At 42.0% G+C, this 492515-nt stretch overlaps 3 protein-coding genes and 1 long non-coding RNA gene across 5 annotated transcripts; 2 read left to right on the top strand and 2 right to left on the bottom strand.

The window, feature by feature from the left end:
- The first annotated feature begins 5159 nt into the window (after positions 1–5159).
- On the top strand, positions 5160–18829 carry tspan14 (tetraspanin 14). 2 transcript variants are annotated; one of them, XM_066693065.1, is made up of 9 exons: positions 5160–5265; positions 7375–7471; positions 8389–8439; positions 9564–9710; positions 13407–13577; positions 14259–14384; positions 14874–14921; positions 15213–15326; positions 15589–18829. In XM_066693065.1, exons 2-9 carry the CDS (start codon positions 7391–7393, stop codon positions 15658–15660), a joined length of 810 nt encoding a protein of 269 aa, XP_066549162.1. In that variant the 5' UTR covers positions 5160–5265; positions 7375–7390; the 3' UTR covers positions 15661–18829. The 2 variants fall into 2 exon arrangements, with proteins under 2 accessions (XP_066549162.1, XP_066549163.1); XM_066693066.1 differs by lacking the exon at positions 5160–5265 and adding an exon at positions 5288–5306.
- A 3248-nt stretch (positions 18830–22077) lies between these two features.
- Positions 22078–33891, bottom strand: LOC136715705 (SH2 domain-containing protein 4B). The gene is made up of 8 exons (XM_066693067.1): positions 33123–33891; positions 31976–32135; positions 31158–31305; positions 24954–25092; positions 24491–24818; positions 23996–24123; positions 22832–23052; positions 22078–22705 (listed from the first exon to the last, which is right to left on the bottom strand). The coding sequence occupies exons 1-8, from the start codon at positions 33292–33294 to the stop codon at positions 22613–22615; spliced, it is 1389 nt and encodes a 462-aa protein (XP_066549164.1). The 5' UTR covers positions 33295–33891; the 3' UTR covers positions 22078–22612.
- Positions 33892–46951: 13060 nt separating this feature from the next.
- LOC136715881 (uncharacterized) lies at positions 46952–167754 on the top strand. The gene is made up of 4 exons (XR_010805098.1): positions 46952–47071; positions 89172–89228; positions 160523–160565; positions 167672–167754. It is a non-coding gene; the product is annotated as an uncharacterized LOC136715881 (long non-coding RNA).
- Positions 164460–456466, bottom strand: LOC136715880 (pro-neuregulin-3, membrane-bound isoform). Its single transcript, XM_066693280.1, has 9 exons — positions 454361–456466; positions 288169–288298; positions 229156–229229; positions 201406–201432; positions 189781–189883; positions 188789–188915; positions 180459–180580; positions 177613–177798; positions 164460–169043 (listed from the first exon to the last, which is right to left on the bottom strand). Exons 1-9 carry the CDS (start codon positions 455109–455111, stop codon positions 168443–168445), a joined length of 2121 nt encoding a protein of 706 aa, XP_066549377.1. The 5' UTR covers positions 455112–456466; the 3' UTR covers positions 164460–168442.
- Positions 456467–492515: the final 36049 nt, after the last annotated feature.

The following is a 492515-nucleotide window of genomic DNA, read 5'->3' as shown; positions in this document are numbered from 1 at the left end:
ACCTTTATTAAGGACACAGCACAGTGATAACTAACCAGCCGCAGCTCCACCGTCAGAACATCATGAACATGCAGTTTTCGTACACTGTAAAAGTTCAGGGTTTATCCGTGCAGAGGTGTAGAGATGAGATCTTTTCATATGACGAGACCACGCAAAAACGGCTCCAGCACTGTGAAGAGAACTGACGCAACTCTCTCACTGATAACACTGTGGGCTGGCAGGCCATGATAAGTCACAGCTGATAAGCAGCTGTTCCTAGGCAAGCCGCAGGAAAGCCTGGCTAACTTCAAGCTCCGCCCAGTCCCTGTACTTTTGGCCAATTGCGTGCCTCCCCTCAAAGGAAGTGGGATCAAAGTCAATAACAGCCCAGATACAACTGAACAAACTGTTTTTCTAGATTAGCTATTTGGAAGCCCATGAATTGTATAGATATCTACACACCAGATAATTTATAAGGCCCTTTTTTTTCCTCATATTAAGTTCTGCTTCAAAGGTGATGGGTGTAATTTATCGTTTTAATTACACTGATTTTAATCGGCATCCAAATCATATCGTATTACACTCTTCATAGTCTTTGAAGGGGTTAAAAATAGACTTGGATATCTGTGTAATTATTCAGGCTTTTCAGAGCGCAAATGTTTCTTGGCATGTTTCTTTTCTTACTCCGGAATGCAGGGATCATTTAAGGATGAACGTCAGCCAATTAAAAATGGCTCCAGTACCATATGTTCTATAGAGTGTTCGGTTCTGAATCCGTCGCCCGAGGGGGCTGCGCTGAATCTGTAAATCATATCCAGGAGGCGATTAAAAGCGGCCCTTAAATCCGCGCACGTTAACGACGACATCGGCCAGCGCGTAGGCCGTTCTGAGCTATGTTTGGTTAATTTAGATGTGTGTGCGCTTGTGTGTGTTATTCAGGAGAGCCTAATGAATCTGAGCCTGGTTAGCATCTGTCTGCAGGAGTGCTCTTGTTGAGAGGGTAATTAACTATGGAGGTCTGCTAATCAAGCTGGTTATGGAAGTGTGGTGTTGACACCTGCTGTCTACCAGGACTTGAAAACGAGAAGCCAATTAAGGAAGGATAGGGTGGCAGCTACAGTGTTTTTCATTACGTGGTGAAGGCCATCAAATAGGCAGCAAGAAAAGCTGTTCACGTGTGAGTTTTATGGATAAGATGACTCCTAACTTGACTGAACCGCCTCCCTAGGTGATCATACAGGATGTTACGCCCTTCCTTCCCAGAGTGCTTTTCTTTCCATGCCCTCACTGACCTCACTGTTCGTTGCTCCCCGAATCGCCTGAGGTGAAGGAGTTGTCCCATCCCTTGAGTCACTTTCAGGGGTGAAACAAGAACTTGTACTCATGTTCAATATGTTCAAAAAGTTGCTTGTTTAAAGAAGATCTGGCCCAGGTCTTGGGGTCGATGTACAGAGAGGGCAGATTGGCCCCTTCTATGAAGAAGAGTATCCTCTCCCTTCTTCACAAGAAGGGAGACCAAAAAGATCTGAGGAACTGGCGGCCAGTCAGCCTCCTGTGCACCGACTACAAGATACTGGCCAAAGCACTGACGCTCCGGCTGCAGCGGCCACTCCCTCAAGTCGTGGGTCCCGACCAGGTCTGTGGTGCCCGGGGGAGATCGGCGGCCGACAACGCCATGCTGCTCAGGGATGTCGTGGCCTACTCGAACGAGAGAGGGCTTCCCCTGGTCCTAATCAGCTTGGACCAGGAGAAAGCCTTCGACAGAGTGGGCCACGAATACCTGCAGCTCGTCATGGAGAGGATGGGTCTCGCTCTTGGCCTGAGGAAGTGGGTTAAGATCATCTACAGCGGCCTAAGCAGCAGGGTCCTTGTGAACCGCCACCTGACCGAACCATTTCCGGTCAGGTCGGGGGTCCGGCGACCGTGTTCCCTGTGAAGCCGTCTATCAAGGTTCTGGGGATCACGATCGACGGGACCAACACGGGCACCCGGAGCTGGGAGGAGGCCATAGCGAAGGTCCAAAGGAAGATCCACGGCTGGAGCACAAGGACCTTGACGATGGCTGGTAAGGTGTTGGTCGTAAAGGCCATCCTCTTCCCGATACTCCTCTACGTAGGAATGATCTTCCCCCCAGACAAGGTCATCGCAAAATTAGTGACCTGAATTGTATTTCGGTTTGTCTGGGGGAGCAAAATGGAGAGGCTGAAAAGAGTGCAGATGGTGAAGGGTACCCTGGATGGAGGCAGGGGGGTCCCGGACGTTGTGCGGCTGATAAAGGCGCAGGGGCTGGCCTATGTGGTCAAGAACATCCAGGCTGCTGGCAAGAAAGTGAGTTTCATGAACCGCTTTTATTTTGCCAGCAGCCTGAGACCATTCGGCCTCTGCGCCATGGATAACACCAGGCCGCACTCGTGGGATCCCCCGCCGTTCTACAGGGCGCTCCGAGCCTTTGCGCTCGAAGTAGGCCTCCATAAAGTCGTGCTGGCCTCCTGGGATTATAAGACCATCTGTAGCCAGATGAGATCTACCCAGGAGACCAGCCGGATAGTAGATTTCCCTCCCGAAACCTGCCGGTTTATCTGGGCTAACGCTACGCACGTTTGCCTCACGAATACGCAGAAAGATGTCTCCTGGATGGCTGTGAGTCGGTGTCTCCCCACCCGAGTGTTCATGCACAGAAGGGGCATAGCTCCTTATGACACCTGCCCCTATAAGGGTTGCCTGGGGAAGGAGACGGAGGCTCACATCTTTAGTGAGTGCCCCTCCGCCCACAGGGTCTGGCTCCTGTTTTCTCCGTTCCTCCACAGGTTTGCCGTTCCTGCGCGGGCGACCGCCCAGCAGATCCTGTACGGTCCGGCCAGGGGAATATCATCATCCACCCTGAGGTGCTGGTGGCGTGTCGTCTGCGCAGTGAAGCAGGCACTGTGGGAGGGACGGAACATCTGTCTATTCAACAAGCAGGAGCTGGACCCGATTGTCATCGCGCGGAGGGGCATGGTGTTCGTAAGGGACTACGTCAATCTGGAGGTCCATCAGAGGGGCAAGGAGGAAGCCTATAAGAACTGGCACATACAAGATCTGGGGGAGCTCAGGATCCCGTGATGGGACCCACCTCCGGGGACGGTCAGTTCCCCCTGCTGGAGCCCGAGTCCAAGATCTTTTAAAGATTTTATGGATGATTGTTTTTTAAAAAGATTTTAAAAATGAATCTTAAATGTTTTTAAAGATTTAGTTGCTTTTAAACCACTAATTGTTTTAGGGGTTTTTTGGTTTAGTTTTGTTATATTCTTTTGTCAAATACATTGTCCGTCTTGGATTTAATTTTAAATGCATTGGACCTTTTTTGTTTGTTTTTTATTTTTACCTTTTTAATTGTTTCTTTATTTTGTCCAATGCATTTTCAGTTATTTTCAATGTATTTGACTTTTATGTTGGTGAGCAGTTTTGCATTAACCACATTTGTTTTGTTGTTTTGGGCACGTTTATTTTGAAGTTAATTGTTTTGTTTTTGTTAAAATCACAAAGATTTTAAAAATTTTAAGTGATTTTAAGAATTGATTTTTAAAGATTTTAATCATAAGTATTAAAAAATTGAATTGTTTTTTTTTATGTTAATGCAAAATACTAAATACAATAAAATAGTATTTTCAAACTCAAAGTTAACAATCAATGCTTTCAATAGACCGATAAAGACTTATACATCCTGTGCAGTAGATGGGGTTTAAGCTAAACAGGAAAGATGTATTATAGAATCGGTGAAAGCATTTCATATATTTTTTTGAATTGCACCCAAGCCAGAATAAACATCCAGTGTTGTTTTTGGTTTTATCCCCCACCAAACAGGGGAAGGAAAAAAAATGTTTGGACCTTTTCCCATGTGGAAATCTGTGACCTGCCCACTGAGGAAAAACAAGGCAGCTTGTGACAATGCCTGGATGTTTTCAATTGCACTGAATTTTGACTGTGGCTTTGGCCTACTACACTCCTCACTTATAATATACAATATAAATAATAACCGTGTGGGTCAAATTCAAGTTGGGCGACTGGGGAATGTGCTAAGAGACGGGGAGAGAATAATTTCCGCCTGTCTTCAGACGTTCTGTACACGTGGACTTACTATCTCCAGTGCCATGGACATAAATTCATAGACTTTCCATTGCCTGGTTCGGATAACATTCAGTTATCTCTCTAGCCTGCGTGAAGGAGATGGACAAATCAGACGGCTGATAAGATTTGACGTTATCTGTAGAAGTTAACTACAAGTCACAGAGTTTGGAGAGTGGAATTATACCACATGGGCAATAGAAGAAGAAGAATATATAATGATTGTCTGTTAGCTCCTATGATATGACCTACATATTAATTAAAAGGAAATTAATATTGATTACTTTCAAATTAGATTTTCGTCCATCTCCCCAGATAGGCGACAGTAGAATACATGCAATCAATCACTATTCACCTTGAGTCCCAGGACTAAACGAAATAAGCTGAATTGGTCGGTTCACTTTTTAAAGGCGAGGCATTTCTAATGATTCTAGCAGGTTCCCCATTTCTATGACTAGAGCCTCCATTACGAATTATATTTTGATCACTTTTTAAAATCATGTAATGATGCCCACAGGGACGCAACTGAATCTCTCCGTCCCAACCAGTCCCGTCCATTTCAACGGACAGTCTCTCCACACACAAAGCAGCAAGGGTCGCCTTCGTGTGCCGCAGATTCCCGACGTTCTGCGCAGATCTGCACTGCTCCGCCAATGGGATCGGAGGAATTCTGCAGATCTGCGCCGCAAGACCGCGACCAAATAAGCACTTTTCTTTCCAACTTATTACGCAAAATTGGTTTTAAACAACAGCAGGGAGTGCTTCGAGTATACAAGAATAGACCCAACGCACACTGTCCATGAGAACCGTGGTGTAGTTTATTAAAATGCATTGTTTTTTTTTTTTTTTTTTAATGAAAAAGTCGCGTTTGTGCGCTATTATACCTCGCTGAAGTGCAATGTCCAAAGGGAGTGATCCCATTTCCCATTGTAATCGGAGTGAAGGCGAGTTAACGCGAGTGTTTGGATTTAGTTTTGGTTGCGTTCTTGTAGCGCACATCCCCGCAGTTCTGCGCAGATCTGCACAATCCCTCCGATCCCATTGGTGGAGGCAGGCATCTGCGCAGCACGAACCCATTGACGTGCGTCCAACAGGGCGTGGTTTCGAAAGGAAGCGTGTCCGAGGAGATTTGCCAGAAGACTTTTGTAAACTCGCGTTGTCTAAGCTGAAAACAAAAAAGCGGTGAGTAACAACGTTGTTCGGTTGTTAGACTTGAAATACATGTATGTGAATAATACAATATTCGTTTACTTTCCCGTTTTGTTCTTTATCTGTATGTATTTATATTTGCCGCGTTTCTAAAGTGGTGTTGCTCGGTGTGGGTGAAAGGAAAGCGCTAGCGGAGCTCCGTATGTACAAAACACAACCCCAACACCCACACACCACTGGGGTTCACATCCAGCTCATCTCGGTGGCAGGGTCTGCAGCTTGGCATACTGTTAAAAGTGAAAAATCAGCATTTTCTACCGTTCGGGTGACGTTTTGTGTTAAAAGATAGAAGTTGCACGTTTCCGGGGTTCTCTCTCGATGTGTTGCAATTGCAAATGTGCTTTATCTCAAGATAGTTGCGCTTGCATCGAGTAGTGGATCGCCGAGGGGAGAGGCATTAAAGATGCACTGAACTTCAGGAAGAAACAAAGAAACAAACTTCACCGCTTCGCCCTATAGTTAACCAGTAACAAACGGCGCTCCTGCGTTGGGACAGGGGTGGAGGGGGCTGGTTTATTTGTTTGAAATACAGCAACGCACTCCCGACTTCTGTATTCGAATCATTTGCATATGTAATTGCTTAATTGTCTCCAGTCTGAAGTGATTATCGGGGTTCTAATGATTAGAATTGGAATGATTAGCAATGGATGCAAGGCAGCCACGAGTTTGCTACAGAAATGTAATAAGTTACATATTAATAGATAGAGTAAATGTTGATACAGTCCCTTGTCTTGGGGAAATGTCAGTTTAGCTTGCGCAAAGCTAGCTGTACAAATTCGGCATACAAAAGCCTGCTGATCCGAGAAAATATTGTGAAAACGGCAACTACCAGCTGTGCTACTACTGCTGCCGATACTGCTAATGACAGACCAAAAATAGTAGTGACGGTTTGCTTCCATGGCTTGTCTGTTGTTGGTGGGGTTGTTAATTTATTTATTCTCAAATGTCTTTATGTATTTGTAACCGCATTAGAGAACAAATAAGGAATTAAAATCCAAGTTGCAGCAGCATTGTGTACATATATTTGACTTTTCTGTTCTGTATATTCTGAATTTTCTATTTTAGCCTTTAATTTAAGTTGTCCTTGATGATGGCCAAAGCTGCGCTGTGGTTGCATGGTGCTGGCCTAAACCAACACAGAAGCTCAGAGTCTACATGACACAGTGTTTGCAGTGGGTATCCATTAACCCTGCCTTGTTTCCGCAAGTTGAGGGTGTCATCTGTTGGCCACTTTCATAGAGTAGAGATCCCCAGGCTGAGATAAAGACCTAAACAGTGGTTTTAGCGAGGGCGTTGCCATGAAATATGGTGGCATTAGCATATGAACTTTCTTTCAACAACCGTACTGAAAGCAAATAAGTCTTAAATATTGTATTCTTCTTCCCCAAAATTGTTACCTCAAGTGTAGAATCCTAGGTGTGAACATGGGCATCTAACATTGATCTTCCAACCTGGATCTGAAGAAGTGAGGCGTGACTGTTGAGCTCTCTGACTAATGATACCTCACCTCCATGGGTCATGGGTTAGATTTTTAGTAACCCCTAATTGGTGCTTGGTGGTTTGTCATGATACACCATTCCCTTTAGTCATCAGAGTTGCCTGCAAGGATGATGCACTTTATTCTGTGATATTCTAGCCTACATTTCCTTTCTGAATGTCTGAATCAATCTGGTACACATTTTTTCCCCTTTAGGTAAAAAATGCTGTTCAAAGACAGGAGTGAAACCGACTCTCACACAATCTGTGTATATTTAGTATTGTGAGGGATGCACGAGTAAAGCACAGTTTACTCCTCTGAAGGCCTTCAACAGATGCATTATTGATGGCTGTGTAAAGTGTTAAAAATGTCCATCTAAAGCGAATTATTCAGTGATGTGAGATTTTACCCATTGGGGAGTGTTGATGTAAATTGTGATTAAATAATTTTCCATTTACAATACCACCCACACACCCCTTTGTGAAAAGTGTTAAAAATGTTTAATATTGAAGCGTAAAAGTTGAGGGTGAAATCTGGATGTACCCTCTTATTCCAACACATTGTTTTAGGGATGTAATACCTACTCCCTTTCTCTCTTTCTGCAGAGTAAATAGGAGCACAATGCAATATTATCGCTATGAGAATACGGAGGTTAGCTGCTGCTATAAGTACCTGATGTTCAGCTACAATATAATCTTCTGGGTAAGTGTTGAGATTGACCGTTTTCCATCTTCCCGAGAGAACAAAGTCCTTGTCACTGTAAAAATAACTTCCTAGAAAATATAATTTGGGTTTGTTTGGTTTCACACCAAGAGAATTTAATCAAGCCTGAGTTTCTTGGAACATGAATTTGACTTTGTTTGTGTCACTTACAGCTTCATGCGAATCCAGTATATTTTTGGTTTTGCAATTGACTTCTCAAATTTTCCACTTCTCTTGTGGAAGTTGTCAAAAAAAAAAAAATTGAAAATATTTGACATGCTCTGGTCTTGCACCACTTTTCCTTTATTTGGCGATTTATTGCATAATCACAGATGAAAGGGAACGTACTGTGAGTTAATCCACACCTGAATATCTTGGCAAATTGTACTTGACAAATGCACACTGCTTCCTGACTCTGACTGCCTTGTGCTTTCACTTGTATCCTACACTCCATTTGACCCTTCAATGTGTTTATTTGCATAGTCTGGATAACACTGACTCCAAATGCTTTATTGATTGTTAGTAAAGTAAATACAAAAAAAAACACAATCCAGTTTGTATTTTACCAACTGGTTTTCAGATTATTCTCCATAGTGGTGCTAACTGTGTTCTTCCTGTAGGGTGCAACAGAATATGTGGTAGATATCGTTTCCCTTTTGGCTCCTCTGCCTGTCAACAGGAAATGTAGAAAGTGTGTCAAATGAGGATTTGGGCTGTGCTTAACCCCCAACACCACCCTGTGGTGACCAGCTCTGTGTAGAAGTTCATACACTTGTTGTTTGTTACTTTAGTTTGTCTGGACCTGCTTTAAAGATAATGAACACAGTGGAGCTAAAAAGTAACCTCCTCCCCCTAACGGTAGTGCAGCTCCCTCACCACTGGGACAGCAAACTGACTTTTCTGTGCTTTCTCTGCAGCTTGCAGGCGCAGCGTTTATTGCCATCGGCTTCTGGGCATGGAGCGAGAAGGTAAATGAAGAAAACCAATTACGTTTTTTTGTTAATTCAGCCACTTAACAAAATTGGTTTTGACTGAACAATCATGGAAAAGGTGACAAATAAGCCCTTGTTTCACCTAACTGACCTGACCTGAGTGTTATAATTCTCGGGACAAATTTCAGTCGATCAGCTTCATTTTCTAATTAATTCACAACCAGTTATAAAGTTTGTTTTATATGGGGAGTCAGTGTGGAGAAATTCCACTACACTGATATCAAATTGTTTTATATCTTAAACTATAAACTCTTATCTGCACCCAGGATGTAAGAGCTGCTTGGTGCCCAAGGTCTTGTTTCAGTTAAACTTGGCAATTACAAATGCTCACATGATAAGGAGCATTACTTCTAGTACATGCATATAATTCAACTCTCACGCACGATAAAAGCAATTAATATATACATTACATGTTAATAAAAGCAATGGTTGTACATATTGACCCTTTTGGAGAGTTGCCTTCCTTGGTTTTGGTCATCAATAATTTATTTTTATGTATTATTATTATTATTATTATTTTTTTTTTTTTTTTTACTATTTTATGTTTTATACCTGACTTTGACACAAAACAATGTATGGCAACTTGCTGCCATATAAGAGACAGTCCAATTCTGTACTGGACTTGAGGACCCTTCACTCTTATTACAATGTGGATTTCTGTGCCCTGGGAGGCCGCCACTGCTGCTGGAATTGATTACTGTGTGGAGTGTATTATCTTTCCTTTGTATTATATTTTGTACAACATTAATTGGATTTTTCCCCCTGTACAAGGCCTTGAGAGGGTTTTCCCTTGAATTGCACATTAGGAAACAAAAGGATTGCAACAGCTTCAAGCCATTTTATTCATGTACCAGAAATTGGAAGTAAACAAAAAACACATTATACTGATCAATGTATGTTTTGTTCCTGTGGTTTAGCTCAAATTGACAAATGAGCTCGGAATGGAGAGCCCAGAGATGCGTATATTCATGCGTTTAGATATTACCATTATTGACATGTACTCTAGAGGTATCCGTCAATTCAATTTTCAATTTTGTCAATTCAATTTCAATTTCAATTTCAATTCAATTCAAAACTGGACATTACATCTGTCTCTCTAGGGGGTGCTGCTGGACCTGACCCAGGTGACCAGGATGCATGGCTTTGACCCAGTGTGGGTGGTCCTGGTCGTGGGCACAGTCACCTTCATCCTGGGCTTCGCCGGCTGTGTGGGAGCCCTGCGGGAGAACATCTGCCTGCTCAAGTTTGTAAGTACTCCTTTACTCCAACCCCAGTGGCCTTTGCAATTTTGTAATACCAATATCTGACATCCTCCAAAACTGATGATTGAGTTTTATTTTTTACACTTGCAGTAACGTTTCAGTTTCCTTCCTTGCACCTTGTCATATAACTGTCAGCCTTATTCTGATATTGGGACCCATAAGGAAGATATTGTCCCAGAGGAATGCGCTTTGTATCATTGTTTGAGATTGTTTTTAAGCTTAGTGATTCTGCTGTAGCAATTATTATTTTTAATCGTTAGCGCTGAGAGCCCTAATTGTTGGTGGGAAGTGCAAAAATGTGGGTTGGCATCGGTGGAGTTGGCAATGCTGGACTGTTCAGGTGTCGGGTGTTTCCAGTGCAACACCGTACCAACCGGACCATCGGCAACCCAAAAAAAGAAACGGTTGCAAGAGCTGTTATGAGGAACACAAATATACTGCATAAAGCACTAGCGTGATTTTTTTTTTTTTTTTTTTTTTCCCCCACCGAAAGCTCTTCCGAATCTCGGTGTACGTGTAGTTTTCTATTGTGAGGTGCAGGAAAAGCAATTAGCTCACTTCATCAGAAGCGCTCCCTGAGGGAAATTTGATAGGAATAGAACTCGGCGTGAAAAAAAACGAATCAAATAACCCATAGCAATGAAATCCCCCGGTAATAGAGACGGGATGTTATTGTCCTAAGCCGGACTGCTGCTGATTCTGCCGAACTGAACCAGAAAGAAATCCCTGCCGAACTGACATCAGTGCAATACCACCCCCTCCTTTGTGTGTTGGCTATTCTATTCTATTAGGAAAGCATGACCCATCTTCATTTTATATTGTCCGTAATTAGTTGTTTTAAAGGCTCTTATCCAGATGACTTCTAGGTGCCGGGAGCTATTGTCTGAGACAGCGGAGAGGGACTTACTGTAGGCTGCATCCCAAGTAAGGAGCTTAATGCTCGCGGTAATTCACTGCGAGGAAGTGGTAAAAGCAGGGCTTAAGCAGAGAGCCTCATGATCCCATGACCTTTACATTAACAACTGGACAATTTAGTCTGCTTAACCTCTTATCTTGAAATGTATACAGTCAGTTTATTCTGAAGTAGATACCAATGTTTACACAGTTATGGAAAACGCAGAGCTTTGCATGGCGGAGCCAGTTTAAAAAAACTAATTCACGCAAAGCACAGGGCCCTATTTATACACCCTATTGAACTTCTATTTTCTCTAGCTTTTGATGATAGATTTGTGAAACTCATGAAAAATGGGGATTCATGATGTTCCACTTTGGTGGTGTTGAAACTTAAGTTTGCAGCTTCATTTTGAAGAACTTTCTTAGCCAAGATTTCAAGACCTCAGAATTGAGCTCAGTTGTGTGGTAAATTGCACAATCAATGTTGCTCTGAACAAACAGGGAAGAGGTGGAGTCACTTTATTACATGTCAATGAGCCAAACTTACTTTCCATTATATGGTCTGATTAAACAAACAATACATTAATAGAAAGATCATACATTGCGATCCTCCATTTCTTTAAATGAAATGCATTGTCATTCCAATAGTAATCCTGTTGAATAGGAAGATTTTATTTTCAGGTATGAGAATGGCCTAAGGGAATACTCTTTGCTAGATCTGTTTTGACTGACTTTTTGTACCCTGATATTTCCTACCTAACTCTTTTAAAGCACAGTATGTCCTGCTCATATGCTGGGATAATCCTGTGCTTTCACGCTAAGCGAAGGCCACGGGCCACGGTCGTACAGGGTGACCCGACTGCGTTAGGGTCTTGCGTCTTCGTAAACCTCCACTGGGAGGTGTGGAGCAAGCATTCACCATCATTGTATTTCCTAATAAGGAAGCAATGCATCATGTTTTAATGCAGGGGTCCCTAAGTGCGGCCCTTGAGGATGTTTGATGCGGCCCTCCAAAGTCAACCATCAACCCAGGCTGTTCTGAACCTTTACTATATTTTTACACTTTCTGAACATTTTCTGTTACAAATGGCAAATGTAATTTGGGGGTAAATAATAAAACAACAATTAAAGTTGATAAAAGTTCTCTAACTGAAATGTATAGGAAATAAAAAAATAAATAAAAGTATGATCCGTGGTTAATTTTCTTCTGCGGCCCCCCCATCCCATGCAACCTGCAGACATTGGCCTTCCATCCCCAGACATTGGGAACCCTTTTTTTAATGTATCAAATAAATCCTTCTGTGGAGGTTTTCCATGTTTTATAAATAAGTATTAAAAATTGAAATGTTTTTATTTGAAAATGTAAAATACTTTAAACAATAAAACAGTATTTTCCATGTTTTATGCCATTAGCAAAGCAAGTACTTCATAGATATGCCTCGTCCTCCTGTGTACTGTCACTTTGGGATGTTTTCTCACTTCAGGTGTCGCCACCTGTTGCAGCAGTGAAGTTGATTTTAGATATGGTTACAAGCATACAGGCCATTAACTATGCTGGCATGACATGTCCTAGGAGTTCAATTGCAAAAATAATCTTTTACCCATTCTTGTACAAAGGAAAAGCTGCTGTAGCAAATGGCTCTAACCCTGAGAGTGAAATTATCATATAACCTTTGATGGTAAACCAGCATTTTTAAATAGTGTTTTAAATTATGTGGAAAATGATTGCCTTGTGTAAATTTAAAATCTGCAATTGGGCCACCATGGTAATTTGAGGGAACATGTTTAGTATTAAGTAGTAAAATGTTTTTTTCTTACCTCCAGGCAGTACAGTACTTGAAAGTATTGTTAATGGTAAAATAAATGAACAGATATTTCTTTTGTCTCTCTTACAGATGCTTTACCAGTCTTACATATATTTTTTTCTGTTCTTAATGGTCTGTGCACCAAGTAAATTTAAGGAACCATTAAGTAATTTCAAAATGAAAATATTTTCAAAATAAATAAATAAATACAATATGGTACAACAGATGTTTGGAAACACGATTGTTAGTTAATATTCGCAATGGGACAAGCAAACATTTCATTTTGTGAGAAGGTATTTGGCTGTATTTTATTATACTATTCTATTAATTCTATTTTAGTAGCTATACATTCTTAATCTAATCAGAATGGCAACAATCACACTTCGGCGTATTCTGAGTGTTTCCATGCATTGTGATCATACAGACGCAGTAAATAGCCTCAAAATGTAAACCATTTTAAAGCACTTATCCAACAAGAATCAATTGGAGCGCACGTGTAATCTTCATTTCTTTTTGGGTTTACAAAAAGCATAAGCACTGGTTCTTACTAGTGAATATATTCCTTGTAGCTCTTCATTGTAGGGGCAGGAGGGGCAATGAAACTGCAAGGTTGTTTTAATTGTTTTAAACGGTGTTGACAGGGAAGAGACTCGTAATGCGTTTCTTTATAGCTTGGAGTCTTAATAACTTTTCCATCTGTGGAAAGAGCTTGGAATGTACTTGATTCCTATCACTTCAATCACTAAGGATTGCATGTAAACGAAATTACGTAGTCAGCTTTGTTTTTGTGCTTACGCTCCACAATCTATGTATATCCCCCCCTTTTACATTGTTCAGCTAAGCATTAATAAGGACAAAAACTGCCATCTCAACAGTGAGATTGCAGTTTGTACAGAAGATCCTGTCTCTGCTGTAAGAATCCTATTGCCTCCACGCTTTCTTTGTGCATTAAGAGAGTGTCGTCTTCTCTCCCCCCCTCCAGTTCTCCGGTCTGATCGGCTTCATCTTCTTCCTGGAGCTGACGGCGGCGGTGCTGGCCTTTGTGTTCCAGGACCCGCTGAGAGACTGGATCAGCGACTTCTTCCTCACCAACCTGCGGGGCTACAGGGAGGACATCGACCTGCAGAACCTCATCGACTCCCTGCAGAAGCTGGTGAGGGAGGCGCCGCCCACTGGCCAGACCACAAACCAGTACCAGTGTGGGCTTTGCGGGGATCGTGGTTGATGCTCATGGTGTTTATCTGGGTCACTGTAGAATTTGGCCACTGTGGTAACAGGCCTGTGTCATTCTCTGAAATCCTAACGCAGCGAGTCACTGTTCTCTTCTGGCTCTGAGATCCAGGGCTGGCGGACCGTGCCCTTTCGCCTGCTGCCGTTTTCCACAGAGGTCGTGCTGTGTATGTGTCAACCCGTTCTTGTGCTGAGTCACGGAAGGGAGGGGATTTACAGCACACCGCACAGGACAGCCTGACTTAGTTTTCTTGTTAGGACAAAGACATTTCCAGTAGCAGCACCTCTTCAATGACTATTGGGTGTCTACTGTAGAAAACGATGGACACTCTTTGGTAACAAGCTAACGGCAACAAAAAAAATCTAAAAGGATTCATTTGATTATTATGTTGCCCGGATTCAAATGTTTAGCATATACAAAGCTGATATAAATCCATTTGAATGAAGTCCCCCTGGAGACACTAAGCTGAACCATCTCAGTAGACAGCCCTGCCACTCTGCAGATGCCAGTGACCCAACGATGGATAACCAGATCTGCCACCCTCACACGCAGTGTCTGTGCAGAAAGTGACTCCTCCGTCTCTGTCCCTCTCTGTCCCCACAGAACAGCTGCTGCGGGGCCCAGACCCCGGACGACTGGGACCTCAATGTGTATTTCAACTGCACCGATCTGAACCCCAGCCGGGAGAGGTGCGGCGTGCCCTTCTCCTGCTGCCTCATCGATCCTGCTGTGAGTAGCGCCCGCTGGCCGATGCTCTCTGCCCCTGTGTGCTGCTATATTTTTTTAATTTAGAATCAATTTTTGTCCAGCATATTTTACACACAATGAATTACATACTTTTAAAAAATGAAAAAAAAAGTTATGGATATTTTAAAGTGTGTGGCAGGTTTCGACACAGTGAATCTTACACTATTTAGTCAGGACCTCAATTCCACTGTTGCCACACTAAGTGGAATATGATCTTATCTGATCTTGTATATAGACGCTTGTATATTTCTCTTCCTCCCTCTAGTATCCAGTCATGTTCCAAGGCTATGTGCATGTTTCCTATTTCCATCTGTTCCCCTGTAGGTTGTGTGAATCATTATTATATATGAGGTGGCAATTTAGATATCAAACTTTGAGGTTCGGAATGCTCTGTTCTTAGTCGCTTTCATTCGTTATTGTGCTTCAGCCATCAGCCTATATGACCCTCTCTGGAACCGTTTGTTTCCACAGGATGTGGTCGTGAACACGCAGTGTGGCTATGACGTCAGGAGCAAGAAGGTAAGCCCTAGTGGATTGCTCAGTCAGTTCTCCGTTTGCAGTGACGGTACTGGGCAAAAGCGTCATTTAGAAATGTTCAGTGATGCTTTTAGTGGTTCAAGTAGATGTGAGTATGTGGAATGGGGTTACTCTGTGTGATGGTACTGAGGGCCTGTGCTGCTCTTTGGTATTCCACACAGAACTTGGGCAGAGACTCGGGTGATGTTTTCAGAGTCGATGCTGAGAATTGCAGGGTAGCAAGGTGCGTAGGCCTCCTTTCCTGGTGTTGAAGGCTGTTCCATCCTTTCTCAGAGCACTTGGAATAATTTCATCTACGTCAAGGGCTGCATCCCGGCGCTGGAGGAGTGGTTACCCCGGAATATCTACATCGTGGCGGGGGTCTTCATCGTCATCTCCCTGCTACAGGTGCGGGCGACCGCGGCCCCCTCAGGCTCCGCTGTGCTTCAGTAGAGCTTCTGTCCCCCACTCTGCTCTCACGCAGGCTCTTATACACAAGGGCTTATAAACACTATCCCTTTTCATTTTGTTCTGATAGAAGGATGCCCCCCACCTCTCTGATCTCACTCCTGTGTTGCCCTCCTGTCCATAGCAGGCTGCTGTCCAGCTACACACACTCAGCCTCTTGTCTGATTGTGACAATGAAGTCCTGTTCCTTCTCTCCTCCTAGATGCTGGGGATTTTCCTGGCTCGGACACTGATCAGTGACATCGAGGCGGTGAGATCCAGCTATTCTTACTGAAGGTCCGGCGGTCTCCGGGAGCCGCCGCCCACAGCTGGTTTACGGACAGCAATGAGAGACTACACCGCTGCTGCCATTCGGAACCCAGTTGAGGGGGCCTGGCAGGACTCGAGCTTTGTGACCGAGATGTGCCACTTTGCAACCGTCTCTGGAAGATACCAAAGTTATTGCTCCTTTTGTGTGACGAGCCGAGGGAGTGCAGAGGGCCCTGACAGCCGCTCTCACACCCCAGACCTGCCGCGGCTCCGCTTTCTGAGCAGCCGCCTTCACAAAGCAAATGAGATTCGCTCTCCACTGGGGAGCAGCTGATTTCCATGTTTAATATATAGATTTGTCAGTAATGTTGAAAGCTTTCACAGCGTGTTCGATCTAATGGGTGTCTTTCTTCCCTCGTTTCTTACACTTGACTTCTCCCAGCCCAAGAAAAAAAAGCACCACAATTTGAAATCATTCTTCCCAGATCCAGCCTGAGTTCTTGTTCAAGGGGGGGGGTCAAACTTAAAGCATAATCTGCCTTATTCATGTTTCTGCTCTGGTTTTTAAGCCTATACTCCATGACTTTTTTTCCAGTGCAGTGGAGAACACATAGAAAATGCCACATGTGTGTGTTGGGTTATATGAATTAAAGTTAGGAGGGCAAATGGTGACCTTCCCGTTACTGTCCTATCACTGAACCCAAGCGGTGTTTGTCCGATCTTTCACCACCTCTCCAATCCCTGGTCCTGAAAGCCCAACCGACACTTGGGACCAGGTTGGGTTTATCCCTCCTCCAATGAGCCCCAAAGGTCGTATTCGGGGGAAGTTTGTCTTTTTTTCCGCCACACTAATGATCCAGATCAGCCTTTGCAGTAATTGTTTGCTGTCTGGGATATTCCACCTGGGGTTGAGTGTAAAACATTTAATGAGGATGTTCCTGCTGCCTCCCTGAGCTGCCAAACCCGTTACTTGTACACAATGAGTTCGCTGCAGAGTGGGGCTGTTCCGCATGTCATTTCTTTCAATTCATAGCGGCACTTTAGCAGCTGCACAAGTGTCTTAAACTTGCACAAACTTAAGAAGCTTCAGGTTGAGGATATGAGATTCATACACCTCTGTCTAAAGTGCCTCTTCATATCACAGCAGTGTTATCTTTCCCACATGTGCCCATCTCCAGGGCTGCACTGTATTCAATAAGGAGTCTTGACCAAGTCTGAGCCCTGCATCGCAAGCTCAGTGTCCGAGAGGAAGAAAAGTATTAGTCTTTATAGACGTGCGCCTGTTCTTTACCAAGTCTCTTAAACCATTCCAGTCTGTGGTTGCTGTAGCATTTCATTTTGAATTTGTCATACAGATTTTATATATATATATATATACACTCACCTAAAGGATTATTAGGAACACCATACTAATACTGTGTTTGACCCCCTTTCGCCTTCAGAACTGCCTTAATTCTACGTGGCATTGATTCAACAAGGTGCTGAAAGCATTCTTTAGAAATGTTGGCCCATATTGATAGGATAGCATCTTGCAGTTGATGGAGATTTGTGGGATGCACATCCAGGGCACGAAGCTCCCGTTCCACCACATCCCAAAGATGCTCTATTGGGTTGAGATCTGGTGACTGTGGGGGCCAGTTTAGTACAGTGAACTCATTTTCATGTTCAAGAAACCAATTTGAAATGATTCGACCTTTGTGACATGGTGCATTATCCTGCTGGAAGTAGCCATCTGAGGATGGGTACATGGTGGTCATAAAGGGATGGACATGGTCAGAAACAATGCTCAGGTAGGCCGTGGCACTTAAACGATGCCCAATTGGCACTAAGGGGCCTAAAGTGTGCCAAGAAAACATCCCCCACACCATTACACCACCACCACCAGCCTGCACAGTGGTAACAAGGCATGATGGATCCATGTTCTCATTCTGTTTACGCCAAATTCTGACTCTACCATCTGAATGTCTCAACAGAAATCGAGACTCATCAGACCAGGCAACATTTTTCCAGTCTTCAACTGTCCAATTTTGGTGAGCTTGTGCAAATTGTAGCCTCTTTTTCCTATTTGTAGTGGAGATGAGTGGTACCCGGTGGGGTCTTCTGCTGTTGTAGCCCATCCGCCTCAAGGTTGTACGTGTTGTGGCTTCACAAATGCTTTGCTGCATACCTCGGTTGTAACGAATGGTTATTTCGGTCAAAATTGCTCTTCTATCAGCTTGAATCAGTCGGCCCATTCTCCTCTGACCTCTAGCATCAACAAGGCATTTTCGCCCACAGGACTGCCGCATACTGGATGTTTTTCCCTTTTCACACCATTCTTTGTAAACCCTACAAATGGTTGTGCGTGAAAATCCCAGTAACTGAGCAGATTGTGAAATACTCAGACCGGCCCGTCTGGCACCAACAACCATGCCACGCTCAAAATTGCTTAAATCACCTTTCTTTCCCATTCAGACATTCAGTTTGGAGTTCAGGAGATTGTCTTGACCAGGACCACACCCCTAAATGCATTGAAGCAACTGCCATGTGATTGGTTGGTTAGATAATTGCATTAATGAGAAATTGAGCAGGTGTTCCTAATAATCCTTTAGGTGAGTGTATATATATAACTGTGGCAAATATCTCATGGAGGTCTTTATCCAGAAATTGATTAATAAAGGCTGATGCATGTATGTCTTTTTAATTGCTAATTAAAGCGCACACCCAGCTGCCAGTCTGTTCAAAGCAGTGCATTTTAAACTAGGCTCCTCAGTATGGCAGTCATGTGTATAAACCTACATTGCGTTAGTGTCAGTTCAGTAGAATAGGTTATTGTAACTTTGTTCCAGCAGGTTTGCCTGACTTTTAAAACCGTAAACTGCTTGAACGTGTTAAAACAGTCCAACGAATCGGGAAGGTGTGCATCACAAAAGCTGGGCAGACATCCGCACAAAGTCCAGTACGGGGAGGCTGGGTGAGCTTTCACCGAGCTGGACCCCAGTCTGAGCACATTTATTTCACTTCCTTCCCCTAGCTTCCATACAGACGCTCTTCCTCCACGACCTATCGTGGCTGCGGAGGAATATCATTTTTTTATAATGTTAGAAGATTTATAAATGTATTTTTCTATTGTAATGCTTTACTTTGTTTTGTAAATAATGTGTTAAAACTAGCAATAGATTTGTATACAATAAAACAACACCTGTTTATACAAATGTCTTGTAATATAAGTACTTTGCATGGGGCTCACATTAATTACTTCAGTGATTCACTGCAATATACACTCTCCTAAAGGATTATTAGGAACACCATACTAATACTGTGTTTGACCCCCTTTCGCCTTCAGAACTGCCTTAATTCTACGTGGCATTGATTCAACAAGGTGCTGAAAGCATTCTTTAGAAATGTTGGTCCATATTGATAGGATAGCATCTTGCAGTTGATGGAGATTTGTGGGATGCACATCCAGGGTACGAAGCTCCCGTTCCACCACATCCCAAAGATGCTCTATTGGGTTGAGATCTGGTGACTGTGGGGGCCAGTTTAGTACAGTGAACTCATTGTCATGTTCAAGAAACCAATTTGAAATGATTGGACCTTTGTGACATGGTGCATTATCCTGCTGGAAGTAGCCATCAGAGGATGGGTACATGGTGGTCATAAAGGGATGGACATGGTCAGAAACAATGCTCAGGTAGGCCGTGGCATTTAAACGATGCCCAATTGGCACTAAGGGGCCTAAAGTGTGCCAAGAAAACATCCCCCACACCATTACACCACCACCACCAGCCTGCACAGTGGTAACAAGGCATGATGGATCCATGTTCTCATTCTGTTTACGCCAAATTCTGACTCTACCATCTGAATGTCTCAACAGAAATCGAGACTCATCAGACCAGGCAACATTTTTCCAGTCTTCAACTGTCCAATTTTGGTGAGCTTGTGCAAATTGTAGCCTCTTTTTCCTATTTGTAGTGGAGATGAGTGGTACCCGGTGGGGTCTTCTGCTGTTGTAGCCCATCCGCCTCAAGGTTGTACGTGTTGTGGCTTCACAAATGCTTTGCTGCATACCTCGGTTGTAACGAGTGGTTATTTCAGTCAAAGTTGCTCTTCTATCAGCTTGAATCAGTCGGCCCATTCTCCTCTGACCTCTAGCATCAACAAGGCATTTTCGCCCACAGGACTGGCGCATACTGGATGTTTTTCCCTTTTCACACCATTCTTTGTAAACCTAGAAATGGTTGTGCGTGAAAATCCCAGTAACTGAGCAGATTGTGAAATACTCAGACCGGCCCGTCTGGCACCAACAACCATGCCACGCCCAAAATTGCTTAAATCACCTTTCTTTCCCATTCAGACATTCAGTTTGGAGTTCAGGAGATTGTCTTGACCAGGACCACACCCCTCAATGCATTGAAGCAACTGCCATGTGATTGGTTGGTTAGATAATTGCATTAATGAGAAATTGAACAGGTGTTCCTAATAATCCTTTAGGTGAGTGTATTCCCCATAGACTCTGTATACTATACTCTGCAGTGAGACTCCCAGGTTTCCACAGGCGGCTGCACTGGGGCTCCCTCTAGTGTGGACAGGGATACGCCGCTTCACTTTCTTCCTAAGCAGCCCTTGGGAGATTGTTTATTTGCTACATTTAAGTATGTTCTAAAACACATTAGGGTGCAGAGAAATTGTAGAGTTGTAGCATTTTCTTTTAGATTGTTGCAGTCAAAAAAAATGTTTTTGCATGATTGTTCAGCCAGTCTGCTCTTGAAGTCTTAAGATGTATAGAAAGGAGCGATAAAGACAATTTAGGGACCTGGTCAGCATGAATAAGTGTATTTTAGGCCGTTTTATGGTGTCACTACTATGCATTTTGAGTTCTAAATTAAAAACCAATTAACTTTAGGGTGCAAATATTTAGGTGTTCCTCAGAATTTTTCTTTAACTTCTGTCAAATGTGTAAAACTTAAAGACGGGTTCAAACTTTAGAAAGGAGAAGTATACCGTTTTGGGTACATTAGCTTTGAAAATATATATTCTTTATATATATATATATATAAAAACTAATTACAGTGGAAGGAGGTGCCTTGAAAGGGTTTAATTGGATTGGCTTACCAGGTTCCTCAGTGAGTTTTAGTCAATGGAGACATTTCTCCTCCAGAAGCCGGTCCTGTAAAAGAAAGCCATTGTAGCGCAAGGCCTTTTCATGCTAATGTCTCGGGCCCCATATACAGCTTGTGTTGTATTTGTATTGTATTGTCACCCTGACTCTTGTGAAGCGGGCGATATAATGTACAATGCTGGTTTATTAATGTGCCTTTTAGAAATCCAAGCTAGTGTGCTGGTAGCCATTGTTGCAGGCCTTCTTGGAAACGCTGAAGAGTTCAGTAATGAAGATGAAGGCGCACACGGCGGGGCCTTTGTGTGGACGGGCAGGTTTGTTGCGGGGCGCTGCACGGTACAATAGTTCACTGAGAAACGGGCAGGGCTCGGGTTACGCTCTTGGGGATGGTAAGGCAATCCCCTGCATGGAAAAAAAAACAAAAAAACAACCACACCGTGACAAAGGGCTGGAAAGGAACTGGGGAGAGACCAGCTTATCAAGTCGAATTGAAGATGCTTTTCTGGGGGACAGGGATACTGCGTCTGCCTGCTCCGATCTATCAAAGCTGGAATTCGTGTTGGTCAGCCACCCACTTAACTCTGGGCTGAAGTGGGCCATCGAACAGAATTCTGCCACTTTAAGAATGTGATCCATTTTGCCTCCTTTCTTTTGTCTCCCGATATTAGAAAGGTCTGTTGTCTCCCACATGTGGGTGGAGGAGATTACAGCCCCATCTCCTGCATCTCCTAATCCCATCCCTCAGGTCCCGTTTCAAGATGTTAACCTGCTTCTGGAGCTCTGGGGGCCGGAGACAATTGTGTATATTGTTTTAAAATGTTTTCATACCTCTAACAGGCATTGCATTTTGTGTAGCTATTGCCCGATTCTTTTGGGGCCACACCATGGAAATCCCCGACTGTGTTATCCCTGGCAAAACCTAAAAACGTTTTAACCGTGGGCTGAATTCACTGGAAAGCAACTGCAGGGGAAAATTAAGTGAGCATCTGAGATCAATATGTATTAAGCCCCGAAGTGTTTCCCATTCATGGCCCAGTGAACAGCCCATCCATGTGGATGTGTCGCTATCACAACATTGGTTTCTGTTTCACTAGTATTCCCTTGCGTCACAAGGACACAATGTGCGTTTTGTAGCAGCTACGTGTGTCTCGTTGCAAGTGGGTAGTTCAGTTGTGTCAGTGCTTTGTGGGGGGTGTCACTGTGGGAGTGGAATGTGTGTCTGTGCTGTGGGAGTGTGGGGGCAAGCAGCGAGTCTAGAAAATCAAGAGCTCCATTTCCACAAAATGGTGGCACAGCTGATTAAGCATCATCTGTATTTTCTTTATTTCCTTTGTTATCATCCTGACACAGTTTTGAAGTTGTCTGCTCTCACACTCTTGATTTCTTTACTAAGGTCTCAAGGGGTGGCCGCCTGGTGTTCCCCACTCCCCCCTGCAGAGAAAAGAGTGAATAGGAACGACCACGTTTTCTTTTTTCAGCGATATCAAAGCACTTTTTTTTTTTTTTTAATATAATTATTTTGGGAGGGGTCAAAGGGCACACAATCAATACCAAAAGCATTTAAACCTTTTACTATAAAATGATACATGAATAAATCATAAAGATGTTAAATATGACAGGAAGAACTGGAAGTATGTAATTGAAACCGCTGTAGCGAACAGTAGGGGGGTTAAATATTTTTTTTTTTAGATCACTACAGTTTAATCCCGGGTCGGTTTTGCGTGGTGAGATTGAGTTATTGTTATTTTTAAGAATAGGAGGGGAGGTGGAGCCATGATAGGATGGAAGGTGATCTCAGTCTGATATGAGTTCCTGCGGCGGCACACCTGAGCTCCTCTCCAGTGCAGTTAGTCCACAGCGGAGGGAGGTTGAGGGATTATTGGAAGAGCCCCCCATAGTCTGTGTTTGACCCCTTCTGTCCACAGGGCTCTTGCAGGAGCTCCCCCCCTGATGTAGTGATCACTTCCTCCTGCACGGAGAGAGGGAAAGAGAGAGTGTGAGGACCAGGCAGACAGAAATCTCTGACGGTAAGTAACTTGGCTCCTGATGGGTTGGTTGGCCTGTGGGGGAGGTGCATGGGCTCAGTGGGTGGTACCTTGTGGAAGTCGATGAGATCGGCCAATGTGGCGTGGCGGTTCTGGTCGACGCCCAGGAAGCTGTAGTAGTCGCCCGAGGCGTCGATGAGGAAGTGCTTGAAGCCGCCGGCCGTGCGGTAGGACAGGGTGTAGCCCCAGATCCGCTCACTCACACGCACCAGGAACGAACCCTCGGGGGCATTCATCAGGAGGGCCTCTGACTCCTGACGAGAGATGATGCCTACATGGGCAGAGTGAGAGAGATTGATATTACGCCTATGGACAGATACAGAGAGAGGGAGAGAAACACTTTACACCTACAGATAGAGTGATACATCAAACCTACAGAAATATCAGATTACACTTGCATAACCAGAGATTACACTGTTGAGATTATACCTGCACATTGTTCACACCTATTGACGGAGCACGTGTGTGTGCGTGTGTGTTTGTTTGTTTGTCTGTGTGTGTCTGTGGGTATACGAGTGACATCCACACTTGCCCTGTCGGCCACTTCTCTGTGACAATGCCCGGCCCCTTTGCTGCATCCGAGAGCACATAATATTGGCCAATGTCACTTAACCAGGAGCCACACACTGTGACCCATTGTGATGGCATAAAAGGCAGCAGGGCCCCGGGGGAGTAATTAGCCCAACCCGTGTGAATTATTGAGCATGCCTCCTCTCCGCGTCTCCCTCTCCCCGCGCTCTCTGGCCCCGCCGCACAGCTGCCCTCTCCCCGCACCCTCATCTTGTCTTGCTCGAGGCTGTGCCAGGGCTGCTCTGGTTACAGGCTGCAGATATTCCACACCCTCTCTCTCTAATCCATCCTCGGACAGGGGGCGTAAATACAGTGGTTTTGGGTTGCCCAGGAGTGTGGAAGCATAAACAGCAATAAACAGCTGAAGTTCATTTCCCTTGTAGCATTCCTTGTGTTAATGGGTGTTGCACCAAGCTAACTTTACACATTAATACCCTAGCTACAAGAAAAAGCATTAAAATAATCAGTATTTTATTAAACTGGCCTTTTGTAGGTGAACTACCCTATATCTAATTTATTTATTGTATTATTTGACCTTAACAAAATGTACAAAATTAGTTCTGAAAGTGATGGCTGACCCTGGTGGTGTTGCTATCAGAGCAGTAAAGTAAAGCCTGCTCCTACACAGCCCTGTCTTTACTCACCGTGGAACCAGGGGGCGATGTTGGCGCTGTTGCGCTCGTGGCCGGCTCTCCTGGGCCTCTGCTCCTCTCTGAACCAGCGCAGCACCGCTTCCCGGGAGTTGGGCCGGGGTGGTTTTACCCATGGTGCACTGGGGAGGGAGGCCAGAGGGAACACACAAGTCAATGCAACGATGGACTAAAGTATACAAACTTAGGAGCTAGAGCTGGGACAGTTAAATTTACATGGGGCAAAACACACTAGGAGAGAAATACACAAGTAGAGGGGAAAATATACACTATTGGTAATATATTGGGGTATATATGAAGACATACACATGTTGTTTGTTTGTCTACGTTACTCTATGATTTGTCTGTGTTTCTGTCAGTGTGTGTGAGCATTGTTGTGTGTCTGCGCAGGTCTATAGGGCTTGGTTACCTGTACCTGTACATCTGTGCGTGTGTCTTAGTGTTGCCCCATTACCGGTGTGTCGGTGTTACTGTGCGTTGTTCAGTTACCTCTCGGCAAGCGTCTGCACGGCGCTGGTGCTGTGTCTGCGATTCTGTCTTCCACGGCGCGTACTGGGAGGTGGGGCGGAGCGTGTTGGCGTAACGGTGACGTGGGTGTGGCCGGGGGCGGGGTTGGGGCCGGTGCAGCTCTCGGGTTCGATGGTGGCACTGTGACGCCGTCCGGGCCCTCCCCCGTTTAGGTGGGTCTTCTGGAACAGGCCGCTCAGTCCCGCCACCCGGCCCTTCTCGATGGCCCTGAGGGACTGCCGTTTGTACTCGTCCCGTGCCCGCCGGGCCTTGTGCTTCATCTCCTCGTCCGCAGCTTTGGAGCGTTGAACTGGAGGGGAAGACAGAGGGAGAGGAACGAACATAGAGCAAGGTTACTTCTTGGGGTCCTTTTCCTTGTCCCCCTCACTTGTCCTTCTCCTCAGTATCACTGTATAGTCTCCCCTATCCCTATCCCCCCACTTACGTTGTTCTTGCCACTCCTTGTCATCCCTCTCGCTCCCTCTCTCCTCCTGCTTGAGGGAGATGTACAACTCTTTCGCTCTCCTCTGCTCTGTGCGGCGGATTTCCTCCTCTCCACGCTGGCGCTCCTCTTCCTCACGCCTCTGCGGCAGAGAAAACAAGGCCGGGTCACAGCCAGCTCTCTCCCTGCCACTGATCACCGCACCGCACAAACGGACATTGTGTCACAGTGGCGGCACTAAGTGGCCAGCAAAGGAAAAGGGGTAAGAACAGATTCCTGGTTGATTTTGTGGTATGCCTCTTCCTACAGGTTTGGCCAAGTCAATGTGAAGGTATTCCTGCTCTTCCTGCCCATTTCTACTTAAATTAAGTGGAGGCACTGCAGTCCAAGTTGTCAATCTCCGAAAAGTTGTTTGAAAACTACCTAGATCCCTCATTTGCAGAAGTGAATTTAACTATAAGAAAAAAAAACACCACCACCCATTGTGTTGCATCACCTCAGCCTATTTGTTCTGTGCACAGAGGAGTTTTACAGCTTCCCCCCGGCTGGATGTGACAGCTGACAGAGCTACAGACTCCTGCCACTGACAGAGTGACACACATCAACCCCACAGCACAGCTGCACAGCGATCTAGGGCACTGGGAGCCTGTCAAAGTGGCCCAGCACTTACACACACTGCAATGTAGTGCAAATACAAAAATGGAAATAGACTCCCATATTTACACATCATTGGCCTACTGGAGTTCGGTATCCTGGGGATTGCTGTAGCAGTAGAAAGTGAATCTCGCAATACCCTCCTGTAATATTACAGCGTTTTGATCCACTTGACAGTTGCTTCTCGTGTTACGGGATTCAAATATTTGTTTCTGTTGTGTATATTTCCAGTTACTTGTGATTACCTAAAATACAGCCGCCAATGACAATAAATCGGGGTGATTGGTGAGTCGCTCGAACTCAGTCGTTTCCAGAGCTGAAAGACTGTGCATTTTGAAAGCAGTTAAGTGGCAAAGCTATTTCGGTTGAAAGGAAAAGAAAGAAAAAATGCCAACAAACTCCTAACAGAACAAAATAAACAAGTAAGCAATGTTTCTCCTGCCAGCGTGGGGTGTTAAAACGAGCATTAAACAAGATCTATGAATCACCATTCCAGACTTAACATTTCATCTACTCATGTGTTACACGGAAATGGCCTGTAATCTTTCCAGGAAGCATCTGACCTTTCAGAATGTGTTTGGGTGCGATTGCTGTTGAATGGGATTACTTAGAATGACACAGACTTGAGAAAGTGCGCAGGACTGGCTGCAAGCAAGCTCAAATCAGCACTGGGAGCTGAGCGACCAATCAGAGTCTCAGACACTGCTTGGTTTAGTGGGAAGACCACGGCAGGACTTATGACTGATGAACCAACAATGCAGGGATCACTAAGGAATGCAGAGTGAAGAAGCGGTCAATGCACAGGACCAGTTATGCGAACAAACTAAATAAAACAATACGTCCAAAGCACTGGAAAGGAGTATTTAATTCCACCCGACTCCAGGGAGGGGGATGGAGGTCTCCTGGGGTCCACCCCAGAAAGTGTGAGAATATGCAACCTTCTCGTCAGGAGCAGTTTGGGATTTTATCCTCTGTTGCCTTTTTCTTCTTTTAAAGATTTAGTTGCTTTTAAATCACATTGTTTAGGGTTTTTTGGTTTAAGTTTTGTTATATTCTTTTGTCAAATACATTGACCGTTTTGGATTTAATTTTAAATGCATTGGACTTTTTTTGTTTGTTTTTTATTTTTACTTTTTTAATTGTTTCTTTATTTTGTTCAATGCATTTTCAGTTATTTTCAATGTATTTGACCTTTATGTTGGTGAGCAGTTTTTGCTTTTATCACGTTTGTTTTGTTGTTTTGGGCACGTTTATTTTGAAGTTAATTGTTTTTGATCTTTGTTAAAATCACAGATTTTAAAATTTTTAAGTGATTTTAAGGACTGATATTTTAATGATTTTAATCACAAGTATTAAAAATTGAATTGTTTTTATTTATGTATAATGAAAATACTAAATTCAATAAAATAGTATTTTTCTTCTTTTAAGAAACAGTTCAAGGGGAATTTTTGAAAGGACAGTTAAACTTTAATGATGTTCCTGCCGGCCAGCTGGATGGTGAGGGGCAAGGATAAATGAGCTGGTTAATATTTGACGAGTTTCTTAAGAAGGTCTCATTAAGGGGTCCTAAATCATGCAGGACTCTCAAGCCTCCGTGGGGTTTTTTGCAGCACACTCCTATCACAGCCACAGCCCTCTTCACACACATCCTCCCTTTCTTTCGTGAACATGGCTGAAAGCTCCACAAACACTCACACACAGACACTCACAAACAGTTTCACACACTCTCATAAAGGCTCCCCACATAATCCCATTCACATCCAGTGGCATCACCTTCCAATTTATAAACATACACCCCCCAAATTGCCATACGATATCCCACAACCCTTACATAAACATCAATATCAGTGTCGGTGTCGCACCCCCCTGCTGGATCGACGTAGGCCAATCATCCTGATACTGTGTTGTTGGGGCTGCCTCCCTTTTTGGGTCTGGCGTTGTGGTCCGTACACACTCCCTCAATGTCAAGGTGGCTCATTTGATGGTGGCAGGGCCCAGCGCACACCCCTTCCTTTGTTTGCCTGGATCTTTGATTGGCTGCATTGCTATGTAACAGAATTTTCTTTTCCTAATTTGTCGCCCATACATTTCAGGATTCAGAAGCAGAAACCATAATGTCAGTGACTCAATTCATAGCCATCGGCTGAATGGGATATTTAAATCTGCCTATTAATTTACAAAGGAATGACTGTTAATATTGTCAGGAAGGCTTTGGGCATTCCCACAATTTTTGCACCTTTTTTGCGTGTGCATGTGTGTTTTTTATATTACTTTTTTCTTTTTACATATTACAGCAGGTCAATGGTATCTTGATTGTTGACATCTAATGATACTCGAGCACAGTGCCTCCTCTGGTTCACGACGCTGGGTAAAGCGATTTAAAATATGAGAAAGTGATTGACGCAGTACATTGCACAGCCAGGAGTGCGTACATATAGTGCACATATAGCCAGCAACTGTTCATATATTGAAAACGTATCTTGTTTTTGTCTGATTCTAACACAGTTTCTCCGCCTGGGTGCTGAGGAACCCCTGTGTCTGCTAGCTTTCACCCCCTGCCGAGGTCTTAAATGAATGACTTATTGAGTACCTGATTTAACTTAATTTTCTTAATTAGATTTGGAGAATGCTTTTGCTGCATTGCGAAACACTCGGTTTTTTGTTGCCTTGCTGCCAAGAAGCCAATCCAACACACATCCTGATCAGTGTGCTGTTTAATACATTGTCGCCCCTCTACGGCTGCTCAGACGGCTCTGATTGGGTTATTTGTTAATGACACACAAGAAAAAAAGAATAAAATAAATCACAACATGGAGGAAATCAAACTCAGATTGAAGATGTATTAGAAGTATTGTAGCTGAAACATTTGTATATTTGAGGTCATCGATAGTGGAGTTTTTGAAGGTGGAATTAAAATTACACAAGAGCACCCACTCTTAAATCTTCTAAGAGAACTGATACATTAGTACTGATATTCTGAGTTTCATGTTGGGGAAAAAGTCTACAAGAACTTTAAAAGCAACAAATATAAACTGTGCCAAAAAGTGCTTCTTCTTTCCAACCCAGAATATTTAGAATTCTTGAAAATAGTTTCTGTAATTGACTAATTTCTGTAATGTCTAAGTGTCAGGGAGTGCTTTAGCTGTATTCTGTAGTGGCTGACTGTGGAAACTGGAATTGGAGTACAGAGAAAGAAAAGAGGTTTGTGTGTTTTTCTTCCTGCAAATATCCTTCTCGCTCTTCTTCGCTCTTCAGATCACGGTGTGTACTGTATCCAGACTGTGTCACTCTTCTGCTAACTGTTTTCTCATCATGCACATACACATTCACACATACTAGACATGACTCCTGAATCTCAGCTTTCTTCAGACAAGGCAGGTTGCTTATTGTGATAATAAATCCAGAACAAAACTGCTTATATTCAGCCTGGGAAGTGAATGCAAGACATGTCATGATGCAAGTTGTTTGTTGTTGTTTTTTTTTTTGCAGAAAATAAGACCATTATTTTCTGGGGGAAGTCTGATGGAGTTTCAGTACTTTTAGATGTAGTTTTCGTGACATTAAATAAATAAATAAATAAATAAATACAAATCATACTCTCAATTATGTATCCAGCTAAGGCATACAGTCGAGTCGTCAGCTGAAGATAAGGTCTGGGCTTTTATCATGTATCCAATCAACCACTGCAACTCCTAATTGAGATGACAGATCTGAACCAGGGGACCATTTCCCAAAAGCAACGTGAGCCAAACGAGCATCGTTAGGTCATCGTAAGTGCAAAGTTTCAAATGTGATGTGTTTTCCCCAAACAGTCGCTTTGTGGAGTAATTTGGGAATAGATTTGTGAGTTCAGGAGAGGTCTGGGAATGAGATCATGAGAATGCATTGTGCAAAAATCTGCCTCTCCCTATGTGTGGTAGTACAGTGAGATTCACAGAATTACGGAATGTAGTTTGTAGATGCCATCATACATATGCGATCTACTGCAAGATCATTCTTCAAAGAGAAATGGAAATGGTTCTTTGGGGGCTTTTAAATCGGCAAAACAAACTCTAATCCTGAGGTCTCAACTCAGAAACTGCAGGACTACAGCACCTTCTGTGTTTTACACCAGCTGGAGCTCTCGATCCCTGAGCTAACCTAGTTGTTTGAATAATTAGACATCTTTAACATGGTGTAAAGTTTTTAAATTTATATTCTAAGATTCTTTTGACTCAAGCTGCCCTTCATATAACATCATTTGCAGCCCGGCCCTGGAGAGAAATGTTTAATTAATCGAGTTAATCAGTTGAATCCGACCAATTACATTTTTGGGAACTTGGTTGAAGAAAGACTGCAGCTCATCAGGAACAGAGTTTGAGACCCCTGCTCTGATCTTTAGTTTAATGTCTTGTATTACTTTTTATTAGCAATTCCATTAACTCCTAAACTGAAATCCTCTGACATATAAAGTTAAAGGGAATAAATGCGCTGTACAGAATTAATATAAACGGGAAGCTACGAAGCTCATGTAGGTGAGAAGATGCTGGTGGTGGATTTTATAAACAAATTACTTGCACTCTTACTGTTGACATTTTATTTGCATGCTTAATGGGTTAATTATATATATTAATGACACTCCAAGCAAAGTATTACTAAAGAATAGCTCTTACAAGATCCAAAACAACTGTGCACACCCCAAACAGGGATTTGTAGATTAGCGCTCTGAAAGTGTGACGCTTTCACAGTTTCTCAATCCCGGTCTGCAGGCTCCTGTGCTTTCTGCTTTGCGTTCCAGCTGTTCTCTAAATTGCTTAGGCTAACTGAACCTTTTAATTAAACCATTTCTTTGATTAGGCCCGTTTTCAGCTCTTTGACAAAGCGGGAGTCAAAATTCACATTAACTCCAAGTGCCAAGTGCTCCGGTTCAGATTTCATCTTGGCATATCGTTCCACGGTGCAGCTATGTGTAATTTAAGCATCTGTGCCACCTCCGATCTAGGGATGCTTATTGTAGGACTGTTTGATACAGTGTGATGCCCACCTGTGTCTGTGCATCGTTGTAAACCTATTGAGACCGCTTCAGGGGAGCAATAATGTTTTTCTTTGGAAAATCTAATCTAAAGTAGCATTTGTGAAATCAAACGGTGAATGCATGGCACTGTTAAAAAAATTGCTACTTAAGAAAATAGCTAAATTAAGTGATCAATAAGTCTGACTAATTAAAGGCTCAGTTCGAATAAAACTAACACTGGGAGCCTCAAAGTTGAACATCTTTGTTTTGTAGCCGCAAGAGAAAATCAAGCAAGAAAATAGGAGACAACGCGATGCAGACAAAGTAGAGGCCTCGGATACACAATGCAGTCTGTGTGGTTTTCTGGTGGGAGATGGCATTCTTCAAATCTGGCATCCAGTGCCGAAACAATTCTGGTTGGCCTTCCACCTGAGCTCTTCATTAGTTAATTGAACATACTTGAAACCCTCTGATCTTTTCCTTAGATCTAATGCAGCTGAATAGCTGGACTGGATCTAAAGAACTCTGGTTCAGGTCTCACACACACATAACATGCCCACCTTCAGCTCCTCCTGGATCCGGTCCTCTTCCAGTTTGGCCGCCCTCCTGTCTTCCGTCTCCTCCCTCCATTTCTCGGCCACGAAGCGCGCCTTCTCCTTGGCCATGGCGTCTCGGAACTTCTGCTCGATCTCTTTCTCTTTGGCTCGCCTGGAGAGAGAGAGAGAGAGAGAGAGAGAGAGAGAGAGAGAGAGAGAGAGAGAGAGAGAGAGAGAGAGAGAGAGAGAGAGAGAGAGAGAGAGAGAGAGAGAGAGGAAAGGAGAGATCATCAGTCACAGGGATGGAATCCAGGAATATCAGACCCCACTTCATACCTCCTCCTGCTTTGTCAAACCCCTCCATCAGAAGCAAAAACGGGGTGACCAGATGGGCACGTCTTTGTGTATTGAGGTACATCTATAATCAGTGTCTAAGCAGCCTTCTTGTATAACTCCCACTTTTTTTTTTCTATTCACACTAATGTTTGAGGGTGATCTTCAAACCCAGTCTTTTATCCAACAAGTCACTTTAAAACATTAAAATTGTGGATGGTGGCATTGGATTGGAGACCTTTTTCCATTGTCATCAGGGTTTAGCCAATGAAAATGAAATATAGGCTTCACTGGCAGCACCAGGTTTGTTGTTTTGCCAAAGCAGTTAAGGATACATTTAATGACTTTTGTGTTTTTTTGTGGGGTGGGAGGAAGGGAGTGGAGGTAAGGAATGGTGATGGTTTTCTTTGTGCAGAACAGCTACATATATTCTGTTTGTTACTTCTTATCAGTTTAATAGAGGTGGTTAAAAGTAAAAAATGTCTCTCTCTCTCTCTCCCCCTGCTCACCAGAGCTCCTGCGCCTCTTGCTGTGCCTGCCTCCTGGCTCGCTCCTCCATCAATTCCTCCACAATCTCCTCGTAGGGCTTGTCTCCGGGGGCGTCCCCCATCACCCATACCCACACGTCCCCGTCCTGTCCCAGCAGCCACTGCACCGCCTTACTGCTGCCTGCAACACAAGGGCCATTGAGAGGGTGCGTGATGTTATCACGTTTACGAAATGCCATTCATTCTCAAAGCCAGTGACCTTGACTCCATTCTTCCGGGCCCACACTCGTTGACAGATGGTGCACACATTGGTCAGAGGTAGGTTTGGCCTGGCTCATTGTCATTCCTATTTTCCTGTGCCATCTCTTTTCTCCCTTTTTTTGCTGCATGCAGATGTTGGCACTGGGGCAGATTGCCTCCAGCTCATCGTAATAAGTCAGAAGGCCCACAATGCAATGGGAGAAAAAGTCTCAGACCAAAAAAAGTACTGATTGTTCTTATACAGCAGAGGGCTGTGTATACCTTATATTCCACAGATTGTAATGGGTTTTTAAGATTATTTTGAATACGACCAGGAGGAATCAGTCAAATGAAGATGACAACAGATCAGTACCGTGTCAGAAGAAGAAACAACTTCTCTATGCTCCAATGTTAGGAACTTCGCTCATGCAAAGCAACAGTACTATGACACGGGATTCTACCTGCAGTCATACTTTGCCATAGGCCAGAAAAGTGATGTGAACACGCCTTTCAGCCCAGAAAAAAAAAAAACTCCCACACCCTGTACATTAAGATTCCATCATATTTCTATTGAAACACCAATAATGGCCACACTCAACTTCATCCACGGTCTTAATTAATCTAAAAGCTCCAATACCGTTCCACACACAAGACCTCTCCAATCTCTCTGTCTGCTACCCCCCATCCCCTTTACTGTCTCTCTCCCTCCCTCTCTCTCTTTCCCTCTCTTTTACCAACCAATCCTATAGCCTTTCCACACCTATTTCACCCATCTCTCCTTTTTTCCCTCTCTCACTGACCCCTGTTGTTTTTCCACCTGTCCCATTCACTTCATCCCTCCCCTCCTGTCATCTGGTCGCAATCTCTCCGCACCCCTCCCCACTTCTTTCACCCCCCAGCCCTCCCCAATCCCGGTGGTCTAACTCACTCTTCTTGCTCCTGGCCCGTTGTTCCTGTCCCGTCTCCCGGCTCTCCCTCTCGACCCAGCGCCGCACTTGCTCCTCCCTCATCTTGTAGAACAGGATCTGCTTCTGCTCCTCGTTGAGCTCGGCCAACAGGTCCGGCTCAATGTACAAATCCTGAAGGATCTGCTGCATCATATTGGCAGCCGAAAGCAACTCCAAACAGAGAGAACAAAGAGACACTGCGCTACAACATATCCTGCCTGCTCTGCTTCCTACCCAGCCATCCCCCAGCTACCAGGACCTCCTGAGCTTCCTCTCCTAGTCCACAATGTATGGCTTGCCACCCAGTGTCAGATCACCCAGGCCTTTGCCCACTTTGTGAATCCTTTCTCTCTCCAGCCCCTTCCTCTCACCCCTCACTTCATGCCACAGGTGCCCCTGTCTCTCTCTCTTCGGTCAGAGTTCGGCACTAGAAAGCTACTGTGATGCTGGAAGCTGGGTTGGCATCATAATGGGAATGTACCACCCTGTCAAAGAGCCACATCACTACAGTCCCACAGCCCACAATGATCTCCCAAACTCCTACTGTCTTCGCTTTGAGTCTTCCCCCCTTTCTCTTTCTCACTCTCCTTTAAATCGCTTGACGGTTTGTCCTTATTGTTCTTCTCTCCGTTCTTTCCCTGGCGTCCTCCCTTTTCTTTTCCGTATTCTTTTTCTCCCTGCTACCCTTCACTCTCTCTCTCTCACTCTAGTCGAGATCCTGCTGCTCTGGGCGTTCTCTGATGTTGTCTCTCTCGCTCTCTCTTACTTTTAACTCGCCCTCCTTCCCCCTGGCCCCCCTCGCTCGCTCCGTCTCTGTCTCTCTCTGTCTTTTGCAGTTGCACTTCAAGCGCAGGTGGCTCTGACAGCAAACAAACAAGGTCGGTGCGTCGATCTGTCCACGCCGTTTCTGTCCGTCCCAACCCTCCCTCGGCTGTGTCTGTAAAGCGTAGTGAGTGTTATGTGTTCAGAGGCTTGACTACACCTGCTCTCACCTATTTGTATCGGTTACCTAATCCCCCACCCCCCCACCCAGAGGGAGGCCACCTGACTCTGACCCATCTTTCCAAGACAACGACGGCTGTCGGTTAAACTGATACTCTCTCTCTCTCACTGTTTCCATACCTCCCTCTCTTTCATCCCAAAGAGATCCCTTTTTCTCAACATGAAAGAAAGCCAATTTTCCATTTCTGGTGCTCCAAGGACCCACAGGATGATTTACATTTTTTTTGCTTCACAGATTGCTCCCGTTTGATTGGTCAACCTCAATTTAAAAGTTAAACAATTGAAACCTAGCACTAGACAACACAGGTGTGGATACAATTATTCTGTATACACCATATACATACATAAATATGGTTATACCCATTGTAGTGCATGTATTCTCCAACGCCGACTACTCTAATTTGTAATTTATTATGTGTATCCTGTGAAAAGACCATGTGACCCAAGATCTCTCTCTCTCTCTCTCTCTCTCTCTCTCCCCCTGTCCATCTCCCTCCCATGTTGACCAGTCACCTTCCCTGTGTTTCCCCTCCTCTCCTCTCTTGCTAACATTAGACCTTGGCTTCAGTGCAGCAGAGACTGTTGAGATGTCATTCCTGGAGTTATTCTCATGTAGAAGTTTGACTGGTGTAGCTAATGCACTCAATCGGTAGGGAGCCATGAGTAGCTAAATAGCAGTTTTGGTTACTGGATCATAGGGTTTGTGATTCTGCCCTCAATCCTTTACAGTTGAGTAATTACTCTGGGCTTGACACCTCCTCTGAGACAGCTGAGAGCAGCGCACTTTCGCCCACTGCATTTTATTGCTTCTGGTGTTATAAATAAAAGGAGAGAGGAGCAGACTTGAGTTTTTTTGTTTTTGATCAAAGAGATAGATTTCTGCTGGATTATCCACTATTACCACCTCCTTGTATATAAATATTAACCGTTTGCTTGCCAGCTATGGGTGTGTTGGTGCCTCCCACCTTTTGTGCTTGGTGTTTTTTGTTGCAGTTGCGTTCTCTTTGCTGCATCTCTTCATCTTTAGGCAGCAGAACTTTTAAACAGTTTTTAGATCTTTAAAAGGTCGAATAAGGAAAATCACACCATTATCAGAGTAATCACATACCACTACTGAAGCAATTAGCGAATCCAATTAAACACAGCAGTTCCTAATTGAACTTTCCGGAGTGCAGAAAGGTATTAATATTCTCTTCATCTCATTGCATTAATTGATCATCATGTACTATATTGTGGTGCAGTGCCAGGAGGGGTGAAAACTGGATGCCCCAAGAAAGGGCACTACCTACCTCAGAGACCAGTAGTGCAGCTGATACCCAGAGCCTCCATAAAGGAAGGAGGCCAGGAAAAGGAGAACTGGGTAATTGGACTTTATTGATGGATTTGGACTTTGATTAACGGATTACTATTTGTATTGTTTGCCAAGTGTGTTGGATGTCTTTTATTAGTATTTGCATTGAGTGGGACCCATTAATATATAGGTAGATTTTGATGTTTATTTTGTTGTCACGGAGCACTTTATATATAAAAAAAACAAACCCCACAATCCTTTGCACCATATCTCAACCTGTGTGTATGGCCATTTCATGGCCACACTTATAAATTGAGCCCAGCACTGTGGAAATCCCACCAGAATGCCACAATATATAGTCCAGGCACTCTGTTCTACCCCTGAAACACATCACAATGCATTGTGGGAAATTCAAGCCAATCTCCTGTGTTTGATAGGGGCTTACTTTTTCATAGCAGGGCTCAGAAGTAGCCCAGGCAGGGGGGATACAGCTATAATGCGTTTTTGGTTTTCATTCCTTCCAACCTCTTATCTGCTTCTTTCAATTATTAGCTTAAGTGGAAAAGCTGAGCATTTCAGCTCAGTGGTTAAAATGTCAGACTTCCACAACATGCTGAAACTATAGAACTCTAGGATCAAACTTAATCGCATTCTGGGACCACAGTGGCAGGGCAGTATGAGGAAGGACAGACATTACAGTTGGGTACCACACATTACAGAGCGTACCAATCCTGTACAAAAATAGGACTGCAACTTAATTGGGGCACAGAATGGAATTAAGTCCTACTGATTGACTGAATGACGGAGCAATAAAGAGAGAAATATGGTGAAAATGTGACTGAATTCTCATGTCAGGCAATCAGCCAATCAGACTCCCCCCCTGAAGAGACAGCTCTAGCAACACTTAACTTCCAAAGGGCTTGATATAGAAAGCAGGTAAAAATGTAAATAAAAAAATATGGTTTCACAGCCCCAGATTAGCACCAGTCTTGGACTCCCCAATGTAAATTTCCGTGTCTGTGAAAAGAGCTGCATATGAAATAAAATGTATAGAACTGATTGATGGTGCATACTTGGCCATTCTGACTAACAGAAGTAGCTGATGGTCTGACTGTAATCAGGGAGAGAAGGACAATATCCTCCCATGGCAGCTTTACCAGTGTACCATGCAGCACTTTGGCCAGGATCTGGGGAGAGATCATTTCCATCCAGGGAAAAGCCTGCTGAGTATCTGATAACTGACAACATCTCCCGCAGTACTTATCAACAAACCCCGACCATGCAATTCTATTATTCCTTGGAATCTATATCATGCATCTCTCTATTTTGATGCGTGCACATGGGCGTGTAAGCGCGAGTGTGTAATGCATTGTGACTCCGGCATCCCCCTCGGCCACAAAATAAGTCATTTGCAAGTCTGATTTATTGTTTGCAGCGTCCCTTTGCAGTGGGGTGCTTTTCCAAGGTGGCAGGAGATAGCGGAGACAGTAAGGGGATGACAGACCTCACTCATCCAGCCCATTGCAGTCCAAGTGCACACACGGCAGCTGCTATCCATCACAGCGTAGCTCGGGGGGGGCTGGGGAGATTTATAGCGGGATGATAGTCAACGTAGAAGCAAGTGAATTTTTGTGTCTTCACTTAGCCCTCATGTTGCAGACACTACTACATGCTAATTATAGCTAGATAAGTGAAGCTGGGCATATAAATCAGGGTTTGCTAAATCATGTGAATGAATGTGGCAATTGTAAGGTTTTAAACGTGTCAGGTGCAGCAATCTTGGGGTGCCAGGGAGGGGCAGTGTTGAGCTGATCTGCATCGCCAAGCCAAAATCAACTTGAACAGGAGACTGAACATTGTCCGTCACTGCACTGGGAGGAAAGAACTCTTAATCTCTGTCACAGACTCTTTACATGGCAATGGACAGGGACATTTTGACCAAAGCCCAAAGTGTGGGCATGAGCTTAGCGGCCCACTTCTAAGCTCTCTGCAAAAAAAGCAGAATGACAAGAGAGTCAAGGTAAAGAGCTATAAAGCCTTTAGACGGAGAAATCGTTTCAAGATTCCACAACAGGCACAGTTTGAAGATTGTACCGATAACCACTAGGTGACTTCTCGGCAAAAGAAGATTATATACCAGTCTTTGTCAGGTCTGAATCAGATTTCAAATCCTGACGGGACTTTGCTAGATCTCGCCTGTACACCGATACAGTCAAGAACGTGTCCTGCTGTAGAACTGCCAGATCCATGAGATATTGTGTTACACCAAGGTAATCAACTCCACCTTTACTTGTGTCACACTGCACAGAAGGTCTTCTGGGATACACAGAGAGCTTAGGGGCAAAATTCTCCATTGAGTGGCAATGAGATTGTGTCAACTTTGGCTGCGTTTGCCTTTTTTTTTTATATACACAGTTAAAAATGGATCAGACCTTCAAAGTAAATTTCATGTTTCCCTGAGGCCTCTTGAGGAAAATTGCCACTTTTGCAAATAATGAGGGTGCATGATTATCATGAATCATACTATAAAGCAGCACAGTCCCTTGACTTGATGGGCAGCCTGTTCTAAGTCTCTGTGCCAGTGAGTATGTTGTTATAACGGAGAGGCATTGCAAGGAATATGAAGTGACTGGGCATGGTAAATGGTCTATAATGCTGATGCTCCCCCCAGTTCATTAGCCACTTAATAATTAGAGAATCAATGAAAAGCATAGATAACCTCATAGCGGGAGCGACAGAAAACGAATCACAATGATTCATGGCACCGATTAATATTGCAACATTCAGAATAAAACACAATTGTGAGGATTATATAATCGTTCTGGCAAATCGCTAGCCACGTTGAGCTGATTATATCCAAATGATCATGGTCACTTAATGGGAAAACTGCAGCATAAATACGAATCATCCATTAAGGAAATGTGTTTAAGTGCTGCTGGCGATCGAAAGAGACATGGATGCAAAGCCTAATGCACTTCAGAAGTCGTTGCGGTTGGTCCCTACAGCGAAAACACTATACAGCCACTGTAGGATCTTTGGAATTGCGCTCCATAAATCCCCCAAACTAGCAAAATCACCCTGAGCTCCAACTCATATCAGACACTAGAATGGGGCTGTAGGTATGCCAACAAATAACAGATTTCTGCATCTTCCCGAGTCCTCATCTTATTATTGCTGGCTCCTTTGTCCCTGTTCTTTGAAACTCTTTTATGAAGAGAAATCAGATAGAGAGAGAGAGAGGGAAGAGAGAGGCAGAGGGGAGAGATAGAAACAGTACGAACAAATCAATCTCTGTAGCCTGGGACCATACGGGAGGTGAGAGCCGTCGTTAAAGTGGTACAATCCCGCAGATGCACGCCACTGTCAGGCCGGATTAATCTGCCCAGCGAGCTGACAGGTCTTCAGATTGCTGTGAATTTCTCTCCCCCCCTGCAAGAGCTGTATTATCGCCTTATTATAACAGCTTAAGGTGGCAGGGTACCAGCTGCAATGCTAAGAGGGGAGTGTGTGTGTGTGCAGAGGGGGGATCTAGTTCTTATCAAGCTCACACACAGCTTCCCATCCCTAGGAAGGGCCAGATTTGTGTCTCCCTCACAAAGATGCATTGCTTTCTGAGACACGGCACTAAACAGCTCATGCTCTGGGAATCGAAGCGGTGCATGCAGAGCTGCGCGGGTCTATATATACGTGCGCCAAGGGCCAGCCCACCCCCCCAATAAAAACAACCTGCTTGAGCTGCACAGGCCAGGTACATTTCACTGGGATGGACTCTTTATGAGACATCAATCAAGCTAATCTGTAGGTATCAAAGCTGCCTTTAGATCTAATCTACCGGGGACCATCTGCAATGCGGTGGCAGGCGGCAGGGGATTTGTGTTCATATTTTATGGTGCAACATGGGAATCTGCAGGCATAAATCCGCATTGACCAGCCATCCTTATTAAAAATTGAAAAAATATAAAGGACTGGGTTGTATATCGTTGCATAAGTGGCATCGCTTGGGATGGGCTCTCAGGAGTATGCCAGTCAACTTTGGTAGCAGGGTTAAGACGCCTTCAACCTTCAGTTTTTGTGCATTACCTCCACAACCCTCTCAAAACAGTGGCACAGTCCAACAGCCTTCTGTAAGAGCTCCTGTGTCAGGCCCTATGACCTTCAGAGCCAAGCAAGATAGTTGTTTGTTCTTGGTGATGTGTCATATGGATTTAGGTCCTAATTGTCCTGTTGGTAAAGGATGTATCAATGGGCAATGGAAATACACATATTAGAATACCTCTAACCTACTTACAGCTCATCTACATACACAGAAATGCTTCCAAACACCCCCATAAACCATTTTATTTTGAAACACTGCAAAATGTAGTAAACTGAATTAAAACCGCTAAAGACTTCCTCCTGAGTAAATCTTTTACCGAGTTTGCAAAATCAGTTCTTTGATAAAAAAAATTCCAAGGCTGGTTGTTTTTATTTTGTATTACTTGGCTGAGAGACTGTATATTCACGTTTGAGATAGTAAGCTTAATTTGCTGACAGTACATCATTTAATTCAAAACACATCCAACAAACGCACTTTGATTCGATTACAGTGCAGGGATTGTGTGCTGGCAGGTATTACCCCAAAAGCCTGCTTGTGGAAACATCAAGGTTATTGATATGTATGTATTATTTTATTATCTGTGAAGGAAATAATGAATAGGAATGTATTCTCAGGAGTGAGTGCAGTGTGTGTTGGTATAGAGGCAGGAATGTGTGAAGAAAAAGCAAATGTCAGCATCTCAGAGCTCATAGAAATGCCTCAGAACAAGGTGCACCACATTTATCGGCCAACAGAGATTTGTTCCTAGCTAGAGAGGAAATTGAGATTGTCTATCCCCATGACTGACGCTGATTATTGTTATCTTGAGAAACCTTTGCATAAAAAGGCTATAGCCGGAAATTCGGTTAAAGAAAACAGAGCTGTCCAGGCATATATAGCCCCAAGCTCTATCAAATGATGCTTCAGCTTTTGAAGTAACGCACCTCCTGTTGGTCCGTTTTTCTTTTCACATCCCTGCGGAGTTTCCTTAACTCGCTGCACAGAGTCTGAGATAATTCAAGGATGCAAAAAGATAATACATTATATATTTGAATGATTTAACAATGGAAGCAACATGTGGTGATGTATAAGGCTATATTTGTCATTGTCCAGGAACTCCGCACTGTGTGTTGAGATTAATGAGCTGAAGGAGAGTAATGAGTAAGTGATTAATGAATGAATTAGAGCTTTGGCCTTTGACTCTTTTGCAGAGGGAATCTTAACCTGGCCATAGGGATGAGTTTGTTTGCAAACCCTCCAGAAGGAGGATGCTGTGAAGTGGAGGAGAGTGGCAGAGCAATGCATGCTGGGTACAGTGTGTATTTAAATGTGAGTGCCAGAACTCTGTGTTTCATGGGGTTGCCCTTCTCCAAAACCTCTTTAAAACTCTAATAAACACCCCCAATCTTGCCTACATGAGTCAGGCTACCTCACAGGGTTTGTGTTTGTGTCCCCTCTCTGTTGTGCTTGGTGTTATGCCGCACACAAAACTAGATGCTCTCTGCTTCGGCGGCTGCTTTCTGCAGTGTGGCAGAACGCTGATGATTTGGCTGCTAAAACCTGAAAATGATATCAAGCAAACCAGCTGTGCCCGTGGCTGTGCCGTAATTGCAGTTTTGTGCCCGAGTGATCCCTCTAATTCCAGACTGCACATTATTGAAAAAAAAAAAAAAAAGTTAAATAAACAAGGCTGGGCCTGAGGAACAGACTACACACTATGGTTGGTTGCACTCTCCTGCATTCAGTACCCCTGAGTGCACTGTTGGGTGGAGGCTGATTTATTGTGCAGATGAAGCAATAAACTGCAATCAGTCTTGAGACGAGTGCACTGTAGGGAGGAAACACAGCAAAAGGTATCCGTAGAAAAGATCAACAAAAACATGAGCTGTGAATTCAATTTGGTTGAATAAGAATTTGAAATGGATGTATTTATATATTAATTAATATTAAGATAATTACTATTATGATGCTGATTATTATTATGCTTTAAATATCACAGATCAGATCAATTTAATCACACATTCTAATACATTCTGACTACAGAACACAGGACTGACTAGCGCCCTGACTGTCTCATTCACTTCCTTGGTTGTTCGGATCCGTGTGATCTGATAAGCCTGGACAAAGCAGATTCTAATGTGGATTGTCTGAGACACTTTGTAACAAAGCTGTCACAGAACTGGGAATATTGTAAATGAAAATGTCCTCATGTTCCTCTCCTTTTAAGGTGATGCCATTTTGTTTCAATTGTATCAAAGTAGGTGCATTCCCTGATAGAATAGCCTGAACAACCACCTAAAGGCAATTATTTGTGTGAATCTGCAGAAGTCACACCTTAGCTCTGCATTGTTGCCATTGCATCCGTCCTATACAATGCAATAGATCAGGCTTTTTAGCAGTTAAAACTGATACCACGATCTGAAGAAATGGGAAGTACTTATGCAGCTCCAACCTGCCGAGTAATTATAACCCTGCAGGTAACGGATGTAGCGCCTAGACCACAAGCTATACAGTGTATAGGACTGAATCTGGATGTGTTGCATACGATCCCTCAGTATGCATATATATATATATATATATATATATATATATATATATATATATATATATATATATATATATATATATATATGTGCGGTAGGATTCTGCAAATCTGCGCTACAAGAAACTATTGCAAAAAAATATTTCCCTGCACTGCACTGCTACGAAATGCTTTAAGGAGAAAATAAAAACAGTGTCTGACCTGTTTTTTCATGAGTTTTCTTCCTCCACTTCCCTTCCCGCCGATATTTCCATTTTAAATACAGCATAGGGGATTTTAGGTAGGTTAACTGTCGAAATTAATTTCTTATTGTGTTAGAAACTGTCACTCAAACTGAATGTCTATCAGATTATGGGAATGTTGTTTTAGGCGCGAACACAGAGCATTATGGGAAATGTATTTTCGTAAGGAACACTGACAAACTATTGGTCTACGCGCGTATGTCCGAAATGCCAGTGAAGCAAGAGAAGGGCATTGTGGGAAAGATAAACAACAGTGTTGCCCACACGTGTTTCGTGAACCCGGAAACGCGAAAATGGCTAATTGACCTGCTGGGGACTGACGGGGCATAACGGGCGTATATTGTAATATTCAGTGATTTTATATTGAATGAAAGAAAAGAGAAGAAGAATGACTGACAGACAGACAGGAGGAAGAAGAAAGGAACGGGGGCATAAAAAACAGGTGAAAACAGGTGCCCTGCAAGTGGGTAGGAAGGAAGGAGAGGGTCACAGATGAAAAGGGAATATAACGGTTAAAAAGCAAAGGCTGACAGTATTGTTAGGACAATGAGATGATAATGTATTAATAAGAAGAGGAGGAGAGATGGGAGAGAAAAGCAAAGAGGAAGACGAGGTCAAAACAGCAGAGTCCTTGACCTCACATCGGCGCTTACTCAAGACGCATCTTTTCCGACAGCATATTAGTCCTTTTATCCCCGTTATATAGCACTTCACAGTTTTTATTATGCTTCTTGTGTTCTTGATTGTTTTCCTCCTTGCTCCCTTCCCATAACCCCTGACTGTGACCCTACATCTTGACAGCACTTAGCTTTCACCATCCAGGATGTAGGACCTCACTTACTGTACTTGTGTAAATTGTAAATTGGAATTTGTAAAATGTATTATATTGAATTGCTATGTTTTATTTAAATTGAATTTGTAGTGATTGATGCCTTGTACTTACTGTATTTTTGCACTTATGTTGTAAGTCGCCCTTGATAAGGGCAGGGGACGCTGGAGGAATGAAACAGAAAGAAGAGGAGGTGTTGGGGGGTGGGGGTGTAATGGCGAGGGAGATTGTGGAGATTGTGTGCTATTACTAGCATTGCAGAAGTCCAAGCACAAGTATAAGCAAACCTAAACTGGAAGGCGTTAAGTCTGCTTCATAGTGATGGCAGTACATGACAGAATGGGCAGCTTTCAACATAGTTGGAGGGCATATACATAAGAACCCGTACTACTCTTTCAGAGGTTAGGACCTACCCCATGATTACTGATGTACTATAAAGTATTGTAGCAAAGCATGCTAACCTGCTGTCAGTGTAGGCCAGCTCCTCTGGGAAAGTGCCTTTAGGCTGGGTCAGTCTGGTGTCAAGCTGGAGTCAGCCCACTTGGGTATATTTCTGTGCACAAGCGGGGGGGACGGGGGGGGACTCAAGAAGAAAGTTGTCAGCTGAACTGGAGGTTGGGCTGATGGGGCCGGGTGACTCCATTGTACAGTCTGTTTCAGCTTCCCCTGTTGTGACTGTGCAGCAGGAGTCCTTGTCTTTGCTTTAGACCCCAGGTTACTATTGTCTAGTGTAGTGCTGTAGGTATTTTCTCCATGACAGTGAGCTTGAACTGGTAGGCAGTGTTTGAGGATTTGAGGAGTCCCAAATAGTCCACAAGCAGTGTACAGATCAGGAAGACTGGCCTGTACACTGCTAGAGAGAGAGACACTTTTAAGCCAGTATTAATGCATTTTATAGAATAGAGAAAGCCCTGCTATGTAGAAGAATGTTTATTTGAGATACTTAGCACACAGCCAAGCATGTGTTTCATTATTATATCATTTTTGTCCTTCCCCTTTTGTAGAATCGGCAGCTGCTGAGTTGGCATCGCCATGGGGTTTCTGTGCTTCTTTGGGAGGGATGAGCCAAAGCAGACATTCTCCGAAATGCACTGTCAAAGCCCTCCACTATTTTATGCACTGCAAGCTCAGATTCCCCCTAGCCCCGCTATTACCCTGACTGGAGGAGTTGATGCAGCTGGTACCCCTAACTGACTTCTACCCACCCGGCCTGATGCTTGGACAACTCTGCATGACTCCCCTGCCAACCCCTGGCATAGGAGTCCCAGTGGATTCGGCCTACAGGACCCTTTAACAGATGTGCCACTCAAGAGCCCAAGTATGTTTGATATAGTTATTATATTTATTATAGTTATGTTATACATGGTTTATATATTTACAAATCAATGTGAAACGTATGTTCGTTTTCTGGTGTCAACTCTGGAGTTCCCCTTTAAGCTACTTAGGTGTAATGGACCCTAAATTGAACAGCAGTTTCCATAGCAACTCTAGATGAACTGAAAACACCCCGGGCCAACCCTATTGCACCCTTGCTACCAGCAGATCAAAGGTGGAAGGTCTGTTTTTCTTCTGCCTCCTTGTATTGATTTTGTCAGTCAGGCTAATTGGTTTTAAAAGACTCTTCCCGTCCTTAATGATATTATTTATCATGCTCTGTTTAATTCCTGGTTCCTACTCTTAACGAGATCACCTTGGCATCTCAATAAAGATTTAGTTTTTGGCCTGAATGTGGAGGTTCATGGAGGCTAATGACCCTCGTTAGTGCTCTATTCAGTGGCCCTGTGTTACACACGCTTTCCCTGCACTCCCCAAATAGCTTCAGAGAGATAACTGTTAATGGATGGCTATGTTTTTTTAGGAGGGATTGTAAATACATTCCTGAAGTGGTTAACTGTAGATGCCAGCTGACACTTTACAATTTGGCAGGATGGTTAGACTGACAACTTAACTTGAAACCTGCATGCCAGTTTCAGAAGGACAAGATGCATTTTGGTCTTCCTATAACAGTTAAGGCCTCTGAAGGATCAGCCAATCAGGATCCGGTGCCAGTGACATTTTAAAAATCATTTGGGATGTTCGTCAACATATAGAATTCACACACTTAATAAAGCTCCAAAAATGATTTATTGTAATCTATATTCTCATTGTTAACATTTGGCCAGTTGGCCTTCATCAGAACAATACAAACCAATACATTGACTCCTTTAAACAGTGCAGTCGTGGAATCCCATAGGTTAGTACTCGACACAGCCAACACTTATTGCTATACAATAATGATCACAAAGCAAATAATCAGTGTATGATGACAAAGAAAAATGAAAAAAAGAGAAACAATTCAACTAATAAATAACAAAATAACAGTTAAAAAAACATTCACAATAACAATTAAAGAAAAGGTCTGATGTCAAAATCAATGTTGAGACCATATGTATGCTTGTAAAAAATGAATCCAGAATGTTTCCCTATGTATTGGAAACTTGTCTGAGGTAATACAACCCTTTCAATCCCTGTATAACTCAGACTATAAATGCTATGTTTCATGTATTTGTATCGCTACACTGTTCACTAATTCTTGTTTTAATGGCCCTCCTAGTCTTACCCACATAGGCAAGACCACATGGACATTTCAATACATTAATGACGCTCTTAGTGCTTCAACTAATTAAGCCCTTGATATTAACTTTTTAGACTTTGATCTGGGATGTTGAAAATGTGAGCATTTACGGGTAAAGTTGCACTGTGTAGAGGCACCACATCTGTAATTGCCATCTGGAATGTGATCCAAAAAGTTGTCTATTGTCCTAGGAGAGGAGTAGTCTATCCCTTAAGGTACGCTGTCACATGAAAACCAGTCAAGGAGACTGTTTGACAATGTGTTTCAAAAGGGGATCTGTATCAACGAGGTACCAGTGCTTGTTAATGATTTGTTTCAATTTGTTACCTAAAGGAGAAAACAGGTTGTACCTTATGTGCTTTGGAAGAAACCTGGGTAGAAGACATTTCTGCTACTTTTTGACTAGCCTGCTGAATCCAATTATCACTGTATTCCTTTTCCCTGAATCTCTGTATTAAAATTTCTGACTTGCTTCAAATATCATTGTTCGTTTTGCGCAAATCCATTGGCTTCTACAAAACTGACAGGTAAGCTCTTTTTAAGAGGGTTAGGATGGAAACTGTTGGCTCTCAATAGAGTTTCTATCTGTTGGTTTTCGGTACAAATCAGTAACCAATACTCCACGCTCTTTAATAATTAACATTTCTAAAAAACAAAAATTGAAACATGCTATAATCCAGAGTGAATTTCAGATGTGTATTGCAATGATTCAGATACTGATAAAATTCTTTGAGCTCACATTCACTACCTGTCTAGATAATGAAAATATGTGTTCACAATGTGGGAGGCCAAGTGTGAACTCAGCTGAGGAATAACAACACAAGACATGTTCTGTGTGAGACGGTGGCTTTCGGCCGATCAGACTCATTTGGTTCAGTGCCAGTCGCTAACTGATCCAAAGATTCCATTCCAGCAGTTTCCTGTTGGATCCTAAGGTGTCTGCTTTAACAATAAGGCTGTGCAATACGTTTCCATAACCCTTTGTATAAAGAAGTGCTTCCTGTTGTCTTAAAACCATGTCTTCTTCCTTTCCAGTAGCTTAAGCCCAAGGATTGAAACAGTGTCTTTTCTTTGAACTGGTTCCAGAATGACCACAATTGTACACAGTGTTCTAAATGAGGTCTGACTAGTGCAGTGTGCAATTGGAGCATAACTTCCTTTGATCTCATGTTTGAGGGATTTTTGTAAGGTCTGCCAAAGGATAGAGATCTGTTCCCTCTTTTTGAACTCCCTGTATGCCCCCCTCCAGCGATGAATGCTTTCACTTTCCTCAAACTGATACTACCTTCACTCCCTTCAGATCACAACAGAAGGATCCCTGGGCTCTCAACCCAGGTAAGCACACATTATTCCTTGTCAAACCTGCCTGCCTCCACAGAGCTTAATGTTTTTTGTAGTGTTAATTACATTCATCACAAAACCATTAACTGTGACATTGACTTCAACGAGCCCTGTCTCTTCTCCTGCGAATGACACAGAAGAAGAGAGCAGCACACTGAGACAAAAAGCAAAAACTAACACAAAATCAACTAATGAGATCATTGCTGTGTATCTCCCAGAACACATTTTAAACAGCACCCTTCTTACACTCCAGCCTAATTAACCCGCCCAATTATTTCTTAATTAATAATGCAGTTCATCTGATCAATTTTTCAAAGGTACACTTTTCCTGGCGGCGTGTTGTCTTTGTTTTATGTGGTGAGCGCCGTAGTGTAGCGGCTGCGTCTTGCACCGGAGCCCTAGCGAAACGATCGGCGGTGTTTTTGAAGGAATGCTCCACAGATCCTAGCTGAGCAGGTTTCTTCATTTCATGTCAGCCGTGCTTTCGTGAAGATATGGGTACCTTTTTGGGATGTGATTTATAGCTTTAAATGGAGGCCGTACAGTCTGATTTAAAATGCACCCAACCTGTAGATAAGCTTATGAATGTACCCTGGCATATGAAAACATGCTTTCATTAAGAAATAGGGACATTAAAGAGATGTGACTTACAATTGTACATGCAAGCAGTGCAGACAGGGGAAGAGCCAGACAGCCATCCATGTTTACTGTTGACTTTGTCTGCGCAAGAACTCCCAAATACATTAGAAGAGTTCCCAAAGCCAGGGAATAAGAACCAGTCTTCTGTTACCCAAGCTACAAGGTACTGCTGTGTTTGAGCTTGCTCTGTTTTGTGCTTGGTATTGTGCTGCACATGTACTCCTCCATGACTCTTGTTGGTAATATATGCTTAGGAGAAAGACAATAGAAATGTTGTTGTGTTTTCTGTTTCCCTCTGTCTGCAGGAAGGTGTGGGGATGAGGGAGCGGAGGAATGGTAGGTGAGACGGATGGCTGAGCAAATTTGGATTCTCTCCCTCTCCGTTTAATCGTAATTGATTGTTGTTAAGGCAACACTAGTTTTTAATTAGACCGAGAGAAGCCTGTTAATTGTGAAATGAGCTGAAGTGCTCCGCTCGCCTATTGTATTAATCAGCTTTTACAGTCGGCGGTCTCTAATTCAGGCGCAGGGCGTTTCAGCAGCTTAGTACGCGGTGCACCACAGCGCTCGGGTTTGTGTCTTTAATTCTGTCTTGTCATGGACCACCCTCCTCTTTTGTTTCCCGCTCCCCAGAACGTGTTTGTGTCTCATTAGCGGCATCGTTTACCATCATTAAAGGGATAAAATGAGCAGTCTTGATTGTTTTTTTGCTTATTATACCTGGCCCAGGAGGTTCCTGAGGAGCAAGCCGCAATCAGCGTAGACAAACAGCCTCTGCTTAAGCACTCCTGCAAATCTGCAGAGAGAGCCAGCTAGCTGCATGACCTGGTCAGGACTGATGCACTCATTTCATCCTACAACTCAGGAGTTAAATTGCTATTGTGTGCACAGGCCCTGGACAAGAAATGAACCTCTCACCTCCCTCCGCTGTGTGGGCTGGTAGCGGTGGCTAGTCTCAGTTATTGTAAATGGCGAATACCAGATATCTGCATTATTTGTATTTATTTGTAATGTCAATTTAAGATCTTAATCACCAGTTATTTAATTTTCCTTTCTCCATTTTTCCATTCATCAATAAATCATTTCCATTCATCATCTTTGTCGTTCATTCACAGGGGTGTCAAAATTGCACCCAGGTCAATAAATCAGTTTAATTCCTCTTAATTGCAGATGTCTTGGTCCTGAAACGTGTATGAGAGAGCAGTCAACGACACCCTTGAAAGCAGGGGCTGCCGTTCTCCTGGTTTTGTCTGGATGGCTTTTAGTGACAGCTTCTGTGTTTTTCAGGTGGCACTTACACGCGTTTTATAGCAATAACCCCTGATTAAACCTGCCTCTCGTTTAATGAGAAAATGGCATAAAGTGTTTAATGGATAATATCATGGGAAAAATGTGCTGCCACTAATTGAAATAAGAACAACAGCAGTTAATCCAATAGCCGCACTTGCTTTGCTGTTTAAATAAAATTGGAGCCCTGCTGTTTAAACTGAACTATCCTGAATTATTATTATGAGAAGCAATGCTGGTCACAAAATGAAACCGTAATTGATAACTTGCTTGATCAAATAATTTATCTGCTTGATAAAGGTGGCCAGTCAAATTAAGCTCTTCGTGTTTCTCATAAGTGCTCCTTTAGTTTCAGGGTGTTGCCCAAAACTAAGTTCAGTTAAAGTTAAAAGCTGCTAAATATTTACCATTTCAGTTATTCAGTTTTAAAGCTGTTTTATTGCAATTATTTGTATTAATATCATGGCTGCAAAAGTATACTTCAATATAATGACATCATACAGTTGGTGCTGCTGTAATCAGGCAGTGACCAATGTCAGGCGGTGACTAGGCCAAACACACTTGGCTTGATAGAGCTCTGTCTGCAAACTGGCTGGGCTGCTCTGCACTCTTTCAACGATCAACCCTTGTGTTGTTTGTCCTCCTCTTTTCCCCGTCTGCTGCTATATTTGTCTGTCGTCTGGCTGCATATGGCAGTGTTCGTGATTCTGCTAGTTTGTGCCCCTGGCTGAAACCTCCCCTGACTATTGTGGTGACTCTTCCCCAGCATGATGGAGGCTGTCTAGGGTGAGTGTCCTTGACAAGTGCATGCTGAGGAGATGGGTCTCTGGGGCCTCACAAAACAAGCAGATAACATTCCTCCAGTCCTAATGGCAGACTCTGGACTTCTGCAGTCAATTCCCCAACAGCACTGCAACTTTGGGTGTACACTATTTTGTTCAGAGAGTGATTACGTCATGGTAATGAACTCACCCCATTACACTTCAGTGTCTGTGCCGAGCCCTGCAGGAGCTCATGTGGTCTGGTACTGCTGTCCACTATTGCCATGCTACAATGTGTGCCTGGTGTTTTGTGAGTGTAGCGTTTCAGGTCCAGGGAGGGAATGTTTCAAACCCTGGATGGTCAGTGGACCTGAAGCCTGGATTCTGGTAAACATGGTGTTATGAAGAATGAGTTATAAGTATGAGGTTCATACTTTAGTTTGTGTGATTGTGATGTTTGCCTCAGGAAGCACATTCTGTCTTTCTAAGAACATAAGAAAGTTTTCAAATGAGAGGAGGCCATTCGCCCCATCGTGCTCGTTTGGTGTCCATTAATAACTAAGTGATCCAAGGATCCTATCCAGTCTGTTTTTGAATGTTCCCAAATTGTCTCTTCAGCCACATCGCTGGGGAGTTTGTTCAGATTGTGACGCCGCTCTGTGTGAAGAAGTGTTTCCTGTTTTCTGTCTTGAATGCCTTGAACCAAATTTCCATTTGTGTCCCCGGGTGCGTGTGTCCCTGCTGATCTGGAAAAGCTCCTCTGGTTTGATGTGGTCGATGCCCTTCATGATTTTGAAGACTTGGATCAAGTCCCCACGTAGTCTCCTCTGTTCCAGGGTGAAAAGGTTCAGTTCCTCAGTCTCTCAGTAGGACATTCCCTTCAGACCTGGAATAAGTCTGGTTGCTCTCCTCTGAACTGCCTCTAGAGCAGCGATATCTTTCTTGAAGTGTGGAGCCCAGAGCTGTCCACAGTATCCAGATGAGCTCTAACTAGTGCATTGTACAGTCTGAAAATTACTGCCCTTGTTCTCAATTCTACACTTTTGACAATTTATGGTCATACTCTGAGTATTTGATCATAATAATGGAGTGTCAGAAACATTAAGGAAGTATATATCCATATGGGTTTTAAGGCAGCAAAACTGTCTTTAGATAGGAGGAGGTTAAGGGTCGAGGGTGTGGGGGAGTTGATGAAGAACAGCTTGTCTAAAGAGAGTCCCCTAACATCATTGCGATCTCCTCTCCTCTATGGGGATGCTGTGGTAACTGATGCGGCTGCTCAGCCAAACTGCACCCTCTTATGGTTGCAGCATAGTAGAACAGCCTTGTGATCTCAGTGCTGATACCCATCCTGACATTGGGTGACACCATTCAATACAGTCTGCTTCAGGCAAGTATCCAATAACAAGGCCCTCTCTGGAATACTTTGACCTGGTGTGCTTTTTCTCTCCGGCCTTTCTCTCTCTCTCATTCTCTCCTCACTGCTTCCACACCCTCCGTCCCTCCCCCCCCGCTCGCACTTCTGAGAAGTTCACAGAGTTTAGAAGCCAAATGTAACCGAAAGCTTTACAGCTGAATAATTGTGTAATGCTATGCAGGGAATCTGCTCATTCCTAATGGATTATTCAGCACAGTAAATCACACAGATGTACACAATGCCACACACTACTACACAGCATGGTTTTCCAAAGGGGTGACGGAGGTAACCAGGCTATATAGAGTGATTTTTAAAAGCCTGCGTTATTTAAACATCTCACTTCATTCATAGCTTTTAAGGTCATGATGAGGTCATTTGGTTACATGATGTTTTGAATTAAGCCTTTTGAAATCATGTTTAATAAACTGCGTGGGCTGAAAATGACCTGCACCCATATGCACCCAACCTCAGACTCAAGTGGCTGTTAACAAAAAGTGTTTAAATATTACAAGCACACAATCTGTCCACCTCTGAGAATAGTGAATCGCAGTTACAGACAACTAGCCCTCGCTCAATTTTAATACTTGATTTTAATACACCTTTAAATTGCAGTTAGTCAATAATACATTAAATTAACATTCAGTTAGAACTCCGAGCATTTATTTTGATTGGTCATTTTTGTAGCTTCGGAAAGTGTAATCAGTCCTCCAATTGATAGGCAGCTAATGTGCACTTGGGATGTCTGGTTTTAATACACTCCCTATAATAAGCTTAAGAAATTATTATTGTTATTAACTACAACAATAATATAAAAATATATTTTTGGGGATGATGGTATAGGCTTGTGTGGGGGAAATCTCTGCTGCCCCAGAGAATGTGGCCATGGTGTTAAAGGCCTATGTATATTGTGTGCTAACTTTAAAGTAATTATTGAGCTAGTATAAGGCTTGAAATTAATTTTCCCATGAATAGTTGTTAATTTTAAAAATAATATTAAAAAAATGAAAAGGTTGTGTGTTCTGGTATGTTTTCTTTATGATGGTGAAAGCATGTTTTAAATCCAGTGTTCTGCAAATTGCATTGCAACAAACAAAGGAACAATTATTCCCTTCTGTAATTGTGATTGTAACATTCTCTAAGCATGTTTCATCTGAGTTATTTATGTTAATTGTCATCACAATAACAAATAATATTGCTAAATTGGGTTTTGTCTGGTCTATTTTGCTGTAGTAACTTAAAAAAACACAAACATTGTCTACACAAATTACTATCAAAGGTTAGAGCGTTTGTTCAGACATGTCCTTTTATCTGCCCTTAATAACAGCTCTAAACTCAGCAAGCCTTCTCCAAGAATCAGTAGAAACAATGGCATTGTGAGTACCAGTTAACAGGCAGAGCAAACGCACATTATCATTCTGTGTCATTTATGTTTCACATGCTTTTGAATTACTGGACCACTGTTTTGCCAAATTGTCTATATAACCTCTCAAAATACAAACATACAAAGTGTTTCCTTAGAGCTCTAAGGTTAAATAAGGTAGTATTTAAAAACACTACCCTATCAACAACATAATAAGGACACCATAATGGTCATCTGACAGTTCGTAATATGTATTTTTGTTTATTCGAAATAAGCTCCCCAAAATCCATTTTGTCGCATAGAGTATTCTACATTTTTGTAATATTTAGAAATTATTTTCCTCCTCGGCCTCCAAATATAGGCAACTCTTATTTTCTTTTGAGTAGTGCTAGCATGCTGGGCTGCAAAGTGCATCAAGACCATTACTGTGGAACAAACAGTAAGATGGGATCAAATGGACGAAATTGATTCTGTTTTTCCATGTCCAACTGGATTAGCACTTCAGCTGTAGAGGTTGCTCCACTAAATCAATTAATTTAATTTGCATCCTGGCTGCCCATCTCCACTTTCACTGCTGCCCATTAGACTGCACTCTCTCCTCCCCTCAGTTTCTAATGCATTCAAGAGGTCCAGCACTCCACACATTGTGACATTTAATCCAAGGAAAATCTTTTCCATTGTTACAGTTACTTGTTTCACTTAACAAACCGCTAACAAACACAAACACAGTCAATATTTACAGAATAAACAAAATGCATCCTGACATTTCAAACTAAATAATTTTTTTCTTCTTCTGAAGGGTTGCTGATGTCTTTGTATTGTCTTCCCCCCTGAGACAAAGGGGATGCCCTGCTGGCACTCGATGGGGGGGCAGAAAAATCTCAAGTGACAGTGCAGTGACTTCTTCATCGGCTGAGATAAGTCACGGCCGTGCAGTTGATTCACTGATTTCACTTTCTATGAGTAGGTTATGTTCAATCATTTCTTGATGCTTCCGGCCCAGGTAAAACTGGGTGTATTTTGTTTATGAAGCGACGTGGTGGCTAAACACTCATTTACATGGGTTACAGACACGCTGGAGGCAGGCTGGAGGGAGATTTCAATTAAGATTATTCTTGGCACTGCTCTGAAGTCATCTGAGCAGGTGCACTGTGATTTATCATGTTCCCAGAGCTGGCTCCTCACTCATACATGCAGTCTATTTCCATTGATATATATTTAATCCTGTGTCCCAACAAGTGTGCTGGGGATGGGTGAGTTTGTGTGTGGGGTTGGGGAGGATAAGGGTGAAACAAGCACCCATTTTGCATGTGTGTTTGTGTTTGTGTCTCTCATATTAGACTGTCGCCGGCAGCGTCTAATCCTCTTGTTGGTGGTTGTGGTTTTCCATTTGTTCATGCGTCTCGGAGGAGTCAACCGTGTTCCTGGTAATCCTCTTACCTCTGCATGTTTCTGTGTCAATAGGTTGTACCCCCTATTGGGCTCTGATCCTTGTTCTCTCCTCTTTTCTCCAGTGCAGTAACATACCCCTGCCATAAACCCAGGGAAATCAGCCAGCAGGGCTTTGAGCAAAGTCACCAGTGCTTGGTTCTCACATGACGCCGGTCCAGGGCTCAACACAAATGGTTTTATATCCTAGCATAGACCGTGTATGTTTTTAATGATCTCTTAGCAAATTTTTGCTCATGGTAGTTCCTTCACTGAGTGTTGAGTTGAGTACATCCAACAAAGATGCAGTGCTCAGTGATGTTGTGTTGGTAAAGGTCTGCACAGTAACTGAGAGGCCGCAGGAGTGACAGGCTTCCGTGATGCTGATTTCATCTTCTCTGATAGAGGTTGGCTAGCTCCTCGTCTCTGGCCTTCCTCCCATCTTCCTTTCTTATTGTCTTTTTTTTTCCTCTCCTTTGAATTCTTTCCATGGCACACTTGCACGTTCTCGCGCCCAGATCTGCTCACTGCTCTGCTGAATAGTCTGTATTCAGGGGGGATGAATGCACTTAGCCTAGATACATACATCAGACAGCGGCGCTGGGCTGAATTAAGGTGGTATTGCACAGATCTGGCTGTATGGTACACAGCCCGGCCCTCCCAGGGAGGATATTGCTGTTGGAAGTCGGAATGCACCGTTAAAAGGGCCGACTGATTTATCCTAACCCGTAAAGTAGGAGGAATATATACGGCGGCTCGCAATCCCATGTGTGTCGGCTGTCAGTCCTCCTTTGGAATTAGCCTGAGGTAATGTCTTGTGCTGCACAGTGCTTAAATAACCAATAGAAATCCCATTAACCATCGTTCAGGTTGGTTTCAGACTGATCTCTCCTTCAATGGTGAGCAAGATGTTTTTTAAATGAGCCCTTTTGCAGGCGCGGGTTGCCGACACGTCCTGCTCTGACTTTGATCACAGTCGTACCCTGACGAGAAGGCACCGTCAAATAACTCTCCCTCCATAGGGGTCCCCCGGCTCCGGTCGCAGCGCTGGGGAAGAGGTGCATTGGAGGTAATCTAATGCTTTCCTCTAAAGATAACGTGCGCCGTCTGACAGGCCGGAGCTCCAGAGGTGTTAGAAGTTGGGCTCGGTATTCACAGCGGCAGCACCATCACAGAGCCCGAAGCTCATTGGAGTTGCAAGATAAGACACGCAACGATTAGCTTTACACCGAATTTCATTAAGGAAAGTGTGGCCTAGGCACTCTGAAACTCATCAAACCTGAAAGTAGTACCAAAGATCACGCAGAGAAATTGTGCCATTTAGAGACAAAACATGTATGCATTCTGCTTAGCGTTTTATTGTGTACAGCTTGATGACCTCAACACACGTGTGAGATCTGAGTGAGGTTTACCTGCTGCCTGTGACTCTGAGTACAGTTCTGAGCAATGACGATGGGGATGGTGGGAGAGAGGCAGCCTTGGTTTGGGCCGTGTGGTATTCAAGCTGCTGGCCACTTTATGCTCTCAGGACAGCACTTTTTACTGGATGAGTCACTGGGGAGCCCTTATGCCATTGCCTTTTGACAGTTCTGAACTCTTCCCTTCTGCCAGATCATGACGACAGACTATATCTGTCAAATCTGAAGAACACCACTTCTGTCAGCTCAGTGCTCCGCTTTTTAAAAAAAAAATCTTTCATTCCTTTTAAGAAGAACAGTTTCTCGTGGCTCTATGAATAATGGATGTGTGCTGAAGTTTGCACATGCACTATTATTCAGCCACAAGCTCATGCATGTAAGATGCGACCTTGTGGAGCACACTGCTGTACCGATCCGCCGACCTTGACTCACTTGTGTGGGAGGGAGGGAGCTCTTCTTCTTTATTGAATTGCGCCGGGAAGAAAGCGGTGACACAAGCCGGCGGCCGCTGCTCTGGGCAAGTGCAGGCTGAACAATGCGTCCTGGTATGAGGGTCAAAGGTCACTTCTTTAATCAAACTGTGATTGTGCCCTTCCCAAAAATAATAATAATAATAAATGGACAAGAAACATGACAATCTGAAAACCTAGAAAGCAATTTGGAGGCCTCTTGTATTGTGATTTTGTATTTCCTGCCTCTGTGAGTCAAGAATAATGTTTCCAATCTCAATTGTAGTTAAACACAATTTTTCTTAAACACACACACCCACGCACGCACGCACACACACACAGGCTTCTGCTTCCCTCAGGAATCGCATGTCTAGTTCCAAATTCCAGGTATCTTCAGGGATGATATAGTTCTTGTTTTGTTTTTGCATCCACATTTGTACACCTTTTATTTTTTAAGGGCTCCTAAGGCATGAAGGCAGTTTCCTCTTTATTGTACTGTACTTGATATTCCACAAACAGTCCAGCCTATTTTGGTTCATCTGTATATTTTGGAAATCTGGTTCTCAGTTTATGATATATTATTTAATATGTATGTAATTTCTGAGCAGCTTTGTAAATGTAATAATGAACAGTAAAGTGTCTCGCTGAAATCACAGATAACTTTTCGAAACAAGAGTCAAATGTAAGTGCACTGTGGTTCAAAAAGGCTGAACATAATTGCTTTACTTCAAGTTTCTTCTGTAGCACCTCTTCACAAAGCTGAAGAATCCCCTGTTGTCTGTGTAAACAGATAGGTGCTACAGAAGAAACCTGTGACCCATCTCCTCTCTCCCATCACCAAAGCACCCACTGAGGCCAGTTCTCATTGGCTATGGCTATGGAGCACCATAAGGCAGTGTTCAGTCCTAAACATTCTGTGTACGAAAATGGTGATTTCAGAACCAGGGCTTGGTTGTCTAAGAACCTGTCTGCTTTCTGTGCATCTGTCATAAGGTGCTTTTAAATTAAAGACCAGAAAGAAAATAAAAAAAGTGGTTCAAAATATACAGAAAGGAATGCAGCTTTTCAAAACAAACATAAAATACATAAGAATAGATCTTTGATGGATTGAACCTTTAAGCTGGATTTAGGCTAAATACATGTATTTTGGGAACATATCTGTAAGTGTGTGAGTACTCTATTCCGTTATGAGGAATGTAACCGCCAGTTAAAATGTAATATTTATCTGCCTGGATCAATTGATCCAGAAGATAGTCATCTCAGATCTCATTAACTTCCAGAAATCAGGTGTACCTTCATTGAGCTATTTGATGCGCTCTCCTCTGTAACTCACTGTTTAATAAGGGCCATCTTCCCTTACAAGGTGTCACAGCAGAGATCCCCAATCATAGAACGCACCCTTGGAGAGTGCACCCATTTTTGTACCTCAGCCTTGGAGGTGGCTAACTTATTTTTGGGGGGTTGTGTGTTTTAAGGAATCCAAGAACCTTTTTGTCCCTTTTTGGTACAGGAATCTTCTGCATCTTGGTGTAGGGGTTTGCTATATGCACCAACAACTCTGTGTGTAGAACCTAGCTTTCTTTCTTTGTCTGTCTTGTTTTTTCCTTCGTTTTGGTCCTCAGATATTGGTTGTGTGGGCTGAGTGGGAAGCACATCTCTGGGTTGACTTTGTCTGTCATTTCGAATTCAGATCTAACAGGAGTCGTCATCCTTCCACTGAACTGCTCATTATAAGCACTAAAGGCAGCTGAGGCAGAGAGTGACTCTTACCTGTGTCTCCTAACGTTCAGCACTCAAATAAACATCTGACACGTTTGAACAGCGGGTGGTCATGCAACCCCGTTCTGCTGGAGGAAGCCTTTGTTTTTGACTTTGCTTTTGCTTCCGAGTGATCGCTGTTTGGCTTGGGGACTGTGGCAGGCTTTCTGACTGCCTGTGTTTGGGGAAATGAAAGTGTTTCTTAGGGGGAAAAGACTGCTCTGGGATGTGGGGTGACACAGTGCTCTTCCCAAAGCTTGCATCCATAGACCGAGGAATTGTTGCTGTTAGACTACATGATGTAATGGGTGATGGTATTCAATTGTTTGCAATAATAGGGACATACTGGCAAAAGTGGGTAGATGGGTTTTTAACACACAGCTCTTTTCACATGAAGTACAGTATAATATACTACAGTGTGGAAGCTAGAACCAACTAACAAATCATAGGCAATTGGCAACCACAGTTCGAGTACCATAGAGTGAGACCTGTATGGACTTGCACGAGGTTTGTGAATGGAGTTGAAATCCAATCGGAGCTCTCTAGTACATTTAAGCTCACTGTAATGAATACAATTGCGTCTCAATGGCAATTACTATGCCGCTGTGAAGTACGGTGCTTCTAAGAATGGAGCAGTCTTTTACATTTGGTGTCTGATGCGCTAAGGTTTTAATTTACAATATACAGTACAGAGTACTGCAGACATCCATCTCCTCATCTCTAGTAGCATTTATTCATTGATTGGTTTATGGTTGCTTTGATCAGTTGGTAGTTTGCAGTTATTGGTAAACAGACAGAATTACAGTACAGAACACACCAGTGGGAAAGCGTTTGAATAGAACATGTCAGGTGTTTTTACCACCCTGAAAAGGAGGTGGTTGAATTTATTGGTGTCTTAAACAGATGCATCCTTCCACCGTGTCATCCTGGTTCTTTCACCCCTTACAAATTACACATCCTCACTTCACGTTGTTTGTTCTTTGGCGGCACCTTCACACTAGTCTGAATTCAAATGGATTTAAATTTTGCTTTACGAACGACGTTGAGCATCACTAAAAAACATAGACCCCCCCACCCAATCTCATTCAAAGGCAACATGCTGCTCGTGTGGAAACAGAGTCCCAATAAAGGGTTAATCAAGATCTAAAGCAGTACTGTTCTTTGCTGTCAAAGTCCTATTATTTTACATCTAATGCAGAGATCCACCTCTTCACTGGAGCGCCGAACAATGGCCGTCAATATCATCCATCAGGAGATACCACTGTATGCAATTTTAATTAATTTTCATCAGTGGATATGAAAGGAGACCTTGGAACTCCTTTCTTCTCGTTCGGGGGATTGAGAGAGGACGTCATAGGGACGGGTGCTGCCGATCAGATAAACTCACACCCAGGCTAAATCACTTGGTCCATTTAACAGTTTTTGTCAGAGTCTCAAAGTTGAATAATAATGATACAGGACATGTCATCGGTAAACTATTCCAGTGATGTCTAACACTTAGCTGAACTTACTTTTGACAGCAGTTCTTTGTGAGATCAATTCAGTTAACACTTTGTCTGAGAGTGAAATATCAGCTAGGGGCAATATCATTTGACTAAATTAGTGGAATACAAATGCATATTTTTTTAGTCTTTTCAACACTAAGTCACATGTACTTATCATTACGTTTTCCCCTCCTCCCCATTATAACACTTAATACAAAACGTACTTTCCGTGAAAAAGTAAGATAATGAGTTGTGTAAGTCTGTGGGATTTATGTATTTTATGTAATTTATCTAGGTGTTTATATGGAATTTAAATTATTTTTGTTGTTGTTGAGGACTACAATTTCCGTTGCAGTCACAGGTGAGTCAAGCAAATTTGTAACCCTGTATGAAGTGAAGATTTGTGTGTTTAAGGCTAGCAGGTAACCTGTTCCTGCAATACAATAAGGCACACCTACCTAACTATCTATCATTCTGATTTAGGTAGTTATTATTTGTATGGTGTACACTTTATGTAGCAATTCACGTTGCAACTCTGAGCTGAGGGCATCTAGAGTTCAGTGCGAATCAATATTGTTCCACATTAGCTTCATTTCTTGCATGTAAGAAGCCAGGAATTCAGTTCAATTCAACAAGGAATTAATGCAAGCTCAGAAGCTCAGGACAGGCCACTGTTTGCAGAGATGCTTGTGCTCCTTCGAAATTACACTGGGTGCTGGGGTAGCAAATGGGGATGTGGTTTGGGTTTGTGTTGACATTAGGGTAATTAGATCAGTCAGTGAGGTATCATTATAGAGAAGGTATCAGTCAATGTTAGGCAGGTTATGAGATAGGTGTAGGGTAGTGGCCGTGGATTCAGTGGTCTAAGTGCTGTAAATATATATTTGAAGCTGAACACGTCACATTTGTATTCATTTTCTTGGTGCTGGTTAAAAAACAATTCTGTAGCGTGTCAGGGGGACATTCTGACTAGTGCTACGTGTGGAGTTATAGGGTGAATTGTACATGATTAGTCTTGTGGGGGACTAATTCCTCTTGCATATTGGAATATTAGTGTTGTAATTGTGGGAGGGTCCCTGCTAAATTATGTCCCTATCAAGCGTCTTTGTAGCTGTTATGTAACCCCCCTGTCAATCAGCAAACAACTACAAACACAAGAGGTTTGCTATATCAGCTGCTGGTCACTAGAGGCTGCTGTTTCAGAGCACACAGGCCTCGGAGAGGATATTTAGCTGGGCCCAGCCCCTGCCTGGTTCCATTAAGATTGTATTTTTCTACAGCTGTTTCCTGGCAGTTTTTTCTTTTTATCTTCTCCATGCCTGCCGCTCGCTACCCCTCCTGGGGTCCATCAGACCAAACAGGGACATTTTCTCACCTCGGTGCCCTAGGAACACCGGCGGCGCGATTGGAATTCCACCTGGAGAGCAACTGCCATTTAATCAGGAATTAACTGGAAATGACCAAATAAAAGCCTCCTTTATCGAACATGCGCCAGGCCTCTAATTCACTTGCATTGCAGCCTGACGTGCCAGGTAATTGCAATGGGTGGGGGGGGATTAATACCAGAATGGGCAGGCAAAATAAAACGGAACAACTTACATGATACCCAAACCTGTGAGCAGGAAGAATGGCCACACGGGGGAGAGCAATGCTGCCTGGGGATGGCTACCACAGTGGCTCCCCGGGCCCTTTGAAATGTCAGGGCACAGGACTCAGTTTTGTTTTCCTAGAGGCTGTATTCACTCTGGGTAAGCTCCTCTCTGAAGAGTCTGGTATGAGAACTCTCTACCATGGTTGTACTTAGTGCTTTAAGTGGATAATAAAAAGAAGTGCCAGTACTCCACTGTAGTGATGGAAGGTAGATGACATACATACTCACGTGTAGATAAGTCTTTTCAATGGTGACGTGCCCAGGACGCAAGTGTTTGAAAGCGAGAGGGGCTGGTGTTGCCTACCAGAGAATCCAGGACAAGAGAGGGTGACGTGAGTTCTCAATAAATAGACTGAGTAAAAATATGACCCCAACCCCTGCCTCCCCCAAATCAAACTACACTTCACACGCTGACTGTCTGTAATGGTGGCATTACCGCCACACCACCCTGTGGGTTTCCCCTCAAGCAAACAGGAAACTGTTACTTTCTTCAAACTCCAGTAGAGAGTTTTTGTTTTTGTTATTTTACCATTTTCCTGCCTTGCATTTGCCAAAACATCACTAGTGCAGTAACCCGAAATACACAACACTGCCCACTGCGGCCGTGTCCGAGAGTCGGTGTTGTCATGTGCTTTGTTCTCATTAGCAGTATTTCAAGGCTGCTCATTTTAATGAGGCAGGAATTGGTCTAATGAATAGCTCTTCTAATTGAGCCAGGCATTTCAGTCTAGTTAGGTCTAGTGAGAGCTTTGTAGGTGCGATCTGAAATCTATACAATAATTATTGATTGATTTAATTGCGAAGAAGAATGACGTATAATTTAAATGTGTGTGTGTGTGTCTCGAATATATATATTTAAAGTAACTGAAACACACTTTTCTCACATTAACGGGCAAATGATTACAGAGGCATTGTGCGGTGTTGTAGTCCCTCCCCCACTTTGATTACCAAGGCCTCTTAACGAACAATTCTACCTGATTATGCTTTTAAAGTATTAAAGGGCTCTACTTATGCTATTCTCCTGTACAAAAAAAAATAAAAACTAGAAGGGCTGTGCAAAAGCATTAGTGCCGAGAGAAGAGCAGGCAGATGTGTTGTCCTGATCAAAATTCCATTAAGTTCTAACAAGCCTCTCTAGGTCTGGCATTGCCCCAGCCTGACTTCTGTTACTCTCTCCAGATAAAGTGGCAATGAGAAGAAACCTCAATTTAAGCATGCGTGTCCTTCATGGGAAAAGGTTTTTTTCCTTAATTGAGCTGCAGTTTGACTGATACACACATGAAATCACTCCTTAAAGTGTTCTGCAGCAAAACAGAAAGCCTCCTCAGCCTGGCTTCTGATGGATTGTGCTCCTATGCGTCGACACCCTTCTAAGTGTATACTGTGCCCCCCCCCCCTAGGTTTAGCTGCAGTAAATGGTGGGAAAGCAAAGTAAGAGGTTGGTAAACTGTGCAGGGGTAGAGTAAACCACGAAACCAGCCATGCGAAATCACTGCAGAGTACATGCAGAGGAAACGTTCATAAGGGCCGGCAGGTTTCCTGAATGGTAAATTGCACTGGTTTGGTGGGAGTTGCCGAGTTCTGAGTGATTGATGCGTCTTTCTCACGTCTGTGAAATTCAGAGCAGGATTTTGAACTGTTCTTGGATAAGAAAGAAAGCAGTTTCCTCTCTTTGAATGCATCAGTGGTAGTGATGTTTACGCCACCCTTTTATTCCCTTAGGCAGTGAGTGTGTTTGTGTATGTGTGTGTGTGTTTGTGTTCTGGAGGGCTGTATTAATTATCTAAGAATGCATTTGTAAACTTTGTGCTCCTTTTCTTACTCTGCTGGGAATGGGAACTGATGCCTGCACTTGCCGGGGAGGGGAGGAGAACTGGCTTGTGTATAAAGCATCAAAGCATAATTTGTGCTCTAGATTAAAAGATCACAGTGGCTTTCTCCCAGTTTTGGTATGCATCTATGTGTGTGTTTATTTATTTAATCCCCTCCTCTGCATTTCATTATATTTATCTTTATCTTTATACTATTGTAAAAGCACTGGGGGACAAGAGAGAAGGTCGGGGGGGGGAGGGGTCTTCAAGATGCAGAATAATTCCTTAAGCTCTTATAATTGTATTTTTATACTCCAGCCAATAACAAAGTAGCAGAAATCCAATTAAAATAATTTAGAATGGTCACCACGGTTCGCATGTGATATGGATATTAAACAGGAAGTCTTTGTGAACCATATACCTTTTTTTTTTTGTTTCCTTTTCTTAATTTTTCATCTTTCCTTTATTTTCAGATGACTTTTTTGCTCCTCTCTCTCCCACTCCAAGCTACATTGACCGAAATAGATTCAAATGAAAGGAATACTCATTTTCATTTGTTGCTGGTACAATTACTCTTGGAAGACAGGGAGCAATTTTTTGCTCTGATGCAGAAAACCTTTCAAAAGCCTCTTGTTTGTTTCTCATGCGCACCACAGTCCCCATTGTGCTTTCAGATTGTGTTAGGGAGCAACTGCGTTTTTTCAGCACTGAACATCTTAAAGAAAAGAGGCAGATAAGAGGCTCACCTGAATGCATGGGCTGGGAATTAAAAGCCCCCCGTCCCATCCTTTTTGAAACTACTGCAATATGGTCGGCCTGTCACTCTCCATTGTAAGCAATCAGGGAGTATGGATAGACACTGCTCTTGTGGGGTCGGGTGACTGATGAAATTTGTTTTGCATGAAAATCCAAGAGGATTACCTTTTCATTGGTAGTTAGTCGGCGGATCCGCGCGGCAGTCACTCTGCATTTATTCACCTGGACAACAATGCGGACTGATAATAAACATGCCAACTTAGTCGGGTGACAGCCAGGCGTATGTGCAATTACACTGCTTTTGGGCATGACACGCTATTACGCAGCTCCTGTCTGCAATTACAAAGTGGAAGACCCACCGGCACAAGAGTATCCGACGATATTTCCCGCAGGTTGGGTTCGTGCAATCAGAGAGAGCTGAGTAGGGCCCGCAAAGAGGTTTGAATGCTTATGATGATTTCATTTTTGTCTAATCTTCTTTCAACTGCTAGAACCAGGAATTCCTTTGGTAAAGCACTCTTCTCTTACCCACTTGTCACAGCTTAGGCCTCGTACTCTGCTGCACGCCTCCCTCCTTCAGCCTGGAGGAGTTGTCTGTTCCTGGAATAGTCTGCCGTCACAGGAAATAGTGATCAGAGTGTAATTAAAGTGAGAATCCTTAGGAATAGGTATCATAGGGGAAACAAAAGGAAAGCAGAGGAAGGTGATGCAGACAAGGCTGCCTTTGAAACTGTGCAAATCTTTCAGCCACGAGAGCAATGCATCAAACACGAGCGCCTGTAACATTCCTCACTCACTGGCACAAAGCGCTCAGAAACAGTGCTATGGTTTGTGTGAGCTGGGGTTTTGTTGTGTACTGAGGCTTTTTCAGGAGCTATTAGTATCTTGGCCCTCATCGATCCAGAAACTAATGCTCCTAATGATATGTTTGGAGTACATGTAAATTTCCTCCAAGGTTGCTTCAAAACGGCTTGCGTTTCACTGTTCAGAGCAGCTATTGATCGGGAAAGCTCAATAAAGGAGCCGGCACCGAAACTCTCTCTCCTTCCTGGCTTGCCTTAAAGAGAGGCCCTTTAAGATTTCTCCTCTCTCTCCTGCTGGGAACGTGCAAACAAACTGAGCTGCTTTCATTCAACCCCACCCCAGCACTGGGCTGCCCAGGAGAACTGCATTCACGTGCTGGGGCTCCCGAATTAGCCACGGATTAGTCAGCAGGGCCACTTGTTAGGGGAGCAATTACTTCCTTGATTGGGCCTTAGTGGCTGAGATCTGAGTGAATCTGCAGCTGGCCGTGTTTGCTGATGCCCCAGTCACTTCCTGCTTGATACTGCCTGCATATCACCCTGCGTCAGGAAGGAATTTAATCAGACAATACCAGCATCAGAGAGCGCCTTCTTGCTCGTTTAACTGCTGCTAGCTTAATTGATCCCAGGCCCTCGTCAAGCTGCTTTTTCTGTAACCCACTAAATCACATCCCATGACACGACCAGCCAGCTCTGAAACGCCCACAACTCTTTGTGTCAAGAAGGGCCTCTTGTTTGCTTGCCTTTTCAATCTTCCCCTGCCTTTACAGTGGGCGCCCTTGCATTGAGTAGTATCGATCTGTTTTCCAGGGCCTAATTTTCGGGGCAAGTTCAGTCATCGCCGACGTCCTCCTCCTCTTCTCTAGCTCTGTGCGCACCACAACCTCTTTTGTGTGTGTTCCCTAAAGTATCCCTTTTCCCTTCGGAGGATGTGCTTTGCCCTGCTGCTCATGCGTGTCCGGCGTGACGCTCGCTCTACAACAGAACGCGTCGCAGCTGAGCGGCAGGAAGTGCGCGAGGGAAGCTAATGACCGCAACACCACCCTCTGATTCCCATTGCTGTTTTAAGCTTTGAGCACTGAGGCCTGCCTGTGCCGCCACAAACCATTTCATCAGATGAGGCTTTGAGGGATGTTTTTAATAGAAACTTTTCGGGGCTAAATAACACCTGCGTTAGAGTAGTGCATGCATTATCATTACTTCAACGTTTTTTTCTGGTTTCTTTATATATCCCATTTTGCTTGTGCACTTTGTAATGACCTGCTATTCGGAATGATCTCTCCAGACTTACCTAGGAAAGTGCCCTTCCAATTGTACACTGTGTGTGTGTTTCAAGTCTATCAGCGTAATTGGGGCAGCTGTGATGTTGAACAGGGGACGGGAATGTATATATATTGGTTATTATATCTGTTCTATCTGTTCTGCTAATCCTATAATAATGTTACAGTCTGGGTGTCTGATGTTCCTGGAGATTTTACCAGAAGTTGTGTAGGATCGGCCTCACCACAAGGGCAAGTCTTGTGACCTGAATGTGTTGCCAAGTCCCTAGCAACCGATCTGCGGCCAATCAGAAATTGGGCTATTTGTTTATTTTCTTAGTTTTTTTTCGCGTGTTGTTTTAAGTAGGTGTAAGAGAAAAGGGAAAGAGAGACAGATGGAGTGAGAGAAGAGGTAGTGTAGAGTAGAGCTTATTTAACATATTATGTCCAATGTCTGTTAATGTCTAATGAAAATACATTTATCACGCAATCTTGGCACTGCTGTACCAGTGAGTAAATTTAGAAGGAGGGTTTTTTGGATTCATTTTGTATTTCTTTAAATAAAGGGAAACATTTATCCTGGCCTTTTTCAGTGTTGTTGTTTTTTTTATAGTGTAGGTATTACATTTGAATGTTTTTTTGGTTTGTAACAGTCTTTGACAACTCTATGTACCTAATTTGTGTCCTTTGTTAAATGTGAGAATTGAAAACAATCTGGTACGCTATTTATTATGAAGTACATAGCACTGCTATGTAATTTATAGAATTTGTAAGTGTTTCGGAACTCTGGCACTTCCTACTATAGGTACATACATTATATATATTATATATATATATAATGTATGTATTAGTATTTGTGTCTTAGTAGGTTTTCATATAATTTCCATGTGCTTATTTTATCACCTCTGATTTCTCCAGATTTCACTCAGTGAAATCTAATGAGTGCTAATGAGTGATTTTAGTTTTAGTTCTTTAAATTGGCTGTTTTATGATATCTGGTGTAAGAAATTATACTTTATTACCTCCAGCTAGCAACAATATTTTGCTACAAGGTAGTGTTCAACAAGTATGAAATCAAGTGGGAAGATGTAAAAAACAACCTGTACTGCCTCATGTCTTACCGAATCACAACTGGAATTACTTTTTTTTTTTTTTTAAGTAGTGTCTCCCTAGTTTAAGAGAACCACCTACTCCCAGTCTGCTGTGTATACCTGCATTAAACAGTCTGGTTGCAGTGCCTTGGCGTATCAAGAAGATGCCTCCCCAATCTGCCAGTATGTCCTCTTACATTGGAAATAGTGATTTTCTGAGCTCTGTGCTGCGTTCCCTGTATAAGAGCTAATGATTCCTTTGCCAGAAGGAATAATGATCTGTTTACAGTCAATCTTGCGCCGTGTCCCAGCCTAGGGATTAATGTTCTCAATTACTCCGGCATGTCCCCTGCTCCAGGAATAATTGTCTCCTGCAGCTCCTCTGTGGTTGTCCCTCCTTTGTCAGGAGTAACTTGTTGCTTAAGTTTCTGTGAGTTTTCCTTCTGATTCAGGAGACGGACACATACACACACAGAAAATCGTGATCTTGAGAGCAGGAGAGACGTGTGTCTCCTCACTAAGCACAACCAGATAGCGTAAATCCAGGGCACAGGCGAGATTTCCCTCCGGACCCGGCTGGGTGGCACAGGCAAGCGTTCCTCTGATTCATTCAAGTGACAATAGTGACAGAGAGGGATGCATTGAGTGAAGACTCTTTTAGTGCATCTCTCAGGACCCCGCTGCAATTTGGTCACTGCAATTTGTTTTCATTTACAAAGCAAAACGGTGTGCTTAGCAGGACTCTGAACGCTTATCCTCCTGAATGAGCAGCCATCTACAGGGATCAACCATATTAAGGCATTGTTTAGTTTCAAGTGCTGCCGCAGTATTTAACATGCAATCGCAATGCAAATACATCCAGGGTGGAATTTAATTATGATGTTGTCAAAGCACAGGGGGAGCTGCATATCTGGTGATGTGGATCCTGGAAATCTTATTTCATCTTAAATCTTCGTCCCAGAGAGCCCTAATCCAAGCACCAATTGTATAGATCACCCTTTAGCACCAGTTTCTTCAGACAGGGGAAAGATAATTTGATTGATTAATTAGTGCAAGTTAAGTTAATAATTCAGGAAATCTGGTGCTGGGTTGAAGGTGTTTGAACTAAATAAACGGCATGTGATTGGATAAAAATATCACATGAGGGTATTCATTGGAGGTACGTGTGTACGACATGGAACTGCACGTATCAAAACACTTGAAAAACTGACCAGAACTGAGTTTTATGATTTAAGGGTGACCCATAAAACCTTGTTGAGTTCCAGAACAGCTAGATTTTTACATTTCTTTAATTTGTTATATAATATAGCCAGCACTGTTATTTGTTTCATGTGAAACCACTGCAGACCAGATTTATTTTCACTTTGTCTGGACTAATCTTGTGGCACATTCATTCCTATGCACAGGAGTGTTTGAAGTCTGGAAGCAAGCACATCACATTTGCAGATCAGTTTCAGAATGGTATCAATAGGATTTTGATTTACATTTTTTCCCAGTCACACAGGATTGTGTTCTAATTCAGACTCCACAATTAACAATATCAAATTCTTACTCTTCCCAAATGTAGTAAAAGAAATATAAATATATTCATATGATTATATATTCATATTCATCATTTTTCTAGCTTAAATGGCTTTGCTGTACCAATTATGAATGCATTATATCTTTTGAATAGTAGTGCTTTGATTAGATGGGTGCAACGATGGAATTATGTTGCAACTCATTGTAAATTGTCTCCATTAATACAATTCATCAACACAATTTTCATTGCTTTCCATCAATTTTTGAACTCTCGTGGGTGATTATGTGGGTGAGGGTATATTAGCTATTTAGTTTCGCATACGAGCTCATCGTTCAGGCTGGTTTCTCCAATTCTTGTCTGGTATGTAAGTCATACGTCATACACACACCATTTCCAACAATGTTTTTAAATTAGTAATCTAAGTCCTGCTCCTGCATGTAATTGAGTAATTTTAATATTAACTTGGAGACATGCTCCATCTCCCAGGTGAATTTCCCTGCTCTACATTACATGTTTGCTCACAGATTGTTTCCTGTAAGATGATGATAATTGTCATGGGCACAATCAGTGCAGTTGTGTTGTGTTCAGTAATGGTAAAATCAATGTCAAATAAATCGGTTGTGTAGAAGGGTGTAGGATTTCGAAGTAAACTTTGCATAACCAATCAAATGACATTGGTCAACCACATATTTCTATATTTCTATGTTAACGTCAGGCCTGTCAGGTTTTCTCAAATTGTGGGAAGGGAACCAATTTAGTCTACACCTGGGCCCTGATTTTGGTATTTGGTAAAAGATTAATCCAGCAGTATGCCTGCTGGATACTAATTTTTGTAGTTTTTATAAATGTCGCAGTTTATTTATACTCTTTTATTGGGGCTTTTTGGATCCATGATGTGTGAGTATGGAGTAGATAAACACTAAGTATGTTAAACCAACTCTAATAAATGCACATACCACTCCTACTCATTAGTCAACCTTTCGCAAACTTGGGAAATCAGGCCCTTGATGTTGGTTTATATGCAAGTCAGCACCTGAAATGGCATGAACAGCAAAGCAATCAGTCTTTTTTCCAATCCCCGTTGTATACCTAAGGATGAACTTTGCTTATTTATGGGAAAGAAAAATGGGAACATATACAGGTAAGTGCTTTTACTTAAAAATGTGACAAATGAAGGAATGCCCATTTATCACCATGATCTGTGCTTTAAAGGATCTTGCACTTAGTAAATGAACATCATCAATATCTGTGTCAAAGGAAATAAAGAAATAAACAAACAGGAAGCAAACAAGCCTTTGTGTTTTGACTTCAACATCATTTTAACAAATCCCTCCTCAACAGCACATCAAAGTGCGTTGTCTTTAAGGAGTCATTTTCCCCCAGATTCAGAGCTGTGTGCCTGTAATGACACAAGAAGACAATTTAATTGGGAATCCATTGACTTTGCGGTGGCATTGTGAAGTGTATTAAGCACTGTCACTTAGCAGAAAGCCCAACTGCATTATTGTGACTGTCACGCGGCACAAAAAGCACAGACACCTGCGGAGGTGTAATTTTCTAAAGCTGAGATTCCCTGGAAACTCCATTTAACAACCGAATTTGATGCCAGACGCTCTCAGACTGTCGGAGAGAAACGTGGCTGGCCATAGTGCTGCAGTAAGTGGGGGGTGTGTGTTTTTCGGTCTCTGAAATGGCCCACTGTCATTGGTAATGTTTTAGATTTAACATTTATATATCGTCTATTGCCTGGACAATGTCAACCTAGTTAGTTATGGAGTTTTTTTTTTTGTGCCCTGCACCTGCTTGGTTGAACCCCTCCCACATGGTGAATGGAGATGCTGAAACGGCGGAGACTCTGGAGCTCCACTGGGAGGGCTGGGGGGGCACAGCGGACGGAAGCGTTTTATGTGGCATGTATGAATGTGCGAGTACCTGAGGGAGCACCTGAGTGCTTGTTTTAGGACGCTTTTGTAGTTGGCCACCAGGTTTGCACACATCTCAGGAGGGATTTTGTCCCACTCCTCTTTGCAGATCCTCTCCAAGTCATCAAGGTTTCAAGGCTGACGTTTGGCAACTCGAACCTTCAGCTCCCTCCACAGATTTTCTATGGGATTAAGGTCTGGAGACTGGCTAGGCCACTCCAGGACCTTAATGTGCTTCTTCTTGAGCCACTCCTTTGTTGCCTTGGCTGTGTGTTTTGGGTCATTGTCATGCTGGAATACCTATCCACGACCAATTTTCAATGCCCTGGCTGAGGGAAGGAGGTTCTCACCCAAGATTTGACGGTACATGACCCCGTCCATCGTCCCTTTGATGCGGTGCAGTTGTCCTGTCCCCTTAGCAGAAAAACACCCCCAAAGCATAATGTTTCCACCTCCATGTTTGACAGTGCGGATGGTGTTCTTGGGGTCATTCCTCCTCCTCCAAACACAGCGAGTTGAGTTGATGCCAAAGAGCTCGATTTTGGTCTCATCTGACCACAACACTTTCACCTAGTTCTCCTCTGAATCATTCAGATGTTGGCAAACTTCAGACGGGCCTGTACATGAGCTTTCTTGAGCAGGGGGGCCTTGCGGGCGCTGCAGGATTTCAGTCCTTCACGGCGTAGTGTGTTACCAATTGTTTTCTTGGTGACTATTGTCCCAGCTGCCTTGAGATCATTAACAAGATCCTCCCGTGTAGTTCTGGGCTGATTCCTCACCGTTCTCATGATCATTGAAACTCCACGAGGCGAGATCTTGCATGGAGCCCCAGACCGAGGGAGACTGACAGTTATTTTGTGTTTCTTCCATTTGCGAATAATCGCACCAACTGTTGTCACCTTCTCACCAAGCTGCTTGGCGATGGTCTTGTAGCCCATTCCAGCCTTGTGTAGGTCTACAATCTTGTCCCTGACATCCTTGGACAGCTCTTTGGTCTTGGCCATGGTGGAGAGTTTGGAATCTGATTGATTGATTGCTTCTGTGGACAGGTGTCTTTTATACAGGTAACGAGCTGAGATTAGGAGCAGTCCCTTTAAGAGAGTGCTCCTAATCTCAGCTCGTTACCTGTATAAAAGACACCTGGGAGCCAGAAATCTTGCTGATTGATAGGGGATCAAATACTTATTTCCCTCATTAACATGCAAATCAATTTATAACTTTTTTGAAATGCGTTTTTCTGGATTTTTTTGTTGTTATTCTGTCTCTCACTGTTAAAATACACCTACCATTAAAATTATAGACTGATCATTTCTTTGTCAGTGGGCAAACGTACAAAATCAGTAGGGGATCAAATACTTTTGTGCCTCACTGTATAGCCCTGTTGGTTCAATTAATGATTCAAGTAAGCAATTGAGAGCTCAGTTGGAACAAAAACCAGCAGGGTAGAGGGTACTCTAGGACAGGTTTGGTAACCACTGGTTTATTAGATATTAATTAGGAGCAATATACACTGATGTTCGATTAGAAGTCAATAAATGCAGGGAGATATTAAAATACTGGATAAATGACTCCTCTGTCGAGTCTGTTGTTGTTTAATATTAGTTTATATTACACAGACCACCAGTGTACGAGTAAGCTAAATATCTATTAAACCCTGATTTATGGCACTTTAAAGTATTTTGAATACATTCCCAGCTGTATAGTGTAGTGCAGTGTCTGCAGTGTTTGGCACCATTGCAGATCAGTCCAGTATCCACACAGTAAAGCATTACAGATCACGGCAACCTTTAGCTCCTGTTCTGTTATAGCTCTGGAACACTCTGATTTCCCTACAGGTTTTACTCCTTTTTTATATAAATCGTATTCTCGGTGCATCGGCTCTGGTCTGACTGAAATACCTTGTCGATAGGCTGGGTGAGCGGTGGTTAAGTGTATTTTTCTCAGTCTATGAGAAACATATTTGTGCCGCACTGTAAACCTTAACAGAAGTGTGTTTTAAATGTACGTCCCTCTTAGAGAATCAGGTGTGTGCTAGACCATGGGAGATGGAGGGTGGTTGTTCCTGCTTGTACGGAGACCAGTGGATATATAGCTGATCATACATAGTTGTAGGGATTGGCAGACAGTGATTTCAAATCAGAGGCTGCCATACAAGATATACACATTAGACTATTATTATTATTTCTATTTTTTCTACTACCTCTACAACATCAGCACTGCTGTTATTCCTGGGCCATCTACTGTCATTTAGTTGTTTGTTTTTAGTGATGTTAATTACATTAATTAGCACAGACAGGCATCTCAGTAATGGAGCTGAGAGCCGAAACAAATGGGAAGCAGGCTTGCCGACTGCCAGGTGCCATGATTCGATTCAAGGTTGAAGTGCTGCAGAGAGAGTGGACTGGGCTACACAGAAGGTCAGCTCGAGCAGCGTCCTGGGCTTTCAGGTGGATGGTATCGGCCGGTCACTGCAGTTCAGTGAGGAGTGTGTGTGGACTGGCCAGTAAGACTGAACCCTACCCTTGCCCTTCTGTGCCGGAGCTCTAGAGCACCCTGAAGGTCCAGCGATGGAGACTTTTACTCCTGTAACTCCAGCCACAGTTAATTGTTCACTCGGGCAGGCAGCAGTAGCCTCACGATCTTCAAAATGTGCAGTTTAGCTTTGGACAGGCTTGGCCGATGGGAAATGACCTTGTGCAATCATTCTTAAAGGCAGACCTTTGCACAGGCCTTCAGCTGTGAAATGTCTCGTCTCGCCCCTGATTATACTGTCAGACTGTCTCCCATGCTTGGAGTGCCTTAATGAGGTCACAGTGATGAATCACGCTTCACTGGATCTTATGTGCTCAGTTGGGTCACCATTGGCTGGCCTCACACAGAGAGTCCTGAACATCTGTAGAAGGGTTAGGACATTATATGTCTTCAGACCCATCACTACAGCTCTCTTTTGTCTGAAATGAAGATGTTTTTCCACCAAATGGTGTTGTGTGTTGCCGAGATGGGAATTCTCCATATAGGCCAAGCACAAATGAAGGTGTTTAAACTCCAGCAGGTGATAAACTAGACTTCACAGAATAAGGAGTGAGCTGTTAATGTTGACACTAATGTGAAGAGGCTGTCCTAGCCACTGTTGCTGCCTCTGCTCTGCTGGAGTGAATTAGCTCTGCATTCACCTCAGGGCCTCCCCCCGCCATCCCTTTGGCCTAGAAATAAGAGCTTGACTCTGATCCCTCACACGTGTCTTAAATACCTTAGTCTGTACACGGCACAGCCATTGCACAGTGGGAACTATATATCAGTACTGTGTCAGGTTTGCCCTGAAAACCTTGTGACAGTTAGTGTTCCAACTCACATATCTCTTTTAGGAGCTGCAAGTCATGTACTTTCTACTGATAAATCAGTTATCCAAGGCTCTTTAAATAGAGGTAACTGATAAGTCATTGTGCTGTGAATTTTTTGGAGTGCTCTTCAGCTCCCCACACCCAACTCTCTTAATCTCAAAACCAACGTCAACACCTGGTTGCATTGTGTTGTGTCATTCTTAAGGTCACAAAGGTTTTGGGTGTCTCTCTTTTTTTCCCCCTCATTCTTTTGGCTCCTGGAGAATCCAAAGAGTAATGTCCTGTAGTTACACTGAGATGGACAGAAACCAGCAGAGGCCTGATCGTGTATCACTTTGTCACAAGGAGCCACAGCGTAAAATTACTTGCTTTTTCTCATTTATTAGACTAATGGGCTGCTTTTGCAAAGTGGCTGAGCAATTTTCTTATGAGGAAGGGCCATACATACATTTTATTAGAGTTACTGTAACAGACTTGAAGCTTTGCTAATCCCCACCCTAGATGATCTTTATTTGATCAAATAAAATAGTTTTTCTTATTCATTAGTAGATATTTCCGGCCTTTTGCAAATCAGGCCCTTAGTCATCTCATACATAGGCTGTTGTGTAGTCTCCTAGGGACTCTTCAATGTGCTTGGTGATCAATTGTTTGTCATCTTGTTTAAATAAATGTTCCTGAATCCATTACCTTAATGCTAATCATCAGAGTTGTATAGCAGTATAGATATAAGCATCACTCTTCCTTTCATCCCCTCCAGTGTGGGGAATGATACACCTCCGCCTGTGAAACTCTGATTCTCCAGCTCCCCTTCATTACAATACGTCTTCATGAGCCTTTTCTGTTTGAACTCCTCTTGCTAATTCAGAGGCAGACGCTGGGTGGGGGAATGGGCTTTGTGCAGTAACTGTTCATGATGCGTCCGTGTGACGTCTTTACCGGAGAAGAGTTACAGGAGTCAAAATGCAACTGCCGTTAATGGAAAATTGCACTAGCTCTTGATCTTGAGGTGTCCAAGCAGTACGGTCTGTTTGAACTGTACTGTTTTATTGCACTTATGTTTTATAAGTTGCCCTGGATAAGGGTATCTGCCAAGACATTAATAATAAGGCCCTGCATATTGCAAGAGTCTCCTGTCAATGCTGAACTGGGATGGAGGCTGAAGTCATGATTGGGGTCTTCAGTATCGGCCTGTATTCCAGCACTGCATTGCTTTCAAACATTGGAAAGATGCTCTGTAAACATCCCATGAGCAATTGGTATTAATACTGTTGTTTAGATGATGCTTTATTCCATATTGGCAAAGGCCTCCCTCACCCTGATGAATTGCAGCATTGATTTTGTACAGTGTGTGTGCAGTACTTCATGGGTATGAACAGGCTAACTGTGTAGTGTAGGCCTCTGCAGTAGAAATATGTTGTGTCATAGCATGTATGACCATCTGTAAGAACTCAGTGAACACTGAAATGTGTGAGGTGGAGATATCTGGTAGACATGTTGAGGCTAAGGGCTACGAGGTCAGCGGTTGCACAGGTCAGCTGTGCAGGGAAAACCTGTATGTCTGGCCCACAGTCACAGAGTAGAGTTTCAGGTATCACAGCCCTTCACTCAATGCCAGAGAACACGCCTGGAAATGTCCCAGGAAATGTCTCCTGCTTTGATGGGAACATTTCTTGCAGATGAATGGACAGTAGACCTCTTCCAAACCAGCAGTGGAGGCCAAGTATCCATTCTAGCACTTCAGCAGGTATTGGAATCCATTGCCATATTAAAGGCATTTTAGAAAGCTGCTAATTGTGTCAATTGTCCCAATACATATGGTGATATAGTGTACCCATATGAGAATTATGTCAGTTAATAATGGGGAATATAATTGTGTAACACAACATCACGTAAGTCGGTTGGGTACATCTGCCATTTTGAAACTAGCACTTCCATACAGACCAATTGGCTTCTCTGTCATTTACCAACAGTTTTTATTCACTCACCTTCGATATAAGAGCTCTGGGTTGTTTTTAAACATTACAATATTATTCATGCCCAGGTAGCTTTGGGGATTGTGTCACCTGCCATAATCCCAGCTCATAAGTTTCACTCCCATAAACTTTGTATCAGTTTTGCTGACAGCTGCTTGACCCCAGGAAGAAAATAATAAGAAAAACATAGTAGACTACTGAGGAAAGTCTCTCACATGTGAAATAGTGTAGTAATAAGGGATGAAGAGGGGCTGATAGCTTTGAGTAAAGAGCAAACCACAGAGCTGTGACCCACTTTAGGCAGCACTGCCATGTGAGAGGGGCCTGGTGTAGAAACTTCAGCAGTCAGGTTAATGACGGACAGCTTGGTTTACAAGGAAGGCTCAGAGCAAATAAAAGATGTTTCATTAAAGCCGGAGGTTTTATTAAATAGGAAAGCTCTTTGCACATGGTAGAGCCATTACCCAGAAGGCCACTCTCTGGGAGAGTTACCAGAACAGTGGGGGGGCTGTCTCAGAACATTCTGACCTGAAATGTCAAACTTCTTCAGTAATTACTATGTCAGGCGCCACCAAGTAGTACAATAAGAGAAGCTGAATACCAGTTGCAAGAGGAGAAATGATCATTCATATTTATATGCCTTTATACAATATTTAAACAAATTTCATTAAAAAAAAAAAAGGATTAAGTTCTGGAATTATTCGGGGTGGAACGTACTTTGATACTGGGTGACAAAACGAATAAAGAATAATGAAAAGAGATCCAATATGAAATTGACTTTTGCATTATTAGCTGTCTAAGCTCTTTGTGGTTTATTAATAGTATTAAATATATTAAATATTATGCATTACATGATGTTTATTCTGTCTGGTGATGCTTGAATTAAGTTTAGTGCTTGCAAAAGATGAATCATTAAAGAATACTGAGGTTACACAACAACAACTACAATAATATGCGTGTGTTATGGCTTATTCACCTAGTTGGTTGTTAAGTAAGCTTTAAGTGTGTTGGCAGGTAGACTTTGACATTTTCACCCATTGAGATACTGTACATGAGTGAGATGTAGGCCTATATTTTCTGAAATAAGATTGAGAGCTGTGTTAATGGCTCTAGCTGCCAGAGGAATGTCACTGCAGGTCCGCAGAGGCCTATGTCTCACTGCAAAGAGATGTTTACCGCTGCAAAGTACACCAAATAAACAAACAATTCACTGGGTACTGTGGCCTTTCGGCAGCTCACACTGCTTGGAGGCGGGCATCTTTACTTATTCCCAACACAGGAACTGCCAATCGTGGCCCAGCCTTTGCCAAAGACTTCCTGAGCTGCACCTGTGTGACGTTTTCTGTCACGGTTTCTTCTTGATCATAGAAAAGAAAAGAAAGTGCTCTTAATTATATCCAATAAAAAAACACCATAATTGGATTCTTCTGTCAGTATCTGGAAAGATTGATGTGACTCTTTATCTAGATGTTTAGGGAAACAGCCAAGCAGTTAAATGTAATGTGGGGGAAATGTTTTCCTGAACTCATCTGTCTGTCACTAGGCTTTCAACCCTTGTTTTTTTTTTTTTGCTTAGCCTATTGAAAACCGCTTGGTCTGGTATCTCATGTTCTCACCACCAGTTGTCTTTGACAGCTCCATCTTCTTTATGATAATTTCTTACTCTTACTAACTGACACCCAATGCCTTTCACACTGTACGACCCATTTACACTACTCCTGCTGCCCCTCCATTTCCTAATTCACCGTGGCTGCCCAGTCCCCTTCCCACTTTCACTCAGTACTGTCTGAACTGTTCCCAGGCCTCCCCTTTCCACTCCTGTGGCATTTACTCTCCCCAGGGCCTAACTACCTGTGCCTGTAGCAGGGATGGGGATGGAGGAGGGGGAGTGGTGGAGTCGCACGCTGCTGTCATCTCTATTTGACCCGGAGCACCGGAGGTTGTTGTTTGCCCTGTCACATCTATTGCCGGAGACATGTCACAAACAGATAATCTCACTCCTTACAGAGTGACCTGCCGAAGCATGATAACAGGAGCTAGAGTCAGCAAACGGCGCACAGGGCGAATTAAAGCTGGCCCTTCCCGCTGCAACTGAATTCATTACTGTACCTGGGATCCCAGCTCCTGTCAGCCCCTTTAGCTGGTGTTGCACTCCCTTGGCCGGTGAGGATGGCTTGTCTGCTGTGTTCAGCAAACAATCGCTCCAAGGAAACCAGCCGGGCCTGGATCTGATGAGCCGCCGTGAAAGGCTTGCTATAGATATGGTATGCAACGTGGTATTGTGCAAGTTGTCACGTGATCTGAAGTTAGTTTTTTTTTCAAGTTCGCATTGTGGTTCCCTATAGACGTTGATTCCCTTTTTCCTTATTTTAAGAAACACAGTCTTTCCATAGCGTATGTATCAGTTGGATCTTCTGTTTCGGCTACAAGGCCAAGCTTATAGCTACGGCTGTATTTGACCGTTTTGGGCTTGACATGGTGTCGTGTGCTATTATCGCCACATCAAGACTGCTCATTGTAATGTGTCAGGGCTTTGTACAGCGGTGCAGCGTTCATTCAGTTCCCCTTCTGTGGATTAAATGGTGTAAATGACACTGGGATAAATGACCATGTGAATGTTTCCCAAAGTGTATAAACGACCCATTTCAAAGCAAATCGAGCATCAGATTGCTCCTTAGGGATAATCAACTGAGTCCGTCATATGATTGAGATGAATTTAAAATTCTTTTAAGACCCTTTGCAATTACAGGCCCCCATTTGCAAAACGAGATCAGCTTGTGAGGCTGCTTTATCACGGGCTGTATGCCTGTGTACGCCGGGAACAAGATTACTGGAAACAAAATCAAATAGAGAGAAAATACGGCTCCTGAGCCCACAGCACCCTGAATATTTCTTTGGAGCGAAATCAAATCTCTTCCAGCTAGAAAGTAGTAAGTGAGGCCGTAGGCACCATTTTGTGTCCTCAAATTAAACATCCAAGTTGCCTGTTACTTGGTTACCTGATTTTCTTTTCCCCTTTAAAGAATGAACTGCACATTGTTCTGTTGTCTACAGAGGATGATGAATTTGTGAGTTTGTCTCCCTACTTTTTACTGCTGGGCAAGGGGAATTGCACCATTTTCAAATCATCATTCTTGATAGAAGTCAAATGGATTGAACATAACATCAAGCACAAAACTGAGCACGCTCAAACACAAACACAGCAGTGGTAGCTGAACCTTTTTTTACCAAGAAGCCCTGTTTCCCATGTATTTAGATGAGCTGTGCTTCATTTTGTGGATTGATAATTAGTAAAACCACTGAATCTAAGAAGAGCGAGTTTATGAGTTACCTGTCATTATATTACAGAATGGAAATAAAGACCCCTTGGGGTGTTAATTTATGTTCAGACTATGTTAATGAAGGTCTTACTCTTATTATTATCGAATGCACTTGAGTAGAAACTCCGATTTATGTTGTATGTACTGTAATCTCAGTCCTTTGGGTTCTTATCAGTAAAATATATTCACCTGGCCCGCCTATTGCTACTGTTCATTAGTGGTACTGGCTTGTAGTTTCAAATGTACTTTTCTTTCCTCTTCTCTTCCTTTTATTACATATTTCTGGGAACAAAAGTCTGTCTGATTAATCCCTAAAATATGAAATTCTTTATTAAAATCACAAGGTCTCGCTTGCAGTTTTTTTTCATCCTCTCATTTTTTATGGAGGATAAAGCTCAGCTTATTTTACTGCCACAAAAAATATATATACTTAATAATAGACTGGGGGGAATTACAGGCACATTCATACCTGACAAGCTCTCCTCGGTCTCTGGCAAAGAAAGTCTGGATGAGGCGTTTGTTCACTTTTTACACAAACGGGCTGCGAAGGGGTCAGTTCAAGTCTGGCCACCACATTCCCAGTACTGAGACCCCTGCCCTAGCTGAGGTTCACAGAAGAGTACTTCCTTGTCTCAAAGGAAAGTTGCACAAGCTAATGAACGTAACCTCTTTAGTCTTGAAAGGTCGAGATGACAAGGATATGTAGTTTTCAAATCCTCAAAGGTATTAAAAAATGATAGCCCAGGGGACGACTTTGGGACGTGAGGTCACTCAAGGGCACGAGAGGCAGTGGTGAGCTGGACTGTTTAGTTTTTATTTTATTTTTAAGAACTACCCTTTCATGTTTTGAAGCTGATGCTGGGATTGACCAGTTAACAGCCACAAAATTAGGAAAACGAACAACCTCTTGTGACCGAGCCCTATCTTTTTCTATTGGCTGAGGTTCAGCTTGCATACTAGATAACAAACAGCCTGTATTTATCAAGGGAAACCTTTATTTATTCCCACCCTCTTTAAGTGTGTGTTATGAGTGAACCCTGGTCAGAAACATGGTTGTGTCATATTAATTGAAGTCCCAACATGCAATTATCAGGTTTTCTACCTTCTTCTACCACTCCAGAGCGAGGTCAACCAGAAGCCCTACTTAGTTCTGAGATTGCTGTCTCCTGGCTGGAGTTAGACAGTAATTTTGGTTGAGCTTCACAGATCCTTGTTTTGATACACAATCCTTTATCCTGACTTAGGGCTGGGCGATATGAGTTAAAAATAATATCTCGATATTTTTAGAAGTTTGGACGATACACGATATATATCTCGATATTTCTTTTTTTTTTTTAATCCAATCAAGCCACAAAATAAGACCAAAGACATTCAAACTACGAGTATTTCGTTAATCCTAAAACTAACAAATACTACATGCAGGCTGTCGTGGTAAATATTTGCAGAATGCAACACATTACAGGGCAAGTGTTGTGTGATTACTATTATCTGTGTTATGTTGTTATGGGATATATATATATATATATATATATATATATATATATATATATATATATATATATATATACATAAGTTTTAAAATAGCTGGCGGTACAATAGTTTTAATAAATCTTAAATGCGGGTGCCTTATCCCAGGGATTTTATATAGAACAATTATCCGGTCAAGGAAGGACAGCAGCTCCCGTCTAAAAACAGTCCATATTCACCAATGTCTCCAAAATTATTTATTAGAGAAAAAGTGAACATCATGATGCTTACGCGTTTCGACTCATCTTCCTCAGAGCACATCTATACACACACAGCATGATTTACTGTCACACAACACAATAACACAAGTAATAGTGATCACGCAACAGATTTAGATTTAGCACAGCCGGGTTTATAGCGGCGCATTAACATCTGCTGGACAGAGACATTTCCTCTCTGACTGTGGCGTCTCGATTCTGCTTACCGGTACAGCACGTTAATACAAAATAGTTATAATATTAATAATATTAATAATAATAATAATAATAATAATACAACTGTTGAACCACTTAAACATCTTAATAAAAATAAAATGATACTTTCTGCATGTGTTTGCATTGCTTTCTAATGTATTAAAATGCAAACAAACGTTATTATTAATTTTATACAAATGATATAATCTAAATTATCGGGGGTGGGGGTGCTTGCAGATCGAGTTCAGCCCGGCGATGAGAGCGGGGCGGACCGTGTGCGCATGCGCATTACAGTGTCTCTTGGTTGTGTGTTACTGTGTGTCGGGTCTCTCCTCCTGTCTCTGTGTTTCTGATGCTCATTTCTTGCCGCATCCGACACGTGTGGAAGAACCGGGAAGAACGCAAAGCGTCCTAATGACGAAAAATACTGCCGTAAAGATTGCAATTTGCGACACTACGATATAAACGCTATAGCATAATATGAAACGATAGACGTTTTTCTATCGCCATACGATATATGTCGTCATGTCGCACAGCCCTATCCTGACTAAAGAAGGTACTGGGAAATGGACAACAGCATAATACAAACCCCTGAGACACAAGACCAAGCACGTAACTGAGCAGACACCAACACCAGTGGTAGCTTTGGTTGATGTGTGTGGGGGGGTGTTTTGTGGAAAACTGACCAGAAGTCCTACACTTGGACTGGGGGGTGCTTATTTATTATTTCCAAATGGCACGCCTCTGCATCATAGGCCTGCTCACTATACTACCCTTGGCACATAAACAAAATATATGAAGCTTTGTTATTCAGTTCTGACGTGGCACAAAATTCATGTTTGCCAGCCTTGTAGCCGGGACAAATACTTCACATTTTTTATGAGGCAGCATATCAAACAAGATTTGTAACGATCTGGTCTTGAGAGAAGAGAGAGAAAGTGAGAAGGGCCCGTTCAGCAGTATTTCAAAATCCGGTTCCCTGATCCTGGTTAAAGATACATCAGTGAGACACACAAATTTAATCTTAAGCAAAGTAGTGTCATCATTCACCATCCCCCTGAGGTCACAGTGGACTTCATACCCTAACCTGGTGATACACATCTTTGCTTTTAAAAATCTTTGTCATCAGTGATGTATGGAATTGAAATCTCGTGTGAGTGCCTTGGCTTTGGTCTTCCTCGGTGCAATCTGTACAAAGAACCTGTAACTCTTAACATATCCTGAGCTGTTTCTGGGCAGTGCGATTATTGCTATTTTCTTATGCTGGAGGAGATTGGGCTGATGAAGATGACAGAGTTAGCCGAAGCCCCAGTGTGAATGAACAATGATCCCAATAGGGGCTGATCACAGCTTTTCTCCCTTACCAGCGGGGCCCCCCGTCAGTCTGGGGACTCGGTTTCTGTGTCACAGCGAAGTGATTCACACTGACCTTCAACATAATCCATTTTTTATTACTTCACCTTCAGCGCGCAGAGCGGGCTGTCATCTTTGCGAGCTGGAAAATAGCCGAGTGGCTGTAGAAGGCGGCCATCGCTGGAGAACAGAGAGCCGCTTTAAAATCAGAAAGTGCTGGTGATGAATGGAAGTCTACTGTGAATAGAAGGCATTTGGCATGAATAGCTGTTTACCGCAGAGGGAAATCATGTGTTCACGCAGACAACCATTTATCTGAATTAGAGGCACTTATTAAAAAGGCAGCAATGTATTTTCTCTCCCCTACCCCCACCCCTCTCTCTTTTTTTAGCTGAAAGAAAGAACGAAAGAAAGAAAGAAATGTGCTTTGGAAAGAATGACATTTTGCTGAATAAATGGAGCAAAAGTGGTGCAGAATGTATCCCAATTTAATTAATGAGCCATTCTGTGGCAGGAATAGATTACATTTAATATCCTTAACCCCCGACTCCCATGCAGAAATTTCTCAAAACAGTCCCAGCTCAGTAAATAAACGACAGACCTTTTGCAAGATTGGGTCAAATGACGATGGGCCAGGTATTTATGTGTGTTAAAGTGCCTCCTACTCATGTGCAAGCTGCCAAATCAGTCGCCCAGAACAAATGCTCGCTCAGACCTAAAGTCCAGTTGCACTTGGAGGCCTGATCCCAAGTTCACCCTGCAAGTGTCCTCCCTGGAAACGGAGCGTGGCTTTGCACGGGTTTGGTGGACAGTTCAGTAATTCGTGAGAAAATGTACCACTAACTTAGTCTCTCAGAAGGGAGAGAGATGTTGATTGCTACAATTGGGAATGTGTTTTTGATTAATTCCCAATTGAGTTCTCAATCTCATACTCTTAAATTGAACGTATGACCAGAGACCACCGATCATTTTTAAGAGTGTTGGTGTGTCTGTTTGATTGATTTATGTTTTCAAACCCGTACCTCATCCACTTTATTGGATTCATCCTTCCAAATGCGTTTTATAGCTGGGTAACTGGAACTAGCAACCTATTGTTAATTTTTTTTCGGGAATTTTACACATTACTGGGGTGCACGAGTAACTACCATCTAGATCATACACTTAGAACTTAGATGAATGGAAGTAACCGACAGACTGGGACATCTGATTTCTACAAAGACTGTAAAGTGCTTTGTTGAATGTGATTAAAGAGCACATTTTGTGGATGCATTCAGGGAACAGAATTTTTTTCAAACATTAATTAACAGCTCTTAGAAACACACTATAAAGGAGATAGCGATAGAAGGACTTGACTTATTCTTCTCTCAAGGGCTATTTATTATTTTTGTTTATGAACGCCATGATTATTTATTCATAGGGCTGATGGTTTTAACAAAGGCAGCTTGCAAAGGTTTCAACCAGGAACATTTTATAGCACAATAAATAGTCCATTAATTTACTTTGCACACTGTAGGACAATATTGTTTATATGTATATACTAAATATTTGCAGTTAACTTGCAGAACAGTGTATTTTGGAGACTGCGGATTGGGCTGTAGCATCTGTAGTAAGTGTTTTCCGAATAGTACTGAGGTGCCAAGTAGCTGATCCTACCATAGATATAATGAAAGTAGTGGGTGAAATGGACTGAAATGCACATTTGTTCAATATTTGCTTTTCAGTGTTAGAAATGGAGGCCTTGCCATTCCCAGCTTCATTGCTACCTCGAATCTTAACTACAGGGGGGGGAGAAAATAAAGGTCCATGATTGAGTAAGATGTGTTGCAGAGCTGACATGACTAATCAAAACCCCACATGTTCGTGCGCGCGCAAATGACTGCTTCTGTAATAATCAACATGTACAGCTGGGGAGTTCAAGGTAAATTGTTTGTGACAGAAAGATCTACCGAATGAGCAAGAAATGTTTCGTACTTCTCTGCCAGGTATTGACGTTGTCTTTGCAAAAGGCTGTTATGAAATATTGAGGCTTATTTCCTTTTCACTCAGAAGTTTCCTGGCATGTTAACATCTCAGGGACCAACTGAGATGTAAGCATGCCATCAACTTTTTGGTGTCCTCTGGATTGTCCTACTTCTACCTACCATCCACAACTATTCACAGACTTGAACTGGTTCCTGGATACACAATCTTAACCCTGACCAGATATATACTTGATAAAACTCAGTCGCCTCCCTCAGAATGGCACTTTGAGACGTGGGTCAGATCAGGTCAGAAATGTTCCCTAAAGCTCCCCCATCTGTGGACGTTGCACACCATTTAAACTGAGCAAGCTACATTGACCTAGACAGCCTTCTCATCTTTTTGTTCCATTAAATCTCTGAGTGATTTATTTCCTTTTGTAAAGCAGTCCATCTGTAATAGGGTATATTCTGCTGTTGTGCACCATTGCAGGGTGTGAAAATCCCCAGTTCAGGTCCATCCACCCCTGTAGGCCCCGACCTGATGCAGGTTAGGATGCGATGGGCAGGCAGCTTGAGCAGAAGAGACTGCAGCAGACGAAGGGAGCTGGTTCACAGCGGAATTGCGCCGCTCTCACACATTTCCTTTCTAATTAAATTATAAACGTTTTGCGCTCAGACGTCTTGTAATTCACAAGGCTAGATTGGTTACATATCCCCCAGGAGCAATTTATTTATTTATTTATTTGAATGGAATCAGTCTGATTGTTCTCTCTAAGAGTCACTGGGACAGGGGGTAATGAAGTCCTCAGCAGCTGAGAAATATATACGTGTGTTGCTTTGGCTGACAGGGCCGAGACTCTTCTCTCTCTCTAGATCCTTTGATCCAGCTTGGACTCACTGCCTCCAATACATGGTTTAGGATATGGAGTCCATGCAGACGCTCCTCAGGGTCCAGTGCAGGAAATCTCAAACGTTGAACATTCAGAAGGCCGTACCTTATTTTATTAACGTTTATTTTAAATTTTTGAGTCTTCAGCACAGCAACAGCTTTCCGTTTCCGCTTTGTTACTGTGTGAAGCCAAAGACACGGAGAGCGGGAGAGAGTCAGGGGGGCCACGTGCGTGACTAAATGGCTCCAAAGTGGCAGTAAAACAGGAGGGACGGCCGCGTGGCTGTCAATGTGCGGAAACATATGCATGCGTAATTAGCTGCTTATTATATTAGCAGTTTACAAGGTGCTCCGCTGTAGCAACAGGGGGCTTTCACTGGAGGGCTGCCGGGTGATTTATCACTTTAGTTATTAATGGGGATGGAGTTACAAGCTGTTCGGGGAATGGGACAGAGCGTGAGGACGGGGTGGCCGGTGGAATCACACACTCAGACGCAGACCAGCACACACACAAAACCCAGAGCGCCATCAGGGTAACTCAACCATTTCAAAGTACTCGAGTTGGGCTCAATCGTCCAGAGATTGCCGGTTCATGTCTGGGCCATGTCAGTACGGAACAGTAACTGGCGTTCCCCAAGCTCGCTCAGTTATGTGCTAACAGGATTGGGGGTCGGTTCAAAGTAGGCTTTGGTTTCTATGGGTAGCTGCACAACCGCAATCCCTGTGGCTTGTCTGAGCATGAGTAGATCAGTTTTAGTCTCCCTTTCAGTGGTTTAGCTGTGCTGTTGACACGGTGGGCTTGCAGTCAGTGGGAACACAATAGACTTGATAACACTATACAACACAATTCTTGTTCTTGGGTAGTAAGTGTTATTCCTAATTGCTTATGCCTCAAAAGTATAGAACATGGCTATTATTCCCCACAAACTTTTCTTTTGTGACCAGGACAGTGATATTTTGAAATTAACCTATTTACAATGAGAAAACGGTGAATTTGTGTCTTTTTGTTCACATAAAGTCAGAAGAAAACAACTTATGAATCCATATTAACATCACAGTAAATCACTGTAAATCACTTACACGAATCAGCCCCCAAATGTAGTCTCCCATCATGTTCTTGTTATACTGTCCTTGGTAGCGGCGTTCAAAGTCCAGTATATCCCGGTGGAAGCACTCGCCTTGCTCCCCCGAGTACGCTCCCATGTTCTTAGAGAGCGAGGAAGACATTGTAGATCCAGATGACAATTTAGAGGTGGTGCTGAGGAGAGAAACCCATCTACCCCAACCAAAAAGACTTCAACGACTTGATTAGAGATCTTGGTCTCACCAAGTCCAATGCTGAGCTTTTGATGTCTAGGCTCAAGCAGTGGAACCTGTTGGATGAAAGTGTGCAGTCGCAAATCCGAGGAAGCGTCATCAACCTTTTTCCAGCTTCTTCACCCGTCAAGATGGGCTCTGCTTCTGTCACAATGCGACCAGTCTGTTCGAGGCAATTGGAATTGCCTGTAACCAGAATGAGTGGCGCCTCTTCATTGACAGCTCATCCAGGAGCCTCAAAGCCGTGCTGCTCCATAATGGTAACAAGTACCCGTCTCTTCCCCTGGCTCACTCGGTGCACCTCAAAGAGGATTACAACAGCATCAAGACCTTGCTGGATGCCTTGAAGTATGATGAGTATGGCTGGGAGGTCATAGGAGACTTCATTCTTGATGGGTCTCCAAGGCGATTTTACCAAGTTTCCCTGCTATCTTTGCCTTTGGGACAGCAGGGACACCAAGGCGCACTACCACAGGTACTGTGTACAGGGACTGGCCACAGCAGACTGAGTTTTCTGTGGGGAGGAACAACGTCAAGTGGGAGCCACTGGTGGACCCCCAGAAGGTGCTGATGCCACCACTGCACATCAAATTGGGCCTTATGAAACAATTTGTCAGAGCTCTAGAAAAGGAGTCAGCAGCCTTCAAGTATTATTATTTTATTATTATTATTATTATTATTATTATTATTATTATTATTATTATTATTATTATTTTTATTTCTTGGCAGACGCCCTTATCCAGGGCGACTTACAACATAAGTGCAAAACAAAGTGCAAAAATACAGTTCAAATTACAAATTAAATTTACATAAAACATAGCAATTCAAAATATAATACATTTTACAACTTCTAATTTACAAATGTACGCAGGCAAGTACTGTAAATGAGGTCCTATATCCTGGACGGTAAAGCTAAGTGCTGTCAAGATGTAGGGTCACAGTTAGGGGCTACGGGAAGGGGAGCAAGGAGGAAACAAATTCAAAATGCAAGAAGCATAATAACAATCTGTGAAGTGCTATCTGATGGGGGTTAAAAGGACTAATATTATAAGTACTGTCTGAAAAGATGCGTCTTGAGTAAGCGCCGGAATGAGGTCAAGGACTGTTTTGACTTCGGTGGGAAGGTCGTTCCACCATTTGGGAATGAGAAGGAACGGCTCTGGAGGAAGGAGAGTGGAGAGGAGGCAGAGTTAGTCTTCTGGCACTGGAAGACCGCAGTGGTCTGGAGGGAATGTATGGAGAGACGAGGGTCTGAAGGTAGCTTGGTGCAGTGTGGTTGAGACAGCGGTAGGTGAGGGTCAATGTCTTGAACTGAATGCGTGCCGGTATCGGGAGCCAGTGGAGTTTGCGGAGCAGTGGAGTAGCGTGTGTGAATCGGGGCAGAGAGAATACCAGACGAGCCGCAGAGTTCTGGATGAGCTGGAGTGGGCAGGTAGTAGTTGCAGGCAGGCCGTCCAGGAGGGAGTTGCAGTAGTCCAGGTGGGAGAGGACCAGTGACTGGACGAGTAGCTGAGTCGAGTAGTTGGTGATGAAGGGACGGATTTGGTGTATGTTGCTCAGGAAGAATCTGCAGGTGCGTGTCAGCGTGGTGATGTGCTGGGTGTAGGAGAGCGCAGGATCGAGGGTGACTCCTAGATTTTTATCGGAAGAAGAAGGAGAGAGTGTGGTGGATTTCAAGGGGATCAAGATGGGGAGGTCAGCAGAAGGTGAGGAAGAGTGGGGGAAAAACAGGAGATCCGATTTGGAGAGGTTGAGCTTGAGGTGGTGTGAGTGCATCCAGGTGGAAATAGCAGACAAGCAGGAAGAGATTCGAGAGGGGATGAGAGGGTCAGAAGAGGGAAAAGACAGGAAGATCTGGGCATCATCAGCATAAAAGTGGTAGGAGAAGCCATAGCATGCGATGAGGGGAAATACCTTCAAGACTTCTTCCCTAAGCTGTCAGAGGCAAAGGTCAAAGCCGGTGTCTTTGTCAGACTACAGATAAAGAAGATCCTGGAGTGCAATGAATTCCCCAAGAAGCTCACTAGTAAGGAGAAAGCACCTTGGAACAGCTTTATTGCAGTGGTTCGGGGCTTCCTGGGCAATTACAAGGCCGAAAACTATGTGGAGCTGGTTGAGACTCTGGTGAAGAACTCCGGCACAATGGGCTGTAGGATGTCCCTTAAAGTCCATATCCTTGATGCTCATCTTGATAAATTCAAGGAGAACATGGGAGCGTACTCAGAGGAGCAAGGCCAGAGCTTCCACCAGGATATACTGTACTTTGAACGCAGCTACCAAGGACAGTATAACGAGAACATGATGGGAGACTACATTTGGGGGCTGATTCGTGAAAGTGATTTACGTTATAATCGTAAATCTCGAAAAACTACTCACTTCTAAATCTTTTGTAGTAATTTTTGTATTACTTTAGTATAAATACATGTTAATTTGGATTCATATGTTGTTTTTTTCTGACTTTGTGATCGAAAAGACACAAATTCACCCGCTTTCTCATTGGAAATAGGCGAATTTCAAAATATCACTGTCCTGGTCACAAAAGCAAAGCTTGTGGCAATAAGCAATTTGGAAATAACACTTACTACCCAGGAACCCAAAAAAAAATGGTTACACGGTGTAATAAAACACCTTCACACTATTAGACTTATCCAATGATCTGCTGATCTGCTAAAGAGACCAAAGAGACCACAACCTAACCTGACAATGAGATTCTGGTTTTGTCAAGTAGATGTTCTGTATTCCTTGATATGATCATCTCAATTTCTCCTTCCTTGAGTTATTCATCTCATCCCCCTGGCAATGTGTATTAGGAACATCTAGATTCAGGACAACCGGCTTAAGCCAGCACTAGTGGGGCTGAACATTTAACACATGGAAACCCAGTTTGATGGAAGATGTGGATTTAAACATGGCTGCCTTGCCACAAACAGAACAATAATCTACAGCGTCTGAATCTAAGTGTACACAATGGATTAAACTGCGATTCAGTGGGAGTCTTATTTTACTCATATTTCTATCGGTTTTCAATCGGTGCTGTTTATTCTGTGCCACTCAACTGTAATAACTCATTTTATTCTTATTCCATTGATTTTATTTGATTTGATTTCTGTTTTCAGTTTATTCGGTCCCAGATAACGGTTTGCATTACCATCCTATTTTTTTTCCCTTTTCTTATTTTCTCCAGGTTTATTTTCCAGCATGCTTGACTCAGATAAGTCTGGCTGAAATCCTCTTGACGGAGGTAGGCGTGTATTTATTTCTTTATTTTCCCGTCATAAAAAGCGCAGAATTGGAAAGTAATCATAGACATCATATTTGTTGTTAAATGGAAAGTGTCTCACGAAGGTCCCTCCTGCTGTGCTCTGATAGAAAGTGAGGTGAAAACAGAGTGGCAGGAAGGAGGCAGTGGAGGATAAGAAGAATAATGGTCTGTTTTTTTTGTTTTTTTTTCTTGGTTGGCTTTACAATTTTCCCCTCCTTTCTGTGCAATGTTTTCTCTCAGACAAGTGTTGTTTTGCTTTGTTTGTCATATTCCCACCCCTTGCTAAATAAACATGAAATCGCTCATGAACTTCTAGTACAATCTCATGATAATATGTAATTCGTAATGAAAGGTTTTCATGTTCCTGAATACTGGTATTCTGCACATGGTGGCATTCTACATTTCTACATCGTTCGCCAGTTACAACCTGATTTTCCTTTGTATCTCATCCAGAAACATTCTAGGCTTATATATCTTAGATCTGATGATGCCTAGCTTCAGTTTGGTCTATATATAAGATGTATATATATCTCAAATATATTCATAATCGTCATTATCATCGGCCTATATCTATCCACTGCTGAACGAAGGCCTCCCCAAGCTGTTTCCACTTGCTTTGATCTATAGCTTCTCTTTTCCATGTCACGCGTGCGAAGCTCACTATTTCATCTTCCCATCTTTAATGTGGTGGTCTTCTAGGTATTTTTTCATCTCTTGGGATCCATTTGATAGCTTCCTTTGTCTATCTTTGATCTGTTCTCGGATTGTGTCTGGCCTATTGCCATTCGCTCTTTCAATTATGTCATTTTTTCGTTTGTTTTCACATGCATTTATCTCTTTTCTTATATATCCCTTGTTGTTATTCCAAGCACGCATCTTTGTATGCTCCTTAGTGTTGTCCGTTTGTGTGTTTAGTGACTGGGTTTGAGGGCCATAAATGAGTGCTGGTACTATTCTTTTCTCTTCAGGTAAATGGCTAGATTTCCTTGCATGATCAGAGTGCTGATTCTTAAATATTTCAGGAATGCTTTGCTCTTCTTTTTAAAGTAACCCACTGAGTGATAAGTTTGGGTAATTTAACATTTTAATAATGTTTTGAGAGGCATGTGTTTAAGATTTAACTTGGCAATTGGTTTTATTAAAATAGAAATGATTCCAAAACCCGTAAGAAGGCATTAAAGATATTCCCTGATTAATTTAGATTTTTATCTTGTCAGAAGATGTCTTCTTTTTCTTTTATTACTTTTGTTTTTCTATTTTTGAGGCTGGTGACAATTATCCTTCGTGCGTAGCATATAATATGCTTTTTAGAATTTTTAAGAACCAGTCAGCAGCATCTTTGATTTGATGTCTGGGGCACTCTCTCCTTGGAATAAAAACCCTGTTTTGATTGTTCAATCTTTAAGAAGTTTAAAAGACTCATTAAGATGTGGAAGCAGCAGTGCAATTGCTTTCAGAGATGCTTTTATAATTGCGACAGTGTGCGCTGCTCTGCTCCCTGGTGTCGACTCAATATACGGCATCCTTTCACTCTACACGCAGAACTGATCCCTGGAGAACTCACTACTACATGGTTATGTAAGTGGGTTTCCCCTGCTGCTAAACCAAACATAATTCTGTCCAAGACACTATACCTAAGACATAAAGAAGATGTATTTTTAGTCTGTCCCATATGAGGCTGAGATGAAATGGGGTCAGATTATTAATATTTTCTTGTCTTGCTGGAATGAAACTAAAACCGTGTTTTGGAAGCTTTAAGACCATCTTCGCCACAGCGAATATTACATCACCAGGGATAGTTGTGTGAGTTGTGGAAGGAGAAAAAAGAGAGAAGGTGACAGAGAGAGAGAGGTTTGCACTAATGAGCTCGTTAAAGGGTTACCTTCTACTGGCTGTGGCTTCTTAAACTGTCTTGTTTGGACTTGGTTAACATCTCCCTCTCTGTGTTTCCTGTGACTCTCCCTGTCTTTGCTCTCTGTTGTAGTGTAGACCTGGACAGGGTTGAGTCATCAGCATACATGTAAAATTGCCCTCGTGCGTTTGATTTTATTCTTGCTAGGCAAGCGCTTGGAGTAAAAAGCGAAGAGCTGTAAACTCTATTGGGTGCAGTAGAAAAAGCCGAATGTCCAAACCAACTGTCCTGGCAAGAAATATTTCCATTGCCATTAGCCAAATTGGTTTTATTAGTGAAAACATATGCATTTCTGATTCTGTCTGTGATCTTACAGAACTCCTGGTGGCATTAGGCAGGTTTTAAAATGAATGTCTTGAAGTCGTGAACTAAGCACTTGAGCCTGTTGTACTTAACAATACAAGCAAGTTAGCAGCCTTAAGTGGGAATTTGAAGGTACTACAGGGAAGGAGGGGAACGCTACATGTCTAGTTTGAGCAATTTAATTTTAGTTTTTAACCGCTTGTATTGTTTATATTGTTGTAGCAGAAAGACAAATATGCAACTTGCAGATGTGTTGGTTTAAATATTCTCATAATGAGGGCAACCATAAGATATATCTAGAAACTGCTCTCTGCTTACAAACTAGAACCTCCAAACAGGGAACAACTCTGAGATTAAACTGCTATGCATTGGGAGTCTCGTGTCCCTGAGCTACGAGCAAAGCAAGCTTTGCTTTCAGCTCCCAGACGCGTCAAATGCTTAGCCAGGACAGGTTCATAGATCTGTTATCGTTCTTAAGCAGTGTAAGTTAATCGATCGAGGGAGCTTTGCAAGCCCGCTGTGAGACCAAACCCGGTTCCGTTTCAAAGGAGCTGTGGAGCTTCAGATGGCAAACAGACCGTACTGCCCACTGTTCAGAATCCAATTTGAACAGTCAAGCTTTTTTGGGATCATTACTCGTGACATTTCTTTTACACAAACCCATCGCTGTCAAAGGTTTATTAAACTCAGAGTCAGGTCCCATATCAGCCCTGAGTTTCAGCAGCTGGAAGTCTGTCAAGGTGTTTCAGATCTTGCCCACTACATGCTCTCTCACACACACATGCACACATACACAGATAGACACATAGAGGGAGGTCTTGAGGAGACTGAGATAGAGGCACGGATGGGTCTCCTAGGGTCTTTGCTAATTCCTCCCATAACGAACCTTTGACAGTGTCATCACAATCTTTAATTACAGGCAGCTTAATTAAGAGTCTGGGGCACAGCTGGGAATGTAATGAAGCTCAAAGAGAGACACAGAGAGAGAGAGAGGAGTGTGGGGGAGTGTGTGTGTGTTTCACACACAGCTGCACAACGGACACACAGCGGCCTATTGAGAAGGAAAACACCCGCTGTTACACAAGGACATTGATTCATATTGATTGGTGCAAGGACTTGCTCTAATGAACCCAATGGAACCCAAACCCAATAGAACATTTTTGACCACTGCATTTTTGTCCAGCAGGATATTTTAATCATCTGAGACCAACTTGCAGCCTAACATAATGAATACATGTTTTCCGTTGCTGAGGTTTCAGTGTTAATGCACGCACACGTGTGTCTGTGAAGTCACCGAGACACAAGCATTATTAATTGTTGTGATTTGTTATTATTTTAATTATGTTGTTGTAGGTCATTGTGCTGACCCCTGGGAGATCACTCAGACTACTATGTAAAGCACAAAGGGAAAGGATATTTTCATTCTCCTGAACATGACTTTAGATCAAGGCAGAAAGAAAATAGACATCTGACTACACCGATACAAGAAAATAATTTTATATATGCTGTCTTGCTTGAGGCAATTAAGCCCAGGTTATGTTCTTTTGCCTTTATTTTAGATAATCCTCTCAGCTGTATATTCACTTCTTTTGGTAAATGAGAAACCCAGAACTTGAGATACTGCAGTAGGCCGAGCTAATTACTGTGACAGTCTGGAGCTTGAGTGCCAGATACTGTGCTCAGGAAGTGCTAGTCGCAGGGTGGCAGCTAACGTCTTCAGTGCAGGGATCTGGCACTGAACCTCTTGTCTCTTCACGTACCTGTACCTCGCTTTGTTCACAAGGGTATAGTTTCCTAAAAAAATTCACATCCATCTTGTGCATGTCCCAGCGCTTGAGGCTCCGTTCACTTGAAGTTGCTAAGCTTGCATATGCAGCCAAGCTAACAGGCTTAAGTTAGATTACAGTGCAGAGTGGGTATGGATCTTACGTGCATGTGTAAGTATTTGTTGGTGCTCTTTTAAATACATTATTTATATTTTTAAGTATACATACTTTTTCTTTTAATGTAATAGATAAAAGAAAACCAGTTTCCCACCCAGGGGGAAATGCTGAAATATATGAAGCAAAGTGAATGGGAGCATCAGGGTATGACCAGGAACCTGACAGAGCACTGGGATAAATGTTACAGAAAGAGTTGTGGAATCACACTGCCTCACAATCAAGGCCCAGCTACTAGTCACTCTGGTGTTTGTGCCTGCTCCTCTTTGTGCATGATCTTGTGTCTCTTTTTGCCTAGTGTTTGCCTACCTATTCAATAAGGCTTATTTACTGGGGCATGTGCTGTTGGCAATCCGGAACTCAGGTTTGAATCAGAACTGTATATTTGTTGTTTTACAAAGTGAAAGTGAAGGGAAAACTTTGGAATCGTTGAACGAAACTTCATAAACGTGACACGGAGACTAGTGCGTACCTACATGAGAAGGAGGATATGTAAAAATAACTTTGGGGTCTTATCCCAATCTATAGGTCAGTGCTTTTGTGCACGCTTGGTTTTAATTGGCTTTGTTGTTTAGATTGCATGCTGAGTTTTAGGAGAGAGACAGAAGACTGTGCTTAAGAGAAGGTACCTGGGATCCTTTTTTAATCTGTTTTATTTGTATTTTTCATTTTTAGCAAAACGTCTTCAGGGTGGAAAGACGAAACAAAGCGTCAATTAATGGCCTGTGTTGAACCATCTTGGCAAATTAGTGCAAACAAGGCACATCATCCGCTGTCTGTCAGCTCATGATACAGCCCTTGTGGCCATTCTTCATCTGAGTCATTGGCTTTCATTTCCCCGTGCCTATAGCCTTTGGGGAGAGCTTTTGTTTGCTTTGGCAGATCCCTGTCTGTCATTCTCATGGCTTTTGTTCTTCCATGCAATTTAGACTCCCAATTACTGGGGCAATACAAACAAATATAAAAATAAATAAATAAGCCATATGTAAATAAGTGTATATGTATATATTTTTCAGAAATGCAGGATATCTACATGCATTGCGTGACCAAACCCTAGTGGATGAGGGCACAGTGTATCTATTTTTACTCTCTGAACTGAGCCATCCTGTTAGTGCCCCGCTGTGCCCCTCTCCAGCGCTGCCCGCACCGCAGGGTGGAATTTGTCTTGTAAATATATCTGCGCTGGGTCCCGCTGTGTATTTCTGTAGGCTGTAGAGTAGCTGCCTGTCTCTGTTTAGTAAAAGCAGCGCTAAATAAACACGTAGCTGGAACTCTCATGATGCAACGCGCTGCCACGGTTCACGCATGCGAGCCAGTCTATGGAGGACCTACATTCACCCTCTGGCCTGGCCGTCCCATGCCTGACCTTGGGCTGTCCATCACAGCTCGGCAGTTAAACCCATCAAAAGCATATTGAAGTATCAAGCCCGTCTACAATTTCATTGATTATGAAACGTCAGTGGGTGATGAGGGACTATAACCACTCCCAAAATGATCCACCGGGGGGTAAAGGCTTTAGGCAGAAATGCTTTCAAAAACTGGCAAGTATCTCTTATTAATTAATACATTAATACATACATAGTGGATGACAGAAAGCTGTTTACCTGTCCTGGTAAATTCCTGAAACCCATAAATAAATTAATAGAACATGCCTGCATTCCTGTGACACATTTTCTTTCCCTTGCTTTGGTGGTGCCCTTGCAATTTGTGATTTAATCAGTCAGCAACTTGTCAAATCAGGTAACTTTTTAGTTAACTACTGTTCAGGCTGGCTGAGCTCTAGGAGTCCCTCGTGGCATGTTACAGATCATTGATCTTTCATCAGTGCATTACGTGCCTCGTATTTAGAAATCAAATCTAGGAGACATTAGAATGGGCTTCCATACACAAACTCAGTGAGGTAAACCTGACAGATTGTGCTTAATTTTTTATTATTTATCTACCTGTTAATTTATTTATTTTAACAAGGATTTTATTGAACTCACAAATGCTCCCGACAAATCAATAATTAGGCATCTGTATTTATTTATGGATAAATAGGTCAGTTGCAAAATGGCCACAGCTGTCCTGTGAAATCTTACAGGAATAAAGACACAACTTGACTGTGACTCTTAGATGGCCCAGCCTGCTGAAAGCACTGAGATTTGGCCTTCTTGCTATAGCAAGCCAGCACTGTGTTTCCATTTCTCAAAAGGGATGCCTATCTGGCCATGCTGGGCTAGGAAAGTGAGGTTGTATTTGGAGTGCACTGGGCGTGAATTTGTAACCGGGGATCTGAGGCGCTTATCTGTTTGTTGTGTGCCATTGTAGAGATTATCCCAGTGTTAAAGAGGTGCGGGGTTGCATGGTGAAAAGCATCTCTGAAGTATGTATGTAAGTACATATTTGTACATATCCTTCTTCCATTAGTAGGAGTTAGATGACAAAATGTGTTAAGACTGATGCCACAAGCACTTCCATTCAGAGCTGTATCTCAGTAACAGCTCTTAATGGCTTCATCTTCACTTCAGTGGAGTTCATAAAACTACCCCTTGGTGCTGCAGTTTTACCTTCTCAGTCCTGGAGTTTCCATGTCAGTTTTATATAAACCTTGTCGTACAATTTAATTGAGATTTTGTTTACATGCACACCTCTGTTAAAGTGCATGCTGGGACTGAGGAAGTTTAGTCAAAAGGGAAGGTATTTCATGATATAACACAGCCTTTTTTGACCTGAGGAGATCCATTCTAAACAGCAGCCCAGCATAGACTCCACTGTTTCTCTCTCCTTATGAGTAACCCTTGCACCGTTTTACAAAGCAGTAACCCGGCCTCATTCTGGCCTCCATTCCTGCACGGCGTCTCACAGCTCCTTTAATAATGCAGTGGCCGTTCTCAAGTGGCTAGTCCTGTGCGAATTGCCTTGTTTTTCTCCAGTTAACTAACCACCACTTAAGGCAGAAGACCAGCTATAGTCTTGTGTGTTGACTGGAATAAATTGTACTTGAGTGGAAGAAGCCTGGCTTTAATTTTACCTCTTCCTCCCGGGAGAAGAAAAACAAGAAATATTTTATACAACTGTCTGTTTTTTTTTTTTTTGCCTTCCTACTGTTTCCACACCTTGCACTGGATACGTGTATTTAACTTCTCTTGTTGCGGTGGGGTTTGTGAATTCAGGATTCATATCATGTTCCACCCAAGGAGTTACTATTAGTGGTAAAAAAAACCCACTGCATTTGACCATTCTTGGCAAATTCTTAGCAGGACAAGTTGAGGTAAGACATCAGGGTCCCATTCAAAAGCTTGGCAGGAGCAGGGTTAAGGGGTAAAAACAATAAAACATGCATCAAAAACTGCTCCCCCAGACTATCAAGGCTTTACTGCCAATTTACATTCAATCATCTCAACATACATTTGGTCATGTTCAGTCATAGCGGGTCAAAGCTTTTTATACAGTACTCATAAAAAATCATATATTCGTGTGTTTCAGTTTTTGGGGGCAGTAACATATTTTATAACACCCATAACACTAGAGACCAGCCCAAGCATCACTGTTCAACAAAAACTAGCCTTTACTGAGCACACCCTAGTTTGTATAGAAAATATCTGAATTTCAGGACTGTGCCAGTGGACAGCTCCGTAAGATGACTTAAGAGGATAGGTTTGCTTAGAGTTTGATGAGTGGAGGTGAGTGGTTGGTACGTTTTGAATATATCTATGTACATTAGCTGACTTGTATTCCTGGGCAGTCATGTAGCAGTAATAGGCGCAGAAGTAATCCTTTTAAAGCCTTGTTTCTGAAAAGTAATGTTATATTTTTTCTTTGCGACCTTCTGACCAAATCCGCCACGCTCTCTCGCGGTTCAGATTCCTCCGGCGTGGCGCACACAAGCTGTCCCGGTGGCTTGTGACTTGTGCAGGGGGGATGTTACTGTGAATATTGTCTAAAACTCCTCTGCAATAGCACCTCAGTATTTGCTCTGCATTTAATTAGAAGCACATAACCTTTCCTCAGAAAACAGCGGGGGGTCATTTTCTTGAAAGCTTAAAAAAAAAATGATGAAGCGAAAATTATTCTTTCTTTTTTTCTTTACCCACAGCCGGCAGTGATTTGAATGAACTGTCTCATCAGAGTGTCGAGTGAACGGGCTTCTATTTGTCTAAAGTTAAAAGAGACCTTTGCCCTGATTAGTCAAGATGTTTCGGTTCCCACCTGCTGCTGGCTCTGAAGAAAACCAAAATGCCTAGGCGTTATTATTTTTTTTTTATTGTGCGGTAATGAAGCTGAATATCAAATACAAAGCGAACGAGCTATGCAGGCTCATGATATCCTCTCACTCACTCACTGTGTAGGTGTCTTGCCTCCTCCCCTCCCCCTTTCAGCACAGTGTGTGTTTACTTGGAAAGGTTGGAGAAACGCAGCACTGTTGAGCTTGCTTTTTTGGAGTGTGGGGTAAAGCCTGTTATTTAGATGCAAATGAGACTTTTGTTGCTTGGAACGTGTGCTTTCCATTTGTAACACCGTGATTGAGCCTGTATGCAGGTCATTAAGTAACAGCAGTGTGTGCCATTGATTGCAATCCTGTAGCCAAGTGTATGTTTTTTTTTTTTGGGTGTTTTCTTCCTCCTCCTCTTCTTTTTTATTTCTTTGAGGAGAAAGGGAATTGGCTTTTGTGCAGAAAGCTTGTCTGTGCATTACAGGAGTAAGGAATGGGAGAGAATGCCAAATAGGCTTCTTTGTTCACCTCTTCATTTGCTTCCCCCATTCACTGCCCAATCATGCCCAGGTAGTACACTGTTCCACAATTGAAAGTCCGAGATTAAGATCCAAAAACACAAGCTGGTGTGTGCGCAGTGCTTCTCCGAATTGGCGCTGCATGTTTTGTGGGTTAGTGAGTGCAAAGCGCGCGTCCGGGAATGATGTAACAGTCGAGCGGACCTCCCAAGTAGGCGCACTAGGACGGCTGGAGTTAAGAGAGATAATTGTGGTGTACACTTGCTTATATAATTAAAAGTAACGTGTTCACAATCTTTGGGATCTCTTTAACAGGCAGCCTTGTTAAAACCAGGTTGAAAGCTTTTAATCATTTGGAGCAATTCCCCTGTGCGGTATGGGAATGTGCTGTTGGATTTAAACACTGTCAGTACCAACTCATTACTAAATCAGAAAACTTTATTTTTTATTTTTTACAAATGCAATACAACTACATGATTATGGCTTACGTTTAATGAATATATTCCTCTGCTTTAATATACTAATGGTCAGTTTGAAAGACATCCTACAAAAATTGTAGTGCAGCACAATTCTATGTTTCTTTCATTACATATATATATGTATATTCCCCCCTCTAGCCCAGGCTGAGTGCATTTTCTCTGTGCATACTAATAGTGCAATGTGCTCTAATGACTAATTTGAATTGTTCAAAACATCGTGAAGAAAAATAAAGAACAGTTTTGAACAGTACTCAGGACTTAACACTCTCGCTACACAGAACAGCAATGTTTCATTAAACCTCTCAGTGTCTTATTATTTTTGTTGAAGATCTATCTGCTGCTGGCTTTTATGTAGGGCTTATTGCAGGTAATCATCTGACTTAATTGGGCCTATTTTTATTTCCTCAGTTGTTAAGCAGTTTGAAGCGCTGCATGTCTCCGTGCAACTATATACACTTACATACAGTCAGGCTGCGCACATTACGAAAAACCTTTCATAGCCATAGGGGCTCACTGACTCACCGCAGGATGTGTCAGATTCTATATTTGCTCAGAACATGCCTTCACAAATACCTCCCTCTTCAAAACTTCATAAACCAGCGCAAGAAGTGCCAGTAGTATGAAACAGGTCTTCAACATGTTACATGTATGAATGGCCGACTCTCTCTCACTCTAGTAAAAATAACAATGATCACACTGAATTGAAAAGTGTCAATGCTAAGTGCGACGAGTGGTTTGGATCCGAAACGGACCAAAGAGGATCCAAAAGATCAAAAACCCACTTGCTTAGTGAAGTGAAAACCCTCCAAAAAGTGATCCACTCCTACTCTGACCAGTCCAACCCCCACTCTGAGATCAGGTGACAGAATTAGACGAATGAATTCGAGCAGAAGGATCTTGCGCTTGGAAATGGTTGACTGGATAGACAGGCATAGACAGCGGCATTACCTGTAAGTGTTCAAAGTGTGCTGTAGGCTCCTGTGATATAGCTGATAAAAGCTTTATAGTTGACAATCAATTTTGTATGTTTTTTTTTTTTTTTTTTAGCTTTTTTCAAGTTATTTCAGTAAGACTACACAGAAGTCTAAATATATTATGAGTTTTGAAAATATACAGGCAGATTCTATGCTATTGTCAGGCATCTCATACAATCTGCTGTATGTTTCTCACTGTAGATACATCCTATCTTAATCAAAATCAAGGGTGATGGCACATAGGCAGGAATACGGAGTGATTTTCACCTTTCTTGGAGTCTACAAACTGTCAGTTGTATGAATAGTTTCCCCTATGATTCCATTTACACTTCAGCGTGACCGTCATTGAAAGGATTACAAATCATTATATATCCCCTCCAAAGTCTCACCCTGCACAGAAAGCTATAGGTTTGTAGAAAATAACCTACATTTCTTATTATACGTTTTCTTTCATTCTGCTACAATGGTGCATTTACTGTTGTCCAACATGAGGATGAATCTGAAAGTTGAATGAGCAATTGAGCAAAAGTAAGAACGGCCATATCTGTGAGCGGTAGGTATAGTCACTACCGTGCAAATATGCTGCTTTTTGTCAAGTATCGTATACGGGCAGAGTTCAGTAACCCCTTGTGCATAGAAAGTAGAAATGATGCTACTTCATGAATTGGCATAAGCACGACTTCTGTCATCTCTGAGACTGATCAAGCTTTCACTCGACTGCAACAACAAAGAAATAGGGGGGAGTGGACACGAGAGATAACACAACTGATTAATTTGCTTCTGAAATAAATAAGGATATAAATAAGCCCATAAATAATCAAGCACAAGGAGGTAATTCACTATCCCATATGGAACCTGATTGTCCCTGCAGACTGAGGGAAAAAGATCTGAGTTATAATGAGATTTTACAAAATTAATAATAAGAAATCTGAGATACTATTGCATTATTTTGTAATGCAGAATGTTGACGAATTAATGGAGAAATTCTGAGATAATACATTGTAAAAGTTGACAGAATTGGCTAATTAATTTCACTGTGTTTGAGGTGCAATGGTGACCCAAGCTTAACAGTATTCAAAATTGAAAACAGGATAGCCCAGTTTGATTATATTCATCCTCACATCTCTGTTTAATTAGAGGACTGGGCCTGGCAATGATGTGGTCTTGGTTTTTCCATTTGGCAAAATCATCAGATGAGTTTGCAGCGTCTTCAGTGGTAGGCCAGATGCCAGCCCTAATTTAGGGGGCATTAGGAATAGAGATTCAGCTGCACAGTAGCCCGTGGTAAATAAAGTCAATCTGATTTTAAGTTTCTTTTGATTTTTTTTTAATGGACCCAAGAGCCCTGTACTGGATGTTATACAAACAAGCAAATCAAGGGGGCAGTTACACCAGTGGCAGACGCAAGAAAACAGATGTAAATTTAACCCATAAATGGGAGGCAATTGGCTGTACATCAGGGGGTGATTATGGCATTGTGTTTAATAAAGAGATCTCGAGTCCCCGCATACAAAGTGGATTGAATGTAACAGCTGTGATAGCGCTACCAGCAGGGGGTGAGACCGGAGTGAAAACGATCACGCATTTCAAAACACGTGTAGAACAAGCTCAGATAAATAATAATTACACATACAGCCCTCAAGTAAAGCATCTGATGGAACTGCACTGATTGTTACTGTTATGCAACATATATTGTGGAGTATTAAAATAGTCCCAAACCTGAAGGAGGCAGCCTGGTTTTCAGTGCTGTAACACAGCTGAATGGCTATTTCGGAGCACGGGGAGTTATGCACAAAGCACAGATAAATGCATTCAGCTTGTATGTCGAGGAGTAAAGCAAACACATTAGCCCAGCATAAGGTATATTTGTCTTTCATGTGGGTGTGCTCCCGTCTTATTTTTGAAAGCACACCAGCTGAGCTCTTGCCAGCTGCTGCAGACCTGTGCTCTAATGAAGGCTGCAGTGTGAGGACGGATCGGCGGCCGCTGTCCTCCGTGTGGCCAAGATGATCTTTTTCTATTGCATACACATTTTGTCTCAATGCAACCTACAGTGACAGGAAGACTGTTATCCCAGTCACTGCCTGCAGATCCGTGGCGGTGTAACCATGTGGCAGACAGGACCGGAGCATATGCACACCAGGACCTGTGTGTGAGCTGCATTTTCAGTGTTAAACTTGTATATTGAACCAGCTTGTATCTACCGCCTCCGTGATTAACTGATTTGAGGATATACTGCCCTGTGTGTTTGCAGTAAGCTGAGGTAATTTGTCAGTCAAGGATCTCTTGTATATCCATATATCCACAATGCCTTTGTTTCTCAGTGTGTATACTTCTGAGCAGCCCTGGTCAAGCAAATAAAGGGTCAAGTCAAGATAAGCCAGAGCTCACCTGAAGCAAAAAGCTCTGTAGGATCGGGCAGCCGATCTCAACTTTAATGACTACATATATATTTTTGTTAGTTTTTTCCTGTCTCTGTAATGCACATTCTTTTCATTGCAAGATATCCACTACCTTCCCTCACTGCCCCTCGCCTGCTCCTGCTGTGTTAATCTCACGATAACTGCTCATACATGCACATCAATTATGGCTAAGGTCTCCAGGCAGAGAGAGAGAAAACCATGTCATCAATCGCCTTCCATTTCCTTGTTCCTATGTGTGAATTTATATATATATATATATATATATATATATATGTGTGTGTGTGTGTGTGTGTGTGTGTGTGTGTGTGTTTATGGGTATATATTCCATGCAAATCTTTAGAGAGATTGAAAAAATGAAATGTGTAATATGTTATTAAATATATAGACCGATCAGCCATAACATTATGACCACTGACAGGTGAAGTGAATAACACTGATAATCTCATTATCATGGCACCTGTCAGTGGGTGGGATATATTAGGCAGCAAGTGAACATTTTGTCCTCAAAGTTGATGTGTTAGAAGCAGCAAAAATGAGCAAGCGTAAGGATCTGATCTGCTGCTAACGTCTTGGTGCCAGATACCACAGCACACCTTCAGAGGTCTAGTGGAGTCCATGCCTCGACGGGTCAGGGCTGTTTTGGCGGCAAAAGGGGGACCCACACAATATTAGGCAGGTGATCATAATGTTATGGCTGATCGGTGTATGTATGTATATTTTAAGTGGCATGCTTTCCTGGCTTGTCTGCTTGTCTGAAAAGCCCACCCATGTCCAATTAGTCTTCAACACTTCTGTACCTATGCTCATGCTACCTGTAAGTCACCCTGGAGAAGGCCATCTGTCAATCAATCAATCACTCAATCGATAATTAGAATTAGCATTTCTGCCTGAGCATCTACATCCACATCAACAGGAACCCCTATCAGATACTTTTATTAGTTTGTCTGCACACTTTGTGCTCGGTGTTGTCACTTAATTCACTTTCACTTTGTGTCACATTCTCCACCAGCGGGCCAAGTGAGAGGGGCAGTGTGAATGACAGAGACCTGCTTTGAAAGGAGTGGTTAAGTATTAATGTAATTAATTGGTTGCCTTAAGCAGTGGAGAAGTAATGTTTACCATGTTGCTTGCTGTAACTCATCGCATGGGAGGCTGCTGATGGTCATGACTCGGTGTTGTTAATAATGAATGTGTGTGTGTGTGTAATTGCCGTCAATATTGGCACCTTTTTTTTTTTTTTTATGACTAGAGTTGCGGCTTATCTTGGCCCTGTTTCCAGCATTATAATTGTAAAGCTCAGAATGCTGTCTGCCACTCTCCTTGCTGTGTGAATTCAGGCTCACAGGTAAAACAGCCACAACAATGAGAACAACAACGCGAATACTTGGGGAATTTTAATCACAAAGCCCAAGCTTCCAAATCTGCCCAAGAAACTCATATGTAGCCGCACTATGATTCTCGAACATGGTTTATCCTTCGTATAACCACGAGGATTTACAAGATATCTGTGCACCAGTGTAGTGTGCAAGATTGGGACTAGAAACTGCAGGGAATAATAATAAAAAAGTGGAATTGCATCAAAATAAATACATTCCTTTTGATGAGAATCACCATCATAATAAAAACAACAGTATGGTTATACAGATATACAAAAAATACAGATTCTACTTCTTCTTAAAGTATGAAGCCTGTAGTGTTTGTTGTTTAGCTTTGTGATATTGTTTTATCCTTGAACTGGCAATGATCACAACCCTTCATGCTGTAGGGAGCAGTAAAAGCTATAACACTGTGTGTGCACCTGTGTGTGTGTGCGTGTGTACATATACTGGAAGGGATTAAAGGACACTTTGAGAGGTGCAAACTAAACATCTTAAATTGTATTCTGTAAATAAAAATGGTGATAAATGTAAGTTACAAAACAGAATGTTAACTGCTGTGAAAAACTACTCTTCAAGCAGTGTACCTATCTGCAGTTCCATGCCTGTCTTTCAAATTGAGTTCCTTAAATAAACAATGAGATGTGATAGATATTTGGACAATGATACTGGAAGCCACAGTAGTCTAATTTAAATTGGATTTTTACACTCCTCTCTGGCATTCCCTAAACGGACAACTTTGTCTTACCCTCTAAAATGAGAATAATTTAAAAGTACCATGTAAGGTATCTGCCAGCAGCCCACTTTGAATGTTTTTTTCTTTCTTTCTTTCCCGCACTAACAGCCTACTCCCGTGACTAGGAGTGAAATCATCAGCCAAACTTTTTGCAGATATTTTTGTGTTCTCAGTCCCTGCCACACATTGTGGTATAAATCCTTATTAGACAGGTGTGAAATAAGGAAGGTTAAGGAGGCCAGTGTGGATTGCCATCCCAGTCTGAACCCCTATCAAGTTTACTGTGAAACTGCAGTTAAGTGTAAGAAATTAGTACATTTAAAAATGGTAAAAAAGTGGTAGATCATAGGGAGGTATAGTAAACAATTGATACAAGCCATTGCAAAGTATAATCTGCCAAAATACATTCTGGAGATCTACACCGTAGATTAAATGAGTATATCTTCATTTATAGCCTTAGTATGAAGACTTTGACAGTAATGTATGCAACAATAATACAAATACCTTTAAATCCAATTATTATTTTGTTTTAAATTAAGGGCTATTGTGATTTCATTCTTTAACATGTTAATTTCTAGTATTCTCACATTGTATTGCACTCCTATGTTGTGATATGTTCAATTGATATAGTTTATATTTTACAACATGGTCACTATGTCATATCAGTTATGTTGCTGGTTGTACAATTACTAAAACCTTTGATTTCCATTGGTTTTCTCTTAACTGGATAAATAAACCATATTAGCATTTCTTATTTATGCAGTTGCCACATTTGTGTTTGATAATTGGACCAGATTCAAAAATGATTTTTGTTTGTTTGCTTGTTTGTTTATTGCTCATCAAAATTAGCCCACACTATTTAATTTATAATCATTGCTTTTTTTATAAGCCAATATTGTCAACTCTTTAAGAGTATTCCCCAACAATTGATCACTTTGAAGTATGTACCAATTTTCTTAAAAAATGTTCTTGATATTAATTGTCTTTGGGGTATACACTAAGTAGTACAATATATCAAACCTGGTTTCTTTTTAGGAGAGGTTGTTTAGCTGTCAGGTTTTGGCATCCACTTTGTTCTCTGCTGTCTGAAGTCATTCATTGCTATAATGTCTAAATTTAGTAAACATCTAACTCTCTTCAGTTTTACCAATTAGTTTCAGTCTTGTACAGGGAATGGGAACTCTTTGTGCTAGAGGGTATATCCATCTGTAGATGTACAAAACAGATTCAATCCAATGTGAATTTTAACCCCCTCGTCATTTTTCATTTTATTTTCTGAAATATTGTAAAACTGAGGTAAAGTCTGCATATTCCCCTGCCACAGTACAAATGTATGGCTCCCTAGTTAAACTATGGGAGAGATTGTTGTTATTTGCACAAAATGAAACTTTTTAGTTTACCAGCAAATTCAAATAACTTTTGTGTGACACTTTTGTCCCCATTGCAGTGCCCTGTACCTGGTAGTGGGGGGGTATTAGTATATGATGATTCAGTATGCCCCTGGGCATAAGATTGTATCCTGGCCCAAATTATTTTCTTAATAGGTCCCGAGGAAAGCAAAGAAGAGCAGCATTCAGTAGGTTGGGTCAGACATTTTGAATCCTTTCAGTTGGGAGCCTCAGCAGGAGAAAGGTCAGCGCGCGCCTTTCACTCCTTGCCTCCCGTAGATCTGATGGCAGACTGAATACTACAGTCGTGCTACAGATACGAACATCAGTCACGCAGACTTGGCGAGAATGTGACTCCTGTTGCCGTTGACGCTGCACCATACCATCTGGTCACTGCTTCATTATTTCTGAACAGCTTGCGCGGGAAAGTATCAATGAAAGATTGCTTTTCCATACAAGGGCTTCACAGACACCGGAGCGCCTGCCGTGAGCCGTGACATCCTCCTTCGAAGGGCGCTTCAAAAGAGACGGCCCGATTTGTGCATTCTCCTCTTTGGCGGTTGTTATTTTTTGCATTAAGCCATGTTTGCAGTGCCACAGTTTTACAACCAAGAATCTATAGGTTACCACTGCAGTGAAGTGACCTAGCTGTCTCGCATGTCTTATAAAAAAAAAAAAAAATTACAATGTCTTCATATTGCAGCCAGGATAATACTATCTGCAAAATTCGGGGCCAAATTGGTTTATATTTTTTCTCACTCTGTGGTTGTATGATATGCAGCTGTCTGGTGGATAATAAGTTCATTCATAACCCTCTCATCGTAAATGCATTCCAGGCCTTATCTGTGAGAGGCATTACTCCTCAGGGAAGCGAGCCAGGCTTGCTCTCGCCGAGCTGCCATTTGTTCTTTCGGGGGTGCAGAAGTTTTCACAAGGTTTTCACAAACACCGGAGCGCCTGCCGGGAGCTGCAACATTGTCTTTCGAAAGGGATTTTCTGGATAGTTCGTCTACGGCCATTTGCCAACTGTCTGAGGCGAGATGTCTACTTGACCAGGGAAATAGCAGGAGGGATATGAGCGAGAGAGAGAGGGAAGGAAGGCAGGCATAGTGGTGAGATGAGAGGAATGGTGTCTTCACTTCAGTCACGACACTCCCTCCCCTTGTTGTACAATCTATGTGACAAAGTGAGAAGCCATTGAATACAGTTGACCAGATAGGGAGCGATTCATACTGGTAATGAGCCGAGGGAACTGGGCCGGCAGCGGGCAATCGGTGTTAATATATTTTACATGGGGGAGGTGCTTCATACTGACAGCTCCTAACGCAGCACAAGAAGGTCACCTTTCTTTGGTCCCTTTTCCCTCGTTTCATTTAAGAAATGAAACGGTCATTTTTATGCTGGAGGTGAGGGTCCTGGTTTCATTTCTGAACAGCTGAATGCTCCATATCATAGAAACAGAGAGACAGCCCCCCGAGAGCAGACTGTAGTGTTCAGAAATGTGAAGACAGAAATAAAAGTCAAGAAGGCCTGTGAGATGTAGGCCATTGTTGTCCTGGTGATGTTTACTCAATTGTAGACTGAGTCTGTAGATGTTTTTTTATGCCCTGAACTGGACAGAATACATTTTTAGTTGCCCTGCTGTGTGGTTATTTTTGATCCACTGAAGCCAGGAATGGTGAGAAAGGGGATTTGAGTTCCAGACCTTGGTTTGGCACTGGCTGACTGTCTCAGGTAGGCCCCCGTGAATCTCCTGAATTTCCCCGAGTGCTTTTGGGAGGTGGTAGGCGGTCAAGCTTTTGTGTCGGCCACACTGGTCAGCGGAAGGGAGGAAGTGGACTGGTCCCAAGTTTCTCCCTCGCGCTGTGTTGTTTGTCTTCCAGTACATGAAAAAAAAGGGACAACAGTCTTGACAGCTTCTCTCAAAAGACCAAGTCTGTGTGTGTGCGTGCCTGTCTGTGTGTATTTGCCGTGACAGCATGAATAATAACTTTCTAGGCGATATTAGAGTTTAAAATATTCATTCCCAATTTATGAGCAACACAAATAAAATAGTAATTGTTTGGGCCCGATGACACAGAGAGATGCTGGATCAAATCAGGGCTATATCATTATCCAGCTGTGACCGGGCACTCCCAGGGGAGGGTACACAGTTGGCATGGAGCTCTGACTGAGTTTCCAGTGGAATCAGGGAAGGCGGTGTCAACTCTGTTAGGGTTTATTGTTTTGGACTATGTAACTGCAGGTGGAAAAGCAGGTGATCGAAAACAGAGGACATATGTGTATGTTGTCTTCATCTCCAATGCTGGTATGAGGGTTGTCTCCATCACACCTGGGGTCCACAACAAAAAGTGTGATTCGAAACTATACATTTGATTTTAAACAGATGCCACAGTTGTACCTTGGCACACTTCTGTGTCTTCTAATCTTGGTTATGCCTTTATGATCAGGTAGTTTCTTTGCCCTTTTTTTGAACAGTATTTCCTTATTGTGCACGACTAAAACAAGCACAGACAGGGAATCGCATTTAATTTCACAAGCTTAAACAACAGACATGAATAATGCTTACATATCAAGGCATTCTTTATGTATAGGACTAAAGCTGACAAAATGTTATTGTGAAAAATACATTGCCACAAGGAAAGCTGAACAACCATACCAGCAAACCATTATTGAGTTGAATGCATTAATGTGCATACACTTTATTAAAACAAACAGTAAAACGTTCATGAGAAAACATTCAAACAAAGCCAGTGCCTGAAGTATTCAGTGGTCGGGTAGGTTTCTCAATTGGACTAACTAGGCTTAAAACATGGATTCAATTGGGAAAACTATCATCTCTTTTTCATTGCTCAAGTCAGATCATTACTATAGTGCAAACATAAAATATATGTGTTTTAGAAAGCCTCTCCCAGGGCCTGGCTCAGTGCAGTATTGAACGCTAGCTGTTCCCCATCCTCATAAAGGGAGCTGGGGTGGCGCGCACGTGCGGATGAGAGTGTACTGATGGTTTGGTTGTCTTGCTGAGCCAGCTGTTTCCCCTTTCTGTAACTCGGTTAGAGCATCTGACAGTCTGTGTCAGTGTGGCCCCGGTTCAGTGCAGTATTGATGGGTCTGAGTTAAAGAAATTCCCCTCAGAGTCACTATTGATTTTTCATGCTTCAATATTGAGTGTAATGCTTTCTGTGTATTTTCTTGAGCTCCTTTGGATATTAAAAAAAAAAAGTGTGTGTGTGTGTGTATATATATATATATATATATATATATATATATATATATGTATATCATAAAAAGGTTAAAGTCAAGCTGTGGACAAGCTGTGCCTCTCAGAACTGTCTGTTCCTCTATTTGAGCTTTGCAGTCATGAGATTACGGTCATCTCTCTGCCCCTTACAAGGTGTGTCATGCGTTGGGATCTCTCAGAGACCGAGGAAAGGAGGTATCCTTTTCACCATGGGTTGGGACACATATCAGCTTCACTACACACCTCCCGTCTCTTTGGATGCAATGAAACGCCAGCGTTCGCTCCGTCCTTTCTTGAAATTCCTGTATTTGTTGGATTTGAGTGCTGGATAACGAGGGGGTTGGAGTGGAGGGAGAGGGCAGAGCAGGGCAGTGTTTATACTGACTGTTACTCCAAGAGTTTTAGTTTTTCTCTTGCACCTGTAACTGAGTATATAAATTGCCGAACAAGACAGATAACCGTAATTAATGAAAAATGCCTGTGGTAGGTATGCTATAGGTGGCATGGGCTTACTTCTGGAATGGGTGGGCTCACTGCCCATGCACCAATAGCGTGTGACTCTGTCCGTGAGATTAAAGCACATTCCAACACCGCCGAGAATACAGCAGCCTCGCGTTTACAACCAATAATTTACTGTATAGCCAGAGGGGGCATGCAGCCTCCTTCACATGCACTCCCTGTGCACACGATGCTGTCCGTCATCTCAGAGCCTTGGCTCTTTGGAAAACAGGCTGAGAGCCTGGCTTGTGCGGAGTCTCCCCGCCTGTTATGGATGAGGTCTGGTGCCCTGTTGGCATGCTCTGGGCTGCCTGTGTTACAAATCACGCCAAAAGAGGCCTCTTTAAGAGAACCACGAGGATTACCGATGTATCAAGGGGAGATATCGTTCAAGTTTACTGCCGAGGAGTTTATTGAATCGCTAGGGGGGACAGGTCAAGATGCTGCCTTCTGCCTGCACTGTCACTTAGAGCTCATTTCAGCTCTTCTTCTTTAAATTTCAGGGCAGCCCCTGTGCTCTCCGCATTTGACCAGGTATTTTTCCAAATGGGGTGGTGGAGTGGGGCAGAGTGGGGTAGGTGGCTTAGGTTATGTCCTGTAATTCACTTTTCCCAGTAAACACTCATGTAAGAGCACATGGAGCAATATATAACCGTTTGCAATAATTACATCTTCCTCTAAACCTGGGGAGGAATTATCGTGTATGAAAATGCACCGCAACATATAAGAGACATAAAACGGCCAGCTCCAAGCCCAATGTGTCCAGATATACAAGCCAATTTTCCAAGCTAGAAAAGAAGACACACGTGTGTTTTTAATAAGCAGTGCCGGGCTGTTGCACTGTTGCATTTGAAATCCCATAAATCTGATTCCTAATACCAGTATGGTGCTAGTCTTTGCGGCAGGAAACCTACTGCTATTCCCAGAACTGGAGATTACATCCAACTGGCTACACACGCAGGCGTCGAACGTAGGTTTACAGTACATGTACACATGGGTGTATGATTCAATCAAGTGTCATTGCATTCTTCATTGCTTGTCTAACACAAAGTCTGTTTATTAATTCTAAAAGGAGCTGAAGTTTCTTTGCTCTAAAGTTGTAAACAAGAGGCACTGCACAGAGTTTATTAATTGGAATAAAACCATGTAAAAGCGAGTGCATCTGGCAAAACTTAGGCAGCTGCACAAATGGCTTTATCGAACACTTGAATTGAATGTATTATTATTATTATCATCATCTCTAAAAGGGCTTCAAGCTACAGCACACAAATATGATTGAACTGGACTATGATGCTCTCTCTTCTGTTTTAATGAAGGTAGGCAAAAAGACAAAGCATGTAGAGACAAAAATACTTTACAGAGAGTCTGAAACTCATACTAAAACAGGGGAACAGGATCTTGGACTGGGCTTTTATCTCCTGCAGTCCTCCTGCCCCTTCATGAGGTAGAGCGAACACAACGTTTCGCAGCAAAATCAGAGTTCCACCAAGGTCTTTAAAGTGTACTTTTTAAAGGTACCTGGAGTTCTGGTGTTTGATTTGTTTGTTTGCTTTAACCATAAATTAGACTGAATTGGGGCTCCAAATCACATTAGGTGATGGATCTCTGAAGGGACCAGAAATACAGAGGAACTCCATAATTCGATTACCCACAGAATCTCATAAAGCAGCCTCAGAGAAACCATATAAAAATAGTAAAGTACAACAGCAATCTTTGGGGAGTCTGGCGCCGAGAACTCTCTGCCAGCATCGGCAAACAGCAAATGGTGCATTTATGTCTCTTTTTAATGTTTTTCTCTTTATTTTTTTAAAGGTATTACACATCCCATGAACATACTCAAGACTGTGTGTGTAATGTAAATAGTCGAAATTGCAGAGATGTGTCAGAAAAAACACAAAACAAACAAACAGATGCCATGTGGAACTGAAAACTAAAATTGGAGAGTAAACAATAGTTGGCATATGGAGATTAACAAAATCACAGTGAGCTGATAAGTCACAAACTGTAGTATAGTAAGGTTTAGTGATTTTCAGAGTGGGGAGAGGCATAATTGGGTCTGTATATGGGGAGAAATAAGAAAAGAAACTGACAACATCGAAAACAACTGCAGTGCTTTGCAGAGTGGGAGTAGGAAGAAAAGTCTGAAACACAAGGATGTCGTGTGAAGGATGTGGAAGGGAGTACTGATCCAATCTCAGCCAGGGAGTGCCAGCCAGAGGCCACCATGCTGCGGATTGTGAAAGATGACTGTATCGCTTTAGTCCTCCCAGGCATTCAACAACCCCAACAGGGAGGAGCAACCAGGGGAGGCCGGACCTTGGGAATACACAGGGGGGATCGGTGGCTTCTTTAGCTTTGAATGTGACCGATAGGGACAGGAACTGACAAAGGGAAGGAAGGGAAAGCTGCGTGCCATATGCTTAAGTTTGTTTTGGTTTGTCTGGTTTCAGGGCACATACTATATGAGTGTCTGAGACTAAAAGGGAGATGACAGGGCAGCCAGCGGTGCAGCATAGTGACTAGGCTCTCATTGGATAAGACAGCTGGGGCCAGAGTTCAGAAGCCTTTTAGCAACTGATGCAATGACTCCAGCCCATAGAGAGAAAGAGTTAGATAACGGCGTGTCTGAATCCATTGGGGAAGCAAGGCGCGCCACAAGCAAGGCTTTTTGGACAAACATAAAAAGACAGCCCTTTGGAGAAAAATGACACAGACAAAGACAACATCAAGTTCACTTTTCAGGATCGCCGTGTGTGTGCGTTTGGTGTGGGGAGGGAGGGCACAACATCACAATTGTAGTTGACAGTGACACAACAATGAGCAATCACAGACACTGCTGGGTTAGTCTTTCCACCACCAAGGTTTGACATACCAGTACTCTGGCCAGGCTAATATTTTTACACAGGCTGATTATCCTGTTTATATGAATTTGGTTTATCAGGGGGGAAAAATAATCCCCAAATTCAGGTGTCGTATTTTTCTTTAACTTATTTTCTTCACTGTGAAATGGAAATGATGACTGGGATTTCAGTTTGGCTGACTTTGCATTTCCTATCAATTCAACCTGAACATCACAGGTAAGACAGAAGAGCCGACAGAGGCCACTGGGTCCATTTTGTTTGTCCAAATGACAGTAGCTTGATGATCCCAAAGTACCATATAAAAGCAACATGACCAGAGGGGTGAATAAAAAATATGAAAGTCAAGAAGACCAACAAGAAACATCCCTCAGCATGGAGGAACATTGATTTCAGTTTTCCTCTGCCAGACATTGCCTACCAAATTATTTATGGGAGGAGAAGGAATATATACAAAGGCATGGAGCAAAAAAACAAACAAACATACAAACCAACAAAATACTAGGATTTAATAAGTGCCAATAATTCCATTTACGTGCTCTGGGTTCCCCAGTGACTCTTCGTTTCAAATGAAATTTATTTATTATTCTTAAAGTCATGGCCTTTAGGTACAAACCAACCCCACACATGTCTAGAGAGTTCTGTCTGGTACTGCGAGTGTTCGTCTCAGAATGAGAATATTAAACCTTTAATATTACTATTTATTCAATAACAGGGCATTTGTTTCAAAATGACTGTACTTTTGTTTTTCTCAGATCTGGTTCTCTTAAGTAACCCAATTTAACCTCCAGACGATGATTGAAAGCAGGGGTCCCCAGGCCTGGTCCTGGACAAGCAGTCAATTGGGTTTAATTACAGGAATAATTAGTAGAATTAGTTAATTAAGGGTGCAGGTGGAACGGAAACCAGAGACACATCAGACCTACTGAATTGTGGCTCTGGATAACAGATTTGAAGAACCCTGCTATATATAATTTAAGTAAAACATCTAATGTTGTATTTTTATTACGCCCACTTCTTCATAAACTAGAAATTGTTTTGTGAATAGTGTAGACTTATGTCCTCTAATGTCCTTGAGAGTCAGTGTCCTTCTGGTTTCTCTTAGTTGGTTAATTGAACTAATTATTAATTTCTGTGAATAAATCTAAGCCCATTCCTATGCAGGTGATGCTGTGTTTATTTTTATACCTACTAGTCCATTCTTCTCAGTAATCTATATATCAATATCTACATCTATATCCATTGAAATTTAAACATTATATTTTTGTCTTTAGGCTTCACCAGAGTTTCTTTCAGCTTCTGCTATTCTATTTCAGTTGTATATTATTGGATGAGATATTTGTATTTAGGCAGGGAATGCATAACTAAAGCGTGTACAGTGTACAGCAAACACTACACACACACAGGGCTTATAAGTTCAATTGGGAAACGCAAGTAATTTTGATGAGCTGCTGCATCACACATAATCCATTATACCCAGTGTTTGTGTGTGTGTGTGTGTGTGGGGGGGGGTGGATGCAGTTGACAGTTGTTTATAGTGAATGACAAGCTTACGTTCATAAACTCATTGCTCACCATCGTGGTGTTGGAGACACGCCAGTTGAGTTCATTTGCAATTCAATTTGTTTTTCCTTTGCAATTAATTCGTTGCAGATTTAATCAAGTTAATCAAGCTGAATTGATGTCATTGACTTGAACGTGCCTCGCTGAGATGTATTGATTTCAGCCCCCCAATGTGGGTGCCAGATAAGTGGGCTGCCTGTCAGAACAAAGACGAGACAGCCCAACCCTTCTCCTAAAACACAGGCAGCACTGGCAGGTTTGGAAGCTCAGACTGAAGATCGCCTCTTATCTTTGGTTTCAGAGACTATCTCCAGGCCTTGGGCGATGCTTGGGCACAGTCATCACTGTGTCACGACCACAGATCCGGATCATGTAATGAACGGGGTGGCAATTACAGAGCCGGTAACAAGCAGAACTGACACCAGGAAACGGTGTCTCATCAGTATGCTTTGCCGGGAGAATGTTTGTTTGAATTTATCTTGAGTTTGAATTAGGGATTTTGGTTTGATTTGAAAATCCTAGCAGGGTTTTTGAATACCTCAGCTGAATCTGCCTCGAGAGTGGTCTTGTCTCACATGCTGGAGAGATTCGGCTGTTTTAATCTGTCCTTGTACATCATTTTAGTCTCCAGATTATGGCAGCTGGTTTAGCTTTAAGACTCCTAAAGCAAACCTCGTGAAAAAAAAATTGTATCATTATTATTATTATTATTGTTCTATTACTACTAAAAATACCATTGCAGTGGAAATGGGATGTTCACACAAGGCCATCAAAAGGGCAATCCTGGCCAAAGGTGTCTGTATTAAGCAAAACTCCCCTTCATCCTGTTTTCAATGACAACGTGACCGTGAGGCATGCCCACTCCGGCCACGGAGAATGACTTGCATTATAACGCCATTAAACCTGATTAAACAAGGCATCAAGGAAAATGTTTTCACAGTACACAGCTCTGTAATGTCTGTAGAAAATGAAAGGCCTGCCTTAATGCGCACTGTCATATTGGATTTCCTAAGATGATGAGAGGGCCCGCTCGCTGCACATCTCGAGGACTTGGGCTGGTGTTCGTTTGTGGTAATTATAGCTTGCAGTAATTGAGATTTCTCTGTTGTTCTGTGTCAGTGTGATAAAACGAGTGATTATGCCAGACGCTTCCATTAACTCGCCCAGTCCCTAGGAAGTCCAAGGCAAAAGAAGGAGCTTAATCACGAGAAGTGGCCATTGGGAAAAGCAGGACTGGAGAAATTGCACGGAGGGTGATTCCCTCAACAGGGGCCCACGAAAGACATGCGGAAAAATAATAATAGGAGAGCAAAGATTTGTTTGTTGAAGGTTATTCACCAGACGCCACTCCTTCAAATTGCATTTTTCACTTCATGGCAGATAAATTAATATGTAATCAAGCAACCTGGGAAAGGTCAGAAGTGATTTTTTTATCCCGTAACAAGCCCAAATACAGCTTTCGCAAGTCAGTGTGGATCTTTCTAATCGTACGCCTCACCTTCTCCTTAACTCTTGGTGGGAATTGGTGATCTAAACATTGCCACAGCTTTACAAACCCCCCGGGATCATGTCTTTCCACAGGATCACTGGAAATAGGATCAGGACTCAAGATGCAGGTGATATTGCACACAACTGACATACTTCCTTGTACAGTAATCCGGGCAGTGTTGTACCACCACAAAAATAAACAAACTTGAGCTGTCAAAATGATGCAATGATTTGTGTCCTGATTGTGACATCACCATTTATTCTCAGACCCTCCAACCCCACCCATAGAGACACACACATGCACTGGTCCATCCTGGCAAAGACAGGTCTTCCAGTACACTGTGTGAGAGAGGAAAACAAACAATGGGGTTCCAGCTCTTAGGTTTACATTCCTACTTTTGATCTTTGGGTGGATTGGCTCTATAATTTAAGCAGTGTAGCTGTTTGTGTGTATACCTGTCCTGTATTGCACTTATTGACCCTGTGCAGAATGACAGACTCTGTTGAAGGTAGCCTGGCAGGGGAAGGCTTCTCATTTCAATGATTGCATGGCGCCAGAGCAGAGGGAAGGCAGTAAATCTGGGATGGGCGTATTTATTGTTTTCAATTATTTGGCACTCATAAAGCGCTGACCTACAGTGGGCTGATATATGACCCCTGGACCGAGAGAGCGCTTCGGCTCCTTATGGGCAGGAGCGGTTCGTTAGTGAGGCCTGTCGCATGTCTTTCTCTGTGATGGATCCCCACGTAAGAGAGTGTGTGTGTGAGAGTGACTTTGTCGAATTCCCGCACAGTGTTGACGCTGATTCTAGGTGACAAGTGTGGCGCTCAGTTAGGGTTGAAGGGCGAGAGTGCGCTTTTATAATGAACGCCAGCTGATGACATTATTTATTATTAGATGAGACACAGCCTTCCCTGAAATATTTTTTTTTAATGATAATAATGAAATTATTTTATTATTTGCGTGTTTATGTTTGTGTGTGTTTTAATTAGGTACCCCCCTTGGAAAACACAGAACTCTTTTTGTGTTGCCGACCAGCATGTTTTGCTTGCTTCTTTGTTTCATAGAAGCACAGGAACTCAAACACCTGGACTTTGAGGAAGTCTATTGTTATCTTTTGTCTTTTGTGTGTGTGTATGTTTCGAAATGGGTCGTTTTATCTGTTCTAATCTTTCTATATGCGTCAACGTCCAGGAATTAAAAAGAGAGGAATAAATAAAAAACTGGGTGTTGTATGCCTTTGATTTCATATTTTCTCAAAGTGCTAGCATGTTTTACCCCTACAATGTTCTCATTAGTATTGTAACTGATCAATAAAGCACATGAGTTCAAAGGATACTTCAAAGCTCTCCAGCTGTCTTATGGTACCTAAGCCAACATCTCCCTTTATCAGCAGTTTCAAACAATCAATCGCAATGTCTCTAGTCACATAAAGGGACTTGTTTCTACCATCTGTGTTTCCTTTGTTATAACATCCCCCCTCCTTGTTTTAATATTGTTATAACTTTCTTTCCCCTGTCTTGTGACAAGGGGACAGAAATCGCACGTCACCTTTAATGATACGGACAAGACGTGTTGAACATTAGCCACTGCTTTAATTCTGGTCCTCCTTTTCTAAATGATTTGGTCCTCAGGTAATTTATTAATAGTTTTTAAAACACCGCTTAGCTTCTCCTTTTCATTCTAAGGCATGAACCCTGGGTAGCATATGGCGTTGCTACTTTATTTTCTGACACCACATAACAAAACAAAAAAAGCATGCAGTTCTCTTTATTTACAGCGATTTCATGCATTAACCATAATACACATTTAGTGTCATCTGCTTATCCCCTTCAGACACATGGGCATTCATGCCTGATAGAAGTTGTGTACACAATGGTGCACATGACCAAGGGGGATATAATTCATGCTTTAGTCATACTTTACAATGTCAAATCATTGCTATAATTTAAATCATATTTGTGTGCAAGGCCACCAACAGTCATCACAACAGAGGAGACTGTTTTTTGTTAGGTAGCTTGAAAACGAAATAAACCATAGTATCCCTGATCCCTAAATCCCAACTAGAGTTCTTTCAAGTACACACATGCCAGGCTCTGTCCACTGTCATACATAACCACGTCCACAATACTTGACCTACAGTAGCAACAGTGCCCAAGACTCCCACACAACTCAAACATGTACACATTAGCATAGAGACAAAGGTCAGCACCGAGGAGCGGGTCTGAGCTGCCATTTTTATCAAAGTACCGTGACAATCAGCCCCCGGTACACATATATAAATACCACACATTGGAACCTGAGCTCGAGATAATGGAGGTTGTGTCTTTTAGGTTTAAGTTTGCTTTCTACATGGTTCTGAGTTTGCATGCCATCTTCTGTATTAAGTTTGCATGGAGGTTCTGTGTCTCTGTGTCTGGCTCATGCTGCTGCATTTCTGTAGTGTGAGCGGCAGGGGGCTATTTCTGTGTGTGTTTTGCACTTCGCGGGCCCTGCAGGGGATGCCTATCCAGCCGAGCTCAGATTTACCTATCCTGCGCAACGTGCCGTCACCGAGGAGAGGTTTAGCAAGAAGCTGCTTTTCTCGGTAAGAGCTGCTTAGCATGGGAAATGACAGGCTAAGCAGACAAATTGCAGTTGCTGAATGACATAAAGAGTATAGAGACTTTAACCACCCAAGGATAAAAGCACAAGTTGATTCTGTGCTGAAGATGTAGCCTAACTTTTAGTAGATGTTTTTTTGTTTTTGTTTTTTCCTTATGCATTTAATAAGTCTTTCTGTAATGTCATTATAACATTATGATATTATTATTACATTTTAATAAGTCTTTATGTAATGTAATACACAGACTCAGAGAAAAAAGGATGTGAATAGCAAAATGAGTGAAGTCAGTTATTAGATGAAAACTGAAACGCCTTTTTATCTGAAAATCAAAAAACAGAAGCTCAAATTCTCATCGATTGACATTGTATTTCAAATGCGAACATTCAATATGCGACATACAGACAACATGGCCAGGGCAATAACTATATAAGAATGCCCCACACATTGCAGTGCATAACATGAGGATCTGCGAGGTGATCGAAACGTGTCTACAGGTGGAATTGAAACGTGTGCATCTTAAGCAGACACCAGAAGGCGCTGAGACACTGCAGTGCCGATGCCCTCGGGCAGCTCTGCGCACCACTAAGGAGCAAGGGAGGAGAAAGAGCAATTGTGGGCGTTGTGGCACTTGAAGGCAGGGATGACTAATTGGACCTATTCACCTATTGACCTGTGCAGTTCTTTTCTTGTTTTCACCAAATGCACACTTCATAAGAACAGGGGAGGTTACTCAAGTGTTGTGGTCCAGTCCTCTACAGGTGAACTTTAAATCCTGAAAGTCAGTTCCTCAACTCGTTTCCCTTTTTAAACTGTTCCATGGTCTGGTAGTTCTCCCTGCTATGGTAGGTGTTTCAACCAGGAGGATATTGTAGAACTCTGTAGGAAGTTTCTTGTCAGGTCAAGAACTATGCAAATGTTTCTTTATTCTAGAATTCAGTGTTTGTGGTAATGAGATCACATGCAAGAGGCATTTGTATATAGTTTGTTTTAAAGCTGTTATAATTAGTCTTTTTAAACTATGACAGTACTCAGCCTTTGAAGTATTAGAGAGAGACATTTTAAACAGGAACAATTATATGTTGATAGTTTCTTTACTGTCAAAAAGTAGATCCTAAGAGACTCTTTCTCTGAGCTGGGTATGAGTCATTGTAGAGGTCGAAATCACAAATAACTGTTTAACACGAAGTTCCCAGATGAAAAGGGACAACTTTAACAAGCTGTGTTAAAAAAAAAAAAAAACATGCTAAATATCTACTATAAAGCTATACTAGTATTTCTATGGTTCACAGGAAGGTGACTGACTAAGTCATCATTATAACCGTGAAGCTAAATTGAATAAGAGTAGGCTTTGCCACACCTGGTTTTCATAGCAGGCCTTCTAGATTTTGAGGAGTTGAGCTACTAATTTAATTCATTTTGTAACTGTAATCCTGAGTAATAATTGCCAGTGGAGAGATCCTTCGTGACCAGCAATAAGGCTGAACTGGAGGGCTGTGAAATCCCAGAGTTCATAGTGGCTCTACGTGGGCTGAGGTGGTATACTCATTCTTTAAGGTCGACTTATGTTTTTTTTTTAAGTTTCTGCAAGTTTCCTTTTTTTTGGCATTCAGCATTCTCCACTCTCCATCTGGCCCTGCCTGCTGAGAGGAAATACAGCCTCAAATTTGCGACAAATTAATCTGACAAGTTTGCAGCTCGCAGTTTTCTCTCGGATTACTCTGTTCCTGTAACTGAAGAAGGCAGTTGTTGCCATGGATACCGTAACCACTTTTACTTGCTGACGGAACCGTAGAAGAATATTCTCTGAAATTGCCATTCATGTACTGCTGTGAGCGTATGTACTTAGCCTTGTCTAATGCAGTTATATATACCTGTGTTGTGTGTGTGAATTAAAGTAATTGACCTGAAGCCTAAACAAACTGTCTGTTTATATGTATGTCTTCTGGATCAAAATACGGACGAAACACATTGCTATAAGTTAGTTTATTAGTTATTTATCATTGCTCACAGGACAGCTGTTGATTGTGAGCCCTAGTTCCCAGTCCTTTGAGCTCTCCTCTACAGCTTTCATTAGCCGGCCCCAGAATCCACACATACCCTCTCTCCGCAGACAAACACTTTGCGGAGCGAGACCCTGATGATGAATCACTGCCTTAACCAGCAGAGTCTTGCTTTAATGTAATATTTCAATGAAGTGCAGCTCGGCAACACATAGCTGCGGTGCCGAGAAAAGGGGAAAAAAAGGAAAGAAAAGGCAAACCCTTTCCAAAAGCTTGTCGGGGCTAATTCGAGTTAATTTGAGTATTTGTGACGCTTAATTGTCACTGCTGGAAAGTGATTAAGTGGCGCACTAAAGGATCGATGGATGAATTAAAGGAGCTCAGAGCTTGCACTTGGCATGGTGGCCACTGTCCAGGGGAAGGCAGTGGCTATGAGGCTAACTGGGGTGGTCCTTCACCGTTTGAAATGTGTGGCTGCTGGTTCAGAGTTCATCCAGTTCGATTCACCTTCCTGCAGTCGAGGAGGCTAAATATGTGACTGCAGACAAGGGCTCCGATTGCTTTATCTCGAGTGAGTGTGGAATATTTGAAGCAGTAATTGCATTGGAAATGTAAATCTCTCTATTGCTATGTAAAGGCATAAATGACATTGTCATCAAAAGAACATAAGAACAGAACAGTGTTAATAATTGAGAGAAGGCCTTTCTGCCTAATCTTGCTATTTTTGTTGCTAGTACCTTAATGGGTCAAGTATTCCAGCAAGCTAAAACGAAAGCATCCATGGAGAAAGTCCGCTATCCATGGAGAAAGTCCACTTCAGCTGTTTGTCTAGGAAATTGGGTCCAGAACCACCCAGACACAGTTTTGACTCCTGTTTCTGTTTTGAATGCTCCTAAACCAGGTATCAGCTTCACCCTCCTGGCCCTAGTTTTGCTGTTCCTATGTCTCATACGTGGTCCTCATGCAACAAAGGGAATAGTGAATTTAGAAGACCAGTAGGTTTGATTTCAGAGCACGTGTGGTTTGTGTAGATAAGGTCATTGCCAGCAATAGTAACATGAGTACACAAGGTAATTTTCCGTGTTTTGTTTTACTGATTCTGTTGTCCTTTTTCATTCTCTGCCTGTTTAAGCTGCACCATGCCATTGCTGGTAATTTCTCCAGAAGCCTTTGAAATCAATTTACTTTGTGGTTCTGTCACTGTCGAGATCAAAATTAAATTTCTGAATCAACCATTTCCCTTAAGCGTGCAGCTGACTATTCATTATTTAATCCTTGACTTCAAGCACTCAATCATGCTGTCAGCGGAAGAGCACGCAGAAAGCAGTCAAAGGGCTCAGGCAGATAAAGCGCCTGCCTGGCTGAGTCCTCCAGCCCTGAGAGGGACAGAGCGTGGCTGGATGCTGGGAGGGGTTGGCCTGGGATTGGGTGAGGGCAGGCGGGTGTGGGATCCTCTGTCTGTCACTCCACACTGACCCCTGGTGGCGAATGAGGGCTGGCGAGAGTGAGTGTTACCCGTGGCTGCTTTCTCTTGCCTCCAGAGGGCACTTAACCCCCACACGCTCAACTCATTTCAATTCCACATCTTATCTCTCCATATCAAAGGGAGCAGCATGAATGCCATCTCCGAGAAGCTGTGTTTGATCGTCAGAGTTGCAGCTCTAAAACTTTTCCCCAGACAGGAAGGGAACAGCTTAGATGATGCTCCAAACCATACAGTGGGGTCAGAAGAGCAAGGGAGATGTGTGTTGTGGAAAGAGGAAGCAATGTTTGAACCTTTTTCAGCTCTGGAATGAAACAATGTGTGAGCAGAAAAGCAGAGAGTGCTGGGTAGTAGGGCTGGCGAGTTTTTGTGATACAGTCGATATATTATTTTCTGCGAAATGCAAAATACTTTTTATCGTGAGTATCGGAAATGGATAAGCGAGTAGTTTTGTAGTTAACCCTGCTTTGGTACCATGGGGTCTCTGTGACCCCACCCCAGTGGAACTGTCAATGTAACTTTTTCATGGTACCAGAGCAGGGTTAATCAGGAGATGCAAGTGCTTACTTGTGTTGCAAAATGCTTTACTTGTTGTTTTTATGTGACAGTAAATACTTTAATTTTGTGTCTATATTTTAAATTTTTTTACATTTTCTGCAGGCTTCATGAAGTCTATTCTGTATGCTTGGGTGTATTCTGTGCTTTTTTGTCAAAAAGTATTTTGACAGCAATTTAGTATTTGTTATTTTGCGCCTTGCTTTTACAAGAATACTAGAGGTATTTTTTATTGTTATTTGTTTTTTATTTAAAGTACTCATTGAAATTCAGGTAAAACTAAAAATCTTATTTACCATGACAGCCTGGCAAGTGGTATTGTATGTTAGCTTTGGATATTTAATGATTAACGAAAGATTTGTCTTGGTCTTATTTTGTAGCTTGTTTGGAGAAAAACAAGAAATATATATATATAACAACCCCAAACTTCTAAAAATATTGAGGTATTATTTTTAGGTCATATCGGACAGCCCTGTTGTGCCTCAAACGGGGGGCGGTCACGTACAGGTCTGGGCTTGTTCTATCAGTGTACAAACGACTGTATAATTTCATATATCAGTGTCATGGTTTCCTATACACTTAGCAAGGTGATCTAGGGCTCAAGGGCTTGTAGTTCAACATGATAATGACCCTAAACACACAGCTAGCCTCAATCTAAATGACTTAATTATCCATTTATACTCCCAATGCAAAGACTCATTGAAAAAAAAAGAAAAGGCAATCCTGATGATATGCCTTGACTTGAAATGAAATGTAATAATGTACTTAAGAATACACCTCGGGATCAGCTCAGTAAATCACACAAAGCTTCATCGGTCAAACTAGACATGCCTGTCGATTTACCAGGTTCCTACACCGAGAAATAATTTTTTTACGTGCATAGACGTAGAAGTCTATATAACACATGTATGTGTAGAACAGGCTGAGAAAGAATAACAGCTTTAGAAATTGATGCATTCACCTCCACAATCCCTTGACCTTAATCCCCTTGAAATGGTATGGAATAAGCTTGACAATCGAGGGAATACAAATTTGACAGGTTTAATTGTTGGGGAAGATTCAGTTTGAATGGTGGAAAGAAAAGCCGTCGACCAGGTTGATTGAGTTGTATGGTATCGCTAGAGTATGTGTAGCTGTGATTACAAACAAAGGAGGATTTTGAAATAAGGAAAGAATGGCAGCGAATGAAATTTGTTCAGTTATGTTGTTTGGAGATCGATACACCACACACATGAACAGCACATTCTGACACTGTCTTTCTCAGTTGATTTCCGAAGGTTTTCCAGGTGGCCGGTAGTGTATCTATATTCAATTTTCTGCTTCATTTGTACAGTTATGCCTGATCCTACAGCTGTTGAAAACTGGATGGATCAAGCTGTTTTCTAATGGATGTCATTTCTATTCCTAGTAGATATATTTCTTAAGTATGCATGTTAATGTAATTATATTAAAATGAACCCAAGCAGCAAATATTGTTTCAGTGTCTTTAGTATTCACTTAGAAGTCGTCGGCTTAGAAACTACATTACCTCCTGGATGCCTTCATTACTTTTTACTTTTTTTTTTTTACTAGAATCCTCTAATTTAATACATTTAAGTCCTCAGCAGTTCTTATTTTTTTAGGTCACCTTCAACAGACCTTATTATTGTTATGATTGTGCTGCTACAGGAACTGTCACTTCGTCCTTAGATCCAGTATTCAGCCCTACTTGTTTGTAGAGCTAAAACGGCAATGTCTTTGAAATGTAATCGAGTTCCCACCCCCACTTTGTACTTCTGTTTAAACACTGTGAAACAGACATCACTTAAAATGGAAAGCCTTAAAAATCAAATGGCTTTCCTGGAAACGGGGAAAAAAACGAATATACTCAAGGCTGCACAAAGGAGGCTTTTTGTTTTACTTTGTGTGTGTGTGTGTGTGTGTGTGTGTGTGTGTGTGTGTGTGTGTGTTTAATTCAAAGATTTAAAGCATGCAATTATAGATGAAGGAATGCTGGATTGGCCACTCCGACGTTAACAAGCTGGTGAAAAGCGATCTGAGAGGACACGTTGATGCACCCAGGATGTTTTAAGGGATGTTCGTTAATTGTTTGCTAGGAGCAATTTTCTCCTGCAAAGTGGGCACAGATTTGAATCACACTGAAGTTGATAAATAGTTTAATGGAGTTACTGTCAGACTGAAAAATGCGAGGCGGATGTGCGTGGAAAGCGACACGCCGCCCTCTGTGCTCGAGGGAGCGGCACTGCGGTTGGTTCAGGCATTTGGCAGGGGGTACCTCTGAATTCTCCGTGCCAGATCTAATGAACTGATGTACTTGGCTGCTTCTCAGCTAGGGCTGCAGCAACAGTACAGAGATTTCACATCCACTCCAGTGCCAGACTTCCAGGACTGTGCAATAGACTCTGGTAGCCCTCTTTGGCCTGGTTTGAAATTCTTCGGCGGACGGCAGGGGTGGTTGTCCATCAGATATTATAAACTCCAGTCTGGTTCTCTATAGTATGCTTTTTAATATTCCCTTCTCCCCCCCCATCTTTAATTTCAATCCATTAAATCAGATGGCTGTGGCCTAGTTTTGGCGAACACGTCATTTCCATTTTTGTTTCCTTTCAGATTTGCAGGCAAGATACTCTGGGGTTTAGGTTGTTTGGATTGAATACATTGATGAAAAGATTTGGGGTTGTTTCCCTCAAATGATATAATCAGCTTTGGGGAGAGAGGATTAGATGATTCAATTTATCCAGTGTGATAAAGGCACAGGAGGGAGGGAGAGAGACAGAGGAAATCAAGTCAGAGGTTGATACTGTACTAACAATCATACAGATAAATGTTATCCTTATTTATATATACTATATTACCTATATGTGTGAGACAAGGCTTCCTCTGCCAGCAATATATTATGCCAGAGGTTTTGTAGCAGTTTGTTTTTGTGAAGAGCACCTTCACCGTCAGCATATATTGTATAATTTAGATTTTGAACCAAAGTGGAAGTGCCAACATTAATATGGTGGTTTGGGTGAGGGCTGGGATGTTAGTAATGCATCTTGTCACAGAGTTGGGCACAGTGGTTCTGGAAGAATTGGACTTTAACCATTTCTTAGCCTGCCAGGCGCCCTGACCTCAATCCCATAGAACACCTCTGGGATTATCTGGAGGAGAGAGCAACTTTCCCTCTGTCACGAAAGCCAAGGCTTGGCCTCCACTTTATTAAAGACAATTTTTAACTGCTGTCAAGCTTTGCAATGCATTGTGATTATGTACAGAGCACAGCCTTTCCAGTGTGTGCAATTTAACACAACACCGAACGGAACTGACAAAAGACACACCGGTATCTTGTACCTCAGCGTTGTGTGTCAAGCAAGGCCTAATGTGGACATGACACATGTGGATGAGCACACTGTATGATTCCACTGTTTTGGAGGATGTCTGTATGTGCATGCTTTCGAAACTGCAGGTACCCAACCCAGTCATGCAGAGTAGGCTGTACTTCGAAGTGTTAAGCAAATGAGTGCATCAGCACTGTGCCTCGGGAGAAGCCTGCGGTTGTCTGTTGTTCATCCAGTGATTAGATTGAAACTGTCAGGGTGTCTCCAGAAAGACACCTCCGCTTGATCTACATGGTACTTCTCACCTGTCAGTCTGCTTTTTGTGGCCCTCTGTTTGTCATGTCTCACAGCAGGGGGGTGGTAAACACCTGTGCCTGAAAAAGAGCAGCTGGGTCTCCCTGTCAGGATGTGACCAGGCAGGGATATTGACTGCCAACTTGGAGTTCAAAGAGAATGGAGGAAGAAACCAAATGCAGAGTCTGCTTTCTTAGGTTATTGCCTTAGTGTACATGCTAGCTTTGTGGACACAGCTAGGATCCATCCTGTCTTGCCCACCCCTTATTAAAATTGTGTGTCATATTTGCTTAGACAAAAGTAGAATTTAGAATTTAGAAATAGAACCTTTAGAATACTAGTGCACACGTTTCCAAAGGGCAAATTAAGTTAATGGTCATTTAAATGCCGCATTTCTCAGTAACAACAGGAAAGAAATGAATCCAATGTAGCTTGAGGTGGTAACTTTTGTCCGAAAGTGTATGGTGCATCGTTTTGAAAAATGCCACCCATGCCAACGTCTGGTCAGTGATGCTTCAGTTTAGATCCTTTGACTTCTTTAAGAGTGACAGACATACGTGAGACCTGTGACAAGTGGGAGAGGAGTGTGGAGCGTCTGAAGCACGAGCGCTGATTGATGGTTTACATGCTAAAAAAAAAAGAATCCCTGTTAGCTGTAGCGTGGAACTTACAGAAAGGTTTCATTCTGTTTCTTTGGCTGTGTTACTTGCAAGTCTTCTGTGCCTGCCAACATCCATTTTAGTCAGAGTCACTGACTTGACATCTTCGCTTCACACGTGCTAGAATTCAGTCCACGCTGCTCAGTTAATGGTATTCCAAGGCGGGTGGGTGGGGGGATCAGGAAGGAGTCTAGTGGGTTTTTGAATACACTCGCAGACGTAGTGTTTACTGTGGGTAAGAAAACTGATTTCTGAAGTCCTGCCAATTTGGGAGCTGATTCAGTGAAGTTTAGCACCAGGGAAGGTAATCTGTGTGGGCAACACCTTTCACCGGATTCTCCTTCCCTCTGCTTGCACTTGGTTTAACAGTATTAGGAGTTTTTTCGGAGGAACGCCTCACAATGCAATGCACTGAATGGTGTAGGATAGGACTGTGTTTGAATGTTTTGAAACAGACATTGTTTAGATGGGAAACTGGTGTCTGGGCTTTAAAGCAAGGTAGTCAGAGCTCTGGCCTAGGGGGAGCTGTGAGTTTGTGATTGGGTGCTATCGCCAAGAAAGAAAGACTCTCATCCTGCATTTCTCGCGCCTTGTAGCTTTCTAATGTTAAGTGAGTTGGGACTTATTTATTATGAGCCTTAGCTTCCAAATGTTATCTCTCGTGAATATACAGTTTTGTTTTTGTTTTTCTTTCTTTTTCCATTAATTTTTTTGGTCAATTAACAGGGTTGATTACATTTCGCTTAATAATGAATTGTGTAGAGCGAATTAAGGCAAATGAACACAGGAACCAGTTGCTCAACTGCAGGTCTGGCCTCGGCTTCCCCTAATGAGCTCCAGGAGATGCAAATGTGAACTGATTGCAGCGTCTGTTTCTTGTGATTCACTCTTCATTAAAATCAGCTGTAGGAAAATAAAAAAATATGCAATATGCTCAAGATGGTAATTGCTTTTTTTTTTATTTCTGACTTTCTTTGTTTCCATTCCTCTTTTTCTTTTTCTTTATTATTATTATTATTATTATTATTATTATTATTATTATTATTATTATTATTATTATTATTATTTTTGTTTTATCATCCAGTGAATGCCTCTACCACCCCTGAACAGAATTTCACACATCTCTGAAGCAGTTAGTTGGATTTGCATCTGCACTTCTAGACAGTCGCACCCCATCACATCAAGCATTAACTGTATGGTTTCAGCACATATATGAGGAGGTATGCATGTATGGTGTATACTTACATGCACACATTAATATCTCCCCCTGCCAGCATTTGCCACCACACACACTATAAGCCTTCCTTAGCACAACATAAGCAGTGATTATCATCCATTAAGTTTAACATTTCAGCTGGGTTAAGGTCGAGGGATAGGGGTGGCTAGTGCATCCACTCCCAATCTGCTATTCTTCTTGTTATGCGTAATAGAGGTTGAGTCTGACTTTAAGGTCATTATCATGTTGAAATACAAAGCTTTTACGCCCACAAGTCCTTCCTGGGGGTGTTTTTCATGACAGAATGAAATTGTTCCCTAACAAATGTACCCATGATTGTTTATGATACCAAACAAGTCCTGACCTTCACCTTTTTGGCACCCTGTCTTTTTCTATCGGCACTGCAAAACATTTTGACAGCCTTCCACCGCCTATCCCCACCCCCCCCCACCCCTCATGTAACGGTTTAATCTTTGAGCTCAGAAAAATAAAAAATAAAACCCACAAATCATTTCATCCGTCAATACCACTGTTCTCTTTTGCTCTTTCGTCCAAGCCTTTTGGTTTAATGCCCCTTGCGAACGTTTCTGACATTTTGCTTGTCTGAGTGAAAGATTTTGGAGCTGGAACTCTGCTATCATAGCAGCTTCTCAAAGAGATCTCTCTATTGATTCCTTTGATGCCGAGGGATTTTGCTATACAGAACTGAAATCAGAGGCATGTTCAGTGCTGATTACACCCTAGCTTTGGACTTTCAGACAATGAGTCTGTCTTCTCTGTTAAGTTGGCTGCCTCTGTCGGCCTTGGTCTCTGCTGTCTGTCTTTGTTTTTTTGGGTGTGTATGTTAAATGTGGTCTGTTTACAGTCTGGATATGTTTCTTCATTTGAATTCTTTCTCGGAACCATCAGAAGGATTTCACAATAACAAGGAACTTAACCTTGAATACTGCAGTAAAATGAATTAATTGTGGGAAGAAGCAGAAGCAAAGAAACGTACATGCTTTTTTAAATGGAAAGTGGGCTAGGTTGCAAAATGCATTGCCATTTTCTTTGTTTTCTTTTGTCTCCTGTTCAGCTGCTTCTAAATTCTGCTCTGATGCCATTTTGTTGATTATAGTCTTATTTTGCACTTGTGCTTTCTTCTCCTAGCCTTCAGTTAACATTTGTTTTCCCTTTTTTTCCTAATACTTTCCCCTGATTTCTCAAACCACTCACCGATTTGAATGCAGTTTGTGCTCAAAAGCTCTGCGCTGCCGTGGCAATGGCTGCTTCAATGCAAGAGAAGCTTCCGGGGGCTACAAAGTGATGCCTGCACTTGTTACAGCGCAGGTACAGAGTCATCACACAAGGAAGAAACCAAAACCAGTTATTACATCAAGCTCCCAAACCCAGCCTAAAGTTAAAGTAATCTTACTGCATGGTTCCATCACTGGCAGGAAAAACATATGATGGCATATGGCTTCTTCTGAAAGAGGATCTGCAGAAAAGGGAGAGCAAGAAAAAACACAAAAAAATTTAAAAATAAAGAAAATTGAGAGAAGATGGGCTCCAAGACAGTGTCACAGAGGGGAAATGACAAAGCCTTTATTAGGAGATCATGCATTTGCATGGAAGCAGCGAGCATGTGAGCTACAGGTGATTGCAGGGTGTAGGATTCACCACCCACTCCCGGTGCCTCCCTCCTGGGAAATGTCAAGCAATTTCTCTGAAACTCTACAGAGAATCCCCCCTCCCCCCAAAAAAAACAAAAAAAAGAAAAGAAAATGCTTGTAGTAAACAAAGGAGGAGGAGAACGGTTTGCAGAGAAAGAGGAGGCTGAATATACGCAGTGGCTCTAACTTGCAATGCCTGATTAGTCCTGAGAAAAAGAGCAACGGAGGGAGAGAGGATAGTGGAAACTTGCATCAGACGGCAGCCATGACCAAAGTTTGACCTGGGCTAATGTTTCCATTTCCATTGTCAGATCACTGAAGGGACTTAGGATGAGACGAGGCCACGTGGCACACTTACATAAACTAGATGTTATTGTCCTAAGCCGTTTTTTTGGCCTATGACCGTTTTCTAGTGTACAAAAGTGTATCTTAATTTATTTCTGCACCAAAGCATCCCCAGTGGTCTTCGTGTGCGGTAGCAATGGGTTTACGAGGTTCGGCAGGAGCGAGGGGCTTCCAACACTTGAACACTTGCCAGCAGGATGGCATTCATTCAATTAACCTCTCTAGGAATCCGAGCCATGACAGCAGAGAGATTGTGTGTGTGAACCTATAGTCTGATTTGATCTGATTTATTGCCGGTAACTTTTCAGGAAGTTTTCTTGCCTTAAAAGAAAGAAGAAAATAAGTATTGTTTACGGTTAAAGGTATTTTCAATGACAGATCCCGGCACATATTGCAGGGAGAAGAGCGGTGAGGCAAAATGTTTCAATTTCTCTCTGCGGTCCGGAGTCAAGGCTCCTGTCAGTCAGACATCAACGCACGGGGGCTGTAGCCAGCAGGCACCTGTCACTGTGGCTTAGTGACAAGCTCAGAGAAGCCTCTCCCGTCCCAGGCTGCTTTTCAAGACCCCCTGGTCCTGTCACACTGTGGGGCAGTGATGGGTGAATGAGGCCGGTCAAGGACGTAGGATTTCACCTGTCAGAGCTAGTCATCCATATGAGGACTTGCAGTCAACCTCAAAACTGCATTTTGTGATGTCTGAGCTGGGGGAGAGGAGATTGGAGGACAGGGGGGCACCTTTCTCCAAGAGTGAGGGGGTTAATCCTTGGTATAGAGGCACCGGCCTATTAGAATAGGCAGCGAGGACAGGCTTTGCTGGTATTGCTCCCTCCTCCCTCTTCCTATAGCTTAATCTAAGGGAATCTTCTTCAGAGAGACAGCAGGCCAGGTATAATTATCTTCCAGGCTGAGAATAGGCAAAGGGATGGAAAGAGATCTCTAAAAGACAGGGTACCTTGATCCCCAGCAAAGCGTCTTGGTACAGACGGTTTTGGATGTCTGATTGGCTGTCCTGCTGATGCACTGCAGATAACCGAACACAGGCAACAGAGAGACCCTTTTCTGATTTAGTTTGGTTTCCTGTTTCACCGCCTGCCAAAATAATACACAAATAAGTCAATAAATAGATAAATATAATGCTGATGTATAGTACAGACACATACTTGCATTAAGGTGGTTTTAATATGATTTTATCAGTTTTATAGAAGCGCAGTAGTGCTTTTTATTCCGTCAACTTCGGGGTGTCACAGTTCGCGACGTTCAGATAAGCTGAAAGGAATGAAATTTGCAGCTCTGTAACTGTTTTCCTGGAGGGCAGAGCTGCATTTGCCAAAAGAATTTAATGTGTTTTGTGAAGCCCTGCTCGCTCCCACCCCTCTGACATTTGAAGTTTGAGCAATATATAACACTTCAGAGTCCAGCAGCCGCTAATTGTGCCGATCCCTTTCAAGTGCTTGGCCTAGGTGCGAACACGAGCTTGTCTGGACTTTGGAAGAAACATTGAAATCACCTTTTGATGATTTTAAACATGACATGGCATTTTAAACAGGCTTTCGTCATGAAATCAGAGACTACGGTGTCGGCATTTACAGCTGTCACAAAAATTGGTAAGCCCTTTTATGAACTGGACTGGGTTTCCTTTATCCTTTTTTTTTGTCAGTTTGACTTCATGAATAATACATGAGGTGTGATGTCACAATAGACTGTTTTGATTTTAGTTTTAGTGTTGCTTACATTATCTTTTCTCCACAAGGAACTACTGCGTTCATTGGGATTATGGCTGGGCTTTTTTCTAAGCACTCCCAGGGTATTCAATAGGACTTTGTGGCCATTATTGTAAACTTTGATATTTTTTATGTACATTCATCTTGCCCTACACTAACAGTCACCCTACAAAGTGGCTTAGCACCCCGTTCTTTCTTTGCTGCATCCTCAAATGAAGTCACGACTCGGGGGGTTAGGGCTGAGAAACATAAATCATCTCAGATGTATCCATTGGAACTAAATCCGACCCACTGAGCTGCAGAACCAACGGAGACTGTCGGAAGCGGTGTAGCATCTGCCTCCCTGACCTGAAGCTTGGCACGTGTTTTAAATGCCAAAAGCCCTGACAAAAATGCCACGTCTGAAAGTTATACCTGCTGAAACGTTTCCAATCACTCCTTTGAAGCTTTGATGTGCACCTCAGAGAGAGAAAAACTTTTATTTTCTCTATTATGCTTTTATTTGTGTTTTACATTTTGTATCCCCCTTTCTTTTGTTATTACTTTTGGCTGTTACGTTTGATTCCCACACCTACCCTCTCGGTCCGTCTTATGCATCATTTTGCAGGTTTAGTCTTGGTTTTTTTGTGTGGTTTTGATTAGTATTGGAGTATACAATTGGAAATACACATCTTTCCTTTCCTTTTTTTTCCTCTTCTTTCTCCTCCTGTCAGTACACTCTCATTGACAAACCCAGCCAAAGCTTTGGGAGCTATGGTCTCTGCGATTACCAAGGAAACTGCTTAGTTCAAACACAAATGGAGATGACAAATAGAGACAGCCGAAGAGAGCATTTCATTGGAGTCTGGCATTATTACATGAACACTGTGGCTCCAGGAGCAGTCTGTGGTAAGGCACTGAGGTATACATGTGCGGACGGTCACATCAATCATGGCAACGAATCACCGAAAGTTCATAGCTCTCGTCTTCGTCTCAGCGAACACTTGTTCTTTTATTGCCTTAACTGCTTTCAGCATGTGTCACACACTCCAGTTCATAAGGGTATAGGAGCCAATTTGATTAGCATCACAGATTGTAGCTTATGTTGTGCAGGTAGTGGGAGATGAGGAATAGTTGGTAGTTGGAGAAATCGAGTAGGATCGTGTGCAATCACATCCTTCCTGCCTCCAGTGCTGAGTCTTGAGATTACTTTGTAATATCCTTTGCAGGTCCACCTTGATTGTTCTCAATACATATAGAAATGGATTGTTCATACTTTAGAATAATGGCTTCACATTCGGAATGATTTAACGTATGGAATAACACCTGTGTATCTCATGTACTAGAGTTAAAGGTTGGGCCTAGTGCCAGAGTTATAGACTGGGGTTGGGAGATATTTTGCTGCAATGCTTGCAGTATTCATATCAAAATTTACCAGTACGTTAACAATGGATGTAAAGGTAATGACATTTTTCTTGAATATGGAGCACTGGGAAAAGTCAAGCTTATTTTTTTGTAATCTTACACATCACAACCTATCGCTTCAGTAATGCGTCAGTAAATGTCATTGTGCGCGTCCTGAGGAGTTTTGAAAGATGCTGGGCCAACGCTCAGCCTTTTGAGATGTCAGCTCGCGTTCCTGCAGGCGCCTTGCATGTCCTCGACGCTGCCTCCTGCCTTATCCCCCTCGTAGTTGCCGGGAAGATGCTTTTCTTGTGTCCTCGATGTGAACGGGGAAGTCTGTGGTTGGATTCTCTCTGGAAGCCGCCGGTGAGGTCAGCTAGATGGCAGCCTTGAGGAAGCCTCACATATGTCTCACCAGGAAGTGACCAAGGAAAATGCAGATTACAGACACATTATTCAAACAGTTGCAGCAGCACATGCTGACATGCGACGCTGTATTTTCCCCCCAACTCTGCTCTTCGGTCTGTATTTCTTCCTCGATCTGGCCTTATCCTGTATGATTTCAGATTTGTGATTGTTGGGTTAGAAAGTGTGTAGACAGCAAAATAGTTGTGGCCCAGTCAATTCGCACAACAGGCCAAAACTGGTCTGCATCTTCTCACCCAAATATGTCTACCGGACATATGGGACAGTGCTGGTCCAGTTTTGGAAGACTCATCAATGTTTTACGAACCAGTACTGGCCCAAATCTAACACATTTTTATATATGGCCCTTTTATATACGCCTAATCTGATCCAAGTCCATTTCAATATAATTTCATTAGTATAGATCTGTTGCATAATGCATTATTAATATTATGTTATCCAAGAAGACAACTTACTTGGTTTAAGAAGCACTAACTAACAATTATGTAAAAACATGAGGTATAAAAGAAGATGGGAAAGCCATGCATAATGTAAACAGTGCTTTAAGGAAGTGCTTTTAAATCTCTGTCACTGTCCAGTGTGCTGTGTTCATGCCCATTAGCCTGGGATTTGGGGGCCTTGGGCTTATGACCACCCCCTCTGACAGAAGCAGGTTAAACCAGTGAATTGCAGGCTTAGACATAGGCTTTTACTTTCTAACCCTGTAAAACAAAGTCCATCTTGCAGCACTGAACTTTAATCAGTACTAATGAATCCATTTAATAGACATTCCATGATTTAGGTGATTTTCCCAATAGAGTTGCCTCATCCCACACATAATGAGGCAACCCTCATAATGATTTATTTAATTTATTCAGTATTTGATATTTGACTGATTAGTGAAATAAAGTAACACACATGGAAATATATATTGAAAAGGGTCCCCTGTAAATGCCATTAGATCATCAGATGAATTTAACTAAACTGAAAAAGTGAATAAAGATCAAATAAAATCTGCACCGCCTCTTATAGACTTTTAAAGGCAGGGGTGTCAGACTCCAGTCCTAGGGGGTTGCTGGTTTTTGTTCCAACAGGAGCACTCAATTACTTAATGTCATTATTTACTTATGTAAGTTTTAGATCAGCCTACTACTGATTTTTATAGCCAATACCTTACAATTTGTGGATTACTCAAAACATTGAACCCACAGAAAATTTCAGAGTCTGGAGAGAAGTGTTAAATCACCAGAGAGTCTCTCACAAAGTACTTTTGTGGCAGATGTTCCCAAGTATTTTTGGTCAAGATTGTGATGCCGTACAATGCCTTGGCTAGCACTTTGAACATAAGCATGTTCGGCTTTTAGGTGAAAACTAAGCTCAAACTTGAGGTGCTCTTAGGATATTGAAATTCACAGTCACAGCGATTACTTTGTTTTTGTCCATTAAACCATCCAGAAATATATAGATCTGTGGTTCTCAATCCTGCCCTGGGGGACCCCCTACACTGCTGTTTTTTGCTCCAACTGAGCTCTCAATTACTTAATCGAATCCTTAATTGTAATTTACTTACCTTTTAAATTGTGTAACTGATCAAAAGTTGGTTCCTCTATAACAGGGGTTTTCAAACCGGTCCTGGAGTACCCCTGGCCCTGCTGGTTTTTGTTCCAACCTAGATCTTAATTACTTAATTGAATTGTATATGGCTTTGTTAGGGCAATTAATGATTCAATTAAGCATTTAAGACCTCAGTTGGAACAAAAACCAGCAGGGCAGGGGGTACTCCAGGACCGGTTTGAAAACCACTGCTCTATAAGATTGTTTCCATTAAGTAATTGAAAGCACAGTTGGAACAAAAACCAGTAGGGTAGGGGGTCCTCCAGGATCAGGGTTGAGAACCACTGATGCATCTAATAGATGCATAATAAACACCAAATTGTGTGTTCCAGAATATTATTCATTAGAGTGAAATACTACACATAATGGCTGTACAGTAGGCAAACCACAAATGTGGTTTAAAATGTATATACATTTCAGACATTCTCACAATAGATTTAATTTACTTGCAAGACCAAGAGTCTGCAATGAAGTCACTTGAATGTATTGTATCAGGAGGAAATGTAGAGGGGAAGCAAAAGAGGCATCTTAAAACCATAAAATCTAAAATGTAAACAGGAAAATTAAAACGTTCCAGTCCAGTCTAATGACAGTGGCGATTGAACAGCAGTCCACCTCGGGCTTCTCAGTCTCACCGGGGGCAGGGAACGATGCATCACGTGGAAAGACATAAAAACAGCAGCATTAATGTGCAGCGCTGTGGTCTCTCTCAAATCAGCACCACAATTCAAATGCTCCCAAGTCTTATATATTGAGCAAGCAGGGGAAGAGAAACTTAACTTTAGGGAGGGAGCATTACAATGTAGCCTTGTTTGCAGTGCCAGGCCATTGCAATCTCTTGTCCATCCACCATCTCTGGCCCCACAGTCTCTGCTGTCCATATATAGCTGCTCTGGACAGGCTGTAACCTCCAAAGCCAGTAACTTCTATAGTACTGTCAACAGCAATCATAACTTTGTTACTGCAGTCACAGCTGCTGCACTCTGCCTCTACACACCTCCTTTGTCAAGGGTGAGCCTTTATTTATACAGCAGTCAATCTCAAGCACACTTTCAGTTCAGGTGTGTGTAATTAGGGAAATTAGTTAATTAAAGGGTTTGTTTAGTCCATGCTGTACCTTCCAGTATGACAAGTTAATAAGTCACAATCAATGAAAGAACATGCAATACATTTAACTTAATAATAGAAAAAAACAAATTGTGTAAATCCAGTAATGAAAATTAGTGTTAAATATACTACTTGTCACACCTGTGACATAAGGTTGATATACCAGTTCTTAGAGTATGTAAGTGAGCAAGTCTGCTGTGGCTCACTGCATGTTATGTTGGTCTAGAAGCTAAAATGACCTGGGTTCAAATCTTGATGGAGGACCTGTCTTAGGAAAATCTGTTGTGTTTGTGGTGTGGTTTTGTGCCAGAGGGGGCAGTGTAAGGTTGATAGACTTGAACTTTGATTTAGATAAAGGTGAGTCCAATGTGGCTCACTGCATGGAGTGTTTGTCTAGAAGTGAGAAGGACCTTGGTTCAAGTCCTTATGGAGAACCTGTCTTTGGAAAATCTATTGTTTGTGTTGTGATTTTGTGCCAGAGGAGGCAGTGTAAGGCCTGAACTTTGACTATCTAGAAGGTGAGTCCTTTGTGGCTCACTGTATGGAGTGCTGGTGTAGAAGCTTGGAGATCTGGGTTCAAATCCTGGTGCTGGACCTTTCTTCTCAAACTGTGTTGTTTGTGGTGTGTTTTAGTGCCAGAGGGGGGTGTTGCAAGGTTGATATAGCAGAACTGTGACTACCTGAAAGGTGAGTCCCTTGTGGCTCACTGCAGGGAGTGTGGTCCTACAAGCTTGGAGATCTGGGTTCAAATCCTGGTGCTGGACCTTTCTTCTCAAACTGTGTTGTTTGTGGTGTGTTTTAGTGCCAGAGGGGGGTGTTGCAAGGTTGATATAGCAGAACTGTGACTACCTGAAAGGTGAGTCCCTTGTGGCTCACTGCAGGGAGTGTGGTCCTACAAGCTTGCAGGACCTGGGTTCAAATCCACCCTGAGGTGCATGCTTGTGAGGTAAGTATATTAAGGGATATAATAGCAGCTAATGTTAGGATAAGTGTGAGTAAGGCAATGTCAAGATGGTGGGGTTTGATAGGTGAGGTGGGATAGTCATAGAAGATAGCTAGGAATAGTGAGAGATTGTTGCTTGGCTAGAAAGAGTGATATGAATAAGGTGGGCTGAGATAGGGGGATTAAAGTATTTTTAAAGTTTTTGCTTTCTATACATCATTATCCATATCCTATCTCCAGGTACTATGTACTCACCCCCATCTCCTCTTCTACCCAGCACAGCCCATGATTAGTTACTATTATATCCCTTTATGTACTTACCTCACCAACATGCTCCTCAGTGTGGATTTGAACCCAGGTCCTGCTAGCTTATAGGCCAGCTTATAGGCCAGCACTCCCTACAGTGAGCCACAAGGGACTCACCTTTCAGGTAGTCACAGTTCTGCTATATCAACCTTACACTGCCCCCTCTGGCACTAAAACACACCACAAACAACACAGTTTGAGAAGACAGATCCTGCACTAGGATTTGAACCCAGATCTCCAAGCTTCTACACCAGCACTCCATACAGTGAGCCACAAAGGACTCAACACCTAGACGGTCAAAGTTCAGGTCTATCAACCTTACACTGCCCCTCCTGGCACAAAATCACAACACAAACAATACACTTTCCAAAGACAGGTCCTTCATCAGGATTTGATGTGTGGTCTTGGAAGGTTCTAGATCAACACTACATGTAGTGAGCCACATTGGACTCAGCTTTACCTATATCAAAGTTCAGGTATATCAACCTTAAACTGCCCCCTCTGGCACTAAAACATATCACAGATTTTTTTTTTTTCCTTTACCAAGATTTGAACTCAGGTCCTTCTAGCATCTAGTCCAGCACTCCATGCAGTTAGCCACAAAGGACTCACCTGTTAAAGTATCAAAGTTCAGGTATATCAACCTTACACTGCCCCCACTGTCCGGAGTTTACTTTGGTAATTTTGTTCAGTCCAGCACGGAACTGATCAACTTCCATTGGTTATTATACGATTTTGCTACTTTTCTGTTGTTGCGATCCCTCAAGACGAAGCCAGGGACAGAGTTGGCCACCCCTGATAGATTGGTGAATCAAATAAAGCTTGAATCGCAACAAGGCCTTCTCTCCTTGACATTCAATGTGTCACATACAAAATAATAATGAAAAGAACAGCATTCATCCTAATCACATGCACAGACACAAACTTTCTCTCCGGCTACACTGGTTGGCATTTAGCACTGTCCAGGCCAAGTGCTTGTCTTATGCCAGCCACCTCCTTTGAGACTTTCTCTTCTCCTCGGCTACTCTGTTTATTAAGTATATTTTCAGTCTGAAAAGATTACTTGCACACAGTCACTGCAGTTTTCTGATTTTAGCCTTTTATCCGCCACAGAGACTGCACCCCTTGCAGCTTCCTTTGACTAACAGTCACTATCCATTTCGGAAAGGGTGATTTATTTTCTATTGAGTTGACTTCAGCCGGTTCATTCCTGTGGAAAGTGCTGAGCTGTGACTCCCATACTTGGACTCCATTCCCCCTATCGCCGCTGCTCCTATCAGTCTCTCTCAACAGCCCGGCTCTCATTTGCTTACTCAAAGCTCTGAAGGCAGCCCTGCTTTAATCGCACCTTCACTATGCGTTCCAAAAATGCGGCATAATTCCTGTCTCTCTCGTCTCGGAGATGTGAACGTCGGCAGCTTGTGCCATTTTCTGCTTTGCGGTCCACATGAGACTCTTTCTTCACATTTAAATAAAATGCAAATATTACTCTCCCCCACTTTCCTGCTGTGTGCCTAGACTCTGAATTAGACGACTTGTTGCAAAACCATGAACGGTAGTGGGAAAGCACACACTGTACTGAAAATAGTTACGTCTTCACATACTGGGTGTTAGAGTGTAAGATACAGTAACTAAGTAAGGTACAGCATTTTTTTTGTCTGATTTTAGGAGATTGGCTATTGTTCGTATTTCAAAGGGGAAGAAAAAACAGGAGGAAAAGCCAGCTGAGCATCGAAGTGGCGTGGCAGAGAACATTTTGACCCAGATATGACAAACCAGTGCCGGAGAATAAAGACAGAGTATGTGTCACTGATTAGACATGAAATCCTGGTTCTGACTAAGTGTTGTCATTAAAAATCCAGTGACACTGACACTGAGTGCTAACCCCTATGCCACTGCCTAAAGGGCAATTCATGCTTTCACAGGCTGGCCTCACAAAATGGCCTCCTTGGACTTAATTACCTAAGCAGTTTCTGTTGTCTCGTATTTTTTGGGCTATCCAGTTACTTAACGGGGAACCAGCCTGATTCTTAAACTTATGTGTTTGGCAAGTTGTGTTACACACGCACACACGTGCGCGTACACACGTGCACACATTATAATCCGGTGCTTTTGTAGTTTTTCTACTGTGTTTCTGCTATCCAGGAAGTTGCGCTAGTTCCCTTTTAAAAGCACTACAGCAATGCAAGGTGTTATCATAATGTGTATGTATCCAGGTGTGAATGCAAACGTATGTAACAGAACATACATCATTTGAAATCCCTCAATTCCTACAACCGCAGCAGAGCGTGTTCCCGCCGCCGGTCTGTGTTATTTGCCATGTCTGTGGTTATGAGGCTCACGCTTCACATGAAGGTTCCACTGAAATGCTTAGCGCCCCATCAGGACTCGATGGATCCATTTGCTGCTCATTGCTTTTTAATTTAATTATTCCACCGGGCAAAGCTGATGAATGGGTTTCTTTTCCAGATCATCATCGAGCTATTGAGAGCTCACTAAGCAGGCAATTCACAGCTCGACAGAGAGGAAAGTGGATCGCAGCACACGAATCATGTAGCGTGTTCCTATGGAAATACAGAGGAGGTATAGATCGCTCTGCCACGGAGTGCAGTTCACCAGCTGATCAAAGATGATTGCTCCCATCTTGGAGTGAAGGGAGAAAAGTGACCGTAACAGTGTCAAGTGGGGAGAGGAAATTAAGCAGTACGTTATTTTTGTGGGAAAAAATTACTTCTGAAAGGGTTTCTGTGTTTTGAAAGGACATGCATTTTGACATCCCCTATGAGAACAGCTTGAGACAGCTCTGTTCAAAGGCCTTTACTTAACTGGGGTCAGGAGCCTGCGAAAGGAGCTTTACAGACACTTAAGGGATCTCAAACTGATCCTTCCCTGTTTTCCCTTCCTAACCTTTCAGGATGATTTAATAAAGCAGCCGTACTGCTTTCCCATTTATTAAAGATTATCATGTCAAGCCTTGACAAATCAAGTGAAAGAAACAGGAGAGAAGCCTTGGAAACCACCAAAACTCGAGCGCTGTTTAAAGTGTGAAGGTTAACAGAGGCTTTTCTGAGGGCTTCTTCTTCACCCTGGGGTATAAAAGGAGGCTGTAGGCACAAAAAGTGCAAGATTTGTCTGAAGATCTAGGGGCAAAGGTCATCGACTTCCACATGTATGTGGTGACGGCTATGAAACTATTCCTCAAATGAACGTGCCAATTTTAATATCAGCATTCACCAGAAGTAAGTTCAAACCTAAGGAGAGGACAGAGGAATCAAGAAGTTCTCACCCAAATATGCAGTCTCAAGTTTGCTGGGCATGTTGTGAGCACCAGTTTGAAGCCATGAATGAAACAGGAGTGAAGGGAGCTAGCAACCTCACATATAGTGGAAGTCCAGCTTTCCCTCAGCAAATCACAACCTGAGCTGTACGTCCACCAGCCTCTGTAACTGACTCATTGCACCACAGGTAGTTCTCTCTCTTAACAAGGGGTAATTCTCTAATTGCTGTTTCCCACTAATTACCAGTCTTAGCAATCAAGCTGAAGAGTAATTGATTAGCTCCACTTAGTGAGCTGTTGTTGCCATGGAAATGGAGACAGAGAGAAGGAGAGAGAAAGTGTATGAGAGAGAGAGAAAGAGAGAGAAGGATCTCAGAGGAGGTTGATGGGAGCCGACTCCCAGTCAGATCCAGAACCACACCAGTAGTATTTGAGGGGAGTATGGAGGCTTCAAAGTCAGAAAAGCTTATTCATTCTAGTTCAGTCACTTTCAGATTCGGTTGACTCAGGGATGTCTTCATATGTGTAAAGCCACCCACGTTTAAGAGATAAACCTGCATTTATGTTTACATTAGTATAGGTGTTGAATATTGGCTATGAGATTATTCGCATTTTCGCATACAATATATCGCTCCCTTCATTATTTGTCTCTGTCTGTCCTCAGAATAAGGGGTAAATAAACTTAAGTGATATAAAATGATCGGGCAAACTATCAAACACAACAAATATTCATTAAACCACCAGAGCCGCCAACATTTTCACTGGCATCGTTGTGCGACTTTTGGTTCTTTGCTGCCCCATCAACATTTGCATTTCTAAAGGAGCTGAAACACTCGGGCATAATAAACTGACTCCATGGCAATGAAGCAGCTCAAAATGGGATTTTAAAATGACACAGCGTGCGTGGATTCCCAGGATTCATCAGTCACACCTGAGAACGGCATTGTCACAAGCGCAGTGGGACCCACAATGCCTTAAACAGATCTGATTGGGTACTCCTTCATCGGGAACTTGTATGTGAGATTGTAAAAAAGTGAAACTGCTTGCTGATGTTGGCAGGAGCTTGAGGCAAAACGGTTTGGATCAGGTTAGATGTGCAGAGGAACCAAAATAAGTCTTCTATTGTGTGGCCGATTTGTTTTATTTTATTAATTGCAGGTCTACCATGCTGTAGCCTCTTGTAATATAGATATAGATAATATAGGGAATAGCCACAGATCAACCCATACCAAGAGATGGGATTAACCTCATGGGTTTTGTTTTAAAGGAGGGGGAGTGAAGATTACAAACCACATTAAGTGTCTTGATGCTGACAAACGTTGAATGGGTGTCAAAACTAATAGACTGCTATTCTTGCTGGTAAACTGCGGAGTCAGGGCAGAATCTGGAGTTCACATGCACCGGAATTACTGTGGGGGAAATTTGTGTAAGTCTGAAAACATTTCTCGCTAATTGAGATGATTCTCATTAACCCCACCAGCTATTTAGTGAAGTAAAAAAGGGAGAGAGCACCGGTTATGTTCCTTCCTAAAGCAGTGTGATACTGACTCTCCCACCAGCAGGAAAATATACATCAGTGCCACCTTTCAGCCCCAGAGGAGATCCTATTACATTGACTGTAAAGGGGGAGGTTGGAAGTAGTTATTGTTTCATTTCTTCTTTTCGCAGACGCTTTTATGCAAGGTGACTTACAGTTCACTAGAGCACAATTGTAATAGAGGGGAAGAAAGCACAAAACTATATTTACAGTGTCATGCAATACGACACAGGCGCTTATATAAGGAGACAGAAAGTAGTTGTGGAGTGCAATACAATGCAAAGGATAAAGTGCAAATTGTCCATTTCAGTAGGTATGCAGGGAAAACATGTAGGCCTAGGAGGCAATGCATGTACAGACAACCATGGGCAGAGGAGAGAGTTAGCAGGGTGGGGAGCCTAGTCTGAGCAGAGGAGATCTGAGGATACAGAATAAAGCCAAGTTGTAATATGCCACATTTACCTTTCATGCTTTGTATTTTGTATATACACACAGTGCTCAGTGCACACCAGTGCTTGATGTTGTAATGTTCTTTTGTGTTATCAACTTAAGCTGAAAGTACAGTATAGACTGGAAACCAAGCAGTATTAGCTGTTTGATCATACCCTCAATGGACTATACATTACTGCAGTTTTGACGGTGTTTGGTGTATCAGTCTGTTGGCTTTTTAAATAGCCATTTACATTAGATGGCAGCTTTGCTTTGGACTGTATCTAATCCCTGTGACAAAGCATATTAGTGAAGCAGGGAACAGGAAACAAATGAAGCACACAATGAGTTTGGCATGTGAAATTAATTACAACTAGCTGCAGAAAAAAAAATACAAGTTTTGAAGGACAGGTTTAATTTTACTTTTGATCAACCTCCTAGGTCCAATAACAAGTGATTTTAAATTAAACTCAGAAATATTGCATATACTCACAGTGAGGGACTAGTCTCTGTGTCTGTGAGGTAAACTGTGACATTTCATTATTAGGAACTGAAACCTAATTTGTCCAAAGCAAGCGTTGTGGCCAATTTGTAAATTGTGTAGGTGTAGCAGGCATAAAGAACACTGTTTGCAGCTCATAACTTATGTGCCGGCACTGCGAGTGTGCCGAAGTCCTCGAAGTCTCAGATTCCCCATCAAGGAATCAGCGCCAGGGAAGGTTCCTGTTCAGCAGAAAGCGATTTATCCATTTCCATCAACTTGGTGTGGTGGCAACATGCAACAGCATTGTCAGTGAATCATTCCTCCCATATTGTAATCCTATAGTAGCTTTTGTTTGCCATAGAATGGCAACAAAACTAGGAGGGTGCAGGATTTGGCCGAGCTGTTGTGTCTGCCGTTGTGTGTTGTGCAAAGTCTCTAAAGAGACAGGCTCTGTGTGGGCTTATGTTTGGCTGATTTCAATAGTCTGCATTACTTTCTTGTTGTGCTTAATGATTTATGTTGCTTAATATTTCAAATTGGTGCAGTTTTAAAATGTGAACTGTTTTGACAAGCTTTGTTTTAATTATACTCAAGACATTACATGAATGGGAGCAGAGTGACTCTGATGGTTTACTGTGTCATATAATGGATTACAGACCAGAGGATATATGCATTGAGATATTGTATGTTGCTGTCAGAAGAGTTCAAGAGTCCTTGGTTCTGCTGTAATTTTCATGTATTTTTTTTTTTATGAAATATGGGGGTGGATTGGGGGAACATTAGTGTTATTCTAGTACAAGTTATCTGCATAAATCATGTCTATTAAATGTAACAGAAATGCCAAACTTAAAACATCAAGCAAGGTTAGACCTCCTAGGTCTATAGTCGAGTCGATAATTTATATACGTGTCCCAAATGCAATAATAAAGGATCTCTGCCATGATGATCCTGCCTTAGCAAGGCACTTGATGGGTCGTTTTCCTCAGCAGCCACCAAACATGGATCGGTTTGTAAATCTTCCCCCGAAGCCCCTAAAAAAGTGTGTTTTCCAAATGAGCGAACCTGCAGGTGTCTGCCTCTGGTTTTACGTATTGCCACGATCATGGTAATTGTCATAAATGGAGTCCGTGTTCTCCCGTGTCCCATGTGCTCAAGCAATTCAAAAAAGGCATCCTTATATCTACCTCTGGGCAGAAATACGATGAAGGTGCTCACTTTGAGGTTGTGTTTATTTAGGCACAATTGCAGGAGAGAGGAAAAAAATATAAAAGGTGTTGTTTTTTTCCTTACTGTAAGTATGTGCGACACATTGCTCTAACAGCTAGTGAGGCAGAAACAGATGCTTATTTTTGGACGTGCAGAGTTGAACCGTCTTTGTTTTCTCCAAATTCCTAGCAGAGTTTCTGAGAGCCCCCTGTTCGATCCTCCAGTCAAGTTTCCATCTGTTGACAAAAGGGTGGGGCTGGTGATTGCGTAGGTAGTCCCTGCCACTGCGGTTTCTTGTAGCCCGATTTTATGCATGTGCCGCCTCCTCGTTCACTCCGATCGAGCAGGCGTTAATGTTGAGAGATGGATGAGGAAGGCCTCCTTTGAGCCACTCTCCCCAGGAAACAAGCCGGTGGTTTGGCACTGTATGGAGTGCATATGGCTCTGCGCCACCACTTAGGGGGCGCAAAGGCTCACATTGACGGGATGGGTAATAACTGTGTGTAGTGGCAGTGTGGATCACTTTCAGCAGATGGCAAACATCACTTGCATTAGCCATTTATTTTTTATGTTTCTTCTCCTGGACTGACTGAGTGCATGCTTACACAGTGCTTGAAAGAAGAACCGTATTGTAAATTTGAGTATTTTGTGCATGAAGAACAGGAGTTGGTTGGTTGGTTTTAGAGAGATGCATTATATATTGTTTGTTACAAATGTTTTACACACACACGCACACGAACACACACGCACACACCCACACACACCTACACACACACAGTCATAGAGGACATTATCTTCTTCCATCATTGGAAACCAGTGATTGTAGTTAAATACATATTGTTTCATAAACTGTCCTTGTCTTTGTGACTGTATTATTGCAGTCATCTGTGAAAGCTGAAATGACAAACATTACAGAAGATAATCTGCTACAAGTAACATCACTGCAAGGAAATAAATGGCATTGAAACACATCATACTGTTGACTACACAAAGACACGTATGTATTTGTGTCTAAATGGGACCCCCTCCCGATCTTTTATATTTGTAATATTGACTGTCCTCATTATTCAGAGCTCATGGTGCCTTAATGTAGATTGCAAGTGTTTTGCTACAAAACTAATGATATCTCTGGTCATTTTTCCATCTGGAACCAGGTTAGGCAGCGAGCGTCAGATGTGAGCTTTTCCAGTTTCCTGCACTGTGCTGTCGAAAATGCTCCAGTTTTGTCCTAGGTGCGTAGAATCTAGCTTTGATCGATATACCTGCTTTAACAGAGTAATTATCAAAGAATAATGATATAGTTGAACAGAGGAATTACCAGCCCGTCAGATGATTAATGAAACTCTTTTTGTTGTCTCCTGTCTCATTACCTTTAACGTGGTCGGTGCCGAAGTTGTATAATTGTATGATTTTCTCGCTGAAATGTCTTCTTGCACACCTCAGTTAAGAGTCAATGAGAAGGACCTGATGCAAACAACAACAGAAAGAGAATCGCACACTTGTTTGGAAGGTCAAAGCAAGCCCGGGTTCGCCATTCACAGTTAAAAGTGTGCCGTCTCTGTTGTGTTGTTTATCATTCTTTGTCTTGAGCATCACACACCTTTCTGTGCTGCTTAGTGTGCTGTTCACCTGTAGCATTTGCCAAGCCAGTGCTTTCATGAAAACGCATTGAAACTGATTGAAGCATTGCAATGATATTTGACACAGTCCGTTGGGTGAGTGTAAAAGATGTTGAAAGAATGCTGATGCCCCCAAACAGCCACAATCTTATATCTTTAATTATCGCTGCAGTTATTGTTGTTATTGCTTAGGACTCTAAAACTGAGAATGCGGCTTGTTGCCTTGTTATTAATACCTGAGGAAATAATAATTACAGAATAGTAAGTCCTGCTATCTCTAGTGATACCCATACATAACCCACAGCAGTAATTTATCTGAAAACACAACCGGGTTTATAGGTAGGTTCCCACAATACGCTACTTAAATGAGCTCGGATAAGCGGTGAGGTTGATCTGCATGAATTCACCTTGAGGCCGCTTCATTTTATACAAGATATAGGTTTATTAAAAAGATAAACGGAGAACATGCCATTGAAAAGATCAAATAGAGCAGCAAAGGATGGACGAGATTAGAAGAGAGTTTTGAACTTCAGATGCAAAGTAGGTAAATGAAATAAAAGGCCCCAGTCACGTGTTCTTAAACAGTCCTTTCTTTCCCAGAAGTGAAGTCTGCTGGGGTGACCTCTGCAGCAGAGATGGGGTGGCAGAGAGGAAAAAGAAGGTGGCTGGGGCTGTGGACAGCGGAGACCCGAAGTGTGTTTAAATGTGTGTGTTTGTGTGTGTGTTTGTGAGTGAATGGCTCAAACAGAATACCGTTGTGTGGCGATTGGAATTGCGTAAGAGGAATTGTTCGCACATTTGATTTTGAGCCAGTCTGGGTAACAGTTTAACTGAAACTTGCCTCCATGAGATTCTTTTCCGAGGGAAGAAGCATCCAATTATATGTAATAATCATTTATTTAATGTGAAACTATCTCATTTGATTATATTCATGAAATATGCTATATAAAGCTTCTGCTGAGTTCGGCAAAAGAAACACATTATACCCCAGTTCTCGGTCCCGGTCGGTCCCGGTCGAGAGCAGGCAGCTTGGGGCTTCTTCTCCGTCTTTTCTTCTCCTTCTTTGTCTCTCCGTTCTTTCCTTTCTTTGGTTCAGCTGTCGACTTTAAAAGGGTTTTAATTCAAACAACCCTGCCCATCTATATCATGAGTTCCATATGTGATGAGATCATGTGTGACCAAGGGTGAACACAGTAATGCACTGGACCCTATCTGCTTGGATGAGTTCAGACCCTATATGGATGTGAAACTGTTAAACTGCAAGCTGTTAAGAGAAAGAATCCTCCATGGTAGAGAAACGTGCTGTCCCCTAGAATATCTTTCAGTAGTGCTCTAGTGAGTGTATGTGCTAAGCAAAGCTGTCAAGTGGGTCCACAATGCCGAGTAGTGTATGTTATTGAGGTAGGGGTGGACAGGTGGGAGTGTGAAACGGCAGTGTATGGAGGAAGTGTTGAAAATAGTGTAAAGTGGGGGGATGAGGAGTGTCGTGTCATGTAGAGGAGGCCCTGCTGTTGAAATGGACGCATGTGAGTATGGTACAGGCGTTTAGCAAGTTAAACCCCCAGTGTTCCCTGACAGTGAGTCGACGGGGATAGAAAGCCCTCGATATATTTAATTGTACTGTAGTGCATTTGTTGGACATGTTGTGACGAAAGGCAGTGAATCAAATGTGGATGGTGCAACATCATTAGGGCAGCTGTGAGTGAGTGACCAGTGTTTGACCGTGACGTATCTAAGCTGGTTTGGAGCATGCTAGGTGGGTCAGTGTGTTTGGCGAGTGGGACTGGGAAGGTTTGTGATTGAGGTGGGCGTGGAGAGTGAAGCAAGTGGAGGCTATGGATGTAAGGGTCATTCAGTGTGAAATGTGTGGAGGCAGGCGCTAGGTGTAATGGCTGTGTGTGTATTTAATTGCCTGCCTGGCTGTCAATATCTGATTGACAGAGGGAGGAATGGTAGTGCTGTAAATGTGATGTCCCCAGAGGTTTTTGGGGGGCTTTTCATGCCATCTTATTGTCATTTGTGTAGGAGAAAGAAAGACTGTGCCAGGGAATGTCAGCTAGGGTCTGGTGGCTCTGCTTTGCAGGCTTGGACTGGAGCCTGCCCGATTGGTGCCAATGCTTGGGCCAAGCCACCCATTTAAGGGGCAGATCATAAAAGAAAAGTGCTCCTTTGGCCTTGGGTACAATCAGCTGTGCAGCTGGGGAGTCGACACTAATGGAGTGTGACAGGGGTATGGCTTGTACTATGGGGAAACCAGATGTTTACTTCTAGATGTACACTTGTGCTTGGTTACAACCCATGCCAAGTGGCAGGGTTGATGGTTGTCTTTTACAGTCCTCCCCACCCCCCTTGTTTATTTGTGTTCTATGCAGGGGTGTGTGGTGTAGTCCCCCCCCGCCCATTGCAAGTGTTCAAGCCTGAAGGTATAGGTGTTGGGGTTGCGGGGCCAGGGGCCAAGCACTAATAAGGCCCGCTCTAAACTTCCCTTCCACCACCACTTCAAAAGATGCCCAACTTCCCCACTGCCCTGTGCTCCAAGTGCCAAGCAACACTCTCACCCTAAAGCTACTCACCAAGTACTGGGACACGGCTTCCACACCTGCAAAGAACATTCTTCCACACTATCCACAGCATCACACCAACCTCACCAGCCTGCAAAACGGAACTGGGAAGTGCGAAAGAAAAAATATATCAATCCCAATCAATACCTGCATCGTCCACCACCATATACTACCCATACTGTGTTCCCACTGGCATGAATGGATGAGCACCCTGGCACTGCGCCTGTCTCCATGAAGCCACCACCCCGAACACATAGTCAGCATGATCTCAAGCTGGCTAGTTACCAGCACCCATTCAAAGCACGGGCCATAAACCCAAAATGCATAAGCTGCGGGTTGTTACATACAAATTGTACGTAGTGGATTAATGGAAAACTCATATCACTACTATTCTGATATACTCGTCATAAAAGATGCTTCAATATAAAAAAGGAATTATCACTATCTATAAAACATAGACATACAAGAGGCTGGTAAAACCTCTTCCTCGCCAAGTTGGGCCCCCGCCAACTGGCTACTAGGCGGCACTTGCTGGCATCTTCACTCCCACCCCGGCCGACAGGCGCTGTGACACACCCAATCGCACTTTCCACTCTGCTACCCGTGACTCGGCTTTCTCTGGCCCGCCGCCGCTATGGAATACACCTGCCCTCTCAAACACCCACAGCTGAAATGCGAAACTAATGAGGCCCAATCATTCAAAGGCTTCACATGTCGACACCGTGCCCCCTGGGAAGTCCTGCAAACCCCTCACAAGGCCCGCTTTCCTGCAGAAGGTGGAGAAAGCAGCCTGGCATCCCGTGATCAGAACATCTGGTGTGAGAAGGGCTGCAGCTGCTACAGGAAATGTCTTTATAGATTCAGAAAAGCACCTTCAAATCCACCCTTCCACAGACAAGGTTGACTGGTTCATTTTCTTCTTTTCTGATCGTTGATATCCAACTACATTATTCGCTGTTGTTTCCGAGCCCTCTACAAAGCAATGGTGCAATCAGATGTATTGCAATGCGTATACCAAGTGCATGTACCTCTGTGTACACTTATGACAAATGGTGCCATTTCTCTAACAGATATTGACGTAAGGGAAATTCTGTTAGCAAGAATGGCCCTTACTATGATGGGTTCTGCATGAAATGATTTCAAACTGTTTAAATCCACTTCCCCCTCAGATGGTGGCATATTATACCTGTCAACCTTCCCGACATACACTTACAGACATACTTTTCTCCAGTGCCAACATTCAGACACAGCCACACTTGACTACCAATCGTGAACATAATGCAGTCGGCGCAATCAATCATTTCCCACGTCTCCATTCATTCATTCATTGCTGTAGCTATTGTCAGCACACTGACATGGGTTATTTCAATTCCACTTCTACTGGCCTTACCTGACCTTTTTGGAGACTTTTAAGGCCGTCGAGTTGAGGACCTTGGAGCAGAAACTTGGCCTCAAGCTCACCCCCTGGCACTGCTTCCTTGTACATCTAACCTTGATTAGGTTTAGGCAGCAGGAAGACGTTGTGATACATTTAACACAACCAAAGCCATTTACACAAATCAGCATATAGCACTATATACAATGCAAGAAACACATACAGACAGTTAAATAGATCAACATCCACAAAAAAAGGAAAAAACAAGACATCATTATACATCTGACATCCTCTACCAGAACAAAAAAGTATCTGAAGAAACGTCACAGTGCGCTCAGACTCTGCTTGTCTGGGTAACTTATTTGGTAGAATACGTGTAGAATATATATATATATATATATATATATATATATATATATATATATATATATATACATACACACACACACACACACACACATACATATTTCCACATCAGTGAGGCATATGTTCTCATCTCTCACCATCTCATTAAAATGACATTTCAATGGTTACAATGGAATAGTGTAATCAGAAATATGAGGCCCTCATTAGCCTGATGCTACAGACAGATGCTGACTGCCTGTCAAATGTCTACAGCAATTTTAATACAGAAGAAAAGACAAAAAATACTTTGTGCACTTCAGTCACAATAAAAGATAAGTCTATGAACTTGTGTTTGCCTGAGAAGACGAATACTCAATCAATCAATTGATTAATCCATCCGTTTTTATTAGTGTTTCATAGAACAATTAATATAAGGTGTGCAAATACATACATAACCTGTTAGGCACAGTTGAGAGAAAACCAAAAACTGCTATAGGATGACAGACCGTTTTAGGAATAAATAAATATCAGGGGGGGTCCATAGCAGGCTAGGCCTAATGCTTGCCGCCCCTCCAGGCATATATAACTTATCAAACTAGCAGCATGCAGCATCGTCAAGTTGTTCGATGGTGCTGCTATCTGTGGTCATCCCTCAGGTGGCTGGCCCTCGGGGAGGAAGTGACTCATCAGCCCTCAGGGGTTGGGGTGGGGGGTGTCTCCTCAATTGCCAGAAGGCAAAAAGAGGGATTGTCATCAGCCGCTGAAAGCACTGTTGTGTTCCATTGCACAAACCCTAAAGTTTAAAAGCGCTACAATACTAGTGGAGGTGAATGTCGATTTTCAAAAGCCATTTCAAGGCTTGGAAACACACAATAAACACACCATGAAATAAAACTCAGTTAAACAATGCCAAGGCATTGTTGGTTTAGGTTTCACTTAAGAATTATTGCAAATGGGGATATGAAAGTGTAATCCTCTGAGTTTAATCCCACAAGATGAATTTCTTCAGGCTGTTTCCACTACAACCTCTCCTACTGTAATAGTATAAAGGAATTAGAAGCTCTTCAAGGTGACTTGGAAGCGGCCACAAAAAACACAATGACTTGTTCTCTGACATGCTTGGACACCGTTTCCATGGTTGGAGGACACGCCTCCACACGAGGAAGACTTCAAAAAGGAAAACCACAACAATGTACATCACACCAGTGAGCCAAGTGAATGGAGAGAGACTCAGTGGAAATAAACAACAAAATAAACACCAGGGACACAAAACCAACTATTCTTTGTGAGCAATTTGTCCTTAAATAAAACACTGCACCTACAGCCTATCAACATCAAATACTGCCCATTTATTCCTGTCCAGATTTCAGTGTTTCAAGCCTGGTTTACAAATGCCTTCATAACTGTGTCCTAGCTGCTGGCCCCTATTTGGGTAGGCCCCCTTTTTAGTATTTACGCTCCTATTTTACCTTTTTCACATTTTGTACGTCAAAACTAAAACACACCTTTTTATAGGCGCTTAAAATAAGTTACGGATGACCCGTCTTATTTTGGCAACATTGCATTGAAAGCATTTCAGTTGCTTATTCTGGACAGTGCTAAAGGTGTCACATTCCCTAGAGTAGACCGGAAACCCTAGGGAGAGGAGACAGGGGGAGTGCAGGTTAGATTCACCACAAACACAGGCAATAGGCGGACATATATTGTAAAAAGGAAGAACATCATCTTGGACATAATACAAGACTCTCTGAAGCCGGATTTGCCAAGCTACTGAGAAACAATCCGAGATATTTTCATGCATGGTACTGATATGAGTGTGGGCATTTATGTTACATGATCAAGACATACCATGCATTTCTGCTTTAAACACAGTGCACCACAAACATGGGAGTTTCAAATATGAAGTTGAGGACAATTAGGACATCAAAGGAAAAACACACACACAGACACACACATATATTCTTAGAACACCCAAAACCAAAAGCTATGTTAACCACGTACTGCCTTCTGCTTTAGAAGCAAAGTGTTGGGGTTTGTTGGGTCCTAACTAGGCTTCTGGGAGGATGAGAAGCTTGCGGAACAGTCCGCTCACCATTACAGAGGTCTTCTGCTCTGTGTCTGATGGCATTCCTCCAGGTTGTGAGTGGGATGTGTTGATTGTCTCTCCCTTCTGTTTCTTTACTCTTCTGGCTGGAGTACAAATGTTCACTTCCAGCTAACCGTAAACTGCCGTCCTTCTCAATCAGGTCCCTGTGGGGGCATTTCAGTAGTGATTAATCCCTACTAAAGTGACCATTTAGGAGAGCTTGAGGTGCTATATACTTGTAGTCTCAATTAGCTGTGACTAAAGATGCCCCTCTTCATTACCAGTGTAGTCATACCATTCATCCGGAGGCCAGGAGTTGAAGGTCTTTCCACAGGGCACTCAGTTCCATTCAACACCATGCAGGAGAGTATCTGCTTGTTTTTTAGTGACCTTAAAATCAATCAATCAATCAGTCAATCAATAAACCATTTTAAAGAATTCACACCAAGGCACTGGACAGCTATAATTGGATGCTACAGTTTGGCTGTACAAATTGGTGTGATTAACGGGTGCAACCATTAAACTGCTTGTGCTTGTCCTCAAAAAGCCAATTCATGTCTTGATTTTTTCTTTTACGTCTGTCCATATCCCCGCTACGAGAATCAACTGCAGCGTGGTTTTTGAAATATTAATCTGTTCTAAACACAATACTGGGAATGGACTGTCCACACACACACTTCCCAGAATGTGTCACACTGTGGAGCAGGGCTGCAGGGAGATTGAGTGGCACTTCACTTTTCGTCCGCTTTGGCAAGTCGGGCCGATCTCTTCAGCAAAACGTGGGTGCAAATTGTGGCCTCTGGGCCCGCTCTTAGCACGTCTAAATCAGCCTGCTTCACAATACACGTCATATGTTCAAAAACAAACAAAGACACGGGCTAAAACAATAAAGCCTGAAACCATTAAGACCATTTTGTTCGCCTTCCCTTCAGTTACGGTTATGAATAATAGGATTATGTAGCAACAGGGAGTTCAGCTAAGGATATTGTTATAGCGTTCTGGATGGAGCATCTTTAATATGATTCAGTAGAGCTACCTGATTACACCGCAGGTAAAGGTTATGCTTGCAGCTGTTATCACGAGCAGACATTTCAACTGTTTCGCCTTCCTGCAGCTTCGCTGGAAATGTCTTATTTGCATTACAAACTGTTGCATTACAGCTTGAACTGATACACGTAGCATACAGTCCTGCGGTACTGGCATTCGAATGAGAAACCGCTTTGAAAAAGGGGCTGAGCTAGGGCTGAGGAGACAGCTTGCTCCTCTTTCCCTTCTGCAAGAGGGCACTTCATTTCAGATTTCTTCTTCTCCTGCCTCTCTCCCAACAACTCGCAAATGCTGCCAGGAGTGACTCTCAAAAGCTTGCCACTTTTAATGAATGACGATCTTGATTTTATCTGGCCTTCGTAGGCCTGAGTGAATCAGGAAGCCGTCTTTGTGAAGCAAGAGCACAAGAAGTTATAAATACACAAGGTGTGGGAGGGAGAAAGCTTCTTCTCCGTCAAGCAGGCCTCCGTTTTGATCTTCAACAGCTTTCTTCCATCAACATCTGCGTTTACTCACTTCTGGTTTCAACACCCCCACCGACCCCCAGCAACTTCCCTGGGATTGCAGCAGTGTGTTCGGACATGAGGCTGGTGTTCGAACCCGTGATGCCAGCTTTATTATCGAGGCCAACACAATTGCCAAGCAGATATTCCTGGACAATGTTGGGCAGTTCCAAAGTGGCAAACGAGCGAGGAGACCTGTAGCACTGGCTTGTTTGCATCGTGCATCACAGCTCTGTTAACAATCAGGCCCTATTGAGAGACACAGGCTTTTATGGAGTGCATGCTGTTCTGAGGCAGGCACATCAGGAAACGGACACAAAAATACATTTCCCTACATAACGGTTTAGAAATAAAATGCTTCAGAGCACCACGGGCTCACCAACCCGACAGGAGTCAATATAACAAACAGGAAAGCCAAGTACTAATTTCGCACTGGCAAAGTGAATTGGCTTATATACAACAGCTCACTGTGACTGCCAGCTGAAAAGATTGCACCTTCAAAAGTAATATTTTACACTAGGTAGCAAAATCCAATCCTACATAAACATCAGTGAAATGATTGCTTAACATAGTCTTTGTACAATTTCCCTTCCGCCCTGCTTTCGAACACGTCCCTGTGGGAAGGGAAAAAGCTGGCACCAGCAACACAACTGTGAAAACATCCCCCTCGCGTTTTCATGAGGAACATGCAGTGCTGCTTCACTGTTGCACTGTGGTGTCTGCGTGTTCCCTACAGTCCAGCGTAATTTTTCATCACGTCTAGCGCGTGGTTTGAGGCAGTCATACTCGTCACTGGAGTTAGCGGTCTGATCGCACAGAATGTAGTGTGAGAATTGCAGGAGGCTGGGAGGGCTGGGTATCTACTTGTTTACAGTGAACAGGATGCTCCGTGTATTTAAAGAACAGGCTGGTGCAGGAAGAAGTGTTGCACGTACAAGATCGTTGCTACACCACACAGAAATTGATACAATCCATTCTTCTGGGCTGGATCAATTGACGTGACGAGGAGGAGCGTCGATTGGGGCATTGATTCCCATTGTGATCGTGGGGACGCTGCAGGTGGGAATGGGGAGACCTGCACTGGCTTGGCAAATGCCCAATCAGGAAGCATCCCGTTTAAAGTGTTTAAAGAGTCTGTTAAACGTTAAGACGGACAAGAGGACAATATCTATTCTTCAAGGCCGAGGAAGGCTGGATCGGTGGACCCGCAGAGATGTGGGAACCCATTGCGTAGGCACAGCGCATTGCCTACCTGGGGAGGATGGCATGTGGAAATCAGTAGTTTGCTTCTGTTTTAGTTTGGGTTTTCGACAACCTTCTAACCCTGTCATTCCTGCATTGTTGGTTCTCAAAACGGTGCTGTGATGAATACGCTCTTTGCGAAAAAGTCTTGTAATGACGCTCGGCAGTACAGAGAGATCCATCTTCATTCTTCTCAATTATTTTGTCAAATCTTACTAATAAACAAGTTTGATGGGCAGTAATGAGAGTTTCGTTCCAGCGGGATAGTTCTTCTTTATCTTTATTACTATAGAGAGACAGGATACAGGAGGGGCAGGGTACCAGTTAAATAACTGAGAAACTAATGATATACTCCTAATGATTTAGTACAGAGGTGCCTGCAAACACTGGTGACTGCTGATAGACTGCAGCACATTGAGCTTAGCAAACTGTGAATGCCTGCTCCACATCCTGGGGTGAATTTAACACTTCTAAATAGTGGCTGACTCCTTAAGCTAGGGCATGTGTGTGCTGGAGCAGATTTAATCCAAACTGTCACCCTGATCCTGGCATTGCACTGAAGGGTGTCCCAATGTCCCAGACCTTGTGCCGTAGTATTTGAAGAATTGAGCTTAATGTGGACATGCTAAAGACTGAGCTTCAGTGATGATGATATTTGGATGATGATTAAAGGGTGATATTATAAGCAGGTGGTTGCCAAACAACCACTTAAACCTCAGTTGAGTCTCATCATGAACTCTCAAAGCATCAAAATCACATCTATCCTGTATCATTTTTCTGTATCTTCAAAGCTACATATATCAGTGTCTTCTACTGCCCCTTCACACACTTAGTGATGGTCGTGAGTAAGTCAACCGAAATGGCAACAAGTAAAAGCGTTTTCAGTCATCGCATTAGTGTCTGGAGCGCTGGGCTGTAGGTTAGCCAGAGTCCTTTTATTTAGCCCTCCAGAAAGCCCTCAAAGGGTAACCTCACTCTTCCCCTGCTGCGAGAGAGAGGCCACTTGCTACAGCCCGTACAATAACATTGAAATCAATGTTTTATCAGCCAGATTTATGGATTGCATCCAAGGGAGAAAGTGCCCTTCAAGCATCCTAACCTGAAGTGTAATTTCTACCTCTTTGCTGAAATGTCACAGTCATAATGAAATTTAGCCTGCAAGAGAAAGACACTGACATTGGCTGTGGAGAAGGGGGTGATAGATGTGAGATTTTTAGAGAAGGAGAAAATGTCCAGAGGGCAGGACCTTATCTGACCTGGCACTATTCCCTGGCATGGGATGGAACAGTGAGTGCAGCTGTGTGGTTATTCAATTACGTTCTTGGTAAGAGTTAGGCTTTGTCTTAAACCAGTTAGTTAGGAATACAGTCGAGAGATCTTGGGCTGCTTTGATATTGGAAAAAAAAAAAGAAATACACATCCAAACTTTAGTTATTAATGATGCCCTCCTATTTGAGTGTTTTTGAATGTCAGAGCCATTCCCAGGGGTCCCCTTAAAAACAAGCTTTTCTGTACAATGTTAAAGGGATGCTTTGTATTGTTAGTTTTTTCCCCCCCACTCCTTCCACTTCTAACTCTCAAAATCCCCAACTCCCCACCCTCCATACCACTCAAAATGAGCTTCAGTGTTTACTGGGCCAGTCCCCCTGAGAGACCCCAGTTCCACTGGACTGGAAATTGCCAGAGCGCCAGGGGACGGGGAACCGCTTTCGGAGAGAAAATGTGCGAGTGTGTGTGTGTGTGTTGATGGAATGACTGCCCTGCAAACAGACACTTACCAGACAGTCAAGCTATAGCAGTCCCATGAAGTCTGTCGAATCCTCCCCGTGGTTTTGCATCGACTCCCCTTTGGATCTCCAGACGTGCACATCTGGGCTCTTGCTTTGTGTCTGCAGACGCTAAAGGGAAGCTAATACAAAAACCTCCCTCTCTTTCTCTCTCTGCATTATATATGATCCCTCTGTTAGATGCAGGAAGTGCAGAGAGCTGTGCTAAACCTGTGTTTGTGCCATGTCTGTCTGTATCATTTTCTTTTGCCTGCCCAGTCATGTCATGTCAGGGGCAGTGAGAATTGTTGTGTGATGGAGGGATATATCCAGAGTGATGTCATTTTCATTAATTTTATACAGTCCCCTTCCAAAATTGATGAGGTGGTATTTGTGCTTCTCATTTTGACAGTCTTTTCTATCTCAGAGTATTCATGACTATTATTTTTCCTTGCCATTGAATCTGAAATCAGATCTATAACAACATGGGGATTGATGTGGACAGAGTACCACCAGCACACAGTCAGGGAGAGCATCCTGGTTCTTTGTGGCTTTCTCAAGAGGTCAACAAGGTTAACAACGTGGGTTATGGGGCCTCCTGACTTGAGCTGAGAGAGAGGGCGTCACAGGATGTGTTAGATTCCAGCGGAAAACAGCGTGAAGAGAATACAGAGACGGTGGACCACTTCCCACTGATGGTTATTTTTAACTGAAGTGACAATGTGCAAGCAGCGTGAGGGAAGGAGAAAAACAAGAAAGAAGGGGGAAAAAAGGCTCTGAACAGGCTGTTCGCAGCTGACATTAACGACCCCGGAGAAGGACATGACATTATTCTTGTGTAACCTTGAAGAGCAAAATCTCACCTCCAGTGCTAATTTGTGCGTGGAAACACCAACTTCACATGGCAACACTCACCAACTGCTATATCGTTAGCCTCAGAAGCACTGTCATGATCTCAGTGGGTCAGGCGAGATAGTCCTTGTTCCCTCTGACCACTGGCTGTGCGTTGCCATTGGATGTCCGGGTATAGGAATATGTTGATGGTCAATCAAACAACAAAAAGGGGCAACAGACGAATTATCTTTAAATTGTTTATCCTTGTAGGTATGGTTTTCATTATTTTCAATTGCTTAGGACTTTGAACTGGAGTTGGTGGAATAGTTTGCCTGATTATCTGTGGGAATAATAGTTTCTGATTAAAGTCTATCTTGCGACACCCATACATATAACCAATAGCGGTCATGTCCTCTGAAAACAAGAGCGGGTTCCCACAATACCCTATTGATACGAGCTCAGATCAGTGGTGAGGTTGATCTGCAAGAATTCACTTTGAGTCTGTTTCATTTAATTGAAGATAGATGTTTCTTAAGATGGTAAATGGAGAATATGCAATTGGAAAGGATGGATAGATTACAAGGTAGAGAGATCTGTCTAATGCTTGAGTTTTGGCTCAAGGCACAAAGCATGTATATAAAAGTATAACGCTACCTGTTCCTATGGCTCAGAGCCCAAACACAGCTAGGCTGGCATAAATGCAATTTGTCTAGTTCTCTGAAAAGTACGCTGAATTTACTACCTGCGTGGTTCTTATGTTGATGTTCAATAGCAGCGAGGTTTGGCAGGCTTCATCGACTTGAGGACTTTATTTCTAATTTAGGAATTTCTATACATTTATGTTTATGTTTGCCAAAATAAGGTCATGTGACTTACACATCATCCACTATCCAGACAGCCTCAAAAGCTGATGTAGAAGGTTCCTGGCACAGATATCAGTTATCTCCCCATGATGTCTGAAAAGCAATATGGACAGTAGTAAAAAAACATTATGAATCAACCAGATGCCAGGCTCCGAGACCTTACAGATTTGTTGAGTTAGTGAAAAACTTCTCTTTAAAGAGTTTACATCAAATACAATCTCATCTGATATCCATGGTGTGCGCTTTGTGGCGAGATTCTTTCTTGTCAAGGTTTTCAGTACATGAAAACCACGCTCGCAGGGTTTGCTGGGAGGAAACAGGCTCTATGTGTTGTAAATATGTAGGAGTGGGAGTGCAGGCCTCTTTTTCAAGCTTGGTCATCTGCTCTGTGTTAGAAGTGACATGTTAGAGTCACTTTAGAGTCAGCCGTGTTATAAAAAAAGCACTGTTCTGTTGTTGGTGTTTTTTTTTTTTTTCCTTACACCTGTCTGAGTAGTGTTCTTTAAGAGTGTCATTGGCATTGGACCAAGATTGAGATTGACCATTTCACACCTTTGTGAGCTCACCAGTGGTGTGCTGTTTTGTAGCAACCAAACAAATATTTCCTCACAAGTATTGTAGCTTGCAACTCCTCACATTGCCATTATTTTGTGAGGTGGACTTATGTCTTCTCTCTCAACACTGTTTATTTTGTTTGATTGTGTTTTGGGGCTCATCGAGCACCCTGCTGGTCTCCAATGTGGGTGTGCTTGGAGGGAGAGTCGTACGTTGGACTCTTCGTTAATCAGAAGCACACGAGAAACCTGTAGAGTCGGTTCGATGAGTTCTCTCTCCGCAGTCTCCTTGAGACATTCTAGTGATGACGATGTCCAGGCCAAAGGGGATCTGATTAAAGCAGTCCTACGGTAATTTGAGTTGTTTTTTTCCACCAACCCACAAAGCCACACACACAATGGCCTCCCTTCTCCCAGAACCTCAGATTCAAACAGACATGTCAGTCCATAATCAGGTTTGCATGTGAAATAGCCAGAAAAAGTTTAATTTATACGTTTAACCAAACCAGTGTTAGACGAGCATAAAATGGACCACTCTCAAGCCACAGATCCGTCGGTCCCGTTCCCTATTTGTAGACATCAGATAAGGGATGTGTGCAGTGATGGTTGACTCCCGCGCTATGGCCGGGCTCCCCAGTGACCAGAGACCATCACAACAGGGGCTACTTTCCTCTTGCAATAGCGTGGCTTTGTCAGCAGGGCCCACACCTGACAGCCTCCTGAAAAAAAGTGAATTACTGGCCCCAGCCAGGGCCTGTGGAGGGGGCAGGCCCGGCCGAGACACAGAAGGAGCCTGGCAGTGGGTAAGGTCAGGCTGCTTCAGGAATTCATGGGATCTCCCTGACAGCCCACCTTCCCATCATGGTAATAACATCCTGATTGCGGACAGCTTTCAGTCGTCCTCATGGTTACCGTCGAATCTGAGTGATTGGCTTCCCCTGCCCGGCTACCGAGCGGTCACACTCAATTACCTGGAACGCCAGTATGCACAACAACCCCATGTACCTTTCTGTCCATTTTTTATCCAGCGCTCCTAATCGCCCAAACTACTGAAGCACCCTAAGCGGAACAGTGTTTGCATGGCACTGCTTGCAGATCTGCAGATGCTAAAGCGAACAGAAAGAAAAGCTGGGGTCATTTTATTAGCCTAGGAAACATCAGCGGACTGACGCAGATGGCGTTTCAGGCAAACAGGCGAACAAACGCTTGCAGGTGACGGGCTTTGCTTCCATTAAAGCCAGCACAACAATATTATTATTGATTGTATCTTGAGTTATGGTCTGCTGATTGCGTGGAAGCCATTGTTTGGTGGTAGAGACATCATCTACAAGGAAGTCTTTGCGTTTGCGACAAAGTGGATGGATTGTGATCCCATTGCTGGCTGTGTTGCTGTTGGTGCTTTTAGAGCGTCTGGTACTTAACATTGTTTGTTATGAATGCTACGCTGTACAATAATGCTCAGCAAAGTACATGAGGATTTGTTGTTTACCCACGCCTATACCGAATAGTACTGGTGGTGAAGGGGTGGAGAAAAATCTGCTTGCCTTTTTCACCAAACACGTGTTGGCTTTGACATGCAGAATACTCCATTGAGTGTATATTATTTTGCACATAGCATTTTCCCTCAGAGAATATCCTGTCTTGTGAAGGTTAACTACGGATGCCTGGTCATTATGTTTGATCTCCCTCTTTCTTCATCGCAGCTCACCCTATTATCCAATTAGAGCAGAGCCAGTGATTTCTGAGCAGCTGAACGTTTCTAGTAAGGTGTCAAAGGTGACCTCTTAACATTACTCACCAGTGTGTGAGTGTGGAGAGCAATAATTTACGAATCATAAGGACTACAATTGAAGGAGGAAACGCAGCGAACAAAATGCCTATTTGTAAATATTGCATGATAATGACCGATTTACAGATAATAAAGAGTTTGATTGGGGTATAGGCACTTTAATTCTACGCAGAATAACCAAAATGCAGAGCCTTCTCTCACGCAGCCCTGTGTTGATAACTCACATGCTTTCTGTTCAAATTGGCACAGGTTCAGAGGGAACACATGGATGCCTGATTGAATCATCAGAAAGGTATGTACAAACTGACTAAAGCTATGCAATACAATGCCAACCAATAAAAGGCTTGGGCATCAGCTAACCTTTCGCCAGGTCAAATGTTAATTTCACCTACGAAGGGTAATAAGCCTTTTATTAATATATTTCAGGGCGACTTACACGTGTTACAATATATCACATTATTTTTACATACAATCTAGGTACAGTAGCTTGCTCAAAGGTTCAACAGCAATGTCCCCCACCTGGAATCGAACCCACAATCCTCCACTCCAGATTCGAGTCCTAGCCACTACTCCATACTACTAGACAAAACCTGGAAGCGTGTGGTTAACGTTTTTGTTGATGTGCAGAAGCGTGTCGGACTTGCATAATATGGAGTCTGAAAATAGCCACCTGATTACATAATTGCAAGCAACGATTACTACTGTACTGTTACTGCTGTACCTGCTTATCTGAACACTACAATGATCCTTTATTACACAGTAATTATTGTGGGGTTATCTATTTGGCAGATCTTAATGAAACAGGAAGCAACTTATTTTTTGGGAGTGTGCAGATTCGGCATTCCTGAGTGCTTTTTCTTGTTGTTATTTATTTATTTCTTCAAAATAAAATACACCCTTCTGTCAGATCCTGCTTTCCTGTGTTACTGCAGTGTTTAATGGAAGCTACAGTTCAACTAATGGTGCTATATAACTCTGAAGGCCATGTTTAACCTGCGTGTGAAAGTGCTCTGTGGTATTAAACCTTTCTGCTCACTGTTTGTCTTGTTGTGGTTGTTGTGTGTCAAGTGCAGCTCAGAATGCACTTTCACAGTGCTTCCCCACTTACTGCCCCGTCCAATTATTCCTGCACACATCCGTTTATTTTTCCCTTTGTCCCCAAACTAGTACCTAATGCATAGATTAAACAATTCAGCATTGATTGCTAAACAGGTAAAAGACAACCTGGTGAATAGTAGACTTTTACGAAAACAAAACATGTTGGATTATTACTGATATTAATTTTAAATTTTTTGCACTTGACCCTGTATTACAATATGCTATATAATACATATAAAGTGAGCAAAAAGGTTTAATACCACAGAGGAATTTCCAAAAATATCTATCTGTGCCTGAACAGAGAACTGACGCTTCTCATAAATAGTCACTGCTGAAAAAGCTGTCTCAGAAGTGTAACGTCAGGGAAGTAGATCATCTCTTCACTTGGAAAGCAGTAAATCTGCTTGGGAGTCTTTTCTAGTCACTCCTATTGGCATGCTTGTGTCTGTTGGCTCTGGACATACACGCTTCTAATTATCTGAGATGTTTTAATTTCTTAAGTGTGTTTTTGATCAAAGTCTAAGCTGTGCTCCATTATTATTATTTTATAGTAAAAACAAGTCAGTGTAATTGTGTTGGTGCTCTACTTTGGCACATTCTAACATTAACTATATTCTGTTCAGAGATACCAAGATATTTAAAACGCAAATCCATCTGTCAGGAATGACTTACATCCATCCCCAGTTGTACAGCCATCACAGTTAAAAGACTGAATATCAATTACACTTCTGAGACAACAACTGAGACATAATTAGAGAAAGAAACATTAAAAACTCACCCCAAACACTCGGTCCTTCTGTGCTTATGCAGAGATGAAGTCCTCGATGATGTCAGAGATGTCCAGCCCAAGTCAATACCAAGTTCCCTTCGTCTCGCCACACCATTCACGAATGCAAATAGCACTTTGATATACGAGGAGACTCCCTCTCCCGACAAACACACTTGCACCGTCAACTAAATCTCATTTCATTTCCCTCTTGTGACACAAGAAAGAAGTGAATCTATTACATGCCCCCACAAGCGCTCAACTTTTCCTGTGAAATGCGTAATTTTCATGCACAACTGGGAAATGAGCGTTTCATTACTGCTGTAATTTGTGTCCTTGTTGCTTTAGTAAGGTACGCGCCAGAGTTCCAATTTTGTTCTAATTTGAACCAAAGGAAGTATTTTATCTACAAAACAAACTCAGTACACAATCACCTAAACCAGGCGAGTGCTTGTTTTGTTGATTTGAAGTTGCAGAACTGTAACTCAGCTTAGATTTGCGCCAGAGGACTATGACCCACTGCATATTAGCCGATAAATGACCTACTGTATATGTCTATAGATCAAATGTGATGGCAGCATAGAAATCTGGTCATAATGCATTCCATTCAAGACCTTGCTATCAATTAAACTAGGTTTCACATAATGTCCAAGTCCAACAGGAAACTCTTTATCCTGAAACATTCCTCTCCATACATACAAAAGGGCCTCTATACCAAGGTCACCTCACCCGCATATGCAATTACTCAGTTTGCAGCCTGTACACACAGAAGAGCAGCCCACGCTGATTGTGTGCGCAACCATTTCGATCGCATTGATTCCTGGTTTTAAGCACCTGTGGATTTCCTCATTTTCACAGCTAGTTTCAATATTACCTTAAAATGCACCACGATCCAGGCCTTTTAACCCCTGAAATGGAGAAGCAGGTGCAGCACTGCATACTGAGTGAAATGATGTCCCTATTTCAGTCCCATTGGGAAATGTGCGCCGTTTCACTCCAGGAGACAAACAGTTAAAACGCATCAGACTTGGACGTGAGGTTGTTAAGTCTGTGCTGGACCAGAATGGAGTAGTTGGCAGGATAAAGCCGTAGTGGGGATGTTGGGTTGGTATCCAGATCTGCTGATGGGACGCAGGCAGAATCTCCCAGGATTAAGACCTGTTAACAGCCTGTTCCTGGTGAGCCCATGTGAAATTCACTCCCTTCTCCAGATGGCAGCTCCATTCACAAACACTCGCACACAGACAAGTTCACACCATGCCACTCCATAATTGCAGAGATAACTGTCTGCTTTGGGCAGCACTAACACCGCCAGAAGGCTACAGTAGTTCCCGAGACTGGGCGATTACGCCTAAAGGCGCTGCTGCACAGTGAAGGTCACTGCTGACGCCCAGGGGCTTCAGTGAAATCCTAATTATTCAGCACATAATGAAAGATTTTCAGCTTGCCATATTACTCCCGTTTGTGACTGTGCTCTTTTTTTCTGTTCTGAGATGTAGTAAGAAAGAAGAAAAAACTAAAATCAGTTTGATGCATGAGGCAAGCATGTGAAATGGGAGCAAAATGTGCAGTCAATCTTTGCCCCAGCTGAGATCTGCGAGATGAAATGTTGCATCCTCACTACACCAGGCAAATAGTGTTTTTGTACCTCTGTGTTTCAGGTCTGCCAGATGCTATGCTTTATGTTTGTTAGTGAAAAGATTGCTTGACTGTTCACTGGACTGCCATGTATATAGCCTCCTCACCAGGGGAGTTTTAGATGCCTCACTCCTACTCCCCTCAGAGACTTGGTGACCCTCTTCCTGCTCTCTGGTGTGGTCCTGTCACTCACAATCTCATCTCTCCCTCATCAGTTATTCCCAGAATAACTCTCTGACTGACACACTCTGCTTATCAAACAACCCAGAGCTCAGCCTGTAAGCAACCCGAAACCGTCTTTGCCAGACGGCTGCATTGGCCCTCCTTGCAGGTATGCACTTCTTTTTATCCATTCTGATTCAGTTCCACACAGACTTTTTTTGTGTGTAATAAACAACCTTGGCCCCCTGCCTGGACTCCATACGGATGTGTGTATGGTCTTGGCAACACTTACCAGGTTTCTGAAAGACTGTTTCCATATCTTAATATAAAGGTAGTAGTTTTGGGGGAGAGAAAAGTTTATTTTTCTGCGCCCAGTATTAGTTTGAACTGTAAGCATGTTTTAGCAGTGTCCCTCCCCCAGAACACTTCATAAAATAGGTCAAATGTGAGTGTATGTGCATAGACACACACACACACACGCACATCCACTCATATACACATATACACATCGGTATCCTGTGCAACACTGAAAACTCGTCTTTATTGAAAAAATAAAAAAATTAAATAAACTGAAAAAAGGAACTGATCCATTAGGGTATTACAGAAACAAGGTTTCACCACCATGTCACCCAGAATGCCGTGCTGTTTCAAGACCCATGTTCTGATAACACCCTGCGTTTAATGCACTGTTGAACACCTGCTGCCGGGGATTCCCAAAGAGGCTGCGGACAATGGGGGGGCAGGAGCCGTGCTGTAGCACCCAGCACACTGAGCCCAGGGGAGAAACAGAGCAATACAGCGAGCTCCTGCAGCTATCCTGACAGGGATACAAACCAGCATCTCCTCACTGCCGTTCATCTCCGCAGAGCGAGTCTCGGCTCCCGCGTTCGTACAGCACGTCCTTTGATTGGCGGTTTGGCAGAACCCAGCGCTGACTGACAGTGCATTGAAGGCGGGAATGGTGACGTAGCAGCTGGTCCCCTCAATAGCGTAAGGGCACAGAGGCGTGATTTCATCAAACGTCGTTTAAGATCGCCGTGGTTGTTCATTGGAGAGGAGGGCGGCATCCTATCTGAGAGGGCGCTGTACACCAACAACTGAGAAAAATTTAAATAACAAGTATTTCGCATGCGACCAGTTTCCTGTTCCCAAAAAGACCCTAAATGCCGAAGCCCTGAAATATCCTGTAATGCCCCGTGACATTCTGCCGCCAGGCATGATCTGCCAAATAGGAGGCTGAGTGGAAATGACACATGCGCAAAATATGTTGTGTTTTGTGTGAATTCACACGCCCCTCCCACAGAATAATACATAATAATAATAAAACAAGACTGTGGTGAATGGCTAATGGAGCGAAGCAATAGGCAGCGTACTGGAGCCCTGTTCTAATCCGCAGAACCTGTCTCTGCCTATGGTGGCTTGTCACAGAGGATAATTGCATCAGAAAACAACGGGGTTTACTACTGTACCCTGCCACACAGCTCACACATCCCCCGGGGGGTTACGGCACACTATAGTACAGCACTGCAGCTCAGCAGCTAAGCGGTGAGATCACAACGAGGAGTGATGATGATCTATTCTTCCTGGCTGCACAGAGAGCAGTCACCTTAGACTGTGTGCCCAGCAGACCCTCGTACGGGTAAGAGGAAAAGCCCCTACTAGCACGGTTTAACGACATAGATAATGATAGAGCATGCATCGGCCTTACAAGAGCACGCATACTGTAGCCTTACAGTGGATGGCAGCTGGAATCCATCACCGGAGTACATTTTGCCAGTGTCTTCCAGGTACAAGTCATTTTATGCAGACATGCCACAAGGCTAAGCTCCGATGATCCCCGCCTGGCCTTGCAGCGCACCGTAGGACTGGCCTGGCCACCGTGCCGCGCCCACACACACACAGAAAAAGGGCCCGTCTCGTTTGCTGCCAAGCGATAGCTTCATAAACACATGGATACCCCCACCCCCTCCTCTGTCAAGGCTACATGTGCAAATCGGTCTATTAGAGGTTTGGTCGGGAACAGGAACCTGAGAAACTGGGCGTTTGTGTCACAGAGATCTTTGAGAAACTGGGGAAACGTTATTTGCATTTTTCAAGGGGTGGTTCTTTTGCTTACCAAGGAAGGGGGGAACAAACAAACAAACAAATCAACACTGAGAACCGAAACGCACATTGTTGCTCTCCTGCTAACTTGCATTTCAACCAAAACTATGTTGTGGACAGCTGTGTTAATTACAGAGGCTGCACAACTGGGGGATGTTGTTTCTCATTTTTTGTTTCTTTTTCAATTCGTACAGCAGCTGGTCTTTGAAGAAACACAACAACAACAAAAAAACACAGCGCTCACAACTTTACTGCAGCTATTCCCATCGTAACAGCGGTGCATGGGGTACACAATCACTCAATTAGGGGCTCCCATAATGCAGTAGGGTTTTACAGCGGAGCAAAAGAATGGATAACTTGATTTTTATGAACTATCATTAAAAATCCCCGACTGGTTCAGACTAGCTGCAAGCCAGGCAGAGTGCTCTTGAGTTTCTAATCAGCACCAGGAAAGCAATAAGCATGTGTTCCGGTTCCCAAATCCAATCGGTCACCAGCACAAAGCCACTGCCTGCGATTCATTAAAAGCAGTTCACTGTAGAGAACATGCTTAGGGAAATCCTATAAAATCTCTGTAACACACTCGGAGACCGTAGACTCTTTTTTAATTTTCGGGTGCATCTCAGTACACTGTACTTATTGTAACAAGAAATTACAGAAGGAAGAATCTCATTAATATCACATGTGTAGACGATTGGAAGCGATGGAACACTTCCAATATAGTTTCTCTGAAGCGTTATGTAAAAACGCAGCGGAGATGTGAGGTTTTCTTCGCTGGGGAGAGAGAGGGGGAGAGGGAGAGAGAAAAAGCTCCACTTTTCCTTCTGTGACATCTTTGAAACAGCAGAAATCTACAGAACCCTACTGAGGTTTCAGGACGAATTTCAGAGATGATGCTATGAATATTTCCCATCTAGTTATGGAGAACATTCCCTCTTTTCCAAACTGCATGAATCAGTAACTTAAATAAATGATCAAATGATAACTAAATAAGTGAATAATAACGCCCAAAAAGCTGATACAGTTGAATGGGTTTCTTTCACTGACAGACAGCCCTGCTAGGCTCAGCGCAATGCAGTGCATTGAGGATCCCTTCTCCAAACCCCAGTAGGAGACAGCAGTCTGGAGTCGTGGCTCAGAAATGACTGATTCATACAGGAATGTTACGCCATAAAACAAACAGATGGTCAAAAGGCCATATCCTAGGCAAATGAAAGCACTCACACTCACACTCACACACAGAGCTAGATCGTTATTTTAGAGTGTTACTGACTGAGAATTAGTTGTCGAAGAGTATTTCAATTTTGGAAAATTCCCAATCTGTATGTGCAGTACAGTCACATTTTTTTGCTCGCTGCCGCCTCCTTCCCCTTCTTAAAGATAGCAGCCAAGTGACACCTTCAGTTTGAACCAAATACAATAAAAAAGAAATCATCATAAAAAAAATAATAAAAAAATAAAGAAACAAACTCCTCCACGTTTCCCAAAACCCTCCTTTTCAGGAATCCCAGCTCTACCTGGTCCTCACAGCACCTCGCATCTCCCCCAGATCTCCCTCATTGCCAGGCACTTCCCTGTCTGCCTGGCCAGGGAGGACTGGCACTGAATACCCATTTTTTCATCCCCAACAGGACTCAGCACAGCCGGAGAATCTCATTTTTAATGATGTACAAAAACAACGCACTGACAGACTCGAGGGGCAGCGACACCGAGGGATGCGGATGTGATCTTACTGTGCGTCTGCGCTGGCACCTCAAAGCACATCCTGACACTTTCTCTATTTTGATTATTTTCCGAAGCTGTGATTGCAATTTAAGATGCTGCCACAGAAGCACAACTTCCAGGGGAGAAGCCATCATTTTGTTTTTTTAAGGTTTAAATTACTTTTTTGTTTAGCGAGAGTCTGCCACTCTGATACAGTATTGGAAACTAGTATTGAAGCCAATCTTGGAGTGGGTACATGGAATGTGAAAAGATTCATCAAAGGACTTTACGGATGGAAAACCTTTCTAAGGGAATCTGAAAATCTGTGGAGGAGGAGTTGTTTTTTCCACAAATGAAAAGTTATATCATTCCCATATTCCTCCTTTACTTTTGTCACCTTATATTTAATTAATTTTTTTACAATTAAAAACACCATGAAGATGACAGACTATTTGGTTTTCTTTCTAAGTAGAAGCTTCTCATTTTAAATAAATGCATATAAATAATTTCTCTTTTTAAATAAGTTGTTAACCCTACCCCCCTTTTGACTGTTCATTCTTCGCTTCTTTATGCACGTGTGTGTGTTTCATAGTTTTTGTCTTTTTTGAACAGTTTTCTCCTGCCTGCTTTTTGTCACCTTCCTGCAGTTGTGTTTTGTTCCCGATTGGTCCGAACAAAGTGAGTTGTCCAATCCCGCTTCACTGGCAGAGCTGGGTGGAGTCTCTGTGGGGTTCTCTTGGATTGACCAGTTGGGTCTCTGGGGGGCAGTTTTGGGTCACTCCCCCTGCTCCGGTAGGCGACAGGAAGTAGGCTCTCTCGCACGTGGCTGGGGGGGAAGGGCTGCTGTCCTCCTGCTTCCTGTGGGCGTGTGCCAGGACCCTTAGCTGCTCCTGAGCCGCCTCCAGGAGTAACGCTACCGCCTCCTGCTGGCCGCCCGCCGCTACAGCTGCCCCTGGTGATGGGGGGGTGTGCACCCCTCGTGTGCCGTGCACCGCGGCCCTCCCGGAGCGGGGGAGGGGGACGGAACAGCAGCTTCCCCTGCCACCCAGGCTGGCCTTTTGCATACAGGAAGTATCGTCGTGTCCCAGGACGGAAGGGATGATGGGAATGGAGCAGGCGCGGAGGGGGGGAGGGGTGGCGGCCACGGCTTGGCTCGAGGGGCCGCACCTGAAGCTCCCGGGAACGGCCCTGTCCAGGCGGCTGCACGGCACTTCAGTCTTGCCGCCCCCCACCACAACTGCTTGCATATTTAAGAAAGTATCCTGCGACGGATCACTTCCTGTCCTTGCTGTGCGGTGCCTGGGAGGACAGGAGACAGACAAGAGACAGATTTGTCAAGAACAACTCATTTTGTCAAGTCAATAAACAAATATATGCTATTAGTTAACAAAACAGTCCAACAGGCTTTATCAAACTAATGATCAATTTAATTCTCAATTCAACATGTCACTTGGAGGGAGAGCTGCTCCTTAAGGGCTGACAGATATTCAGGAGTTCTCTGCAAATTACCAATGTTAATGATGAATGCGATATTACCAAAGTCTCGGGTAACTAACATGTATTCCCAGTCCTAAGTAAGTGGTGTTTTAGGGTGACCTTCAAAACTAACTGTATTGGGGCTCCCCAGTAGCTACAATCAGTAATTCTGGATGACTGCTAAAGTGCATGCACTATCCCTTGGAGCATGTCTTTTCACTACAAAGAAAAATAAACTTTAAAATGCTTGTGAAACTATTATATCTATTATGATAAGTAAGATTTAATTACAAAGCTGTATCATTAATGTGATACTCTGAGTTGTAATGTTATCAAAAGTGTCTGAGGCAGGCGTGACTCTGGGATTTATCATATTTGCATGCGTAGTATTTGTTCAGCGCTCTGCAGGAATCTTCCAATGGTTTTAAGGTTTTCTACTTTGCCGACACGGTTTGTAAGATCTTTCACAGGCAAAGGTTGTTGTCACACTTCCCCCCCGTAAAGATGTGTTTGGAGCCAGTTTTTCAAGTGATATTTGACTTCTTCACAACAATGGCACTTCAATCCAGGCTGCATCTTTGAAGAACTAATCTGTGTGTAATTATTTATCATCCCTTACTAGAACCTGCTTCAGAGGCTGCATAAATATTTAACACCGACTGGTATCTATTCTAATGGCCTTATCAGAAATTTTAAACCATTATCAAGGGGTTTTTAAAAGATCGCCAAGCACTGGCTGTAAGAGAGCGCACTTTAAAACCATCTCCCATCGCAACGTTTGATCTGAAAGGAATGTCAGCTAACATCTTCGCAGAGATCGCCGGCTGACACGTGCGAATACCTGAGTGATGATGCCTCGGATCGGGAGACGTGAGCGAGAGCGCAGATGGAGTTAACGGGGAAATAAAGGACATTTGAGAGAATAATCAGATCACTACAGTTTTCCGCTGTGCACGTTGCAAAAGGAGAATGCATCTGGAAACAACGCATATCAATGAGATGTCAATTGTTTTTGGACACTTTTGAAATCAAAAGCTACAGAAAAGGTGGTGACAACAAATGCATCAGAGTGAATGGCTGCCGTGGTGTGCTTCAGATGAAACCGAGAGCACAGCTAACAATAAAGGGCTTTGGGATCCCTCTGTATTATATATGTTAATCACTTTTTTTAATATTTTTTAAATAGGAAAAAAACATCTTAATCAGTTTCAAGCAAATGTCAAAGCCCCAAAATAGCTGGCAGGTCTAATCCTGCTAAAAACCCTGAAACGCCAATTATGAATTATTTCAGCAAAATATTTTGCTGAGTTTCGACACTACACACCAGCTATATATAGGTGGAAAACAACAGGATTTCCACATAACAAGGCTGCTCAAAACTTGCTTCCTTACCAGAGAATGGGTTCTACAAAACTCAGCAATTTAAAGTAACATACTCAAAACTTTACGCAGTATCTTACTGTAAAGAATTCAGTTAATATCCAGGCAAATTTACTGACAGCGTAGCCTGGACAGATGTACCCAGAGGCCATGCCTGTTCTGTTCCAAGGGCAGTACAAACTGGGTGCTGACCATGGCATACGTGATCCCTCTTACAAAGCAAAAAGCAGTCAGTACACACCTGGCATCTTGTCCTTTTTACCCTTTCTAAACAGAAGCCACTAAACTGAGTTGGCGTTAAAAAGCATGAATATTTCCTATGCGGCTTCATTCATAAGGACATCAAAGCTCCTCAGACCTTTTCACACCGTTTCGACATATTTTACACATGTCAGTACATTTGGCACGCTTCATGAAGAATTCACCCCTGGACAGCAACACCATGAACATGGGTTTTACCATATCTCAGCACATGTGCCCATGTCCTGTGGAAATCAATATTAACAACACAGTGAAGGTGTACTTACAGTAATCCAAATTCACCGTGCTCTGCCCTACCTTAAAGTACTAAAGCTTTTGTGTGGCAGGTCTCTTCCAGCACTGCTGCGTACCACACAATCGCAACTACATAGACATTATTATGATTATTATTATTATCCCTAGCATTTACCTATAGTCCACCTTATAAAATGCACCATAGATCTTAAAGATGATTCGAGTCCAAAGCATTAATAATACTGGCAGTAGATTAAAGATTAGCGTCGTCAGCGCACAAACAGGCCTGTGTGGGATTGTTTATTTCTATCTGAAGTGGCTCACAGGGAGCACATAAGGCAGAAAACAGGAGCTGCAATTTATCTGCGTTTTCAAAATCAAGGAAAAGGAAAAGTATTGGTATTGCACTTGCTGTAGACGTTAGGCCTAGACAGCCCAATTTAATACCAATATAAGTATAATTATACACTAGCATTGTTATTATTACCACCAGTATTATACACGATACAGAGCTGGCACAAAGTCTGTTTTGGTATAAAGGACAGGCCTTACTGGTAAATGTGCATGGAACGAAATGCCGACCTCAGTGACAAGGAAACATTGATTTTGAAATATATTTCTTGATCCTGTTTCTCAGTAGTCTTGCAGAAGCACCTGCAGTGGATTACATTCATAAGAGTGCTGTTTTGTCTAGCAAAGCTGTAGCTGTAGCTTTGATTTTTCACAATTTATCTTCACTGAATAACCCTTTTGCTTGTGAAGGAGCTCTCAGTGGTCCTTAAAAGAAAACGCCATTCATGTATTAAAATGTAATGCTTTCTCAGCCGATATATATTGTGTACTGGCTGTATCTCAAGACCAGTCATGTATAAGGTTGGGGGATGGACCATTGAAGGCACTGTCCGGGCTGTAAGGACTTGAAAGGACTGTCTGCTCGTATCTCACTGCTGTAATGCACAGTAGGATCCATCTACACAGAAAACATCTGGATGGCTTGAAGTTAATAAAGGAGATTCCCAGCTGTCTCCATTGATGTGTTTTAGTTGGCAGGCTATGATTTGCATATTGCTAAGGCTCAGGACTAACATGTTTTATCGCTGTGCAGACGCTTATTTTCATTAGCTCCTGCCATTTTTCTTTTTTGTTTTATTAAAATCTGAAACGAGAAAGAAGGCTATATAAATGCTTTTTGATTTGAAATAAGACAGACCATTAATCTGATATATATGTATACATATCTCATTATCAGCCTTGAAGGCATCCCTGAGATATTTCCAGATATTTCCATTTACTTAGACCTCCTACCTAGGTCTTCTTTTGTTCATTTGCTCGAGATCTGAATTGCTTTGAGAATTGATTGAACTAATAAACCGATCTGTTTATTTCAGAGGCGTTCTTGTCCTATTTCTGAGTGTTTGAACAATTGGTCTCCTGGATGTCAATATACAAACTGTGGTCAGCTGAACTAAATGAAATGAACACAAGTCCAGTTAGACCTGTTTTGTTTCAATATACTTTTACCCTATATGGTCACAAGTGTGTATATATATTGTGTCATCATCAGTCTAGATCAATCTACTGCTGGATGAGAGCTTTGCTTCGATTTATAGCTTCCCTTTTGTACCACACATCTGTAACATTTATTTTCTATATATTTCTAGTATGCTAGTTATTTAGAGCTTTTGTTTGTTCAGAAGTATGCATTGATCTGTGTGTTTGCGACAGCATTTGCGTGAGCATTCACACATTCATTTGATGAGGCTTTTAGTTCATCAGTTGAGCACATTGCTACAGCAACACATGAACTTTCGCTGCCCCTACCTGAGCCGGCTTCGGTCTATGAAGGCAGGCATTGCCAGGCTGTAATTAAAGCCGTAACACCAGGGACTTGCAGACATGGTCAATTTAAAACTCCTAAGAAGGTCTGAATGCAAATCAGCTACGAGGTAAGAGAACAATGCAAATGGTTCATGAGTCAGAATCGCTGTGTGTTCGAGGTATACGGTGAGCGCCAAGTTAGGGAGACGTATATAACAGGAATGTTGCTCTCCTGGATCTTGTCTTGAGAAACAAGCGCACAACCTTGCTGATGTTTTTCCTGGACACTGAAATCCGACTCCTCAGGGGTCACCTTACAGCCTGATATGACCATCCTGTTCGTTGTGATGTTGAGCTAATTATAATGCCTACTTCGACTGGGGGAGCAATGATTGATATTGAAAACATTGTGAAGCTGTGTGGTTATTTGGTGACGGCTCTGCAGTGATTGAGGGGAAATTCAGTGTGATGCCACTCCCCCAGGAATGCTATATCCAGGTGTAAGTTTTCCTGATCGTTTCGCTAGGGTAAATCACGGGCTCTTTTTCTTCATTTTCTGTCAGGTGCGGCTCACAGGTAGCTCTCATCCCCTGCTACAGTTCAGTTTTCTCTCTCTCTCTCTCTCTCTCTCAGCTGCTCTCCTCTTTCCAGCACACCGTCTCCATGGCAACTCCGGCTGGCATTGGGGAGCAGGGATTTTCTGTGCAGCCGCGAAGCCCGGAAATAGGTCAGCGCTGCCATCCAGTCGAAAGCGCCCGGTGTCAGCGGTACCAGGCTGCGCTCCTGCTGCAGTTTAAGGAAGTGGTTCCCCAGTATTGCTCCCCCCCGCCCAGCTCCTCTTCCCACACCCAGGCTAATGAGGCATTAAAGCAATTAACAGTGCAACTGCAAGGACACATGTACACAAACACAGAGCTGTACCACTGACAGAATTACCAGCTTTGATATGGAGATAATACATGTGTGGGGAAAACACCATGCACAAAAAGGAGCAGGCACACACACAACACAGATTCTATTAGCTAAGCATCAGGTTTGCAGCATCAGTTACTGAGATATATGTGATTTTTAACCCCATGGGAAAAAAACCTGGCCATTTCCACTTGTGTTCCCTGTTCACGAAAAAAATGCTGCGCTCCGTTAGTTAGTAAATTTGTATAAGAGGCAGAATCGAACCTTTGTTCTCGGTAATAAAATTCTAACAATGAAAAAATTGTCTGCTCAGCAAGTTCCGATACAAAAAAAAAAAAAATGAAGATAACGTTGCTTCAGAAAGCGCAGCACTAAATACGACAAATTCAGCTGAATGGCGTGGGTTTGAACTATGAGGTTATTTCAGCTGGATAGATACTGAGATTCAGAGGCAGCACATTTCATTTAACTAATATGCTATACAGCTGCCCTATCCAGTGAGCCCAGGTTCAAAAATACTTTTAAGAGTGACCATTTTATTATACATTTTGAATACTATGTTTCCTTTGGGAGCCCTTTTGGCTTGGATCATTTTGTCTCAGGATTAATCTATATTAATCCAATTGTTTTAACAGCCCTGGATTTCCTTTCGAGGCATTTCTAAGGATCAGGGTTTCCCGCACTACAATGTGAAATTGTATTTTGGTTTTTGAAACTGGGTTGAAGTGTTGGGTTTGCACACAGTGTTTCCAACAGGAATGTCTGGCACTGATCCCACTGCCCAGCACGAGGGACTCTGTCTGACAGCCAGCCCAAGAAGGATCCAGGGAGCACGGCCGATCTCCGAGCCCGTGGGAGGCCTGCTGGGATTCTCCCGTTGGCCTGCAGGTTTTCCGGCTCTCCAATTAAGCCTCACACTGAAACTGTCTCCTCTGCCGTGGCATGTGGAGTGAGGATCTATCTCCTGCACGGCGAGGAGTATAAATTATGGAAATAGGTCACACTTTCGAGCTTCGGGAACTTTTGCCAAACGCAGGAAGGAAAAAAGCCTGTGCTACCTACATGACACGGCGCCGCATAAATCTGACATTAGTTGAGTGAAGTTGGGGAAGCTGACATGCCACCTCAGTCAGAACATTATGCTTACACGGGCTCAGAATGAAAGAGAGCATGTTCCTGAGAAAAGGCAGATCAATCTTTGACAAACTGTTGGCAAGCACTGCGCCCACAGAATATATCTTTGTCTCTCTGAAAATATGTATTTTTATATAAACCTACATACACATAAACACATACACATATACAGTATTATATATATATATATATATATATATATATATATATATATATATATGTACACACACACACACTCACACATACATACACTTTGGTGTATTGATATATAAACAAACCAGTTGTATATTCATATCAAGTTGAAATAATGCACACTTGGGACTGTCAGGAATATCAGGTGCACCTGATGACTAATTAAGCCTTTAAAGCCTTTGAAAATGTGCAATAATATACACATACTTCATGACATTCCATTGCATCCATAGGTAAATGGTACGTTCATGCCAAGACAGGCTGTTGTTATTTCTTTGTTTGAAAACTAAGGAAGATCAAAAACGCAATTCACTTTTTACTGTTTGCACATAGCTTGGAATGTCAGCTAAACTGTTTAACTAACCATCCTCTGTCTGTCTCATCAGCCCATGATGAGCAGCGCTCTGCGGAGAGAGTTACGGGTTTAGCAGTGCAGACACGCCTGTTTAGTATGTTTGTGTCGGACTGAGACTATCTCACAGTATGGAGGGGACTTGTCCATTTATTCTCATTTGGTACTATTTAATATGCTCTGTGTGAACAGCTGTGAATGGGACTGTTAGTACAGGTTCAGAAAACAACTGCGCTCTCATTCGTTTCAATGCCTGTACACACAAACAAAAACAATCAAGCCTCAACATAGGGCAGGGCTTTCACTGTAAGCTCCAGTTCCTTTTCTGGCAACTTCACAGTGTATTTTAATTCTCAACTGTTTTTATTTCCCCCTTCCATTTAAACCTTGGTAAACATATGGTATACATGCTTTTAAACTTTTGTTTGTGGTAGTGAGTCTAAGTCAAGTTAAAGTAAATATGGGGTATTGACTTCACAAACCTTTTAGGTCTCCCGGTAAAATTAGAATTGGACAGTTTATGGCTGTTTGTAATTGGAGTTGAGATTCTTAAACAGACTCCAGAACAAAATAGTTATCCAGCTTGACACAAATGGTATCATACTGCCTTGCATTTATTGGTGTAATCTTGACTTACTAGTATTAACTCCATTATAAAGCAATATTTTCATGACCTGTGCTGTGGGGCTGGCTTTTACAAGGATGGAGGAGGATGGGGATGTGATGAAAACTATTTAATTGCAAGAACATTTGTGAATTTTATCTTTCACGCTGGAGTAAAACGCTGGGAGAATAGAAAATGTGCTGTGGAATGGGTGATAGATTTTAATTTTAGATGACAACATACTGAAATCACCTAAGTTCTGGGGCACAGTTTTGAAAGAACAATAGTTTTTAGGTGGGTGTGAGCTACAAAACAGATCCTTCTTTGAGGCAGAGAAGGACACATACTGGAAGAAGAGACATTAACCTCCAAGTCTATGCCTTACCAACTGTACAGATTAAGACAAAATATATACAACAATAGGCTGGCTAATTTCCGAAAATAAAGTATGGGACAATAGAGAGTTTTTTTTTAATTAAGTGAGAAATGTGGATACTGTGATATCCTCTTTTTAAGAAATGGGAAACAAGAATGTTTTGCATTGACTGTTCCTGTGTTTTGACAATGGGAATCACCTGGTAAATAAGATGACCTTGTTTTTTTGTTTTGTTTTTCTCCTAGCAACAACAAATGTGGTCATTTCAGGTTAATTAAATTTTTTTACCACTGCATTGAAATCTCCATCTTACCTCGTAAAGTGTATATGCTCGCCAAAGTGATGGTCTGGTTTCTGCAATTAGATGCATTTCCTGTCCTTAGCAACTTTTGATTCCCCCAGTAGTCATAAGGAGCTGTAAACCGTTTACAGATTACAGCAGGGAAAAAAACAAAAAACTTTACACTGTGCATTGTACCTTCTTCACACATCTCTGTAGAAGGAAATGTGTCCTCAGAGAGCTGATGTTTTCAGTATGTTTTGATAGCTCAAGGAGAAAAAGAAGCAGCGTTTGAAATGTTCTTGACTATATTGCAGCTCATTGTACCCACTGTTCCTCTGTGTGCGATGCTTGAGTGGATGAGGCAGATTTGAGTGGAGAGACCTCTGCATTCGGACCGGCCGTGACAGGACATCAAGTTTGACCCAAAATCCCATCCTGCATAAACACTCAACGCAGATCTGCTCCCTGCTTTACGTGGCTTAGTTGGAATACAGTAAATATGATAGCTGGATGTTTTTGAATAATAAAGTCTGGTAAACATTTACCCTTGGGCTATGTATTTACTTAACTAGATTGAGAGTCGTACGTTATTACATATTGCATTGTTATGAAGGTGTTTTATTATTTAAGAAAAACAAAACACGGATTGTGCTGTATACTGTCTTATATGGCTTTTGAACATAACAGAACACTCAAAGTTTATTTTTAAACCCTCAGGATCTGCTTGCTGCTAAAGCTGGGTGCTGATGTTAGTTTTGTCTTGGACATCTCCTCTACAGCCCCTGTACTAAGGTCTTGTGTTGCCCTCATCTCTACACATGGCTATGCCCCCTGTCCGTCACTCACCCTCTCAGGGTCTCGGCCTCTCTCTCAGAAGACTCCACCTCCTGCAGGTGCTGGTAGGCGGGGCCGGAATCCCTGGCTCCTCCAATAGGATTCAGTCTCCCTCTAGGAAGGGGCGGGGTTCTGCGAGGGGTCGTCCGATAGGCCGGTCTACTTCTCTGGTCGGGACTGTGTGACAGCGAATTGCTCCTGCAACGGCAAAGTTCAGACACTGACAGCGGCCACCGAAAAAATAGCTAATTTGATCTGAATAGATGAGATAAGGTTAGCCAGTAGAGCTATACAGAAGTGATTAGCATATAAATAACGGGCATCAATAAAGGTACATTTTTCTGGTGAGATGTGTAGTATTTCTCATGGATGCCAATGCTGATTTCAAAGTGCTCAAACCAGGCTTTGCACTCCTTGAGGGATAATTAATTGATCAAGTTCGAATAACCTTACCATGAAACGGCTTGCTCATCCAGAAGTGATCGTGACAACATATCTGGCAGGCCGCCCTCCTACAGGAAGCCCAAGCAGAGCCTCGAACCTCCGTATGAAGGCTAGGATGCCCCTCGTGTCTTCATGTGACTGCCATTCCACTGTGCTGCACCAATTACCTCCCCACTCATGCAAACTGGGTTACACCACGTCACACATTTCACATGCTGGACACACTTTGCGATGTTCCTCCATCCCTGGCGCTGTTGTTCAATGGCTACTTCTGTTCATATAAGCCCGTTTATCTACTTGTTTAATGTGCTTATTTAGCTCACAGTTCAGTGAATGACAGGAGAAAATCAGTCATAACAGCGTGTCCTTCTAGGTTTAGGGCCCAGAGTTATGGCAATACATATCGCAAAACAACCTTGTCCATGTAGGAAAACAACAATTCCCTTTGCACTGCTGCTTGGTCCGTTTCTGGTTAGCCTATACTAGCAGTGTTTGTCTATGTAAAAAACTGTAAAGATTAGAAAGAAAATAAAATATACACAGCCCACAGTATACCACCAGGACTAGAGCAGGTATTGAAATAGGCGGTAATCGTGGAAGGCACTGAACTGGTGGGATATAGAGTGGAGGTGTCAGAACACAGACCAGCACACGGATATGTACAGATGTTAATCGAAAGTATTTGCCCCCTCCCTTTGAGACCATGCTTTTCTAGTAGCTGAATGACTAAGTCAGTTATATCTTTTCAGAGCTTGCTTTCACACCAGTTCAGCCTGGAGAAAACTGGGGAGATTTCAGCTGACTGAACTGAGCCCAGACTGGGGGGCTGGTAAAGATATACAGTTACAAAAACAACATTTGTGAGAATGCAGAAATCACAGAATAGCCGTTTCAAAGGAAGAGTAAGAATACTTTTGACTGTACTCACACACACATATAAATATATACACACACACACACATTCTCCTGTCTATGTAAATGTACTCAACGTGAAGCAAGAAGCCTGACATGTCTTTACTGCTGTTGGCTTATATAAAAAAGCCTTTCAGACTGGAAGTGCTATGCAGTAGGAGTCTGATTTCCACCCCTGCAGTTATTGATTAATAAGAGGTTCTGGGAACACATGCAGCTGGAGAGCTGACAGTCACTGCAGTGCTGACAGTTCCTTCTCAAACCTCCAATATTCGGTAACTGCCAACCGAGCGGTCAAACAATCTGTTTATGACACCTATAATAAGACCCTGTTGTGCATAGTCCAAGCACAAGCAAAAAGTGCTGGTTTGGATTTCTGCCGGGAAGCCCTTTCCAATGGGGGGGAAAAAACAAAAAAACACAGATTCCCAACAACTAAAAAATGCCTTCCATAAGAACCAGTGATTAATGCTCACACGCTTGCTAAAGCATGAACTGAAACAACAACAAAGGCAAGGAAATCTAATTCATAGTCTGAATCTTAGCACATTAAAAAAAAAAAGCAGAATCCTCGAAAACAACATTCCAACTCAAATTGATTTGTTTATCTATAATCCATGTGTACACGGTGAAGTAAAGATGCCTATCACTTCGGTAATGCCTATATAATCACGCGCTCTACAGAGCTCTCACTGGGGAAATCACGGGTGTATTTCAATTGAAAGCCGTTTTGCTATTTATATGGGATAATGCATAGAATAGCGAGTAAACAGTGGTCCAGTCCAGCACTTCAGACTAAGCTGTGCACAATTATAAGACACACTGTTGTCCCCGAGCACTAAAGAAACCCAGCACTTATGGCAGTGGCAACATTGTAGGATTACAGAACATCTTGTAGGGGCTGTACTAATTTCAGGACATTTACATGATCCAGGAAGAGAGGGCCAAATACACTGTGCACCGTGGCCAAAGCTGTCAGGATTTTGTTCCCCCTCTCATTTACATGGCTTGTGCCTCACAGGGCAGTTAGCAGAATGGTTATCACTCTCCATACACAATGAGACAAGGTGGGAGACGTGCGATTATGAAATGAATGTGTGACCGAAGAATCACAACCTGGCCGAAATTAATATCGACCCTGTGCAGCAAACAGGTAACACTGATCGGCTCTGTGGCATTCCTGCTGCCTGATCAAATGAGTGAACATCTGATCAATGCCACCGATCCGGCCGGGAGATAATTTGCACATTAGCTTCTCTGTGCGATTCATTATTAACAAGCAGAAACAACACAACATAAACAACACAGTGCTGAACACTCAGCAATACAAATATATATGAAGGGTAAGCCTGTATTTATATTGTATCACTGTGCAAGGTAATTGAGCATTAATACTCAATTAAGCAGCAATGTAATCCTTGATATAAATGTAAACGTCTTTCCGTTTAAAGGCAATTTTCAAGTAAACCACAGCCAAAGCAATTCATTGGATGACATCATACCTGTGATGTTTCCCTGTGGGCGGGGCTCTGGAGTGGGAGGGAGGAGCGGTGCGGCTTTGAGAGAAGCTGGACTCACGGACTCTGCCCCCTAGAGCCGGCGATGATCCGTGGCCTTTGCAGTACTGTAGAAAAACAAGAGAGGGACGGCCAGTCACACAGGGGAACATCCCTATCTGACATCCTCACAGTATGAAACAGTGGGGTTATTTGGCTATTACAGGCCAAAGCTTAGGTTACAGATAGGGGGTCCTGAACATACACACACTGTATATTCACCGATCAGCCATAACATTATGACCACCTGCCTAATATTGTGTAGGTCCCCCTTTTGCCGCCAAAACAGCCCTGACCCGTCGAGGCATGGACTCCACTAGACCTCTGAAGGTGTGCTGTGGTATCTGGCACCAAGACGTTAGCAGCAGATCCTTTAAGTCCTGTAAGTTGCTCGATTGGATTGAGATCTGGGGAATTTGGAGGCCAAGTGATTAATCAGACCAGGCCACCTTCTTCCATTGCTCCGTGGTCCAGTTCTGATGCTCACCTGCCCATTGTAGGCGCTTTCGGCAGTGGACAGGGGTCAGCGTAGGCACCCTGACTGGTCTGCGGCTACGCAGCCCCATACGCAAAAACTGCGATGCACTGTGTGTTCTGACACCTTTCTATCAGAACCAGCATTAACTTTTTCTGCAATTTGAGCTACAGTAGCTCGTCTGTTGGATCAGACCACACAGGCCAGCCTTCGCTCCCCACGTGCATCAATGAGCCTTGGCCGCCCATGACCCTTGTCTGTCGCCGGATCACCGCTTTTCCTTCCTTGGACACTTTTGATAGGTACTGACCACTGCAGACCGGGAACACCCCACAAGAGCTGCAGTTTTGGAGATGCTCTGACCCAGTCGTCTAGCCATCACAATTTGTCCCTTGTCAAAGTCGCTCAGATCCTTACGCTTGCCCATTTTTCCTGCTTCTGACACATCAACTTTGAGGACAAAATGTTCACTTGCTGCTTAATACATCCCACCCACTGACAGGTGCCATGATAACGAGATTATCAGTGTTATTCACTTCACCTGTCAGTGGTCATAATGTTATGGCTGATTGGTGTATACATGAAGTTATATACTGAACCCAAAATGAAAAGGTGCAACATGACTCATCTGTTTTCCAAGAGTGGAGCATGTTTTATTCATGTGCAGAGGAAATACAGCTTCTTAAGAAAAGAAGACGTGGTCACCTGGCTCTGTCGTTCAGGCTGGATGGAGACATCAGTGCTAATGCCTGGAAATGTGGCCGATAAGGGAACAAGTGTGCTTTCAACTGGCAGGACTCAGAGGGGCTGATGTGAGCTCTAACAGTAGCAAACGAAACCTGCTATGTGCAGAGTTTGTAAAAGTGTTGAAATTCCCCACTCTTCTGGCAACTTCTAACTTACTTTATCAGGATAAATACTAATAATTATAATAAATAAATAACAGACACTATAGATACGATAGGTAGCAGCTGAGTTAGAATAAAGCTCTGGTCTACATTTAGGTTTTCATCTTTTTATAATGAAGCATAAAGCTTAAAACACAAACTTGTACCAAATATTTTGACATTTAAGAAATGCATACAAATATTAACAAAAAATAACCGTAAGGAACAGGAATAGTTTGGGCCATGGAACAATACTTAATTCATAGCAGCAGGCCTCTCCTGTCACTCAATCTGAGCTGCTGGAGGGACAGTACCTTGAGTCGGGCATAAACACTACACTGTTGAAAGCAGCAGCCTTGTTGTCAGCCTTGTTGTTTTGCTTAAATGTTCCTCTTCAGAGTAATCTACCTAGTTATGCCAGTCTATATGAGAGTGAATGTCTGGCCCATCTTATTCACTGTGCGCCAGGGATGACACTCCAGAATTAAACCTCTTTAATTGGCCTTTACACGGAGAGCCCTGGTTTGCATTCTCGTCTCTTGTTTCTGATTGATGAAGCTGCTACTCACTCACTAAAATATAAAAAATGAACTCGGAAAAGGTTACGCCGATATGAACAGACACATTATCCTGGGATCCCTTGTTTGGCCTGTGCAAATCAGAAAAATCATATTCTCTGCAGTGCAAAGTATGTGGAAGACATTTCCTTTTGAAAGTCTGACTGCGAAACATAATTAAGTAAAAGCAATTGCAGAGCAATGAAGTGCTGAAATTCATTCCCCTGCCACCCCCCCACAACCTCAATCCATTCTGTCTCATAAAAAGAAAAAAATATGCAAAAAATCCTTTTAGGTTCTATCAAGAACAGTAGGATAGTGTAGATATTTGATATATGACCCCCCTAGCAAAGCTAGGTCATTTTAATTGGATATTACATTGAAAATGTGGATTAACCTAGACAAGTTCCAATTACAATTCCTGCTGTGTTCTATGGCTGTGCTATAGGAGTTAGGCATTAATCCCAGATAAGATTATATTAATGGAATCTTAAAGAATTTCTTTAATTCCTCCCCCTCCTCCAGACTAAGATTCTTTGGCACTTAAGACAGCAAAATTAACTCCTAATGCAAATAATTCTTAGTTTGTCATAACCAAGATAATACAATTATAAGAATTAAATGAAATTCACAACTGCTTTTATGCTGAACAATATGGAAATTATTTAAAAAGAAAATATGTACGGAATTCGAAGCAAGCACTCAGCGTGTTCAGCCGATATTCCACTTAAATGTCTTTGTAATGGACTGGGAATCATCAACGCGTCTAGTCTGAAAGCGTACTCTTGCAAATATGTACAGGCTGAAAGCGAAGTATTCCTCTGGTAATGTAAAAAAATGCAATTTGTTAAAATGTGTTAAAACTTTCCTTAACTGACCCTCTTGGTCTAAAAGAACTACTTCAATGTAAGCTGTATTGTGTGTACTCAGGAAGTAGCAATATTTTATAACCTAAATGTGTGGTCAAGGTATCTTTGGTATTATAAAATGCAAGCATTTATAACCAATACATTACTACAGACGTCTGTGATAAAGACATTTGAATGCAAGCACATCTGTTGACCTAAAATTCTGCTTCCTGTCCATACATATAATCTGTGTAAAGTCAGACTCAGTTTGGCTTTCGTTCCACCATAGCTCTCAGTCAGTTCAATGAGTGTTAATTATTTGATTTATTTAGATCTCCAGTTGATTAATTGGGACCAAGGCAACATTTCTCTGCAGGCCACCAAATGCTTTATTGGAACTTTAATTAAGTGTGTCTTTTTAATCATCAATCGAGAACAACCTTGATTTTTTTTTTTTTTTTGTATCCGTCCAGTTCAGGTCACAATTAGATTAATTAAGTTAACCAGAGATTTATCTGGAATAAAAACCAGAAGACATTCAGAAACTGGACTTTGAAATCTTCTGACCAGATACCAAAATTTTAATATAAATCAATAAAAGAACACACAGTTAAATGTTAGTGAAATCTATAGCATTTTCAGCTGTGCTTTGAGCAAATAAACAAATCCCCAAAACATTGATTTTGTTAAAGGTAGATGGATATTGGTAACAAGTGTGCAAACAGGCAAGCCCATCAACAGCACCATTGGGGAGGACAAAAGTCAAACATAATCAATGGTGTGTGGAAAATAAAAGAGAGCTGTGAATCTTTTATCCCTCTAATTTACTTTGTCACAAAAGTGTGGTAGCTCTTCCAAATGAATAGCCAGTTTACTTTTCTTTCCTTTTCTTCTCATTAATAAGTTAGAGCTTGTGAGGTACCAGCAAACCTAAACAACAGACAGGGGTCTCCAGCACCCAATCAGGCAGGTTCAAAAGGTCACTTTCAGATCACTAAATTATAAAGACTTGGTTCTAATCATCCAGTACTTTGCTAAACTCAACCATTTAGAAAAACTAAATTGAAAACAAAAAATAAGCACCTGTATATCCTTAAGTCCTCAAAGGATCAGAGACCCATTAACTAAACTTCTGACTTGCTTCATTGACCAATCACTCACTTGTTTCTCGTCTATAGGAAGTGGAGATTTAGAAAGATCTGTATAAGTAAAATCTGGGGATCTTTGGAAGTTGGAAGCCACTTTGATCTTTAACTCAGATACACAAAAAAGAAAACGAATACCCTGCAGGGGAAAATAAATAAATACCTCCCCACCCCACCTGTACATGGTGATTGTATGAGCTGCAATAGTCATACAAAACTCTACCTCCACTCACTCACTTAGTACTACCAGTGGACCCATGGCAGTTCATAATAAGTATCATTAACTTCAGTGTTATCACCTAATAACTAGCATAAATAGTAAACCTGTGCATTTCTATTAAATCAGAGATTTAACAGCCCTTGGCTTAACGACACGACACCACTGTAAGTCATTATCAGTAATGTGTCAAACGAACATGCGAGAGGCAAGTGCCTCCCCATTCACAATATAAAGCGCAATCCTCTCTCACCAAGGAAAAATCTGCATCTGAATTAATGACATCCAGCACACTGCTCCGTCTGGATAAACCGTCAGCCTGAGAGGAAATCTTTGTGCTAAAACAGCCATCCCTTTTCACGTCCCATTGCCAAACGCCACTCCCAAACCCCGATACACTGCGGTTCTGTCAAGGGGGAAATCAATACCACCTGGCTTAGTGAAAGATAAATGGGGTCATTAAATAAATAGGTACCGGCCCAGTATTCAGGTCAGCGGTGGTGAGGTCCCTGACATGAAGTCACCTAGAAGAAGAAAATTACTTTTCTGAATGCGTGGGAGCCCAGGTCCTGGCTGGTCTAGGATGCGTCTAAGATCATGTCTCCACTGTAGTCGACCTTTGAGTGATCTAATCGAACTCGTCATGCTGACAGATATTTCCACCGGAGACAAAAGTACTTTGCAAGATGAACGGAAAAAGGAATCGTTTGGAGGTGTGGTTTGTGAGGTCAGGCCTAACGAAGCGTCTGACCTGTGTAGCCCAAAAAGTGACGCCAACCCTACGCAAAACAAATTCAGTGAAGCTAGACACAACCACAAACAGACTCTACCCAGCCACCTTAAATACTACCACTTAGGATCTGGTTCATCAAAATCTGCTCTCTTGCACTTTATATTTTCAGAGTTAAGGCGATAAGACTGCATGTGATTTTACAGCTGCGCTGATGTTGAGCAATGGCTAATTAATATTGAACACTCCAGCAAGCATTAATTTATGATTTAAAGAAATGACAACGATACCAGCGAGTCTGGAACATGCCGCAAGCCTGATTCGCATTTCACAAACAGCTAAACAGCCGATGCGCTAGTTTGCAAGTCATTGGATTTCTGACACGGTTTTACAACGTGTGACCCGACGGTACTCAGTATCAATGGTGTGTCACCGCATTGCCAATAAGCAAGGATATTGTTCTAGCAGCTGACGAGAGGGTCAATATTCAGAAATACGGGGCTCACTTGATTAATTCAAGAACAACTGGCCTACATCTAATTGAATAAAAGCAACGGTAGAGTTATACTGTATATAAACAAATCAGCACATGGTTTCATTTAACTGTAATGCAAATATTATATAGGACATCTCCACGAAGCACCTTATTAAACTGTTCAACTGGGGAAGGCTACACAATGTCTAAATATTCCACCTTTTATAGTTTTAAACAGTTGGGCATTGCTGGAACAGGAATTAATGGGTTAAAACGTGCTAATTGGAAATGTAGACTGCCTGCCTCTTCTTTGTAAATCTGCTCGTCATTTTCAGTTGCAGTCATTGACGATGGGGAGAAACACAGACTGTAATACACACTTTCTCCTAATGAAGACTGTCATTTACATACTGCTCAGGCTGATATGGTTCAAGCTACGTGCTTAAAATGGGGGGGGGGGGGGCAGTATTTTTAAGCGCATTTAAACGCCACAGCTTGTTTACTTAGCCATTTCAAACTTGAGTGCATTGGTAAGAATTTAATCTCCATTATTAACATAATCGCATAGTTTACTCGATGTCAGCACAAACCATCAGATAAAGGAACCCATTAGAACCTTCATATGGGCTTGCCTGCAAAACATGCCAAGTTCTGCATTTCAGATCGCCAGAATTTGCTACTTCTTCATTAGTGATCAGAATAGTCCTGTAAACAACACCCAGACACAGAAAAGCACTTGCCGTGGTTACAAACTGCTCCCTGTTGCTCCTGATATGCCAGGAAGTCTTTAAAAGGGCAAACAGGTTTGCTGGTAGCAAGGCACAGGGTTTGAGGGCCCCATGGCACACTGCATTAACACATTTTGTTCTTTGTTCTGAATACATTTTACTGTTGACTGTAACTGTTGATAAAGAATGGTGCAAAGAATGGTCACTACAGGAAAGGAGTGAAATTACTCTGTAAGGAACTCCAAACCAATTTGGGGAATCGTGTAGGTATATTTTCCATTTCTGCAGTTCTTGTAATGAAGCTGTGACAAGTCCCAGGCCAGAACGGATCACCACAGAGAACTCATTGCACGTGTAAAGAGGAAATAATTGCACATCTCTATTCAAAGTAAGTGACAAGCAGGATGGATTTGTTGAGAAGTGCCTCCTCAACCCTCACCCTGCATTGTTTATTGCATTACAACTTTCTGCAGGTAGTGGGATATGTTAATCTAAGGCATGTTTTTAATCTCAGGAGAACAGCAGGGACCTCCCAAAGCACAGTTTTTTGTGATTTGTGGGAGCCTTCCACTAAAGCACAGTAGGGTGCTTAGCTGTCACCATCTGCCTCGCAGCTGACAAATTGTAAGTGGGTGTGAAACAGGTAGAAACCAGCCCTGTGTGAGGAGCCAGTGCGGTAACTGTTTTTGAAGAAGTGCAAAGATACTTTTACATTGTCAAGCAGTGTTGGTGTTGATCTCAGGGATTTGTATCCTTATTTTAAGGCACTCGGTAACGGATTCAGAAGAAAATTAAAACGTTATTGTCATAACGCCAATAAATAAATACATGATGAAGCACCATTGCTACAAGAATAGAAATATCCAGTGAAACATTAGAGTCTGAGTTTAAGTTGGCAAACTTTGTTTTTGTATTTAAAGCTGCTTGAGAGTTTTGAGTTTTGATGACTACCTGCTGTTGTTTATGTACAAAAACATGCATTTTAAGCATCTCTCTCCCATAAATACTGTGTTTCTCCAATTCTTCCTCAGTACATCTGTGCCAGCGGTAAAACATATCAGCCCTTCCACATCTGGGCAAAGGCACTAGCAACTGATGATGCTTGTGTTTGCTGCATTTTTTGCTTGCCCGTTTTGTCAGGTATCATCTCTGCCTCAAGACTGAACACCAGCAAGAATAAATATGAATAATTAGTAAGCCACCTTTTATAGGGAAGGCTATATTGATTCAGGCTGCTTAGTGTAACTCGATAAAAGTGGTGCTCTATTCACAAGCATGTCAGAGACTTTGAAAACCTTATAAAAGTGGCAGCCAAATGTTGCTGGAGGGACACAAATCTGTAGCCTTGCAGACCTTTCTCTGAATACATGATGATTTTGACTAATATAACTAATATTGACAAAAAAAAGCACTTTCCAAGAATGTATTGAAAATTTGTGAATACTGTTACATGCATGTGAATAGTGAGACATCTTTTGTTACATACAAAGGAGATGCAATGTTTGTTTAGTAGGTAGATTGTTCTTCAGTGAGGGTTGCATCTGTGCCAATGTAAAACCAGCTAGGTGATTAATACTGTACCGTACTAGCTAAATAGTTATTCAGTTATTGGCAAACTTCTGCCTTGAAGCAGAACATATGAGCAAATATTACTCTTGTTCCTTGTCAATGAAACCATGCATCTATGTGTTTACAATGCAAATGTGGTTGTATTCCCGACGCAGTCCTTGGTTTATTAAGGAGCACAGCATTCTCATTTCAAATAGTTGTGAATTGGTACCACTATATTCCTGTGAAACTGAATATAGGTGTCAGAGTTTCTAATGCATATAGCTTGGATCATTAACTATGTGTTATTGGTGTGATGGCAAAATGCAATAGTAGAGCAGACTACCGCTTTATAAAACAAATAGCACCTGTGAAAATTAGTGAAATCCCCTGAAGTATTTCAACAACTTGAGTATAAAGATCAGTCTTCTGTGTGAACGTCAAGCTAACAGAAACAATTCAATTTTTGTTTAGGGTTTTGTCACAATTGTAAGATTATTTGTGTCGAGGCTCAGTTTAATATTCAAGGGGGGATTAAAAGACATTTATTTTTACAATTGTCATTTATGGAGTCAGAGAACAAGAACGAGAGGAACTGAGCCTGTGGGGTGAAGGGTCATTTGAAGCATCTGTTCACTGTTTGAATACACAAAGCAGGGTACTCACATTCTGGAGTTGCAGGCCACACTGAGGCCTCAGGCTCGATTTGGACATGAGGCCCGCAGCGTTGACGCTATAGCTCTTGAGACTGCGGCTCTCCTTCAGGTGGGCTTGTAGCTTCTCTGTCCGTCTCCTGCAAAAGCACGACACAACAAACTAGTTATCTACTCTGAAACAGAAAGGTCCGACTTTCTCAGCCTATTCTATCCTTTCCTCTGTGACTTTCTGAAACAGGCTAAACACAGTGTGCCACTCTGGAAGGATCACTAAACCTGCTCTGTATTGATAGGGCTGTGGGACTAATTTGGCAAACCTGCTTACGGTTCTATACAGAAACTTTGCACAACCCTCCCTTAGCATGCAGTAAGACATTACAAAATTGCCTCAGAATCCCCACAGACATGTTGCTTTACATTAAGCTTGTTTAAAGGATTCGAGGCAAAGCCATGTTTCTGAAATAAATAAGAGAAAACACTCATCTCATCTGTGGTGTAAAGCTTAAACAAACTCAACTCAAGAGCCAGACTGGCTTTCTTTTCATTTGAAGTTACACAACACCACAGAGTTTTGTGGACTGCTGTGTGAAACATTATTAATATTTATTTCACAACAGGCTTTCTGTGGTGGAGGTTTAACTGTATTACTCAGCCAATGCAGAAGAAGGGATAATCACCAGTGAAATAATCACCAGTGCCCAGGGTGTATGCCACTGAATAAACTGTGAGGCAATGGAAGCAAAGACAAGGTTCAGCCTGGGGACTGGAGCTATGTGGTGCCTCTTTTCAAGTTCAATGATTAGTGTATTTATTGGGATGGAAGGGATGTTGCTCACACTGTTCCTAACACAGAGCCTGTATCAGTTATCCACAATGATCTTTCACCAGCATCGGAGCATGCTTGCTGCGCCCAGAACAAACGGATCTGCTTTTATTGATCAAAAACAGGACACAGGCCATGTGCTCTCCCTCTACCACCCTGCAGGGGGACCCCCGACTCACTTGTTGCGGCAGTAGAAGGCCACACAGAGCGTGCCCAGCAGGCTGATTCCAATCGCAATGCAGGAGATTGACAGCACTTGTCTCTTGTAGATTTCTTCACTCTCTGTTCAGCCAGAAAGGACAGATGGTGAGGGAGAGAGAGAGAGAGAGAGAGAGGGAGAACAATGGTTAAAATAATTTTCAACTGAGAATCACTGGGAAATCTGAAAGATGACAGACAGGGTGACAACTCCTGAAAAGAGCACCTGAAAATATAAGTACATCTGTAGGAATATCAGCACTAAAGGACTGTCCTGCATCGATTGATTATCACAATCTCGTTTCATCTGGCAGCAAGAGCCATTATGTTTTTAGATGACTGGTTCTTTTTCCTCCTGCTAGTTATTGTTGTCACAGTAAAGACGTTCATTGAGCAGAAACTGCTGCACAAACCACACAGTTAAAGTTGAATAATCATGTTGGCTACAGAACACCCTTGTCATATGGTCTGCACTGCTGTGTGAAGACCACCGGCACCCGTCCCTGCCCACCTCCCCAGCCTTGTACTGAGGTGGGGAAAAGCCAAGACGGGTCTAAGGGGGTGGAGGATGTTGGCTTTATGATGGGGCACCCTTAGAATTTCCACTCTTTAAATCAGAACTGTACAGGAAGTAAAACGGTGCCAAGTACTGCTGTCAATCTCCAACAAAGACAGTACAAGGCTAAGAAGGAGGTTACAATGCAGTTCAGTCTGCTCAAGAAAAGCACGAAATATCAAGTCCCTTAAGTTGTCTTGCATCCAACAGCCTGCAGCTTGTGAAAGGATGGATGGCTTAAGATGGTACGCAATGAGAGACTAGTTTCAAACGCCTTGTCCCTGTTCTTACAAGGCACTCCATATTCCCATCAAAGCTGTAAACCAGTTAAGTGGCTTCTGATCCGTCGTCTGTACCTAGACATCAGTGTGTGGGCTGGAACTGAATGACTTTGCAAAAACCAGGATCTACCAGGCCTGTCCTTCTCTCTGCACCCTCTGTGTGTGTGTTTATGGTTTGTTTATTTATTTACTTACTTATCTAATTGAAATCAATATTAAATTCAGAGTACTTTCGAATTAATTACTTCCATTCATTTCCTGGGGCTGTTTTTGGAGCTGTTCTAATCAGTGAAGCAATCCAATGTGCCTGTTTGCTATAATTAGACAATTCTGGGGCTGCAGGGAAGGAGCTGGGACAAGGTCAGGGGTGGGGAGTGTTAACCCCCTCATGCCCCTAAATCCTTATCACCTTCTCCCAATCTCCCTGAAATTAGGACTAAGCCTCTATTCGTATCTCTCTGTGATGTTGCCACAGATGAGAGTTTTTTTTCTTTCCAGTCTCTCCACATCTTAGGAACAATGATCAATTTCCAATAATTAAAGCTTGTCTCCTTTCATCAAGGGCTTATGTGACCCCCTTTAAAAAAACAGTTTTAAAAACACAAAGATTATATTTGATTTTGCAGGCTTAGTTCTGGACTGACAACCATTAAAAAGGATTAAGACCTAATGGGGAAGATTTCTCATGGGGGTTTCAGCACTGTGTAATACCAACCATTGTCTGGTGCCAATCAAACAAACAAACAAACAAGCAAGACAAAGAAAATGCAAAAGAATCAATCACATCTTTTAATGACACATGATTTTACAATTTCCTATATTAAGGTAATTAAGTTAAATTAAGTGGCAGGAAAGGTCTGAAGCCACAGGGCTTAACTTGTAAAATATATCATTAATTGTTTGATTGTTTCATATATAGAACAGTGCATAAGCCTATACATTCCTCTGACTGTCAGCCTTTATGGCTCTCACCACGCTGTGTTCAGTACATTTTGAATAACCTCTCTGGTCCTAGCAGTGTGTTTGGGTTTTCAGGGATTACAGGATTTTTTGACAATATATATATTTTTTTAACTGTCCAGCCTGCCTGTCTGTCTACTACTTGTTGTGCCGTTACCCTCTCCACCTCCTTTTTATTATGTCTTGATGTGTGATGTCAAGGGAAAATAAAGTTGCTGTGATCAACTGTGCTTGTCTCCCTTGGCACCTATACCCTTCTTCACAGCAATCCTATCTATCAGGACTGGTTCATGCAGATGGAAGTAATTCTTTCAAGATTTGTGAAAGGGGAAAACTGCATGTATGAACAGGCTCCCATCGATTCAAGGAGTACGTTATTCTACTCTGTGGTATCTTAAGCAGTATGCATAGACCCACATGCCCTACAGTTTCTACAACCTTTAGATATGAACACAAAACGTATTTCCCGATATGTCCAACGTCCAATGAAAAAAGCAAACCTGTCATCAAATGGACATGTGGCAGCTTTTGTAGGTTCTGTCTTTTGGATTAAATGTTAAACCGCAGATGGTTCTATCTAGACCGGCGTAGGCTGTACCATGGCTGATGTTGTTTAGTTTTTTTTTTGCAAGATCAGGAGGCATTAACCCTTGATTTATGACCAAGTGTTAAGTCCTTCTACTGGAATATGGGCTTAAGTCCATTATCTACCAGCCCCTGACCACCAGGACTCCCTACATAAAAACGAGCATCAACAGGGCTTCCTGGGAAAATAAAACACAACATATAGTGAAGGATTGTGCACTCTGCAGTTCATGTCTTTTTTTTTTTTTTGTCTGGATCTTTATTGCCATTAGGGGACTCAGAGCCTCCATTTGGCCCCTGCTCTGTGCGGTCTCCAACTGCAAGAGACGCTGATCTTGTGGCAGTCAGCTGTGACAGAAGAGCCGTCTGGCCGGCAAAGTTGCATCTCAGAGATGTGCGTCTCAGGCAGGGGATGCAGTTTGTGGCCTCGGAAACAATTGAAATGTGTTAATGATCCAGAAAGTTGCAGGCAGACCGCACATCAGAGCCATGACAGAAATTCTGCCGTTGCTGCTTTTTAATTTTCCTGCAGGCACCCAGGAAGCCATTGGGTCACTAGGATACAGTGAAGTGAGAAATTCCCAGCCGGCGTTCTCCCACCCTTCTTCAGCATCACTTGGCCTTTTTCATCCGATTTAGCTCCCAACGTGTCAGTTTTGTATTGTTCTTGACCATGAAAGAAACACCTGTCTTATCCTTTGGATGCAGATACATGCCAACAGCTAGAGACTAGATTTTAAGACAAGGAGTTATAAGGAATATACAGTATATCTCGAAACGTTCAAGCTCGAGTTATAGAGCAGAGTGGTCTGTCTGTAAACACCTGAGATGGGTCAATCTGCCACCCATCAGAAGTTTAATATCCATCCCTCCATCAGAATGCAGTCTGTCTACACACATTAATCAATCGAACATTTTGTGTTTTACTTGACGGACACCTGCGGTTGAAAGTAATAAAAACACACAAAAGACGACCATTTCCGTACAGTGCTCCTGCCCCTCGGCATTTTGCAGTCACTTCAAAGATGTTTTTCATCTCTCCGTCTCACTCTCAGCCCCCACCCTCTCTATTATGACTTCCTGCCAATCTTATTTGCCTTTCAAACAAAAGATGACTGACCACAAAATACAACCACATTAAGGCTGCCAAACATTTCCTTACAGGTCTTCCGTGCTCATTTCAAACAGTGGTGGTCGTGGAGAGAAGTGGCGTGCCAATTCAGAGATCACCCTGCTTGGTTCACCAGGAATTAGAAATCCTGAGGTGAACCCAAATGTCACAGTCTTCATTCAATCAGCTCTGTTGTGCAAGGAGCAGTGACTGCCAGCACACAAGCCTTCATATCCAAAGTGACTTGTTTTTCATATGGCATTATCAACTTAGATAAGTCACCCACTGCAATGACTGACATGGATAAAAAGATATGCACGCACACACACTATATATATTATATATATTTACACACATAATATTGATCAAAGATTTGGAAGCAACAAATGGTGTACATAAGGACTGGGGGTTGAGGCTGTATAGCTCATTTTGCACCCACTAATAAAGTGGACTTATGCTATATCTTCACTTCCCCAAACTGACAACCCTTTCCTCTAGAACAGTTGTTCTCAATCCTGTCCTGGGGGAAACCCTACCCTGTTGGTTTTTGTTTCAACTGAGCTCTCAGTTACTTAAATGAACCCTTAATTGAAGTAATATGATTACATTTGACTATTTAAATTGTGTAACTGATAAAAAGTTGGTTCCTTAATAAGATAATAATTTCCTTATACAATTCTATTCTTTACTTAAAAACCCTACTGTTAAAAATAATTAAAAGGCTCTGATTTAGGAAATGATTAGTTCAATTAAGTAACTGAGAGATCGGTTGGAACAAAAACCAGCAGGGTAGATGGTTCTCCATGACAGGATTGAGAACCACTGCTCTAGAACATTTCTGTAGTCACTGACCAGAAGACCATCTCTGAGGTATGAAAGCCTTCATGCACCCCCCATTTCAATACTTGTTCCAATACCAATGCATCTCACAGAAGATTTGTCTATTTGTTGTCTATGATGAGGCATTCAACTGAAACACAACAAACTTTTTCATGGGCTCCCAAAGTATTTAAAGTAAGCAAGAGACACCATGAAGCAATGGAGCAATGGACCAATGGAGAAGCCAACACTGATTGCATTTAGATCCATTCATGTTGATGGTAACAGAGCAAGAACGATCCTGCCCCCAATTGTGTCCAGTATCTGACAGCCTGCAGCCTGTCAAACCACAAACTGCTCAGGCTGCCCTGCAGAGGAGAGAAGAAGGATCTTGAAGTGTGAATCTGTGGTGTCATCGCTCTTTACTCTTTGTGGGTCTGTGGGCCTGTCAAACAGGATAGCTTTCATTTCACAGCTACCCACTCACCCCTGGCTTTGCCGTCACATTTTGGCACATTCCTCTGAGCACACCATGTCACTGTCTTATCTGAAAACCAGTCCAGTGGCTTCTGACCTTTAATCTAAAGGGAGCCCATCAATATAGCCTTAAACTGGGCTTCCTAATGGACGGCTGCAGCTTTTAAGGTGACATTCCTGTGATCTTTCTCTACATTGTAAAAATCCTTTAGAATTGTTGCTTTCGATAACACTTAAGTCCATCTCACTGTGATATCAAACTGCCTCCCCTGAAGAACCATTCTGAGTATGGAAGAGGACATGCTGTTTGACTCATTCCATCTCCCTCTGATTTATTTTTACGATTTCCCTCCCTGAACGTTACACACAGCAATAGAGATCTGTGACATCACAAGGAACCCCTAAGTTGTGGAACAACCTTCCCACCAAGGTCAGGACTGCACACACCCTGACGCCCGTCTGGAAATCACTCAAGACACATCTGTCCAGACTACACCTGCAATACAGCAGCCTAATCTCCTGTGCTGCTAAGAAATAAGTAATAATAACAAAAACTATATATAATATGACACAAACCTAGGCATGAAATTCAAAACAAATGCTTTTTACAGCATTTATTTTTCAAATAAAAGATTAACTCACATTCAAGATTCCATGATTCCTCATCAGCTAAAGTTCACGCGCTGATTTGAATGCTCTGCATAGGCATTCGGAAACCGTAGCAGTTTGAATGTTAAGAATGAATGAATGTAAAGATTTGCTTTTTAAAACTCAGCCCTGAGAGCAGTGCACACCAGCATAGAAACAAAGCTTGCATATATCCATCATTGTATTTACACAAATATAAAGTGATGATCTGGTCTCTGGAGATGATGGGCATACTTAATATTGTATATGTGACTGTATTGCAAAGCATTGTGTGTGAAACGCACAGGAAAAAAAAAGTTATAAAAAATATTTCCTTCCTATTCTGCATGAAAAGGATTAGGAGCAGAATATGCTGGGAGAAGAAGTGACACTATGTTAAATCGAGCTAATCCATAACCAAGGGAGCAAACTGCTGGGACAGACACATGATGCCGTGTGTCAATGCCTTAATGGACTCTGCTTCTCTGTCTGCCTCCGTCTCTGTCTCGCTCTCACTCTCCCGGCTCAGTGTCATATGTTGTCAGAGGTGTCAGGCAGTTTGGAGCCGTGAAAATGGCCAATTTTGCAGGATTTGCCGAGGAATATCTGAGTTAGACGGCAAGCAAAACAGGGACGCAAACAGGGAGTGGGGAACATGCCGGTAGAAGAGAAAAACATTACAAAAGGGAGGTGGGACTTTAAAATGAATAAGATAGTGAGAGAATAGAGTATCCTTAGAGTAGGGTACACAGTGTCCATTTATACATTGCTTATAACCTACAATAAATTACCACAATGTATTCACAGTCTTAATAACCGTGTAGTAACTGGCCATAGTATACTTATTATATTTAGACCAAAGGCATATATACTGTACTGTGCAAATGTTTTAGGCATGTGTGAAAAAATGCCGTAAAGTAAGAATGCTTTCAAAAATAGACATGTTAATAGATTATATTTATCAATTAACTAAATGCAAAGTGAGTGAACAGAAGAAAAATCTACATCAAATCAAAATTTGGTGTGACCAAAACAACCTTCAACACAGCATGGTTCTTCTAGGTACAATTGCACAAGGTCAGGGATTTTGTAGGCATATAGTCAGGTGTATGATTAAACAATTATAACAAACAGGTGCTAATGATCATCAATTCAATATGTAGGTTGAAACACAATTATGAACTGAAACAGAAACAGCTGTGTAGGAGGAATAAAACTGGGTGAGGAACAGCCAGACTAAAGCTAACAAGGTGAGGTTGCTGAAGACAGTTTACTGTCAAACGTCATACACCATGGCAAGACTGAGCACAGCAACAAGACACAAGGTAGTTCTACTGCATCAGCAAGGTCTCTCCCAGGCAGACATTTGAAGGCAGACAGGGGTTTCCAGATGTGCTGTCCAAGCTCTTTTGAAGAAGCAGAAAGAAACAGGCAATGTTGAGGACCCTTTCTAAGTGTTCAGTGTTACTATTTTGGTTCTAATGCATGTATAAATGGCCTTAAAATAAACACCTGGAGGTGTGGTATAGGAAGAACTCAAACGGGATCTCTAATGACATGACTTTTGGCAAGATAAATGGACAACTCTGATAGCATGCCAGCTTTCATTACTGCCAATCCCTGTCATATTAAAAGCAGGAGCGATAATAAGTCACAGCCTACTTATTCCTGGGCCTGGAAGTAATCTAAAGAAAAGGGGCCAATGTATTAAGTTGTCATCCTATCAAACAGATATCTTAAATGAGACCTCTTATTGTACAAAAACACAGGGCATTTAGGATGCACCCTGACACACGGATGTCAAAAGCACTTCAGAAAGAAAACATGAAATGTCCATATCCTGAGCAAAAGGCCTTTGATTCCCCCTCAACAAGCTCTCTGATCTGTTGGGTAGTGAGAATAACCACACAGCGTTCAGAAGAGAGACTTGCGATCTGCTAACTGACATCACAGGTAACTGTTGCCTCTCTCATCTCCTGAAGAGGTCCAGGATTATGTGTCCTAGCACAGACTGTGTTGGGATTAGGAACCTAAACAGATTGGTTTGGCCCTGACAAACTGGGATTTCACAAGATTTCACTGGGATTTCTGTCTACTAGGTCGTTCATATGGAAAAAAACTAAAACATGTTGAGGCTTTTTAAGTGAGTATTGATGCTCATGAAGATGTTTTAATAAGATTACTCCCCCCCAAAAACTTAAATCAAAACAGATGATGTGAAAACAGTAAAAGGATTAATTTTACCCCCCAATTCTATTTATACAAGTCATTGATTTTGCAGTAGACTATAACCCTGAAATGTAATTCCAAGGTACCCTGTAGCCATTGATGTTGTTCCTGTGTAGTTTATTGTCTTTAGTGTGCAGGTCCTCATGACTAAATTAACACCTGCCAGGTTTGCAGAAGGGGGTAAAAATTGATGTTTTATTTAATGTATTTCATGGACTTCGAGCTTCCTGTAATAGATCTGTGTGTAGCTACCGCTTGTGAAACGTCATTATGAATTAATCTGACAATCACTGTCAATAGGAACATGTTCTCCATTAACTTGTACCTGGTAAAATAAAGAGACTTATTGATTGATCGATTGATCACTATATTGAATGAAGTTGCTCTGATGAGCACAACAATACAATCATGGGAACGAATACAAACGTTGACAGGAAACTCTAAGATTGTTGGTACTATGCTCTTCTGGGGACAGTGAACAGGGAAAACCACACATTAACAGCAGGTTATTTATTAATGCTTTGAAGATGTGAAATATCTCAACTAGGCCACTCACGCAGAGAACAGACGGAGTAAACAGGAACGTGACAGCAAGCAAAAGTGCACATAAAAAATAAAAAGTTGACTTCTATCTTATCTTGCAAAGTCAAGCAGATCAAAAGGAAGCACATTATACCCCAGGCAAATGAAAAGCTTTAAGCACTGACATCTTACTTGTGTTTGCGTGCGAGGGCTCACCTGGAAACCAGGTTTCAGTCAGTCGTCATTTGAATGGTATGTGTCTAAACTGGCTTGTGAGATACAAATTGGAATTGAATATCCGGAAAAAGCTGGACCAAGAAAAGTACACTGTAAATACCAGGGCGAGAGGGGTCAACCCTAGCCCTGCAGAGCCCCAATCAGGAGGCTTTATAAATCACCCTGAAAAAGTGGAAACATTACATTGTTATCAATTAAACCTGTGTTTTCGGTCATTTTGACAATTTCCAGTACAACCTGAACACCCTTCAGCCTTCCATGACCATATATCAATAAACTTAAACTCCTTCTTAAGAAACTTGAGATTCAGGGTGAACTGTATCACTAAATGACTACCAGGACCAGGGCAGAAGAGCACTGCACTACGGTCAGATCACCAGGGCACTTCCACGCTTTTTTACTCCCTTCCACTGTAAGATTAAACTAATTCTGAGTTGCTGAAGTGGTTTGAGCAGCAGAGCCAAAGAAGTAAAAAGTGAAGGTGAGGTGGGATGCGAAATGATGAACACTGGGGGTGTGCATTAGAAGCCGGTATATATAGATTGCCGAGCGGAGATGGGTAGGTGGAATCGGGGGGTGTTTACTCCCGAAATTCAATTATAAATTCCACTAATGTGTGCCACCTGTCTTCATGGTTCCTTTGTTGGTTACTGAATAATTCTGAAATTCACCTAGTGGCTACATCAAAAAAAGTAAAACAGAACTGATCCAAATTGGTCCTTCACTGAGATTTTAATCATGTTGAAGCAGGAACCAGAATGACTGCCAGTCAGTATCATTCACCCAAAAAATGCTAAAGGTCAACAATGCCAATGAGTTGTCAATGTTCTTGTCAAGGAGAAAAAGACAAGAGAAGGGAACTCAGTGAGGAGATCAGGGAGACATTGCAAATTCCATCTGTCTCTGAACCCCCCGGCCCGGCTTTCCCAAACCTCGCTGGCTTTGATCTTACGATGTTCTGAAATTTTGCATTTAGGTTTTCAATTATATTATTTCAGTCTAAATTATATTTACAAAGAGCTTAAATTGAGAAAATGGGGGAATATTAAAATACACAGAAAGAAAAAAGGAATACAAAGAAAATGTATCCAATATAAGATTATATTTCTATTAAAGCTGCTTAGGGCGTTCGGAGTTAAGTCCTTTCAGGCCACTGTCAAATTTCTGTTGCTAAAAGGCTTGCCAGGGGTGAAAAGGTAATTTGGTCACCGTACCTGGAGTCTAAAAGTCTGAAATACTGCTTGACAGCACATTACTGTATACAAGTTCCATCTCTGAAAACGATCTGACCTCCATCTTCTAATGTAAGCGGTGTCCCGTTAGCTCTGTTTAAAAATCAATAGTGTTATGGCTGATAGCGTTGTGCCATGATAGCGTTGACATCCAATGCATAAATGTATACAGCAGCGTATATCTAAGTGCCTTGGTATAAGGAGCACATGGTGGTCTTCTGAATCATACAGGGTGTTTTACATTGCCCTCTGCCATAACAATGGAAGAATTTGCAATGATATAGAATGCTAGTTTTCTTTCTCCAGATCCCCACTCTTAAAATGAAATCAGAGTGCCGATTTCCAGTAAGTATATATTTCTATGTATTTGGTATTGCGTCCTTTCTCAAGGTAGCCACTGATTGCTTCACAGATTAAAATAATTTACAGAAGGCGTAGCACTCCATTAGACACGAAGGAGAGATAAACAACCCTTTGTTGCCCACTCTGTGGGAATGTCTTCAGCAAACCCATGAAACTCCATGACCACAGTGCAATATTCGTTCAAGTGAAGTAAATACACTTCCCTATTTCCTGTACAATCCCACATGTGTACAACCTGTCATCACTATTTACTGAGCAGCACACATCCTCACATGCCATCCAGAGAGATTGTCCCGAAACCCGTCTCCTCACACGGGCAAACTAATGAGCGACAGCGGGAGGGGCCGGTGTGCAGGCATGCCGCTGGTTACCGTGCCAACAGTATAAATCTCCTTCGCTGTCTCCAACTGCTCAATGTTTCCATGGAGACCACCATGCATTAATATTCGGAGGTGAGAACAACCCCTCAGAGCATTGTGAGAGAGAGAAGGGGTGAGAAAGAAAGAGAGAGAGGTGTTCTGACTCAATTTTTCTTTTACGTGTTCATTATGTCTGACCTCAGCAATGTCCAAGAACTTTTTTTCTTCTTTTCTTAAAGATCAAAAGCTCTAGTGCTGGATGTCTGCAAAAAGTCAGTGCCAGCTGATCCTGTAACAAAACCTTTTCTGTTTTGCTGTTAAAACTCTCACAACTTCAGCACCCTATGTGAAGTTTAAGACTGTTTAAGAATGGATCTGAACATCTCCCTCAACTGTCGGCTCTGATTTTTTGCCTGTGCACTCCTGGGGGTATAAGAGCCTTAGAGAGATAGAAAGTGAAAGGCAGAGTGAGGGAGAGAGAGAGACAGAGAGACAGAGACAGAGGCAAAACATAAAATATAAAAAAAACGACAACTGTGAAGTGAAGAGACGCTGAAACGTGTGTTACCAACACCAATGTTTCAGAGAATACTCTGCAGATCTTCTGACTGATGGTATGTGGGTGAAAATCTCTAGTGGCATCTGTTTCTTAACTCCGGGAATGGGAATTCAACACATTCTCCAGATCCTGCAGGGCTAATCTAGTGAAGTGATTTTTTTGGTGCTGTGTTTTGTGTGCAAAACTGTCCCGCCCCCCTAAGCATGTAGTGTTTTAACAGCACAGGAACCACACACCAGGGAAGCAACTCATACTTTCAGTCGAGGGCAGGCGAGTCAATTGAGGAACTTTCTTTGGCAGATAGTTCACTGCCTCTTCCAGACAAACCTTATTGGAGAAGGTTCCTGAGGAGACCTGAGGTAGGGGAACAGACCAGTGCTTCAGGGAGAGAGATGTATCATATAGGCAGGGGCACTAAATTACCCTGTTTGCCTGTGGTACAATGGGGATATTTAAGCGTGAGACTTGTGAGCAGGTCATTCCCTGCATTGCAGCTACTGGGTTTAATACAAGGCACTGTACCCCTGCCACGCCCCCCCCCCCCCCCATGTTTCCTGATGTTTGACTTCATACTTCATTAGCTGTGGCCAGCGTAGAACGAGGGCATGTGAATCTCAGTCCCTCGTGCTCCTCTGAACTACAACAGCTCTGAGTCATCACAGAACAAAAAGTAGAAGAGTTTTTCTTACCCATGAATTCGATACCCAAGTGGTCTGCTGCTCCGTCAGAGAGAGAGAGAGAAAAAGAGAGAGAGACACAGTTAGACAAACAATCTAACAGCATACATTTCTGCAGGCTGCCCAATGGAAGCAGAGGACAACTCCCTGGTGTAGAGCTTTGCTCCCCCCTTGGTTGCTCTGTAAATCTGTGAAGGTGTAGGTTTACATACATCAGTGTATAATAGTGTGCCTTAATTAATGTAGCTGTGTGAAAAAGATAAACAGCAAGTCAGCAACCTGAACTCTTCCGAATCATCCCGGGCTTTACGTGGGCATAAGCATATTTCCCAGTATTAAAAAAAGACAAGGTACCATGAGACCATGGCTCTGACCACTGTAATTAATTTACTATGGAGTGCAGAGCTTGCATGTAGCTACAGCGTGGAAGGCACGGAGCCGTGTGTTTAATATTGTAGGTAACATTATACACTGCGCCAGCTGCAGTTGTAATGTCAGGATCTATCACACCGAAGTGGATGAGAGCCACTGGGATTGTGTGGGGGAGAGCCCAGCGTCCTGGAGGGCCCTACCCACCGTGATTCACAGTGTTAGGTGGAACTGTGAGTCCTCTGCTCGTCACGCAGAGTCGGTTGCATGTGTTCTGGGTATCAGTATAAAAGGGGAAACAGCAACTGTCTTACAAGGCACATCTTAAACGGCAATAAAGTGGATGCGTTTGTCAGACGAGGAGATTGAATAAAGAGAAATGATGGCAGACTAAAGTATGGAACCATGGAATACATAAATATGAAAGATGGAGTAATACGTTCCTGCCACCAGGCTTCCAAAACTAGGTTTCCAGTGCCAGCATGAACCATTGGTCTGGCTCAGAAAAGGTATTTTGACAAGAGACAGTTGAGGCCGCGGAGCAGTGCAGTGCAGTCCTGTGTGCTTTGAATAATTAAAGCTGTGGACTCAACAGCATTGTAGGCACAATGTCACAGATCTGTACACACAGTGCTGGACTGTTGTCTTTTACTCTGCTTGGTACCTCAAACATGTCTCAGTAAACAAATATTACATAGCGCCCTGACATTCTTTCAGAGAAGCCCCTGCACAACCATTATCAAATCATCCAGCTCTCTCTCAACGCTTCTGCCCAATGACTAGCAAACTTCTGAAATAAGGTGCCAAGCCACAACCCGCCCGGTGTTGAGCCAAATATTGATTGTCTTACCATTTTAATTTCACTTGACAGATGCTTCTTTCATCTGAGACGACTTACAAAGGTTAACAACAAGACAAAACTATATTTACCACATTATGACATGTAACACATGGAGATTACATGGTGAGGCATTGGGCAAATACTTTTAAACTCTCTTGAGAGCTACATGCCTCTACTGATGCCGAAATGGGCATGGCGGGTAGAATGGGCCCATCTTGTTTTTTTAATTTTCATCTTCTTTATCACTAATTGATCAGGAGGGAATAAAAAAGGCAACAGCTCTAATTACCACACAACGGAAGGCATTCCCTCTTTTTCTTATCACTGACACTACCACTGAAAATCGCTCTGCACACATCGGCTTTGAAAACCAACAGGATAATAACGCTGAAGGCAGTTCCTGTTTTTTTTTTTAAAGAAAGGAAAAAAAAACAAGTTTGATTTTTTATTAATGCAGAAACAGCCAGGCAGACAAAGATGGAGTGTGTGAGAGCTGCTATGCTAATCTCCTAGCGAAAGTAGGGCAGATTGAAGAACTTCAGAATCGCACAGTGAGTCCCAGTGTAGCTGGTGTTACGGATTCAATAAGGGGACATTCAGGGATTTAATAAAACATAAAACATAAAAACAACTACAAAATAGACAGCTCTGGTCAGCATAAGCTAGCACAGATGCTTGTGTTACACATTGATTACAGGTATAATAACTCACGGAGCCGGGCAGATTAGAGGGAGGTACAGGCAATACAGCGTGTTCACTGGCCTTGTTTCACAGTGGTGATAATAAAGAAGGGAAAGACGGGCCAGCACAGATCGTCAGCCAGTCGAGATAGCAGTGCTGACAGAACGGTGTTGCCTCACTGCGTTGTGAGTTGAGTCAGCTAGCGAAGGGAACGCAGAGCAGGGGAACACAGTGGATAAATGTGACAAGTGAGATCCGTGACTAGGAGATAGGATACTGTCTGGTTACTCAGTGCTTGTAATCGTCAGAGGCAAGAGTGTTAAGGTGCAAAGCCATATCAATTTGAATGTACTTAATCGCCTCCGAAGCTGAGGCGCGTCTCGGGGTGAGGACCGAGTGGGCAGAGGACACAAAGCAAACAAATGTTCTTGCGGTGGTGGGGTGAAATGCGGCTGCAGGGAAGATTCCTCCCCCATCCTTACACACATTGCTACAGCCCCATGGCATTCAAGTATCTAATTGCACACAAGCAGGACATATTACAATGAGCACCAACCCCCTTCCCCACAAACATAACGTCATCACTATGTATCACCCCTCTATGGAAGTGTCTCCCATAGGCCCTATAGTGTCTGCTCCAGGTTGTGCTTGGCGTTACACACTCGTCTGAACGTGGTTTGTGAATGGTTAACCCAGAATATCTTCACAGTGGTTTGCTGGAGGACAAACAAAAAATAATAAAAGGCTTTACTTAAACTCTTGTACTTATTAAGGTCACGGTCTCAGATGCAATATTACCAACGCTACACAAATAAAAGCTGCATTGCTTCACTCAATCAACTGACAAGATAACCCGTATCCACTCTTACATTCTAACTTCCAAAAATGGATTTTGATTTTGATTAAAAAAAAACATCAACACCTGCACACAAATAAAAAATATACGATATCAACCTTGACTTTTGCCACATTTACGTGTTACCCAATAATAATAACCAGTCCTAGACTACAAATAGCAGTGTTTCTAAAATAGATTTGCTTGCATGTTTCCCTATATAGGGAATTCTTGTTCACCAGATTCTGTGTATAAATGATTGTCAAACGATGGTATAAACTGAGAGTTAAGAAAGAATACAAGAGGGCTGTCCTCTGTGCGTGACCCGAGTCTCCAGAGTTTTAATTTAAGAAAAGTAGTTCTAAAGTGCTCATCAAGGCTTTTTTTCCCTCTAAATGGCTGAGCTAAACAGCAGGGCCTAAGGGCATGAGGAACACGAGTCTAGCCATATTTGAGGATGGCAGACAACATCACGAGAAGCACTTTTGCAGTCTTTGTAGAAGTAAGGCAGTTGAAACAAGTGGAATTTTGGCACCAGATCTGCAGAACTCTGCAAAAAAAAAGTTTCCAAAAAACAAACAAAACAGAAAGTTACACTAATCAACTCCATAAAACTTCCTAAGACAACATTATTTTCTGATTATTACCAGTAGCTGATAAGTTAAGAGATAAAATAGAAAAACAAAGCAAGCAGGCAATGTTGATGAGAGAGAGGCTGGTTAATGGTGTGTGTCATAGAGGCTGAGGAACAACTGAAGACTCTCCTCTCTACTACAATTCTGCTGCTCAGTTTTCCTCAAAAACACAATTATGTCGTATTCTCCAATTCTTAAATCTATATATTTTTTTTTAACACCTACAGTATTTCAATATTGTCTGATGGAGGTGATAAACACTGTTAACAGGCAAACTCATATTCTTACAGCCTAAGCTGACTGTAAAAAATCACATCTTTGCACAAACTAACTCAGGAGTAATTCCAATTAAAATGATCAGCGCAGAAGACTCAGCCAGAGAGCCAGAAGACAGTTCAATCTGACCTGTTTCTCCACGTCAGGAGGTGATATGAAGACCCCCAGGTGCCACAAGAACTGCCACACTTGGATCCACAGTGAAATTAACACCCATTATCCTGTTTCACTGCCATTCAAACGTGTGAAGAACGGAAGGAAATAAATTAAACCAGTTGAAAGGGGGAAGGAAAAAAAAGACAGTATCCTGATCTGTTATTTATTAAATTGTATCTACTTGAGAGGGTTTATACCTCCCACAGGGCAATCCACATTAGAATTTCGCAATTCAAATGAACAATGAGACTGAGCACATTTGCATATTTATTTGAATTGGAATAAAGCTCCATTCATTGCACATCCCTGTAGGGGGATGTTTTTTGTTGTTGTTTTTTTTGTTGTTCTCTACTGCCTTTTCTGGTTAATGGCGGTACAAACGCACGGACCCAGTAAGTACAATATGGCAGGGGAGATAATGAGATTTCTCGTTGACATCCCGGTGTGATGTGAGAGGGATGGAGGGGTTGGGCTTTGGGGCGGGATTGCTGCTGCTGCTGCACACTGACTGGGCTTCTGACAAAAACAGCAACAGTGGCAACCCAGAGGTCTGCAGAATGAGTCGAAATAAATCTGCCCTGTTTTCTGTACCCCCCATCCCTTGCTGACTCCTGAATATGTTGTAATTTCCAACTTGCTGGTCACCCTGGCTTTCCTCATCCTTTGCTCCCAGTTGGAGTATGAGTGGGCACACTTTATCTACAACCAGCTGTTTTATATCATCAAATCTGGCACGTGTCCATTGCTATTGTCTTACATGTCTGTTGCAGGCATGTCTATGCAAAAGTGCAGACAATCTTTGGTGTTATTTTTTTACCGGTTGGGGAAATTTCAGATGGCAGATCTGGTACGGTATTTAAAAGTCTTAACAACTTCTACTTGCTCAGTCAATGCAGGCCAATTCAAAGCAGGACACATGCTAAGCTCAGCAAGCATGTCTCTGTGCTGTGAAGAAATCAAGACGCAGGTCTCTACACATTGTCCTGCTGCAGAGTCAATCAAAAGTGCACCCCAATGGCATCAGGAAACAAATGAGGAAAATAAGTCGCAAGTGAAGATATTGTTTTTGGTAACCCTTTTGTAAGACATTTCTTTCCTATACAGCATACATTATATATATATATATATATATATATATCGACACATATTGAAAAAAGCTATCCATTCACATCCATTCATGTTATTTTCCTTATTCTGTATCAACACATCACTATAAACTGTTACCACTATCCACTTATAATTCTGAAGGTTGAGGAATTTGGTAAGAGCTGAAAAAAATACCCCCCAAAACAGTTGGTACTGAACATTTCTACTGTTCTCGCACTGGAGAGACAGAAATGTGTCTGTAAATCTGGCCCTTTTATCACAGGAGCCTTCGTTAAATGAATGATTGAAGCCTGCTGTGTCGGTGAATATGAGAGATTGACCAGTTGTTCATCTGGGCCGGCAGATCATTTGAATTCATTTCTTGCCATCTGCCTCCTGCTGGATTGGGAAGCCGCTGTGATTGAGTGAGTGAGTGAGTGACTGCGAATGATTTCAGCACCAACACTCAACAGCAGGGAAGCAACAAACACACACACACACACACATGCACATGCACGCACACACATAGACACACACAGCCCTGCCAAAGAGAGATAGCAGAGACGTGGTCTCATTCTATGGCACTGCCCAGAGCTCCGAGGCAGCCTGCAGCATCTGCCAGAAACAGCTTTGTCATTTGCTCTATCACAGGTATCACATGTAGATCTGTCTGTCTGATTATATAAATCTGGGCAGGAACATGAGCGAAAAAGTAATTAAATCATGTGAATGATTTAATATCTTGTGGGAACAATTAACTTATATCGTGGGCACGAGTTAATGCTTTTATCATGGCTATATTGTGGAATTATTTTATGTGTACTATGTAACAGGACAGAAAGGAACATCAGATTTGAAGGGATTTAATTGTATCATTATTAACTGGAAAAATGTATGTTTGTACCCTTATTATATAGTGTTCTACTGCTTTGGGATTGGTATCACAGAAAATGTTTTGCTCCAGCTCTAAAAGCTAAGCACAGAACACATGCAAAAACAATAGAATGTAGCTCAACTTTGCTGGGTCTGAGGCAGCAGTATTTTAGTCCAAGCTGGCCAATCCCGATGCAGCGTCTTTCTCACTCCCTGACTGTGCACCTACTGTCTTCAGCCTTTCGAAGTGTCTGTCACCTCTTCTTTGTCTGCCTGTGAGCATCAGTCCCACATGCAGCCGCTCAATCATCTTATCCACATACGGCACAAAACACAATATCTGGCTGGGCAAACCTTCTCATGCCGAGGAAGTTGGAAGTCAAAATATTTGCTACCTGCTAGCTTTTTTTTCTCTCCCTGCTTCAATTTGTTTTCGGCCCTGTTTCCCAATCCCTAAGCTCTCTTGCGAATCCGCAGAAAAATTTAGATTTCTCCGTCTTCCCCTTTCCTGGAGAGAGCGTGGCGTTCTGGGCGCCAACTGAACCCAGTGCAGCCAGGGATGTCAGGAAATCGAGAACGCCTCCTCCCGATGCCGCACAGCAGATGCTGCCCTATAATTGCTTTATTCAGTATTGTACAGCCTTGCCACAGTAAAATGAGCACACTGCAAAAGTGAAATTGCCCCATTGTTCCCAATAGAAAATGCCATATTCTGCATAATTGTTTGTGTAATTCAATGATGCACCAGCCCCAAGCTTCAAGATGCAGATTCATTTTGTAATTGGACTTTTGGTCATAGTTTTATTATTTCTGGGTCAAGCATGCTCATGTTAATATGTCCAGTTACTTAGATAATCAGACCAATTAAGTAAATGGGAACTTGGTAGGGATAAAAGTCTGAAGACATTGCAGGGCTCCACGAAGTGAGTGCGAGACCTGGATCAGTTGATTGAATTGAGCTAAAGTGAAACTAAGAGCTAAGAGGCTGAGAGCCCGTTCTTATATGATATATTTCATAACTGGGGAAGGCAGTCTTGACAGATTGATGTCACTCCACGTCACTCCATTGCTGGACTTTCAGTCAGCAGGATATTCACTAGTATTTGATCCTGCTTGCTTCGAACCATTTAATGATTAAAGGTGAGCTGAATGGACTCCCAGTGAAATGTATGCGTTTCCTCAGTGTGGAATCCATATTTCAAACAAAGAGGAATACTGCAGTAGCAACACCTTCTGTAGCACAGTGTGACAATGCCCAGTTGCAGGGGTGTCCTTGGCTCAGTCCCTCACTGTCTCAGACTTCCCATGTTGTGTCTAGATGTGGTTGCCGTGGAAACCAGGTAGCGGAGCAAGGCCGTGGACACCACGTCTTCCGCCTTCCAAGGTAAGAGGCCCTGACTAGGTCTGACCGTCAAGTTAAGTTAAGTCAAGTTAGCAGTTTAGATTATGTAAATGTGAAACAGAAACCTATGTAGTAAAGCACTGTGCAGCAAAACAAATACTACCTTTGCAAAGATTTAATCTCAGCTGTGTAGAATTGCCTGGTATCAAGACAATACCATCTGTTTTCTATCAAATAAACCCCTATGTCTATATCTGCCCTCACCCCAAAGAGGTATTAAACGGTAAAGGAAAGGGGAGGAATCCAATACAAAGACATGTTCACAAACACATCTATTTGACTCTATTTCCTGAGGGTTGACTCCTGCTGCACACACTGATTGAGAGTATTTCCTGATCACTCCCAACTGGTGGTATACAAGCCTTTATGCATCCATCCATAATACCCGCAATAAAAGCTAATTCAAGCCAGCACCAGTTGCAAGCTGCATCTACAATGAATCCGGCCTCAAATTGGTGTATCTTCATGATTTGGAATTGACCAGCATCTGTCGCTGCTTTCCTAGAGCTTTCTGCCACCTATGATTCCACTAAGCATCGTGTTGTCATGGAGTGAATTGGCGCCCCTGAAATGTTACAGACTTGAGCCAAAACATCCAGCTCTGGGCCGACTTTGATGTAAACAGCGCTATATTCATCTTTTGTTGCACTTAATACATTTGAGCTCTTTCTGTTAGATGTGTGGCAAAGGCAATGATGAGGGCTAAATAGGAGCACATTCCTTGCTGTTTCACTTGAGAAGGGCACGGTGGGTAGCTGGATACCGATTGACTGAAAAGGTACAGAACAAAGGAACACTGGGCTGGTTTTTGAAAAGCTTCCAGGCCCAGAATTACCTCTCCCTTCACATCCAGCTCGAATTTACACTGTGATTCATTTAATTAGGTTAAAAAAGCAATACTCAAAACGCACTTCTTTGCAATTAAGGCCCATTATGGTTCCTCTTGTCTATATGTATATTCCCCCTCAAAGACATTAACTACTATTTTTGAATTGATTCTTTTTTTATGTATTCTATATTTTTTTAAATACTCTAATTTGGAATTGTTATGCAAATCGTGTCTGACAGAGGTCAAAACTAGTCCTTTTTAAGCCCTTGCCCCCTTCAGAAAGTCGTTTTAATCCTTGTCAATTAACAAGCTGGCTCGCCACCGTTTCCTTGCACTCAGGAAATGCCGAACATGAAAGTACAGATGTTTGCAATGCGATGATGAAACTGATTAAAAAGTCCCAGTGTTCAGTTTCTAAAATGAAATATCGGCCTACTGTTAAACTGTCTGCCTCAGGTCCTGCCCTGTTTTGCTTGCATCTGATCTCCGTTGTCCTTGGGAGTTGCGTGGCCTGTTTCTGACAAGGCCGCCTGCCCGTGCTCTGTGCCATGACGGCTGCCCGCGTTCCCCGGGAGGGTGGCACGTCTCCGCTTCACTGTAATATGAGCAATCTTCCATTTCACGGACCATGCACCTCTATTTACCGCTCTTCATATTCAGGTGGAGACAGGTGTATGAGTGGCCCGGGAAGCGCCTTCCACCAGATTAGCATTTATTTCATTAGCCCTCTCTATCGAACAGGAGACCCTTACATTTATTAGCTCGGGCCTCTGGTTGCCTGTAGGGCAGCATCTCCTAGATTACCTGTCCTTGCTGTTGTCAGTCTTGTCTGCACACTGCGCTCCCAAACCAAAAGATCAATGGGTTATTAAAGTTCCTAGATGGGAAACCGAGCATTCATTGACTCGAGCACTAGCTGCCTGGTTCACACTGTCTGCCTGGTGCCAGTGAAAAGCTAAGTCTGTCTTCTTACCGCTGCCATGCCAGGCTGGGGACAAAAATGAAGTGTGACACTACTAAATGTTGTTGAAGTGTCATCTCTGATGAAAGCTAGTCGAGTGAATCCCAGACCCACAGTTACCAAAGCTCAGTTCGGCTCCTTAAATGTAGTGCATATGCTGTTCAACATAAAATCAGTCTAAAATAAATATAAATAATAAAGCTATACTCATTATGAAGAAAGACTTCAGTGCCCTAACGTTGACGTTTTATCGTTTTTTTAAATCAAGACCAGGCCCTCTTGCACCACAGTGTTCGATAAAACCTTGGAAAGCCTAGCATTTCCTGCTACTGTTATACTGAGCGAGAGGCCAGCCCGAGACACTCACTGCATCCAAAAGAAAAAGAGCCCCAGGAATTCATTCAGATTTTAAAGGCCACTGGGTTTAATAAGAAGTACTGGTCCCTGAGATTAAGTTAACAATCCAATATGTAGGGTTTTTTCTCTCTCCACTCGTCTCTGTATATAGTGTGTGTGAGCACTGAAGCGCTGCAGAACACAGTGTTATAACATTCTCATTACTTACTGTCTCTGCCCCATGCACTGCAGCTATTTTGTTTCTTAAACAAGGGGTGGGGAGGGATCAGGTATGTATAGAGCTCAGAGTAAAGGTCTCAGATGTAGAAACACAGTCTGGCCCGACTATATCTGTAGCCCTGTGACCAATCCTCAAGGCCCACCTTTGGCCCCTGCTCTTAAGAGAGATCAATAAATCCTTTTCTTTTCTTTTTTGTTTATTACTTAACAGGAATTACTTGTGTTTCAGTTAACCTGCCTGGTGCAATCTTGCTGTCGACCTCTCCAAAAGACAAACATGTAGGAAGTCATGTAGCCAGATGGTGTTATAAGTTATTCCAGGCTCCACCCACGCCTCCAAAATGTCTCTTGGTAGCTGTCAGCCCCACAAACTAAAGTTGTTTTGACTGTGAACTACACTCAACCAAGACACAGAGACACCTTCAAGTGAAGATTTTTAAAAATAATTGTAGTTACAAATTGCCAAAAACGTCAGATGGATGGATATTCCCAAAACATATGAAGGTAGGTGCTTACTGCCCCTAGGTTGCACCTGTGGCAAACATCTGTGGAGGTTTTCATGTGAAATAAACGATGAGGGGTTGCATAATCCATGTATGAGTTTAAAATGAATTACATTTTTTTTTGAGGATATAGAGACGTTTTCCTAAATCCTATCCCTGTCAGGGCTGACACTCAAATTCTCAAATGATTACAGCAAGATAACACATTTTGTTAGTCAAAAGGTTAGTTATAAAGGCTAGAGACAAGGTATCTTCTAGCAGTAGTCAAACTAAATAACTGAACCAGGGGGTGGGAGGACAATGCCACATAAAATATGAAGAACCTGGGTAGGTCTCCATATGATCTTGGAAAACCTTTACTATCAAAGATGTCATTTAAGGCGTGAATGTTTCTGGAAGACCAGGGAGATAGAAGAAGGGATGCCAGACTGTCCACAAAAACAGATTGTTCCAAATAGGGGCAATAGAAATACCAAAGTTTTAATTTACTTTTTTCAAAAATATCTAGTGGATTGGCAATATCGGGGCCCATTCGGAGCAAAATGTCCTTAGATTTAAAGCCAGAGAAAGGAGATCCTGCACAAGAAAATATATACAACATTTTATAAACATTGAGCCTACTAGAGAGTTAAGTACCATGGATGCTTTGAAGGAGGTGATCAGAAGGAAGTTGCCTTCATGGGCAATTGATGGAAAAGTCAACGTTCTTCCATGGGCATAATCAACACCTATGGAGCCACTTTTAGCCTTAAAACCTAAAGCATCCAAAGAGAGAAAGGGGTAAATATATCAAACAGAAGGCGGACTTGTGGTTAATCCTTTCCCCACCAGCACTCAGTGTGCCATTAATTTCATCTCCACATAACATTTCTCTGTTTCAAAGGACACTGTAAAGGTATGCTTTCAAGGTACTGAAATGACAAGCATTGTCTCATCTCAAACACTTTTGTTCAAACTGACTAGCCATCAGAAACGCCCAGGAGGAGAACTCAGCCATCAAGATTGGTCAAAAGAGCAAAGGAGAAGTGTTTTCAGGCCACAACAAAAGGATTTAACCTTTTACCTTTCATAGAAAAGAAAGCCAGGTGGAAGATTGTCAAAACATTGTCCATCACAACAAAATAAAATGCAGGAGATACAGGAAACACTTACCTAATATAATTATGTTCTTCAGTGTCAAGCTATACCCACTGCAAGGCAAAGTAGTTAATGGGGCACTCCTGAAAATGATAATAAAGCTAAACACACAGCCAGAATCAACCTGAATTGCCCAGTTTGCCCATTCAACTTTTTGCAGGAGAATCTGTTTTGAGCAAACAAAAGGATATATTACGTACAGCTATGATTGCTCTGCACAGGCAGCATTATTTAGTGAGAGTATTTTAGTTCATTAAGATTTATTTCTATTAGAATTCAAGGTGGTTCAAAACTGTGACTGCCAGTATATATCACTCTATCTATCTATTAATCAAGAGTTTATAGCTCTCAGTCTTGCTCCCACCCCTACAATTTTAGTTTACTTTGGAAACCCTATTCCCTGACCCCAATTTTAAATGTGTCCTAGTGGGCTGATTAAAATTAATTAGTTCAATAGAAAGAATTTTCTTGGCAGTTGACCACTGAGGGCTAGTTACGGATTGGCACCAACACATGTGTTATTGTGCATCCTCTTTGCAAGACATAGTCAAGGAGTGTGATTCACCAGACGGACAGATGGTGCAACAGTCTCCGGTTTTACAGCTTGTTCCTGGACACATCCAGCACACTTTCCTTTCCTCGCCATAACGGCTTCCAAAAGAATCTAATTGAAATTCAAGGGAAGCTCTGGCATTTTGAGGTAGTGTAATCGCTTAGGGCGGCAACGTCTGTTTGTATATTTGAGTTCCCAAAGTCTGTGAGAAAATGTGGATGAAAGGGAATTCCCATCATTCTTGGACAGTTAGCCACTCGCATCCAGAGACGGTGAGGAGGATGGAGGGAAATCGGTCGGGGGTTTGTGGGCATTCTCACTGGGACACCGGCAATGGCACCTCTTTTAGTACCGCACTGCTAGGCAAAGGAGACAGCTGGAGGAGAATGCAGTAGAGAAATGTGATGTCCCAGAAGAACACACAAGCCCACCTGTTTTTTTCACAATGAGTCACTCTCTGGGCTTCCCTACTTTGTACACTTTGTATACACTCACCTAAAGGATTATTAGGAACACCTGTTCAATTTCTCATTAATGCAATTATCTAACCAACCAATCACATGGCAGTTGCTTCAATGCATTTAGGGGTGTGGTCCTGGTCAAGACAATCTCCTGAACTCCAAACTGAATGTCTGAATGGGAAAGAAAGGTGATTTAAGCAATTTTGAGCGTGGCATGGTTGTTGGTGCCAGACGGGCCGGTCTGAGTATTTCACAATCTGCTCAGTTACTGGGATTTTCACACACAACCATTTCTAGGGTTTACAAAGAATGGTGTGAAAAGGGAAAAACATCCAGTATGCGGCAGTCCTGTGGGCGAAAATGCCTTGTTGATGCTAGAGGTCAGAGGAGAATGTGCCGACTGATTCAAGCTGATAGAAGAGCAACTTTGACTGAAATAACCACTCGTTACAACCGAGGCATGCAGCAAAGCATTTGTGAAGCCACAACACGTACAACCTTGAGGCGGATGGGCTACAACAGCAGAAGACCCCACCGGGTACCACTCATCTCCACTACAAATAGGAAAAAGAGGCTACAATTTGCACAAGCTCACCAAAATTGGACAGTTGAAGACTGGAAAAATGTTGCCTGGTCTGATGAGTCTCGATTTCTGTTGAGACATTCAGATGGTAGAGTCAGAATTTGGCGTAAACAGAATGAGAACATGGATCCATCATGCCTTGTTACCACTGTGCAGGCTGGTGGTGGTGGTGTAATGGTGTGGGGGATGTTTTCTTGGCACACTTTAGGCCCCTTAGTGCCAATTGGGCATCGTTTAAATGCCACGGCCTACCTGAGCATTGTTTCTGACCATGTCCATCCCTTTATGACCACCATGTACCCATCCTCTGATGGCTACTTCCAGCAGGATAATGCACCATGTCACAAAGGTCCAATCATTTCAAATGGTTTCTTGAACATGACAATGAGTTCACTGTACTAAACTGGCCCCCACAGTCACCAGATCTCAACCCAATAGAGCATCTTTGGGATGTGGTGGAACGGGAGCTTCGTGCCCTGGATGTGCATCCCACAAATCTCCATCAACTGCAAGATGCTATCCTATCAATATGGGCCAACATTTCTAAAGAATGCTTTCAGCACCTTGTTGAATCAATGCCACGTAGAATTAAGGCAGTTCTGAAGGCGAAAGGGGGTCAAACACAGTATTAGTATGGTGTTCCTAATAATCCTTTAGGTGAGTGTATGTGCCTGGTTTTGTGAAGGAGAAATGGCTCCAGTTAGTACTCCAGATTTTCCTATGACCATAAGGTTCTAGTCAATCACAGTTAGACTGACTCCTCCATTGGAAAGTTGAATGGATTCAAATCGGTGGTTGCTCACAGCTCAGTAACATTCTGCAATGATGGCATACAAATCTCCCTGCTCAACTGCCTGGTATTCAGGATGCAAGTGTGTCTCAATGACAAACCCAACAAAATTGAAACGCAAGTGGTAAAATAACAATAGAAACTGAAAAAAAGGAAAAAAAGTATGACCTTTTCTTGAGATAACTAAACTTTTATTCCTGGGAATAATGCCCAGGACAGACTTTCTGGTAGACGGTTTGGAAGCAGATGAGAAACCACCGAAGGGAACTTCATTATAGTAGACCATTTTGTGCATGCTTCCACATTGTGATGCTCTTTATATAAATATATATTATTGTTGCTGCTGTGACTGGACTGGGTGTGTGCCCAAGAGGTTAAAATCTCACAAGAAATGTGGACAGTGTGAAATAAACAAAGACATGGCAGAGATTCCCACTAGTAATACCACAATGTATGCAGATCACTCCCCCGCTCTACACACACAGAGGCCGACGCTAACGAAGAGGACTGGGGCTTTTGCCTGGGGCATGGTCGCTTTTCAATGTTAAACCTAAAAACACCTAAATGAACCCCTGTGAGACCTCTGCCCTCTCATTAAGAACCACCTCCAGCTGCAACAGGAACAACTATGTCCACCGTTTCAGCTTAGCCAAACAATTTGCACCGCCTAATACTGAGACAGAACTGTTCTCATTAAAGTACGATTGCTACTGGTTTTGCTCCTGAAATCCAGCCTGTCGGTCCCTGCGTGACTAAAACACTGGTTTGTTGTGGCAGCCGAGGGAGGTGCGTTTGTAGTGTGTGGGAGTGTGTTTGTGTGGGAGTGTGTGCTTCGCTAAAGCATCTCCAGGCTTAGCTGTTATGCGTTTATCTGAAAAGTGTGTGGTACCTCAGGGGGCTAGACACTTAAAAACAAAAATAGAAATACAAATGCTTGGGTTTCTCTTATTTTACAGCTGCTGACAGCTTATTATTTTACACATACATGCACTATAAGTTCTAAAGACTTATTTATTTAAAAATGTACTCACTTATGAATGACCTGCTATTAGTCTGCTTAGCACTGCAGTCCTCTGTAATGTTCAATCACACTCTGCGCTCTGTGGCTACCTCATGAAAGGCACTATACTAAATTAAAATGGATTGCTTGACTGCATGACCCACAGCATATTGAAGGCAACAGAGGACTGAATTTAGTTCTTACTGACGACACTGCAAGACTCTCTGCAGTGACGCAGCAAATGCATCTACATGGCTCAAACTGAGTCAAGGAGACCATGGCTGACTGCAAACCCAGCATCCCTTCATCTCCTGAATGTTTGTACATCAGCCCCTATAGTCTCTTTGCCACAGCCAGCTAATGATACAGCCTGGACGAAGACAATGAGACTTACTATGTGCAAGGTGGAGACTGTCACGAGACAAACCCTTTTGTGTCTGTATTTGGTTCATTTATTTCTCTTCACAGAAGGTCAGGTTCTGTTCAAGCTGGAACAGTGCTCAGACAGCACAATAATCCCGGGAATCTGCGGTGTCCCGACTGTGACATTTAAGTCGGCAGCACACTCTGCGGATCGGTCTGCCCCGGAGGTCACATAAGCCTGGTATGCCAATCAGATGATTACACTATATCATTACGGCTGATGTACTGATATAGAAGTGAGGGGAAAATGGTAGAGAAAGTCCACCTCTTAAATGTGCGAGAGCTCAGTTTGGTCCCCAACTGCCGCCATTAAAACCGAGAGCTGCCTTTTGCTTCTCCGGACCTGTATTATGAAGTTGTTAAAATGTTCCCTACACTGAAAATAAAGACCTGAGAGGACCTTTTTATCAGTCCAGTTAATTTGGAGAAGTGTTTGTCACTTTGCAACAGTGGACTGATCCTGAGAACACACTGTGCTGCCAGACTACAGAGGCTTTCATTTCCCTCTGGGTCAACTTTAAGTGTCAGATAAGAAGGTATAGAAGTGCAAAGGTGCCAAAGCATACAAACAAACAGAGAAACATGTAATGCCGTTGTGGAAGACTCACATTACTTTGCAAATGTGTGCTTTTGGGTCATACAACTGTAACCTGATCCCTATAAATACTCTGCAGTGGTTAATGATTAAGCCACTTACATTTTTTATATTTATATTAATTTGAAATGTGTAACTGCACACTATTTGTTGACATGGTTAGCAGCCATGAGCTGTTTTGATGCTTAGCCATGGGGGGTGGAGAGCACTGTATTTACTTAATTTGCAGATGGAGTTCGGGTAGTGGTGTCAGTGCAGCTGCAGTCTCTAATACCAGCAACTTTACACGGATGATCAACGGCTTTCTGGGATGTAGTTACATGGTCCAAAATCCCAGAAAGGAGAATTTGGATTCCAGATAAAACAGAAGCTCTGTCATTAAAATAGCAACAAAGCAACGGACAACTACATTCACCCAGTGGGACAGCCGCAATGCTTATATGTATAGATACAGCCGGATCACTCTTGGCTCAGCAGGAGGAGGAGAAGGAGAAGAAGTAGACCCAGAAGCAGAAGATCCTTGAGCGCTCTGTGGAATGGCTGACCTTCCATGAGGCAGGTGTCTAGCACTTTCCTCCCAGGAGTAACTGTATAAACCCTCCTCGAGGCTCATCCTGAACTGGGTGTAATGTTCCTAATTTGATGTGCAGGCAGGTCGGTCACTATCCTGGCTTTTAGCAAGGCTGTAGTGCGAGTGTTACTTCGGGCAAGCCTGGAGGCGGATGGAACCATTAGGGGGGAAGGATCTGTGGTCGCTCTTGATTTATTTATGGTATTTATTTATTTTTTATTTATTATTAAGTCATGTAGCAGGCACCTATATCCAAGGTGACTTACAAGGTTTATCAATCACTAACGCACAATGTTGCACAAATACATAATATGAGAATGGGAAACAACATCGGCATCAAAATTCATTACGACATTCAAATTATGTACATGAGAAGATTGGAATGGTCTACAGGTGTCATCTAAACAGATGCATTGAATGGTGGTCAGATGACGTGTTCACAGATGTAAGGAATCAGGTGCCTACAGGATGACTAAAACTGTCTGCTCTGCCTCCGACCTCACTAAGCTCACAAATATTGGGTGTTTTGGAGTCGCACGGTCTTGTGTCTTTGACACGTTGGCATTCTCTCCATGTTAACGTTGGTTGCTATGGATAACTTACCACACAGAATCCAAGTAAGAATTTGTGTGCATCACTAGTGGCAATAAATACATGAATACGGAAATAAAGAGAGTTTTTTACTGACTTAGGTGGAAGAGGAGTCTGACAGAAATCTTGTTTCATCTTTATATCAGGATGATGTTGTCATGGTCCCCTAGCACTCCCCCTCTATCCCCACTAGGGGTCGACTTTTCCCTGCCTTCCCACTGCTTTCGTCACTCTGTCAATTAACATTCCGGTCACCCATGTGCATTCCTGTTCTATCCCTCTGTTTCGATTCGCCCTGCACCTCCCAAGCCTGGTTCCTGCTGCCCTTCTTAAACCCCTCACTGCCCTCAGTCGTGGCAAAGTTTTGTCAGTTCCATCTGCATTACCTAGCCTTTTCCCTGTGCCTGTTCCAGTTCAAGTCTTGTTCCTCCGAGCCTTTGTTCCCTCGAGCCCTGTATCTATCTTGTTCCCTTGACCTCCTGCCTGTCTTCACTACCACGACTCCGTCTCGCCTTTGCCTGCTCCGATCGCCTGACTATCGCCTGTTCCCACAACCACGTCTTCGCCCAGCCCTTGTTTGCCCTGATCCGCCGTTACCCAACCCACGCCTGTCCGACCATCCCGCGATCCAGCCTGCACTTGGGTCCCCTGTTCCCGAGCCCCAGAGGGAAAACGTGACAGATGTACAGATCAGTGAATTACATCAATATGATGACAACACCAGACAAGCTAAAGCACTGCATTAAAGTGTAGAGGTTGTACTACTAAGAAAAATGATTAGAAGTCATTGGAAAAAAGCTCCATTCATTATTCAAGGCACTTTGAATGAAAATGATCAAAGGAATAATTAAGTAATCATAGCATCAGCTGCTGGCTAATTACACAATATCTCCTAAAATGTGGGACAGTTATGGCCATTCTAGTACAGATGTGTTCAAAGCTAGGCTCAAACAGAACCGCAACAGAAGTCAAGGAGGGTTTGCAGGGACTCGTCTCCCTTACATACGTACATAAACCCGAAAATACAGTAAATTACATGAGAACAACTGCAAAACACAGCCAAGGTGCTTTAGTGCAGAGAAATATGACTTCAGTACAGAGGACTCGTGCCTCTTGATGGCTGAATACTGTCTATCGGGCCAGAATGGGAATCAAAGTTATTATTTCTGAGAGTGTGGGAGCGTATGCATGTCTTTCATTAAAGGCACAAGATCACAGTGGTTGCCATGGCTTCAGATGGTCGAAACAACAAAAGGGTTTGCTTAACACATTCAACAGGATGTAGCACTGCTGATTACTGCGAGAGAAAGGCAGTGAGGGAGTAATTATTTCAATCCAAAAGGCGAAAAGACAGACGCTTTTAGCAGCCCGGGGAAGGAGCTGTGGAGTCGGCGTCACGGTAGAAACGGTGTTGAAAATAAAATCCCTTCTCTTTCCAATAGATGCCTTTTGAACGTTTAACACTGTATACCTGCATGGTAATTTCTTACTTTATCCATGGTGTTCCTCTTCATTTCACACCTATTTACCTGGCTAGATTTTCCTCATAGACTTGCATGTGTTTTGCAACACTTGACTGTGATGTAATCACAGTTCTAGCAATCATTTATAAGTGATATAATAATCATAATGCCCCCTCTACTGCTACAGCTGATCACAATATTAGTGCAGTCTGGTGTAGTGGTGTGGAGTGAAAGCATCATGATGCCACAGCACAAATATTGAATGCAAAATAAATGAGTTTAGAAATGTGATGAGGTGTGAGTATCACACAGTGGAATAACCAAACCAAAACCATCAGCAGCTTAAGTAAAACAGTAAAGCAAATCAGTAAAGCAAATAACTGGTGCATGTAGGTAATTGAGAGCTCAGGTGGAACACAAGTAAGATGTGCTGCCTTGTTTTAGTAGAGCACATGAGGCAGGCCCATGTGAGCCGACCTGCGACACAGAAAGCGTGATTTTCATTGGTGCAAGGCCATGACTAGAACCTATTTCAAGGCACTTAAAAAACATCTTCAAAAGGGTGTATATGAAAGCCAGCTGTATCAACTTTCAGCTCTCAACGATCTGCACCTTTACAAGTATAGTGGTTTGTTTGCATAAATCAGGTGTCCAAATCCTCGTGTCCAACATTTTGTCTTGCTCCTTTTGCATGGCAAAAACCAAAGGTGCCACCTCAAACCTGGTGAAATTCTCTCTCAACACTTCATCATGGTATACATGCATCAGCCTTGGCATCAGGCGCTCTGTGATGCAGAAGACCTACCTACCAGATATTGCTTTGCTCTACTCCATTGTGTGCTTGGTGTTTTATCCCACTTCCATGTTACTACAGCATGTTACCATAGGCCAAAAAACTGTAAAGCATGTGTCCATTTTCTTTGTCCTGCACTATATTGAAAGCTGCATTTCACTTATAAACTTGCAAGGACTAGGCCGTTTAAAGTCATGCTCCCGGTTGCACCAGCTCTCTCTCCTCCTCTAATTTTGCCTGTTCCTCTCTCGCCCCCTGCCTGACCTTAGACTTTGTAGATGGCTAGCTTCAACACAATTAGCGGCCCGCAGAGCGCTGCAAGTGGGAACCCACAGGCTGTGACAGAGAAAGGCTCAGAGACTCACTGACTACACATCAGCATCACTACAGGTGACAGAGGGGGTGTTGGTGGGGATGGGGTGGGTTAAGAAGATCGAAAAAAAAAAGTAGATATATTTTTCATGTGCTTTTGGCTAGCTTTAACTAAAGGAGGGAAACTCAACTGAACTCTCCGATTGTATAGTCTTCACTGCTATATTGGGTCTTATTTAAATAAAACACAGATAAATAAGTAATGTCTGTTTCTCTTAGTAGTGTAAGGCTCTCTTCCTTACGTCACTGACTGCTTTTTTCCGTAGGTGGGCACAGTATACCACTGGGCCTCTCCAGTAACATTTGCTTTGAGCGATTGATAGATGATGACACCTTTTAATTGTGCAAAGAGTTGCGGGGGCTTATCTGTTTAATATGATCAATTTAAATTCACAGTTGGGTTTTGTATTTTTCCCCCCCCTTCCTTCAAAACGGTGTCAGTCCTATCGCTGTAATCATAGTTCGTGGGAGTGCCTTTCATGTACAGTGACTAAGTAACGCACCCCAAACCCCGAGATACCCTTTCCGAAAACCTTGAGGATGTGATTTTGCTTGCATTTTATCTGTATGATGGATCTGAAAAGAACCCTTGAAGCTACAGAGTGCTTACCTAGGATAGGTAACTTAATTAATTTCAACAGTTCTGGAGTTCAGAACAGAACAGAACTAAATCGTACTAAAACGTAAAGCTTTGTGCATATCAGAAGATGTGTCATAATAACTTCGATGAGATCAACCTACAGACAAATAAAGAATGACGGGTTACTCGTGACCCACCTATCCAGTGATGTATAAGAATATTACACATCCTGTGTATTTTAGGTCAACTTTAGACTCTCGCAACATGAGAGATAGCTCAGGCGTAGAAAGTCTAAAGTTTGTTGAAAGATGAGTCAATCAGATGTGAACCAAATTTCTATTTCTCTTTAATCTGAACTTTTCCAATGGTGGTGGTGTTGTAATTGTTATCATCGCATTTAAGAGCGAGCATGAGGAACCGCAGGAGTGAGTGAGAGATATGTAGGTGTTCCAGTGACGCCTGCTTCTAAGCCGTTTCAGACAAAGTCACACAAAAGGAGACCCATGCAGACAGGCTGTTCAATTGCAGCAATTCGCGTTTGGCAAACGGGAGACGTAGTATGTGAGGCTGTGAAATTGATGCTTAAAAACCTCATGGCCGCTTTTTCAAGGGAACGTTCATTGCTACGGCATTGTCTCTAGCTTAGTAGATTTAAGGGTCTAATGAGTTCTAAATCTATTCCCCAATAGTTCAGATCTGGATGGCTGATGTGTATGCAAATGCACGCTGCAACCAGATCACTTCATCACCTGCTAGCGCACGGTCTAGGAGTCTTTACTCAATTATTATTGTTATTGTCACATCCATTAAGTTGGAATTCTTCATGGTGGGAAATATCAGGCACCTGCACGAGTTGGAGTAGTGGTGGTTCATGTCATCTAGCTCATACAGCTAGCAGGTTTACAGCACTCCAGATAAGACACTCATTGTAACTAAATAAAATTGGTCAAAGCCGTTATAAATCAGTAACTTCACTGAAAGGTATTATAATGAATAAACATTAACATACTTCCTATAAAAATATATCTCTAATAACAACTTATACCACAAACTTAGAAATACCTTCCTGGGTTAGTTCAAAGTCTGTATCAGTCAAAGAGAGAAAGACATGAAAATACTATAGATGTTTTCTTCACAGAAGCATTGCTTATCATACCTAATTAAACTACAAAATGGATTTAAAGTGTAATTTGGAAAAACTGAACTTCTAAAAACAAATCTCTGCTCTTTATTGAGAAGTATAAACCTGTATAAACATGTTTGGGCTACAGGAAAGGAAGCAGTTAAGCTTGGCATACAAGGATCAAATTCTATCAAGTGGGATTCATGAGTGAAATATAAATTAAAGAAGGAAAGAAATGAATGCAGTAACCCTTGCTGAAATGTAATCTGTGTCGCTCGATTGCTGTTAAGGGGGCATCATCCATATCTTCTCATTTCTGTCTTCTTATTGCCCTGTGTCTACAGTTCCCATACTGGAAGCATATATTAAATAAGACTGTACACTGTATCTAATCCATTGTAATAGTTCTGATGTTATTAGTGTATTTGCAAAGCATGGACCAGAGCAGATAAGCACATTAAAACACGGAGGGAGAAAACTGGTTGCAGCCATACGGCCACTCGAGAGTACGTCACAAATTGAAAACACTGCTATTGAATAATAGACAAACAAAGGAAACAAAAACAAATTAAAACAAACTGAGACTAATGAAATACTGTCTTCAAAACCCTCACAAAAACAGCATATCTGAATTGCACTCAAAAATTGCCCGTCGTTCCGTAGAGAAAACAACTTATCCCTTAAAGATGTCAATTAAGACACTGACATAATATATTTTCAGGCCGCGTAGCTATTTTAAATATTCAGCTTCACCTAATGAGGTAAAAGTGCTACAATTATTCACGATTTAATCATCTTACAGCACACGGAGAAAAGATTAACCTTTTCCTGGGCGCTAGGCTCTGCTTCAGGCTGATTTTCAGGGATTTGAGGATTTGGGGGAAATGGCCAATAATACTGCGGCAAAAGTGTCCACTTCAGCATGGCAGGGGGTATATATACATAAACAACTAAAAATGAAACACCTGCTTAACTCAGAATAAAAGGTTTCCAAGTCTTAAGAAATTGGTAGGCTGAGGAAGACCTTTACATCCTGCTGGATATGGGCTCTCCCGGACCTGGAGTCTGCAGGTTCATATAAAACACTGGGCTTCACATGGGTTAGAGCAGTGGCTCTCGGGGGCCCCACTGTGCTGCTTGTTTTTGCTGCAGCTAATCTCAGAGTCACTTAATTGTACCCTCAAATGGAGTAACGACTTGGCCAATTGGAGCTTTTAAGTTATTTTAAACAGTTGGGAAAATATAAAACCAGTAGGAAAGTGGGGCCCCAGGACCAGGGTGGAGAATCACTGAGTCAGAGAGTGCAATTCACATTCCCTGAAACAAACCGTTACAAAACTCAAGCTTCCTCCCCAACCCGATAAAAGGCAGCTCTTGCCTGTTGAGTCCCTGCTTCTGGAGGCTGCTGAGATGAGGGGCTGAGAGGAGAATGCCAGAGCACTCAGCAAAGTCAACTGCTTCTGCATGTTCACTCCACCCCTGGGGCACCAGACAGCAGTAATTATAGCCGCATGATTGGCCGTGGCATGTGATGGTGATGCCTGTCACCCCCTGTGGAGGGGTTAAACTGCCCAGCTAGGCCCTAACAGTCACCACAGACTCCCTGCAATCCCCACCCCCCCCGAGTGCTGGCGTATTCAAACCCTTGGAAGAAAGAGAGTTAGCCTGACAGTGAACTTTGCTTTTGGCAAGCGCTGCCGTCATTTGAAAGCAAGCTTTATACAAGCCGATAGAGATATATAAGCCAAGCTGCTGTGCAGAGTGGCGGGTCTCTGAAAGCTCAGAGGACAAAGACTCCTGTTTGTCAAGGCTGGTTTACCGCAGGCGGGGAGAGGGGCAGTTTGTGTGAAAAAGGAAGAAACCTTAAAAAAAAAAAAAAAAAAAAAAACTTTCGAAACTATAAAAGAAAAATGAAACCCTCAAGGGGCACACTTTGCACTCTGTCCTTGGCCAGTGCACGGTTTGCACGTTTCCCAACTGTATGCCATGTTGGTGTGCCTCAGCTCTTTGGGTTCTTTTGTAAGGAGCTCATTAACTGTCATTTCCCTCCACAGTATGTTTTGTCGCTTTTTTAATTCCTTTTGTTTCCAGAGAACAGTGTGCTCAGTCTGCACCAAATGAAGAAGATAAGAGGACTGTAAATTAACAACATCTGTAACACATGGTGCAAATGACACCATGCTTAGGAGAAAAGCTGGATCACACTGTATTTAAGCTAATGATAATTTTTTTTTTTTTACATCCCAAAGGTTGTAGTGACCACACAAATCTATTACTAAACCACACTATTCAACAACTCTCTCTCTCTCTCACACACATTAAGCACAGAGCTGGATTGAGGGCTTATGCTTTCATCAGCTGTCACAGGGGCAACCAGGAGTCCTGTTTAATTTGTATATTTAAAAAGAACTTAACTGCAAGTCTTTAGCAGTGTTTAGTATTTGAAACACAGGGGATGTGGTGATGCCCATTCTTAACTTTGAGATCAATATGGAGGATCAATTAAAACATCAACAACAAGTCAATGTAACTTTGGAGGAGTTTCGATGTTTAAAAGTGATTTCTCCCAGGAAATAGGCCAGAGTCCTCCTATCAGATCATTTTAAGGATTTTCTCCTTTCCTTTCACCTTTATTTTAATGGTCTGAACTAGGCATAAACATTGACAAAGACGTGTTTTGTTTCAACTCGTGTTATTTGCATGTGAAGGGGAACGTTTCCACAGTTGTAAGCCTCGTTGTGTGTGGACTGAAGGGCAAGACCGAGTTTAGACTCTCTCATCTAATAGAAGAGATTCTAGAATGAATACATCAGAACATATCCTGGTGCAGTTTAAGCAGATTCCATTTTAGGGGCCCCAGGGCCATCTGATTCATAATTAGAGTCATTTATTCAAGTTTCTCTGTAACTTGCCCTGAACAGACACCCACAGTTTTGGTCATTTGTCAAGACTGCTCAGCCGCACCAAAGCAGGCCTGTCCACTGAAGTCAGAGAAGTAGTTTCAATAGAGCTGAACAACGCATTTTTGCTTTACCTTCTCTGCAGACAGGAAATATACATACTCTCTCTAATAGATATTAATTCAAGCCTCATTCACTCACCAGCCGTGGAAAATTTTGTTCTTTGTGTCTGATTCCAGGACGTGCCCAGGGGAGGATGAGTGAAACTTCAGTATTTCAAATGACTAGAAACAATAAGTAAAACAATATCCCTAAAGATACATTGCTGGGTTGAGTCTTTACTTGCTAAAAAAAGAAAATCACTATAAGTATATAAAAATACAAAAATGAAAAAATGAAAAAAAAAAAAAAATCTTTAATCAAATATTGATGATTTAAAAAGGGGGCACTAATTTGGTATTTGGTGTACAGACATTAAGCACATTAATATTGCAAGCCATTTAAATTTAAATAAGGCTTTTTCTTAAAAAAAAGTTTTTAAAAGTCTAAATAATTCAAAAGGGAGAGAGAAACATTAAAGCGCTGGGAGTTTAAAAGAGTCAACCGTTCAAAACAAGCTAAAGTCTAGTAATAAGTAGAGCCAGCTGGAAAACAGAGCAAGCTGTAAGTAAGTAAGTAGAATTGACTTTGAGTCGGTAGAGGCTAAAACACAGAGGTACATAGTTCAATACAGGCTGATTGTGTGTTTACTGGTATTACAGCAGCCTTCCGGTTTAGAAGGCACCCTACATTTCACCACCGGTTACCAATTTGGACTGGTGCTTGGGGTCTGATTTAGTACACAGTAAGAACAGCTCTGCACTCTAACTGGTTATGAACATTACAGTGGGATATGGCACAGGTATTCTGAGCATCACTTCCTGTCTCTGACAATGAGTGTGGAGATGCTGAGTTCACTATTGCTGTCTTTAGTGATGCCACTTCATATATTGTGCATCAGCCAGATGGAGGCGCATACATTTTCAAAACCCTGCCACAGAAAACTGAATATTGTGCAAAAATAAGAGGATACAAATTGAGAGACAGGCAATGCATTATTCATCTTTTCTATAATTTAATTTTTAAGAGCATCGAAGGCATTACAGGTTTGGCACTTTAATAGACTTGGGTAAAAATGTATTTGGACAATTCTCGTCAAGTACTTTAAAGGTGAGAGTTTCTAATCGCAGCTCCAGTTACCCTGAGCTTAGTCACTCTCACCTGCTCACAATCTTTTTAACCCATTCGAAACTGTCGTGCTCAAAGCTGCAGAAGACCATGAACGGGAGAGTCGACTGAATGGCATTGGCAGAGGGGTGGGATGTAAGCCTCTATTCACCCCAGAGACCTTCCAAGTATCTGCGGATGTCCATGCACTCAAGTCTGAATACTGGATGACAATGCAAACCGAGAGGAACCAAATGTAGCAAGAAGCTTCTTTTTTCATGTGGCAGGAGAAACAAAGAGCTGGGAAAGCCGGGAGAGGTAAATGGAGGTACAGGCATTCAGTATGAACAACTCTGTGGTTAAAACGGCATTATGGGAAGCAAGTGGGTCTGAATAGCTTAGCGGTTAGCACATGTGCTGGGCTGCAACACGCTAGTTAGCTTGAATGTTGCAGAGTGAAAGTGAAAAGTGAAAGACCCACTGTAAAAGCCATGGTGTGTTGTGGGCTCTGACAATACACACAGGAACATTAGTGTCAGCCAATATGCACGGAGTGGCCAGATGAAGTATCCTGTCTCCAGCATTTGGGATTATAAGGAGCTATACACTCACCTAAAGGATTATTAGGAACACCTGTTCAATTTCTCATTAATGCAATTATCTAATCAACCAATCACATGGCAGTTGCTTCAATGCATTTAGGGGTGTGGTCCGGGTCAAGACAATCTCCTGAACTCCAAACTGAATGTCTGAATGGGAAAGAAAGGTGATTTAAGCAATTTTGAGCGTGGCATGGTTGTTGGTGCCAGACGGGCCGGTCTGAGTATTTCACAATCTGCTCAGTTACTGGGATTTTCACGCACAACCATTTCTAGGTTTACAAAGAATGGTGTGAAAAGGGAAAAACATCCAGTATGCGGCAGTCCTGTGGGCGAAAATGCCTTGTTGATGCTAGAGGTCAGAGGAGAATGGGCCGACTGATTCAAGCTGATAGAAGAGCAACTTTGACTTAAATAACCACTCGTTACAACCGAGGTATGCAGCAAAGCATTTGTGAAGCCACAACACGTACAACCTTGAGGCGGATGGGCTACAACAGCAGAAGACCCCACCGGGTACCACTCATCTCCACTACAAATAGGAAAAAGAGGCTACAATTTGCACAAGCTCACCAAAATTGGACAGTTGAAGACTGGAAAAATGTTGCCTGGTCTGATGAGTCTCGATTTCTGTTGAGACATTCAGATGGTAGAGTCAGAATTTGGCGTAATCAGAATGAGAACATGGATCCATCATGCCTTGTTACCACTGTGCAGGCTGGTGGTGGTGGTGTAATGGTGTGGGGGATGTTTTCTTGGCACACTTTAGGCCCCTTAGTGCCAATTGGGCATCGTTTAAATGCCACGGCCTACCTGAGCATTGTTTCTGACCATGTCCATCCCTTTATGACCACCATGTACCCATCCTCTGATGGCTACTCCCAGCAGGATAATGCACCAAGTCACAAAGGTTGAATCATTTCAAATTGGTTTCTTGAACATGACAATGAGTTCACTGTACTAAACTGGCCCCCACAGTCACCAGATCTCAACCCAATAGAGCACCTTTGGGATGTGGTGGAACAGGAGCGTCGTGCCCTGGATGTGCATCCCACAAATCTCCATCAACTGCAAGATGCTATCCTATCAATATGGGCCAACATTTCTAAAGAATGCTTTCAGCACCTTGTTGAATCAATGCCACGTAGAATTAAGGCAGTTCTGAAGGCGAAAGGGGGTCAAACACAGTATTAGTATGGTGTTCCTAATAATCCTTTAGGTGAGTGTATAATGACATTAGAGACCTCAAACTGTACTGATTAAGCATGTATAATGAGTCTCACTAGCTAATTCTCACTGTCCATTTGCTGAGTGGGACATATATTTTTTGTAAAAAGATATTGACTAATTAGATATAGAATAACAAAGAGTTTTCAAAGAGTCATTAAGAGATGAATCCACTGAGGGAGTTTTTTAATGTCTTAGATTTCTGTGAAGCCTATACTTTTAAAATATATTATACATATACTACCAGCGGTGCTTAAAATACCATGAAATGTGCTGAGATAGTCCGCACTGCCAAGAGATCTTTATTTATTTATTTTTACCCTTGAAGCGAAAACAATAAACACAGTCAAAACCCGGCAGCAGCTGAGATTCACTGAACAGAACACAAGCTGACCTGAGCATTACATTCTGCACCACAAACCATCGCTTCCACGCCATACCCTGTCACTTTTGCGTGGCCGTGCCCTAACTCTCCCCTAGTGACAGGAATACTGCTCTTGTCCGCACTGATCTCAAAATCTCCCACTGATAGACAACAGTTGTTTTAGCAAGTGACCCTTGTCGGCAGTAAAGCAACTGTGGTGTGTGAGGGCTCTGGTTGTGCATTGCTGTCTACTACACAAGGAGAATTAGTCCTTAATGAAAAAACTCATAACGCAGTCCTGAAAACAGGATCCCCATCCCTAGTCTCATGCAAGTATTGTTTACTTTGTAACTATGAGAGTAGGGAGACACGCCCCCAGCCCCAGAAGAGAGAAATGTTGACGCTTACTTGGATCCGACAGGATGGAGTCCGTCTTTGGCAGGAACTGGTCACAGCGCACGCCCTGGTACCCCTCTTTACACCTGGTAGAGAAAGACACGGGAGAGCTCATGACAACCCACAATGCTACAAGACAAAAAGCACAAGAACCTACACACACACAAACACAAAAAGATAATTTTCTTCGTTGATATTTGTATCACAGGCAGTGATGAAGGACTGGAGAGTTTGCATTTCTCTTGGCAGGGCTATCAGGTACAATTGAATATAGGGAAAGGGGGAAGACAGGAGTACGAGGTGAGTGGCAGGGATTTGCCGTGAAAATTGAGTCCAAAGGCAAGACATGGTGGGGGCTACTGGTGGGGCAACTGCCAGAACACCAGGCTGGAGCTGAAAGGAGTTTACACTGTGAACTGCAAATCGCCTGAGCAAGCCTGTGGCACTGAAACTTAATTCTGTCTCGACGATTCATAACACAGTGGTGATTTACCAGAGGAAAAAAAGAAAAAAAAGAGAAAAAAAGACTACAACTTGGACTGGAGCAAAACTGGAAGGAAAAACGGTTTCCATCTAATTAAATTGAGAGATGTGAGACATTTCAAGCGACTGGGAGGCAGACTGTGCACAGAATAACCAAGAAGCCCTGCAAAAAGTCACAGCCGGTTTTCTCCTGCTGCCTGGGCTCAGAGAACATCACCTGTGTGAAATATTTAAGAGGAGCTGGGGGCCTGTCTCCCTCTTTATCTCTCTCTCCCCCTCTATCTATGTCTGTCTGTCTATCCCTGTCTATCTCTCCCTGTCTGTCTGTGCCTGTCCCTCTCTCTGTCTGTCTGTCCCCGTCCCTCTCTCTGTCTATCTCTCTTTCTCTCTCATACATGAGAAAAATACACCAGAAGGAAACTTAAAGCTGTATTTATAACTTTAACTGAGCACCCAATATACTGTACAAACTGGAAATTACGTGTATAAAGCACAGTATTTAAAACATCACAAATGAAATTCAATATAAACAGTCAACAAACTGATTTATTTTTCATTGCTTTTATTGGAACATAATCCAGGGAGAGCTGTTTTGGTATTGAAGCCTTGACATGACATGCCCTCTAGAGATACACGTTTTTATTTAAATTTTTTGTTCAAAAAAATTTGTTCCACTGATCTGTTTGAACAGGCACACCTGCAGCCGAATATTCATTAGTCTTGGCAGGGTAAATGGAATTGTTTCCCCGTTTTTCAAACAGGCAGACTCGATCGAGCACTGTTTAGTTTTTTAATTAGCACCGAGTAATAAATTAGCAGGAACAAATAGGGCGACGACTGGGGGGGGATGTGTATGTCTTACAGGAACTTCACACAAATGCCCGGTTCTGAGGAAACTTTCCTATGATACTCCTGACAAAAACAAAACACATCTATACTGATTGGTTGACTGAGGTGTAATGCTGATAGGAAATGGATGCCAACTCCATTCAAGATCTGAGCAATCAATTTATATAGTGGTTCCCCACCATCTGCTCGATTTATTGTTATGTAAATACTAACTATGTGTTAAAATATAGTTGTTGTGATCATACACGGGAACGATTTCAGCTTCTGATTCATAACTATTAATTAATAGAGTTTTAATCTCCACATGCCGCTTCACAGTCCCATCTTTTCATGGCTTCCAGGTCTGAAACATCGAGGCTGGGGTGCGATCTTTGATGTCTGCGTAGCGTAATGCACTTGTTAATCACAAACTCCATATCCTGTCAGTCTCTGGCGGAGCGATCCACTAATCACAGTCACTTCTCTCTCTGCTGATGAACACAGCAAAATCTATTCGTCAACACAGCCCACTGCAGAAAACAAGACACGCCAAGCATTAAATGTTTAATCGGAGTGACTTGGCAGCCCGGCAATAGAAAGGAGAAGTTTCTAAACAATTGTGTTTTTCAGCAGTAACTGTAGCAGTAGCAATATGAGCTTACTGTTAAATCTAACATCAGCACTCTATATATTGGGATTATCCTGTCCAATTTCCCTTTCACAGTGTCACTGGAAACCCTTTGTTCAGTTAGCAGTCGTATAAAGTGCAGCAGGGTGTTCTTGGCTTTTATCTAATGGAAGTCAAAGTGTGGAGCTAGGACTTCTGGTGACCAATCATCCAGGAGTTTTCTAAATTCGAAAGGAATTCAAGACGAAGCTCTCCGTCTCCTCTAATGCAAAGCCTAGTTTATCAGGGTTGTTTAAAGCAGGATATAGGATATGGTACTACTTTGTAACAAAGCCATTTGCTTGACTGAGAAAAAGCTCAGCATGCATCAGACAAATTTGAAGTGTTTACCTAGTTAGTAAGCTAAAAAAATAGCTTGTTCCTTTTTTTTCCACCTTTATGATTATGTGGTGAAATTTCTGAGAATTCAAGCAGTTGGAAACCTTCACAAGATAAAATAAATAAATAAAAAAATTCAAAAATCTATGTAGTTTTCTTCAGAGCTCGACACAGGTGCAGTTCACTAAACACTGTTATACTGCCCTGTGAAGACAAGAATATAATTGCTTTCTATACAGTAATAGGATTTTACTTGTCTCAACATTTCTTCAGTACTGGACCTGGTATTTAAAAATAAAAATAAAAACCTCTCCCACATGTTTTTCTCATTGGTATGTCGGAGATGTGACTTGGCAGCAGACTTGCTCAAAATAAAATTTGTTCTCCATATTCATATCCCTTGTCCTGTCAGTTTTTATTTGTGGGGAGACGGGAGTGAAGCAGACAGATTTAATCTGACAGACCGTGTTTTTACCCTTCATTGAAAACATTTAGCCCAAGCCCATATTTCAATACCCTTAAATAGATGCGTGTGGGGAGCCAGCAGGTCTATGGCAGGCCTTGCGTTGATTGAGACACTCATGTGAGAAAACATGCCTGTGTTTTACCACCAACTTGTACATACCTTCGCGGTGCTTGTACACCAGTTCATGTTTGTGCTCTAGTGGGCTCCGTGACTCCCTCTGCCCCATTTCCAATTATGACATGTGCCTGGCAAATGCCTTTGTCCGCTTTAAAAAGATACGACAACATATAATGGTATAATTGTATGCCATTATTACAATTACTGGGCTATTTCAAAGAGTTGGCCTTCACTGAAACATGTCAGCCCACATTTTCACAGGTTACCTGGAAATACCTAAAGCTACAAATCCAGCAACATGGATACAGAAAAGATTTGGGTTTCTTCACAACCAATCTTTATTATTATTATTATTACAGATGTGATAAACACAGGACTATTTCCCCCCCTCTTCCTTATATAAGAGCACTTCCCTTGTTTCTCAATCTACTGTGTAACAATTATGTTTTCACCTGTCTTATGCTGTGTTATCACTTTCAGCAGTCCAAACACTTGCACATAATTGTTTCCTATTTTAGCTCCCCCCCTTCCCCATTTCGGCGATTGAAAGGTAAGAGCAGACACTTTCTCCAGAGGAAGTGAATTCATCTAGCACAGTAATCCGATCAACATTGGCCACCCACTGGCCTTTGTTCCTCAAGCCTAGTCTTGTGTATCTTGTAACAAAGCATTGGGTGTCCTAGCCTAGTTTTCCCACTGCACTGCTTTCAGATTCTAACACCGACTTCAAGACCTCGACCAGAAGACCCGAGGCCAAACGCATCAAACATTTATCACTTCATTAAGCTTAAACCTGTTGTTGTTAGTTTTATTCTATGAAAAAAACAATACAGTGACGTTTGAATCCATCGCGAACCCCTTTTCAGAATGTTAATGTCAGACTTGTGTGGTGCATTGCAGCGAATGAATTACGCCCCTAAGTGTTAAAAGAGAGAAAGCCTGTTGAAGACCTATTTCTAACCCAGCAGGGTCTGCTGTCATTAAGTGTGTGACTGACACTGAGACCGCTATGACACAAAGTGCAGCAAGTTAAACCGAAGATTGCAAAGGCCATTACTCTAAGTCCCAAAAAATATAACTCCTTTCAGGGATAATTCCTCAGTGTTCTCCCTTGATTTCCTGCGTATTTCATATTTCCTGAACTTTAAGCAGCTTAACTGGTTTCTCTGAGCACTGCATCATTAGAAGTCCCCATATTCTCCTCTGCAGAACTTTGAGTTATTTCTTGCCACAAAGTTTTCATGTTGAAAAACTGAACATTAGTTGAGCCACACTGGACACAGACATATCATTCCCTTTGCAAACAGTCAGGTGATCTCCAAAGTCAGTGGATCTGGATTTTGTAGCCAGACTCTCAGGAATCATAGGTGTCTTTCCTCCGAAACCCCAGGTATTGCCTTTCTGAAATGGCGCAGGCTGGTGCCCTGTACTCTGATACTCACTTTCACCTGGTTCGACCCTGACCTTCCTCCAGACAAGCGAGACAGTAGCAGACAGCATTTGTCTTTTTTTTCTCCAAAGGGAAGCATAAACTGTCTGTTAAATTATGCCACAAAAGACTCGTACAGAAGCCTGTGCTATTTTGTCTTTGTCTGTTGAATAGCAAATCAGAGAAGCACAAAGAACGGTGTAAGATCGCTCTCAGATTTCCAGCATTGGCTCTTATCTATCAATCTGCGATGTTAACTGTGATTAGCTCCAGTTCCACTTCAACACTGCATACACTTTTTAACCAAGTGGCCTTTAAAAGTCTTTAATTCAATTGGTCACTCTGGTTGAATCACTCTCATTTGACTGGATTTGTTATTTTTGGTCATCGTGTGTTTGTATTGTTCTTTATAGAGTGCCTTTCCTATGCTACAGCATACCAAGGCACTGCACATGAATAGAATGGGGGAAAAAAAGATATAATGACAATACGAATAAACACAGTAAAGAAAAAACGACAACGTATATACAAAAGGCATGTAAAAAAGTATGGACAAAAAGGCTAAGGCTTAAGTGGGTTTTTAGGCTTGAACTGAATACAAGAATAGACACCGCATCTATAATAGTTGGTGCGTAGCTTTGGAACATTGTAACTTAAAGCTCTCAACCCTCTGGGCTTACAGGACTGGTTGCGTATCCTGGAGCTGTCTGCTCTCTGTGATTTGGGGGTGGGGGGGTCGTTTCTCCTTAGATGCTCTGTGTTGCACCGAATAAACCAAGAGGAGCAGCTCGGCGTTGGAGGCGGCAGCTTCCCCTGCAGCACATAAACCTGGGACACGTGGATAAAAGAAATCCAAGCAACCAGAACTGACGTCTGGATGGAATTTGCCCAGCCAGCCGTGGCCTGATTCTCCGACTTTGTAGTCTGATAAAGAGTAAATCTGTCACCGGATTGAAACTGTATTGCCGAAAGAAAAACCCAAAGTAAAGCACCATTAAGCAACAATACTTAAGTAATCCAAAAGCACTCCCCATTTCAAGTGTAAATGTGAAAAGGCACGGCAGAAGCATGGGGCTATTTTGAAAACCCTTGGCGACTTTTCAATTCCGCACTCTTCCAAGTTTGCCAACTCAAGCTCTTAATACAGACCAGGCTGAGCGCATCAGAAATGCTCTGTGCTTTCGTGAGTTTCTGGTATGAAGTGTCACTGGAGCAAGCGGTAACAAGGGGTTTAAAAAATCATTGTCTTATCTCTTTTTTCCATAAAAAAACCTGTTACCTCTGTGCTGACTATATAACAGATCTTCATTTGCATATTTAAAAAGGAAGATGGGAAAATAACCAATTCTACTTCCCTTAAAGATTTATTATTATTATTATTATTATTATTATTATTATTATTATTATTATTATATTAGTAGTAGTATGATTATGTTCCCTTGGTTTGCTATATTGCATTGTAGAGTTTCACATTTAAAGCTTAAGAAATAATAATAAAACATGTTGACTGGTACAGGAGTGTCACTCAAGACTTCCCCAGCTCACTGCAGGAAGTGATGTCACACTCAGGGAGCACAATATTTTAGCCACACCCCTTGATACAACTCTCTCTTTCCCTCTATGTACAGTATAGACGTGTATAAGTGCATGATTGACTACTGTATTTATTTTTTAATCAAACAAACTATATGTATTTATTTATTCACTAATGTATTAATTTCTTCAGAAACACTGTTCGGTTGTTCTTTAATTTACATGAAGCACTTTTTACAGAGACTTTATAAACATTTTGTCAGATATATGGTGGGAAGCATGTAGGTGTTGCATAGATTACAACATACACCTGTTCTAGCAGTAGACTGTGCTGCTAAATCCCTTCTTTCCTCACACCAATAAGGTGTTTTTTTAAGTAGTTACCTTTCTTGATTAGTTAATTGGCATTGTAAATATACTAATAAAAATAAAACAGACACTTGTGCAGTGAAGAAATAACAGGGAATAAAAACAAAGCAAACGTACAAGAGCACTATTAAAACTACCATCTTATATCAGGATGTGTGAGAACAAATGAAGCGCAGAGGTAAGACTGCATCAAAGCTGCAATCTGCCGGCCATGTGTGACTTGTGGGATCAGCTGTGTTGTGCTGGCTAAGAAAATAAAATAAAAATACAAATAAAAATACAAATAAAAATAAAAACTGCTTGCTCAGCTCCTCATGTGGAAAATCACCCCCCCTTGGAGTGACACCCAGTTCAAAATACAGCATCCATCAAAACACATATGATGTCCTGACTGATTACAGTGAGCGGGGAAGTGAAACCGTCCAAAATCTCTGAGTTTGAAAGGAAACTGGAAAATCAGTGAAAGCTGTACATATACAATATATATATACACTCACCTAAAGGATTATTAGGAACACCTGTTCAATTTCTCATTAATGCAATTATCTAACCAACCAATCACATGGCAGTTGCTTCAATGCATTTAGGGGTGTGGTCCTGGTCAAGACAATCTCCTGAACTCCAAACTGAATGTCTGAATGGGAAAGAAAGGTGATTTAAGCAATTTTGAGCGTGGCATGGTTGTTGGTGCCAGACGGGCCGGTCTGAGTATTTCACAATCTGCTCAGTTACTGGGATTTTCACGCACAACCATTTCTAGGGTTTACAAAGAATGGTGTGAAAAGGGAAAAACATCCAGTATGCGCCAGTCCTGTGGGCGAAAATGCCTTGTTGGTGCTAGAGGTCAGAGGAGAATGGGCCGACTGATTCAAGCTGATAGAAGAGCAACTTTGACTGAAATAACCACTCGTTACAACCGAGGTATGCAGCAAAGCATTTGTGAAGCCACAACACGTACAACCTTGAGGCGGATGGGCTACAACAGCAGAAGACCCCACCGGGTACCACTCATCTCCACTACAAATAGGAAAAAGAGGCTACAATTTGCACAAGCTCACCAAAATTGGACAGTTGAAGACTGGAAAAATGTTGCCTGGTCTGATGAGTCTCGATTTCTGTTGAGACATTCAGATGGTAGAGTCAGAATTTGGTGTAAACAGAATGAGAACATGGATCCATCATGCCTTGTTACCACTGTGCAGGCTGGTGGTGGTGGAGTAATGGTGTGGGGGATGTTTTCTTGGCACACTTTAGGCCCCTTAGTGCCAATTGGGCATCGTTTAAATGCCACGGCCTACCTGAGCATTGTTTCTGACCATGTCCATCCCTTTATGACCACCATGTACACATCCTCTGATGGCTACTTCCAGCAGGATAATGCACCATGTCACAAAGGTCCAATCATTTCAAATTGGTTTCTTGAACATGACAATGAGTTCACTGTACTAAACTGGCCCCCACAGTCACCAGATCTCAACCCAATAGAGCATCTTTGGGATGTGGTGGGACGGGAGCTTCGTGCCCTGGATGTGCATCCCACAAATCTCCATCAACTGCAAGATGCTATCCTATCAATATGGGCCAACATTTCTAAAGAATGCTTTCAGCACATTGTTGAATCAATGCCACGTAGAATTAAGGCAGTTCTGAAGGCGAAAGGGGGTCAAACACAGTATTAGTATGGTGTTCCTAATAATCCTTTAGGTGAGTGTATATACAATAAGTACATATATATGTATCTGAAATATAATATGTATATATATATGTGTGTGTGCATGTGTGTGTATAAATCATCCTCATCACCAACTCATGAAACACTAGATGATGAAGGCCTCCCCAAGATCTTTCCTTCAAGAATGTCTTCAGTCAAAATTTACAGCTACTGTTGCAAACATTTTCCTCAATAGAAGAGGAAAAGTAGTGATTTTAAACAGAAACAGTATCACACAAATGAAAACCTCGGAATAACAGATTGCATTTGAGAGAAATAAAAACAAACAGTGACCGTATGTATTATTAATAGCTCGGGAGAGATGATATGGATTTCTTCAGAGAGAACGTTTAGGGCCCTAATTTTAAGACTTTTTCTACTGCCAATAATATTGCTCTCTATTTTGCAGAAGGAAAGAAGCACAGAGATCTGGCACTAGACTAGTTTCTATTGCCGAGTTGATCTCTGTGGTCGCTTCCTGATTTACCATTGATAGGATTGAGGATGAGGACTTTGGACAGGAAATTCAATGTATTATAGATATGAATATATATTAATTATGAATATAGATTCAATTTGTAGAAGGCTGAAGTGTGTTTACATATGAAAGGACGTGCTTTGACCTTGCATGTATATTCACCCGCCACACAACGGGGTCATTCCACTCTATAGCAAGACTGACGAAAGGTCTTCATGTGGTAAGATTGTATGCAATCACTCTTAGTAGCGTGAATGCAGTCATAATAATGGAGAAAAGGTGTTTACTTGCTGCCTTTGTACTGTACTTAAAGCTCTGCAGACAATACCCTGCAATCTCTCTCTCAGAGGTGCTGCTGTCACCATGGTCTCCGCACGGTGACATTACCTTTCCGTATGCACTGTGGCAGCAGCAGTGAAAAGCTGTGTAAACAACTGTCACCTTTGCAGAGTTCAGGGCTGGGTGGATTTCTTAAAAGGCTTTCATGACTGCAACCCACACAGCCGGCTGATGCAGGTCGACTCCCCAGCGAAGTGAAGAACTGGTTCTAGGACTTCTAGCAAACACAAGGAGTCGAATATTGGGGATTGGCTGTGTGACCTTAATAAAGTTTAGCTTGGTTTGACTTGGGAGAAGGAGCTGGTTTCTCATTGTGTATCTGATGAGCCGTGTCTGTGGCTGCATCGGCGGCTCTGCTTGGCCCTCTGCCACTGTGCCATCCCGGCTCAGGCTAATTGGGACACAGTGCCACTCTCTGCAAAATCTTCTGCCAGGATGTGAGCACTGGTTCACTTTACAACCTATATGCTCTTCCGAGTTCGTTTGTTCTCCCCCCCTTTCTGAGGGATGACGGTGCGAGACAATTTCAAACGCATGTGCATCTACATTGCATCACTACAGTCACTGTATGCCAATTTCTGAATGTGTCTGTGCGACTTTGTATACTCCAATGCCCCACAATCCTTGTACAGCAGAATAGGACATTTAATGTACAGACAGGCTCAGGTTAGACTCAGGTTATTCTTTGGCCAATGTCAAATCTGAAATGTAAACATCCCTCAATAGTTCTATGACTGCGAGAGTGAAAAACAGTTTCTGTCAAACACCGTGATCCACATACAGTTGCATAATACAGAGAAAAGCCAAGTTAATTATTTTCCAATCCTTGGCTGTCTTCACACATTGCCACCGAGTTGCAGACAACATCGTTTTTGGCAACTGTCACAGCAATTAGCGAGAGGTAACGGGTTTAAGCCTCTCGTCACAAAGCCGCCTGGATCACCGAGATAGATTTTGGCTGCTTTCGCTTTTTCGCCCGAGACGGGGGCTGGGGGTGGTTCTTGTCACCTGCAGAGAGTTACTTCATGGAGTGAGAGCAAGACTCGGGAGTATAGTCAAGCCATCACATTACTTCCACCTTTCCCCTGCTGAGAGGGAGAGAAGGAGAGAGGGAAAGCGAGGCACGGAGAGAAAGAGAAATGGGCAGGGTAAGCTGTATGAACTCGACTCAAGTGCTGGCATAGGCCATAACTTACATCACTATCCTGCTACAGGCACACAGAGTGACAGAGAGTGACAAGGGTAACTGCAGCATTAAGGGTCATATGTACTGTATACTCAGAGCCCATTTAGTATGGCACTCCCATAGCTCTGCTGAGAAAGAGACAGGTGCCCCCAGCAGCAAACAATCTTAGTAAATTGACATGGAATGGAATCAATACCATTTAACAGTTGTTCCAGAGTTTACAAATGACCTTTGTTAAAATAAATAAATAATAATAACAACTGGGGAAGAAAAAAAACACTCAACAATTTATTTAAAGAGAACTTACTAAATATGCATTACTGTCTACATGGAACAAACATAAATCAAGATAATATAACTATGTATCAGATGTGTATAGTGTGCACACATGGCTATTTCTCAGATTAAATTATGCTCTAATGAGTATTCCACTCATAACTTCAGCTTGATGGGTTGTATTTCAGTTACAGCTGTGCGATGCATATTTTTAAATAAATCTGTGTTTTCTTTTTTTCTTCTCTCCTCCACACAAAAGAGACTTTTTTTTGTATCTAAACTCTATTCAATTATGGAAATGTGATGGGACTGGACTGCCCCTTTTATTGTCTAGATGTTAATAATCCCTCTGAGGTTAGTAATACTGGAAGATTTAAATCTGCATTCCTCAGATGTGCTCCCAGGAGTCTAAACAAATCCTGCAAGAAACCCTAAAGGATCCATTTACCTGCACCTTGGGTGACTGCGTTCAAAATGGCAATGTGGTTATGGGAGAGGGAATGTTAAGGGCTGTTTGCTTCTCATTGTACCCAAAGCCGTCAGTGTTATTAAGGGAAACATTTACTAAATATAACTGAATGTCCATTGTGCTCAAGCGGGGTCAGTTCAGACCCGCAATTCCCTCGTATGTTGTCACACTGAATGGGAAAGCAGAACATTTATAATTTTAACTTCTTTTGATCAGCAAAGTGAACAGCCTTCTTTCTGCATCTCTGATATCTACCTCCACAAGCTAACAGATTTAAAAAAAAGTTAATTTGTACCAGATCATTCAGTCTAAAATGCCCCAGGTTGAAAAAGATGATATCCAAGCAGTAGTCTTTAGTGAAGCAAAGCCGACGACTTGAACTACTAGGAAGCAGGGAGCAGACATCTTTTGAATATACAGTAAGTTGCTGACTTGCGTTTCCCTGGTCTTTTCTTCAGAGAGCTTTTTTTATGTGAATGGAAAATGGTGCAAAATGCAAAAAGGAGCACATTAATCATACATTATCAAATCACACTGAATAAGGTTCCTGCGACTAGTGCTTGTTTATATATCATTCTGGGCTTGTTATGGCTTCTTGCAAACATGACATGGCTCATTAAGACTGAATTGTCTCCATTTAGAGAATGTAAATGCACGGCTAGGACATGGACGCCAGGCAATAAGGTAGTGGTTATGGTCAGGCACGGGGCCAGCTGGCATAATTACGGCCTCCTCTCGTAGTTCTGCAAGAACATTGCTGTCCCGACCTGAATACGTACGATTCAGCTACTGGAGTGAAGGAGGGAAAATGATAGAACTGTAGTTAAGACCAACTGACCACAAAAATATAACTAGTGGACTACATCTGAGCTCAATTAGGAACACCAGCAATGGAAAGACATAATCTGGTGACCCAATGTGCCTTTTTATAATAAGGCTTCATATTAGTATACAGCCAAATATATTTAAAAAAAAATGGTGAAATGTGCAGGTTAATTCTACCGCTTTATTGCTACACACTGTGCCACACTGAGGACTGAGCGCAATAGATTTAAATGAATTTCCTGTTGCAAGAGGGAATCCAATGAAGGCAATCTCATCAATTATAAATAGACTTTGGGTTTCCAGTATCTATTTTTCTTATCACTGCTTGCTTTTAAATCTTAATCAGTTGCCGCTAAGCCGAATATGCATACTAAGTAGGATCCGATTGTCTTTAATTCGCTGTTGAGAGCATTGCTCTGTAAGAACACCAGCATCGGGATCTACAGCTGGCAGAGGGGGAGTTTGAAGTGGTGAGGGTCCGCGCATAGTGTGATAGGACAACTCCTGTGTTCGAGTGACAGCAACGCAACCAGTGACTTGATAGACAGAAGATAAAAGTAAGCTCTGTTGGGTTATTAACAGCTTCTCCCACAGTTTAATTATGAAAGATTCGACTCCCAATGCTTTTAAGGGGACATCACATCATGAAGAATAAATGCATTTAAATAAACAGTATGGTAGTAATTAAATTACTCAAGGTCTGGAAACACTGCAAATATGGTAAGTCTACTGTTAAATCCAAATACATTAACAGGTCTCGTATCATTTGACAACATCTAAAAGTTTGTACAGCTACCACGTCTCTTTCTGATTTTAATTAGCAAACTCAATCAGCTTCCAAATACGATTTTAAAGAAGTGCTGCCAGTGAGCAGTCAAAGCATGGCACAGACGTCGTCAGCTCGGATATCTGTAGCCCGAAAGTTGATTAAAAAGAAAAGATTCAGCAATCGTTTACGAATGTAGTTCATTAATGTTGTTTCACGATTCAAGACACGACTCGCATCAAATGTTGGAGGTTGGAGTCCTTGGTTCACATGTATACTGGTAATTTCTAATGATCCACCTATGCATTTTATGATTAATGTGGCTCGAGATAACCCACACACATATGTAGTGAAGGGGGTGTGACAAATTAAATAATTAACACATAAAAAAGGACTGGTAAATGTTGTATGAAGATTAAGTTTAATGTGCTATTCACAGCATATTTCATGGTGGGGAGGGGACACACTCTGTCAGGACATTTGAGTATGAGTATGATGTTTAGTCAGATTAAGAAGGAACTGGTAGGGCTCTGACCGCACATGCTAGAACCAGAAAATGAACTAGACCTGAAAATGCAACCCAAAGCTGGATCAATCCTTGGGAGTGGTCTGCATTCACACAAAACCCTAGCATTCTCTCTCCACTTCCCCCGATTAAAAAAACATATAAACCCATGGCCTGGGTGCAGCCAAGTGTGACGCAGTGTCTACCAGTTACTGTGCCACTGCAGTGTATGATTCTAGGTGCTGAAATGAAACGCGAGAGCTGAGGTTGCGCTGATCTCCGACCTCCTGAGATGAAAACATTTGTTACCCTTAGGTCCATCACAGGACAGGAGCAGAGCGCATTCACATCTTACAGTGAATTAAGAGTCCTCCCGGCTAATAAAGTTTACAGCGCATGTCACAGTAAAACGCAAACCAGCTCCCAGCCAAATCGCTAACAGATCAAGTGGCTAAGAGAGATGGAAGCTGGTGTGTTGAAGGGAGCAGGTCCTAAACCTCAAATATATTAATAAATAATCTGCTACTATGCATATACCCCATGAGTAGACAACTTCAACAATGGCTTCAGTGCAATTTCAGCCCAGGTAAAAGAGCTCAGGAATCCGATCTTATAATACACTCAGCTAGTTAGCTAACTCAGTTTATTCATATCTTCTATAACAAATACCACAAAAACAGGGATCAATAAGTGCTCAATAGACATTTAATTAACTAATACATTGACAAGCCAAGTAAAAGTCAATAGATATGCTGCAACTAATGAATACTGCCTGAAAGAGAAATTACCACTTTTATTATTCATATTTTTGGAGGTAATAAATGATCATGTCAGACAGCTGATTGATATGCTAATAGAATGACACTTTATGAGTTAATTAATCACATATCAGAAACTTATTTATGACAGTAGAAACAAGGATTATCTTCGAAAAACTAGTTTCTGAAGACCGGGAAAACATGTTAGTCATTGATCAGTTAAACAGGGCCCCTGCTCAGCTGAGGAAACTGGTTTACTCAGGTGCTCGTTTCATTACCCATCCTTTTTGGGGCTGACCACCCCTCTGTCAGGGGCTGCCTTATTAGTGCTGGGCGCTGCGGTTGCCATGGAGACCAGGGTGCTGCTGTAGTCTCAAGGACACAGCAGCTGAACAGGTGCTGGAGCGAGCGAGTGTATGTGTGTGGAGGTAAGGGGGGAGAGACAAGGGGACGTCGAATCATCACCAACAACCCACACCACTGACACACAGTGTTCTACCTCCCAGAGACAGGCATGCTCTTCTTAAAGGAGCAGAGTGCATCAAGTACAGGGGATGGAAATAAGACATTACAAGCTGCAAGCTCTGGTGCCTTTACTGTAAACAACAACAGCGTCCTGGCAGCATGCCCCAAATGAGTGCCTGCTTTTCTAACCACGCTGCTGTACTTTTGGTATCAATACAAACTGCAAACCCCACCCTACACATGTATATTGTAGATATAGAGATACACCAGACACTCCATTATATTTATAGATCTTTTCAGGCACTGTCTAAAGGATGCCAAAGGCGCTCCAGTTTGGCTCATCCGGTTGAAAGCCACTGCTCCGATCACTGGACGAGACCTGTAGTGCAGAAGTCATGGGTTCATATCTAAGCTAAACTCCCAGCTGAATGTTAGGGGATTAACACAGGATGACCCCAGACATTGCCCGTAGCCACAGAAGAAAAACCCTGTTTGTGTTCCTGGCTGGCCGTGCAAGATCAATATGCACAGTCTGGCCGACACCAAGCATGACTGGTATTTCATTGGCTTGGCTTAGGGGTATACAGCAAACTGCATCACAACGCAAAGCACAAAAGGGAGCAGACAGAAACACATCTGCATCTGTGAGCTTGGCCTTGTGAATAATGCCTGAGACAGAAAACCATTCAGAAGGGAGAGATCTAAACCCTGAGCACGGAAGTGTTCATTTCAACAATGTTGTTCATTTGAAAATGCATTCCCCTGTCCTCCCTTTCCCTTTCCATTCATACACTTAATTTTGTAATGGTTACGATGGCCAATTGCAATCTTAAGCAGATTACTGCTGCGCTGTCTGCCTATGCCTTCATACTACACCACCATCTCTCTGCAATGGTTCCCTTTCACTCCGGCTAAAATCTCCATACAAAATTGCAACACTGATGTGGCACAAAGAAGCGGCCGGTTGTACTGAGCTAATTGAGGCTCCATTGGATGAGAGCCCAAAATCTGGGAAAGCCCAGCCTGTCCCACTTCCCCTCATGCAAGCTCACATCTTAAACACCACAACTAAATGTTTTCACAATTGCCCTTTTTTCTTATTTTTTCCTCCACAGGAGCACTATAAAAGTATCCTTTTGAAGCAGCCTGCCCCTTAATGATGGAGTCTGAACTTTAAGGGGAGTTAATTGAATAATAAATGACCCGATCCTATCAAAAGCTGTTCAGTTGAACGCATCAAAAGGCTCAATGGCTCTGAGCTACATTAACTTTGCCGGTACTGAAGAGGGAAGGTGGGTTCTTCAATGGATCACAAGAGCTCCAACAATGAGATCCAACTCTGCTTTTAAACTAGACTTCAATAAAATTCTATTTCATCTCCCCCTTCACAGATTTCCAGATTACTGTGCGCTTAATGACAAACCCCTCACCCTGACAGTTTAATGGGAATTAAGAAACTCTGTGAGGAGAGACTGTACCGCAGCTGCCTTCAGTAAAGCTGCACAGTAGAAATAAGGCTCCCATAGCATAGCAGCTCTCGCCATTTCAGGTTTTACGAGCTGCAGGTTCTTGCATATAAGCCTCTGGTAATGTCGAGTGTGTTACTTTATTTGGAGCACATCTGCATACAGACGTGAAGTGAAAAACGGGTGGGATGATTCACACTTTACTACCAAAACGGAGATACTTACAGCTGTTATCAGCTGATAAAAGGATATCAGGGCAAAATGAAACCAGCCAAATCTCTCTCGGAAAACACTGAAACACAACCTACAAGAGAGGTACTTGAATTAAATCACTATCTTTCTTCAGAGAGCCAAACCAAATTCTCCAGCCACTGTGCGGTGTTTCAGACTGATTTTTCGTGCCAGTCTGCAGTAGTGTTGCTGTGTGAGGTGGGCTCTCTCTCTCTCTCTCTCTCTCTCTCTCTCTCTCTCTCTCTCTCTGTGACTGCCCTGAGTCATGCTAGTGCAACATAACAGGATCTGGAAACCCCAGACAAACACGGTTGACTGTGGGGTTCTAGTGGTGGTGACATCTCTTCACGTTGTCACATAAGCAGCTGTCATCCATAAGCTAGTTTCTAAAACCATTAGTGGGTAAGAGCGTATTCTGGCAACATAAGAAAACCTGATGCAGCAAGAAAGTGAAAACTGGTAAAAAAAAAAAAAAAAAAAAAAAAGCCACTAAGGCTGCAAAGAAAAATGAAGGAAAAAAGGAAAAATAAAAAAGCTGACTATTACAAAGACCAGACCATTGGCATGCAGTGCTGCATGGTTCTTTGACTGACAACACAGCCAACTTCAAAACCAAGTTGTAAAGACCTTAAGCAGGAAACATGGAGACAGACATCCTTCGAAGGACTTTAGGGACGTTCCCTTACTTCACAATACACTGCCTGAAATTAGAGATAGTCCCTTGCGATGCCTCTCGCCAGATGTGGAGCCTACAGCTACGAAATAAAAAATAAATGAATAAATAAAATACCTTTTATTTTTTTGTCTGTCATTTGGATATGAAACAACTTAACCCAGACGCACTAGCCATAAAATCTCATCCGGCTTGGAAAAAAAAACAAAAGCAGCAGCACTTTACTCCATTTCTGTTCAATACCCCTTGACAGTCACAGCTTTCTCCTCTCAAAGCCCAGCCAGTGAGGTAAAATCCCTTAATCTGTTTGTAGGGTTTGGCCAAGCCTAGCCCTGCAGAGACACAGGCCTAGATGTACGATGAAAGCCCAGTTGTAGCACAAACGCATTGCCATTAGCATATTTGCTGCAACAAGCCGCAAGATAAAAAAGGAAGATTCAACTATTTAAAGCAGGTAAAAGCCAGCCATTTCCATTTCGTTCAGCAGGTTTAAAATTGGACTGTTCTTGAAATTAAAGTAGGTGTGGACTGACCCAAGACATTTGTGATTATTACGCTTGAATCACACATCGCCATAGAACGGGAGGCTCTTCCACTTCTATTAATATTCTCAGAGTAAGTGGGAAGTTTCGAAGACACATGTGCTCAATCTATCTATCGCAACACGTGGGGGGAAACCAGAGACTTGAAAGACAATTCTTCTTAAGCTTTTAGGAACAGATAGGAATGTATGTATTCGCCTCAAAAAAGCATGAAGTACAACTGTGCAGATATAGAATGTGTCACAGCATAGCTTCCCTCCCCATTGTCCCTTCCGTACACCATTTGTCCAGGCAGGTGGGCAGCCCCAGCATGCATCTGTCCCCAGTATATTAATGATGGCAATGCCGTGCCACCAGCAGAGGGCGTAACACTACAATCACTTAAGCTGATTGGATTGATTTTATTGATTTCAAGTGCCACTCTAAAGGTTACACCCCCCCCCACCCCGTCTTACCTAAGTTTTCTCTGTGTGGAATCCATGCTTAACCCCCTTTTGAGTTATTTTTGAAAGTCTAGTTTGATAAGCAATATGTATTAGACTAAATGAACCAGAGGACAACATTTTACAGATGTACATTTCATGCCTTCAATTCCTGCCTTAAATTTCCTGCAGGAGGCCACCTGTCTGAGCATGCTTTGTTTATCAATCATCAAAGACTGTCAGGCTTTAAATAAACTGACTCCGTTTAGGGGATCAAATTGGTAAGACAGTTATCAGCAGAAAATGATCCAAATCTCACACTAACACACTGACTGAAACGCTGCCAGCCCACTGTCACTGTCTGATTACATCCCCATTTTATTGTTATTTTCAGATTGACATGTCTAGGGAATCCGCTCAGATAGGACGCCAGTAGTATATTAATATTGAGACTAGAACAAGCTCGTGGTATAATACATTGCATCCTTTATGTTGGGATATTAATGTTTTGGATTTATCTTTTGATTCTCTCCCTCCTAACCATGGATATCGACTCAGTTTACTTCATGGACAACAGCTGCCCCCGCATCCCATATTTCCTACCTTCTTTGTTTACTTCTGGTCCGAACAAAAGTGCCTGCTAATTAATGCAGTCAGCTGTCACACCACAATTTACACAAGTGGGCACAGTCAATTCTCCACAGGTACTTTAATTCACTGCTAGCACTTCTATTCAGTGGATTTAGACGACGCTGTCTACTGTATGTGCAGAACACCTATACTCTTCAACACACACCTGATACATCTTAACAAAATGATTTAGCAGCCTCCGCCATCAACCTCACAGCAGCACTTGATGTGAGTCGTCTTTTCCTTGTCCCGAAACTTCAATACATCCAGCTTCTATGCTGCATTAGTTCTGCATTAGTTGTAGTCTCCTGTCAGGGAACTGTGGCTGTACACCTTTCATTATGTATTTGTGCGAGACACCTGCTGAAGGCTAAAGAGGCAGATATTCAATTCTGCAGCACTCCTGCTGGATTAGAAACACATTCTGCCTGTACTGAGCAATTTTCCAAAATGTCACATATGCTATATATATACATATATATATATGTGTGTGTGTGTGTGTGTGTGTGTGTGTGTGTGTGTGTATATATACATAAGAGATAGAACAAGAAATTAATGGATCTGAGAACTAAACTAAATATGTAAGATCATTTAAAATATTAAAGTGAAAATATTAAAACGGCAATGGGCCAGACACATGGCAAGAAGAACAGATCAAAGATGGACAAAGGAAGTTATTGAATAGATCCCAAGAGATGAAAAAAGACCTAGTACACGACAACATACAAGATAGAAAGATGAAATGGTACACTTTGCAGGTGTGACATGGAAAAGTGAAGCTTGTGTAGGCCTTCATCCAGTAGTGGATTGATATAGGTTGATGGTGATTGTAATATTTTAACAAAATACAGGATGACACTTCCTCACGGCGACAGCGGTTTAAAGACGATACCTGTAATTTGCCTTCCCAACAGATAAGAACACTTTCGTTTTCAGTGAAAGATTGAAGAGCCTTTTTAAAGATTTTACCACAAATATAGTTTGTGGTTTTCTGTACTCTAGGATTGTTATCATTCCCAATTCAGATATGTGGGAACAATAACACAACAAAACATTGTGCAATATATTTTAGTGGAAAAGGTCAAAGGACCCAGCAGCGGATCATACCACAGATGTCTATACCAAAACATACAACTGGACACTAGAATGAGAGAGACATTCACATGAAATAAATAAATAAAAGTTGTATGATATGTTAAGTATGGTAAGAAAAGCATGACTGTTTGACAGCCTGCAAGGGAAGAAATTTAGGGCTTCAGTGCAGAGCAGACAGTATCGGAACACGGTTACTCGCCTTGCATTTCCTCAGAAAAGAACTCGCTGCTGCTGGAAGGCCCCCTACCCGAGAAGTATTTTTCAGTTTTCAAACACCTTCCAATTTCTCTTTCTTGGCTTCCACAGCTCCTCGGCACCTCAACATTGGGTTTTGAAAACGGTCCAGAAAGCAATCTCTGTGGTGTGTTGCGTGTTCACGTTCACACCCGCCGTGCAGTCAAGCCGTGAGACTGCCATTATGCCACACTGCTGAACCGACTGCATTCCGGCACCACCGACAAAATGGTCAGAAATGGTACAGCCTACTGAGTAGCCATTTTATGTATTTATTTATTTTAGGTCTGAGCTTTACTAAGAGCATGTTTAGCAGGTCTTAGCAGGGCTGACTCGATTTCTAACTATTATTTCGTGAGATTTAGAGGCCAGTTGCCAGCTGCATAAAGCCTTTAAGTCACTGAATATCTTAAAAGGTCAGCTGAAGGGTGTTTTATAAAAACATAATTAGGAATTCAAATCTATTCCATTACCAGACTGGAATTGAGGTGATGTGTTGTTTGATTGTCATGTCAAAGAGCTCTAATACAAACAATACATAAATAAATAAACAAATAAATGAATACATCCCAGCAGTCTTAGGCTTGTGAAATGCTGCCAGCCCACTTGCCTTCCTGCCACTGGTGGATTACATCACAAACTCCTTACAGGGAGTCAGAAGAGGCTGGGGGAAGAAAGTCCATGCAGTCTCAATTTGTCAATAAATAATTCTACGCAACACAGAGAAGTATTGGACACAAGAGCGGAACTGAAAACAAGTGGCCAAGTCACACTGCGTTTCCCAGAGCAGAAAACATCTGGTGCCTGTTTAACTGAAAATTAAAAACCGCTAAATGTAAGAGAATCCCTCCTATTACTGCAGCTTGCTAATGGAAGAGGACAAGTACTGCATATGGTCATAAATACCAGCAAAGCACAGGTACAGACTCTGAGTAAACGGACACATCCCCACTCAGACTGTGACTGTGTGTTCACTACAGCCTCTCAATCTACTGTGATTTGCTACATGTTTATTGACATGAGTCTTAGGAGGTTAGCACAGCATTTATTCACGTAGATGTTTGTGATCAATGTGGAAAAACTGGTCAACGCTATTTTCCACACAGTGTAAGTCTCTCTCTTAAAGACGTGCTAGAGGTCTGGCACCAAACTCAGCTCCACAGCGCCCCCATCGCACAACCTTAAAATACTGGTTATTTGGAAATATTGGATCCCTTTCTGCTTCATGACTCTCGTGTTGCCTTTGGCGCCGGCTTATTGCAAGCAAATTAAAACTACTGTCCTGATCCAGCACAATAGCATGTAAACATGAGTTACAAATGCAATCTCACAAGGTAACATCAAGGTGAGGGAAACAATAAATAACGGCCATTACAGATTTTTTTCAATTCATTGCGCGCTGTGGTGAATTCCACATTAATCGTATCAACTGGTTTTAATAGAACCTTCTCAACAGCCTGGCACTGGGGAGGCAGCTGGGAGTGGGGCATGGAGAATGCTGTAGGGCCCTGCTTCTGCAGATTACAGTGAGCTGCTCTCTAAACAGTGCCATTGTCCATTTCTCCCCACAGGCCTTCCAAACCCATAGCAGAAATATCAGCCTTCTATGTGACTATCACAGTTCCAAGGCATGCATGAGGCAGAATGCCAAAGTTACAAATGGTTTTGTGCTTCCTCTGTTTTGTGCCTGGTGTTTTGACGCATTTTTTGGCTGCTCATTAGAATATAGCTTGTTTATGAAGGATTGATCATTCAATAACTGGACCTGTTGTACATGCTTGAGTCTTGGAGACATTATCAATTAAAATCTACATATTAAAAACATAAGATAATTGTGATTCACTTAGTACACAATCAAACAAAAGCAAGCAAACAAAACAACTAACAACTATCTAATAACTAAGCACCCACCTAATTCAGATCTGCTTGCCAGTTAGTTTATACAGATATAGATACAGATATATATGATAGATCTAGACAGATATAGATAGATATATTAAGGTAACTTTAAAGTTGAATAAACAAGCAGATAATTGCTACAAGCAAACAACCAATCCATAAACAAAAGTTATTATTTTAAGCATCAGGGGTGGTAATGAGGTTTGTGATGATAATTCATTGAATGAAAAAGGCCAATTCACAATTTTATAAACCTATGCTCTCCTGTTGTGAATCACATGCTTGAACAGAATTTGCATCATGTAAATAAGCGCCATTGTGCTCTAGGAATTACTAATTACTGGGTTAATTGATGCTATTATTCATTAGTAAAATAGGGGATTCTGTCTCTGAGGGTTTGAGACCAGGGGATGGTAGCATGAAAGTGGATTAGCCTTGTTTAAGCAGCTAGGCCAATATTAATCTGGTAACTTAGTCAAATGCAAAGCAACTAAGGAGAGCTTAGGCTAATTCGTAGCCTAAAATATTAGCCTCCTCACTCTCATGCAAACTCATTATCAAGGTCTGCGTTGCCATGGATACTGTGAACTGACAGATAAACTGTGGGATCCTAAAGCACGCTGTGTCTCTATTAGTATTCCCAAAAGAAAGATACATTTTTTCGTTTTTTTTGGTTGGCCTAAGCAAAAATTGAGTAGAGCATCTCTCTGACAACAGGGTGCTCAGCAAGACCAATAATGTCTCAATAATGCAGATTTATGGTGATTGGAAGGTGAGATACTGAGATCTGAAGAGATACAGTGAAAAATAAACATGACAGTCCATAGGATATTTTTGAGAGGATATTCTTTTAATCCCCCAAAGAAGTGGAGAAAAAATCCATCACACTGGTATTATGCAAACAACAACAGCATGCAACAGGTTACAACCTCATGGAAGAGCAGCTCAGTCCTTTCATGAACACACAGCTGCCTGAAAACAGAGGACCCCACCAATCAAGCATGGTAGCATCAGTTCTGTAGGTTTCCAGCGAAGGGAAAAAGTAGAAAAGAACTTTCAAGTGGTGTGATTAAACAGCCACAAAAGGGTTAACGACACCTGTATTCCACCTCACCAGGATAAAACCATCTGTTAACAAGCTACCCTGTGAAAATGGAAAAAAAATAAGGAAATGTGCTCTAGAGAGACACTTTTTTTTCTCCTATTGCAATTATATTCATAATTGTAGATGCAATTGTAATCGCTGTTTTGATTATTTATGTAATTATTAATATTATCTCAGTGAGTGAGTTCACAATGTGGCAATGCATATGTGGCACAACATAAACAGCAGTCCTAAATTAGCAATACCTAGGGCGTACAGCTCCACACCATCAACCATCAAACCCACAGGCTGACAGAAATGAATGAGTCACAATCATTTGGATTTTTCTATTCTATTTAAATAAAGATAATACTGTAGCTTAGTTATATCCCAACACAGAGCCACCACATACAGTACAGAGTTCGGGGCTGCTTATGAGAGCAGGTATTTTAGGGACCCACAAGGCTCCAGTAGGGGACACTTGTATCATACTCATGTCCACATTCATTGAATATTTGTGACCATGCTTCAATTAAAACCTTTTTGTTTTGTTTGATGTTTTTTCAACAGTCTTTTTTTGGGAGTGTATCGGATGGATCCCAAGAGATAAAGAAAAAGCCTAAAAGACGACCACACAGAAGATTGGAAGATGAAATAAATCAGCCTTGCAGGCATGACATGGAAAAGAGAAGCTATAGACCGCAAGAAGTGGAAACATCTTGGGGAGGCCTTCATGGCTCATGGATCGATACTGATGTTGATCGATCGGCTTATGTTGACGATGATGTAAATGGAGGTGGAGGTAATTAAGCCATTACTGCAACACGCATGCTGTGGTTTTGATTCCCTTTGACACAAGATCTCACATTGGGAAGGCAGGTACTCTGGAGAGGACAAAGTCAACAATAGACTAGGAGTGGGCAACTCAAAAGACTCATTCCATATCTAGATTCAAATTGTTTGGCCATTATGGAGCCCAATCTCCCTCTCCCCCCTCTCTCTTTATCTGATTCGCATTGGCAGACAGACTTGGTTGAATAATTTAGGCCAGGGAGCATTTCATATCAGACAGAGTTGCAGGATTGTTCAAGGTTGAATGAATATTTAAACATGGAGCTAACTGCAACGCCTCGCCCTTAATTTATTTATTTGATTTGTACCAGTGCCACTGGCATCAATGTGGAATAATAGTGGCACATCCACATGAATTTAGTCGAACAGCTGCTATTGCCAATGATATCCCATTGGAATTCATTATCAATTTGTGGCCAGTAGTGGAAGATACCAGTCAAGCTTGAAAATCTATTCGTGAATTCAAACACTGCGGCGGGGATTACATTTTAATCTTGGCACTGCTATCGGTGTTCGCGCTCCGGAGATGTGTCAGCGAGCAAAACAAAAGCAAGTCTGTTACCAAGATAATTGGCGTTTTGGGCAAGTTTAGGATAACATTTGTGTAATTATCATTATTACTATTTGCACAATTTTATTTTCTGTATTTTCTTTTAAACTGCTGCAAAACAAGTGTCTGTCTAATTAAAATTTGATTTTACCCGCAGTCAAGACAACAGAGCCGAACTCAGGACAGCAGGCCCAGCTTAGAGCAAGCATTTACTCAGATATTCTTTCAATTTCATCTCCCCCTTCAGTCTCAGTTTTAATTTACTCTCGACGATGTCAGTGTTACTGGAACTCTGATAGGAACTATTGCACCTACAGTAATTCCTTGAAAAATGCACTCATTTGAAGGTAGTTAGCTGGGATTAGATCCTTAATTTGGCAGATCTGTCAGATAGAAAGGGGTTATGACATTCAGTAGGGAAGTGCGCTCTCAACAAGGCCTATGCAGAAAGGCAGGCACAGAAAGAGCCTGCTAACATTGTAATATAGTAACTGCTAGGTTGTGCAGACTTTTTTTTTTTTTTTTTTACAAAAAATATGTAGCTTTGAAAAATTCAATTCATTATCATTTCCACTCTTATTTAATCTTGAAAAAACAAAGTCCTCTAATGCTTACCAAACATTCGTGGATAAATCTACAGTATGGAGTTGTAGAGTAACATCCTTTTAGATTAACGTGATGTTTTACAAAACAAAAACAAACAAAAAGATGGTTATAAGGAAAAAGTCGTGTTCACTTTATTTACATGTAAAGTCTTATATGTATGGCTTCCAAGGCTGGAAAACACAATAAATATTTTAAACTTCAGCCACACTCTTCTTCTTTGACTGCAGATTCCTATTCCCCTCCCCTTTAAAAGCAATTCTATATTAAACATTGCACATTTCCTAATTAACTCCTCAGAAATGTATTCTTTCCACAATCCTACCCTTACATTGCTAATATATGCCCATTAGTTACTATGGATATTGGGTTAGTCACACGGCCATCCTGCTAAATCAGCTCAAGCATAGACCTGCTTTATCACTTAAGACTTGCTCCCTGTATTTCCCTGTGACAGACAACTTTAAATTGAATTCACCAGACTGCACACATGTGTAACTGAGGTAGATAGATTACAATGTACCCAGGGTTAGAGATAAACTGCACTTCCAAGCCTAAATCCAAGGGCAGGTACATTCAACGCATTAATGACCACCGTATGTTTTACAATCACAGTGTGATACAGTTCAACGTCAACTGAGTAACAGGGATACTTGTTATTACATTTACATTATGTGTAATTATGGTAATCGAAAAAACACAAACATGTTTGCACTAGGCTGACATAACTCTTTATAAGGTTGTGGCAATGAGTAATTATTATTATTGTTATCATTATAATTATTAATGCAGTTGTCCTCATGAGGTTTTGTTTTTCATTGACGACACTTAATTATCATTCTGTTTCACCTTCATCATGTAAGGAACTTAGGATCCATGTCACGGTTCATGGTCACAGTAGCAGAACACTAAAAACAAATAACAAAAAAACATTTGCACTGAATGTGCATGCATTTCAAATGCTACTAGCATATCTCATAAATATAAATTATTGAAATAAAATATGAAGAACAAGTTAATGACTACCATTTGTAAGCAATCCAAACCTTAGAGCAGTGCCTCTTGTCTCTTAACAAATATTCAGATAAAAAACTGTTTTTCCTTCTCTCTGTAAAAGCATAAGATAATTTTTGAGTGTCTGACTATATATATAAAGTTATATTTGTTTGGCTGGTAGCAGTAGTGGAAGGAACTGCACTAAAATCAGCAGCAGTAGTATGAGTAGTACCAATAGATCCAGGCGTAACACTTAGGAGAAGTATAGATAACCCCATATACACTGATGATTTGATATGGTGTACTCATGAAGTCCCAGTAAAATAAACATGTAAAAGCTTAGTAATGCTTCTTTTTAGAATATGTAAGTGTATACAACCAGATAAACAGAACAGCAGATGCATACCGAGTCTGTGACAGGGAGCTCTCAGTATTCACATTCATGCCTGCTGTACGATATGTGCAATAGAAAGTAATGATCCGCAGCAACAAGAAGCCACTTGGTGTGACTCATGATGCAATAACAAATCATTAGTTCCCCCCCTCCCTATATGCAAACTTTTTTTTTTTTTTCTCCATTTAAATACAAGTAATCCTCCCATTTACTGGGGCATGGGGCTAAAAGGTTTCCCGCAAACATAATGTGAATTCAGTACTTGAGGATTATATTTACAGTTTTTCTTTGGAAAAAATAAATAAACAAACAACAACAAAAAATCACTTGAGAACTGGGTGTAAGGTGTGCGGCTGGTTATCCATGGGAATTGCGGTCACCATATCTTGGCTTACTCAGCAGCATGGCATGTAGGTCAACGGCCTCCTCAAATATATGAACTTTGATTTCGTTTTATTTGTATTTTTATTGTTTGATTAAGTGTTTTCAATTGTGGATGAGCAATTGAATATATTCACACTGAATATATCGGCAAACCTTTTCACAGACGTTCAGCTTAAAATGGGACTGAGACACGACAAAGGGAATTGTGGGTAATGTGAAATGGTGCTGATAAAAACACATTTCTCCTTTAATTTATTATTTTTTGGGGTGCAAAAACAAACCAACTTCAAGCCTTTTAACTCAATTACAGCAGAATGTAATTGTTTAAATAGATACATTTCTGAGGAAGGTCAAAAAGGGGAAAGTAGCACTGTGCAGTTCCACACCACTGCCCCAGATGTGAACTTGCTCAATTGACCTTTAACATCTGTCCCAGCACTGTGTCAAGAAAATTCTATCTGAAGTCAGCTGGGAGTGCTGATATTTATTGAAAGTCTAATCAATCTGCTGAGACACTGTGACACTTTTTACCCAGGATCTCTAATTGATAGGGGGTTGTATAACCTATGAGACCTAATAAACCATTCCAGGGCTAATTTAGTTTAACCAGGTCAAATGTAGTGACCTGTATCAGCATCTATTGAACTTTAGCTTTAACAATACGTGGGTCCAAACCATAGCTCTTCCCTGAATCTGTGCTGTGCAAGCTATACAGAGTGACATTGGAGGCGTTCTGGGGACTGATGCCTCTTAAAAACACATCCTGTGGCCATTCACACCAGAATTAACCGAAAATGATGGGAAAAAGTTCAAAAGATGAAGACTGGTTTGCGTTTTGTTTGTTTTTATGGGTATCCGTTGTTCCTAAGATGCTCAACTTTGTGACAAAAGGGTGTTCCTCAGCTATGCAATGGCTGACACTTACTGTGAAACTTCACTGGATCTCCTCTTCACAGACTTCATACTACTAAATCACCGCATAAAAGCACCTTGCTCTAAAGTGGATTAATGCCCTAACGTACAGAAGCTATACCATTATTCAAAGCTCACTGGAACAAAACTGCCTTGAAATCATGACAGAACAGCTGGGCGCATATGTAGACATCTCACAGAAAACACAAAATCGCTTCCCCAAGCACGGTAAGCCCGAGGGTTGAAAATCTGTTCCTTCTGTGAGACGACAGCGGTCAAGCTCTCGTCCCACTCTGAGCTGGCAGGGATGCAGGCAACAGCAACCTCTAAGGCTGACCTCGTCTCAACTCGGAGGCTGAGCAAAGCTGGGCCCAGGTCATACTTGAGTGGGCGCCCTCTGTGGAAAATCAGTTTTCTACTGCAAGTGCTTGTGGTGGACCAGTAGATGGCACTCTTCCCACTGGACTAGACATTCCCACATAATACCTGGGGACATTGACAAGGGACAGTGATGTAGGAGGTGTCGTCTTTCAAATAAGAGTTAAAACAACAGAACTGCCTATTTGCGGCCATTAAAGATCCCTTGCCACCATTAGTTTCCTGCTCTAGTACAATGGGTTCAGTCATTGGAGCTACAGATTGGCTCCCATAGGTCATGCCAGACAGTGATCACTTTAGTGGATGTATGTTCCCTACTACCTGTAAAACATGTATATTTTGGGATGCTCCCTTTCTCTCTTGTAACAATGTATATTATTATTGTCATCATCATTCAGGACACAGCCTTCAATTTATAAATACAGTGAGGGAAAAAAGTATTTGATCCCCTGCTGATTTTGTACGTTTGCCCGCTGACAAAGAAATGATCAGTCTATAATTTTAATGGTAGGTGTATTTTAACAGTGAGAGACAGAATAACAACAAAAAAATCCAGAAAAACACATTTCAAAAAAGTTATAACTTGATTTGCATGTTAATGAGGGAAATAAGTATTTGATCCCCTATCAATCAGCAAGATTTCTGGCTCCCAGGTGTCTTTTATACAGGTAACAAACTTAGATTAGGAGCACTCTCTTAAAGGGAGTGCTCCTAATCTCAGCTCGTTACCTGTATAAAAGACACCTGTCCACAGAAGCAATCAATCAATCAATCAGATTCCAAACTCTCCACCATGGCCAAGACCAAAGAGCTGTCCAAGGATGTCAGGGACAAGACTGTAGACCTACACAAGGCTGGAATGGGCTACAAGACCATCGCCAAGCAGCTTGGTGAGAAGGTGACAACAGTTGGTGCGATTATTCCCAAATGGAAGAAACACAAAATAACTGTCAGTCTCCCTCGGTCTGGGGCTCCATGCAAGAGCTCACCTCGTGGAGTTTCAATGATCATGAGAACGGTGAGAAATCAGCCCAGAACTACACGGGAGGATCTTGTTAATGATCTCAAGGCAGCTGGGACCATAGTCACCAAGAAAACAATTGGTAACACACTACGCCGTGAAGGACTGAAATCCTGCAGCGCCCGCAAGGTCCCCCTGCTCAAGAAAGCACATGTACAGGCCCGTCTGAAGTTTGCCAATGAACATCTGAATGATTCAGAGGAGAACTGGGTGAAAGTGTTGTGGTCAGATGAGACCAAAATCGAGCTCTTTGGCATCAACTCAACTCGCCGTGTTTGGAGGAGGAGGAATGACCCCAAGAACACCATCCCCACCGTCAAACATGGAGGTGGAAACATTATGCTTTGGGGGTGTTTTTCTGCTAAGGGGACAGGACAACTGCACCGCATCAAAGGGACGATGGACGGGGCCATGTACCGTCAAATCTTGGGTGAGAACCTCCTTCCCTCAGCCAGGGCATTGAAAATGGGTCGTGGATGGGTATTCCAGCATGACAATGACCCAAAACACACAGCCAAGGCAACAAAGGAGTGGCTCAACAAGAAGCACATTAAGGTCCTGGAGTGGCCTAGCCAGTCTCCAGACCTTAATCCCATAGAAAATCTGTGGAGGGAGCTGAAGGTTCGAGTTGCCAAACGTCAGCCTCGAAACCTTAATGACTTGGAGAGGATCTGCAAAGAGGAGTGGGACAAAATCCCTCCTGAGATGTGTGCAAACCTGGTGGCCAACTACAAGAATCGTCTGACCTCTGTGATTGCCAACAAGGGTTTTGCCACCAAGTACTAAGTCGAAGGGGTCAAATACTTATTTCCCTCATTAACATGCAAATCAATTTATAACTTTTTTGAAATGCGTTTTTCTGGATTTTTTTGTTGTTATTCTGTCTCTCACTGTTAAAATACACCTACCATTAAAATTATAGACTGATCATTTCTTTGTCAGTGGGCAAACGTACAAAATCAGCAGGGGATCAAATACTTTTTTCCTTCACTGTATACAGTATGCAGCTCACAAGAATAAGGGATATCTGATTTCAAAACAGAATTTCCAAAATGGCACATCAGCAAAACTGGGGGAAAGCAGAATGAAAAGAGAGCTGCGTTGGGGCGGTGTTTGTGTTGCAGGGTTTGCTTCATGAGGGAGGTGTCAACACACTCTGTGGCGGAAACACGGTAACGATAGCCCTCGCATCTTTGCTTTGTGCTTTTGGGGAGCATCCGTGCTTCAAAGGAATTCGCAAAGTATAGGCGTACATTTGAAATGACAGATTAAGGACCAGCATTCCATCACGGTGGCTATGGCAACCATACCATGTGTTAGTGCAAAAGGAAGATGGCAGATGGACTCCAGGATACACAAGCAAACAGCTTAGTGTCCCACAGTCATCAATTGCTTATGAACCCCACTACAATTAAATGGGATTTTGCATGTACAGGAAGCAGCAGCCCTGCTAATACACTAGGGCAATGCGTTGGCATCTCTAAATGCAACACATCTGTTACAACAGCAGTAACAGACCACAATGCAAACTGAAAGAACCCCCCCACATCTCCCTCAAGTGTGTATGGGGCAAGTTTAGAGGCCTGCCATGACCCAGCCAAGCCAGACTCCCTTCAAGTCGCAGCCAGGCCTTTGCAGATGCCTAATGGAAAATGTCTTGTTACGCACCAAAGTGCTTTGCAGCTGGGGACTTCCACTGACATCATTGCCTTCTGTTTCAAAGTGTTGCTATCGCTATCCCTCTAACTCAATTCAATTAATCCAAGCTTGTAATGGGGAGAGCTATGGTCCATTCTTTCTAACTGTACCAACTCTCTCTCTCTGTCTGTCTTAATCCAAGTACTTACTGATAGACATACTAATATGAACTGAAGTTCATATCCGCTCACTTGTTGCCATTAACAGTAGCAGTTAACCTATCGACGGCATTCCTGTAAAGCTATTTGCAGCCCAACAGTGTTTTACAAAAAGAATCCTGGCAGTCCACCTCAACTCAATACACCGAGGAGGACAAAACCAAATGAAAATGGAGCGATTGCAGGTGGAGAAAAGACATTGAATTGTGGGTTTATGACACCAGCCATGTTGTGCATGCTGATGCTCCAGGATCCTTCGAAGAAACTGCTCAATTGTGTTTTTGGATCATTAAACTGCTGGCAAGAAAATGCGCAAGACATGTCAATAAACCACCTCCTGTTTGTCACGTCTCCTCGCCACAGATCTGCCATCACACTCCTCGGTTTCTGTTGTCTGCGTTGGTCAATTTTGACACAGTGACGCTGCTGCACAAACAATTGGCGAACCACTGGGAAAGATGCAAGAGTAGTCTAACTGCATAAAAGACACGTAGTGTGGTAAAGAGGACTTAATATTACATGATCATTAATATGTAAACCTTTTTCTGTGTTTTTTGTAATCAAAATGCGTGCCGAAAGCAGCCTCAGCGATCGAGGATCTATCCTGTGGGCACGGTTCTTGGGGCCTTGGCTTTATTGGCGCATTATTTGGATGATTCAAATTCCCAAGGCCAGCCAAGAATGCTTTGACAAATAAAGAGTGCACTGGGAAGGCACCGAGGAAGGAGGAGGTAGAGGGGGATGGGGGGTGAAGATAGGAGACAAGTTAGAGGATGGAGAGAGATTGAGGGAATGTAATTGCAGATGGAGATAGAGTGTATCACGGGGAGGGGATTAGGTGAATATTAAATTAGCCCGCCCTATTGATCGCACTGCTTGCTGAAATGGATGCATTGCATATCAGAGGGATTTAATTACCGTCAGATAATCGCTTCTAATTCCCAGGACCCCGAGCCAGAGGCAGCACATCAACTTGGCCTCAATCACGATCGGCCTCTCTTTCTTGCCCCTCCCTCTCGTTCCTCTTCCCCGCCCATCCCTGACTCCCTGTGCTTCTCTCTCTAGCCGTCACTCTCCTCCACCCTCCTCCACTGCCTGCCTCTCTCCAACTCCCACACGGCCTTCTTCTCCTCAGATTTCCCCCACGCTTCCCTCCCTGGCTCACGGACTCCGCTCTCCTCCTCGCTCTCTCGGTCAACGCAGTGCTTTATTGTCGTGATGAGAGATGTCACATCTTACCCACGAATGGTTAACCAGCTCGACCAGACTTCACCCACACTTGACACGGAGAAGCGCCTGCCCACACACACACACACGCAGTGACCACTACACCCTCGGCAATCACAACAAAACACAACACTGCTTGCGAACTCTCCCTAATCCTCTCCATCCCTCTACTGGACACCATCCCACTCTCTTTCCCCCTCCAGTATAAATATCATCTGTCCATGTGAGGATCTGTATAAGGCCCTGCACAATGTACAAGGCCCAACTGTAAGATCCTGCTTTGGTGTGCTCCTTCCTCCTTTTCTCATTTTTCTTTCTCTATCTCTATCTCTTGGCTGTTATTTTCAACTCCTAAGCCACCACACCACACCTTCCCCCCTTCCACCCTTTTTTTCAAGCTGCGTACTAGGATTCAATTACCACCAGATAATCACTTTTGATTCCCAGGGCTGGAGACGTGTCCTACAGTCTAGAGAGAAAAACTCAAATTACTCACTGACCTTGGGAGTCTGTCTCTCTCTTGAACGCACACGAACACACACACATATATCACAAAGAAAAGCCCGCCCCACCTCTGCAAGACTTCCTTTTTATCCACCAATCAGAGTTACTTTCCTCTTGTGATGGACAGGCTCAAAAGCCACCTATGACTGCATGGAGGTTCAACACCGAGTCTGATACGGAATTAGATCTGGGCTTTTGGGAACATTTTCGTGGGAAAAAAAAGCTGCTTCAAGTTGCGGGGCTTGTACACAATGAAGGAAACGCAAAGTTTATATAAATGCCTGTATTTTTGAGTGGCATTTTGAATTTCAGCATCTGTCCAGCATGCCTCTGCTGTCTTACACTCGTTATCCATCTATTTATTAATGAGGTCTCTGGGTCACTATAGCGGAGAATGTGTCGCAGAGCTATGATATTCCCTTACTCAACCCCTCCCACTACTGCAAGACAAAGTTGAGCATCATTCTGCTAGGGCTGAAAACTGCTGTTGTTTATGGATGTGGTTTCTATTAATCATCTAGAAGCCATGGGTGGATTACAGTCATAATCCCCTGCTAGACTTGCGCCAGTCCGGTGTGAAGCGCTGAACGGCAGCCAATGCCAGGGACTATGCGGCAGCAGCATCACACGTTTGTGCCTAAACTCACAAAGGCATCTTGGCACACAATGGTAAACGGCTTCCAAGTTGTGATGCTGAGCAGATGACAACCCCCAAAGTGCTCATAATTCTGCTTCTCTAAAAAATAAATGCACTGACTTCACCTCTGGGCCACCTGGGCTCCTTTCTGAAATGTATGAAACCGTGAGCATTTTACAGAGGGACAGCAGTGCTATGACTAATAAAAGCAAGGTGTTCTTTGGCAATACAGATAGAAATGTGTCCTGACCCAGAACTCATTCTCTGGCTGGGGTCAGCACACAGACAGACCGTCTCTGTGCTTTTAGCGGAGACACTTTGAGAAACCTGAAATTGACAATCCTTGTATCTGACAGAGCTCCGGTGCTGGAGTCCATGCAAAAGCTCTCAGACACGACAGCCGGTCTTCAGTGGTGGGTGAACTACAGATGGCACCTGGAGATCAAACCGAATTGGGAACTACACCTTGGCAAGCAAAAAAAAAACAAAAAAAAAAAACATGGTAAACTGTTCTTTATGGAGTTGGCGTGTACTCTGTTTACTAGCACGTTTAACTGGACCGGGAAGGAAGTCTAGACAGAGGAAGAGCCAAGCACGTAATCGTGTTAGACTATTCAAGAGAAATGTTTATTTTTCCTCTCTGGGTTGTTTACTCCTGGTTAGACTCATCGGGCCTTTAGCATTATGGATGAAGTGCCTGCAGTCAGAACTGGAGCCCTTACTCTGTGATTGAATTAGCTGTGCAGGTTTTTCTCCTCTGTGCAGAGTTGTGGCGCGACTGATAAGGCAGAGGAGAAGAACATTTTGCCAAACGATCCACGGTAAACTGCCCCCCCCCCATGGCTTTTTTCCACTGGCCTCTTCATTAAGATACAGGGCACAGCGCTGCATTTGAAAGGCTAAGGTAGGCTTCGACACTCTCTACTCTCTTGTACTATAGTTTTCGATGGTATTGAACGCAGGGAAGAATGAAGAAGGCCAACTGTCCCCTGACCTGCTAACTGTAAATTATTGGTCTGACCTTCCAGTCATTAAGAAACAATATAGGCTGCCATTTTGGTGACATTTAAATGAGAACACCCTTTGCCACTCTCTCCTTCTGCTCACTCCATCCCAGTTAGGAAGCGGGTTTAAAACTGAAGGCACGCCAGAGTTGCACGGTACACATGTGAAATACTGCCGGGCAATCTTCGAGAGGCATTTACATAACTGGAACACCACGGCCATGTACACTGCCTTATTACACACATCTATTTGGCACTTTCATTATGGCAAATTATATTGATGCCTGCATGGTCACATGGCAAACCCTTTTGATCACAGAATTGAATTGTAAGGACTGCAGTGGGCGCGGGGAATGCGATAAGAAGCGGGTTTCAATTTAATGGTGTTTAGAAGCCTTTTCTGTATTCTGATGTGTATCATACGGCTATCAAACATGTCATTATTTCCACCAGCACCGCAGAACAGAGACGGCTACCCAACCCAACCTGACTAAATCCAGTAGAACTAAATCCCAATGAATTTAATACCTTTATTTTTACAGTTATTTATTGATTGTTATTAATATCCAATACACATTAAACCATTTTCTATGTCGTTATACTGTAGGCATCAAATTGTAAACTGAAATATGATTTATAAGAGAACAGTATCGTAAAATTATGATTATTTTTACAGCACCTTCCTCTACTGCTGCTAATAATGCATTACAGCAATGTTACAGAGATCTATTTTTAGCCCACGAGTGAAACACTGCACTTTCCTCCCCACTGTGTTTACAGGTGTGTAGTTTTTCAAGCTCTGATTAATGTCCCCTGAAGGCTTTATGCCCCTTTTTAAATCAGGAGAGGGAGAAAAAAAAAAAAGGTCTAAATCTGCATGATTTCCTTGCATCACAATCATGACTTTTGAATGACATCCAAGCCAGTGGAAAGGGGTTCTTTTAATACAATTACTGCAGCATTAAAACAAAAAAAATGTCAGTATGATTCTGCAACCTGTGCATAGGAATGTGAGGCCATATGGCAGCCCCGTATACAATTAAATTTGTGGCATTAAGAGCCCCTCACTGGGGAATACCCTGGACAGATGTCCGGGCAGAGGGGGCAGTGTCTTTCTGTCACATACTGTACATCACTCTCTAATTCCGCCTCACACCCCCATCACTGGTGCTCATATACAGAGAGCAAGTGGAAAGCTATTGACTTTAGACGTTGTGTTTTATGAGATAGATAAAATGCCCAGTGCTCAGAGGTGTATAGAGTACCTTTACACAGCTTTCATATCTTTCTCCATCTTCATCACTCTCTCTCTCTCTCTCTCTCTCTCTCACTCATGTTTCCCCTCTCTCTCTTTTTCCACTGACCTCGGTTGGAATTGAACTCTCCTGGGCTAAACCACCAATCCTGTTCAAGTCTTGTTCATATTTTTTTTTCTTTCTTTGTTTCTTTCCCTTGCCTCTTCCTGTTTTTGTTTTATGTTGTTTTTTCTTTTCTTGTCATTTCTTTTTCATTTTTACACTCAGTGCATGAGGTTGGGGCAGCATCCAATAGAGTGAATGGGGAGGGAGAGAATGAGGAACAGAGACAGCAAGTGAGAGAGAGACAATGTCACCTTCCCAGTGCCTGCCAGAAAAGAAATCATCCCTCACTCCACAGGCAAACACCAGGGGCAGAGAGAAAAGAGGTAGAGCACAGAAATAAGAAAGAAAGAAAGAAAGAAAGAAAGAAAGAGAGAGAGAGAGGAAACAATGGAAATGGAGATTAGAATGTGCAGACAGTTCAGTTGTTCTTTCTCTTAGTTCCATAAATCTCTCTCTTATCTCATCTCATCTCCCTCACTTATCAGCCTGGTTATTTTAGCTCTGGAACGGGATGCATCACAGTCCTCTCGCCCCAAACTGCACGAGATAACATCTCTTATACAATATGAAGTGTGCAAGTCAAGGATGCCTCCTGGTCATGTGACCTACACACCTTTCCAGAAGAACCTACAAGAATTGTCTGGATTTCTGATTTAACATGTACACTCCATGCAAAACAAGCCCATTTATGCTGAATTCAAATTTTTTATACGTTGATCATCTCATCAGTGAGACTTAGAGTGTGGCTGCCATTCACTGCCATGGGCTGTGCTCATGATATACACCGATCAGCCATAACATTATGACCACTGACATGTGAAGTGAATAACACTGATAATCTCGTTATCATAGCACCTGTCAGTGGGTGGGATATATTAGGCAGCAAGTGAACATTTGTGTTAGAAGCAGGAAAAATGGGCAAGCGTAAGGATCTGAGCGACTTTGACAAGGGCCAGATTGTGATGGCTAGACGACTGGGTCAGATCATCTCCAAAACTGCAGCTCTTGTGGGGTGTTCCCGGTCTAAAGTGGTCCAAGGAAGGAAAAGCAGTGAACCGGCGACAGGGTCATGGGCGGCCAAGGCTCACTGATGCACGTGGGGAGCGAAGGCTGGTCCGTGTGGTCTGATCCAACAGACGAGCTACTGTAGCTCAAATTGCTGAAAAAGTGAATGCTGGTTCTGATAGAAAGGTGTCAGAACACACAGTGCATCACAGTTTGTTGCGTATGGGGCTGCGTAGCCACAGACCAGTCAGGGTGCCCATGCTGACCCCTGTCCACTGCCGAAAGCGCCTACAATGGGCAGGTGAGCATCACAACTGGACCACAGAGCAATGGAAGAAGGTGGCCTGGTCTGATGAATCACGAGTTCAAGGTGTTGACTTGGCCTCCAAATTGCCCAGATCTCAATCCAATCAAGCATCTGTGGGATGTGCTGGACAAACAAGTCCGATCCATGGAGGCCCCACCTCGCAACTTACAGGACTTAAAGGATCTGCTGCTAACGTCTTGGTGCCAGAGGTCTAGTGGAGTCCATGACACGACGGGTCAGGGCTGTTTTGGTGGCAAAAGGGGGACCTACACAATATTAGGCAGGTGGTCATAATGTTATGGCTGATCGGTGTACATATGGCTGCTATTTAATGCAAGCTGGTTGGCAAGGCTAGTCAATCTGGGGTATATGGACCTTTGAACATAGCTGTGTGTTGTCATCCGCCCAGCCCTCTCTGACACAGAGCCCTTGGGAACGGCCAAGCAGGAGAGCAAATCCCTGAAGTTGAAGCGGACATTGCTCTGAAAAACACTACTAAACACATCCAATATTCACAGAGCCACTGGGAGCTAGTAAGCCTGATAGCGTCGTTCATCTCTAGGGCCACTTCTCAAGCAAGGCTGAGTAACGTCAGACGGACAAGCAGGCAGCCAGCAACCCGAGGCGCCGCGCAGGTTGACGTGTTGAGTTTGTAAGGACATCAGGCCAGACACTCACTATCGAGATGCCAGCTTGCATTCATGCAGGTGTTGTTCTTTCTTCATGCATGTCACTCCAGTAAATTCTTGGCTCAGAACTGTGAGGCCAGGGGAGAACTATTAGATGGGAACATGGATAGTCTTGTGCCTATCGAGGGGCATTTCTCAAGCAACGAGAACTGATGCTCCATGCCAGGTGACATACTGAACTGATCGAGTGAACCATGAAGATAATAGGCTGGTCACTGAGAAAGGAGCACAGAGGGACATTTTGCCCTCTCCTGCTATTCAATCAGGTTCAGTTGGTTTCAAGGAAAGACTTCACGTGAGAGTGCATCTATAGAATCAGGATATCTACTCAAATGCATAGATTTTCCAGAATTCAATTTATATGATCATATGCGTAGCTTTCGCTTCACGAGCTCGCAGTGATGCGGGCAGTGAGTCATTGCGTTTGGTTTATTTGTATTTTTGTTTCACTTGTTTTTGTGTATTGATCCTGTTTGAATAGAAACAGTATTGAAAGGTAGGCCATTGTTTCCATTCGCTGCTGTATCATTTTTTCTTCAATGACCGTGTCCTCATTGTAGAACACTATGCTATTCTTAGACGGTGATGGTAAACGCTCTGTAAATGTCAGCTGTTTCTGTTGTGGGTGTTGTAAATTACATTTGAAAGTGGGGTGATCGCTTCTTTCACTGCTGTACGGCAACTTGGGTAACTGAAGATTGAATGTGGGATGCAGATCACTTATCTGGACAGTGTCTCTGGAACAGGACTGTGCAACCCTGAGATGGACAATTTGAAAAGCCTGCCGTGAAACAGGAGGAGGGCAAACCCTAACAACACAAAATGGTCAACCATGGAAAGATGGTCCCCAAGACGCAAGAATTTGGTTTATTTTACTGTCCTCTGGTTTAACAGATATATACCTCAAATTTCGTACATAATTAATTACAATTATCACTTGAACAACATCAAATAAAGACTCATCTTAGCTAAAAGAAGGACTAAACAGTTGTCAAGTTAAACTATATTAATGCACTACGGAGTAGGTTCAGAGGTACTAGCTCTTATAATCCTGGCCCTATGCAGATTTATTATCAGCACCTAAACCATTTTTTTTTATTTGCACACTTTCCAACACACTATTAATCCTCTCCTTATATTTTCATAACCAGAGACAGGAGAGCTAATGGGGCGTTGTAAACTAACTGTTACCATAATAAAATAATTACAATCCTACTAGGCATCTCCTTAAAAGACTATACATACTTTAATCCTACTCATATTGTTAGAGCTTGACTTGTTTTCTTACCGTATCGATCTAAATAAATTCCTGTTGTGCTTTTATGTCAGCTGTAAACGTATATATAAATAAATCGCAAAACAGTTAAAGGCTCGCTTTGTCTTGTCAAGCGGGGAGTTCAAAGTGGATGAACTTTTTTATTTTTTAACCAATTAAATAATTAAGTGTTGGACCTCCAGGAATTTTCAATCCCGTATATCTAATTTCCTGTAGCTGTAATTAATCTAGACTGCACAGCTTTGTAGTTAAGATGCTCCGCTGAATAAATGAAAAGGGTCAGTAAGCATAGATCATCTTCCTCCTTCCTGTCTTCCTGCCTCGCATAATTCACAGATCTGTTGTTGTTTTTCCTTCGATCAGAGACGGATGGCTCCCCTTCTGGAGGGCACCGGGGTCTTTCAGCTTTCATCCCATCTCAGATCTTAATTGCTGTGTATAACGTATAATCTGAAAGTGTTAAACGTTTTTTGTTTTTTTATATTAAAATATATATACTTAAAAAGAAAAGAAAAGGAATAATTGAGCACTCTGTCCATTTCTTAGACAGTCAACTCCCTTTATAATCAACCAATCATTTAAAATATTAAAATAAATAAGTAAATAAATGGAGAGATGGGGAGAAGGGCAAAGGGATGCACTCCATACTGGCGACCAGCTTTAAGGAGGTTGGGTGTTTCAGTTAGCATGTCAAATAAATTACTACTACTCCTCCTAATAGTAGTAGTAATATAAATAAATACATACATAAATTAATAAATAAATACATACATACATAATAATAATAAGCAGAACCAGCACAGAATCATGCAGGCTGTTCATAAATCAATAAGCAAGCAGGAAAAAAATGTAAAATAAATTAATCATTTAATTGTGTTGCTGCCAGGGAGAGTGCCTCGAAAACAAGTAGAGGAAAGGTGACCTGAAAGTCAAGAGCTAGTAGGATGCCTGTTAAGAGTTTTTTTTTTTTCTCAAATAAATAAGGTTTTCTTTTTTATTTGCTGTGTGTGTGATTATCATCAGCTCGTGTTCACGTCTTGTGAGAATGTGCTAAGTGTGAGACTGTGGCCCTGACAGCAAAGTTGAGAAATTTAGATCAAGCCTTGATATACACACACACACACTTACACAAGCGGACACACGCATACAAAAGCACAGATGTGTGTTGGACAGCCCCGACAACAGCGCAGCCTCACAATTGTCATTTAACTGCTCCTTCCCATCATGCCGAAACATGTCTTGCAGGAATCATTAAACAGACTTCAGCACTGAGTGTTTAAGCCATTAATGAAAACAAATATCTCATCTGTCACTGCCAGCGTTCATACACCAGGTCTCCAGAGAATTAAACAAAAAACAAAAAAACTGGATGTGATACCCGTTAAATCGTTAAAAGCAGGAGTCAAAACATTGGTTAACAAATGTATTTCTTACAGGCTAGAGAGCCACTTATCATGGGCGGAGCCAAATGTATCACTCAAAAGATCTGCAATATGGAAGATGGAACAATTCATCTACTTGAAATAATTAGATGAGAGTCTTGAGTCCAAATCACAATATTCACAGAGGTTTTATACCACACTGGACAACGGGGAATTGTCCAGCCTTAATGGTGACTGGCCAAGTCTAAACCACCATTCAGGTGTCACGTCCACATGCCTGGAGTGGAACTAACCCAGGTGTGTCCATCCCTAGTCCGAGAGAGCCCCAATCCAGTTGATTACGTCATCACAAATAACCAATCTAAACACTGGGAATGCATAGAGGTTATTAATCAATTAAGGAAGTCACATGTTCGGTTAAGGAAACTGTGGTTCTGGAAGGCGGAAGGGTATTCAGGTGTTTATTCCAGTCTCCAGTTTAGTTCATTCCAGTAAGTCTCTTAAGAACTGAATAACAACCAAACAAATAATTGACAAGCAAGGAATGTGCCCTGGGCTTTATAAAATCATAATTTCAGGACCAGGTTTGGCTATGGCACTCTTGCACTGATGAGATCACTACTAAGATAAACAATCAAGACTAAAGACCTTGCTTGGCATTTCCAAATTAAATATTGTGTATTGTTTAGTCATATTCTGTCATAGAAACACTTACACTAACTACTGTTTTGTTTGCCATCTTAAAAAATAAAAAAACACTCTCGAAGCTCATACACTATTGTACCTCCTTTGTCCACATCTTCACATTCAGAACAAACAGGTTATTCAGTTTGCCGACAATAAATAAATAAATCAAGCTAAACGATATACGCTTTTTTCTTTTTTATTCTCTCCTCTACACTCCATTGGATAAGATTATCCCCAGCAAATCAAAGCATACATAATCATATAATTATAACATAGCAACTCCACAAATGCAGCCAAGCCACATAATTATTAGAGTTCCTTTTCTCAAGCACACAATTATACTTGCTAAACTAGCAATTACTGTCACATGTTCACAAGCCAACCCCAATCCTTCAAAAATAAACAGCCCACAGACCGTCAGCGCTGTCACCTGGAGGGGAGCTATAATTACCTGGGCTAATTCTCCATTCTAGGTGAACTGAGTGGATCTCAGGTAGGCGCCTGGATGCGTGTTGATTATCCCAGTTGGAGCGAAACTCAGAAAACAGAAATCTGCTGTCCGGGTAAGTGGGCGGACTTGTCACCAGCTATACATGATGTCTATACAGAGTCTATGTATCTTTTGATAGATTGAATGCATTTATATTGAATGGTTTGAGCAGCAAGTCATCTCAAGAGGCTGTAGTGATGGGAGACTTTTGTTTGGTGACCTGTAACGATCAACATACCGTTCAACTGTTTTGGTTTTGTTGTTTGTTTGTTTATTTTAATTTGGAAAAATGATGCCGGAGTATAAAATGCAGTTAGAATTATTTGCTATCGAACTGAGGTGCCTTTGAATCTTCCCATCCCTCCTTCAACCTTCGGCCTAATTTGTCTAATTTGTGAACGATTGCAGTTGGGACAGTGCTGCTGTACGTTTGGATTGCTCTTGTCATGAACAACCACCAAGGGGAGGGAAGATGGCTGAATGCACTATTCTAAATTGGGACAGTCAAACATGCTGACTGTCTGGGAGGATTAGAATGAGTTTCCAGAGGTTTTGTTTAACTTTCTTTCACAAAGTGGCTGGTTGTAGCCTCTGTGGAGCGCCATGATTGAGCAGAGCCATAAAGATGTCAGCGACGCAACTGGTATTACCCAGTGATTGATGCAGCGATGAGTGCGTTGACATGTTTGTCATAAGTCCATGTCAATTAAAGGAGCCCTCGGGGGCGCAGGGTAATTTTTAGCAACCTGGATGCCGCGCTCTCTCTCCCACAAATTACAGCGCGATATTAAAGAAAGTCTCGATTCGCAATCATCTTGACGTGGCTCCACACTGCTTTGATGGCTCAATTATGTTTATGCCTTGACATCGGCATATACATTCCCCGAGAATATATCCAGTATATCACGGGCCGTGCAAGGCAGGATTCAGGCCTTCAGTGCCTGCCAGATTAGCACTGCGTTACCCATTTTTTAAGGTACCAGGAGAGTGATACAGCGCAATCCCATGCTACTGCTCTCCTGGAAATAAACTATTCAATCAGTCTGATCCGAGACAAAGAATGAGCTCCATGATCAAAGATGTCATTCATGGCAGGTTACTGGAAGTGCTTCCTGTGTCTTCTCCTTCCCTCCAGCACTGAGAGATCATCCGTTACAGACTGCCGTTCGCTGACTGCAATCACAGTGTAAAATCCTGCGCAAGGCCCTTCAAATAATCGTGGTTGTGAACATGCAATACAGAAAATACAGTACCATCATTATTATTAATATTATTGTGGACAACGTTTTGTAGTTTTTTCCATTATCCGCCCTTCCTTACTGCTACATTAGTCGCTTGCACAGTCACCGCAGAGAAAGGCATGCCGGCAAAGATAAAAAAATTAAACAATGTTGGGATTACAATCCAGCCCCACGCTTTGTGAGAAATTCCAGTCCTGATTTCGAAATATTGATGGGATCACACCGGGTCTCCACATGCGAGGCCAAAAATCTTGCGATTACCATGTGAATCACATCAGATTCTTTGCTCAGCACAGTCTGCCTCAACCTTTCCTTGTTAACAGTGTAATGCGTGACGAGTGGTCTCATTACTGGCACTGCAGGCAGCTCCGTGACAAGACAAGGGCTCGTGTCGCTGGCACCGGCGGAGATTAACGGTGGGAGAAAAAAAAAATCACAGGACACATTACTTGATTTTTTTTTTCCTTCAATAACTTAGAATAATAAGAAGTAAAGCTGGAACTTGAGGAGTCTGGAGCCGCCGTGAAAACTGCAGTGGCTAGCATGTCATGTGCTGCCTAAGGCCGCGCTCGGTCTCTGCCAACAAGTGCCAAGGGCTAGCTGAGTGTTACACATGCTTCAGCATTTGGAGTGTTTCTCCACTTTAAAAGGACACACATATGTTTTTCGAAATACATTTCCAAATTGGAAGGTCAAGTCAAACTGCAGGCTCTGTGAAGGGTTTGAAATGCTCGAGGGTGCTTGAATCCAACTCGGTTTGCGACACCTCACAAAAAAAAAGGCCACACATTTTTTTCATGGAAACCTGCGTCAAAAGTTCCTCAAATCCAGTCCTGAGGGGCCAGAGGATTTCTGGGTTATATTCCGCTCCTTAATTAGCTAATTGACCTAATTATTCACTTTTGCTGAACTTAGGTCTAATACAGGCTATTATTTTGAGAGTGTTATTAAACCTGGTGCATTGTGTCCCTTCAAGTCTGGATTTGAAAAACAATAACCTAGACTGTGACGTTAGAATTTTCCCTTTTGCACACAAACAAAAGGTGTAGCTGAATTTAGAAATCAAGCACAGATAAACAGACCATCTAAACACAATACACTGCCCACTACTGATGGGCCAAAGGCTAGAAAAAGAAAATTACCAGGACAGCTTAACACAATATGTATTTGATTTACATATTTTATATTTCGTTTTTTTGTATATATTTTTTCTAAATCACAGCCTCTGACATTCAGATAATCGCACATCATGTCTGGTGGTACAGCTCCCAATCATCTCTAGAATGAAACTCGTCTTCCTCCATCCAGTCTGTCTGCTCTGAGGTAATGTGTCTTCCGGCAAAGCACTGCTAGTTGCCACCAGCACTGCAATCATTAGCATTTCAATTAAGAATACGATCAGCATCCTGAGAAGTATGTATCTTAGAGGACAACAATAACAAGCTGAATCACTGTGTACTAGATGAGCTTAGGAGTTAGGCCACATGCAGTGTGAAAGACTGATGTTACAAACTGTTGCCTCGGTTTGTCAGACAGCGATGTTGACAATCAGATTTCAAGGCTGCCGAGCCTGTGTCTTATATGACTGCATTGAGAGTGAGACCTGGCCGAGACTTAACAAGCGACTCCTTGCTGGCTCCCCTGAAACGTCACCGGGTGCGGATGTAATAAATGCGGACCAGTCTTTCCCAACACTAACCTGAATTGGCTAATAATTTTAGGTGACATAATCGGTTGCTTTGGCATGAATGCATTTCCATTCCTTCGCTCCCAGTGCTCTCCCTCCCTCCCTCCCGTACTCTCTCTCCCTCGAATACAAACGAGGGCCTCTGCAGGGAAATAGTTTTTTATTTTTTAAGCAGGGCGCTTTGTCTTCATTAGGCGTTGTTTATTCCCGCCTGCCTTGAAGCGCTAGCTATCACTCGAGAGCCGGGAGATTGCCTTCATTTTCATACGCAGCCAAAAGTGCCGTGAGGACAGCTGGTGGTCTGAACCAGACGCTCGCAGGCAGGGATGTGGGGGGGGGATCAAAGAGTCTGGATGCGCAGTGACTGGAGTGAGGTCCTCCTGCTGCTCGCAGAACTGACAGGAAGCACACCTCCTCCCTCCAGAACGTGTGGCGCAGAGGCACATCGTCCATCACACTCCTCTATATTTACCACGCCGGTTATTGAGATCGCCCGTTTAGCATATAAACCTTTTTAATGCTGGGAACGTTGCGCGTTGCGTAGGACGCTCATCAGGGATTGAAAGCTGCTGAGGGGGCGCAATCCGAGCTCTGATGAAGACAGATGTCAAAGCGTTTGTTGCCCGAGTAAGTTTCTTTTAATAACTGTGATGATGTGCCAGACCGGGCCCAATGCTGTGTGCTGTGGCACCACACAGGCTTCCCAGAATTCCATCTGGGTTCAAAACCTCCGCACTGAGGTGACTAGTTTCAGAATGGCTCATTTTCAGTTCAGTTTTTTACCCAAGGTGAAGCAACAGTGAACATGTTGCTGTTGGAATAATTACAATGCAGCGCAAACAACAACAACAATGCAATGCGTTTATGTAACATGGTTCAAGATGGAGCTTATCCTGATGTCACCCTCATAGACTTAGAAAAGTGTTCAAACCTGTGTCAGGGGACCAGTCTATTTTTCGGTCTTGTGTGTTTTGTTCTCTTTATTCTTAAAGAAAATAATCAATTGAATTAAATCCAGTAAGGAACTCATCTCAACATTGCAAACCCATTTTGTGCAGAAGAACACATGACTTTAACTGTGTCTGCATGCATACGCAATGCGAGGGAAGAGAATCGGAATCATAACTGGATCTGAGGGGAATCAATATATCATGAACTTATATATTATAGATGGACAGAGAGTACAAATTGATATACTGTAGGCATAAACGAATGGACGGGTGATGGATAGAAGGTAGAGAGAGAGAGAAATAGGTAGGTATATATAAATAGATTAATGGATAGATAGATAGAGAACTTAAATGTATTAAACAGAAGACATTGAGGAATACACGGGGCAACATATCACTGCTACGTTTCACAGGTTACATCACCCTGAGAGCTCAATGCAGCAAATGTCAGCCATCATCAGTAGTATTCTCTGAATCTACAAATCGGTGGATATGTGTTTTATATATGCCACAAATGCACACATTACATGTCTATGGTACAGTTAAGACCAAATTGAGTTCTTGACATTAAACCAGGGTTGCGGTTGGTTGAGGATATATGCCAGTAGTTAATGGTCTTCTGCTCTCAGCAATCAGCTGGAGATAAGAGGGTATACCTTTTGAACAAGCTTTGAGCGCCAACATGTCTGCGTCGCCTAGACATCCACTCGGCACTGGAACGTTTCAGAGATCTTCGCAAGTCAAGCAGAGCAGATACGCAACATCAAGCATTACCCAGATCTCTGTCTGAAAGAGCCTTTGCCAGAAAAGAACAAAATAGAGAAATAAATTGTGCACTTTTCATCTGGTTCACATCTCTGGCTAATGACTTGGATTTGGCTGGATCATGTTTAGCTTTTTTGTTTATTCCTCTGAAAGGCAGAATCTAAATAGCACTATGAAGAAGGTAACTGGGACGCATCTGGGCCATTGTTAGCAGGAATTAAAAAGAAAAAACAGAGGTAACGTAGCCAGGGGAATGAATACAATCAAGGAGGACACATTGATGTAGAGGGAGACTGCCAATGGCACTGTATTGCTGAACATAAGGTTTCCTGACATTACAACAAAACAAAATAAAAACAAAAACAACTGCAGCTCACTACAGCCTCCTGAAAGAATGCTTGTACTCCTAGAAATGATGTGACTCTTTTGAATGCTAAGGCAGAACTCTGTGCCAATGGTAAAATTACCAACCCAGGCATACTCAAAGGCAACCTGTCATATATGTGACAACCAAACACACACACACACACACGTACAAATATAGGTCTGCTATTTTTTTTTGGCGTTTCTCACTTTTTCTAAAGGTTAAACTTTTTCTAATTGTTCTTTTTCACCAAGCACTCATGAAAGGAAAAGACGCAAAAACATCCTTGGTATTTCTAATCAAGGCGTCCCTTTCAACTCTGCCGGTTTGATGTGCTAATCACATGCAAATCATATGCAAATGAGCCTGCCTAAAATCTCATTGAGTTTAGAAAGCCCAGGCACAATTTCCCAAACAGATAGTATATGACTATAAATACAAATAATAACAACAACAATTAATAATAATAATAATAATAATAATAATAATAATAATAATAATAATAATAATAATAATTAGAGAATTAAAACAATGGGCAAAAAGTCAGCAATACTAAACTTCAATGGTAAAGTCTTGTCATCGATAAAAAACTACTGACAGAAGAACAGGGACACAGAGACTGAGCAGGGGAGCAAGATAGGATAGAGAAAGAAGATAAGGCACAGGGAGAGAAAGAGAGATGGCGGGGAGAGGGAAAGCACAGAAAGCATTAGATGCTGAAATATTTAGCATCTCAGAGACTGTCTTTCCTTTGGTGATGTGTAAACCTGCTAAATGTATGTGGTCAAAGGTTAAATGCGTCTATAGGATGATCTAGCCCTCTCCTAGAGAGATTCTCCCTCATTTAGCAACGGTTTAGTCACATGTTATATCAACATCCTCCACCGCCACGGCGGCGTTAACGGGGGCAGCGACACGCAGATCAGAGAACGCATCACAATTTGTGGATGGTTTAATTGCGCGGGTCACTAGATCAGCAAGACTAGGACATGTTACAACAATATTTTCACAGCCAAGGTAGAGTGCATAATTACCTGCAGATGTCAATGTGGACACTTAACACTTTCTCCAGTGGGCTGAGGAGAGGCTGTGAGAGGTAACTGAGTGGGCTCGTGAAAAACAAGGCCAGAGCGGATCATGGAAAGCAAACCCGGACAAAACATATTTCATGCAGGATAGGAGTTTTTGGTACCAGAGATTTGACCGGCAGAGCTTTGGATTGTGGAAAGTTCAGCTGAAAATACCAGGCCCGGCCGACACAGGGGACCCCTAGCTGTATAGTTATGAATGGGGCTGCTGTCAGAAAATAATACAGTTGTTTGTAGACTGTGGTCTGCCTGCACAAGGAAGGAGGCACAGCAGGGGTGCTGAAAGATGCACTTTGTATTGAATTGTATTGAAGCTGCCCTTGAGTCATCGAGAGACTTTATCATTCATATTGTCTGTGCTGCTGTATGCACCATAATTGGAAATCCCCCACAATGTATTGACCACAGTTAGCTAACCTTGTCATGCAGTTTTATCTTGTTAATTCCCATTAAAGAGAAAGGGGGTCAACACAAATCAATTGCAACTTGAAAGGGGTTTGCAAACCTGTCTGTTTGAACTTCTGTTTGAAGGCTACATACAATAGAATCTCCCATGCGGAACAGATATATATTTTAAATACATTATATAAATGTGTGAGCCACAATTCCCCTTTCTGTATATTTTTAAATATTTGTGATACATTATGGACATATTTTAGCCTGTATTCCATATAGTTATGTTGAAAATATATTATAAAAATTAAGTTCAACGTATATTTTTCAACCTATGAAATAAATACACGGATTACAGACTCAAATACATTTAAAACACATGCCATATTTTCAGAAAAGGGGACACACATTTGGCTAAGGAAAAATATAAGGATCCCACATTTTTTATATTTCTTCAAAATATACCATTGTTCTGTCTGGCCTCCATTTTCTCTCTCATTAATATACGGCCCAGAATGAGAACTGTCAAGAAAGGTAGGAGATCTCAGCAAAGCCAGAATAAACGGATGCTACATTACAGATTTCTTATAGTGTGCCTGTGTTCCACCTGTAACCATTTAAAGTGATTTATGGATGGTACGTACTAATATTTAATATCTCAATAGAACCTGTTTTTCCCCCCCATCAGCAATGAGGAACTATCCAGCTATTTGAGGGATAAAGTAATGAGATTAGAGTGTAAAATGCAATTTATATGCTGATGACATTGTTTTGAAGAGTGTGAACTACAGGACTAAATGCATTTTCTCCAAGTGCTGCAAAAAATAATTCACCCCCGTGTACAGTAGAGCCGAGCTGTCACAGATCTGGGGTAACAGACTGGATATGAACAGTCAGTGTTCGACAAGAACCTCGGTGACCTTGGCTGACCCATGGGAGTGTAGAGGGAGTGACCCTATGCAAGTGCATGCGTGATGGGCAGGGGATCACTTGAATTGTGTCAAAAATTGGGACACATCTCACAGGGATATTGTAATTCAATAATGGTGTGTTTCAGTTTGACTTGTTTTGCTCAAATATCACATTATTTGCACATACAATTACCTATTTATACAGCTGGGTTTTTACAGGAGCAATCTACAGTGAGGGAAAAAAGTATTTGATCCCCTGCTGATTTTGTACGTTTGCCCACTGACAAAGAAATGATCAGTCTATAATTTTAATGGTAGGTGTATTTTAACAGTGAGAGACAGAATAACAGCAAAAAAATCCAGAAAAACACATTTCAAAAAAGTTATAAATTGATGTGCATGTTAATGAGGGAAATAAGTATTTGATCCCCTATCAATCAGCAAGATTTCTGGCTCCCAGGTGTCTTTTATACAGGTAAAGGGAGTGCTCCTAATCTCAGCTCGTTACCTGTATAAAAGACACCTGTCCACAGAAGCAATCAATCAATCAGATTCCAAACTCTCCACCATGGCCAAGACCAAAGAGCTGTCCAAGGATGTCAGGGACAAGATTGTAGACCTTCACAAGGCTGGAATGGGCTACAAGACCATCGCCAAGCAGCTTGGTGAGAAGGTGACAACAGTTGGTGCGATTATTCGCAAATGGAAGAAACACAAAATAACTGTCAGTCTCCCTCGGTCTGGGGCTCCATGCAAGATCTCACCTCGTGGAGTTTCAATGATCATGAGAACGGTGAGGAATCAGCCCAGAACTACACGGGAGGATCTTGTTAATGATCTCAAGGCAGCTGGGACCATAGTCACCAAGAAAACAATTGGTAACACACTACGCCGTGAAGGACTGAAATCCTGCAGCGCCCGCAAGGTCCCCCTGCTCAAGAAAGCACATGTACAGGCCCGTCTGAAGTTTGCCAACATCTGAATGACTCAGAGGAGAACTGGGTGAAAGTGTTGTGGTCAGATGAGACCAAAATCGAGCTCTTTGGCATCAACTCAACTCGCCGTGTTTGGAGGAGGAGGAATGACCCCAAGAACACCATCCCCACTGTCAAACATGGAGGTGGAAACATTATGCTTTGGGGGTGTTTTTCTGCTAAGGGGACAGGACAACTGCACCGCATCAAAGGGACGATGGACGGGGCCACGTAACGTCAAATCTTGGGTGAGAACCTCCTTCCCTCAGCCAGGGCATTGAAAATGGGTCGTGGATGGGTATTCCAGCATGACAATGACCCAAAACACACAGCCAAGGCAACAAAGGAGTGGCTCAACAAGAAGCACATTAAGGTCCTGGAGTGGCCTAGCCAGTCTCCAGACCTTAATCCCATAGAAAATCTGTGGAGGGAGCTGAAGGTTCGAGTTGCCAAACGTCAGCCTCGAAACCTTAATGACTTGGAGAGGATCTGCAAAGAGGAGTGGCACAAAATCCCTCCTGAGATGTGTGCAAACCTGGTGGCCAACTACAAGAAACGTCTGACCTCTGTGATTGCCAACAAGGGTTGTGCCACCAAGTACTAAGTCGAAGGGGTCAAATACTTATTTCCCTCATTACCATGCAAATCAATTTATAACTTTTTTGAAATGCATTTTTCTGGATTTTGTTGCTGTTATTCTGTCTCTCACTGTTAAAATACACCTACCATTAAAATTATAGACTGATCATTTCTTTGTCAGCGGGCAAACGTACAAAATCAGCAGGGGATCAAATACTTTTTTCCCGCACTGTAGGTACAGTCTCTTGCTCAAGGGTACAGCAGCCGTGTCCCATACCTGGGATTGAACCCACAACCCACCGCTCAGGAAACCAGAGGTCTAACCACTAATCCATACTGCTGGTGATTTGTAATCATAAAATAAAATAAAACTGGAGACTGTACAGGGTAACAGGGAGAAAAATAAATACAGTAACGCATTTGAATTTTTAAAAAAACTAGGACAATCTTTTCATGTGATTCGGAAGCTATGTTTCTTTTGTTTCAACACTCATACCGTAGTGTAGGAGTGATTAACAGTAAGGTGCCTTTGCCTTCCGTTCACAATGGTGTTATAAGTCAAGGGGAAAGCGTGCCTGGAGAGAGCGTATAAAGCCGTCTGTCTCTCTCTGACAGCTGCACGAATGTGCACTTTGAGGCCCTTCCATGAATCCACCCGCCCAAAGTAAATTGTGAGGGAATAAGCTGGACTGCAGCTTGGCTCAGCACGACACAACAGTCCGCTGAAACTCTTATCAGTCCGACTGTGGCTGGGTAGGTGTGCCTGGCTGTGCAATTAACTGAAACCCTCAGACCTGCTCTGTCTGCCATCACAGGGACCGACTCTGTGCAGATGTTTGCCAGGGGGAAAGGGGATGGGCCACATCTGGATGTCAGGCAGAAACGTGCTGCTGGGGGGCAGGTGTGCACAGCTGTCTGCAAATCTACCAGGAGTTAAAGCCCAGCTATATATAGGTGGATAGGATTTAGAGAGTTAGCTAATGAACATTGCCCCCCCCCTCTCTCTCTCTCCCTCTCTCCTCTATGTTGTTTCGAAGCCTCACCCAGCAAGCTAATGACTGAAGCACCAACGTAGGCCGTCAGCTAGTTTGATTGCTTGTTGGTTTCTGCTGGCAATCAACAGAGGGGCCACCTGGGGTTTATCTAAGCTAGAGGTACCTCCTGCAGCTCAGCAATTATGGTCACGTATTAGTCATGTTGATGGCACCGAAGAACGGTTGTTTCAAAATGTCAGATCGATGCTATTGAGCCAGTGGAATTGGACTCAGCAACACCACATCGTTACAGTCAGTGATGTGCAGTCAGCATTGACCTGTAGGGAAGCTGTGTGTGTTCGGAGATGCTCTTCAACTTCAGGACAATGCTTCACTACGTGGGAAGCAAAAGCAACAACTGCTCTTAAGGCAACTTAAACAACTCAGGATTTTAGTCAGTCTACAGTATCAGCAGGAGCTCTGAGGCCAAAGGTGGATTTGTACCACAGAAATGACCCAAAGACAATTATAATCTCAAGTGACTCACGGCACAAAATGTTTGGAGTCTTCATTATAAAGTTTTATTCTTTTTTTGAGTGCAAACCTTTATCTAGAGGGAAAACAAAACAAAACAAGTTACCAAAAACAAAACTACAGGTTTTAATAATGTATTTATATAATCTGTATCAGTTCCAATCTTTTAGAAACGATACTTTCTCTCTTTTGATAATCTTCCTTGGGTTCACTGGCACTGAAGACATCAAATGTAGAAATAACACTCCATTTACTTCAGTACATCAGATGATTAATGATTGGTAATAGAGTCATAAAGAGCTCTGTTTTGGTTTCCAGATTAAGACAAAATCAGAACTGAAACACACAAAACACATACCGAATAAATACATACAAAGCAACGAATGAAATCACAATTTAGCAAATGAAATCCCGGTTCTACATTCCCTGTAAGTGCTCTAGGCCCATCTGTCCATGTACTGTTACCATTCGGAGCCACAAAGCCATGCATCATGTAATTCTGTCTTGAGCTTATTACACAGGAGAAAACTGAACTCATTTAATAACAGCATGTCACACAAAATAAACGACTGGCCCCTGAATACAAATGTCTTAACCAATTTTAAGGGAAACCTGTTGTGGGGAATTGCAAGATTCGCTGTAATCCCCCCCCCCCCACTTCAGACTCCGGTATCAAAAATTGATAAAGTGTCAGCGTCTGGAATGTGTACGCTGGTCTTTACAATCCGCGGCACATCCACACCTGCAGGAATCGATCAATCTCCGACAACACTGAAGGGAACAATCCCGACTCACCTCCCTGGACCACTAGTGCTTAAAATTGAGGATGCAAAAATCCATAGCGCAAAAAATAAAGGGAATTGTTTGGTGTTCCATTTTTTTCAGTTGTTTTGCATCAGTCGCAGATTAAAGTGTTGGCACCCTTTAACCAGAGCCATTTGAACTGATGTTATATATATAGTTGAATATATATATTTTATTTAAATACACTAATTTACCAAAGGTATGTTTTTAAAGCTTACTGGACATGGATTGCTCTTAGCAGGTAGTTGGTAATAATAATAATAATCTATGCTAATATTATAAGATGATGTACAACATACCAGCATTACTGACCTCCAGGGTATTGAAGTTTCTCTGCCAAGGTATTGAACGGAAAGCGCTTTTATTTAATGTAACACAGCCCAATGCCAGATGGGCACCATTTGGTTGGTGGTATGTGCTGCGTCATTACTGCAGAAGGAAACTGAAAAATCACAGCACAGCTTGATTCCCAAATAAGACCGCCCTCAAGGGTTTTCCAGCAACCTGCATGTCGTTTATGGGCTGACACTGTCATTTCCATTTGCTTACATTGAATATTTTACGGTGTTAGTATGTTTTTTGTGGTTTTGCCAACCTTCAATCAGTAATTGCCAGTTTTAATCATTACTACACTGCACTGAGATTCATGAAATTAACATGGGGGAACACAGTCAAGACTTTTCCATATGAATACCTCCAAATTATCTTAACTTAAATAAACACTTGGGAAAGTATGTAAATGCAACTACTGTATTCAGAGGCCCCTGGCAGAGATTTGTTCCTGAAGTAAAGAAGGTTCAGTTCTATGTCATTGCACACTCCTTATTGATCCCTTCTGTGTGAGTCTGTGCCTCCACCACAACTGCAGATGCTGCCACTTGTTATTCCTAAGGTGCGCTTCATAAACAGAGCTGGTTTTCCTTGGATAACCCGCGCTCAGGGGCATGGCTTTCTCCTCACATCAGTCGGTATGAAATACCGCGGAGTGCGACGGCTTTCCGAGTGATTCATGTGTCTGTGTCCAGCAGGCCGTGGGATCGATAACCAGTGAGCCATGCAAGAATCCCGAGGCCAACCCAGGCCACTTCACCCTGGAAACCGGGCCTTGAGATCTCTTTCAATCAGTGGGTGTGGACTGATGGAGGGGACCTTGATGAGATTGCGGACCATTTGTCTGTAACATGGGGGTAGGCCAGAAGTCTCGTGGGATTTGACATTGACCACAGCCTGGGCCACCTTCAGCCCTATGCATGGGCACGCTGTTTGCAAAGTGCTGGTTGGCCTTCAAATTTCAACATCTTGTACATCCCAATCTAGATGATAAACTAAGAAGAGTACAAAAACAACCATCCATTTTGACATAAAACTGAAAAACAAAAACAAACTAAACAAAACAGTGGTTTCCTTTTATCCAGGTAAAATGATGGTAGGTGTCTGCATGAATATAGCTTCAAGGACACTCCTACAGATGCAGTCGGCTATTTAAGAAATGCAAATCCAGAAAAGCACAGCCTGGGAAAAAAAAAAAATCTTTCCTGCTTCAGTGTCCTCGTTCTTCCCGACTGCGCATTGAAATCATGCCGTTTTCCGATGGAGAATAAATCACCATTGATATTTTGTGTGTCTGTGTTTCACTAATATAGCATAAACACTTAAACAAAACTAAATAAAAAAAGACAGTTTGGTTGTACAGCAAAGCCATCTCAATACCATTTATTAACGGCATGGATTTATTGCACATAACCCAAATGCGCTCTTTTAAAGCTCTCTCACAAAGTATTGCAGCCTCAACAGTTATCGTCAGGGGCTGCGGTGATGTCTCAACCCTCTGTGCAAACTCCCAGCGCTACACAACAACATCCGACAGATGGTGTTGCTATGGTGTTGCCACGGCACCGGGAAACAGCTTAACTTCTCCTGGAAAGATGCCTTAGACACCGGTTTTCACAGAATAGATTAAATCCCAATCCCAAAAAACTAAAAACTAAGCAAGAACAACACTAGCTGTATACAGACTTGGGAGGGAGGATTCGGCAGGGACAATTAGAAGACTTTGGATGTCCTGCTCAGCATCCCAAAGACAAACACTCTTCACATACCAACACAAGGCTAGAAGTACCTATTTAATTATTGTATACATAATAATAACATGGACACTTTCCTTCACTTGTAAGACTTGTAGACTTGTAAGAGACACACACACACTTTTGTGTATAGTTTTGAGGATACATCGCTGCTAGGTTCATTGCAGAACAGCGAGATCTGCTGCAGTTATTACAATTTAATCACTGTCTGCCTCTCAATGTAACATAAAAATGTCATGCTAAAAGAGGATGCCATCTCCATTAATATGATTTATTTGGTCGTATCAGATCCTGTGTTAATACCCTTTTGGAATTTTCCAGGAATCTTTTTTTCTCTGGAGGTAAAAAAACAAACAAAAAACATGAACTATTGGACAATAAGACACTGACTGATTTAGTGCAGCAGCGACCTGAAATCCAATTGTAGAGTCGCAGCGAGGTTGAGTGTGTTGAATTTAGATTTGTATTTTTAGAAAAAGGCACTTTCTAATCACTCTTTCGGGACCAGATTAGAGTTACACAATAGCATGCAAGGTTTTAGCTAACATGTTTCCTCACTGTGTGTGTAGGCAGAATAAACAAAAAATCTACCACCAGAAATAAAGATCCTCAAGGATGTGACATTTGAATTATACATGACCTTCAGAAGGTCTTCACTTGTCCTCTTCAAGACTTGAGAAAGCAGTCAGAGACTAACCAAGAGCTTAGCATTTTACTCGCCAATCTTAGTTATTGTTGTGGGAGGGAAAGACAGTTTTAAGAAGGAATTCACACCATGAACAGGGCTGCAGTACATTTTTCCTCTTGCTCTCTCTCTTTCTGCAATTTGATACTCTGGTGAGATGAGGAAGTGCTCACTCCCCATCACCAGCTGACATATGATTCTGGACATGTTAATAAACGTGTCAAAATCATCTTTCAGTCAGAGAAGACACTGCAGTGATGCAGTGATGGGCAGACTATGACTTTTTCCTCCAAGCCAATGCCAGACTAAAGGAGAACAGCTCAGGTTTAACCCTTTCTTCCCCAAAGTTTGAATCCTAAATGGGACCCAGATAGATAGATGTTAGATACATCCTAATATACTCAATGTTAAAATATCAGTGGAGGGAAAAACAAATCCTCAAAAACTGCAGCAAACTGGATACTGTTTCCAAATGCTAATAAGCTCATCATGTAAATAAATCAAGGACATTTCTTCTAGATTGGGCTTCTCAAACAATTCCTGGAGAAGCACAGAGTCTCCTGGCTGTTGCTTCAACCAGTTACTAAAGTAGTGTTCAGCTACTAAAATAGCTAACCAACCAGAATAATTTTATACTCCTCTCCAGGCTATAAATGATGTTACAGGTACTGGCCCTTGAATCACAAGAATATGTCAAGCCATCAATTATAAAAGACCTTACAACAATGATATGTTGGTTTAACTCATGAGGTTAATTGAGTAGTGGAGTGCTCCAGTTGGAACAAACAACAGAAGATATTGCTGTTTTTGCTGATGTTGCATTTCCTTAATGCACTCACAAACCAGCAAGTAAACACACACAGATTTAAATCACATAGTTATGGGGCATCTTCAGTATCCCTCTGAATTTAATCGCTGGCAATGGAAACACAGGCCATAAAGGGTCATCTGTCTCCCAGACAATCCTCTAACCAACACAACAGACTTTCACAAATATCCCACAGACAAGCTGACTGTTAACAGTCATAACACAGCCAGCTGTGCGCCAGAGGCAGGGAAACTGGCAAGCTGTCTGCCCATGAGCTGGTTCAGCATTTATTGTGACATAGGGCCTACACTTCACCACTCCAAACTTTCACTGTTTTTTGAAGCAGTATTCATATTTAGTGAAATAAGCCAAATGGAGACCTTCAAACTAAAAGAATTTAAAACAAAAAACATTTTCTTTATGGTATTGCTGCCCTTAACCCATCTGAAACCAGCAAGAACTTCTTCCCTTTGTAGGGGCTTCTCTGAGCTGGGATGAGTTAAAGATCGATTGAATGATTCTAGTTTCTAGCATAATCCCAAACAGGCAGATTTGAATAGCTCAGATAACCATATAATCCTCTGTGGATGCCCCTTTGTATCTCTAATCAACGTGGGAACTGGTGGGAACAAACTTGTTCCCATTTTTTGTTTGTTTTAAACAAACAAACTTGACTGTGTGGAACTGCCAACTTCAATCGGATTGGGAGCTACTGAATGGAAAATTAAACTTGCGAATCCAGAGTATCCCACAACCTTCAGCGCTTCTTTGTCGGACATCCACACCTCATGTCAATTGTACTGAAGTATCCCCATTAGCAGGGAATTAGCAGACATTGCAGAAGGCTTTCGTTTTCTGTAACCAAGTCTTTAAGCTCCACTTCCCTCAAGTCCTCGATGGCAGCAGTCACGGGACAGCACTTTGAGGAGTGACAAGACTACACCACAGGAAAATGATTCTCACTATCTGCAAATCAAGTTCAGAAGCACCCAATAACCTGCAAACACTCCCCCATAACAAGCTGTTGCTAAAAAATATAACCTTCCCCAATCCAATCAACCACATGCATCAGGCTGACAGCTTCATAACCGATAACAGACAAACACGGTGAAGGGCATGCTACCGACTGCAGAATCTGCTGTATTATACTTTATCTCAGTGTCCTTTAAAAAGCTCCCCGACTTCTGATGCCAGAGTTTTCAAGAAGCGAGCGTTTCAAGCCGTAAATGCTGTGAGGAGACTGAATGCATTTGCAATCTATCCTTCATCATTTGCTTGAAATCTTCAGCCAATACACAGCCTTTCTTTCTTTTTTCTTTTCCAATGCAGCCATTTATTGAAGTATTACATGCATTTTTTTCTTCTTCTCTGCTTTGTGCACTTAAAGGATCTCTGTATATTGTCTGTGGAGCCTACAGAATAGGCACAGAAACAGATTTCACTGGTGCACTAATGTGTCATAATAGCGTACTGGTATTGAAGTTAGAGGGCATGATTTTTTCTTGTACCCCGTATTCTTAGCTGACCAATAAAATTACAATTATAATGATCAATGCGGCAGCCTTTTAGTTATCCGCTGACCTGCAGAACCTGCAAATAGATGCTTGGCCAAATTCAGACCATGCAGCCGAAGTAAGTCTAGATGTGCAGGGCTTGCAGGAAACCAGATGTTGGATCCAAGGCCATGTGCTGCTGTATGTTCTGTTGTGATGTAACTCCTAGTAACATTGTGCATATATTATTATAATTATTCTTGCATGTACTTATTCCTCAACAAATGCCATTAACCATGGCAACACATGTATATTGTATGCCGGTTTGAAAACAATGTAAGTCCCCTTGGATAATGACATATTATGATGTATTTTTTTACTATTATTATAAAATGTCCTGTGCTGGGCTGAGATATGATCAGCGAGGGTTTGGGTTCCACAGAGTCATTGATAGCTGCTGCACTTGGTCACAAAGGGGCAGTAATGGATGCTGACAGCCTTCCTTTTATCTTGTTTTGCTAACCTTGGAATGCATTTCCTTTTTTATACCTTCGTTAAAATGTTGACAGGTCCTATCGGAATTCTGACAGACGGGGGCCACATCATCGCTGTTGACACCTCCAGTCCCCAGGGGGCTGTTGTCATAGCGACTGCAACAACACCGTGGCAGTAGGGGGGCGGGGGTGAATGGAAAAATACACACCCTGGCCAGTGTGGAGATCAAGGACAGTGAATTAAAAAATAAATAAAAGGATGAATACAATAAAAGTAAACATATCGCTAAGAATGGTTCAACCTCTTGAATGACTTGCTTTTCACCCTTGTCCTTGTTGCTCCACACCGCACACACAGAGTCACAATCTCACTCCTTGCATTTCCCCTTATAAGGGAAAATGGGCATCTCCAATACTCAAGTACTGCAGTCCTAAAGCAGAACACAAAATGCTGTCTTCCGTCATCATCCAGGAAACCCTGCATTTTTTCACATTGAAGTTGTGCAATACGTATTGTATTGCTTGGCTTTGCTCCTCTACTTGATGTACGTAACAATAACTTTTTTTCTTCCAGTGGATTCCATTGCACATTTACACATTCTGGACTTTCACAATAAAAACAATAAACTATATAGGCTAATTAAAGGAGCCTTGAGTAACCACTTCTTTCAATGCAGTTATCTCGCTTTGAACATGTGGCATTGGGTCTTCGGTACACAATAACATGCTCTAAAGATGTCCAAAAGAATGTAGTGCAAGAAACCACAAACATGCTTCAAGCTGTAGAAGCATTAATGAGGCAACCAAGCCACGCGGATAATTGCAGAGTAATTAAAGCCTCTCGACACAGTTTTGCATGCTCGCTGCTTACATCTGAATGTCGGCTCTGCTCTCCTGCCCCTTGCAAACTGCTCACAAACTCATTCCAAACTAACTTGAGCGGCTTGAACCCCATCCAAATCAAGCTCTCACTCTAAGTGTAATTAAATGTTCCTCAAAGGAGAAAAAGGGACAAAAAAAGTGGGAGTGTACTTAAGGGATGCAGGTGAAGTGCATTATTAGGAATTTCCCGCACAACTTCAAAAGCTGAATCATTACCCTTTAGAAACACTACAGCAGCAAAGCCTTTTGTGACAAATCTCTTCGGCGCAGGCACCCAGATTTTAATTAATAGCGAAGGTAATTAATGGCAGAGGGCAGACTTGTTCGGTAGAACACCATTTGTGAACAACAAGAAGAAACCACCAGCTGCTTTGAGTGTGCCTAGGAGCAGAGAGGAATGACGGCAGGCGTGGGAGGACAAAAAGCATTTCTGACAGCAACAGCGATGGGGCCGCTTTCTCCTCAATCAACCTTCTAGATCGTGCACAGGGCCATGTGTCGGCCTCAGTCCTTACCTGCAGTGCTTGTGGGACCCTGTCAGGGTCTCGATGACGAAACACTCGCCCTCGTTCAGACAGTAGGCCAGATCCTTGTCGCGGCATGGCTTGAAGTGCTCCGATCGCTCAGGGGGGTACGTGGGGGCTGCTGTGGCAGGGAGAAAGAGAGAGAGGGGACATTAATACTCACCCAAAACCCATCACAGAGCCTGCCTCAGCCAGTGAAGCAGAACACAAGCCACATGTTAGCTGGGCCACAGACAGACCCAGGTATAGACTAGTGGGAAGCAGCAGCAGGAAGACTGACCTGTGTGAAGGTCATTGCACAGAGGACCCAGTCTACTGCCTGTCTCTGCGTGTGTTAGTACCCACTGCCACGCTTGCACGCAACAAGGTTCGTTTCAAGACACTCGACACAGAAACTTAGGAGTGCTCGTCACTTAGATCTTTGATAATCTTGTAAATGACTTTGATTTCAATATTAGTGGGTGAATTGAGACCTTGAATGCTCTGTTGTGTATTGTGTCGCTACATAATGGCGGATGAATCAGTGATATAGATGAAAAGAGGCCCAGGTGACAATGCTGGGGAACATGCATCACAGTGAATAATAAAGGCTTCCCCCCCATCAAAAAACATCTCTTATACCTCAGCCTAGCCTTGGATATGCTTTATATAATGCTGTATCACACATGAAGTCAGTGTCACAGTGTGTCAGGAGAAAAAGAGCACAAAACGAAAAGAAAATGCACTCATTCTCACCAGATCCACTCATTCTTTTTCACTTTCTGAATATCAAAAATAAAAGTCATTACTATAGAATGAGAAAGAAAAAGAGAACAGAACTCGAGCTGTGCATTAAATTAATTGAATTTGACACGTTGAATTGGAAAGGGCAGCTGAGAACTGGCTGGAGCCAAAGATAACCTTGTAGTCCTTCACGCCCCCGTCCTGAAGGTGTTAATTGGCGGATTGTTCCTTTATGAACCGGGGGCCACATGGGGCTCCGGTAAGTGATTCACCTCGGATAGACACCCACACTGTAATTAACAGACCTCTGGCCTATTAGGGGAAGAGAGCTGCCAGTCCTTTAATAACTCCAGTTTCCCCCTATTTTCCGGCCTTGCCTTAGGTGCCAGGGTCACTTTGACAAAGGCAGGCAGACAGGAGCACAAATTAACTATTAGCCACAGCCGCCCTTTAAAAAGGTTAGACAGAGATCCATATACATAGGCATCTAATTAGAAAAAGAGAGCATTCACTCCATTAACTTAACAAAGGGAGTCGCCCCCCAACTCTTGGAATAGTCACTGCATAGTGCAGTACTGGCATTTAAATGACAATTCATTTCCATCCTCTCTTTACTTAAATCACAAGAAGAACATATGTCTGCCGATCCCATGACTCTCATTCCCAGTCCCTTCTGAAAATCAAAGAAAGACGGTCCTACTGCAAGTGTACATGATGCTGCTTTCTCCTGTGATTGGATCATCAATATATCGAGAAATCATTGCACTGAAGCCAGGAGAAGAAAAAAGGAAAAAGAAAAAAAAGCGATTGGAATAACATACATAGAGCAACACTTTCACTAAAACAAAAACCGTGACACAACCCCTGGCTGCTGCATTATCAAAACTGACTGAGAAATTAGACTCTGTGCCAATATCGATCCATTAAAAGTAGACTTCTGTGTGATCTATAGCACCTACTAGTGGTCAGGGGATGGAATTGCTAAATGTCAGGCCTTGGATTGAGGTTCTCTGCTGCAAATTAACAAACAAAATGAGTGACAAAAAGCTGCATTATCCAGGTAAATGGCACAGTTGTACAAATGGACGCACAGGTCTCAATTTATAAGAGCATTGCAACGGATAGCCTCTATCCATGTGATGTAAAATCTGGACCATATTCACACTGTTTCTCCCTGCCAGTCCACTAGGCTGATTGGCAATCTTTAAACATTGCTATCCCCCAAAACCTTCTCTGTCGGCATCTGGACTAGCACCACAGTCTCTCCTTGACAGTGCTACAGCTCTACCCATAAGGCCAGACTGCCTCAGTCTCAGGTCATTAGCTCAGATTCCCAACTACACACTGCTGCTTCTACACTCCCTTTAACCACAGAGACTCACTCCCAGTTACTCACCATCATCAAGGCACAACGTCTTCCTTTTACTCATGCTATATTTTTTGTGTTTGTTTTTTTTCTCTTACCCCTCCCAGTAACTAAGAAATTGTGAGTCAGGCAGGTTTCCCTTCAGCCCAGTCGATATTAGAAATGTTAGGTTAACAAAAGAGGTTCCCTCAGGTGGCATGTAAAAATGTCCTTCAGAAGTGACATTCCCCGAGCTCCCCCCCCACCCGCCTGGTTGATATGAAAGGTCAGGCAGCATTGATTACCTAGCAGCAGGAGTGACAACAGAGAGTCTGAGCACAAGCCTGGTCGCCGCTCTGCCGCTGTCGACTGAGCGCTGCTGCACTGTGACAGGAGGGCCTCTCTTACACAACACCCCACATCAAATCTATGGATCCACTCAATTCGGTGTCTCCCATCTCAGGTGAAACGGCATGCATGCTTTGTTGTTCCTGTTCAGATATCATTTATTTCCCTGGACAGAAACCACGGTAGCAGTTGAAATGGTATAGATATTGACCCCACTTTTCTCTCTTAGTCTGAGTTTTGCCACCTGTAACTATAGGGCCCCATCCCTGTGCTTTTTCGGCTTGCAGTTGCTGTACAACTTTTATGCATTTAAGACACCAGTAGAGTCTACAGAGTACAGAGCAACATCTTGGAAAATCATGACAAAATAAGAGGTCTGGGAGAGATGTTCTTTGAATCCTACAGTACCTACAAGGCAAACCAATTATAAAGACCCGTTCAACAGAACAAATGGTGAATAAACTCTGAAAAGAGAGAAACACCACTAAACTGGTGATATTTTGGCACAGGAGAAAGATTCTGCAACAGAAGCAAAATCATGAAACACCCATTAGCTTCCATTTTCTCTGTTGTTGTTCTATTTTGATGATATAGGCCCAAGGGCATCAAAAGCACAGGGTTAAACAGCCTCTGGAAGAGAGGAATGGATGCCTTTCTGCAGTGAGGTCAAGTCAGAAGGTAATGCTTTACAGTCAGAACAAATCCTGTGCACTTCCTCTATTCTGGTGTTGGCCTCAACCAATCCTTACTCCCAAAACCTGCCTCTTAACATTTACACATGGCATCACCTTGTAGGTACAGGAGATACTCAGGTGTCTTTCCTGTGGTGTTCTGCAAGAATTCACCATGAAGTTGACTAATACAAACAAACTCTAAAAGAAACGGAAGCGGATAAAATGCGTTGAATTTAAAATCACACAAACACAGCTTTTTAATCTTGTAAAACTGTGGAAGTGATTTACACAGAGTGACAAGAACAGTCCTATTCTTTACAGGGTCAGTTGGCTTGTTTATATATTTGCTTGTTTTTGTGCTCTCTCTCTCTCTCTCTCTCTCTCTCTCCACAGCAGGTTGTACGGACTCAGGGGTCATTCGCAATTCCTTGGCACAAAGAGAAGGGCTTTTTTCATCCCCATTCTCGGCAAGCCTATGATTTCACCACATTTCCCAGGCCCATATCCCTGCTGGGAGACTGGCCATCACTCATCACCTGCACACAATAACAGGCAATCACACACAGACAGCGGTGATCAGACGAGAGAATACACACGACACATACATGTGCACATGCTGGCAGACAATCAAAAAAACTATCCTAATAATAATTCAATTGCGTTAACCGGCTGGAAATAGCACACTTATAACAGCTGAACAGACTTGGGCTCCGAAGATCAAGGAAAAAACATTGACACTCACTCTGACAGGCAATCACTTGGATAGATGTCTACATGGAGATATGATCAGGAGGAAGCAAATACACACATGCACTCCATAGCAGCCAATCAAAAACAAAAAGCTGCTGCTTCCCTGCACTTGCACTTTCGAACTCAGTTGTTTATAAAATGGAAAATGCAAAAGCAGTGCAAAAAAACTGGGCTGCACTGATACAATACAAACCCCACCATACTACACAGCAGTGTTTATACAGTTTGTTGCGCAGTGAAATTGACCTGCAGCGGCTAAACGCCACACTACAGCGCTAAACCATCAAATCCCACTTGAAATTCAGATCAATTAAATCCAACCAGTGGACTGAAAGAGATCAATGAAAGCTTAAAGTGAGGGCAGCAGGTGCAGAGGGGTAGTGCAACACTGCACTGCAAACTGCAACAACACAAAAAAGCTCCCCGCACATTCTAATTGCTGGAGCTGGCTTCAGAAATACTTAACATATGAAAAAACGATGGAAAAAGAGAGAGAGAGACAGTTGGAAATGAACTGGACCTTTGCACTGCCAATTTAAAACCTTGTCCCCACAAACTGGATTTATTGCCCGACCTCCAAACATCACTCTAAAAGCAAATCAAATCACTGAAAGTGCACTGCACGGCCCTGCACTGCAACGACTAGCCAACGCAAGAGAGAGGCGGCATGCTTGTCAAGCGGGACTGCTGCAATGCAGATGTTTCACCTAAGTGTGAGAGAAGCGTTGCATGTGCCCGTCTCTGTGCCCGCTGCACCCGCCTCCTAAAACACACAAAAACGATCCCTGTGTGCCGTCGGCCCGTCTGCTAATACACGCTAGTAAAACGCCTGCGAGCCGGAGATAGGTAGCTCCTCTGAATGGCCTGTCTGTCCCGACTTCATCATGGCAAAAATCCCCTTTCAACATTTCAGATGCTCCAAAAACAAGGCTTACATCTGGCAGATGGCTTTGCTTCTGTGTATTCGAATATGATCCCGGCCAGTGATGACAGTCCCGCTGTTCTTCAGCCTTGCGTGCCTAGACAGTGCCAGGCCGGCCAAGCCTCTGCTAATATTCCCATCTACAGTGAGGGAAAAAAGTATTTGATCCCCTGCTGATTTTGTACGTTTGCCCGCTGACAAAGGAATGATCAGTCTATAATTTTAATGGTAGGTGTATTTTAACAGTGAGAGACAGAATAACAACAAAAAAATCCAGAAAAACGCATTTCAAAAAAGTTATACATTGATTTGCATGGTAATGAGGGAAATAAGTATTTGACCCCTTCGACTTAGTACTTGGTGGCAAAACCCTTGTTGGCAATCACAGAGGTCAGACGTTTCTTGTAGTTGGCCACCAGGTTTGCACACATCTCAGGAGGGATTTTGTCCCACTCCTCTTTGCAGATCCTCTCCAAGTCATTAAGGTTTCGAGGCTGACGTTTGGCAACTCGAACCTTCAGCTCCCTCCACAGATTTTCTATGGGATTAAGGTCTGGAGACTGGCTAGGCCACTCCAGGACCTTAATGTGCTTCTTCTTGAGCCACTCCTTTGTTGCCTTGGCTGTGTGTTTTGGGTCATTGTCATGCTGGAATACCCATCCACGACCCATTTTCAATGCCCTGGCTGAGGGAAGGAGGTTCTCACCCAAGATTTGACGGTACATGGCCCCGTCCATCGTCCCTTTGATGCGGTGCAGTTGTCCTGTCCCCTTAGCAGAAAAACACCCCCAGAGCATAATGTTTCCACCTCCATGTTTGACGGTGGGGATGGTGTTCTTGGGGTCATTCCTCCTCCTCCAAACACAGCAAGTTGAGTTGATGCCAAAGAGCTCGATTTTGGTCTCATCTGACCACAACACTTTCACCCAGTTCTCCTCTGAATCATTCAGATGTTCATTGGCAAACTTCAGACGGGCCTGTACATGTGCTTTCTTGAGCAGGGGAACCTTGCGGGCGCTGCAGGATTTCAGTCCTAGGCGTAGTGTGTTACCAATTGTTTTCTTGGTGACTATGGTCCCAGCTGCCTTGAGATCATTAACATGATCCTCCCGTGTAGTTCTGGGCTGATTCCTCACCGTTCTCATGATCATTGAAACTCCACGAGGTGAGATCTTGCATGGAGACTGACAGTTATTTTGTGTTTCTTCCATTTGGGAATAATTGCACCAACTGTTGTCACCTTCTCACTAAGCTGCTTGGCGATGGTCTTGTAGCCCATTCCAGCCTTGTGTAGGTCTACAATCTTGTCCCTGACATCCTTGGACAGCTCTTTGGTCTTGGCCATGGTGGAGAGTTTGGAATCTGATTGATTGATTGCTTCTGTGGACAGGTGTCTTTTATACAGGTAACGAGCTGAGATTAGGAGCACTCCCTTTAAGAGAGTTCTCCTAATCTCAGCTCGTTACCTGTATAAAAGACACCTGGGAACCAGAAATCTTGCTGATTGATAGGGGATCAAATACTTATTTCCCTCATTAACATGCAAATCAATGTATAACTTTTTTGAAATGCATTTTTCTGGATTTTTTTGCTGTTATTCTGTCTCTCACTGTTAAAATACACCTACCATTAAAATTATAGACTGATCATTTCTTTGTCAGTGGGCAAACGTACAAAATCAGCAGGGGATCAAATACTTTTTTCCTTCACTGTATATGCTGACATTATCCTCATCTGTTTTGCCGATGATCATTGACACACCTATCCTCTTAGAACGGTTTATATACAGACTGACAAGAACATTCATCCGCAAAGCACCTGCATTGCCTCGCGCTACATCAGTATGATGGCCAGCGTGGCATGAGAGAGATCAGGAAAATGTGCTTTGTAAATGTAATTTGGAAAAAAAAAAAAAGAAAAAAAAGACATTTTTATAATTGAATTTCGTGGTATAATGGACTGTGTTTGATGCAGCCATGAGTCTAATTAACCCCTGTGACTCTGCCACATGCGGAGTGGTCCAGTGTTCAGTGTCACCATGTCCTTTAAAGTTGGATGACAGGAAAGACAAGGGGACTGACTAATCAGCTAGGCAGAAACCTCTTAATGAAAATAAAGCGTCTAGGCAATTTGAAGATGAGATTATGGATGTGTTGATCTAAGACGCTCACATTGAGGGATGAAACGGGTTAAAGATCTTGCACAAAAAGTGTGCAGTGAATTTTGAATTCTGCCATGTCTTCGGTTCAAGAAGATTCATGATTTCTAAACTTAATTACAAATCCGAACTTGGAGATAAAGTTAAAAGTTGAATGCTGGGTGTTGCGTATCACCTCTGCACTGTCACACAGGACGTCCTGGTGTAGGTTCTGGAAAAAGGTCAGTCCATTTCCAATTCAGTGCATAAATGGGTGTTAATTGTGCTTAATGGTGAAAATATAAAGTGCATTTCAAAATATGAAATACAAACAACAAACAGACAGGTAAATACAACACTTCAGCATCTAAAACACAGGATAAATGTCTCCCCCTGAACCCTGTAACAAACCTCACTCACTTCCTTACATACTTTAAGCCCCTACCCATTTCCTGTAGTCGATTCCCTTCCTTCTTATTATAATGTAACCATTATTTCCCACAGGTCTGCACTCCCTAAAGCAGTATCCTCCTGCAGGATTGTGTTTCCAGGCCATAGTCCTGTAATGCCCTCATCCCACTGACCTTGCCTTAGACGTGATTCAACAGTACGAACCTAATCAAAAGCACCTCATGCTTGCGGTGTCACCAAGATACATATTAAATTGCTTGTTTTGTCATTTTTCTCCTGTAATGTACCTGTCTACTTTGCCATCTGTATGCTGCAGTAATGAGCCTCTTTGCTTTGTTATCAGAGCACTCTTATGATGTATCCAGTTGCTTCTTACAGCACCTCTGCTTCCACCAGCCCCTCGATCTCCAGCAAAGCCCGTCTCTACTGTCGCAGAGCTGCCTGTATAACTGAGCGGCCTCCATTACTCATCTCCCGTCCTCTGTTCCCTAAAGCAGAACAGCTTTTATCACTGTACTCTGGCATTTAAACAGCCAGTGTTGACACCACAAGTCTCACTTTGTGGTCTCCATCTCTTGCAATGTATAATTACTGGATTCTGCTTAGCCAGTCTATACTGGTACTGTAACCTTAGTATTTTTAACAGTGGATAGAATAATTAGAATTATGAAATGGTGCAAACCAGGAAACAGTCGAATACCAAATAAATCAAAAACACTTCCCACTTTAAGTTACAAGTAGACGTTTTAATAAAAGGTAATAATCCATTCAAAATTAAAGCAAAAGCTGTCATTTCATAACTTTTTTTTTTTTTTGGGCAATCAAAAATAAGATGCAATTCTCAGTGTGAAAAAGCAACAGGAAGTATGCATATTTGAATATAACCATCAGCAGAGTCTCAGTATTTTCTCTCAGGCTTTATTCTGTGCATGTTATTAGAGTTGGGAAATTAACAGAGAAAAATGTACTTCCAGTGTAAAAATGAAATTAAGAACAATAGCAAAGCCCTTACTCTCTAATATAAAGCAAATATTTTAGCTGACTTTATTATTTTCATTTGATTGAATGTGCGTAGAAAGCAGACACATTGTAATAAAAGGTTCTGCATTTTGGAATCTGATGTTTCTTCCATGATTGCTCTATAAAATAAGACACTAAGTGCACTTTGTAACGAAAAACACTAAAATAACTAAAAGTGAATTTCAGATTCAAAGGTGGGGATGGGCAATTATGCAAACATGGGTGTTTACTTGGCAGAAGCCAGTAAATAACACGGAGATCAATATTTGTATTTTATCTATTTTTTGTTAGAAAAAATGAGACCAAAATCAATCAGGAGTCATTTCAATATTGACATCTGGAGCTAAAGGCAATATCTGAATGACGATGACAGATCGCTACCTTTTCAAAATAGATTTCTGTGCTGCATGTATTAGAGTTTGTATCATTGGTGCCTTGCAAGCATTTCAAGAATGTCAAGTGCCCGATGCCTCCAGAGTCATAAGGTTTTAAGAAGAGAATGACATTTGGCCCATTATTGATTGGTTGATAGGAGCTTACAAGACCCAATAACCCCCTCAAACAGTTTGTTAAACATCCTAGTGAAGATGCTGGAGACTGGTGACAACCATTACTCCATTCTTCCTCCCATTTTTAAGAGCATTAGTTGTTGAATCGCAAAGGCAACACATAATCCAATAGACATGTTGTTCACCCAGAGAAGATCTTTCAGCTGAGTAGACCAGCTTGGCCACTGAGCTATTTCCCCTTACAAAGTAGTTTTTTTCAGACTGCATGGCAAAACAATATTGCCACAAATCCGGTGACCACACACTCCTGCTTTAAATATGACACACAAATCAGCATAAGGGGAGAAAGAGACTTGGTAACCATGGGTACACGTCCATTCACTTCCAGACACACTCTCTTAGAGCTGGGAAATTAACTTTTAATGAATTCTGCTGGCACAGAGAATTACGTGATTGCATTACAGCCTTGAGTGGCGACTGAATGAATCGACTATGCCAGGGAGTCCCTATACTGCTGTAGCCTCCTTTTAAACAAGCTGGTGAAGCTTTCTTATTGGACAGCGAAGAAACAAACTTCCATTGAGAAACATTTCTGTCAGTCTGTCTCCATTACTAGTGTAATATTGCAGTTACAAAGTAGAGATAAACAGCAGTGTGGAGTGGTGGTCTCCTGGACTCCTGGGCGGAGAATTGTGGGTTCAATCCCAGGTGTGGGACGCTGCTGCTATACCCTCAAGCAAGGTACTGTACCTAGATTGCTCCAGTAAAAACCCAGTGTAAATGGGTAATTATTATAAAAAATAAAGAATGTGATATATTGTAACAGTGTGAAGTCACTCTGGATAAGCGTGTTTGTGAAGACATATAATAATGCACAGAGAAGTGTATCTTTTCAATGTATAACAGCATTAGAATGCTCCAGTCTTCTGTTTGTGCTGCCTTTCTTCCATCATTCAATCATTCAACCATTCGGTTGAATGCACCTACTGAAGATTATTTTAAGACCTTCCACTGCTGGTGATGTAAAAAGGACTGGACTGAAAGCACGGCAAACACATACCACTTGAGACATGGAGAGAAAGTCTCAAATTGTGCAATTAATCATATAGCTGCACCAGTGAGGTAAGGGAGAGCTACCAGAGAACAAAGCCAGGCATAGCAGGCCCTCCAGGACGTTTGACACCCATGATGTTCTCAACGGGGAGCTGAGAGGAATGAGGAGATTAAAAAGGTAAAAAACAAAACAAAACAAAAAACAAGATGTTTACAATAAATGTGGGTCACTTTTTGGTTGGTTCTGGTTTGCTGTTCTCAAGAGAAACCTCAAGGTGTGAGGAAATAGCAAGGCGTCTCAACTCAATTCCTGAGGGGTCACAGTGTCATCTGGCGGCCACTCCACCCCCTCTCTTAATTATTTAACTAATGATTTCGCTCATTAGGAGGTGAAATGTAGCACTTAGCTGGTTCTCCCGTAGTTTCATAAAGTCGCCCATTTGATCGAACACTATTCTGCGGTAAGTGCTTTTCGCACTCCCCGTTTAGCTGCGCAGACAAGAATCAAAATTTATCCCACAAAAAATGAATTAGAGAAAAAAATGAATCCAATTCAAATGTGATTACCATCATCACTCACATGTCAATACACAATGCACCTTATTTTGCCATAAATCAACATCAATACTCCACTATAAACCTGAGGCTCAGACAAGGCAATTTTGCTTAATGAAGTAATGAATACATCAATCAATAATTTGGGGTTTCAGGGATTAGCTGCAGTTTGTGTTATTGGTGTATTTTATAGCATCTGATTGATCTCAGGGTAATACTAGCTATGTCCCCCAGGACTAATCCACCCCTTTCCGCTCATAAATAGAAACTGGACATTAATTCTTAACCGTAACACACCACCTTCTTACTTGCAATATAGATTACCATCAGCAATCTAAAATGGCAGATTTCTGTAATCCAAATAATTGTGTTGTCTATGATCAAATGAGACCTGCTTCAAATTAAATGTCTGTAATGAAGCAAGCCCTCATTTGGAACGGTCCCCCGGTGATAAGGATTGAATGCAGCGGGTGCAGAGATAACAAATCTGTCTTGTTTATGTTTAATTCACATGCGCTCAATCGCGAGGGACCAACACATTCCGTTCATTCCAGATTAAGATGAATTCCGTGGCCCTGTCTCGGCCCCGAGATGGATTCATTACTTGCCCGTGCATTATCCTACACAAAATCATAGTGAATTGATGACACTTTCATTTACCATCACAGAGCTAACAATAGACAGGGTCCCTTGGTTTTTATTTCTATTTTTGATCGATCTGCCTGCCTTTTCACATATTTGAAGCCGGTGCAGTTTCTTAATTAAGCTCAAGAGAAAGCCATTACTAGCGGGACAAGTTCAATTGTCTTTGCTCCGCAGCCTCTATGAGTCCTTTTGGTTATAATGAACTCAGAGAGGAGATGGCCACTTCATGCATTAATAAGTTAATCGCTCATCTCTGATCCTATTTAAACAACGTTATTCATACAATAACTTATCGTACAACGCTATTCATAGCATAACTAAGTCATTTCTCAAACTATTTGCAAATGTAAGTTATTCACATAGCTATTTTATCAATCCATTTCTAAATAGTGCATGCTTTTAACCGATAGAGAGACAGCACACATCAATTACAGCATTAGAGGTGAAGAGACGCACAAGAGGAACTGAGAAAATCCACATCCAAGCTATTACCTTTGCTGTCTGGCACCTGAACAGAATCAAAGCGTTCTCTTTAGGAAAATCCTGACCATTAAAGAACAACCAGCAGATATTTGGGAAGCAGCAACAATTCTAATTCAAAACGAAAACAAACCAAATTCATAAACAGAAATAAACAAAATGGGGGAGCGGGTTAAAGACCTTGCCCTTTGTGAATACTAACAGCCTCTCCGTGGGCATCAGCACCAGTCTGTCGTTGTATGAGCTGGTGAGGGGAACGCAGCTCAAATATTAATTAATTCTTCTAACTACCTGCGAGGGCTGAGCGAGAGCAGCAAGCTCCGACTCCTAATGAAGGACAGACCGGGAGGGGGTGCCACCCTGTGGGGCTGGCAGCGGGCCTCTCGACATCATCGCTTCAGCCTGGACAGAAACCTGTCCCCCTCACATCGTCTCTACACCAGCACAATGAGCCAGTGAGGTCTAAATAGCACATGAACCGTCATCTAGTTTGGTGCCACACATTTAATTGTAATGCAACTTTACTATTTACATATTTACGTAATCACTTATGTAACATAGCATTATGTTGAAATACGGTATTGTATACCTGTAAATCTACAGCATCAGGAAGCACTGACTTATTTCTGCAGTTCACATTGCTTTTGCCCTTACAAAGAATTCTTGGTTCAGGATGATTAATTACATAACAAAACATGCCAAAAAAGGCTACAAAAGGGGGGATATAAAATTTGATTATGTATATCTAATCTAATAATAAAATACACATATAAGGGTGCAGACATGGTCATTTAACATAAATATATCTATATATAGGACAGATCTAAGCTAGATCCTGAATGCATACAGTGCCTAAAACAAACAAAAAAAGATAAAAGGAAAAGCATACTATATATAGATGTATATATACACATTCTTCACATATCTTCTATCAAATACGTATGCTTTACATTTGTCTTCTGGTGGGGTTGAGGCGTACGCATTTCCTGAGCTGACAGATGTTCAGAAGGAGACACTCAGGGCTAAAATCAATAAAAGAGACGATTGTGTAAATCTAAGATTCATATCTGCAGGAGTCAATTTCTCCAAGTTACAGATACTTCTTCATTAACAGGCAGTAGGGGGAGGAAGAAAGAATCGTACAAAAATGAACTGGGAACATAATAGATAAAATGAGGGACACAGTTATGAGCCAAGGATTTTATTTATATATATTTTTGAATGGCACTTCAACAGCATTTATGTTTCTTCCTGAAGGAGATTATACTTGATCTTGAGATGTGAAATTATCATTTGATAAAGGATCCTCTATTGACAATACCTATCCCCTAGCAACCCAATACTTACCTTATTCAGAAAGTAATCTCCAGAGGTATTTACAATGCACCTAAATGCACAGCAGAGGGATTCTCTTAAAGCAAACGCAAGTGGCTTATTTTCCAGAAGTATTGTGACAAATGACTACCGACTCTATCCCTGCTCAGAGAACCTAGGCGCTATGTGAGCGGCATTGAGAAGGGTTGTTTTTTTATCTCCGTTCGCAGGCTGCTTGCATCCAAACGCAGTCATTAGCAGAGTACAGACGTGAGCTAAAACGGGCTGCTGAAGAACCCTGCTGTGCATCAAAGCCAGCTCTGAAGCAATCTGTCAGGTCAAAGGTCAAACACAGTGCACTGCTGCCGACCAGCAGAGGTCCTCGTGATGCGTTCGCTATGGAGCAATGCGATCCTGCGGGGCTCTTGGAGGCAAACTGAGCAGCACACAGCAGCTTCTTTTCATTAGGATCAGCAGTTTCACTCCACAGGCACTCAGGGGCCCCACTCTCTCCAGTACAGAGGTGCCAGTCAATGTCACCGCTGCCGCGCTCTCCTTTTGCTGCACAACGCTTAGCTTCAATAACTTCACGCCCCCATTAATTAGCACCACACAGCCCGTGATTAGCAGAGAACACTGAAATTAATGATCAGAGACTTCCCCTTCGTTCAGCTCAGCGTAGGCCTGGGTTGGGGAGGTGGTGGTGTTGAACTGTCATTCTGTGAGACACATGGATACACGTCCCATTACACGAATACTGAATGGATCAGTCAGGAAGGGAACTGAGGGGATGTCATGCAGGATGCGATCTTTCTTGCCATGACCCAATATTGGCTGAGCTGAGAAATGCCTTTTTTCTTTTTCGAAATACATATCAGTTCTCTGTTAAATTTTTCGCGGCTACAACCTCGGCCCACCCAAACATGGCCGCAATACTGCACTTGAACGAACCAAGAACTAAGGTCAGACTTTGCACACAAGCTTTACCAGACTAGCCACAAGGGAGTCTGCGAGTCAAACAATCAAACAAACAAATACAAAAAATGTTTCCCTTTGCTATGGGAGGAATTTGTTTCACATTCATCAAACCGGAGTGCAGAGACCAACATAATAAATGTCCTGTCCAACACAATTCTATTATTGCAATAATTCTATTAGATTTCCTCACCTCCTACCTTTAGATAGGGCTTTCCTGCACACACTTACACGAGATAGGTATTAAATAACAATCAGATTCCACTCATCTAAAAATAACTGAGATCAGAAAATTTCCCAAGCCATCAAGAGAAACTGTCTATTTGATCGGTACTCTTGCCACGTCTGCTTGTGGAACTATACAATCCACATCTCCTTTCAACAACTCTGCAATACTGCCTACAATGATAAATACATATGTAGAGTACACCTCCTTGCCCTGTGTGTCCTATTTTTAAACCTGGCATGTGTGTCATTGTGTCTTTAAGCTCAGAGGGGTGGCAGAAGCTGGCAGCACCAGACCAGGGTTGGGCTGTGGAGTGCTGAGAAGACACCAGCTGGAATGGGCAGTGTGCCGAAGTGGAAAAAAAAAAAAAAATACTGTGAACTTATGGATGCCATTCTGCCTGAAGCCAAACAGTCGGTCAACACCCTTCCAGATGTGCAGGTTGTGTGTGTGTGTGTGTGTGTGTGTGTGTGTGCGTGCGCGTGCACGTTTGGCTACATCCTGTCTGGGCCAAACACTGCCCTATCGCAGATCCTGACGCTCCTGTTACTGTGGGCTTGCCAAGAGGACAGGCTTGGCTCGCTGTGTCGACAGGTGCCCCGGATTTCATTAGACCAGCGATACAAATATGGAACAATCCGACACATTTTCACATTCAAGCGCAGTACCTCAGTGCTCCGGCCTCAGTTCACAACAGACAATCACAGAGATGCTCATGTGATACAATAGAACTACTTCCAATGTACAGCTCTAACATGCAGAAACCCCAGTACAACACCTCCTATCACAAATGCCTCCTTATGATTTCTTTAAAAAGGGATCGTAGAAGAGAAAGGTAAAAAAAAAAAATCATCTTCTTTTTAAACATAGAATACGTATTTACTGTAAGCTATTAGCATTTTAATGTGTAGGCATGTAATTCAGCAACACAAGCTTATTTATTTATTTATTTATTTATTTATTTATTTATTTATTTATTTATTATTAGTATGCAACAGAAATACAGAACAGTCTGAGCCAAGCAGACATGAAAGGAAAGTGACAGCACTCAGCTTTAACCACATATGAGAACTACATCTTATCAAACAATTACCAGCCTCTGCTGAACAACTTGGCATTTTTAACTAAAATAAACCCTAAATAATTAGATGCATAGATAAAAGAACAAGAAATATATATTAGTACTGTATACGCCGGGCCATCATGCACGCTCCTCATTAATTCTAACAAAATTCAAAAAGAAGGGGCTGAAATTTGTTAAGATAACTTAGAAAACTTATTTCTACAGTCAAGGAATTTATAGAATGTTGTAAATACAAAGAAATCTGAATTTCGGGACCTCATAAAAGGATTAATTGTTAACATAAAAATGAATAAACTGACTTACGTTTTCTTACCAATACTGCCACTCACTCATCTCTGCAGTGACAGAGAGAGAGAGACAGGGACATCCTGCACTTCCTTCATGTTCTGATTACCATCTTAATCACTGCTAATGGAGACTGTCCCTAACTTTTCAAGTGGAGCCACGGATACCTGCATGACCTGCCACACCGCCACGGAGGAACTTGGAGCTCCTCCAGAACACTTTCTATGCTAATTCAATTCTTTAACAGACTTTAATTCCTGGGGTTTCATTTTAGAAAAAATAATTCATTATATGCCCCTTTTTTTTTTTTTACATGCTCTTGCATTTTTGCAGTGCTGTCTTAATTTTGGGAGTATACCAATCCAGACACTGAATAAAAAAAATAAATAAAAAAAAAGTTAAATAATAAAATTGTTGTCCTGAACATACTGGCTTTCCTTTGCAGGTAAAGCTCTGTATTCAAGAGGCTTAATGTTTTCTAATAGAAGCAAGAGATGTCGATCTATCCAAACCATGGGACCTCACATCAGCTACTGGTTAATTACACAACACCTAATACTGAATTCAAATGTAGCAATTCTACAGTTGATGTCTTTAAAGATAAAGTTCAACTCACCACATCCCAAAATGTAGTATATAACATAACCACAATGTACTGTAAAGCCACAGAAATGTATAAACCTCACCAAAGAAACTGGGCATGCTAAATTAATAACAAACATGCACATTTCCCACTGTTCAGTTCATAAGGGTAGAATGCAGAGACACTTTGTGAGAGTTAAAATTTTCTCTCACTTTGCTGTAATAGACAATCAGCTTGAGAGGAGAAATCCCACCCCCCAGTAACTGAGACAAATAATGAATCTCTCATCATTGAGCTACACAGACCGCTACTGTCCGACAGGAAACGAGCGTGTTGCCCATATGTCCTGGGACACATGTGTATACTGATCAACTAATACATAAACACGCACACACACAAATCAACAACAGCTCAGAAACGCTGACACACACACTCTCACCCGCATACGCAAACACACACATAACAGTTGCAGATAAGACATGAAGCGACATTGTCCATATCTACACAAACACACTCACATGTGCGGCTTTCAGCACTGGAACGAAACCCAACGATGAAACTGTACAGCCAGCACACAACAAATAGAGCACAGAGAGGCTCACACCATCACCTGCGCTTGCCCTTCACATGCTTACCACACGGAGACCATACCATACAATGACGTAAAAGAAAGAGCTGCTGCTCTCATTGCCAACTTTGACCCTCAGCACTATGCCAGCCCTGCACGTCTCACTCTCGCAGTGGCAGCTCACATAGACAGACAGACGCAGAGAAAAATGTAATTAATCTCCCATTATCAGCCAACCCCCCGATGCACTGGAGGAACCGAGTATTCGACCTTCGAACAACCTCTGCTGCTGGCTTCAAAAGCAGCTTCCTGACAGGGATCCTTGGCTAGTGGTAGGGGGATACCTCCAGGCTACCACCCCCCAATACACACATTGAATTGAGAGAGGTGATAATAAACATAACCACAGTGAGATATCTATTGTGGTTATCGTTGTCAAAGGGAGACAGCTGCAATCACGATTTCAAAGAAATGTTAATTTGCAATTTCTAAATGTTTACAATTGTTTCTCATCTACTGATCATTTTCCAATCATTCAGCCCCAGGCGCAGACTGACTGACTGACTGACTGACTGACTGACTGACTGACTGAAACAGAACTGCGCTAACACTCATTTGCGCATTTGTTTCGTTTCACTTAATAGATTCAGCTTTCACTATGTAATAAAACCTCAATATCAATTGCAGAGAGAGAGAGAGAGAAAGAGAGAAAGACAGAGCAAGAAAGGGGGGGGGGCAGCTGAGGAGACTGACAACATTAAAGAGAAAAAGAAAGAAAGACAATTGAAATCACTGGAGATGAAAAAAAGGAACAGAACAGCGAGGCACATTTCATTTTCTTTTCTACAATACGACACGGTACAGCAAATATTAAAGGAAACATGGTCTCAGACTGAATGAAACGCATCATTGTGCTTTGTGCTATTAATCCTGGAGCCAAAAAAAAATAAAAAAACTGGGACTTTTACAGAGGGGGGGTTGAGGCAGTGGACAGCTCTGTGAAACCTGAGCGTAGTGTCATCTCGCATTGCTTTGATTCTGTCTGCGTTTCGCTGGGCCACCTATGGCAGCATTTGCCTTCTATGCTTTCATCACGATTTTCCTTGCATTGTCTGATGGCAATTAGTTATGTCAAGTCAGGCAATGGGAAGCAGGCTTTCAAAAAGGGAAGAATAGCACTAAAAACAACCGTAAGGGAGGAAACCTGCTGTGTAGAGAATCACGATCATTATAATAATCATAATATTCATAAGCATATTAATAATAAGAGTGATATGAAGAAGAATAAATGAATAAATCCTGCCAGATTAAACGGTCAGAGGCAGAGTGTTTCAAATAAAGGCTTCTCCGGTTTCCAACGCACAGCTTTGTCAGGGGTGCATTTTCTGAAAAGTATGATGAGCTAATGAAAACATTAGCCTTTCTGACATGCAGACAGTTACCTAATGGGGAAAGGTGTTTACAGTGCGAACAGGGAGTAGAGGGGACACAGCAATGGGTGACCATCCCTTACGCCCTGTCTCTCTACAGCAGCCTTTATCTGGGCCCGACAACCAGAATCATCACAACATAAAAAAACACACAATTACAAAGCCAAGATGAAAAAGTCTAAACCTGTCAGTCCCAGGCTAAAGTGTGGACAGCTTGAGAAAAACTAAATCTAGAAAAACATCTGAAGGAAAGCTAAACAAATCCCAGGTTTAAAAAGTAATACTCTCGGCCCCCAAAAACTCAGACAATATAGAGAGCAGCTCCTGTCACATTTAATTGTGCTTCACTTCACTCATCCAGGACAACCTGTGTGGAGGGAGAAGGATGGGATAACAAATATGAATAATCCCTTCCTTGGGAAGTTAAGGGATCAACCATCCTCTCTGGGAGGAACTCAGACATCAGTCTTATAGGAGGGAGTCGAGAGAAGATCTGCTGGTATAGATCGGAGATGGTTTTTGGCCACAAAGCATTAATCGAACCTCCACAGACAGACGCAAGGTCTGATATCTAAACCAAATCGCCAGGATCAAGATTGTTATCTAATACATGGCTGTCCAACAACTCACCCTGCTGCTCTGATTAACTGAGCACACTGTTAATAGTAATAATAATAATAATAATAATAATAATAATAATAATATAAATAGTACCAAAGTAATATCCCTCTGGCCTACCTTGCATTACCATAACTAATGACTTCCACCACTGAAACCTCACGATGCTTAATGTTGAAAGCTCATTGACTGTCCGTTGCATTGCTGAGTTTTTACCTCGAACTGTGACAGCGTAGTCGACCAATTAGTAATGTATCTCTCCTGATTCCACGGCATAACCCGGCCACCTGGCGGAGAACAAAGCTGCATAGAATCCTGCTCAAAAGCCCTAGCAAAGATCACCACTGCAAATAGCATTTATTAAAACTGAGGGCTGCCTCAATAGGACACAACACGACACAACACAATTCCTGTGTATGAGTGGACCTTTCCATCAGGTGAAGCCTAAACTGTCCAAACATGCAGCCTTAGGTCCAGGCACTTGACTGGCTTTCCATCCAGACTGCATTCACCTTCACAGAGACGCTGTCCCAAACTAATCTGATGACACTGGCAGGACTATCGAGCTGTTCTGGCTTGCGATTCAGTGGATCGTAATCGCTTAATACACTGCAGATTTCATTGGGGGGAGAGAAAAGCATCTGGAAAACACAGCAACACAAGTCAAAACAAACAAACAAACATCCCGGCATATTATTCACTTCCAAAGTCATGTGGATGACGGATTGAATTAGTTACTTGCATTATGCAGCGTTATCTGCCAAGACTGAGAGACGGAGCGGCAGTCTCAATTTACCTTAAGCCGTTACTAAGCTGACACCGTGAATAAGGGACTGTGCCGGATTGCTTTACAACTCCGGCAAGTTTCACAGCAATCAGCCACATAATTTAATGTCTGGTTTTGGAGATGATCTCAAATTCCCCTACCTAATTTGGCCTAAGGACTGCATTAATCTCCCCCCACATCACACACTCTTTGGCGAGGGGCCTGCAGAGAAACCTCCCTATCCTTGTCTGTCATGGCAGTGTCCAAATGCAGATTGAAGCAAAGCACACCTGCGATATAGTGTCTCATTTTAGCTTACTGTACACCAGGGCTCCAAGTGAAATATGAAACGTATGCTTTGTGGAAAACAGAGGTAGAGAGAACACTGAAAGGGATCACAATAAATCCCAGGCCCTGGCTGATTAGCAAAGAGCAATCCAATTAGATGTGGCTGCTCTGTCCTTGAGAGATGACTCCAGAAATCGACAAATAATAAACTCAGTGTTTGTAAGGTGACTACGTTAGCTGGCTTCCTCAGAACCGGAGGATATCAACACGAGGCAGTGTTAGTACAAGACAAGGGTCCATGTGGTTCTCTAGAGATTCTTCTGAGCCGAGGATGAGACCGTACTGCAGGCTCGGTGTGCCGATATTATTGACAGCAGACGCAGATACAGTATGCGCTATAAGAGCACCACGGTGTCACAGCCAAAACACTGCAGGGCAAATAAAAGACTGTCAAAGAAATTAATAATAAAAATCTATATTCACGGACACTGCTGCTTAAAAAATAATAAAACCGGAGCCTATGTGGGCATCTGATTGCAGTGATATAGTGTTACAAACAACCAGAGTCCCTAGGCAAATAATCAGAAGACTTCATAAACTGTCCGAGATCAGTCATACATAAAATATAATTAAAGAGACTAATAAAAAGAAAATCAATAATAATAAAAGAGATATGAAGCAAAGGACGTTATTTTAGTACTGGATTCTCTTTCATCCTTTTCCCCCATGCTACCAAATTGCTATTTTTTTTCTAATAATCTTAGACATCAAAATATTAATAAATGAAGGGTTTCAAGTTGTGATTTGGGATTTGCATTGCTCTTTTGATAGGCAGATTGTATTTTGTTAGTTATGGCCACAATGTAAGTAAATGGACTGAAAAAGAGTAAAAAGGACAACTTTGACAAAGTGATAATATCACAGAGCACAAACTGGAGCAAACACAAACACATTCACATTCTGGTCCGCTTGGCCTGATAAATGCTCATAAGCTTATGGTGTACACTCACCTAAAGGATTATTAGGAACACCTGTTCAATTTCTCATTAATGCAATTATCTAACCAACCAATCACATGGCAGTTGCTTCAATGCATTTAGGGGTGTGGTCCTGGTCAAGACAATCTCCTGAACTCCAAACTGAATGTCTGATTGGGAAAGAAAGGTGATTTAAGCAATTTTGAGCGTGGCATGGTTGTTGGTGCCAGACGGGCCGGTCTGAGTATTTCACAATCTGCTCAGTTACTGGGATTTTCACGCACAACCATTTCTAGGGTTTACAAAGAATGGTGTGAAAAGGGAAAAACATCCAGTATGCGGCAGTCCTGTGGGCGAAAATGCCTTGTTGATGCTGGAGGTCAGAGGAGAATGGGCCGACTGATTCAAGCTGATAGAAGAGCAACTTTGACTGAAATAACCACTCGTTACAACCGAGGTATGCAGCAAAGCATTTGTGAAGCCACAACACGTACAACCTTGAGGCGGATGGGCTACAACAGCAGAAGACCCCACCGGGTACCACTCATCTCCACTACAAATAGGAAAAAGAGGCTACAATTTGCACAAGCTCACCACAATTGGACAGTTGAAGACTGGAAAAATGTTGCCTGGTCTGATGAGTCTCGATTTCTGTTGAGACATTCAGATGGTAGAGTCAGAATTTGGCGTAAACAGAATGAGAACATGGATCCATCATGCCTTGTTACCACTGTGCAGGCTGGTGGTGGTGGTGTAATGGTGTGGGGGATGTTTTCTTGGCACACTTTAGGCCCCTTAGTGCCAATTGGGCATCGTTTAAATGCCACGGCCTACCTGAGCATTGTTTCTGACCATGTCCATCCCTTTATGACCACCATGTACCCATCCTCTGATGGCTACTTCCAGCAGGATAATGCACCATGTCACAAAGGTCCAATCATTTCAAATTGGTTTCTTGAACATGACAATGAGTTCACTGTACTAAACTGGCCCCCACAGTCACCAGATCTCAACCCAATAGAGCATCTTTGGGATGTGGTGGAACGGGAGCTTCGTGCCCTGGATGTGCATCCCACAAATCTCCATCAACTGCAAGATGCTCTCCTATCAATATGGGCCAACATTTCTAAAGAATGCTTTCAGCACCTTGTTGAATCAATGCCACGTAGAATTAAGGCAGTTCTGAAGGCGAAAGGGGGTCAAACACAGTATTAGTATGGTGTTCCTAATAATCCTTTAGGTGAGTGTATACAGCAGTGCATATCATTTACACTGCTAAGTTAGGGTTTCATTTCTCTGGCAGCACGTCTTCCCCCAGCTCAGGCATTTGTTGTCTGTGTGGCTTTTGCTGCCACACCTGTGAAGGAAAGCAGTGGTGAGGGGGCTGCGTGGACTCTAGGCCTGGAGTTCCTCCTGTGCACTGAGAAACGGAGAGACCATCACAGCTGACTGTCTCTCCCCTACTGCTGCTACAGGATAGCTTCCGGTCTGGACCAAGAGGAGAGGAGCACCAATGACTCTTCATGGATAACGTACACACATACCATTTAAAAAATAAAAAGGAAGGTCTTTCTCTAAGGTAATCTTCTCTCGCACTTCGCAATCACTACCGATGGCGCAAACAGAGTTTCTTCAAGAGAAAAATAGGATGTTCTGGTATTCCCATTTCCAAGCTCTCCTGTTCTCTCATTATGATGTCTGCATTGCTTCTGAATAGCCGAGAGCTGTGCCTTGGCTCAGTTCGAAGGCTTTCATCCCTTGTTTCTCCTTCTGTTCTGCATCCATCTCTGTCTGGAGTTCAGCTGCATGTCGGTAGGCACCCTAGAAAGCACAGTCGTCTTTTTTTTCAACACAGAATGGGGGGGAACCACTGGGTTAGTGCAAAATTATGATATTAATGATGGTTACAGGGGGGACAGATCTTTAAAGGCTGAGAAATAGTGCCGGAAATGAAAACCCTATAGTAGTCTTAGTCTTCCTGTGTGTACACTCATTTTTCCATTCTTATGAATAACGAAGCAAAAATGAATCAAACTGTTAGACAAAGAGCAATGTGGAACTCCAGACTCCAGCTGCTTCAAAATCACATGGATGAGTCAATGAAGGTATATGAATTAAAGCCTCTTTGGTTTCACTGCATTTTGGTCCGTGGGGAGGATGGACTCTGAGATTAAGCATCCGATTATAATCCAGTTAAAATCTTTGCTCTCAATATCTGTATGAGTTAGTCGAGGGAACAAAACTCTACAAACATCTACAAATCAAAGCACCAAGGGTCTCCCAGTTTCTTCCCGTCGAAAAAGGGAGCAACATGAAAAACAAAAAGGTTTAAATTCCTATTATACCAAATATTGTACTGTAACATGCCAGAAAAAGAGAAACTTGCATTCCTTATGACTTGAAGGTTAGGAGTACTACAGTAATACAGCATCAACACGTTTTATATAGAATAACCACCAATTTACCCAACCTCAATAAGGTACGTTTCTTGCCATTTACACAACACAGGCCAGCAGTTTTGCACTTTCAGAGGTGCTAGTAGAGGTCCTAAGAAAAATGCTGACACATTAGGTGAACTCATTACAAAATGAAGGCTCTTCATAGAGATTACATAGAGATGTTGGCTGGAACCATTTCTTACAAGCCAGAGGGGTTAAGTGGAAAAGGCCAAGGAAAAAAGTCTAGCTGACTGTGTGCATAGCCATGGACAGAAATGCAGAAAGTGGAGAGAAATATCTTTCTGACCCTCTCTGCTCCTAGCAACCACTAATTACCAAGCCAATTTCACACTGTGTTGTGCTCTTCCTTGCTTTACTGACCTTCGCTTTACCAAGACTCCACTTTATAAGTTTCAGAGAAGCCATCTGCTGCAAGCAGTTAAAAAGGTTTTCATCCGTAACTCCAGACTGTCATTCATCAAGCCCTGGGGAATACAAGTCTGGTTTGAGAAGTTTCTGCATGTCTTCTTCCAAAAACAAAACCAAATGAAACTAGAAAATGCCCATTTGTTGGCCTACATCACTAGGATGAAAGTTGCTCCAGTTGAGTTGGTTTTGGTGGACTTGACAATGTGAAGAAAGTTGGTATCATTCGTTTGGTGTCCAGCAAACATCTGTGAGAAGCACGTCTATTTAAAAAGACATACAAGACAGTGAGAGTCTAGCTGACAGAACCTCAACTGACCAGTAGACAGATTGGGGTCAGGAGGAAAGAGATCAATTGCAAAAGCAAGCCAAGCAGACTTTGTCAGGTCAAATAGACTCACCTGTGGTGCCAATCGATAGAGAGGAGACCTGCAATGTGGTCCTAATGGGGCCGAGGCTGGGTAAGCGGTGTGTGCGTGGTGAGACAGAGGCCTCATCAATGAGGAGCACAGCGTCCGGACCTGTTTTCATTTTCCTCACGCCTTGTGTTTGCGCCTCGCCCCCTCAGAATCACTGTGTTTTTCTGTTTATTCTACTGGAAAATCAATACCTATAGTATTAAACGGGAGCCTTTCTCTTCAGAGCGCGGTACTTACTGAGCGTGCGAGATGACACACCGGATTGTTTTGATTCAATTTGCCCCCGTTGAATCGCCATTCGCCTGGATGGGCAACAAAACAGAAAGCGCCTGCCATAACAAGTATGCATTCATTCATGATTAATAAGTGAAGAAAGCCGCCCCTGATAGACATCCAGGCAACATGCATTTCCATTATATGTAATTTGCACTTATTTGCTGAATGGAGTTAAAGAGGTGACACGGCACATTCATTCGCTGCCTTTGTGAAGCTTAGCGAACGGAAACCTTAGGGTCAAATCCACCTTGGGCCATCGAGAGAGAAGAATATTGCCATTCAAAGATCTATCTCATACACACATCACTGAGATACGTTTCTCAAGAAATACAGGAAAGACCATACTGTCACTGCAGTTACAAAGGAAAATAATGACAAAATGGAAATAATGCCATGAAAGAATGGGAAATATTAGTGTGGGTGGGTTATTAGGCAATTATTGCTCCACAATCCGGTTCCTGTTTTGAGGGATCCTAGCACATCAGTATTCATATGACAACTTTTTTTTTTTTGGGAACAGAAACATCATGTTAACTTCCACGCATGCCCTCTGGTTAAGGGCTCTGTGCCAAGACCAGCAGTAGGCAGAAGATGAGGTTAGATATGCCAAGCAGTTTCTGAATTTTGAAGACTTTCCTGGCAGCAGTCTTTTAAAAAGGATGAGACAATCCAACTGGCTATCAATCCAGCATCTCAAATACCTCTGACCTCTGTGTTATACGATAGGCATTATTGCAACTGCTATGAATCTATATCTGAAGTCTGGAGTGTTTTTATTGTTTTTATTTTCAGGCCTATTTGAGACTATTCAAATCTCATTATGTAAGTAAAACACACAGATTATAGTTTCAACATTTGACTCACTAACTTAAATTAATCTTTTGTGATTTTCTATTTATTTGGGCTGGAAGGTTTTACATTTTTTTGGTAAAAACTAATCTCAGAGTGCAGTCACTCCAAACAAGAACAAACATTTCCACATGTGACCGACAACGATGGCAAACAAAAAAATCAACTCTAGTATTCTGTGGAAAAGCCTCTGCACACTAAAAATCTTTTCCTGTAGACTGAGTCATCTTCCACTTCAAAGTCCCAGTTGCAGAGTATGTAGAATCCTACTCCAGTTTACATCTGAACATACTTTCTCTGAGAGACACGGGGGGTGTTTCAGAGGAATGCACAAGATGAAAACTACAAGGGATCCTAAAAAAATAAGTATATTTATAGATCTACAAAACAGTTGTTGGTTTTATTTGTATTAATTCCAAAATAAACAACATGCAGAGGCAAACGTAGGTATATAAAAGCAATTGACAGTACAGGTTCCTTCAGGTACTTCAACATTCCTTTATTGGGTCTTGGGTCTCTACTGGCCAATGCCCTTCCTTCTGTAATGCAGACAGAGGCCTGACACCACTGAGATACACCAACAGGGCTCCTAACGACCTACTCTGCACTTACCGGGCCCTTCCGTCAGTGAACCGAGCCCTATATGGGAGGCTCTGCTGATATTAACATATAATAATGGGCCTTGTTGCTCATTAAAACCCATCTCCTCCACAGTAGTTCCCAGTAATGGTGGCTAGTCACTGCTGCCATAGAAAACAGACATTACAAAAGGCCAGAGAAGCATTTGCGACATGCTGTCTCCCTTTTCAGTTTATTCAACCCCTCTGTTGTTTACGATGCAGCCTTGTGGCTCACTGCCGGTCTTTACGAGTGACTCCATGCGCATACTAGTCATACTTAATGAAGTGAGCATCTCGGATCATTTTGGAAACTACAGAGAGTGGTGATTGCACAGGTCCAGACTGGAGTTTATGGGATAGATACGTTGGTGTAATACCTCTCTCCTAATAATGCCATATACATGATTGATCAAAAACAGCGCAGCCCATAAACCTCTGCTGCTGGCTTTATCAAGCTAGCCAAATGGTACTGTGCCATAAATATAACCTGAATCCTTATTAAAATTATGAAAAAAATAAAATAAAGATTCAGTACTGAAACCACCTTGACATGCAGCTCCTAGGCTTCTTTGTAAATGGCTTTAAACAATTTCCAATTCCCAGTATAAGATTGTAACGCTCAGATTTACATTCCCTTCCCACTGCTATGCTATAAAACTCAATAAAATCCTAAACTGCCTTCTTTCTAGTCTGATTCACTTAACCTGCATTCATAGCTCACACAGGTCAACCCAGTGAAATAACCTGCAAGTGTATTGGTTTACACTTTTATAGCAGCTACTAAATTCATTTGCAATGGACAGATTCCAAGTGCAAGCTATTAGCAGAGTCCCGGCCCCGACTCTGTTAACTTCAGGCCGAGATGATGACACAAATACTTATTCAGGTGGAATAAAGGCATCGCAAATTATGTGATAATCAAATCAAAATCAATACAGGGCTACTTCCATGAATGGGATTGTTTATCATCTGACAAAATCATGTTTCCGGCTAAAAGCTGATTTGGGCTGCAAATTGAAAAGGGTATTCTGTATTTTTTTCAAACAATAACCACATGAAAATCAGGACCATATCGAGTAACTATTTATGATACAGAAATGCTCCTCTTCATACATGTATTGCCCCCTTTGGAGAACTTCTCCTTTTAAAGAACTGTGCCAGAGGACATTAGGTTTGATTTAAATCACAGTTATTTGTGTATATGCTTATAAAATGTGTCTGTCACTAAGCAACACTGCTCGGACAAATGGAGTAGTGCACAACCCTGGTCCTGGGGAGCCCCTATCCAGTTATATATGTCACCCCAAAACACATATTTCAAAATAAACAGCTTTCTAAGGATCACTTTTTAGTAATTGAGTAATTAAGCAATCCACTTCTTCAGTTCAGGGAAATGCAGCTGCTTTTCCTTAATGATCTCTCCATGTCTGGATTTACCAAAACAACTTTTTAACTGATCCGTAATAAAGATTTCCAAGTCTTTATCAAGTGGCACTTAAAAAAATAAAACTGTCTAGACTGGGGCACTCAAGAATGTATGCTCTGGTACTCTATACCAATGGTTCCCAAACTTTCTATGTGACGCCCCCCCAAGGGCATTTGGGTCACAGCTCTCGCCCCCCTCCGTGTCCCACACGTTCATATTAATATTACCTTTTTTTTTAAGCCCTAACATTTACCAAGGATGAATATACTTTAAAAATTGTTTGCATTTCACTTTTCACGATTTGGCCATTTACATTGGAATCTCTCTATGCATGAAGCTATTCTTACTCAATCTATAACGGATGAGCCTATATAGGAGATAATATATATATATATATATATATATATAGGAGACCGAATACTCGAAAATTCAACTATTCATTAAAGATGGCCACTATCGGCAAGTGAATCTAACATTCGACAGTTAAAATAATAATAATATTGATTTTATTTTAAAGCCTGTACAGTTGATTGGCTCTCTGTGTAGCTGTACTGAAGATTGAGGGTGGGATTTGTTATTTCTTGTCTGTGATTGGCTGACAGTGACAGATCTGCGCGACTCCGCCAATGGGATCGAATTCTGCAGATCTGCGCTGATCTGCGGCGCTACAAGAACGTGGCAAATGGTTTCCTCTCAGAGAATTTCTGCGTGGAAATACTTTGACAAAGTAAATTAAAACACTGTTAAGTGTATTATATGTGCAGTGCAGTTAAACTACCACAAATCTACAGCTGGGATGGTAACTGACCTAAAAGCCAAACACCCTTCTGCGAAACTAGCAATGACAGAAAAGGAAAGAGGAGCAAGAAACAAATATTAAAACACACACAGACAGCTATTGCTATACATTTTGTTTTCATTGGAACTTGAACGCACAGGTATGTTTCCGAATGTATTTAATAAAGTTGTTGTGTTAGATGAGTATTTTAAAATTAAGTTCAGAACTTCTTGCAATTGCAAAAAATTTCACATTGCATTATTTCGCATTTAATGTATTGTTTGTTAATGCGTTTCCAAAATATTGCAGCAGAGAGTCCTGGCGAGCTCGCTTCACACTCGATGACATTTTGGAGCTGCAAGTTATTCTTATGTATTTATTTTACTGTAATTATCGCCTCATATAAACTGCTGTGTATTTGATCTGAAACTACCAATCAGTGGCTTCACAGAAACTGCTGCCTGACAATCCTCTATTCTGATTGGCCAGGACTGGATATGGAAGAATCCAATAACCGAGACCCAGTTTCCACTCGGACAGTACAGTTTGTTTTTAATGTGTGTAAGTGCAGAAAAAGTCATTTCACAGAGAGGTCGATGCAAAAGATATCAGTTTATCCACTGCGGGGCGGCAATCAACAGTTGTCAGATCCCCTCTGGGATTTCTTGTGTCTCCCATAAAGGGTCTTGCACCCCACAGTTTGGGAACCTCTGCTCTATGCCACCAAAGGAAAGAAAAAATAAAATAAAATAAAGTGTTAGTGAAGTGAATGAACTAGAATCGAGATGATCAAGGTCTTTTCCATTTGGGGGATTTAAAATATGCACTTGATTTAAGGAATTGTGCCTATGAAGTGTAAGGGCCTAGAGAGACATGTCAAAGTTAGCTACTTAATTAAGTAATTAGATTAACTTAGTAACTAAGAGTTCGGGTGGAAAAAAGTACACAAAAAACAGAGCCAGTGGACAATTATGTTTTCCAGGCCTCATGTGAACTACAACTACAAAATCTTATTAGGGAAGAAGACAGATATGCCCCACAGTAGGGTAACCGTTTAGCAATAGGTTAACACTACAAATGAACAAACATAAGAAAGATGGGCAAAATTGTTCCATTTAAACATGAAACCATAAGGTCACTCCAGCTGAACAACTCCCCTCCCCCCTACTTCCTTCACTCCCATCCCATCCCTCTCTTCTTTCCTCTCTCTCCATCTCAACCCCTCTCTCATCCCGTGCAGGAAGTATAATGCTCTTAATCTCTCGGAAGAACTAAATTTAACGCAATTAATTATTTAACGATACTTCAGGCGAAGGTAACGGGTGGCTACTGAGGCAACTGCAGGGAGAGAGAGAGAGGGAGGGAAAGAGGGAAGGAGAGAGGGGAGCTGGAGAGTGGAGAAAGGAGAGATCTTGGGATGATAGGAAGACGGACAGGGAGAGTTAGTGAAGACTGTAGAGGGTGGGAGGATTGAATTTCAGGGACAGGGAAGACCGAGTGGGAGGGAAAAAGAATGAACCACCAGAGCAGACAATAAAGGACACTGACCTTGGCTGTCTCTTTCAAGACTCCCAACCCTTTGAAAGCTGTGAGCTCCCACATGCAGTCTGACAACAAAGCCTGTTTCTTCATCCCCCCTCTCTGCTCTCTGAATGTTTCACCTCCCTGGGCCACTTCTCCCACATGACAGACATATTCTTATGTGTATGAATCAGAAAATCATTGACTAATTATAGCCACTTCCCTATCCTTATTAAATACACACATATGATTCATGGAAGAAATCGTGCATGCAAAAGTCTCACTCCGTTTTTCTAATTTCTTTAAGAAAGACAAAAAAAAAAGTCCCCACATCAGGGTGTACATTCCATAATGCTTTAGATGACACACTTGAACCATTTTCTATAACTTTACTCTGTGCAACTTTTGTAATGTCTGAAAGAGCGTTTAATGTTATAATACAACACGCAATTACACAAGGCAGGCTTCAACGTTACACCACGAAGTGCTCTATAAATCTCTCACAGCCGACAGTATTTGTAGCGTCGGGGAGTTACATGACAGAAACAGGAATTTAGTTGGATAATTTCCCTCACAATGGCCTTCAACTATTCTTCTTTTGAGACACGGACAACAAACCTACACCACATCCTCAGACAAACTACTGTAAACACCATCTGTAAGAGCCTCATACATGCACTTTGATTAAAGGAATGTGTGTGTGTGTGGTGGGGGGAGGACAGATGTTTCGCATGATGGTCTGCTAGATGGGCTTCCTGCAAAGACATTGGATGGCATCTGCTCAGTGGAAACATCTTTTTAAATTAAATTACAGTGCCTGATTCACAGGGCTTTATCCCCCACCTCCCCATTACCCATCCATAGAGTTATCAGTATAATCTTTATGACAGGACAAATATGTTTGTTGGTTACTCAAAAAATGAACTAAAAATGTAATTGTGGTTTATGCATCAGCTTATGTTTTTTTCCTCCTCCTTTTGCCTTCTCTGTGGTGACAAAGGTGGCAAATCACTTTTCACAACACGTCGTCTTTGTGGCCTGGCGAAGGGTTTGATAATTGGAGAATGTGGATTATTCGCAGCAACTCTCTCTCAAAACATCAAGCAAAAAGCATCTGAAATGAATAATGAAATGCTCAGCAATGCATTTATCCCATTTTGACCAAACTAAGGGCAATAGCAAGGACCTACCCAGACACACTTCCTGAAGTGTACAGTTCTACAGTTCAGTAAATTTAATATGATGGATATCTTGAGGTATGGGCTTAAAAAACTATGAATGTGTTAGATTCACAGTTAAATGTAAGCTCTCTTTCTTTGCATTGTGGTTTACATTTTAAAAGCTCTTCTAAATATGGTTTTGACAGCTGTGTTGAGGTGCCAAGAATCGCATTTTTAAGATACTTCCCATTTGAATAATACAGGCAGGTTCTCAAAGAATATTGTTCCACAGCAAAAATAAATAAACAAATAAAAAAAAAATTTCCCATCAGTACTGTCTAGTGTGGCATAACAAAGCAACCAAAACAAAACAGCAAGATTTCCTCTCACTCAAGATGGTTATTCAAAGCAGGGAAGGAATGGAGACAATCTCAATTTTAGATTAAATATTTGATAATGGGCGATTACTGAAACATGGACAGAATATGCTTTATGCATGTATCTTCCAGAAAGTCTGATCATGTATGATGAAGTGCACACCATACTTCAGCAATCTGCAAAGCATACACCGAAGTGAAAAATGCAGCCCAGCTACCATCACTGAAAGAGTTCCCAAATGTGTATTCTCTGTGCATCTGTGCTGCTTGTGTGCAGGAGGTAGCTGACCTCTTCTCCTAACAACAGCAAGAAGGGAAGTTACAGCACCGAGACTGCAGCCCAATGCTGTAACACTATGAGCATTATCCGAGCTGCAGACCATTAGCTTTGAGGTGAACAGGTCTGCTGCTTGTGTGTGTATGAATTGCTCTTGCTGGGGAGTCTGAGGGTTTTCACGGCAGCGAGTGAGTGCTCTACAAGCCGGGTCTGAGAGCCACACAACATCAGTCCTCCAGAGATAGGTCGCCATTCTGTGCGAGTGTGTCTGTCTTTAGATGGGGCAAAGGGGGATGAGGCTGCAAGTGAGGCTACGACGGGCTGCAGCTGAGTGTCACATCATTAGTCCTCCAGCGAGAGGCTGACAGGGAACACAACGGCAGCCCAGCTACACATGCCCATTCTGGTTTGATGGGAATCACTCTCAGCCACCGCAGTGCATTGCAAATCCCTACACTTATAAAACGCTGTGAATCTGCAGTGCACGCCTGCTGGGACCCTCTCGTGAAGCTGCCGACTGAAGCTGGCATGGCTCGTCGAATGGTTAATTTTATTCATACACAAACTGCTTTGGCAGACACCATGAGCACAAAAAACAGGACAATAACATCAATCAGCCCAAAAGAGAGCTCCCCTGAAGAAACACTCTCTATGCCTCTCTCTCTCGATCAGAGAAAGTTATCAATCTATTCCTCCATTCCATGAACCAGTGTAACTGCAAAAGTTGCCACAGACCAACTTTATGGCCATCTCTGAAGGAATGGTTTGCCCTCTGGGTCTGTTCTGCACAGGGTACAGCGAGAGCTTTGCCGAGAGTTTGTAATGATCTCCGCATGGTTACACACTGTTCCTGCTACATCCTGCAGCTTTTCAAACTGAACACCACGAGATCTTTTTAAAATGTCTTCGGCAACATACTATTTTAAAGCCCTGGACTTTTGATTCCTATTCTCCTCATAGCTTCATCTAGAGTCTGACTACATTTGGTGCCACATAGGCTGCTGTTCCCCAGGGTTCTGGGTTGGGTGTCTTGCTGTTCAGTGAGCTCATGTAACCTCTTGATGATTTTATCAGGAAATACAATCTTGGTTTCCATGTTTATGCTGATGAGGCACAATTCTTTGCATTTCTTCCGGCATAAGCAGATATGGCAATAAGTACTCTGTCAGAGTGTCTTGCTATATGTTAGCTAAAAATAAACCCAGGGAAGACAGGTTTTATTAATGGTCTCTGGAAAGGGCTTTGGAAAATCAAACCTGCAATTCTATGCAACCCTTTTCCAAGAGTGAAAATGTTGTACAGTTATAAAAGAAAAAGTGTGTATTTTTTTTATTTCTGTAACTAGACTGGTGTTTTATGGCTGAGAATTATTTGTTTGATAAGATGGTTGTTGAGATCTTAGGACATGCACATCATGCCTGGACATGCTTTTAAGTTTTCAGAATGCAGATGCCACATGTCTGTCCCTCCCTCTGAAAACATCAGTGTGGGGCTTTGGAGCCTCTCTTGCACATTAGTAAACATCTGACATGGTTCTAAAGTCCATCTCCACATGTGCCATTTTCTCTGATGATTGGAGATCTAGAGCTAGTAACTCATATTACCATGTGTTTCCCATTCACACCCTTATTTGGGAACATCTTTTCAAATCAGCTGGGACTGGGGCAACATGGTTGATTCTCATGAGGCCCCAACTTGGTGCAGCTCCGATTTATTAATCATATTTAACTTGCAATTGTTTTGGTAGTACTGTGTTTATAATGCATTTTACGTGATGGTTTTAAAGTTATATCGTGCGGTGAAACGAGTTGTCATGTGTATGTATAACCGAAATCAGCAACAACAAAGCAATAAACCAAACAACCCTTTAATCCCACTAGAGTGATGTCTTCTTGAGAGGGAACAAGCCTGGAGAGGATTCTTATAGTTGGCACAGATACAACAGAACAGCAATGCAGAGTATGAAATTAGAAGGTTAGACACACAACAAGTGCTGTCAACAATCTGCAGGAGACACTGTCTGATTTCTGTGGTAGTAAAAGATTGACTGATTTCAAACTAGTCATGCCTTGCAATATAAGAACCAACTGTTCCAAATGGGGCTTTTATCTGTCTATTTAACCGTTTTCTAACATCAATTCAAACAGAGCTCTTGTTTTACATTCTCTGCAGCACCCTGGGGTGGCTTATTACAGAATGTCATAACTGAATATGTATTTGTGCGCTGTTAGTAAATCTGTATGGTCACAGTTTGCATGCAAATATAAATGTCTCATAGCATGATGGGGGATATTATCATTTCACAGGAGAAGAAACCATAAACTGCATTATTATTATTAATGTATGAATGCATTAGTAGTGGTTGGATTTCTGGGATGATGAGAGGAAATCAGTTTTTATTCTTAAACTTTCAAACACTGTCAATCCAAAGCCCCAATCATCCCTGTCAACCTGGCACCATCTGAGTGAGAAAGCTGATATTTTTAGTTTTTTCTAGGCATGGGGCTCATTTGCATTCTTAAAGAAAAAGATTTTCTAACAGGAATTGCGTGGACAGGCCACATGAGAGAGGGAAAGAAATAAGAAAAAAAAACGAGATTTGATGTGGGAGAGAGAGTGAGCAAGCGAGAAAAGACTAACAGAAGATAGAAAGGGAGGGACCAGAGGCAGAGAGTGGGATGGAAAAGGTAAAAGGGGGGCGAGATGAGGGAGCACAGATGGGCTGGGAAGACATTGAGATGCAGAGAACAGCGAAACAGGAAACGAAAAATGGAGAGCGAGACGGAGAGAGTCTTGTGTCTGCCATGCATTGACTCCTCCCTTCCTTGTCTCTGTCTTGGTTCAGGTTTTAATGAAAGGTTAAAGTGTCACCTCATCAAAGAGACTGGTTGGGGAGACAGGTTTCCATAGCAACCTCTCTCTCACACCGGGCTATCCTGAAAACAGCTCCTGTCGATGTTGCGAACAAACACCATCCCTGACACTCTGCAGTCTACAGCACAGCCCACATTCGAAAACAAGGAAAGAGCACTGAGCCCAACAAATCTCCACAACTCACAAGGATACAACTGTGGCTGGCCATACACGGACTGAAAGACAGGAGTGCCACACAACACTCACACCCCACTGCACTCCTACGCACTGCAAAGTGTCATGTACAGTACAGGTGCATAGCAATCCTCCCAGAGCAGATGCTGCATCTTGTAGCGTCACCTAGACATGCTAGACTCACGGCAGTACCCATGTTGTGCGCCATGAAAGAGAATGCCTGCAGCCCTACATTTCAGTTTTCCCCCCCTGTTTATTCTGCATGCAGCACACAGACAGTTTGACAAACACATCCCACAAACCACTTCCAAAGATGTGTAGTAAGGAATGTCTACTGCAGATTAATACAGCCTATAGGAGGGGGAGAGTATGTGTGATGCAGGATTATTCAAGGGAGGCGCATCCATTTACACAACTCCTATCTGAGACGGTGCCATGTCTCTCCAGCTTCCTATACTGATGAGCTGGACGATGCCCTGGGGTGTGGCACAGGGCAGAAAATGGGCAAGACAAACTGTAGCTCACAGAGGCGCACTGATCACCTTAGCTGCCCCGCAAATCGCTCCCAGTCACGGCACGGCTAAATGCGAGGCAAACTTGTTGTGTTGCCTGATTTCCTCTCTATCATCACTGCTGTCGTACAGAATAAGTTGGAAGCGCATGGCCCTGAAGGATAGCCTATCCCTACTGTAGCCTCTTATTAGCCCAGTGTGTGCACGCATGTGCCCATGTTCACTGTGCAGAACAGTGAGTGGATGTCAGGGATTCAGGGAGCTTAAAGTCCTTGGGTCCAATTTAATTACAACCTCCCTGGGGAACAGCATTAGCTCTCAAACACTAGCCAGAACATGGAGCGCTAGCTAGTGATTTGGAGGTACAAACTCATTATGAACGCTACGTTCACTGGGACATGCAAGACTGTTTTGTGATGCACAAATTCATATAGTCACGTTCCCATGATGCTTTTCTCATGTTTTTCCTCAGCAACAATTTTAATTGATGTGGGAATTAAAAACATGAAAATTGCACATCTCTTTTAATGTGTTGAAGGCTTCCAATTTTTCTTCGCCTTGCATTATTTATAACCATCTGCATACAACATCCATCATAACCCGGTTATATACAAGACTCCTGCTTTGCACCATTCATTTTACTTGGATGTGTACAAACGACTGCAAAACATTTCTCTCCTGCCCAATGAGCACTGCCCCAGTCATCGCTAGGGATGTTAAAGGAGCAGTGCGGATGTGTTTAAACTACTCTGATCTCTACACGTTAAACCCCCACTAGGTCCCCGAGGTTCGATGCTGCTTTCTTTGTGCCACTGCCATCAGAACCCCCACTGCTGTAATCAATACAACTGCTGTTTGACAAAATACAACTCAGAGCGGGGGTGTCAAACTCCAGTCCAGGGGGGGCACAGTGTCTGCTGGTGGTTGTTCCAGCAGGAGTTCCAACGACTTCATTAATGTCATTATTTACTGGAGTAGGCTTATCTTAAACTTACATATTGTATTTTTATAGCCGATACCTTACAATTTGCTGATGACTCAAACTATTGAATCCACAGAACATTTCAGAGTCTGGAGACAAGTGTGAAATTAATTCAGTTAATTGTTTAATTAGACCAATTAAGGACCCAAGAGTTGGGCTGGAACAAAACCCAGCAGACATTGCAGCCCCCCAGGACTGGAATCGGACACCCCTGACTTTAAGCTACACACACACACAGTATTATTATAATTGTTATTATTATTAGTAGTAGTAGTAGTTAGATTCTCATTAGACACTCAAAGACCCCCTATGTCTCTGAAGAATAATTACACACCAAGGTTTTCAAAACAACCCACAAAACATTAAAAACTTGTCACCAGATATGATACACACTCTCAGTGGGATATTGCTCAGCTGGGATCATACTGTCATTCGAATGAATAATACAAACTCTTTTGCTTTAACTGACACTTGAAGTGAAGGAACTGCCCAGCCTCCTAGTGGAAATGGTACAGATGTGTCTTCAGGACATGCAAACCACCCCACATTAAATATTGAAATGCAAATCCAGGGCCACGTGAATATGCACAGAAACTGGAGAGATGATTATGAAATGTTAATGAAAATTATTACAGCAATTAGCACAATGGTGAGTGGTCTTTCATATCAAACAAATACACACTATTGCAGTGAAACAGGTATCATGAGCTAGAGTTCGGCCAGATTTTTCTTAAGTCTCTGAAGTATTTAAACGGACACTTAACCTTTAGTGGCATTTAATGGCATACGAGTCTATAAAGGAACTGGCTATATCCAGTTAGTCTATTTTGAGTTAGAGCTATGGAGAATATTGACACAGAGCTGCAGAGAGTAAGTTATTGCCAGGATCCAAAATAATACGTAGAAAACAATGGGCAAAAAAATAAGATACTTTTTTTTTTTTTTTTTTTATTCAAAGAAGAGAAGAATAGTCTCTGTCCTAAAATCTATTTTCCCACAGATATGGGAGTTGCTGTTGCTGACCTCACTTAGGATTTTAAAAGACCTCAATCTCAGCTGCCTGGGAGCGATCTGTCCGGTGGAAATCCTAATTAGAAATGCCGGCTTGTGGAGTGCCTTTGCTCTTCACAGCCTGAAGGTGAGCACTGGGGGGGCTGCCTGTGGAGTTGGCAAGAGTGCATTGTCCAGAAGAAAAGGGTCCTCTTCGGCCTGATGAACAGATCTAACAAGAGATAATTTCTTCCGCAAAGGGCAGAGCCTGTGCTGGACAGTCCCCGAGTTGTTAATCATTATTATCGCAAAATGTCAACACTGGAGGCAGTCATAGAAAACAGCTCTCAGATATTGGCCGGTTCTCCACCACCTTGAATCCATATCTCATCAAATCTTGGAAGCCAGATGCAAGGCTAGATCTGCTCAGCACAATGGATTTGAGAGAATCCAAGGTTGTTGCTGGAATTGAGGACCCGGTAGCCTAGCTGGTTATTGTAGGGATATACTGGGTCATTCCTTCAGTGCACTAGTACACTCACCAATAATGCCAATAAGGATATAGCTTTAATATCTGGGAGGCCCACCTGAGATGCAGTGGCATCACATGCCAAAGGAAAGTCAATTCCATCTGCTTGAACCACAAAAAAAATAGGAGTAAGCACCAGCGTTTATGAGCCTGGGGTTTGAAAGAGGCTTCAAGCTGGCAGAGATGACCGCTAAGCAGTGCGCGGATCAATGCATTTGCTTGATGCTTGTTTTTTTTGTTTTTTTTTACAAAGCTTAGATAACAGGTCAGAAGTCAGACCTGGGGACAAGAGATACCATGACACTATACAGGCCGATCCAGGTCTGCCACACCAAGCTCAATCTATTTTGGATCAGATTAGCTGTCAAAAATAGCCTTTGACCAAACTCAAGAGAAAGGCGTTAACTTTGGATTTTATTTTGGTCTATGTGTGTGTGTATTTTACTGTTGATGGACAGAAAAATATTGCCATTAGCAGTTCTTCACTCAATCCCAGTCCCTAATTATGCAGTGACACTCACCCAATTGACTTGTTTTGCTCCCCCCATTATGCTTTCAATGTTATTATGATGATTGTTGTTGATGTTGTGTTAATTTGTCAGTTTAACACAGGTTTCTTCAGGCGGACTTTCTGTGTGTTTCATTAAAAAGGAAACGCATCTTCAGCTCCGCCAAGCAAAACCATAATGACTTCAAAATATTTCCTAAGCTGTGCCGCCACGAATGCTTAAACTGATTTTGCTATTAACACTGTAATTATAAGCAGTGATGGCTAAACAGCTGTTGGTTTCTGCCTTAAGGTACAGTAGACCAGTTCAAAATAAAAGCATTAACTCTGATTATACTACTGCCACAGCAGACTGAACGTGCAAAATGTTTCTAAAAACTTAAGCGATTTTTCTTCTCCACAAAAATGTTTTCTTTTTTTGGCTCAGGGTTTTAATAGAGGGATAAGACTGGATGTCAGATTGAGGGAAAGATGGTCTGCACAGAATCAAGTAAAGACTTTCAACATATGGGGAAGTGAGTTTGAGTTTAATTCCTGTCCCAAAAGAAAGGATTTTGATGGTCTCAGCCGAGGACCAGGCAGAGCTACTTTAAAACCCCTAAAATCTCCACAGTTTTCGGCATAAGCAGATATTTTCTATTATTTTGTTTATTTTTTTCTGGTGGAAGCCTGAGTGGCAGAGGGAGTTTAGCTCAAGTTTCTTTCAACATTGCTGGACATGAAGAAAGTCAGACAATTACAGAAGTGGACATAATAGGTGGACACAAGAACGATGACATCGAAATGAAAAAGTGGCGGCAATTCTTTTAAGCAGCAATGAACCTCCCTTCCAAATCAGCAGATGATTATTGCTGGGAGAGTAATAACACAGGCCACAACCAGGAGGTGATTTAGGTCACAGTGTCCCCTTTTGACCTTGTGCCACACAAAGCTCAATGGTAACTGTCAGTTTTAAGATGACTGCACTTGCTTTACCCTTGGTCTGAATTTTAACTTTTTTTTTTGTGGGCTATTCAAAACAAACTGTTCAGTACCCAATCCCACGCTTACATTTTCATCTTTTCTGAACTGAATGATTTATGACTGTAGCCCAGCCAGGTCCTCCCGGGGTTACACAGTAAGAAGAATGTCTGTCTCCAGTTGAGTAAAGTAAGACGACATTCTCTGTTCCCTGGCCCAAAGGCTCAACACCAGCATGATGGACAGGACAAAGATCAGACATGCAGACTAGACAGCAGCTGCTATTTCTCTCATGGAAATACTGAACACCAGTAACACTAGCTGAACAAACAACCATCTTCTAGCAAAGTCCCACCCTAATGTCCGACACCATCTGATATCGGCTCATCTGCATCCATGTAAGATGGGCCCGGATCTTCACAAGGACAATTAGAGAGTTCTGATAATCAGTGTGTAACAGTCCTAAGGACTTCCTGTATAATGGAGGTGGGTTCAGAAATCTCTACCCTGCAGTTCATAATGGTTAGTCATCTCTCATATTTCAGGACTGAGTCTTTACAATTCTCTATTATCAATTCAAGGTTTTTCATTATTAAAAAAAAAAAAGCCTGACAGCATCCCTTTCAAGTGTGTCATCAATTCAGCGCCGTTGGAACACACCATTACGAGGCAAACAATTCAGACAAGAAGTAATGCAGCAATACATTAATTTAACTTCCGCACATCCAATTTGTCAGTTCATATTACGTTTCATCCTGTGTTTGGGTTCTAGGAAGATTTGAATTCCCATGGTAGACTCGCCCCCCATCTCAGTGTTAAAGCGAGCCCTCATTAATGCATTTGTTGGAAATTAAAATGTGATGACACACTGAATGAAAGTTATGTTTTACTGTGCATGCCTGCCACACACAGATTAGTCTTTAGCAGTTTTTTTTTTTTTTGGTGCAACTTAAGCATTGAAGAACAGAGACAAATCCCAGCAGACACGACAGCCTTCAGGACATTCTTTTGCACAGGGATTTAGTTAAAAGTGAAAGAATTTGGCGTAAAAGCTTAATCAAGAAATAGAAGGAAACAAAATACACATGTGGTAATTAAGCTCTGGAAGCAACTTGTTTTATTAAGATTGAAATTGAACTTCCCCAAGGAAACAAAACTTAAATCGAATAAAATGAACAAGATGATTTTTGTCAAGCATCATGAGCATGAATGTCATTGAAAAAAAAAATACATGGCCTTCTGCTTCTTTATAATCCTGAGAGTTACCACCAAGCCACAGTTTGACAATAAACTTCAATAACTCGCTATTGCAAGCCTTGATTGACCATCAGTCTACTTCATTGCAACAATCTGTTTCCTGAAATCCACTGCCTGGGCCTCTAGTTTAAAGCAGGAAAAAACAACAACGACGACGACTTAGAAAGCACTTCATTAAATATAAGAACATGTGAGAACAAAGACCGGTGTCGGGAGAGTGCATCATTCGCACGATTAAGCGGCGATCGCATTTCTCAGCGCAGTGAAATGTCTTGCCTCTGTGTCCGGCGCACCAATCAAGACTGAGAAAATGTATAAACGGGGCAAAGTGTGGACTCTTCAGCTGTGACCTTCTCACCGACATCCTGCCCCCCCCTCCTTCCCTGTCCATTTTCATTGTTTTCCCCACCTTTTTCCAGCTCTGGAACAAATTAAGAGACCACTGCAATTTTTTCTTAAATTAGCATCTCTACATGTATGGCAGCCATTCCATTCCAGTGTCTGTTGAATTCCAACACAGGCACCTCATTCTACTGATTAGGTGATCACCTGAACCAAATCTTATTTAACAAGGAAAAGTATAAAAACCACTGCTGTGGTCATCACTATCCTCCTGCAATAGGACCAGCTGGAAGGCAAAAACAGTGCTAGTAGTACCTCAAAAAATAACTATTGACCAGGCCAAAAGAGTTGAAAAGGAAAGTTTTGATTGAGGAAAAGAAGGGTTCAATTCTGGCTTTACTGGCAGAGGGATACAGTGAGTGTTGGGTTGCTTCCATCCTTAAAATTTCAAAGACGCCGGTTCATAAAAACAAGGTCAAGCAGCAGACATTGGGGACAACAAAGCTACAGACCGGCAGAGGGTGAAAACTACTCTACACTGACCGGGATGAACGCCAACTCATTCAAATGTCACTCAACAACTGTAGGATGACATCAAGTGACCTACAAAAAGAATGGCAAACAGCAGCTGGGATGAGGTGCACGGGGAGGACGGTTCTCAACAGGCTCCAGGGGGCAGGGCTGAAGTTATGCAAAGCTACAAATAAGCCCGTCATCAATGAGAAGCAAAGAAGAGCCAGGCTGAGGTTTGCAAAAGACCATGAGGATTGGACTGTAGAGGACTGGAGTAAGGTCATCTTCTCTGATGAGTTCAATTTTCAGCTTTGCCCAACACCTGGTCGTCTAATGGTTAGACGGAGACCTGGAGAGGCCTACAAGCCACAATGTCTCGCACCCACTGTGACATTTGGTGGAGGATCGGAGATGATCTGGGGGTGCTTCAGCAAGGCTGGAGTCAGGCAGATTTGTCTTTGTGAAGGACACATGAAACAAGCCATGTATAAGGTTGTCCTGGAAGAAAACTTGCTTCCTTCTGCTCTGACAATGTTCCCCAACTCTGAGGATTGTTTTTTCCAGCAGGACAATGCTTTATGACACACAGCCAGGTCAATCAAGGTGTGGATGGAGGACCACCAGATCAAGACCCTGTCATGGCCAGCCCAATCTCCAGACCTGAACCCCATTGAAAACCTCTGGAATCTGGTCAAGAGGAAGATGGATGGTCACAAGCCATCAAACAAAGCCAAGCTGCTTGAATGTTTGCGCCAGGAGTCACATATATTCGCCCAACATCAATGTGAAAGACTGGTGGAGAGCATGCCAAGACGCATGAAAGCTGTGATTGAAAATCAGGGTTATTCCACCAAATGTTGATTTCTGAACTCTTCCTAAGTTAAAACATTAGTATTGTGTTGTTTAAAAATGAATATGAACTTATTTTCTTTGCATTATTCGAGGTTTGACAACACTGCATCTTTTTTGTAATTTTCACCAGTTGTCATTTTCTGCAAATAAACGCTCTAAATGACAATATTTTTATTTGGAATTTGGGAGACATGTTGTCAGTACTTTAAAGAATAAAACAAAAAAAATATTTTTACCCAAACACATACCTATAAATAGTAAAACCAGAGAAACTGATCATTTTGCAGTGGTCTCTTAATTTTTTACAGAGCTGTGTCTACAACTTAATTTCCCTATTGTGTGTGAATCACTTTCCTTTCCTCTGTGCTGGATTTCTGGGGATTGCAATGTGACACTTCAGATTGTCTCACTGTTCAAGCACAACTGTCACCAACCTCGTAATTGCATAATAATGAGCTTAATTTAAATAAATAGACAAAGCTTCTGTTTACCTTTAAAAGCATGCAAAAACACACAACATCCCTGCTCAATACATCACCTCGGAAGGACACCCGAGTGAAGCATGAGCACAGATCTCAATGTTCATTGCTCCCAGTTTTAATTAGCACGGACCTGTCTCCATTACAAAATGCTGACAGCCTTTAGGATGATGGCCAAGAGCAGGCAATTCAGGAACAGAAGAGCTTTGACAATAGCATAAGTACTGCAGTTAATAGGAATGGAAATGTTCAACTGCTTGAGCTCAGCCCCCATTAAACCTTCTCACAAAGTCATAGAAAGTGACTTTCGAAGCAGAAGTAGTATTGAGTCAGAACATGGGATGACAAACAGAAGAAGGAAAGCTAAAACCCAGAAGAAGTGAAGTATCCAGGATTCACTTCCCACTGTTTATTAATGGTATTACTCCTCAATGCAACTATAGTCATTGATAGCTGAAGGGGGATTTCATGTAAAATCAATTCATTCAATGGCATGAACAGGAAGCATTTAATTTGCTTGTTACTTGTTTTTTCCGCCTTCCTGCTTACAGTAGATGCTGCAGGGAGAAAATCGGCAAGATATATCCAGTGTCTTGCCAGTTATGTCCAGAATAATAATAGAAAAGCCTATTTCTCTTCCCCTCTTTCTTCACATTACTGTACTGTGCTGTGCTCAGTTAAAATCACACGCAGTTCAATCTCCTAACCTGATGCCGGGACTTCTAGAGGTGCCGCACAAAGGCCTAATCCAAATGTTAATGCGGTGCGCCGATAGCATAATATCAGACTGTCTGTGCTCTGCCACGAAGATAGAACCGATCCCGGAGTCAAACCATTGATGAAATCCGTTTTGTTGAAGCAAGAGAAAGCATCACAAGCAGGCCTCTCTCTGTCTCTCTGATAAATTGCTGTTCCCGTGGCTTTATTGCACAGAACAATCGCTGGCTGCTGATTGATTTAATGTGAAGAGATATTGATCACTTGTGCTGCTGCTGCCGCAGCCGCTGTGTGTAGGAGATTCAGCCCGGCACCGCAGATACAGGTCTGGATAGAGCTGGGGAAATTAAACCCACTACATCCCAACACCCCCCACAACACACACATCCCTTCAACACAACACACACACACACACACACACACACACACACACACACACACACTCCCTACCAGCCTCCCTTCTTCTCTGAGAGCCGATACTCAATGTTTTGTTTAGTTTTTTCCCTTCCCTCGCTTTTTTCTTTATTTCCAGACGGTTCAGGCGCAGTCTCCATCGAGAAACGCTGGGAGAGTGTGAGTGAGACAGGAAGCAAAACTGTCCTGACCCCAATTGAGATCCTTCTGCAAGTTTGCTGGACTTTTTTCCTATACACCTTGAGTAAACCACAGTGTTATAGAAAACATGCGTTTCACTGTATCCCCATGGTCCAGTGTAGCACATATGACAGCACTATGTTAAAACCGAGGTAAAAATAAGTTTAAACTGCAAAGAATCCTATGGTTAATTTACCAAGTGGACTGTGTCAGGGTAGACTGTGGAAAATACAGAAAGAAGGAGCAGTGCAGGGACAGGGAGGGCAATATTGTAAGGACAGTAGGATACGGTTTCTGTGGCAACTCACAGAAGTACACAGGCAAGACTTCATAATGATTATACATGATAAACATAACAATGTGTTATGACGTATGATTTCAAATGTCCCTCTGTATATCCAACTAGTTTCTAAATGTAAAATAATAATAATAAAATACAAATACAAATAAAAAAGCCTGCAGAATCCAGTTCCAGATCATACTGAACATTCCAGAAGGTGGTTCTTTAAACAAGCTGTTTCCACAGCTAAAACGCATGATGTGTGAAAATTTCCCCCCTACTGGAAAATCAGGCTCCTTCATGCTTGCCAGTGGAAGCACAGCTAATGTAATATATGCACAAGCCTTCGCTCACCTACTGTACACTCACATGGCAGCAATGAGTGAAGGCTGCACAGTGAGAAGAGAGGAGGAGAGAAAGAGAAATAAAAAAAGACAGCACATTTATTAGAGCAGTAAGGCACAGCGCCATGTTAATTATTTCCTCCCCGTTTCTGAGGAATTCACTTGTCCGACACACTGCATTTCCCCAATCCACAGCCGGGCACCCCTGCTTTAATACACCGCCCTTCGTGGCTTTGGCACTCCCCTCCCATTCATTTTAATTAGATTAGCTGGACAACCTCTAAAACAGTAATGTTTAAGGAGCTGTGTATAAAAGTAATGTAGAGTAATGCACAGTAATGTATAAAAAATGTATAAGGAGCCGCGTGCGTGCGTGCATGTGTGATAGCGAGTCTGTGTGCATGTGGGCACGCATGCTCCGGCAGACAAGACACATGTGTGTTTAGCTTTGCCACTGTCAGCAGGATGCAGCTGCTCAGAGCACATCCCGGGGGACCCACATCCCCTCTGCCTGCTGTTTTCCCTCAAGAGAGACACTTCAATCGCGGCGCCGCCTCCCGCGGTATGGTGGCTCACAGAGCACCCCCCACCTCTCCCGACTGAGAGGAGCGCGTCACAGTGAAGTCCCATTCAGGTAGGGCCTCCACCAGCGGGGGGAATATCTCAGAGGAATCTCAAGAATGCATTTTGAACAGTCTGCAGCAGAAGCACGAAGAAGCAAGGCCTGGTGTCCAATCGGGGGGAGATATGCCCCTTCAGCACCACCAGGAAGACAGAATTAGGGAGTCTATTGAGTGTGGACTGAAAACGTGTGAAAAGTAAATCATTTAGTTAAGTGGATTGTATAAATTAGCTCCCTAGATAGTCCAATACATGTTGTATTACACTCTTATGACCGGAAAACATCACCACAGGGACGCTAATGTGGAGACATTTGCATTGCAGCTCACATTGCTAGACTATTAATGAATAAAAACAAAACGATTGCAAACTATTCAGTTCTACGCACACTCTGTCAACTCTGCCAGAATTTACCAGACGCCCATATTTTATAAGCAAGTGTTATTATTGTTTTTTTCAACTGTCAGTTAATTTGAAATTTTAATTAATGGAAAAGGTTGTGACAATATCGAGAAATAACAACACTTGCTTGCAAAATGAGAGATTCTCACTCTAATTCACTTGAGGTATGCTAATGTTATGCTGTTAATAATAGGCAGGTATTTTTTACACAGCTTAATGTTTATTAGTGTTGATTTAACAAAGTTGGTAAAGTTGTTGTGAATTTTAAAATAAAGTTCAGAACTTATTGCAATAAGTCGCTATATTCTTTGAAAAGTCACCATCGACAGCTGTGGAAATATCGATATTCTAAATATTTATCATGCACATCACTATTAATGGGCCACAGAAGAGAAGAAACATTTTTTTTTTGCTCTATTTATCAGTCATAAGTCATTTGAGTAGTTTTAGGAGAGGGAGCAGATAACAGACTGCACTCTGGTAAATAAAAGAGCCCCCTGTGATTCCAGAAGAGCAAAATAATCTGAAAAAAAATTCTGAGCTGTGCTGTAGTTGACCACTCCCCGTCCCAGATTTGTAGCTTCACTTGGTGGATAAATGAAAAATGGTGTTTGTGGGGAAAGAAACAGGCAGGAACAAGCAGTAGCCAGCGGGCTGACATCAGGGCAAGGTAAGAAGTACAGAGAGAGAGGGAGACAGACAAGAATGCCATCCTGCCACGGTTTTCAGCAAACCACCTGCCTTTTTCAACACAGTTAAAAGTAAGGCTAATTAGTCCCCACATAAAAATAAATAAATCAAAACAAAGTAAAGAGAGGATCACACATTGATTAAACTTGTACAAGACTTTATATAATAAGTTTCTCATTAGTGGACGATTTTCCATGAAGGTGATCGATATTAAATGGATCATATCTGACATTGTGTCGAAGGTGGAGAGAAAAAAAAGAAAAAAGAAAAATTGAATTCAGAAGAGTTCCCAATTAAATATCACAAACCTGGAAGTAGGACATGTGTGTGCAGGAGCTGCAGGCTTGCAGGTTACTCTTTTGCAATGTCATCCATGCATTTGAAGGAGGTCTGAGTGAAAGTGCAGCTCTAGTTGTGTCACGTCTGGGGGAGAGGTGCATGATGTGGTGCAAATTGAGAACCTTTGAGTGAAGCAAATTCAGTTTTTCTAGAGCAGATGGGGTATTGTTTTGTTTGTGGCTAGACTTGCACATGCCCTTCTTCATACAGTCTGCAGTTGAGTGCATTAAAAAGCATTAAGATCCAGCATTAAATTGACTTTTACTACTGTACCCTCATTAGAGAAGTCAGACCACCAGTCTCCCTGTAGAACAAGCTCTGACAGATCTGCCTTGGACTCCTGGGGCTTGGACAAAGACAACGGTTGTCAGGGATCATCAGTGCAATATAATCATCATTCGAGCTGAGACACTGCTCAGTCTGAGACACAACAGCGGAGGCCGAATGGTTCTCAAGAAGAGGACGTGCAGCCCAGGGGGGCCTCGATGCAGCGTATATGACATACATAAACAAGTGTTTCTTATAATCAAGATAGTATGACAACAGCAGGGGTCTTGGTACAAAATAATGACAAATCGGCACAGGTTTAAGTAAATAATCCCACTGTGCGTGTGGATACAATATGTGGTGTGTATGTACAGGCCTGTGCTTTGTACACGTAAGAAATGTGTTGTTGAGATGAACTCATAAAAGAATTCCTTTGAACCAGAAATTAATTTGCAGTTTAAGTAAGATTTGCTCTAGTGGTGTGCGACCGTAGGCTGAGAGTTTGTCTTCCAAGGAAGACCACGATGGGATATATAATGGTTTTCTGTTTTTCTGGATTTTGATAAGCGTGAACCTGTGTACAATCATGTGAGTCAGTGTAAATATATAGATGTGTGTGTTTGCATATGTGTGTAAGTGCCCATGCTTGAACGGTCATGTAATAGTGTGTGTCTTACTATGATGAATGGATGAAGCACACCGCCGTTTTGGATTAGGAAGACAAGCCACTCGAGATGTCTGTTAGCATCTCCAGACAAGCGCAATTGTGCTCAGGAAGGAGATGTACAACTTTGATTTCCTTCCAGTTTGTTCAAACCTCCTTGGGGTTTTCTCTGAGAGTTCAACGGGCATCGGAAACATCTTACTGAAGCAACTGTGCAAATGCGTGCCTGCGTTGGCCTGCTTTTGGGGAAACCATTTTGCTAGGAGGATAGTGTTCCAGGTCAGAGAACATGTCAGTGTGTGCGTGTGTCTGTACAGTTGGAGTTACTGTCACTGGAGTATTGTGTAGAGCTTTATTTTGGCCAGTCTTGCCTCGGGCAAGGAGTCACCCCACCTTGTCCCCACTGGGGAGTGAAGAAAGCCAACGAGAGGCAATACAGAGCAGTCATAGTCACCTGTCAACACATCGAGCCTGAAGGCACCTTTCAATGCCCTGTCCCACACGCGCCGAGAAGGCAATGAGATCACATGAGGGCAATGCGCCGCGGTCAAAACCTCTGAGATTACATCATTGCCAGGAACACGACACTGTCTACCGTGTCGTGGGGGATTTGGTCAGATGAGGAGAAAATCTCTCTTCAAGTTTGCAAACAAAAGTAATATCCTGAGCTGGAATCTGGCCTGACCCCAAGTCTCAGCAAGGTCAAGCATTTGGAAATCTCATTTTCCAAAGAAGCTATCCCGCACATTGCCAGCACGACAACCGACGTGGCTGGACTGCCAATCTGGTCCAAGCCTGCTTTGTAATCTATTCCCTTTTCAATGAAGGGCAAGAGGGCAATTTCATTTTTATAAATAAGTAAAATCAGGCAATTTGCTGAACCAGGCATTTTCAAGCAGAATGCCATTTCGCCTGCTTTAATTTTTCCTTTTATTTTTTTCCTGGTCTTGTTTGTTCCTGGTCGTGTTGTTAAGAGTGCCATGGCCATGCTAGCTCACCAAAGGATGTTAACAAAAGCCTACGTTGATAATTGCAAATGTTCAGCTTGTCTGAACTCACTGGATTCTCGGACTGAACACAGACTCCGGCCCTAGATTGCAATCGAGCTCTTGCCACAATCACAGTGCTGTGATTTATCAGCAAAGAATAGGTGTCTATACTTCATCGTGCATTTACTGGTTTTACTGGGGCATAGCTGTGAAGCACTTAGTGATGCTTAGAGGTGAAGAAAAGAGCAACACAAATGTTGCTGCTGTTTTAAGTGGATGATAACAAACAGGGAAAAGGTTACAAGGAGGAAGTTATAGACACAGGCAAGTTTCTAAGTATAGATCGAGCCAGCCGACCAATTGATTCCCCTGGAAAAAAAACACATCTTGTACAGCAGTTTTTCAAACAGGTACCCCTGAGCTGAAGCGACTCAAACCTAAAAGCTAGAAAAGACAGGTTGTGGGTTTAAAACCAAACCTTAAAACTTTAGTGCACCAAATCCACGAGCTTTTGGCATCTCTCCGATCTCAGATCAGATTGTAGGAAATAAAGTACTCACAATCACTGGAGGGAAAAAGTGACTTTCTTTACAAATTTTAATAAACTGGAATATTACATTCACAGTCAGTGATGCCCCCAGTATACTAATTAGATTCAAACTTTTATCAGTGCTTCCAGTAATAAAACAGGACTGATGTCAGACAGAGAACACTCATTCACCTGTTATATTACTTGACAGCTCTAAAGAGGGGAAAAAAGTAAATAAATAAAGCAAGAAAGACTTTGTTCCACATTGGGGCACGAGATCCTAAGAGAACGTATTTCAGTACAATGGTGTACAGAACAGTGCTTCACGGCATCAATCACATAAAATCAGAATAAAGAACGAGTCAAGACTGGGAAATCACTAGAGTTTAGGAACATTATAACAGAAAATGCATTAATAGAGACCGGGTAGACAAGAAAGCCAATACCAAAAACAAGCCTCAACTTCAAACATTCAATCATGAAATCAGAACAAGAGCCCATTTCAAAACTTCACTACAGAGGTCCTGATAGGCAGCCAATTAAATAGAGTTTAGAGAATTCAGAACAGTAGCCAAGGATTCAGTGATATAAATATATATACAAACATTGGAAAAAAACAGATGTTGCATAAATGGATTTATGCAGATGCTTTGGCACAGGCCCACATACACTGTGCACTTGGGAGAGGAGTAGGACTGCATTGTATACAAAACAGATTTGTTTTCACTTCATCCTTTGTTTTCTACTTAAAGGCTTTAATATATCTGTGAATCCTATTAAATTGTGGATCTGCCTATGACATTTATCAGTCTATGAGTTTTCTTGGACATTATTTTGAAAGGTGCAAAGGTGGTCTTATTGAAGATAATTGTATACAGCACATCCACTCAACAAAACGGGTCATCCGGTGACCTTATAGGTCCATCTTGTTAGTCACAGCTCTATTCAGGAACTCTGCCATTGGCTGGGCTCAGCTGACATTAACAAAACGATACGTCCCACTGGCCATACAAACACACGGTGCACATTTGGTGTTTGGTCCTTCCAAGATGGACAGTTGGATTGCCAAAAATGTGTCAATGCAAGACTCACTTTACCAACATTTGGTCGGCATAGACATAGAATGAATCTGATACTAAACAAGCTGTATTGGGGTGCAATATCTGCATGAGCCATGCACTTCACATGCCTAATTTATGACTAACACATTTGTTGTTAAACTTCTGTTTACCTAAAATGCAGCCTGACAGTCCACCACAATTTCTGATTAATTAAAATACCAAGGTTCGTCGTCTTTTGCTTCATGTCTACTCCTATGAAGGTTTTTTAGCTAATGGGCCTTAATCTTTGGTCCAGGTAACAGGGTTCTATAGGTCAACGAATTCAATACAGTGAATATTCATTAAACAACCTGTGTTCCACAGTGATTTGCCACCGAGTTTAATTAGTGTCAAAAACAAGCTCTTAAAATAGACAGGATGCGTGAAGCTGCTGCCAGATATGTCTTCACACTGAATCTCATACATTGAATAATCGTCATCTGTTTTCAAATCCGCACTGCTGAACTGGTGCGGACTTGGTCTTAGGCAACTTCTGACGTGATAATGGTTTATAAAAAAGCTCTCTGGCAGAGTGAAATAAGCCTCTCAATCAAGCAGTCGTCAGATTTCTTTTTTATTTGGATCCACTACGGCAATAACCATCAGTCACACTCCGCGAGTCTCCGCTGTCAAAATATTTATCCACTTGGCTTCCGTGCACAAGAAGGAAAGGTTCACGGAGGAGCGTCTGCAGTTGTGCATGAGCGAGGGGGCGGCAGGCACCATGCCCTGGTGTCGCCTCTCATATTGATAAAGCACATCGGGGCTGTCCGTCAGAAGACAGAGGCCAGAAGACACAGCTGTCACGTGAAAGCAACGTCAACTTCACACAGCACAGCCCAGCACAGCCCAGCCAGTCTCAAGAGGGTTTTATTATAATAATTATCATTGATCTATAGGCTCATATCACTCAAAGTATTTACAAAGATATTAACGTATCGCCTTCAGGACACCCTGGACTTCACCCAAGCAAGAGAGCAAGGATTCAGTAGTGGATATAGCTCAATGGATCATATACAAGTTTTATGAGAAGTATTGCAGAGAATCTGAGATTTCTCTGTACTTGGGCTTTGTTGACTATATGAAAGCATTTGATTCAATTTATACAAACTCAGTCATCAGGGTGTGTAGAAATCAAAACATTGAGGAAACCTCTATAACTCTTATTAAAAATATCTACAGCTAGGCCACAACAACAATCTGACCCCATCAAAACACTGACGAGATCAAGATTATCAACATGTCACTGCTGATTCTCTCGTCGTCCCCCCGGTCAATTAAGATAAATCCTATAGGGCTAAGCAGAATCTTTGGGGGATTGTGTAAAATGTGTTTTTTCTTTCCCCCCCCTTTTTTTTTTTAATAAAAATCCTTTATGACAAAAACAAATTCAATAAAATCACAAGCATACAAATCATATGGGACTATATTAAAAATCCAACAAAGCCCCTTTCTTTATTTTTGACCAAGGGGAATTGGAGGAGTGCCAGCAAAACACCAACAAATCCTGCAGTCAATTATTGCAGAGTGAAAGGTGAAAGCTGAAAATAAACAGCCTTCCTGTAACAGCCGACCACAATACCGACGGACAATTTCTAGTAGAAGTGGTTGTCAGTCTTATAAGCCTTTGGGGAAGAAAAAACAAACAAAAAAAAACAAACAAACCAACAAAAACCCAACAGCATACAGCTACTATGCAATTGATCCTAACAATGGCATGAAATGCAGGCAACAATTTGACAGGTCAGTTTATAAACCTCTCGCTCTCTCTCTCTCTCTCTCTCTCTCTCACCCTCTCTTCTTGCAGACCTGTCTCTATCTCACGCTCATGACATCAGGCCCTGCCCTGCATAAACACCGCCCTCTCACTGCATTCCCTCCTGCCTCCCTTGCAATACTGCTGCCAGTCAATTCATCAGTCTTTCATCTCGGTCTGGAGGAGTGGAAGCTTCCGGAAGCCGGTGCCCACTCCCTCTCTCCTCCAATGTGTACTTGAAAACTCAGCTGCCATCCACAGTAAACTCAATATTTTTGCCAACTGTGCTCAAATGGAGCCAATGGACACAATGAGTAAATACATATCCCTTGAGAAGTCCCTGCTGCGTTAGGCAGTTTAACTGGGCAGAGCAGACAGCCGTGACTAAGGCCTACCAGCAGTCCTGTTAAAATCGTGAAAGTATTTTGCCCTGATATTCAAAGATGTCCCTCTCACTTTCAAGCATTTATCATGGCAGATGGGGAGATCATTGAGCACATGGTTATTATTATTTAATTTCAGTGAAAACGTTATTTGATGTGTCTAATTTCTATATATGGGAAACTCTGTAAGACTCTTGTAATTAAAATCCAGCCATTTTGGTTCCAACCAGGATCCACCCTTAGTCTTCATGATGGGCCAAAATGGGCCCCTTGCGATGTAATGATACACTGGGACACTGTGATTGTGGTGAGCAATTAATGTAATTTGGTTAACTCTGGTTTTCGAATGATGAAGGGAAAAATTTAACTGGCAGCGATGAGGAGGCAAGAATAAGCCACTGTTTTTGGTGAGATTAATTAGGAAATCAAATAAACTGAAAAAGCAGTTAAAGGGACATCATGTGATTTAAAAAAAATGCAACCAAGAAAAAAAAAGTCTAAGCCTCAGCACAGAAAATTCAACATTACTATTTCAATTTCAAAGAAAGATGGAGAGACAGAGCTAACGTGACATTAAGGTTGTTCTGACATGTAAATCAAATATGTTCTGTACAAACTGTGTGAATACAGACCGTACAGCACAGGAACCCTCTGTAAACACAGCCACCAATTTCTTCAAATCATTCACAACTGTCGCCAAACCAGGTGACAATTATAGGTTGAATGACATCCTGTCTTTGCATAACTATAATACGTGTGCATGCACTTGTGTGCCTTTCAGTTCCTCCTAATGCTTTTGCCGGTTACCTCAGACAGACTCCATATTTAAATAGAGAGCAGAGAGGGTGATCAATAGGCTATGGAAGTTCATTACCAATTCAACACCAATCAGAGCTTTTTGTTCACTGAACGGCAAGGTGTCACCGGATTCATCAGCCTCTGTATCGTATTCAATAGGGATTAATGAGCAGTCTGTACCCCTAGTGCTACCTCAACACTTGGGAAAGTCAGCTTATAGTTCAGTCCAAAAAGAAAAAGAAAAGAAAAGCTTTATTCAATTAATTTAAGGTCAACTGCAATCAAACCATTGATAATCTAAAGCAAACCGTAACACTTTACATTGAAAAGACAGACGGTTCCTCTACTGCTAACTGATATAAGTTTAAAAATTAAATGCTGGGCCAAAAAGTGTATTTCAAAGCATTTTAAAGATGAGCAATTAACCTGGTTACAGGAGCCTTGTTGAGAAGGAGGACGTTTCGATGTGTGTGGGTAGCAGATAACGCCATGCAGAGGGAACACAGTTGTGAGACGAGGAAACTGAAAGTAGAAGATTTAATTAACTTCTTATCTCAAGCAGAATCAGTTTATACAGAAAATGATGAGGCCGGTTGATCATTTTAATGAAACTTTGTTGCCTTGTGATTTTTTCTTCACGGACTGGAATGATCTGGAGGCGACGGTGTTGTTCATCTGTTCCTTCACGACACCTTACATTCCCAGCGATTCAGTGGCCAGATAGATGTTACCACACATATATCAAACACGCATCACATTGTGACATTAAGCACATTTTAAATTTGCATTATAATGCGTCATAACTATCAAAATATTTAGCTGGATGTGTTTGCCAAAAGCAAAGACAAAAAAGGCAATTTTTGTGGCCTGAAAAGATTCTCTCATTCAGAAAGAAAAGCTTTTCCGACAAAGAATATGGGGTTGTACAAGAATGGGCAAAGACTTTGTTTATATTCGTGTGATAGAGTCATGATTTTGCCATGCCCAAGTCCCAGCAAATCAGCCGACCCCAGACAAACTTTAATTTCATCAGATATTGTAGAACGAAGATGTGGCTAAGAGGTTTACCTTATTGCATCAGCTAACATTAAAAAGTCCCATGAGATCTCAGAATAAAATACAAAAGGGAATAAAAACAGAAGAGAAAAGCATTGCTAAGGTACATTACAGAAGATACACCAATTAACACTAGAGTACCACACTGTTCTGTTAAGCAGCATGTGGATTTTATAACTAAAAATACCTTCACACGTACAGCTTTCTAATTTTCATTTCCTTAGAAGAACGCTGCTTTCCTTTGGCTGCCACGAGCTCAGATAAATGACAGACAGAGACTGTTTAAGCCTCACAGACTGTCAGTTTAATAAGGCCATTAGATCTCAACTGGTACACAGTAGAGGAAAAGTGTTTTCATTTGCTTAAGTATGCATGAGTCTCCCTAGAAAAAGTTTGATCCATTAAAGGGGTCTTATATGCATACATAGCAGAGCTGCGTTTGTACTAATGAAGTCTCCTTTACCTGGTCTAGATCTGACAGAAAGCATGTCTGTCAGCTGGGTGGTTTAAATAGCTACCTCCAAAGGAAGATTAAAAGCATTAAAAGGTGACTATCCGTTCAATACAGAAAGTGTCCAGGTTAACAACAGTCAGATTCATATCTCAGGGTACATTTTGTAATCACTCATGCTTCTGTATTACAATTCTGAATCCTGTTTAAAAGGCCAGAACCAGTTCTCCACATCAGATTCACATTCAGTAAACACAATCACCACAGAATAAAACCAATATTAAAAACAAAACAAGAACGATATCAACTGTTACATCTGAACATCTTTCCTTAAATAACACTTCAATAATTCTGTTTCATGTATACGGTCAAACAGTAATGCTGGTTAAATGATTATAATGCAACGCAGTCCAAAATAGCTCAGCGCGCAGGCAGGTAATGCATTTCTTAAAATAGAGAAGTGCACTACAATGTAACTAACTTTATGGCACGCGTGGTGAAACTGCGATGGAAAAACCACATGGGAATTGCTCCAAATTCTCCACACACAGCTTAAAAAGGGCTTCCACCCCCAAAAGTATGTGCGAAAATGCTGTCGTGAGGATCTCGCTGAACTCTGATTCACTTCTCCCATCTTGGCCCCACTCCTTTGGCTTCATGGCCAAACTTTTATGAGCTCTGCATAGTGTGCGCAAACATATGCACCACAAAGCCATTCACAGCGCTGATGATGGGAGCTCTCGATGGCCGATAAACTCAAATTCTGTCATAATACTGTATTGTCTCCTGAGACCCAGTTGTTCTGACCTCAACTACTGACCTCAGTATTTTGCTGTCATTTACAATCTACAGAAGCCTGCTTAGACATGTTTACAGAAAGGGCCATAGAGATTATGATATTTCTCAATACAGTCTTTTTTCCTGTATGAATATAGTGCTGATCACAACTGACATGATTTCACAGAACACAGGAGAGAGAAAAAAACATGCTGCAACACCATTTCCACCAATTCACTTCGCTGAGACACTGAAACGAATGAACTCCCGATATGTGCACCAATCTTGCACCAGGCAGACAGCAAGGTGTTATCACATGTCTGGGGGGGTAGAGAAGGGAAAATAGATGAGTGATCTTTCTCTCACCCTGAGTGGAAAGGGTCCAGGAAGCTGTAGGCTTAAACTTGGCCTACAGTCCTGCTCTGGAGAGAACTTCTGCAGGCCAGGACCACTGTGTGTTTTTAATACAGTGCTTGCTGTCTTTGGAAGCCTATAACATGAACCAGATAAAAAACATCCATCAAAAAGGAAATTCATCTGATCAAATTTGTGGGACATGTGGAATTCAATTACTTCCATAGATGACAAACTTACAGGCTGTATTCATCAAACACATTCAAGCATATCTTGAAATGCATTAACATTCCCATTGAACAAAGATAAAAAAACACAAGCAGACTGGAGATTTCAATTTTTAAGACAAAACAGGCACACTATAAGAACATTTCTTTAGAGTTGCTGTGCATAAACAGCAACAGAATGGTTAAACACCATCAAGACACTCCTGAATCAAGTACAAATATATAATTTTGTAGTCTGTGGGAATGTCCCTAATTTACCAGTATGAAAGGTCACACTACAACCTCTGTAACATTATAAAGCTTTCCACATTGCAGAGTTTAAGATGATGGTTTATATATGTAGCATCCAGAGCGGGTCACGAGTGCAGGTACAGTAAAAAGGAAATTATTGAGCTGTAGAAGTGTTGTGCACAGACTGGTGCAGGCACCAAACTGGGCAGCTATCCAGGTCCTAATCAATGAATAAGTATGCTTAGTCTGGCTGCTTTAGGAAAATATAGACTAACTGAGGAGCTGGCCCCTTGCCAGGATCGAGACTTTTATCCAGGATGATATATTCTCAGGCATAATTTATAAATTGCTGTTGGTGGACAGGCAGAGAGATTGCCTGATTATGAATAACAAAGATGCGTTTATGTATTTTTAGTTGCATTCCTTCTGTTTAAATGGACCGCACTGCCAGGGAGGATGAGTAACCAGGCCTGCGGAGAAACTGCAGCACCCCGGCTCTCGCGCTCTCACCGTTCTTCCCTACTTGCAATCTGTTCAATCTCCTCCACCTTGAACTCGGGGTTTCTCTTAACTCTCCACAGTCTCCCCCTGTGCTATGGCCATCCAACTCTTTCCACCTCACCCCCTGTTCCTTCCTCCACTCTCACTCCTTTTCCCCACTTTGTTTCCATCCATTCCAGTTGTCCACCTCCCTCATCCACAATGCCTGGCTTAGAGAGGGAGACACACCAGTCTGTCATCCTACAGGAAATCCCTTTCTGGGTTCCGTTTCGGATGGTGACACCAATGATTCCTCTTCCACATTGCAGATTAAGGATCTAGACTCATCAAACCCGTGTCACACTAACGCGTTATGTGTTTACGTTGGGAATACATGAATGCACTGAAAGGGGAGAATCATGTTTCAAGGATTCATCACAGTTATAAGCTAGATGGAGTTTAGCCAACAAACTGCATAAATCCGTAAACAGCGGCTTGTGCTGTGCAGAGAAAAGACAGCTCATAGCACAGCCAGCTCACTGAGGGCTGCCCCACACAGATGAACAGACGCTGCCTATAGGGATCACAGAGGACCGTTGCAAATGAGGGAACATATGCAGAGGGGTGGACTTACAAGGATGTGGTGAATGAGGGGAGGAAGGGGACACACAGGGGACGCTTACCTGTGTGCACTATTGTCATTGTCGGCCACTGAATGCTTAAGTGCTTTGGCAAAACAACTAAATCTGATCTCTCCAATAAAGCACTTTTGGATTTTCTGTTTATTTTCAGGATCGGTGAGAGAGAGAGAGGCAGCTGGAGGTGTCTCTTTCCTCATCTCCACACTGCCTGTCCAGCCACTTTATCTTACAGCTGTAATTGCCTATAAAACATTAATTTTATTATTCCATAGCTTCGGCTGTGAGCAGCCCTGCCCCAAGGGGTCTTAAAGGCGAAGCTGATTACTCTGCCAGGACAAACGAGGCCCTTTCAGCGCCTCGTACAGCTCTCGCCCGCGCAGTGATTTAAGGGCAGGGAGAGGCAGGCCGATTGGAATGGTTTATTCCTGGACAACAACGCCCCCCCCGACCACCACTGCAGCACAACTGTTGCCACTTAGAGTCACAGTCACAAAGTCAGAGTGTCGAGAGAAGATACTAAAAGTGTCTCTCTCTCTCTCACTCTCTCTCTATAAAAACGGCAATGGCAAAAATACCCAATACAAATAAAGGTTACTTCTGCGTGAGGTGAGAGAGCAGCTCCAACTATAATCCGTGTAGCACTCCACCATGTGGCACAGTGTGGAGAGTGACAGACATAAATAAAACAAAATTACAGCCCACCAGCCTATAAACAGCGAGATGGTTGCAGTTTTTTTTAATGAATGTAATTTTGAATTTCAGCTGTACAGCTATGCCTTGCTGTATGACGAGCACAACACTAAAAGGCTTTCCATGTGGCTGAACACATAACTAGGCCTTGAAGATATATTACCTTCTTCTATTATGAAAGCTTCCAAAAAATATGTTTACAAAAGGCAGTGTCTACATTCTGGTGTGTAACTGTGCTCCAACCAAATCACCTGTCGGCTCCAAATACACTTGTAGGCCGTTTGTTTTTACATAAGATGGACTTAAAACATTCAAATCACAATACTGACAAATATTGGAAGCACAGAAAGAGCATTTTACATACAGACAGACTTACACATGAGTTTATGGGAGATTATTAAAACATTTAAGAAAGGAAAAACAAATAAAGTGCAGTTGTGTATGCACTGTGATTTCAGCCCAGTGTCTTGATCTGCTTTATTGTATATTATACAGTATCTTACGAAAGCAGCCTAGGTGGGATTTCGGCCAAAAGTTCATAGTGAGTCATATTATAGGGTGAATTCCCCGGCATTAAATTTCCCATGATTCCTTTCTGCCTTGTCAAGCTTATACTGGGGTTTTTGCCATGGCTGCTCCACCTAATGGTAGGCAATTATAAATAAGGCCTATCGATAGAGCTCTGCACTATAACCAGCTCCTGGAAGTAATCTGTTTAAATCAAATGTCTTCCCTCCACAACACTCGCCCAGCTCTTTGCTCACAACGTTCCAGCACACAGCAATATTTCTCCATTGCAGAGACATTGAAATACAGTACAGGCTGCATTTGACAACCAATGATTTTGAAGGCCCTAGAGAAATCATAAAAATAGCTATGGCTCCTCACTCCCTGTCTTGTTAAGCACACCGCACAAGGGGAAGGAAGGAAGAATAGAAAAAGAGGTAGAAAAAAACAGACATTAAGGTCATCGGATTCTTCTATGACTAAGTAAATCCTTCAGTGCGGTAGTTAGCTCATTCCTGGAAGAAAGCGAGAGCAACGCACATATTTGCTGCCAGTTTGTGTCTTTCAACGTCACAGATACCTGTTTAGAGATTGAGAGTTCAAAGTTATGATTCATTTGAGAAGCAGCACATATATTGTGTACCCTGCCAGAATGCATTCACCACGATGCCCTTGATTTTTCTATTCAGAGCCCTTAAAGGTGGATGATGAGAAATACTTCTCCTGTGTCCCTTTCAGAGGTCTCGTGGCAATTTTATTACCACTTTGTCGGAGTCCATATGTCAGCCCTGGCAATCTAAATCAACTGAAAGGTCTGATTTGTGCACTCTTTCCGAAGTTAAACTGTAATTACTGTTATGTTTGAACATATGTGCCCATGTCATGTTTAAAGTTAAGGTCAAATCCTCATCAAAACTGAAATATTCATAATGCAAAATACAGGTAGGGCTCCAATATCCATGGGGCCATGTACCATGTTTCTTCGAGTGTGTGCCATGCTATAAAATCCACACAGACTCAACCAATTGGTGACATTAGTCAGGATACAAATGTGGTACACTCGTGTGCGAATGACAGATCCCCATTTTGAGATCAAACTGAGTTCAGTCATCTTTAGTGACCACTCTGACCGCAGCATATACATGCCATTTCCAGATCAATCAGAGGTCTGTAAAACTCCTACTTACTATTACTATCAGCCTGTTTATTGATCTGTCTGTGCCCTTATGAAAATGGTTCATAGGTTTCTATAGAATTTAATATATTTACCTATCTATCTCTATTACATGGATTCCAAGTAATCATTGCATAATCATATACCTACTAAATGTTGCCTGTCCAAAACCAGGATACTACACCAGGATGCCGTGCTTCACCCATCCCATGGTAAAAAAATGAAAAACCCATCCAAATACATGAAATATGACTGTGTTGTAAAGATGCTGTTTATTATTTATTTATTTTGCAGGGTGCAGTTCTAACTCCTCTTCAAAAACACCAAGGGTATCCGTGGCAACAAAGACATCATGTTGGGATAGAAAATGCGATGCTCCCACCCAAACAGATTCATTCAATATGGCATCAAAAACTGTGCGAACGAAATAAAACCTTATACATCAACAGACACCAACTGTAACATAGTAATTGTAGAGGACTCAAATGGTACATAGACTATAGGCAAAGAGTATGTCTGTCTGTTGGTTCAAATACATAAGATATTATGTATAGATGTTTTTTGCTTCAGAAAATTATGAATCAGAGTCCCTCTCTGACTTGGACATTCATAGCGAAACAACGTCTCAATTCCCAACCCAATGGCTCAAACAGGCTCTGTGCAGTGAGTGTCAAATAACCATAAACTGCAAATGACACATTATGCATCACCAGGTGGGACCATCCTCAAAACCACTATCCAAGAGGAAATGTGTAATTTCAGAGTCCGATCCATTGTGGTTGCTTTAGGATGGACACATAGGCTATATCTAATCTGTGATATCCTGATTGATTTGTCCTAGGATACCTCTAAAAATAACACCAGCCGTGTAAGTCAGTGGGCTTTCCCAGGCCATGCTTTCAGTTCCATTGATTAGAGGCAAGCAAGACAAATCGAGATCATTAGAGAGAAAGACAGATTGAGCGTTAGGGATGCGGACAGATACAGGAAGATCGACACAGACGGATGGACAGATTGATAAATGAAAAAGAAAAAAGGATACATTGATTACTGAAAACACTAGTTCTTTCACGGGAGGAGTGTAGCACACAGAAAATACCACATGCAGGCACGGTGATCAAAAGAAGCATGCATGTAAATGACAAAATTAAAATGAAGCAGATAAGTGCCAATATGGACTCCCAAATGAGTATCCGGGCAAGATGTATTAAACATTACAATTGTATGCTGATTTTCTCTTATCTAGAAGGAAAAAGGGTTTACCCCAAAACATGTATTAAATATGGCCCTACATCAGGAAGATTAGCAATCGACAACAGCAGTTCCTCATCCTCAGTTTGCTAAAAAAACAAAAAAAAAAGCCACAGATGCCGAGAGCGCAGCCGCAAAGACACTCCTGCAGATGGGGGGTAATTTACAAGTAGCACCTCAAACTCACTCAGCCACAAAACCCGATATGGGGAGCTAACAGCAAAAACATGCCATGTCAGCAAGCAGTGGGTCTGGCAGCACCACCAGTGTGTGCAGAAATAAGACACTGAGACGAAGTGTAAGTGTTCTGGAGGTCATGCCACAAAGTACAGCTGCAGATGGCTTTATAGGATATTAAACACAGAGGGAAAATGTATCTCCTTCCATCTGTTTTAAAATCCGCCAGCTCAAGAAGCTGGGCTAAGTCAGTCATTTATAGACTGGATCGTAGAGAAGCTTGTATGGTGCTCTGAAGTTCACCACCCTTCCTGCGACGCTGGCCTAGGGAAGAATAAGCCATGGCTGTTTGAACTAGCTGAACCACCGGTAGGCAATGAATTCAAGAAACATCTGTATTCACAATGAGTCACAATGGCCTTAGTTGATTCCTAATCACCACTGACCTTAAACTAAATCATGTGCTACAATTCACAGCATGTCAAATAAGGCTTTACAGAGAAGGGAGTTTTAGAAAAGGTTATATACCATGAAAGGTTATTTGGCCACACAAAAAGGTCATTCAGCTGAGCTAGGCCACTTGGTCATTAATAGCCCTCTGTTATTATGGCCTACAGGAAGAAAGAAGGGTAATTGAAAGGTGAGCTAGTCACCACGGAAATAACTTTTCATTAGTTTATTCTCCTCTTCAGCGACTGAATGGAAGCCAATAGCCCTGCAGTTCTTGGAAACCAAGTTTGAGAATCTGTAATGATGGCCACTTTAAGAAGGCATCCACAATTAACATTCACACTTCAATTACACTCCTTGCCACAGGGGGTGTTGAGGCATTCATCTGAATGTAATATTTTAGAAAAACAATCAACATTTAATTTCCAGATTCTCATAAGCTATTACTGTTTGGCACGAAAGGAGGCTACAACTGTACAATTATTGCTAAGGCTGGAATATGGGCTCAAATTAGTGCCATAAGTATCGCATTCAAAAAAAAAATATTGCATTAAAAAAAAAAACGAGAAAGAATTGATGTTGAGATCATAAATAAATAAAATTGAATGCAAAATGCATAGAATTGTAAACAAAAAAATATATATCGAAAGCAAAAAAAAAAATGATAGCAAAACTCGCCTGCAGTCCCTGTCTGCTTGCGATGCTGCAATTTTTGCTTTCGCCTCCAGTTTCTTTGCTTTAGATTAAAAAAAAAAAATGTTTACGAGTTTTGGCGATGTTTTGTCTTGAGGGCGGGATTTACAGGGAGGCGTGGATCATGGGTCACAGCAGAACCGATTCAGCCACTCATTAAACACCCTGTGTGTGCAGACCTGCAGTCAAGAGCTGCATAATCACTGGATCCCACCGCCATTTGAGCCCATACATACAGCACTGAAACAAAACACAAGGATTCACCTGCTACGTGCACAATAACATGTTTAATATCATGTTCATATTAATGTAACCTGCAGAGCACTTTAATTAAGCTGCTCAGATAACACCGCGCCAAACTGATGTAGATCACGTCATTTAGCAAGAGGCAAAGAGCAGGTGATTTCCCAGTTTATGTTTAGGTAAGAAACGCACACACACATACATACATGCACGCACACATACACACTATATATATATATATATATATATATATATATATATATATATATATATATATATATATACACACTCACCTAAAGGATTATTAGGAACACCTGTTCAATTTCTCATTAATGCAATTATCTAACCAACCAATCACATGGCAGTTGCTTCAATGCATTTAGGGGTGTGGTCCTGGTCAAGACAATCTCCTGAACTCCAAACTGAATGTCTGAATGGGAAAGAAAGGTGATTTAAGCAATTTTGAGCGTGGCATGGTTGTTGGTGCCAGACGGGCCGGTCTGAGTATTTCACAATCTGCTCAGTTACTGGGATTTTCACGCACAACCATTTCTAGGGTTTACAAAGAATGGTGTGAAAAGGGAAAAACATCCAGTATGCGGCAGTCCTGTGGGCGAAAATGCCTTGTTGGTGCTAGAGGTCAGAGGAGAATGGGCCGACTGATTCAAGCTGATAGAAGAGCAACTTTGACTGAAATAACCACTCGTTACAACCGAGGTATGCAGCAAAGCATTTGTGAAGCCACAACACGTACAACCTTGAGGCGGATGGGCTACAACAGCAGAAGACCCCACCGGGTACCACTCATCTCCACTACAAATAGGAAAAAGAGGCTACAATTTGCACAAGCTCACCAAAATTGGACAGTTGAAGACTGGAAAAATGTTGCCTGGTCTGATGAGTCTCGATTTCTGTTGAGACATTCAGATGGTAGAGTCAGAATTTGGCGTAAACAGAATGAGAACATGGATCCATCATGCCTTGTTACCACTGTGCAGGCTGGTGGTGGTGGTGTAATGGTGTGGGGGATGTTTTCTTGGCACACTTTAGGCCCCTTAGTGCCAATTGGGCATCGTTTAAATGCCACGGCCTACCTGAGCATTGTTTCTGAACATGTCCATCCCTTTATGACCACCATGTACCCATCCTCTGATGGCTACTTCCAGCAGGATAATGCACCATGTCACAAAGGTCCAATCATTTCAAATTGGTTTCTTGAACATGACAATGAGTTCACTGTACTAAACTGGCCCCCACAGTCACCAGATCTCAACCCAATAGAGCATCTTTGGGATGTGGTGGAACGGGAGCTTCGTGCCCTGGATGTGCATCCCACAAATCTCCATCAACTGCAAGATGCTATCCTATCAATATGGGCCAACATTTCTAAAGAATGCTTTCAGCACCTTGTTGAATCAATGCCACGTAGAATTAAGGCAGTTCTGAAGGCGAAAGGGGGTCAAACACAGTATTAGTATGGTGTTCCTAATAATCCTTTAGGTGAGTGTATATATATATATATATATATGCAGTCACCTACAAAATTATTGGTGCCACTGATAAAGATGCAAATAAAGGCTGTATTAAATAAACACATGTAATATGTAAAAAGCGATTGAACTTTTATTAAAATCATGCTTTGTTTATAATTAAATTCCGAGACCATGTAGTTGCTCCACTCAGTCTGGGTCAGTCAGATGTGTTGCAGAGAGGTGACTGTCAGACCAGCCCACCCTGATCACTGATTGGGTCAGGAAGAACCGTCACTCAAACCTGCTGGACCAATGGAAACCCATGATCCACGCCTCCCTGTAAATCCCGCCCTCATGACAAAACAGCGCCAAAACTCGCACTGGCGGCGAAAGCAAAAATTGCAGCATCGCAAGCAAAGACAGGGACTGCAGGCAAGTTTTGCTATCGTTTTTTTTTTTTTTTTTTTTTTGCTTTCGATACATTTTTTTTGGTTACAATTCTATAAAAAAAAATTGAATGCGATACTTAGGCGCTAATTTGAGCCCATACTAGAACCTGGTCACTCAGACCAACAGAGCAGTGTCAATGAATTTGTTCAAAATCCCAAGTCAAGGGGGCATAGGATAAGATAGACAAGTGATTCATGCCTTAACTTAACAAAATGAGAATTTGTCTTGTCTTACAGGACACGGAGGTACAATGAAACCACCTTTGTAGGGTCATTAACAGCTTTTTGTGAGTTTGAAGCAAAATCCAAACATAGAACATCTATCTGTAGGCCTCTCAAAAGCAACTCCAACAAACTCCAAGTTTGACGAGAAGCTTGTGTGGGTTTGGGTTGAATTGATGTCCAGAGGGGCGGTTGGAAGGTGACTGCAATCATTCACCTTGTTACCCCAGACACATTAGTCAAAACCGCTTTTCGGTCCAAAGCTTGGTCTATTAGCCCACCCTGCTACCCCGGTCCTGCTCTCACGCCTCCTATACGTGATACATACACAGAGGGCCAGGAATGGAACGGCTCTTCAATAAATGCTTTGTATGCATGTCAGAGGCAAGGAAAGCTGCCATTAATCTCTAACAGGCAGCGGCTAGGAATACTGTTTCACAGGGGGGGTTCTTTTTTTAGCTAGCAGCCAACACCTAAACTCCAATCACTTGAAAAGCTACATCAATAAAACTACTTTCAGTGCACAAAGGTAGAGCTCGATACGTCTCTTTTGTCTCGCTAGCTCATGCAATGTTCTGATGTTCCTGAGAATGGATGGCATAATTGCACATAATGTTACCTATCAAACTCTGTTGTTGTGTGCAGTGCATTAATATCCATAGCCCAGCCAGGAGCCTGAGACAGCACTCTCATTTACCCACGTCGATCCATCATCTTTTCTTGTCACTACATAGAAGCAAGAGAAGTGCAGAGCTTCAACATATTACAATGAGCGGCCCTTTAAAACGCTCCCACAGTAGATGCTCCCTGTCTTGCCTTAAATTCTTCTCCGTGCTTCCGATTTCAAATTATGTACCAGGCAAAGTAGCCAGATATGGAAGTGTTAGTGCATGCTCCACTTTGTGCTCTGTGTTGTGTCGCAGATCCATTCCGTTTTTTTGATGTGTCTATCATTTTAATATGGCTGGACTCTATGCAGCATACCACAATCAAAGATATTCATATACTCCAACATAAACTGGCAAACTCCAGGCCCACAGCTACAATATTACAGAAACACACACACACACAGACTCCACTTCAAATCCAACTTGAGGTAAACAAAATTAACCAGCACAATGTTGACTGACTAGCGCTATGGAGCTTAAACACTGTGTTTTGTGAGGAATGATAAATGAGGTCAAGAACAGAACAATGCTTTATGAAGTCTAATAAAAATAAATGTGATAGCATGTTGCTTTATGGATCCGGCAATAACAACACAGCACATATGAAGATGTATATTCGCTACTTGCAAATCTTGTGTCTGCATTTATTTATTGTATTGTCTCCCACTGGAGACAGAAGAGCAAAATGATAGGTAGATCTGTAGGTTGTCTTTGTGACTTACAGAGTTGGGGAAAAGTGCATATAGCAGTTGTATTAGAGAAAACTATAATTACAGTCATGGCAACCGGAGAATTACGCTCGTAGAGAGGGACCACAGCTCTATTAAAGGCAAGAAGTCATCGAAGAATATACAAAGTCGTAAGCAGAAGAGTATTTTTACAGGATGACTCTCAATGTGAAGAAGCTGGAGTACGATATACAGTACTGTGCAAAGGTTTTAGGCAAGTGTGAAACAATGCTGTAAAGTAAGAATGCTTTCAAAAATAGACATGTTAATAGATTATATGTATCAATTAACTAAATGCAAATGAGTGAACAGAAGAAAAATCTACATTAAGTCAATATTTGGTGTGACCACCCTTTGCCTTCAAAACAGCATCAATTCTTCTAGGTACACTTGCACACAGTTTTTGAAGGAACTCAGCAGGTAGGTTGGCCCAAACATCTTGAAGAACTAACCACAGTTCTTCTGTGGATTTAGGCAGCCTCAGTTGCTTCTCTCTCTTGATGTAATCCCAGACAGACTCGATGTTGAGATCAGGGCTCTGTGGGGGCCATACCATCATTTCCAGGACTCCTTGTTCTTCTTCACGCTGAAGATAGTTCTTAATGACTTTGGCTGTATGTTTCGGGTCATTGTCATGCTGCACAAACAATGTGGGGTCAATCAGATGCCTCCCTGATGGTATTGCATGATGGATAATTATCTGCCTGTACTTCTCAGCATTGAGGAGACCATTAATTCTGACCAAATCCCCAACTCCATTTGCAGAAATGCAACCCCAAACTTGCAAGGAACCTCCATCATGCTTCACTGTTGCCTGCAGACACTCATTCGTGTACCGCTCTCCAGCCTTTCGGCAAACAAACTGCCTTCTGCTACAGCCATTTTTCTGCACCCCAGTTCCTGTGTTTCCATGCATAGTTGAGTCGCTTGGCCTTGTTGCCACGTCAGAGGTATGGCTTTTTGGCCGCAAGTCTTCCAAATATGGATTTGATGTAGATTTTTCTTCTGTTCGCTCACTTTGCATTTAGTTAATAAATTGATAAATATAATCTATTAACATGTCTGTTTGTGAAAGCATTCTTACTTTACAGCATTTTTTTACACCTACCTAAAACGTTTGAACATTACTGTATATATATATATATATATATATATATATATATATATATATATATTTAAAAAAAAGCAACAGATATATTTTACTGCGTCCATTCTAATGTAACATCAGAATTCTCATAAGTAACCTTGAATTAGAATGATAAACTTATTCATAAATAGAGACCAGGACACTATGCAGCCACTGGCTTCCACACATTAGGATTCAAATTGTTAACAATAGGGATCATTTTACCAGCATGAATATGGCAGCAGACAAGAACAAATAAATAAATAAGGAAATAATAAAGCTACATCGCCCTCTCTCTTTCATTTTATTCCAGCCAGGCTGTCAGTGTCTCAACACCCCTCCCTATATCCTCCAGCACCCACTCCTCAACCCCCCCATTCAGTGTGACTCTGCCAATGCATCTCAATTGAAAAGACTTTATTGGTATGACAAGATTATCCAGTTTGGCGATGGCAGCTGCAGACCTCAATAGGAACGTGGGGGTCACTGCAATTACAGCAGCACAATGGGCGTTTCAAATGAGGGCAATACAAACACAAGCAAATCCGTCTGCAGGCAGAAGTCTTCTGCAAAGTGACAGTCTTTACAGATCTGACAGCAGGACCTGAGATTGTCAGATACAACAGATAGCGGGAGCTGTGAAGTGAAAGAACATAGTGGTCTAAAATTACTAAAGCAATGGATGTAGTCTGTTACATGTTCACACGGCAGATGAATATCCAATTGTCTCACGCTAAGATTGTCTCCTCCACTAAATAACAGCATCCCATTGATTCCCACAAAGGACATCAGGGTACACGTGCACCCAAAACCAATCAAATTCCCTCATAGATAAAGAGTGTGAACATGTTTACAGATGGGAGAATCAGACGCTGCTCAGGAGGGAATGGGCCAAGTTTTTGTGACATCTAGTATTCAAAACAGACCGTTCTCCAGCCAGAATGTGCCCATAAAATACTAGCATCCTGTAGCACAAGTAGAGTCCAGCTCCTAACTCTTCAGTGGGGAGTGCATAACTGTTCAATGTTGTGCCCCATTTCTCTTGCTTTGCTATCACTGCCACTCTCTGAGCATCAGTCACTCTGTCAGGCTCATCCTAACACAAACAATTGCTCTCTCCCTTTCAGCTAAACCACAGTCCAAAGCCCCAATGGCAAACCGGCCCATTCAAATGTACTGCTTGTGCTGCAAGGTGTGGAGTCTCACCTCCTGCCTGTCACAACTCAATCGCCCTGCTGGGAAAATGGCTAAAGCAGGCGAATTATGTCTCTAGACGCAAAAGCCAAATTCTGACTGATGACCGCTCGCATCATTACCTGCCAGATAGATGTGGTTCATACATTGGTCTGTCGCCAGACCTGGACATTGCTCAGTCACCACGGTTCAGTATATGTGCAGTCATTGCCCTGAATTGCCTGTGGAGGCATGCATGAGATATACTGTTTGAGCAAAACAGTTATTTGTGGATGTTTTTTTTTTTTTTTTTTTAATAATTAAAGTTGGTATGTCACTGTCAGCCTAATAATTAAAATAAGCCTAGATAATACAACCTGCTTCAGAGGAAGGATTATGGGCATAACAACTGATTAGGTGAAGCAACTAAAAATAGGAGACACACAATAAAAGAGTGGGAAGAATTCAAGATGGGGCTCCTAACCAATTGAGGCTTCTTGCCTTCATAAAATCAACAGTTTCCCACATTTTAGCCCAAAAAGCCACCGTGCTCCTAATTCCACAGCAAAACCAACTGCAAGACTCGACCGCACACCGCATCAGGACTTTTCACACAACTGATTCCTATTCTTACATTTTCTGACTTTAGATACAGAAGGCAACATGTCTTTGTTCCACTGACAGTATGTATTTCATAGCGGGTGAGAGGGGATAGGGGCTGGCAGATGGTGCCAATCCACCCACTCTTGTCTGTGAGTGTGCATGCGATAGTGTCTCTCTACATCTGCTTGGCCAATGTATTTAAAGCACATAACTATGCGAATATGAGCAGGAAAGGGCATCTGGGTCAAAACAAATATTATTTTGGCTACATTCCAAAAACTGAACAAGCATGATAATAGTGGATGACACAAAGACTCTGGAAACAAAGAAAAAAAACATAACACAGATATGATCCAAATATATAAATTGTAAGTTAAACAGAAAAAAGGTAATAGTCAGATTAAATAGTCAGGGAATATATATTTTTTTCACACACACATATAGCCAAGTTACAGACTGAAACACATTATGTATGATTGACATACTGCAGTACATCCATCAACCTCAGCTGCAGCTGCCTATGTGTATATAAGGGAGATAAATCGGAGAGGTGCCTTTTATTCTTGCTGAGGATAGGGTGATCAATGCCTTTGAAGAGGCTTAAACTGTCTGCACCTCAAGGAAAGTTAATGCTGAAACATTTAAAGTGAAATACATCAGCGAGAGAGAATTCCTCTGGTCTCAGGCCATTTGAGAATGAAAAGTGTAGCCATTTCAGCACCAGGTGTCTCGGACAGCTCCCTGGACCTGCTCTATATAGCAGCCTGCCTGCCTGAGAGATCTGAGCCTGAATTCTCTCTCACACGCTTGTGTTGAATCTCCACTCACATGCATGGAAGTTCATTTAGGACTCAGTGAAAATAAACAAACACTGTCACAATATCACAAGTGAACAAAGGGCTATGAGTACATTGTAATGTGGAACGAGCAACTAAACAGACACCTCCGATGTGAGAAGGGAGATTATTAAATTATGAAATCCAAGCATTTAAATAGAAACAATTGCCTCATTTGAGAAGGAAAAAGGACCTAATTGACTAGTGGCTTTGTATAATTGATAAGTATTTTCATTATGACAAACAGCAACATGCGGTTCATTTGGACCACAACCATGATTCATGTTTTTGTACTCTTTCACGGGAGACACACATGAAAAAAGGCTAAAGGGGAAAAGATACAAAATAGATAGTGGATATTTGTGAGTCTGCCCTATTTGCTCAGGATGCTACTGCTTATTAAAGCTGTGTCCTGAAGTCATTGTACATTTAGTCAAACTATAAATCCGATTGCATGAACAAGGTTTATGTTTTTCATATCATATCATACACTGTCCCCTTTACTGGTAGAAAAAAAGGAAAAAAGGTCTCGGTGGATTTGAAGAGATCACAGACAATGACAATTTGGAGCCTAATCCCGGGGACAGGATGTATGTACAGTGAGGATGTTATGAAAGCGCTTGAATGTATTCAGTGTGGAAATAGGGCAAGCTAATGGGACTCTCTGAAATCCAAATTAGTTTCACAAGAGAGAGTTCCTGCGGCAGGAAAAGGCAGGATTCAGTCTGAATGCAGGAGATCTCGGTGCTGTACATCACACAATGACATCCTGGGTTCATTCGGTTATTATCCTCTTTACTGTGAGAAGCGCAGGACTTGGGGGAATTCACTTACAGCAATGCTAAAAAAAAACTCATTTAAAAAACTTGCAGAGGACAATTGATTCATATTGTCTGATCGGAGAGCAGACATCTTACTATTTCAGGATCGGCACTGTGGCTGAATGGTTTCACGGTCTCCTGTTCTTGTGAGTCTTCCAAATTAGAGTTGTCCATAAAAAAAAATAAAGATATCAAAAAGATTTAACTGACATAATATGTCTTAGCCAAAGTAAGCAGCCCAAAGCAAAGCATCAACGATAGCACAGCAGGACACTAACACAGATAGGTGTTTAGTGGCCACTCCCTTGAGCACCTATTGTGGCAGTTCCCCCCCAGGCTACAAAGCACACCACACCACAGCCTGGCTACCACAAGAGGAAATGCAAGGAAGGTTATTGGTTTCCACATTGTAGGGGGTAGGGGGAGGATTGACTCAGGCAAATCTGTACACCATTGGATTTGTCCATGTTGACACTGTTTTTTTTTTTTGTTGGACAGAGGTTCTTGGTTTGAGGCCCAGTGTGAGAGATCTGGCACAGAAGGATGCCCCGCAAAGTGCCCTACAGGGAGAGAGGCCAGGCAGTCTTGCCTTCAACAACACTGTGAGCCTTTAATCTCCTCACTGAGGCATGCCGCTTCGGCAGAACAGATGGCAAATTGGGCTTCCAAGAGAAAGATATATATATATATATATATATAATTTTAAAAAATCAGAAAGGGTAAATAAATATTGAAAAGCACCACAAAGTAAAGAGTTTACAATGAAGACAAACAAGTGGGGAGGGGGCTCTGTCCCAGATGCCTGCAGTGTACAGCAATCAGCTCTGATCAGATTTGAGAATGACGTGTCCTCAGTGACGTGCAGTAGAACTGTGACAAAAGTGTCAGGAGTGTGGGGGGGTAAGCCTGGTGGAGTGGCATGAGGAGCTGCGAGGAGACCAGGTGGCTCAGGGCACTGATAGAGGCGCTCGTACACACAGTGAGGCCTTTCGTGTGACAATCGGCAGAGCATTTCAAATAATGCAATACATGATTACAGATATACCAATCTAGCTCGATCTTAGAAATTGCTCAAATAAAACAGGCCGCTTGGAATAGAACAGAGAAAACAGAAACACGCTGTGTCCCAAACTGTCCACTCTTAACAGGTACAGTCATTACAAGAGTTACATACGCACTTTATTTGATGTACTTTTTTAGGTTCATCAGTTGCATTTACTTGTGTTGCTACCTTCCATACATCCCAACAAATCTTAAAAAGCTTCTCACGAGCAGCTAAGAAGTGAGGAGGGGAAAAAAGTTAAGATCAGATGATACTCTTAAGTTCATTAGCCTAGCTTTTTTGTGAGTGCTTTTTTAACACCTCAACATGGCGTGCTGATTCCATGCATTCTCCTCAAAGGCAAAAGCTACAGAGCAGAAAGAACTGAGCTGGTGATTAATAGCTTTCTCTTACATGTAATTAAGAAACTGCATCAGCTCACACACCTGTTAAGTTGAAAAAATCAACAGGAAAAAAAAAAAGAAAGGACGAGTACTATGTTTGACTGTGTACAACAGCACCACTAACAGGATGCTTAACACACAGCTGCCCTCACCGAGACTGGCCAGGAGGGAGGATGTTACGGAACCTGGAACGGCAGCTGTTTTGTTTGAGGCTCATGGGAGGAGGCAGGTTCTGTCTATCGGACTCGCACATCTGGAGTCGTTCGACTGATCAGCGTTATTCCAGCCTGGGGGTTATTCGAGTTAAGTCTGAACCAGCCAAGGTGTACAATGCTCTGGCCAGCCAGTCTGCCTGTGAGCTCAACTGGAATCTACTCTCTCTCCCCAGCATCAGAAAACACAAGTTGAGAAGCCCTGTCTTCTTCCACTGATCCAAAATAAAGACATAAAAAAATAAAATAACTTCTGTTAGTTAAAGAAAATAATGAATGCCATTTAAGGTCATACAGCCCCAGTGAAACTCAGGAAAGCAGGCCCCAAGGTCATTCAACTGCTCATCTCTATAAACCAAACTCCTTGTATTATTATCCAATCTGCCACTCTGAATGAAATGGAAAGGTCTCCTTCTGATCATTAGGTTTGGTACCTTGTAATTTAAAACATTCATCTATGTATAAATGTATGCTTGTCCCCCCGGACTTAGAAATAAATGTATTATTGTAATAACATTTATTGAGCATTACTGGGCGGGTGCAATAAATAACAACAGCAGAAAAGCGATGCCGGATCAAACTGACCTTTAAATCATACAGATACAAGCACCGTCACTTATTTAACACTGACAGGATGCAATACTAATCAACTGCCTCAGCAGAACAGGGTGGTATTTCTAAGCGGAGCTCCGTAACGACAAGTGCACATTATTGACTGGGGTTCAAATGCTTTTGTAAAGCACTTCTGAGAAGGCCTTCACCCCTGTTCATCAAGGGGAGAGCTCCGAATCGCAGCACTGCAAATAATCGCACTCACCTGCTCAGCACTGATTCAACAACGTAAAAATGGCTACCTTTAAAAAGTGACCGAAAGGCATTGAAGTCCCTGCATTTAACCACAGCTTGCTACTGAATCCAAACTCGGACAGAGAGGACTAGTTGTCAAACTGTGGTTTGACAACTAGTCCTCTCTGTCCAAAGGCCAATCCAGCTAATAGAGAGGTGGTAGGTCCTTGCCACTCCATCGGGAGTCTCTTTTGTGGTGCACTGATGTGGATTCACACCAAGAACTCAGACCATGAGATGAACTCCAAGTGTTTGACCCTGCCTCCATCCTACTCCCTGTACAGCTGTAAATCTCCCTGGCACTGTGGGAGTGTTGTTTTACTGGAAGAAAACTCCCTGACTATATCTGACAAATCCAGACCTTTGCACAGTCCCGTAATCTCATTGAAAACGGGAATAACCATTTTATCTGCACAGGTTTGATTGGCCTCCCGGGGAAAATGGTAGCCTCCCACTTGGAGGTGGTGTTGGGGGCGGGCGTCCCTCAGGAGGGTGGGGGAGTGGATTGAGCTTTTTAATGTGCAGATCAGTCCCAGCATGGGGTCCTCTCCTATTCATATCTCTCCCTGCCTATTGAACATCCCCTGGCTCAGATTATTTTTTGGAGTAAACTGCGCCATTAGTGTGAATATATAACTGACATTCCAAAACTTGAAATGTGATGTAAATCCCTGTGTAAAGGTGACCTGTGATCACTCTGGTTGCGGATTAATAAAAATGCAATAAATTGGAAATGTATAAAAGGTGGAAAAAGCATTAATTATTGTCTATAGTTGCGTCCCAAACTGCTCCTTTTTGTTGTACTTTTGTAAGCCTATGTTAAAATAATGAATTAAGGCTAACATCCCAGTCAATACGCTAGTGTAGAGAAAACCAGTAATAATGAAAACATTCATTATTACTGAAGGTGCTTTGCACAACGGGCCCCAAGGTCTGAGGTCACTGTTATCAAGGTGAAGCCACAGCAGTTGTCTCACACACCCAGAACCACTGGTGTGAAGAATATGCCCTTTCCTCAGAGTGCATCCACTTAATTTCCTCTACGCCGAGGCTGAAGAGGGGTCTTTCGATGACTTTGCAAATCCCCTTCAGGATTCTTAAATTTTCCAATCTAATCTCTCCAGGGTTGTCTTTCGTCCAGGCTTTAGATTCCCTCATTTTCAGAGATTTGGTCATTGTTTCAGTGACATCTCTGAGAGGCTCTATATTCTCAGTGTTGCACCACTTTAAAAGCAATTCCCCCCCCCTTCCCGCTTGCAAAACCAAAGACAGCCTTCCTAACGAGATCTCACGAGAGTGGTTTAAGTTTGTTTAGCGGATTGAGTCCCTATTCACGAAGCAGCCCTTGGTATTGTCTTCTGCGTGTCTTTTCTGGTGGTTATCTTGCAGTGTGACCTCAGTGTTGGCAGTTGCCCCTCAGTCAGCACATTGACTGCATCATCTCTGCTGCTAGTGTAACGTCTCCATTTACAGCATGTCTTTACTTCATATCCACAGCCCCTGCAGACGAGGCTTCGAGCACGGCGTATGCCACTCCCTGTGCAGCCCTGCTATCCTTCTTTCCCGAGCTCCCTTTCTCTCCCGGTATGACACAGTGCGCATGCAGTGGAATCAAAGGGAGGCTGTTTTAAGATCAAAGGCACCAAATAAAACTTCAATCAACACAAAGCTTTAGCTCACTCCCTTTGTTTCTTTCCTTCTCTCTCACTCACTCACTGCTTGCTCTACCCCTCTACACCTCCCCGCCTCCTCCACTTCCACCTTGCCATGTCTCTTCCATGCCCACTTTTCTCCCGTTTCCTGTCTCTCATCCCTTTCCATCTGTTCTTCCCTCGTCTCCCTCCCCCTGCCCAGTCTCTCTCTCTCTCCATCTCCATGAAGCTTGACGGGTTATTATAGTGACAGCGGCCTTTCCTTGTTGCCTGCATCATACTCCCGAATGAGAGTGCCGAAACCCTCCCCGCACTGCAGCTCCCAGGGCCAGGGCAGTTAATAAGACTGGCGCTACTGGGCTGGCTTCATTAGCCAGTGCCGCCTCCCGGCGGAAGCATTGGCATGCAAAGCCCAGCTCGGGTCTGCTTTCCATCAGCACTCTCCGACAAGCCGCTCTGTTAAACTGCCCAAGCACACCTGGCCACGCTGCCAAACCCTCCATCCTTGCACTCCTCTGTCTCTGCATTCATCAACACACACACATGCACACACGCGCACACACACGCGCATGCACGCACGCACGCACGCACACACACACACACACACACACACACACACACACACACAAGGCCTAAAAGCATCAGCACAAACATCAAACCATAGCAGAGAGCCAGTTAACTAATGAGGGATTCAACACACTATGCTTAGAAGCAAACCCCACCTGTGGAGCACAGAGGTGACTGATAAAACACCACACATGCAAATGTGCACGCATACTCGGCCTGCGTTTCAATATGGTGGCTGATTTGGACAGCAAACCAGATCTATATGCGTGCCATCATTTCCACAGTGGCAGAGAAATAGGGTATTGCTATTTTTAGATTAGCCTGTTGAGACTTTGTAATGAAGACGGTTTATTGTTTGATTTCACACAACACACACTTCTGACTGCTTTTGGAGAACAATTACGATTAAATATTCATACATATATAGATCATATCTTTAACGCTGGCCAGGGAGACCAAAAGGTGGATAGTTAAGCACACAGAGGCACAGAACGGACATAATGGAGTGCACATATCAGGAGGGATGATGGACTAAGACCTATGAGTGAAGAGCTTTCTAGGATATACATATTGAACATTAACTCAGAAACTGACAGAGGGAAGATACAATCCCCTTGTCTGGGAATTGGACTTTATTTTTTTCATTTTAATTTGTATCGGCTGGGAGACTTGGCAAAGAGTGAGAGAGCATCAGAAAGCAATACCTCCACATGGACAGGCTTCTGGGAAATATTGCTGCGATACAAATAACCCCTGGGAAATTCTGCACCTCCACAAGCCATTATTCAACCCATATGAAAACTAAGCACCTCTGAACCATATCCACAAATGTGTTTGTACGAGAAGGCGAGAACCGTTTCTCTGGGCAGGTGGCAGATATTAAAAATGAAGTCTATGACTCATATACTTTTTCAAACCCATTTTACACACATCCACTATATATTTCCACTTCGGGTACATTTAAAGCAGATCAAAAGCCATTCAGGATTATATTGAGCCCTTTCTTTGAGGATACAGTAAGGGGGCATTCTGGAGACAGATTTATTTTCTCACCTGGTTAAGCACACAGCACAGTCTGTTGTCAAACTGCTAAACAGAAGGAAATGACTACCTGTCTTTGCCAGCACATTAATCTTGGTGGTGGTTTACTTCCATGATTGTTAAATTGCCCCCTCTCTCTCAAGCTACTTAGCGCAATGAAATCATTTATTATTAGACCGGGAAGAAATATGGGTAGCAGGCAGTTTGAAAGTGTAACGGTGGGCTGCTGTTGAGGTCAGGCGGGTAGGCAATCGATACAGCTTCACCAACCAAGCATGTCCTCTGGATGCAATCTCGGCCCCTGCCTCCCCATTTAAATCCCTTGAAAGCCACCTCTATCCAGAGATGGACAGAGACGGAGAGAATCTCTAAAGCTTTAAATGAAGGTTCTACTTAATGATATTTGATAAATGTTTAATAGATGCTTAAGTGTGATGTATTGATCAATCCCATTGGTTATACATTGCAGTCATAACAGTTTTTCAACATTTGTGAGGTGGATATTGGACTTTTATCCAAAAGCTATTTGAAACTGTTACTATGACTACAGTATGAAAACATTAGGCCTCATTAATTGCCTAATTTAATTAAACCGATAACTTCATTATTCAGCATTTAATTTCTATATTTATGCGCAACATAAATAGCAGTATGTTAAAATGAAGTGAAATGCTGAACCTTACATAACATCTTCAAGGAAATAAGTGTTTTGCTTGTTTGTTGTTTCATTGTTTGTGTTTGAGACAGTGGCTGAAAATCTCTGTCGTAGAGAGCAAGGAGTTAAAGCCTGAACAAACACACACACACCAATACACACGTAGGCTCTACCCACACATCATTTTTATATCATTTTTATAGCTCCCTGCCTCCCTCCCTCCCGAGACCGAGAGTTTTTATGACAAATCCCATGAACATCTGGACGAGATGAAAAGGTGGGAAAAGAGGGAAGTCTGAGAGAGAGGGAGAGAGTGCATGTGAGGGTGAACGATGGAGGGGGTTGGGCAGGTGGAGAATTAATTCTGAGATTGGGTAAATGAAGGAGTAGAGAGATGGGGGGTGAACGTGTACGCAGATGAGAGGGGGATGGAGGGATGGCGAACAAGGGTTGGTGGGAGTTAATTAGACTTGGTGGAATTCAGACGGCGTTGTCGTTAATGCCTCTAGGTAACATTTGAGCACACTGCTCTATTTTGAACAACGCACAGGAGCACGGAGTTATATTTAAACACTGTGCCGGACAGACACTGCTGGCTGATGTGAGCGGAGAAGGAGGAGCACTCTTCAAATGTGGATACCGTACTATATTCACATGCTATTTGAAATGGAGTCATACACCCACAACTGGGTATATATATTAGTGCACCTGCTTTCAAACAAAAGTGTGTATCCAAAAGTAAGGGGTTTAAATGTTACTGACAGAAATCAGAAGAACAGCAAAAAGCATAATTTCTATTAATTACTGGTGAAACGCTCCCATTAACCTTCCCCTGTCACCAAGGAATGGACACTCAATCTGAAAGGATAGCCTCATTTAATTCGCTAATTGTAATATAAACTGTACAAATGATAAAGAGTCTACATTACATCAGAGTCTACATTTGTTTAGGAAGTTAAAAATAAAAGTTGTAATTGACCTGAATCAGTTCTAATTTCCGCTGACCTGAGCACAGTCACAGAGCCGTCTTAATTGGGACAGGAGGTGTGTGCAAAGATTAGTCACCGTCAAGCTTGGTTCCTTCACACCTCTCTCCCTCTCTCTCTGTCTCTCTCTCTCTCTTTCCCTACTTTCTTAAACAACACAGGAGCTGCCTTCCCTCAAGCTGATCTGCTGAAACCATAATATACAGCTAGTCATGAATACCAATGAAAATAAACCACATTCATGTATACAGTCTAGACATTTCCATCCCCCTATTGACAAAATCAAGTTCACTGCTCCAGCTACATAAATCGCCACCCATGAAGCAGCCTGGGATCTTACTGCCAAGGCCGTCTTAACTGCTGATTGCCAGATTGATTACATAGCTGAAGGCGAATTTGCTTTTTCACCAAAGACATGTAAACAAATCTCCTTCTCAACTCTGAGCATGCTTTTTATTTTCTTTTAAAGAACTTCAACACCAACTTTTAAGATGGAAAAATCCATTACAACCTTGGATAAAGGCAATAACACCACTGTACTGTTAAAGTCAAAATCGACACTGTCAAAAAACAACGTATTTGGTCACAAGTGGGTGTATTAATTTGTTTATTTATTTATTTATTTTGGTCCACTAAGACCACAAGTCCAATATCTGTACTCCTCAAAAAGACACTTCCACCACAACCACATGTAAAATGTATTTTCTGTAGAAGGTATATCGTAAGTCATGAAAATTAAAAGCCCTTCAGCGCTACCAGACTGAAATCAAATGCTTCTCAGGTTACACTGGAAGTTAATAGGATTGTTGCATGTTATTCCCAAGTGTATGTAGTTCTCAAACAAAACAAAAAAGAGAAACGAACAAATACAGATACAAATTCCTCTTAGGCGGTGTCAACAGAAGTTTCAAAAAAAAAAAAAAAAAAAAGAAAGAGAAGGGAAAATATCGATCACATCAACACTGCTCCCCCACTACCAGATTACCCTTCCAGCACAGTGACATAAATCTTTTTAACCATTTTTTTTTTTTACCTGCTTTGTCAATATTCAATACAAAGGCCTACTCCACACAGCCCTTCTAAAATCACATAAACAAACTCTATGTACATCAATCAAACCCAGAAGGAAAACATCCCAACTTGCCACTGCTGACATGATCTGTCAGTAAGAAGTAATAAAATGAAAAATACCACTTAAACAAATGTACTGAAATGACCAGCAATGACCCTGCCGATCTACCACAAGAAAACAGTACTCTGATCTAGGTCAGAGGATATGTAACTTGACCAGAAAATTGCCTAAACCCCCACCAGTGCACTGTGGGATGGATGCAAGCTTGAATGAAATGATCAAATGGGCTGGGTTTACTTGAAAGGTGGCTGATTAGAAAAGTATTTATGCATTGATTTGCTGCATGTGCGATTGCAGTAACGCAAAAGAGTGTAAATGACTATTTTAATTAAAAATGATTTTGCACTTGATCAAAGGCGATACACAGAAACCTGAAATATCTGAACAATTGAATAACAGTTTTGTGCCGTTCTAGAAGGTTGGCTACAGATAAGAATAATGTTTGGAAATGGAGGTGTATCCCATAGCGTACACAAATCCATGTTAATAAAATAGCATTCAGAGACGCATAGAAGGCAAAATGTGTAGAGCAGGAGTTCTTAAACTTTTTTGCCATCACACCTCCCTTGAGAGTGATCTTAATTTCCACCACCCCCTCCCAATCAATCAAAACAATCAATCAACCAATTAAAACATAATTGAGATGACAAGGATTTTGTATGCCAAAGTCTTCAGCAAGCATATATTGAATTTATTTGACTTGATCCAGCAGAAGCGAGAATTAAACAAAAACAAAAAAAGTGAAAGTTGCATTTATCTGAAGAATTTTTTAAAACCATTTCCAGCTGGGAGGCACCTCAAACCTCCATCATACCAAGCAAGGGGGAGCTGATGTGAAAGAACGCTTGCTACCTATTCTAAGATTCAGAATTAGAGCAGCACAAAAATGAATGGTTGGATGGTGAGTGACACTGTATTAATTAATCAGCACTGTGGGACAGACTAATGGAGAGACAGGAGAGGAATTCTGAAGCTGATTACATCACATGATTACGGTTTATCTGTCTCTCTCTCTCTCTCATCAAGTCAGTCATTCAGTGTCATTCTACACCCCTCCCAGAACACAGCCGCAGACTAATCCAATCATTATAGCATGCAGCCGTGTTCAGTACATAACTGCCTTCATTCTGTGGAAGACAGAAAACAAACCAACAAATAAATAAATACAGTTTACAGAACACTTGTTAACGCACAGCAGACACAGCATGGCCTCCAGTAAAACCTGACGTGACGCCCATTTGAACTTGGAACTGGCCAGTGAGCTGGGAGATGCTGGCAGAAATATATTTCTTGTTGTAAATCAGTGATAATCTCCTGGGAAAAAGTAGATTTCAAAAAGCCCAGCCCCCTCCCCTGAGACGCAGATGTGCATCTTTTCCTCATCTCTGTGATGCAATTGAGCTGTAACTGGACCATTAACCCGAAAACCAAGATGGGAGCTCTAGAGCCCAACATGCAAGATAACCTTGCGTCTGTTTGTCTGGTTTAATCACTCCGTAATTCTGACTGACAGAGGGCCTCGGGGAGAGTAATAACATTTGCTCCTCCGCATTCATCCCCTGGAGGATTACTCTGTGTATGTCCCTAGCTAAGCCCATTGTTTACCACTACCCAACAACAGGAGATTGGATTGCCAGCAGTACAGTATCGCATAACTTCTCACCTCTGCTTTATACTGTCCCTTTCTGCGTCAAACTCCCTCATTCGGCGTCTGTCAGTCTGTCAGAGGATTAATTGCTCTGAACCACTAACCAACAAAAAGAGACTTAGCTATCTGCAGGAGCACACTTGTGTGCACGCGTCTGTTCTCTTTATCTGTCTATCACAGGCTGAAATCCCTCGCCCCTATTAACCATCTGTTGTTGCCACAGTTGACCTGTCACCTTCCCGCCCTGATAAAACTGTCATAGGGGAGAGGAATATCAGCCCGGACCTCTTCTGGGAGAGGAAATGTATAGATACAATCACATCATATAGATTTCTCCCTCTTGCACATTTGATCTGTCATTTTTCTGGTTGATTATCCAGGTTGGGGTCAAAAGGATGAGCCTGTTTGGAACCTGAAAAATAGGCTTGATAGGGGGGGGCAGAAAGGAGAATTGGGATGAGACACTCCCCTCAGTCAAAACTGGAGTGAATCCATTGGGATCCCCATCTCATTTTCATCCCCCCACTCTCTGTAGCTGCAAAAATTAGAATTGATAAATATTGTAAAGTGGATTTCACTCTAAGGTTAGTTTATATGAGAAGTCACCTCACGCCAACCAGCCCCTTTCCCCCAAACCCCCATCCTGTCTACCAGAGAGTGTAATTACAGCAACTTTTTGGGATTGTCCTCCTAGGAATGGGATTTGATCTTCCATCCCTGGTGATTGCTTTGGCCGTGCCCTGCTGCCTTCTCCTCTCTCTCTCTCCTTTCCCTTCTCTTAATGTGGCCTGCATAGAAAAGCAGCTTAGCCACGGCACCCATCTTCCACAGCCTCAGGCCAAGCAATCTGTCTATTTTTTATGTATGGCCTTCCTCGGCCATGAACCATCAGATAGGAGAGGTGAGAGAGAGAGAGAGAGAGCGAGAGAGAGCGCGAGGGTGGGGGGGGGAAATAGACTGGTATATGTTTTATGTTCCCCTCTTTTTATATGTCCTGCGTATAGTAAATAGTGCATTTTATGGAAGGGAGAGGAAAAATGCTATAATAACATTGTGGAAAGTTTAGATTTTCACTGTGATTTGTATATGCTTCAGAAAGAACAGGGAGTGTGGGAGTGATTATGCCAGCATCGTTTAATAATCCCACTAGGACGTGCCATATTGTTTTGCTGTTGTTGCTGTTGTTGTTGCACCTCTCTGCCCTGTGTAGAGATGCATGGCATTGCCGATCATAACAGGTATGGCTTTGTGGGATGAGGTACGAGGCGTTGCTGCTTCACTGGATTGCTTCTCTGCACTATGCCAGGGAGACACCCACATCAATGCCACAGGGCCAGGGATATCATCTTCTGCTCTTGATGGAGTTACATTTAGATAAAACCCTGTCCTCCTTTAAATCCCAGAGAAAGATTGTATTGATTTGCAAGACATGTAAACAGCATGTTGTATTGTCATCTTGACAGGCGAGGAGAAAAAAATGTAAATGAAAAAATGAAAACAACAGCATTATTTAAATGAGTCAATTGTGAAGCACAGCCATACAGAGGCAATGCATCCGGTAGCAATGAAAACTATGTACAGTTTAAGAGATGCCAATAATTGCCAACTCTGTACTGCAAAACAGCTTGAAAAGATTATATTCTATCACAGATATGTGCAATTGACTTTTTATCTTTAAGTATTGAAGACAGGGTTAAGTAATTAAGTAAATAAATGACAGAAATTTGTTTCATTCAATCAATCTTTGTGTCTGCTGCCTTATGTCATGTTTTGTGTTCTTAGGTATAATCTGTTGCTGCTTATCTTCACATTTTTAACTGCCATTCTAGACCACTGAGGGCTAAAAGACCAAAGACACAACCACTGGTGCATCTATGAACAAGGCGCAGCCCTGAATTGCATCCCCACCAAATGCCCTATCAAGCTAGCTTGGAGTAACACCTTTTTAGGTCGGCATCATTAGCTAGCACAGCAAACCAGCCATCTAGGCAGGAACGACATCAGAGGATCAGGATTACTCTCGCCAAAAGATTTGCAATCAGGAAGAATGTGAATAACAAGATTAAGGCAGATGGTTTCCGCTCTTTCAAAGTTTCCTAACCGCTTTATGGAGTTAATTAAGCCTACAGTCCAAACCGTAAACCGGCGCGTCTAGTGGAATGCTTGGTTGAAAGAGAAGCACAAGTAGCAGATATTTATTTCAGACTGCAAACAGTCACGGAACATAAACAGCCAAACCAGAATAAAACAAGTCTTAAATAATCCCCCCGCGGAGTCCTCTGCTGTCCCAGATAGAGTATCATGTCTGCTAAGTGACTTGCTCGTTAAACACTGCAGGACCACACATGCTGAAAACTCAATCTCGAGCTCTAAGTAAAGAAGGCCAATAGGGCAACCTGCCCACATCACCTGCTTCCAGCTTCTATGGACGGGGAATTCTATTGCACACAGATATTCATCATGAACCCTTTTTCTGCCTTCTTTCCTTTTCTTCTCCTTTCTTTCTCTCCCCGACAATGAAAATCAATTATTAATGTGAATCTAAATGAGACTGGCAGCGAGGAGCAGCACAGAGTGAGCACTGTCTAATGCAGTGTTTTACTAATGACCCTTCCTGTAGTCTCCCCGAGAGTGTGCCGGGACCAGGGAGATGGCGTGCTGCCGCTAATGTGCTTCTTTGGGCTTGTGTGTGTGAGCGAGTGTGTGTGTCTGTGCGTGAGAGAGTGTGTATCTGTGTGTGCGTGAGCGAGTGTGTGCATATGTGTGTGTGTGTGTGTGTGTATGTATTATGTCTGAGATTTTTCTACCGGAGCAGTCGAATGAAACACAGCAGCATTTTCCTCCCCCAGATTTCCTGCACTAGGGACATCATTACTGGAGAAAGTGGCACAGAAGAGATGAGGTGCAGTGTCTGAGATGGTTCTGCCAACTCCCTCTTCTCTTTCTGCTGGAATTGTGCTGGGCCGCATGGACACCTGAGGGAGGCTTGTCATGGGCCCTCCTCCTCTCACCACCCACCACCAAACCCACAGCACAACACTGACCCTTTAGCTGGGAAGACCAATAAACAGACTGAGAGCATATCTGGACCTCAGATACCACCACCACGGCACCATGAGCAATTAACTGTTCTCTTCATTCCACCTCTCTCATGTTTCTTACTGCTCAGATTTGCAGTTGCTTCAGGATCTAACAAGCACAGTCCTTGCAGAAAGAAAGATATAGGAATATATATTATATGTATATATATATATATATATACACACATATAGTGACAGCAGATGTTCTCAAATCTGTGCTTGAATAATGGAACAATAGAGCTTGGCGATTGGCTCAATATTGTCCAATATTAAGTGATTCCAGAAGAAACTGTACCATCTGCAGGCCTGAACAGTCTTTATGCATGTTCAATAGGTGCACTTAGATACATCTGAACTCTGAAGTAGCGTGTGCAGGCAAACCAGCTGTAATTTATGAGACAGTGCTGTACAGTGCACGGCCAGACAAAAAAATGTGAGTCCACCTTAAATTAAGACTCTGTAAGACGTTTGTAGCACCACAGATCTATGAACAAGACTAGAGCTTCGAATTCTGTCTGTTCAGTCTTGTTTTTAGTCTATTTAAACACATTGCTACATGCAGATGGGTCATGCCCCATTCACTGCCTCTCATGTGATCATAACAGGAACACTAGTATGAGCCTTGGCTTGACTTAGTGGGGGGACCGTGGGAAATCAAATGACAAGCCCAACACTGATACTGCAATTGCATTCGCTGTGTGAGTCCGACTCCTCTCCATCCTCTTCAAGAGGAACTGGAGAGGCAGCAAGCCATGAAATACGGGTCAATGCAGCTATCTGTGTGCAGAGACCCAACACTGTCGCCAATCTATGTACAGTGTTATCCTCAGAGACAGTCTGATCTCAAGAGGAAGGGGGGAGGTATTGGATCTGTTCATGCCATTTACTTGGGTGCAGGGTTTCGATTGGATGAATAGCATGTTGATGTCTCGCCTCCTGTGATTGCTCGCTTGGGTACAAACCCTTAGCAAAGTCTTAAACATGCATCACTCTCCTTTCTGCCATTCAAACTAAATTGATCCTGGCAAGATCAATGTCTGCAAATAACTTATGGGCAAGTGCACTCATTTTGCATTACACAGCATCTTGCCAGAGTGGGGTTTTCTATCTGGGCGTTGGACAGGGTTGCCTCATTCCATTCCATAAAATCATCTTCAGATATTTTAAGATCTGTCCTTAATTTATTTTCTGTTCGTTAACTGGTAAATCATCAGTAAAGGCATCAGGTACATAAATAAGAAATACAAAAATATACATCCTTCCCTAGAAAGCAAAGTTAGTGGGGCAATTTAGAGGCTTCAGAGAACTGAGAGCATCTGTAGAATAGAAGACAAATATACTAAGGAAGAAGAGCATTTGGAGAGAAATTAAAAGAACTACAAAGGTTTCGCTGCATTTATCAAGGAGCATAATGTAGCTTGGAAATCCCAATTTTCCACACAACCACAAAAGTAGGAATAGTACAGAGTTAATATGAAATGTCTTTGTTACAGCTGTGTGAAGCTGAGTTATTGTCCTCTGTAGGCTCTGCCTAGTTTTACACCTGTGTTTTATTTCCTCCACAAGATATGCCCTTCCCCAGAAAATGCTGCTAAATAGGGCCAAGAGACACATTTCATTCCCCACTCTACGCAACACAGTGAAATAATAAAATTAATAAAAATGCTTTGCAAGGTTGATAGAAAGAGCAAATTGGTTTTGGGCTTCACAGTGATTTACAAAAAAAATGGGTGTTTCCTGGGAGCACACATGACAGATGTTGCAGAAACTGCAGCACGGTTTTGAATACATTAAAAAAAAAAAAAGGTACTGGCTTCTCCACATTCAGCTGCACTGAGGAGTGAGGCTGTGGTGTGCTTTAATCAACCTGCATAACAGACAATCAAACAAAACACTTTCTACCTGAGAGTGGCAGCAGAGAAAAAGATGGCAGTAGGATAGCAGAGCTAGATCATGAAAGAATATGTGAACTGCAAAAGGTTTGCTTTTGCTGAATGCTGGGTAGCAGCCAAGGTTCATGTACAATATGGTAATCTTAACCAGCAACTGCAGAGATACGTTCCTTTTTTGACCCACAATCTTAGACCCTCTCCTTCCCCCGGAGAACAGCGGATGCCCACTTGTTAGGAAAGAAAATGGCAAGAGGACATTTGCATAAGTAGTACAAAACTCCTCGAACAAACCGCCCAGGGATTTATTTAAACATGTTGACAGAAGTCAGTTTCCATAAGAGATGCAAAGCATGGCGGGCAGCTACAGGGATGCGGATGAGTGATGCATTGTTTCCATGTGTCTCTTGTGCTGGTCCGAGGAGCTGCAACACTTGCTCTCTTCTCTGTACCCCCCACCCGACCCATTCCCTAAGGTGGAACCCTGTCTACACAAAGCTGCATTAACAGAACAGATGCAAAGCTTGCCATTCCCTTGGATGTAGTCACATGAGCATCATCAGTCATTAGTGTCCACTGACATCATTCAAAACTGTTTTTTTTTTCTTACCATGTTAAGATCAACACCCATCACGTATTTCACCCCTGTTGTACAGCAGATGACATAATGCGATAATATGAAGTACTGCAGAAAACGCTAGTGCTATGTATGAAACAGTAGTAGACAATCAGACAATTTCTTACTGCATTTCACTTCGGGATCCCTTTGCTGTTGTTTTTGCTTCAGCCAAATGTACCCATATGCCGGAGTTACAATATGAAAAGTTTGTTTTAGTGAGAATGGGATTGAGACTGGTGAGAACAGAATGGCATCCGACCCCCTTGTTACACTAGCAGTGCCAGCTCACAAAGCGTGGCTGTCAGATCTGTTGGCAAAGGAGGCTTTGCAGTTATCAGCTGCACTGGCAGGCCCATGCTCAAGGTGGCTTTCTGAGAAGTACAAAAAACAAAACAAAATAATGAAATAAAAAACAAAATCACCCTGAGATTGAATGCCCTGGCACACACAGAGGTGGACATATTCCATCTCCAATGTTCAATGCAGCACTGACATCAAGGGCCAGATCTCCAACGAGGGGCAATCTGAAATGGCAGATTCTTACAAGTAGTGCTACAGCACACACAAACAAGCCAGCAGCAATTAAGGACCAGAGTGTTTCTGATTTAAGGCCCAAAACATACCTGGCTGGGTAGATTCTCTTAACACTGCTTGTTAAATACACTTAAATGGCAATACAGTAAGCATTCCCAATGCAGTGACCTGACCTTCTTATATATCAAGATAAAAAACACAAACACAACTAACAAAATAAATATACTCTTCTATTAGCAACACAATCAGCATTTTGGGCTTCCTCAGCAGCATGATGAAGCCTGAATGCTAACTATTTCTCTGAACTATGTTTATAGGAGGGAAATTCTAAACTGACTGCTTTTTAATACCATCTTATTAACCATAAGGGTTTATCCCGCTCAGACGAGATTTGAAGACCTGATCCTCGGGAATGTTTTATTCATATTTGGCTTCTATGGCATGTTAAATCCGCATGCCGTTTCAGTGTCTGGGCATACGAGCAAACGAGACCAAGTTGTGACTCTGTCTACAGGTGAGGATTGTGCTGCAGGCCAGTCAGTAAGCCTGCATTTCTCTCTCTGTGCAATCATATGAGCTTCTGGGCAGCCAGGCAAATCTCATGCCGTATTTCATTTGCTAACCGGATTAGCGTCCAGGTACAAGAATATCTGAATTGGTCTCGAAGGAATCATGTAATTGCGCATTGCTGGTGTAAATTAAAGATACGGTATATTTAGGCATTAAAACCCGGCACAGAAGGTTGCATTACCTAGATAAATAATAACAGGGGCCCAGGTTGTGTGTGGGAGTCAAGGGTGTTTAATGAAAGGCAAGGTCGATGTGTGTTACTCAGTGCAGAGGGCATTATGGTCAAACAGAAATGTGTGCGTCTGGACTGGAGTCTTTGTACAGCACTCCCACGGGGGTTAACTTTTCATGGATCACTAATTTAGAGAAAAAAAAAAAAGGCACTTCTGTGAGTATTTCCACAACCCAATGATCATGCTCAAAAAACTCAAACAGACCTGGGTCACAGATGAGTCAATAAGTCAAATTATTTTCGTTCTTTTTCTTCCCTCTCTCTGCCAAACAGGAATTGAGAGCAGGTGTTTCAATAGAGTTTGTTAAAAAACCTATTCCCCAGCATGGGGGGGGGGGCTGTTATCTAACATGTAGTTTGAAGACAAAAATACTAACTTATGCAAACAAAAGTTTCTTACACAAAGCGGGTTCTAAGTTTAGGAAAAGTTAAAAGCTAATAAGTCTCCCAGATCTGGAAGAACTCCAAACATCTTAGGATATAATGAATCATGTACATGTCTTTCTTTCTTTATGAATAACAGGAAGTTTAGCAAATAGTTTATAACATGAATAAATACATATTTTGCTTTGCATAAGTCCCCTCTTATTGTGTTAATTCATAATGTACGGTACCTTATGTATGCTGGAAAAGGATTACACTAAGGATACAATATATGTATTTTTCTTAGGGAAATATATATACGTTTCTATTGCACGGTGCATTCTCCTTCACAGGACAGCTACAGCACTATGGCTGATTTATAACTATTGGGATACAGATTTATTTTTCCTCATTATAAGCTTATACTTTGATTAGTATACGGTTTTTATGAATGAATGTGCTGTTTGGTTTATATAGATACGCTCTGTCTGTCACTAGTTAATACTGCATTATTGCGCAGCTGTTATGTAGATTGTCTCGGAGAAGTAAACAGAGAGACAAAGAAAATGTCTGAAAGCACCGCCAGTCTCCAATGCTACATTCACTGTAAGTGTGTTCAAATGAACTTCTGAAAAGAAAATAATTCCCTTGAGTCTCTACAAACCCACGCCAGAATAGGGAGACCCCGAGTCTTAGTCCGAAATGTCAACATGAGCTGCCACAAACTTTATACCTGTGCACTCTGATATCGCCGACGCCTCTCCACTTCAGCTCAAGCATTTGAAGTGCATAGATGTACTCAAAAGGATGCGCAGACCCACATCTCTCTCTCAATAGCTGAATAGCTCAGCTCAGGCATTGCTCCCTGGATTGCGTACTGCTGAGTGGGCTCAAACTGCAATCTTCTCTTTCCCACGGCAGGAGCCCGCTGAGAAGACAGGATCGCGATTCCCCTCCCAGGAAGAGCACACGTTGGAATGAGCATGAGCTACCCTGGAAGTCATTGCATGCCCAGGAAAGTCAGCACTGTCAGTGGCACAGCATGTGGCTGAGGGTTACCTCAATGCTGTTGGTACAAAACTGCCCTCCAGATATAAGATGAAACTGAAGACTCCTACTGGCTGTATGCTGCACAGCTTACTATAAGGAAAATGATACATTGGATTATAAAAAGTGCTGCTCAGCTAATCACTCCCAACTTAACCTATTATCTAATTTTGAGCTAGGATATGAAGGCCATGTCTGCCAATTGCATTTTACTGCATGTGTGTCCTATGGGCAATTTTTTTTAAAATTTATGAATAAAGACCGAGCTGGGCATAAGCACAATAGGAGTAACAACTGCCCATATAATGATTACAATGCGGCTGAGGATGACAAAAAAAGATCAAAGAGGTTAAAAGTGTCAGAAGGAACCCTTGGACACAAATATCAAACCTGAGGAGAGCTTGGACCAACCCACAGAGACAAAGGTTTGTTATCTTCTCCTCTTTCATAAAGAAGACTTACAGACAGCTGCCAGAATGTTAAAGGAAACATATCTCTAAGACATAAGAGGTTATAAAAAAAAAAAAGGACGGCTAAACAAAAGCTTCAAGTCTTAATGGATACAGAAGATGAGAGGAAAATGAAGAACATGGCAAGGAAGACACAGCTGAGCAACGTTCCACATGAGGTACCACCGAGATGTGCTGTGAGGGTACACAAAGAGAGAGACCTGTATTTTACTTATTACCGCTTATCTGGAAAAGCTCAACTTTAATTCCTTCAGTCCAACGGAGAATGCACACAAGACAGTTTGCTAGCTCGAGTGCAGATTGCTTTTTGATACAGCAGGGCTTTCTCATATGAGGAAAAACACAGGGTTGGGTTGGGTGTGTTCATTTTTGGGCAGGTTGGACAGTGTGATCTTTAAAACCATCCTAGATACAGTTACACAAACATAAAACCCAGCATCAAATTAACAGGCTGCTTCTCTAGTGTATGAAAGAAAATGACTGCAGGCTTGAAATTACAATTTAAAACCGAGTAGGCAGGCTGGACCATTCACTCGGCCTTGCTTGTGGAGGAATGCCGACAGCGGGAGAGAGTGACAGCTCTAATGCACTGCCAGTGTCAGTGTTTCACACACCCACACCCTTCATTTCTTCACAGGGTTGCATACTGCCATCCAGCACAGATTTCTCCAGATCAGTTGTGCTGGAATTCAAATATATATCTGTATGTGTTTTGTTTATTTGCTTTCATTCAAATGTAATTGTAATCCCGAGGCATGGAGAAGGTGAAATGTATTCGAAGCCAAAAACAAGGAAGTCCGCCCACCTTGAGTTGTCTGTGTGTTGGTTGATTTGAATCGCTTTAGATAAAATGACCGTAATACCTTCCTAAGTGGCAAGATGGGTCTATCTGCCTGCCGCTGCCCACCGAAAGCAGAGAATAAGAATGCTTCTGTGGTTGAAGGACATCATTCAAAGCGTCAAGCACATCTGATTGTGAGCCTTTCATTACTCCTTGACTCTTGTCCCACCCTTTTCCGCTATAAAAGTCTTCGTACATCAGCTTTTTTTTAAATTCGAATGACTTGGAAATGTCAACCATCAAACTCATTTAAACCATATTTATTCCACCTACCTATCACACAGACACAAAGGAAACTGTTGAGGTGGTAAATTTTATCAGAAAACAAAGACCTGGCTCATCCACAGCTCTGAAATCACAAAGCAGCGACTTTCTCAGAGGCACAACAGAAAATGGATATTGCAGAATGGACTGATTAGGTGACATGGTCTCCTAGCATGCTTTGCTCTGTATTAGATGAGCTGTGATATGAACCCAATGTCTGTCTCTATGTCTAAAAAGCTTAACTGGACGCCACTCATCAACGAGAGCAGAGAGAGACAGTTTAAAATAGTGCCCACTTCCTCTGTTGATGGGATTAAGGAAATATTATCTACATCCACTTTGCCAAGGTCACTTAGCAATGCCCTCACATCCATGTTTTTTTAAATTGACTTTCATTTGTAAGAGCAGAGACAACTTGGAGATCTGATCATTGCTTGCCCAGCTTTTAGGCTGTGACTGCTCATACCTCAGTGAAAGACACAAGGCTTTTATTTTAGCAGGGAAAAAGAAAAAAGAAAACACAGCTGGATTTATAGTCAATAAGGATCAGTTTTCAGGAGCTTTGAGCTTTGCTGTAGCTCTTCCAATAATAATTTAAGAGGGATCAAGGGACTAAAATTAAAGTTCTGCTAAATCGCCGGTTTCCCTCTCTCTCTCCACTCTCATTTTTATTCATTGGGTGCATGCTAAATTATGACAATGCCTTATGGATACTGTGAGTCACTGCCTCTCCACGCACTCAGAGTTTGCAGAGTCAAAAGCACTCTGACTATCTGAGTGTAAGAAATGGTTTTGGATGGCTAAATGTACGATCAAGTGAAATATTTGATTCAGAAAATATTCTCGGGCTACGGGCCCTTAGTCTCTTCAACGCAGCAGAACAAACCGATGACAGGAAAAGGTGCCACAAGATTGCTGGCATGAGCACATGCCACGTAAATAAGCAGTATGAGTCCAGCCCCATCACATGACTACAACAATGTAAAATTACAGATCACAACAGGGCATCCTACTCACACAAACAGGACCTTGTCATGTGATGAGCATAGCCAATGTTTTCACATATCTCTGTCCAGATAAACTCTATTACCACCCAACGTGCAAGATACAAATCTGTCCTTTAAACGCAATGACTGCAAGTGCAAATGTTGCCAATAGACACAGAGTTCCACTTCTTTCAGGAAAACACAAGAAACTGTGGGTAAAGTGGGCTAAGGAACGGAAACACTGGACACTGAAGGATTGAAAAACACTGGCTGGTCTCATCACATTTCTTGCTATCCATCTACTAATGGATGTTTTCAGAAGGATAATGTCCCATGCCACAAAGCTAGGATTGTCCAGGAATGGTTCCACGGACTTGACAGTGAATTAAGCTTACTGTAGTGACCTGCCCAGTCACAAGATCTCAATCCAACTGAGCATCGGTGGGATGAGATGGGACTATTTGGAGTATACATGTGATTAACATCAAAACTTGAATACATATTCATATGTTTTTTCTGTGGTATTCATACATCAGTTCATTAGGAATTGGTGCCCATTACACTACAGTGGGGCCATCTATGCTTGATCACCAAGTTAATTTCAGTTGATCTAAGAAACCTCGGTATTTGCATATTAAAAGACATGGGAAATGAATAAATGATTAATTTGCTTCCAATGCACCATTCAACAATATTTTAACACATTAGAGTATCTGATCTGATTTTATTTGACTTTAGTTTAAACAATTTATGGAACAGCCCCATAGGGGTATTTATCGTATTCTTAAACACCCCCTCTTTCTATCAGACTTGTTCAGTTTGCTTCAATTCACAGGATTTAGTTTCAATAAAAGATTGTTCTTTCAAATGTTCATGTGTGTGTGATACTCCTCAAAGGAAAGGATGGATTAGAAAGCCAGAATGATTTTCCACTATCAGTTATTGATAATACAATTGCTTCCTGTTTTTAAGAGCTTAATGCTGGATGGATCCATTGACTTAAATGTGGAGCTTTTTGTCATCAATAATTTGTTAGAATAGGCAATTATCTGCATAAAAAGTCACTTTTCTTCTTCGTATACTTAGATGGTCTCTCTCTTCCTTTAACTTAATCATTTAAACACAGGTGAATTATGGGATGCATGTTTGAATATCTGTGATGCAATGTCACAATTTGCCTTTGTGAAACCGCCTACAGTTACTGAATTACAATGTTGTTTATGTTTTCATTATTGTGTATTCTAATTGTTCCTCCACATATATCATAATATTAAAGCCTGGAAGTTACTAGGAAGTGAAACAAAAAACGCATGTAATAAAGATCTGGTAGATTAACTGAAACTACAGCCTCAATGATACTTACTATAATATACTAACAATAACTCAAGAAAAGCAAAGAGCAATCATGATAAAGCATGGGGAGGTATAGTAATTCATAATACAAGAATGGAAAACCATGGCAAACCCAAGCTTATACAGTACTTGGTACAGCTGTGCCAGAGTACTGGGGACATTTACAGTGAAAAACTTCCATTAGGGGAGAGGCAGTCAAAATAAGACATTAAATAAATCACTCCTGACAGTACGGGGCCAGTGCAATAGTGGGTTTAGGAAATGTCCTTTCAGCCCAAGTAGACCAATGCCATAGGAAGCTTTGTGCAGAAATCTAATGCTTCCTTCACAACTCCAACATTGAGGGAGTGATTCAGTGATTCCATGCATGGACTACCTAGGCAAGTAGAGAAATGCTTCCAAGATTAACGGCCACTCTGACTTTGTCACCCTCCATTCAAATGCTTGCACCCTGGTGCTGCTCCCTGTGTTGGATAAAGAAACCACAGCTGCCTTTACTGTCAGTATCAGTTCTGAAGACTGAAAAAATAAAAACTATCTTGCTGGAGAAACTATAATCCTTTACCCCTCTGGTTGCAGTAGTCCCACACAAATTAATCAGGTTAGGGAACAAAAACAATGATCTGACAAGAATCCGTAAGAATTTGCTGTTGTAATGTAGTTTTACCATTTAGATATCAGTTTGTTAATGTGGCACAGTGCCCATCACAAACACTGAGTGGGTAGTCTGAGATGGCGATAAAGCTTGGAATAAAAAGCACACAAATAAAACCATCAGACACTGCGCACCTACAACAGCACTCCCCGTCTTACCGTTTCCTCCCACAGCTGTGGGGTTCAAAGCCGTACAGTGGGTACCGTCTCCCCAGCAGCCCACAGTGGAGCACCAGCGTCAGAGTGAGGAACTCACACAGCTATATGACAGAAAGTACAAAGATAAAAAACTGCAGTACAATGTGGGATTACGGATGGCACTCTGAAGCGCAGCAAATGAGCCCCAGGGAGCTACAGAAACATGCAAACAAACAGCAAAATGCTATACCCAATCCCTGCTGCAGAGTTGCATAGAGGAGACACTTGCCGGTGTGGAGATCCACACACAGAATGCACGCGCATACAGCACATTAACGCAGACATATGCACCGAAACACACGAGCGCACAGGCCTGTGCACACACATTCAGCCACACGCACCTGCAGAGGGCCACTTCATGCCAGCAGACACGGCGCATAAAGAGGCTGAGAGCGCACCGCTGCAGGGTCTCAGAGGAGGAAAAGGGAACACACCTCCAAGGGGGATTCTCTGCTTGTCCCACTCTGACACACCACATAAATCCTGCCAGTGCAGCACTCCCACACACACACAAACAGCATAACAGGCTGGTGGAAATGTATTGGGACACATCCCTAGTGCCTCGAAATAGGTTACACCCACAGTATCAGTGCGCTCCTGTATTATTAATGATGACTTCTTAATTAAATCTCAATAAACAAAAGCATTGTTAATTACGCAACTCTTTAATAGCTCAAATATACTCCCCCGAGTCCTGAAAGCAGCAGGAGCAACCCTGCAACCATGTCTGATTTTAATACAAGTTGCCACGATCTGGATTTGACAAGATGTATAACAACCCAAGAGGGTGCCTGTCAGGCAAGCAGACAGTAAGCGAGTGGGAGAGGTCCAGCAGGGGGTGGTGGTGGGGGAAGAATTGGTAAAATTAGTACAAAGTGTTCCAAATGACTTTCCAAACACAGCTCAGTGAGGGAAACCATGTTCATATAGATCAACACATTCCTTCAGATTGTTTTCTTTAGTTCCACTGTAATATTTGATAATATAAAACAGCACTCCTGAAAGAGATGTTTGCCCCAGTTTATTTCTTAAGCTATGAACGAAAAAAATAAAACAACAGAAAAAACAGTGTGCATAGCTACAAGTATACTTTTCTTTATAGCAGGGGTCTCAAACTCAATTCCTGGAGGGACGAGTTTATGCTGGTTTTCATTCCGAGTCCTCAATTCCTTAATTTGTATAATTATTCAATTTGATATATTTAAACAGTATATTGCAAGGTATTTTACAGTTGATGGTCTAAACCTTCATTTGATTCAAGGTACAGTATCTTATAAAATATCCTGGGCCTAGATAGAGGTTTAAATGTATGTAGAAAATTTAACAATTAGACCAATTAAATAATTGAGGTCTCGGTTGGAATGAAAACCAGCATACACACGGCCCTCCATGGACTGAGTTTGAAACCCCTGCTTTATAGGCTAGATCCTTCTCTGTTGCCAAAAGACCATCAACGGAAGACACCTCCTTCTTTTGAGACACAAAATGGTGTATCTATCTATGTGTCAAATTCAGCTAGGTACTGTACATTTTCTGCAGTTATACGCTATATGTTTTCAGTGAAGAACAATTCTTTAAATGCACTGTCACATTGGCCGGCATTTCATTTCACGGTTTGTGTTTTCTAAGTTTTATCCCACCGGTAGTGCGATCCTAAATAACTGTCTATCACAGTGATGGCTGGCAGACAGAACTTCTTCTCAGCATTATAAATATTGGCACAGCTATTAATAGGAGCAAACTGCAGCATTAGGTATTATAGTGAATACAATAAAAATTATACCTTATATTTTCTTGATGCAATGCTGGCATGCCTGTCTCGGATGGCATTTTCTAATTGTGCTGAATAGAGAAAAAGACTGGTACAAAATATATCCTGATACAAAAAGCAAATAAATACTTCTGACAATTCAGTCAATTTCACCCCGGATCCCAGTAATCAGGGAGGGAGACCAGACAGCTATACCTCGGTCTCTGAAAACCTACTAAACTAGGCAAATATTCCACAGGAGTTGTGCACTGTGGTTTTACCGAAAGCAGTGGCTTCCTATATGGTCAATATACCATTAATGTACTTTTCAATTCTGTAGCATGAGAAAACCACTACATTTCAGTAGATCACTATAGAAGGGTTTTATTGCATGAAGAAGAAAAACATTGAGTGAAGTAGCCTCACTCAATTTTCAAGTGTGGCATCTAAAGCATAATCAACACGTACAGAGCAATATAATCTGTAATAGACAATCCCAGGACGGAAAGACATTAAAAGCTGTCTAACAAGGGTGAGCAATACTTGAAGATAATAGCCTTAAGGCACAGAAAGACGACGGGTGTTGAATGGACAACAGAACTGGCAGAAGGCTTGGGTGTCATTCTCCATCCATCAACCGTATGAAGGTCAAATTTTCACTTATGTGGATCTAATTGCAGCCAGTTTGAGAGGCAACAACAGCTGACCCTTTTAAAGTGCGTCATTTGAAGCCAAGAATTAAGCATGGAGGAGGTTCAATTGAACTGTGGCGGTGCATATCTCCAAGTGGTGATGGAAAATTGCTAAGAATTGCTGGTATATTGACTGCAGGAAGGAACAAACATTTGAATCCACCATGCTATCCCCATTGGTGCCTATCTTCCTGCAAGATAAAGATCCACAACACACTACTGGAATGATTGAAATGCATCTGCACAAGGAAACAGAAAATGGAAAATAATTGTTGGACATAAAAGCTTTGAGTTTCACACAAGGTTTGAGTTTTGCATCAGCGTAGAAAAATGCTAGTACTTTTCAACTAGAACTGCACTTCTTCCAAATCAAACTGGAATCAGTGATAATTGTGACTAACCTGTACAATGTTCTGCAGGTTACATTATATACAATGCCTGACTAGATTCACGTGTACTTTGCTCCCAGGGCAGAAGAAGAAAACTGAATTACAGCAATGTTTTATGAACATTTACGAGTAATGTAGTAATATGGAAGTCTAAGGCTAGCGCTGCCAGCAATCCCCCGTTTTAATCGCCATACAGTAAAACATTATGGGTCTCAATATTGAATGACGTTACAAGCAGAAGGAAGCTGTAACTGCAATATTCATATGGTCATTGAAGAATGGATTGTAATGAAGGGTCAATGGGCAAATCTGAGGAAAATGGAGTCGGCAATGGATATGGAGTCTATAAAGAGCCGAGATTACTGAATTGAGATAATGAACTCTTCACTTGAGTTAGTGAATTAGCTCTACACTTGGTACAGCCAGTCTTCTGACTCCCAGGACCTTCAAATATTCAAAATGTGTTAGACTTTGTAACAGTTTTATAGCACCGGTACAGTTTGCACGTTTGTGTCAATATAGTAGACTGGGTTTTTACGAAGTTGCAATATACATATTAAGTACTCCATTAATAACTCCCAGATCGTTTTCTTAATAATGAATTTGTTCCCACTGAGCCCATCCAGAAGGAACAATGACATGCGAATTCATCAGCCAAAGATACTGTCAAACAATTCCATCTCCAAGGTTTAGTTCTTGTTTGCCTCCAGTGTCTATCCATCTGTCTGAGACTTACACTTCTCTCACTCAGGGAAAATGGAGGGGCCAGGTCTGTTCACCCACCCATTTGAGGTCGCTGCATCGCTGCATGAAATGTTGTGTTTACAACACGTGAACATACAGTAAACCATATTAAACTTAAGGTTGTAAACATTTATGTAAACCATAATTGTAATTTCACAAATGGTTTACTTAGGCTTGTTAACATAGTTGTAAACTGCAGTAGACTAAGACAGCACAGTGTATCCCTAACCCCTTTCACTGAAGTTGTTCCACTGAAACCAAGCAGTAATACACAGTTTATTTAAGTGGAAAAAGAGCATCAGAAATGTACAGACTGAACTCTGCCTGAACTGCAAATTAAAAAAAAATGTTCAAAACTTTCAAAATGTAAGAAATTCTAAATTAAAAAAAAAAGTTTTAAATGTAAATTTAGGTTTTTGCAAAGAAAAAGTAAACTAAAGGTAAACCTTAAGCAAGCTAAAATTTGACAATGTTTAAACCTGTTCAAATATACCTGCATATCTCCAGTATGTTTACAACTCTAAGTAAATAATTTGTGAAATTATGGTTTACATAAATGTTTACAACCTTTGTAAACTTCTCAAACTTTAAGTTTCCTATTGTTTACTGTATGTTCACATGCACAGCACATATATGTCCATCCCTCTGTCTGTCTGGAAGAATCCCAGGGCTGTCAAAGTGTTCAGTAAGATTAGGCCAATGGCAGGAATACTAATGATCAACAATGCCACTCTTTGATTACAAAGAGCAAAGGTAGATTGCATCTCCGGTGTTGCACAATAACCCCCACCCCTCGGGCAAGAATTTTAGACGTCACCTTTTTTCTATTCACATTAGCAAGGAGAAAAACAAAGAAACAAGCAGAAGAAAGAAAGAGGTGTGAATCTGAATACAGAGAGAGAGCGCTCCTGGGCCTTTCAGGCTGTGTGACTCATCCACGCGCGCCCTGTGGAGGCAGTGTGCCTGGAGGGCTGTGGTCAATGGGTTCACAGTGTGCCGACTGATAAGAGCGATATTGGAGGATTTATACAATTCAACCTCTTCAAAATAAAATGCTCTTTTATATTAAATTCCCTTGCATATCGCAAACAAAATCAAACTGCCATATATGCCAGATATATACTGGTGCAGCCTAGTAACAAATAGGTGAAACTGATCAACACATAAATGCATGCAATGCTACAAACGCCTGGGAAGATTTTAGAATGTTATGATAGTCATTAAAAGTGAAGGAAAAAAAAAGTATGTTTTTTGCACATGCATGCAAAAGGACTTAAAAACATATGCACAGTGCAAGGGGAACTGTAGACTGTTACACAACAAGGAGGATTACAGGACAGCAGAGGCTTAGCAGCTCTTGTTAGCACGACACTGAAGATGCACAAGGTCAGTAGAGTTAGGGAGTGGTGTGAAGATGACACACACAGATGGGGTAGAGAAGACTACCCGGGAGATCAGAGGATTCACACCACCACAGACAAATGGCTTCCAAATCCGATGGCCTTCACATTTGTCAATTAGTCCAATTAGCAGAAGCATAATGCGTTCGGTACAAGAAAGATTGTTATTTGAAAGGAACATCTGGCTCCATAACCGTTCTGGTCTGTTGTTGTGGAAAACTGACAGGATTCAGAGAAAAGGCACGCTGTGATAGGACTGGGCTTCCAACAAGCACAGCGACTCCAGAATCAAGAGGGATAAAAGACGGGGTTTACAGAGGGATTACACAGGCTCCAGCAGCGAAGCATCTGCAACACATATGGGTTAAACAGAAGCGAGAGAGTTAACCTCCCTCGAGTCCCTAAGATCTACAGAGTGCGTGTCTCAATTCTTGAGGCTGAATCGGTGTGAAGGGCAGTGTGAAGAAGAGCACAGACGTGTGTGTTTGGGAGTACCAAGCGACACGGAGCTGTTGTGACAGAACACAACAGCATGCTCTGGGTTAAAGGAATTGGAACTCGAGTGCCCTGATGTTTGGAGTGGAAAAAAGACATGGCATCTTAAAATAGTTTCCCTGCTCCCTGTTCAACAAGTTTTATAAAGGCCTCCTGTTTTAATTAAGGTGAGGCTGGTATTTAGTAATGGTAACGATGTCTGGCATTTATACAGGGTTTCTAAGTTGAAGATGACGATTTCACTAGATTTCCAGATAAAGCAGAAAGTTGCTTAGTGCCTCTGTGGGGACAGCATTACAAGACTGATAATTCTGTTGTTCTGTGTGTCTGGGATAATGCAACAGGCACTGAGAAAAACAAACTACAAAAAAACACATCAAACAAAGGTGTATCCAATGCCAGAATATAGTCAGAAATATACCAGAGCAAACAATATATATATATATTTAGTTATTTTTAGTTGCACTCTATTATAATTGCCAACATTTTTACCAGGAAAAGCCCAGCGGTACATATGATTAATTACGCTCTTACAAACATGTTATAAATTATACCATTAACCTTTGTGTAATAATTATAAGCCGAGTCAATACAAACATGTAACCAAGGGATTCAGACTATCTACACTTTTGCAAAATACTGCCAATTCTTCCATTAGGTTAGAGAGATGTCATCTCTCGATTTTAAGAACAAGCTCCGTACATTGCTGAACAGTCCTAATTAATTTTGATGTGGATCATTACAAATCTAAACCATATTTTCAGAGGGGTTTTATAGAGATATTATGATGATGATGATAACAAAAAAGTATCTGGTAGATGAATTTCACATCTATTGAGCGCAAGTTTATGGTGACGAACAGATTCAGTAATGTCAAAGCTAATAATAACAGTGCTTTGTTCAAATCATATTTAACCAAAATATGATGGAAAAACATATTTTATTTGTATTTAGATTGAGTCGTCTCAGAGCAGCAATAAAATCTCTCAAAAAATGCTCAGACAGCACATTTTCTTGCCTCCCTAAAGAAGTCGGTTCCTTCGGTGACTGTAGATGAAAGTGCACTGTAATTTCTAAGACTTCAAAATCCAGTCCTTTCCTTTTATGATGCTATAATTTTCAGGATCGTAAAGATGTATCATTTCCAACCATTATTCCCGTTCGGATCAAGATCCAAAACACTACAAAATGACACAAAAAAAGCAAATAACCAGACAAACAAACAAACAAAACAATAACAGTTCAATTATATTGCTCACATAATGCAGGATGACAATGTAGCCTAGTTGGATCCTTGTTAATGACTCTGAGGTTATTCCTTCCCAGATTAAATCATTCGATCTCCTTTGGATGAACCGAAACCATGGCCGCAGTGTCTGCACAACACTTAATTCCTGCAATTTCCAACCAGAGGAATGTTTGGTGGCTAATTACCTAGAATGCAAGAGTTTCTGCTGAGACAGCTGTTCTTGTAATTTGAACATCCTGGTTTTATTTATTCTACTGGGCCTTATTATAATGGTTGCTATAGGCATCCAATTCAGATCGTCATTCCCTTCCTAAGCAGCCCTGCCTAAGAAGCAATAGGCATAAAAGCCCGCCTTTGTAGTTAAAATAGAATAATGAAACTCAGTTAGTACTGTAGTCCAATTAACATTAATTTTCTTTTGTTACTACAAAGTCCAAGAATAAAAAGGATACATCCCCTTACTGTTGCTTCGCCATTTCATTTGAGATTGGGATGGGATACATACGTTTAATCACACTAAAAAAGTCGTGCTTTTTGAATGCCCCCCTTTTTCTTCTCAGCATTCAGAGGAAGCTTTCCCCCCGGACAAGGTCTCAGAAGATCTTTTACACCGAGTTTGACTTAATGTCCAATTCAAGTCTAGAAAACCAACTGTATAGCAGCCTGTCCCCATCATTCTCCATTCTCATTGGCCCTAAGGACATCAGGAGAAGTGCTTAATTATCCTACTCAGGATCGTAGAACCAGCTGGAAGCAAACATGCTGACAGTGGAAAAGACAGGCCTCATACTACACAATACAGCTGTCCCATTGCCTGGGCTGCCACTGTACGTTTATGCTTCTCTATCGACTGAACCCAGCAAACACACTGCACTGTGGCAAGTATATGAGACATAAGTAAATAATAATAATAAAAAACAAAAAACATACATTGCAGAATTGTGAAGCACCTACTAAATACTTCCTGAATGTTCTAATCTGATGTTCTCTGAATACTACACTGTTGGAATTCAGATAAATATGTTATGCAAAGCTTCTGCAAATTGATGCATTTTTAAAACACCGGGGAAACCCAACCTGTGTGTGGTGGTTAAAGCAATAAGTTATAGCATTTCCTGACACAAGGCGGATATTTGACTCCTGAAAGACAGAAAAACAGCACTATTGCTAATTCCATGTGAAGACAGACTATGTAATAGGCTGAATGTCATTTTACTATGTAAACACGCAATGTTTAGACAAACACCCCCTGGAGTCTACAGATGTGTGCAGCCACATCACATCATTCTGTTGTCTAAACGAAAGAGTGACATTGTTGCGATGGTGCCACTGTGAAATTTCTGTGGGAGAGGCCAGATTGCAAGGAGTATGTGTCTTTTTGCAGTGCACTAATCCCTCTCCACCGTAATTTCCACCGTAACCTGGGAACTGACTTCCCTTCTCTTCATTGCATCATTACTGCAACCCCCCTCCCTCATTCCTCCACCTCTTCCTCGCAGTGACACAGATGGCCGTGGCAGGACTGCTGTCTCCTGGGGAGTCGAGAGCTCTCCTCCCCGAGGTGAAACAGCAACACGGAACATGACAACTCAATTTCACAGGAGCGAGCTGGGAGGATTCAGGTCACATATGGGCCTTGCAGTGCGTCCCGTCCTCACAGGAGACAGCACCCATTCTGCCATGACCAAGAGACAAACAGGCAGGACTAATCAACTGCCGCTGACGTCAAGGACTGCATTGTGGCAGGGCGACAACGACTCGGTAGGGTTTATTTTCACCTTTCACTGAGTTATTTAAGAAATCGGATCGGAATAAAGCACACGGATTGTATCTCAGCTATCAAACTCACCCAGTAACGCCAAAGGGGTTCATGAACATGTCCAGTCTCGGTGTCCGATCGGCACAATGCGATTCATTTTTCTAGTTTGATTGTATGAATGTCTCTCCCTGTCCCTGCACAGCACTCGTTATCTCGAAAGTGGGAGCTCTCCTGTCAATAGAGTCTTAAAGCTCTCCCGGTTGTGAAACACTGATGTCTTTTGTTAACAGTCTTGTCTTCGTCTAGAGAGCAGAACTTTGAGCCGCTCTCATGGCCCATTAACTGGTAGCAGAACACTAATGCTGGACACTAATGTTGAATACTTGAGTGGGAATAAGAGCTGGGACTTGAGTTAAAGAAACCGCCTTACTAAATCTCCTCTACAGCAAAAATCTTTGAAACTAGTTATTTGCGTCTTAATTTCCTGTGTCAGCAATAACGTGGGCGCTGATTATTGCTCTGTGATATGGAGCACCAAATGACTTAAACAAGTTTTCAAGTAGTCGCCACCGATTTAAATGACAAGTACCTAAAAACGACAAACAAACGACAAACGACACGTGCGGTACAGCACATGTTGAAATACGATCTGAATGAAGATTAAAAGTGACGACGATTTTACTGCGCCTGTGGCGATGAATTCAACTACCATCTCAGTATCAGAAAGAACTGAGTGCAGTCGTCTCTTTATTAGTGTTTGAACAAGTAGATGAGAGGTGTCTTGAAAATTAACACACGCACATAAGTTGCATCTTATTGTACTGTTTACAGGTCATTTGACACGGTAATTAAAAGCTATCAGCACACTCGCAAACAATTGCCGCGCTTCTTAAGAGATAATAAATACCTTGCTCCTGTAGTCACCCCCTCATGATGTGATTGCAAGAGAAGCATAATGCCTATCCTCTCTTTCAGTTTAATGGGTGACTATTAAGGCCATGATAATTCGTAATTGAGATTCAAATAAAGGCTTCTGCTGCGTTTGCAATTAGGAAAGCGGGGGGAATTGTCCTTGCAGGTAAGAGAATGCACTGAAGAGATAGAGCGGGGCCAAGCACAGTCTTTTCCAACCAATTGTGCTTGTCCAGAAAGCTGAAGAATATTTGCTTGGCTTGAATAGGTTCAGATAGTGAAGAGATTAGTCGTGTTAGTCAATGAGCTAGTTATATTGAGTATTGGACGTTAATGGGAGCATAGACACTTTTTTTCTACTCAGTCTTTACACACTGAAACAACACACAACCACATACAATTTGACTGACACCTCTACACATCAAACGGAGTGTCCGAAAGCAAAGTGTGGTTCATACAGCTGGCTGTCACTTCAGGGAATTTCACCTGGATGGAATAATAACCAAATGATTACACAAGGAATCCAAACAGAGAATAATGGCTGCCTGCAAGGCCCCTCGGTCTGCCAGTGTGTTCCTCAGTCAGCGTGGGGCTACACTCAGAATACAAACAGGCCAGGCCCATTCTCCGCTTATTGATGGGATTTGTTCATCACATCAACGGTGCGTTTCACGGTGCCACAAAAGATTTGAAAGGCTTAAGGAGAATGTAACCTGGCTACCCTCTTAAACGTTACCTACAAACAAAATGTATTCTGCTTGAAAGACTACCTTAAAATTCAAGTTGGTCTTGGAAATGCCTATCAACTGGGTGACAATTGTATTACTTTCTCATTGACTACGTTCAGTGTTTGCCTTTCCTCATCTCGACAAATTGACTGCAGTGCCTTTAGAGAAGGGAAGAGATGTAACCCATGGTACATAATCACAAAAGGCAATACAGTAAAAGACACAGTGACCAGATATAATAAGATACTACTGCTTCCTGAGGGTGTTTTAGCTGCTGCAATTGATCATGACAGATTGTAATTTGTTGTAATCAACAGGCTAATTTGGAATATTAAAAGCACAGAAAATAGTACTTGTTTAACACTAAGCTTGTGCTTTCTGGGCATTGTCTGTCTCTAAAGTGTGACGGCCACCAGATGCATTACAGACACAGATCAAACAGGGCTGCAACATTGATGGCTTTGATTGCAGAGTCACATGCCTTCAGGAGAGTAGAATGGCCTTTGAAATAGACAACACCCACCAGGAGAAACATCTTTTCGCTTAGGAAATGTCAACACTTCTGTCTCCAAGACACAATGATATTTAAACACAAAACACTCCACTGCACAAGAGTCCTGGGTTTGTATCCGGGAATTATAATGCAAGGGAATATTCAGCATAACTTGAGCTCAGAGCTTCGAGCTCATCACACAGCCAAACCTTTTAACCTAACCCTTCCTTTGATGTTATTCAGTTGGTCATTGTTGGTTTATCTCTTTAGCTCAATTTGTGCTAGCACACTCTCTCTCTCCAGTTGCACTTTGGAAGAACACCCAGTGATGCCGATAGCGAACAAGAAAAGAAAATCATCTTTGAGATCTCTGAAGTTATTTTGACTTTAAAGAATACTGCAGTCACAACAAAGGGCATTTTCAATTAGCTATTTTTACACTGTACCTCATGCAGAAATGATGGTATAGTTTTATTATTATAATTATATGATTTGGGATGGGATTCAGTGTCTTGAGCCATGTAAAGCAGTAAGGTTAACCGTCTTCCTGTGTCCTATACTGTGTAAGTCAGACTGCCTGGCCTATATAGCACCTTCAGTCTAAATCCTAAATCAGACCACAAAAAACATCGCAAAGAAAAGAAAAGAAAAGAATCAGAGAATATAGAACAGAGAACAAACAAAAAATGCCTAGTATAAAAATGGAACCTTACAGGAGCAGGGGGAAGGGGGTAAATGAAGATCAGAAAAAAGCATCTGAGTGAACAGCCAGTAATGGTTTCAGTAATGAAGCCGTACGCCAGGGAGTGTATGATTGGAGTCCACAGTCTTCCGGGTCCCACGCCAAAATACAGGATAGAAGCCAACACCTTCCGTTTGATTTGTCTGTCCTTAAAATAGACCATACTGTAATATCAGCAATTTAGAAATTCTTAGGTCACTGGGAAATTTACAGATAGTGTTACTTAGTGTGGCGTGGCCTTTCCAAAAACCGTACCCAGCTCCGTTTTGGATCGAGCCATTCCTGTTTTCTGGGAACGCAGCTCAGATGTCAATACTATTATTGTGCCAGTCACCGTTTCCTTTAAACAAACCTCATTTTAGCAGTGCCGCATTTAGCATCATGGAGAAAGCTTTGATTGAAGCACAGCGAGAAAGCAAGGCTATTTATATTCAAGCTGGAACCATTGAGGATGATCCAAAAATGGCAATCACCTGTGATTTCTAGCTTATCATAATTTACCACTGAATACCACGACTAATTCCGTGGGTTTTCTTGCTTTATCACTGCAGTATAGGGATTACAATTATTTAAAACAAAAAGCACAAGACTGATAGCACTAATGGGTTTCATCTCACAGCATACTCCAGTTCTGATTTCCAGCACTACTCATATACAATTACAAAACAAGGCTGAGAGCCAGGATTGTTTGTAGACAATCTGAACACCTTTTTTGTGACTGAGCTGTGTGGAACTGACCATGTAAAGGTTGTATGACCTCATGTTTGAGAGTGCACATGTCTAGGAAACATGAAGAAGGAAAAAAAAAAGAACTATATAATTTGCATTTGAACATGAAGGCTGATACAACATTCAACAATATTTTGCATTGCTATAAGCAGCAAGCCAGATGTGAAACCAGGAATCTTCCAGACATTCCAGAATTCCTACTTTGCAACACCACACATATCGATAGTCTCTGTTATAACTACCTCTAACACATTAAAGTGAGTTTTTACTGCTGTGAAACAATCTGTATTCATGTGGTGATGGTTCAGATGAGATCTGGCTTAAGATATCTGTTCTCCTCAGATCAACAATGCAAGGAATATACAGCTTATATACAAAAGAGTGCAATAGTGTCTACATGCCATTCAATTTGTCAGGTATGTAATTCAGTTAAAGCCATAATGGTCTCTCTCTCTCTCTCTCTCCCTCTCACACACACACACACACACACGCACACACACACTTTAGAAGTAATTTTGTATCCTGTGCACCGATATGATTGGAAATAAGGCTGCTGCAGTGTGTAATTAAAACAGAAAATGAGGAAACAAAAAGCTATTCAAAATGTGAAGATCCTCCAAAGCTGTAGAAAGTGCGGCTTTTGTCGTGTATCAAAAAACACGGTAATTGATACCTACTGTCTCCACCGCTGCCTCCACACACAACACGCTTACACCGCGGGGTGAACCTCTGCAGATTGGGAGATCAGACACCGTGTCTCAGTGTCCAAAATACACACATTGCAAACCAACCTGCCATTAACAAATATCCTCACAGAAACCTTTTAGTTCTGGCAAAACCTTCATAAATCTGCGGGAGGAAAGATAAAAAAAAATCCAATTGACTTTACTGATCAGCCCTTGAGTTTAATTAAAGTTCCTGTCATCTCACGACATGGAACAGTACAGCACAGTTCTGTTGCTCTTCTCAGAAACGTAATTATGTACTGTGAAGTCACTCACTTGTCAGCTGTTTTTCCGATGGATTCTTTATCAAAATGAAAACACTGTGCGACTGAACTGCGGTGCTTGAAGCTGGCTGGGAGTACCAGAGAAATTAAGGCACAATCTCCAATCTCCAAAACCTCACTTAGACACAACTCTCACACAACTGGTAATACTACTTTTATTACCACTATTAATAATTGTAATAATAATAATAATCAAGGTCAGCTTATGGGATCAACATAAGAACTCAGAAGAACTGCCTCACATTCAGTTGCTGTCCCTGTGTTGTTTAGTTGGAAACCATTAAGTCTTACTATACAGTCGAAGATTAATGCATAGATATAGATGTGGATCAGAGTGTTGGTATCAGATGGAGATGATCTCTATGCTATACATGGGAGAGCGCGTGTGCGTGTGTGGATGTTGTCAGGATGTGTCCTGCGCGCTCTTATCATAGCAATCTCTGATGGATATTGCAGCAAATTGTATTGTCAGCCAGCAGGAAATCAGTTCTTGCATTGAAAGTTGCAATCTCAAGGGATAGATTAAAAACAAAAAGGAGCAGAATGCAAAACAAGAAGTCAGTTTCTCAGCCATTCTCTTGAATAGTTTGCTCCTAAGAGTGAAGCATGTGTGTGTGATCATTGTTGCGAGTGTGGTGGGAGAAAGAGGGGGTGGGATTACTGATCAGAAATTTGGATGAGTGAGTGAAACATCCAGCTTCCACCAAGACAGACCTGTGCACCGAAAAACACACAAGATATGCTACGTTGCCTTAAATATCTAAACGTGATTTAGTCACATAAATCAAGCTTTAAAAATCATGACCTTCCTTGTCTGGTTTAAAAATCCTAATAATTGTCCTAGACGACCCATGTCAGTCTTTGAATTTGCCATCCCTGATGTATGCTTCATATCTACCTACCCTTCCTTCGGCAGATCACTCTAAAGAGTCGGCTAATATGACATCAGCATTGGGTTTTCCAGCAGCATGTGTTTGTGGCCATAAAACAATCTTTAATAATGTGTGTTTATTTCAGTTACTGCACGAGTAAATGCTGACGGAGGCTGGTGTTGAGGCCTGCTCTAGTTCCCGTCACGAGCAGCTGAGCTTCACATCCTGCCGATGTTAGAGAAGCTGACACTTCAAAAACAACAATTTCTATCGCCTCACGCACATATGCTCTCGCACACACACGCACACACGCACACGCACGTTTGGTCACAGAAAGCCAGCATGTGTTCTCAAACACAAAACGCACACAGATTTTTTTTTCATCTCTAATGAAGTGCAGCTTGAATATCACCTATTCCAGAGGGATGGGCACCATGGGGGGACAAAGGTAATGCCTCTCTCATCAAATAATCTCTTCTGCCTAGTGAAGCCGTAATGCATCTGGAAGGCACGCATACAAATGCCCAGTCGCACCAAGATGAGATGAGGAAACAGAAAAGAGGGAAATAGATATAAGATGGGGAGGTGGGGATTGAAGAGAGGAAAGGAAGACATTGGCATGTAACCATACAGTACAGAGCTGTCTATGGGTTTGTAATGTGAGGAGAAAAACAAGCCTGTTCTTGTGCTGCCTCATGAACAGGAAGTGACTGACAAGCTGTCGCTGTCAGCCCAGGCAAAGAAATCACAAGGCGTGTGCGCTCCTTTGCGAAGAACACATGATATTAAGGACGAGAGTGGGATCCTGCCGGTCCTGCGGGGGCTGTGCCGGAGATGATGAACAGTTTTCAATATCTTTCTGATAATAGGCTGCAGTGAGGGCTGTGCGGTGACAATGGGTGCTCACAAGAATACATAAAAAAGAGACAGAAATTAAGCAGGGGAGTGATGGAACGATGCTTCCGAGAATCAATCAAATGAGGAGTCGTTCTTCATGACGTTCCTCAGAAACAGCATCAACAGAATGGCTCCCATTCAACGCGGCTCATTACAGAAGACCGGTTTGGCCACAGTTTCCTCGGTGGTCTCTACCGAGCAGATCTCACAGCCGAGAGGCGGGGCACTTGTCTGGGCCGCAGCCTGAAGCCTTGGGCAGGGTAATAGCTGCATTAATACTAATCGGACGCTAATAAGAGCGCCAGGCAGTCTGCTAATGGACAATTGGCTTCGGATTCATTCATTAACCCCTGAAGGCAGGCAGCCGAAGTCGCCTTAACAAGCTCCTGAGGAATCTCGAGTTAAGTCTGTCTCTGTAAACAAAGCAATAAAACAGCCAACCGAAGAAGGTCTTTGACAGGGTAATATCTCTCAGAATTCCTACTTGAAAGAGTATTTTAAAAGTATCACTAAAATATTTTAGGCCATTTTCAGTTGGCATCATCACCTTTCAATACACAAATTGTTTGGGGAACACTTAGAACACACTTTCAAACTTGTACCTTCTTTTATCTTTGTGTGGAATTTTATTTGACACATTTTTATTCAGATTACTGGAAAAATCTAAATATGTAAAACGGTTCTTGTACCCAGGTTATTTAGTGGTATTTAATTCAGCAAACCCCCCAATGATGTGGTATAAAAGATAATGTAGAAATTAGATTAAACACTGAACCAACAGGACAAATGTTATTTTAACAAGAGTGTGAGATGTTAACCTGAGTAACATGAACCCATCTCTGAGTGAATTAATAACGTTGGGTGCAAATAACTGAGGTTGCATGATTATATGTGGAGAAGAACAGGACAGGAGAGTATAAATAAAAGTGAAAGTATACTGGACCCAGCAAAAGTTCCCTTCAGACTGCACACTCACTCAACATACATTTACAGTTCCTGTACGAATTTTCTTGCTCCCACATGCACTCGAGCAGCTCTGTTTACTGTTGTAAAATAAAGCCCTATCTTGTCAAAAACAAGGTTTGGCTTCTCCAAGGTCTTTTTCAAGATCAAGGAAGGATTTTACCTCTTGATCTCCAGCACAACTTGTTACCTGTCTAGACCTGCACTGACCCATCTCCTGCAATCGCTTCCTGCCCCGCCATCAAACAAACCAGCTGGAACGTTCGGTTCTCCCTTAATCCTATTGCTCTGTAGTTGGCCACTAGATCTGCAAGCCCTTCATTACGCTGTTCAAGGGTTTGGCAGCTGTAGTCACTGTGCACACGTACACTGTGCACACCAGATGGGCTCACTGCAATGCATCACTTTGCATCGTGTCCATATGACCCACGTGCCCAAACGCCAGACTGTTACACTATATAACTAGCTATTAAACTCGCTCCCGTCCACTTGTACAATGAAAACGGCTGCACGGCACTGTTGTTAAAATAAAAGTGCTCCCTAAGCAGATCCGGAACACAGTCACATCATATTAGACTTCCAACATGACATATCCTCATCTCTGCTGTGTGTGTGTGTACATTGATATATTTATCTTTATATATATTCACGGGTGGCTATAGCTCTAGGTTATCTTAATATTAATAACGTGCTGAGAGGAGTGTTTTATGAAACACTGTCTCGCACGGCTTGCTCTAAATAAGTTTAAAATGCTCACCAGGAAATTCCACCCCGTGTGCTATTCTCATCGTGTCAGGGAAGACTCAGTGTCTTACAGTGAGCGGAGCGCGGTGTGTCTAAAGTGACATCTATTAGCTTTGCCTACTGATCTCCCTGATCTTCAGAAACAGCATTCATCAGCATAAATTCTCACCTGGCTCTGACCTCAGACAGACAGCGGAGCAACTTAAACCGCTGGGCCAAACGAAATTTGGAGATATTAACGAGTCTAGATGATGTGAGCAGAATGATATAAATAAGAGGGTATGACCACATTAAAAGGAAAACATTTATAAAAATATATACATATGAATGTTTTGCCCCCTCTCCCCCATTATAGAATCGGCTGATTATATGATGGGATAAAGACAGGAAAAATATTCTATTAAAAAACAATTCTGCAACATCTCGGCAGCTGTGTTTTCCTAATGTTTGACAAAACATAAGCCAGCATTTATGCCTTCACTTCCTTAGCACAGATTAGGTGTTGACCTCACATCTGTTGGGAGGTAGGGATCTTAGTGCCGACTGCTCATTTTGAGTATTACTTATGTATTTAGTCCTACCTCCGCCTTTCCCGAGAGTATAAGCAAACCCGCTCGGGACCACAGCTGAGCTCTGGGGAATCTGACAAACGGAGACCCTCTTTGTATGCAGTGGAGTGCTAACAAGGGATTTCTGCCATTGTACAGTATGTGTGGAGTATGTGAGTTTCATTCTTGAGCCAACCTTGCCGAGCGTATGTCTGGCTGTGAATACACAGTAGGCAGAACTCAAAATCATAATTATTCCATTAGATACCTTCCTATATCCAGGGCACCTGCAGTGCAATCAGTATAAATTTAAAGATCAAGTGAAATTGGGTCACATTAGACACCAAACCCTCCAATGTTAACAATTGCAACACCTCAGCACCTGGATTGTGATCTGCTCCAAGCAAAAGGTGAGTCACACACTGATCTGAGTCAGTAATGCTTCTGAAGTGTCCGAGAGAGGCTGTGGGAAAGGTGGGCATAACCTGAGGCCTACAAAACACAGCTTCTAATATCCTTACTAATGCTTACTATATCTATGTGAAAGCTGGGCCACTTGCATCGAAAACTTAATGGATGGGGATACGATTCTACAAGCCAAGAGATTTTCAGAAGATATATTAGGCCCAGGCATAAGTGCAATGTTAGCCTCAGTAAGGTGACCTGGTCAATACGTCTTAATGCCTGGTGTCAGACCAACCAGACTGGTCAGGCAAAACTAGCTTAATGGGAGGCTGGTGGTCGGGTCAATGGGATTTTATACAGAGTGAATAAACACGTGTGCTGTCCTGTGTAGTGGAGCCACAGGATAACAGGGGCTTGAATTAAATCAAAGGGGAAAGAAAAACAAGTCTTGGGTCCAAAAAATGATCCGTGTGATAGTAACTATTGATTGCCAAAAATACAACTTCAGAAGAACGAACACCCACAGCCACAACCAATGGAGATGAATTACAAACATCTCTAACCAAAGTCATAGCGACTGCAAGGGAAAATCAAATACATTTCAGAGAGAATGCAGGCACAACTTTCTATAGCCAGGGTTTGAAACACCTACCCTCTTAGACTGCCAACTATTGAGTGGTCAGATCATGTCAGCCATGTGGTTTCCTCTTTTGTCATTAGTTAGACAAGGAAGGTGCTCAGTGCAACCCCTCAGGGTAAGGGAAGGTGCGACTGTAAGCTGAACCTTGGTGTGCATCAGCTGGCCACAGGGATTCCAGCTCATTACTTGCATTACTTGCACTGCAAAGCCACAGAATACATACCCCCCTCCACCACCTGCCCCACTATCCTAGAGCTTTTTCTACACAAAAACAAACCATCGCTGCACTTTTCCAACAAAGGATCTCCATTTACATCCCAGGGCTTACCCGCAAATTCTTCACCCTTAATTATTAAAGCAACCTACAAGGAAAACCACTTCTGGAGAAGTAACCGTAATCCACTGACAAGTGCGTCCCTGGGGTGTGAAAGTAAACGAAACACTGTCACCTGGCACAGCAGTTTAGAGTACAGGCTGCGGAGTACAAGAACGTGTGAACAGACAGAGAAGAGCAATTCCGGGCTTGTGGGGGAGGACAGAGGCTTCTCATAAAGGGTATATGAATAGAAAACGAAGGCAGAGTGGCAAGGAATGAATCATGTTAGCGTGCTGCCGGTAAAATGAGTTCCACAACACCTAATAGGAAATCAAACCAAAAAAAGATCAATCCTAATGTGCATTCAGATCCTTACTGGATGTCACAGAGACATTCTCAGAATAGGTCAGCTGCATTACCTGTAACTTCACACGAAGGCAAACTTTATGTGAAACTTTAGCACTGGAATGACAGGAGATTTGAGAATGACAAGACCACTTAGTAGAGCAGCCATAGGCTACAAGTACATAATGCAGTGAAGAATACCATACAATTCGCAGGCAAAAGTATGTGTAATGAAGTCTTCCAATTTGATATCCAAAATAAAATGATTTACTAGTGTTCACATCCGACAAAACAAAACAAAACAATGGTACTAAGGCAGTGTTACTGATTCTTGATGACACACATTCAAAGGTTAGTTTTAAGGGCAAGCACAGATACAGGGAGAACACCTTCTTGGCAGTGCCAGCCTCAGCCAGCTTTCAGGCTCAGCCATGCTTTAAAAAACACAAATAGACACTTCAGTGCCTGCAAAGTCCCTGACCTCACACTGAAAATGCCATCGCAAATTGAGACAGGGAAAAGTTGGTGTGCAGCTGTCATTTAAAGAAAGAGAGCAATAAATAAAAGAAAAATCCCATGAAAAGGTCAGCTCGCTACCTGGGAGGGAGCTGGAGAGACGGGTGAGGAGGGTAAGATGGCAAAGACAGATTCGCAGCACGGAGGGCACAGGTTTCGACCTGTCAAGTAGGAGGAATTCAGCACGCCTGAGCCGGGCTGCTGCATTGTGGACGACCACAGAATCTTAACTGCAGTGACACCAACAGATGACGCAAAGACGGCAGACACAGGAGTGGGGATGAAAGGTGAGGACGCTGCGCTCTCCAGTGGGGGAGGACTGCTGGGAAGCAGCATCGGGGATATGCAATGGTAGAGCATTGAAGGCAGCTGGGGGCATAGGTGTGCCAGTGTTGGGCATGCACGGCACTCTGTGCCGTTGTCTCCTTCCATCATCCTCCCACAGTCAGCGATGTCACACAGATCAGAGACACACCCAGATACAGGGGTCTGAAGGGCCAAGGTTGGGGATAATTGAGGGAATGTGGAAGGACACAGTCTATGATATTACCAAGCTGTGACGGGATGCCTTCAGTTTCCAAAACCATGGAAAACACTGTAAAAGGTGCTGAACTGATAAGGCATCATTGCATATGGAGTGGGTGAACATAAGTGAAAAGCGAAAGGCAGCAAGTCTCTTTTATTTTAAAGACACAAGCCAAATTTGACACGTTCACAATATTACAGAGTATGTTAGCTTTAATATGAATGCAAGAGCCACAGAGGTAGACTGAAAATTACTTCCACACTTCTAGCACACACTGAATCCATTACTTATTCATGTACCAATTAGAATGAAGACATGCTTAATGAACAGGTCTTACTCTCAAAGGCACTCCCCAAACCCCAGTGTGACAGGACATGAGAAAAGCACATTTCTCTGACCGCAGTGATGCTTTCTCACGCAGCCCACCTCACAGTCGGGTCTAGTACTGTAGTGGTGCCGCGGCTCCTCCATTGTGTGTGTCCCTCATTCTTGATACTTTCCCAAGGTTAAAGGCGATTGGAGCCACTTCAAGGGCGTTTTCCACACAGAGATGATCCCACATGCTGGCAGGATCAGGTGGCGCCATGCAATTTATTTACACAACAGGAACACGGCTTCACTTTAAAACAAGACCCCACTTATGTAGACCCCAGACTCTAGCATGTTGTGGAGCACAGCGAAGGGAGGGTTGAGAGGTGGTTGCATCCTCAAGGTGAATATCCCACAGAGTTGCTCTTTGAGGGCACAGGGAATGGCCATTTTCTGTCAAATATGTTTATTTTAAAGACAGACAGACACAATTACTAAACAGGCTGTCCATGAGCTAGAATAAAAACAGCACTCAGCCATTTAGGAACACAGAAAGCTATGTGGCTAAGGTTGAAAGACTAATGCACCTTCCTTAGAGAGCACTGGGAAAGCCACTCAAACAGGCAGCCCCGCACACACACACAGCTACATGCGAAACACATCCACACACATAAACACAGACAGGCGTGTTTCATTGCCACGGTAGCAGATTTTTACTGGAGGTTTTGAAACACACCAGCGGGTAATTTTTATGATGCCTTCCATCAAACAGGAGGTCGTAAACTAAGCTAATCTATTTAAAAGGATCTATTTCTTTGGCTGCTGTTAGTAATTACATACAAATACACAGCTTCTGCCTTCAGCTATTCTTTAATAGCAAAATAAAAAGAAAAAGGTTTTGGAGGACTGGAGGGTTTCCAATAGCCTTGGCATTGGCTGCACTGGAGACCACCCTGCGTTGTTTCACCCTTGTGTAATCTAGCATAACATGATCCAGGAGGCTGGAGTGGGAGGCAAGCCATGACACACTGCTGGCAATTAAAGCAACAAGAGCTGAACACTGACATCAATGTAATGGGTGAAATATGTTCACAACTCCTAAAATATAGTTTACGATTTTATTTTTTGTAAGTCGATGTCCCTCGGTGTTTTGTATAATGGAAAAATTATTCAGTGCATTGCGGAGACAGATGAAGGGGCTTGCTTCATCACATTATCCACAAGTTCACATACTGACGGATACAGATGTAAGTCGGTATATATACAGATTTATAATTTTCAGAGCAAGGGTTGGTGGGAGTCTGTAAGCCAGTGTTTTTGATGAAGCAGGCACCCTCTGATCCTTTGAGAAGTAGCCCGATGCAATCCTTGGACCAGTTAGTTATTAGCATGCAAGGAAATGGGCTAGGTGGACCAAGAAGCCTTCACTGAATTATACTCTTGCTTCTGGTGTGATTAAAGCACCTCTCTTGACAGCATGTTAGACATTTGTGAGTCTTCAATAATCTTTATCAATGGCTTTTGATTTGAGATTGAAACAAGACATCTGTGTCCACTTTGTGTGAATCAGGACCCCACTCAAGATCATCCAAGAGCCTTTTCCTTAACAGTGAAATTATACTGGGTGGAATTTCCCCCAATTCAGTCAGTTTTATTCCTCACTGGGGGGTTGTGTGTGTAATAGAGCTTCAATTGAATAGGTATCCTTCCAACAAACCAGTGAATGAACACTGACTACAGCAATCGGCATGGACATCTGAAAAGATAATACAGACCTTTCTCAGAGGCACTGAGACACTATGCTAGCATGTCCTCTCTATTATAGTCAATCAGGGGATGCGTCTTGGCTACATTAATATGGAAATTCCCCTTAATATTCTCATTTGAGCCATACCGTGGACAGTCAAGGTCACAGCTATTTTTCTAAAGAGTTTCTGCACACAAATGGGTGCCATTATCACGGGGAAATTCTGCGCTTTATAATGACTAAACAAACATGATACATGTGACTGCTAAAAAGACGTAAAAAGCCATATGATTACACTAGGAAAGGTATCCATATGGACTACCAGAAGGCTAAGGAAGCTAATAAAAAATATATATCAGAGGTGATCCCCGTATATCCAGTATATCAGAGGGCACTTTTAGGAAGATCGAAACGTGATTTCCACAGTTGCTGGGTGTTTGGAAGAGAGATGGACAGACATGATTTGTTCCTGCACAGCTGGCTCACACATCTGGAGTAGTTGGGTAACTGGATTGTTTTTATGTAATGGGGTCTGATGCAGCACTTACGCAGCGTGTCGATGGCCCTGGCATAATTGTAAGAGATCCTGACATTAAAGGCACGTTGCTGACATTCTTTATGTTAATGCAGCTCAGCCTATGTCACCTCATGTGCTAGTGCATGCAATTTAAATATGTGCTGTATGCTTACAGAATGCCTAAAGACACTGGGGCAGATAGCTAGGGGGGGAAAGCGGATGGGTGCATACTTTGTACATCAACATCGTCCTTGAGAATCCCATATTTGGACGTAGAGGACAACACTCAATCCGGGCTGGAGGCTGTCGATGGCGTAGCTAAGTTGTGATGTCACAAGGTGATGCACTATATTGACCAAGCAGGGGAGAAAATACAGAGATTGAAGAAGCCTCGAAAAGGTGGAAAGATACAAAGAGAGAGAGAAGCAGAAGTGGAGGGGGAGTCAGAGCTTGTGGAAAGTCTGCCAGCACAAAAACTGTCTGACCCGGCAGGCTTTTCCCAGTCTGTTCTGCGACGGTGTGCAGTTTTCACTGGGGAAGGGAGCTCAAGAAAAAATGTAAAAGTGGTCTGGCTTGGTTAAGGAAGAGAAAGAGAGAGCGAGTGAAGTAGAACAGATAACTTGCAGAATTTTGTTAAGTCACGACACACTTAAAATATTAGCTGGGCTCCAGGCCCCAAATCCCAGTTGAATATTTTGAAATATGAAAAAAGCTTTCAAAAGAAACTACAGACTATGTTCCTTTTCTTTAAATGCCTCTACCAGAATCAACAGCATAAAGTCTCTACAGGGGAAGTGTGTGTGCGTGTGCGTGTGTGTATATGTGGCAGTTGGGGGTTCCAGTCCACAGTTTACAAGTGCATTAATTCCCTGCTTTGAGGAGAGACAGTCATTCAAGGAATCGAATGGGGAGGGATGCAGGCGTCTTCAGTGAAAAGCTTGCTGAATGGGTAATGGCTGTCGTCGTCTATCATTGTCTGATGCGAGAATATCTCCTAGATTTGCCCTCTTGTCTTACATGATTGAATAGCACTGCACGGCACGTAGGGCTTTCATTAAGCAGCCCTGTATTAATGTTGACTCAGTCCACCGTCACTGTGCAGCTCCCCTGTGCAGCTCCCCTGCGCAGCGCGAGAGGCAAGCTTTCCCGAGCCCTTGGTGTCTAATGTACTCTCTGTCAATCGGGAGCCAGAATCCAGCAACCCCTGGGCAGCATCTTAGCAAAGTTACTGAAGTTGAATAAAGGGGACACATCCATTTTGCAGGACTGCTTGGTAGGAGTTTTAGGAGGGTTTAATGGAGCAATCAGCAGGCTCTGCACAGTAACAGGGGGCAAGATATTGGACTGGCACTGGCAAAAAGCTTTCAGTGGAGGATTTTGTTTGGCGCTTTCATGAGGACACATTAAGAAACCACCATTATATCTGTAAAGCCTTCATGATCTGGAGGGGATGCCCAGAGTTCTTTTCAGTCAAGTGAAAGCAACTGCACAATTAGACCGAAAAATGCTCTCTTTCCTCATCATATAAAGAACAACTAAGCAGTTGTGCAGCGTTTATTCAGACACCCAAGAGTTCTCCAGAGGGGTCAATGAGAACAGAACCTGTATTCCAGGTTGCAGAAGGGGAGTAAAAATAATGTTGGCACAGAGTCTTGTGCATTGTGCTACTGCAACACAAGATGGGGTTAATCTAACTAATGGAGTAGAGCAGAACATTTAGATTATGTCCAACAAGTTATCATGACCTTACAGCACAACAAAGACCGCGGCGACATCAACGTGTCCCAGCAAACCATGGACAATAAAAGCAAAAGCCATTTACAGCAGGGCCAACAATAACAGCGCCACTCCTGAAAAGACCATTCCTGTCACAGTGCATGTATTTACTCTTGATTTTGATCATATTAAATGCAGTTTGTTTGTTTTGTTTAACAGCGGTTGCTTTTGACCTGCCTGTCATCCTGCATACCAGAAGGGTATAAGGAAACTCACGGTCGACATCAAACAGGATGCTTCAAAGCAAATGCAATACAAACATTATTGTTAAAATACTAGTATGTGATTGCTTGCATACATTACATAATCTTTATGCTATAGCTTTCTCTAATTTCTACACAATGTTACAATACAGGAAACATCAGGCTGTTCATTGCTTTTTAATCCCTTGGCAGAGTGATATGCAAATATTAGCCAATCCTCAGACTGGTTAAACTAATAACAATTGAAAACAAAGTGTGTCTAATATGACTGGACAGGAATATATTATGTTGATGATTACTGAATAATCAAGACTAAATACTGTGGATGGATCCTGACAGGGTGAATGCATTGTGACTGGGATTCTCCTCAGACGACTGGTGCTATTATGGTTTGCACATTGTTGGCACTGTGCTATATGTGCTGTTTGTTGTCGCAATGATGGCATGGCGCTGTATGTCGTTTTTGTCTGCTATGTAATTCTGTGCGGTGATGTCACTCATTCGCTGTTATTGTCTGTGCTGTAATAGGGCATGTGGTGATGTCACAGACTTCTGCCATGAAACATAATAGTCAATTGAAGCAGTTATTTAAGCCGCTAAAATGTTTTTTGTATTGTTTTTAATTATGAAAAAAAACTATTGAAAAAATTACGGAGGCCTGGCAAAGTTTCAGCAAAGGCTTCACAGTAAACCTTTCAGACTGCTATCAGTTCCACACTTGTACTGATAGACGCCTTCCTTTAATTTAGTAGGTGTCACACATTTATGACACCTTGTAAAGCTAATTTTTACTCAATGTGTACTGCCATCATCCATTATGACTAAAGAGCCAACACCATGGCTGGGTTTAACAGTGCATTTATGATAAAGCTCTGCACAGGCTTGTAATCTTCATAAGGAGCCGGCATACTGGCTGACGTGTAATGAGAAATCCATATTCCATGATTTAATTTCTGTGACTACCGATTCTCTCATTTTCAACTGCTGTTGCTGAGAGTTCATTTCATCAGGGTCAGAGCGGATTACACTAATTAAAGGCAATAATTGAATGGAGTTTGCTCAGAGAGAAGAATGTGTGTGTGTGTGTGCAGCTTAGTAACTAGGTTCAATGAACAGATTCTGATGGTGTTTCTGGGCAAAGTTTAGACTACCTATTGGAGCCCATAATTGCCAATATGAATCCCTGTACACACCACTAGTCTAAAGTATATATAGAAAAAAAGTTTGGGTGTTCAGACAGTTTTCACTTACAGCTTTCTTTTGCTATCTACCGGTTCTTATTTTTTCCTCATGTATTCCAGCATCACATGTGTATACATATCTGCTTGTGTTATATTGTATAATGTCAAGAAGTAAGTATTGTTGATTAGTTATACTGTACTCTTGTGAACTCTTGAATAAAGGTTTCTGTTAAATGAATACATAATGTTGAGAGACTTCTGCCTGCCATGAAGTCTGATACACATTTGCTATGTGTAGTGGCGACTGCAGCCAACAGCTATTTTTGATCTCTGACAATTACTTTTGAGTGATAGTGAAAGAGTTAAAGCTCACATAACCAGAAGAAGAAAAAATAAATGTAATAAATGAGGACTTTGAAAATTAAGATGTTTTGTTTCTCTTTACACAAACACAGACACATACACACGCCTATTATAGACACTTTCAATGCCAGTTCTTTAGGGCATCACAACCAGATAGAGTGTAATGCTTTCTCATAATCAAAATGTATAATGGCATTTCATATTGAGTGTAAGTTTAAACTACTGGTTTACTATTTGCAAATGATTCACAGTGTTAAATCCTCCTCTGGATTTAGATTCAGCATTGCTCAAACATATACCTCTTCATGAGAACAGTTTGCTCAAGGATACTGTTGACTGACCTGAAGCTTTACTTCTTTCATTTCCTTCTGAATGCTCACAGAAAATACTTTCATCATCATATTTAATATATAAAAATGGCCTAGGTTAGACAATGAAGACAGGCCAAAGGAATGTTGCATAAGAGTGTTATGGACACTCAAAGAAATGTTAAGATTTCCCAGCACCCATAGAAAAAACATGTTGGTGAGCACTTACAGGGCAGTATTATATGAAAGAGGTCATGTAAGGAATTTAATTTCATTCTTCAACTTTATGAAGTAAAGCCCAGAAAGGCTACTTCCTGGCAGCAGGATTGTTATACAAGACAACAATGACCTCAAATAGGTAAAATAAGGAAACAAAGATTAGTATCATATATATATATAAATTAAAACACATATAGTTCATGCATAGATTAGTGTAGCAAATCATAACAAATCATGCATGTGTGTGTGTATGATTATGTATGTGTGCATGTGCATGTGTGTGATGTGTGCGTATGTTGGTGCATGTATGTCCTCTGTGCTCAGGAGTGGGACATCCTCAACGCAAGTAGTCCATTTCTTCTGGGGCCACTGGGCACCGTCTCTGGGGAAAGGTCTGAGCAGATGTGGCCAGCGGTGGATTAGAGTATAATTCTACATGATTACAGCACACTCTGACATGTGAAGGCAGCTGAAGCAGAAAAATCAGTCAATGGGGACGAATGTAGGGGGAGGGTGCTTTGTATAAACTCACTAACATGAAAAAAAACGGAACAACAACCCTCTTATGCCTGCCCCCTCCCCCACCCATCCATTTCCCTGCCCACAAAGGACAACACGAGCAGGGGTCTTGGGCGAGTAGCTCCTACCAGCAATCACAGTTATCACTCGTGTGTTCTCCTGATTATGATGATGCTATGTGATACATTCTGCATAGAGCACTCACAGCATTAGAGTAATTGTGTTGTTTCTCCACTGTTTAAACAGGGGGAATTTGTTCTAAATGGCATTACGGTAATCCAGTGCGATTTGTCTAGAAGAAAGAGTCTGTATTTCGTAATCAATATAGCAAAATGGCACCAGGGGTCCAAACCACAAACATCTAGGTGCCAGATCAAAGACTGACTTAGGCTGACCAAGCCATACATTACCCATGGAAATAAATTAAAAAAAAAAACAGTTAACTAAAATACACATATTCATACAAATAATGTACCATTGTAATAACCCATTCGCTGCACAAAACACACCCCCTGCTCACAGCCTCACTATGTGAACACTATGCTTACCATCTCCCCCATATGGGCCAACATCCTAAACAGAACGTGCTGAACGCCAACTGACTATACAGGAGCTCTTTTCGGCTTCTATCACAGCAAAAATCATTTCCACTGCAGGGTACAGCCCTCGGATGTCAAGGTTACACTACTAAGTGGCTCTAATTACGTTCTTCTGGCCAAGACCAAGTAACCATTAATGTGTGTTTGTCCGCCTGTGGCTGGATTCCTTTATTCACTAAAAGCCAACACAGACAGACGTCAGAAAGACAGACAAATACATACTGAGTGCAGTTATGCTCTATGGACACTGAATGAATTTGTTTGGATGGCAATCCTTTCACCTTCCCCTCTTATTCACCCCCACCCCCGTGTTTATTCAGGATACAATCCTCTACTGTACATTTTCTGCAGTCAGACAGAAAAACACTATCATAAATACATGCATTATTTAATTTACTGGCCTCAGACAAGCAATTGAAATGTATCAGCCAGGCTCTCGTACAGAGACGCAGGCCTCTACGGTACGCCAGAGTGTTTTCCCAGAGAGCCACGAGAGTGACTTCACTAGGATCCTCCTTCATTAGCAGTAAAATAAAACAATCCAATGAACCTTTCATTTGTCAGTCACAATGCTTCTGACCTCAGGATGATCAATTAACGTGTCTCCGTTTGCAGCATTTCCCCAACAATCTTAAGCAGAGCCAGCAAAGCAAACGCAATAAGTAATCTGACATTTAGCACAATAACATTCTTTAACGCAGTTTATTTACTTACCGCACATAGCAATGCAGTTCTCTGTAATGGAGCGTATTCAATTTAAACCAACATAGGGTGTCTGCGTTTGTCTTTCCAATTGCAATCATTTTAAGTGGGTGAACTGAATGTATACTCCAGTTTGGATGGGAGGAATACATGTTTGCCTTTTGGCTACCTAGGTCTCTTTAACAGCCCTGGAACAGTACAATTCTGGTTTGCTGCTCCCCTGTACAAATCAAGGATGTAATTGGCTGTGGTTGTGCAAGTCTTTATCCAGGGTGAAATAATTTGTTGTAGAAAGAGTACAGGTGATGTCTCAGGCACACACACACTTTTGCAATTCCCATCAATAGATACTGCTGGACTTCAGGGCATTCCTGCTGGGAGACGATCTTCACAGAGACCCCAGGAGCAGGACAGGACTGTGCAGTGTATGTAGATGTTATTTCCGATGTGTACAATGCTTTATGCTTAATTTGACATTTTACATCAATACATGTACTCTGTACGTGGATGCAGAGCTCCCCTCTGCCCTAGCGTCTGTCCATTTGATTAAACAAACCCTCAGTGGAAGGATGTGACAGGTTCTATTGTGGACACATGCTTGTACTCTCTAATCATACCAGAATTAACCCAGCAACACATAGTGGCTGCTGAATAAGAGATAATGTAGATAACACCCTGCAGCATCTTGTCAAAGACACTCTAATCCAGTCCGTGCATTTGAGAAGCGTCAGACTAAGAGCAAACATACATGTCTTTTTCGTCCTACATTTCCAAACAACCAACCAACTCAGAGTCAGTGTACTAGCCAGTGATGTTCAGGTTACATGGAAAAACGGGAGGTAAGCTACCAGTCATTGTTCAGGAGGTATGGAATACAGTCATTCATTTAATTGTATTAGTAGCAGCAGTATTATTTGGGGCTGAAGTGTACCAGTGAGTAGTAAGTTGGAAGCCCTTGGAGCTACAGAGAAATAATTTATATATATATATATATATATATACACTCACCTAAAGGATTATTAGGAACACCTGTTCAATTTCTCATTAATGCAATTATCTAACCAACCAATTACATGGCAGTTGCTTCAATGCATTTAGGGGTGTGGTCCTGGTCAAGACAATCTCCTGAACTCCAAACTGAATGTCTGAATGGGAAAGAAAGGTGATTTAAGCAATTTTGAGCGTGGCATGGTTGTTGGTGCCAGACGGGCCGGTCTGAGTATTTCACAATCTGCTCAGTTACTGGGATTTTCACGCACAACCATTTCTAGAGTTTACAAAGAATGGTGTGAAAAGGGAAAAACATCCAGTATGCGGCAGTCCTCTGGGCGAAAATGCCTTGTGGATGCTAGAGGTCAGAGGAGAATGGGCCGACTGATTCAAGCTGATAGAAGAGCAACTTTGACTGAAATAACCACTCGTTACAACCGAGGTATGCAGCAAAGCATTTGTGAAGCCACAACACGTACAACCTTGAGGCGGATGGGCTACAACAGCAGAAGACCCCACCGGGTACAACTCATCTCCACTACAAATAGGAAAAAGAGGCTACAATTTGCACAAGCTCACCAAAATTGGACAGTTGAAGACTGGAAAAATGTTGCCTGGTCTGATGAGTCTCGATTTCTGTTGAGACATTCAGATGGTAGAGTCAGAATTTGGCGTAAACAGAATGAGAACATGGATCCATCATGCCTTGTTACCACTGTGCAGGCTGCTGGTGGTGGTGTAATGGTGTGGGGGATGTTTTCTTGGCACACTTTAGGCCCCTTAGTGCCAATTGGGCATCGTTTAAATGCCACGGCCTACCTGAGCATTGTTTCTGACCATGTCCATCCCTTTATGACCACCATGTACCCATCCTCTGATGGCTACTTCCAGCAGGATAATGCACCATGTCACAAAGGTCGAATCATTTCAAATTGGTTTCTTGAACATGACAATGAGTTCACTGTACTAAACTGGCCCCCACAGTCACCAGATCTCAACCCAATAGAGCATCTTTGGGATGTGGTGGAACGGGAGCTTCGTGCCCTGGATGTGCATCCCACAAATCTCCATCAACTGCAAGATGCTATCCTATCAATATGGGCCAACATTTCTAAAGAATGCTTTCAGCACCTTGTTGAATCAATGCCACGTAGAATTAAGGCAGTTCTGAAGGCGAAAGGGGGTCAAACACAGTATTAGTATGGTGTTCCTAATAATCCTTTAGGTGAGTGTATATATATTATTATTTTTTTTTAATCAATATTCAATAACTGGGGGTTAACAGTGGAGTCGGTTGGGCTAATCCAGCTATGGTGAGGAATGCATGGCTCTTTGGGAGGAAAATGATAAACCAATAAAGCATGGAAAGGACACGGTCTCAGGATTACACAGTCTCTCCCCTCCCCGCTATGTTTCTCTCTATATATCTCCTTTAAATCTTCTCCCATTTCTTCATGACACCATGCAAGTCACTATATCCTACAATCCCTCGATCCATCTTTCATTCTCTCTCTCTCTCTCTCTCTCTCTCTCTTTTGCTTTCTCCTTCGCATCTCTAGTTGCCCACCAGTGTAGCCATCATGCCATCTCTCCCCTCATACAATCTCTGTCACTGCCAAGCTCGGTCAGCGAGGCACGATCAGCATCAGCAGCAGGAAAGGGGGAGAAAAGGATAAATCTTCCTGCTTTAAAAGGCCAGGTGAAATGCATATCTACCTAGAATTTAAAAACACCAAATCCAAGTCTAATACTCGTAGAGATTGGTCATCTCCGATCTCTCAGGACTTTTATAACTTTTTTGAAGGTGTTTAAGAATAACAGATATTTAATTTCAGTGAAGTACTGTCAGGTTCAGACTGCAAATTTGGCAGTCTATGCGGTCTTACATTATTCAGTTGATTACGCCATTTGTCCTACTTGAAAACCGTGTAAAGATAGAAAATTGTTAAAAACGGAAAGGTAAGAACTGCAAGACTGAAAACATGCTGCCTGTCACAGTAGGTTGTGAATGAACTACTTAGATCAGAAGATGAACACGATAAGAACAAAATGTACTCATTAAGTATGTTATGGAAACGTCAATTGAGTACTTACCTGCTGACACAGCTTTATGAATAATTAGCAACAGAAAGGGAGTTTTTGTCGTCTTTTCAGCCATTATTGTTGTCATGCCCTTGTGAAATGCTACTGACTTTAAAACCTTGTCAGCTATCCTAAGGTTGATCATTTCCCACAAAGTGAAATGGCTGCGAAGCAATTGGAGGGTAATTTACTGTGGATTTAACTGACTCGTCATGAATGCGTCAATAAAAGGGGATAAATATCCTTCACTTCTCGAGGTTATGCGCACATTTGGGAAGCTGAATGACTGTTCCCCAGATTAATTATCCGGCCCCGGCAACAGGATGCTAAGAGCTGCCAATGACATTCAGAGGTGCGTTCCTCTTCTCGGCAAGCTGTCAACCCAGTCAAGTCCTCTCTTGTTTCAGTGTTTCACCCAGGACCTCCCTCAACAGCGAACGCTGTACTCAGACGCTTTACACAGTCCTTAGCACCCACAAGCACTGTCACGGACTTAACACAGACAACGTCCAGAAACCATCACTCAAACACCGTCACAAAATATCCAGTCCCCAGAAGCAGACAGACTGACCAGCACGGACACATCGCCAGACCCATAAGTAAGTCTTTCGAGGTGCCAGGCATAAAACAGTGGAATAATGTTGGAAGTACACAGAAATGGGGCAGTGGATTAGCAGATTGTGCTCGTGAGGCGTATTATTGGAGATAACTGCCGAATTAGTAACAGCTTAATTAGTCGACAGACAAACCTCCAGGTCTCGACTAAACGCAGGATTGGGCTGCTACTTCCACTAAGCCAGCATGTTCTCAATAAGACTCCCGCTGTGCAGCCAAAACCCAGCAATGCCTTCCCCTCCACTGAAAAGGCCTCAACAATTTCATACAATTCCCCTGGATTCTGGCTTCCCTAAGAAGAGTATGATTACGCTGATGACACTCGCAGATAAGGGAGTAAACAGCTCACCTACACAATAGATTAAAAACATTAAAAAGATTAACCCACACCACACACATGAGCTGTGGGCAAAAAGGAGGACTCCCCACAAACACAAATTAATGCCACAGGTGCACAACCATTGCGTTTTTGCCTTCCAATTACTATACATTATTTGGACCCAGCACAATGTCAACTCCCGTTTTGAGTAGAGTGTTCTAGTCAAGCCCTGCTCACATTAGGACCACCATCTCAGGCACCTGTCCAAGCTCCTGGTACTGCACAGACCAAGATGAATGAGATACACACCATGCCAAAAGCCTGGTGCCCTAACACAGCCTGGGAGTCTGAAGAGAGGTGAAGAGATGAGGAGCGATAACAAATAGAGCAAGCAACAAACTGCCATCCATGCCCAAATTCATTTGAAAGAAGAACTGCACTGATCGAAAGTCTCCTGAGACCAATATGGGAGAGGAAGTATGACTATCAGGTACAGAGAGGGTGGAGAAGGGCACTATCTGTGCCATTCAAAGGCGGCCAGGGCCCAGACTAACAAGACAATGTAAAGAAAAAGAAAAAGGAAAACATCACTAACAGTGTACCTTCAGCAGCAGATGAATTGAATCTTTATTTTCCATTCTAACGAAGGAGACCTAACTGCACCACACCATGGCACTGGATCTCTAAGCGCCTCTTGCCCGTCTTCCCTATGTATTTTCTCTCCGCATCTCTGAGTGCTTTTCAGTTTTGGCTGCCAGTTTCTCTTTATGTCCTTTTATTTTTTTTTGGTAGTTAAGCAATTATGGCAGCCTGCCAGGATGAATGCACTGCATTCGATGCCTGATCCCGATTCATCTTAATTGGTCCTGCTGTAACTGCTCTTTTCACATTGAAGTTGGCCATATTCCCAAGCCGCGGAGTTTAGATTTTTTTCTTTTAATATACATCTCTCCGCTTGATCTTTCAGCCAAGTGTCTGGAGCTAGGCAGACTGGAGGCCTGTCAATAAAAGTCATCATGAACATTAGAGCAAAACTGGGAGACTTGCTGGCAGGGCAATAGTTCTTTAAGCGGGCTATCTGTAAACAAGAGAGACCAGAGTGCTTGTTGATACAGCTATACCTTTATAGGAATCATCTCTGATGTTAGATTTAGAGTAAGAGTGCTTTTTTATTCCCCAGTAATTGGTACATAGTCTTCAGTAACACACGTTACTACATGTCTCACATCACTGCGTCAGTCCCCCATCAAGAAGTATAAATCTTTGATTGTATGTAATGTAAAGGAAACTATAACAAGGGCAGTATAATATAAAAAAGGCTGTAAATGAAAGTATATAAATCTATCATCAGCATCATCTCCAGAAGACTGAAATGGTGCCCTTACCACAGTAATGCAATGACCAGTGAGAGTTCATGTGCTTGTATAAACCCACTGAGCCATTCGTAGTGAAACTAATTTGAAGCAGCACTTCATTAAAGCATTGTCAGGAGTCTATCGCGAGGGAGACTTTGGCATGGTTAATGTAAGGAGATGTGCATGTAAAGTGTGTCTGATACTGTTTTGGAAGGTGTTGGGTTCTGGTGTGTGTTAGTGGAAATGCTTGTGACAGTAGCACCCACTGCGGCCCCCCGGCTCTGCAAAGCAGCCTAGAAGTGACATCTCTAACTGCCTGACTAACTGTGCTCTTTAGTTTAGGCCTCACACTGATACTGGAGTGACTCGGTGCTGCAGTTCGCAACAAAAGCTTCTGTGACTGGGAAGCTTAGAGGAGAAAATTGACAAAACTGGATAGAGCTAAAGACAGGCAAATCCTTGAGGAAAATCTTCTTCAGTCCCCAAAAGACCTAAGACTGGGACAAAGATTCACCTTTCAGCAGGACAATGACCCCAAACACACCGCAGTATCTGATCTGTGGCCGGATTTGAAGATTGCTGTCCACCAACAATCCCCTTCCAATGTGACAGAGCTTGAACAATGTTGCCATGAAGAAGAATGGGCAAATATTGAGACATCCCTCAAAAGACTCACAGCTGTAATTGCTGCCAAAGGTGGTTCTACAAAGTATTGACTCAGGGGGGTAAATATTTCTCTAACCAAGACATTTTAGTTTTTTTTTACCCTTCATTAACTGTTGTTCCACAATAAAAAAATCTCTTGCCTCAAAGTGTTGAGTAGGTTGTGTCAATCGAAGGAAAACAGTGGTGTGAATACTTTCTACAGCCGCTGCATAGACGGAGTTAAAGACCTGCCTGCAAAGCCATTGGCTCTTCATTTGAGCAAGACCAACTGGTGGAGAACAGTACACAGTGTTCCTCAGATCCGATCCTCAAGGGGTTTGGTTCTTATTCCACCTGAGCTCTTAATTATTCACTTAACTGAAGCGATTGAAAAGCATTTTATTTTATTTTTTTAGAGGTTTTTCTCTCAGCTGACACTTTCCTCCAGGGGTTTACAAGAACAATAATACAATACTTGATACATTTACAACATTTCAAGCTTTTCCACCTCAGAGACGGGTGGTGGCTTATAGAGACCTATAACAATGCTTGTGAGTGGCCCAAAAGGACGGTCATTAAGAACACAGCTTTTCAGTACTATTAGTACTATTATCATAAGTATAAGTGGTGATTTTATTTCCTATAAATAATTAAATAAACACATAGAACACAGTTAAAGGAGAATAGTAAATTCAACCTATCAAGCTCATTTGGTTGCTACAAATAATAACAATAACAATTTTATTACTACTTTTACTACTATAAATAGTGAGAATACATGGGCTCGGCCTGTGCACAGCAGGACAGCTCATTTCCTGGCCGTGGTGTCAGTAAACTCGATTATCGCCACTGGCCGGGGGCGCAGCGGTCAGCACATGATGACAGGAGCGCCGTCCGCAGTGCTGACAGGTGTCCCGGCCGGCCGGTGGCTGACAAACAGCTCGCCCCGGGGGGAGTGCAGATATTTCTTCCCAGTGTCATCCTTCCACCCGCTCTCCTGACACCAGGCGCTGCACTGCAATGGAGGTGGGGGGGCAATGCTGCGTGTCCCTGCACTCTGAGATAAAGGAGCTGGGTCTAATTGCAGGGGGATGGAGGAAATGAGAGGAAACAGCCCCCCTGCCCTCTGCCCTGTCCTTCACTCTCCTCCCTGTCTGCAACGCCCCCACACTCCGCGGTGCATGAATAATGGGGCTTGTTCTGGAGAGGACGAAGCAACTCCGAAGTCACAGCCCGTCCGTCACCATCTGGATGTCAGCACTGCATGAAGAACTGCTCTCGTATCGTGACATTAGACGATACTGATAGACTGGTTTAATCAGAAACAGCAGAGTGCACTTAATGAACAACACCTATTACGTTGCTTTTGTCATTTCAATTAATCCATTTCAGTGATTTGGACCCCACCCACATTCTGCACATAATTCATTATACTGTTCTGGTTATGTGCAACACTTTAAAAATCATACAGGAAAATGTGTTCACATGCCCTCGTCCTCACAGGAATTCCAGTATGGAAGGGGCGTTTTAAGAATAATTGTATGTTGCTCCCCCTTCATCAAAAGAAATGAGGAAAAGACATAATTGCAAAATGATTAGTTATTCTGTGTTTGTGACTTGTTTGGGTCAAGGCTGATTAGACTTCACTCAGATACCAGCTTTGCCAAAAGATAAGATGACATGGGGGTAAGCATTTTCTAAGATGCAACTAAGTAAAGCATTAAGGATGCGTCCATCTGTGGTGAACAATAAGGCCCCTCAAAGAAAAACTGAGCAAAGCTGGAGTCTGCATTCAGACAACGGAGACATGCGCATCTCCAATGATGTAAAACAAAGGGTTTAAAATTAACCCCATGGTGATATAACCCATGTGAAAAACAGGAAGCCTGTGCTAATGCTGAGCCAGTGTACTACAGGAGATGTGTGTGTGAGAGTGTATGAGAGAGGGAAGCAGGCCAGGCATGTACAACATCTCGGTTCAGCCGCACGTACTGTGGACAGCTCCCAGCTCCGCGCACTGACAACTGCCCTGACGGCAGACAGCTCCTTCTGTCCACAACATCGATACACAGGCCTGAGGAGCCCAGCCTTTGTACCTTTCCTTGCCTGCAGCAAGATCTGTTTAGCATACAGATCAGTTCAGCACTGGCAACCTCAGGTGGACCCCTATTAATGCAGCAATACATATCCAACGTCTCGCTTTCCTGACAGCCAAGAATTCTTGCGGCACATAGATGTCTTTAAAGGAGGGATTTAGTAGGCGCCGACAGGGGAGACAAAAAATAAAAGGAAAACAGCAGCACAGAATGGCTCTCTTGTCAATAAGAGGTTTAGGTAAATATTTCAAGGCGAAATGTCCTGGCAGGATAATGAAGCTGAATTTCAAAGCGGCTCAAGGAGAGGTCTAGAGCAGGGATGTTCAGAACCATTCCATCACCATTTTTTGGCTGAACCACTTCCTTGTCCATTTCGCTCATTACCGCTGGTTTAGTACAATGGATCCACTCAAACAAACACTATTAAGCTATTTTTCTTACTCCACTGGTGATGTGCAACAGAAATAACTTGACACATGCTTGATTACATACTGCATGTACTTGAACTAAGACTGCAATTGACTTCGACTATGTTCTACATCCCGATATTGCACAATTTCATGTGACATTACATTATGTTAAATTAATAGAAATACACGAGTTGAAATATAAATGTCACTTTGTTAATACTAAATTAAATTATTTTTAAATTGACAGCAGGTCAGCATATATGCTTTCAAAGCCAGGTAGGTGTTGTGTTATTTGCAATACTTCTGGTAGGAGGCTAAATTAAATGATGGTCTTTAATGAACATGATGATTTTCATACAGATAGAAAGCAAGTAGTTACAAACTTCAAAAATGACAACACAGACACATTGTGGAAAGTGACATAACGGTGTGGTAGTCAGCACTCTTTTAACCCACTAAGTATGTGTTTTAACTCGAGAGGTAGATGAACACCAACACCCAGTCCTGGTTATCAAGTCTGTCCCCCAAAAGCCTTAAATGGCCTTGTTTTCACATCCAGAGGAGTTATTTCAATTTTTTTTGTATTTTTTTGCTTATTGATCCAGTCATACACAGGCAATTCATTGCAGGTTTCGATTCCAGTCAAGTCCCAAATCCCTGCCAACGGTTTTCTCTGAATAACAGTAAAATCCTGGCTCTGCATTGCTGTATGTTTAGCATACTGATCAGAAAGGAGATGAGAGCTCAGGATAAAGACCCTGCTCTGTATGCTACAGACCACTTCCACATAAGGTAAGTATGAGGGGCTGTTTGTCAGAAACTGAAGAATACAGTGACAAAAACCCAGAGTACCAAAAGTGACTGTGGCGATCCAGGTCTGCAAAGAGTGGATGAGGCATGGAAACCGACACTCGACCAGAGCAATCTCCAAAACCACGGCCGACTGGAGTAGAGAGAAGAGAGAAATTGATCTCTGTTCATGCTAACAGAAACATGGCCTTGTACAAACCAATTTCAAAAACTGCCACCTGTTGGTAATTTTTTCAATATGAATATTACATTTTGTACCACGCTTGGACCTTCCTGGACACCGTACACACAATGTGTCTAACCCCACTGAGCGGCACTTGCAACCAGAGCACAATGGAAAAGGGGAAGTGAAGTGCAGGCAACAGAGGGCAAGAAGGACCTTTTCTGGCAGCTATTACACGGTCTGCTGGTTACTCCTGCGACCCCGAGACCCCCCTACAGCAGCCCTGTTGAACAGCAATGCGTTAAAATGGTTTCCATGTTGCATTCCAATAGACACAATTAACAGAGCCGTGTGCTGAACAACAACATCATTGTGTACTGAACTCACACATTTATTTTACAGAATTCTTTATCATGCTCACAGCTGGTACCACAAATAGGGCCATACGGTTTCTTGTTATAATAATGATGTGACTAAAACGCAACAATGCAATAATATATCCACTGGACTACAGAGGAGGGCACAACCCCAAGCAAGGAGGCATTCAGGAGAGCACAGAGCACTTAAAGGTATTTATAATTAATATTGGTTTACTGGAAAACAGTGGCAAAAAAACTCTATAAAGTCAGGATGTATTATGAAGAAAAGACATATGACAGATGCGCATGTATGGTATGTTCATTGCATACTAGTAATAAGCAGTACAGCACGTTCACAAAAGTGTGTGCGTAGGTGGGTGGGGGCAGAGAATGCCAGGGAAGGGATCGCCAGCTCTTGGGCGCCTCTAAGAGTATGAAGCTTTGCTTGATGTCACTCTTCCAATTGAAAACAGAAAAACGATCAATAAAAAAAAACACCCCACTTTATTCATATAGGGAATGGGAATGTACCCAAATGGTTCCACTGTGCCGGAAAAACACACAAGTCTTTACCGATGCAAAGAAAAGACAAGACTCCGCTGCATTTCAGCCCATCAGAGCAAGTGAAGCGCGGCCTATGAAGAGATCAGACACCGGCAGTTAATTCTGTACATTACTGGAGGTTATGAAGTTATAAATTGTACAACAGCAGGTCATTGGAAAGGAAATCTGAGCTGGAAACAATTTGTCTCCTTCCTCACTCCGCTGCACTTTACAGTTCCCTCCATCTCAATCCCCCCACCCCCCCCCCAAAAAAAATATATATAAATATATATATCAAGATCGAGGGTTGGAACTGGACGTTTCAATTACAGCAAGGGCCAAAACAACCTGACCTCTGAATTCCTAACCTTCCAGCTCTTCTCTTATTTATAGTCCTGCAACTGACAAGCAAAAGTCTTCATCCAAACCCAGGCAAAAAAATATCTGCTGAGAGGTAATTACTGAATTATTTAATCTGAAGTGTATTAAAAGTTTCATTGCAAGCCATTACCATCTTAGGCAGCTACCCCCTGCCCACTGGCGAACAGACTCTTGAAAGCAGTGTGAGTCTGACCTAAATAAAATGGATGTGACATCACGGCATGAATGGATGCTTTAACTCCAGGTTAAGAGGTGGGAGAGGAAAGAGGGAGGTTAAATCAGAACACTCAGCAGATATTAGCTCCACTGTACGCTGTAAATATGCATGGCCTCTGTATGTATTCGAAACCGCTTGCCATGTTATGAAAAAGACAGACAGTCACTGGTGTTTTGAGGAGAGAGAGAGAGAGAGAGAGAGAGAGGAGAGGAAGGAGTCAGCAGTCTTGCATATGACTTTATACATCAAAAATAAAAGCATACATGCATAAATGAGAATTGCAGGGGAGTAGATCAAAGCACAATGTATGTATGCATCTTCTATTTTCCTTGAGGCACAAGCCCCAAAATAAACCCTTAAAATACCAGTCAAATGTAATGGGCTGCAAAGAGCTTTCTGAGCATTGATATGATATGACATGATCATTTCCTTTCTTTAGACAAAGGGCACAAATTGGTATCAAGTTCTTTACAGTGACGCCAAACTCATTGGGATGCCCTTGCAATTGTTTTAGAGATGGTAAATTAAGGCAGTTCTCTCTTAAGGCCAGAATTATAAAGAGGTTGGAAGCTCTTTTAAATGACATTCAGTCGGCATTGCATTGCGTCCTGTGTCCCGATCCGGATCCTGTGAACTGGAGGCAGCGGCAAAGGAATTGCATGACAGTCAGTTGAGAAAAAAAAAAAAGAAAAAACATTTTTAATCCTCCTGTCACTGCCCAATTCTCTTGCTGGACTCTTAAATAAAGCATTGCCCTGTTTTCCTAGCTAATATTGTCCTGAAAAGCCCTGCAAATGTTGCAAATGTTGCAAATGTAGAGCACTCTCCCCTCCCTCTCTCTCTATCTGTTTACATAACAGCGCAGACCGCGGACGAGCCCTAACTAATCCAGGCACTTTGGCAGGTCTGCACAAGCATCATCAAAATCAACCTTTATTTTTAGTGTTTTTTTGTGTGTATTATTCATAAACACAGAAACCCATACAGCCCTGCACACTTCCCTCACTCTGTCCCTATGCCACTCTCTCTGTGTCGTGTTTCAATTGTAATACCCTACCTCTATCCCCTTTTTCACTCTCCCCTTCACTGCACAAGACAATCCTCCAATAAATAATGCATTCTGTGGCATCAAATTATTTGATGTGTTAACGGTGCTTGTGCCAATACCGAGCTGGATTACCTGGTTTTCGGCCTGACGATTACATATTTGGAGATGCCATTTTATATAATAAAGACAACATGCCATACAGCTGACAATAAACAAACAAATAGACTAGTATAGAATGCAGACAAATTAATTATTAGACACGTTAAGGAAGATTTATTTTTTCTTTCTTATAATAGTATAGGGCTGGCCCCAATCAAAGATCATGGAAGATGTGTTCTGTGCATTTAAGCTTTTGTATTTTGCAGTGTAAAATTATATACAGGCTCGGTTACAAGGGTAATTTTCTCACAAAGCACCTAAGGGTGAATCGAGAGATGGCAAGAGGAGAATGGCAATATTTCCCATGAAAACACTGTTCCCTCCCACTGATCCTCACATTTTGGTCATCACAGGGAACACAGAATAACACAGGGGGCTCCTTAGGAGATTACCATGAAACACATTACAGACAGATAATTCTCTGCCATTAAAACCATTACAGCTTCCATTCTAAGCACTGCCTGGAAATGTATTGCACAGAAACCTGCAACACATTACCTGTACCTATGTCGAGCTGGGTCACGTGACCTTGTTAACTGCTTATTCATTAAAGATCTTGCGTTGGAAGGCATAGGACTGCAGTACGCACATACGGGGACGCTACTGTGTTTTCTATACCTTATTTTCATAATTGAACAGCTGGGAGCAGGTAGTGTAACGATTCACCGATAGCTGGTTATTAACCCGTTTTGTGAGAGCGTGGGGATGGAACCCAATTATCTCCTGTCAGGATGGTAAAGAGCTGGCTATTAGCAGAGATTGCGTGTTCATGAATATTTTAGTGCATGTTAAATGCTTTGTGTCTTAATTCCGTGGCACCCTGCTCTCTTACCAGTTCAAAGCCTCTCTGTACCTACGAGATTAAGACCAAATAAAGGCTCTAACAAGGCCAGCTACTTTGATGTTGATGAGCAACATGACATTCCCCTTTCCAACTTGGCCAATCTATCCCTGTTCACAGTGCTGACTGCATGTCCCACTGAAGGAGCAATGACAGGGAATGAGACTCGCACAAGCACGAAGAATAAAGGACAAAACTAAACTACACTCACACACACAAATTCACAGGTCTGCGCTCTCAATAAAGATTCACACACATGAGCACACCCGCTGGATCTCATTCATAAATGCACCCGCAAAGATGCAGCCTGACGTTTAAATGCATTTCCTCATACATTTCCATTAAACTTTCCAACGTTTAGTTCAGGCAGTCTCTGAATTGCTTCTGAGCACGTTTGCAGAAGCATGTCCTGGGAAGCAGCATGCCTACAAACCTGGGAATGAAATATGAAATTGCTTACTGATGTAAATCCCGGAGCCGCATACACAGGCTGTGCGCCACGCATTGTTGTCGACTCTGTTTATGCTGGATCGATTCGCCTCAAGCTACTTTTATAGCAGTGGAGAAAAAAAAAGTACCTGTACGGCCAGGCAAATTAAACGGTAATTGACGTTAAAAGCACAACTCAGCTTTGCGTAAAATAGCAAATTCACATTTTCTGCTCATCCACCGTGTCCTCTCTCTCGTTCTCACTTTATTTCGAGGACGATAAGCTGTGCCCATTATAGCGAAGAGAAATGACTCCAAAACATTATAGTTGAAATGGATTAGAAAGATATTCTGACCTAATAGAACTAATCAATGCCTCTACAATGACTTCAGTCTTGGGCTCATAATGAAAGAACTAGTTAAGCCTGGCAAAGCACTGCTCATGTTACCCCCCTTGAAATGGAGAAAACTGGAGAATAACTAGTCCGTTAGTTTAGAAGGTCCAAGAAGTAATTATGTTACAGCAGGGGTTCTGACAGGAAACACACAGCATGCAAGAGCATGCTAAAAAGCACAGATCAGATTTCACTTGTGGCCAGTGTAACCGACAATTCGGAAATGGTTTCATAACTTAAATATCCCCAGATTCAAGAAGAACATATTATCAACAATTAAACACATAGGCCTTTTTTGTCTACTACCTCTCCTGCAGTCTATCTCCTTCCCCATGCGCTGAGAATGGTATTGGGAGTGGCAGTGCATCGGTCCAAGAATTGGCTGTGCCTTGCCTATGGATTCAGCCCCATCAGCACCGGACAGCCTTGAGAGCTGTATTGCAGTTCAAGTGTCTTTTATCCCTTTTATCCCAAACTTCAGAGCCATGTCATTCTATTTACTCTTTCCTCAGAGCTAAACAACCTGGCAGTTAATTGCGTAAGGCGGATGTATGCAAACACACTTCACAGGGATGCTAAACTGCTAGGTTTTTGTTTTGTTTTGATTGGTTTTGTTGCAAGTGTAAACTCATCCATATGCTTATTTGTGAGTGTCTGCTCTCCAAAATGCATCAAGAGGAGCTGAACACGACAGCGACTGAATACGTCTGGGAGAGCGAAAAATACATAAACGAGAAAGTGAAAGGGAAGGGCCAGAGAAAGGCGAGCAAGTGACAGAGAGCGAGCGAGAGAGAGAACAAGCAGGAGACAGCTGAAGTAGAGAGGTTTGACCTTGAGAACACAGAAAATGGAAAAGGAGTAGAGGAGACAAGCAGCTATTTAATCTGTGATTGAAACAACAGCTTCTAGGCCTCTTGGCTCTCTCCTGCAGTCAAGCTTTTGTGACACCTTTACTGAACCACAGCTTTCCTTCTCATTTCACCCAGCACACCGTTGAGTGTGCATGCGTGCGTGCGTGTCCAATTCAAGCAAAAGAGTGTGCAAACCGTTAGCACACATGTTTGGAATGTCTCGTTTTTTTCAGTTTGAGTCATTCAAGAGTTCCTAAAGACTGATTTTGATCTTTTAAGCCTAAACAAAGTCAAACTCTGGCCTTTCATGTAATAACATAAACAAGGCAGTCTTTTTGAAAGGAATCACAAGTTCAGTGATACAATTACTATTATCTACTCTGTATCCATTTCCCAAGACAAGACAAAATTGAAGACGAAAACAACATCAATAACAATACATACATACAGAAATAAATAAATAAATATAGGCCAATCCCATCTACAAGACATTGCAATACTCATAAAATTTACTTAAAACCATATTGCAATTTTTTTAAATGCCAACACTTTTTATAGGAGCCAAAACAAGAACAAAAAAAGTGTAAAGGTCAGATAAAAAGTTACCTTGAATCAACTGGAGGCATTCCAATACATTATCGGAAAGGGTGCAGTGCAAACTAAATCAACCGACAGCATCACTATTCCCCCCTTCCCCTCCAAGGGCTACAGAGTCACAGTTCATCAGCCAGGCAAGTGGCAGGGCTGGTGTGATAGACACACTTCACCACTCCATCTCTCAGCAGGGCAGGACCTGGGAGAACAGCTTTCTTTCCCCACTCGAGGTTCGTCTTCCAGCTGAGAAGTTTCTAAATCTGCCGCTGGATCATTCAACTTCATTTTGAGTTTTTCAATGCTCCACCAATGAAGAATCTAATTGCTAGAGTAATGTATGTGGGAAAGGAAACCTGAATTTGATAAATCGACTCCATTAGCTGTTGTCTGTCACATCAACCTCGTCTCCCCGGGAACCTTCCACCTTTGCTTCCCCCAATTAAAAAAATAAAATAAATACATTCAAACAAAAATCAAAGCACCTGAAACACATTCCCGGGCTTTCCTAAAGGTGACGAATTATACAGACTGTCAGTAAAACTGCTCATCAGCATGACCCTTTAATGCCTACAGGAGTCAGATAAAAGGCACCCAAGGTAAAGACTAGAACCCAGCACAGAAAAGACAACTGCTTTCTTCTGAGAGTTAAGTCATGGCAGTTGAATTTGGATGCAGAATGAGATCTTTGCCATCTTGAGGGAGCAATTAACAAACCACCCACCGATCCACCCTGCTTGAAACTGGTGGCCGAGAGCTGCATGCTGGGCTCACACAGAACCACCTATGGTCACCTGCCTTAATTGCTGGCTGGGTACCCTGCTGGGTCTCTGGGACACTGGGTGCATAAACGGAAACCAGCGTTTACAGCAGCTATGCCATTAATTGTATCGTACATGATCTTGCTGCAGCAAAAAGCTCACCGTTATTGAGCCCTTTAAAGCCGCCATGGAACTGTACAAGCACAGCCAGTGTATTCCACATGTTGACAATCTCGTTATGGTTCAGATTAGCGTCCACCCCGCATCTGAACACGAATATTCAGACGCATTCATTTGTACACAAAATTACACTTACAGATCCTCCCTTGCTCAGAAGTATAAATGTGTATGAATAATACATTGAATAAGCTGCCGTAGCATGTAAAGTTCACGTACAGTATTTAAAGTCCACGATTCACATAAATCACATATTTTAAATCCTTCCCTCATTTACATGTATAACCAAGTCCATTTGTTTCCGAACACACTGATAAGTTTCAGTTATTTCATGCATTGCTTCTTATGTTATGGGCAACCTTTTCTTTTTTTTTGTTTCTCACATGCAAGAAGCTTAATTCAGTCCCATCTACAGCGCAGTCTATATGATGTATAGGTTCAGCTGAGCTGCAGTAGACTGTGAACTATGAAATGCCAATACTACAGTTATTGATGATGATCTAATACTCATAATTACAATAATTAGAGCTGACGTTTACAAGCCGCCCTTGTGCTGCTAATGACACACCAGCACAAAGCAGAGTACACTTACGGTTTCCATAGTAGCAAAGGGATTGAGGGTGGGAGCGTGGGGGGGGCAGTGAGGACTACCAAAGCCACTGTCAGTGAGACTCGGGACGTTAAATGTGTTAAACAAACCACCCGATTTGAACAACCAGTGTGTAAATGGCCATCCATGTGACTTAGACAAAAGGGTATTTTGATGAACGATACAAACACTTGACAGCTATACAGCATTAAACAACATCAAAAACTGAAAAAAGAGCTGAGATTGGCTATATATGGTCATCCAATCAGGGGATTACCAACTGTAATAATTTAGTCCTCTCTCGAGGACCCTGTATATAAATGTGTGTGTATATAAAATCACAGTAAAAGGACTACTTATATAACTGAACTACTGTGCACACTCTAATTTATACTTTATGCTGTGTGTCCTTTTCCACGAAAACAGCTGTAATCGTGTCCTCAAAGAAATGCCTGTTCAATCTATTTGGAGTTGGGCCCGAAAAGTGTCCCAATTTCCAAGTACAAACTAAGCATATGCAAGAGAAAGGCTTTAGGAGCACACACTGTATAGAGCACCTCTATGAACAGTCACATTCGGAATCAATAGTATTGTGTAATCCCTTCTATGTATAAGCCTAGTAATGTTAATCAAGGCAAAGTGTCCGATTCCAGTACAAGTCATTGTTGTTGTTGTCTTCGGTTTCAGGCAAAAAGTGTCAATATGAATTATACTTTTGCCAGAGGAATGAGAAGAAACTGGAAGGGCAATGTTTTAGATGGCAAGGAAACATTCATATTCTACAATCATCATGCAGAAGTTACTTTCTCTGCCACTGAAAACAACACTACACAAAGTTATGATTCTATTATTGGAGTTTTTTTTTTGTAAACCAAGTTTTGTTTTTCCCTTATTAACTGTAGGCAAAGACTTTCATCCAAAACCAGTGAGATTACTATGGTTGCAGCTCTAGTTATGACTGCAAGTGTGTAACTTTTAGGTTGAGGCTTTTCTTTCTCTCATGAAAGCATGTGTAGCTTAAATGCAAATTAGAGTTAACAAGCTCATATAATCCAAATAGTGTACAGTGTATATATGCATTGAAATTGCAGTGGCCTGCCTGGTAAAGGATTAAGGATATGAGTCCCAGGACATGAGATAGGAGAGAGAGCAATGGCAGAGAAAAAGTGTTTGAAACAGAAAAGGGGAGAGGGGGAGAGAGAGAGAGAGAGAGAGAGAGAGAGAGAGAGAGAGAGAGAGAGAGAGAGAGAGAGAGAGGTGTGTGTGTGGGGGGGTGGGGGACCTGCAGGCTGTAGATATTCTAATTAACATTCGCTGTAAATCGCTTCACGTTTTTTTCAAACTGAGCGCAGGCTGTAATGGAGCCTGTGCCGTCTGACTATCGATTTTACTTCAGCTGTGCCAGCCTGGCTATAACTCACAGCACTGTACTGTGACACACGCCCTCACTGGAATACTGCAGACAAAAACACAAGGGACAGGAGCACAGGGCCCCAGCACCCACTGGGTGAAATTCCACCTGGATAAATCACTGAGTCTGAGAGAGAGAGAGAGAGAGAGAGAGAGAGAGAGAGAGAGAGAGAGAGACAGAGAGGGAGAGGGAGATAGAAAGTGCGAGCGATAAAAGGAGATTGCTATCTTCTATGCCTTACAGGAGATAGTACGTTTTCAGTTCATGCACCAACCAGAATTAAAGGGACAGTGCACGTCTGCCTGTCTCTGCTATTCAGTTTCTTATCCGAGGTAAACAACATACAGAAACACGACCACCTCCATCTCCTACAGAACATGCTTGATGGTTTTTTATACCTAGTGAAAGATTCATTAAATGGTGCTGTTGTGTGGATGGTAGAGATCGTGAGGTGACAAATGTACCGGACTTTCTACTTCAGTGCTGTACTTTCCATTAGGCATTCCGGAGAGAACGCAAATCATAAATGGCTGTGATGCAAAGGTTAGGCGAGTTGAACAGATGGTAACTAAAAGAGAGCAAACGTATAATGCAGTTCCCGTTGTGCGTCTTCCCCTTCTGTTTATTTCCGATTCGCGACAGGCCTACTCTTAGCTACACACTCCGACTCCCACTCTGCATACATCTTTTAAACAACACTCCATCCCTGCCTGGAAGACGACCAGGAGCGAAGCGTTGCACTGTATCATTAATAAAGTGAAAAGTACAATAGTGGAGTGGGGGTTCCAATTCACCGGCTATTCACACAGTCTACAGTGGAAAGGATAGACTTGAAAATGCCCCCGTCAAAGTCATTTCCCAGCAGGCAGGCTATTTTGACAGAGCCGTCTCCTCCTGCAGGGACAATTGCTTTTAATAAATTAATGCAATGCCATTCCTCACAGGAGGCTGACAATGGAAATTGGTAGGAAACTGAACTTTTAAACTGCAGACTTATACACAGTCAGTGTCTATATTAAGGAAAATAATTGGTCCCCTCTATTATGTCTTATTTGCGTGTTCATTTCCAGTGTTAATTGAAGATTTCTGGGATGATGAGAGTAGCAAGTTTACAGGTTTGCAGGTTGTGTTGAGTGCTTTCTAAAGACAAAGTGAACAAGTGATCGCAGGGACATAAATCAAGGGGTTTAAATCATCCAGGGTGCTGCTGAAGAAAATAAAATAAAAATGTAGTGAGCGTCTAGTGAAAAATAGCAGACACATTCATATATATATATATATATATATATATATATATATATTCATCTATGCGTGAGCGAAGACACACATAAACAAGTTGAGGAGAAAAAAAATACTCCAAATGCAATTTCAGAAGTATTCATACAAAATGCAAGCTTCTGTGCATTTTACTCGAATTGTATCATTACTCTAGATTTGGTTAATTAAGCAAACAACACATGCAGGACTGCTCATGTGTATTTGTGTATTTAGAGTAATACATATGTTAATGATACCATACTGTCTGTCTTTACGTTGTTTTGCTGAAAAATACTGAAGGCACACAGGTCTTTTCTTTACTAAATGAACTAGACCTCTGAGGGCACAAATAACGCCTGCGAATGCACAGAAAAATCTGAATGTTTACAGACTGTGAAATACAAAATACTTCAATATCTTAGAGGCGGCTTAGCCTAGGGAGCATAATGAGAAATAACAGAGAAAACAGATACATTCCAGGGGGAAAGCTTTTCCTCTCAGATGAAATTAAAATCGTGTTTGTATACAATTTTGATGTCACCCATAGCAGGTGCTCCTTCGCAATGATCAGTCCCCACGTTTGACCTCCATTTCTCTATTAATAGCCTGTATTGATGAACTATTTTCAAATTGTTCCTGAGGGGACATTTCCTAGGTCTGTTGATCATTTGTATGCCACAATAGAGATATATAGAAAATGCATCTTACCACCAGGATTTACTAAACAAAATAATAAAGCTGTGTTTTTTTGTTGATTTTTACACACTAATCACAAAAGCAATACCAGATCCCAAAACATAATATATTGTATTAATATTGAACTGCTGTCTCGCTCACATTAGATTAAATTAAACTTTGAAAAGGCTTGAAACAGCAAACAAATAAGTGTTTATTATTTCCTAAACTGGATGTAAAATGTTATGGTTTCATTTCCCATTTTTATAATGCACACAATGTAATGCCTGGAAGGGAATATGACATTACTCTCTGCATATTTTATCAATACACATTTTCCTACTTTAAGCTCTTGTCTGTTGCACGATAGGTATTGCATTTCATTGGACATTTATTTTGCCAGCAGCTTCAAAATGGCTATAGAGTTGTATTACTACATCATATATTATAATATTAATATTGTAGATATGTAGCAGCTACATCTGAATTTCACCCTTAGATTACTACATCTACTTACTATGGCCAGTCCTGTTACCACCGCTAATGCAAACTGCTTCAGATACTGTTGCACTGTGTGTTTTGCTCTACCTTTCAATTTTTAGCATGCAGACTGTATCATCCACCTACTGCTGAAAAATACACAGTAATAACAGCTGCAATTACTTCCTTCTTTATTATTAAATCGTTCATACAGTCAGTCCTTGAAAGGCCAAAAAAAAATTCATCTTAAAATGAAAGCCTAAAATAAGTAATACTAAAATATTGTTCACTTTTCAATTGTTTTCCACTGCTAAAACTCTTTAAGGGGGTAGTTCACAGACTGAATATTTGAATAGAAAATGCTATGTTTAAGATCCACTGCTTGTTCTTTTGTTTTAATTAATACATTGTACATTTCATCTTATATGCGTGAACAACATCTACATGCAGATAATCCAAAACATAGACCAGAGAACCACATATGTAATGACTACGTAAAGCAAGTACAGATAGCGCAAAGGAATTCCGATACGCAGTGGTATACTAAGCAACGTTTGATTGTTTTGATCGTTTGCATGCGGTGCAGATTTGAGCAATAGTTTAAAGCTTTTTTTTTTTTTTAAGACAGCATAAACAATCACAAAACAATACTGTGTAATCTGCATAATAATCTGTTTTTCAGATAATCTGATAAATCACAAACTGATGATAAATTGAAAAGAACACCATCACCACAGTATGACCACCACAATCCAGACACGCAAGGCCACAGCCATGGGCCTTGGAACCGACCAGTAACTGAGCCGCTCTTATCAAATGCAAATAGGGAAGTGACTGAACCGGGATTGCCTATAATCTCCTGGCACTGTCACGCACTTCCATCGCCCTTGCAGGTGACTTGACCAGAATGATATGCGTCATCATCATCATCATCATCATCATCATAACAATAATAATAATAATAATAATAATAATGCAGTTGGCTGTTATGGCATTTCAATTTGAAATGGCAAGCTTTATAATCAGATATACTGGGCCAGAGATTGTGTTTTTGTATTTGTCTCTTTCCTGTCAGCCAGCATGCAGAAGCTGGGCAACAGGGGAAAAGCTGATCGGTGTTGATCAGAGGGCACTTGGGTAAGGTTTCACAAAGCTTAAGTAAGAGGGTCAGGCATGGTACAGAGAAAGGTTGTAAGCACGGTCACATTGAGCGCATCTAATCAGCACACTACAAAGCAGTTGACCAGGATCAAGCATAAGCTCATTTAAAGAGATGAACATGCTTTGACATGTGTAATACATGTATGTATAGTCTAAGGAATTGTATACAGTGTATGGGTCCTACACATACATCTTCTTTGATGCTGCCCACTTCAAAAATATATTGCACGATGTCAAAATCCATACTTCTTCTACCTAATAGGAGAAACATGAACAGAATATAAGACGGTGGTATTTTCTATTTATTCATAGTCTGGGTTTGTCCTGGCAGAGAGACCTCTTCCCCACAGAGGCCTCACTCGCGGAAATACAGCAGATACAAATATGATTGACTCCGACCCGGTCCCTACGGAAAACGGTGAACTTTGAAAAAAATGAAAGCAGAAAAAAAAAGCAAAAGGGCAGCATTGAGGGATTGCAGCAAGGAGGGATAAAACACTCTTTATTGGTTTTAACTCAGTGCTGTCTCAAAGCCACACATATTCAGACTGTGATGGCCTGCTGACTCTGGGACCTGACAGAAAAGGTAATGTCTTCAAATCTAAACTAAATTAATCTGTAGCCTAGTACTTCTCAGGTAGACCAAGTTACACCAATTTTGTCTGATTTAGAACTAGTAACTGTGATCCTAGGAAAGGAGAACAACCCTGTGCAATTCAGCATGGATGGCAACAAAAAAAAAAACTAAAAATAATGGCTATATGTAAATCAATCCTTCTACATATATTTTAGACATTTTGTTTCTGTTAATTAGTAATTTAACACAGTATGTACAAATAATAGTCAAATAAAATGAGGGCTTACATTACTAATTCAATACAGAATCTACAAATTTGTGGAATTAAATGCCGAATAGTTCTGCTGGCTCTGCAAAAATGACCAGGCAGCCGCTATTGAGCAGTAATGCATATTATTCAAGACTCTACATCTGGAGGTTTCTTCCATTAATACTAGAATATACTGAGTGGACATTTACCAAATGTTTATAATCCTGAAGGTGGAACATTGCATTTTAATCAAGGAGAATTACTGCGAGAGCTCACTGCACACTGAACTGTGTGTGTGTGTGTGTGTGTGTTTGAACAGAACTGCCTATAAATGAGACTACAAGACGTTCATCCTTTCATTCAGGACAGCTTCCACTTTTCCAGGGTTCAGGAAGGTGGGGGGAGAGAGGGAGGGAATGAGAGAGAGAGAGAGAGAGAAAAAAAAAGGTAAACAAAAACGAAAAACAGCATTTGTTACCCTTTCGCCTCCCATCAGATGATGACAGGAGAGGAGGAAAGGAGATGGAATTGACAAGCCAGCGGCGTGAAATGAAGTAACGAAACAGAGCAGCCCCCTTCCATTCCGCCAGGCCACTTCTCTCCGCGGGACACGGCGGCACTGCCACACGCTATCAGCAGTCGGGGCCAATGCTGTCAAGGGTGCACCGGTGTCTGGTTGATTCTGAACACTTTGGGATTGATCAAGAAGCAATTGCAGATTAAACAATATCGTGGGGCTTCGGGTGGCAACAGGCATATGCCACCCCACCACCAGCAATCCCCTCCCTTGAAATACTGTGCTGCTGCACACGTGTCCTACTGCAGTGTGAAAACCTGCAGGCTTGGAGGGCTGCGGCCAAGGAGCCAGTCTGCTGTTGATTGTTCTAGCTCTGCAACACTTTTATTCAGGGATCCTATTTACGCATGCGACCCCTACTGGAGAACATGAACATAACAAGCATGGAGGCTGCTGAGAATGGATGGGTCAGGAATGTGCAGGCATAGAGCCTCAATTCACAGGGAGTTCTACTCATTATGTTTCCTCCCAAATTCAATCCATGTCTTGTATTTTACTGCAATTGTCCTGTTAAGATGGCCAATATGAGATACAATGATTTCTAAAAGAATGAGAAATATACACATACTTTGAGGAATCTGTCCTCACGGGGATTTAGCAAAGGGAACCTTGGTACTAGAAGCCTAATTACTTAACATTGCCTTTACACTTCAGAGTGTATTCTTTTTCAGCGCCTTATAATTAAACTAGAAGTCTGATCACAGCTTAATCTATAATGCCCCATCGGCTTGGTTCACATGCAGAGATTTCAGCAAGACGTGCCACCTGGCCCACTTTAATGATCTCTGTAACGGCGGTTTTGGCCTGCAATCTGCTGTTTCACTGAATCTGTTCCACGGTAATTCTATTGAGCAGGCATTTCGGCGATTACCCAGCAAAACAACACAAATAAGTGAAGAAAACCTTGTGTAATCTGCAGTTTAAAAGCACTTGCAATCAATATTGAATGTGTTGTAAAGTACAGCTGGCAATTTTTTAAGTCTAGATAATCTGAGGTGGAGCTCTCAGGGCCGTCTGTAAAAGCAAATGCGAAACCTGGATGAGATCATCATGGTAAAGCCAAGGAGGGAAGACGGAGGATTTTTACGAGCTGAAGGGGGACAGGTTTTCATTTGTTACCCTAATATTTAGATAGACCTTCAGGGATTTAAATCCTACAGTTAGAGTCTCACAATAACTAGCACTAAGACACCATCATTAATAAACCGCAATAAAAAACACAACAACAAAAAAAAACACTCCATTCTGTTATATTAATCATCGGTACTGGAGCTCTCCATTTTCAGCTCTTGAGCTAATTTTTTACCTCAGATCTCAAGAGAAGAAAGGAAGGAGGACTGAGAGATGGCATTCTTTGAAACTCAGTTCCTCACGTTTGGCCCAGGGAACATGTCTCTCATATTCATGGGAAGGCTGGGATAACTTCCATATAAAATATTAAAGCAAGGCCACATTCATCTGTGTTTCTTTTGGTAATAAAAGCTCTGGGGTTCCAGATAGACCTGCTGAAGCCTGACAGATTAATTAATAAAATTACAAAAGCAATAAGAAAGGCTCTCAGAAGCAACCAGTAAGAGCTCAACAAAGTTCACATTAAGGTGGACACTCTTGACTGTCAGAGTAGCTGGCTCATAACTCATTCATCATCCTTTGTAGGTGCCTGGAATCATGGATATAATTTTTGTTTGTTTCCCTTTTTTCTGTATTTACAGCCTTCCAATGTCACTATGGCCTCTTTGGCATCCAGTAAACTAGAGGAGTACATTCGGTGTCATGTGCTGAGGAAACTTTGGTCGACTGAGGCCCAACCATCCTAAGTAGCACTCTGCCACATGCACGTTGGCTTGTTGACTGTGCCAACGGACCAGTCTAGAGTATAGGGCTCAAACTTCCAACTGGGGGCTTTAAATTGGCCTTGTGTCAATTCCTGGCAATTCCCAAATATGCAGCCAGAAAGCACTGGAGACAATGATGGGTTACATCAGGGGCAATGAGAGAGGGGTAAAGAGTCAGGAGTAAAGAGTGAGAGAGAGGCATGTCTTATTTCTTCAGTTGTCATGACCACAATTGAATGGACTCAGGTACAACGATTGTGAGCAGAAACGTTCCCAGTTTATCGAGCCCGCTGCCATTTTCATTCAGGCACTCATGAACTTTAATCAATCTTTTTTCTAGTTAGAAAAGGCAGATGTTTTCATTTTAAATAATGGAAAAAAGGTGATGCTACTTAATTAACAGATGTTGCAACAATCTTTCATGATTAGATTACAGTTGTTTTCTTGTTTAGTCTTGCTTTGCAATTCCTAAGCAATTTTGCCACTCAGCTCATGAAAATTGCTTTTTATCAATTTACCGCATTGATCTTTCCGGTGGCTGACTGGGCAGTTCATGGGAAAGGAACACACATGAGAGATCATTGATGATGTGATCAAAAGTGACAAACTTGTCACAGCCGTGCGTCTGTTCATATCTTAGGAAAAAGTTGCAGTTCCAAAATGATGCATTTCTCTCTCTCTCTCTTTGTACAACCCATGTGAGCATATATTATTGAAACACATTTTCTGTGGGGTTCAAAACACAACTCAATGATGCATTCCTTTTTTAATTTGGTAATAGAGATTGCACTGGGCATCTTGGAAATGCTATGTAGAGAACCTTACATAGACAACACCATGTCATCACTAGACCGAGAGCAATGGGCACAGATCTTTCTTGTCCTGTTCTCTCCATCAATCTCCCAGATATCAATCTGTGCACCCCCCACCCCTTCAGCCTCTATCAACTGCTCAGCACAATTGCTGCACCGAGTCAATCCGGCCCCAGCCTCCCCAGTCTCTGCTCTGCTCTCAGCTCTGACCCAAGACACTGAAAAAAAATTTAAAAGCTGATCTGCCTCTGCTCACGACCAAGAGGGATCCCCTGCTTTACTGCAGTTAGTCACTTTGATTTGTATAGAATTTGTCTTTTATTAGGTGACTGATTGCCCCCCAGGTCCCCACCTCCCCACCACCAGTAATCAAGCTCCTTCTCTGCCCTGGACCCACTCAGGCACATAAGGGTCATCTATCACACTGCATGCAAACAGACACGTAGAGTACACAACACGGGGTACTGTGCATAGGATTGGCTGCCAGAACTACACAATCACCATCAGAAATGTCCACGTGCTCACAAAATGCACACTGTGCACAATCACAAGTGCATGCAAGTATGCAAATGTGTCTACAATAATATAGGCCACATATTCAAATTACGTCTTTCTACAGATGGCTCGTAAAAATATACTGCCATTTGTTTCTGTAGATATACACAATACAAGAGTTTACTGTGGGCAAACATACTGTGTGTATACCATGAGACGTACATCTCTGGTCACAAATACATTTTATGTATTCTATGCACGCATTAACTATATCCGAGATGGATTTGATTCACTTCTTTATCAGTCTATAGTTTCTGTCTCCACAGCCTGTGGTGTATGGCATATACTGACAGCAGATATTAATCACCAAAGCCCATCAGTACATCTTGGGTCTGCAGGAAATGGTTTGTAATGCGCTCTCAAACACTGAAGTGAAGCCACAATTCTCGTTACCCTTGTGCTCCTTCCCATAATAAAACCCCAGCTCTTTGGGTCTGGGGAAAACAAGTTAACTGCAGATTAATGCGGCCACTGACTGTGTAAAATAAACAAGTAATATAATTGTAATCCCACTGAAAACAAGGTACAGTACTAACAATAGTACTACCGTGGAAAGAAAAGTTGTTGAGAAAAGTGTTGGAAAATCTTGAAAAACAAACAAACAAACGAATACTAAGTAAATTATTCTTATCGACTCAACACATTTCCTCTCAATCAATTATGAGGCATCTTCCGCCTGCCGTTTGTATGACATTATTTGATTATAAACAGGTCTCAGCATATGTACAGCATGCGAAATGCCAATGACATCCACAAATATTTAATGGCATGCAAAGCTTTGTGTGCCGCAGCAATCTATGCATCTAGTTCGACTCTGCAAGTTCAAGTCAGGAGACTCCAATGTTTGACTCTAGTCTCTCAGGAGAAGCTTGGAAATGAGAACAGATCTGTATCTCATAACAGAGCAAATATATCCATTTAATTAACACGGCCTGAGGTGCTATCTGCAGAATATAATAAAGGTGGGCTGTTTCTGCCTTGAATGTAAGCAGTCTATGTCATTATGGCTACCTTACTACCCTCTGACACAATACTATTACAGGAAAATGCATACACAGCGATATGCAGATGCACAAAACTTTTTTTTTTTTCTCTCTCCCCCCCAGGTACTGAAGAGATAATTAGCGGGGCAATTACAAGTATGACACAACCAGAATCTGGAGCAATACATCATGTTGGCTTAAGTACCACCCCCCCCCCCCCCAAAAAAAATTGAACTTCTTGCAAAGGAGGGAAACGGAATTAAATGAGGTGTTTGGCAGGAAACATTTTGCACAAAGGTTAATAGGTGCAGGGAATGGGTTTGCCTCGGGGTATGTATGAATTAATGAGCGTTAGAGGGCTCAGCAGAGACTCCGACGGGTTTGTGTACCAGAAACGGGTGAGGCAGAGAGCCGGAAAGGAGTGATAGAGTGATCCAAGAGGGAATTACTTTCCCTTAATGGCCTTGGCCCCTAAGCTCCTAGAGTTTAGTTTTGTTTGTTTTCTACTGTATTTTAATTGGGAGTGGATCAGAGGAATGTGAAAATCAGACACAAGGAATGTATGCATCTCATTAATATTCACATATTCTAAGCCACTGATCAGTCTTTGCAGCCAAGACTAGGAGAAACTAATTTGCCACAAAAGACAGCATCAGTCTACCCACACACTGCATTGCTCCCAATCTCTATTTCAACTGTGCTGGTTACTTTGCCCATTTTTCTTCCCAATCCCTCAGTCTGTACATAGAGAACACCGATTTATTTCCATTATCATCATTGTCATTATGATCTTCATTTTTATGAAGAGTATTGTTTTGTAGTAGTAGTAGTATTTATTTATACAGATATAACTAAGGTGACTTTTACAAGAGTTTAATAGAAGCACTAAACAATACGCCATTACGGTCGAGTACACAGGTGTGTCAATCACAACACAAAGAGGCATATGGCATGACAAGGACTCAAACGCAAAGCAAAATGCAAAGATCACAATGACAGCAGTGCGCATAAACAAGACAGGTTCAGGAGGCAGGTAGGGATGAACAGCGGTCTGTATAGAAGGCAGTGAATGTATACAGGCCATCAGAAGCATGGGAGGCGGTGCGCAGGATCTGTGAATGCAGTCCGAAAAGATGAGCATTTCAACCCAACCATCGACTGTGGTGATATATTTAAATGGGCTTCGAGGGGCTCTCCTGTCCTGCAGCTATGCATTATGTGGCTTGGATCTCATGTTCCCTTCACTTTGCACCTACAATCTAAAGCTCCTATGATGTACTGTGCACAGAGGTCATATAGACCTCAGTCTGACAAAGAATTGGCTCATCTTGTATAAAAAACAAGTTATTTTTTTCCCTTTCAATAAAATAAATAAACCCCCCAACCTCCCCCTGTAGACCCCAGTTAATTTGCTATCTACTGTTACTTCTATTGCTTTGTGTTTGTTTGTTCAGAGCAGCTAAGAAACTGGCAAGGAAATTTAAAAGATCCCCTTGTGAAATCGTCTTAGTGCCACACATGTTAACAAGGGGGAGTCTGGAGCCAAGGCAACACAAAGCAGCCCGCCAGTCACTCAGAGGTACAGACTCGCAAGCCGTGGGCCAGACCGAATTCTGCATGTTCCCGCTCAACCACTCACCTCTGGGTCACTCAAACATCTTCAACTGGATTTGTTTTACGAGTAGATTATCGCAACTCACTACTTGGCAGCGAACCAACTTTCCCAGCATCCAAACACAGAGTGGAAATTTATTCGGCTGCCTGACCACCTTACAATGGTATTGCTTTCTCTTTTACCGAGGCTATATTCATTACCTGTAGATTGATTTTTGGTCGTTATGGTTAGCATGAATACATTAAATAATTCACTGTTTAACTCCACTTCATCCCATTCCCATTGTCTTATGTCTCAACCCAGCTATTGCATTTGGTTACATTAAATATTGTAATCAAAAACACAGGATAACAGGGATTGTGTGTCCGGCAATAAAATATCAAACCACCATTTTTACAGCTAGATTAAATATGTGCTCTTGATTTCATCCCGTCTGTACTTTTATCAAAGCAATTAAAGGCTTTCAAATGATTAATAAACTATCCCTGCGCATTTTAAGCTGCTGGGAGTTAAGTCACCAAAAGTGGCTTACTTAGTGTTTCGGTCGTTGTATTTTGCTTGTCTATGCAATGTATGAATATTCAGCAAATGTGCTTTAAAAAGCCATATCGTATCGCTGCTGCATTCAGCTGGCAAGCAGCTCGGCACCACACTCCCGTTTTAAGGTTGTAAGATAAATTATTGATGCTGCATATTAAATCGGGGGAGCAAAGAGCACACCTAAGCTATTATTTGGAACATCTGATATATAATTCAGGATGTCTTCCAATGAGTTCAGTAGCTGTGAGTGCTGGTGGTTAGTCAGAGGTTCAGTATTACATTTGAATCCCTTTTTTTCCTTCTCTAAAAAGACACTGGTCATGCAGACAAAGCTGTGTTGTACACTACAGGCACTTGATAGGGAAAAGACAACCTCACTTGGGCTTTGTTCTTCTTGACACTGCACAACCCCTCTCCTCCCCCACCCTCCCTCACCTGGGCCTGTGCTGGTTGGAAGTTGTCTACACTAGCTACAGTATTCCCCTGACTGGCCTGTGACATTAGACTGGCATCTAATGACTTTCCTGAGGATCAGACTTTACCATTTCCTGAATTGAGGTCTGTTCCAGGTCACACATTCTTTGCATTTTGTGGGAGTGCGCATGACATGTCCCAGAAAATGTTGGCAGATGCAAAAAAAAAAAAAATAATAATAATAATAATAATAATAATAATATAACCTCTGTTATTTCCTGGCTCTGTACCAGCAAGTAACACAATTTCATGTTAATGGGAACAGTCCAATAAGACTAACTGGCAGGCACAATCGTCAAGACAGCGGTTTTGCGATTTTTATTACATATCACAGACAATGTGGAATGAAGAACTACAACAAAACAAAACTGCCAGCACTGAAAACTCTTAGGATGAGCTCATACTGGGGGCCAGCAGAAGTACAGGGGGGAAGTTAAGACTTATGTCATCATGCACTTAGCAAACAATTTCCTTGTCTCATCAAAACAACCTAACTGATGGAAAGAGCGATCGGCAACCGAGCCTCCAAAGGCCTAGTCGGTAATCCTTACTCCACGCTCCACCAACAAGAGAGGAAGAGCAAAATACCCTGTTTCTCCATCAGCACTCGGGTGCATCTGCATATATTTACAAAAAACGTTGACAGGTGGCTTGGAAATGTTGACAGCACGAATGTCGACATGTGCATCCCAGTGGAAATGAAGTAAAACTGAGCGGAAAACAACACATCTGTCTGTCAATCAGGCCATTCATGCATTTGTTTTGAATCCGTCCCGTTGGCGATTGACCGGAGTGCGCCCTCCATTTGTAAGTCTGCCCAAAATACTATTTATCACCCCACTGGGCTTCCGCATTGGTTATATCACCACTGTAAATATACAAAACGGCAAGCAGGCTGGATGAGACAGATGAGCCCAGCTTTATAGCTCAGCAGAGACGCACTTACATTGCCCCTAAACACACAGATTGAAAAACTGTGATAGTGCATGAGCTTGTAGTAAAGTATGTGATATAGGAATTCATGATGAGTGCTAAAAAGACAAAGGACATACAAGAATGTAAAACCCACAGACCACAAGAGCATGCATTTACTAGTGCAATACTCCATATACAGTGCATCCGGAAAGTACTCACAGCGCTTCACTTTTTCCACATTTTGTTATGTTATAGCCTTATTCAAAAATTGATTAAATTCATTATTTTCCTCAAATTCTACAAACAATACCTCATAATGACAACGTGAAAGAAGTTTGTTTGAAATCTTTGCAAATTTATTAAAAATAAATAACAAAAAAAGCACATGTACATAAGTATTCACGGCCTTTGCTCAATACTTTGTTGAAGCACCTTTGGCACCAATTACAGCCTCAAGTCTTTTTGAGTATGATGCTAAAAGCTTGGCACACCTATTTTTGGGCAGTGTCTCCCATTCTTCTTTGCAGGACCTCTCAAGCTCCATCAGGCTGGATGGGGAGCGTCGGTGCACAGCCATTTTCAGATCTCTCCAGAGATGTTCAATCGGGTTCAAGGCTCTGGCTGGGCCACTCAAGGACATTCACAGAGTTGTCCTGTAGCCACTCCTTTGTTATCTTGGCTGTGTGCTTAGGGTTGTTGTCCTGTTGGAAGATGAACCTTTGCGCTCTGGAGCAGGTTTTCATCACGGATGTCTCTGTACATTGCTGCATTCATCTTTCCCTCGATCCTGTTAGTCTCCCAGTTCCTGCCGCTGAAAAAATCCCCACAGCATGATGCTGCCACCACCATGCTTCACTGTAGGGATGGTATTGGTCAGGTGATGAGCGGTGCCTCATTTCCTCCAGACATGAGTTCAATCTTTGTTTCATCAGACCAGAGAAATTTGTTTCTCATGGTCTGAGAGTCCTTCAGGTGCCTTTTGGCAAACTCCAGGCGGGCTGTCTTGTGCCTTTTACTGAGGAGTGGCTTCTGTCTGGCCACTCTACCATACAGACCTGATTGGTGGAGTGCTAAAGAGATGGTTGTTCTTCTGGAAGGTTCTCCTCTCTCCACAGAGACACGCTGGAGCTCTGTCAGAGTGACCATCGGGTTCTTGGTCACCTCCCTGACTAAGGCCCTTCTCCCCCGATCGCGGCCAGCTCTAGGAAGAGTCCTGGTGGTTCCAAACTTCTTCCATTTACGGATGATGGAGGCCACTGTGCTCATTGGGACCTTCAGTGCTGCAAAAAATGTTCTGTACCCTTCCCCAGATCTGTGCCTTGATACAATCCTGTCTCAGAGGTCTACAGACAATTCCTTGGACTTCATGGCTTGGTTTGTGCTCTGACATGCACTGTTAACTGTGGGACCTTATATAGACAGGTGTGTGCCTTTCCACATCATGTCCAATCAACTGAATTTACCACAGGTGGACTCCAATCAAGTTGTAGAAACATCTCAAGGATGATCAGTGGAAACAGAATGCACCTGAGCTCAATTTTGAGTGTCATGGCAAAGGCTGTGAATACTTATGTACATGTGCTTTGTTATTTTTTATTTTTAATAAATTTGCAAAGATTTCAAACAAACTTCTTTCACATTGTCATTATGGGGTATTGTTTGTAGAATTTTGAGGAAAAATATTAATTTAATCCATTTTGGAATAAGGCTGTAACATAACAAAATGTAGAAAAAGTGAAGCGCTGTGAATACTTTCCGGATGCACTGTATAGTATAGGAAGAGATCTAGTGCGGGGTATAGTAAAACCAGTGTGTCAGTGACAATGCACTGCTAATAGGACACAACACATACCTATGTCCTACCCTGTCCCATTGGGAAACCTTGGTGTTGTACTTATCACACTTCAATAATAGTACTCGAACACAAGTATCAGTAACACACTGCGCAGCGAGCATCTTAATGGCCTGCAATTAAATAGAAACACAATGCCTGGTTTCGGTCTTTTACAGACACACAGGAGAAACAAACACTCTCATTTTGTTAACTTCCCACTCCACGAACACATGAAATAAATATATGTTACTGCGCTCCACCGAGTATTGTAGTATTATAGCCAAGCAATCTCCAGAAGTGACAGTAAACAACACAATGCAATGTGGACATCAAAACAGGGTTGATTACACCAAGGAGGAGAGAAGGAAGAAGAAATCATTAGCCAAATCATCTCTATTAATAGCAGCCATAAGCAGACTACAAACATTATTTCACTATAATGAGCAAGCTACGGGAGAGACGAAATGCACAACCAATAGCCAGTAACTGCAACCTTGAGCGCCGAGTCAACCTCCAAAAAACTGACGAGCAAAGGGCCAAACACAGTGGAATCCCAAATCAATAACTAATATCTAAAAATTAATAACCACAGCAATGGTTTCATGCGCCTACAGGCTTTGTTTTCATTACACAATTCTCTCTCCCTTAAACCAATCTATTAATAGGGGTGTACAGAAGGAGTCAATTTCAATTAAAGTGTGTGTTTTGTATTGCCCAATGTGACATGTCCAGTAATTAATAAGGAGGGGAAAGAAGAAAACAGTAGAAGAAAATAGAGTCTGGCATGGAAGACGCAGGCGGTCGGGTTAGTCATCCACAGTAGCTAACAGGCTGTGAATAAATATAATCCCTTTACAGGAATCTAACTAGGCTGCGATTAGCTGACTGAGGGGTCTTGGAAGCCCAGATTAAGTGTTATAGTGGGCATGCAAGCAGGTTGGCTGATTATATTTTGTGTTGGGGAGATTTGGAAGGCAAGGAATGGATACCTTTTCCAGGGAAAATCCATGGGAGAGCTCTGGCTTAGGGAATCCGATTAATTTTGAGTTCAGTGCAGACACAAACGTACACTGACACATATACAATGTGTTTGTGTGTGTCTGTGTTTTGTTGTTTGATTGTTTTGAAAGAATGAATACAATGAATACATCCCCAACAAGGCAAACATAGTGGCCTGTGATTAAATACATCAGGAGTAATGTGACGGTCGCTGCAGAGATGTAACTGAGCGTCCGTGTGGCAGCAGAAGTTATAATAGCAGCAAAGTGCACTCGACTGTGAAGAGAGATCTAAACTGCACATTCCAGGGTGAATAAATATTATAACCGAGGAATTTAGCTGACTGCTCACATATGAAACGTTGGAAAGCAGCCTTGTTGGTTAATAGCATGGGGAGCCTTTACCCTGCTGAGAGTCAGAGCCAATGGGGAAAACACAAACAGCAGAACAACAACTCCGCACCCACAAGGACCACTACTGAACCGTTTCATTCATGTCCAGACAGCTTTAACTGGCAGGTATTAGGTTGTATGCTTATACGCCCTTGGCAGCTTATTGTTGGAAGCCTCCTGCACCCTCTCTTCCTTCCACAGCACTGCCTAAACCCAAACTTGCTCTCTTCTGATATCCCTCTGCTCAAAAATCCGAGCTCAGTTCCACCTCAGAGGTGAAGTGATCCACTGTAGATGAAAAGCGTGTTGTCATTTCCTGCCCAATATGATGATTTTGGATTTGTAAGTTTGCACTGCTTCAGAAGATGCCTTCCTGTGGATAAACGAGATGGGCTCTTTGAAGCTTATCTCCATAACTCATTCTCACGTTGCATAAATCATGGGAAACTCCCGGTCTGGGCATATTTACTGGAGCAACAAAAACTGATGGAGCCAAACCGGCCATGTCTTACCTTACAGTATCCTAGATTGAGGGCAGATTCACACCTCTGAAACAGATCACTATGACTGAAGTTATTCTCAATAAACATGCAGTTGGATTTTCAAAGATATATACACACACAAAACCTCATTGATATATTTTAGTTGTGTGTAAACAGACCCCCACCCTCAATTTCAGTCTTAAGCCTTTTGTATGAAATGTAGAACAAAGACAAGTGTCTATAAACCCTTTTCCAGCGTAAAAATAAATACACAAATAACTCTCTCTGTAGGAAACATATATGCCATATTGCCTGCATGTTTTAAGAAAATCAATCAGACTAACAGACTGCCTGAATGAAAGATTTATTTCATTCAGGTGTCGCACTGCATAAAAATCAAACAAAACAAAAAACCCATCAACTGTTAATGTGACAGGGCTCAAAAATGGGATTATGGTCTATAAGTGGGATTTTACTGTCCACACAAACAGGAACGCTTATCCTACCTCCTGATAAAATGCTAGCAGGAAAATGTGAATCCAATACCAAGGCCATCTATCAGCTTGCAAATTAATATTTGAATAGGGAAGTCTATCGGGATGTGATTAAATAGAGAAATCTTACAGCCCCATAATCAGATACTATAAAACTGAAATCTTCTCAGGAGTACAATGCTGTAATATAACATTATCACAGAAATATCTCATGGCATAAACTATAGAAGACGAACTGGCAGTCACTGGAGAGGGGGAGGGTCGGGGGCATTTATAAATCAATTTCAGCCTATAGGTTAAAATGGTATTTGCTTAAATATAATCATATAAGCATCACAGTCCTTTAGAAAATAATGGAACACTTTACTACAGCTACTGATAATACCCTATTGGAATATAAATGGGTCTTTTTACATTTATTTTTTGCATTTTGTTCCGCACGTCTACTATGTAAGCTCCTTGTGGTCACGTGTGTTATACACGTGTGTTATAATGTCAGGCGCCGATCCATTTTCATGAGAACCAAACGATGTGGGCATTTGTGAATTCAAGGATTTGTTTTAAACAGCGATCTGTGTGAAGCCACTTCAGAAGTAGCTATGCTCCGGCTGCCATTAGAAGAGCCTTGAATTCAAGTTGAGCAGCGAAGCATGGTCATCTCACTTGTTAGGCCTCCATCACTAAACCCTGGAGGTGTCCGAGACTCAAGTAAAGCAGTCAAGTAGTGAACATTTTGGCTCGAATTTACAAATGACTCCAGACCCTGTGAGCTGTGCAGGGCTGTGGCTAATGTGTCCTCTTTGGTCCAATCTACATGTCACATGCGCAAAGTTCCTTCAAGTTGCAGTTAAGATATTGAGTTCAAACTACAACGCCCACTAGTGGTGATTAAACTGCAGCACTGTGTTATAGGAGTGCTTAATTGGTGGGGCTGTATTTTTTTTGCTTTTGTTCTTCAAGCTCTTGATTTTTTTCAAACGTTTAAGATACAGGCTTAATGCATTCACTTTCAAGCCTGCATGCATTAAAAAAGGCTGCTGCCATGTCTGATGTCTTTCACAGGTGCTAGTGCAGAGACCTTGCTACACACTAATAGAATGGCTGCCTCTCTACTTTACCCGGCAGCTGCAGGAGACATTAAACACACAGGCACATTCAAGGACAGACGTCTTATCTACACAGCTATAAAAAAACAGAACTACAGTATATCAGTCAATTGGTAATAGGTAGTAATATGCAATTTTTGCTGAACCGGATATAAACACTTTTAATACATTTTGGCAAACCATATACAAGTTATCGTATACCAACATTAAGAAATCTCTTTTGAATACAATACTGCTGCTAAATTGTTTTTATTTTTTTCAATTCATTGTTAATGAATGAAAGCTTAAAACACTAATGCAATATTAGTCATTTTTATATCAACATTTTCCCAATAAGGTTAATACATAAATATTTAAATTCATGCAAAAATCTAATTTGATTGCAGAAGCCATTGGCAGTCAGTATTTAAACACAAAAAGTATCATCATTATAGAACTTGGCCTAGAGCTGTTATGACAGAAATCAACATGAACATAATTAAGATAAACAGTCAAACCACCTCTGAATAATTGAGACAGATCATTGGGTTTTAAAAAACACATAGATCTCACACTTAATCTCGTTTAAAAATGCATTCCACTGGGAGTCATTTATTTGCAAAAACATAACAGTACATTAAATAATTTATCTTTCCATATTTATTGAAACAGGTGCCAAACAGCATACAATGGCGTTTTAGCACTGACAAACTGGAGAAATGTCAGAATGACTTTTTATTCAAATTCTGCAGTGTAATATTTGCCAGGGTCATCAAATCCAGGTCAATATGAAAGCACAGGTAGCACATTTCCTTGTGCAAAATAAATACATTAATAATAGCTCTAATAATAACAACAACAACACAATGTTCACCTCACATATATACTCCACGATGACTCATGAAAGCTTGTACTGGAAACCCTATTACATAAATTCAGGACACGCTGGTTCTGTTTACAGCATGCCTTAATGAAGCTGCACCGTCACATACTTGTGACCTAAAACCTATACATAGCATACGTGTTCCATTTTTCATTTGTGTTTTTAAGAATTTCCAAGTGCTGTTATCTAATACAAAACTCCTGCACAGCCCCATTTCAAGTTTAGAAAACTAAAGGACACTTGCACACATAAACACACTAACAAACAAATACATCCTGATATCATCGCACTTGGTATTTGTCTGGTAATCTTCACATCACTGTACTTCTAAATTCAGCAGTGTTGCAAGATTTTTAAGAATCCCTAATCCAACTTGATGTAAAACTATTCATAATTAAAAACTGTAAACAGTATTATCACTTCCATCATCATCATCATATGATAAACTGGAAAAAAGATCAAATCTGTACAAACAATGTAAACAGATTGTACTTTAATGCTCACATTTGATTAAGTTTTTTTCTCAAATGTTTTATTCTACTGCTGAACAGTCATGTGATTTAGCCTAACTATAATGACACATACAGCACAGTCAAGTACAGAAAGGTAATGCACGTAACACACACATTACAGACATCACTAGAAGAGACTTGGGGAGGGAAATAAGTTAACACTGTCTGTAACACTATCCAACACTGAGCATCAGAATGGGAAAATGTACACATGAAAATAGAATCAAATGTCTTGGGAATGGGCCTTAAGGTCTTTAAATTTATCTGAACGATGTAGAAAGATATTCCATCATTCAGACCTAAAAAAAAGGGGGAAATGTGCTCTATTTTTATTCCACTGAAAGTTTAGATTTTTTTATTTTCGTTTGTTTTATGTAAAAGAACTTCATTAATTATTTGCATTTTATTCTACATATCATATGTGTCTCCCTTTCAGCGCATAAATAATTCAGGATTTTTTTGTGGACTTTTTATCTGGATAAATTAAAGTGATTTTAAACATTATTGAAATGGGTTGGAATTAAATTAGGATTCTGGAAGCATTATCTTTAGAGATACTAAAAGCTGTGTTGAAATCAAATTAAATAATGCAAATACATAATTATAGTTAGGTTTAGGATTCCCCCCCCAACCTATCATAGTTCATTCAAGCTGTTATAACCACAGTGTTCGAATAATTAAAATATAATCCCAGATTTAGTCTTATTTAGATCGTTTTTGCACTATTTGAGATTCACAAAGCCAAGAAATATATTGTTAAGCCTGGTGATTGTGGAGCATTTTCTCATGACAATGTTTCAGCCTCTTGAGGTTTTACAACTCTCGACACATGGCGATATTCAGAAAAACATACATGTATTCCCACACATAATGCCTAAACAAATCCCAAGGGCATTCATCTTCGAATGACTGCTTTTTTTAAAGGTCTCCATGAATTAGACATTAAATAAAAGATTAATGCTCCCAAAAGCTCTTTGTTGGAGTACTAATCGGATTTCTACAATGAATAGACACTTTCAAAATGTCACCGGGGGCACAAACATCGTGAAGTTCAATGAGCGGTCAGGAAACCTTTTCCAGGCGACTCATCTTTGTGTCCTACTGATCGTTAAATATGGTCGGATTAATTCTATAACCAGGACACTGTTCACATTGTGGAGTGGAAGGATACATGGAGAAATAAAGGACGTTTGGGGAAACTGCTTTCCCTGGGTGGTCAATAATCTCTCTGTGGTAATAAATGGTGGTTTCAGACAGTTTAGATTACAGTATATGCCTGAAGTGGCACAACAAAATAACTGGGTAAGGATTGTGCCATTGCATTTGTATTCCTAACCACGAAGAATACTGTTCACAGCATGGACAAGGACCATTTTAGTTGTATATTAATTTCAGAATATTCAGAATTACCATTCCCTTTTCTCCGGTTAAACACCAATTTATGAATCGGCACTCGCAACTCAATCTCATTTCAACATGACGACACAAATACAATTACGAGTCCTGCCAACAGATTGCCCGTGGCACAGATCTGATATCAGTCCACAGGACACCGGTGCTTACGTCTTGTGTATCCAGTCCAGGATAACGCAGGAGTGAACTCTCTCATTATTTTTTCTACTTGCGCTTGCCCTTCCAGTGACTGTGCCATTCCAAACCCACAGGTGGACTAACTAGAGCACATGTCTTCTCTCAGGAGAGAGCAATTTTTTAAGCAGTCTGAGGTCCTAAGTGTTGACAAAACCCACTATGAATGTGAAACCTGTGACTGATGAAGTATTGCAGGTCAGGGTGATCACATTATTTAGCACTATAGGCAGCAGACCCTAACTAGCATGCCAATTTCAACTCATTTTGAGACCACAGACCACTTCTGCTCTGCACAGCACACAAGCACAGGGTCTTAAATACAAGACAGACAAGGCATCAGACTGATTTTTGGCAGATGAATGATATATTTTCACTTTGGCCAAAGACTATTTAAGTGATATCTCTGTACAGACTAGAAAGAGGTAGACAACAGCTGCCTATCAAGTAGAAACAATATCAACTACAAAGGGAAATTAAAAAGGAATATCTTGTTTGGGTTTGTTTTTAGTGTTTTTAGATATCAATTGTCTGCTCTGGCTAGGCGTCTTTGAATTTCATACCTTTGGGGATGGAGTGCGAGTTGCGGGTTCTGGACTTTAGCATCACAAGCTGCAGAGAAATGAATCCAAACATAAGTACTAAGGAAGTAAAAGATCTTTGACTCTCATTAAAAGATGTCTGAAGATCTGACCCAGCACTGTACTTATGATGTTTGGGGACATCCCCTTAAATAGCTCTGTGATACTGAAAAGCCACTTGGCTGAGGTTACTTTACAAGGTAGATTATTGACATTGATGTGGAAATGCACTTTTTTTTTTTAATACCTTCTAAGAATGCAAATTATCCGAGCAGTACTTCACACCAATGCACCAATTTCATATAATAACAACAAAATGTACTGCAAAGACTTCAGAATCAGACTAGCACTACTCACACTTAAATCATATATAGACTTCAATCTGCAAAGGAGGTTGGCTAACGGATTTCTGAAATGCATGGAAGCCCAAATGGATCCTTCTTGATTATATACTTCAATTTTGTAGTAGGGCATACATGGAATTTAAAAATATGTTTTTGCATATACCAGGAATACAAAAGGTGCAGTTTGAATTTCTTGGATTCAAAACCATTTATGGATAATGCATATGGGGTATAATATTTAAAATCCTGTAATACATCTAATGTAAACATTCACGATTATGTTTTTTAAATAGTCACGGATTTTAGGTTAATTGTACTTTAACATTGCCGACTTAACTAGGCTTTCTTGGGAATAGGAATTTTATTTATTTATTTATTTATTTATTTATTTATTTATTAATTTATTAAGATGGCGATTTGTTAATTACATGTTTCAGTGTAAAGGGTTAACTGAGTTTTAATTATTAAAACTCATTTGAAAAGGTGCGTTATATCGTTCGTTGATAAAATAATACAGTGAGAATTACATTAAATTACCATATGCAAAACTACAAAAGCAACGACCATCTCCAATCACTGTAGTTCATTAAAATCGACAAAACCCCAGCCTTTGACAGTTATAATTAACTGTAAAAAATAATGAAATAAAATAACGTTTACCGACACTTTTCGAGTAGCTATGACTATGAGTAGACTACTTTGCTTAGGCCTAATTGGTATGGACTGGTAAGGTTCTTTCATTTATTTATTTTTTAAAGCGGTATAGCAGCAGAAAATAAATAAATTAATTAATTAATAATAATAATAATAATAATAATAATAATAATATACCACCATATTTTAGATGTCAACTTACTGTCCCTCGACGCTCGCTACATTGTCTCCCGCGCCGGCCTGTCAGAGGACCTTGGACACTTCATTTCCCATGATGCACCACCACATCCTTACAGTCAATTCAACTCTTTGAAGTTAGAAAATGCATGCAAAACTTCGAGTATTTGGAGAAAAAGAAAGATGGCACAGGGTGGGGCAGTGGGGTGAGAAGGACAGGGATGGAGGGAGTGATGGAAGTAGAAAGTAATTCACTGATTGCCTTGAATTGCTTCACCGGAACCTGGATCAATCTTGTCATGGCAGTACAGCTCTTTTCAATTTGAATGAGAGACGGGGTGAAAGCAGGTGGGCTATGAAAGGACGGGCATTAATACTAATTGTACTGCGAGAACAACCGCCCGTCGGAGATACGATCACGTTTGTGTAGCGCAGATTTGCAGAACCATTGGTGCAGCCGCGCAGATCCGTGCAGAACTGCTCTACACGAACACGACCTGAGCTTGCTGGGCTGTTTTTACACACCTATTAGCTACCCGGAGTTATTTTGCGCAGGGTATTGTAATATTATTGATATTTCGGGTCTGTACTGAAATAGCTGTTTGTGGGGTCAATCCGCATAAAACATAAAAAATCAAATAAAAATGAATCTCTACAGACGTCGCTTGTCTATTGTCTATAGTGAGTGATGCCATGTGACAACACAGCGGGGCTCTGCACAGAGTTCTTAATTAACCCGACCTTCACACTCTAATTAATTCATTAGCGGGGTAACTGAGTTAATGAACATATTGATGCATTGGGTAAATAAATAATATTATATACAGTATTCATACATGAACTGCTGAAGAGTGACACGGGAAGGTGTACTGACATGCAATAGGCTCTGGTTGTAAATTACTTTTTGAATGGGGTAAACAAATTAAAAAAGCAAGAAAGCGGAGGGAGGATTATCCCGCTGCTTGCCGGTGAGATTAGTGTACAAGCTAAACAAGTGACATTTCCGAAGAGCTATCTATCACACCGGCTTAATGGATTTTCAGGAACAGTTGCTGGTGAGGTGACATTCATCAAATGGTTAATTAATAACTAAATACATGATTTATTGATGCTGCTATTCTCAGTAGTGATGCATTAATAAACACCGCTTGCCGGATTGCATTGTTCCGAAAACAGAATGAATGGGATCGGTAAACACAATCCGGATTAATCTGATGCGATATCACACAACGATATCAGTAATCAATACAATATGTAATTATATCAATGGTTCGCACTTTACGTACTTAAGAAAGCCGTATACACACACACACACACACACACATATATATATATATATATATATATATATATATATATATATACACAGTTTCATTAGATATGTGTGTGTACATAGGTGTACAGATGCACACAGTCCCTAGGCTACATGCAAACCTATTTTTACACCTTTTTAATGTACACACAGGTCTTTTATTTCAAATCGGGGTCAACACCGTCCCCCTAGCTTACATGCATGTATTTATGATTAATTCGTGCAAATATAGCATAGTATGACGGCCAATCAAATACAATCTGGAGATAAATTGATTGATCAGACCAAGAAAATCTTCTGGCCAGCCAATCAATAGTGTGAGGGATTTCTGTGAGCAGGGTCTGTGCACATGTCAAAGCAGTGCACGGAAAGTTCATACCCAATCCATTTGTAATCAGTATTTTAAATATTGGATTATATTCTTAAACACTGAAAATCAATCCCTTTCCAGATTGAATGACTGCTGGCCACTGTGTTAACATATTGGGGGGGCACGAATGAGAATGTGCATTTCATCAGGATGCAGAGCGGGGCGACTCGTGTGGATTACAGGCAATGTGTCTGGACTATTTCAAAGGGCATTTTGATATACATGCATTGTGTTTTGCATGACCTAATCCCGTCATTTCGTGCTTTATGAACTAAACAAGAAAAAAACACCTTTCTGATGAATCGCATAGAAACCTTTCACGTCATGACTGATCAGACGCAACGAATTAGCACAAAATATAATTTATATATATAAAGAAGAATGTAGACTATCCCCGGTATCCTCCTCCTCCTCCCGGATCATAGAGACCGATGTCGCCGCTTCGTGTCCCGCCCGACGTGCTCACGGCAGCCCGCTCTGCGCTCCAATCCCCCGTGGTGCCGGTACATTAACGGTTGCGTTCTCGAAGCGCAGATTCCCGCAGTTCTGCGCAGATCTGCATAATCCCACCGATCTCATTGGTGGAGCCGCGCAGATCCACGCAGAACTGGGGACATCTGCGCAACACGGACGCGACCGATGTTGCGGCTGTAATAAACAGCTACCTGCTAGTCTCCCTGCCCGTCTCCGCTGCGCCCGCAATTTGCCATCCGCCCGCCATCTCTCTGCTATATGCTGCAGCAGTAATATCTTAATTTATTCTAATTAATAGCGTGTTTCTCTTTGCCTGCTGAAATATTCCATCCTAGCAAGAAACGAAAGGAGCACCCTTGACCTGTTTTTAAATATCTGTCGCATTCTGCACTTCAAATTAATAGTATTTGTTTTTTTTTTCCCATTGATAAAACACAAAAGCATTATTTCCCTGAGCCCGTACTGCATAAACGGAGTGCCATGCAATTTACATTCCGTTTTGCACATCCCCCAGAAACACACCTCATGTCAACTATTTGTGAAGCAGCAATAAAGGAAAATGTAGAAACAGGAGTGGATGTTAAAAGCTACAAACTGGAACAACAAGACCTCTTTCTTGGTTATTTAAATAAACTACTAGTGGATGCATTAAAAGAAAAAAAAAGTCTAAACATACAACACCATTCTGCTTTCTCTGCCGATTTGCCTTTGTAACAGATTTCTTTGATGTACATTTCTGATCAGCTGAAAGTCTACAGCACACAGACGTTATGCAGAACATACCTGCACCCCCAGCTCCAAATCTGTTTACAATTTCTTGTTTGTTTGTGTGTTTTAAAAGGGAAAGCCAGACTTGCCAGCAACCATAAAGACACCCCCTTATCAGAACTCCCAGATGTGTCTACCCAGCAATGTCCTCGCTCCGCAGCTACAATGTAATGCCATTACAGTTTAGTACCCTTGTCACTGATCGTGCATCTGCTAAGGATTTATAAGGAACAGAGCTCTGATCTATCTGCTATGCTTTTGGTGCTAATCCAATAATACAATATCACACAATTGTTTTCTTTTAAGAGCTCTTAATTGCACGATGTAGTGCCACCATATGTAATCACTATTTAATTTAAAAAAGAAAAGAAAAAACCTCCTGAGGCTGTATTTGTTAGGTACTACATGATCCATTTTCATGAATTGCAGTGGGGGAATTCAATTACACCCTGAGAAAGGTATATACAAAAACCTGCCCAGCTTGGCGGGATCGGTGGACTTACGTGTCTTGATGTGGACGTGGGGCCGAGTCGGGGTAGCAGGCGGGGCCTTGGAAGGTAAGTGGTCCAGGCTCCAGTTGGGCGTGGAGTCAGCCGGAAGGTAGAAGCGGCTGGAGGGCGAGGGGGTGGAGCTGGGCACCTCGGTGGCGATGGTGCTGCTGGGCCCTAAGGGGGGCAGCCCATTCCTGCCGCTGCCCGTCGTCACCTTGCGGACTGTGGTGCCTCGGGGCGTCACCTCTCTCCCCCGGGGCCCGCGGGTGGTGGTGGTGGTGGTGGTGATCCGGGTGCTGATGCGGATGGGGGGGCGTGGCGTCAGGCTGCCCACGATGCCTGGGACGCCGGCCGCCGTGGTGGTGGTGTGAGTCCCGGCTCGAGTTCTGCCAGTCACGGTGGAGGTGGTGCTGGAGGCCGTGGCAGCGTCAGCATTCTTGGGGAAGGCGCTCGGCTTGGAGAGGAAGATGGGGTCCTGCCCGATCCCCTTGGCGTCCACCAAGTCGGTGGGCACATAGTCCTTGACAGAGCCCACCACGATCCACTTGAGCAGCATCAGACTGAGACCGAGGCCGATGAAGCCGATCAACAAGGGCACCACGCACAGCCAGGTCTGCTGGCGAGGCCACAGGGCACAGCCACCACAGCGCAGGGGTCCGGGCTCTGGGGGAGAGGGCTGCTCTCTGCCCGCCGCAACTCCACCCCCCTCGGGCTCCTCCAGAATCACTGCCCCCGACACAGCGGGCCCCGAGCTCTCACTCATCCTGCTGGCTCAGCAAGGGTTAACCCCTGGGCCAGGGGGAGGGGGGGCATGGGCAAGACAGAGCAGACTGGCAACAGGCAACACTGGGCATGGAGAAACAAGACACACGCACAAACTCACACATGCACACTCACACATACAGCCCCTCTCGCCCGCTCTCTCTCTCTCACACACGCACAAACACACACAGGTTCAGATGAAGTGGTGGGAATGCAGAAGAAAGCGAGACAGGTTTTTTTGGTCTAGTTTGAGTCAGTCCAGACAGTGTTGTGCGGTACAGTACAGTACAGAACAGTAGAGGATTCCTGGGCACATCGAATAGGTATAAGGAATAAAATTACAAGCCACCAAAAAAAAAAAGTATTGATCCAAAAGAATCTAGAGAGGTGATCGCTGAAAAGCTGTAAATCCTTGTCTCTGGAGAGTCAGAAAGCACCTCCCGGTGTAGCTCAAGATTGCCACTACAGAATAAATCATGCCATCCCTTTTTGTTTTTAGACTGAATTCTCTCAATATTCCTGGCCAGGTCTAGAGAATAACGGAGCCTTCATCCCCTCTCTCTCTCTCTGAGCTCCTTGGATCTCTGCAGCTCCGTTTCAAGCGCTGACTCAGCTCATTGCCCAATAATTCTTCCCCGACTAAAAAAAGCAGCCGTCGGCTCCCCAACGCTAGCCAGCTTCCACTCTACAGCATCTCCAATCCAGTTTCCAGGCAATATGCAGCCTGTTCCCTGTCCTGCTGTACTCCAATGACAGGAACGGGGGGCTCCAGCGTGGAAAAAAACACAACAAACAAAGCTGAGCAATTTAGGTGGAACGGATGCTGGGACTAAATCCTCCGCCGTGCTGCTCTCTCTCCCCCCAGCCTTCCCGCTCAGGTCTCAGGGGCTGTCAGCTCACGTCCTGCTGTCTGTCCAGTGACTGTCATTGCAGGAAAAATCACCCTGTCGCTCCCTTGCTACATTCCAGCACTGCGAGAGAGGGAGCAGCCTGCGAGCGCGAGAGAGAGAGAGAGGGAGAGAGAGAGGGAGAGAGAGAGGGAGAGAGACAGACAAACAGAGAGAGAAAGCGCGAGAGAGAGAGAGAGAGAGGGAGAGAGAGAGAGAGAGAGAAAGAGAGCAGTTGAAAATAGCCCAATGCTGCTGACTGTAAATCCTTGGCTGGATCGCCACCGTTCTCCTAGGCTCCTGCCTGGGATTGTTACTCCTGTAGACTTTCTTCTATTTCAGTTTCCCCTGTCTTGTTTTCTCCCCGTACGCTCCCCTCTCCTCTCAGTGCACAGATGCTCCAACATCCCGCGGCTGCAAACACTCCAGCCAGAGAGACTGCTGCTGCCCAATCCTGACGATGCAGAGAGTGAGAGAGGCAGAGAGAGAAAGAGAGAGAGAGAACGAGAGAGCGAGGCAGAGGGAGAGAGCAAGCGATTGCGCGCACAAGAGAGAGAGAGAGAGAGAAAGACAGAGAGGCGGGATTGCACCTGCTCCCTCCACCAGCCCTTAGACTATTCTCCGCCTCCATCAGTGTGTGAGAGAGCGCACAAGAGAGAGAGAGGAGGAGGAGATAGAAGAGAGAGAGCAGGCCAATCCTAGTGCTGGAAAGAATCCTATTGAAAGCTCGGCAGCATCAGCAGCATAGAGCAGCAAGCAACCAGGACTGCGCAGATTTAGCAGCCCTGGCAGATCCACAGCCAGGTAATGCAGGGGCTGCCAAGGGTGGCACTCAGCTTGGCAAAATCACAGGGGAACAGTCACCCAATATAACAGGGGAAAATCAGCCCAGGCAGGTAGATGGTAGCAAACAGGCAGTTGCCCCAAACCAATCCTGAGTCGGGATATAAGGAGGGTTGTGTGCAGCCATATGCCAGTCTATTGCTAATACCAGGAATGTGGGTGTGAGGAACGGAAAGGCAGGCTTTGATGAAGAATGAATAACCAAGATAAAGGGCTGCCCACTAGCCAAGTGTAGCTCCTTTTCTGGGCAGCAGATAGATATCTCAGCACTGTTACAAATCCAATAAAGGGAGTTAATCTCCTGGTGAATAGAAAACTCCAGCACTTGACAGAGGGTTAAAGACGGACACATATGAGGCATTTTGCCAGTTGGACACATACAGGCCTGATCTACGTTTAAAGGAGCTAAACCAAACTAATAATTATACAGATCCCACAACAATATGGAGATTGAAAGTGATGGATCAACTTCTGTAAGTATAACTTTTACAATAAATGGGCTTTCAGGTTTTAGTTACCTAGCCTAATGTGAATAGGCTATAATAGAGCAGGGATTAAAAAGGATTTTTTTCTTTCTTCTCCTCCAGCTAAATAGGTGACACTTTCAATGTGTGAGTGGCGCTTAGCTTTCTGAAATGTCATTATTTTACAAATCACTCATTGTGACACCTACTTTATTTTCCATATTCCTCACTGTTCCTCCTCATTACGGTGTTCAAAACAAGCTGGAGACGGGTGCAGCTAGGATGCCAGGTCAACTCACACATCTTCTATAAGACCCCAGCCATTTTAATAAAAGGGGGTTGCTCTGAGCATGACCGGTAATAAGACTGCTGCACACATTCGATAAACAATAGGATAGCTTTTCAGCGGAGTTCAGTACAGAGGCCCAAGGAGAGACAATGGATGTGAAGTCAGTGACGGCATTCTGCCTGGGAGACCCTTGGGAAGATATTTGCTAACTAGCCATGCATCAGTGCCTAGATGGCCATAGGAAGCTGCATGTCCTGTCAATAATAATGGGAATTAATTAATGAACATGTATTGGGTGCTCACACAATAAAAGCTAAAGGGATCAATAATCTATTTGCTTGTTGTTCGCATCGCTTCAAATACTTACTAATGACCATTGTCTCTTCTGTGCTGTTGCTCAGAAAGCCCCCCCCCACCAGTTATCCACCACCACACCAAGGCACTAGAGCATAAAGACTCGCTCCAAATGGACACCAAGTGTAGCACATCTGTTGATTGATTGGGCTACGCAGCTCAGGGGCTCATGGGTAACACGGAGATAGCAGTTCTAATCTGGGGGGCCAACTGTAGCTATATTTGGAGAATGCTAGGTTTCAGCTGATGCCACTCACGAGTTCAACCCAACGTATGTTACAAAAAGTACAGAACAGTTCTTGTATTTATATACAAAATTGCTGTTAGAATACATTCACATAATGAAAGAACAAAGTGTTTCATGCAATTCAGAACAAGATATATCCTTATAACACTGTTCTGAAGGCTGTTCTTAAGAGGGGAGGGGATACACATTATCTAATATACTAACATACTGAATGATTCAGTACTGCAACTGTAGCTGCATATTTTCCATCTTTACATGCAGCCTAAGTAGAATGTTAAAGCTGTATTTATATAGGAAAATAAATATATTTCAGAATTTCTCTTCTGCACACAATCACTGCACTAGAGTACTAGATGTGCGCCTTTAAGCTTCAGACCTTGGCAATTGCTTTTCTTTCTCTCTCTCTCCCTTTCTCTCTCTCTCAGTGGAGAAAAATCTTTAGAAAAAAGAATGTCCAAAGATTTTAGAGAGGCTTCAGAAATCTTAAAAAGGATCAAGGAATGCCGACTGCCAGTTCAGAAAAGAAGTAGTAGACCCAGCTTGAAATAGAATATAATTAACTGGACTTCAGGGCTGAAGAGAGGTGGCACCCTCCTTACACTACGAATTACACGTGGATGGAACTGGATGTTAACAGTTCTACAGCAGCTGTGGGTGGTTTTGAAAAAGATTATACAATTTCACTTTGTAGTTTTCTGCTCACACATAAACACGCCCGTCAGAGCGAGAGGAGCTGCAATCAACGTGCCATGTAATGCGACAAGTTAACAATAACACCATCACCTGTATTCACCATACATCATTATTGTCAGGGAAATACATCAATTACATCCTACATGAATGGGAAACATGATGCCCCCCCCCACCAGTCTAAACACAGAGTTGCTGTCTGCAAACACATCTCTGATTACAAGACACTCAGCTTGGGAAACCTTCAGATGAAAAGCTTTGAGGAGAAATGGGAGATCATAAGCTGGTGTAATTGTACTTTAGAGGTGCATTTAGGACTGATCATGGACCTATATATCCATCTAATGTATATACAGATGTGTGAACCAAAGACAAAGAATCAGGGCATCTCCAACAAACTGAAAACACATCTTTCCCTGGAAACCACTTTGCACTGGTCTGACTCTTATCCCGCACTTACCATCCCTGTACCTCCCGACTTCCCCATCAAATCTCATTTCAACAGGTCATTTGAATTCGGGAGCAAATCTGCATGCTTCTGCCACATGCAGGGTCTGATTTAAGCCCACCAACTCCTAGAATTTAAGTGATAAACAAATGCCTGCTTATAAACAGATAAGCCCAAAACCCTGAATCAAGTGGAATTCTTGCATTTACACCCCCTATCTCTGTCAGCTCCCGTCTGCTTCTCTATTAAGTCTTTTTCTATAAACCTATCACACTCTTGTTAGCCTAATCTATCTTAACTATCTTGCCTGTCTATCTTAACTCTCTCGTTATCCCCTCCAATTTGATCTCTTGTGCAAAGTGGCATCCCTAGATTTTGGAGAGGTCCGCACTTGAAGAGTTACTGCATTTCAGAAACACAAACATAGTCTGAATGTGTGTGTCACCTGACCAGTGAAGTCACACCCTCTGGTGCAGGTCTCTGTATGTCTCGACTATTTTTAAAAGCACAGCATAACTATTTAAAGAATCCTTCTCTTTGATTATTTCATGCAGTGTCACGTAAAGCTAACAACCTTTTGCCTGGCAATTTTACAGCTTGTTATGATATGAAAATGAGAACAAATATGACCCCACATGGTTAATTCACTCTATGTCAACACTGTAGCACCACGGCACTCAACAGCAGAATATGTGTCATAGTTTGTGCAAATGATAAAGGTAATATCAACAAAACTTCATGTGTGTGACTGGTGCCCTAAAACACTCACTGAACTTAAGCCTCAAGTAATGAACATTGTTGTTAAGCCGTCCGCAGTGCTTTCACTTAAGAAGCCATTAAAATGGAAGAAAGGAAACAAAGCAGAACTGAATATGGTGTATAATAGCGTGACAGTATACCGTCAGCAAGACTCAGGACTCCAATTATTATCTGCAGAGAGAGGCCATGGACTGTATAACCAACATCCACCATATCTCACGAAGCAGCACAGCGACACTCACACGTTTCTACCTCGGGTGCTTGTACTTTTCATGCAAATTGACAGGTACTTATACACACTGCTGCAGGCCCCTATTGACTTTAAGCTACTTGAACAGAGGAGCTAAAACAGAACTTCCTTATCTATATCTATGCAGTAAAAGAACACAATATACACACTATAACAGAAGAAGATACAGAAACACAATATAAATCAATATACAGCATAATGTCATTACAGCACATTCATACTATTCTGACAGTACGTATCACTTAAACACCCCACACATAAGTGGGTTATCACTTCTCTGTTACTTCTCATCTCTGTACAGGTAGATCACGATCAAAGGCGCACCGTGTGAAGTCTCTGAAGTCCTCATCAGACTCACTCTGGGCATCTGTTAATTATCAAGAAGATACCATTTCAAACCACACTTTTTTTTTCTCTCTTACATTAATTATAACAGGGTGGATAATTTTTTTCCCCACTTAGAAACGAGTGTCCTTTAGTTTTTGTCTTTTGAAGGAGGACAGCTGTAATGTGGTTACTAGCGAGCAACTGTCGGGTGCTAAAAAACCCGTTATGGAAATGGCTCCCAGGGGCTTTCCACGCCACTTCCCAACTATCGCCAAGGTGTCACTTGGATGACTTTGCAGTATTTCCTCTGGTACGTCTAACTAATTTATACGCACAAACATTTTGAAACACCTGCATCTCCACTGAGCAAGTGTCTGAGTGTCAAAGGGCCCCACGCAGACTCTGATGTGTCACAATGCCTCCCAGAACCTTTCTGTTGACAGAGAGAGTCGTCACAATCTGGAACAAACTCCCCAGCGACGTGGTTGAAGCTGAAAATTTGGGAACATTTAAAAATAGACTGGATAGGATCCTTGGATCACTTACAGTGAGGGAAAAAAGTATTTGATCCCCTGCTGATTTTGTACGTTTGCCCACTGACAAAGAAATGATCAGTCTATAATTTTAATGGTAGGTGTATTTTAACAGTGAGAGACAGAATAACAACAAAAAAATCCAGAAAAACGCATTTCAAAAAAGTTATAAATTGATTTGCGTGTTAATGAGTGAAATAAGTATTTGACCCCCTCGACTTAGTACTTGGTGGCAAAACCCTTGTTGGCAATCACAGAGGTCAGACGTTTCTTGTAGTTGGCCACCAGGTTTACACACATCTCAGGAGGGATTTTGTCCCACTCCTCTTTGCAGATCCTCTCCAAGTCATTAAGGTTTCGAGGCTGACGTTTGGCAACTCGAACCTTCAGCTCCCTCCACAGATTTTCTATGGGATTAAGGTCTGGAGACTGGCTAGGCCACTCCAGGACCTTAATGTGCTTCTTCTTGAGCCACTCCTTTGTTGCCTTGGCTGTGTGTTTTGGGTCATTGTCATGCTGGAATACCCATCCACGACCCATTTTCAATGCCCTGGCTGAGGGAAGGAGGTTCTCACCCAAGATTTGACGGTACATGGCCCCGTCCATCGTCCCTTTGATGCGGTGCAGTTGTCCTGTCCCCTTAGCAGAAAAACACCCCCAGAGCATAATGTTTCCACCTCCATGTTTGATGGTGGGGATGGTGTTCTTGGGGTCATTCTTCCTCCTCCAAATATGGTGAGTTGAGTTGATGCCAAAGAGCTCGATTTTGGTCTCATCTGACCACAACACTTTCACCCAGTTCTCCTCTGAATCATTCAGATGTTCATTGGCAAACTTCAGACGGGCCTGTACATGTGCGTTCTTGAGCAGGGGGACCTTGCGGGCGCTGCAGGATTTCAGTCCTTCACGGTGTAGTGTGTTACCAATTGTTTTCTTGGTGACTATGGTCCCAGCTGCCTTGAGATCATTAACAAGATCCTCCCGTGTAGTTCTGGGCTGATTCCTCACCGTTCACATGATCATTGAAACTCCACGAGGTGAGATCTTGCATGGAGCCCCAGACCGAGGGAGACTGACAGATATTTTGTGTTTCTTCCATTTGCGAATAATCGCACCAACTGTTGTCACCTTCTCACCAAGCTGCTTGGCGATGGTCTTGTAGCCCATTCCAGCCTTGTGTAGGTCTACAATCTTGTCCCTGACATCCTTGGACAGCTCTTTGGTCTTGGCCATGGTGGAGAGTTTGGAATCTGATTGATTGATTGCTTCTGTGGACAGGTGTCTTTTATACAGCTAACGAGCTGAGATTAGGAGCACTCCCTTTAAGATTAACATTAATGCAAATCAATACACCTACCATTAAAATTATAGACTGATCATTTCTTTGTCAGTGGGCAAACGTACAAAATCAGCAGGGGATCAAATACTTTTTTCCCTCACTGTAGTTATTAATGGACACCAAACGAGCATGATGGGTCGAATGGCCTCCTCTCATTTGTAAACTTTCTTATGTTCTTATATTGTAATCTCTTTGGATCTATCTGATAGCTTTCTTTGTCCATCTTTGATCTGTTCTTCTTGCCATGTGTCCAGCCCATTGCCATTTTAATATTTTCACTATTTCAATGAAGTCACATAATTTGGTTTGTTCTTGGATTCATTCATTTCTTTTTTTCTCTCGTCTTGTTATTTCTAGCATAAATCATACCATATAGATATACACCGATCAGCTATAACATTATGACCACCTACCTAATATTGTGTAGGTCCCCCTTTTGCCGCCAAAACAGCCCTGACCCGTCGAGGCATGGACTCCACTAGACCTCTGAGGTGTGCTGTGGTATCTGGCACCAAGACGTTAGCAGCAGATCCTTTAAGTCCTGTAAGTTGCGAGGTGGGGCCTCCATGGATCGGCCTTGTTTGTCCAGCACATCCCACAGATGCTCGATTGGATTGAGATCTGGGCAATTTGGAGGCCAAGTCAACACCTTGAACTCATGATTCATCAGACCAGGCCACCTTCTTCCATTGCTCCGTGGTCCAGTTCTGATGCTCACGTGCCCATTGTAGGCACTTTCGGCAGTGGACAGGGGTCAGCATGGGCACCCTGACTGGTCTGTGGCTACGCAGCCCCATACGCAACAAACTGCGATGCACTGTGTGTTCTGACACCTTTCTATCAGAACCAGCATTCACTTTTTCAGCAATTTGAGCTACAATAACTCGTCTGTTGGATCTCACCACATGGGCCAGCCTTCGCTCCCCACGTGCATCAATGAGATTTGGCCACCCATGACCCTGTCGCCGGTTCACCGCTTTTCTTTCCTTGGATCACGTTTAGGTACTACCACTGCAGACTGGGAACACCACACAAGAGCTGCAGTTGCTCTGACCCAGTCGAGTCGTCTAGACATCACAATTTAGCCCTTGTCAAAGTCGCTCAGATCCTTACGCTTGCCCATTTATCCTGCTTCTAACACATCAACTTTGATGACAAAATGTTCACTTGCTGCCTAATATATCCCACCCACTGACAGGTGCCATGATAACGAGATTATCCGTGTTATTCACTTCACCTGTCAGTGGTCATAATGTTATGGCTGATCGGTGTATATAAATAATGTTAGTTGTTTCTTTGGCCAGTTAAAAATCATTGCTGCTGTATGGAAACTTGCCAAATCCAGTGATAGCAGGTCAGAACTGCTGAAAATACAGCGTCTGTCTGTCTAGCAAGATATAATGCAAACGCCATACTGGATTATTTATTTGTAGGATGTGTGTGGCAGGAAGCCCTATTTGTACTTTAGTATATACTTAAGCTCAAACTGGTGGGCAGTGGGAAAAGAACAATGAAGGACAATAATGTACTTTTATGTTGTTTCAGAGATTACCCTACCTGAATCAACTTCTCCCTTAATCCAATACTGAAGGCAAAAGGAGATATCCTATCTCTCGCTCATGCTAAAACACATTCACCAAAAACCTCCCCTTGATGAGACAGCAGACCTATCACTTGAGAATACAGCAAAGGCATCAGGACCACAGAAACTGACACAGACACCAGAGAAACTCCTCTCATTCAAATTATAAAAAGCTGGGAGTAGATATATTTTTTCTTTGCCAGTTTCATCTTTTGACCAACAGGGGTCACACTTTCTCACAAAGATATTTTAATTCAAAGGGTTACAACTTTTCTGAATTAAATACAGAGAATGCACAGGCTGGTAGCAAACTCTTTTTGGCACTTTGGTCACCCCTCACCCCCATCTCTCATTTCTCCATGCTTTAGGTTCATTGTTCAGCAATGTGGCCGCAGTCCAGCGCTGCTCCACACAGGAAGAACAGCACGAAAACTGTGATTCGTGTTACAAAGTGGTTTAAGTGTTTTTAAGTGTTTATGACTGGGGCTGAGTTGTTTCCGAACCCACTGTGTAAAAACTCTATTTACTTTTGTCTATAGGGAAATGAAAAGCTCGAGAGTTTTAATCTAGGTCATCACTGAACAAACAAGTAGTCAATTAAACATTTCATTGATTGGTGGAGACCTGGAATACCATAATCATATGACAAAGTCCAATCTCAATGGGCTTATTAAATGTATGGCAATGGTGCTTGGAACAAATTTGACTATTGATCTTGTATCAATGCCTCCCTGATTGACAGCTGATGCCTTCCTTTAATCCATTTTCGTTAATTTATTTTTATTTCGAGAGGCTGTATGTGGAGAGATGTGTGTGAGTGTGTATATGGCTCTGGAATTCAAAGTTGCAAAAAATCAGTTGTGTTTGTACATAGTGCAGCTTAGTGATTACTAACCCCGAGTACCTGGAAACAAGGTTTTAAAATGCCCTGGGAACTGCACTGGTCAGCATGTAAACTGAGAGCTCAATGTGTTTGGTAACAGGGCAGAGTCTGTAAGCTCAGCCTCTTCTCAACTCGGCCAGTGGGCCTGTAAACAGACAATTTTAAGGATGTAATAATTCACAACAAGAGAAGCGATTACCGTGGAATCATCTTACCTACGTGCCTCAACTGGGCAGCTACACACTTCATCGAGGACAGAGTTAAAGCTCACTTTACTCATCACTTCTTGATTTATCTTGGTTTAATTCATTGCCTAAATGAAAATCCCTGAAAGTCACAAGCTTACATGTACTTAGTTTCAGATCCAAAGTTTCCATAAGAGCTTATTTCCGTGTCAGTACTGCAGCCTGAACTTTAGGAAACCTTTTGAAGAGAATGTTTCAGATATAAAATGTGATCCCACGTTTATCCCCTCTTTATATTAAAAACGGCAATGAGAATTACATGATAACTTGCAACGTTGAGAAAGAGCACCCAAAGCCGTTTATTGCATTTACTAAGTCTTCAGATGGTTTAAATATTTCATGGGAATGGATGTGTACAGTTACACTCCCAATGGTACTTTCGAGAGAGTATTTCCCTTCCTTTTTAGTGTAAAAGAAACAGCAGCGGGATCAGCAATGGAGGGAAGAGTGTACATCCTGAGCCAGGCCACACCAGGTCACCTTCTCTGAGTCATCTGTCAACCCTGAGAGATACAGCTCTTGTTTTGCTGCTAATCTTAGATTTGAAAAATTATCAATTTTCCACATTCCTCTAAGGGTTCTTTGAAAGTAAAGTGCTGCCTGCATCTATTTGAGGAAATGCGAGCAGGCCCATACTGCTGACTCACTAGGTTCAGAGCAAGAGCTAAGACAATAACCCAGACTACCTTATGAATTTCTCCATTACCCTCTGATATTTCTCAGACCTGACATCTCCCATATCATTGCTGGTAACTCTTTCAATAAGCTTTTTCTTTTTCTGTCAATCATAAACGGCATGTCACATTGCAGCCAGGAGTTTCATACCACACCAAAAGTTTTCTTGATTTAGACATAATGGAGAAAGAAGAGTATCCTGTAAAAAGTAAGAAAAGAACTCATTCTGAAGCTCTACATTAAATAAATTTAATAGAAAAGTGCATTATAACTTTGTTAAGGAAGAGATAGTATTATTAAATACACAATCATAGTTTATTTGATCTGTTCCATCATTTCAAAGTCACTAAGTTTGATTTCTTCCCATATATGTGTTTATTATATAAAAAAAAAATGGGCACACTTCCAAACTTCAGTATAAACATTTACTGTGGTTACCTTTCATTAACGTTACAGTGGGGATATAAACCCACCTAATACAATAGAATCTAACAAGACTTTAATGTCAGTTTGGTTCCTTTGGTGATGTTTTGCATACCTCTCAATAATAAAGCGGAAAGAATAAAACTAATGAAGAAACTAAACAAATCTGCTGATATCATAAAAAGTACAAATTAAAACTGAAGATCATGACCAACAAGAAGACTTAAATGTATGAAAAAAGTAACACCATGGAAATGGCAAGAAAATCTGGAAGACTCAATATATCACAACATGAGAAAGGGAAATAAAGTACATTCGAGACTCCAAATGACAGGTTAATTACACTCAACTGTGCAAAACAGTGAGGAAATATATTACAAAAGATGTAAGAAAGTTTAACAAAAACTTAATTGCAAACCACTGAACATAATAAGAAGTGAAAAATCTCCTAATAGGAAACAATAAAATCACATTGCGGAAAAACGATGATGGAAAAACAATCAAAAACAGAAGCAAAAATCAAGAGAGTGGAAGAATTCTACAGAAACCAATATAGTAGCGAAGACAGGAGTGAACAAGAAGTCTCCATGAACACAAGTGAAATACCAGATGTGAATTCAGAAAATTGGATGAAAAAATTACGAAAATGGATGCAAAATGGGAGAACACTTGGAGATGTTGTAATCACGGTGGACATCCTGAAGGAAACTGGAGAAGAAATTGAGAAAATGTTCACAAAGTGTTTCAGACTAAACAATCATTCTCCTTCACAAGAAAGGAGAAAAGAATATCTGAAGAACTACAGGCCCATTAGCCCATTAGCTTCCACTGTGCCTGGTCTTTATCGACTATGAGAAAGCATTTGATTCAAACTGTACAGGTTCAGTCATCAGGGCTCTTACAAAACACTGATGACACGTACATGAATCTTCTTAAATACATCTTCAACAATATCACAACTCCAACAAGGCATTGACAAGATCAAGAACTGCAAAGGAGTATGTCAAGGAGACACAAACTCTCCAAAACAGAAGTAGTGTTCAAGACTTTGGACTGAGAAGAAAAAGGAATCAAGATAAATGGAGCTTTTCTGAAAAACCTTTGATTCACCTTTGATGGCACTGTAATCTTTACATAAAAAAACCTGAAGACCTGCAGCTTCAAATTCAAGAACTCTCAGATGGAAGTAAGAAAACAAATTAACTAATTAACTTGATTAAAGCCAAAGTCATGTGCAATAGCTTTGCGAAAGCTAAGAAAACTGAAGTAGATCAAAACAAGTCAACAGTCAAGTCTTCAGCATGCTGTTGAAAATAAATCTACCCTTTTGCCTGAAAAGAAAATGATTTGATCAATGCACACTACCAGTGCTCACACAAAAACTCCCTTCAGATTACATAGGCATGCAGCATATGAGTACACAACCTGGTATCTAAACAATTATTAATTAACGAACAAATTATTAAGAAACGAACAACACTGTATGCATGGAATATCAAGAAGAGATAGAAACAAAAAATACATAGACCAAAGAACCAACACAGGTATGTGACATAATTGAAAGAGTGAAGGTTTGGAAATGGCAATGGGCCCAAGACTTTGCACAATGAATAGACCAAAGATGGACTAAAGAAGCTATAGAATGGATCCCAAGACATGAAAAACTACCCAGAAGACTACAAAAAAGATGGGAAGATGAAATAAGAAGCGTTGCTGGCATGACCTGGAAGAGACGCTGTATGATGTTTTGCTAAATGTCTTATAACAAAGTAACATTTTATTTTAAGCTTAAGTGTAAACTATAATATAGTGACAGTGTGGGGGGGCAGGTCCAGCACTGCCTTAGGCGTGTTGAAATAAAATAAAGGCAGGAATGTGGCAGATATACAAGTGAATCATTGTACATGGTGCTCAAAATAAGCAGACAGAAACCCCAAAACAGGACCCTAGCTCGTCTCAAGCCTAAACTAAACGTGGTCACAGATCCCTCACTACACATGTAACACAAACAAGACAATGCAGTAAACAAAGCAGTCTGTAATCCATAATCCTAGTCATAGTTCAAGTCATTCTTCTCCTGTCCTCACAAACAACAATGCTCCTCCACTCCTACATACTCTCATCCCAGACTTGCCTCCTGCCTGCCCAACAACAGGAAGTACAGTGCCTCCCTGTTCTATAGAGGCAGGAGCCAGTCACGGTGTGAAGAGCCAGTCAGCCGTTCCTTCGGTTCCTCCCCTTCCCTGGGGTCTGGGAGACACAGGGCAGCTCAGGGAGGATCTTCAGCACACTGCCCAGTGCGGCATCACAATATATAATATGAATTCATCCTCTCTCTCTCTCTCTGTGTATATATATATATATACACACACACACACACAGTACTGTGCAAAAGTTAGTTTTAGGCAGGTGTGAAAAAAAATTGTAAAGTATGAATGCTTTCAAAAATACACATGTTAATAGATTATATTTATCAATGAACTAAATGCAAAGTGAGTGAACAGAAAAAAAATCTACACCAAATCCATATTTGGTGTGGCCACCCTTTGCCTTCAGAACAGCATCAATTCTTCTAGGTACACTTGCACACAGTCAGGGATTTTGTAGGCATATAGTCAGGTGTGTGATTAAACAATTATACAAAAACATGTGCTAATGAATAATCAACTCAATATGTAGGTTGAAACACAATCATAAACTGAAACAAACAGCTGTGTAGGAGGAATAAAACTGGGTGAGGAACAGCCAGACTCAGCTAACAAGGTGAGGTTGCTGAAGACAGTTTACTGTCAAACGTCATACACCATGGCAAGACTGAGCACAGCAACAAGACACAAGGTAGATGTACTGCATCAGCAAGGTCTCTCCCAGGCAGACATTTCAAGGCAGACAGGGGTTTTCATATGTGCTGTCCAAGCTCTTTTGAAGAAGCACAAAGAAATGGGCAATGTTGAGGACCACAGACACAGTGGTCGGCGAAGGAAACTTACTGCAGCAGATGAAAGACACATCATGCTTACTTCTCTTCAAAATCGGAAGATGTCCAGCAGTGCCATCAGCTCAGAATTGGCAGAAAACAGTTGGACCCTGGTACACCCATCTACTGTCCGGAGAAGTCTGGTCAGAAGTGGCCAAAAAGCCATACCTCCAACGTGGCAACAAGGCCAAGCAACTCAACTATGCACGGAAACACAGGAACTGGGGTGCAGAAAAATGTCAGCAGGTGCTCTGGACTGATGAGTCAAAATGTGAAATATTTGGCAGTAGCAGAAGGCAGTTTGTTGGCTGAAGGGCTGGAGAGCGGTACATGAATGAGTGTCTGCAGGCAACAGTGAAGCATGGTGGAGGTTCCTTTCAAGTTTGGGGCTGCATTTCTGCAAATGGAGTTGTGGTCTCCTCAATGCTGAGAAGACAGATACTTATCCATCACGCAATTTATTATTATTATTTATTTATTAGCAGACGCCCTTATCCAGGGTGACTTAGAAAATATAAGCGTAATACAAAGTGGAAAAAACAGTGCAGTACAAGGCATAACATATTATAAATTCCAATTCACATAATACAGTGCAATTCAAAGCATAATACATTTTACAAATTCCAATTTACACAATATATGAGGTCTTACATCCTGGACTGTAAAAGCTGTTAAGTGCAGATACCATCAGGGAGGCATCTGATTGACCCCAAATTTATTCTGCAGCATGACAACGACCCCAAACTTACAGCGAAAGTCATTAAGATCTAGCTTTAGCGTGAAGAAGAACAAGGAGTCCTGGAAGTGATGGTATGGCCCCCACAGAGCCCTGATCTCAACATCATCCAGTCTGTCTGGGATTACATGAAGAGAGAGAAGCAACTGAGGCTGCCTAAATCCACAGAAGAACTGTGGTTAGTTCTCCAAGATGTTTGGGCCAACCTACCTGCTGAGTTCCTTCAAAAACTGTGTGCAAGTGTACCTAGAAGAATTGATGCTGTTTTGAAGGCAAAGGGTGGTCACACCAAATATTGACTTAATGTAGATTTTTCTTCTGTTCACTCACTTTGCATTTTGTTAATTGATAAATATAATCTATTAACGTCTATCTTTGAAAGCATTCTTATTTTACAGCATTATTTTGGCACCTGCCTAAAAAGTTTGCACAGTACTGTATAAATTTATATACACTCACCTAAAGGATTATTAGGAACACCATACTAATACTGTGTTTGACCCCCTTTCGCCTTCAGAACTGCCTTAATTCTACGTGGCATTGATTCAACAAGGTGCTGAAAGCATTCTTTAGAAATGTTGGCCCATATTGATAGGATAGCATCTTGCAGTTGATGGAGATTTGTGGGATGCACATCCAGGGCACGAAGCTCCCGTTCCACCACATCGCAAAGATGCTCTATTGGGTTGAGATCTGGTGACTGTGGGGGCCAGTTTAGTACAGTGAACTAATTGTCATGTTCAAGAAACCAATTTGAAATGATTCGACCTTTGTGACATGGTGCATTATCCTGCTGGAAGTAGCCATCAGAGGATGGGTACATGGTGGTCATAAAGGGATGGACATGGTCAGAAACAATGCTCAGGTAGGCCGTGGCATTTAAACGATGCCCAATTGGCACTAAGGGGCCTAAAGTGTGCCAAGAAAACATCCCCCACACCATTACACCACCACCACCAGCCTGCACAGTGGTAACCAGGCATGATGGATCCATGTTCTCATTCTGTTTACGCCAAATTCTGACTCTACCATCTGAATGTCTCAACAGAAATCGAGACTCATCAGACCAGGCAACATTTTTCCAGTCTTCAACTGTCCAATTTTGGTAAGCTTGTGCAAATTGTAGCCTCTTTTTCCTATTTGTAGTGGAGATGAGTGGTACCCGGTGGGGTCTTCTGCTGTTGTAGCCCATCCGCCTCAAGGTTGTACGTGTTGTGGCTTCACAAATGCTTTGCTGCATACCTCGGTTGTAACGAGTGGTTATTTCAGTCAAAGTTGCTCTTCTATCAGCTTGAATCAGTCGGCCCATTCTCCTCTGACCTCTAGCATCAACAAGGCATTTTCGCCCACAGGACTGCCGCATACTGGATGTTTTTCCCTTCTCTTTGTAAACCCTAGAAATGGTTGTGCGTGAAAATCCCAGTAACTGAGCAGATTGTGCAATACTCAGACCGGCCCGTCTGGCACCAACAACCATGCCACGCTCAAAATTGCTAAAATCACCTTTCTTTCCCATTCGGACATTCAGTTTGGAGTTCAGGAGATTGTCTTGACCAGGACCACACCCCTAAATGCATTGAAGCAACTGCCATGTGATTGGTTGGTTAGATAATTGCATTAATGAGAAATTGAACAGGTGTTCCTAATAATCCTTTAGGTGAGTGTATATATATATATATAATTTTTTTTTTTGTTCTCCAAAACTTATTGCTTCAGCTTCAATGATTTGGAATCCCTTGAAGAGATTGAGTTTAAGAAACTTATTTTGTTACAGCCCTATGTGAATGATTTCAGAAATACTCAGCTGCATTCACAGTTTGCAGTCTTCCTCAATTCCAGTGTCACTCACTTCATCGAATAGCATAGAGTAGGCCATGCAATATAATGTGTTTCTCTTGTTAGCCGAAATGTCTGAGAATATGGTTTTCAGGTTGCCAATTGTGCTGTTTTCTTAATTCCTTTCCACACAGCTTCCTTTATAAGCTACATAAGCAATACAATTTAATATACCTGTTTATTTACATCTCCTGCTTTTCTGTAAGCCATATATAACATTTCGTCCCTGTGTGTGTGTATATATATATATATATCATCAACATCAGCCTATATTGATCCACTGCTATGACATTTCTATCAGTTCAGTCAATACACCAGTTCACACATCTCCAAACCATACATCATTCTACCTTGTGTAGCCAATTAAGTGAATCCACCCACCCATCCATTTTATAATGTTTAATATTTTACTTTATTGATTTATTGTATTAATATTTGTATGTATGTATGTATATATGTAAAATGTGCATGAAAAATAGCCATGTTTAAATTAAAAGGCAGGTACAAACGGATTCCTTGTGTAAACACTTTCTGTGGTCAGCTTTCTCCATCAACTGAATATACTCACAGTTGCAAATGTCTGTTTACGTGCAGTTTTCAAAAAGGGTAAAAGCGAAGACTGAATTTCTACAACCTCATTTGACTTACTTCATAAACTCCTTTCAAAGGCTTTCTGCACAGAGTATCCATTTTATCTTGACTTTATATGTATTTGATCTATATACTCGAAGCATTACACCCGGTCTTAAAAACTTTGCAACCAACCTCTAGCCCTGCAGCTGTTGATAAATCATGCCTTGTCTATAAACTGCTGTCTCTTGTTATACACACACAAACCAAAAGTGAAATAACATAACATTGATGTTAAAATAAGTGAACATTATAGCATACAATTCCTTGTAAAAAATACAAACAAAAACGCTTGCACATTAAAGTGCTGCAAACAAAAGTCCCACTGCACAATTAGAAAGCCAAAAGAAAAAACGAGATGGGGAAACAGAACGTAATGAGGCATCTCTGTGCGCTTGTTTAGCCAAGAAAATGCAAAACAGAAAAAAGTTCTTACAGCTCGGAATCGTGTCAAAGAGGAAGCAGGAAGTTTGAAGACATAGGCGTAGAACACAAGCCTACACAGTATTTGCATGTGAGTGTGACTGCAAAAGATACACAAACCGCAAGGAAACGCCCACATCTCATTATTAAGAGCTGCTCACAGCACACGATCATATAGACATATATAATATATACAGCAGGAGTCTGCAATCCTGTTCCTGGAGAGCACAAACCCAGATCATTTAATAGGTCACCCAAAATCAATTCCTTAAGACTGGGGATATTTGCTAGTTATAAAAAAATTGAGCTAGCCACCTATGGACCCAGGCTATAAAGGGCAAACCAACAAAACTGATTTTAATGGTGTATGTGTTTCCAAACCACCCCCCCCCCCCCACCACAAATGGTCTGAGAATCTGCATGTTATGGAAATGACACAAGAATCTTTTGTGAAAGAGTGGTGAAACTTTTATCACTGATTGTAGTTTTTTTTTTACTGGAGGATGTGTTATACAAGATATAAAAAAGGACCTAATTCAGTCAGTTTTTTTTTTTAAATAGTACATTCCCCCTCAAATCAGTACAAATCGTTTATTTTCCTAGAGGGGCTTGTCCAGTGATATTTAGATGCATTTTCTAATTCTGTTTAGTGATACTGAACAAATTCTTTGTGAAGTACCAGCCATGTGTCTTTCTGCAGGGTACTGGAACTTAGTCCACCGCGCTACTTGCCGTGTGTACTGTCACCTATAATTACTAGAAAGAAGTGGTCCTTTAAACACCCAGCCTGCTGTTTAAAGAGCCTCATTAATCGCTGTTTTTGAGCCAAAAGATGCCAAATGTTCTTTGCCTCCCTTAAAAAGATGGCATAGTACATTCAAATGGAACAAGCCTCACTCAGATGTCAGAGGTCAGAGGTTGGGGGCGGTTCTGTCCCCATGAGCACATACTGTGATAATGTAGACAAGTGTACTGCCAACATGGATGGCATATCAGGAAGAAGGCTATTATAATTTTGGTAACAGGCCACGTCGAGCAGAGAGTGTAATAACTCATCATGTGCTAAGCGTTATAATGCTGTGAGTGTCAGGGTTCGAGCCCATTCCCAAAGAAATGCTCTGGAATGGTGAATCAAAAGAAGAACTATGCTGACGGCTGTACTGGTTAGTATGATCTTTTACACTAGTATCTCTGGTAACATTGTTACAGTGCAGTTTCACACAATACATTCCCCTTCTTATAACGAGGCATTTTCCCCTTATAAGTATTGTTTAAAGTGTTTATCTGGGGCGGACAATTAGCAGTGGCCGGAAACTGATTTCTGCGAAGAAGAAATTCCTTTTAATTCAGGCTGATGATGAGAGCACGAGAGTGATTTGCGTTGTCACACTACTATTATATTGGCCCTCAACTGGCAGAGCTAATTGAGCGTTCTATGATTGTTTTATTGCGTTGGAAAACTAACACATCAAACCAACAGATTAAAACATTCTTTAGCAATGTAAACAATCTGCAAGACAAGATAGGCTGGGATGGGAATCTGGATTTATATTAAAGCAAACAGAATGCAAACAGAATGCAATACATGTGCAGGCATGGAGAACAGACTTACATGTCATTCCAGCTGTTTTTGCATCTGTATCGTAGGCAAGCGCACTTTGTGATGTCCTGGGAAAGCGTGATAAACCTATATGTCAACCTTTGATAACAATGTTTATAGAGCATTTAAAAGACACACAATTTGAGCCCAGAAACCCTTCTGCTTTTTTAGTTTGATTCTGCTTTTTATTAATTTAGTCACCCACTCATGCACAACCCGTGTAGGGGTTTATAAACTGACACTGCCTACCATTTGGCATAATAATAATAATAATAATAATAATAATAATAATAATAATAAAAATTATCATCATAATCACAATAAGACAAAAAATACAGTCATATGATTTTTGAAAGCTAAGAGTGTGGATGCAGTAATCCTTATACCCTTATCAGTAGACGACGGAGGGAAGAAAAACAATAATACATTGGGAAAAGGGTAGAGGGAAAGTAAGAATGATAGTCCCAAATGTGCAGAGTAATGGAGAGAATATATTAAGGCAAACTCTTGTGCAATCGGTTTTCGAGGAGAAGCTTCTGTTGTTTCGGAATAAAGTATTCAAACTCCCCCATCTCCTGTCAGCGAATGATAACAGGGAAAGAAATACTCTGCCACTTTATTTCTCCCAGGACCTGCCGTGAAAGGGCATCTCTCTGTCTTTCAGCACCTGTATGCCCTCTATTCCCCCCACCGCCACCTCCGCTTCACGGCCCACACCTTTCCACTCCCCTCCGGTCTCTCTCAGGCTGCTCCGTCACCAGCTCCGGCACGGGGGACATGTTCTTTTCAACCGTGCTGTCCGGCCCGATACACAGTGAATATTGATGCGGGGGAAGAATTTCCAGCATTGGTCTTACGTGCTGGCAAAGGCCCGCCAGCCTGAGCAGATCGGCATGGTGAATGAAGAAAATACCCAAGTCAAAGAGGCATCCTAAGAAGGGTAGATCTGAGAAAACATCACTTACTCCATTACCCCCTGTTCTATCATTATCTCAAAACTTTACACTGATGTCTAAACTGCCTCCAAACAAGAGGGATTATGGGCCACAACATACCGTCTGTGACACCCACTACAGCTGTGTTCTTCAGACCCGCTCTGCAGTACAGCAGGCATGATGGGCCGCCTGCATTCGACCTGGAAACACTGGCCCTTAAATAAATGAATAAATGAATTACTAGCTTCATTAATTCAGAAACACACAGGCCCGGGAGGACCAGATTTGAAAACTGCTGCTTGCTCTGACTATTTATAAAGAATGCCCACTGTGAAATTACAAATACATTTGTGTTTAATTGTGAAGCAAATAAGCATGGCTTGTTGGACTAATTAAAGGAGATTATTGGCAACAAGTCACTGAAAGCTGAACCCGGCCCCGAGAAGCTCTGCTCCCTGTTGTCTCTCCCGTTTGTTTTTTTACGCGGATCCCAGCGAAGCATGGAGGAGGAAGCAGGAGTCTCACGTCCCAGGAGACTGGGAACGGGTCAAACAATATACTGAACTGTGCCGACAGACTCGCTCACTCTCTCTCTCGGCCTCGCTCTTGCTCTCTGCGGTTCGCCTGCGCATTTCTTCCTGCCTGAATCCCCCATTAACTGGGCCTGATTAGTGTGCAGGCACAGTCTTATACCTCGGCTTGCAGCTCTCCTGCCCACTGGGGGGTTAGAGCACGGAGATTTACTGAACTGACAGCCAGGAACGACAAGAGCCGGCCTTGTTTTTTAAGAGTGCCTTTCACACAAACAGGTGCCCGCCCCCCCCACGTCGATCACACAGTCCTAATGCAGGAGTATTTACAAAGAAGAGGGGGAAAATAAAGAACGTACATCCTTCTCATTGATTGCGAGTGATCTGTAAAGGTCTTTAATAAGTAGGGCTGCCAGCTTTTGACATTTATTCCTGCTCTTTCTACCTGACTTTAAAGTTGTAATTAAAATTGGTACACAAAGCATGCTTCCTCATTCAATCACAAAACAAGCTCGACTGTTTTTCTCAAAATCGCTTTATTCTCATGGCGCGCTTGTCCCCCCCGTCCATGTCTGTCTGCTCCTACTCGCACATCAGGCTAATTCAGAATTAGTGAGGGAAGAAAATGTAAGCATTAATTAAGTGTGCATTTAGAAGAACGCTCTTTAGATTGCAATCAGCTTCAAGTCAGAAATGCTCCTGTTGAAGCAATAAAATAATCAAGTCAGTCAGTGTTGCTGCTTTTCTCAGGAAGAGGGGAAAAGAGGATCATTGTCAAGTCAATGTTGCCATTAATCGGTTTGTTTTGACACCATTTAAAGGCAAGTAGCATTAGATGTCATAATCTGACACCAGTAATAAGACATGTCAAGGCCTACAACAAAAAATGTAATTAAATAAATAAAAGATAAATAGCTCACAGACCTGCTTTAAAGAAAAAAAAGACATTTACTGAACAGATTCATTTACCCCCCCATAAACAATATAGACTGTGCTTCGGGAATTGCAGGGGAGTTACAATAGGTTTCATAGGCCAGATCAAAACATTGCTGTTGAGATGTTTATGCAATAGGACTTTTTATAAGGCGTATTGTCAGTAAGGTCCAGTGAGACTTTGCAGGGAGTAAAAAAAAACTGAAAATAAAAACACAGGCTGTTGTAAAATGAGGAACAGGCTAGATCACTGACATTTGACCCTGCGTCTTGCATGCTTGAAAGGTCATGTATGTGAGATGCATATATTGAGAAGATTTCTTTTGATCCCTCTGGCAAATACATTTTTTATTGAGTCTTCTCTCACAGTTCACTGTGTTCAATGCAAAGGGAACAAAAAAGATACACTGAATTTTATATGCAACCAATACATATATTGCATGGAATGCTTAATTAATACAAAAGAAAGTGGATAAAAAAGAATAGGCAGAATGTTTGGTATCACAATTACAACAAAGGGTTACACAACAATATGTTGATTAAAGGACTGGTATCTTTCACTCAGTTTTATTTTATTTCTTTAATCTTTCTAGGAGAAAAATGTGGATTTATTTAATTTAGTGCATTGCTAATAGGTAAGGTATTTTGGAACCATTTCCTTAAGAGTGACATCCGAACAAAGTAAAGGAAGCGGTGCTCTAAAAAGCTTTCTTCTTTCTTAACAAACCTATCATGTATCCAGGTACTGATAAGATGACTGCCTGGCTCTTATGCAGTCAGAGTTGGGAGTTATCCAAAATCCTTCCTCAAAATGCAACTCGGAGCTCTCGAAAACCCAGCAGACATCCCGAATCATTTACATGATATCCGCGGTCTTGGAGAAGATTAGCAGATAACACGTCAGTTATGTTTGAAGAAGACTTACACTCAAAATTCACCCGGCTTGACATATTTTATCCTCTCTACGCAGATTATTTGTTAAATTGTAACCGTTGTTTCACCAATAATGGTTTATGAGTGTCACATGGGACAGTAGGTCATGTGACCCCTTGGCCTCATGTGCGGAATAGCTGTGACCTGGGTTGCCCCCCAGCCCCAAGCACATCTTGGTCAAAAGCAAGGGACAGAATGGAGCCTTTATTGTGTGTGACATGTATACTGTTGCCTGTTTCTTCATCCCCAAGGGAATCTAACAGCTTCACTGAGCATGGTATTGTAAACCAGGCATCACACATTTAACAGCACATATCCATAAAAGGAAAACACAAAATAGAGCAGCCCAGATGTGCACATACACAATTTCTATTCTCCTCCTGATAGGTTCTTAAAGATGTGAAAATGAGTGGTATCCAAATCCCTCTATCTTCTGTTCACGAAAAGGCACACAATCAAGGCAAGCAAGCACACACACACACAGACACACAGGGACATGATGCGATACTTCATCAGGCCAGGCCAACAACAACTAATCCAGTCAAACACAATGCGCTTTAAATCCCCTTCTGTAATTTGCAAGCCCGGCATTATAGACCGGGCAGGAGACAGACAGAGTGGAGTCAGGGGAGGAGGGCACAGTGCTGACCCAAGAGGTAGCCCACGAAAGGAATCAAATACAGAAAGACCAAGACCACTCCTTCATGAAGGGAATGGGCATAATTACTGAGATAAGAGCAGTGCTTGAAATGTCACTTGTGGACGTGGACGTCACAGAAAGAAAAACAGCCGACTGCAGTTGGAAACAAAAGTGTCATTCACTTGAGCAGACAGAGGGTAAAGGGTGTTATCTGTTGATGGCTTTGTATTTGAAATGAAAACAGACAGTAACGTCAGACATTGTCCTAGATTCCACTGACGTTTTGAAGCAATGCAAACAGCTTGCATAAGGAAAATGTAATATCCATGAAACCAGCAGCAATATTCACTGAGGATCGGGCCTAAACCAATCTTATCAGGGCAATCTTAATATTATCATTATTGTTCATATCTGCAACGACTGACCCACATGCCAGCACAAGCAGAACTAGCCAACACATCCCCAGACACTTGAGAATGGTAAAAGCACTATCAAAAGCCTATCGGATTATAGTTGGTGTGTTCTGACATGTGGGCCGCACAATAAAGCCCTCAGAGCTTGACTTGCCTGTATAAAGGGAGTCTCTACCTCTCCCAGCCTCCCTATAAAGCTCGGCAAATGAGAATGACTTGCTCCGAGGGGGTTCTCGCCGCCGCGGGGCTCGTTGATGTGAAGACTGCACAGATTAGTTCAAACAGAGAGCAGCTCAATCACGGCACGATTGATCGCTTATCGACCCTCTGTCTCTCTGCAATTATATTGGCTGATTAAAAACAAAAAATGGCATCTTTAGTCAACACGGCCATACATATTCTCGCAGCTCAGCTTTCATGCGGAATTGGGATTCCATCTGCATTATGGGCGGAAGGCAAAGATCTATCATCATTAAACCAAATGCTTAAAGATGACTGCAGTAATTTAACAAAATGCCTGGGCGCAAAGGAAAACATTTAGAGAGGAAGCCAGGGAGATATACCTTCCCCCTTCACATTCTGTGGACACACCTTCTATGCCTAGCGTCCCCAGTTTTCTGTCAATTTACACCATTATTCATTTAAAGTATGAGTGCAGAATTTCTCCTATCAAATATGGCCGATAATGTCCACCTATTAGCTGGTAATGAAAACACTTTGCATTCACTATTCAGAAAACCATAATAATGAAGTGATTACTGTTTTCAGTGTTTGTTTAGCTCTGAGACGATAACGGTTCTTGGCAGGAGTCACCTACCATTCAGGAAAACTGTCAGAGATGAACAGAGAGAGACCACAGGGAGCGGACTTCATGTTTCCAGACACAGACAGATTTGTTCTTTTGCTTGTTGGGCGTCAATCTTCTCTTTAATTGGCTTGATATGACCACAACACGTATGCGCTGCTGAGGCGTTTTGCCTGTACTGTACAATAGCAGCACTGATGGCACAATAAGAGATGTGTTCACTGTGTCAGGGAACTGTTTCACCGATGCTATAGACACAATCGCTGATAAAAATAGGCTTCAGGCTTCTGTCTAATGCAAACCCACAAAACTAAGTAAGTCTTTAATCTGTTAAGGAGAAGTGGTATTAGACACAGGGGGCATACAGGGTTAAAACTACATTACAGTACCATTTAAAGGGGGGGAGGACAAAAACGAGGCTTCAGAAAGACAAATTAAAGTAATTTCAGAATACACAGGGTATGTCCAGGATAGGAGGAGGTTGAATTATGAAGTTTAATCCTGTCAAGGAATTATGAACACTGAGGACTTTGTACCACCACCAAATTGTTTACATTTCTTCATTTGAGCACAGTATGCAGAATTATGTATGCAGAATTATGAAACAGCACCCTGTACTAAATGATTGGAAATGATTACAATTTAACCTCAGCCTAGAACATGAAAAACTGAAAAACATGAAGTCTAGGCTTACTATGCAAATCTGAACATCATTTCTTCAAAGTGTGTGTGTGTTGGGGTGGGGGGGGGATTATTACATTTCTTACAAATGGTACATTTTCCCATTGCTGAGACTTTGAATGTATTACTTTTAACAGGTTTTGAACTGATGCGGTTTCATAAATACAACATAGGAGAAACCTATCAAGTGTGGTAAGCCATCCATAAAACAGGCTACCCAGAGACTCACATTTAAACCTTGCTTTATGTATATCTATTTATCGACCTAACACAAGGATATCTCAATTTGAAGTTCACATTTTATTTGACAGATGTTATGCATCTACAAAGAGTAAAACCAAGCAGCATCACTCCTTTTTCCCTGAACGCACACTACTGTGATAGATGGGAAATGTAGGTGGGTTATTGATGAGTGATTATGAATGATTATACAATGAGGGAAAAAAGTATTTGATCCCCTGCTGATTTTGTACGTTTGCCCACTGACAAAGAAATGATCAGTCTATAATTTTAATGGTAGGTGTATTTTAACAGTGAGAGACAGAATAACAACAAAACAATCCCCAAAAAAATGCATTTCAAAAAAGTTATACATTGATTTGCATGGTAATGAGGGAAATAAGTATTTGACCCCCTCGACTTAGTACTTGGTGGCAAAACCCTTGTTGGCAATCACAGAGGTCAGATGTTTCTTGGAGTTGGCCACCAGGTTTGCACACATCTCAGGAGGGATTTTGTCCCACTCCTCTTTGCAGATCCTCTCCAAGTCATTAAGGTTTCGAGGCTGACGTTTGGCAACTCGAACCTTCAGCTCCCTCCACAGATTTTCTATGGGATTAAGGTCTGGAGACTGGCTAGGCCACTCCAGGACCTTAATGTGCTTCTTGTTGAGCCACTCCTTTGTTGCCTTGGCTGTGTGTTTTGGGTCATTGTCATCCTGGAATACCCATCCACGACCCATTTTCAATGCCCTGGCTGAGGGAAGGAGGTTCTCACCCAAGATTTGACGGTACATGGCCCCGTCCATCGTCCCTTTGATGCGGTGCAGTTGTCCTGTCCCCTTAGCAGAAAAACACCCCCAGAGCATAATGTTTCCACCTCCATGTTTGACGGTGGGGATGGTGTTCTTGGGGTCATTCCTCCTCCTCCAAACACAGCAAGTTGAGTTGATGCCAAAGAGCTCGATTTTGGTCTCATCTGACCACAACACTTTCACCTAGTTCTCCTCTGAATCATTCAGATGTTGGCAAACTTCAGACGGGCCTGTACATGAGCTTTCTTGAGCAGGGGGGCCTTGCGGGCGCTGCAGGATTTCAGTCCTTCACGGCGTAGTGTGTTACCAATTGTTCTCTTGGTGACTATGGTCCCAGCTGCCTTGAGATCATTAACAAGATCCTCCCGTGTAGTTCTGGGCTGATTCCTCACCGTTCTCATGATCATTGAAACTCCACGAGGTGAGATCTTGCATGGAGCCCCAGACCGAGGGAGACTGACAGTTATTTTGTGTTTCTTCCATTTGCGAATAATCGCACCAACTGTTGTCACCTTCTCACCAAGCTGCTTGGCGATGGTCTTGTAGCCCATTCCAGCCTTGTGTAGGTCTACAATCTTGTCCCTGACATCCTTGGACAACTCTTTGGTCTTGGCCATGGTGGACAGTTTGGAATCTGATTGATTGATTGCTTCTGTGGACAGGTGTCTTTTATACAGGTAACGAGCTGAGATTAGGACATTTGATGGCCAATGTCACGGTGACTTCAGTTAATGAATTTCCATTGGGTATAAATGGATAAGGAGCAAGGGGGTTAACATTAAGTCTCCCTCTGCGGTTGAACAGAGCTGCGATTGGCTGAGAGAGGGAATCCGTGAGATCTGCTTGAGTTGTTTGTTTGTTTTCCTTCATTTTTTTTTTAATCTATTATAAAGACACGTCTCCAGCAGCAGCAAGCCTGTTCTCTCAGTGATTAAGGAATTTTAAGGCAAAGCTCCAAAACAGTAATTCAGGCGGAATTATCGGTAGCTTCAGCAGATTAATACAGGAATAATTTGGTTCAAGAACGCAGCATCTGGTGTTCAGTCTAAACTGCTGTCAATTCATCGCAGTTTTTTTTTTTGGGGGGGGGGATTTTTTTTTTAAAGAGGCTTTATTTAACTGCAAATATGAAGTTTAAAAAAAAATGCTGATGATAAAGTCGAGTGTGCGGTAATGGGGTTTATATATGCTGAAGTGAAATGCTTATTCTTAAGAATCATCCACATGCATACGCCTTCGTATCTTATTTACTCTCGCCAGTTAGAGTCTGGCTAGGATGGTGATTCTGTGATATCCCACTCCAGGTGTTAGCTGCAATCAATCAAGACATACAGCTGCCGTTCCCCTACTTTCTCCTTTTAAATACATCAAGGAGGGTCAGCTGACATGTCCATGCCCCCTCTATATTGAACGCTATACTTGCTGCTCCTAAACAAACAGACAGACCTCAATATACAGGTGCTGGAAGGGTGGGAGAATAGTAGGAGGGCTGACATTTGAATATCTCCCTGCAGCGGCCGCGAACCACTCAGAGTCACATGACGCCTCCAAAGGGCATGTAAATGAGACGCACGTCATAACCATTATACCAAGCCTTAACATGGCTCACTGCGGCAGAATGAAACGCGTCTGTGTGCACTTTATGATTAAATTATAAGTTCTTTCTTTCCGTCTCTGTCATCCCACCCTAACTGACAGAGTAATTGCCTTTGCACCATGGGGTCCACAACCACCTAACAAACAATCGCATGAGACAAAGTGAACATCAATTATGTCCATTTTGGGTTTATAAATCTTTCAGTCTATGGTGCCAAGGCATGTCCTGAAGCCGGAAAAGCACCAGAATCGTAACCCATACCCAGAGAGGCATCCATGCTGAAAACATCCATGATTAAACACCTTGGGGACCTTGAGTGGGTGAGTGGGATGGGAATGTAGGGGACTTTCCTTCTGGGTAATATGCTGGGGGTGCCTGATTCTAATTGAAATGCTTATTGGTTTCTGAAATACTCTATTCTGTAAGCTCTTTAAGAAGTGACCTTTCTTCTTCTCCATTTTTAACCCATAACCATTGCTCTAATTACTGTAATCAAACCCATGGCCATCTTGAATCTGACAAGCTCGACTATGGACAGATCGTTCAGAAAACACCGCTGATTTGTAGATTTTTTTTTTAACAAAACTGCAACAGACATTCTGTGTCAACATTTCCTCATAACAAATACCATACCAGTTCCAGGGGGTAAAGGTTAGGTAAAGGGGAGACATTCAGCCTGTTCTGCTTTGTGATTGAATTAAGTGAGATTTAATTGGGCAGTGGAATTCAGCAGACATTATATATATATATATATATATATATATATATATATATTTTTTTTTTAACAATCTCCCACCTGTTGTGTTTTCACTAAATTTTCATATAAAAGGTTGCATGGCAGAGTCTACACAGTATGAAGCAGTTATTGAAAATCGATGGATGGATGGATTGAATATCTGCAAGGTCTAATACCCCCTCTCAACATTTTGTAGGTCCCTTGTGTCCACAACTGTTTTTGAGCTACAGTTCTCTCCATGAAAACATCTCCTCAATGACCCGTCTGCGGTTTCCTTTGATACAGAGAGTTTTTATATGAAATTAAAGTCAGTAGCAAGGTCATTATTGTATTGAAGATTAGTATTTTACTTTCAAAAACTCAGTCGGTGTTTGAATTTTCTAATTTGCTTCCTGCCTCAGACATTTTGATTTGCATAACTACCCGTTTGGTCTGTACTCCTTAGACAAATAAAATTACTTTTCCTTATTTATTTATTTTTCTCTAATATATACAACGCATAATTTAGTCTCCTTCTTTGGAAACATGGTAGCTCGCCACACTAAAATGGATAATACATTTTATGAAGTTTTCCTTTCCCTGAAATTCTGAAAGAATTGGAATAGGCCACGTGTGTATATATATATATATATATATATATATATATATATACACACGTGGCCTATTCCAATTCTTTCAGAATTTTCAGAATATATATATATATACACACACACACACACTTATTCATTTTGTAAATTTTGTATAGATACATATACATATGTATCATCATCATCGTCATCAGCCTTTATTGACCCACTGCTGGATGAAGGTCTCCCACTTGTTTTAATATACAGGTTCTATTTTTCATGTCACGAAAGCAAAACTTCTTATTTCATCTTCCAGTCTTGAATGTGGTCATCTCCTGTCTTTTTTAATCTCTTGGGATCCATTCTGTTGCTTCTTTTGTCCATCTTTTTCTCTTCTTGCAATGTGTCCATCCCATTGTCATTTCAACATTTTCACTCTTTTCATGTCACATTCTTTTGTTTGTTCTCAGATCAATATTTTTTCTTTCTGCCTCTCTTTTTTATTCCATACATACATTTCTCCATTCTTCTTTGTCTTGTTTACAGTTTCTGTATGAGTGTTTAGGGTCCAGGCTTCTGAGTCTTTGGTGAGCACTGTTACTCTGCATTGATCAAATGCTTTTCTCTTCAGACAAATGGGTAGATTTTCTTTCAACAGTGCCGTTTCTTCCACGTGTACTCCATCCCATTTTTACTCTTCTTTTGATTTCTTCTACAAGATCTCCAGCTGAGCTGATTTGTTGTTCAAGGTAGACATAACTGTTGACTTCAAGTATCTTGACAAAGAGTTATGTTCAATAGCTTAGTGAAAGCTAACAAAACCTAGATTGTGTTAGCTTTCGCTAAGCTATTGAACATGACTTTTGTTTTACTCGGGTTCATTTTAAGTCCAGTTTTCTTGCTTGCATCAGAAAGTTCCTGAATTTGAAGATGCAGGTCTTCAGGGGGTTTTGCAAACATGTCGATCAGCAAATCGTATGTTTTTCAAATTAGCTCCGTTTAACTTGATTATTTTTCTTCCCAGTACAAAGCCTTGGACACTTCTTCAATAGTTGCTGTGAAGAGTTTAAGAGATTTTGTCTCCTTTACATACTCCTTTACAGATCTTGATCCTGTCAGTGTCTTGGTGGAGTCAGATGTTGTGGATATATTTTTTTTTTTTCATAAGATTTATATACATTTCCTCAGTGTTTTGATTTCTTAGAGCCCAAATGACTGGGATTGTATAAATTGAATCAAATGTTTTTTTGTAGTCAATAATAACCAGGTACAGAGGCTCATATTCTCTGTATCTTTTCAATACTTATTTTTCAGGGCAACGATTTAATTATTTCCTATTAAGAGACAATTATTGCATTTCTGATGTTCGCATTCTTTTTAATGGTTTCTTTAATTAAGTTATTGTTAAACTTTCTTACATCTTCAGTAATGCGTTACCTTACTGTTTTGCACAGCTCAATGCAATTAACTTTTCATTTGGGGTCTCGACTGTATCTTATTTTTCTTCTGTTCTTCATAAGTTCACTTGTTTCATGGGAGATCTTTTTATCTCGTTGAGATTTATTGAGTCCTTTCAGTTCGCTTGCAAATTCCATGGTGTTATTCATTCTTTTATCGCACAACTGTGATGCATCTAGGTCTTGTTGGTTATGAAGTGCCCTAAATCAGTTCTTCAATTCTAATTTGTACTCTGCTTGACGATTTCTGAGGTTCACGATCTCAATTGGCGTGCGTGGTTTCTTCATTCGTTTTCTTCTTTCCACGGAGGTATTGAGATATGGATCCATTACTAAAGAAAACAACAGAATGCAACACACCGCAATCTGTGCAGAACGCACTTATTCACAGTACTGTATGTATATATACACACACAATGAAACTGTGGGGGGATCACTATATATATGCATACTGGAATGTATCTGTCATGTTTAATAATGTTCTTCTGCAATATATTGGATCCTGCACATATAGGAAACCCTATGGGAGCAAAACGATGAATCCTGACACATGAATACATATGGAGAAGAGCCACTTTCCTCTGTCACAGGGACATGATTTTGCAGAGAAAGCTTCCCTAGGAGAATTTGTAGTGCACACTTGCCCTGTGAAATGAAATCTTCAGTCTGTTTGATTGTAAATAAAACATCAAGCATTGTAAATCACAGCGCTGATTAACAGAGACATGTTAAAGAGATCTAAACAACACTGACAGGTATGAAGAATGGCTGCCATCTCTGCTCTGGGCTTCAGCGACACGCAGCTGGCATTCTGATCTATAACAGTGTACGGCACATAGCACCAATGGAATAGGTAGATTACAAATAAAACCCATCAAGGCAATGAAGTAACACAATATCCCTATTACTTACCAGGTATTGGCACTTCAGTTGTGCTGCATTATGTATCAGGAATTGAGCTAACAATGACAACGAAAAAGGTTTTAAAGTAGGTTAGATACTCCTCTTTGTGTAACATTGTTATATTTTCCATCCAGGTAAACTTGATGGTTTCTGTCGGATTCTTCATACAGATTTACTTTGACAAAGTGCCATTTGAAGTTATACCTGGCACAGAATTGTGGGAGGTCTTGGGTTGGTTCAGTAAATATGTGTCAAAAATGAATCCTAAAGGCACCAAACACAAGTATAGGAAATTTAAGAGGGGCCTGCTAATATCGTGTGGTGTTCTTCAATTACACTCTCCATTTCCATTTCAAAAGACCCTTTCAGGAACTGGAAAGGGGTGCATGCAGCACAGTGCAGCAATTAAAATAAAGTGACAAGCTGTCGGAGACAAACAAACATATTTCAGCCAAGGCAGGAGGTCTGACAGCAGAAGTCAGGCTATACAAAACACTTTCTTGCTATATTATATAAAAACTTCCCCATCCGGAATAAGATAGAATATAATGCACATGGTCAGACAATCACAGACTCCAACTCTATCCTAAACCAAGCAATTAAATGGCCTACAGTAGGAGGAAAGTACTCAAATAGAGAAACACATTGTCAAAACTATCTGTGCTTCAGTGTTGATGAAGGCGATATGAATTTAAGGTATGACAATGGCATATACATGTCCAATCGCGAAATAAACGCAATACATTGCTTTCTACTAAAGAAACCAATGATATTGAACACAAAAAAGAGCTTCAGGTAAATATTCTTGGCTTCTCATCAAAAACAGCCGTAGAGACTAAAAAGGTTACTTGACTGTATAGGGCATATGGAGACAACTTGATATTATAATCAATACAGTTGATAAAAAAACAAAACGGTTGCAAACAACAACAACAAAAAGTCTTCCCTTTATGACAGCTATTGGAAGAGGACCTAACTGAAATTAGCTCGGAAGATAACGATTTATTACCAGCCAGGAGATTTCTATATTCTCGGTGTCCCCTGTTGTCAGTCGCATTTCAGTATATGTTTTTACAGTGTTTTCTGAAGTCATGTTTCTCCACTCAGTAATTCAGATCTGGGGCTGACTACTGGATGTTTAAAAATGTAAATGATAAGGGATGCAAAAACAAACACACACAAAAATAAAAAATAAACTACTAGAAAGATTACTGTCCGTTTGGTCCTCAATTCACAACACACTGAACAATATGCCATCTGGAAAATATTCCCAAATACTATTCATTCTCTGTGTGAATAGCCTCCAAATGAAAACAATACGTCGGGTGCCAGAGCACCATTTGACAGAAAAAAGTTTGAAAGACCTGCAACACTGGACTCTATTTATGCCTCTTAATTAGGCCTCTCCATTACAGCCTTGTGTTTGAGAGCAAATGGATTCTGTGCTTTGGGTCTCTCATTATAAAAGATGCTTTTTAGTCCTGGGATAAGTACAGTCACACTTTCATTTCCAGTGCATCAAACAATCCCTCTTTCAAATTGGAAGACTTCTGCAATCTTGATACATCTCATATTGCAGTGTGTGGCCCATTTCCATATATCAGCTCAGCCTATGTAGGTGTTCGCCGTCAGGTGTCACCTATGCCTGCTAATCAGTTCAATCACTAGCAAGGTAACAAGTTTACCATACACACCTCACTACGTGGCATTTCTGAATACACGAATGAGTAAAAGGCTGCGAGCTGGATTTGCAAATAGCTTTTGAAAATATAATATCAGCAGACAGTACTCTAGATGTATCCAAACATTGCGTTACTCCTTCAAAATATATCAGGGAGATTGGCCGAATACATCAAGACACCGAGCTGACGGACCCTAACAACACTAGAGTTACGCAGGTATGCTTTGACTTTCCGATTTACTTCACGGGTTTAGATGCAACTGAGATTACATTGGCGGGTTGGAAATTTCGCGTCATCCAAGTTCTTCTTTTATCGTACAAGGAAGCTTGGTTATATAGTTCTTCATTCAGCTGGAAATTCCCCTGCTTTAAGGATCGCAAAGGATAGCCGTACAAGGCCGGGAGACAATAATGTTTATTTCTTTAAGAACTCTGGGGTAAACACTGTCAGGTCTTGGAGATGTGTTTGTTGCAAGACCCTCTAGTCCTATTCGGTACATCAATTTCCTGTATATCAAACTGCTCCAGCGCCACAGTTATTATCCAAAACCACAGGCATAACTCGGAGATCTTCACCACTGAAAAAAAGCTGTGAAGTATGTGTTTAATGCATCAGCATTTTCATCACATTTCCCTCTGAATTCCTTAAACTCCTGACCTCGTTTTTAATAGACGTTTCTGTAAAATAGTGAGAAGAAAAAAACACACAAAAAACCTGTGTTCTGCCTTCCATCTGTTTCTGCACTTTTGTCAGAGTGTCCTTTAGCACTTCTCATTTTCTATTTAACATCAGATAATAACAGCGATGAATTCTGACATTGTAACTTCATTAGGGTCTGTTTTTTTCTCTTCCCCCTGTATCTGATATAGCTGCTGCTTTTTAATTAAATTCTTTCGTATTGATCTGTTCAACCACTGTGGTGAACAATTCATTAACTCTGCTTTTTTTTATAAGTTTGGGAAGAATTTATCTTGCATGTTCATAGTGTTGTCTCTTAAACTACCGTAATGTACAATCTTAATGCATCCATCAATTTAAACCTTGGTTTGTTTCTTTACTTGTAATGATATCAGCAATCAATCCATTACATTTACTTTAAAGATGGCCCCTCTTCATATTTGAGATTATTGATCCATGTCTGTATAGTTATGCGACAGTTATTCCTGTGTGATGAATGTTGTTTTCTAGTTCAGGTGGTACAAAATTGGTTGACCTGAAAAAACAGGTGATTGAACCCTTGGAATTAAAGGGAGGTTCCAAAGTATAGAACCTGCTGATGAAATATAAGATTGGTGAATTCGCTGTTTTCAGATTGTTTTAGTTTTTGTTATAATCAAAATCAATTCAAATTTCACTTTTGTAAGTATATATTCTGTGTATGTGGAGAATCAGTCATCATAGAACAACTGTGTATGTAAATGTTAAATTTACATAGACAGCTTCAAGTTAAATTGGAATGATTAAATCTCACATAATACTGTTTTCTAAACTGTACAATATATAGGTTTATAATTAATGGTAGTCACTACTGAAAACAATTATATTAAAATACGTATGGTAGCTATTATAGGTTTTTGAGAAGCCTACAAGAAAACATAATGAAGGTCTGTAAGTAACAAAGACCTTTGTATAATTACAGTGCCTTGTGAAAGTATTTACCCCCCTTGGCATTTTTCCTATTGTGTTGCCTTTCAACCTGAAATTAAAATAGATTTTTTGGGGTTTGTATCATTTGATTTACACAACATGCCTACCACTGTGAAGATGCAAAATATTTTTAATTGTGAAACAAACAAGAAATAAGTCAAAAAATAGAAAACTTTAGTGTGCATAACTATTCACCCCCCCAAAGTCAATACTTTGTAGAGCCACCTTTTGCAGCAATTACAGCTGCAAATCTCTCGGGGTATGTCTCTATAAGCTTGGCACATCTAGCCACTGGGATTTTTGCCCATTCTTCAAGGCAGAACTGCTCCAGCTGCTTCAAGTTGGATGGGTTCCGCTGGTGTACAGCAATCTTTAAGCCAAACCACAGATTCTCAATTGGATTGAAGTCTGGACTTTGACTAGGCCATTCCAAGACATTTAAGTATTTCCCCTTAAACCACTCATGTGTAGCAGTATGCTTAGGGTCATTGTCCTGCTGGAAGGTGAACCTCCATCCCAGTCTCAAATCTCTGGAAGACTGAAACAGGTTTCCCTCAAGAATTTCCCTCTATTTAGCGCCATCCATCATTCCTTCAATTCTGAGACCACTTTCCCAGTCCATGCCAATGAAAAACATCCCCACAGCATGATGTTGCCACCACCATGCTTGGTGTTCCACCATGTTGGATGGTGTTCTCAGGGTGATGAGAGGTGTTGGGTTTGCACCAGACATAGTGTTTTCCTTGATGGCCAAATTTTAGCTAAATTTTAGTCTCATCTGACCAGATTACCTTCTTCCATATGTTTGGGGAGTCTCCCATATGCCTTTTGGTGAACAGCAAATGTGTTTGCTTACTTTTTCCTTAAAGCATTGGCTTTTTTCTGGCCACTGTTCCGTTAAGCTAAGCTCTGTAGAGTGTATGGCTTAAAGTGGTCCTATGGACAGATACTCCAATCTGTGGAGCTTTGCAGCTCCTTCAGGGTTATCTTTGGTGTCTTTGTTGCCTCTCTGATTAATGCCCTCCTTGCCTGATCCGTGAGTTTTGGTGGGCGGTCTTCTCTTGGCAGGTTTGTTGTGGTGCCATATTCTTTCAATTTTTTAATAATGGATTTAATGGTGCTCCGTGGGATGTTCAAAGTTTTGGATATTTTTTTATAACCCAACCCTGATCTGTACTTCTCCACAACTTTGTCCCTGACCTGTTTGGGAGCTCCTTGGTCTTCATGGTGCCGCTTGGTGGTGCCCCTTGCTCAGTGGTGTTGCAGACTCTGGGGCCTTTCAGAACAGGTGTATATATACTGAGATCATGTGACAGATCATGTGATACTTAGATTGCACACAGGTGGACTTTATTTAACTAATTATGTGACTTCTTAAGGTAATTGGTTGCACCAGCTTCATAGGAAAGGGGGTGAATACATATATGCAAACACAATTAGTATCTTAACATTTCAAAAACAAAAATGCATTCAAAATGGTGCTCACGGTACCAAGTGTTTTCAAATAAAGATGACAGAATACTATGAATCTTCCCTTTAATGAAACTGAGGTCTCCATCACACAGCGCCTTACACTACTGGATGGCCAACTCATTTCGAGACACACAATGCCTTCTCAGAAAGTAGCCTACATAGAGGCATCTGCACACCTGCCTCCTGTCGAAGGTCACAGGGCTCTGAACCAAAAGCTAAAGAAGGCTCCAGAAGGACCTAGAGACAACAGCAGGGATCAGATGCAGTCAATTGATATATATCATTTCATCTCACGTTTTCTTGTTAAACTATGTATGGAAAAAAACCAATAAAATACAGTACCAATGAAGAAAGCAGACAGACTCCTTTCTCTATCTGTTAGAAACCAAGAAGAAACCGGCACAGAAATACAATCCAACAAAGCAAAACTCCATCAATAGACAGCCAGTCATCCAGGCATCCAGGCAACCAGGCATTCCCCACTGTTCTCAGTATTAAGAGACCAGACGTTTGAAAAGCTCCGAGGCTTTCAAACATCTTACTCCTCACTGATAACATTTCATAACATTTCACTCCGACATCAAATCACTGATGGAGCAGTAGGAACAGTTTCAAACACTTCAATTCACACCCAGATAGTAACTTACTTGTGACTGTAACGTGTAAGTGCTCTTTAGTTTGATGGGGAATTCTGTGTTCAGACTTCAAAGAAACCATAAACAAATCCAGGCTTGGATTAGAGTACTATTTAATTAGAGTATATATATATATATGCATCTATATATATATGCATCTATATATATATATATATATATATATATATATATATGCATCTATATATATATATATATATATATATATATATATATATATATATGCATCTATATATATATATATATATATATATATATATGTATTTATATTCTGCTGGATGTCTCTGAACTAACTGCTTTATTCAATACTATAAACACCATTTTGCTCACAGTACCAGTATGCACTAA

This window comes from Amia ocellicauda, chromosome 20 (assembly GCF_036373705.1).
Source record: "Amia ocellicauda isolate fAmiCal2 chromosome 20, fAmiCal2.hap1, whole genome shotgun sequence".
Lineage (NCBI taxonomy): Eukaryota > Metazoa > Chordata > Actinopteri > Amiiformes > Amiidae > Amia > Amia ocellicauda.
This window is presented reverse-complemented; position numbering and strand designations above follow the sequence as displayed.

Bases quoted from the DNA above. Each gene is read 5' to 3' on its own strand.
- tspan14 (XM_066693065.1), top strand. From the start codon at position 7,391: ATGCAATATTATCGCTATGAGAATACGGAGGTTAGCTGCTGCTATAAG. The intron at 7,472-8,388 runs GTAAGTGTTGAG...CTTTCTCTGCAG, and splicing joins GCTACAATATAATCTTCTGG to CTTGCAGGCGCAGCGTTTAT. The intron at 13,578-14,258 runs GTGAGGGAGGCG...CTGTCCCCACAG, and splicing joins TCGACTCCCTGCAGAAGCTG to AACAGCTGCTGCGGGGCCCA.
- LOC136715705 (XM_066693067.1), bottom strand. From the start codon at position 33,294: ATGATGCAGCAGATCCTTCAGGATTTGTACATTGAGCCGGACCTGTTG. The intron at 31,306-31,975 runs GTGAGCAGGGGG...CTCTCTCTCCAG, and splicing joins CAAGAGGCGCAGGAGCTCTG to GCGAGCCAAAGAGAAAGAGA. The intron at 25,093-31,157 runs GTGGGCATGTTA...TCTCTGCCGCAG, and splicing joins GGATCCAGGAGGAGCTGAAG to AGGCGTGAGGAAGAGGAGCG.
- LOC136715880 (XM_066693280.1), bottom strand. From the start codon at position 455,111: ATGAGTGAGAGCTCGGGGCCCGCTGTGTCGGGGGCAGTGATTCTGGAG. The intron at 189,884-201,405 runs GTAAGAAAAACT...CTGGCTGAACAG, and splicing joins CTTGGGTATCGAATTCATGG to AGAGTGAAGAAATCTACAAG. The intron at 180,581-188,788 runs GTGAGTACCCTG...GTTTTTCTACAG, and splicing joins GTGGCCTGCAACTCCAGAAT to TACTGCAAAGGCCACGGATC.